The following is a 485,504-nucleotide window of genomic DNA, read 5'->3' on the forward strand; positions in this document are numbered from 1 at the left end:
ACAGAAAAAGATCACTTACACATTAACATTTTTAAAGAATGTAACTTTAAAAAAAAAATCATTGTATATCCATAGCTACTTGGTCTGAGAACAGATCCTGAGCCTAGGCTAGAAGTGGAGGTTATCCTTCCTAGCTCCAGAGCAGGGTGGAGACAGAATGGCTGGAAATCTCAATTTAGGCAAGGGTCAAAGATCAACAAGAAGGGAGAGGAGCTTACAGAGTATGGGTCGGTGTTTCTAAACTTAGGGACCCAGTTCATGAGTGGTGGCAGCCTTAAACCAGGGCCCTGATTTACAGGACAACAGGCTCCCCCGTTTCAGTGTGACCTGGCCTGGGTGCCCCTTTTGCTTTCCACAAGTAGTCAGTCCAGGGGAAACAATTGCGTGGTGGAGGGGCTCCTCGGCTCTAGTGATCTTCCAGAACTGTCGCTCACGAAGCGGGGGGCGGAGGCTACAGGAACTACCCAATTAGAGGCCACCGGAAACGGTTGTCGAGAGTCATTCCACTAGGCAAGAGGAGGTCGCTTCCTGTTAAATGGTCTTTGTAAACATGTCTCACTGAAGCACTTGAGGTTCCCTTTCCTGTGGACTTACAGTGGTTGTGGGAGCCGTGCGGAGGCCTCTAGATCACCCGTGAAGCCGGGAATGGTGAGTGTGGACCCAGCCTCGGGACTCCAGGGACGACCTGGAACCTGTTGTTTCGGCAGTCCTAGAGTCCCGCGCCCGCCTCCGCCACTGCCTACTCGGCACTCGGTCTCCTCCAAGCCTCGGGGTGAGGCTATGATGGCAGCCGGATCCACTGCAAACTGCCTTGCCCTGGGCAGTGATATCGCACCAGCCTGGAGTCCAGTGTCTCCGCAGTGTGTGCGTGGGCGGAGAGGCACGAGGCGACTCCTGACTGGAAGGTGGGGTTATTGATGGGAGCCCTGAAGCCCCTGGGGTTCCTTGTCGCAGGCCAGCCTTATTTGTACCAAGTCTTCCAAATTCGACCCCCATTCTCCAGCCTAGCGCTTGGTATTGGCAGGAAGGAAAATTTAATTTTGTGTGGGGCATTTTACATGTGAGTGAATCAGAGAATAAGCACGTGGAACTACTTGTGTAAATCCTTGTACTTTTCCTTCCTAGGCTTTTTCTGGACGCAGGCTTCCTGGAGCCTCCTTTAGGTTAAGGTTTCCCTTTGCAAACTTTCCAGGTCCTTTCCACGCAGCACTGGCCCTTCCGCTTACCCCACCCCTTCCCCAGCTCGTCCCCCGCCCCCTTTTGGCCATAACTAAAAAAGTTTGAATATAATGAATTATGTGCAAAAACATTTAGGCTATATATACCGTGATTTTGGACTTCCCAGGCTCCAGAACTGTTAGAAATAAATGTGTTGTTTAACCCCCTCAGCACTTAGTATTTTGTTGTAGAAGCCTGTGTGTGGTATGATGCCATTGTATTCATTTCCACGTATTAACCGTAAAGTGTATGATTCAGTTGTTCGCTATGATTTTCCCAGAAACTGTCAGAAGTCCTTTACTTTTTTTCCTCACTTCATTGTGCCTGTGTGTGTGTAACTGACTCAGGTTTATATGACCTTGTGGTTTAGACAGAGTCCATGCATGGAGGAAATCGGAAGCATTTTAGAACTGTAGTGAGTGAGAGGTTGATGAAAGTTTTTATTTGTCCTGTTGGACCACGTTCCCGGATAGATTAGCGACAATCTCTTAAAGCACCACACAGTCATGAAAACTTACTGGAGAACTTTATTTTCCAGCCAGGACCCATGTACACTCCAACCGAGTCAGAGGACAAAGGCCTCTACTGAAATGAGGACTGCATATTTAAAGGGAAAAACCACAGAAAAAGTCCCTCCTCCCATTCCCCTGGGTTACGGATTGTTGCAGAAGCTGGTTGCAGAAGCCAAGATAAGCACAGTTAGTTCCTCCCATTCCACTGGGTAACAGATTGTTGCAGATCACATGAAACACATTTTCTGTTAATTTTATCTTGCGGTTGCATGCGAAAACGGAGTGCAGCTGGAAGTCACACATTTACAAAATGGAGGAGAATGTTCTCAACATGGTGCTAGTATTGCTAAGTTGCTACGTTGGGTCTCACAGTCCTAGTGTGGGTAGTATTACAGGAGGCCATGAGTCGTGAGGAAAATGCTGACACCAACATCAGAGAACAGTAGATATCACTAGGTCTAAAGGAGACATAGGCTAGATTAGTTACTTGAAAATGAGACACCAAGACTCCAAGCAGGGGCCAGTGTACTGTGAGGTCTAGCATATAGCAGAAGATAGCAGGGTTCCTGAATAATCAGGATGGCAAGATGGGAGCAAGGAGAATTTAATGTCTTATCTTTGCTCTCTTTCAATTGGCTGCTTTCCTCATGACCCCTCCCTTACAGCCAGAGACTGTTGCCACTATGACTGGTCCTTACAGTACAGCTTCCTAAGGGGCAGGGCAGGGCAGGGCAGGGCAGGGCAGGGCAGGGTGGGGAAAGAGAGTGGTCTGCCAGGTAAATAGGTGTACTTCCCCGGGGCTAGTTTCTGCTCTTCCTCAAAGACCCATCTCAAGTACCATATATTTGGAAAATTATTGCATGAAGTTTTTAAAAGAGTTTGAATCATCCCATTTCTCCTGCCCGGCCTCCAGCACACACCTCTTGTTAAAATTTTCACACTGAAATGAATAAAATGAAAATATATATCCCTTGACATGTCGAGAGTTGAATAAAATGGAATTTGAAGTTGTAAATGCATACCTACAAAATCTTGATTTTACGCCATACAATATTTTTCTTTTAGGCATATTAAGGCTAAATTGAATTTCGGACTGAGCAACATCAGTGTCATGGGATTGTTTGTATAGAATGGCTCCCATAGTAGAATTGATCATCATTAAGTGGTAGAGTCCTGCTTATGGGAGTGTGTCAACATTTTCTTGGCGTTTCTATGCTTGTACATTCAAATCTTACTTGCATAGCTTCTCAGAAATGAGTCCTATCTCAGATTTCAAGTGTCTGCTGTAGCTAGCACGTGGTTGCATGATCTTTGCTCCTCTTATACATATGCCCATATGGCCTGTCCTTTCAGGTGTAGTGCAACAAAGATTACACAGGTGTCTGGTTTCCTGGACCATTCAGGGACAGAAGCAATGTTACTTCTTGCTTGAGGTTGATATGCTACTTCATAGTGTGGCAAAAGGTTCTTTTCAGCTTAAGGGGCATCCTCAGGAGTGCTGCTTTCTATTTGTGAAGAGGGTCACTCCATTGAACAGAGATTGATTCATGGGGAAATGGAAGATGAAGCGCAGTTTCTAAAATGTATTTATTTTTATCAGTGCATGTTAGTAATACAGAATGGTGGGGTTCACTTGGGGTTTTTGATTCTTGCATTTAACATGTCTTTGTCATTTTAAACCTCATACCCATCTCTCCCTTTTATCTCAAAACCCTGCTCTTCCAATCCCTGTCTCCAGATGTCCACCTTCAGTTTGCTGGAATTTCTCCTCTATTTTATTCATTAATTTATTAATTAATGTGTCTCTTCATGCTGTTGTTTCCTTTGCTGTGCAGAAGCTTTTTAAATTGACGTAATCCCATTTGTTAATTCTCGATATTATTTCTTGGGCCGTTGGAGTTCTATTCAGGAACATTTTGCTTGAGCCTGTGGCTTCAAGTGTTATCCCTATGTTATCTTCCAGCAGTTTTCAATTTCTGTTTTTATATCTAAGTCTTTGGCCCATTTTCATTTACTTTTAGTACAGGGTGAGAAATAAAAGTCTAGTTTCAGCCATCTACAAGTAGATTTCCAATTTTCTCAACACCATTATTAGAAGAGGCTCTCTTTTCTCCAAGGTCCCTCTGCCAAAAATCTGGTACCTTAAGGTGCATGGGATTGTTTCTAAGTGTTCTGTTCTATTCCTTGGACTACATCTCATCAAGTTTTGCCTTAGATCCTGCAGCAAGTTATCCTGATGATTTAGCCTGGAGGATGTCTAGTCTGGAAGGAGACAGAAGCTCTGTGCCTCCCACACATTCATGGGCTCTACATATCTTCCATTTGATTGACTCTCAGTTTTATTCTTTCTAATAACATGATAATACTAAGTAAAAACCTCTCCTGAGTTTGAGAGTTATAGAGACTATTGGGAGAATCAAATTTGTGGTTGACTGGGCGTATATATGGATAATCCTGTTAACGTATTCGTGGATCATACTTGAAGTCTTTTGGGACAGAACTCTTCTTTTGTTGTTTTTGTTTTTTGAGACAGGGTCTCGCTATTTAGTTCAGAGTGGTCTTGAGCTCACTATGTAACCCAGGCTATCCTGGAACTTCCTCCTGCCTCAGCTTCCCGAGTGCTGAGATTACAGGCATGCACCACCACACCCAGTTTTCTGGAACAGAGCCCTTAACCTGTGATTAATTCCATACAGTTTCCATATGGACATCCTTGGGATCATGAAGATGAATAACTGGCCCTTGGGCCACCATTACAGTCTCTTGATATTATCTTCTTAAATTCTGAATAAATGACCATATTCTTTTATTTATTTTTCTCCAAAGTTTGGAACAAAAAAAATAGTGTAATGAATAACCAAAGCATGTTTCTACCTCATCATGAATTTATAATCTAAAAAATTTTGTATAAATTCTCATTAATTTTTCTCTCTTTGCCTTTTAGGAAAAAAGTTTGGAAGTCAATAGTTTTGCAGATTGGTACCCAAATTGGGAAGAAGACAAGGTAATTTTCCTCAAAACTAAAGGAATTCTCCTACAAGAGAATATTAGTGTGTTATGAATTTTTTTTGCAGTGCAGGACATTGAACACAGAGCTTCATGCATTGCAGGCATGTGCTTCACTGCTGAACTGTGACCTGAGACAGTACCCTGGCTATCTTGCTCAGGCTGCATGAAACTCCTGGTTTCAAGCAATCTTCCTGCCTAAGCCCCCTGCCCCAGTAGCTAAGAGTATAAGCACAAACCACTGTGTTCTGCTAATAACATGAAATATTAAAGATAAGGAAATAAAACAAGTAAGTGCACTTTGAATTTATTTAATCATTGAAATTTTTTAATAAAAATACATACTTAGCTGTGTGAGGTGGTAATCTCAACACTTGGGAGGCTGAAGTAGGTGAATCTCCATTAGTTTAAGGCCAGCCTGGGCTACATGGTAAGTTCAAGGCCACTCCAAACCACGTACTAAGACCCCGTCTCAAAAAATATCCCTATATACACTTAAATGTGATATATATCTTCAATGTTTACAAGTTAGAAAAACATGAAGAACCCATTTAATGAACTTTACTTTTAAAAGAAGTTTGTGTATTTAAGGTATACATGTGATGTTATAAAATTCATATAGAGGGGGCAGGGATTTAGCTCAGTGGTTCTGCCACCAGCCTTGCAAGCAGAAGTTCCCGAGTTTGATCCCTGGTACCAAAACAAAACAAAAAACAAAAAAAAAAAAAACAAATAAAATTCATATAAATAGTAAAGTGGTTACTGTGGTGAAGAAAATGAACACATCCATTATGTAACAGTAACCCATGATTTCATTTTTGTTACAAAGACAAGTAAAATTGCATTTAAAGGAATGTCAAATAAAACACAATTTTATTACCTATACTTTTCATGTTGTGGATGTAGATGCAGACTTGTTTGTTCTAAATATCTGTTTAGTATCCTCTGAGGAACATGTCCTCATTGTGTCCTGACCCCACCTGTTGTCTCCTGTAAGAACTGTTTTATTTTTTTTTAATTGTTTTATAGTATATGTCTGAATATTTGACTTCACATGTAAGCATGATCTTGCAGTATTTTTGTTCTGTGTCTTATTTCACTTAGCTTAATGTTCTGTACCCCAATACATAGAGTCACAAATGGCAGAATCTGCTTTTATTTTTAACTAGTATATGTTTGTGATATATATAATTACATTCATTGAGTTTGGGGAGATTTTATTTTTTAATTTCATATTTCAAATTCACATTGTATACTACAATACGTAGTTAAGAACTACATAAACTTGCCTTTAGAATATTCAGTATTTGACTTGGGCAATATTATTTTATCTACATCTAGAAAAATAAAACTTTGCTGTTTATACACATCAAAAATGATGCCATATTAGAAAATAGGGCATTAGCAATCAATTGTTTTTCTAACTTGCTGTTGACTCAACTTACATTTAACGTGTTTTGGATTTTGGGTTGTTGGATGTTGTCTTAGTTACTTTTCTCTCATTGCTGAGACAAAGTACCCAACACCCAAAGTTAAAGGGGAAAGGGTTTATTTAGCTCACAGTTTGTAGAGGTTTCAGTTCATAATCAGCTGGCTCCAACACAGAGTGCACATGGCAGAGGGGCGTCACAGAGGAGAAACAGTTCATGGCACCCACATCGTAAAAAAAGCAACAAGGGGCCCTTAACCAAGTCTTTCTGCCACTTTTATTCAAACTGCTTAGGGCAGGTTGCACTCACACCCTTAATCCTAGAGCCCTCTGGCCTAGCATTGCAGCATGAATCAGTCACACTGTAGATCCAGCCACCTTTGAAAAAGCATGAGGCTTTGGGGGGACATCTAAACACAAGCCATAATAGATGTTATGCAAGAGATGACATCTAAGCCTCTTTAATACATGGTATTGGAAAAACTGGATTTCATCATGCCAAAGATTAAAACTAGACCCCTATCTTTCACCATGCACTAAACTAAAATCAAAGAGGGTTAAAGATCTAAATATTAAAATAGAAACACTAAACTTGCTGGAAGATAAGTTAGGTAAAACTCTTGAAGACCGTGGCATAGGAAAAGACTTTATGAACAAAGCCTCAGTAGCACGGGAACTAGCACAAAGAATCAAAAACTGGGATCTCATCTTATTAAAAACCTTCTGCACTGCAAGAGAAACCATCAACAGAGCTAAGAGACAACCTACAATGTGGGAAAAAATTTTTAGCGCCTGTTCCTCAGACAAAGGTCTACTATCTAGAATATACAAAGAACTTTAAAAAAATCAGACACCCCCCCCCAAATTTAAAGACCCAATTCGAAAATGAGCATCTGAAATTAACAGACATTTCTCAGACAAACAAGTAAAAGCAGCAAATAAACATATGAAAAAATGTTCAGCATCACTGGTCATTCAAGAGATGCAGACGAAAACAAGACTGAGATTCCACCTCACCCCAGAAGGAATGGCTGCTATCAAGAAATCAACTAATAACAAATGCTGGCGGGGTGGTGGGGAGAAAGGAACCCTTCTCCATTGTTTGTGGGAATGCAGACTAGTGCAACCACTGTGGAAATCAATATGGAGACACCTCAGAAAAATAGGACTAGAGGTCTCATTTGACCCAGCTATTCCCCTGCTGAGTGTCTAATTTAAAAGAATCATACCACAGTGATATATGTGCACCCATGTTTATAGTGGCACAGTTTGTAATAGCTCAAGCTTGGAAACACCCCAATTGTTCATTAACTGGAGACTGGATAAAGAAGATGTGGTTTTTTTTAATGTATAATGGAGTACTACTCAGCCATAAAGAATAAGAAACTAGAGACATTTATGGCTAAATGGATGCACATTGAGGACATACTCTTAAGTGAAGTACGTAGGACACACGTGTAAATACTGAATAGTTTCTCTGGTGGAGAAACTAAAAGTGTAAATAAGAATCAAAATGTATAATTAATAATGTGAAATAGGAAGAAAAGGTCTAAAGGGGTAGGGGAAGTGGGAGGGATAGGGGAAAGGAAAGAAGGGAAAGGAAAAATGAGAAAAGGAAAAAATGGAAACAAACTCTTTGTAGATAGGGAAAGGTGGAGGAGGTAAAAGGAGGCCAGGGGACTGAGGAAAAAATAAGAACCAAGATACATCTTGTAAAGGTATAAGCTCCCAATGATGAATGTAACTGTATTGTATACCTAAAATGTATCAATAAACTTAATGGAAAAAAAAGAAGAAATGACATATATCAAACTTGGAAAAAAATTATTTTATATTCTATATATTATTTCTCTAGAGATGTAGCTGGCAAAATATTTTTCCATCGTGTAGGTTGTCTCTTCACTTTGTTGATTATTTTCTTGGCTACCCAGAAGCCTTTTGATTTGATAAATTCCCATTTGTTGATTCTTAGAATTATTTCTTTTACAATTGGGGTTCTAGTCAGTAAGTCCTTACCTATTCCTATGTCATCAAATTTTGTGTATTTTATCTTCCAAAAACTTCAGTGTTTCTCTTTTTATGTCTACATCTTTGATCCCTTTTGATTTGATTTTAATACACGGTGAGACATATGAGTCTAGATTCATTGTTCTGTAATTGCATAACCAGTTTTCATAGGACAACTTGATAGAGATAGTATCTTTTCTCTAACATTTGTTTTTATCCCCTTTGTTAAAGATTAGGGGGCCAAACGTGCATGAGGCTGTTCTTTTGTTGTATTGCTTTGTCTACAAGTCTATTTTTGCACCAATAACATTCTGTTTTTATGACTAGGTTTTATAGTATAATTTGAAATCCAGAATTGTAATGCCTCCCACTTTGCTCTTTTTTTCATAATGACTGTAACAAGGTAAACTTTTTAAAGGTTTCCCCTTTTGACCTTTTTTTTTTTTTTGGTACTGGAGATTGAACTCAGGACCTTGCCCTTGCAAGGCAGGCAGCGGAACCACTGAGCTAAATCCCTGGCCCCATTGACTTTTTTTAAAGCAATGGCAAAGTTTATTCAAGAAGGTAAAAAGTGAAGAGTTAGAGAGAAACTGGCTCTGCAGAGTAAGCTTGGGCTGAGTAAATAGAAAAAGAGGGTAAGAGCAGAGATAAAACTGCAGGCTGTGCCTGGGAAACACAGCATCAGCTATGGTGGAAAACTATGTTAGCCCTTTTTGACATTTTAAAAATAACTATTCTAATGTGTGAGAGATGGTCTTTTCTCATACTGAGTTAGATTAACTTTCCCTGATGATTAAGTGATATTGAATACTTTCTCATGTATTACTTAATCATTTTTTTTGGTTTTGGAGAAATATATTTATGGGTGTGTGTTAGTTACTTTTCTCTTGTTGCTGACGCAAAATACCAGACACCTAGAGTTAGAGAGGAAAGGGTTTATTTGGCTTACAGTTTGTAGAGGTTTCAGTCCATAATCAGCTAGCTCCAAGGCAGGAATGGCAAACAAGCATTGCAGAGCAGAAACACCATGGCATGCACAAGGTAGCAAAAAGGGAGAGACCTTCACCACATCTTTCTGCCTCCTTTACCCCATCCAGACTACCAGGATTAGGATAGTGCTAAACCACTCACTCATGTGTAGTGGTTTAGTAATCACACGTCCTTATTCCCAGCCTCACACTCCCTCTGACCAAATGAAGCTTTGGGGAGACATCCAGACCCAAGCTGTGACAGGGTGATTTCCCCAGTTTTAAATCTTGTTTTTTTGTGATTGTACTATTGGTTTATATGAATTCTTTACAAACTTTGGGAATTAATCTGCTATAGTTTGGATATGAGCTTCTTCCAAAGCTTCAAGTGCTAGATGCTTGGTCCTCAATGAAGTACTATTGATATTCTTTTTCTTAGTTGAGATGGGGTATTGCTGTGTTTCTCAGGCTGATCTTAATCTACTACAGGCACATGCCACAGTACCTGGCTTTCCAGTATAATGGTAATGATATGTGATGGGGACCTTTTGTATGTAGAGCCTATTGAGAGCTCATTAAATCATGAGAGTAACTTTTTTGGAAGAAATTAATCTTGGGAATGCTGAAAATCTTGTATGTCTGATTTACTTTTCTCAAGGATAGGTAGTTATTAAATGAGGCCACCCAATTTGCCTACTCACCTCATTTTCATTCTGCTCTCACACTTTCTCTCATGCCTCTCTCTCTGTTCCTCTCCCACTTTGTGATGACATCTGCTATGTGATAACACATCCAGTGAACCCTAACCAGATTGGTGTCACAATGACATTAGGATTTTCTGATTCTCCAGGAGTGAGAACCTAATTAATCCTCTTTTGTTATATACCACCCAGACAAACGTAGCTATTTTGTTACAACAAAAGAAAATGGATGAAGACATAAACTCTTATTAGATATATGGCTTCCAAATATCTTTGCTTCATCTTTAGGCTCTGGTGTTTCATTTTGTTTGTTTTCTGTGCTTTGCAGAAACTGCTTAGTTTAATGCATTTCCACTCATTTAGCTTTATTCTTGTAATCTGAGCTTTTAATGTGATATTCAGAACATCATTGCCAAGGACAATGTCTGTGAACTCACACTTATATACATGTTTTTTCTGCCATGAGCTTTATTGTTCCAGGTCTTATATTTGTGCCTTTTGTCTATTTCTAATTCATTTTGGGGTATGGTGTGTAATAGGGCCCAAATTCATTCTTTTGCATGTGGAAAGGCAGTTTTTCAGTATCCTTTATGAAAAATACTATCTTTTGTCTGTGACCTTGTGATGCTTTCCTCAAAAATTATTTGGCTATATTTACTTGTCTTTGTTTCTTGGTCTCTATTCTTTTCCAACGGTGTATGTGTCTACTTTTATAATACTAACATACTATTTCAATTATTGTTGCACTGTAATATAATTTTATATCATATGTTGATGCTTTGAACTTTTATGTTTTTACTGAGAATTGTTTTGGCAATTTCATGTTTTTATAATTTCACATTTAAGGCTACATTTTCTGTTATTGTATAAAATATCATTGGGATTTTTATCAAGGCTGCTTTGAATCTGTATATTGCTTTGGGTAATACAGGCATTTTAATAGTTGCTTTTCTGATTAATTAGAGCAGGAATTCTGTATGTATCTTTAAATTCTTTCCTTAGTGTTTCATGTTTTTCAGTGCATGTATCTTTCACTTCCTTTGTTTAATTTATTCCCAAGTATTTAATTTTTGATTCTTTCATAAATAGGAATTCTGATTTTCTTTTTCATTTGTTCTATGTTGATTTTCTTTTTGCAAAGTTAGTAAATATATATATTTTGTGTAATATATGTATATATTTATATATAACTGTGTAGTTTCTTTGGGATTTTCTTACATGTAGGATCTTGTCATCTACAAATACTTATTTTTTTCTATATTGATTGAGATATCTTTTATTTCCTTTTTTTGTCTTTTATTTCCTTTTAATATCTGCATGTGCTACTACTGGAGAATATCTCATTTTACTCAATACTTTAACAAATTCCATGTGGAATTTTCATGAGTGGCAGCTGTTCCAAAATTTTCTCCTATACCTAATCTCTTGAGACTTTTTGTCTCAAAAGAATTGTAGATACTGGAATGTTTTCTGTTCTCTGAGGTGATGATGGCATTTTTTATTGTTTTAGATGGAGTCTTGTGTTGCCCCAGGTTGTTTCAAAATGTACTGGAAGAATCTTCTCATCTTTGTCTGATTTTAGCCAGAATCACATGCTAACATCATCACATCTGGCTAATTTGTGTTTGTTAACCACCCTTGCATGTGAGGAATAAGTCCCATTCAGTTGTAACACATAATCTGTTCAGTATGCACTTAAGTTTGGCTGTCTACTGTTTTGAGAGGATTTTTAAAAGTTGTTTCTCACAGACATTGCTTTATGGTTCTCTTATGTTGTCAAGTCATTTTCTGGCTTAGGTATCATTGTAATCCTGTCCTGAAAAAGTAATTTTGGATAATTTAGATAGTTCTACTAGTTTTAATTTGGGTTTGCGTTTACTAAGTGTTCTTATTAACTCTTTCCATGTTTTTGAGATGATAACCCTGAAAGCATCTGGTCCTGTGCCTGTCTTTGTTGATAGGTTTTCATTGTTTCTTCCATATCTGTACTTGTGATTGGTTTTTTGAGGCTTTCTGTTCCTTCCTCATTTAATACAGTTTTAATCTTTAATATGGATTTAATTCAGTTCCTTCCTGATTTGATACAGTATGTGATGGGTCCAAGAGATGGATTCCAGATTCTTGTATACATTGATCTAAGAATTGCAAGTATACACTTGATGGTAAAAGAGAAAGCAGTTACATTTATTGAAGTTATTGGGGAAGATGTGTTCAAGGAGTGCAGTTTGTTGCCAGCAGAAACAAAAGACTGGTACAAATGTAGAAAAAGTGGTGTTGGGACAGCAGAGGAATAGGAAGAGAAGAAGATTAGTCAGACTTCTGAATTTAAAAGATGTACACCCCACCCAGGTCACCTCTCATTGGATCCTTCTGGATATGATTGTCAGAAATGATTGACAGGGTGCTGAGTCATCTCAGAGGCATCCATTATGCATAACTTTCCCACAATTCACTTTTAATTACATGCATGACATGCAGTCTCTATATATAAACCTTTAATGAAGTTCAAGTGGAGAAAAGTATACTGCAGATCAAGCTACAGGATCTATCTGTGCTCTGACCTGGAGCTTTAGAGATTTCCTGGATCTTGTTATTCTTATATCTGCTTCTCTTAGGACAATGGAAGCAGAATTGGCCCTGGGGTGTGGCTGGAGGAAAGTGGTCCCACAGCCCCAGTTGTGCCCCAGTATACATTCTCAATTAAAAATAAAATATAAATGTACTTCTATTTTTGGCCAGAGATAATAATGTACAGAAAGGCTGTGAACAAAAACACCTCTACCACTCTGGAGAAATCTGTAGGCAGATTCCAAAATTTTACCTGAGCAAGAAAGGTCCAGTTGTATTAAAACTACATAAATGTAAGTTTTCCAGAGTAGTCATGATGTGTCATCCATCTCTTAACAGGTATATATTGAGTGATGATACAAACAATTTGAGTATCAGGAATATGGAGAGAAACAATATACTTGTAAACAATGTGGGAAAATCTGAAGTTATTACCACTTCTTTCAGGGACATGAAAATATTTATCGTAGAGAGAAAACATGACAAAAATGAATGTGCAAATTCACTCATTTCTCCTGACAACCATGGAGGCCCCATGTTATTATACCGGAGATGGACCTTGTAAATATTAAGTGTATGGAAAATGAACTTAAAGTTCATTTCTAATGGATTCACATGGAGAGAAACTCTATAAATGTAAGGAATGTGGAAAAGCCTTCATTTATTCTAGTTCTTTTGAAGTATGTAAAAGCACTTACGCTGTAGAGAAATGGTATGAATGCCAGAATGTGGCAAAACTTTCTTTTTTTGCACAGGTTAAAAGATATATGACATTGCATGGAAATGGACCTCACAAATGTAAACTTGTGGAAAAACCTTTAATTCTCCAAGTCCAGTTCTAAAACCTAAAAGGATTCGTGCTGGAGAGAAGGCCTATGAATGTAAGGAATGTGGAAAATCCTTTAGTAACCTTAATTCTTTTAACATCATGGAACTACTCACACTGGAGAGAAACCATATGAATGTGCCATAAATGGAAAACTTTTTGTAGGTCTTAAAAAACATGTTAGTATATAGTAGACCTTACAAATGTGAATATTGTGAGAAAGTGCTTCATGTCCTAGTTCTGTTCTAAGATAAGAATAATTTCAACTGGAGAGAAACCATAGTGATTGCAAACCATGTGGGAAGTCTTTTGGTTATCATGGGTCTTTCAAAGTTCATGGAAGTACTTACACTAGAGAGAAACACTATGTATGTTACCAATGTGGGTAATTCTTTACTAAGTAATTTTTTTCTTTTAAAGTTCAGAAAGGATTCATACTAAAGAGAAATCCTGTGAATGTAATCACTGGTGGAACGTCTTCAGACATTCTGATTCTTTATTAGTCCATGAAAGGTCTCACACTGGAGAGGAACCCTATAATGTAAGGAGCATAAGAAAGCCTTTAGGCATTCTACTTCTTGTATAGCCCATAATGAGCCCATAATAAGACAGATACTGTGTAAAGAATGTAGAAGAACCTTCATATATTGAAGTTATTGTCAAGTACACAAAGGGTCTTATTCTAGAGAACCTCTGTAATGTAAGCAGTTTTGCCAAGCTATTAGAGAGTTCATGTATGAACTCACTGGAGAGAATCTATAAATGCAAGGAAGAAGTATGGAGAATCTTTTACATTTTTAGTTCTTTGTAAGTTGATGGAAGTATTCTCAAGTGAGGGCTAGTTAGTAATGTAATATAGGAAAGCCTTCAGAAATTGTGAATCTTTTTGAGATTATGAAAGAATTTACAAGAGAGAAATCAAAATATAAAGTGTGAGATAGCCTTTGCTGATTGTAGTTCTTTTTAATTGAAAGTAATTACATTGGAGGGAAAAAAACCTATGAACGTAAGGAAGGTTGAGGAAACTTTTATTTTGATTGCTAAGTATAAAAGGCATGTGATAGGGCAACAGAGAGAGGGACTTTATGAATTTAAGTTTTCTAGGTAAAAGTTTGATCTCCCAGTTCATTTCTGAGACATGAAAGGACTGACATTAGAGGAGGTATTTTCAATATGTGGCCTATGTTTTTTCCCATCTTATTTTTAGAGAGGGGGGAACTGTCTTTGTCCATTTATAAATTAGAAAATACTGTTAGGGTATATAAGTAACTTGTATTTTTATATTTCTTATGATAATGTTTAAAAAGTGAGAACAAACAATGATGAGCCACAGTTTATATGGAGCCACAATAGAGAAAATCTCTGAGTGTAAGCATGTGAGAATGCCATTACACATTGTAATTTTTTGAGACTATGAAAAAATTAATATTTTGGGGAAAACATGCAGTTTAGTAATATGCCTTCAAATATACAGATTTCTTTTAAACCACAAAAGGAATTATACTGGAATTGTGAAAGCACCTGGTATATGGGGAAGTATTTTATGATTTTAGTTAATTTCAAAGATAGAAAATGGCTCATACTGGGCAGAAATGATATAAATGACAACAAGGTGATAAAGAGTTTATTTCTTATAGTTCCATTAAAAAACATTAAAGGAAAACCCTCTTAATGAATGTAACCAATGTGGGAAGACTTCACATTTTTTTGACAGTCTGTAGAAACACTTGATAATCCATTGGAGATAGACATTACGAATGTCAGTTATGTGAAAAAACTTTTGATTGCCTCAGTTTATTTTTAAGGCATGAAGGGACATATAGTGGAAAGAAGTTGTGTAATTGTAAGAAATATTTGAAAGTTTTCACTTCTTTCCCAAATATTCAGACTTAGTATCACACAATGACACTAAACCTTGTGAATTTAAGGAATGTTGAGTAATCTTTTATAATATCAGTTCCTTTCTATGGTATAAAAGGCCTCAATGAAGAAAATACTGTGAAGGTAAATAGTGTGGTGAAGGCTTGCATTATTTCACTTAATTTCACATACAAAAAATAATAGCTTTCCTGGGGTGAGGCCCTGTAAATAAAAGCAAGTACTCAATTCCTTTCAAACTCACGGTAGTATTTATACTGAAGAGAATCCCTATGAAAGGAGCATGGGAAGGCTTTCATGTCTCACAGAATCTTTCAAGCATAAAAGCAAATGTGTAATGGACATATGTCCTATAAATGTTGAAATGTTGGATTTCTGTCATTTCTATTTAAAGCAAAGCCATGGATAAACTCACAGTGGTGAGAACCTCATAAATATAAATGATTTATCAGTGCTTCTGGTGGCCTACCTCTTGGATATATGCAGTATTAAATCCCTGTTTTTAAATAGAGGTTTTTAATATTTAAAGACATGTGGGCCTGGGGATTTAGCTCAGTGGTGCTGCACCTCCCCCACAGTGCAAGGTCCTGAGTTCGATCCCTGGTACCAGGAAAAAAAAAGTTTAAAAACATGTGAAGTCACATTAAAAAGATCCTACTGGAATAAAATGTAGGTATATGGAAACCTTACAAAAATTGCTTCATGTGTAACAGGTCTAAAAATTTCAACATGAAAGAGATCTTAGAAAAGTTATAAATTTGTTTATTTAGGTTCTTTAAGACAGACTTGCTATACAGTTATGACTGGCCTTGAACTCACTATGTGGTCTAGGCTGGCATCAAAATTGCAGTGATCCTCCTACTTGGCCTTCCAACTGCTGTGATTACAGGTGTATGCCACCTTCCCTGGCTAAAGTTATAAATATATTGTGTTTATTAGTAATTTTTAACCTAGGCCGATGTATATTTGATTTCTACATTTACAAAGAAGTGTTGCACTGAAGTACATATTTGTCTATGTTTTCTGTAAGCAATATTACACAGGTTAGGTTTTCTAGTTCTACTTGACACAACTTCTTTTCCAGCATGTGGTGTTGGGTGAAAGCAATGTATTTGTAATACAGTAGTTGCTTTAATTTTTACATATTTTAATTTTTGGTGGTATTAAATCCATTGAAAAATGACTATTAATTGTGGGGTATTCCTACTGGCCTGTATGACAGCTACAGTATATTACCTTTTTCTTATGGGAAAAATTACTTTTTTAAGGAAATAAGACAAAAAATTTTTTCCTTGTTAATAAATCATGACTTGTAAGTTATAACTGTGTACTATTTATCATGTAGTCTCATGTGAATTACTGACTTTCCTGTATATTAGACACAGCTATTAATAAAGAATCTACATTTAGACTTATAAATTCAGTTACTCAGTGACAAACTGCATGTCTTTAAAAATCTCTTTTTCTAGATTGAATCAGCCCAAAATGTTCAAATAAAATGTTTGGACACCAATCTAGTAAGAAGCAGTTGAGAAAAGATCATTTTTCACATCAAGCCTTTCCCGCTAGAGCACAGCCTTAATGCTAATTTTTTAGCCTTTCTCCTCTTACTAGTCAGTGTACATTCAAAATATGAATTTCCAAACTTTACAAGCTCTGACTATAGGGGTAAGAAATAAGTTCTTGAAGTTCAAGTGCTTATGATATTGTGAAAGAACAAGGACAGTTGAAGGGACCAACTGGTTTCTAAGATGAAAACCAAAATTTGGAAGAGAATGATGACATATGAGATGATTACCAGAAGATGTGTTGTGTCTCTTATCTATTGAGGTGAGAGGCATGAGTGGGTGAGTATGTTATCATTCATCATTTCTGAGTCCACACCAAGTACATCTTGAGCAAAATCTCAAAAGCTTCTGCATGCAGGTATCGATGATAGAGTGTAATTCAGACAAGTCAGGCATTCTGAGGATGAATAGTTGTCATTTCCTATGAAGGTAAAAGCATAGTGTTTACCATTATATTATCCTTTAATTTATAATCTTATTTGTGGTATTAAGAATCAAATCCAGCACTTCATGCATGCTAAGCAAGTTCTCTACCACAAAGCTACAGCCCGAGCTGCGCTTTCCTCTTAATTTTTGACATGGTTAAGAGTTAGTTTCCTGGTTGGGGCACTGTACAACTGCAATCGCAGCTCCTTGGGCATCTTGAGCATGACTACCATTTGGACCCAAGAGGTTGATGCCAATTTTGAACTCACAAATCCCATGTCATAAAAAGTAAATAATGGCCTCGCACAAACGCGAGGTCCTGAGTTCAATCTCTGGTACCAAAAAAAACAAAGTAAATACGGGGCCAGTGATTTAGCACAGTGATGCTGTGCCTGCCTCACAAACACAAGGTCCCAAGTTCAATCCCTGGTACTGGGGAAAAAAAAATATGAAAGCCTGAGTTTTTGTAATATATGAGCATGTTGCATGGACATGAGTGTCTTGGTCTTGTGATTTCTATTGTTTTAGGCCATAGGTGGCAGTGATGTTCACAAGTCTGTTTAACTTGATTTGAAAGGATTTTAACTAACTTATATTAGGAATTGTCATTTTTCTGCATTATAGAGTGTAAAAAGATGAACTATAATACCACGTTCCATAGTGAAACAAGTGTTATGATCATCTGCACAGTGCTAGCCCATGAAGTTTTTTTTATTTTTCACAGTAGTAGGAGTTGATACCAGGATCTTTGCCCTGAGCTGCACCTTCAGGCCTCACCCTTTTTTAATTCACATTTTTTTCCACTAAGTTTATTGATACATTTTAGGTATACAATACAGTTACATTCATCATTGGGATCTTGTACCTTTACAAGATGCATCTTGGTTCTTATTTTTTCCCCATTCCCCTGACCTCCCTTCACCCCCTCCACCCTTCCCTATTTACAAGACTTTGTTTCCATTTTTTCCTTTTCTTATTTTTTTCTTTTCCCACCTTTTCCCTACCCCTCTCATTTCACCTATACCTTTAGACTTTTTCTTCCTATTTCAGATTATCAACACTATGCATTTTGATCCTTATTTACACTTTGTTTTTCACACCAGAGAAACAATTCAGTATTTACACATGTGTCCTATATTTCATATATATTTTTTTGATACCAGAGATAGAACTCAGGACCTTGTGGTTGCGAGGCAGGAAGCGGAACCACTGAGTAAATCCCTGGCCCTATATTTCATATTTTAAGATGAATTCTCACTAATTTGCTTGGGCTAGGCTCGAACTTGCCATCCTCCTACCTGAGCTTCCCAGAGTCCTGGGATTAAAAGAGTGTGCCACCACCCCTTTCCTTAATGTTTATTTTTAATGAAAATGGGTAATTTGTGAAAATAAGTATAATTTCCAATTTGCAAGACCAAATAGAGTTAATTATATTTTTTATGACAATTGTGATTGAACATATCATCCTGTGAATGCCAGCCAACTACTGTACCAGTTTGTGGTACCCACAGCATTTTTTTTTTTTTTGTCTCTTCCTGCATCTTGACTTTTTTTTTTTTTTTTTTTGACACAGTCTTGCTTTGTACTTCAGACTGGCCTTGAACTCACTTTAGAGCCCAGGCTGGCCTTGAATTCATGGTGATCCTCCTGCCTCAGCCTCCAGAGTGCTGGGATGACCTGTGCCACTATGCCTAGCCTAGTATACAAACTTTAGAAGTCAGTTATCTCAAACATGTTAGAGGATTCCTACAGAGAGCATTATTTCATGTAATACCATGATTTAGTGGAAAATGAAGTGTATTTGCATTCTAAAGCTAGAAAATTGCATAACTTTGTAAATGAAGCAGTGTGAAACTCTTACATGTCAGAACACTCCAACTACCAGCAAGCACTTTCCTGCCCACAAGAGCTATCATCTGTGCTGAGATTTCTTACACTGTGCTGGAGAGAGGCTGAAAGGTGAATGTTGAGGGTTTCACTAGAGATCACAGAAAACCCAGCCTATGTCCACATTTTCACATTTACTTTCTGTAATCTTCAGATTATACAGAGAATCTGATTTCAGTATTACTAGTGTCTCAGTTGATTCTTCCCCACCCTACTTCAATCATTTCTTCCAGTTTACAAATGAAAACTAATCCCAGGGCTGGGCATGGTGGCAGACACCTGTAATCTCAGCACTTAGGATCTGAGGCAGTGGGATCATCACAAGTTTGAGGCCAGCCTGAGCTACATAGTGGGTTCAAGGCCAGCCTGAACTACATACTGAGATGCTGTCTCAAAACAAATGAAAAGAAAATTAATCATAGGAAGCTCCGGGCCTTCCCTAATTTCACATAGATCATTGTAGTAGGGCCTCTCAGGGTGATGGCTGAATGCCTACCCCATGCCTTAGTGTACTTTGCCCTGCCATAACTTAGTGTAACTGACTTGGTAATTTTTAATGAAATTTATTGCTTTAAGGCCCTAGATACAAGTTACAACCAGCCCTCGGGTACTGATTGAGTTCATAAGTCAAGGTTCTGCTTTATTTTGTTTACAGCCTTAGTTTTGGGAGTGTGGTGTGCAAGTACCACATGCCAGGTTGAATGTCACAGAAGGTGATGCTCATCTCATGGTGTCCAGGTGAAAAAAATCAAGGAGGAACTAGGGACCAGTAGGGTCATGGTCCCCACAATCTACCTTCCACTATGTCCCACCTCCTAAAAATTCTACCACCTCCCAATAGTGGCTGTGGACTGAGACTAATCCTTCAACATATGTGCTTTGGAGCACATTTAAGATTAAAATATAGCACAGTAATACCCAATTATGTGAAATGGAAACCAAGAAAACACTCACTCCTAATGGCTGTAACACTATGAACTACCAAGGAATAAATTTAACTAAAAAATAGAAATATTTCTACAACCAACACTGAAAAACAGTATGAAAGGGGACACAAAAAATGGAAGATATTTCATGTTCATTGATTAAAAGCATCCACAGGGATAAGAAGTCCACAGTATTGAACATGGACAACATTCAGTGAAATCTCTTGTGACATACTGATGTCATTCTCCCCAGGATTAGAAAAAACAATCCTGAAATATATATATAGAAGCACAAACATTCTGAATATAAATATTTAGGAAAAGGAACAAAGCAGTTACATCATTACACTAAATGTCCTCAAAATACACTGTAGACCTAGTTTGGCAATAAAAACAGTATGTTTATGCCCATAAAAAGAGACAAGGAAAAATTGAACAGAATAGAGTACCTAGATGGAAACCCACATCTACAACCAATTGATTTCCAGCTGCTGAAAGCATGCATTGAAGAATGGTGGTCACTTCTTTAAATGTTGCTGGCAAAGTTGGATAGTCGACAAAAATCAACTTTGAACTGATAAAATGCCTCATATAAGACCTGAAACTAAGTCTACTACAAAAAAAGGAAACATAAAACATTTGAGGATATTATGAAAGGTATGGAATTTTTTACCAGACCTTCCAAAAGCACAGGAAACAAAATTTAAAATGACAAAAATTGAACAACATCAAACTAAAACTTTTGCAGACACATAGAAACAACTGACATAGTGAAAAGTGACCCGTCAGAAAGTAACAATACATTTGCAGACTGAATAGTTGACAAGGTAGTGATACTCATAATATATACAGAACTCAAGAAGCTCAAAAGCCAAGAACCGAATTTAATGAGCAACAGAGGGCCAGGAATTTAGCTCAGTGGCACAGCACCTGCCTCACAAGTGCAAGGTCCTGAGTTTGATTTCTGTACCAAAAACAAAACAAAACAAAAAGGCAGTGTATTACATAGCATGCATAAGCCTCTGTGTTTTATCCCAGCGCCAAAAATAAATTGCTAAATAATAGGGAATAGACCTATATAGATATTTGCCAAAGAATTCATACAAATCATTAAAAAGCATGTGGAAACATACCTGCCTACCTGCCATTAACCATGAAAGCAACACAGATTAAAACAATGAGGCATCACCTTCCTGTAATGGTAGTAGCTATTATAAAAACGCTGAAGATAATAAGTACTAACAAAGACATGGAGAAAATTGAACCCCTGGACACTGTTGCACTGTTGGTACACCCCTTATTTAATGAAAATAGAACATCCATAACATGTAATTAAAGGAATACTCATTGCTTTTTCCACCCGCTCCCCACTCCCCACGTGCGCAGCACCGGTAGCACGGTGCTTGCTCCGAGCTCTGGGCTCCTGCTAAGCTAGCGCGGTCTTGTCTCCCTTCAGCCACCATCGTGATTATCAGGACCTCATCAGCCGAAACCAGCTTCACAAAAGAGGCCTACAAGAAGTACATCAAAGATTATATGAAATCAATCAAAGGCAAATTTGAAGAACAAAGACCAGAAAGAGTAAAACCTTTTATGACAGGGGCTGCAGAACAAATCAAGCACATCCCTGCTAATTTCAAAAACTATCAATTCTTTATTGGTGCAAACATGAATCTAGATGGCATGGTTGCTCTCCAAGACTACCATGAGGATGGTGTGACCCCATTTATGATTATCTTTGAGGATGGTTTAGAAATGGAAAAATGTTAATGGATTTGGATCTGTCACTTGTCATAGCTGGCTGCTGCCTGTCATCCACACAACACCAGGATTTTAGACAAATGGGACTGATGTCATCTTGAATGCTTCGTTTATTTTGACCATGATTTATTTGGAGTGTAGACATTGTTTTTTAGGGGAAAAAAACAAAACATGTCATGTAGATTGTCTGAAAAATAAAGTGCATTTAAACTCATTTGAGAGAATGCCTCTTAGTTTAATACATGTATAAACTAAATCCATCATAGTGTTTATGGAGAAGATAGAGGCTGGTCACAGACCACTGCTAGAAAGCATAAGATTGTCTTCAGTGGACTGCATAAGACTGCAGTGGAAACCATAAGACTGAAGTGGAAACTACTGGGACTGGAATATAAGACAAGAATCAAAGTTTTAATTCTGAGTTGCAGTGAAGGGGAAAAGACCATGCTCATAGCAGTGCCAACATTGGAGGTGGAGCCTTATATATTTCATCATCTACAGTGGAAGTAGTTAACCCTGAAAGAGATTACCAAAAGAATAAAAAGGATAACTCAGTTGGAAGTAAAGTATTGTCTGAGCTTATTTAATATAAATCAAGTAGTGCCAAGTCTGGAATGGATGTCAAACTCCCTAGTAATCAAAATGGGGGTTTGCAAACAGGCCTGTCCTGCCACCTTTCTTGTACAACTGAGGTGGTCATAGTTTCAAATGGCTAGGAGGAAATCAGAGTAGTGCTTCATATGACATGAAATTTGAAAAAAAAAGAAAGAAAAATGCCCATTAACTGATGAATGGATAAAGAATTTATGGTACATATACACAAGGTAATATTCCACCATGAAATAGAATGGAAGGGTGACATGTCAAAATGGATAGACAAGCGAACATTATATTAAGTGAAATAAGGAACAGAAAACACTGCATCGTCTCAATCATATATACAATATAAAAGTTTTATTTCATACAAGTTGAGGTGTGATGATGATTACCAGAGCCTGGGGAATGTAGAGAGGGAGAAGAGAGGTTGATCAATGGCTACAAAGACATTTGGATAGGATAAAGAAGTTTTGAGGTGCTTCTATTGCACAGCAGGGTGACTACAGATACCTCTAAGGTATACTTCAAAAGCAAGAAGCAATTACCAAGTTTTAAAAGATATCTTTGTTTACTCAGACTTATATATTACACAGTACATATGTCTATCAAAACTGTGCACCCAATAAATACTAACAGTTCTCTGTTTTTCTATATCAGTTAAAATATAAAATTTAAAACACATGAGGTAAATTTTTCTATTTCCTTAATATTGCCACCTTTAAAAGAATGAATAGATCTAGTGAGAGCACATTCCTGTTCTTTTTAATTCCTTCACCATCTAGAATATTAGCTTTGGGTTTTATGTGAGACTTTGCAGAATGAATAATTTCCATTCTGTTTGTACTTTATTGTGGGATTTGGTTTTTATTTTTAAAAGCATGAATGAGTGTGGATTGTATCAAATGGTTTTTTTGGTTTCATTTAGTATTGTGGTTTTTCTGTTATTCCTCTTGATGTTTTACTTCACTAATCTTCACATATTGAAACATTCTTCCGTCATCACAGGGGTAAGTCCCCTGGGTTATGTGTTATAGTTGAATATACTTCTCAGTGTTGCTTATTGGTCAGTCTTTATTTGAGGATTTCTGCATCAATTTTTTTTTTAATGGTGACAAAGTTTACTTGAACAAGGAAAAAATGAAGAGTTGAAAGAGAAACTGACTCTACAGAAAAAGTAAAAATGAGGAGTGAGCGTGGGCTGAGTGAAAGAAGAAAAAAAGCAAAGATAACATTACACCCTAGACACAGAGTGGAATATCATGAGAAAAGCTATGAGAGCCAATTTTTAAAGAATATACTTGAATCCAGTGATCCTTCTTATGGTGTCATTTCCTGGCTTCCGTATCAAAATCACTGTGGCCTCATAGAATGAACTCAGCTGTGCTCCCTCCTATTCGATTTTTGTAGATTTGAAGTTTGAGAAGTGCATTCATTGTTATTTTTATCATTATGGTTTGTCACTAGATGTCCCCCCAAATCTTCATGAAGTCATAGGTGGGGCATTTTCAGAGGAGGCTGAATCTAGAGTGTGTGGTGGTGCGATTAAGGGTGTGTGATTGCTAAATCAATCCATTGATTGGTTTGGCATCGCCCTAATCCAAGGAGCCTAGATAGAGTATAAAAGTGGGAAGAAAGAAGCTGCTAAGTTCTCTGGCTTGCTTTGCTACCTTCTGCCTGCCGTGAACTGTTTCTCCTCTGTGATGCTTTTCTGCTGTTCCACTGTCTTGGAGCCAGCCAACTTTAGACTAAAACCTCTACAAACTGTAAGCCAAAAAACCTTTTTCCCCTTTAACTTTGGGCATCAAGTATTTTGACTCAGCAAGGAGAAAACTAAGTCAATTTGGTACCAGGAGTGGGGTCATTCCTGTGACTGTACCTGAACATGTGGTTTGAGAGCCTTTGGAACTGGCTTGTGTGAAAAATTTGGAAGGGTTCAGAGATGCCAGCTGAAAAAGCAGTCTTGGAATGCCTGAGGCTTTACTTGATGGGAGATTCTGGTCAGAGCTGAGAAGACCAGCATGCTGATAGAAATGCCACCAGTAAAAAGACCAGGCTCATGAGGATTCTGCTGGGAAGAGGGTCTGCATTTTTCGAATGTCCAGAGACTTCCTGACTGAAATTAAAAGCAGTGGAGAAATTAATCTTGCAGAAGAAATTTCAAGGAAGTCTAATGTTGAGGCACTGGCATGGCTACAGCTGGGGTCTTTTTGCCAGATCTATGTTGAGAATCAAGAGCAAAGAGCCCAGCAGAATGATTTTAAATGTTTTGAGTTTGCCCAGAATAGAAGTCCAGTAAAGCTTCAGACTCCAAAGATAGAAGAAAAGAGAGTTTGGCTGCTGAGAAAGAAGAGGACAATAGAAGAGATGGCTTGAGGACATCACAAGAACCAACAGGACTCTACCCTTTGCAGTTGGAAGTTGCTGGGGTGAAAGTTGCAAAGGTGAAACACTTTGCTTTGAGAAGGGAGCCCCAGAGCACCACTTTCCAGAATGGCATCAGTCTAGGGAATTTGTTCCTCGGGTTTGGGTTCAGAGTGCTCAGCAATCCAGACACGCAACTCTGACATCCAAGAGAGAAGGAAGCTTGGCTACTGCTCTAGCTGGTAGCAGACTTTAGTGACATCCACATGGTGCTAATTTAGGTGCATACAGAATGCAAGAGTTATGAGGTCAGGAAGGGCTTCCACCCAGATTTCAGAAGAAGGTCTAGGAGGCCAGGTGGTGTGGCCCTGAGAGGGCACTGTGTGAAGCTGAGTGTGAAGCCAAAGGTGCAGTAGAGGCCCCAGAAGTTTGGAGAAGCCAGGAACATGCATTGCCTGACGAAAACTGCAAGGAGGGAGCAGAACTGGTGCAAGAGAGAAGCCATGGGAGCTACAACCACCAGCAGTGCTGTAGGGGCAGAGCCACCTAAGCCATTTGAAGTTCACACCTTGCCACAAATTGCCTCAGATGCTGCACATGGAACTATAGGACTCAATGTTTGCCCTGTTGGATTTTGGACTTGCTTTGCTCCTCTTTCTATCCCCCTCTTTGTACCTTTCAGAATGGAAATGTCTATCTTGTGCCATTGAATTTTGGAAGTGTTTAACTTTGTTTTTATTTGTACAGAGGCTTGCAGCTAAGCGTATGCCTTAAATCTCAGAGTATACTTGGGACTTGGACTTTTCAGCAATGCTGAAACCTGTTAGGACTTTGGCAATTCTTGGAGATGGACTAAGTACTTTTTGAATAAAGGAATACATGAGCCTTTGGGGGATTAGGAGTGGAATGTTACAGTTTGTGTCTAAATGTCCTCCCAAAGCCTCATGTGGTCATATGTGGGACTTTTTCACAGGTGGCTAAATCTAGAGTGTGTGATGCTGGGATTAAAGATGTGTGATTACTAAATCAATCCATTGATTAGTTTGGCACCACCCTAATCCCAGTAGCCTAGATTTTAAAGGGGAAGAAGAAAGAAGCTGCTAAGGTCTCTTGCTTCCTTTGCTGCTTTCTGCCTGCCATGAACTGTTTCTCCTCTGTGATGCTTATCTGCCATACCACCCAGTCTTGGAGCCAGCTGACTATGGACTGAAACCTCAACAAACTATGAGCCAAATAAACCTTTCCTCCCTTAACTTGGGACATTGGGGATTTTTTCTCAGGGACAAGCAAAGTAACTATGATAGTTAGCATTTGCCACATTTCACCAGTAAAACTATTTGGTCTTCAATGCTTATTTTTTGGAAACATTTAAATGACCATACCCTCTTTTAATTAGTTAAAAGTCTCTACATAGTTTGTATTTCCTCATGACTCCTCAATTTTGGTAGATGGCCTCTTTCTAGAAATTTTTCTACTTCAGACATGCTATTCCATTTGTTAGATAGACCCCAAGGACTTCTTAAATAAGTACAATACTTAGGCATTCAGTTCATTTTCAGTTACTCTGCTACAATTAGGGCAAAAAATGCATTCTTTAGACCTGTGGTTTGGTCTCACTTTTAGTGTGCTCATATCCTTGAGCTGTAGTCCTCATATGTTTCCTAGTTCTTACATCTTCAAGACAGGGAATCAAGAGGAGGGTGGAAATTAGTATTTGTCTTGCACCTGGAAGCTTGGTCTTTGTTTTTGGTTAGACATTAGTAAATAGTTCCCTATTGGCCCTCCAAAGAATGGACAGATCTGTCCACATTTGGCTACATTTCCTCTAGCATGTCAGAAACAGAATGTGTTTTTTAACACATACTCACTTTGAGAACCTACTAGAATTTGTAGACATAAAACTTAGTGATTATGGGCAATGTAATGACTATATTATGGACATTGTAATGACTGTATTCCCTGGAAATTTTTTCCTTTTGTTTTTTTCTTTAAACAGGGCCTCACTGTAGAGCTGATGGAGGCACTGTTTAACAAACCTCATGCCTCACTTTCCTGAGTGATGGGATTACAGGCATGTACTGTGACACCCAGCTTCTACTGAAAGTTGTGTGTGTGTGCTCATACCTCAAGCATACTGGCAAGAGCTCTACCTTAACCTTCATACCCAGCCCTAGAAGGGTTTTTGTTTGTTTGTTTTGTTTTTGGTTTGTTTTGAGACCAGGTATCACTATGTAGTCCAGGATAGCCTTGAACTCTATGTAGCCTAGGCTAGCCTCTAACAGCAATCCACCTGCCTCACTCTCCCAAATATTGGGATTGTAGGTGTGCACTTCCATGCTTGACAGCCCTGGAAGATTTAAGTTATCTCACAGAGCTTTCAGAAATTTGCCAATAAGTGTTTATATTTTTCTAAATCTATTTTCCTTCCCACAAAGTTTCTGGCCTAAGTGTGGTTCTAGTGTCTTAGAATTTCATGGATCTATCTTTCTGTCTTTTATTTGGGGACAGAGATTTGCCATATAACCTGAGAGTTGTTGATTTTCAGATTGTTTTCTTCTCCTTTTCTGGACAGTAGTGTCACCTTTGGGTCTTCTTTATTTTTCTAACAGTACTGGAGATTAAGTCCAGGCGGGTCCCTATACATAGTTCTGTATACATACTGGAAACCAGAAATATCCAATTGTGTGTTTTGATATTTGGTGATAACACCTATAAGCCTTTACACTCCCTGTTCCTCTTCCACTCCACCTACTTAGGAGGTGATTAGAAACCCAGAGTTGTTTTGAAAATGGGAGGAGAGTCAAGGCACTGTAACTCCTCCCACATTATTGATGTCTTCTCAGCCTAGGTCATTCCCTAGTGAAAATGAACATCCAAGCAAGCTACTTTCCTTGATCACTTAAGCACATTCACACCTGCTTCCTCTGAAAGCACAGTTATATAATAAGCTTTCTGCACACTCTCAATGTATGAACCTCCTTGCTATCAGTGTCGATATCATTACCAAATCTCTTCAGGTATGAGTTGCACCATACCAAGATGTCTGGATGTTTGTTATCACTAAGGCAGTGCCTTTTCTTGCACTGAATTTCTAACCTGCACTGTTTCCTGATGGCTTCCATGCATTTTGAGCCTCTGCTCACTGCTTTGGGCTGCACTTTTCAGGCCTGAGAGCTTTGTATCATCATTCAGTTGAGCCAAGTAGGGTGTTTCATGATTCACTGACTATTAGGAACAGGACTATAACATTGGATCTGTCCATATGTTGTTTCTGGTAGTGGTGTCTTTAACCTATATATGCAGTTTATCTCTTTGTCTCCTTATCTATCTGTCTATCTGCCTATCTATCTCTCTGGCATATGATGAACCAAGTGTATCACACATTCTAAGCAAACATATAACAACAGAGATATACCCTCAGCCTCCTGTATGTCCTTTGGAAGGACCCTGACTTGTGGGGTGTTGGGACCTCATCTCCATGTCTGGAGGTGGAATTGGTAGTGAAAGAATATATCATGCAGGTTCTATATCTTATCTTGTGTGGTCATCTCTAATATAGCAGACCTATGCTAAGTTCAAAAAGACCTGAGGGTGATCAGGGAACTGCCACTAGATGGAGTATGAGGACCACACTATAGGACCACTGAGTAATGCTTCTGCTACTACCAATTTCTTTCACTCAAGGAAGACACTGATCCCTGTAGCAACCCTGTAAATACTAAAGGGTAGTTTGAAACATAACGATGGTAGCAGGAACCACAGAAATTATAGTGATAAAACACAAGTCTTTTCTTTCTTGGCTGGTCCTTATAAATTTACATAAGCAAGTCAATATATTTAAAAAGCCACTTGCTTTTTAAATGATTCAAATAAAATATGTTTTTTTCCCTTTGAAGTAGGGAAGCATACCTAGTACAAAAACACTTTATGAATAAGACACTGGGCAGTCATGGTGGCATACATCTGAAATCTCAGCATTCTAGAAGGCTGGAAAATAAGGATTGCAAGTTGCAGCCCACTTGTACAACAAAGCCACACCCAATCTCAAAAAACTACTGTGGTGTGACTGTACCTCAGGACGTGCTGGGTCATGTCCTCAGACCACAAAATGAAAAAAACACAAAAATATGAATAAAGAGGGGTGTGAATCAGGTGCTGGCATGACACAGGAAGGGCTACCTCACTAGTGTTGGCCCATGGCTGGGGTATGGTGGAGAAACAGAGGGGATGGGATTCTGGGATATGTACTCGGCAAGGCAAGGAAGCTAGCAGAGCTGCCATGGTAAAGGTGGCCTTGGGGGCCAGTACAACTCCAGAGTGAGGTAGAGGTGGAGGTAGTGGGGTTGGCGGGCCACGACGGCAGCAGAGGAAAGAGCAGTGCAGGAGATACTATCAGCTCCCAAAGAGTACAACTAGATTTAAGTCTCCTGGTACCTTCTCTCTACAAACATTTATTAAGCTAAAGTTATCCTACCAGCCAGAAAACTTGATATGACAGGCTAAGGATCTTTGTTATTAACCTTGCTCAACATTTTTATTCAAATATAAATGGAAGAGTATAAGTTGTACTTAATATATGGGCTGTTGACACAGAGCTGGACAAATATTAACCTGCTATGGAAAAGAATAGAGCTTCCATGGGCCAGGATTTAGCTCAGTGATTCTACCGCCTGCCTCGCTAGTGCAAGGTCCCGAGTTTCATCCCCAGTACCAAAAAAAAAAGAATAAAGCTTCCAAGCAATTTCTTGTACTGGAATAATAAGCCACAGTATATATAATTTAAAAGATTCTCATAGGGCCTCAAAACAGACAATATGTTCTCTTCATGGTGAGTAGATGGTATCTTGACTGGTAAAAATCCTGCAGAACAGGATGTTCAAGAAGTTTTTGTTGTTAATTGTAAATTGCAGTGACTTGGATGAGTAGTATAATGTAGTCCAAAGCTGTGTTTTTACCTCTGGTTTTCCCTGGGCCAATTCGAGAGGGGCAGGCAGTTCAAGAGAGCAAGGTGCCCACCATTTAGTTTGCAAGGCCACCACAGAGATTGTGAGACACAGTGCTATCTCCCATGATGCTATCATTTCCAAGAGATGACTCTGGATACCATTAGAAAGACATTCCTGAGTTGTACAGCTGACAGAAGGCTTTTAGAAAGAACATATACCTCAAAGGTCTAGAGAAAGAATTTATAGAGATAAATTTATGAAAGGAAATGTTCTAAGAGATGAGAGACACCTTTTATCATTTTTAACAAGAAGAATTAAGTCTTTTATGTTGATTGTTTATTTGTAATTTTAGTTGCACTGAACTAAATCCCCAGCCCCCTTGATTGGAAAGTTAAATAATATATTTAATGTAACTTTCCTACCTTTATATTTTCCTCCTTTTTCTTTATTTCAACAGAAAAAAATAATTACTTTCTTCCTACATTTCTTCAAACCCTTTCAACTGAAAAATGAGGGTAGAGATAGGCAAGGGCATTTGATACAATATCCTGCTTTGAGTCACATGATAGTGACCTCCTCTATTCACTGATCAGCTTTTACTTCTCAAAGTTGTTTCTCTTTGCTGGGTGGCTACACACAATAGGCAGAGTAAAGGCATGGCTTTAATAGGACAGTTTGGTAGTGCATGGTACCAGGAATAACCTGTTTCAAAGTGGGCATCATTGTGGATATGCTTGCTTAGTGCCACTGTCATCCTCCTCAAAAGATTCACTGGGACAGAGCAACAGGGGAGGTATAGCAAGTGGAGACAACCATAACTAAACCATCAAGAAGCTACCTCAACTCGGGGATAATTTTGGTAGATATTTATTAGTTGGTATTTTTAAATTTAAAAATAGGCCTTGAGAGCCGGGGATTTAGCTCAGTGGTTCCAGCTCCTGCCTTGCAAGCACAAGGTCCCAAGTTCGATCCCCGGTACCCCAAAAAAAATAAAAAATAAAAATAGGCCTTGACTTTAGCTCAGTATTTACTTTGCCTTGGTTCTGAGTTTGACTAGCAGACAGACAGAAAGACACACACACACATTATTTTTCTCATCAAAGGAAAGTCTGTAAACATTAAACAACCACTGGGATAATTGAAGTAAGTTTCACACTTTGGAAAAAACAGCCATTGTCATCACATCTTTATAACAACATTTTATTCAAATAACTTCAATTTTTTTGGTTCAGGGAAAGATTAATGTATTTAGAGTCCATACAATCTAGCAGTGGATGAAGAAAGATATCTTCCAATGGTGGAATTTTAGGTAATGAGACATAAACACCACTTTAGAGATACAGTAATGCCTCAGTTCACCAACACTTCTGTTTGCAAACAGTTTGGTTCTTCAAAGGGTTCACCAAAATTTTGCTCCCATTCAAAAAGTCTGCATATCAGGTGACAAACACGACCATGATCATCTTCCCTAAAATCATAAAATAAATTAAGTTCATAACTGAGTTACCAGTGTACATTGCTACAATGAGAAGCAAATAAATGGAATTTATTTATTGGAGGAAAAGTGGTTTTGATAAAGGTGAAGTTTTGTTTGTTTTTTAAGATAATAAAACTAGTAGCATACTTGTATTCTGATGGAAATATTCAGTAGAGTAGGAAAATAATGATGTAACAAACGGGAGATTTGCTGGAACGATGGCTTGATTTGATAACAAGTCATGGGATGTAAGTATGAGCAAGTATGCTGTAATAATTTTCCCACTGCTGGGACACAGTACCTGAAACATACAGCTTAAAAGACAAGTTTAATTTGCCTTGTGTTTTCAGGGGGTTCACAATATGGTCAACTGATTCCAAGGCAGGAACATCATTGCAGAAGAACATGGAGGAGCAAAGATGCTTAGCGCATAGCAGCCAGAGCCACATATTGTACCCAATGTCAAGTCTCCATGACCCATCCAGACACATCTAGTGTCTTTACTACTACTTTACTACTTCTCTGGCCAATATTTAATCCAGTCAAGTTAACATAACACAGTCAATCCTTTCTCAAATTGACAACCAGATGTATTTCCTTAAACTATTTTAATCTCCAAATAAAAACAATAGAATATTCATAATGTCACCAACATGATACATCTCTCCTGCATACAACTGGAAATTTTCTCCCCCAAAGTTCTGACAATTTCAGCATTTTTTAAAAGTTCAAGTCAAAGTCTCTACTGAGACTCAAGACAAATTCTTAGCTGCAAGCCTCTGTAAAAACCAAAAACAAGTAACATAATCACCATAATGAACATTCTTATTCCTAAAAGGAGGAATAGAGGAATAGAAAAGAATGAAGTCAGTGCAAGACCAAATCTACACAGAGCAAATATTAAGTCTTGTAGCTCCATGTTCATCATCTGGGGCACATGATGGTGAGATGTGAATTCCAGAGAGAGTGGATGGTCCCACCTTTATGGCCTCTCTCTTGGCCTTGCTCCACTCACTGCTTGCAAAATTCTTTTGCAGAAGGTCCATATTCCTGACATTTCTGAATTCCTGGGGCCTCCACTGCACCTCTGGCTTAATACATCTTCACCATTCCCCTCTCAGGAGCTAGTTCCCTGCTGTCCTACCTATTCCTTGAAATCTAGATAGAAGCCTTCCCAACTCCATGACTTTGCATTCTGCATGCCTATAAACCAGCATCACATGGGTGATGGAGTGGAAGCAGTAGCCAGACTCCCTTGATGCATGGTTGCAGTGGCTTCTTTGTGCCTGGAAGGCTGAGTGCAGTGATGTGAATCAAAGGAAACTAATTCCCTAGGAGGCCCTTCTCAAGCAGAGGACCCAGGGGCTCTCTTCTGAAATGAAAGATTTAAAGTTTTGTATCCTTCAGCCTGCAATGGGTGGGGTCTTGCTGATTTTTAAGATGCTAATCTCTTCAGCAGCTACACCTCCTTTAGGTCTAATTTTACACATGGTTCCTTTGGGGCCAAAGTTTAAGTTTTTCAAAGTGTTCTCTGCTTTTTGCTTCTACTTCTCACTATAAATCTGGCTAAAAGCAGCCAGCACTACCCTGATACAGTGTAAATGTTTGGCTGCCTTGAAATTTCCCCTACCAAATTAATTACTGCAGAACCCTTAATATCAATTCTGCAAAGTCTCAGAACATGGAAAAAATGTAGACAAATTTTTGCCAGAGTGTAATATACACAACTTCTAGTTCACTGCTACCTAGATTCCTCATTTCCAAATGAAACTTCCTTAAGTCCAGACTTTACAGCCTGTGTTTGTTTGTTTATTTATTTGTTTGTTTGTTTATTTTTGGTACCAGGGATCAAAAGCAGATTGCAAAGCAGACACAGCTCCACTGAGCTAACTCCCCAGGCCTACTGCCTGTATTCTTATCAGCATTCTGGTCTTCTGAGCACTGACCAGCATCACTTATCGGACTCCGCTTATAGCATTTCAGGGCTCCTCTAGCTGGCATGTCTGATCTTTCTAAACTCTTCCCATGAATCATTTGAAAAGAATTCGGACCCACATAGGTACATTTATAGCAACAGACTCACTTCTCCACTACTAATTTTCTGTATTAGCTTTTAATTGCTTAAAGATAGTAGTTGACAACCACAATTTATTTTTTTAATTTGTTGATTGTATTGGTACAATTTAAATATACATAAAGATAACATTTGTCACAGGAAATTTGTACCTGTACATAGTATATCTTGATTGCTCTTTTTCTCCCAATCTTTTTACCCTCTCTTTCACCCTACCTCCCCTCCTTATTTACAAAGCTTTGTTTCCATTTTATTCCTTCTTGTTTTTTTTTTTTCTTTCCACCCTCCCCCTTCCCAGTTTCCCTTTCCTTTTGAACAATTTCTTCCTATTTCACATTATCTGTTATACATTTTGGTCTTTATTTTCCCTTTCAATTTCTCACACCAGAGAGACAATGTGATATTTACACATGTCCAACTTATTTCACTTAAAGCATATAGTCTCAAGGTGCGTCCATTTCGCTAGAAATGTCTCAAGTTTATCCTCCTTTATGGCTGAGTAGTACTCCATTGTATTTTTTAAAACACACCTTTTTTATCCATTCATCAGTTCATGAGCATTTGGGTTGTTTCCAAGATTTAGCCATTCCAAACTGCTACTATAAAAATGGGTGTGCAAAAAAAAAAAAAAATGGGTGTGCATATATTGCTGTGGTATGATGCTTTTAGTAGTTTTTTTTAATGTTTAACTTTATTATCATTCACTAAACACACATATACAAAAATTAAAATTATTCAAAGAAAAGCAATACAAGGGAAAAAACTATAATAATATTCAAATATAATAAAACTCAACCAAAGCAAAACTGAAAAGTACTTAAACATTTTTCCATATTTTTTTTAAATCTTAAGCATTAACAAGACATCAAAGAATGTGATTTGTTTTAGAAAGATTTTCAGAACTAATATTGAATAAATAGTGGTCTGGAAAAAAATTCTAACAGCTAGTAGACTCCACATAGGCCAAATTTTTTTAATTTAAATTTTAATGCAGTCATGTGACATGTGATGGAAATATAATCTGAGAAATATGTTATTAGGCAGTTTCATCCATGTGTATCACAAAGTACCACACAGAGTGCCAACTTCTAAGTGCAAATTGAGAAGGTATATGTCAATCATCTGTGATGGCCCCTTGATATTACCCACATATGCAGTTAAACACAAGATACATGAGGCTACCACTGGCATAGCAGCACACTGTTTTACAGTAAACTCTTATATAAGTAGGATTATGCTCTAAAGGATAAAAAACACAGCATGTTATGATAAGTACCTAAAACTGTAACAGTCACTTATCACACTATCGAGTACTGTGTACTGTACATAGTTGTATGTGCTTCTTCTGGAAACATACCCTTCTCTCTTTGGATCTCAGTGACTCTTCCTTCCCAACCTCCTGATGAGCTCCAGCCTAGTCTCTCTATCTACATCTCTTCCTATAGTTTTAAACACTATATATGGATTCTTTCCAGATTCCAGCCTGTAACTCTGATCTCTTCCCTTCCCCTCCTGCCACCCCTTCCCCTTTGAACCTTTTCTTCCTATTTCAAATTATCAATTCATTTTAATCATTTTAATCCTTAATTACACTTTCAGTTTCTCACACTAGAGAAACTATTCAGTATTTACACAGGTGTGTCCTATTTGTTTCACTTGAGGATGGCCTCAATATGCATCCATTTAGCTATAAATGTCTCTAGTTTCTCTTTCTTTATGGCTGAGTAGTACTCCATTTTATAAAAAACCCACATCTTTATCCAGTTTCCAGTTGATGGGCACTTGGGCTGTTTCCTAGCTTTAGCTATTACAAACTGTGCCGCTATAAACATGGGTGCACAAATATCGCTGTGGTATGATTCTTTTAATTCTTTTGGGAAGATACCAAGAAGGGGAATAGCTGGGTCTAATGAGACCTGTAATCCTAGTTTATTGAGGAATCTCCACACTGATTTCTACAATAGTTGCACCAGTCAGCACTCCCACCAAGAGTGGAGAAGGAAGGGTTCCTTATCCCCACAGCCCCACCAGCATTTGTTGTTGACTGATTTTTTGATATTAACCATTCTTTCTGGACTGAGATGGAATCTCAGCATTTTTTAAATTTGCATCTCTTGGATGACCAGTGATGTGGAACATTTTTTGTATATTTATTTACCATTTTTACTTTTTCATCTGAGAAGTGTTTTATTTATTTCAGGTGCTCATTTTTTTGGATTGAGTCTTTAAATTTGGGGGAGATCTGATTTTTTTTCAACTCTTTGAATCTTCTAGATATTAGTCCTTTGTCTGAGGGACAGCTGGCTAATATTTTTTCCCACTGTCGGTTGTCTCTTCACTCTGTTAGTGATTTCTTTTGCAGTGCAAAAGCTTTTTATTAGGATGAGATCCCAGTTGATTCTTTGCACTATTTTTGTATTATTTCCTTTGCAGACTGGGTTTTGTTCATGAAGTCTGCCTACCCCTATATCCTCAAGAGTTGTACCTATTCTCTCTTCCAGCAGATTTACTGTTTCTGTTTTAATATTTAGATCTTGGATCCATTTTGTATTCTTTCTTTCTTTGGTTTTTTTTTTTTTTTTTTTTTTTTTTTTTTTGTGGTACTGGGGATGGAATTCAGGTCCTTGCGCTTGCGAGGCAGGTGGTGGACCCACTGAGCTAAATCCCTGGCCCTAGATCTTGGATCCATTTTTATTTTAGTTTAGGAGATAGTGAGGGACATGGTCTAGTTTTAGTCTTCAGGATGTAGAAAGCTACTTTTTCCAGCACTATTAAAAAGACTACCTTTCTGCCAGTGAACATGTTTGGCCCCTTTGTCAAAAATAAGGTGGCTCAGTGGTTTTGGGGTTGTTTCCTCATCTTCTAGTCTGTTCTATTGATCCTCGAGTCTGTTTTTCTGCTGGTACCATGCTGTTTTTATCACAGTAGCTCTGTAATATAAATTCAAGTCAGGAATTAACACCCACAGTTTAAAGGAGTTTAATTTAGTTCATAATTTCAGGAGGTTCTGTCCATGGTTCTAAGTACCTGGTTCCAAGGTAGAAACAGAATGGTGTGGAGAGGCAAGGATCCTCACTTCATGGTGACTGGAGAGCAGACTAAGGGAAACAAGACCAGAGAGGAGTAGTCCACAGGATATGTATAATATCTAAGGTCACATATCCATGATCTGCACAGACATCCAGAAGTATGATTTTCTGATTCCATGGTTATTTCAAGAGCCAGTGAAGTTGACAAATCATAATAAATGGTCACATAGGGCCAGAGATTTAGCTCAGAGTCACCACACTTGCCTTGCAAGCCCAAGATCCTGAGTTTGAACCCTGGTACCAAAAAAAATATTTAGACTGAAAACAATAAATGGTCACATATGCCACTGCCACCACAGGCTGAGGCCTCACATAATTTGTGAGGGACAGGTGGAGAGTGGCCAAGCTACCAAATTCCAGGCAGCTCTGTACCTGAGTTTTCCTCAGCACAGGGCAGCAGAGATGACAACCAAAAGAATAACATGATTGAGGATGAGACCAACACCAGGAGGAGAGTTTCACTACAGAACTGAACTGTTACCATATCCCAGAAATCAGGTGAGAGACAGCCTGGTGAAACTAGCTTGGAGAAGATGAAAGCTAAACAGATCTCCTGAGATCTCCCTGAGAAGCTCACATTCAGGCCAGGAATATCAGAGGGCCTGCATTTTGTGGTAGGAGGCCATGTTTGATGGGTGTAACCTTCACAGGGAGTGGATCTGAAGATGGCATTTAGTCCAGTGGTATGTTTGAACCACTGCCTACATACGACAGAAATTAGGGGCCTCATTTGCTACAGGCTAATATCTGGGTGGCCTCCATATCTCCACTAAAATAACCAACCTCTTTACTCTGGTTAAGGGTGGCTCATGAATGGTTCTTAGGTTTGGGCAGTGGCCAGTTTATATTTGTTGCCATTGTTGTTGCTGACATTACAACTATAGCCAAGGTGTCGTGGTTGTTTTGGTTAATTGGTTTTCTCTACATGACAATATTGGGATTGCACGGTGGCATGAATAATACTGGGGCTCACTCCCAAAGAACTGAGGAACTGGGTCAGAGAAGCTCCAAACTCCAAAAGAACAACAAAATATATAGATATATGTACATGTAGATATACATAAGCTATAGATATATATTCAAGGCACAAAAATACATCCAAAAATTCCCAACTACCCCAAAGTGATACAGGGGACATTGATGTAGAGGAAATCATAATCCACACAGAAGAAATATCTGAAAGTGTATAAATGAAGGTGGCAAGACAGTTCAATACCATGCTTGGTGAATTTAAAGAAGATATAACTGGGCCGGGGATTTAGCTCAGTGGTTCCGCTGCCTGCCTTGCAAGCACAAGGACCTGAGTTCAATCCCCGGTACCAAAAAAAAAATAAAGAAGATATAACTAAGCAGACAATGACCCTTGTCAAACAAATGATCAGCTAGTCTAGTGTATACAATAATAAAAATCTAGTTGCACTAAAGAAAAAGAGGCAAAACATGAAAGTCCAGTATAGAAAGAAAAGTCCATTAAAAAGTTCCAAACAGAAATGCATGAGATTAAAAATACAGCTGAAAGTATGGGCAACAAAAGTAACTGATGTGCACAGTTTGTAATAGCTAAAACTTGGAAACAGCCTAAATGCCCATCAACTGGAGACTGGATCAAGAAAATGTGGTTTTTTTATAAAATGGAGTACTACTCAGCCATCAAAAATGAGAAATTAGAGACATTTATTGCTAAATGGATGCACATTGAGGCGATACTCTTAAGTGAAATAAACAGGACACACGTGTAAATACCGAATAGTTTCTCTAGTGTGAGAAACTGAAAGTGTAAATAAGGACTAAAAGGTATAATAGATGATGTGAAAAAGGAAGAAAAGGGGCAAAGGGGAGGGGGAAGTGGGAGGGGTAGGGGAAAGGAAAGAAGGGAATGGAATTAATATGAGAAAATGAAAAATGGAAACAAAGTCTTTGTAAATAGGGAGAGATGGAGGGGTTGAAGGGAGGGCAGGGGAAGGGGGAAAAAATAAGAAACAATAGAGTATGTAAAGGTACATATTTCCAATGATGAATGTCATTATATTGTACACCTAAAATGTAGCAATAAAAGGATATACCAAAAAAAAAAGTGACTGATGTGAAGACAGGTGTGTCAGATCTATGACTATGGCTAATGGTGAATTAGAAAGAGAGATGTTAAAAACAAGAGAACATGAAAAATGGACCCAGCAACTACTAAATGACTCAAAGAAGACTAATAAAAGAGTAATATGAATCAATGAAAAATCAGAAGACAGTACAAAGGGCATAAAAACTTGTTTACAGCCAGGTGTAGTGGCAAAAGCCTGAAATCCTAGCACTCGGGAGGCTGGGGTACGAGGATCAGTGTGATTTTGAGTCTAGCTCGAGCAACATAGTTCAAGGCCAGTCTGGACTATGTAATGAGACCTTGTCTCAAAAAAAACTTGTTTACAGAAGTAACATCAGAAAACTTTCCAGACACAGAAAAAGAAATTAGCATATGTATCAGTGGGGTATGTAGAACCCCAAATAACCATGATCAGAAAAAACACTTCACACAACATAGTTAAAACACCTGAAGCACAAAGGCTGTTAGACAAAAGCAATGAATCATGTGTGAAGGAAATCCCATCAGAATTACAGCTTTCACAATGCCAACCTTAAAGGCTTGGAATGAAGTGTTTCAAGCTCTAAAAACCACCTCCAACTGGATATATTCTGCAAAACTATTTTTCACAATTGATGGAAAAGTAAGATATTTTCATGATAAAGAGCACCTAAAGAAATTCATGAACACCAAAGCAATACTCAAAAAAATTCTCAAACGTATCCCAGAAGAAGACAATAAAGTAAACAATGTCAAGAGGGCCAATAAAATAAATGTATCAGATAGGGCTAGCAATTAAGTAGAAGGGAAAGAAAGTAAAACACCAATAGGAAAATAATACATGACAGAAATCAGTCAATACTCATCAATAACAACTACCAGTATGAATGGTCTAAGTTCACCAGTCAAAGACGAATTCACCAGAATGGATCAGAAATAAAATTCAATGGTATGCTGATTACAAGAAACACATTTAACATTAAAGGAAATTCATAGGGTAAAAATTAAAGGACAAAAAACAATAAAATTCTGTTTTCAGGCAAAGTGGTTTTCAAGCCAAAGCTGATCAAGAGGCAAAGGACACTACATAATTGATTAAAAGAACTGTTTGACAGGAAGAGATAGCAAGTGTAAACATATATGCACCAAATTATGGTGCACCCAACTTCATTAAACAAACACCAGTGGACATAAAAATGAGATAAGCATCAATATGAAAATTAAGCAATACACTCTTGAATAATCAGTAGGGCACAGAAGAAATTAAGGAAGAAAGAAGACATTTCCTAGAATTACATAATAATGGCAGTGGAACTTATGGGACACAGTCAAAGCCATCCTAACAGGGAAGTTTACAGCTGTGAATGCCCATATCAGAAAACCATAAGAAGCCCAAGTAATAACCTAATGATGCATCTCAAGGTCCTGAAAAAAAAAAAGAACAATCCAGATCTAGAGCTTGTAGAAGGAAGGAAATTATAAAGATCAGAGCAGAAATCAATGAAATGAAGATGAAAATATGCAAAGAATCAATGAATTGAAGAGCTGGTTCTTTGAAAGAATAAACAAAATAGACAAATCCTTAGCCAGTCTTGCCCATAAAAAAGGAAAAAAATGACACAAATCAATCCAATTAGAAATGATAAAGGTGAAATCAAAATAGTCATTGGTGAAATACAGAAAATTATTAGCCACTACTTCATAAATCTGTATGTCAAAATATTGGCAACTCGAAAGAAATGAAAAAATTCCAACGAAGTGTGCTGGCACAGACTTGTAATCCCAGCACTTGGGAGGCTGAGGCAGGAGGATTGCTGTGAGTTCAAGGCCAGCCTGCACTACAAAGCAAGACCCTGTCTCAAAAAACATAACAAAAATAAATGAAAAGATTCCTAGATACATACGAATTACCAAAGGTGAACCTAGAAGGTTTAAATGTCAGTTTTTCAATAGACAGAGGCAAGACTCCAAATTTGGGGACTTTCTGGGCAATTTTGGCAGCTTGTTTGGAGGTTCAAGCAGAGAAGCAAAGCTACTCACATACCCTTGACCAAGGAAATGGTCCTCTATCAGGGATAGTTGTCCTCTTAACCCAGTCCACAGCTTTGGGAAGGACACACATGGAGCAGTGAGAGAAGACAGGGACACCTGCCTAGCCAGCCTGATCAGATACATTAATGGTAGCAATCAATCGGGTGACATATGTCACAGCCAGATCATACATCCCTTTCTGGGCAATTCTGGGACGACTTGTGTCAAAATTAAAAAATAAGGGCCGGGGATTTAGCTCAGTGGTTCCGGCGCATGCCTTGCAAGCACAAGGTCCCAAGTTCGATCCCCAGTACCAAAAAATAATAATAATAATAAATTAAAAAATAAAACCAGGCTGGTGATGTAACTCAGTGGTACAGCACTTGTCCAGCATGAGTAAAGACCTGTGTTGAATTCCCAAGGAAAGATAGTCTGAACACTTACTATAACATTTGAAGTTTGATGATAAGTGAAATGACAGTCACAAAAGATCAAATATCATACTGTTCCACTTACGTGAAGCACCCTAGTCAGATTCACAGTGAGAAAGTAAAAATGTGGTTATGAGAGGTTAAGCAGGAGCCAGAAAAGGGAGTCTTTCCCTTTTCTTGAAATGCTGGGGAGTGAACCCAGGACTTCAAGCATTCTAGGCGAATGCACTACCACCGTGCCACATCTCCCCATCAGGAATGGACGGCTTCTTAATAAATGTGGAGTCCCAGTCTTGCCAAGTGAAAACAGCTCTGAAATTGGTGTCACATTAGTAATCTAGGGATGATACAGGGACCTCTATATGATTAAGGGAAATATAACTCCCAACCTGCTAGGTGTCTGATAATGTCAAGTTCGAAAATCAAAGAATAAATTCCGGGAACAATGGAGGTTAAGAGTAGGAAATATTTATTGAGGGAAAGATAGCTTTTATCTAAGAGAGATAAAAGGAGACCCAGAAAGTGGGTTGCTGTGGACTCCACACACAGGAGAGCCTTTATAGAGCAATATCACAAGGTAGGTATGAAATCATGAGATGAGTACAAGGTGGGACAAAACTATGGTCAACTAGTAAGATTATAAATATAGTCTCTTAGGTAATACTAATCCAGTGGGAAGGAAGTCCCATAAAGAACAAAGATTTTTTCTGTAAGGGGTCAGGGACCTTTCCAGGAAGGGATGGGTTAAGGTCTTGGTCCCCCACCCAGGTGATTGGTGCCTGTTTAGAGTATCAATCATTTATCACAGTAGGGGAAGTAGGTGTAGTTATTTTCATCTTTGTTTTGAGGACTGGCCTTGAATGAATGTGTCTCCACCCACTACATGTGTTTTTACTCTCTTCAATGGCTTCTTCCAGGGCATAGCACCATCTGACTGCCTTTCAAATTTCTAACCAAATTAGCTGTCTATAATACTAGGAATGTGCAGTAGTTAATTCTGCAGAAAAGGACAGCTGAAGATGTCCTCAGGGCCTAAGGGTGGAGCTCAGTAGGAGGCCCCCTGGTTAGTTTGTGTGAGGTTCTGGGCTTCATCTTCAGACAGGAACACACATAAGCAAACATGCTGTCACATGCATTTACTGTTGTGGGGTGAGTTGGAAGGGTGAGAACTCCCATGAACTGCTATTGTCCTGGCAGGAACAAGCCTGAGAGAAGGTATTTCTTGTTGTTGGTGGTGTTCTGTTTCTTGAGACAAGAATCTCATTATGTAGTACAGGCTGGTGTGGAACGAACAGCAATCCTCCTGCCTCAGCCTCCAGAGTCCTGGTATCACAGGAGAGCGCCACCAAGCCCCAGTAGAAGCCATTTCTAGTGGATCACCTGCCTCCCAACCCTGATGTCCCTCAGGGGCCAAGGGGCGGAACCATTAACTCCTCCAATGGGCTTGGCCCCGAAAGACCCTGGAGGAAGCTCTAGGCATGCGCTGTGGGCGTGGCTGTTCCAGCTGACATTGCCCGGAAGTTGGGCTTCTTCAAGGTCACTGTGCTTTGCCCTTGGGGCCGCAGTCCTCTGGAGTCCTGAAGGTTCCTTGAGAAGACTGTGAGACCCCAGCAGCAGGAAAATGACAGTGTGTGCGGGCCTGGGAGTCCAGAGACTGGGGAGCCGGGCTGTGGGCAAGGCGGAGCCGCGGTGACGGACCCTGCCCCCGCCTGCGCTCTGGAGTCGGAGTTCCGTGTCCCGCTCAGACCCGGTCCCCTCTGGCTGAGGGCGGGGCTGGGTCGGCACCGGACCGGCCCAGTCGGTCCCTGAGCGGTGACGCGGGCCCGTTCGGAGCCCTCTCTGGGCACCTGTGCCACAGCGCGTGTGTCCCCAGCCTGTGCGGCCGGGGGAGGTGGCGGCAACCCTGCGCGCGTGGGTTCTACGTATGAGGACCTCAGGTGCGGACCTGCAGGTATCAGGGGCGCGAGCTCCCGGCGGAGGAGCGGGCGGTGCGGGCTCTGAGGCCCCGGAACTAGCGCGCTCCCAGCGCTGCCCGGAGCTCTGTGCTCCCCAGGGCGGGTCCCTCTGAGGCCAAATGGGCCTCTAGGGGCTTCGCTTCCGCGTGGAGGCCGCATCTGACCTCGGTGGACCCCTGGAGTTTTCCTTCTAATTCCCTTAGGAAATATGCCCAACCTTTAGGCTAGTTTCCTTGGTACTTGGCAGTTTTGTTCAGCGTTTTAAAAAAACTTTTGGTACTTAGGATTGAACTCAGGACCCTGACCTTGGAAGACAGGCGCGACACCACCGGCGCCCGGGACTTGGCCGTTTTATTCTCTTGTGTAAAGTCCTACGATTTCCAGTTGCTTGGGGGAAAGATAAGAGTGGATTGGGAGATGTAATGCCAGACCACCACCACCACCCCCAATACTGTGAAAGAAACAAATTTTGTTCTTCTTAGGAAAGATCACCTGAAGATGTAAGATTAAGAGTATTTTAGTATTATTTTTTCGCATACATTTTTCAATTTTTTTAACAGTGCTCTCTCACCTTGGATCCTCGGCCCTTGGTTGTGCAAGGCAAGCGCTGTACCACTGAACGACATCCCCAGCTTGTGAATTCCTACTTTAAGTAAGATGAAATCTCTAAAAGGAAAGGTACACCTCTCAAAATTCTGGTATATTAAGGGACTGGTTTCAAAACTTAATGTATAGTCTGTTCTGAATAATATCACCCATTGTTAGAAAGGAAGTAAAAATAATGATGCCATTTGTAATTTTAGTTAGTAACGTTAAAATGTTCTTATTTTATATTTTGCTCTTTCTACCTCTTAGTGGGTTGGGTTGGTCTGATTTAGGTCTTGTTTTTGTTTTTGAGACAGGGTATCTTTGCATAGTTCAGGCTGGACTTGAATTCACTGTGTGGTCTAGGCTGGCCTCGAACTCGCAGTGATCCTCTTGTCTCAGCCTCCCAAATTCTGAGATTACAGGTCCGCACCACCATGCCCAGCCCTCTTAATGTTTTAAAGAGTATTTTAGAACAATGTGCAGAGAAGTTGAATTTTTTGTTTATTTGTTTTGTTTTTGGTATCGGGGCTCAAACTCGGGACCTTGCCCTTTCGAGGCAAGCGGCAGAACCACTAAGCTAAATCCTTGACCTGAGAAGTTGAATTTTTAAAAAGTAAATCAAATGTTATCAAAAGCAAAATGTAGCTTAAAAATTTTCTAGTCGTGTTAGCAAATATGCAGGCAAACTTTTTATTTTTTTGCCACCATCAGATTTATTTGTCTTTTTCAAATTAAATATCATAAACACAGATTAAGAGCCAGACTTACAGACCAAAAAGCATATAAAATAGTTATATTCAGTCAAGGTACACTTTTAGATAATTGGCCATACTGGGTTACAATAATTTTTTTCTCTCATTTTTTCCCCCTATTGTCTATCTTTTATTTTACACTTTATTTATATTTTGGGTTTCTCATATAAGAGAAATCATGTGATATTTAAGGCTGCTTAAATATATGTAGGCTGCTTCCAGGATGTAGCTATTAAGAGTTGTCACTTGTATTACTGTAATGTGTTCTCTTTAACTCTTCAGGAAGATGCTTAGAAGGGGAATACCTGGGTCAAATGGAATGTCTATTTTTAGTTGTTTGAGGAATATCCATACTGGTTGGACCAGTATATATTCTGACAATGGAGGCTTCCTTTTTCCCTGCAGCCTCTACAGCATTTGTTATTACTTGAATTCTTGAAGATAGCCATTCTTTTTGAGTGAGATGAAATCTCAGTGTTGTTTTAATTTGCCTTTCTCTAAGGACCAGCAGTGTTGAACAGTTTCATGTTTTTAAACTTATTTTTATTTTATTACTACATGTTTGCAATTCATGCAATTTATAATTATCATGAGGAGTGGTTACATGTACATACCACAACTTGTTTCTCTTTTTTTAATCCCTCAACTTTCCTCCACAACCCTCCCTCTTATAATTCCTGTATCACATTTTTCATTCTTATTGATATTATTAATCTTAGCTCATGGTATGGCATAAAATGGTTACATTAATTGAGGTTATGAGGTTCCTGTACATGGCATATCTTTATTCTACTCATTTCCCCTCCTCTCCTCCATACCCCTCACACTTTTTACCTTGGACCACTTCCCTATTGCAAGAGATCCATCTCCTAGTCCCCCTCCATCCATTCTTTATTATTCTCTTTGTTTATACTTTGCCTCACTCAAATGAGAGATACCATATGGAACTTAAGCTTGTGTGTCTGGTTAATTTCACTCAACATTGTATTTTCCAGGTGCATTCATTTTTCTACAAATGTCTAAATCTATCATTCTTTATAGCAGAATAGTATCCCATGATACACAGATACCACATTTTCTTTTCTTTTTCTTTTTTTTTTTTTTGGTACCAGGTATCAAACTTGGGTCCTTGAGCTTGCGCAGCAGGCGGCGAAACCACTGCGCTAAATCCCTGGCCCGATACCACATTTTCTTTATCCCATCATCAGTTGATGGGAATATAGGTTGTTGCCAGGATTTAGCTATTATGAATTGTGCTACTATAAACATTGGTATGCATGTATCACTGTAATATGATGTCTTAAGCATTTTAGGGAAGATTCCTAGCAGGGGGCTACCTAGATCATATAGAATTTTTTATTTCATTTCTTTGAGAAAACTCCATACTGATTTCCATTATGGTTGTATTAGTTTACATTCTTACCAACTATAAAGAAGGGTTCCTTTTTCATCAGTTTCACTAGTGTTTGTTATTATTTGATTTCTTAGTGATTGCCATTCTTTCCAAGGTAAGATGGAATCTTAGTGTTGTTTTAATTTGCATTTCTCTAATGGCCAAAGATGTTGAGCATTTTTTCATACATTTGTTGACTGTATTTCTTCCTCTTTGAAGTGTCTGTTCATTTCTCTTGCCCATTTCTTGACTGGATCTTTAATTTTAGGTAGTTTAATTTTCTCAAGTTCTTTGTATACTCTAGATAGTAGTCCTCTGATTGAGGAGTAGTCAGCAAAACATTTTTCCCATTCTGTAGGCTATCTCTTCACTTTACTGATTGATTCTTTTGCTGTGCAGAAGCTTTTTAGTGTGATAAAATCCCATTTGTTAATTGTTGCTATTATTTCTTGGGCATTGAGGTTCTGTTTAGAAAATCCTTTGCTAAACCTATGTCTTCAAGTGTTTTACCTATTTTATTTTCCAGTAGGTTTAATATTTCTGCTTTAATGTTTAGGTCTCTGGTCCATTTTTAGTTTAATTTAGTATATTGTGCTATATAAGAGTCCAGTTTCAATCTTTTGCACACAGATAACTAATTTTGCCAGCACCACTTGTTGAATAGGCTATCTTTCCTCCAACATATGGTTTTGGCCCCTTTGTCAAAAATCAAATAGCTGAATGTGTCTGGGGAAGTTTCTGTCTCCTCGTTTCTGTCCCATTGATCCTATGTTTTTGTACCATACCGTTTTTACTATTCCTTTGTAATGTAGCTTGAAGTCAGGTATTGCTATCCTTCCTGCTTTACTCTTACTGCCCAAAATTGTTTTTGCTATTCTGGGTCTCTTCTGGTTTCATATGAATTTTAGGCTTGTTTTTCAAGATCTGTGAAGTATGTTGTTGGTATTTTGATTGGGGGGGCAGGGATTTAGCTCAGTGGTGCCCCCACCTGTGTTTCAAGTGCAAGGTCCTGAGTTGGATCCCTGGTACCAAATAAAAAACATATTTTGATTGGGACTGCATTGAATCTATGTAAGAGTTTTAGAAGTATGGCCACTTTGACAATATTGGTTCTGCCTATTCAGGAGCAGGGGATATCTTTCCATTTTCCTATGTCTGCTTTGTTTTTTTTTTTTCAGAGTACTATAGTTTTTATTATAGAGGTCTTTCGCTTCTTAGGTTAATTCTTAGGTATTTCATTTTTTGTGAAGCCACTGTGAATGATATTATTTTTGAGAATTTCCATTTCATCCCATTCTTTGTTGATGTACACAAATCCTAGTGATTTCTGTGATCTTGTATCCTGCTACATTGCTGAAGTTCATTATTAATTCTCAGAGTTTTTTGGTGGAGTTCTTTGAGTCTTCTATGTAGAGTATCATGTCATCTGCAAATAATAAATTCTTTTCCTATGTGTATCTCTTTTATTTTTTTCCTTGGGCTGATTGCTCTGGCTAATGTTTCAAGTACTGTGTTGAATAGAAGAGGTGATAGTGGACATCCTTGTCTTCTTCCTAATTATAGAGGGAATATTTTAGTTTTTCCCCACTTACTATGCTTCTGGATACTGGTTTGTCATATATGACATATATTCAGGTGTGGTTCTTCTACACCTGTTTTCTTCAGGATTTTTTTTTTTTATCATGAAAGTGGTATTGGATTTCATGCAAAACCATTTCTGCATCTATTGATATGATATGGTTTTGAGGCTTGCTAAAAGTAGTTACTGTCTTCTGGATTTCCAGTGTTTATTTTGATTTCACTTTTTCATTTCTAATTGCATTGATGTTGATATTTTCTTCCTTTCTCTTGGTAAGCCAGGATAGAGACTTATCTGTTTTTTGTATTTTTTTTAAGAACTAGCTCTTCACTACAATGATTTGGTTCTTTTATTGGTTTTTTTAGTCTCAATTTCATGGATTTCCACTCTCATCTTTATAATTTCCCCCCTTAATTTTGGATTGGGGCTGGTTTGTTGTGTCTTGAATACCATAAGATTGTTCATAAAGTTGTCTATTTGATCTTGCTCTATTTTCCTAAAGAGAGCATTGATTGTGATGAATTTTCCTCTTAGAATTATTTTCATAATGTCCCAGAAGTTTCAACAAGTTGTACCATTATTGTCATTAACTTGAAGAATTTTTTAATTTCCTCTTTGATTTCTTCTGTGACCCCCTTCATTGTTCAGGAGCATATTGTTAATTGTCCAGGAGCTTTTGCCTTTTCTGAAGTTTCTTCTGTCAATGATTTCAATTTTTCTTCATAGTGGTCTGATAGTATACATAGAGTAATTTCTATTCTTTTATATTCACTTAAGCAGGTTTTGTGGACTAGTATTGTGACCTACTTTGAAAAAAGTACCATATGCTCCTGAAATGTATACTCTGTTATCTGTTATCGAAGGGTGGCATACTCTGTATATATTCATTAAGTCCACATGTTCAAGGGTGTTGTTCAGGTCTGAAATTTCTTTATTACTTTTTTGTTTAGTTGATCTATCTCTTTGCAAACGTGGAGTATTAAAATCTCCTACTATGATTGTATTACTGTTTTTTTGATCCTTTAATTTCAGCAGTTTTTGTTTTATGAAGCTAGGTGCTCCAGTATTCATATGTATTTATATGTTTATAAATGTTATCTCTTGTTGGTTTGTCCACTTAACTAGTGTGTACTGATTTTCTTTGTCTCTTCCAATCATTTTTAACTTAAGGTTAACCCTGTCTGATGTTAGAATTGTTATGTTAAGCAAGCCAGGAAATCACCAAACACCAGGACAAAGACAGAGTTAAAACTAAAAGGAGTTTATTTACTGAGGTGGACTCCACCCTCTAAGAGAAGTGAAGCCCCAAGGCAGGGGACAGCACAGCTTTTATAAGTAACTCAAACAAAGAAGTTCAGGGAGAGGCCAATATGTCCTTTAGCCAGCTGTGAAATACCTTTTACAACCCAGTTTTTTTTAACCCACCTATCTTGTCAAGATAGGACATTTTGTGGCTACAGGGTTCTACAGGGTTCGGGGCTACAGGGAGGCACCAGGCACCATCTGTTCCCAGGGAGTGATAAAGCATGTTTACAGAAGCAGAGTGAGCGGCTATCTTGTGGGGAATTCCAACACTCTGTAAGGGGAGGTGTATGAGGGGAGTTCATTCACAGGCCAAGATGGCATTTTTTTAGGTTCACTTTGGTCTCACATTCCCCACTGGTTTTTGTACAGAATCAAACCTTTGATTTATTTCTGTCATTTTTTTTTTAGGCAAGGGTTTATATATTTGATTTAGCAACATAACAGTCAAATTTAATAATCTATGAACCACTGAGAGCATTTTATACAGTAAGGCATTGTATGTAGCAACATGATAACAACAAACATATGATTATAATTAAGACTACAAGAAAAAGCTGTTTTAACCATTGTATATTAGGCAACCATTGAGTTAACCATTGAAACAAATCTCATCCTAATTTTTTATTATTTTTTTTTGTCAATTTTTTTAATTGTTTTATTCTTTTTTTTAATCCCTGGGCTATTGTCAGTCAGATTAAAACAACACATATTTTTTATTTTTTTATATTTTTGGTGATGGAACAAGAGCAAGTAATCTATTGTTGTCCTGTTGTCTAGTATAGCCCATTGGTGTTTTTGTAACTTTTGATTAATTAACGTTAAGGCAGATGAGGTAGTGTTTAGACCTTTGACCACCTTGTATGTTGCTGCAGACCAGCTGCAGTCGATGTAGGGTAGGAAGGGGAGATGTCCTGGGCCAGCGATGAGAAAAGAACCTTCACAAGCAGTGTTCAGGTTCCCTCTGAGAAATCTCAGGGTCTGATTTATTTTTATATCTTTAAGCAATAGCTGGGAGGCATTGGGCAGAAGGAACATGTTTACATTTTAAGTTGCCTTAGCAATTTCTATTGAAATAAAGGTTATTTTTTGTTAAACAAAGTACAATTCCTCTAAGCTGTTTCATTTCATTGAACATCACGAATACATATTTAAAAATTACAATTGTCCCCTTATTTACCCACACCTAAACAGAACAGAAAGTAACTTAATCAAAATCTTTATATCAGTGGGGGTACAAGTAAGATTTAATCAACTAAGTGTCAAACTTGTGGTTGCCAGCTGGCCCTTGAGAAACTTCCCAATGGTTAATATAGTTTGCTATTAGCTCTCTATTTTTCTTTACCTCTCTATTCATCTTAACTAAATGTCATTTAGGTTCATAGTCCATGAGCAGGAGATATTTACAGCACTTTGAGAAATATTGAGTAACTTGTCTCCTTAATGCATTTACCTGTCTTAACGTTCTATTTCCCATTTTCCACTATTTCTTACATCTAAAGTCTGTCCCTCCAATCTCTTCGTAAGACCCCTTTAGTAAAAAGAATGTCAACAATAAGAGGGGGGGTTATAGTAGTGGGGAAACAGAGGAGGTTTTAGGAGAGGTTTCTTTAGAAGTGGATGTGGCAACAGAACTAAGATAAACTGGAATTTGGGACTTGTGAGCCAGATCAGATTTCAATATATCATTACCAATTTGCCTCATGGAGAGTTTGTTGTTAGTCACAAACACAGTAACTCCTATGATCAGAGTAACAATTATAAACATTATGGCAAGAAAAAATAAAACATGAGGGTACGATGTGTTCCACCCTTTCTTTCCCCCAGCTGCAACTTTGTCAAGCAGCATTGGAGGTCAGTTGGGCTTCACCAGTATGTCAATTTTTGTACTACCTTTTTTGTGTGAATTTTTATGGAGGGCTGAGCAAGGACAGATATTATCATAGGTATCACTTGAGCATCTATCAAGAGACCTACATCATCATCACATCCTGGTGCAGTATAGGGTGACCAATGCTTAATTTTTTAGGGCACTATCAAATCAGTTTGATCTGGTAATATTATGGCCAAGTGACTTAGGCACCACCGAGTCTTAGACAAGTAGGCAGGGATATAATTAAACGTTACTTTTTTATATGTATAAAACCATCTTGATGGTAAAGGCACATGGCCATCACTGTATATGATTTTTTGTTTTTTATTACAGGTCATTTTTTAATCTTTTTAATCTTAGACATTTCGTAGTATAATTTTTATATATAGTACATTGTGTATTGTTTAACATAATCATCTGAGGTGTATATAACTTGATAGCATTTTTTGGTTTAGAATAAGAGGGGGTCCCCCAATTGTAACTATGTTTATATGTAAGATTTTGGGGGGGGATGTCTTTAAACAGAGTATAAAGTTGTATCAGACTCAAGGGAGTGTACACTGGGACGAGACAACTCTTTAATATATAATGTAAATTTATATCTATATTTAAACAGAACTTAGACAAATTAAGTGATTGTGTCAGCTGAATCTAAACATTACCAGTATGGTCCAATTGTTTTGGGGGTAATATTGTCAGTGTTTTAGAAAATATTAACAAGAAGGGGATGTATTTTTAACCCGTCCCAGTCTAAACTTTTTGTTGCCTGGTTGACTGATGACCCTCTATTTGTCCTCCGGGATGTTCTCAGGAGCCGTTTTGATGTGACAGTGATGTATCCACGGTGGTTTTTTCGTGACCTTTTTGCCAGATGGTGTCATCAAAATCACCTGGAAAGCTCTCTCCCAATGTGGCTCCAGAGCCTTAGTTGAATGTTTTTTTTACCAGCACCAGATCTCCAGGCTGAAATTTTTGGTGGGTGACATCAGGTTGAGGGGCCAGCCTGGCCTCCCGAACTCGACTCCATAGTTTTTGTTGGATTACCTGGAGGGCTTTTAAAGAATTTAACAAAGTATGATTTTTACATTTTGATACATTTTTTAAATTTACGCTGGGCAGTAAGGGAGGTGGTCTCCCGAACATGATTTTATAAGGAGTTAACTTTTTTTTGTATAAGGAATGTACCTAGCCCACAAGAGGGCCACTGGGAGGAGGTCTGGCCAGCTTTGTTTAGTTTTTAAAACAAACTTAGTTAATTTTTTTTTAAGGTTTGATTTATCTTTTTTATTTTTCTTGAACTTTGTGGCCGATAGGCACAATGAAGTTTTTAATTAATGTTAAGGGCCTTGGCCACCAATTGAGATAACTTAGCCCTGAAGGTTGGGCCATTGTCGGACCCCAGAGTATGGGGGAGGCCAAATCAGGGGATGAGGTTTTGTAACAACTTTTTACTGACTCTTGTAGCTGTCTCTCCTTTAGTAGGGAAAGCTTTTATCCATCTAGAGTAAGTATCTACCGAAACCAACAGGTACTTATATCCACAGCTGGGCTTGACTTTAGTAAAATCTAATTTTTAAAATTTTCCAAGATGTTTACCTTGGCATTGGGTCCCCTCGCCTCTGGGTGTCATCTTGGCATTTACCTGGGCACAGGTCTGGCACTGAGCGTAAACATCCTGAACCATGGCAGCCAGCTTAGGAATTAAGAACCTGGAATTTACCAATTGTCTGAGGTTTTTTTTTTTAAGTGAGTAAACTGATGTATTTGTTGAATTAGCTGTCGGCCAAGAGCCTGAGGCAAGCAGACTCGCTATCAGGATGACTTTATTATTTATTTTTATCTTTTATAGCTCCCACCCAGGCATTTTGGTTTTGTGGGGGGTTTTTTTGATGAGTAATTTGGCTTAGTCGGCAGCTCAGAAAAACCTTTAAGGAACAGGGTGGGGCCACCTCCACTAGTTTTTTGGCAGCCAGTTTAGCAGCTAGATTAGCCTTTTGGGGTTTTTTTTGGTTTTTTGTATTAAATTCTTTTATTGGTACATTGTAGGTATGCAACACAATTACATTTCTCATTGGGAATTGTACCTTTACATAATGCATCTTGGTTCTTATTTTATCCCCATTCCTAGCCCTCCCTTCACCCCCTCCACCCTCCCCTATTTACAAAGACTTTATTTCCATTTTTTCCATTTCTCAGCATTTTTCCTTTCCCTTCTTACCTTTCCCCTGCCCCTCCCACTACCCCTACACCTTTGGACCTTTTCTTCCTATTTTGCATTATCGATTATTCATTCTAATCATTGGTATATTTTAGATACACAATATAATGACATTCATCATTGGAAATTTGCACCTTTACATAGTCTCTCTTGGTTCTTATTTTTCACCCTTGCCCAGCCCTCCCTTCAACCCCTCCAGTCCTCCCTATTTACAAAGATTTTGTTCCTCTTTTTCCATTTTCTCATATTAATCCCATTCCCTTCTAACCTTTCCCCTAGCCCTTCCACTTCCTTCCCCTTTGCCCCTTTTCTTCCTATTTCACATTACCTATTATACATTTAGTCCTTATTTACACTTTCAGTTTCTCACACCAGAGAAACTATTTGGTATTTACACATGTGTGTCCTATTTATTTTACTTAAGAGTATTGCCTCAATGTGCATCCACTTAGCTATAAATGTCTCTAATTTCTCATTTTTTATGGCTGAGTAGTACTCCATTTTATAAAAAACCACATTTTCTTTATCCAGTCTCCAGTTGATGGGCATTTGGGGTGTTTCCAAGTTTTAGCTATTACAAACTGTGCTGCTATGAACATGGGTGCACATATATCACTGTGGTATGATTCTTTTAATTCTTTGGGGAAGATCCCCAGCAGTGGAATAGCGGAGTCAAATGGGACTTCCAGTCCTAGTTCTTTGAGGTATCTCCATACTGATTTCCACAGTGTTTGCACCAGTCTACACTCCCACCAGCAGTGGAGCAGGGTTCCTCTTTCCCCACAGCCCTGCCAGCATTTGTTATTGGTTGATTTCATGATAGCAGCCATTCTTTCTGGAGTGAAGTGGAATCTCAGCATTGTTTTCATTTGCATCTCTTGAATGACCAGTGATGTTGAACATTTTTTCATGTATTTATTTGCTATTTCTACTTCTTTGTCTGAGAAATGTCTGTTCATTTCAGATGCCCATTTTTCGATTGGGTCTTTAAATTTGGGATGTCTGATCTTTTTCAGTTCTTTATAGATTCGAGATAGTAGACCTTTGTCTGAGGAAGAGCAGGTGAAGATTTTTTTCCCACATTGTGGGTTGTCTCTTCACACTGCTGGTGGTTTCTCTTGCTGTGCAGAAGCCTTTTAATGAGAAGAGATCCCATTTGTTGATGGTTTGTGCTAGTTCACGGGCAACTGAGGTCTTGTTCATAAAATCTTTTCCTACACCAATGTCTTCAAGGGTTCTACCTTACCTCTGTTCCAACTGGTTCAGAGTTTCTATTTTAATATTTAGATATTTAATCCATTCTGATTTTAGTTTAGTGCATGGTGAGAGATACAGGTCTAGTTTTAATCTTTGGCAAGTTGAAGCCCAATTTTTCCAGCACCATTTATTAAAGAGGGTATCTTTCCTCCAGTGAGGGTGTTTGGCTCCTTTGTCAAAGATGAGATGGCTGAGTGGGTCTGGAATTGTTTCTGCATCTTTTAATCTGTTCCACTGGTCCTCAAGTCTGTTTGTTTGCCAGTACCATGCTGTATTTATCACAGTAGTTTTGTAGTATAGTTTCAGGTTGGGGATTGTGATACCCCCAGCCATGTCTCTGTTACCTAGAATTGCTTTTGCTCTTCTGAGTCTCTTCTTGTTCCAAATGAATTTTTGGGTCATTTTCTCGAGGTCTATGAAGTATGATGCTGGGATCTCAATTGGAATTGCATTAAATCTATACAGCAGTTTTGGAAGTATGGCCATTTTCACTATATTAATCCTTCCTACCCAGGAGCAGGGGATGTCTGTCCATTTTCTGATATCATCTTCAATCTCTTTTCAGAGTGCCATAGTTTTCAGAGAAGAGGTCTTTGATTTCTTTTGTTAGGTTGATTCCTAGGTATTTCAGTGTTTTGGATGTTATTGTGAAAGGAATTATTTGCCCTATTTCTCTCTCAGTGAGTCTGTCATTGGTGTAGAGGAAAGCTATTGATTTTTCGTGTGTTGACCTTGTAACCAGCTACTTGACTGAATTTGGTTATTAAGTCTAGAAGACTTTTGGTGGAGTTCTTGGGGTCTTCTATATAGAGTATCATGTCATCTGCAAATAATGACAATTTGACTTCTTCATTACCTATCTTTATTCCTTTTATTTCTTTCTCTTGTCTAATTACCGTGGCTAATGTTTCCAGAACTATATTGAACAAGAGTGGTGATAGTGGACATCCTTGTCTTGGTTCCTGATTTTAGTGTGAAGGATTTCAGTTTTTGACCATTTAGTATGATATTGGCTGTTGGTTTTTCATAGATGGCTTCTATCAGTTTGAGGTAGAGACCATCTATTACAATTTTTTGTAGGGTTTTTATCATAAATGCATGTTGGATTTTGTCAAATGCTTTTTCTGCATCTATGGAGATAATCATATGGTTTTTGTCCTTGGCTCTATTGATATAGTGTATTACATTGATTGATTTTCTTATATTGAACCACCCCTGCATCCCTGGGATGAATCTCACTTGATGAGGGTGTATGATCTTCTTGATGATCTTCTACATTCTGTTTGCCATTATCTTATTAAGGATTTTTGCATCTACGTTCATTAGTGAGATTGGCCTATAGTTCTCTTTTTCAGTTGGCTCTTTCTCTGGTTTGGGGATCAAGGTGATGCTTGCTTCCAGGAATGAATTTGGGAGTATTGCTTCCCTTTCAATTTCATTGAAGAGTTTAAACAGTGGTGGCAGGAGTTCCTCTCTAAATGTCTTGTAGAATTCAGCAGTGAAGCCATCAGGGCCCGGGCTTTTCTTAGTTGATAAGTTTAATTACATGTTCAATTTCATTTGTTGATATTGGGTTGTTCAGAATTTTTAGGTCTTCTTCGTTCAACTTTGGTAATTCATATGTGTCTAGGAATCTGTCCATTTCTTCTGTGTTGTCCGTCTTACTGGCGTATAGGTTCTGGAAGTAGGTATTGATGATCCTCTGGATTTCTGCTGGGTCTGTTGTAATTTCCCCCTTTTCATTCCTAATTGCATGGATTTGGGCCTTTTCTTTCCTTTTTCTGACAAGGTTGGCTAAAGGTTTGTCAATTTTGTTGATTCTTTTGAAGAACCAACTCTTGGCTTCATTGATTTTTTGTTATCGTTCTCTTAGTCTCCATTGCATTGATTTCTCCTCTGACCTTTATAATTTCCTCCCTTGTATGAGCTTTGGGGTTGTCCTGCTCTTCTTTTTCTAAAGCTTGTGGTTCAGCATCAGGTTGTTTAATTGGGCTCCTTCTGTTTTCCTAATATGCATATTCACTGCTCTGAATTTCCCTTGTAAGACTGCTTTCATTGTGTCCCATAGATTCTGATATGTTGTATTATCATTGTCATTTAATTGAAGGAACTGTCTGATTTCTTCTTTAATTTCCTCTGTGACCCTTTGGTTATTCAGAAGTGTGTTGTTCAATTTCCACGTGTTTATGAAATTTTTTGACTTTCTTTTGCTATGGATCTCCAATTTCATCGCACTATAGTCTGGTAATATACAGGGGATAACTTCAATTCCTTTGCACTTACTTAAACATGTTCTAAGTGTGAGTATGTGGTCTATTTTTGAGAATGACCCATGTGCAGCTGAGAAGAATGTGTATTCTGATTTTGTGGGGTGGAAGACTCTGTAAACATCTGTTAAGTTCATTCAAGAGTTCGACTGAGTTCTAGTATTTCATTACTTATTTTTAGTCTAGTTGATCTATCTATTTGTGACAGTGGGGTGTTGACATCTCCCACTACAATTGTATTAGTGCATATATGACTTTTCGTGTCTGTTAGTATTTGTTTTATATAGTTGGGTGCACTAGTGTTTGGTGCATAGATATTTATGATTGTCATCTCTTCCTCTTGGATTGTTCCCTTTACAAGGATGTAATGTCCTTGTTCATCTCTCTTAATCAGTGTTGGTTTGAAATCTACTTGATCTGCCAAGAGGATAGCTACTCCTGCTTTTTTTCTGGTTCCTGTTGCATGGAGTATTATTTTCCACCCTTTAACTTTCAGTCTATGAGTTTCCTTTTGAATTAAGTGTGTTTCTTGTATGCAGCATATTGTTGGGTTTTGCTTCTTGACCCATCCTGCCAGTCTATTTCTTTTGATTGGTGAATTGAGACCATTAATGTTGTTGGTTATAACTGAAACGTATTGACTTGTCATTGCCATGACTTTTTCTTTTTGTTGGGTTCTCCCCCTTTACATTTAATTTCTTGTCATGCCAGATGGGTTCATTCTGCTTTGCTTCCTGGGGTTGTGATCCTCAATGTCTGTTCCTAGGATATTGTGTAAAATTCTTTGGAGTGCTGGTTTGGTATTCACGAAGTTCCTAAGGTGCTCTTTGTCATGAAAGTATCTTATTTCCCCATCCATTTTGAAAGATAGTTTTGCAGGGTACATCAATCTGGATTGGAGGCTGTTTTCTTTTAGGGCTTGGAATATGTCACTCCAAGCTCTTCTTGCCTTGATGGTTTGTGTTGAGAAGTCTGCTGTGATTCTGATAGGCTTTGCTTTGTATGTGATTTGTTTCTTTTCTCTGACTGCTTGTAGAACTTTGTTCTTCTGTTGAGTTTCTGGAATCTTAACAATTATATGCCTATGTGTAGATTTTTTTTGATCAAGGCTATTTGGAGTCCTATATGCCTCACTTCTCTGTATGTCAGGCTCTTTTCCCCTCCTTGGGAAGTTTTCTGCCATTATTTCTGTGAAGAGATTTTTTTATGTCATCTGCACTCTCTCCTGTTTCTTCATTGACTCCAATCAGTCTTATGTTATTCTTCTTTGCATCATCTAGCAGCTGCTGGATAGATTTCTCATGTTCCCTTATAATTTTGAAGCAATTTTTCTTTTCCTGGTCACTAATTGCAATCTTATCTTCTATATCTGAAATTCTGTCCTCACATTGGCTCATTATGCTGTGTAGACGTTCCATGGAGTTTTTCATGTCCTGGAAATCTATTTGCATCTGCTTTATGGATTCCATTTGTTTCTTATGTTGGGATTCCATCATGTTCCTGAGCTCCTCTCTAGATTTATTAATCATGTCTTGCACTAGGGGCACAATTTCTCCTGTTATCTGAGAAATTATTTCTGATTTCGTTTTTTCCAGATCCCCTTTTGTTGCCAGTTCAGTGGGTCCAGGTGGTTGAGTATCAGAGTGTTCCATCTCATTTCCCTTTGGGGTTGCTCTAGGTGATCTGGAAGTCTGGTTTTGAGACTTATTTACGTGTTTTCTCATTTTGACTGGGGCGGGGGGCTGTTAGCGCCTGCATGGATTACCTCCTCTGAGCTGGGAGAGGTGGGACAGGGGCTTTGAGCAGCGGTAGGAATGGTTATCCAAAAGCCCTTTCCTGTGGGCTGGGAGCAGCGGGAGGGATGGTGGCCTGGAAGCCCCTTCCTCTGGACCAGGAGCAGTGGGATGGCAGCTCAGAATCCCCTCCCTCTGGGCCAGGAGTAGTGGGAGGGATGGTGGCCTGGAAGCCCCTTCCTCTGGGCTAGGAGCAGCGTAACAGAAGGTAGCCCAAAAGCCCTTTCCTCTGGGCTGGGAGCAGCGGGAGGGATGGTGACCAGGAAGCCCCTTCCTCTGGACCAGGAGCAGTGGGACGACGGCTCAGAAGCCCCTACCTCTGGGCTGGGAACAGCGGGACTCAGTACCTTGGTCTGGTGGTCTGGTGTCCTCTGCGTCTTTGTAGTGTGGAACCAGGTGGCTGCTTGTCTGCAGCGGGGTGATTCGGTGTCTTCGGCGCAACTCAGGACCTCGGTAGGGCATGCACAGACCTTCCCGAATTAGCCCACTTGTGAGTTGTCTTTTCTTCTCATTTCTGTCTTAAGTCTGCATTCTTTCTAGGATGAGGGAGCCTCGATCTAATCAAGTGCCTTCTTTTCTTCAGGGGTCTTCTGTGTTGTCAAGGCATTGAGGTGGGTTACTGGGTCCTTGTCTCCACGCCTGGTCACCCTGAGGGCTGAAATGCCCACCGTGTCCTGTGTCGGTCCTGTGTCCTGTGTCGGCCCCGTTCTGCCATTTCTCACCTTCCTGTGGAGGTGGGAATCTTGGCGACTCTGCTGCCTGGCCACACCACACAGTGTTTCCCCTGTGGGATCTTGCTTCCCATGGGGGGTGCCGGAGAAGCAGGGCACAGGCACCCCGGTTCTTCAATTTCACAAACCTCTTTAGGGTTTTGCTGCCTACCTGGGGTACTGCTAGGAAGCAGGCTTGTGGCTTCTACTCCTGCCCCAGCCCCTGAACTCAACCAAGTTTCCCCTCTCTCCAGCCCTGGGGGAAGCCTGCCCATAAACACAGTCCCCTCTAACACCCTGCCTCTGCCACCGTTTGGTTTTTTATGGCCTCCGGTGTGTTGGGCCTCTGGTGTCCCCTGTAATGTATTATAGCCACTGATTTAGGTTTTTATATGGCTTTTAGTAAAGCTAGAATCTCATGTTTATTTTTGATGTCTTTTTTTTTATAAGAGTAGGCCCCGTTGTTTATATATTTTTTATGAACATGTACAGTTGTAAAGGCATACCGACTGTATAGATATTAATAACCTTTTCCTCACCCAGGTTTAAGGCTTGAGTGAGGGCCATCAACTCTGTTCCTTGGGCTGAATTTTCATGGCCTAGGGCAGTGGCCCATCTTGTTAACCCCTGGCCATCTATCACCACCGCCCCCACGTACCTGACTCCCTGTTTGACGAAGCTGTTCCCATCTGTGAAGAATGTCTCTTCAGGGTCCTCTAGGGGCACATCCTTTAAATCAGGCCTGGTCGTACTTATGTCCTGGAGGGTCTTCTGGCAGTCATGTAGCAGAGTCATTGGGTCTGAATCTGGCAGTAGGGTTGCAGAGTTTAGGGTACTGGCTTCTGTGAACTTGATCCAGGGCTGGTCACTCGGGAGCGCCGATATTGAGTCAGTCTAGTGTTTGATATCTAATGCTCAGAGCCTCCTCATAGCATGGAGGAGACTGCATGTGGCACATTGATCGTGAGCCCCTTACACAAGTTTGTCTGTCTCCTTTATGAGGAGGGCTGTCGCTGCAATGGCTTTGAGACAGGGTGGCCAGCCAGCAGCCAAGGGATCAAGTCTTTTGGACAAATAAGCCATGGGCCTTTTTTAAGGTCCTAAAGTTTGAGTAAGGACCCCTTTTGTCATTTTATCATTTTTAGCCACGAACAATTGGAAAGGCTTTTTGATGTCTGGGAGGGCCAAAGCTGGCGCCTGAACAAGGACTTGTTTTAAGGTCTCAAATGCCCTCTGTTCAGTCTCTGTCCATATTAAGGGTGTGTTCCCTCCAGCTGTGGCTGCATATAAGGGCTTTGTGATCTTTGCAAACCCTGTAATCCAGAGTCAGCAGTAGCCAGTAGTTTCCAGGATCTCACGCACCTGTCTTTTTGTGGTGGGTATTGGGATCTGTAATATAGCTTGTTTATGTCTCTGAGACAATTGTCAAGTGTCCCCCTTAATTTTGTACCCAAGATAGGTGACCAGGGAGGCACAAATCTGGGCCTTTTTGGCTGACACTTGATATCTAAGTTTTTGTAACAGTCTTAACATCTTTAGTAGCTGTCACACAGGTGTCCTGATCATCAGCCATTACTAGGAGGTCATCTACATACTGGAGAAGGGTTCCCTCAGGATGAGACGCTCTGAATGGAGCCAGGTCCCTATTTAGAGCCTCATCAAACAGGGTGGGAGCATTTTTGAACCCTTGTGGCAGTCTCGTCCAGGTCAGTTGTCCCAAGTACCCTCCTTTCGGGTCCACCCATTTGAAAGCAAAAAGGAGCTGACTCACCTCGCTCAGCGGCAGACTGAAGAAGGCATTTTTGAGGTCCAGCACAGTGTAGACTCATCACTGTGGGTGCAGGAGGCTTAGCAGGGTATAAGGATTTGGCACAGTGAGGTGTACAGTCTCAGTTTTTTTACCTCTCAGAGGTCTTGGACAGGCCTGTAGTTGGAAGTACCAGGCTTTTGGACAGTCAGGAGTGGAGTGTTTCAAGGCAATTGCCATGGCTTTAAGATTCCGGCATCTAGGAGTCAGTTGATGTGTGTCTGAATTTTTTTTTTGGTCTCTTTTGTGATGGGATACTGTCAGACAGAAACAGGCTGGGCATTGGACTTTAGACTGACCACTATAGGGACTTGATGGCTTGTTAACCCAGGGGGGTTAGTTTCAGCCCACACAAGTGGAAACTCTCTTTGTAAACCACCAATCAGCCCAGCTGACTTGTCCTCTGGCTCCAAGAGCATCAGGTACTTAGAAGCCAATGGGCAAGTCACCATAACTTTGACAGTGTCTTGTGGGATGTCTAGTTTTAGGTCTGCCTTTTTTTCTCTAAAGGTAATTCTTGTACCCAATTTTTTTTACCAGGTCCCTACCAAGCAAGGGGTATGGACACTCTGGAATCACCAGAAATGAGTGGGTCACTTGCCTGTGACCCAAGTCTACCATTTGTGTAGTTGTCCATTTATAACCCTGAGCGCCCTTGTCAGTAGCTCCCTGTACCAAAGTCACTCATGTTGTCAATTTTTTTAAAGGTTTAGTCAGTACCGAATGGGCCACCCAGGTATCTACCAGGAAGTTGGTCGGCGTTCCCCCAATTTTTAATTTTACCATGGCCTCGCGGGGGCTCAATTTGAACAAGCCCTGACTTTTTAATTTTATACCTTTAAAGGTCAGAACCTCCTGTGTCTTTTTTGTTTGTAATAGGCACATTGGTTTTTTCCGAGCTTAGGCCGCGGGGGTCTCTCTGGCTTAGGTCTCCCGGTCTGTTTACTTGTCTCATAGTTTTTGAGAGCAGCAATAGTAACTTTTTTTAGCTGTTTGCTGACTCCCTCTTCCGGGGAGTCCCAGTTGTCAAAAACCTTTTGTGTTATACTCAGGAGCTCAACCTGTTTTTTTCCTCAAATCCTTCCAATCTCTGAATTTTTTTTTTTTTAGTATCTGGGGCCGACTGAGACACAAAAGCCAGATTTGTCACGGCTGCGTTTTTTGGAGTATCAGGATTAATAGGTGTATAGACCCGACACGCCTCTAGAAGGCGCTGTAGGAAAGCCACTGGGGACTGTCTTATCCTGTTTTATCTCACTCATCTTGGTCAAATTAGTTGGCTTTTTAGCTGCTTGGCAGAGTCCCTGTAAAAGTTGCTGGTGGTAACTGGCCAGGTCTCTCCTACCTGCATCAGTGTTGGGGTCCCAGTCCGGTCGGCGGGTTGGCACTTTGGCCTCTGCTTGCTGTAGATAAGCCGGAGTGCCAGGACCAAGGTCTGGGTTTTGTCCCAGAGCCGTGTTAATGGCCTCTTGAAAAATCCGGTCTGTTCCTCTGTAGTGAAGAGGGTATGGGGCAGCTGCTGGCAGTCGTCCCAGGTAGGCTGATGAATATGGAAAACAGATACTAGGAGGTGAATCAGGCCTGTGGTTTTTCTGAAAAAGGGGAAACTTGATTTTTTTAATTATAGAGGTCACTGGTAGTAAAGGGAACATACATGAATCCAACACCTGGCTCGACCTGTTTTAAAGGAAGGACTGTGGACATTACCTGACTAGTTGTCCCTTGTGACTCATAAGTTTGTCCTGATCTGGTATGAGGGGGAGACAGGGAGTCAGATAGTGCAGTTGGGGCAGAGGGATTAGAGGGGGTGGAATCAGAAGGGAGTCAGGGTCTTTTTTAGGTTCTTTTTCCTGGGCCTGATATGGGCGCAGACCAGGTTGGAAGTCGTCTTTGTCCCTCAGAGCCTGGAAAACCTTACATTTTAAAAGAGGCTTAGCAACAAACACATCCGCCGTCTCTCGGGAACTCTGCTAGCGGAGGAAATGATGACGGACCTTATTTTTACTAAACCTAGATGACTGGGCAACCTTTGAACAGACAAGAAAGGATGGGGGGGGTCCTCCACCAGGTCCATACAGACATCAGTATAAGGGAACTGATCAGGGTAATGGGGCCCTCCCTTTCCTGTGACCCGATTTTAAACCTGTCAGGTAGTCTGAATGTTAAAACTTTCCAGACTTGGCCATCCCACCCCAAATGACGGCCATTCTAATTGACACAGGGTCCGGAGTCTTTTTTTTGAGAACTTGATGTCGAATTCATCTGGTTTTTGTGGGGTATAAATTTGAGAGAAATGTTGTAAAACACATTTAAGGGAGGGTGGAGGGGGTAGATTGTTCAGCTCCCATGGCTCGCTGTAGAACAAAACTGAAAGCAAAAGGCACACAGAGCAAGCCAACACACAACAAACAACAGATACACTGATATTTAGACAGACCATAGCCTTCTCTACCAAAAGGATAAACTGACCGGGGGACTTCCTGCCATCGTGGCAAAGTCCTGGGCATGAGAATTAGCGCTGCATCCGACTTCCCTTTCACCCTCTGTAGGATCCACTGACTGAGGATCATGAGATTCTTACCTGACCTCTGGAGGTTTTCCAGATAAACTCCCTTCAGGATGGTTGGAATGACCCAAATCCTCCACTTGGGGCCTGAGCTCCCAGGGCCCTGACCAAATGGTCAGGGTGGCCTCCCCAGGCCTATCTTGGGCGGTGGCAGCCTGAGACAGGGGCCGTCCACTGGAAGTCACCGAGTGATGGTTATCTCACTGGGGCCTCCAGAATTGTTATGTCAAGCAAGCCAGGAAATCACCAAACACCGGGACAAAGACAGAGTTAAAACTAAAAGGAGTTTATTTACTCAGGTGGACTCCACCCTCTAAGAGAAGTGAAGCCCAGAGGCAGGGGACAGCACAGCTTTTATAGGTAACTCAAACAAAGAAGTTCAGGGAGAGGCCAATGTGTCCTTTAGCCAGCTGTGAAATATCTTGCATCCCAGTTTTTTTTAACCCTCCTATCTTGTCAAGATAGGACATTTTGGGCTACAGGGTTCTACAGGGTTCAGGGCTACAGGGAGGCACCAGGCACCATCTGTTCCTGGGGGGAGTGATAAAACATGTTTACAGAAACAAAGCAAGCGGCTACCTTGTGGGAAATTCCAACACTCTGTAAGGGGAGGTGTATGAGGGGAGTTCATTCACAGGCCAAGATGGCATTTTTTAGGTTCACTTTGGTCTCACAAAAATTCCTACCACTGCTCATTTTTGGCATCCTAGTGCATGAAATACTGTTTTCCATCCTTTAATTTTTAGTCTATGAATATCATTTTAGATTAGATGAGTTTTTTAATGGAGCAGTGTTGGATTCTGTTTTTTGATCCAGTCTGCCAACCTGTGTCTTTTAATTGGAGAGTTGAGGCTATTAATATTGAGAGATACTACTAAGACTCCAGTTATTTACTATCGCCTTCTTTTTTTTTTCTTTTCTTTTTTTTTTTTTTTTGGTACTGAGGATCAAACTCAGGTCCTTGTGCTGGCGGAGCAGGCAGCAGATTATTGCCTTCTTTATCTGTTTGTGTATCCTTTGTTTTTCTTTTCCTGATATTTTTTATTGCATTTTATCCATTGACCTCACTAGTAGTTTCCTCTGTGTTTTTAGCTGTATCCGATTCATTCTTTCTGTCAAGAATATTCTTAAGTAATTTCACTAGAGGTGGATTAGTACTCATATATCTTCTGAGCAGGTCTTTTTCATGGACATACCCTTTGTCCATTTTTTTGAAGGATAGCTTTGCTGTGTAAGTTAATCGGGGTTGGAACTTAGTTGCTCTTAGGGGTTGAAATACTTCACACCAAGCCCTTCTGGGGTTTCAGGGTTTTTGCTAAGTCTGCTGTGATTGTTGTGTACTTTGTATGTGATTTTTTGTTTTTCTCTGGCTGCTTTTAAAATTCCAAGGTTTTTGTTTGATTTATTTTGTTTTGCTGAATATCTTGGAATATAATAAGGATATGCCTTGGGTGAGGATCTCTTTTTATCATAATTGTTTTGTGTTCTATAAGTGTCACTAATTTATAATTTAAACTCTTCTTATACTTCAGAAATTTTCTTCCATGCTTTCTGTGAGCATGTTAGTTAATCCATCTGTGCTATCTTCTACTTTTTCTGTAACTCTGATTAGCCTTAGATTGGTCTTCTTGTTGTCATCTGTTAGCTGCTGGATAGTCTTCTCTTGTTCTATTTTCTTTTTGGCTTCTTTGAATTCTTTGTTGTAACTCATTGTTTTGTCCTTACTATCAGGACATTCTGTCTTCACATTGGTCATTTCTGCAATATATGAATTCTATAGTTTTTATTTCAGGAATTTCTGTATTCCATCTTTTCAAGGATTCCATATCCTTGTTGAATCTGTCATTCAAATTTTGAACTATTCTGGTTAGCTCCTCCAGTTTTTAACCTATTTCACTGAAATTCACTGTGGGCATATTGATTAAAATTGCTGTGAACTTTTGGTTCTTTTTCTCTTTGAACTCATCTATTTTATTCATTCCTTCAGAGAATTTTTCATAGATTTCTGCTACCTGGTAATTGTTTTCTTTACCTTTGTGTCCTCTTGCTCTGCTTTGGAAGAGTTGGGGAGGGCGATTCAGAGAGCTTCTATACCCATGCTTCTCATCCTCTTAGTTGTATGTGTTTGGAGAGAGAGAGAGAGAGGGAGAGAAACAGACAAACAGACGGTGAGACACAGACAGAGAGGAGGATAGGAGGGAGTTTTTTTTCAAACTATATATAGTCCCTCTTTTTTCCCTCCATTTTTGGAGGGGTTTACTGCAGGCTGGGGACTAGAGAAGTGAGGGGAACTTGTGGCTTATATGGAGATTTTTATGATAAAGTGGGGTTTTGGGGGGGTTTTTTGTTGTTGTTTCTTTGGTACCAGGCATCGAACTCAGGACCTTGCACTTGCGAGGCAGGCGGCAGAACCACTGAGCTAAATCCCTGGCCTTATATATGGAAATTTTTAGAAGGATGTTGCCTCCCTGTGAATAATTTTCTGCTTTGTATGTCCAGTGCTAGTGTTTACTTCTTCTATTGTTTACTTTAAGTGATTTTGACTCTGTTCCTATGCTTTGTCAAAAGAATTCCTTCTGTTTATAACAGCATCCACAGGTTCAATATTACAACATTTCTATATGATAGACCTTGCAGTTACTCTTTCCCCTTTGTCTATTCTCTAGGTACATTATAACAGTTTATTTTTTGCAGTTGCTCTGCAGTGAGATAGGTAAAGTGAGGTGGAAGAATGGGAGGTAGTTGGATGAGTAGGGTTAGACACTAAGGGAAAATTTAAAGGGGGGAATAGTGGTAGATGAGCAGAAAAGGTTGATGTGTCTGATTTTATTGGAGTACTTTTAATTGAGTTGAATGTTTGGTATTGAGAATTTTTAGAGGATATTTTGTGGGGTCAAGGGCAAGATATGGGAGAAGGGGGGTTACTTCGTGATTCAGGAAAGCTATGTGGTTGTTGAACTTGCTGATAGGAGGATAATAAGCTAGGTAAGATATGGGAGAGCCAAAGGCTTAGGATGGGGAGAACTGAGGGTTAATACTAGTGAAGATAGAAGTAACTGTGAAGGAGCTAAGTATGGGAAATTTAAAAACTTGAGAGGAGGAGCTATGTGTTTATGTGTTAATAATATTGTCTCCATGGTTTGAGATGAAGAAACTGGATAGAGAACTGAGAAAAGGGAGAGAACCTAGACACCTATTAAATCAGAGCCAAAGAAAGAATATGCAAAAGTAACAACCTAATAAACACAGGAAAACATAAAAAAAAAATAATAACCTCACATTACTAAATAACTCAAGAAACGTACAAAAACTTAAACCAGTAAGATATCCTAGGGAAAACAGATTAAATATTCCAGTGAAACATTGGATATGTGATTCCCAGGTAGCTTCTGTGCAAGAGTCTGAGTCCTCACATTCCAATAACTCCTGTGATCCCTCCACAGCTATACAGAAGTTAACTCAGTCTTAGGACGTCTTTCTGCCAGGTTGCAGGCATTCTTACAGAGTCTGATCCAGTCCAATTTCTTGGTTTAGGAACTCTTGCTGTCCCTCTCCCTGGGTGTGATGGCAGATAGGTTCACTGGCACTAATTTGTCCACAGAGTCAGGATTATCCCTATGAAATCAAATCAGTTACAGCAGTAACAGGCTAATCTGTTACAGTGGTATCTACCAGGGCTAGTTGACAAATACCATGAGACCCAAAACAGGATCTTTTGTTTTAGCCTACAGAAGAACCTCATAGTTATAGTGTAAAGCATTAAAACCCAAGTCTTGACCCACAGTAAATGTGCGCTAAATTCAACAGCTGTGTCTCCTGTACCATTGAAAAACAGAATTCAACAGTAATTTTATAGAGTCATTTATCTGAAGCCCAGGGCGCTGGGGACTGTATAATGCCAGAGGGGGAAATACAAGAAGAAAAAAAGTTTTTTTTTAAGTCCTCTGTTCTGTGGTCTGAGAATGAGGAAATAGGATGGGGCAAAGGATCCTAATGGTGATAAGGGTTTGTCATATATTTAGAAGGAGATAACAGGGAAAATTAGATACAAAATTGGTAGTGGGAAATGGAGATGGGAAAAGATTCTATGATTAATATAAATATTAGAGGAAAAGTTAAAGGGAGACAATGAAAAGGAGGAGAGAAAAGAAAACTAAACTTGAAAACACAGGAGAAAGAAGTCAGGCAATGAGATATGGATAAAAGTAGGAGGCGTATAAAGGGACAAGGGAGAATTCTCTTACCCTCTATAAACTATATTGGGGGAAAAGAGGCAAGAGGAAGAGAAGCACACATACATAGACATTCCCATAAAAGAAAAATGGAATAATGGAATAGAAGTGTGGGGGGAAATACACAAAGGAAGGAAAACATGAAAGAGTAAAAGTATTAAATATTTAAAATGTAAAATAAAAACTGGAAAAATAATACAATCAAAGAGCAGTCAAAGAAAGTTTTCTATTGTTTTTGATACATGGCCCTTTTCCTCAGCCTAGGATTAAGGAGCAGAGCTCAGGCCAGGATGTGTCTTTGTTCATGCTGGAAGGCTAACGTACCAGTCTAAGGTACCCCAGAATGGTGCTGGGTGTAGAGATCTGCTTACCGAGAGAACACAACACCAATGTGAGCTTCCAATCCCATGTACTTCAGGCCAAACCTGTCTTCTGACCATAAGAGCTGGTTCCATGTTGCTCAGCCCCTGCCTGTCTGTGGTACTCCCCCAGGTCTGCTCTCTTTAACTGCCAGCAGTCTCCTGTGACTGTCTCTCCCTTATCCACTCTGGGAACTTGGAACCATGAAGCAGTCAAGGGGGTGTTGTAGGACTCGGGTTTAAACACCCAGCCCTTCCCTACAGGCCACCCCTACCAGCTCCTGCTCTATTACTGTGGCCTCAGGCACTGCCTGTACTGAAGTCACTCAAGTACTGTTGACTGTGGAATGCCTCTCTGGAAGCGGCATCTCACATTCTCCCTGCTGGCTCCAACCACAGAAGACTCTGTTTCCAAGCAATTCTCCAGTTCTCTGTGAGCGAAAAAGGTGTTAGTTTTACCTTGCCTCCCAGCTGGAGGCTAGCCAGCCACTATCAGCAGTGCTGCAGTCTCTCCTCTGCAGTGTGATCTATTTCTTCTGTATTGCTTAATCCTATCCTCCTATGTCAGTTCCCTCATGGTTCCTATGTACCCTCCACTCACATCAGTTCCTCCCCAAGCTATTGTTTTCCAGACTCTAGACACTTTCTGGAGAAGCTCAGTTGCTGACACTCACTGCTCTGCCATTTTGGAACTCCCCACCCCATTGTCATGTTTTTATAGACCATTTGTACTTCATCTGAGAAGTGTCTGTTCATTTCAGATACCCATTTATAATATTCAGATATTCATTAAATATTGAGTCTTTAAATTTAGGGGGCCCTAATGATTTAGAGTTCTTTATACAATCCAGATATTGGTGCTTGGTCTGAGGAATAGCTGGCAAAAAAATTTTTCCATTCTGTAGGTTGTTTCTTCATTCTATTAGTGGCTTCCTTTGCTGTGCAGAAGCTTTTGAATTTGATGTGATCCCATTTGTTTTGTTGTTGTTGTTTTGTTTTGTTACCGGGGGTTGAACTTGGGACCTTGCGCTTGCAAGGCAAGCAGCGGCACCACTGAGCTAAATCCCCAGCCCCTATCCCATTTGTTGATTCACAGTATTGTTTCTTGTGCAGCTGGGGTTCTGTTCAGAAAATCTTTGCCTATTCCTATGTCTTCAAGAGTTTTACCTCTTTTGTCTCCCAGAAAATTGAGTGTTTCTATTTTAACATTTAGATCTTTGATCTGTTTTGTTTTGTTTTTTTATTTTAGTGTCTGGTGAGAGATACAGGTCTAGATTCAGTCTTTGGCATATAGATGGCCAGTTTTCCCAGCTCCATTTGTTAAAGAGGTATCTTTCCTCTAGTGAAAGTATTGGGCCCCTTTGGAATTGTTTTTGCATTGTCTATTCTGTTCCATTGATCTACAAGTGTGCCATTGCCAGTACTATGCTGTTTTTATCCCTGTAGCTTTATAGTTTAACTTGAAGACCAGGATTGTGATGCACCCTGCTTTTCCCTTGTTGCCCAGAATTGATTTTTTTATCTTCTGGTTCCATATGAATTTTGAGATTGGTGTCTCTAGTTCTGAGAGGAATGCTATTGGTATCTTGATTGGGATAGTGTTAAATCTGTATGTTTTGCAAGTATGGCCATTTCAACTATACTGGTTCTGCTTGTTTAGGAATGGGGCATCTTTCCATTTGCTGATGTCATCTTCCATCTCCTTTTTCAGAGTAGTGTAGTTTTCATTGTAGAGGTCTTTGACTTCTTTGGTTAGGTTAATTCCTAAGTATTTCATTTTTCTTGATGCTATTGTGAAAGGTAATGTTTCCTTAATTTCTCTCTGAATTTTTTTTTTTTTTTGGTACCAGGGATTGAACTTGGGTCCTTGCACTTGCGAAGCAGGCAGTGAAACCACTGAGCTAAATCCCCAGCCCTGAATGAGATTGTTATTGATGTACAGGAAACCTATTGATTATGAGAAGTTGACTTTGTATCTTGCTACACTAGTGAATTTTATTATTACTTCTGAGTCTTCCTTCAAATTTTTGTGGTCTCCCATGTAGAGGATTGTGTCCTCTGCATATAGTGATAATTTAACTTTTTCTTTTTCTATCTATAGCCTTTTTCTTTCTCTTGCCTAGTTACTTTGGCTAGTGTTTCTAGAACTATATTGAACAAGAATGGTGTGTTAACAGTCACCCTTGTCTTCCTGATTTTAGGGGGAAAACCTTCAGCTGCTCTCCATTTAACATGATAATGAGGCTGTCATAATTTATATGTCCCACTGCCAGGCAGATTGAACCACTGGAGGTACATGATTGACCTATGCATGACTACCTCTTGTATCACTGAAGGACCCTAGTTAGCAAAACAGACTCCATATTGTTGCTGGACAACCCACCTGCCTGCCCTTTAGATGAACTTAGAAGGAGGAAGCTTAGAAACCTCCTCCCCTTAGAAAGTCTCTTAGAACAACAATTAATCAACTATTGTTTTACAAATGTTCTAATGGCAGGACGTCCACTTCTGTACCTTTTGCTTGCTTTGCTAATTCTATCCCATAGGGGGCCCTAGAAACTGTTGGCCTCAAAGGTGTATAAAACATGTTAGTCTCCCCCAAGTCGGGGCTCCAGTCTGATGCTCGGCACAGGTCCCAGCTGGTAATAAACTCCTGTGTGGATTTAATATCAGTCTCTGGTTGGTTCTCTCTTGCTGGGCCTAACATCACCAGTAGTACAAGCCACCTGATGGGACAGTCATGTAAATACCACAGGTGATACAAGCTGCCCAATGGGGCAGTCATGCATGTACTTACTAATGGTGGTTCAAGCTGGCAGGAACCTGTTAATACTATGTTGGCCATTGGTTTTTATCCATGGCTTTTATTAGATTGAGATACAGATCTTCTATACATATTTTTCTTCAGGGTTTTTATCATGAGTGGATGTTGGATTTTGTCAAATGCCTTTTCTGTGTCTATTGAGATGGTCACGACATTTTTGTCCTTGCTTCTGTTTATGTGGTATATTACATTTATTGATTTGCATATATTGAACCCTCCCTGCATCCCTGGAATGAATCTTTCTTTGTCATAGTATATGATCTTTTTGATAATCTGTTGCATTCTATTTGTCAGTTGTAATACCTCAGACAATTTGGTTCACAAACAAAAGCGTTTGGCAAAATTTTGCTTCCATTCACAAACGCCGCATGAGGTCACAGACATGACCATGACCATCTTCACCATACAAACCCAAACTAAGCCATATTCCACAAAATTGTAAAGCAAATTAAATTAATAAACTGGGGTACCCCTGTATCTTATTGAGGATTTTTACATCTGTGTTCATTAAAGAGATTGGCCTGTAGTTCTCTGTTTTGATTGGGTGCTTTTCTGGTTTTGTAATCAAGTAATGCTTGCTTCCAGGAATGACTTTGGAAGTACTGCTTCCCATTCAATTTCATTAAAGAGTTTGAGAAGTATTGGTGTTAGTTCTTCTCAGAAGTTCTCATAGAATTTGGCAGTGAATCCATTAGACCTGGGATTTTTTTAGTTGGTAGTTTTTTTAGTCTTTACTTTCTAACTGATACTAAATGATTTAGGATTTTCATATCTTCTTGGTTCAGCTTTGGCAGTTCACATGTACCTAGGAGTCTATCCATTTCTTCTGAATTTTCCATTTACTTAATAGCTTCTCAGAGTAGCTACTAGTAATCTTCAGGATTTGGGCTGTGTCTGTTGTGATTTTGACTTTTTCATATCTAATTGCATGTGGTATAGATTGCCCAAGGATTTGTATATTTTCTTTTTTGTTTCAAAGAATCAGATCTTTGATTGTTTGTATTGATTTTTGTCTAAATTTCATTAATTTCTGTTCTGTCTTTATAATTTCATTCCATGTACTATCTTTGGATTTGGATTGTTCTTGTTTTTCTAGGACCTTGAGATGCATCAGTAGGTTCTTTATTTGAACTCTCTGTTTTTTCAGTGTGGGCATTCATTGCTGTAAACTTCTATGTAGGACTGTTTTCATTATGTCCTATGTGTTTTGGTATTTCATACTGGCATCATTGATTTTAAATACTATTTTCTTCCTTAATGTCTCCTGTGACCCATTGATTATTCAAGAGGTTATTATTTGTTTTCCATTTGTTTGTATAGCTTCTGTGATATCCCTTGCAGTTGATTGATTTGCTATCTGTTGATTTCTAGTTTCATTGAACTATGATCTGATAATATGCATGGGATAATTTTGATTCTTTTGCATTTACTTAAGCATGCTTTACAGTGTACTGTAGTATGTGGTCTGTTTTAGACAGTTCATGTACTGCTGAGAGAATATGTAATGTGTTGATATTGGATGGAACACTGTAGATATCTATTAAGTCCATTTATTCAAAGGTTTGGTTCACTTCTGATATTTCTTTGTTGACTTTTTGTCTAGTTGAACTGTTTGTCGTGACAGTGGGTATTAACATTCCCTCTGTTCAGTTGTATTGCTGTTTGTCATGTCTATTAGTATTTATCTTATAAAGTTGGGCTTTCTGTTGTTTGGTGTGTATGTATGATTTAATTTTTATCTCTTCCTGTTGAATTGTTCCCTTAATGGTTATGTGGTGACTTTCTTTGTTTGTTTTGATCAGCTTGAAATCCACTTTGTCTGAAATTAGGATAGCTATACCTACCTGCTTTTCTCTGGTTTCCCTCTGCGTGAAATATTTTTTCTGTCCTTTGGTATTTAATCCATGAATTTCTTTTAGAATTTAATGTGTTTCTTATATAGTGCATTTCATTGGTTTTTGTTTCTTGGTGTATTTTGCCAATTGGAGTCCTTTGATTGGGGAAGTGAGACCATTGACATTGATAGTTATTACTGAAAGTGTTGTCTTATTCATGTCATTGCATTATTTTTCTCTTGTTGCTGATTTCCTTAACTTTTTTTTCCTTTTTCTTTTGCTTCATCCTGCCAAATAGTCTTTTTGACTTAATGGCATTGTTGACTTCTTTGTGACTTTCTAGGGTATCCATGAGAACTTTTTGTAATGCTTCTTTTGTGTTCTTAAATTTCTGGAGGTACTGCTTGCCATGGAAATACCTTTTTTCTCTATCAGCTTGAAAGGAAAATTTTGTAGGATACAAAATTTGGGGTTGGAAATTGCTACCTTTTGGGTCTTGAAACAGTTCATTTCATACCTTTCTGGCCTTTAAGTTTGTGTGAGAAATTCACTGTAATTCTAATGGGTTCACCATTATATATGATTCGTGGCCTTTCTCTAATTTTAAAAGGTTTTGTCCCTGCGATAGACTTCTGGTGCCTTCAGGATAATGTGGCACATAGAGGTTCTCTTTTGGTCATAATTATTTGAGTTTCTATGTACTTCTCTTAGCTATATGTTTATTTCTTTCCCTGTATTTGGGGAGTTTTCTGCAATAATTTCTATGGATATGTTTTGTTATGCCATTTGTCTTGTCTTTAGGTTTTTCATTTTTTTATAATTCTTAAATTAGTATCATTTACATTATCTAACAGGGTTTGGTTCCATTTTTTATGTCTTTTTTTTTTTGCTTAAATTCTTTTATTGGTCCATTTTAGGTATACAATACATTTACATTTATCATTGGGTGCTTGTACCTGTACATGATGTATCTTGGTTCTTATTTAAATACTCTCTTATTTTTAAGATGTGTTTGAGTAATTGGTCTTTGAAGGCATCGTTGTCTTCTAGTTCTGAAATTCTGTCCTCACATTGGTCAGTTCTTCTCCCCGTACTTTCAGTATGATTTTTAATCTCTTGGATTTCTGATTGAAACATTTTTATGAACTCTAATTCTTCAGAAAACTGTTCATTTGGATTTTATATCATTTTCTTTAACTCACCTAGCTTTTGATTAATGTCATGTGAAACCTGGTGCATCTTTTTGTTATCAGTTCCTCTCTGTTTATTTATATCTTCTGTGATCCCACTGAGTACCTCTGATGTGTTTTCTAGCCTCCTATCTTATCCTTTCAAGTAATTCAGATGTGTGGTTTATGCTTTTCTCTCCTGCAGTGCTCCCACATTGACTTCTGCGAGTTTTGGGAGACACTCTGTTCCCTTGTCTTCTTATGTTTCAATTGATTTATTTGTTTGTATCACTTGTTTTGTGCTTCTAGTGTAGACTTTGTCTCTAGCATAGAGATCTCCTTAGTTGCTTTTCACTGGTGTATAGTGGGTGTGGCTAACTGTAGTCCTTTGCCATGACCTCCAGATCCCACCATTTCAGTTAATTTGGGAGGGAAGAATGCAGAGTAATTGGCCTGACACCAAGTTTTCTAGGAATGTAATCTGATATTGTTAATGTAACAAAGATATTGTGGCTGTTGGTGTACAAAAGAAACTCATTAATAGCAAAAAATTATTATGACCCTGGTAATAACAAACCAGCTACAGTAGTACTATCCAAGATAAACTGAATATTAACAAATCTTAAGAACCAATTATTTACCAACCTTAACCCTAGAGAATAATCCACAATTATGGTGTAAACATTAAGACAACCCAGGTATTGACTTACAGTTAGTGTATATTGAGTATGTACTGAATGTGACAGCTATATCTCCACTAATGATAGAAAAGAATTCAACAGTAATTTTCAACAGTTAACTATATAAAGATCAGTAAACCTTTGTCATTATACTATTAAAGGTATAGAGGGACATGGAATGCATGAGGAAAAATTTAAACTATATGTGAAGCAGGAGGGAAAAGTGAGATAAGGCAACCTATTGGGGAGTAGAAGGACATTTATAAGATTGGGCAAAGGTATCAGAAAAAACTGAGAAACAGAAGATAAAAGAGAATTGGTTGTGAACTGAATCAAATTCAATGGTTAGTTTCAATGTTAACTTTACGGGGAAATTTGATTCAGTTTGAGATCAGTTCGGTTTGACCAGAATCAAAGAAAGAACTAAGTTCATGAATCAAGATACCTCCATCTTTCATTATAAACAACAATCAGGAGCCTTCTGTAGTGGCCCATGCCTAAAATTCCAGCACTCTGGGAGGCTGAGGCAGGAGAATTGGAAGTTTAAGCTTAATGGGGTAATTTATGAACCTAGTAAGAACTTGACTCATAAAAGGGCTAGAGTTCTTCAGTGTGAAGGCTCTGGGTTTGATTCCCAGTACCAATGTGGAGCTGGGAGTGAAGCTTAGTTGTGGAGCACTTCCTTAGTATGAAGAGTCCCTACAGTCAGTTGCCCCTGCTTCACAAACCCCCTATGTTGGTCAGCTTGCTCATTGCTGGCACATAATACCCAACATCCACAACTTAAAGGAGGAGAGATTTAAATTTGTTCATGATTTCCTGAGATTCAACCTATGGTTAACTCCAAGGCAGGAACATCATGGCAGAAGATAATGACATAACAAAGCTGTCATAGACTATGTAAGCAGAGAGTAACAGTGTTTGATAGTCCAGAGTAGGGTAGAGACATACTCGATTCCACATTTCCATGATATACCTACTAGTGTGTTCCACCAGTGCCCAGGTGGATCCCAAAGTCAATCAAGCTGACAGTCCTCCTGAGCTGGTCATAGTGTGGCATGCCTGCAATCTCACCACTGAAGCTGAGGCAGGGGGATAGCCATGAGGTCAAGGCATGGATATATGAGTTTAAGGCCACGCTTATCAAAATAGTGAGACCCTCTCTGGAGGTGGCAGGAGAGACAGTCTTCTCTAAACATCATATGCTATTGTTTTTTGTTGCTGAGAATGGAGTCTAGCATTGCTAGGAATACAATTGAGCTACACAACCAGATTCTAATTTGTATCCTATTTACTTTTTTGAGACTTTTTCTCTTAAGTTGCACCTGGCTGGTTTTAAATCCTTGGACTCATGTGATCTTCCCTCGTCAACCTCTCAAATAGATGGAACAATAGGTTATTACAGTGAAATATGCCTCTATTCTTCTTTGCCTTAAATTATCTCCTGTAGACATCGGTTTCCTTCATTGCTCTTCTCACAAGGTTAGCTTTTAATTAGGTTGCTTTTCTAAATTGAATACTCCAATTTCATTCCTTCTCATTGTTTGTTTTTCTTGAATTTATACAGGGTTTAATGTGCTCCTGCTTATTATTGGTATCCATTTCTGTCCTTTGGCACTGTATTTGTTCAACAGCATAAATTTTCTAGTAAGTACTGCTTTCACTGCATTCCAAAAATTATGAGTTCTATTTTCATTTTCCTCCATGTCTTAGATATTCTGTTCTTCCTCACAATCAGCAATGTTTTTCTTCACATAATTGTATTGATTTATTGGATCCTTATCTCAGTTTGCAATCATCCATCTATTCATGAATATTTAAATGTTTTTTTTAAATACTTCAGCATATTTATTTTGTACAGCTTGCTGTAACTGTCTGGTGTGATGATTCCAATATCTCTTCTATGTCTAATTTGGTTCTGGCTCCTCTTTATTCATATTGCATGTATCATTTTTCCAGAACCTAGTTCTCTACCTCTGGGCTACATCCCTAGCTATTTTATTTTTGTAATTTTATGACATGATCTTGATAAGTTGCCCATGCTGAATTTGAAGTTGTGATCCTTCCTGTATCAGTTTCCTTAAGTCCTGAGATTATAGCATGTGCCACTACACCTCACTTCAAACAGTGATGGGTCTTTTTTTGGGTTTTGGGGTGGGAAGTAAGAAGGTTGAGAGAGTGTCTTGCTATGTAGTTTGAGCTGGCCTTGAACTTATTGTATATCCCAGGCTGGCCTCAAAACTTGTGGCAATCCAACCTGCCTCAGCCTCCCCAGTGCTGGATTACAGGTGTGTGCTGCCACACTGAGCTTCAAAGTGTTTTTTAAGTCTTATCGCAAGCCTCATAAGTTTTTCTTGAATATTGGACATTATGTAGTTTCAAAAAGGAACTGTGACATTCATCTCAGGTCTTGCATGTGAGGATTTAGGATAATTTTGTAGGGTGTAGTATAAATATTTTTTTATTGCACCTGTAGGTGTCAGAGGGAAATTGCTTTCATCTCTCTTGTCATTTCTGGGCTCCCATAAAGATATTTAATGTCTGAAAGATAAAGAAATAAGTAGCATAATATTCTGATACTGTATTTTACTGTTTTTAAAAATAAATCTTTTTTTTCTAAAAAGAAATCTTAATGACATAGTGGTAATTTTTGGAAACCCGTCAATTGGAGTGGCAATTCCATCTATTCATAAAGCACAGGAAGGAGGATCACTATGTTAGGGCCAGACAGTACAGTGCCACACTGGTGTGTTGCTTGTGTACCATGTAGGAATCTATGGATTCCATCTCTAGTACTACAAATAAATAAATATTAACACAAATTTGGGGGACTGAACCTTAGTCCTGCCATATGCCAAACAGATTCTCTATCTCTAAAGTGCAACAAAAGTCCCAAATGAGTATTTTTATTCACTTGACTCCATTTCAGACCTTTTTTCTTTGTGGTTCTAGAGATTTAACCCAAGGCCACACACATGATTGATAAGCACTCTACCACTGAAAGACATCCTCCCAGTCATAGACAGGGTTTTCTTGGTTTTGTGTTTGTTGGTTTGTTTGATTTACTTTGATTTTGTTTCATTTTTTTGAGACTGGGCCTCACTAGTAGTTCAGCCTGGCCTTGAACTCACTATGTAGCCCAGGCTGGAACTTGGTGTGATCTGCTGCTTCAGCCTCCAAAGTACTAGAATTACAGTCATGTGCCACTGCACCCAGCAGGATTTTCTTGTATTGCCCTTGCTGGCCCCAAGTGTGCAATCATGCTACTCTATCCATACAAGTAGCTGGGAACTTTGATATGGCCCATGATACACATCTCTGAAGGCTTCTAATGCCATGGAATACTTCTTTTAAAAACCTAGTTTTTATTACATATTATTATTCCCCAGGTCTCCTAGCCTCTCATGTTTGTTGATGGCAATAGTTTTAAATAACCAGCAATAAAAACAAATAGTTTTAAAGGTCATTAAAAGTACATCTACTTTTTGACTGTGTATCATAAAATATGAAGTGATATAGTGTATAACAAAGCCAAAAATGACAGTTTCATATGGACATGGTTACATTGATTTAGTCTCTTTGAATATCATTTTTTATTTCTTCAAAGTGAATTGAGCTCTGCTATTAGACAGCAATATGACATGTAGAGGTAAAGATGTAGAAGTCATTTCTGTGTGTTCTTTACTGCTAAATTTTATGACAAAGTCAGAGTTGGTGTTCTTTCCACCACATGAGTTAGTAAATGTTTGGAGACCACAGACTTGTGTGGGAATGTCTTCAGTATTGAGGTTACAGCTCCAATGCTGTCAGTCTGACCATCTTCTTGTGCCAATTTATGGGACATCTTAGCATTCTGTGGAATTTGAGGATGTGGCTATGAAGTTTACCTTGGAAGAGTGGGCTTTGCTGGATTCTTCACAGAAGAGACTGTACAAAGATGTGATGAGGGAAACCATAAGGAACTTGGCCGCTGTGGGTAAGGATGATATCATTCCTTCTTTTAGTGAATTAGAGAATAAGTGTTTCTTTTATGAAAAAAATGGAAACACTATAATTTTGGACAATAAGTCAATGAGTCAAAGCTATTTGTGTAGAATCATAATGTCCTGTAATTTCTAACTTGTGATTTTTGTGGATATGAATTTTAGGGGGAAAATGGAAAGACCAGAGCACTGAAAATGAGGACACAAAGCAAGGGAGAAACCCAAGGTGAGCTGCACTCGTAAAAGTACATAGTGACTGTCAGAGAATATTTTTATAGATGATCACTTTTCAAAAAAGGCAAGGGGAAATAGTAAGCCCAGATTGACTTTACATGTCAGAAAATTTTCATGAAAAATAATTATATACTAAGGTCATTCATGTTCCAAATGCTATTACACAAATGCATGTATAAATATATGATTTTTTTTTCCCTTTGGTACCAGGATCGAACTCGGGTCCTTGCTTTTGCAAGGCAGGCGGCGGAACCATTGAGCTAAATCCCTGGCCCAAATATATGACTTTTGATACAGAGGATTGACCCCCAGGCATTTCACTGAGCTATTTCTCCCAGTCCCACCCATTTTTTGTTTTTTTGAGACAGAGTCTCACTATGTAGTCCAGGTTGGGCTTGAACTTGCTGTGTAATGTAAGCTACCATAAAACCTCTGATCTCCCGGCCCTGTCTCAGAAGTGCGGGGATTACAGGTGTATAACAGTGCCCAGTTATCCTGAGTTCTGTTTTAAATATTGAAATTTGGCCTTGCTAAGCCTTGAAATTGAGACCCTTTTGCCCCTGGGTCTTGAGTAGCTGAGGTTACAGCAATGAACCACTATGCCTACTAATATTACTGTTTTAATATTAGTCACGGATACATACCTTTCTAGAATATTACATACATTCACTTTCAAAGAGTTCCAACAGAGAAGAAAATCTATATTTTCTCTGAAAGTATTTAAAAACTAATTCTAGTACCTATTGAAAATATGAAATGATTTTTTGAAAGCATTGAAAATATGCTACTCATTCTTACAGAAATGTTATGATGGAGAAACTTTATGAGAATAAAGATCATCAGTGTGGAGACAATATCATCCCAATTCCAAATCTCAATCTCACGAAGGAAACCTATATCTGTGTAGCACCATGTAAAGGCAGCTTGTGTGGAAAAGTCCTCATGCATTCGACATTCCTCAGTGGGCAACCCAGATCTCATGTTAGGCATAGACCACATGAGAGTGAGAAATATGGAGAGAGGTCATATAAATGTAAGGTGTGTGGTAAAGCATTCAGTTGTCACCAGTGGCTTCAGAAACATGAACATACTGAAGGAATCTGCTATGAATGTAAACAGTGTGGCAAAGTCTTCAGATTTCAAAGTTCTTTTCAGACACATGAAAGAAGTCATAGAGAGAAACACTATGAATATAAAGGATGTGGCAAAGCCTTCTTTACTTCTGAAAGCTTTCAGAGACACTTGAGTCTGCATTCTACACAAAAACCTTATAAATGTAAAGAATGTGAGAAATCTTTTCTTTATCATATAACATTTAAGATACACATGAACATGCACAGTGGAGGGAAACATTACAAGTGTAAACACTGTGGAACAACTTTTTTGTACAACTCAGCATTTAAACAACATGAAAAGAGTCATACTGGAGAACAACCTGATGAATATAATCAGTGTGGTAAATCCTCCAGTGTTTCCACACATATGGGACATAATGAAAAGAATCACAAAACAGAAAAGCCTTATAAATGCACAGTATGTGGTAAAGACTTTAAACATTTCAGTAACTTTCAATTACATAAAACAATTCATACTGGAGAGAAAGTTTACAAATGCCAGGAGTGTGGGTATTCCTCTGTTTATGTTCGGAAGCTTCAACTACATATGAGAGTGCACACTGGAAATCGACCTTATAAGTGTAAGGATTGTGGGAAGGCTTTCAGGTCTTCACATGACCGTCGAGAGCATCAAAGTACACATACTGGAGAGAAACTCTATAAATGTAAACACTGTGATAAGCCCTTTGGTTTCTCCAGTGCCCTTCGTAGGCATTTAAGAACTCACACTGGTGAAAAACCCTATGAATGTAAACACTGTGGTAGGACCTTTGCTTCTTCTGGTAACTGCCAAAGGCATGAAAGAAATCACACTGGGCAGAAACCCTATGATTGTAAACAATGTGGTAAGGCCTTCACATCTCCCAGTTACCTCCGAATGCATGTAAGAAGTCACACTGGAGAGAAACCCTATGAATGTAAACAATGTGGTAAGGGCTTTGCTTTTTGCAGTGCCCTCCATACACATGAAAGAACTCACACTGGAGAGAAACCCTATGAATGTAAACAATGTGGAAAGGCATTCATTTCTTTTGCTGCTCTCCAAATACATGAAAGAACTCACACTAAACAGAAACCGTATGAATGTGGACAATGTGGAAAACCATTCACTTCTACTGCTCTCCAAATACATGAAAGAACTCACACCAAACAGAAACCATATGAATGTGGACAGTGTGGAAAACCATTCAGTTCTTCTACTGCTCTCCAAATACATGAAAGAACTCACACCAAACTGAAACTCTTTGATTGTAAACAATGTGGTAAGACTTATTCTTGCTCCAGTAGCCTCCTAAAGCATAAAAGAACTCACACTGAAAGAAACCCTGTGATAAAGAGCAGAATAGAAGATAGATAAATAGGAATTGAGGGGATCTTTTCCAAGTGGATGGAGGATCAAGATTAAGGGAGAAGGGGGCTGGGGATTTAGCTCAGTAGTTCCAGCACCTGTCTTGCAAGCACAAGGACCTGAGTTTGATCCTCAGTGCCAAAAAAAAAAAAAGATTAAGAAAGGAGGAAGGGGAAGGAAAGCAGATGGGGAAAAAAAGATTTAAGGGGGGAAATTGATGAAAGGAGAATTTTAGCAAGTAGGATGGGATCCAAGAATTGGAAGAAGTAGGGTGGGAGGGAAGTGTTGGGTGATGAAAAATAAAGGAATTAAGATGTATTGTAGCATAAGAAAGAAATGGAAAACATGATCGCCGAACATAAGAAAGACATGGATTCCATGAAACAGATTCAAACAGATATTCAAGATATTAAAAACTCCATTGAAAGCATGCAGAGCAGACTAAGAGAATCTAAAGACAGAATATCAGATATAGAAGACAGGATTACGGTTGAGGACCATGAAAACAGACATTTCTTAAAGATAGTAAGGGACCATGAGAACTCAATCCAACAGCTGCTAGATGATATAAAGAAGAATAACATAAGACTCATAGGAGTCCAAGAAAAAACAGGAGAAAGTACAACTGACATAAAAAAACTGTGCACAGAAGTACTAATAGAAAACTTCCCAGACAGAGGTAGAGAATTGGACATACAGATAAGTGAGGCACATAGAACTCCAACCAGCCATGATCAAAAAAATCTACACCTAGACATATAAAAGTCAAGATCCCAGAAACCCAACAGAAGAACAAAATTCTACAGGCAGAGAAAAGAAACAAATCACCTACAAAGGAAAGCCCATCAGAATCACGGCAGATTTTTCAACGCAAACCCTCAAATCAAGGAGAGCCTGGAGTGAAGTATTTCAAGCCCTAAAAGAAAATAACTTCCAACCTAGACTATAGTATCCAGCAAACTTATCTTTCAAAATCAATGGGGAAATTAGATACTTGCATGACAAAGAACTCCTGAAAAACTTCATGAGCACCAAACCAGCACTCCAAACAATTTTACACTTGATCTTGGCCAAAAGGCCAAGAAGCTATGACTCCAAACAATTTTAAGCAATATCCTAGAAAAAAACAATAAAGGTCACAACTCCATGAGGCCCAGCAGAGAGAAGGCACCATGGAAGGTAAGACACTAAAGCGAAAGGGGGGAAAATAAGAAATGAAAGAGCCAACAACAGTAAAACATCGTGACAATGATGAGTCAGTATCTATCAATTATAACTATCAATGTTAATGGCCTCAATTCACCAATCAAAAGAAATAGACTGACAGAATGGATTAAGAAGCAAAACCCAGCAATGTGCTGTATACAAGAAACACACCTAACTCAAAAGAAAAGCCATAGACTGAAAGTAAAAGGATGGAAAACAGTTCTCCATGTGACAGGAACCCAGAAAAAAGCAGGGGTAGCAATCTTAATTGCAGACAAAGTAAATTTTAAACCAAAACTAATTAACAGAGACAAAGATGGTCACTACATCCTTGTGAAAGGAACAATCCAAGAGGAAGAGATGACAATCCTAAATATATATGCACCAAATACAAATGCCCCCAACTATACAAAACAAATATTAGTGGACATGAAAAATGAAATAAGCACTAATACAATTGTAGTGGGGGACCTCAACACCCCTCTATGACAAATAGATCAACTAGAAAAAAATTAGCAATGAAATTCTAGAACTGAACCAAGCTATTGAACAAATGGACTTAATAGATGTTTACAGAGTGTTCCACCCCACAAAATCAGAATACACATTCTTTTCAGCTGCACATGGGTCATTGTCCAAAATAGATCACATGCTAGCTCATAGGACATATCTAAGTAAATGTAAAAGAATCAAAGTTATCTCCTGTTATATTATCAGACCATAGTGCAACACAATTGGAGATCAATAACATAAGAAACCGCAAAACTCCCACAAATACAGGCAAATTGAACAACACCCTCCTGAACAACCAATGGGTGACAGAGGAAATTAAAGAAGAAATTAGACAGTTTCTACAAATAAATGATAATGCCAGTACAACATACAGGAATCTGTGGGACACAATGAAAGCAGTTCTATGAGGGAAATTCATAGCAGTGAATGCCCATATTAGGACAACAGAGAGAACTCAGATAAATAACTAATGCAGAACCTCAAGGTCCTAGAAAAAGAAGAGCATAACAAACCCAAAGCTCATACAAGAAAGGAAATTATAAAGATCTGAGCAGAAATCAATGCAATGGAGAATAAAAGAACGATAAAAAAAAATCAATGAATCAAAGAGTTGGTTTTTTGAAACAATAGGTAAAATTGATAAACCTTTAGCCAACCTTATCAAAAAAAGGAAAGAAAAGGCTCAAATCCATGCAATTAAGAATGAAAAAGGTGAAGCCACAACAAATCCAGCAGAAATTCAGAGAATCATCAATACTTTCTTTGAGAACCTGTACCCTAATAAAATGGAAAACACAAGAACTGTGCACATTCCTAGATACATATGAATTTCCAAAGTTAAATGAAGAAGATATAGGAATTCTAAACACCCCAATTGCAATGAGAGAAATTGAAAATGTAATTAAAAAATTATCAACAAAGAAAAGCCCAGGTCCTGATGGTTTCACTGCTGAATTCTACAAGACATTTAAAGAAGAACTATTGCCATTACTCTTTAAACTCATCAAGGAAATTGAAAGGGAAACAAGGCTTCCAAATTCATTCCTGGAAGCAAGTGTTACTTTGATCCTAAAACCAGGGAAAGACCCGACCCAAAAGGAGAACTACAGACCAATCTCCCTAATGAACATAGATGCAGAAATCCTCAACAAGATACTGGCAAACAGAATACAGAGTGTCATCAAGAAGATGATACACCCTGACGAAGTTGGATTTATCCCAGGGATGCAAGGATGGTTCAACATTCATAAATCAATAAATGTAATACACTATATTAACAGAGTCAAGGACAAAAACCACATGATCATCTCAATAGATGCAGGAAAGGCATTTGACAAAATCCAACACCCATTCATGATAAAAACACTACAGAAAATTAGAATAGAAGGTCTTTATCTCAACCTGATTAAGGATATCTATGAAAAACCAACAGCCAACATCATACTAAATGGTCAAAAACTGAAAACTTTCAGGCTAAAATCAGGAACAAGACAAGGATGCCCACTATCACCACTCCTGTTCAATATTATTCTGGAAACATTAGCCATAGCAATTAGAAAAGAGAAAGAAATAAAAGGAATAAAGATAGGAAAGGAAGAAGTTAAATGGTCATTATTTGCTGATGATATGATACTTTACATAGAAGATCCAAACAACTCAGTCAAAAGTCTTCTAGACCTAATTGACAGACTCAGTAGAGTAGCTGGATACAAGGTCAACACTCAAAAAACAATAGCCTTCTTATACGCAAATAGCAGACTCATTGAGAGAGAAATTTGGGAAATAATTCCTTTTACAATAGCTTCTAGAAAACTGAAATATCTAGGAATCAATCTAACAAAGGAAGCAAAAGACCTCTACACTGAAAACTACAGCATTTTGAAGAAGGAGATCGAAGAGGATATAAGAAAATGGAAAGATATCCCTTGTTCCTGGGTAGGAAGAACCAATATAGTGAAAATGGCCATACTTCCAAAACTACTATATAGATACAATGCAATGCCAATTGAAATTCCAACAATATACTTCACAGAGCTAGAGAAAACAATCCAAAAATTCATTTGGAACCAGAAGAGACCTAGAAGAGCCAAAGCAATTCTAGGCAACAGAGACATGGCTAGGGGCATCACAATCCCCAACTTGAAACTCTACTACAAAGCTACTGTGATAAAAACAGCATGGTACTGGCAAAGAAACAGACCCAAAGATCAGTGGAATAGATTAGAAGATGCAGAAACAACTCCAGACATACCCAGCCACCTCATCTTTGACAAAGGAGCCAACCACCCTCATTGGAGGAAAGATAGCCTCTTTAATAAATGGTGTTGGAAAAACTGGATTTCAACCTGCCAAAGATTAAAACTAGACCCATACCTATCACCACGCACTAAACTAAGATTGAAGTGGGTTAAAGATCTAAATATTAAGCCAGAAACACTAAACTTTCTGGAAGATAAGTTAGGTAGAACTCTTGAAGACATTGGCATAGGAAAAGACTTTATGAACAAATCTTCAGTAGCCCTGGAGCAAGCACGAAGAATCAACAACTGGGATCTCATTGTATTAAAAAGCTTCTGCACTGCAAGAGAAACTACCAACAGATCTAAGAGACAACCTACAATGTGGGAAGAAATATTTAGCAGCTGTAGCTCAGACAAAGGTCTACTATCAAGAATATATAAAGAACTGAAAAAAATCAGACCCCCCCAAATTCAAAGACCCAATTCAAAAATGGGCATCCAAAATGAACAGACATTTCTCAGACAAAGAAGTAAAAACAGCAATTAAATATATGAAAAAATGTTCAACATCACTGTTCATTCTAGAGATGCAGATGAAAACAACACTGAGATTCCACCTCACCCCACAAAGATTGGCTGCTATCAAGAAATCAACCAATGACAAATGCTGGCGTGATGTGGAGAGAAAGGAACCCTTCTCCATTGTTGGTGGGAATGTAGATTAGTGCAACCACTGTGGAAATCAGTATGGAGATACCTCAAAGAACTAGGACTACAAGTCCCGTTTGACCCAGCTATTCCCCTACTGGGAATCTTCCCCAAAGAATTAAAAGAATCACAGCCCAGCGATATATGTGCACCTATGTTTATAGCAGCACAGTTTGTAATAGCTAAAGCTTGGAAACAGCCCATGTGCCCATCAACTGGAAACTGGATAAAGAAGATGTGGTTTTTCTATAAAATGGAGTACTACTCAGCGGTAAAGAATGAGAAACTAGAGACATTTATAGCTAAATGGATGCATATTGAGGCCATACTCTTAAGTGAAATAAATAGGACACACATGTGTAATTACCAAATAGTTTCTCTAGTGTGAGAATTTGAAAGTGTAAGTAAGGATGGAAATGATTAAAATGAATAATTGATAATTTGAAATAAGAAAAGGTCCAAGGGTTAGGGGATGGTGGGAGGGGAAGGCAAAAGGGAAGAAGGAAAGAAAAAATTATGAGAAAGAAAAAAAATGGAATCAAACTCTGTAAATACGGAAGAGTGGAGTGGGTAAAGGGTACACAGGTAATGGGAGAAAAAATAAGAACTAAGATACATCATGTTCTGGTACAAACACCCAATGATAAATGTAAATATATTTTATACCTAAAATGTATCAATAAATATATATATAAATAAAAATAAAAAAGATGTGTTGTATACATGTACTGACTCTGCATAATAAATGCAATCATTATGTATTGTCAATATAAGCTAATAAAATAATTTTTAAAGAAACTATGAATATAGACAAGGTGGTGAAATCTTCATTTACTCATATGGTCTTTAATGGCCTCACCTGTGAAAATAACATTGTAAGGCCATCAGTTCATCCAGTTCAATTTGAGTTGTGTGCCAGAACACTAGAGAGAAGCTCTTTAGCTGTGAACAACTAGATTCCTCATGTTATTGAAATGGCCTTTGAGGAGAAGAAAGTAAAAAGGTGAACATGAGGAGGAGAAGCAATTTTTGAACCACCACTTCATCAAATTTTTTTGTATAGGAACATTATTCTAACCACATGAATTACCAGAAATGAAGAAAACAAAAAAAAATCTTAACAATCTAATAACAAGCAGTGGAAATTCAGACAATAATAAATACAACAAAAACCTACCAACTACAAAGAAGCCCAGGACATGATTCATCACTAAATTCTACAAGACCTTCAGGGAGGTTATAACACTAATAGTCCTCAGTCTCTTCCGTGAAATTCAACGAAAAATATTGCTAATTCTAAAAGGCCCTTTACTATTGGTGAAGAGTTGATCTTGCTTGCTACTAAGGACATGTGTCATAAAATGTTAACTGAGGCTGAAGTTTAGCTGTTAGCATGTATTCCTTTTTTGGTTAGCACCATATCTACACAAATTGATGACAATATCTAGATTGCCTTGGAGTCACTAACAGCACTGTATTCTAGTCCAAGAGAACTAGGTAGTGGGCCATATGCATCATGACCTTCCATTTCAAATAAATAACGGAGTTTGGATCCTGGAATAGAGGCAATGTCAGTAGGTAGCCACACCCAGAGGACTCCACTGAAAAGTAGACTAACTAAACCCATCCCCATAGTAAAAGCTAAGCTTTATACAATACACCCACAAACCTCACCACAAAACACACACACAAATAGAAACATGAGAAAACAAGCCAAGAAAATCCTTCCAAAAACTTCTAACTACCCCAAAGCATGAGGCATCAAATGGGAGAAAACCAAAAGCATCATGCTTGTGAATTATTGAAAAGTATCAGGGCAGATAACAAAACAATTTAACAAGGCTTTTGGCAAGCTCAGAAAAGATATAAGTACTAAAATATTGGACCAATTAAAATTATCAGTGAATCTAAAGAAACTAATAAAAAGATAGAAAAGTAAACAAAATGATGCAAAATATGTATGACTAGTATAGAAAAAGAATGAGAGTCCATAAAAGGGTGCCAAAGAGAAATTCAAAAGATTAAAAATTCTGTTGAAAGTGTGGGCAACAGAAGTGACTAATGTGAGGACAGAGTGTAAGAACTAGAAGATAGGGCTGCTGTCAGTTACTAGTTAATGAGAGATGTCTTAAAAACAACAAGAAAACATGAAAGATGGATCCAATAGCTGTTACATGATGCAAAGAAAACTAATCTAAAACTAATTGGAATGAGTGGAAAATCAGAATATTTTTAAAAATCTGTTTACTGATATAATCGTTGAAAACTTTCCAAGTAACATAAAAGAATGCAACATACAACTAAGCCGCAAATACCCACAATGAGAAAAGAAACTTTCCGTGACACATCATAGTCAAAATCCCAGAAATCATTAATAAACTAAAATTTTAAAATAGAAATCAATAAAGTGTTGCTGAATTTGTGTTATTTCGTGTTTCTACATCTATACCCTAAAGAAATCAGAATACAATCTCTTCTGAACACTTTCCTGCACATCTTTTCCTTTTTTAAAAAACTGTCATACTGGGGCCAGGGATTTAGCTCAGCGATTCCACTGCCTACTTCACAAATGCAAAGAGGTCCCAAGTTCGATCTCCAGTGTCCCGGCCCGCGGGTAAGTCAACGGAGACCCTAGAGGGGGAGCGAGGATGAGAGGGGACAGGGGACACGAGAGATGGAGACAAGACAGGTTTCTGATCAAGTCTCGTTTATTGCAGAAGCTGTTACAACATATATACCGTAGGGCTAGAGGGGAGGAGCAAGAGGAGGGTACTGGGGCTACTTCCTTGTTGCCGGGTAGATTTGCAGCAGGCCCGGATATGTCCGTAAAAGGCACTCAAGAGTTCTAGCGGGGGGGCAAGGCCCCCCACACTCCAGTATCAAAAAAAAAAACCTGTCATACTGGAGGTCTAACTCAGGGCCTCCCACATGCTCAGTAAGCACCCTGTCATAGAGGTACACCCCCATTACTACATTATTTATGTGTTTATGTATATTACACTTAGGCCCATTACTACATTATTTATGTTTAATATTAGAATTAGGAAGAATGTTTTTAAAACAACTGTTTACTTTGTATAAAGTTCTAGAACTGTATCTTCCATTTTGTGCCACTGACCAAAGATGTCAATGGCATGTTTCATATTGATTCTTTTTCATGAGTATGTCATACTTCTGTTTATAGTGTTCATTTAGTGCTATTTTCTTCTATTTTCTTCAATAAAAGGAAAATAGGTGACAAAATAATGGGCACTGTAACAATTTTCTTTTGGAGTGTGAAGTGTTCGTCTTTCTGCTATCAGTAAAACTGTATTTGTTAAAACAGCAGTAATTTATAGAGTTGTGTATACATTAAAGGTAATAGAAGATATCCGAGTATGGTGGTTTATGCCTCCAATCAGTTAGTGTGCTGGATTAACTAATAGTCAACTTGGAACTCCCAGTCAGCATGATTCTGGGCATGAAAAACCCACCTGAGGATTGTTGCAAGTGGCACAAAGGGAGAACTGGAGGGGAAGATCGTATGCTGTTTATTTTCCTGGAGAAGCTTGCTGCAGGTAGTTCTCCTGCTATGAAAACCAGCCACAGCTATTCTTGTCCTCAGAGGAGTTAAGGTCCTCATTGTGCCCAGAGATGACTGCTGTTTTCAGAGGAACTCTAATCTTCACCTTGAGCATTGCTTAGTGACCTCTGTGCATATCCTTCATCCTGGTAGTACATAACCTACACCCCACTGCTGCAGACTCTATCTTCCATTATTGGCCTTTGGGCCATCCCAGTGCAGATCCTTAATACGGATTTCATGAGATGTTGATGTGGGCTCTAGACCTCTGGCTGGACTAGTGGAGGACATTGCCTAGTCTCTAGGCCTTCAGCTGGCTTTGTGCAGGATATTGCTATGGGACCCAGGCCCTCAGCTGGGTTCTTCAGGTTTCTAGTGTGTGGATGGATCTCTTGTACTCCTCTGCATTTGACTTTTGGGTAAATATTATAAAATAATCCTGTTATGTGTCCTATATTAAATCTATTCCCTTGCAAACCCTGACTACAACCCTTAGGAAGCTGAGATGGGATGATCATTTCTGCTCCAAAATTTGAGGTAAACCCTGGCAGCATATACTTTGAATCCAAAAAAAGCCCACTGTACCATGTACCTATAATCCCAGCTACTTGGGGGGCTGAGACAGGTGATCTCAAGTTTGTGGCCTGCATGGGCAATCTAGTGAAATCTTGTCTGGAAATAAAAAATTTAAAGGCTGGGTTATATAGCTCAGTAGTAGCTTGCATAGCAGTTGAAAGGCATTGGGATCAATTCACAGTATCAGAAAAAAGCAGAGAGAAAAAGACATTCATATGCTAGAAGTATATTCATTTCTCCTGGACCTTTTGTATTTTTTAACAATCTTTCACATCTGTGCAAAGATTCTTATGTTCACTTTTGGATTGTTTTAGGAAGTATTGAAGGACTGGGGAAGGGTTCAGGTCCCAAACAGGTTTTATGGAACCCAGTGTGAGGTTAGGGATGCACTCTGGCTGCCCCTATCCTTAACACAAGGAGTTCAGAGAAATGAGGGGTCTCCCAGAGCCTCTTTTCTGTTCCCATGAGTTTCCTTGGTCAAATCATTGGGAATGCTGTGGCTCTGGAACATTTTATGATTCTCCCTAAGCAGTATCTGCATGGGGACATCTTAAATCATTTGCATCAATACCGTGTTTTTCTAGAACTGTCTGGAGCACATTTCCAGGTTTCAGTTTTCAGCATGAACCCTACTCTGCTTATTCTTACTAACAGATATCTTGAAAAATTCACACAATTCTCTGTAAATTCCTACATGGTATGTCCAGGTGACACTGGAATGGAATAGAAGAAATAATGAAATCCATGTTACAGAGCATATGGCCCTTGACAAAACTGCAGTGTCCCATGATCTCCAGTTCTGTACTAAAACCACAGTCACAATATCAAAGCTGGTAATGATGTGAGAAAGGGATGTGCTAATTTGTCCTAGCTAAAGGATATGGTCAGATGTCTTGCCTTCCTTACCCATCTGAAGTCTCCTGGTACATTCCTACCCACCCCCACCTGAGATGTTCAGGAGCTCATTAGCTGACATCTCCAGTAGGTTCTCATTTAAATCCCTGCCACAACTCTCCTGCTGTAGGGTTCATTTCTTTATACCCTTACCAAGGCCAACACTTTATTTCTTCTCAAAGAACATCCAGCCTGCAGATCTCTGGCACTTGGGTGGATGGGTAATTGCATAGTTTGGATTGTGCATTTCTAAGACAGCTATTTTTGCACTATATGGGCCAAAGACATGCTGAATGCCTTCCTCACCACAATAGGATGAAGTCACATTTAGGTAGATTTTTGCTAGGACATACTTTGTCACTTGGGATGGAACTGGGAAAACTTTATGAAGATCAAAGTAGGTGGCACTATATGAGGTGTTAGGCAAGAGGCCAGTTTATGTCTTTGTCCCTTTTTGTGTAGTTTCTGAATGTTTGTGATATATTTTAATATCTCACTCTGTATGGCTTACTGGTGTTCATTTGGGGATGTCACATTAATTTTCACAAATGGTTTTTGAATCCACTTGGCCTTACAGTGTCATTGTCTGCTAAGTCTGTCAATGTGACTCTGACCTCATAGAATGAATTTGGCTATGTTCCCTCCTATTCATTTTCCAGAGATTTGAATTTTGAGGAGTATTGGTATTCATTGTTATTTGAATCTTTTGTACATTTTGTGAGTAAAACAAATTGTCACTGGGCTCTACTTTGGGAAAAAATTCATATTGTCCTTTCAGTTGAATTTCTGTGCAGTTTGTATGTCCCAGTGACCCATTTTTTGCAACTTGCCTGTTTCTAGAAATTTCTCGTTTGTGCATGCTATCCAATTTGTTGTTCCATCCCTGGGGACTTCTTAAATAATTCAATAATGTAATTCTTTCTCTCTTTTTTTTTGCACCTTTACATAATCTCTCTTGGTTTTTACTTTTCCTCCTTCCCCTGCCCTCCCTTCAACCCTGCCATCCCTCCCTATTTACAAAGACTTTGTTTCCATTTTTTCATTTTCTCATATTAATTCCATTCCCTTCTTTCCTTTCCCCTACCCCTCCCACTTCCCCTTCCCCTTTTCCCCTTTTCTTCCTTTTTCACATTATCTATTATACCTTTTCATATTTATTTACACTTTCAGTTTCTCACACTAGAGAAACATCAGTATTTACACATGTGTGTCCTATTTATTTCACTTAAGAGTATCGCCTCAATGTGCATCCACTTAGCTATAAATGTCTCTAATTTCTCATTTTTTATGGCTGAGTAATACTCCATTTTTAAAAAAAAAAAAAAGAAAGAAAGAAAGAAAAGAAAACATTTTTTTTATCCAGTCTTCAGTTGATGGGGATTAGGGCTGCTTCCAAGTTTCAGCTATTACAAATTGTGCTGCTATGAACATGGGTGCACATATATCACTGTGGTATGATTCTTTTAATTCTTTGGGGAAGATTCCCAGCATGGGAATAGCTGAGTCAAATGGGACTTCCAGTCCTAGTTCTTTGAGATATCTCCATACTGATTTCCACAGTGGTTGCACCAGTCGACACTCCCACCAGCAGTGGAGCAGGGTTCATCTTTCACCACAGCCCCGCCAGCATTTGTTATTGCTTGATTTCATGATAGCAGCCATTCTTTCTGGAGTGAGGTGGAATCTCAGCATTGTTTTCACTTGCATCTCTGGAATGACCAGTGATGTTGAATGTTTTTTCATATGTTTATTTGCTATTTCTGCTTCTTTGTCTGAGAAATGTCTGTTCATTTCAGATGCCTGGTTTTGGATTGGGTCTTTAAATTTGAGAGGTCTAATCTTTTTATGTTCTTTATAGATTCCAGATTTTTTTGTCTCTTCCTTTGTCTGAGGAAGAACAGGTGAAGATTTTTTCCAACATTGTGGGTTGTCTCTTCACACTGCTGGTGGTTTCTCTTGCTATACAGAAGCTTTTTAATAAAAAGAAGTCCCACTTGTTGATTGTTTGTGCTAGTTCACAGGCAACTGAGGTTTTGTTCATAAAGTCTTTTCCTCTACCAATGTCTTCAAGAGTTCTACCCAACCTCTGTTCCAGACAGTTCAGTGTTTCTATTTTAATATTTACATCTTTAATCCATTTCAATTTTAGTTTGGTGCATGGTGAGCGATATAGGACTAGTATTAATCTTTGGCAAATTGAAACCCAATTTTTCCCACACAATTTATTAAAGAGGCTATCTTTTCTTCAGTGAGGGTGTTTGGCTCCTTTATTGAAGATGAGATGGCTGAGTGTGGCTGGGGTTGTTTCAGCATCTTCTAACATGTTCCACTCGTCCTCAGGTCTGTTTCTTTGCCAGTACCATGCTGTTTTTATCACAGTAGATTTGTAGTATAGTTTCAAATTGGGGATTGTGATACTCCCTGCCATGTCTCTGTTACCTAGAATTCCTTTTGCTATTCTGGGTCTCTTCTTGTTCCAAATGAATTTTTGGATTATTTTCTCAAGGTCTGTGAAGTATGCTGCTGGGATTTCAATTGGGATTACATTGAATCTATATAGCAGTTTTGGAAGTATAGCCATTTTCAATATATTGATCCTTCCTACCCAGGAGCAGTGGATGTCTTTCCATTTTCTGATATCATCTTCAATCTCTCTTTTCAGAGTGCTGTACTTTTCAGAGAAGAGATCTTTGATTTCTCTTGTTAAGTGGATTCCTAGGTATTTCAGTTTTTTGGACGCTATTGTAAAAGGAATTGTTTGCCCTATTTCTCTCTCAGTGAGTCTGTTCATGTAGAGGAAAGCTATTGATTTTTGTGTGTTGACCTTGTATCCAGCTACTCTACTGAATTTGGTTATTAAGTCTAGAAGACTTTTGGTGGCATTCTTGGGGTCTTCTATATAGAGTATCATGTCATCTACAAACAATGACGATTTGACTTCTTCATTTCCTGTCTTTATTCTTTTTATTTCTTTCTCTTGTCTAATTGCCACAGCTAGTGTTTCCAAAACTATATTGAACAAGAGTGGTGATAGTGGACATCCTTGTCTTGTTCCTGATTTTAATGTGAAGGATTTCAGTTTTTGACCACTTAGTATGATACTGGCTGTTGGTTTTTCATAGATGGCTTTTATCAGATTGAGGTTGAGACTGTCTATTCCAATTTTTTGTAGGGTTTTTATCATAAATGCATGTTGGATTTTGTCAAATGCTTTTTCTGCATCTATGGAGATAATCATATGGTTTTTGTCCTTGGCTCTATTGATATAGTGTATCATTGATTTGCGTATGTTGAGCCATCCCTGCATCCCTGGGATGAATCCCACTTGGTCAGGGTGTATGATCTTCTTGATGATCTTCTACATTCTGTTTGCCATTATCTTAGTAAGGATTTTTGCATCTATGTTCATTAATGAGATTGGCCTATAGTTCTCTTTTTCAGTTGGGTCTTTCTCTGCTTTGGGGATCAAGGTGAAGCTTGCTTCCATGGATGAATTTGGGAGTATTGCTTCCCTTTCAATTTCATTGAAGAGTTTAAATAATAGTGGCAGTAGTTCCTCTCTAAATCTCTGGTAGAATTCAGCAGTGAAGCCATCAGGACCTGGGCTTTTCTTAGTTGGTAAGTTTTTAACTACATTTTCAATTTCATTGATTGATATTGGGTTGTTTAGAATTTTTAGGTCTTCTTCATTCAACTTTGGTTATTCATATGTATCTAGGAATCTGTCCCTTCTGTGTTGTCCATCTTATTGGCGTATAGGTTCTGGAAGTAGGTATTGATGATCCTCTGGGTTTCTGCTGGGTCTGTTGTAATTTTACCCTTTTCATTTCTAATTGCATGGATTTGGGCCTTTTCTTTCCTTTATCTGATAAAGTTGGCTAAGGGTTTGTCCATTTTGTTTATTCTTTCGAAGAACCAACTCTTGGCTTCGTTAATTTTTTGTATCATTCTCTTAGTCTCCATTGAATTGATTTCTGCTCTGATCTTTATAATTGAATTCCTTGTATGAGCTTTGCATTTTTCCTGCTCTTTGTCTAGAAGCATGAGGTTCAGCATCAGGTTGTTTAATTGGGCTCACTCTGTTTTCCTAATATGAGTATCCACTGCTATGAATTTCGCTCGTAAGACTGCTTTCATTGTGTCCCATACATTCGAATATGTTGCATTGTCATTGTCATTTAATTGAAGGAACTGTCTGATTTCTTCTTTAATTTCCTCTGTGACCCACTGGTTATTCAGAAGTGTGTTGTTCAATTTCCACGTGTTTATGAAATTTTTCGAGTTTCTTTTGCTATGGATCTCCAATTTCATCACACTATGGTCTGATAATATACAGGGGATAACTTCAATTCCTTTGCACTTACTTAAACATGTTCTATGAGCGAGTATGTGGTCTGTTTTGAAGAACAACCCATGTGCAGCTGAGAAGAATGTGTATTCTGATTTTGCAAGTTGGAACACTCAGGAAACATCTGTTAAATTCATTTGTTCAAGAGTTCGAGTGAGTTCTAGTATTTCATTACTTATTTTTTGTCTAGTTGATCTATTTGTGACAGTGGGGTACTGAGGTCCCCCACTACTACTGTATTAGTGCATATATGACTTTTCATGTCCGTTAGTATTTGTTTTATATAGTTGGGTGCACTAGTGTTTGATACATAGATATTTATGATTGCCATCTCTTCCTGTTGGATTGTTTCATTTACAAGGATGTAGTGTCCTTCTTTGTCTCTCTTAATCATTGTTGGTTTGATATCCACTTGATCTGTAAAGAGGATAGCTACTCTTGCTTTTTGGGGGGTTCCCATCACATGGAGTATTGTTTTCCACCCTTTAACTTTCAGTCTATGAATTCCTTTTTGAATTAAGTGTGTTTCTTGTATGCAGCATATTGTTGGGTTTTGCTTCTTGACCCATTCTGCCAGTCTATTTCTTTTGATTGGTGAATTGAGACCATTAACATTGATGGTTATAAGTGATACGTATTGACTTATCATTGTCATGACTTTTTGTTGGGTTCTCCCCCTTTGCATTTAATTTCTTGTTGCACCCAATGGGTTCATTCAGCTGTGCTTCCTGCGGTTGTGATCCTCATTGTCTTTTCCTAGGATAATGTCTAAAATGTTTTGGAGTGCTGGTTTGGTATTCATGAAGTTCCTAAGGTGCTCTTTGTCATGAAAGTATCTTATTTCTCCATCAATTTTGAAAGATAGTTTTGCAGGGTACATCAGTCTGGGTTGGAGACTGTTTTCCTTTAGGGATTGGAATACATCACTCCAAGCTCTTCTTGCCTTGAAGGTTTGCATTGAAAAGTCTGCTGTGATTCTGATGGGCTTTCCTTTGTATGTGATTTGTTTCTTTTCTCTAACTGCTTGTAGAACTTTGTTCTTCTGTTGGGTTTCTGGAATCTTAACAATTATATCCCTATGTGTAGATTTTTTTTTTTGATCAAGGCTATTTGGAGTCCTATATGCCTCACTTATCTGTATGTCAAGTTCTTTTCCCCTCCTTGGGAAGTTTTCTGCCATTTTTTCTGTGAAGAGTTTTTTTCTGTCTTCTGCACTCTCTCCTGTTTCTTCATTGACTCCAGTCAGTCTTATGTTATTCTTCTTTGCATTGTTTAGCAGCTGCTGGTTTGATGTCTCATGTTCCCTTACAATTTTGAAGCAATTTTTCTTTGCCTGGACACTAATTGCAATCTTATCTTCTATATCTGAAATTCTGTCCTCACATTGGCTCATTCTGCTGTGTAGACTTTCAATGGAGTTTTTGATCTTCTGGAAATCTGCATCTGTTTTATGGATTCCATTTGTTTCTTATGTTGGGATTCCATCATGTTCCTCAGCTCCTCTCTAGATTTATTAATCACATCTTGCACTACTAGCACAATCTATGCTGTTATCTGAGAAATTATTTCTGATTTCATTTTTTCCAGATCCTCTTTTGTTGCCAGTTCAGGGAGTCCAGGTGGTTGAGTATCAGAGTGTTCCATCTCATTTCCCTTTGGAGTTGCTGTAGGTGATCTGGAAGTCTTCTTTTGAGACTTGTTTATGTGTCTTCTCATTTTGTCTGGGGGGGGGCAGGTGCTGTTGGCGCCCATGTGGCTCACCTCCTCTGAGCTGTGAGTGGTGGAATACCAGCCCTGAAGCCCCTATCTCTGGGCTGGTAGCGGTGGAATTGTAGCCCAGAACCCCCTACCTATGGGCTGGGAGCAGTGGAACAGCGGCCCAGAAGCCCCTCCCTCTGGGCTGTGAGTGGTGGAACTTGTAACTCTTATATGATCTGCTGGTATTATACAGGAAGCTTATTGATGTGACACTATGATGTGTGGAGCAGAAAAGCATTCTTTGGAAAACTGGATATCCACATACAATACTGTGAAGTTGGAACATATCCAAAAATTAATTCCAATTAAGACCTAATATATGATTTAATGTCATAAAATTCCTCAGTCAAAAATGTAAAATTTACACTTTGCAATGATTTGTTGATATTCCCACTGATCTCTTGATATTCCCAATGATTTGTTGATATGACTGATCCCAGTCACAAGAATCACCCCAAGATCCCATGAGATGGGAAAAAAAGGGGCAGATAGACCCAGGATTGCACTAAGTGTGGTTTATTAAGTCTTGCTGACTAAATTGTGGTTCCCTTAAATATTATGTAAGTTGAAAGAAATGCAAACTTAGAATTGGATGTGTAAAGAAAGTGTGAATTGTGTCCTGCCTCCTTGCTCCTGTATTTAGCCTGGATTATTCCTGCTCTCTACATAGAATTTTAGAAGGTTCTCATAATTTTGGGGGGGTACCAGGGATTGAACTTGGGACCTTGTACTTGCAAGGCAGGTGGGAGAACTGCTGAGCTAAATCCCTGGCCTGGTTTTCATAATATTTTATATAAACTTTCCAAGACATGATGTACCCATGATAATTTTATTTATATTTTTTAATTTAGTCTCTTATATTGTAATATAAAAACTCCCTTCAGGCCTCCCCAATAGCTGAAGTTGTTGGTTAATTCAGGAATACTTCACATAGGCAGGCTACATATCTCATTTTTAAATTTACCTTAATTTACACTTACGTAGTTCTCAAACAAAACCAGAGCATAAAACAGTATGTAACTTTTTTTCAGGCAGGGCCTTGCTCTGTAGTTCAGACTGGCCTTGAACTCATAGCAATCCTCCTCTCTTAGCCTCCTTAGTGCTGAGATTACAGGTGGGCACAACCAACTGAATCCCACCCTACATCAGCTTCCCCACCAATAAATTAGGTTTCATATGAGTGTGTTTCTAGGACTTTGGGAAAGTTAATCTCATATTTGTAATCTATGTAACAGAACCTGAAACAAATAAGTGCTCAATAAATGATCCTTCTAATGGTTCAGGCTACTTGCACCCAATGTAAAGAAAAATTATAGCTTCTTTAGGATTTGAACATCTTGTTAAACATTTTTCAATTTTGTTTCCTTTTAAATTTAAATTGATTTCCAATATCTCCCTATTTCCTGTTTCTTTTTATAATCATAGTACATGTATCTGCAGTCAATACATTCTTATTTTGACACAGTTCCACACAGTTCCTTAAGCATGAACTTCTACAGCTGGTAATAGTCACCTCAGTGTTTTAGAATGTGTCTAGTGTGAGGAAGACCCTGGCCTCCATCCTCACTACCATAAATTTTTTTAAAGTCCAGGAGTGAAATTTTAAGTTAAAAATAGCCTTTATGTTGGCATCCAATATATATATTGTGAAATTCTTTCCAATTTAATGGTACTGATATACATTTATGATTATAGTCTTGCAGGTTTTATACCTCAGTTGTTAAATAGTACCAAACTCAAACTTTCCACTACCCAAACAGCAAAGTTTAAAAAAAAAAAAAAAAAGCCAAGGATTTAGCTCAGTGGTGTCTCTGCCTGCCTCACAAGTGCAAGGTCCTTTGTCTGATCCCCAGTACAAAAAAAAAAACCACCTGCTTAGTGTTCATAACTTCGCTTGATAGTCAAACTAAGAATCTGAGATGAAAAAACCTGTACAGGTGGAGAGTGTTGTGTGTCATGTCTCAGCATGGACACAAAGTAGTGATGCTTCAATCTAAGCACCATTCTCACCCAGACAAATTTTTAGTAAGAAAAGGTGAAAACAGATCAAGAGAAAAGACTGCAGAAAGTATACTGCCAGCAATCATGGAAGGATACTCTCCTTCCAAAAAATAACATTTCTCCTCCTCCAGTGTCTCTCCAGCTTTCCGGTATGCCAGGAAGCCTCCAAGTCAAGATAAAGTACCTGTACAAAAGTGTTTTTATTTTATTTACTGTATTGTTTTGATATTTAATGTACTATATGTATTGTGCTTAGATGTTTTAGGGGACATGTCCACAACCTAGGGCTGTTAACTTTGTGTTAAAGTCCTGGAAAAATAAGTTTATAAGTGTAATGTTTGGGCCTCAGAACCAATTATTTGGTTTTCCACTATTTCTTATGGGGAAAATATATCCAGTTCTCAAACTTTTCAGTGTTCAAACACAAATTTGGTGCAAATTAAGTTTGACAACCAAGGTATCACTGTATGTTGTTACTGCATGCCAAACCGCAGGAGCCCTATGAAATACCTCTTGATGTCTGCAATTTTCTCTTGAGAGGGTCTCGCTGCATTGACCAGGCTGGCCTTTAATTCCTGACTAAAACAATTCTCCTGCTTTAGCCACCTGATTAGCAGAAATGACAGGCACACACAATTGAGCAAGGCAAATTGCCATTTTTGGATGAGGAATCTATAGATTACAGAGATCTAGTACCTTGCCTAAGGTTACCAGCTACCAACAGCCAAAATTTAACGAGGTTAGTCTGATCATGTACCTAATCTATAGGTTACCATTTGCTTGAGACAAACATGAGTTCCCTAGAAGCTGGCCCATGATCGGTCATTTTTTCCTCTCGCTCTTTTGCATGATAAATGGAAAACAGCTTGTTGACAGTGAGCAACATGTTTTCCAAATGTTTAACAAAAGTGTTCTGTCTTATGAATAATTGGAATAATTTAATTCATATTACTTAACCCTTGAAGTCTTCTTATATGTTTGTATAATTTCTTTACATGTCAATATGCTTTTTTCTTAGTCTTAATTGTCTTTAAATATTTCATTTTTATTTCTTTTGTTCAATTTTGATTTTTCTTTTCATATTTCAGTAACATTTCCCCTGTCATTTTCTATACATCATCTTTACATTGTTGAAATAGCTACTGTGTTTACTCGTAATTCTGAGTCTTTAGTCATGGGAAGAGTAAGGTTCTTGTTTTATGCTTAGATTTTCAAGGTGAATACTTCAGACTTAGAAGCTCTTGGTTTTCATCATTACTAATTATGTCATTTGGAAATGGGCAGAGGGTGTTAATCCTAGGTGATTTTCATGTTTATCTGGGAAGTTTTAAAAAATTAACAATTCCTTGGTTTCAGATCACAGCAATAAAATCATGATCTGCACCCAATCTACGTGATTTTAAAATTTTTGCATAAACAAAAACACACCTACAAAAGTTTTTCTGATGTGTAGCTAAGGCTAGAGACTGTGCTGTGAGGCTGTGTGTAAGGCTAGAGGCTAGAGGCTCTGTTACTAATATTAGTAGATTTCCAAAGTATTTCTTCTACATTATTCTATTACATTTGAAGAAAAATAATGAGTATCACAGAAACACACAATTAGTGTCTTTAAATATGACCTCTAGGTGGTGGGGGTGAAGGGTGCAGAGGTAATGGGGGAAAAAATAAGAACTAAGATACATCATGTTCACGTACAAACACCCAATGATAAATGTAAATGTATTGTATACCTAAAATGTACCAATTGATATATAAATTAAATAAATAAATAAATATGACCTCTAACTAGGGATGTGGCTAAATCTTGGAAATGGCCTATATGCCCATCAGTAGATTAATGCATTAAGAAAATATGGTATATAGAGCCAGGGATTTAGCTCAGTGGTTTCGCCACCTGCCTTGCAAGTGCAAGGGCCTGAGTTCGTTAAAATTTTGACCGGTACCAAAAAAAAAAAAAAAAGAAAAAAGAAAATATGGTATATATACACAATGGAGAACTACTGCCAATAAGGATAAACATGTTATTGTGGGAAAATGAGTGCACATTGTGGCCATAATTTGAAGTGAAATGTGTCAGATATGCGAGCTTAAATATCACATGGTTGTTCTTATATAAGAAACTGAAAATATAAATAAAGAGCAGAATAAAAGACAATAGGAACTAGAGAGCACTTTTTCTATTAGGGAGAGAAACAGAGATTGGGGAATGGGGCAAGGAGATTAAAAAATGAAAATAAAAGGAGATAGAGCTTTTGCAAATAGGAAGGGGACTAAGATGGAAGGAACAGGGAGGGAAGAGAGGAGTATCCGAAAAAAATTAGTATGTCTCATGTACATGTTTCAACATTTCATGATAAATGTATTATGTACTGCAAACATAATACTAACAGAATCAAAATTAAGACATTTTCAGCACTGTCAGTAATATATATACAATTTTATTTCATTAATGGGACAGATAAGCATTAAATTGACTAGGAATTAAAGAATTCTGGGAAACAAAAATGTTAGAACCATGTTAAACAACAAGAGGCCAAAAATTTAAAATAAAATCATTTAGTTTTAATATTATTCTCTGTGTCTTGCTTGAGATGTTTACCCAAGTACAACAGGTGGAAGGTGAGAGTATAGGGACATCTATTTTTAGTAATCTAATTACTTTATTTAAATTATAATAATGGTCAAGCAATATTAAAACCCTTACTACAGGCTTAAAACTTAGGAACTGGCCTCTACTTTATAGCTCTAAAAGTGTTTGTAGTGACTGGCTGTAGATAACAAACCCTGAAATAGACCAAAAAAGTTAGTTTATACCACAAAGATGATGATGTTTAGTAGCAGAATATTTTATTGGCATTTTAGTCCTATAGGCAGACCTATATGAGAAGCCACGTTTTTATCTGAGAGATCCTTCAGTGCACATCAGAGTAACATAACGACAAGCTGAAGAACACATTTTTGGATGAGCTGGTGGAATGAGGAATCATGAACTTTTATGGCTGGGAATTAAAATGTTTAAGTGCAGCTGGAAACTGCCGGTACTGACCAATGGAGTATTTGGACTCCCCTCTCATATCTCATCTGGTTTTGTTTGTTTTTATATTACTATCCCTCTTTTTTAATTATACTTTTCTGGCTGTTTAAGATCAAGTCAGAGTAAGATTTGTATCATTAAAAATTAATGTCTATATTTATTAAGGTCAGTTAAAGCTCCTCAGATGTTGCTTGGGGGCTGAATGAAGAGCTACTTACATCCTCTACCAGTTTTGTCATTTGCCAGGATAGATCAGTATTGCTTGACCATATAGTTTCATTTGAAAGCATGGGGACATTCCCCTCTTTATTTGGAAGAAAGTGCAGGCACTTGGTTCAAATTACTCACTTCTGGTTTCTATGGTTTCCCAAATATTTGCAATACTTTCTCCTGGGACCTGTTCCATTTAGTAGATATTTACTGTAGGTCCCTAATATCAATATTAGGTTTGTCTTTGTGTTCATATTACAAATATAGTTCTCTTTTCTGTGGTTAAGGCTGGTACTTTATTGGTCATTAGCATTTGTCAAGATTCAGTTTGCTGAATTGCGTTATTTTATTAATCTTTTGAGGGATTTCTTTGGGTCTTCTCTGTAAGGATCATGTCATCTGCATATAATGATAGTTTGATTTCTTCTTTCCCTGTATATATATCTTTTCTTTTTCTTCCCTACATGCTGTTCTTGCTAATTTTTTTGAAGCAAAACATTTATTGGTACATTTTACATATACATAATGGTAACATTCATCATAAGGAATTTGTACCTCTACATGATATATATCTTGCTTCTTTTTTTCCCATTCCCTCCTCCCTTTGACCCCTCTTCCCCTCATTATTTAGAAAAGCTTTGTTTCTATTTTTCCATTTATTCTTTTTCTTCATTGTTCATTTCCCCCTCCCCCTTTCTTTGTTCTCCTCATTTGAACATTTTCTTCCCATTTCCCAGTACCTTATTGTGTACTTTAGTCTGTATTTCCATTTTCAGTTTCTCACACTACAGAAATAAGGTGATATTGAAATGTGTGTCTGATTTATTTCACTTAAGAATATGGTCTCAATGTGCATCCATTTAACAAGAAATGTTATCTAGCTCATCCTTTGTATGGCATAATAGTAATCCATTGTATAAAAAAAATATTGTTTATTCTTTCATCAGTTGATGGACGTTTGGACCATTTCCAAGATTTAGCTATTACAAACTGTGCTGCTATAAACATGGAGGTGCATATATCACTGTGGTATGATGTTTTAATTCTCTTGGGACTATACCCAGAAGGGAAATAGCTGTGTCAAATGGGATCTCTAGTCCTCATTTTTTGAGGAATCTCCACACTGATTTCCACAGTGGTTGCAGCAATCTACACTCCCAAAAGAAGAGAAGGAAGGATTCCTTTTTCCCCTTGGCCCCACCAGCATTTGTTATTGATTTCTTGATAAACACCTTTTTTCTGTAGAGATGGAATCTCAGCACTGTTTTAATTTGCATGTCTCAAATGACCAGGGATGTTGAACATTTTTTCATGTATTTATTTGTCATTTCCACTTCATCTGAGAAGTGTCTATTCATTTCAGATGCCCAGTTTTGTATTCGGTCTTTAAATTTGGGGGGAGTCTCATTTTTTGGAGTTCTTTAGCTAGCAAAAAATTTATCCCACACTGTGGGTTGTTTCTTCACTCTTGGTGGCTTCTCTTGTTGTGCAAAAGCTTTTTAATAAGATGATAATAGACCCTGCCGCTGGTCGGGGCCGGGGTCGCCACCCGGGCTCAGTCAGTCGGTACCTTCATGAAGGTCTCTACCGTGCCTTTGGCCATGTCCAGTTCATCACCAGGATGCCGAATCACCCCGCTACAGACAGGCAGGTCTGCCCACGCCCTACCGAGGTCCCCAGTCGCACAGAATACGCCCAATCAGCCCGCTGCACACAGGAAGGTCTGTGCACGCCCTACCGAGATCCTAAGTCATGTGGAAGATGCCAAATCACCCCACTGCAGACAGGCAGGTCTGTGCACACCCTACCGAGGTCCTGAGTTGCACAGAACACACCGAATCAGCCCACTGCAGACAGGCAGGTCTGCCCACACCCTACCGAGGTCCTGAGTCACATGGAAGACACCAAATCACCGCACTGCGGACAGGCAGCCACCTGGTTCCACACTACAAAGATGCAGAGGACACCAGACCACCAGACCAAGGTACTGAGTCCCGCTGTTACTGGCCCAGAGGTAGGGGCTTCTGAGCGGTCATCCCACTGCTCCTGGTCCAGAGGAAGGGACTTCCCGGTCACCATCCCTCCCGCTGCTCCCAGCCCAGAGGAAAGGGCTTTTGGGCCACCTTCTGTCCCGCTGCTCCTGGCCCAGAGGAAGGGGCTTCCAGGCCACCATCCCTCCCACTACTCCTGGCCCAGAGGGAGGGGATTCTGAGCTGCCATCCCACTGCTCCTGGTCCAGAGGAAGAGGTTTCCCAGCCACCATCCCTCGCGCTGCTCCCAGCCCACAGGAAAGAGCTTTTGGGTCACCATCCCTACCGCTGCTCCCAGCCCCTGTCCCACCTCACCCAGCTCAGAGGAGGTAATCCATGCAGGCGCTAACAACCCCCCGCCCCAGTCAAAATGAGAAAACACGTAAATAAGTCTCAAAACCAGACTTCCAGATCACCTAGAGCAACCACAAAGGGAAATGAGATAGACCATTCTGATACTCAACCACCTGGACCCACTGAACTGGCAACAAAAGGGCATCTGGAAAAAATGAAATCAGAAATAATTTCTCAGATAACAGGAGAAATTGTGCCCCTAGTGCAAGACATGATTAATAAATCTAGAGAGGAGCTCAGGAACATGATGGAATCCCAACATAGGAAACAAATGGAATCCATAAGACAGATGCAAATAGATTTCCAGGACATGAAAAACTCCATTGAAAGTCTACACAGCATAATGAGCCAATGTGAGGACAGAATTTCAGATATAGAAGATAAGATTGCAATTAGTGACCAGGACAAGAAAAATTGCTACAAAATTATAAGGGAACATGAGAAATCTATCCAGCAGCTGCTAGATGATGCAAAGAAGAATAACATAAGACTGATTGGAGTCAATGAAGAAACAGGAGAGAGTGCAGATGACATAAAAAAATCTCTTCACAGAAATAATGGCAGAAAACTTCCCAAGCAGGGGAAAAGAGCTTGACATACAGATAAGTGAGCCATATAGGACTCCAGAGAGCCTTGATCAAAAAAAAATCTACACACAGGCATATAATTGTTAAGATTCCAGAAACTCAACAGAAGAACAAAGTTCTACAAGCAGAGAAAAGAAACAAATCACATACAAAGCAAAGTCTATCAGAATCACAGCAGACTTCTCAACACAAACCATCAAGGCAAGAAGAGCTTGGAGTGACATTCCAAGCCCTAAAAGAAAACAGCCTCTAACCCAGATTGATGTACCCTGCAAAACTATCTTTCAAAATGGATGGAGAAATAAGATACTTTCATGACAAAGAGCACCTTAGGAACTTTGTGAATACCAAATCAGCACTCCAAAGAATTTTACACAATATCCTAGGAACAGACATTGAGGATCACAACCCCAGGAAGCAAAGCAGAATGAACCCATCTGGCATGACAAGAAATTAAATGTAAAGGGGGAGAACCCAACAAAAAGAAAAAGTCATGGCAATGACAAGTCAATACGTTTCAGTTATAACCATCAATGTTAATGGTCTCAATTCACCAATCAAAAGAAATAGACTGGCAGAATGGGTCAAGAAGCAAAACCCAACAATATGCTGCATATAAGAAACACACTTAATTCAAAAGGAAACTCATAGACTGAAAGCTAAAGGGTGAAAAACAATATTCCATGCGACAGAAACAAGTAGCTATCCTCTTGGCAGATCAAGTAGATTTCAAACCAACACTGATTAAGAGAGATGAACAAGGACATTACATCCTTGTAAAGGGAAGAATCCAAGAGGAAGAGATGACAATCATAAATATCTATGCACCAAACACTAGTGCACCCAACTATATAAAACAAATACTAACGGACATGAAAAGTCATATATGTACTAATACAATTGTAGTGGGGGATGTCAACACCCCACTGTCACAAATAGATAGATCAACTAGACTAAAAATAAGTAATGAAATACAAGAACTCAATCGAACTCTTGAACAAATGAACTTAACAGATGTTTACAGAGTCTTCCCACAAAATCAGAATACACATTCTTCTCAGCTGCACATGGGTCATTCTCAAAAATAGACCACATACTCACAAATAGAACATGTTTAAGTAAGTGCAAAGGAATTGAAGTTATCCCCTGTATATTATCAAACCATAGTGTGATGAAATTGGAGATCCATAGCAAAAGAAAGTCAAAAAATTTCATAAACACGTGGAAATTGAACAACACACTTCTGAATAACCAAAGGGTCACAGAGGAAATTAAAGAAGAAATCAGACAGTTCCTTCAATTAAATGACAATGACAATACAACATATTGGAATCTATGGGACACAATGAAAGCAGTCTTACAAGGGAAATTCATAGCAGTGAATATGCATATTAGGAAAACAGAAGGAGCCCAATTAAACAACCTGATGCTGAACCTCAAACTTCTAGAAAAAGAAGAGCAGGACAACCCCAAAGCTCATACAAGGGAGGAAATTATAAAGATCAGAGGAGAAATCAATGCAATGGAGACTAAGAGAACGATACAAAAAATCAATGAAGCCAAGAATTGGTTCTTCAAAAGAATCAACAAAATTGACAAACCTTTAGCCAATGTCAGAAAAAGGAAAGAAAAGGCCCAAATCCATGCAATTAGGAATGAAAAGGGGGAAATTACAACAGACCCAGCAGAAATACAGAGGATCATCAATACCTATTTCCAGAACATATATGCCAATAAGATGGACAACACAGAAGAAATGGACAGATTCCTAGATACATAAGAATTACCAAAGTTGAACAAAGAAGACCTAAAAATTCTGAACAACCCAATATCAACCAATGAAATTGAAAATGTAATTAAAAACTTATCAACTAAGAAAAGCCCGGGCCCTGGTGGCTTCACTGCTGAATTCTACAAGACATTTAGAGAGGAACTGCTGCCACTAATGTTTAAACTCTTCAATGAAATTGAAAGGGAAGCAATACCCCCAAATTCATTCCTGGAAGGAAGCATCACCTTGATCCCCAAAGCAGAGAAAGACCCAACTGAAAAAGAGAACTATAGGCCAATCTCACTAATGAACATAGATGCAGAAATCCTTAATAAGATACTGGCAAACAGAATGCAGAAGATCATCAAGAAGATCATACACCCTGATCAAGTGGGATTCATCCCAGGGATGCAGGGATGGTTCAATATAAGAAAATCAATCAATGTAATACACTATATCAATAGAGCCAAGAACAAAAACCATATGATTATCTCCATAGATGCAGAAAAAGCATTTGACAAAATCCAACATGCATTTATGATAAAAACCCTACAAAAAATTGTAATAGATGGTCTCTACCTCAAACTGATAGAAGTCATCTATGAAAAACCAACAGCCAATATCATACTAAATGGTCAAAAACTGAAATCCTTCACACTAAAATCAGGAACCAAGACAAGGATGTCCACTATCACCACTCTTGTTCAATATAGTTCTGGAAACATTAGCCACAGCAATTAGACAAGAGAAAGAAATAAAAGGAATAAAGATAGGTAATGAAGAAGTCAAATTGTCATTATTTTGCACATGACATGATACTCTATATAGAAGACCCCAAGAACTCCACCAAAAGTCTTCTAGACTTAATAACCAAATTCAGTCAAGTAGCTGGTTACAAGGTCAACACACGAAAAATCAATAGCTTTCCTCTACACCAATGACAGACTCACTGAGAAAGAAATAGGGCAAATAATTCCTTTCACAATAGCATCCAAAAAACTGAAAACCTAGGAATCATCCTAACAAAAGAAATCAAAGACCTCTTCTCTGAAAACTATGGCACTCTGAAAAGAGAGATTGAAGATGATATCAGAAAATTTAAAGACATCCCCTGCTCCTGGGTAGGAAGGATTAATATAGTGAAAATGGCCATACTTCCAAAACTGCTATATAGATTTAATGCAATTCCAATTGAGATCCCAGCAGCATGCTTCATAGACCTCAAGAAAACAATCCAAAAATTCATTTGGAACAAGAAGAGACCCAGAATAGCAAAAGCAATTCTAGGTCACAGAGACATGGCTGGGGGTATCACAATCCCCAATCTGAAACTATACTACAAAGCTACTGTGATAAATACAGCATGGTACTGGCAAAGAAGCAGACCTGAGGACCAGTGAAACAGATTAGAAGATGCAGAAACAATGCCAGACACACTCAGCCATCTCATCTTCGATAAAGGAGCCAACCACCCTCACTGGAGGAAAGATAGCCTCTTTAATAAATGGTGCTGGAAAAATTGGGCTTCAGCTTGCCAAAGATTAAAACTCGACCTGTATCTCTCACCATGCACTAAACTAAAATCAAAATGGATTAAAGATTTAAATATTAAAATAGAAAGTCTGAACCAGTTAGAACAGAGGTTAGGTAGAACTCTTGAAGACACTGATGTAGGAAAAAATTTTATGAACAAAACCTCAGTTGCCCATGAACTAGCACAAACAATCAACAAGTGGGATCTCTTCTTATTAAAAAGCTTCTGCACAGCAAGAGAAACCACCAGCAGTGTGAAGAGACAACCCACAATGTGGGAAAAAAATCTTTACCTGCACTTCCTCAGACAAAGGTCTACTATCTCGAATCTATAAAGAACTTAAAAAGATCAGACCTCTCAAATTTAAAGACCCAGTTTGAAAATGGGCATCTGAAATGAACAGACATTTCTCAGACAAAGAAGTAGAAATAGCAAATAAATACATGAAAAAATGTTCAACATCACTGGTCATTCAAGAGATGCAAGTGAAAACAATGCTGAGATTCCACCTCACTCCAGAAAGAATGGCTGCTATCATGAAATCAACCAATAAAAAATGCTGGCAGGACTGTGGGGAAAGAGAAACCCTGCTCCACTGCTGGTGGGAGTGTAGACTGGTGTAACCACTGTGGAAATCAGTATGGAGATACCTCAAAGAACTAGGACCGGAAGTCCCATTTGACCCCGCTATTCCACTGCTGGGGATCTTCCCCAAAGAATTAAAAGAATCATACCACAGTGATATATGTGTGCCCATGTTCATAGCAGCACAATTTGTGATAGCTAAAACTTGGAAACAGCCTAAATGCCCATCAACTGGAGACTGAATAAAGAAAATGTGGGGTTTTTTATAAAATGGAGTACTACTCAGCCATAAAAAATGAGAAATTAGAGACATTTATAGCTAAGTGGATGCACATTGAGGCGATACTCTTAAGTGAAATAAATAGGACACACATGTATAAATACCAAATAGTTTCTCTGGTGTGAGAAACTGAAAGTGTAAATAGGGACTAAATGTATAATAGGTAATGTGAAATAGGAAGAAAAGGGGCAAAGGGGAAGGAAGTGGGAAGGCTAGGGGAAAGGATAGAAGGGAATGGGATTAATATGAGAAAATGGAAAAATAGGAACAAAATCTTAAGCAGGGTTAGCAATCTTATTTGTAGACAAAGTAGATTTCAAACCAAAACTAATTGAGAGACAAAGATGATCACTATATCCTTTTAAAGGGAACAATCCAAGAGGAAGAGATGACAATCCTAAATATCTGTGACCCAGAGGATCGTCAATACCTACTTTGAGAAGTTGTACTCTAATAAAATGGAAAACAGAGAAAAAATGGACAGATTCCTAGATACATACAAATTGCCAAAATTAAATGAAGAAGATATAGAAATTCTAAACACCCCAATAACAATGAGTGAAATTGAAAATGTAATAAAAAAACTTGCCAACAAAGAAAAGCCCAGGCTCTGATGGCTTCACTGCTGAATTCTACAAGACATTTAAAGAACTATCGTCATTACTCTTTAAACTCATCAAGGAAATTAAAAGGGAAGCAATACTTCCAAATTCATTCCTGGAAGCAAGTGTTACTTTGATCCTAAAACCAGGGAAAGACCCAACCCAAAAAGAGAACTACAGACCAATCTCCCTAATGAACATAGATGTAAAAATCCTCAACAAGGGCAGAGGATTTAGCTCAGTGGTTCTGGCGCCTGCCTTGCAAGCACAAGGTCCTGAGTTTGAGCCCCCATACCAAAAAAAAAAGAAAATTACAAAATATCAGTGGGCTGGGGATTTAGCTCAGTGGTTCTGCCACCTGCCTCACAAGCACAAGGACCCGAGTTCAATCCCTGGTACCAAAACAAAAAAAACAAAACAAAAATCCTCAACAAGATACTGGCAAACAGAATACAGAGGGTCATCAAGAAGATCATACACCCTGAACAAGTTGGACTTATCCCAGGCATGCAAGGATGGTTCAACATCCATACATCAATAAATGTAATACACAATATTAATAGAGTCAAGGAAGAAAACCACATGATCATCTCAATAGATGCAGAAAAAGCATTTGACAAAATCCAACACTCATTCATGATAAAAATGCTACAGAAAATTGTAATAAAAGGGCTTTATCTCAACCTGATTAAGGCTATCTATGAAAAACCAACAGCCAACATCATACTAAATGGTCAAAAACTGAAAACTTTCAGGCTAAAATCAGGAACAAGACAAGGATACCCACTATCACCACTCCTGTTCAATATTATTCTGGAAACATTAGCCATAGCAATTAGAAAAGAGAAAGAAATAAAAGGAATAAAGATAGGAAAGGAAGAAGTTAAATGGTCATTATTTGCTGATGATATGATACTTTACATAGAAGATCCAAACAACTCAGTCAAAAGTCTTCTAGACCTAATTGACAGACTCAGTAGAGTAGCTGGATACAAGGTCAACACTCAAAAAACAATAGCCTTCTTATACGCAAATAGCAGACTCATTGAGAGAGAAATTCGGGAAATAATTCCTTTTACAATAGCTTCTAGAAAACTGAAATATCTAGGAATCAATCTAACAAAGGAAGCAAAAGACCTCTACACTGAAAACTACAGCATTTTGAAGAAGGAGATCGAAGAGGATATAAGAAAATGGAAAGATATCCCTTGTTCCTGGGTAGGAAGAACCAATATAGTGAAAATGGCCATACTTCCAAAACTACTATATAGATACAATGCAATGCCAATTGAAATTCCAACAATATACTTCACAGAGCTAGAGAAAACAATCCAAAAATTCATTTGGAACCAGAAGAGACCTAGAAGAGCCAAAGCAATTCTAGGCAACAGAGACATGGCTAGGGGCATCACAATCCCCAACTTGAAACTCTACTACAAAGCTACTGTGATAAAAACAGCATGGTACTGGCAAAGAAACAGACCCAAAGATCAGTGGAATAGATTAGAAGATGCAGAAACAACTCCAGACATACCCAGCCACCTCATCTTTGACAAAGGAGCCAACCGCCCTCATTGGAGGAAAGATAGCCTCTTTAATAAATGGTGTTGGAAAAACTGGATTTCAACCTGCCAAAGATTAAAACTAGACCCATACCTACCACTATGCACTAAACTAAGATTGAAGTGGATTAAAGATCTAAATATTAAGACAGAAACACTAAACTTGCTGGAAGATAAGTTAGGTAGAACTCTTGATGACATTGGCATAGGAAAAGACCTTATGAACAAATCTTCAGTAGCCCTGGAGCAAGCACAAATAATCAACAACTGGGATCTCATTGTATTAAAAAGCTTCTGCACTGCAAAAGAAACTACCAACAGAACTAAGAGACAACATACAATGTGGGAAGAAATTTTTAGCAGCTGTACCTCAGACAAAGGTCTACTTTGAGAATATATAAAGAACTGAAAAAAATCAGACCCCCCCCAAATTCAAAGACCCAATTCAAAAATGGGCATCTGAAATGAACAGACATTTCTCAGACAAAGAAGTAAAAACAGCAAATAAATATATGAAAAAATGTTCAACATCACTGGTCATTCAAGAGATGCAGATGAGGGGCCAGGGATTTAGCTCAGTGGTTCCAGTGCCTCGCAAGCGCAAGGTCCCGAGTTCAATCCCCGGTACCAAAAAAAAAAAAAAAAGATGCAGATGAAAACAACACTGAGGTTTCACCTCACCCCACAAAGAATGGTTGCTATCAAGAAATCAACCAATAACAAATGCTTGCGGGGGTGTGGAGAGAAAGGAACCCTTCTCCATTGTTCGTGGGAATGTAGATTGGTGCAAGCACTGTGGAAATCAGCATGGAGATACCTCAAAGAACTAGGACTACAGGTCCCATTTGACCCAGCTATTCCCCTACTGGGAATCTTCCCCAAAGAATTAAAAGAATCATACCACAGTGATATATGTGCACCTATGTTTATAGCAGCACAGTTTGTAATAGCTAAAGCTTGGAAACAGCCCAAGTGCCCATCGACTGGCAACTGGATAAAGAAGATGTGGTTTTTCTATAAAATGGAGTACTACTCAGCGGTAAAGAATGAGAAACTAGAGACATTTATAGCTAAATGGATGCATATTGAGGCCATACTCTTAAGTGAAATAAATAGGACACACGTGTAAATACCAAATAGTTTCTCTAGTGGGAGAAACTGAAAGTGTAAATAAGGATGAAAATGATTTAAATGAATAATTGATAATTTGAAATAAGAAAAGGTCCAAGGGTTTGGGGCTGGCAGGAGGGGAAGGGGAAAGGGAAGAAGGGAAAGGAAAAATTATGAGAAAGAAAAAAAAATGGAATCAAAGTGTGTGTAAATAGGGAAGGGTGGAGTGGGTGAAGGGTGCACAGGTAATGGGAGAAAAAATAAGAACTAAGATACATCATGTTCAGGTACAAACACCCAATGATAAATGTAAATGTATTGTATACCTAAAATGTACCAATAAATATATAAATTAAAAATATATATATCAGGGGCTGACTGAGAGATAAAGTGAGTGCTAATGATGATCATGCGAGCCTGGGAGGTAGGATCAATTTTGGTGTATTTCTGAAGGGCCTCAGTGAGGTGTGACAGAAACTGTGCTGGGTTTTTTTTCATGGGTTGAGTTATTTTCCTAATTTTATCAAATTTAACAGATTTGTGAGCTGTCTTTTTTAAACCTTCTAAGGCAGAGAGTCATATGGTCTCTGTGGCCTCTATCTGTCTGACCTAGTTGATAGTCCCACTGTGGTCTTCTCTCAAGCCAGCCTGTGCTCCCACTGGCTTGGTGTTATCAGCAGCATGAAATTTATCTGTTATGGTCTGGGCTGCTGTCCAAACTCCTTCCTTATCCTCAGGGAAGAAGTCAGTATCACATAGATATCATGCCAAGTCAGATCATAGAACAGAGTCAAGTAACAAAATTTTTTGATGTAGGAGTCAGGGTCGGAGGAAAAAGAGCCACAAAACTTTTTAATTTGAGAAAGATTTGTGAGTGAGAAAGGGACATGGACTCTGATAATACCTTCTGTTTCTGCCACCTCCCAGAGAGGCATGATGGTGGGAGGGGGGGAGGGCTGGAAGGTGGGATATCAGACACGAGTGTGAGGAGGGGAAATGGGAGGTGTGGGCAGTTTTGGCTGCAGTGAGTGTAAACATTATGGGGAAGGAGAGCATGAGGGGGCGGCCGAGGGTGCCAAGGCTGATGAGGTGGAAGGATTGTAGGGCGGGGGTGGAGGGGGGGTCGGCTGGGTTGAAGTTAGTCATGTTTGGTTCTGAGCTGAGATTGGAAGTGGGGGTGAAACCACGTGAGTGAGGAGAATTTGGGGGGTGGAGCAGGACTGACAAAGAGAAGGGTGGTGCAGAGGTAGATGAAACCCTGTACATAGGGGACTTCAGATCATTTGCCATTGTGATAACAGAAATGGTGGAGGTCGCGAAGAATATTCGGGTCGAAGGTTCCATTTTCTGGTCATTGGGACCCATTATCTAATCACATAGAGACCATACTTGGTTGCAGTAAGAAATAAGCCATTTAGGCTTGACATTGTCAGCGAGCCCAAGTTTTTAAATTAGCCAATAGGCATCCCAGCGGGGTTGATCATGGGGGTTTGGATTGAACAGTTCCCATAATAAAGGGAGGCCAGATATGTAAGGTGAGTAACAGAAAAGAGCTCCTGAGGAGAAGGGCAAGAGGGAGAAGCATCCTCATCCCCTTTGCCAATCTTTGCGGGGGAGAGAGAGCATGAGGGGATGTGAGCTGATGGGGTATCCCCCAGAGGCAGCGGTCCTGGCCACAGGCGAGAAGAGTCTGTCTGACTTAGCACTAAGATTTTTTGAGTTAGAACACTGAGAGGCAGAGGACCCGAAAGAGAGGCTAATCTGAGTACTCACCCAGGAATTGAAGGCCAGTGTGGATGTTAAGCGTCAGCAATGGCAGGAGTGAAGGCACCGGGTTGAGTGTTGGCTTAGCAGGGTCCAAGAAGGATGGTGGGGAGGCCAATCAACCCCAGCCAAAGGGGGGATAATCACAAAATCCCAATCACATCCCTCCCAGGTGCTCGGCACCAATAACGAGAGAAATAAAATGAGCCAAAACACGAACACCCAAAGCGAGTTGTTTATTAAGGGACAGAGCTGCCAGGCTGTCTCGAACAATGGTGAGAGCAGCAACCAGGGGCTGGCTGGGTGAGGTTTATAAGGGCTGGGGGAGTATGGTGGAGGCAGATGATTGGCTATGACTCGGGGCGAGGCAGGAAAAAGCAGGTCTTTGTTCTCTCTGGAATGACTCGTTTCCTGTAGGCAGGGGCCATTTTAGGATGCAGGGTTGCAGGGCCATTTTATCTAGCAGAGAACTTTATCAATATGTACAGAGTTGTGCAGAGCAATCCTTTTATTTAAGTTGATATGTAGTCTACTCACATCTTCATCATTTAGCAATTTTGTACAAAACTAGCAATTAATTTGTAAACACTGCCAGAATATTTTCTAGCTGGTTTGTAATTTTTTAAGAGTGTTACCTTGTTTTTGGTTTTTTGTTGTCATTGTTGTGGTTGTGATTGTTTTCATTTTTGTCTTACATGTAGACTTGTAAATAGAATTGCAGTATTTAAAGCATTAGCTTTCAGGAAAAGCAAGTAGGAATTCAGTGCATGCATGACAACTTGTGCGTATGAGAAGGAAGGGTTGGAAGGAAAATGCCTTGCAGAGGAAGTTGAGTGGCAATTGTCAGAGTGTAGGAATTTCTCTTCCTACATTGTACATGATTTTGTAACAGGGAAGTATTTCTCCCAAGATTGAGAGTAAGCAAACTACTAATCAGTTTAGCTTTGTGTTATATGCTAGTTTTAAAAAGAAAATATGTAATGTAATGTATAAAAAACAAACAAAAAAAGCTTTTATGATGGATTTTGTAAATAGATTTGTTACAAGGTGACCTGTTCTCTTAGCTGTGGTCTTACCACTTCAAATGAATGTAATCTGAATAAATTTTATATGGTAAAGAATCAATAAATGATTTTTTAAGAAAAAATAAAAATCAAAAAAATGAAGTTCCTCCTGGAGGAACAAAGGAAGGAGGTAATGTCACCAAAGCCCAGAAGCTGGGGAAGGTCCTGAAAGCTGGAAGCTCAGAGAGGTAACCAGTGTTTGTGATGCCACAGGAGGGGGCCAGGTAGTCTGGCTGTTCCCTTCTGCTTTATAAAAATCTGCCAATGCTTCCCATTGGCTGCACCTGTCAGGAAGCTGGAGGGTAATAAATTGTGTCAAGAAGAGCTGTTAATAAAACAAAACAGAAGAGTGGTGGGTATAGATCTGAGGGCAAATTGGCAGTTGACTGGTGGCTTTTTAAAAAATGCAAAGTCAGGGCCGGGGATTTAGCTCAGTGGCTCCGGCACCTCCCTCAAAAGCACAAGGTCCTGAGTTCAATCCCCGGTACCAAAAAAAAAAAAAATGCAAAGTCTCACACTGGGTGTGGTGTTGCACACCTGTAATCCCAGCACTCTGGAGGCTGACGCTGGAGGATCACTGTGAGTTCAAGGCCAGCCTGGGCTTTACAGTGAGTTCAAGGCCATGGAATACACAGTGAAACTGTCTCAAAAGAAATACAACGTCTTGGGCCAGGGATTTAGCTCAGTGGTACTGCACCTGCCTTGCAAGTGCAAGGTCCTGAGTTCGATCCCCAGTACCAAAAAAATAAAGTCTTTTGCTTACAAATATAGATGATAGTACAGATAGTCTATTTCAACCTGTGTTGTTTAAATATGCTCCCATTAAATAACACTTATGTATCATTTAATATAATATATGATAATGAAAGGATTACTCCCATCCAAGCTGTCTTGGTCACTTTCCCATCTTTGGGACACAATGCCCAACACCCATGACTTAAAGGAGGAGAGGTCTATGTTGGCTCAGGTTTTTAGAGGATTCAGTCCATAGTTACTTGCCTTCAAGATGCAAAGGGCATGGTGGAAAGGCCTGGGCAGAGGAAAGCCATTCATCACACAGCAGCCAGGAAGTGAAGAGAGAAAAGAGGATCCAGGGACAAAAAGGCACCCTTCCAGATCATACCCCAGTGACCACTCTTTGACACATACCTAATGAACTCATCCATGCATGAATCCACTGATGAGTACAGTACTCCAAGATCCAGTCACCTTCCACACTCATGAGACTTTTGGGAGATATTTTAGATCTAAACCATACCAGAAGCTACTCTCAAGAAGTGAAACTTCTGCCAAAATGTATAAGAAAGGAGGAAGGAAGGAAGGAAACTTCCTTATCTCTCAGTCATTATCTCCCAATTTGTTCTGTTCCCTTTTGTAGACCCCCCTTCTACATATCATTTTGATAAACCAATTGTGGTATTAGTCATTCACACATTAGAAACTATAAACTTCTGACTTCATAAAAACTTGTGTTCCCATTTGTGATAATATATGACATCCTAATATCATTACAGATAACTTTCATTTGTATAATTGTATACTTGAAAGACTAAGTTGTACCACTCTATATTATAGTTTTATATTGTAAAGACTATATGCTAATGTCATACTATATACACTTGATAAATACTGAATGGGTAGGGGAAACAGAACTGGAGATGTAGCTTAGTAGTAGAGCCCATCCTTGGTATGCATGAAGCCCCAGGTTCAATTCTCAGTTTTCCCCTTATGAAGCTGGGGATTGAACCCAGGGATACATATAGATATAGATCCTTGCCATATATGTATATATTTTTGCCTTTGGGAGCAGAGCATAGTTCAGTAATGGAGTGCCTGCCTAACATGCATGAGTCCCTGGGTTTGATCCCCAACACCAAAATATAAAAAATAAAATGACTGCCCCATCTAGAAAGGCAATGAGAAAGGTCAGCTACTTTTTAGTAACAAGAGTATTTCTCCCACCAAGGGGAGATAGTCCTACAGCATTCAAACCCCCTTTCCCATGCTTTCCCAGGTCTCAGGTAGAGGTGTATGCACTGGATCTGAATGAGCTCTGTCTCTGACAGAGAAGTGAAACAAAAAGGGAGGTTACTGAGCTCTAAACGCACCCTTTCCCTATTCCTTATCACTAGCTCAGACATTCAAAAAGTACCTGTAGAATGAATTAATGAAAAAGGAGTGAATGAAACTTGAATTGAATTAGTCTTTTATTAAGCAACAGACATGTCCATTGACAATGCATATAAATTCTACCTGGGTTCTAGTGTTAATCTGTTAAACTCACTGTATTTTATAAGAAAGAAAATGCCTTTGGTTATTTTCCTGGTTTTAAGAGTTCAGTGAGGGGCAGTGAAGCTCAGCTGGTCCCAACACCCAGAAGGAAGCTCCCCCGCTACCATCCCAGGCTCCTAGGGCCAAGAAGGTGAGCTGGTCCCAGCACCCGGAAGGAAGCTCCCCGCCTCCATCCCAGGCTCTTAGGGCAGAGAAGCTCAGTGGGTTCCAGCACCCGGAAGGAAGCTCCCCACCTCCATCCCAGGCTCCTAGGGCAGTGAAGCTCAGCCGGTCCCAGCACCCAGAAGGAAGCTCCCCTGCTGCCATCCCAAGCTCCTAGGGCACAGAAGGTGAGCTGCATGGGTGCCAGAAGCACCCCCACCCCCCCAGCCCCCCATGGAAATGAGAAGACACATAAACAAGCCTCAAAAACAGACTTCCAGATCACCTACAGCAACCCCAAAGGGAAATGAGATGGAGCACTCTGATACACAACCACCTGGACTCTCTGAACTGGCAACAAAAGAGGATCTGGAAAAAATGAAATCAGAAATAATTACTCAGATAACAGCAAAGATTTTGCTCATGCTGCAAGATATGATTAATAAATCTAGAGAGGACACAGATGAAAAAAAATAGAGGATCTGAGGAACATGATGGAATCCCAACATAGGAAACAAATGGAATCCATAAAACAGATAAAAACAGATTTCCAAGAGATCAAAAACTCCATCAAAAGTCTGTGCAGCAGAATGAACCAATGTGAGGATAGAATTTCACATACAGAAGATAAGATTGCAATTAGTGAGGAGGAAAAGAAAAATTGCTTTAAAATTTTAAGGGAACATGAGAAATCAATCCAGTAGCTGCTAGACAATGCAAAGAAGAATAACATAAGACTGATTGGAGTCAATGAAGAAAGAGGAGAGAGTGCAGATGACATAAAAAACTGTTCACAGAAGTGATGGCAGAAAACTTTCCAAGGAGGGGAAAAGAACTTGACATACAGATAAGTGAGGCATATAGGACTCCAGCTAACTTTAATCCAAAAAAATCTACACATAGGCATATAATAGCTAGGATTCCAGAAATCCAACAGAAGAATAAAATTCTACAAGCAGTGAGAGAAAAGAAACAAATCACATACAAAGGAAAGCCCATCAGAATCACAGCAGACTTCTCAATGCAAACCCTCAAGGCAAGAAGAGCTTGGAGTGATGTATTCCAATCCCTAAAGGAAAACAGCCTCCAACCCAGATTGATGTACCCTGCAAAACTATCTTTCAAAATTGATGGAGAAATAAGATGCTTTCATGATAAAGAGCACCTCAGGAACTTCAGGAATACCAAACTGGCACTCCAAAAAGTTTTAGACAATACCCTAGGAAAAGACAATGAGGATCACAACCCCAGGAAGCCCAGCAGAAGGAATCCATTGGGTGTGACAAATTAAATGCAAAGGGGGAGAATCCAACAAAAAGAAAAAGTCATGACAGGGCTTTTAAAACTTTTGACTTCATCTCCCTAATGAGTGTATAATTCAATCTTATTATTGTACTGATTAATATTTTTCTGATTCTAGAATTGCACACCATTCCTTGTGCTATACTGGCTATTTATTATCTTCTTATGTCTACATTTTAATTGGGTTGTCTGTTAATGAGCTCTAAGAATTCTTTATATATTCTGTTCATAGGTTATATGCATTGTAAATATGGTCTATTTAAGGACTACTTTTCATTTTAATGATGTCTTTAAATAGTTCTAAATTTTGATGGAATCTCATCAATTTTTTTTCTTTTATACATCATGGTTTTTATATCCTAGGTAGTTCTTGCCTACCCTGAATTCATAAATATTTTCCCTTATAATTTCTTCTTAAAGTTTTATACTTTTAGGCTTTCTTATTTAGGTTCATAGATCCCTTCAAGTTATTTTGATGTATGGAAAAAAAGGGTTGAGGTTAATTTTTTATATACGGATACCAGGTGTTCTAGTGCCATTTGCTGAAGACACTATCTCTTCCTTGGCTCTTGAATCGAGTTTATATTCCATAAAATGCTAATGTTAAATAATTTTTCAAAACTCAGTGGACCATATGTGTGGTTCTATTCCTAGATTCTCTGTTTTATTCAAATGATCTATATGTCTTTTCTTACACCAACACTGCCTTGATTACTGTAGCTTTAGAAGAAGTCTTAAAATTGGGTGCTAAATGTCTTCCAACACTGTTTTTGTTTTTGTTTTTGGCTTTTCTGGGTCCTTTGTACTCCTACATAACTTTAAAATTTCAATATCCAGTTCTTCATTTATAGCAAGTATACACAGACCTGAATTTTTATTATACCTTGTGTTTTCTAATCCTGCTAAATTCAAGTACAAGTTCTAGGGACTCCTAGAGATTTCTTAGTATTTTCTCTGTAGATGATCATTTCATCTACATATAAAGATTTTGCTTCTGCCATGCCAATCCTATCCTAGTTGTGTCATTTTATTGCCAGACTATTTTGGTTTAGATCTATGTTTCAAAGTCTAATGGACAGATGAAGAGTAGGCATATATGCCCTTGTTCCCCACTTTAGGGAGAAAGCATTGTATCATCTCCATTCATAGAAGGAGTTTTTGTTGGAAGTATGGAGTGCATGTCTTTGATCTGTTGAGAAGGTTCTGTTCTACTTCTGATAGCGTTTACCATGGACAGCTGTAGAATTTAGTCCAATACTCTTTCTCCATCTAGTGACAGGATCATATGGCTTTCTCCTTTCCTCTGTTAAAATGATGACTTTTGGGGGTGGATCTTCCAATGCTGAACCAACACTGCCATCCCTATAACAAAACCACTTTCTACATACTGCCAGATCTGATTTCTAAGAGTTTGTTTTGTTAAACAAATTTCTATCTATGTTCATACTTTTTTCTTCTATTATCTTTATCCAATTTTAGGATTAGCACAATGTTGATTTCCTAAAACGAGGGGAGAAGTGTTCCTTCTTTTTTCTGCTTTAATTGTTTGATATAATTTATCAGTTAAAATGTTTATGAGCCTGCTGTTGTCATATAGGTAGGTTTTCAAGCTAGGAATATACTTTCTTTAATAGGTGCTATTCAAATTTTATATTTCCTCCAGAGTTAGTTTCATTAATTTGTCTTCTAAGTTACTTCTTAGAAGTTGTCAAATTTATTTCAAAAAAGATTTTTGTAATATGCTTTCTATATCTTTTTAAATTCTGTAAAATCTGTGGTAATGTCTCCTAGATCTTAATATTGTAATTTTAAAAATGTATAACTGATATTGTGTAACAGGAAGAAAACGTCTAAAAGAGCAGGGGAATTGGGAGGGGTAGGGGAAGGAAAAAAAGGGAAAGGAAAAAATATGAGAAGAGGAAAAAAATGCAAACAAGATCTTTGCAAATAGGGAAGGGTGGAGGGGTTGAAGGGAGGGCAAGGGAAGGGGAAAAAAAATAAGAACCAAGAGACTCATGTAATGGTACAAAATCCCAATGATGAATGTAACTGTATTATATACCTAAAATGTACCAATAAAGTTAATGGGGAAAAAAAAAGAGTTCAGTGAAATGCTTTAATGCAGATTGAGTCCATTTGGAGTTGTTTCCAAGGTTGGCAAGTACAAACAATCTTCATGACAGTTTGCAGTTTTTGGTCAAAAGGACAGTTTACTACACCAAGTATGGTTCCCTACAACAACATATATTAGACTCAATGTTGTAAATCAACATTCTTCACCTCTTAAGGCAAAACCATCAATATTACAAAAAAAAAAGCTCTTTGCGGGTTTTTGTTTCATTTTTGTGCTACAGGGGTTTAAACCCAGGGCCTTTGCACTGAGATACATTCCGAACCTTTTTTTTAAATTTTGAGACATGATATTGCTAAGTTGCTAAATGTTCAGGCTGCGCTCAAACTTGCAATCTTACTGCCTCCGCCTCCCAGAGAGCTGGGATGACAAGCATGCATCACCACAATCAGCTGATCTTTGCACTTTTTAGCAAATAGATACAGAGAAAACCAAGATACAGAACAAATATAGATTTGACCTCAACCTGATGGTAACAGGTATGCAAACATTGCTGGCTTTTCCTCGTCTTTCTTGAATAGAGATGGTTGTTCTCATAAGACCTAGGAAACAACACAAGGATCTTTATCAATAGTTCATAAGCAGAAACAGCTGCTCTAAATCTACACTTCTTCTCTATGAGTCTTTGCTAAAAAGGACAAAAGAAACCAGCCATGGTGTTGCATGGCTGTAATCCTAGCACTCCGGAAGCTGAGGCAGAAGGATCACCATGAATTCAAGGCCAGCATGGACTACATAGTGAATTCAAGGCCACCCTGCAATACAAAGCAAGACCCTGTCTCAAAGGAAAAATAAATACGTAAAAGATCAAAAGAGTATCTTGTAATAGTGATAACTATCAATTCCCAGGCAGGCTGAGACTTCCAATTTTCTGCCATTTCAATTATAATTTCCAGCCAATATTAAAGAATTTGTGCTTTTTCTGTGTTCTCTGTGCCAGGTTTCTCCACTGCAGTAACACTGATGTTCAGGCTCTGATAATCCTTTGAGGAGAGGGCTTTCTAGAGCATTGTAAGGTACTGAGCAGCATTCTGGCTTCTACCCACTAGATCCCCCTCATATCCGTCCCTGCCACAATTGTGACCACCAAAACTGTCCATACACTGCCAGATGTCCCCTGGGAGGGGGCAGGGGCAAAACTGCCCCAGTTAAAAACTATTGCTCTGCTCCATGATAGGGAACTCAGACTGTGAGCTCCTGAAAGACCAAGTAGCCTTCTCAGTGAACATAAAGAGAATGAGTTCAGTGTTTCTAGATGGAAAGTGGCCCACCTTACCTGCTCACCTGTCCACTCTTGGTTCCAATAGCAATTCTTGATATCTTTTGCAGAGATCAACTCATCAAAACCAATCAAAGAGGTGAGTGGTGGCTGATTTCTGGAATCTATCCAGGCTATAAAGATCAAGTAACAGGTATGTACAAAGCTCAAAATTAGCAAGTGGAGGTAATTTAGGACAGGGGTATGTATTACATATAAATATATATTATCTAACAGTAACATTATATTATGTATTATATGTTATATAATTACATATAATTACCCATTGTGTAATATATAATCATATAATATTGTTATATGGTACTATTATATATTATTACCTATAAAATATTATAGTATATATTATTAATAAAATTATATATGACTATGGTATTTATAATGCATGGTATATGTACATACTATCACTATATTTCACTATAGGTAAGTCATATATAACTATATAGCTGTCTATCTAGAGAGAGACACACAGTGTGTGTGTGTGTGTGTGTGTGTGTGTGTGTGTGTGTACACTACCCTCTAAAGACAGGGATCTGCCCCAGACCAAGAAAGGTTGTGAGAGAGAGGGTGTCTTAGAATATCCTGAGCCCCTACAATGAAGCAATCCAAATAGCCAATGGCTTCTTAAAAACGGATTTAAAAAATATTTTCATGAGGTGACAGATATTTCTACAAAAACATGCTGAAGCATTATCAGAAATAGCAAAAAGAAAATTATACACAAAATAATTGTCCTCCCAAAAAGGAAATACATGAAAAATTTTATTTGTGAAATACTATTAGTCTGCTTTTTCATTACTATAATAAAGTACCTGAGGTAGGCTAACTTTATAAAGAAAAGAAGTTTAGCTCATAATTCTGGAGATTCAAAGGCAGGGTGCTAGCTTGGCTCTGGTGAGCACCTCACGGCAGTTGATATCACAAAAGCAAGAGTCTGTGAGAGAGAGAGAGACAGACAAAGACAGAGAAAGACAGAGAAAAAGAGAGACAGTGACAGAAACAGAGACACAGAATCTGAGACAGAGGCAGAGACTGAGACTGAGACAGAATGAATCACAATCCCAAACAGAAAGCTAGAGACAAGTTCAGGGCTCAGGGTTGCTTTTATAATAGCTCACTCATACAAGAACTATTTTAATACCCTTCCTTGTTGACCGAGGCTACAACTCTTAAGGGTCCACAGCACCTCCTAACATCGCCACACTAAGGACAACATATGACAATTCCAGTACATGAACCCCTGGGGGACATATTCAAGTTATATCCAAACCATAGCACTATAATAGGCAAATTTCTTGATTTAACAAAGCAAGTTACAGAGTCTTCTGAGCTTCCGAGCTCATGATAGCTTCTGATCTATAATGCTCGTATTAACTTCATCACTAATGACATTACCAGGTCACTTTCTGTGGTGGGGGCTTCTTGTGCACAGTAGGATGGTGAGATGAGTCTCTGATGGCAATAGCAACCACCCTCTTATTGAACAACCAAAAATGCCTTTGACCATTAGCAAATGTCCCCAGCTGGGGGAGACAGATTTGTCCCCAGTTGAGAACTATTGGTGTACTTCTAGCAGACTTACATTAGTAAAGACTACATTAGTAAAGACTAACCTTTACATGGTTTTACCAGGCACAATGTTCCAAAAACAGCATCTCTTAACTATTTAATCTTTAAATGCTGTGGGATTCTTTGCCTGCCTTGAGTGAGTGCGTGACTTGCCTAAGATCACACAGCCAGTGAGTGGTGAAGTAAGGATGTGAACCTGAGTTCTTTGGCTCCAAACCTTGATTTCTATTCTCCTGTGGGTATGGTATTACTATGTTCTAACTTTTTAATTCTTCATGTCATCAAATCTACAAGATATTGTCAACAATTTTGAGCCACTTCTTACCAATGAGACCATCTGGGAAACAGGAGACAAGCAAAAAGTTGCATCCATGGCCTCAGCTTTCCTCCAGAATGTGGAATTAAAGGTTCTAAAAACTACCTTAAGCACTCCAGGGCAAAAACTCCAGAGAGCCCAAAACAGTGCTGTGGGTAAGAAGAAGATAAGGAATGATACACTCTGGGGACTGGTTACCAGCTGGGGCCTGGATTAAGAAATTAGGGAAAAAATAAGTACACTGGATTCGTCCATTTATCCTGCATAAAGCACTAGAAAATGAAACCTTATATAGGGTGAAAGGAGGTGGGTCAGGGATGACCAAAAGACATGAGAACATTTAGAGAAACTATGTTCACACTACCATGATTGTGCAGTGGTTTCACAATCATGTAAAACTCAACACATCATACACCTTGATAAATGCAGTTTATGGGAAATTAATGATCCCTCAGCAAAGCTGGTTTAAAAAATGAAAAACATTGCCAATAGTCTCCAATCCTGAATCTATAATTTTGACTTAAAAGTAATTTTTTCTTTTTGATTTATTTTTTCTAGTGCTAGGGATCTAACCTAGGGCCTTGTACATGCTAGGCAAGTGCACTATCACTGAGCCATATCTCTAGCCCTAAAAATATTTTTTGAAAATCAAGTGCCTAACCTGCTTGCAAAACTGGAATCTGGACACATTAGTTCAAAAATTAAACTATTTTCTAGATAAGTAACTTTCATCTCTCCCAATTTCATCAGTTCCTAAATTATTTGAACTAAGACTAGGCCCCTCATCTTACTGGGCCTCAGACTTCTCATCTATAAAATGGGGATAATTATAGTGATGTAATGCACTTCAACTAGAGTGGTAATTGCTACGGTTATGATTATTCTATTTTTCAACTTTAGCATTAAAACATTATTATACTTAATATGCTATTAAGGTTTACATCTAAAACATCCCTTAAAATTCTGACCTTCAGCCTGGGTGGAAGGTAGGTCACTGAAGGAGTGATCCTAAAGGGTTTATTTCCCTCCCTGGCTCCTCCCTTCACTCTGCTTCCTGGCTGCTATGGGATGAGCACCTGTCCTCTACCCAGGCCCTTCCATCATGTTCTTCTACATTGGAGCCAGCAGACTATGGACTGAATCCTCTAAAAATCGTGAGACAAAATAAACCTCTCCTCCCTTAAATTGTGGATGTTGGGTATTATGTCCTAGGGATGGGAAAATGACTAAGATACTTTTTGAAACTGTTTTGCAACATAAAAGGAGACATCATCTAGTTCAACAATTTTCAATTTGTGGCCAGCTCTGTGCTGTCTATTTTTGAAACTAAGTATTTTCATGAGTTTGTGTCTTTTTTTCCCAGTTCTACTGAGGTATAATTGACAAAATGAAATTGTACCTATTGAAGGTATACAATGTGATGATTTGATATACACACATATTATGGAATAAGTGTCATAACCAAGTTAATAGACACACTCATCATCTCACATAGTCACTTTTTTGTTGTTGTTCAGAACAAGACTTTATTAATAAAATAATTATGATTTTTGAAAAAAAAGTTTTAAAATGTTTACATAAATGTTAATATAGGTTAAACCACCCAAAAGACAAAGCAGAGTCAACAAAGTCACTGTTTTTATGACCTTTTTTCTTGAACACAATGCTCTTGTGATTTCGTTTTTGGGATTTTTGTTTTTGTTTTTGTTTTGAAATACTGGAGATTGAAGCCAGGGAGTGCTGGGCTACACCCCAGCTGTGTGCATGCATGTGTGTGTGCTGAGGATGGAAGGCAGACCGTCCATGCTAAGCAATCCCTCTATCCCAGAGCCACACCCAACCCAGCCCAAATGACAATGTCTTATAACATCAGTGAACCTGATCATTGTTTTCCTCCCTTACCAGCTGTTAAAGCTTGAGTGGTTGCACACAATTGCTCGGAAGAAGGAAACACATTCAGTTTAAATACTGAAGTGAACTCAGTGGACATCCATTGTGATGATGTCATCCAGGGAAATTTACAAGGTGTGTGTGGTGGCTACATGTGGAATCCTTCGTCTGCAGTCTTATCACTGTGGGTGTCGTGATGAAATGTACCCCGTGGTCTCTTTTCCAATGAATTTGTCACTTTACTGCCAAAGTGAAGGTTTCCTATTCTTCAGCATGGAAAAGTCTTCTTTACAATTTAGGGAGGTGGGGTGTTCTGCCTCTGACTCAGTTTGTGTTGAGCTTATCTGCAAGGTGATGCCAGGGAACAATAAGGGGTGGATTAGGGATTCCAGAGAAAAGGAACCTGTAGTGAGTCTGTGTGTGTGGAGTTAGAGAACAATTTTAAGGAATTGGCTCACATGACTGTGGAGCCTGACATATCTAGAACCTGCAGGTAGGTGGACAGGATGGAGACCCAGAGAAGTGAGATGGCAGCTTGAATCCAAAAACAGTCTGGAGGCAGAATTCTCTCTTCATTTGAAGATCCCAGTCTGCTTTCTGTGAAGGCCTTCAAATGGATGGATGAGATTAATCTCCACTTTACAGGGGGGAAATCGGCTTTACTCAGAGTCTACTGGCTTCAATATTCATCTCATCTATAAAAAATATACTTACACAGCAAACACAAAGGTTGGTATTTGACCAAATACCTAAATACCATGGCCAAGCCAAGTTGACACATAAAATAAATCATCACATAGATAAGAGGAAGTGAGACAGGGCAGAGACAGCAGCCTATTCAGGCATGTTAGGGAGCACATTACTGTGGGGACCATGAAATACAGCCCAAGTTATCTAATTCAAGAAGGAGCAGGAATGCTTATCCACCTGCTCTGACCCATCATTAGTCGAGGGTGGGGGGTGTCTTCTGAGGCAGTAACTTCCAGCCCCTTCCAGCCTACACTGGGTGCAGACCAAACATACATTTATTCCAGAGAAGGCTCCCAGGCAAAGCCATAGCTGCTTACAATAAAATCCATCAGCATACAAAGAAACCAAGAAGGGGTACCACATCCCCATCACCCAGCAATCCATCCCATCCAGCCCTGTCCCAACCCCACCAATCATGAGCTCTGCACAGTTTAACAAAGGGCCCTAATTTGGGCTCTTAGCCAAGATCAGGAACCAGCTCTGGTCCAAATACAACCCTCAGAGGGAGGCTGAGCTCCACAGCTGGGTCAAGGAACTCACAGGCCACTCCATGGGCCCTGACTTCCAGAAGGATCCAAGGATGAGCTCATGTTGTGTACATTCATGAGCAAGCAGTAGCTGCTCAGTCCAAGAAGCTAGAAGCCACAGGACAAGAGGGACCAAGGATTCATTGCCAGTCTGAAGCTGAAGGCCTGGAAGCTCCCTGGAGATTCGCTGGCAGGGGTCCACATTGATGAGCTAATGAAGCTGGAATCTGTTAGCAGCAGATGATGCCGGCAGTAAAAGACACACCCACTCGAGCAGAGTGGAGCTTTCCGGTGCAGACTGACTTCCTCCTTCTTCCCCTTTTCCTTCCATCTGGGCTGCAAGCTTACCTGATGGTGCCACCCACCGTCACACTAGTCTCCCTGTGTCTTAGTTACTTCTCTCTTTGCTGAGGCACAATTCCCAACACCTGCAAATGAAAGGAGAGGTTTATTTTGGCATACAGTTGGTAGAGGTTTCAGTCCATAGTTGGATGGCTCCAAATCAAGACGACATGGCACAAGAGCATAGTGGAGGACAGCTGCTCAGAGTGTGGTGGACAGGAAGCAGAGAGGGAGAAAGAAGGAGCTGGAGAGGGAAACTCTTCCAGGCCACACCCCCAGTGACTCATCTCTTCCAACCAAACCCTGCCTCCTACTAAATCGCTATAAGCCTCCATAATCCAATCATCTTCCCAAAGCCCCACATATAAGTGCATGAGGCTTTGGGGGAACATCTAGATATAAACCATAATACCACATTTGCTGGCCTACATGCCAGTATTCCTGGAAACCCTACACAGACACACACAAAAGTGTACTTCATAATCTTCTAGGTGTCTTTTAAGTCAGTCAAGTCCACAGTCATGATTAAAACAGAGGCAAATGATTGTTTGACAGTGTGTACGTGACACAGGGACAGGTGTCTCCCCTCGCACTGGTAGGGAAAACCAAGACAGAGGGGCTACAGAATGGTGTGGAATAAGGATCACATATTCAGGGAGGCAGCAGGGAAAGTTGGATGATACTATCATGAAGACCAGCCAGGGTGTCATGGGGCCACAGAAAGGCACCAATGAGCACCCCAGCCAGGTGGGCGCTAGCCAGCATCCCTACGGCCTCAAGAACCTGCTGCCCAAGGACCACACCACCATCAGCCTCCAGATGGATGCAAACAACTCAACCATGTGGGCACAGTGAGTCCAGGCACTTGGAGGCACATCTGCAACACCAAACTGAGGATCAACAAGTGTGACAACTCTTCTATGTCCCTGCAGATGGACTACATGCCGGGCATCAACCACAGCACCCATAACTTTGCCCTGACCAGCAGATATGCAACCCCCAAATACTTCTCACAGGGCTTGCAGCCCTTGGGACTCCACTGGGCACCGCAGCTTCATAGGAGAGGCCGCATGTAGCCCCTACTACCAAGAGTAGGCTGGCTACTGAGTGTCCTGACTCCCCACATTATCACCCTATCTGGATTTGGGGATTTGTGTGTGTGTGTGTTTGCATCTTTTTTTTTTTTAACATGTTCAGTGCTGCCCGTTGTGGGTCAGTGGATAGCTAGGTGAGACCAGGTTGGAGCCAAAGCTCTTTTTCCCATCCTGCTCTGGTTCTTTCACAGAACTGAGTCACCAGCCAGGCGTTGTGGTGCATGCCTGTAATCAATCCCAGCACTTGGGAGGCTGAGGCAGGAGGATAGCCACAAGTTTGAGGCCAGCCTGGCCTACATAGTGAGTTAATGCCAGCCTGAACTACATAGCAAGACTCTCAGAAACAAACAGTGGTGCCACCTCCTGCCTGGCTCGAAAGCGCAAGGTCCTGAGTTCAATCCCCAGTACCAAAACAAACAAACAAAAAGAACTGAGTCACCTGGAGGAAGGGAGAGGTGATATTGAAGTGCTGTGGGGTGGAGTGCCTGACCACAGACATCCAGCCAGCAGATTACTCAAGTTTTATAGGGCAGAGACCATGGCATAGAGGGTAAGGGGAACTGGCCTCAAATGATTTCCTGTTTCCTCATCTCTTTCCCAACAGCTTGTGTTTTCTGTTGCTGCAGAAGTTCCAGGCAGTTTTAATGAAAGAAAATAATGCTTTTTCTTTTTTTTCAGGGGGGTGAGGTAAAGGGGGTCGCTGGGAATTGGATCCCCTGGATCCAATTTTTAGACCCTAGGGTCTAAATATCTTGAGGGACTGGATTTCCTTAGGACCCTCCTTCAGAAAACTCTGACACTTCCCAGGGGACCAGTGAGGGAAACTGAGGCACAAACAGAACAATGGAGTTCTGAGTGGTTAAGACAAAGCCAGATCTCGCTCCCCATTAGCCCTTGGTGGAGACCACAGTTCTTCCCCTTCTGGGCCTGACCAGCTGTACTTACTATTTTGTACTCTGGGCCCTCACTACCCCTCCAAATACTGGACAGAGACCACCTCCCTAAGGGTACCAGACAATGAGATAATGTGGAATACCCAGTATGGACTAAAAGCAATAAAATCTGCACTTTTAAATTTTTGTATTAGTATGTGTTTGCAGTACATACTGTTTACATTCCTTGGGTGCCACTGGTAAACATTCATATCACATATTAATTCCTTTTTCTCCCCCTTTCCCTTCTCTCTCTCCTCCCTCCTTCAATCTCATGATCCAATTCCCATCTGAGAAAGATCTATCCCCCTATTTCCTATTATCTTTTATTTTGTTCTTTTTTAAGTAGAATAAAAAAGAGTGCCAAGAAAATAGGGCCAGGCTCTCTACAGCTTGTGCAAAATGTAATAGTTGTTGTTGTTATTTTTGGTTGGTTGGTCGGTTGGTTGGTTGGTTTTTCTGAGACAGGGTCTCACTATGTAGTTCAGACTGGCCTTGAGCTCACTATGTAGCCCAAGCTGGAGTCAAACTCCCAGCGATCCTCCTGCCTCAGCCTCCCATGTGCCACCTCACCCAGCTTGGCTGTTGTTATTACTAACTGTTCTAGGGCTATCAGACTTTCTGATTTTCAAGAGAACTCCAAAATTGGGTTGTGTGTACAAAAACTTCCAAAACTTAAATTTGGCAAGAATATTTCCCTATATTTGTTCTATAGTTATAACTGTTACTGTGCAATACATGGGATCTGCCTTAAACCATTCAGACTACTACAACAGAAAACCTGGGGCTGAGTAATTTATAAAAAATGGAAATTTATTCCTCATAGTTTTGGAGACTAAGAAGTCCAAAATCAAGGTACTGACATATGATGAGGGACTTCTTGCTGTATTATCCCACATCAGGAGGAGAAAAGGCAAGAAAAACAATCTTAGTCACACGTGGATGATGTGCAGCTGTAATCCCAGCTACTCTGGAAGCTGAAACAGGAGGATCAGAAATTCATGGCTTGGGCTGGGGATTTAGCTCAGCGGTTTCGCTGCCTGGCTGCGCAAGCAAAGCACAAGGACCCAAGTTCGATCCCCGGTACCAAAAAAAAAGAAATTCATGGCCAGACTGGGCAACTTAGCCAGGGAAGAGAATGACAAGAAGGTGCCAGGGTCTCACCATCCCCTCAAGTTCATGCCCCCAGTGATCTCATTTCTTTCCAGTAGATGCCATCACCTAAAGGTCTCCCCACCTCCCGATAGTGCTACAGGCTTGAGACCAAGATTCAACACGTGGGTCCTTGGAAGATGTTTAATATGCAAACTACAGTACATACCATACTAATTGTGCTAATTAGAAAAACAAGCTACTCAGGCCTAGTGTTAAAAGTCTTCATTAAGACAATGGCTACCCCAGCATGGCTGAACAGATGTATACAAGAATATAATATCTTGCTGGCATGGTGGCACATATCTGTGATCCCACTTGGGAGGCTGAAGAAGGTGGATTGCAAGTTCAAGTCCAGCTTGGGCAACTTAGTAAGATTATCTTGAAAATAAAATTTTAAATAGCTGGGGATGTAGCTCAGTGATAGAGTATGTGTCTAACATATCCAAGGCCCTGAGTATAATTCCCAGCACTACAAAAAATAGAACACACTATGCTCATAGCAGCACTATTCACATTAGCCAAAAACGTAGAAACAGCCCAGTGTCCATCAGGGGCTGAAAAGATAAATAGAATGTGGTCTATACATGCAATAGAATATTATGCTGCCATAAAAGGAACAAGGCACCAATCCATGCTACAATACAGATAAACCTTGTAAACAATATACTGAGTGAAAGAAGTCAGACACAAAAGGCCACATAGTACATGATTCCATTTAGCTTCTCCTGATTTTCCAAATTCTTCTCTTCCTCCAAGTTTTACCTTGTTCAATTAAAAACAAACACAAAATTTGCCTTAGAATGTAGGAAGAGAATAGACACTGTAAAAACCTTTTATTATATTATATATTAGAAACTACTTTTGTGATGAAAACATTTGAAATTTACAATTAATTTTTAAATTATTAATATGTTAATTATATAATGCATCATGCCATGCAGTAAATCACAAAGTGTCTAAAATATAATTTAGCCAGAGATTTAGCTCAGCAGCACAGTGCCTGCCTGGCAAGTGCAAGGTCCTGAGTTAGGTCCTCAGTCCCCAATATAAAAAAAATATTTTTTTAAATTTTTTGTTTAGCATGATTTGTCATTTTTCATCTTTGTTTGACATACACTGTATTCTATGTATTAAGGGGGTTCAGTGTGATTTTTCCATATATGCATACAACTTGCATTGATCAAATCCAACCCCCCTTTACATACACACACACATACACACACACACACACCCTCTTCCCAACCTCTAATAATTATTCTACATTCAGGTCAGGTGTTTTGAGCTTCCACCTGTGAGAAAGAACATGTCTTTCTGTGTCTGACTTATTTCACTTAACATCATGTCTTCCTGTTCCATCCCTGTTGCTGCAAATACATGATCTCATTAGGTTTTTTGGGTTTTGTTTTGGTTTGGTTTGGTTTGGTTTTGGTACTGGGGATCGAACTTAGGACCTTGCACTTGTGAGGCAGGCGCCGGAATCACTGAGCTAAATCCCTGGCCCTGGGTTTTATTTTTTTAGACATGGTCTCACTATGTAGTCCTGGCTGGCCTTGAACTCACAGCAATCCTCCTGCCTCAGCCTCCAGAGTGCTGGGGTTACAGGTGTGCACCACCACATCTGGCTATGATCTCATTTTTTGTACCTGAGAGGATTCCATTATCTACATACACCACATTTCCTTTATGTGTTCATCTCTTGATGGGCACCTAGGCTGATTCCATATCTTAAGTACGGTGAATACATTTTTAAGACATACTGCATGTACTGCACACAGTACTAATAAAAAATTTTAAAAAGATTTTTTTTAAAAAAAGATATTTTAAACCAATGTGTTAAATCAGACTAAGTACCAAGAGGTCTCTGCAAATAAAGGGCTGGGCTGTGTAGATGCAGCCCAACGGTGAAGGATCAGTTCTGGGACAAATTCCCTACGCCACCAGCAGCATGGCCATTTAAGAATTAAGAAAAAGTCCACCAACCCTAATGGGCTGGGTGTTTTATAATAACATTTTAGGAAGAAGGAACATAAATCATTAACACTGACCCTATGTTGGCTACCAGTACATGAAAGTTTTGGTAGATAAGAAGCAGGCAAAGTCCTGGGATAGGAGGTTCATCTATAAAGAGATGTTTTTGCTGCTTCTTTGCTAGTTGATTCCAAAGCACAGTGTAATGCAGCCTTTATGTGTGATCTTCAGTATACACAAAAGGAATGTCCTTTTTCTTTGTTGATTTGCCTTGAAGCTGTGAATTCAAATGAATTTCTCTTATCTCTTTCCTCTGGCCTGTAACTTAATTTAGAACACCTCTGAACTCTTTTATTAGCAAATGAACCATTCATCCTATGCCTGGCACAGTGCCAGGTGCTGTGGTTTCCATATTAAGTGTTTTGTGGAGTCCTGTAAGAAGTTTAGTTTGCCAGGTATGGTAATCCCAGATAGTCAGGAGGCTGAGGCAGGAGGATGGCAGATTTAAGGCCAGCCTGAACAACTTAGTGAGAACCTGTTTCAAGAAATAAAAAGGGCTGGAGATGTAGCTCACTGTGAAGGCCCTAGGTTTAATCCCCAGGGCCACAACAGAAGAAGAAAATGGAGGAAGAGGAGAAGTTGTTTAGTGTCTGTTGGGAAAATAGGACTCAATTACATAAAAGTATTGGTGGATAGTTAAATTCTCTTCCTCATGGCACATATTCAAAGGAACACTCACCATCACTGCCTAGGGAGTTGAATGAGATTTCTTTGTGATCCTGGAGCTGGGTTTGAGCTGGGGCCTGAAGATGAATTGGAGTTAGCCAGGAAGCAGATCAGAGAAGAGTGAACTTTCCAGGCAGTCCCTGCACACAGGTGTGGTGAGGATGACATAAAGCAAGTGCTGCCTGATGAATAGTGGGGGATAGAAGATGGGAGGAATCACTACTTTTTCTCCAGAAGCCCAGAACCTCATGCAGCCTAGACAAGCACTCTGCCACTGAGCAACACCCACAGCCCTTTGCCCAACAATTGTAAATCTTCCATTTGCTGTTTCCTCAGGCCCCCATGTAATTGCCTTTATTGTCGATTCTTCTCTTGGAAACATCTTAAATGCCACTTTTTTTGAAGAGATGGATGAGAAAGATCCCATGCACCTAAATTCTCAGGTAGTCAGTGGTGCAATTGGACCCAAAGGGAACACATCTTTTTCCTGGCCTGTGACTCTGACTTTCCAGCACTTGCAGGTGGGTCAAGGATGTAATCTGAGCTTGTCACTTCCTGAAAGTCAACCACTGTGTGTAGAGTCTCAGCCAGCTGTTCTAGCTTTATCCACCATGGTAGCCAGAAGCACCTGTGGATATGCAGCATTTGAAATGTAGCAGGTCTGAATTGAGATTTCAAAACTTTGCACCATCTTCCCTCCATATCCATGGAGAATGTTTCCAGGACACCTTGCGGATGCCAAATCCAAAGATGCTCAAGACTCTTATATCAAATGGTGCACTATTTGCTTAGAACCTATGCACATCTTCCTATAGACTTTAAATCATCTCTAGATGATTTATAATACCTGATACAATGTAAATGCTATGGAAATGGTTGTTATACAGTATTGCCTAGGAAATAATAACAAGAAAAAACTCTGTACATGTTTAGTACAGATGCAATTTTTTCTGAATGCTTTTTGTCTGAGGTTGCTTGAATCCAGGGTAGCTGGATTCAGTCCCCAGTATCACAAAAATAAAAATAACAAGAATTAAGGCATGAGAGAGGGGAAATGTAGTTTTCTTTATCTGATACATAAAATCGAGGGGTAGAATTTTCATTGTATAACATAAAAGGAAGAGGAACATAGCAAGAAATAGACTATCAAAGGAGGTGGAGTTTGAAAGAAAATGACATGTGAGCCTCAGATTCTATTTTTGTTTGGCCCTCACTATTGAGGGCAAGATCTGAAGCCAGTGAAATCTCATAAAATTCTGGCTCTTCAAGAACCTTGGCTTCATTCTACATTATGGAGAGTCCCAATAGAGCTGTGGCTCTTGGCAGCAGTCCCAATGGCCACTTAAACTATGGATGAACCTCTGTCTTAATCACATTCTCATTGCTGGGATACAATACATGACACTCACAGCTTAAAGAAGAAGTTTGTTTTGGTTCACAGTTTAGGCCACAGTTGGCCTGGTCCCAGGCAGAAAGGGCATGGAAGAATGGTCTGGATGGAGGAAAGCTGCTCACGCATGGCATCCAGGGAGCAGAGAGCTAAGGGAGGAGCTGGGAGAAAATATACCTTTCTAGGCCACATACCCCCAGTGACCCACTCTTCTGATTAGACTCCACCCCCTAACAGCACATTCAGCTATGTGAATATAGTGGTAAGTGTTACACCCAGTGAGAGAGACCCAACCAGAGACCGATACTAAATCCACACAGGAGTTTATTACCAGCCAGGACCCAAGCTGAGCATCAGACTCGAGCTTCGACTGAGGGGAGATTAACATATTTTATACACCTTTGAGTTCAGCAGTTTCTAGGCCTCCCTATGGGATAGAACTAGTAAAGCAAGCAAAAGGTACAGAAGCGGAACGTCCTGCTGTTACAACATTTGTAAAACAATAGTTGATTAATTGTTGTTTCTAAGAGACTCTAAGGGGAGGAGGTTTCTAAGCTTCCTCCTTTTGAGTTCATCTAAAGGGCAGGCAGGTGAGTCATTCAGCAGCAATATGGAGTCTGTCTTGCTAACTAGGGTCCTTCAGTAAGTATAGTGCCCCCGTGATTCTTCCACATACATAAGAATTAGGGGAGGGGAGGGGAGGGGAGGGGAGGGGAGGGGAGGGGAGGGCCCATGTACAAAAAAAAAAAGAATTAGGAGAGGGTGCTTTTCCAATCCAAATGCAAACAACATATGAATTACGCTAAGTGAAATAAGCCGGGCACAAGTGCCACATGATCTCACTCATATATAAAGCAGGAAAAAGCTGATCTCATAGAAGTCCATAGTAGAATAATGATCATCAGAAATTAGGTGGGGAGGTTAGGGACAGAGACAGGATGGCAAAGGGTACAGAGTTTCTAGTACACAGCATCTCCACAGTATGCATCTGTTATATAATCTGTTATATAATTAACACAATGCATTCTGTGTTTCAAAATTATTAGAAGTGAGGATTTTGAAGTATTCACGACAAAAACACATATGACAATGTTTTAGATAATTGATAGGCTAATTGCCCTGATTTTGTATATCTCAGGAAAGCACAGTGTGGGCAAGGGATGTAGCTCAGTGGTAGAGTATTTGCTGAACATGTGCATGGCCCTGGGTTCCATCCCCAGCATCACAAAAATGAAAAACGGCGGGGGGGGGGGGCCGAGGGGAGGGGAGGAGGAGAGGGGAGAAAAGAGAAGAGAAGAGAAAAACATAATAACACACACCTGTAATCTCAGCACTCTAGGAAGCTGAGGCAGGATGATCACAAGTTTGAGACAACCCTGGGCAACTTAACAAGTCCCTGTCTCAAGATAAAAACCAGTAAAAAGGGTTGGGGATGTAGCTCAGTGCAAAGACCCTGGGTTCAATTTCCAGTACCACAAAAAAGCACAGTACACTCCATAAATATGTACAATTATAATGTATCAATTAAAATTTTCAAAAAAATTTAAATAGTACTCACCTGAGTGCCTCCTAACCCATGCGTCTACATGTGGGCACGCTGGCATGGACCAACATGGAGAACTGTCCCTCTTATGGAGGAAAACAGTGATCTCCTCTTTTCAGACGATTCCCAGCAGCAAAAAGACAATCTGTGTCTACTGGAAGATCACAGAGGACAGTGGCTACTGGTCCATGGATGGCTGCTTCCTGATACAAGTGAACCAAAGTCACACCGTGTGCTGTTCCACTCATCTGTCCAGTTTCGCAGTCCTCATGACCTTCACCAGCCAGGTAAAGGATAAACACTTGATTCCTCCACCCCAAAAGTGCTGTTTTTGGGAGATTGGTCCAGAACATACCCCCTCCTCAGATACCAAAATCTAAGGGTGCTCAAGTCCCTTATATAAAATGATATAATACTTGTATATATTCTATGCATATCCTCCTTCACACTTTAAAATCAACTCTAAGTGACTTATAATGCTGTTCAGTAAAGACCCAATTTTTCTTAATATTTTTGATCCAAGATTGGTTGATGCCCCAAATTCAGGACCTATGTGGTGCAGAGAGGGCTGACCATACTTCCTGAGTCCCTAAAGGTGGTGAGAAACATATTTTGCAAGAGACCTATATGCATATCAATTGATGCATAGATAAGGAAAATGTGGTCTTTATACACAATGAAGTACTACTCTGCTATAAAGAAGGATAAATTTGAGTCATTTGTAGGAAAATTGGTGTACCTTGAGACCATAATGTAAGTGCAATAAATTAGACACAGAAGGATAAATACTGCATAGTTTCTTTTATATGAAAAACCCAAAGTATAAATAAATAAGAGCAAAATAAGAGGTATATGATAGGAAACAGGGTGATAGACTTTGTGGAGATGGAAGAGGATCTGGAGATGGTGGGAATGGATAGGAAGGAATAAGAGGGGTAAGTAAAAGGGATTGAGGTGTGTGATATGTACCTGTACCAGCACCCTAGGATGAGTGTAATTATGTACTACAAACTTGTCCTAATTTTTTAAAAAAGAAACCGAGAAAGAACAAAGGACTGAAATCATTTCACAGGTCTACTTTTGACAGAGTAGTCAAAGGAGGCCTCTATAAGAAGTAAATATTAAAAATGGTTAGGAACCACTTTGATTCTTAGGAATTTTGGAAGAGTGTGGGGGTGGGAAAAGGGTGATTGGATTTGATCAGCGCATGCTGTATCCATGTGTGGAAATATCACACTGAACTCCATTAATGCATATTAATATTAAATCACAGTAATAAGATAATTACATATTCAAGTTGTGATCTGAATGTTATAAATCAGTAGCTTTACCTCCTGGAGAAACCTAAAAAAACATAATGCTCAGTAAAGAAACCAGATGCAGGGCCATGATTTAGCTCAGTGGCACTGCACCTGCCTCACAAGCGCAAGGTCCTGAGTTCGATCCCTGGTACCAAAAAAAAAAAAAAAAAAGAAAGAAACCAGATGCAGAAAGACCACACCATATGTGAGTCCATGGACAGAAAATGTCCAAAATCAGCAAATCCACAGAGACAAAGGAAGGGGCTGGAAGATGGAGATTAGTTTCTTAATGGATATGGAGTTTTATTTTGGGGTGATGAAAATAAATCTAGCTTTAGAAGTTGATAGAGGGGATGGTTGTATGTCATGATGTACTAAATGTCATCGAATTTACCTCAATTTTTAAGTCAGTAAAAACCAGGCACTATAATTCCAGCTACTCAAGAGGCTGAGGCAAGAGATTGCAAGTTTGAGGTCAGGGAAGAGGATCTCAAGAAGAGATATCCATATGTCTAAGCACTGAGGAGAACAAGCTTAGTGTGGCCCCAAAGGCAGCGTAGCCAGAGCAGAGTCGAATGAAGGAAAGGAGGAGATGAGCATGGAGAGATGAGAGTGGAGCGGGCACAGCCTTGTTGGATTTCATTCTGATCCCCATGGGAAGCAGCGGAGGTTTTTCACTTGGAGTGCTTTCCCAATTTTCTATGTCCTTAGAAAATTCCTTTGGCTTCTAGGTCAAGGATGGATGGTGGCCTAGCAAATGTGAACTCACAGAGAAATGGTGATGGCTGGAACTTGAATGGCATTGGCAGAGGTGGACATGTATCCTAGAGATGGGGTCAGAGAACTTACTGACAGTGTAGGGTAGGTAGGTGATGACATACAAGATGTTCTGAATGTCTCCTTTCCAAAATGAATGGAGGTGGCACCTCCAGAACAATACTTGATGGAGATCTCTGACGTCTGCTCTTACACAGGGCATTGAAGAAGATAAAATGGGATTAAACACATAACACTGCTTTGTCATTACAGTAATAAAATTCACCTATGAGTTGGGCATAGCCTTAGATCATTTGTTTTCATTGCTGTAGAGTATTCTCTTGTACAACTTACAGTAGTTCCCCTTACCCACAGAAGATATTCTAAGACCCCAAGTAGATTCCTAAAATCTCATATATACTGTGTTTATTCCTGTACATGTATTCATACATGTTCATGTCTTCTACTTATAAATGTAATGACTTTGCCATCCTAACTGATTTCACATACCTAGTTCATCTCAAATTAATATTGAAGACAGTAGCCTCATTACTGGCACTGAGAGCACCAGATTGTAAACTGCTTAGTATGTGGGGACACTGTGCAGTGGGAAGGGGATGACAGGCCAGGGTTACTCAGGGACAGTCATATGGCTTATGATTCAAAGTGATTCCAGTCAGGTCAGGCTAGGGCTCTACAGGAGTTTCACAGTGGTTTTTGTTTGTGTGTGTGTGGTTGGTTTATTTCACTGAACATCGTGTCCTGTAAATTCACCATGTTGTAGCATGTATCAGAATTTTCTTCCTCTGTAAGTTTCAATAATATTCCATTACCTGTTGATACTACATTTTGTCTATCCATTCATCCATTGATGGACTCTTGAGTTGCTTCCACTTTTTGGCTACTAGGGATAATGTTGCTATGAAGGGGTATGTAAATATCTCTTTGAGAATTTGTTTTGAGGCAGTTTTGTTTCATGTTATTTTGAGGTACTGGCAGTTGAATCCAGGACCTTCACATTGAGCGACACTCACGGGTCCTTTTTGATTTATTTTATTTTGACACAGAGTCTCACGAAGTGGCTAAGTGGCCCAGGCTGATCTCGAACTTGGGATCCCAGAGTGCTGGGATGACAGGCTTGTGCCACCACACCTGGCTTCAATTCTTTTTGTATATACCCAGAAATGGAATTTTTGTGTCATATAAGAACACTCTTAGACAGAACATTCTAAGGATTCACAGCTCATCTCCCAGAAGCTGATGAAGAACCAGTCCAGAAATAGGTTGTTCTTGGTAATGTGCGAGGTTGAGCAACTCAGACCTACTGAGTTAATGCATCCTGCACCCATTCCAGAAGACAAACAACTAGGCTAAGTATTGCTATACTTCTTCTCAAGCAGCTGCCCCACGAAGCCCACCAGCAACAGTAAGAACTGTCCCTGGTCTACATCCTTGCCAAAATATTGTAATGTTGTGAGTCTCATAGGTGTGTTGTTGGATCTCACTGTGTTTTTATTTTGTATCTCCTTTTCTTGGCCATATATATTATCTGCTGTGAAAGACTAAAACAGTGCAGCATAAACTGGGCAGCATGGTACAGTATATGCCTGTAAGTCCATATACTTGGAGGGCTGAGTCAGGAGGATCTCAGGTTTGAGCTCAGCCTGGGCAACTTAGCAAGACCTGGTCTCAAAATGAAAAATAAAAATGGCCAAGGATGTAGGTCATGTGTGAAGGGCCTGGATTCAATCCCCAGTATTGAAGAAAAAGGAAGGGAGGAAAAGAGGGAGGGAGGGAAAGAGAAAAGGATGGAAGGAAGGAAAATAAAAGACAACACCGGCTATTCCATTATATGCATTTTATTTTTATTAGTGCATGTTTGTAATATGTAATGAATATATTTGTGGTGAGAAGTTGGTACATGTACATATCACATCTTTTTACTTCTCCTTCCTCTCCCTTCCCTCCCCTTCCCTCCTTTTCCTTCCATCTCTAGATCCCTTTCCCAATTGCAAAAGTTCTACTTCTCTGGTTCCTACTGTCTATCTTGTATTTTGGTCTATAAATCATAATTTGAGGCCAGGCGTGGTGGTAATTTCATAATCCCAGCACTCAGGAGGCTGATGCAGGAAGACTGCCAAGAGTTTGAGGCCAGTCCCAGCTACATAACGAGTTCAAGCCCACCTTAAACTACAATGTGAGATCCTATCTCAAAAAAAATTATAATTTGGGTTTTTCATATGAAAGAAGCCAGACAAAGTTTGTGTCTGATTTCTTTCACTAAATATTAAAAAACACAACTAAGAGTAGCCTCAGAAGTTGTATACACAGATGGTCATACCTAAGTAATAACTGAACATCTTTAAGAGAGTAGATTTTAAGGGTTCTCAGCACACAAAAAAGTGGTATGTGAGGTCATGTATATGATAATAAAGTTGGGGGTGATGGTGCACACTTGTAATCCCAGCATTCAGGAGGCTGATGCAGAGGAATCTCCGTGTAGCCAGGACTACATAGTGAGTTAAAGGCCAGTGAAACCCTATCAAAAAATTTAAAAAGGAAGAGGAGGAGGAGGAGGAAGAAGAGGTTAAGGGGAGGAGGGAGAGCAGGAAGAGAAATAAGAAGAGGAAGAAGAGGAAAAGAAAGACAACATTACCTGCCATGGAAGCCCTCATAAAAAAATTAAGACCCAAAGACCAGATAAACCCATCATAAACTGAAAATAACATAAGCCAAAGATGCATCAAAATACACCTACCCTACTAGATATCCTAGCTTAGCAACACCGCACACAGTAGGGTATAGATTATTTCCTCTCCTGACTGTGGGGCTGTGTGGGAGCTGCACTCACTGCTGCTGCTTTTCATCATAAGAGTGTTGTATCACATGTAACAAGATTCAAAGTACAGTTTCTACTGAATGCACAGCACTTCGGCACCAACCTAAAGTTCAGAAATCATGACTTGAGCCATCATAGGTCAGACCGCCTACACCCTGAGTTGGACAAAGAATAATTATAAATGTGACAGAGCAAAAGGGCTCGGGCTCAGGCAGTGAATTAGGTGAAGTGGTTAGGAAGAATTTAACAAGGTTTGCACAGAATTTTCTCTGCTTTGACTTCTCTCATGCTAAAAATGTTATGTTCTTGCACCCTGGTACAGGGAGGGCATCTTCCAGATGGAAATTTTCTCTCCTCCTTTTCAGGAAGAAAAAGGGAAGGTCAGAGGGCCATCTTGCAGCTGTTTTGATTTGGGTTTGGATTTGGGTTTATTGGTTTGGTTTATGCAACACTGGGAATTGAACCCAGAGCCTTGCACTACTCTCCCCCGGCATTCCTTATTCCTTTCTTTCCTTTTTTTTTTTTTTCTTTTGTACTGGGGATTGAACCCAGGGCTATACCTTTTTTTTTTTTTTAACTTTGAGGTGGAGTCTCACTAAGTTGCCCTGGCTGGCCTTGAACTTGTGTTCCTCCTGTCTCAGGCTCCCAGAGTGCTGGGATTACAACCACGGACCATCAAGTTTAGGGGACATGTTGTTTTTGAGGGTTTTTTGAATGCTTATGACTCAAAAAAAACAAAACCTTGTGCTAAAGTGCCACATTTCAGAGTGACGCCTTCTGTCTCCCTTCATACACATGTGCTCCAATGCATCCAGTTGTCTATATTAAATATGTGCCACTCTGTACATTCATTATATCTCAATACAGCTGCAAACAGAAAAGATTGTCTGACTGTCTGGTAGACACTTCCCACATTTCTATCATCGGGCTTCATGTGTTTGGGACTCCCTGGTACAGGGGAACCAGAAGCTCAGATCAGGAAAGCATGATTATAAATTCATCTTTTTCTGGGCCTCAGGAGGAGGATCCAATGCTGAGCATCATCACCTACATGGGGTTGGGCTTCTCTCTGCTGTGCCTCTTGCTGGCAGTCCTCACCTTCCTCCTGTGCAAAGCCATCCAGAACACCAGCAGCTCCATCCACCTGCAGCTCTCGCTCTGCCTCTTCCTGGCTCACCTCCTCTTTCTCACAGCCATCGACCAAACCGAACCCAAGGTACTGATGGTGTCCCAAGGACCCTGCCCTGCTCCAGGGGATGCTGGGCTGTGGAGCCACACGGCTGTCAGTTCATTCATAAACTTGCCTTGGGTTTGTAGGGGAGACAAACATAATTTTCCCTCTATCCTTCTGAGATCTTAGCTGAGACTCCAGTAACAAATGAGAAATTAACCAGAAAATCAAACCAAAGTTTATTAATGTAGATATTTCATACACATGTGGGAGATGCCCAAGGAGTCTTCTCAAATTGCTGCTGAGAGCTCTGGTTCAGATAGCATTTTCAGCAGTGACAATAAAGTTTCAGAGAAGTAATAATACAAAAGAAAAGAACTTTGAGTCTTTAGGGCAGCAGATTACGGGAATGCAAATATATGGGAAGTGAATGACAGATAAAGGCTGCTCAGTAAGTCTTATACATTCCTTTGGTGTGTCTTCAGGGAACTGGGGTGCAGCTCAGTGGCCGAGCCCTTGCTTGGCATGCATGAGGGCCTAGGTTTCATCCCCAGCTCTACAGGCAGACAGGCAGGTGGGCAGATAAGAATATGAAAGGAGGGAGAGGAGGGAAATGAGGGAAGAAGAAGGAAGAAAGGAAAGAGGGGAAGAAGGAAGGGAAAAGGAGGTACGGACAGAGGAGCGGAAGGTGGGACAGAGGGAAAATAAAAACATATAATACATTATTATTAACTATAGTCACCTTGGTCAAGGATACAAATTTTTGTTTTCTCTTAATTTTCTTTTACTTTTAGCACCCTTAGGAAAGAAAAGGAGGAAAGAAGAAAAGAGAAAGAGAATGGGAAGGAGAGGGGAGGAGAATAAAAGGAAAAGAAAAGAAACATGCATTTAATAATAGTCACCTTGGTCAAAGGATACAAATTTTCAGTTAGACAAAAATCTATTATACAAAATGGTAACCACAGCTAAGAACAATATAAAGTATTACTGAAAATTGCTAAGGGAATACATTTTAAGTGTTATCACCACAAAAAATGTATGAATGTGTAAATTCTGTGCAGTACAAATAGAAAGTAGAATGGTACTTACCAGAGGCTGAGGGTAGGAAGAGAGGAGGAGGTCAGGCCATATGGAGACATGTGTCGGGCAAAGCGTGTAAAGTTCCAGTTAGATAGCAGGAATACATTCTGGTCACTTACTGGAAAGTGGCATGTTTGGGATGCCATGTTCTGCCTACCTTCTTCCTGTCTCAGGGCAGGTTGTAAGGGTTGGTGTGCAGGTGACCAGTGCCAACCTTGACCATCAATCACCTTTACTTACTCTTCATGCTCTTGATAGAATGTCAGGTGACCTGCCAGCGTAAAAGACAGGTCCTGGACCAACCTCCACCTTGAAATCCCTTTCTCTCCCAGGTGCTATGCGCCATCATCGCTGGCACCTTGCACTACCTCTACCTGGCCACCTTCATCTGGATGCTGCTGGAGGGGCTGCACCTCTTCCTCACTGCACGCAACCTCACAGTGGTCAATTACTCCAATATAAATAAATTCATGAAGTGGTTCGTGTTCCCTGTAGGCTATGGCATTCCTGCTGTCATTGTGGCCATTTCTGCAGCATGCAGGCCTCACCTGTATGGATTGCCTGATCAGTGAGCTTGACTCTCACCCTGTGCCATGGACAGTTTTCTAAGAAGGCTTTGTGGGGGCAGTGTGTTATGATTTCTGCCTATAATGTCCCCAAAAAGGTGGGGGTTTGGGAATGTGATTGGACCATGGGGACACCATACTCATCAGTGGCTTAATCTAGTGGTGAGTCCATGGCTGTATGTGCTCTTAGGAGGCAGGGCCTGGTCCAAAGAAGTGGTCACTGAGGGTGTGACCTGGAAGGGTCCATCTCCCTCCCTGGCTCCTTCTTTCTCTCTCTGCTTCCTGACCACCATGCTGAGAGCAGCTCCTCTCCACCCAAGCCTTTCCACCACTCCCTTCCTGCCTGGAGCCAGCCAACTATGGGCTGAATTATCTAAAACCCTGAGCTAAAATAAACCTCTACTGGGCTGAGGATTTAGCTCAGTGGCACCGTGCCTGCCTTGCAAGCGCAAGGTCCTGCGTTCAATCCCCGGTACAAGAAAATAAAAATTTTTTAAATAAATAAATCTCTCCTCCTTTAAGCTGTGGGTGTCAGATGTGAGTGTCCACCAAAGAGAAACTAAGACACAGTATGAATGATGATGACTGAAATATAAGTATCCAATAAACATTCTCCATTATAATGGCTTTAATCCATTTTCCAGGAAGACAGGTTAAGATGATGGTTTTGAAGGTTCAGAAGGTTTTGGAAGGACAAAGTTTTGCAGCTAACTGTCAATTTATCCCTCTCATGATTTGGGGCCTCCAGTCCTTAAGACTCAGTCCCTCACTAGTGAAATGAGGACAATGATATTGCCCCAGTTCTGTAAATTCAACAGGACTATGCTCACAAAATGTTTAATGTAACACTAACATGTAATCATGAACAAACAAAGCTGTGATTGTCATCAGCTGACTTTCAGAGGAAATTGGAAAGGTTATCTGACAGGAAAAGTGTCCCTTTGTGTTCATGTCACATGCTTCTCTGATCTCCCTTTGTGTCACTTTTTTTCATTGTTCTCAGCTGCTGGCTCTCGCTGGACCAGGGATTCACCTGGGGTTTCCTTGGCCCTGTCTGTGCCATTGTCTGTGTGAGTATGGGCCTTACATGTTCCTTCAGAGGAATGGCCACCAGAAATGCTGAGTAGAAGATAGCACAGGGGCATGCATATTCTCAATCATGTGTTTTGATTTTCTACCAGCAACCAAAAAAGTCCCATGTGCAGTGAGGTAGGACTTGTGTGCAACTCAAAGTGGACATCATACACTAAGGTACACTTTGCTTTGCTTGTGTTGCTCCTGCAGGTGAATTCAGTATTTTTTGTCTTAGTCCTTTGTATTCTGAGAAGGAAGCTTTCCTCTCTCAATAGTGAAGTATCAACCATCCAGAACACAAGGTAAGATGTGGCAGATGGTGCTTCTGGATCCTTTTCCTCTACCCACCCCTCATTCATCCCCATGTATCCATATGCAGAGAGACACTGCATACATGTTCCAGGGATGAGAAGGCCATTATAGTCTTCCAAGGTCACAATTAAGGACTAGGGATGTAGCTCTATGATAGAGAGCTTGCCTAGCATGCACAGGGCCCTGAGTTCAATCTCCAGTGCCAAAAAGGGTAAATGTATCAATTAATGAAAACTTTTATGGGTAGAATACAGACTAAGCTGCTGTGACAGGATATGTGTCCATATCCACTACCAAGGTCATCATCTCTGACCCCTCACAGGATGCTGACACTCAGAGCAACAGCTCAGCTCTTCATCCTGGGCTGCACGTGGTTTCTGGGCTTCCTGCAGGTAGGTCCAGCCGCCCTGGTCATGGCCTACCTCTTCACCATTGTCAACTGCTTCCAGGGCTTCTTCATGTTCCTGGTCTACTGCCTTCTCAGCCAGCAGGTGAGCACTGAACCCCTTCCTTTGTGAATTCAAACTTGAGAAAAATCAGAAGCACATAGTCAGGTAAACATTTAAGTCTGCATCTTTAAATTTTCATGAGTTTGTAGTCAGTGTACAAATACTCCCTGAATTTTTTTCTGCCTTAAGATGATATTGAAGGCATATCCATAGAGATAGAAAATAGATTAGTTGTTACTTTGGTCCAGTGGAGAGGGAGATGGAAAGTGATTCCCAGGGAATGGATCTGAAGTTTCTTTTAGGGATTATGAAAAAGTTCTAGAATCAAGTGTGGGACTGGTTGCACAACATTGTGAATATATTACTAAAAATGACTGAATTGTGCACTTTAAAAGGGTGGATTTTATGGTATGTGAATTACATGTAAATAAAACTTAAATAAATACAAAGGAAGGCGGATGGGCATTGTGGCACATGCCTATAATCCTGGCACTTGGAAGGCTGAAGTGGGAGGATCGTCACAAGTTCAAGGCCAGCCTGGACTACATAGCAAGACACTGTCTCAGAAAAAAAGACAGCCAAAGACACAGTCAATAAGTTATTGCTGGGCCTGAAGGGTGCAGGAAAGAAGATAGGTGAGCTACAGGAAATTGGTTGGTTATATTGATGGTTATAGAGTTTTTTATTGGATTATGAAAATATTCTAAAATTGATTAAGGTGAATGCTGAACAATTGAATTGTACATTTTAAATGGATGAGTTGTTTAATATATGAATTATATCTTAGAGAAGCTGTTAAGAAAAGAAAAAGGCTTCTTTATGGCAGAGTAGTACTCCATTTTTTATAAATAGTGAATTTTCTTTATCCATTCATCTGTTGATGAACATAATAGGCCTCTTCCAAAATTTATCTATTATGAATTGTGCCGCTATCAACTTGGGTATGTGTGTATCACTGTAATATCATGTCTTTAACTCTTTCAGGAAGATACCTACAAGGACAATAGCTAGATCAAATGGAATTTCTATTTTTGGTCTTTTGAGGAATCTCCATAGTGATTCCATAAACTTAAGTCATTTGTAGGAAAATGGGTGCACCTTGAAACCACAGGGTTAATGAAATAAATCAGACATACAAGCTTAAATATCACATGGTTTCTCTTATGTAAAAAACTCAAAATATGAGGAAGAAAATAAGGAATAAATAATAGAAAATAGGGAGGTAAATCTTCTGCAAAAGGGAAGGAGACCAAGAGATAGAGGGAGGGAAGGGGAATGGGATGAAAAAGGACAGGATGTGTTGTGTCCATGCACCCATTCCTCCACAACAAATATAATCATTATGTACTACACACATGAACCAATAAAAAAAATTTTAATTAAAGAAAAAAAACAAAGATACCCTTGCTTATAAGACATTTATTAACAGCTTGCTGGGCATGGTGGTGCACATCTGTAATCCCAGCACTAGGGAGGCTGAGGCAGGAGGATCACCATGAGTTCGAGGCCAGCCTGAACTACAGAATGAGACCCTGTCTCAAAAGCCAAAACAGAAAAAAATTATTAACAGCTTTCAGAAAGTAGATAATTACTACATCAATGAAATATGTCTTTCTTTGACTTTCCAGCTATAAAGGCAGCTAATGCTGTGTAAGGGGCAACATCAAAATCTCAGTGGCTTAAACACAAATACTTCCTTTTCTCATTCTTGGGTCTGTGGGTAGGTTGAGGTTCAGCTGATCTTGGCTGGGCTCACCTCAGCTTCAGGACGCAGATCAAATTCAGGTGTTCTCCTTGTGATTTCTCGAGATGAGTGGAAAATAGGCAGAAGCAGGAGCAGTTCTCTAGTGTATGCTCCTCTCATAACAATGGCAAAGTTATAAAGAGCCAAATCCTATTGGGCAAAGGCATCAAACCTTTAAATCTGCTTACATCATTTCCACTGATGTCCCATTGGACAAAACAGGTCAGATGTCCAAGCCCAAAGCCAATGGGGTAAGAACACGCCCACCCACCGTGAGGCTAAGGCATGGTGTAACTCTTCTATAGGCCAGTAAATGATGAAAACCAATAATCCAAGCTACCACACCACTTAGCATGAATTCTTCAATTTAATCAAATAGACCCTAGTAAAGTTGAGCTTAAGCCCCACAGACCTGAAGACTTGAGAACAAGAAAATAGTTATATCTGAGCCATAATACTTTTGAAATTGTTTGTTACACAGCATTAGCTATTATAAGTAGAAAGGCTAAAGAAAAAAATGTAGTATAATCTCTGGACTAATATATTTTAAGAGTTCTATAGACAACATTTATTCTATTTTATGAATTCTAGGACAAAAAATAAAGCCAATTAATATATTTAATCTAAATTGTTGTGATTTAGTCCTCTGACACTAGTCCAAGTCAAGATTTCAAACTGTAAAATAAACATCAAATTTTGAAGTTTTCATACAAAAAATAAAGTGAAATATCTCAAAAAATGTTCTATAATGAAATTATGAATGTTTTCAAACATCCAAAAGAGTTAAAGGTTTATACAATAGTCACATATATACCAATCATGCTGATCCTATAGTTAACATTGTGCTACACTTGCTTTGTCTCATATTTATCCTTCTATCCATCTGTTCACCCATCTCATTACAAGCAAATGTGACTTACAAGTATTGCCAAAGAAAACTGTAGGCAACTCTTCTCAGAAGGGGTACACCCCAGAGTGAATACAATGCAAAAGGCTCATCTATTCTCCCTCTACTTCACCTCAGTTCTGGAGGCATCTCATAGTTTGCGCATCCAGGTTTGGTTTGATTTGGCTTGCAGTGCTAGGGAATCAGATCCCAGGTCTTGTGCATGCTAAGCAAGTACTCTGCCACTGAGTTAAACCCTCAATTCCCTAACATACAGTTTTTAGCATATGTATTTATATTCAATATGGCTACTAAATTCAAGCCAATTCATTTATCTGCAGCTGAACAGAAGAAATGGTGTCCAGGGCTGGGGATTTAGCTCAGTGGTTCCACCACCTGCCTTGAAACTGCAAGGACCTGAGTTCGATCCCTGGTACAAAAAAAAGAAAGAAAGAAATGGTGTCCAACAATCACAACATACTGGCTACTTTAGTCTTTTTTTTTTTTTGGTACCGGGGATCGAACTTAGGACCTTGTGCTTGCGAGGGAGGCACCAGAACCACTGAGCTAAATCCCCAGCTTTGGCTGCTTTAGTCTTAATGAAATAATCCTCTAAGTTGGTGACTTACAAAGGGGTGCTTGGGGATCATTTGGATTGCATACTGGTCCTAGAACTGAACCCCCAAACAAGATGCAAATCTGCTGCATACCATTGAATGATGTTGATATACCTTTCCTTAGGCTTAAATGATACCTTGTCTGTAGAATAGATATAGCCTGAAACACCTGTGAAGCTAAGATTCACGTGGTCTAAGTTAGATCCAAATAAGCACAGTCCAGCAACCAGAAGAAACACAAATCACTCTTGCTCTCAGAACTTTCTCATCAACCCAAACAAAAGCTCTATATCTATTCAATAGCAATTCCCTGTACCCACCTACCAAGCTCCTAGAAACCATCATTCTATTTTTTTCTCAATTAATTTGACTATTCTAGGTACCTCAAGTAGGTGGAACCATACAATTTTTGTCTCTTGTGTTTGACTTGTTTCACCTGGCATAATGTCTTCAAGGTCCATTCATATTATAGCACGTGTCAGAATTTCCTTGCTTTTTAAGGCTGAATAATATTTTAAAAGGCTTTTTAAATAATAAATATCCTCTTACTAACTCAATAACTTTTCTCCTCTTTGCCAATATTAATGAAACCATGCTATATTTCTTTGATGTTTCAGGTCAGAAAACAATACCAAAAATGGCTTAAGGATATTACAAAATCAAAATCTGAATTTGAGCAATATACACTTTTTAGCAGTTCTGGCCCTGACTCAAGAACCACTGAGGTATGAGAACCTGTGACTTATTCTCAGGACCACCTTGTTCAACATCCCTAACTTCCTTTCCTTGTCCTACTACAAGCTCCATTTGCAGGGGGGGATGAAGAAGAATTCTGTGTTAATCAGCTTTCCATCACTGTGACAAAATACCTGAGAAAATCAACTCATGAAGAGGAAGTTTATTTTGGTTCATGGTTTCAGAAGCTTCAATCTATGGTTTCTTGGCTGTTGCTCTGGGCTTGTGATGAGGCAGAACATCAAGCCAGGAAGTGCATTGTAGAATGAAGTTGCTCACCCACCTCCTGGCAGCTGAGAAGCAAAGAGAGAGACAGGAAGGGGGTGGGGTTCTAATGTCTCCTTGAAGGCCACACCCCCTAATGGCCTCACTTCTTCCTAGGATGCCCCACCTCCTAAAGGTTCCACCTCCTCCAAACAACACTACACACTAGTGACCAAGCCTTCAACACATGACCTTGGGGAACATTTAAAATCCAAACTGAAAAAAAATAAAATAAAATCCAAACCGTAGCAGGCACTGTCTGACATTTCCCTCAATATTTGCCCCTTCTTTGTTGTTTTAGAGAAATTATGAATGAATATGCCTCTAAGAAGATATATCTCTAGATGAACAAAATAGGCTTCCAAGCTTTAAATTTACAAACCCCTCTTCCTATCTCTTCCTCCCTCTTCCAAATGAACACCCACTATATCAATACACCAAAGAGCCTTTGAGTATGTTGTTTTCAAATTAAAGTATGTTGAAATTTTTCTGATAAATTGTCTTCAAATTTTTTGAGGTAATATATAATTCTTTTTGGCAGCAGAAATATTGAGGTACCTAAGAAAACATCTATCCTTTATTGAATGGAGGCTAGAGAATGCTATGCTGTGGCTAAGTGGAACAGAATCCCTCCTCAGTACTAGCAGGCTATAAGTGACACAAGCTTTTTGCTTCCCAATAATTTGTCTGTACTATATTAGGATTCAGACCAAAGCCTTACATGACTCAAAAGGGCATGTCAGATGACAGAGTGGGGTGAGCATAGCTCCTCCACCAGTGGCTGCCGTGGAGACCTAAAACCTGGCCTGTGACGTGGCAGGGCCCTGCTGAGTTAACTTCCGGCTGAGGTCAGCTTGACCCCAATTTAATTCTTTTCCCCTGAATTGTGGCTTCCCTTACTGACCTGATGGGTTGCTGGTTAATTATGACCCATTCCTGGTCCCTGTTTATTCTCTCCAGCAAGATAAGCAGTGCCTCCCTTTTACAGCCCTGCCTGCAATATCTACTATCGCCAGATGCTTCGCACTCTATTACCAGATGTCTCAAAGCATACCCTATTCTTCTTCTTCCCACGCTTGTAATCAATAAATACTTGATTTTTTTTTTTTTTTTTTTTTTTTTTTTTTTAGTACCAGGGATCGAACTCAGGTCCTTGTGCTCGCATGGCAGGCGGCGAAACCACTGAGCTAAATCCCCAGCCCTATACTGGATATTTTTGGTGCCTTTTGTCTTTGTTGCCCAGAGCAGCTTGGACCAGCCAAGACCCAGCTTTCTCTTTAAGTCTTGTTTCTTTGTCTACGTTCTTTTTAGCTTGTGTCTTATTGCTTTGCAGGAGATCAAGACCCATGGCCAAGGCTCTCAGCAGAGACCCATGGGCCACGTGTTGAAGGCCAGGTCCAGCCCATGGTGGGGAAACATTTAAAACTAATGAGAAACCTCAAAGTCTTTAAGGGAGTGGCTCTTGAAGGAGAGGTTGGGATCCCAGCCCCTCCTTTCCATCTTTCACATCCCAGCCATGAGGTTAATGGCTTTGCCCTACTACACACTCCTTAACTGTGGGCCCAGAAGCAACATGACCACCCTATCATGGACTGAAACCTCCAAAAGTGGGAACCAAAACAAACCTTTCCTTACAGGAGCTCATGGTCTCAGCTATTTGTTATAATATCTTTGTATTATATCCTACTATACGTAAATACAATAAATAAGTGAATAATATAAAATACCAAAACAATATATCAGCTTTTGTTCTTGTCAGAAGAAAAATAACTAAAAAAAGATTTTTAAGAAAAATAACCATGAGGTGATGTTTACTTACCTCATACAGTAACCATTTTACTATCTATATGTATTCTAGAACTTAATGTTGTATGCTTCAAGTATATACAAATTAATTTTCAATTTTTTAAAGAAATTCATCATCTTCAATTAAAAGAGTCTCATGATTTTATTCTTCTAGGCACAGGACCGTGAGTAAAACGTGAATGAAGTTCTTTCTCCTTCTCTATGGACAAATTTAACATTTAAATCTCTAGCTTTGTCCTCCAGAAACTTGTTAGAGTAGGAAGACCAGTCACATTCCTTAAGGGAAAAGACCTGATTAGCGGGTAAATTGCACGTCAGGAGAGAAGTCTGTGAATGCAGCATACGTACCAGGAAGGAAGACATAACTTTGGACTCCTAGCATGCAATACTTCTTTGTATTCTAGCCTACAATGTCCTATCCTCATGGGCTGCTACTGAAGATATTGGTTCCTCCATGGAACTTGAGAATTTTACACTGAGCTGTAACTCATGGAGGGAGAAGAGAATATTTGTTAAATTCTACAATGTGTCAGGCGTTATGCTAGGCAATTGACATACAAAAAGGATCAAGACCAACACATGAGATTAGAGGATAGCTTTTCTTCACAGACAAAAACCAACATCCCTGGGATTGATATCTGAAATAGAATAGTGTCTGTGTTTCTTTTCTGTTACTCTAACAAAATACTTATACGTCATTTATAAAGAAAAGGAATTTACTTCTTACAGTTCAGAAGGCTGGGAAGTCCAAAGTCAGGTCTGGTGGGAAACTTCTGGTGGTGGGGATTCTCCTCAGAGTCCTGAGGACGCACGTGACATCAAATGGAGAGACAGAATAAGCACACTAAAGCAAGACTGCTTTTATGAACAAAACCACTCTCTTGACAGCCCAGTAATCCATTCATGAAAGCAGAGAACCACAGGACCCAGTCACCTCCCAAAGGTTCTACCTTCAAGTCCCATTAAAACATTTCTTTACCTGGGGGTGGTGGCACACACCTGTAATCCCAGCACTTGGGAAGTTGAGGCAGGAGGATTGGTGCAGGTTTGAGGCCAGCCTGGGCTACATAGTGAGTTTAAGGATAGCCTGAATTACAGAGCGAGACCGTGTCTCAAAAAGCCAAAAATACAAAACAGACAAACAAAAAATAACATGTCTTTGGGAATCACATTCTCAATATATAAACTCTGGGGTCAGACGTTCAAACATATCAGATATGATAACTGAATATTTATCAAATGAATTCTTCATCCCAAATTTTTGAGAAGTACTTCTACTGTAAGCTAAAGAAAACCATACCACCCAAGGATTCTAAAATTCTAGATCATGCCATCCCTGCCTGGTGGCTGGAGCTGGATTTACCTCACCCCTACTCTTTGTTCATGTTGTCTGTCTGTTTTGTTTTGTTTTTTCCCAAATCCACCATTAATCTAAAGATATTTTGTGGGGAATTTTTTTTTCAGAACAAGTGAAGGAAAAATATTACAACTAGAACACTCAACTCTGTATGGAAAAAATCATGCCTGTGGATCTTTCCGATATCATGAAGAAATGAAGCTGAGGACAAGGAGATTTGTTGTATATTTCAGGAAAGGAAATATTTAACCTTTACTTCCCAAAGTGGTTGCTTTGCATAATTTTTTCAATAACTATGTGTTGAAAAAAGAATTGAGATGTGTTATGCACATGTACCAACTCCCCATAAAGAGTGGAATCATTTTAACTACAAACATGATTAATAAAAATTTTAAACAAAAAAATTAAAATAAAATAAGTGTGTGCTGCATGGGGTTTATCTTTGTAACATGCATTCAGCCAAGGCTCATCTGTGAGTAAGCAAATCATGGATGTTGCAAATACTTCCTCCACTTTTTGCAGATAAAGAAGGAGATCCCTTCAGGCCTTTCCTCTAGTTCTTAGTCTCACTCACCCTAAACTTGCTCTGTAAGCTCATCCAGTTCCTCAAACCACCAGCTTCTCCCAAACCATCCAGATTTACCTCCTTTCTCCTTCAGAATAAGTCAAATAATCCTCTTCTATTCTTTCTTTCTTTCTTTCTTTCTTTCTTTCTTTCTTTCTCTCTTTCTTATCTTTTTTTCCTGGTACTGAGGATGGATCCCATGGCCTTGCACTGAGCTAAATCTCCAGCCCTTTCTATTTTTTTATTTTTTTTAATTTAATTTTATTTATTTTTTCTTTCTTTGGTACCAGGGATTGAACTCAGGATCTTGCTCTTGCAAGGCAGGTGGCAGCACGGCTGAGCTAAATCCCCAGCCCTCCAGCCCTTTTTATTTTAAGACAAGTTCATGCTAAATTCTCCAGGATTGTCTCAAACTTGTGATCCTCCTGCCTCAGCCTCCCAGAGTGCTGAAATTACAGGCATGCACCACACACTTGTTCTCCTCTCCTACACTTTCAATACCTTTGGTTCCTTGTTTCATGTGATGCTTAATCTTGGTTTTGCAGTTGACTGGATTGAGAAATGTCTAGAAAGTTGGTAAAGCACACTTCTGGGTGTGTCTGTGAAGACAAATGTCAGTAGTGATGAAGATGAGGAACCCTGGTCTTAGCTGACTCTGATGCTCTCCTCCTTTTCTAGGGTTCACTTTGAAGTGGGCATTTGGACCACCTCTATCCAATAATTTTTTTTCCTTGATAAGAACAAAGACAGGGCTAATGGATGTAGCTCAGTGGTAAAACATGTACAAGGCCCTGGGTTCAATCCCCAGCACTTCAAAAGCAAAAAGAACAAAAACCAATCTCAAGGAAAGCCTAACCATTACTTCCTAGACTGGGCTATTATCCTACACCAATGTGATGCTTGTTAAAAAGGTAACATGGAAATACTAAGGATGGAAGGTGAAAATACAGGAATAATACAGGTTTCTATGATACTATTCAGTCACCAAACCAACACTTGGACTTTTGCCTGTGGAATAAACCCTTGCAGTTAATCTACTTAAGGTCAGGTAATCTGTTCCTTGCAACCCAAAGCACCCTTCCTTAGAAACCAACTGTGTCTCTTCTCCACTCCTTCGTCAAGACAATGAGATCCAAAATCACTTATGCAGGAGCCATGATCATTTTTTTTCTTATTTCTGACCTAAATAAGATCCTCTGCTACTTGAAACTCTCTTTTCCTATCCCTAGTCAGCTTTTTCACATGAAGACTTCCAGTTTTCCACACCTTTCCTCAATCCTCAACTTCTTTTCCTTTAGAGACAGCAGAAAACTGTCTACTGCTTCAGAGATCATAAGCACCAGATTTCTGATTCTTCCCAGCCTCTTTGTCTTCCTGGCCTTCCTTACAAGTATATACACACCCATACCTGTCCGTTCTTCTTTTCATCACTGCTCTTACCTCCCAGTCCATTCTCCCATGAGCATAGAAAAGTCCTTCTTCTTATTTAAGATTAACTCTTTCCTCTGTGCTTCCCATCCCATCCCGCCTACCGCTTTGGAGACCTTCCTCCATTGATTATATCATTTCTATGCTCCATCTCACACCTCTCTCATGGAGATATTTAAATATTCTATAGAGGGTCAGCCATCATCTTCTGTAAAGGTGAGTATTTTAGACTTTTCAGAATATACACACAAGCATATATGATATATGGGATTACAGTCAAGCCTCAATCCCGCAGGGGATTGGTTCCAATAGTTCCTACAAATATCAAAATTCACATATGCTCAAATCTCTTACATAAAATGGAGTATTATCACATAGAACCTTCATGCAGCCTCGCTTATATTTTAAAGCATCTCTAGATTATTTATAATTCCCAATGCAATGCAAATGCTATGTAAATAGTTGTACTGTTTAGGAGAAAAGATTATATTTAAAAATCCATACATGTTCAGTACATATTTAGCTTTTTTTCCAAATATCTTTTATCTGCAAATGGTAAATCCACAGATTCAGAACCTGTGGGTATGGAGGGAGGGCTGACTGTGTGTAAAGAGATTTTGTACATATCCCTTTAGAAGCATAAAAATCATTTCTAGCTGAATTACCATCAAAAACAGGCTGCAGGGAATTTTTGGCTCCCTGAAATATAGTTTGCTGGCCCCTATGCTAAAGAAAGAAAAATGAAACCAGGTGTGATGGTGGCATGTCTGTCATCTCAGCACTCTGGAAGCTAAGGCGGGAGGATCAAAAATTCAAACTCAGACTGAGCAATTCAGTGACTTTAGTGAGACCCTGTCTCAAAATAAAAAAAGAAAAAGACTGGAGATGCAGCTCAGTATGAAGTTCAATCCTGAGGTCAATCCCTAGTATGAAGACAAAGGAAGAGAAAGAGGAAGAAGAGGAGGACGAGGAGGAAGAGGATGGAAGGGAGGGAGGAGGAGGGGAGGGAGGGAAAGGGGACGAGGCAGGGGAGGAGGAGAAGAAGAGGAGGAGGAGGAGGAAAAGGAAGAGGAGAAGGGAGAGGAACAGAGACAGAGAGAAATAATGGCCAACTGAACATGAGTCAGCTCCCCTCTGCTCCCTCCCCTGAGATATCTGCTAATGTGAATCGAGTCTGCTGAGCCCCGTGGCACCTGAGTGGGAGTCTATGAAGGGAAGACAAGTTTTAAATATCTGCCCCTGTACCAGGAGGGTAGTCTTAAGATGAACTGAAGAGTGGTCTGGGCTGGCTACAGGGAACCATGGAGCTCCTAAAGTAAAGTGACCATCACCTCTGTGTGTGTGTGTGTGTGTGTGTGTGTGTGTGTGTGTGTGCATGCTTCCCCTCTGGCCCCCAAGAACCCCAAGAGGATTCCTGCTTCTGAGTCTAGGAGAAAATGAAGATATTGGGAAGCAGGGGGACACCTACGCACACCTGCCTGGTGCACACGCACACCTGCCTGGTACCTATGTGGACTGACTGGAATGGAGGCTCCATCTTTCTCCATCATTAGGAAAACTACCAGGGCATAGAGCTCTCAACCCCACATCTGAATCCCAAAGGAACTGGACAAGATGAGAGAGGCTCCAGCAGCTGAAATGAGAACAAGCCAATATACTTGACATCTAGCAGAATAGAGTTGCTGGCATAGACAGACAACTTCAAACAATAATGAAATAAGAATGTCAGAGCCGGGGATTTAGCTCAGTAGTGCTATGCCTGACTCACAAGCACAAGGTCCTGAGTTTGATCCTTGGTAGCAAAAAAAAAAAAAAAAAAAAAAAAATATGAGCAAGTTCACATAGAAGCAAAGAGTAGAGAGACTTCTGGGAAGATGGCAGAGTGGTGACCAGCAGAGAAATAGCCTCTCTGAAATTTGGAGTCCAGATGCTGGAATATAGCAACACAAAGAAGAGAAGGGAAGAGGGTCCCCAGGACCCAGCAAGAATCTGAAGCAAGAATTGGAGCCCATGGCAGAGCAAAGAGAGGGACCTCAACACAGAAGAGGAAGGTGGCAAGCAGTACTTTCTACCCTAGCCCCAGCTCATGGTGTGGGAAGGATGGCTCAAACCTGGAGAGACACAGTGACTACTATTGGCTCCAGAGGCCTCCACAGAGAAACACACCAGTGGAACAGAGCAGTGGACACTGCAGACTGCAGTGATTTCATTCCAGCCCAGTTTTCGTACACCCGAGAGGGCAATTGGCCAGTCCTCACTTTTGAAAGGAGCCAATTGAACTCAGAACTCAGAGCAGCTGCAGGTTGGCTCCATCTAGTAGCTCCCAGTGTCAGGGTGAGGCACAGCTCTAGGAGACACCCAAGGTCAGGGAGATAATTTCAAGCCAGCAGGATGCACCCAGAGTTTTGCAGGCTGAATAACTCAGGTATCAGTCTCACAGCCAGAAACCAGAACCAGTCTGAACTTAAGTGGAGCTGAAGGCATTGGCTTGCTGGTATTAGCCACCACCCCACTGTAATTCCACTGCTGGCTTGCTGGGATCAGTCAACATGGATCTCGGCACTGTCTGCCCCGTTTGCCTTCCAGAGACAGCAGAGACACACCCTGAAGTGGACTTATTTTGTTCCTCATTTCTCTGTTTTTTCCTTCCCTTTTTCTTGCTTCTTTGTTCTTGTTTTCATATGAGTGTAAACATTGTTTCTAGTTTTTTGTTGTTGTTTTGTTCTGCTTTTGGGGGTTTTTGTTGTTGTTGTTGTTGTTGTTTTTGTTTTTGTTTTTTGAGACAGGGTCTCTCTCTTAGTTCAGGCTAGTTTTGACCTCACTATGAAGCCCAGGCTGGCCTTGAACTTTCAATGATCCTCCTGCCTCAGCCTCCCGAGTGCTGGGATTACAGGTGTGCACCACCATGTCCAGCTGTTCTGTTCCTGTTTCTGTTTCTTTTTTTTTTTTTTTTGAAATATGAAAATTTCTTACTAATGTCTTTTCATCATCAAAATTTATGATCTTGGTCTTTCCTTCTTTTGCCTTTGTAGAGAGCCAAGAGAGAGACATTGGCTACTTTAACCACCTTAAAACAGACTCCAGGAATGTCACCAACGGCATGACCTTTTTGACCAAATCCAGCAACCAGAACTTCATCATTTTCCTCAATAAAGTTCAATCATTCATCATTAGGGGCAAAAGCTGTGATTTTCTTGCCGTTCTTGATCAGCTGGACTCTGACGCACTTCCTGATGGCAGAATTTGGCTGTTCGGCTTCAACCCCTACTTTTTCCAGCACAATTCCCTTTGCATGGGAAGCACCTCCAAAAGGGCTGGCTTTCAGGGCTATGCCCAAATGGGCCTTCTTGTATTGCTTATAGTGCCACTTCTGGTCCCGCCGGTGACTGCGGAACTTCCGGGCAGTACGAAGGCCGCGACACTTGCCCATCCTGCTGGCGTGCGGGCCCAAGCGAAAGAGCTTGCTTCTGTTTCTTGCTTCTTTACCTCCAGTCTTTTTCATTAGTCTCCTAAAACTTGTGTAATCTTCCTTCATGCTTCAGCCTTGCTTTTAATCTCTTTCTCTTCTTATATTTCTTATTTTTTCCCCCTAACCTCTTTTGAATTGTCTCCCCTGAAGGTTAAATTGCCTTATTGAGGGTATATTTACCTTTTTTTTGTACTGGGGATCAAACATAGGACCTTGCGCTTGCCAGGAAGGTGTGGTGCCATTGAGCTACATCCCCGGCCTGAGGGTATACTTATTATACACAATTTTCTGGTTTGTTTTAGATTTTGTTATATAATTACAAATCATATGCATACGGTTAAAGGTGACAAATTAGTAGTTACCACAGTATATCATTTTCTAGGCTGTGCTTGATGCTATTTTGTTGTTGTTGTTGTTTATTTTTTCTGGTACCAGGGATCAAACTCAGGACTTTGTGCTTGTGAGGCAGGTGTGGTGCCCCTGAGCTAAATCCCTGGTCCTTGATGCTTTTGATGTTACTGGTTGTACTACATTAGTCAAGGTGATGTACTTGTTCTAATCAATTGTTCTTCCTTGTATGCCAAGGCTGAGATTACCTGTGCATCATAAATAATACTATAGGACAATACCAAAGAAGCAAGTCTAGGCCAAATAGGCAGCAACTTCTCATGCTCAATAAATTGAAAAGGTAGGATCTTGCAACAGACTCAAAACCCAAAAGCCAGCTACACCAAGAAGACATCTCTGAGAAGAAGTCATTTCTTCCTTTTTTTTAGAAGTAATTTCTTATGAGTTCTCAATATGAGCAAAAAAGCTACCTAACCATAAGCAATTTAAAAGCATCAAGGCAGAAATTAAACTAAAAAAATAAGAAAATTAGAAGACACACAAACAAGAGCTCCAGCTTGCCAAAGGCAAACCCAGGGGTCAATGAGATGGAAGAATTTGAAAGCCACTCACCTGAACTCTCTAAAGTAGTAACAGCAAAAGTAATAAAGCAGATGACTGAGAAACAAGAAAAAAATCATCAGAAATAATTTTTCAGATAACTACAGAGATGATGACCATAATGAAAGATATGGTTAGTGAATTTAGAGTAGATACAGATGTTAAAAATAGAAGAGCTTTCTGCCCACCAGCGACCAGATGGAGGATGGTGAGGACCTCGGCCGGCTGTGTGGAGCTCCGCTCCATCCTGTCCTCACCCCTCGCCCCAGCCACCAGCTTAGCTACGACACCCAGCCCCCCTGGCCTCCTAGCTGTGCTGCTACCTGGCTCCACACTACAGAGGCACAGGGGGGCATAGAGGCCATTGTCCTGAGCTCCAGAAAATAGAGCAGAAGTGAACAACAGAAAGAGGACCTCTCTCAGGCTCCTTGATGAAAACTGAAGCCCATTGGTGAAGAGAATTTTTGTAATAAAGGCACACCAGACCACGGTATTTGTTTTAAAGGAAAGTAGGGCTGGAGATTTAGCTCAGTGGTTTTGCCACCTGCTGCACAAGCACAAGGACCTGAGTTTGATCCCCAGTACAAAAAAAAAAAAAATTCCCCTTAAAGGAAAGTAAATACAGTTTCTAGCCTCCCTATTGCTATTGGGATGTTCTGTTCCCATATTTGTTCTTTCAATCTGTCTTTTCCTCTTGTCTTCAATAGTTTCTTAGAGTTTGCATGATCTTTCTGTGTCCCCTGGTCTCACTGCTAACCTTCCCCTATCCTTCTACCTATCTATCCCTCCCTCCCAAACTCCTTCTAACTCCCCATCCTGAAGGGTAAAGTTGCTATATTGAAGTTTATTCACTATAAACATATGTTGGGTTGGTCCTCGATTTTGATTTAATTCACACAGTTAAAGGTGATAGATTAATAACCACCACAAATTGTCATTTTTTAAAGCTGTGCTTGATGCTATGGAGTTGCTAATTGTATCACTTGGGCTAAGGTGTTGTGATTGATCTAATCAGTTGTCCTTCCTGGTATAATGAAAATGAGACAGCCTCAGAGTCATTAGAGACTCAAACCTAAAGGCCAGCTATATCTGGAAGACACCTCTGAGAAGCAATCATTCCATAAGGGTTCTAAATACAAGCAACAAAGATGCTTACAATAAGCAATTTCAAAATATCAACCCATGAATTAAACCAAGGACAGTACCAAAAACAAAAATGAGAAAACATTTAAGCAAGGCACAAACTCAGATTTTCACCCCTCCAAAAGCAAATTCTGGGGGAAACGAGGTATAAAAGTCTGATAATCAACCACCTGGACACCTTGAACTGATAGCACAGGAAGTAACAAAGCAGATGAATGAGGCTCTAGAAAAATTCAAAATAGAAATAATCTCCCAGATAACTACAGAGATGGTGAGCAGAGTGAAAGACATAATTCGAGGCTTTAGAACAGAAACAGATTAAAAAAGAAATAGATGAGCTCAGAACCATGCTGGAAGCCATGAATGCCCAGCATAAGAAAGAAATGGAAACCATGATCGCCCTACATAAGAAAGAAATGGAATTCATGAAACAGATTCAAACAGAAATCCAGGAGATTAAAAACTCCATTGAAAGTATTCACAGCAGAATAATGGAATGTGGAGATAAAAAACAGAGATTCCTTAAAAGTAGTAAGAGACCATGAGAAATCAATCCAGCAGCTGCTAGATGATGCAAAGAAAAATAACATAAGACTGACAGGAGTCCACGAAAAAAAGAAGAAAGTACAACTGACATAAAAAAAGCTGTTCACAGAAGTAATAGTAGAAAACTTCCCAGACAGAGGTAGAGAATTAGACATACAGATAAGTGAGGAATATAGAACTCCAACTAGCCACAATCAAAAAAAAAAAAACTATACCTAGACATATAATAGTCAATATCCCAGAAATCCAACAGAAGAACAAAATCCTACAAACAGAGAAAAGAAACAAATCACTGACAAAGGAAAGCCTATCAGAATCACAGCAGACTTCTCAACACGAACTCTCAAATCAAGGAGAGCCTGAAGTGAAGTATTTCAAGCCCTAAAAGAAAATAACTTCCAACCTAGACTGTTGTATCTGGCAAAATTATCTTTCAAAACTGATGGAGAAATTAGATACTTCCACAACAAGAACACCTGAGAAATTTCATGCACACCAAACCAGCACTCCAAACAATTCTAAACAATATCCTAGAAAAAGACAATGAAGGTCACAACTCCATGAGGCCCAGCAGAGGGAAGGAACCAAGCAAGGCAAGAAACTAAAGGGAAAGGGGGAAAAATTTAAATTAAAAGAGCCAACAACAGTAAAACATCATGACAAGAATGAGTCGATATCTATCAATTATAACTATCAATGTTAATGGCCTCAATTCACCAATCAAAAGAAATAGACTGGCAGAATGGATTAAGAACCAAACTCCAGCAATATGCTGTATACAAAAAACACACCTAACTCAAAAGGAAATTCATAGACTGAAAGTAAAAGGATAGAAAACAGTTCTCTGCATGACAGGAACCTGGAAAAAAGCAGGGGTAGCAATCTTATTTGCAGACAAAGTAGATTTCAAACCAAAACTAATTAAGAGAGACAAAGATGGTCACTACATCCTTATGAAGGGAACAATCCAAGAGGAAGAGATAACAATCATAAATATATATCCCACAAATACAAATGCCCCCAACTATACAAAACAAATATTAATGGACATGAAAAACCAAATAAGCACTCATACAATTGTAGTGAGGGACCTCAATACCCCACTGTCACAAATAGACAGATCATCTAGACAAAAAATCAATAATGAAATTCTAGAATTAAACCAAGCTACTGAACAAATGGACTTAATAGAGGTTTACAGAGTGTTCCGCCCCACAAAAATCAGAGTACACATTCTTTGGCTGCACATGGGTCATTCTCCAAAATAGATGACATGCTAGCTCATAGGACATGTTTAAGCAAATGTAAAAGAATTGAAGTTACCCCTTGTATATTATCAGACCATAGTACAATAAAATTGGAGATCAATAACATAAGAAACCACAAAACCCCTACAAACACAAGGAAATTGAATAACACCCTCCTGAACAACCAATGGGTCACAGAGGAAATTAAAGAAGAAATTAGACAGTTTCTACAAGTAAATGATAATTCCAGTACAACATACAGGAATTAATGGGACACAATGAAAGCTGTTCTATGAGGGAAATCCATAGCAATGAATGCCCATATTAGGAAAACAGAGAGAATTCAAATAACCTAATGAAGAACCTCAAGCTCCTAGAAAAAGAAGAGCATAACAAACCCAAAGCTCACACAAGAGAGGAAATTATAAAGGTCAGAGCAGAAATCAATGCAATGGAGACTAAGAGAATGATACAAAAAAAATCAATGAAACAAAGGCTTGGTTTTTCAAAAGAATAAATAAAATCAATAAACCTTTGACCAGCCTTATCAAAAAGAGGAAAGAAAAGGCTCAAATTCATGCAATTAAGAACAAAAAAGGTGAAGTCACAGCAGACCCAGCAGAAATCCAGAGGATTGTCAATACCTACTTCAAGAACCTGTAATCTAATAAAATGGAAAACACAGAAGAAATGGACAGATTCTTAGATACATACAAATTGCCAATTTAAATGAAGAAGATATAGAAAGTCTAAACACCCCAATTACAAAGAGTGAAATTGAAAATGTGATAAAAAATTTACCAACAAAGAAAAGCCCAGGTCCTGATAGCTTCACTGCAGAATTCTACAAGACATTTAAAGAAGAACTAATGCCATTACTCTTTAAACTCATCAAGGAAATTGAAAGGGAAGCAATGCTTCCAAATTCATTCCTGGAAGTGTTACTTTGATTCCTAAACCAGGGAAAGACCCAACCCAAAAAGGAAACTACAGGCCAATCTCCCTAATGAACATAGATGCAAAAATCCTCACAAGATACTGGCAAACAGAATACAGAGGGTCATCAAGAAGATCATACACCCTGGCCAAGTCGGATTTATCCCAGGGATGCAAGGATGGTTCAACAACCATACATCAATAAATGTAATAAACTATATTAATAGAGTCGAGGACAAAAACCACATGATCATCTCAATAGATGCAGAAAAAGCTTTCGACAAAATCCAGCACCCATTCATGATAAAAACCCTACAGAAAATTGGAATAGAAGGTCTTTATCTCAACCTGATTAAGGATATCTATGAAAAACCAACAGCCAACATCATACTAAATGGTCAAAAACTGAAAACTTTCACACTAAAATCAGGAACAAGACCAGGATGCCCACTATGTTCAATATTGTTCTGGAAACATTAGCCATAGCAATTAGAAAAGAGAAAGAAATAAAAGAAATAAAGATAGGAAAGGAAGAAGTGAAACTGTCATTATTTGCTGATGATATGATACTTTACATAGAAGATCCAAAAAACTCAGTCAAAAGTCTTCTAGACCTAATTGACAGATTCAGTAGAGTAGCTGGATAAAAGGTCAACACTCAAAAAACAATAGCCTTCTTATATGCAAATAGCAGACCCATTGAGAGAGAAATTCGGGAAATAATTCCTTTTACAATAGCATCTAAAAAAATGAAATATCTAGGAATCAATCTAACAAAGGAAGCAAAAGACTCTACACTGAAAACTACAGCTCTCTGAAGAAGGAGATCGAAGAGGATATAAGAAAATGGAAAGATATCCCTTGTTCCTGGGTAGGAAGAACCAATATAGTGAAAATGGCCATACTTCCAAAACTACTATATAGATTTAATGCAATGCCGATCGAAATTCCTACAATATACTTCACAAAACTAGAGAAAACAATCCAAAAATTCATTTGGAACAAGAAGAGACCTAGAATAGCAAAAGTAATTCTAGGCAACTGAGACATGGCTGGGGGCATCACAATCCCTAACTTGAAACTCTACTACAAAGCTACTGTGATAAAAACAGCATGGTACTGGCAAAGAAACAGACCCAAAGATCAGTGGAATAGATTAGAAGATGCAGAAACAACTCCAGACATACCCAGCCACCTCATCTTTGACAAAGGAGCCAACCACCCTCATTGGAGGAAAGATAGCCTCTTTAATAAATGGTGTTGGAAAAACTGGATTTCAACCTGCCAAAGATTAAAACTAGACCCATACCTACCACCATGCACTAAACTAAGATTGAAGTGGATTAAAGATATAAATATTAAGACAGAAACACTAAACTTGCTGGAAGATAAGTTAGGTAGAACTCTTGAAGACATTGGCATAAGAAAAGACTTTATGAACAAATTTTCAGTAGCATGGGAGCTAGCACAAAGAATCAACAACTGGGATCTCATCTTATTAAAAAGCTTTTGCACTGCAAGAGAAACTACCAACAGAGCTAAGAGACAACTTACAATGTGGGAAGAAATTTTTAGCAGCTGTACCTCAGACAAAGGTCTACTATCAAGAATATATAAAGAACTGAAAAAAATCAGACTCCCCAAATTCAAAGACCCAATTCAAAAATGGGCATCCAAAATGAACAGACATTTCTCAGACAAAGAAGTAAAAACAGCAAATAAATGTTCAACATCACTGGTCATTCAAGAGATGCAGATGAAAACAGCACTGAGATTCCACCTCATCCAACAAAGAATGGCTGTTATCAAGAAATCAACCAATAACAAATGCTGGTGGGGGTGTGGAGAGAAAGGAACCCTTCTCCATTGTTGGTGGGAATGTAGACTGGTGCAAACACTGTGGAAATCAGTATGGAGATACCTCAAAGAACTAGGACTACAGGTCCCATTTGACCCAGCTATTCCCCTACTGGGAATCTTCCCTAAAGAATTAAAAGAATCATACCACAGCGACATATGTGCGCCTATGTTTATAGCAGCACAGTTTGTGATAGCTAAAGCTTGGAAACAGCCCAAGTGCCCATCGACTGGAAACTGGATAAAGAAGATGTGATTTTTTTATAAAATGGAGTACTACTCAGCCATAAAGAATGAGAAACTAGAGACATTTATAGCTAAATGGATCCATATTGAGGCCATACTCTTAAGTGAAATAAATAGGACACACATGTGTAAATACCAAATAGTTTCTCTAGTGTGAGAAATTGAAAGTGTAAATAAGGATAAAAATGATTAAAATGAATAATTGATAATTTGAAATAGGAAAAGGTCCAAGGGTTTGGGGCTGGCAGGAGGGGAAGGGGAAAGGGAAGAAGGGAAAGGAAAAATTATGAGAAAGAAAAAAAATGGAATCAAACTCTGTGTAAATAGGGAAGGGTGGAGGAGGTGAAGTGTGCACAGGTAATGGGAGAAAAAATAAGAACTAAGATACATCATGTTCTGGTACAAACACCCAATGATAAATGTAAATATATTTTATACCTAATATGTACCAATAAATATATTCATAAATAAAAAAATTTTTTAAAAGAACTGCATAGGCACATGGAAATTAAATAACACCCTTATGAACAAGCAATGGGTTACAGATGAAGTTAAAGTTAAAGAAGAAACTAGACAGTTTCTATAATTAAATGATAGTGCAAGTACAACATATAAGAACTTATGAAATTCAATGAAAGCAGTCCTATTAGTGAAATTTATAGTGGTGAATTTGCATAGCAAACAAAGTGATCTCAAATGAACAACCTAATATTGAACCTTAACCTTCTAAAAAAAGAAGAGCAAGTCAAACCCAAAGTTTTTACAAGGAAGGAAATTATAAAGATTAGAGCAGAAATTAATGCAATTGAGACTAAGAAAATAATAAAAGAATCAATAAATTGAAAAGTTGGTTCTTTAAAAGATTAAATAAATTTGACAAACTCCTAACCAACTTTATCAAAAAAAAAGGGGTCCAGGGATTTAGCTCAGTGGTTCTGCTGCCTGCCTTGCAAGCGCACGGACCCAAGTTTGATCCCCAGTACCAAAAAAAAAAAAGAAAGGAAAGGGGGGCTAGGGATTTAGAGCAGTGGCACTGCACCTGCCTCACAAGCACAAGGTCCTGAGTTCAATCCCCAGTACCAAAAACAAAAAAAAAGGAAAGAAAAAAATACTCAAATCCATGCAATTAGGAATGAAAAGGATTAAATCACAACAGATCCTGTAGAAATCTAGAAGATTATTAATACATACACCAAGAACCTATGTTCTAATAAGATGGAAAACACATAAGAAATGGACCGATTCCTAGATACATATGATTACAAAAGCTGAAATAATAAGATACAAAAATTCTAAACAAACCAATAAAAATTGAAAGAAATTGAAGATGCAATTTAAAACCTACCAACATAAAAATAACTACCAAGGGCCGGGGATTTAGCTCAGTGGTTCTGCTGCCTGTCTTGCAGGCACAAGGTCCCTAGTTTGATCTCCGGTACCAGGAAAAAAAACAAAAAACTACCAACAAAGAAAAACCCAGGTCCTCATGGATTCACTGCTGAATTCTACAAGAAATTTAGAGAAGATCTAATGCCACTTCTCCTCAAACTAACTCTGAAAGGAAAGCAATATTCACAAAGTCATTCCTGGAAGTGAGCATTACCTTGATACAAAAACCATAGAATGATCCAACCAAAAAAAAGAACTACAAGCCAATATCCCTAAATGAACACAAAAATCCTCAATAAGATATTGGAAAACAAGCAAATCATCAAGAAGATTATACACCATAATCAAGTAGGATTCATGCTAAGGATGCAGGGATGGTTCAACATATCCAAATCAATAAATGTAATATACCATATCAACAGAGCCAAAAAACAAAAATCACATGATCATCTCAAGAGATGCAGAAAGTGTTTGACAAAGTCCAACACCCATTCATGATTAAAAACCCTACAGAAAATTGGAATAGATGATATTTACCTCAATCTAACAAAAGCCATCTATGATAAAACAACACTTAACCTCATACTAAACGGTCAAATATTAAAATTTTCACTCTAAAATCAGAAACAAGACAAGGATGTCCACTGTCACCAGTCCCATTCAACATAGTTCTGGAAACATTAGCCAGAGTAATTAGATAAGAGAATTAAATAAAAGAAAGATAAGAAACTCAATTATCATTATTTATGGATGACATGATGCTCTACATAGAAGACTCTAAAAACACCACCAAAAGACTTCTAGATTTAATAACCAAATTCAGTAGCATAGCTGGATACAAAGTCAACACACAAAAATCAATAGCATTCCTGTCCACAAATAACAAACTCACTGAGAGAGAAATTATGGGAACAATGCCTTTCACAATAGCATTCAAAAAAATGAAATACCTTGGAATCAATCTAAAGAAGGAAATAAGACCTCTACATTGAAAATTACAGTACTGTGAAAAAGGAGATTGAAGAGGATATCGGAAAATGGAAAGATGTCCCTTGCTCCTATGTAGGAAGAACCAATATAGGGAAAATGGGTATACTCCCAAAATTGTTATACACATGATTTAATGTGATCCTGATCAAAATACCATTAAGCATACCTCAAAGAACTAGAGAAAAGCATCCTAAAAATTCATTTGGAACCAGAAGAAACCTAGAATAGTAAAAGCAATTCTAGGGAACAAAGTCAAGGCAAAAGGTATCACAATCTCTGATTTGAAATTATACTACAGAGCTATTGTGAAGAAAAAAAAACAGTATGGTACTGGCAAAAAGAAAAACAGACCTGGAATATGTGGAAACAATCACAAATACACTCCGTCACCTTATCTTTTGACAAAAGGCCCAAACATATTCACTGGAAGAAAGCCCCTTTAATAAGTGGTGCTGGACAAATGGGATTTCTACATATGGAAGACTAAAACTAGACCCATGTCTCTCATCAAGCACTAAAGTAAAATCAAAATGGATCAAAGATCTAAATATTAAAACAAAAAGACTAAATCTGCTGGAAGATAGAATAGGTAGAACTCTTGAAGACCTAGGTGTAGACAAAGACTTTATAAACAAAACTCAGATTGCACAGGAAATATTATAAAGAATCAACAACTGGGATCTCATCATATTAAAAAGCTTTTGCACAGCAAAAGAAACCACCCACAGAATGAAGAGATAAACCCACAGAGTGGGAAAAAAAAATTTTTTTTGGTACTGGGGATCAAACTCAGGCCTTGTGCTTGCAGGGCAGGCAGTGGAACCACTGAGCTAAATCCCCGGCAGGAAAAAAAATTTTGCCAGCTATCAGCCAAAAACTTAATACCCATAATATATAAAGAACTCAAAAAGATCAGACACCTTTTCTCAAAGTCTTTGTAAAAAGGGGGGGTGGAGGGTTGAAGGGGGGACAGGGGAATAGGGAAAAAATAAGAACCAAGATATATCCTGTAAAGGTACAAATTCCCAATAATGAATGTCATTATATTGTATACCTAAAATGTACCAATAAACTTAATGAATAAAAAAGATAAGACACACCAAATTTATTTATTTATTTATTTTTGAGCTGTGAACCTGACAGATATTTTTTTTAATTAAATTCTTTTATTGGTACATTGTAGGTATACAACACAATTAGATTTCTCATTGGGAATTGTACCTTTACATAATGCATCTTGGTTCTTATTTTTTCCCCATTCCTAGCCCTCCCTTCATGCCCTCCACCCTTCCCTATTTACAAAGACTTTATTTCCATTTTTTCCATTTCTCATCATTTTTCCTTTCCCTTCTTTCCTTTCCCCTGCCCTTCCCACTACCCCTACCCCTTTGGACCTTTTCTTCCTATTTTGCATTATTGATTATTCATTCTAATCATTGGTACATTTTAGGTATACAATATAATGACATTCATCATTGAAAATTTGCACCTTTACATAGTCTCTCTTGATTCTTATTTTTCACCCTTGCCCAGCCCTCCCTCAACCCCTCCATTCCTCCCTATTTACAAAGATTTTGTTCCTATTTTTCCATTTTCTCATATTAATCCCATTCCCTTCTATTCTTTCCCCTAGCCCTCCCACTTCCTTCCCCTTTGCCCCTTTTCTTCCTATTTCACATTACCTATTATACATTTTAGTCCTTATTTACACTTTCAGTTTCTCACACCAGAGAAACTATTTGATATTTACACATGTGAAAACACACCAGATTTAAAGACCTAATTCAAAAGTGGGCATCTGAAATGAATAGACACGTCTTAGATGAAGATGTACAAATGGCAAATAAATATATGAAAAAATGTTCAATATCACTGGTCATTCAAGAGATACAAATTAAAACAACGCTAAAATTCCACCTCACTCCAGAAATAATGGCTATTATCAAGAAATCAAGCAATAACAAATGCTGGAAGGAATGTGAGGAAAAAAGAACCCTTCTCTATTCTTGGTGAGAGTGTATACTGTGTATACAGTATATACACTGTATACATGTTGGTGAGAGTGTATACTGTGTCTACTGTGTATACTCTGTGGAAATCAATGTGGAGATTCCTCAAAAAACTAAGACTAGAGGTTCCATTGGACCCAGCTACTCCTCATCTTGGTATCTTCCCAAAAGAATTAAAAGCATCATACCATAGTGATATATGCATACCCATGCTTACAATGGCAGTTTAGAATAGCTAAATCTTGGAAACAGGTCAAATCCCCATCAACTGATGAATGGACAGAGAAGATGTATTTTTTTATACAAGGGAGTACTTCTCTGACATAAAGAAAAAGTTGAGGCATTTCTAGGTAAATGGATGCACCTTGAGACCATACTCTTAAGTGAAATAAATCAGACACACATATTTAAATATCACATTGTTTCTCTGGTGTGAGAAACCAAAAAGGTAAATAAGAACTAAAATGTATAATAGATGTTGTGAAATAGGAAGAAAATGTTAAAGTGGGAAGGGGGAGGAAGAAAGGAAGGAAAAGAAAAAAAAGGAGAATAGAAGAAAAAATGTAAATGAAGCTTTTGTAAATAATGAAAGGAAGAGGGGTTGAAAGGAGGGTAGGGGATTGGGGGAAAAAAGAAGAATAAAGATATATCATGTACAAGTACAAATTCCCACACCAGGTGCAGTCGCACATGCCTATAATCCCAGTACTCAGGAGGCTGAGGCAGAAAGATTGCCACAAGTTTGAGGCCAGCCTGGGCTACATAGTGAGTTTAAGGCCAGCCTGAATTACAGAGTGAGACTCTGTGTAAAGAAAAAAAGTCTAACTGGTGAGATCCATAATGAAAGTACAAATTCCCCATAATGAATGCTATAATTATGTGTAAATTTATGCGTAAAACTATGTTCTAAAGTGTACCAATAAAATTAATTTTTAATAAAAGAGTAGAATGATGTTACCAGGTGTTAGAATACTGGTTGGGAGATGTTGGTGAAATGATACACAATTTCAGTTAGACAAGAGAAGCAAATTCAAGAGATCTATTGCACAAAATGCTGACTATGGTTAATAAAAATATATTGTACGGGTATTTGAAAGTTGCTCATTTTTAGTTTTCTCACCACAAAAAAAAAGGATGTGAGTTAATGCCCATATTCATTAGCTCTCTTCAGCCCATCCACAATGCATGCATATTTCAAAACATGTTGTACCTGATAAATATATACATTTTTCTTCTACATCTTTTCTACATTTTCTTCATCTTATACACATATATAATTTAAATCGCTTCTCAGCCTTTTGGCTAAGATCAAACGTACATATATAATTTTTTACTTGTCAATTTAAAATAAATAATTTTTTTCTAGTACTAAGAATGGAACCCAGGGCCCCACACTGAGCTATATCCCAAGCTCTTGTTCACTTTTTGAGACAGGGTCTCACTAAATTGCTCGGGCTGGGCTTGAACTCATCCTCCTGCCTGCCTCAGCCTCCCAGAGTGCTGGGGTTCCAGGAGTGTACCACCACACCTAGTTAAACCATGTAAATGGAGAGGGCATTTGTAAGTCTTTTTTCTTCCCCATCTCTGATAATTCCATCTACCTATTGCTGCTTCTTCTTCTTCTTTTTCTGCCATATCCTAAAATCCATCAGCAAATGTAATAGCTATATCTTCAAAATAGGTCCAGAATTCTCTAGGCCATCACTTTAGTTTTTTTGTTTGTTGGTTGGTTCTTTGGTTCATTTGTTGGTTTCTTGGTTTGTTGGTTTTTTGGTTTTTTTGAGACAGGATCTTAATATGTAGTTCAGGCTGGCCTTAAACTCATTATGTAGCCCAGATTGGCCTTGAACTTGCAGCAATCTTCCTGCCTCCATTTTCCCATGTACAGTGGACCCTCGAGTTATGACGGGCCTGACATACAAACAATTTGGGTTACAACTGGAATTTTAGTTTTAACTTATGACCTAAGTCTTGAGTTACAACCTGAATGCCAGCCACTTGTGCTTCCAGATGGTCTCAGATACAGATTTACCCCTTCCAGAGTTCTGGAAGAAATACTACAACATCCTTTCCTATGTAAGGTTGAGAAATCCTGGGCCAATGTCTCTCTAAGGACACTGAGGTTTGCCTGTATACAGAGAGACTTTGGAGACTTTGAAGAGAAACCTGAACCTTCAACTGACCAACTTGAGTTACAGCCAGCCCTCATGAATGAACTGAGTTCATAAGTCAAGAGTCCACTGTATAAAATGGGGTTAGTAATTTCTTTCAACCTCATAAAGTCATGGCAAAGATTAAATGAGAATCACACCATATATCTAGCACATAACACAGGAATATTATTATTTGCATCCACGTGGGGCATCCTCTGGACCCTGAGTGGTAAAGGGATGCCTTTCACATTTATTTGTCTTCAGTTAGGTAAAGGGGAGAGAGCTGGAAGGTGGTAGGTCAGTGCCAACTCTGCCACAGCCTCCAGCATGACTCAAAAACCTAACCTCATTCCGCCGCCTGCCTCGCAGTCACAGGGTCCTAAATTCAATCCCCGGTACAAAAAAAAAAAAAAAAAAACCTAACCTCTCCCCCCTGCTTCTTCATTTCTCAACACTTATTTTTGAGGAAATGAAAGTTTCCTCTTCTGAGATGTGAGAACTTCCCCTGAACCCAGATAAACACTCGCCAGGACCAGCGGTCCCCTGGGTGGAGGGCCTAGAATAGGACCCCACCCACCCCACGGGCTGTGGACCATATGGGGAGCTTTTGGGGTCATAATGAATTAGGGACAAATGTAGAGGTGGGAAGAGACAAAAGTAGAAGGAACAGGAAGTGGTGTGAGCCTCCATCCCCCCACAGCCACTTCTGTGATGAGTTGACAGTCAAGCCTCCTTTCCATAATCACCTCAAAACAGGAAAGATTCTGCTATTAGTAAAGGACACTTATTGATCAGCAGATTGGTCCATTTGGAGAAAGTCTATCCATCCTTGGATAAAATTTAGGAATTGTCAGGGACGGGGTCTGGACCGTGCACGTACTTCTGGCGGTGGGATTCTATCTGTGCGGGTGATGGTAGCAGCTGCCGCTGCAACCATAGCAGCAGATATTTTGAAGGTGAGGAAGAAGACTCTAGAAATGTTGATTTGCCTTACATTCCCCCTGAAAACTCACCTACACGTCAGCAATTCCATTCTAAGCCAGCAGATTCTGACAATGATGATGATCCCTTGGAGGCATTTATGGCTGAAGTAGAGGATCAGGCAGCTAGAGACATGAAGAGGCTCGAAGAAAAGGACAAGGAAAGAAAAAACATAAAGGGTATTTGAGATGACATTGAAGAGGAAGATGACCAAGAAGCTTATTTTCGATACATGGCAGAAAACCCAACTGCTGGTGTGGTTCAGGAGGAGGAAGAAGACAATCTGGAATACGATAGTGATGGAAATCCAATTGCACCCCGCAAAAAATAATTGACCCTCTTCCTCCCATTGATCATTCAGAGACTGACTACCCACTGTTTGAAAAAAAGTTTTACAATGAACATGAGGCGATAACCAACCTCACTCCACAACAGTTAATAGATATTGGGCATAAGCTCAATCTTCAGGTCTCTGGTGCTGCACCTCCCAGACCAGGAAGTAGTTTTGCTCATTTTGGGTTTGATGAACAACTTATGCACCAGATTCGGAAATCTTGAGTACACACAACCCATTCCAATACAGTCCCAGGGTATACCTGTGGCATTAAGCAGCAGAGACAGGATTGATAGTGCTAAAACTGGCAGTGGAAAAACTACAGCTTTTATCTGGCCCATGTTGATTCATATAATGGACCAGAAGGAATTGGAGCCAGGTGATGGACCAATTGCAGTGAGTGTGCATCCAATGAGGGAGCTTTGCCAGCAGATCCATGCTGAATGTAAGTGGTTTGGGAAAGCATATAATCTTCGATCAGTGGCTGTCTATGGAGGAGGGAGCATGTGGGAGCAGGCCAAGGCCCTTCAGGAAGGGGCAGAGACTGTTGTGTGTACCGCAGGTCAACTGATTGATCATGTGAAGAAGAAAGCTACTAATCTTCAAAGAGTCTCTTACCTTGCGTTTGACGAAGCAGATTGAATGTTCGACATGGGATTTGAGTACCAGGTTCGATCCATAGCAAATCATGTCCGTCCTGACAGACAGACTCTCTTATTCAGTGCAACTTTTCAAAAAAAGATTGAAAAATTGACCAGAGACCTCCTGATTGACCCTAATCGAGTGGTGCAGGGAGATATTGGAAAGGCAAATGAAGATGTGACACAGAGTGTGGAAATTCTCCATTCTGGGCCTAGTAATTGAACTGGCTTACCCGGCGTCTGGTGGAGTTTACTTCTTCAGGGAGTGTCCTACTGTTTGTTACTAAAAAAGCCAATGCTCTTTACCCTTCTACCTTGTGAGGACTGGTGTTCATGGTGCCATTTTGCCTTGATGTTGGACTCTAGCCTCCAGAAGTGTCATCAGCTCCATGAGGTCCCTCTCTGAATACTGCCTGCCTTCCATTCTTTGAACATTATTTGACTGGTACAAAAGGCAAAATGGCATTGAGGATGAATCACATGAATATAAGCCAAGAACAAGCAATAAATCGAAAAGTGATGAACAGCAGTGAGATTATTTAATGGAAAGATGGGACCTCGCCATTGATTTTATTTTTTCTTTAGTATTAATAGAAGTTTTGAAACAGATTCCACTTCATCTTGTAATACACAGTTTAATACATGATGTTATTAACTTGGCGTTCAAGCACTTTAAATACAAAGAAGGGTACCTTGGTCCTATCACTGGCAATATGCACATTGTGGCGACCTGTATGCAGAAGTCCTTGGAGTGTTGGCACAAGCTAAATTCCCTGTGGTCAAGAAAAACTTTATGGCAGAGCTAAAAGAATTACGGCACAAAGAGCACAGCCCATATGTGGTACAAAGCATTATCAGCTTGAAAATGGGGATGAAATTCTTTCGAATTAAGATGTATCCAGTGGAGGACTTTGAGGCCTCTCTTCAGTTCATGCAGGAATGTGCACATTATTTCCTTGAGGTCAAAGACAAAGATATCAAACATGCCTTACCTAGACTTTTCATGGAAATCCTGGTCCCAGTTGCTGCTACTGTTAAAAATGAAGTAAATGTTCCCTGCCTCCAAAACTTTGTGGAAAGTCTATATGATACCATGCTGGAACTTTCTTCTCGAAAGAAGCATTCCTTGGCTTTGTACCCCCTGGTGACCTGTCTGCTCTGTGTCAGTCAGAAGCAGCTGTTCCTGAACAGATGGCCTGTGTTCCTCAACAATTGCTTGTCTAACCTGAAGAAAATAGCTCCATTCTGTGGAAGGATTGACCTAGTAACAAACCGCACTTGCCTCCATCGCTGTCATGTGTGATTGCTTCGGGTATTCTATTTAAGCCACCTGACACTACCAGTGGCAAGTGTTCGCTGCTCCTCAGGTAGTCAGCACAGTTGCTGAGTGATGACAGCAATAAAGTCATAGTCCCTGAGACCAAGAAGCCTACAGTGGAAACAGCTGCAATGATTAGCTTCAAAACTAAGCTTTATAGCTTTGAAGTGGAAAACATGTTTTAAATTTCAGTGACCAATTGATGAAGACAATAAGCCCCTCCTTAAGTACAATGCAATGCATTCTTCACACTTTCCTAGTTATGGCCAAAGCTGTGGTGTGGGTTTTTTAAACAGGTTTGATATTTGCTATTTCAAATTTTTGAAAAATATTTAGTTATAAAATTTTATATGTGCTCATACATGTTGCCTTGTTTTGTGTTTTCTCTGAGACACTTTAATTTAGTGAAGTAGTTAAGATTAATTACATTATTTTGGCATTTGCCACAATTACACAATAATCTGCATTACAACCATTTTAAAGACCAACTACGTACTGACTCTAAAAGCTGATTGTGAAATCCAAGATTAGAATCATTTATTTCCTTCAAATTGGCAGTGAAATATAATAGCAGTGAATAGAGAATGAAGCTTTTGAATTCTGCAAAGAGTGAAATATTTTCAGGGTTATCAACTGTTATATAACAACCGCTTTAAGGTATTTTGTTTGAGGATTTATCTGTGTGCCATGTAACCCTTAAACTACAGCCCAGTGTTATTTTTGTTATTTGGTCCATTTTTATGTATCTAGTTATTAATAAAAGTTAATTTCTTTTTTTAAAAAAAGCCAACGCTGAAGAGCTAGCCAATAACCTCAAGCAGGAGGGTCATAATCTTGGGCTGCTCCATGGAGGCATGGACCAGAGTGAAAGAAACAAAGTCATTTCAGACTTTAAGAAAAAGGACATCCCAGCCCTGGTGGCCACTGATGTTGCTGCCCGGGGTCTGGACATTCCTTCAATTAAGACTGTCATTAACTATGATGTGGCACAAGACATTGATACCCATACGCATAGGATTGGCCGCACAGGAAGAGCTGGTGAGAGGGGTGTGGCCTGTACCTTACTGACCCCCAAGGACAGCAGTTTTGCTGGTGACCTTTCCGGAACTTGGAAGGAGCCCACCAACATGCTTCCAAGGAACTCCTAGCTCTTGCTATGCAGAAGGCCTGGTTTCAGAAATCCTGCTTCAAAGGAGGGAAAGGCAAAAAGCTGAACATTGGTGGAGGAGGCCTGGGCCATAGGGAACAGCCTGGCCTAAGCTCTGAGAACACAGATGGAGGAAATAACAACAATGTGATGAGTAATTATGAGGCCTACAAGCCCTCCACAGGAGCCATGGGAGATTGCCTGACAGCAATGAAAGCAGCTTTTCAGTCACAGTACAAGAGTCTTTTTGTTGCAGCCAGTTTAAGTAATCAAAAGGTTGGAAGCTCTGCTCCTGGACCAAGTGGATGGACTGGTGAGGGAAGCTTGAATTCTGTTCCAACTAATTCAGCACAGCAGGGCCATAACAGTCCTGACAGCCCTATTGCCAGAGCTGCCAAGAGCATCCTGGGCTTTGGCAATGCTGGGAATATCAGCAATGCTCTGGTGACATACCCTTCTGTTGGCACCCAGGGAGCCAACAACACAGTTTCAGGAAATAACACCTGAGGCGGGTTTGGGGGTGACCATGGGAAAAGAGAGAGAGATACCGAGAACTGGGGTGGCAGTCATCACAGTCACGGTGAGAGTGGCAATGGACACGGCGACAGCCCACATCATGGAGATGGTGGTCGCCATGGAGATGGATACTGCTACCCAAAAAGCAGCAGCAGCTGTTCTACTGATGGCCATCGGCACGGGGAGAACAGGCAGGAAGGAAGTGCAGGCCGGCATGGGGAAAGCCAGGGTACAAATGATGGTCGGAATGGAGAAAGCAGGAAAGAAGGCTGTAATTGTGAAAGCAAGATGGACCCCAAGGGGGACAGCCAGATGGACAAGATGGACAGCAAGACAAATAAGACAGCTGACGGTTTTGCTGTCCTGGAGCCACCCAAATGAAAGAAGAGTCAATGGGACAGTTAGAGGGTATTGCTACAGTGTGAAGTCAGTTCTTTAATTTTATTTTTAGAGAGATTTTGGTAACTAGGTACCTCAGGGCGGGGTTGGGGTCCAAGGCATGAGGACCCCTGCCCTTAGTGGAGAGCTGGAGCACAGAGGCATCACACCTTCATATGGATGATTGTTCAGATGCTTTCTTGGGAAGCTGCTTTGGTCCCTGCAAGCAGTGAGAGCTGGGAAGCTTCTCTTGGCTCTGGGTGAGTTGTCATGAGGGTAAGTAGAAGACACTTCAAGTGTAAAGGGCCTTATAGGGCACAAAACTCACTCCAGGTTACTAAATAGCATATATTTTTTACTAAAATGTCACCTTATAAACATCTATGAATCAAATTCTTTTTCTTAGCACTCTGCTGGCCAGGCAATCCCCTTTTTAGGAGTTGTCTTCTGCACACCCAATCCATTGAGCTGTTGGGAATGTTGGAAAGTAGTTTGGTGCTTTAAGACATTTGCAGGGAAGGGAGACACCCAATTCTAAACAAGAGATGATGCTCAAGTTCTCCAGATTGTATCCAGCCCTGAGACATATAAGAGGCAACCTTCTAGACCCAGCTTCTGAGGTTCTCAGAGCCTCTATGATTGAAGAGAAATGATTTTCCTGAAGGGGGTTCCAGGATTGTTTCAGGCCTGAGGTAGTGTCTTCTTATTTGGTTTGGTTTTGGGGGGTTTGTTTTGTAACTTACCTCAATAGAACTCTTTTGCTGAAATGACTGATAATTGTTGTTCTATCTCGTTCATAAAAGGAAAAGAAATACATGAACTTCAAATTTTGTGACTTTGTGAAGGTTTCTTTAAGATGTGCATTCCTCTGATTGCTCTCTAGTAAATGTTTTATTACTGGGGGAAAAAAATTAGGAATTGTCCAAAGGAATTACCATGTTGAGTGGCATGTGGTTAGCCCTCTGGTACCTGCCCTCTGAGTATTGGTGGCGGTGGTGGTGGTGGTAGTGTTTGTTATAATGATCAAAGATTGGGGAGTTTGGCGTTTAGTCGCTATTATGGGATGAATTGTGCTCTCCCAAAATATATGTTAAAGTCTCAGCCCCTAGTACCTCAGAATGTGTATTTGGAGATAGGGCACAAGAATCAAAAAATAATAATAATAATAATAATCCTAACATTCTGGGAGGCTGAGGCAGGCAGATTGCAAATCCAAGCCCAGCCTAGGCAACTTAATGAGACTTAGTGAGACCCTGTTTCAAAATAAAGGTGGGGGTTTGGCTATGTAGCTCAGTGCAAAGGAATTGGGTTCAATCCCCAAGATCACACACACAAAAAATGACTTGGTCCTGACAGTCCTATAAAATTGACACAGTGACCAGCACCACTCAAGGAAGTGATATTTGAGAAGCACTAACCTTGCAAGAGCTTGGGCCCAGGGATTTAGCTCAGTGGTTCTGGTTGCAGGCGCAAGGTCCCAAGTTTGATCCCCAATACAAAAAAAAAAAAAAAATTTCAAGAGCTAACAGCCAAAAAAAGTCCACACAGATGTGAAGTGATAACAACCTCATCAAACATTTTACAATCTACACAAGCTCGAGGGCACGTGTTGGCAGGAACCTCCATCATTGTCATGTGGATCTGGTTACACTATGTGTAATCCGCTTTTTAACTGATCTGCCTTTCTCAAAATTCCACAGCCCAGATCTTGGAAGAGGCCAATTCTGCCACCTCACTTGTACAAATATTCCCCAAGACATTGAGGACATTGATCATCAAATTGTTCTACCCTAGCCACTTCTCAGAAGCTCTTCACATCAGGGAGGTGAGGAGCCCAGTTCCATCTTATGATGGTTCAGAGGATCCAGAATTTGTCAGTCTGATGTAGTGTCAGATCCAGAGCCCCTAGATCACCACTGCATCTCAAGGGCCATGATCAGGAATCTGGTGAATGTCTTCTATATCCCAGAACTGGGAGATATCATACCACCAAGACCCAGCATCCTCCAGCTCACCATCCTGAAATAGATGGCCTGGCTGGTGTTGCAGGGAACTTGCTATGACTAGGCTTCCAGTCCATGTGAATTCACCAAGAGGCAGAGCCTATCATGAAAGAGCAGGAGACTCCTCTCCAAGAGCCAGTATGCTTGAGTATAGACCCCAGCTCCAACCCTGGGCTTCAGCAGGAACATTTCCGCTCACAAATCCAATACGTAGTTGTGGCACAAGAGAGATCATTCCAGCTGCCACCTTTATTCATGCTGGCACAGTCTTCTCTTCCAAAGGCATTGTTGGGCTCCTGTGGTTCCCAGAAACTAGGTGGAGCAAACAGTGGGCAGGAAGAAGGATAAACAAGGGGAGCACAGGAATTTCTAGGGTGCTGAAACCATTCTGTACAATACTGGATTGGCAAATGCATGCCATTATGCAGTTGTCAAAACCCATGCAGGTATACAACAGATAGAGTGAACTGAGGACTTTAGTTAATATCGACCAAAAAAAAAAAAAAAAACAAAGGAGGAAACAAAAATAAGCATGAGAGTTCACACCTGTAATTCCAGCTACTTGGAAGGCTGAAGAAGGGGGGTTCCAAATACGAGCCAAGCCTGAGCTGCTTAGCAAGACCTTGTCCCAAAATAAAAAATAAAAAGGGCTAGGGCTGGAGATTTAGCTCAGTGGTTTCGCCGCCTGCTGCACAAGCACAAGGACCCAAGTTTGATCCCCGGTACCAAAAAAAAACAAAATAAAAAGGGCTAGAGATGAAGCTCAGTGGTGGAGCACTTGCCTAGCATGCACAAGGCCCGAGCACCACAAGAAAGAAAAAAGAAGTCAAGTGTGATGGCACATGTCTGTAATCCCAGCATTTTGGGAGGGTGAAGCAAATTCAAGACCACCCTGGGCAATTTAGCAACTTAGTACCACCAAAAAAGAAAAGGAAAAGAAGGAAGGAAGGAAAATGAAAGAGAAGAGAGGGGAAGGGAGAGAGGGGAAGAGAAGGGAAAAGAAAAGAAGGAAAGGAAGGGAAAAGAAAGGGAAGGGAGGGAAAGGAGAGGAAGGAAGGGGAAGGGAGGGGAATGACAAGAAAGGAAATAAAAGGAGGGAAAGAAGGGGAAGGGAAGAAAGAAGAAAGAGAAGAGAAGGGAAGGGAAGAAAAGGGAGGAGGGGAGGGGAGGAGAGAGAAAAATTAGTTCTGACTCCCTCAACCACACATCCCATTGCCTTCTTGTCTCCCAATAGCTGAGCCCATAGAATAGACAGAGAGACCCCAGGATCCCTGGACACTTGCCTTAATGTGACAGGAGAGCCATCTAGCCACCTCCAGTTGCCTTCTTGGTCCTTGTCATTCAGCCCCAGCCAGTAAACCCGTGAAGAGCCATGAGCCTTGGCCACAAAATTCTGCAAGTACAAACTCCATTTAGCCATCAATTCTACAGCACCCACAGAACAAAGGCCCACCCTCACACTGAATAACACATTTAGGACTTGAAGATGTTGCTCCACGCCCTTCTAAGCCTCCATGAGCTACACAAAAGGATCAGTACCTCCCCCCAAATTTCATCCTTCAATTTTCCCATGCACACTGTAAACACTCTGCCATGGTGTAGGTGTGGCTGTCTGACCTTTAAGAGTGGTCTTAATGAGGGCCGGGCATTTAGCTCAGTGGTTTCGTCGCCTGCTGCGCAAGCAAGCGCAAGGACCTGAGTTTGATCCCCAGTACCAAAAAAAAAAAAGTGCTCTTAATGAAAGGTCCTTGGGTCACTGGAGAGCCCTGCTGCTCTCAGGGAGTGATCTGATTCCCCTGAGGATGGGCTGTCCTTTCCAGTCTCTGGTTTCCTGTCTTGCCATGTGATTGTTCCCTGTCACACTCCCACAGTGACACCATCCTCATCATCATGACACTGGCAGCAAGACCCACACCAGAGCTGGCACTTCACTGTATGGACTTTCAACCTCCTAAATTAAATGTTAAATAAACCTCTTTTCTAGCCAGAAGTGTTGACACACACCTGTAATCCTAGCACTCTGGGTGGCTGGGGCAGGAAGATCACAAGGTAGAGCCCAGCCTGAGCAATTTAGCAAGACTTTGTCTCAAAATTTGAAAGGGGAATAGGTAGGCAGGGATTGGGATGTTGCTCAGTGTGAAGGCTGTAGGTTCAATGCCCAATACTGCAACAAAAAAATTTTTATTTAAAAATGCCATGCGGGCAGCCCCACCCCCACCCGAAGCTCTCTAAGCTGCAGTGACAAGACAAGCAGCTTGAAGCTTCTGCAAGCCGTCCCGGGCCACGCCCATGGCACAATGAGGTCCGCTTAGCCCAACGCTCAGTGTCCATTCGTGTCCCATCCCCCATCCCCACCCCGAGCACCGCCTACCTTCTGGCTTTTCTGCTACCTGGTCCCACCCACACTACAGAGGCACAGGAGATTATAAAAACCCTTGTCCTGAGCACCACAAGATAGAGCAGAAGTTAGTAACAGAAGGAGGGCTTCTCAGGCTCCTTGAAGAAAACTGAAGCTCAGCAGAAAAGTAAAGAGAACCTCTACAATAAAGGCACATCAGACCACTATACTTGGTCTGCTGCTGGCTTGCTGAGACTCATTGACTTGTATATGCACAGGGATTCCTACGTTGCCTAGTGTGACAGCAGAGACACACCCTGAAGGAGGCCCAGAATTTTCATTGCTATTTGCAAAAAAAGAAAAAAAATTTTTTTTCTTATTTTTAATTCTTAATTTTTACTTTTTTTCTACTCTTCAAAGTTTTACTTTTCTTTCTTTTATCTTTTCTTTCTCTCTCTCTCTCATTCTCTCACTGTCCCACATTGCTCCTCATCTCCCCATTTGTTCCTTTCTGCACTGAATTTGGATTTCTCCCTTACTGTTCTTTTCTTCTCTTTTTCCTTCTCTTGATTATCATTAGGTTTAAAGGAAAGTAAATTCGGTATCTAGCCTCCCTATTGCTGTTAGGTGATTTTATGCACATCTTTGTTCTTTCATTATGCCATTTTCTCTTGCCTGTAACAACTTCTTAGAGTTTCTGTGATCTTTCTGTGTCTTCTGGCCTCAACGCTAATCTTACCTGTTCTACCTGTCCCTCCATCCCCAACTCCTTTTAACTCCCCACCCCGAAGGGGAAAGATGCTATATTGAAGAGTTTATTCATTATAAACTTATGTTGGGTTGGTCCTTGGTTTTAATTTAACTCACATAGTTAAAAGTGATAGATTAATAACTACCACAAATTGTCGTTTTCTTAGCTGTGCTTGATGCTATGGTATTGCTGACTATATCATTTGGGCTAACATGCTGTGATTGATCTAAATAGTTTTCCTTCCTGGTATAAGAAAAATATAATAGCTTCAGAGTCATTAGCGTCTCAAACCCCAAACACAAGCCATATCTAGAAGACACCTCTGAAAAGCAATCATTTCACAAGGGTTTTAAACACAAGCAACAAAGATACCTACATTAAGCAATCTTGAAATATCAACCCAGGAAATAAATCAAGGACAGTACCAAAAACAAAAATGAGAAGACACTTAAGCAAGGCACAAACGCAGGCTTCCATGCCACAAAAAGGAAATTCTGGGGGAAATGAGGTGGAAAAGTCTGATAAGCAACCACTTGGACACCCTGAACTGATAGCACAGGAAGTAACAAAGCAGAGGCATGAGGCTCTAGGAAATTTCAAAACAGAAATAATCTCCCAGATAAACACAGACATGGTGAGCAGAGTGAAAGACATGATTAGAAGCTCTAGAGCAGAAACAGATAAGAAAATAGATGAGATCACAAACATGCTGGAAGCCATGAATGCCCAGCATAAGAAAGAAATGGAAAACATGATCGCTCAACATAAGAAAGAAATGGAATCCAGGAAACAGATTCAAACAGATATTCAGGAGATTAAAAACTCCATTGAAAGCATGCAGAGCAGACTAAGAGAATCTGAAGACAGAATATCAGATATAGAAGACAGGATTTCGGTTAAGGACCATGAAAACAGACATTTCTTAAAGATAGTAAGGGACCATGAGAAATCAATCCAACAGCTGCTAGATGATGCAAAGAAGAATAACAAAAGACTCACAGGAGTCCATGAAAAAAACAGGAGAAAGTACAACGGATATAAAAAAAATGTTCACAGAAATAATAGTAAATAACTTCCCAGACAGAGGTAAAGAGTTGGACATACAGATAAGTGAGGCATATGGAACACCATCCAGCCATGACCAAAAAAAATCTACACCTAGACATATAATAGTCAAGATCCCAGAAATCCAACAGAAGAACAAAATTCTACAGGCAGTTAGAGAAAAGAAACAAATCATCTACAAAGGAAAGCCCATCAGAATCACTGCAGATTTCTCAACACAAACCCTCAATTCAAGCCCTAAAAGAAAATAACTTCCAACCTAGACTGTTGTATCTGGCAAAATTATCTTTCAAAATTGATGGGGAAATTAGACACTTTCATGACAAAGAACACCTGAGAAATTTCGTGAACACCAAACCAGCACTCCAAACAATTTTAAGCATTATCCTAGAAAAAGACAATGAAGGTCACAACTCCATGAGGCCCAGCAGAGAGAAGGCACCACACAAGGTAAGACACTAAAGCGAAAGGGGGGAAAATAAGAAATAAAAGAGCCAACAACAGTAAAACATCATGACAAGGATGAGTCAATATCTGTCAATTATAACTATCAATGTTAATGGACTCAATTCACCAATCAAAAGAAATAGACTGGCAGAATGGATTAAGAAGCAAAACCCAGCAATATGCTGTATACCAGAAACACACCTAACTCAAAAGGAAATTCATAGACTGAAAGTAAAAGGATGGAAAACAGTTCTCCACACAACAGGAACCCAGAAAAAGGCAGGAGTAGCAATCTTATTTGCAGACAAAGTAGATTTCAAATCAAAACTAATTAAGAGAGACAAAGATGGTCACTACATCCTTGTGAAAGGAACAATCCAAGAGGAAGAGATGACAATCCTAAATATATATGCACCAAATACAAATGCCCCCAACTATACAAAACAAATATTAATGGACATGAAAAACCAAATAACCACTAATACAATTATAGTTTGGGACCTCAACACCCCTCTATCACAAATAGACAGATCAACTAGAAAAAAAACTAACAATGAAATTCTAGAACTAAACGAAGCTATTGAACAAATGGACTTAATAGATGTTTACAGAGTGTTCCACCCCACAAAATCAGAATACAGATTCTTTTCAGCTACACACGGGTCATTCTCAAAAATAGATCACATGCTAGCTCACAGGACATATCTAAGTAAATGTAAAAGAATTGAAGTTATCCCCTGTATATTATCAGACCATAGTGCAATACAATTGGAGATCAATAACACAAGAAACCGCAAAACACCCACAAACACATGGAAATTTAACAACACCCTCCTGAACAACCAATGGGTCACAGAGGAAATTAAAGAAGAAATTAGACAGTTTCTACAGGTACATGAAAATGCCAATAAAACATACAGGAATCTGTGGGACACAATGAAAGCAGTTCTACATGGGAAATTCATAGCAGTGAATGCCCATATTAGGACAACAGAGAGAACTCAGTTAAATAACTTAAAGCAGAACCTCAAGCTCCTAGAAAAAGAAGAGCATAACAAACCCAAAGCTCGTACAAGAAAGAAAATTATAAAGATCCAAGCAGAAATCAATGCAATGGAGACTAAGAGAATGATACAAAAAAATCAATGAATCTAAGAGTTGGTTTTTTGAAAGAATAAATAAAATCAATAAACCTTTAGCCAACCTTATCAAAAAAAGGAAAGAAAAGACTCAAATCCATGCAATTAAGAATGAAAGAGGTGGGCCAGGGATTTAGCTCAGTGGTTTCGCCGCCTGCTGCACAAGCACAAAGGACCTGAGTTCAATCCCCAGTACCAAAAAAAAAAAAAAAAAGAATGAAAAAGGTGAAGCCACAACAAATCCAGCAGAAATCCAGAGAATCATCAATACCTGCTTTGAGAACCTGTACTCTAATAAAATGGAAAACACAGAAGAAATAGACAGACTCCTAGATACATATGAATTGCCAAAATTAAATGAAGAAGATATAGAAATTCTAAACACCCCAATTACAAAGAGTGAAATTGAAAATGTAATAAAAAACTTACCAACAAAGAAAAGCCCAGGTCCTTATGGCTTCACTGCTGAATTCTACAAGGCATTTAAAGAAGAACTATTGCCATTACTCTTTAAACTCATCAAGGAAATTGAAAGGGAAGCAAGGCTTCCACATTCATTCCTGGAAGCAAGTGTTACTTTGATTCCAAAACCAGGGAAAGACCCAACCCAAAAAGAGAACTACAGACCAATCTCCCTAATGAACATAGATGCAAAAATCCTCAACAAGATATTGGCAAACAGAATACAGAGTGTCATCAAGAAGATCATACACCCTGACCAAGTCAGATTTATCCCAGGGATGCAAGGATGGTTCAACATCCGTACATCAATAAATGTGATACACTATATTAGCAGAGTCAAGGACAAAAACCACATGATCATCTCAATAGATGCAGAAAAGGCATTTGACAAAATCCAACACCCATTCATGATAAAAACACTACAGAAAATTGGAATAGGAGGTCTTTATCTCAACCTGATTAAGGATATCTATGAAAAACCAACAGCCAACATCATACTAAATGGTCAAAAACTGAAAACTTTCACACTAAAATCAGGAACAAGACAAGGATGTCCACTATCACCACTCCTGTTCAATATTGTTCTGGAAACATTAGCCATAGCAATTAGAAAAGAGAAAGAAATAAAAGGAATAAAGATAGGAAAGGAAGAAGTGAAACTGTCATTATTTGCTGATGATATGATACTTTACATAGAAGACCCAAAAATCTCAGTCAAAAGCCTTCTAGACTTAATTGACAGATTCAGGAGAGTAGCTGGATACAAGGTCAACACTCAAAAAACAATAGCCTTCTTATATGCAAATAGCAGACCCATTGAGAGAGAAATTCGGGAAATAATTCCTTTTACAATAGCATCTAAAAAAATGAAATATCTAGGAATCAATCTAACAAAGGAAGCAAAAGGCCTCTACACTGAAAACTACAGCACTCTGAAGAAGGAGATCGAAGAGGATATAAGAAAATGGAAAGATATCCCTTGTTCCTGGGTAGGAAGAACCAATATAGTGAAAATGGCCATACTTCCAAAACTACTATATAGATACAATGCAATGCTAATTGAAATTCCAACAATATACTCCACGGAACTAGAGAAAACAATCCAAAAATTCATTTAGAAGCAGAAGAAACTTAGAATAGCAAAAGCAATTCTAGGCAACTGAGACATGGCTGGGGGCATCACAATCCCCAACTTGAAACTCTACTACAAAGCTACTATGATAAAAACAGCATGGTACTGGCAAAGAAACAGACCCAAAGATCAGTGGAATAGATTAGAAGATGCAGAAACAGCTCCAGACATACCCAGCCACCTCATCTTTGACAAAGGAGCCAACCACCCTCATTGGAGGAAAGATAGCCTCTTTAATAAATGGTGTTGGAAAAACTGGATTTCAACCTGCCAAAGATTAAAACTAGACCCATACCTACCACCATGCACTAAACTAAGATTGAAGTGGATTAAAGATATAAATATTAAGACAGAAACACTAAACTTGCTGGAAGATAAGTTAGGTAGAACTCTTGAAGACATTGGCATAGGAAAAGACTTTATGAACAAATCTTCAGTAGCACAGGAGCTAGCACAAAGAATCAACAACTGGGATCTCATCATATTAAAAAGTTTCTGGGCCGGGGATCTAGCTCAGTGGTTCCAGGACCTGCCTTGCAAGCACAAGGACCCGAGTTCGATCCCTGGTACCAAAAAAAAAAAAAAGTTTCTGCACTGCAAGAGAAACTACCAACAGAGCTAAGAGACAACCTACAATGTGGGAAGAAATATTTAGCAGCTGTAGCTCAGACAAAGGTCTACTATCAAGAATATATAAAGAACTGAAAAAAATCAGACTCCCCAAATTCAAAGACCCAATTCAAAAATGGGCATCCAAAATGAACAGACATTTCTCAGACAAAGAAGTAAAAACAGCAAATAAATGTTCAACATCACTGGTCATTCAAGAGATACAGATGAAAACAGCACTGAGATTCCACCTCATCCAACAAAGAATGGCTGTTATCAAGAAATCAACCAATAACAAATGCTGGTGGGGGTGTGGAGAGAAAGGAACCCTTCTCCATTGTTGGTGGGAATGTAGACTGGTGCAAACACTGTGGAAATCAGTATGGAGATACCTCAAAGAACTAGGACTACAGGTCCCATTTGACCCAGCTATTCCCCTACTGGGAATCTTCCCTAAAGAATTAAAAGAATCATACCACAGCGACATATGTGCGCCTATGTTTATAGCAGCACAGTTTGTGATAGCTAAAGCTTGGAAACAGCCCAAGTGCCCATCGACTGGAAACTGGATAAAGAAGATGTGATTTTTTTATAAAATGGAGTACTACTCAGCCATAAAGAATGAGAAACTAGAGACATTTATAGCTAAATGGATCCATATTGAGGCCATACTCTTAAGTGAAATAAATAGGACACACATGTGTAAATACCAAATAGTTTCTCTAGTGTGAGAAATTGAAAGTGTAAATAAGGATAAAAATGATTAAAATGAATAATTGATAATTTGAAATAAGAAAAGGTCCAAGGGTTTGGGGATGGTGGAAGGGAAAGGGGAAAGGGAAGAAGGGAAAGAAAAAATTATGAGAAAAAAAAATGGAATCAAACTCTGTGTAAATAGGGAAGGGTGGAGGAGGTGAAGTGCACACAGGTAATGGGAGAAAAAATAAAAACTAAGATGCATCTTGTTCTGGTACAAACACCCAATGATAAATATAAATGTATTTTATACCTAAAATGTACCAATAAATATATATAATAAAAAATAAATAAATAAAATTAAAATGCCATGTGTGGTGATACACACCTGTAATCCCAACACTTGAGAGGTTGAGGCAGGAGGATCAGCACAAATTTAAGGCCAGTCTGGTCTATACAGTGATTTTAGGGCTCATTGAACTACATAATGAGACTCTGTCTCAAAAAATAAATAAATAAATATTTTTAAATTTTTTAAATAAATAAACCTCCTCTCTTTGTAAAGTACACAGATTTGAGTATTTTGTTACAGCAACTAAAAATGGACTAATAAACATCCTATGTCTCAGTTTCTTCATTTGTAAATGGGTGATAACAGCAGCTACCTCTAGGGAGCTAGGAATTGATGTGAGAATTAAATCTGTAATAAACGAAGTGTGCAGAACAGTGACCAGCATATAGCAGGTGCTTTGACATTTTAACATTTAACATTATCACACTGGAATAACATTTTTACCCATAACTCATGGGAGGGGTTGTTTGTTTCCTGGTATTTTGACCCACTCTACAGACCTAATCTGCATCTATACAGCTAAGGGCTTCATTGATTTTTTAAAAAAACTGAAGGAGGGAGAAAAGCAGAAGGGAAGAGGGCTTCCTGGCCTGGATATAACAAATACACAGGCTTTTGGAAGAAGAGAAAGGATTTGTGTCAAAACAAAAGATAAGCTGAGTGTGGTGCCACATGCCTGTCTGAGAGGCTGAAGCAGGAGTATCACAAGTTTGAGCCCAGCATGGGCAATTTTGCAACTTAGCAGACCCTGTCTCAAAATAAAAATATAAAAAGAGCTGGGGATGGAGCTCAGTGCAAAAGCCCTGGCTTCAAATGCAAGTACAAAAAAAAAAAAAAGATCAGGGAGAAAACATGGTTAAAAGCAACTTAGCAAGACCTTGTCTCAAAAGAAAAGCTGGGGGTGTAGCTCAGTGTGAAGCCCTGGGTTCAGTTTCTAGTACTGGAGGAAAAAAAAAGATTGAGGGGAAAATATGGTTAAAAGCAACTTCTGGGACTTCTGGAAAGATGGCAGAGTGGTGAGCAGTAGAGAAAGAACCTCCCTGAGATTTGGTGTCCTAACACTGGAATATTGCAGTGTGAGGAGAAGGAAGAAAATGGGTCCCCAGGATCCAGGAAAGATTTGAAGTGAGAATTGAAGTCCATGAGGAGATCCAAGAGAAAGACTTCAACAAAAAAGAGAGAGGTAGGAGGCGGCACTTTGTCCCAGAGTCCAGATTCATGGTGTGGGAAGGGCAGGTCGAACCTGCAGATGCACAGTGACTACTGGTGACCCCAGAAGTCGCCACAGAGAAACACACCAGTGGAACGCAGCAGTGCACACAGCAGACTTCAGTGGCTGGTGAGTTATTTGGGTTCAGACATCACTCAGGTGAGGGCAATTGGCTGGTACCCATCTTGGAGAGAGGCCAACTAAGAACAACAATGGGCCAGCTCCATCTAGTGGCTCAGTGAGGGTGCCAAGTTTAAATCAGCAGGTCAGGGAGCAGAGTTCAAACCAGCAGGAGGCACACAGACTGTTGCAGGCTCACCAAATCTGGTTCAAGCCTCAGCCAGAAACCAGCCTGAACTTCAGTGGAACTACAGGACCAGGCTGGCTGGGATTGTCTACTATCCCACCATAAATCTATGGCTGGCTTGCTGGGATTAATCAATTCAGATCTAGACTCTGTCTGCCCATGTTGTCTACTACTGACATCAGAAACATTCTTTAAATTGGATTTTTTTTCTTTCTTTTCTTCTTTTTTTCCCTCTTTTCTGGTTTTTGTTCTGGTTCTGTTTTGTTTTTTCTTGACTGTTTGCTATTGTTTTTACATGAGTATAAACACAGTTTCTAGTTTTGTTGTTGTTCTGTTCTGGTTTTTATTTCTTCCTTCTCTGTTTCCCTCCTGTCTTCTTCACCAGTTTCTCAAAGTTTGTATGATCTTCCTTTGTCCTCCAGCCTTGATTCTAACATCTTCCTCTTCTTCTATTTCTCTATTTTTCCCCCAACCCTTTTCTTTTGGTACCGGGGATCGAACTCGGAACCTTGTGCTTGTGAGGCAGGCAGCAGACCCCCAACCCTTTTTAAATCTTCTCCCCTAAGGGTAAAATCTCCATATTGAGGGCTTATTTACTGCATACAGTTTTCTTGTTCATTTTAGATTTTGTTATAAAACCACAAATCTAGTTCATACAGTTAAAAGTAGCAAATTAATAGTTACCATAGTTTGTCATTTTCTTTTTTTTTTTTTTTCTTGGTACCAGGGATCGAACTCGGGTCCTTGTACTTGCGCCACAGGCAGTGAAACCACTGAGCTAAATCCCCCACCCCAGTTTGTCATTTTCTAGGCTGTGTTTGATGCTATCGTTATTGCTGATTGTACCACTTTAGCCAAGGTGACATAATTGTGCTGATCAGTTCTTCTTCCCAGTATATCAAGACAGAGATTGTCTAAAGGTCTTTAAAAAATACTATAGGCCAGTTTCAAAGAAGCAGCAGCTGGACCAAGTAGGCAGAAACTTCTCATCCTTAATAAATTAATAAAGAGGTAGGATCTTGCAACAGACTCAAAACCCAAAAGTCAGCTACATCAGGAAGACATCTCTGGGAAGTAGTCATTTCCTAAGGGTTCTGAATATGGGCAATAAAGGTACTCACCATAAGCAACTTAAAAGTGTCAATCTCGGAAATAAACCAAAAAGAAAAGGTAGAAAATGAGAAGACACTTAAACAAGATGCAACCCTCCCTAGACTTTTAGCTAACCAAAGGCAAACCCAAAGGGCAATGAGGTAGAACAATTCAAAAGCCACCCACTTGAACTCTCTAAAGTAATAACAGCAGAAGTAACAAAACAGATGAATGAGGCTCTAGAAAAATTCAAAGCAGAAATAATTTCTCATATAACTACAGAGATGGTGATCAGAATGAATGATATGCTTAGTAACTCTAGAGAAGATACAGATAAAATATTTAAAAAGAGGAGAGCTGGGGATTTAGTTCAGTGGTTCTGGTGCCTGCCTCACAAGCACAAGGTCCCGATTTGATCCGCGGTACCAAAAAAAAAAAAAAAGAGGAGCTCAGGAAAATAATAAACACCATGAATGCTTAGCATAGGAAAGAAACGGAATTCATAGAACAAATTCAAACAGATATCCAGGAGATTAAAAAGTCCATTGAAAGTACACACAGCAGAATGAACCAATGTGAGGACACTTTGTAGTTAGTGATTATAAAAAGAAAAATTTCTTTAAAAAAGCAAGGGACCATGAGATCAATCTAGCACTTGCTAGATGATGCAAAGAAGAATCACATAAGATTGACCACAATCAATGAAAAAGCAGGAGATAGCACAAATGACATTAACAAAAAGTGTTCACAGAAGTAATCACAGGGCCAGGAATGTAGCTCAGTGGCACTGTGCCTGCCTCGAAAGTGCAAGGTCCTGAGTTTGATCCCTGGTACCAAAAACAAGAAGTAATGGCAGAAAACTTCCAAACAGGGAAAAAAATTGACATACAGATCAGTAAGGCAAAGGCTGGGGATTTAGCTCAGTGGTTTCACAGCCTGCTGCGCAAGTACAAGGACCCAAGTTCGATCCCCGGTACCAAAAAATAAAATAAAATAAAATAAAAACAAAAAAAAGATAAGTAAGGCATATAGAATTCTAATTAGCCATGACCAAAAAAATCTAGTCCAAGGCATATTCCTGAAGTCAAGGTTCCCGAAATTCAACTCAAAAACAGAATATTAAAAGCTGTTAGAGAAAAGAAACAAATCATCTATAAAGGGAAGCCCAGCAGAATCACAGCAAATTTCTCAACACAAACTCTTAAGCCAAGGACAGCTTGGACTGAACTATTTCAGGCTCTAAAGGAAAACTACCTCCAACCTAGATTGATATACTCTATAAAACTATCTTTCAAAATTGAAGAAGAAATAAGATACTTCCATGACAAAGAACACCTGAAAAAATTCATGAACACCAAACCAACACTCCAAAATATTCTGAAGGACATTCTTGAAAGAGATAACAAGGATTACAACTTCATGAACCCCAACAGAATGAATCCACCAAGCAAGGCAAGAAAGTAAACAGAAAAGAAAAGAAGGAAGCCAATAGCAGGAAAATAACATGACAGAGATAAGACAATACATATCAGTTATAATTATCAATGTTAACAGTCTCAATTCACCAATCAAAAGAAACAGACTCTCAGTGGTTCCACCGCCTGCCTCACAAGCACAAGGTCCCGAGTTTGATTCCCAGTACCAAAAAAAAAAAAAAAGAAAAGAAAGAAGGAAGAAAGGAAGGAAGGAAGGAAAGAAAGAAAAAGAGAGAGAGAAAGACTGGCAGAAATCAAGAAGCAAGATCCAACAATATGCTGTGTGCAAGAAACACATTTAATTCAAAAAGAAACTCAAAGATTGAAATTCAAAGGATGGAAAACAATATTCTATGTGACAGGAACATGGGAAAAAGCAGAAGTAGCTATTCAATTTGCAGACAGAGTGGATTTCAAGCCAACATTGATTAAGAGAGACAAAGGTCACTACATCCTTGTAAAGGGAACAATCCAAGAGGAAGAGATGACAATCATAAATACATATGCACCAAATAACAGTGCACCCAACTATATACAACAAATATTAATAGACATGAAAAGTCAAATAACCATTAATACAATTACAATAGGGGACCTCAATATCCCACTGTCACAAATAGACAGATCAACTAGACAAAAAATCAACAATGAAATTTAGAACTTTTGAACAAATGGATTTAGTAGTGTTCATTCTGTAACATCAGAATACATATTCTTCTCAGCTGCACATGGAACTTTCTCCAAAATAGACCATATACTAGCTCATAGAAGATGCTTAAGTAAATACAAAAGAATTGGAATTATCCCATGCATATTATCAGACCACAGTGCAATGAAACTGGAAATTAACGGCAAAAGAAACCACAAGAACTTCATAAACACATGGAAATTAACACCCTCCTGAACAACCAATTGGGTCACAGATGAAATTAAAGAAGAAATCAGACAATTTCTACAATTAAACAATAATGCAAATACAACATACTGGAACTTATGGTATGCAATGAAAGTACTCATATGAGGGAAATGTATAGTAGTGAATACCCATATCAAGAAAATAGAGCGGGCTCAAATAAACAACCTACTGTTAAATCTCAAGCTTCTAGAAGAGCAAGTCAAGCTCAAAGCTTGTAACAAGAAAGGAAATTATAAAGATCAGAGCAGAAATTAATGCAATTGAGACTAAGAAAAAATACAAAGAATCAATGAATTGAAAAGTCGATTCTTTAAAAGATGAACTAAGGGCCAGGGATTTAGCTCAGTGGTTCCGCTGCTTGCCTTGCAAGCACAAGGACCTGACTTCGATCCCCAGTACCAAAATAAATAAATAAAAAATAAAAGATGAAATAAAATTGACAAACCCTTAGCCAACCTTATCCAAAAAAAGGGAAAGAAAAAAACTAAAATTCATATAATTAGTAATGAAAAAGGTGAAATCACAACTGATTCTGCAAATATCTAGAAGATCATCAATACATACTTTGAGAACCTGCATTCTAATAAGATGGAAAAAACAGAAGAAATAGACAAATTCCTAGATACATATGAATTACCAAAACTGAATCAAAAAGATATAAAAATTCTAAATAAACCAATATTGGTCAATGAAATTGAAGATGTAATTAAAAATCTACCAACAGGGCCGGGGATTTAGCTCAGTGGTTTCGCCACCTGCTGCACAAGTGCAAGGTCCCGAGTTTGATCCCTGGTACCAAAAATAATAAAAAATTTTAAAAAATAAAAATAAAAACCTACCCACACAAAAAAGCCCAAGCCCTGAAAGATTCACTGCTGAATTCTACAAGAAATTTAGAGAAGACCTAATGCCACTAATTCTCAAACTCTTTAATGAAAGTGAAAGAGAAGCAATATACCCAAAATCATTTCTGAAAGGAAGCATTACCCTGATACCAAAGCCAGAGAAGGATCCAACCAAAAAAGAAAATGACAGGACCAGGGATTTAGCTCAGTGGTTCCGCCACCTGCCTCGCAGGCACAAGGACCCAAGTTCGATCCCCGGTCCCCAAAAAAAAAAAAATCCTCAATAAGATACTGGCAAACAGAATGCAGAAAATCATCAAGAATATCATATACCCTGACCAAGTAGGATTCATCCTAGGGATGCAGGGATGGTTCAACATACACAAATCAATAAATGTAATACACTATATTAACAGAGTCAAGGACAAAAACCATATGATCATCTCAATAGAAGCAGGAAAAGCATTTGACAAGATCCAACAACCATTTATGATAAAAGCCCTACAGAAAATTGGAATAGATATTCTTTATCTCAATCTGATAAAAGCCATCATGAGAAACCACTGCCAACATCATCCTAAATGGACAAAAACTGAAAGCTTTCCCTCCAAAATCAGGAACAAGACAAGGATGTCCACTGTCACTACTCCTATTCAACATAACATAGTTCTTGAGGGGCCAGGGGTTTAGCTCAGTGGCACCGCGCCTGCCTCACAAGCACAAGGTCCTGAGTTCAATCCCTGGTACCAAAAAAAAAAAAAAATGAAATACCTAGAAATCAATCTATCAAAGGAAGTAAAAGACCTCTAAATTGAAAAGTACAGTACTCTGAAAAAAGGAGATCCAAGAGGATATCAGAAAAAGGAAAAGATATCTCTAGTTCTTGAGTAGGAAGAAACAATGCAGTGAAAAATGGCCATATTTCCAAAATTGTTATACAGATTTAATGCAATCTCAATCAAAATTTCAACAGCATATCTCACAGAATTAGAGAAAACAATCCTAAAATTCATTTGGAACCAGAAGAGACCTAGAATAGCAAAGGCAATTCTGGGAAACAAAGGCAAGGCAGAGGGCATCACAATCCTGACTTGAAATTATACTACAAAGATACTGTGATAAAAACAGCATGGTACTGGCAAAAAAAAAAAAACAAAAAACAAAAACAGACCTGAGGATCAGTGGTACAGATTAGAAGATGCAGGTACTCAGCCTCCTTATCTTTGACAAAGGACCCAAACACCTTTCCTGGCAAAAAGATACCCTCTTTAATAAATGGTGCTGGAAAAAACAGGCTTTCCACTTGCTGAAAATTAAAACTAGACTCATATCTTTCACTATACACTAAATTAAAATTGAAATAGATAGAAGATCTAAATATTAAAACAGAAACACTAAATCTGCTGGAAGATAAAATAGGTAGAACTCTCAAAGACATTAGCCTAGGCAAAGACTTTATGAACAAAACCTCAGTTGCATAGGAATTATAACAAAAAATCAACAACTGGAATCTCATCTTATTAAAAAGCTTTTGCACAGCAAAAGAAACCACAAACAGAGTGAAGAGACAATCATAGTGTGGGAAAAAAATTTTGTCAGCTGTTCCTCAGACAAAGGATTACTATCTAGAATATATAAGAACTCAAAAATATGAGACCCCCCCCAAATTTAACAACTCAATCCAAAAATGGGCATCTGAAATGAATAAACACTTCTCAGATGAAGAAGTAGAAAGACCAAATAAATATATGAAAAAATGTTCAACATCACGGTCATTTGAGAGACGGAAATTAAAACAACACTGAGATTCCATCTCCCTCCAACAAGAATGGCTGTTATCAAGAAATCAACCAATAACAAATGATGGAGGGCCGGGGATTTAGCTCAGTGGTTTCGCCACCAGCTGCGCAAGCGCAAGGACCCGAGTTCGATCCCTGGTGCCAAAAAAAAAAACAAATGCTGGAGAGGCCGTGGGGAAAAAGGAACCCTTCTCAGCTGTTGCTGAGAGTGTAGACTGGTGCAACTACTGTGGAAATCAATGTGGAGATTCCTCAAAAAACTAAAACTAGAGGGCCAGGGATTTAGCTCAGTGGTTTCGTCACCTGCTGCACAAGCGTAAGGACCTGAGTTCGATCGCTGGTACCAAAAAACTAAAACTGGAGGTTCCATTTAACCCAGCTATTCTCCTTCTTGGTATCTTCTCAAAAGAATTAAAAGCATCATACCACAGTGATATATGCACACCCATGTTTACAGTGGCACAATTTATAATAGCTAAATCTTAAAAACAGCCCAAATACCCATCAACTGACAAGTGGATAAAGAAGATGTGGTTGTTTTTTTAAGCAATGGAGTACTACTCTCCATAAAGAACAGCTTGAGACATTTATAGCTAAATGGATTCACCTTGAGACTATACTCTTAAGTGAAACAAATTGAACACACATGTTAAATACTGCATTGTTTCTCTGGTGTAGAAACCAAAAGTGGAAATAAGGACTAAAATGTACAATAGACAACTGGAAATGGGAAGAAAATGTTCAAATGCAAAGGGGAATAAGGCAGGGGAGAGGGGGAAAGAAAAAAGGAACAAGAAAAAAAGAAAATAGAAGGAAAAATGGATCACTTCTTGGCCTTTTGGCTAAGATCAAGTGTAGAAGGAAAAATGGAAACAAAGCTTTTGTATATATGGATGGGAAGAGGAGTTGAAGGGGGAGAATGGGGAATAAAAGATGCAAGATATATCACGTATGGGTACAAATTCCCTATGTTGAATGTTATAATTATATATATCTAAAATGTACCGATAGATGTTTTTGCTTAATAAATAAATAAATAAAATAAAAGCAATATCTGTACTCTGTCCTGGCAAATTAATTTATGGTGGTGAAGAAATCACTGCACATGGTGAGGGTTAACCAGGAAAGGAGCATGGGAGGACTTTCCAGGGAGAAGGAAATGTTGTAAACCTTGGTTGAGTTGACAATTACATCTGTCAAAATCCACCATTAGGACCTGTGTGCTTTATTCTGTGGAAATCACACATGCACACACTTGGCACCAGACTGAGGATGACTAACCAAGGATGTGGTGAGCAGAGACAGAACAGGAAGGAAGTTGTGAATGTGTAGACACAGTGGGCTGCAGAAAGAAGAACTCCACACATCGTCCCCTGGGAGCCCCAAGTTATGACCCAAAAAAAAGCACAAATAGATTTGGGGACTGTAAAAAAGCAAAAGTGATCTAGGCACTACTTAAAGCTCCATACGGTATTAGAAACCAGAGAGAAGAGAAGCCTGCCTATCTGTATATTGGATCCAAGTGAATGGAGCCTTCAGGATTCCACGGTCATTTTTTTCCTTTTGTTTTGTTTTGTGCTAAAGATAGAACCCAGGGCTCTGCACATGCTACACAAGAGCTCTACATCTGAGCTGCACCCCAGCCCTCTCACAGTCTTTTAGAGCAAAAAGATCCCTGTGCCCAAGAACAGCAAGGAAGTTGACAGAGAAATACCCAGACAGGAAAGCCCATGCTGACAGCACAGTGGGTCCCTCGGGTAGCTCAGGTCTTCCAAAGAGTGAGAGCCAGAAAACCAGAAAAGCCAGAACTTATGTTCTAGACACTACAATGAGGGTAGCTGAGGAGGAGGAAACTCAGGCAGGCATGTTGCTGCACACCTGTAATCCCAGCCCTGAGGAAGGCAGAGGCAGGAGAGAGGCGAGTTTGAGTCCTAACTGGGCAATTCAGTGGGACCTTGTCTCAAAATTTAAAAAAAAAAAAAAAAAAAGAATATTTAAGAGGGATAGAGATGTACCTGAGTGGTAGAGTGTACCAGGGTTTCATGGACAGTACCAGAAAAAGGAGAAGGAGGAAGATGAAGAAGAGGAAGGCAAGAGGAGGAGAATGAGCAGTGGCAAATGGCTGTAATCCCAGAACTCAGGAGGCTGAGGCAGAATCACTATGAATTCCAGGCCAACCTGGCCTACATGGTGAGTTCAAGGCCAGCCTGAACTACAGAGTGAGACCCTGTCTCAAAAAACAAAACAAACAAACAAAAACAAAACAAGAAGAGACAGAGAGAACACACACTGATTAGAATAGTGCCTTGAATATAGTAGACATTCAGAAAACATTGGTTTAATTAATTTATAAGTAAACTATGGACTTTATACAGATTCTCTCAATCCTCAACATGACCACTGGAAACAAGTCTTTCTTTTTTTTTGAGAAAAGGTCTCTGTGCTGTCCAGGCTAGCCTCAAATTCCTAGGCTCAATCTTCCTTCCTCAGCCTCCTGAGTAGCTAGGACTATACGTGCTAACCCTCATGCCCAGCTCTAGTATTATTATTCCAGTTTTGTAGAAGGGAAAAACAAGGCACAGAGAGATTAAATAACTTATCTAGAATCATTCAGTCAGTGGATGTCTCAGTGGGTACCAACTTGCAGTAAAAATATCAAGGAACAAGGCCAAATGCAGTGGTACACTCTCTTGTAATCCCAACTACTCAGGAGGCTGAGGCAGGAGGATCAAAAGTTCAAGGTCATTGTGGGCAATTTAACAAGATCTTGTCTCAAAATAAAAAATAAAATGGTCTGGAGATGCAGCTCAGTGGCAGAGTTCTTGCCTAACATGCACAAAGTCCTGGATTCCACTCCCAATACCACAAAAAAAATAAACAAAGATACCAAGGACCAGATACATGTTCTCTTCTACCTGGGTCATACATAAGCTGTCCCCATTCAGAAGAAAATCTCAGTTGACTGAGATTAAATATCCAGCACCCTGGTAGAATGGGAGTTCCAAAGAGAAACAAATGCATAAGGAAAACATTTCTTGTGAACCTGACTGAGTTTAGAGAAATATGATTTGTATCTGCTCCACTGACATTCTCTTATTTAACTCATTCAAATGATGCCATGAAACAGTGGAAGTAAAAAATAAAAGGATAAGATGGTAAGGACTAGGAGTGCAGCTCAGCAATAGAGCACTTGCCTAGCATATGAGGCCCTGGGTTCCACCTCCAGCCAGGAAAGTAATAATAATAATGTAGACCTAAATCCAACCAAATCAATAATTATATTATATGTAAATGGTCTAAAAACACCAATTAACCCAGGCATGGTGTCACACATCTGTGCAGTGGACCCCCAAAATTCGCAGGAATTACATTCCTAGAATACCCACAAACTGAAAAACTGAATTTCAGATATGGTCAGAAAATATCTATAAATGCCTATTTTTATAGTTTAAACCCTAAATATGCTGTGTCTCCAGCAGTTATGTAATTTAATTTAATAAAATACTATATTAAATAAAGCCTTAGAAGGTGCAGGGCATTTTGGCGGCATCTTAGAGATCTTAAGGCTTTAAGAAGAACAAAACCAAGAACTCTAGAGATAACTACATGCAGTACAGCAACCTGTTATGATGCAGGAATGCTGATGCATCTGTCAGAGGTGAGTTACAGGGCAGCAGCCAATCAGCAGCAAAGAGAACTGAATAATGCTCTCAGACTGGCTATTTGCAAACCTCCTGCCAAAAAAACAATTTTGGAGGATATTTATGGTTTCTGAGAAAGCCCAAGTGTTTCCACAATTTTTAGGTAGGTTCTAAGGAAAAATCTTCGAATGACTGAGGCTGCGAACTCTGAACCCTGACTTTATGGGGATATGCTATAATCCCAGCACTCAGAAGACTGAGGCAGGAAGATTGCTGCAAGTTCCAGACAAGCCTGAGCTACATAGGGAGCTCATGACCAGCCTGAACCAGTGAGATCATGTCTCAAAAAAAAAAAAAAACAATATTAAGGGCTGGGGATTTAGCTCAGTGGTTCTGGCACCTGGCTCGCAGGCGCAAGGTCCCAAGTTCAATTCCTGGTACAAAATAAAATTTAAAACCAGAGATTATCAGATGAGATGTTTTCAAACCCAAGACCTACTATATACTGTCTAGAAGAAAACCATGGTAAATATAATGCATAGCTAAGTTAAAAGTCAAAGAACGGAGGCAGAATACACCTGTAACCTCAGCTGGTTGGGAGGCTGAGCTAAGAGGATCACAAGTTCAAGGCTAGTGTTGACAACTTAGCAAGACCCTGTCTCAAAATAAAAAACAAAAAGGCCTGGGTTAAAGTACAGTGGTAGAGTGGTAGATTAGGGGTCTTTGGGCTCAATCTCAGTACCATACAAAAGAAGTGAAGGATGAAAAAGACCATGAAGAAAACACTAATTGGTAGGACTATGGTTTTCATAGTTAAGATTCTGAACTGTTTTCGTTTGGGTTTGGTTTGGTTTTTGTGGTACTGGGGATTGAACCCAGGGCCCTTGCACTGAGCTCCTTACTCGCTCTTGTTTTATTTTTTATTTTGAGCTGAGGTCTTGCTAAGTCACTAAGTTTCCTGGGCTGGGATCGAACTTGTGATCCTCCTGCCTCAGTCTCCCAGAATGCTGGAATTACAGGCGTGTACCACCATGCCCAGCAAATTCTGCACTTTGACACCAGCTATCTCGACCCACACCTCAGCTCTGACACTAGTTTTGAGTGACCACAGGCAAGTTGCTTACACATCCTATAGCTCAGGGACTTCATCTGTGAGGTGCAAATGATATGTACTATGTCCAAAGGGCAATATTACCTAACTGTTGTACTACTACATCAAGAAAGTTGTTTACAGATATTCCAGCTCTCCTTTGGGATCACACAGGTTAGACCTTACTTTCCTACCGTCTTAGAGGACAGAAGTATTCATGTACTTGTTTTGTAAGTATGAGTGAAAGCTTCCAGAGTCAGTATGTGATTTGATATGGGGTCTCTCTGTTTCTGCAGCATAACAGAACCTCTTCTGACTGATCCACTGACTTATAGGGTTAGGAAAATCACATGTCCTGGTGCATGTATGGTGTAAGTGCTTGGAATACACCCTGGAAAACAGAAAGTGCTAGACATGATATTTCCATGGTAGAGATAAAAATGAAACTTGTAGAGGTTAAAGAAACACAATCAGTAAAGTGTTTTTGTTTGGTTTTTTTTGGTACCAGGGATTGAACTCAGGGCCTTGCACTTGCGAGGCAGGTGGTGGAAGCACTGAGCTAAATCTCTGGCCCTAAGAAACACAATCAGGATTTGAACTCAAAGGATATCCTCTTAACTTCTGCATGATTCCAACTCAGGAAAGCTCTGCCATGAAGGTTTAGTAACTCAAAAGTAATTTTTTTTTTTTCTGAGACAGGGTCTCGCTATGTAGTTCAGTCTGGCCTGGAAGTCACTGGAATTACAGGCATGTGCCACCAGACCCATTTTAGTAATTTAAAAGTAAATCTAACTTCTCTCCATCCAGGCAAGGAGAGGGTGTGTGATTCCTGGAAGCCATGCAGGCTGGTCTTGCAGGTCCCAGAGCTCAGCAGGGAAGACTCACGTGCTCAGCAGAGCTATCAATGATGACCAAATGAGAGTAGTTCTCCTGGCAGAACTTCCGGGCATCATCCCATGACTTGGTGCTGGGGGAGAAGTAGTAGCACTTGCTCTCAAAGGGAAGCCAGTCATCAGGGCAGGTGACCTTGGTACATCCTGGGGACAAGAGAGGATGTTGTCGGGGGCTCTGTACTTGTGAGATACACAGTATCCCATGTGCAGTTGTGAAGTCACATAGACTGTCAATATAAAGAGATATAAAAATGTAACAAAATTGTGATTTAATAAATTTTAGGCAGTCAATAAATAAATTCTTAGAAATATATAAAATTTCAAATTTGGCACTAAAAGTATGGGCATGCTGGAAAATCAAAGAAGTTGGCAAGAAACTTAAGTGTCAATCAGAAACTTCCCTCTGTAAATTCATCTCCCAGTGGAATTACAAGTGATTCCTTGAAACTTAATACATTGGTCAATATATGATATCATGATATGGATATATATGCCCATTCCCCACAGTGAATGTATTTATTATATATTACAGGGCTGGGGATTTAGCTCAGTGGTTTCGCCGCCTGCTGTGCAAGCATAAGGACAGTTCGATCCCCGGTACCAAAAAAAAAAAATATTATATATTACAAACACATTAGTAAAAAACATTATAATAAAAATAAGATGTACTCACTTAGGAATGATCCCACATGTATGTAATCCATGAAAAAAGGTAAGAAAATGTTACAATACATTTTAGTAGATTCATGCCATCTTTACCTAAAACCAGATAAATGTTTACAAGGAAAGGGGATTATCAACACACTATACCAAGGCATGCAGATTTTCACTACAGGATAAAACCTAATCAAATGCAGGGAGTAATGGAGAATAGTTTCTCTTGTTGGCCAACATTGTAGTGCTGGCTCTGCCATGTCACCCATCTCTGGGCAGTTCTCCAGCTCCCACTCACCTAATAAGGCCCGAAGTTCCACCAGGGACTGGTTTGTGTCAGCTCTTACATGGTCAATGTCCTTCTTCAGGCCTGCCAGCCCTACCATGCCAGTCACTGTCGGGGGATAGGCCAGAGGGTTAGAAACAGAACCCCCTCCATCTTCCCCCCATCCACCGGCTACAGACACAGAGAGAGAAGTAAGAAGAAACTGCACTCAGGTTCTAGAAGGTCAGGCCAAAATCCAGAAACTACATTCCCAGAGTCCAGGGGTCCCAGAGCAGCTCAGAAAAGGGATCCATGCCTGAGACTTGGAAGGAGTGGAAATGGGGGACTTCCTGAAGGTAAGTTTTAAAGGAAATGGGTGATTCAGGAACTGGGGGGGGGGGGGGTCACAGCAGGTGGGCAGGGGCACCCTTTGTCTCTTGGACTGTGTCAGAATCTGGTATTTTATACTCATGTGAGTGATAATTCAACTAATTACTATCTACACCTGTGCTGTCCAAAAGAAACATAATGTCAATCAATGATGCAGTTTTATTTGGGGGAGTTGGGTTTGTTTTGTGTGGGTTTTTTTGAGACAGGTTCTCACTATGCATTTCAGGCTGCCCTTGAACTCTATGTAGCCCAGGTTGGCTTCAAACTCACACCAATCCTCCTGCCTCAGCCTCCTGAGTACTGAAATTACAGGTGTGTGCCACTACACCCAGCTATGTAATTTTAATTTTTTTTTTTTTTTTTTTTGGTACTGGGGATTGAACTCAGGACCTTGCGCTTGCAAGGCAGGCAGCAGGACCACTGAGGGAAATCCCCGGCTTTTTTCATTTAATTTTGAAACAAGGTCTCATTAAATTGCCAAGGCTGGCCTTGAACTTGTGATCCTCCTGCTTCAGCCTCCTAAGTAGCTGAGAATACAGGCATGTGCTACCACACCTGGAAATAGCCGTATTTTTAAGTCAAGAGAAATAGGTAAAATTAAATTGAAGGCTGAGGGAGTTGCTCAGTGATAGAGCATTTGCCTACCATGTATGAGGCCCTGCACTCCATCATCAGTACCACCCAAAATAATTAATTAATTTAAGTGCTATTTTTTAATTTATCCCTATATATCCTCAATGTTATCATTTCAATATATATTCCATATTTTAAAATATTAGTTTTTAGAGATATGTTACACTCTTTCTTGAAGCAAGTTCAGCGTCTTTGGCCAAATCAAAACAACACTGAGATTCCATTTTACTCCCATAACAAAAACTATCATCAAGGACTCAAAAAAGCACAAATGCTGTCAAGAACATGGGGGAAAGAACCCTTTCTACACTGTTGGTGCATTGTAAACTAGTAGAACCACTATGGAAATCAATATGACAATTCCTCAGAAAAGCTAAAAGTAGAAATTTCATTTGACTCAATTATCTGTCTTCTAGGTATCTTTCTGAAAGAGTTAATTCATCATTTATAGTAATGCATGCAGATCTCTGTTTATAACAACACAATGCATAAAGCAAATGTGGTATTTATAGACAATGGCATAAATTTCAGTCATCTGTAGAAAAACAGATGGATTTTAAGATCTTTATGCAATAAATCAAACACAGAAGATTAGTGCATGGTTTCTCTTACATGAGAAATTGAAAATATAAATAATTTAAAGAGCAAACTAAAAGAGAGATAGTAGGAAACAAGGAGGTAGACTTTCGGAGATCCAAAGGGGATCTAGGGACTGAGGGAGAAGAGATGGCAAGGGAGGAAGGGAGAATAAAATTGATTAAGATGCAATATGGGGCCGGGGATTTAGCTCAGTGGTTTCGCCGCCTGCTGGGCAAATGCAAGGACCGGAGTTTGATCCCTGGTACCAAAAAAAAAAAAGATGCAATATGTACGGGGCCAGAGATATAGCTCAGTGGCACCGCAACTGCCTGACAAGCACAAAGTCCTGAGTTCAATCCCTGGTACCACAAAAAAAATTTTTAAATAAAAAAATAAAAATAAAATAAACATATATATATATATATTAATTCAAGATGAATACAATTATTATGTACTACAAATATGTACTAAGAATAAAAAAGATGTAAGAAATGAAATTAGTGTGCATTTTACAGTTACAGCACATCCCATTTTGAACAGGTCATGTTTTAAGCTCTCAACAGCTACATGTGGTTTTCTGGCCACCACATTGGAGAGCGGAGGTTTGGACACATCTGCACGTGCACGCGCACGCGCGCGCACACACACACTTCTCGGGGACAGACAGGTACATGACAAGGACTACGTCTGATTCGTTCATCACTCTACCCCCACCACTAGTACCCTGCACGGTGCCTGGGCAAGCTGGTCTCAGAGCTGGTTTCAGGACTGTGCTGGTTGCGGGGATGCACACAGGAAGCAATGACTGAAAGTGCTCACCGTTCTCCTGCCACGCCCTCTGCTGGACAGACACCATCCTCAGTGTCTCCACCACCTCCTGGTCTGCGAGGAAGAGTACAGCCTGAGCCCGGGACCTCCTGTGCCCCTCCCCAGTCTCTCTCTGTGCCCCACCCTGTCCCCACTCACACTTAAGCAGGGCCACGGTCAGACTGACACCACTCAAGAGCAGTGAAGTCGCCACCAGCAGACACAGGAACATCAGCAACCTCTCCTCCCGGGGACACCCAGAACCCCTGGACTTCTGACTGGTCCAGGGCCCTGGAGTTGCTGGAGCTGGAGCTGGAGACAGAAAACCCCACACTGGTGCTTCAGAGAACAATTAAGGGAGCCTTGAGCCTTTCTCAAGAGCAGAGGGGTCAGAGGTCTGTGGTCTTGTCCAAGTCACCAGATAGGGACAGCAAGAAAGTACTGAGGAGGCCAGAGCACATGTGTAGAGCATTAATTATGTGCTAAGCATCATGTTCTGTCTCTCTTGTCTTATTGGAGCCTCAGCCCTACAATGATGTAAAGATAAGTATTATCCCCATTGTGCAGGCAAGTAAATTGAGGCTTGGGGAGGTTACACATGACTGGGACCCACCTTTGCTCTTAATATCTATGGTGCGTTATTTCCCACTCTCCACATCACCTGCCCAAGTGGCTCCCCATTCAAGGAATCTTGTGGACCCTTTCTTCTGGGGCATTGAACAGTTTCTATTTCCTCCCCTCCTCTTTCTCCTCCTCCTCCTTCTTCTCCTTTTCCTCCTCCTTCTTCTCCTGTTTTCTCCTTCTTCTTTGCAATAATAGTTATTGAACCCAGTGCCTTTGCACTGAGCTACATCTCCAGCCTTTTCTTATCAATTTTAATTTTATTTTGAGACAAGGTCTCACTAAGTCACTAAGTTGCCCATGCTGGGCTTGAACTTGTGATCCTCCAGCCTCAACCTCCCAGACGTTGTCATGCTGGGATGACAGGCATGCCCAACACACCTGGCTCTTATATCTTCTGTAAGTAGGAAAGGGGCCTGAAGAGTCCTCAGGAAATACCCTGACTCCCTGGGACCCTGGCCTAGACTCAGAAAGGACCAGTTTTTGAAGGAGAAGCACCCCTGTTCCAGATTCTCACTCTAGTGCTGTTGTTCTGGATCAAATGCATTGCCCACCAGGAGGGGAAGCTAGGGAGACACCAGAAGGGACCAAGGACTTACTGGTTAGGGATGGTGGGAATGGAGGAGGCTCCCCAGGGGTGACACCTTGAAGGGAGGAAGAGAGAGGTTTATCCAGAAGTTGCTGTGACACTCTGTCTCCCCAGACCAATACCCCTGCTTTCTCCTCTGGATAGAAGTGGGGATGAGAAGGAAATGTCCAGGTGGCCCTTCTCCAGCTCCTTAAAGGGTTTCCCCACTGCTCACCCAAGGGATTAGATGTGCAGGTGACTGGAGGGAGGTCCAGGGCTGGAAGGAGCAGAAAGACAATGGTCATTCAGAGCAGGGCTTCAGCCAGGCGAGCAGGAAGCTCCCAGCCCTTGACTCTCACCTGTGATCTCCAGGGGCTTTCGAGGAAGAGGGCAGTTCTCCATTTTCTTTCCTGCCAAAGGAAGAATGATCGCTCAGGCCCAGAGCAAGGCAAAACCAGCACTGGGTCTTCTGTACCCCCACCTCCAGCTCACCTGCCTTGGGGGCCCTCGGTGGAGCAACTGGACCTGGAAAAGAGAAACTCAGAGTTAGGGCAGATGTGAGGATGGGACCAAGATTGAAGGAAATGATAGAAACAAGATCAGGGTCCCAGTGGAGGGTAGGAGATGGGGGTAGAGATGGAGTTAGGTGTAAGAACAGAATCAGGATGAGGGAGGGGACAGAGTTAAAGCACAGTGACCAGCTGGGTGTGGTGACACATGCCTGTGATCCCAGCACTTGGAAGGCTGAGGCAGGAGGATCTCGAGTTAGAGGCCAGACTGGGATACATAGCGAGACTCTGTGTAAAAACAATAATAACAACAACAAAACAGGAAGGAGGTTGGAGAAGAGGAGAAAAAAGAGGAAGGAGGAAGAAGAAAGAGCAAGAGGAGTGAAGGAGAAGCAGGAGAAGGCAGAATAACTATCTTGAATTGCCTAGGCATTTTAAGAGATGGAGTCTCCCCATGTAGCCTCCTGAGTACCTGGGACTATAGACATGCACCATTATGCCCAGCTAGATTTTCTCAATTTAGGTTCCCACATCAAGGGGCAGGGCGGGGGGGGGGGGGTTGAAGGGAGGGGAGGGGATTGAGAGAAAAAGAGAAATCAAGTTTAAACTATGTACAGGTACAATTTCCCTATGACGAATGTGATCATTATGTATATTTAAATTGTACCAATAAAATTAAAATTTTTTTTTTTGGTACCAGGGATCAAACTCAGAACCTGGCACTTGTGAGGCAGAAGCAGTGCCACTGAGCTATATCCCTGGCCCGATAAAATTAATTTTTTAAAAATTAAAAAATAGGGGTCAGGGATGTAGCTTAGTGGCACCAAGTCTGTCTGGCAAGCACACGGTCCTGAGTTCAATCCCTGGTATCAGGAAAAATAAAATAATAGATTCCCACATCACAGGAAACTCCTCAGTCCTGGGTGAAATGGGACAATTGGTCATCTGAATGAAGGTCACAGTCGAGTTTGGAAGTGAGGATGGAACTCATGTCAGGACTGGGTGGCAGCAGATGGGGTGAAGATGGTGAAGGAAGGCAGCGATGAATGCGGGAGTCCGATGGTAAGACAATGTGGTTAGAGTGGATAATGGCGTCGTTACTAGGTTGGGAAATGGGGGAAAAGGAGAGCTCGAGTACAGGCCCTAGGTTTGAGATCAAGGAAGAAGGTGAGGTCAGGTTGTAACTGGATGGGGATAGGATGATGAAACTGGACTTGAACCTGAGCGTGGTGACACACACTTGCAGTCCCAGCACTTGGGAGGCTGAGGCAGGAGGATCGCTATGAGTTCAATGCCTGCCTAGGCTACATAGTGAGTTCAAGGCCAGCCTGAACTACATAGTAAGATCGTGTCTCAAAAAAAAGAAAAGAAAAGAAAAAAAGAAGGAAAAGAAACTAGACTGAGATGGAAGTGGGCTGCATTTGGAGATGGGAAGAGGACTGTGTGGAGAAGCGGTGGCCCTATACAAGGGAATGAGGTTTATCTTGGAGGTACATTTGAGGATCATACTGGGATAGTTTTGGAGTCAAAGATGAAACAGACAGCCCAGCCCAACTCTTCCCCACTTCATGTGCATCCCCACATGTCCCTGAACTGCAGGAATGGAGGATGTAAGCCAGGTGTTGTGACACATGACTGTCATCCCTGCATTCAGCCAGGATGAGGCAGGAGTATCAAAAGTTCAAGCCCAGCTTGGGTAACTTAGTTACTTAACAAGACCTTGTCACAAAATTTAAAAGTTTAAAAAGGCTGGGGATGTAACTCTCAGTGTGAAGGCCCTGGGTTCAGCTCCCAGTATCACAAAAGAAGGAAGGAAGGGAGGGAGGGAGGGAAAGGAGGGGGAGGGAGGGAAGAGAAGGGAGAAGGAAGAGCCTCGTCCCAGTGGGATGGCCCCTGTCCAGCCACACCAGAACGAAGACCCCTTGGTGACAGCTCACTCAGGGAATCCCTTATAGTCACTTAACAGACTCAGGAGGCTGAGCCAACAGGATCCCTTGAGACCAGGAACTCAAGGCCAATTTAGGCAAGATTAGTGAGACCTTGTCTCCAAAAACAACAACAAAAAGACCCAGCATTGAGTGTAAATGCAAGGATGCCAGAGAGCCACAGTCAGTTTGTCAGACACCGGCTTTCATGCCTCAGCGACTTTGCACCCACCAGTGTCTCCCAGGTTTGTCTTCCTGACAAATTCCTGCTGGTGCTTCAAGATCCACTCTAGTGTCCTCTCCCCTGACCCCCACCAGTCCTCATCACTGTAAGAGAACCCCTAACCCCCCTCAGAATTTCTCCACTCCCTTCATCCCTTCTCTCTCCATTAACATGGCACCCAGACTGCCCCCCATCAGACTCGAGGGTCTTCATGAGAAGGATGTAGCTCCAGGGCTCTGACATCACAGTACCTGGGCTGGATTGTACACACAGGAGACTATATCTGCAATTCCCAGCCAGTGCTCCCTGGTGAGCCTGCTCCCTCCACCACCCCCAACATCCACACCTGATCCCCGAGAATCCTCTAACCTGGCTTTGGAGGAAGGTCCTTATAGGGTGGTGCTGTGTTCTCATAGTCATCTCCATCCTCTTCCTCCTCCTCCTCCATGGATCCTTCCAGAGAAAAGGCCAGTCAGATCCCAGCCCATTCCTTCCTCCATCCCTCAGGCCCTGGTCCCAACCCCAGTTGCCTGGGGTGTAACCAGGATGCTGACCACAGCCGGTCCCCAGCCCAAGCCTGGCTGCAGCCATACCTGCTGGGCCTCGGTGCTTGGTGTTGGTATACAGGCTGTACATGGCTGTGGGTAGCATAAGGAGCTGAGAATGGCAACCAGGACTTGGTAGCTTCTGCTGAGGTCCCTCCTACTTAGGGGTCTGGGGATTCTCAGTTCCTTTTTTTTTCTTTTTTCTTTTTTTTTTTTTTGTTCCTTTTTTCTTTAAAAGTCAAGTACATGCAAATCCATCTTGAGAAGAAACCCTCTTGATCCCACACATACACTTGTCTTTCCCCACAGATTGCACAGAAGTGACAATGACATAGCCCCTGTCGTTGGGCTCTGACAGAGCACCAAGCGTAGGTGACAAAGGTGGGTGAGCTCTTCCCTTCACGGGACTTTCCATCCAGACAGGAGAGACAGTAAACCCCTAAAGGAAAAGAAAGAAGCAAAAGTCTGCTTTGTTATATTTTATTTCCAACACTGACTTAGTATTATTTTTCTCTTTTTTTTTTTCCTTTATTCCAGTACGGGGATCGAACTCAGGACCTTTCACTTTTGAGGTAGTTGAGGTGCCACTGAGCTAAATACCCAGCCCTACTTAGTATTATTTTTAAAAGATAGTGGAATAGGACAGGATTAATGTAGAGAGGTGGTCAGGAAACACCTCCTGCAAGTGGTGATATTTGTAACAAGATGGAAAAATGGTAAGTGTTAGGTACTCCCACATTCCTTAATGAAGTGCTAGGATGCTAGTTTGGTTATCTATGGCTGTGTGACAAAACACTTCAAAATTAGTGACTTAAAGCAATAACCCAGGTGTGATGGCACACACCTGTAGTCTCAGCTATTTGAGAGGCTGAGACAAGAGGATTGCAAGTTTGAGTCCAGCCTGAGCAACTTAGTTAGTTAGTGAGAACCTGTCTGAAAGTTGCAGTACTAGGCATCAAACTCAGGACCCACTGCCTGCAAGGCAGGCGCGGTGCCCCTGAGCTAAATCCCCCACCCTGAAAAAAAATTTAAAAGCATAAAAAGGGCTGAGGATGTAGCTCAGTGCAAAAAAAAAAAAAGGGCTGGTGACATAGAGCACTTGGCCTAGCATGTGCAAGGACCTGAGTTCAGACCCCAGTAGCAAAAAAGCAAGTCAGAGTAAGAATACATTATGTCACAGTGACTACAGCTCAGGAATTTGATAGTAACTTAACTGGGCTTACGATCACTCATATAATTGTAGTCAAGAGAATGCTTGGATGCCCCCCATTTATCATGGCACTATTCACAATAAAGAAGATGCTGAATTAGCCTAAGTGCCCACCAAGAGTTGAACAGATAAAGGAAATGTGGTATACACACACGATGGAGAATTAGCCAGAAAAAAGGATGAAACTCTCATTTACAGCAACATGGGTGGAACTGGAGGACACAGTATGAAGTAAAATAAGCCAGACACAGAAAGATAAGTACTGCATGTTCACTTTGATATGTGGAAGCTAAAAAATACTCAACCTGAAGTAGAGTAGTGATTGCTAGAAACTGAGAAAGCTGTAGGAGGGGGAGGGTAGAAAAGAGAGATGGGGCTTGGTCCATTCATATATGAATGGAAATATGACAGCGAACCACATAAATATATACAATTAATGTGTGTTCATTAAAATTGTAATTCTAATCCAAAAATAAATAAATAACTTAAAAGTGGTTTCTAAGATGAAGCCTCAGAGTTGGACTCCCCACACACATAGTCCAAGTCATGATGTAACATTTTGTAACATTTTCTTTTTTTTGTAACACTTTCTTATACATATTAGATGAATTTGTAATACATATACCATACTCAATAAATATTTTTTTTTCTTTTCACTTCTTTTTATTTAGGGGTTGAAAGTGTTGAGGATTGAATCCAGAGCCTCACACATGCTAGGCAAGTTCTCTACCACTGAGCTACATCCCCAGCCCCAGTAAATGAAACTGAATTCCAAAAGAAAGAAGGGTAAGGAGGGAAAGAGGGAGGGAGGGAGGGAAGAAGGAAGGGAAGAAGGAAGGAAGGAAGGAAGGAAGGAAGGAAGGAAGGGAGTCCTGACACATCAGTCATCTGAAGGCCTGACTGACAATGGAAGATCCAAAATGGCACACTCAGTGGCTGTTGACAGGAAGCCTCTGTTCCTTGTCATGTGAGTCTCTCCAAGGTGACTGCATCATGAGGTCTCTTGCATCATCAGTGGATTAATCCAGTGATGGAATCATAATTTATGACATTATTGGGAGATAATGGAAACTTAGGAGGTAGAGCCTAACTAAATGAAGCAGGTTGCTGGGGATGTTGCCTTGAAGACTAATCTTGTCTCTAACCTCTCCCCTCTGGGAACTCCCCCCCTCCCCGTGTGTGTGTGTGTGTGTGTGTGTGTGTGTGTGTGTGTGTTTGGTGTGTTTGTTATTCAGTGAGCAGCTCTGCCACGATGTTCAGTGTTCAGCATACCTCAGGCCTAAAGCAATGGGCTCAAGTGGTCATGATGGAAACCTCTGAAACCACAAGCCAAGATAACCCTTCCTCCTTTTGGTGGTCTTTCTCAGGTCTTTTCCCAGTGATGGAAAGCTGAGCCACACAGCTGGAAAGGCGGCCATTTGTTAGTAATACAAGTAGACTCTACCTTCACCATATAGCCAGCATCAGGCCCCTCTCTCTTCCTCTCTGAGCCATCATACTTTGCTACTTCCTTCACCTCCACCTGGTCTACATGTTCCCTGCCCTCAACCTTTATATTAGCCCTCGAGGATTGCCTGACAAAATACTATAGACTGGGTGGCTTAAACAGCAGAAATCCATTGTCACATGGCTCAGGAGTCTGAAAGTCCAAGATCAAGGTGTTGGTTGGTGTCTGTTGAGGGCCTTCTTCCCAGTTCCTTCTTTCTCTTTCTCCCTCCCTCCTTCCCTGCCCATTCCTGGAGTCTTTTCCTCTTCTAATAAGAACACCAGTCTTGCTGGAGTAGGTCCTCACCCTTATAATCTTATTTAACCTTAATTACCTCCTTAAAGGTCTCATCTCCAAATATAGTCACAATGGGGGTGAGGGCTTCAACCTATGAATTTTGAAGGAACATGATTCAGTCTGTAACACCTCCCTCATCCATGTTTCCCCAGAGCAATCAGAGTAATGCTTACAAATACAGATCAATCAGGATAGGGATGTAGTTCAGTGGTAGAGAGGTTCCCTTGCTTGCACAAGGCCCTTGTTACAATCCCCAGCACCACACACACACAAAAAAAATAGACAGGTGGATAGGTAGGTAGCTGGATGAATAGATGATTGATAGATAGACAGATCGCCTATCTAGCCCCCACAAAAGACCCTCTACAGAGAAGAGAATAAATTTTACTCTAACTACAGTGGGAAGGCATTGCCACAGATGATAGCAGAGGTTTTGGATTAAGTTTTAGAAGAATAGAGTTTATATGTCCTGAGATGTGAAAGCCAGATGTGTTAGTTACCTTTCTCTCGTTGCTGAGACAAAATACCTGACACCCAAAGCTCACGGGGAAAATGTTTATTTAGCTCAGTTTGTAGAGGTTTCAGTCCATAATCAGTGGCTCCAAGGCAGAATGGCACATGGCAGAGGGGCGTCGTAGAGGAGAAACAGTTCATGGCGCCCATATGGTGGCAAAAGCAACAAAGAAATTTAACAGTGTCTTTCTGCCCCTTTTATGCTATCCAGACTACAGGGATTAGGGTGGTGCCAAACCAATCAGTGGACTGGTTTAGTAATCACATGCACCTAATCTCAGTGTCACACACTCTAGATTCAGCAACCTCTGAAAAAGCCCTATAACCTCATGAGGCTTTGAGGGGACATCTAGACAGAAACCCTAACAGATAGAGCGATGGAAAGTCAGAGTTTGGGCTCTGCACATGGTAAGTGCAAGAAACACATTAGACAGTCAAGGGAAGAGGCAGGATTTCAGGTTGGACGATCAAGGCTGAAGTCAGGAGAAGGTTAAGCAGGAGGTATACATTTTGAGCCATCAGTTAATAAAGGTATTTTAAGCGATGGGCTGGAGCAAGCTTATCAAGGAAGTGAGTGTGGATGAGAACTCTGTACCAAGTTACCCACAGACTCCATGACAAATAACCATAAAGCTGGTGACAAAAAAAAAAAAAAAAACCAGAAACTCACAAGGACCCAAGTTTGATCCCCGGCACCAAAAAAAAAAAAAAAAAAAACCCAGAAACTTAGCCAGGCTCTTGATGGTGCACACTTGTAATAGCACTAAAGAGGCTGAGGCAGGAGAATCACCACAAATTCAAGGCCTGCCTGTGCTACATAATGAGTTCAAGGCCAACCTGGACTACATACCAAGACCCTGTCTCAAAAAACAAAACAAACAAACAGAAAACCCCAGAAATTTATTCACTCACAGTTTTGAAGCCAAAAGCCTGAAATCAAGGTGATGACAGGGCCATACTCCCTCTGCAGCTATAGGAAAGGGTCCTTCCTTGTTTCTTCTATGTTCCCATGGATCCTGGGATTCTCTGACTTATGGCAGGACAACTCCAATCTCTGCTTCTGTCTTCACATGGCTGTGTCCACTGTGTGTCTCTGAGCCTCAAATCTTCCTCTTCTTTCTCTTAGGCAGTCACTGGTCATTGGGTTTAGCATCTAACTTAAATCTAGGACAATCTAGAAATTAAGATTTGAACATATCATTCTGGAGGAACATAATTCACTGGAGTACAAGATCTAAGAACTTAATCCTCTTGGATCTAGGAATGTGGGTAGAAACTACCAAAGGAGCTAAAAACAAGGAGCCAAGGAGATGGGAAGAGGAAATGGGAGATGGGAGGGGCCAAGGAAGAAGGTCTCTGAGAACGGCTGTGAACCTGGCCATATGACAGTCATGGTTGATGCTGACTAAAAGGGTTTCAGTGGACTAGGAGGTGCTGAGGGACTCTAACTGGTCAGTGTCCTAGTCACTTTCTCATTAGTAGGACAAAATACCCAACACCCACAACCCAACCTCTGAACCCATGAACCTTTGGGGGGACATTCTAGATCTAACCCATAAAAGACAAGTTTCTAGATCCTTGAGTTGGAAGAAAGAGAATATGGAGAGCAGAGAGGACCAGTGTTGAGGAATTCTGCTGTCAAGGGACACAGAGGACTGGGGCAAGAGATAAGGAGGATGTAGAGTCAAGGAGGGAGCGGGATGGGACAGGAGATTTTACAGCATGTCATATGCTAGTGAGAGAGAGCCTATGGAGAGAGAAGGTCTGACGATGCAGAAGAGAGAGGAGCAAGGCGCCAAGCTTCTGAACAGCCCCAGGGCATAGCACTAAGCGGCCAAGCCAAGGGGGTCACCTGAGAGCAGGGTTTGCTGTCCTCAGAACTATCACCATTGGCCACTGGCTCCTTCTTTGCCCTGGGGGTCTCCTGGATATGTTCAGTGCCAGATGTTTCGCAGAATCCCTGGCCTTGATCTGAGACCTTTAGTTGTTACTTCTAAATTCCCTGTGTCCAACTGGCGTCGGAAAAGACTTTATGATCAAAACCTCAGTTGCACAGGAACTAGCACAAAGAATCAACAACTAGGATCTCTTCTTATTAAAAAGCTTCTGTACAGCAAGAGAAACCAACAAAGTGAACAGATAACCCACAATGTGGGGGAAAAAAATTTTCCAGCTCTTCCTCCAACAAAGGACTACTATCTAGAATATATAAAGAACTTTAAAAAAAAAAATCAGACTTCCCAAATTTAAAGACCCAATCTAAAAATGGGCATCTGAGGGCCAGGGATTAGCTCAGTGGTTCCGCCACCTTCCTTGTAGGCCCAAGGTCCTGAGTTCGATTCCCATACCAAAAGCAAAAAGAATTACAAAAATGGGCATCTGAAATGAATAGACACTTCTCAGTAGAAGCAGCAAACATATGAAAAAACGTTCAATATCACTGGTCATATGAGAGATACAAATGAAAACAACACTGAGATTCTATCTCATTCCAGAAAGAATGGCTGCTCTCAAGAAATCAACCAGGGGATTCGGCTGTGGCGCGCTGCCTGAGCGTCGGCGTGCTCCATGGGCAGCAGCCAGGGCCGCGATGACAGACTACAGAGCAGGAAGACGAGCTGGAGGCGCTGGAGTCCATCAACCCCGGCTCCTTCACAGCATTATCAGAAAATCCACCCAGCTTCACCGTCACTGTGACATCTGAGGCTGGAGAAAATGATGAAACTGTCCAGACTACCCTCAAGTTTACATACAGTGAAAAATACCCAGATGAAGCTCCTCTTTATGAAATATTTTCCCAGGAAAACCTAGAAGATAATGATGTAGACTTTTTTAAATTATTAGCATTTCAGGCTGAGGAAAATTTTGGTGTGGTCATGATCTTTAGTGACATCAGTGCAAGAAAAATTAAATGAAATAGTAGATCAGATAAAAACGAGAAGAGAGGAAGAAAAGAAACTAAAAGAAAAAGAAGCAGGGGCCGGGGATTTAGCTCAGTGGTTTCGCCGCCTGCTCAGCAGGCGCAAGGACCTGAGTTGGATCCCCGGTACCAAAAAAACAAAAACAACGGAAAGAAAAAGAAGCAGAAGAAGAAGAGAAGCAATTATTCCATGGCACCCCTGTTACAAATGAAAATTTCTTATGTTGGAAAGGCAAGTTTGATGCAGAACTCTTGGAAATTAAAAAGAAACGGATAAAAGAAGAAAAGCAGGCAGGAAAAAATAAATTAAGTGGCAAACAGCTGTTTGAAACCGATCATAATCTTGACACATCTGATATCCAGTTCTTGGAGGATGCTGGAAATAATGTGGAAGTAGATGAGTCTTTGTTCCAGGAACTGGATGACTTGGAGCTGGAGGATGCTGAGGACGGCCCAGACTACAGCCCTGCTGCCTCAGGCAGTGACTCAGAGGACTGAGGCACCATCTCCGGAGAGCTCCGGAGGTTTTAATTTTCCTTTCTTTTTTTTCTAAGAAAAAATAACTTTCAGGAGAATATTCTTCTGATAACTTTCACCATTGAACTTGTCAGGTAAAAGGGCCGAAAACCAAGACCAGACTAGGCCACAACAAGCCTTTATTAAGGAACAGATCTGCCAAGCTGTCTCCGAACAAAAGAGAGACAAAAGCAATATGGCCGGGGCAGGGAGAGTCTTTTATAGAGACAGGGGTGGGGTCTGTAGGGGCTGAGGCGGGGTTGAGTGAGGTAGTGACTAGGGAGTGGAGGAGCTGGTGACGTCACTAGGTGATAGGAGGTGAGCGAGTATTTGGTTACTCTCTAGGTGGGACCAGGGACATGCTGGGAAGAAGGGTTTATTCTTTGGTGGGAGCAACCATCTTGGCATGACGTCACACAGGGGAGGGGGCAAGGCATCATAGGAAGAGGGCAGCTACTATATGTAATAGCTGCTGAGGTGGTGGGAGACCTATCAGAACTTAATAAACTGACCATAAAACTTCAAGATAAAAAAAAAAAAAGAAATAAACCAATAACAAATGTTGCCAGGGCTAAGGGAAAAAGGGAACCCTTCTCCATTGTTGGTGGGAGTGTAGACTGGTGCAACCACTGTGGAAATCAGTGTGGAGATTCTTCACAAAACTAGGGTTAGGGCAGACGATTTAGCTCAGTGGCAGTGCAACTGCCTCAAAACCGTAAGGTCCTGAGTTCGATCCCTGGTACCAAAAAAAACCCCACTAGGATTAGAGGTCCCATTTGACCCAGCCATTCCCCTTCTGGGTATACTGCCTAAAGAATTAAAAATCATCATACCACAGTGATGTATGTGCACTCATGTTTATAGTGGCAGTTTGTAATAGCTAAATCTTGGAAACAGCCCAAATGCCCATCAGCTGGTGATTCAATAAAGATGTGTTTTGGGGGGAGTTTCTTGGTACCGGGGATCAAACTCAGGTCCTTGAGCTTTTGAGGCAGGTGGTGGACTGAGCTAAATTCCCGGCCCGAAGATCTTTTTTTTTTTAATTAAAATGGAGTACAACTCATCCATAAAGATAAACGTGACATTTATGGCTAAATGGATGCACCTTGGGGCTATACTCAAGTGAAATAAATATAACACACATGTTGAAATATCAAATTGTTTCTCTGGTGTGAGAAACCAAAAGTATAAATGAGGACCAAAATGCATAATAGAAATTGTGAAATGGGAAGAAAATGTTCAAAAGGGAAGGGGAACTAGAGAGAGGTGTGGGGGCGAGGGAAGAAGGTAAAGGAAAAAATGAAAGCAAAGCTTATGTAAATAGGGAGGGGTGGAGGGGTTGAAAGGAGGGAAGGGGAATGGGAAATAAATAAGAACCAAAATATATCACGTACAGGTACAAAGTCCCAATGGTGAATAGTAGGGAACAGGGAAAGAGGACATTACTAGAACCTCTGCAGTAAGTCCTAGTCTCCTGCAAGCCACAACAGCACAAGGTGAATTAATTAATATATAGACAGAAAGTGAGACTTAGAGAAGAAGCTGAGCTTTGGCCTCATCAATGCCGCTCTGGGGGTCAAAGACCCCGATGGAGCTTGCCACACCTTTTTTCAGAACATCACCAGAAACAAAAGTAGCAATTGACTCAGAGAGTGCCCCTAAAATCCTAGAACAATGAGGAACTATGCAGATGAAGATTTGGTTCCTCCCAAGATGTCTCCAGCTAGTGTAGTCCTGCCCTGGAGCATCAAGGCATCATGGGACCATTGAGGTCTTAGCTGTGACTGGAGGTGAAAATGGAGTTACGTCTGGACATGCCAGCTACAGCCTGTAGACAGGAAAACTAGGCCCTAATCATAATTTAATTATGAAATGATTTTTCCCCAAAATCATGTAGAATTGCTCCCAACAGTGAATGTAATCATAATGTTTACCTCAAATGTACCAATAAACTCAATAAATAAAAAAATAAAATGAAAAATAAATTCCTTGTGTCCAGTGCTTTACTGCTCCTGGTACCTAGGCTGATCTCTGATTGACATGTCCTCCACGCACAGAATTGGTCTAACCATATTTCTTGTTAGTCCTCACCATCTCGCTTTCCTTGTGACGCTCCGTGGCTAAAGAGAATTTCAGATACAATTGCCTTACGGATCTCAAAATGGAGAGATGATCCCAATTACACAGGTGGGCCCTAAATGCCATCACAAATGTCCTCGTAAAGGAATACAGAGGAAGATTTGAGACATAGGAAGAAGGCACTGTGGCCGTTGAAGCAAGGTGCTACCCTGCTCTCTTTGAAAATACTAAGGAATACAAAGGACATAGTTACAGAAAAGCAAGAAAACCAACTGTCCCACTAGACCCTTCTTAGGAAGTATAGCCCAGAAAATATCCTGGTGCTGGCCCAGTAGAACTGATCTGTCTTTTGATCTCTAGAAGTGTAAAAGAATCAAATTCTATCAAAGCCATTAGATTCGTAAGTTTGCTGCATTCATCACAGGAAATTAATACACACCACCAAGGGGGCTTTCCACTGCAAGTAGGAGGAAATGCAATTCAACCCAACTTTAAGAGTGAGGAAAATCCATCATGCTAGAGTGTCAGAGAGGGCTGCCAAGATTCAAGGCAAGGGCAGCTTAAATAAGAAAGACGGTGTGCTGCATTCGATGTCTCAGTTAGGCAATGCAGACACCACAAGCAGGAGGGACAGCCCCAGCCCCAGCTGAAGTGGGAGGAGCAGCACAGCCACTTCCTTTTCCACTGAAAGCTCCCCCGGGGGGCTGGGCTGTCCCAAAATCACAGACCCTGCTAACCTGAAGGAGGGCAGGTGTGGCTGTACCCATTCTACAGATGGGGAAGCGGAGACTTCTCTGAGAAGGAAAAAAGATGTTGTCTGCTCAGCCAACACCTACCAAGCACACACAAGAGCATCGTGCTCTAGATGGATAAGGGGAGAGAGGAGGAAAGATGTAACCGAGGGAATGGGCAGAGGCCTGACGGTGTCTGCTCATTCAGGCATTCTCATGCATCTGGATACATGACCAATGCCACCCCTCAGGACCTGGCACACAGTAGGTATTCGGTAACTGGTAGTGAAATCCAGCCTCATCGACAAAGTATAACCCCAGGCTGGCTCCAGTCCTGCCTCATTCTTGCTGTGACCTCAGAGAAGTAAAACAACATCTCTGAATGTTGACCTCCTGAGCTGGCTCACGGGTCATGCATCCACTGGACTTGATCACCTCCCATGGGTTAGTCTATTCTAGGCACCGGGGATATATCATTGAAAAGTAAATAAATAGATAAATAAATATCCCTACTCTAAGAGCAGTAAATGGAGGAAAGAAACTCAATAAAATACCTAAGTCAGGCTGGGGATGTAGCTCAGTGGTAGAGCACTTGCCTAGCATGCACAAAGCTGTGGGTTCCATGCCCAGCACTTCCCAAAACATAAACAAAGAAATAAATAAATTTAATGCCTTAACAGTTACATTGGTCAGAATTAGAAGAAAACTAAAGCAAGAGAGACGAATCAGAGGTACATGGGAGTGTGATCAAAAGAAGATTATGCCAGGCATGGTAGCGCACCCCTGAAATACCAACGCTCGGGAGGCTGAGGCAAGAAGATTGCCACAAGTTCAAGGCAGCCTGAGCTATACAGTGAGCTCAAGGCCAGCATGAAGTACATAGGGAGATCCTGTCTCAAATAAACCCAAAAAAAAGGAAGATCACAGAATTGAAATCATGCCAAGCATAATTTCATACCCAGTTAACTACTAGAGATCAATACAAAATGATGTCTGGAAAACACTCAAATATTTGGAAATTAAATAGTACCCATGGATCAAAGAGGAAACCAAAGGAGAAATCTAAACTATTTTGAATTGGACGGAAGTGAAAAAATGGTATCTTAAGATATATGGAAGGCAGCCTGTGGGTGCAGCTCACTGCAGGGCCCTAGGCTCCATCCTCAGTGCCATCAAATATGTGGGTGGCAGCACCAAGAAGGAAATGCATAACATCACTGCGCTCTGAGTGTCAGCAGCTCCAAATTCACATTTGGGAAACTTAGTTGACACTGCAGTGTTATTTTGTTTTGTTTTGTTTGAGTCAGGGTCTTGCTATGTAGTTCAGCCTAGCCTTGAACTATGTACCCCAGCCTAGCCTCGAACTTATGGAGATCCTCTTGCCCCAGCCTCTCGAGGGCTAGGATTACAGGCATGCACCACCACTACCCTGCTCCAGTAATATTAAGAAGTAGGGCCATTTGGCAAAGGATTAAGTTGGGAATTAGATGAATGTCCTGACACAGGAGGATACAGCAAGCAGTCCCTTCCGTCCTCTCTGCCACGTGAGGACACGGCACCACTCCCCTCGGGTGCCATCTTGGATGCAAAGAAGAGCCCTCCCCAGACACATTTCAAATCTGCCTACACCTTGATGCTGGACTTCCTGCCTCCAGAATTACAAGAAATTTCTGTTCTTTATCAATAATGGACTAAGTCTAGGTGCTTAGTAAATATTTGACAAATAAGTAAATGAATAAATGGTCGGGAGCAATGGCATATGCCTGTAATTCTAGCACTTTGGGAGGCAGAGGCAGGATAGTAGATTTGAGCCCAGCCTGGGCAACTGAGTGACTTAATGAGGCCCTGTCTCAAAAAAAATTTTAGCTGGTCATGGTGGCACATGCCTGTAGTCCCAGCACTTGGAAGGCTAAGGCTGGAGGATCGCCATGAGTGCAAGGCCAGCCTGGGCTATACAGTGAGTTCAAGCTCAGCCTGAACTATATAGTGAGACTTTGTCTCAGAAAGCCAAACAAAAAATTCCTGGACTCAAGTGATCCTCCCGTCTCAGCCCCCCAAGCTCCCAGGTAACTAGGACTACAGGCACATGCTAAACTTTTCCTTTATTTTTTGTTTGTTTGTTTGTTCTGAGACAGGGTCTCACTATGTAGCCCATGGTGGCCTGGAACTCACAGCCGTCCTCCTGCCTCAGCCCCCCAGTGCTGAGATTAGTTATATACCACCATACCTGGCTAAGTCTTCATTTTTTAAAAATAGTTAGGAAAAGTCCTTCTGGAAAGGGACATTTGAAATGGACTGAAGGAGATGGAGAGAGAGAAGTCACATAGATACCTGGAGGCAGGGCAAAGGAGGCTGTGCAAAGGCCCTGGGGGAGCAACAGGAAGTCTTGGTCCAGTGCCACCTTCTCAGTGAGATCTTCTAAAATGCTCTACCTAAAATCTCAAGACAGCTCTTCTCATACACTCCAAACATTATTTTCCCCTTAACTTTTATCATCATTTGCCTTTACATAGATGTCACTTCTTAATCTCATTCATTGCCTATCTTTTCCCCTATTTGCAGCTCAGCTCCATGAATGCAGGGATTTGTGTCTGTCTTGTTCACTCCTTCCTATTGCCTGGCACATGGTAATGTAATGCTCAATGAATGTTTGTTGAATGAATCAATGACCATTCTGCCTGCCAAGCTTGACTCAGATTATGCCCACAGTCAAGGCCCTGCAGGTTCACTTATCCTCCCAACACCAACAAGCTACCCATGATGGAGACAGTAGCAGCCCCCAGGCATGGCCAGCATCCAAGCTGTAACAGAGGTGTTTGATTGGCCCCTTAGCCAAAAGCAAGTTCTTCCCCAAGGCCTTGCCTGCAACTAAATTACCCAGAGCCTCTGACCTCCCATCCAGCAGAGCGTGGTAAGGCTCAGAATTTCCACCTCTAGCCACATGAGACCCCCTGGGCCCGCTTTGCCCACACAATGTTAATACAGCTCCAGACCAGACAGGACAGGAAGGCAAGAGAAGGGACAAGAGAAGCAAGGAGCTGTGGTCAAGAAAGCCAGGTGTGTGGGGTGGTGGGCAGGGCACAGGAAGGTCCCCTTTTCGGGTGACTGACAGAAACAACAGGAAGGGTACAGATCATGGGCGACTGAGGCCCAGCCCCCTTTCCACCCCCACACAAGCAACCTAATATCATCCTCAGCATGACATCATCCCTGCAGGTTGCACCCTAGTTACCCACCTCTTCCGAGCAGGCCCCACTTCTTTTTTTTTTGGTACCGGGGATGGAACTCAGGACCTTGTGCTTCCCAGGCAGGCACAGCACCACTGAGCTACATCCCCGGCCCAGGCCCTACCCTACCTCTTAACACCAAACCAGTGGTAGCACCCCCATAATCCAGTTACCTTCCACAAGCCCTGCCTCTGAATGCATGAGGCTTTGCGGGGACATCTAGGTGGAAAGCATAACACAAAGTGACCAGAGTGCTGGGATTATAGGCAAGCACCACCACACCTGGTGACTGTCCATCTTCTGTTTATATAACCAAACACCATAGGCCAGATAATGTGTAAATAAAGGTTTATTTGGCTCATGGCTCTGGAGACCAGAAAGTCCTGAAAGCTCCTTTCTTATAGCAAAGCCATGCCCCTATGATCCATTAACCCACTAATCTAGGAAGGGACAGATCCATTCAAAAGGGCCCTACCTTCATGGTATAATTAATCACTTCTCAAAAATCACTTCTCAAAAGTTTTGCCTCTCAGCAGGTACAGGCAAAGTTTTGCCTCTCAGCAGGCAACCACCACTATCACCATCCCCTGAGTACTTGCTAGAAATGCAGTCCGAGGCCCATCCCTGAGTTCAGACATTTTCAATCTGGGCCCAGCTTTTCCTACACAGGAAGCATCATGAGGACTGGGGCAGAGGAAGGACCTGACGTTGTGTCCAGTTCTAACCGGCACGCCTTGAGCAAAGGTAAGAGGTTCAGTAAAGTGAGGACAGGGAGAGGGGACGTGCCTCAGATTAGGCCGTGGAGGGGGTAGGAATGGCTGTAAGCACCTGTAATTCTAGCACTCTGGGAGGCTGAGGCAGGAGGATCACAAGTTCAAGCCCAGCCTGAGCAATTTAGACCCTGTCTCAATATAGAAAGGCCTGGGGATGTAGCTCAGTGTGAAGTCCCTGTATTCAATCCCCAGCACTGTTTTAAGAAAAAAAACAAAAAAGAAACTTTTTTTCACCCCTCAAATATCACTAACACGTGACTTTGGGGATTAAGTTACCAACACATGAAATTTGAGGACCCACTCAAACTGCAGCACACCCGCTGTGTGCAAGCTCTATACTAAAGGCAAAAATGTGCCAGTGCATAAGACGGGCAAAATTCCCTGCTCCTCAGAACTAACATTTGAGAAGAGACACTACAAAATAAATAAGGGAAACAGGCTCCAGTCCAGATGGTGCTAAATGCCAAGAAGGAAAGGAAATGTCATGGTAACAGTTGGAAGGGGGATACTGATCTCATTTTACACATGAATAACACGAATCTCTGACATGGAAAGTCATTTCCGGAGGTGGCACAGGAAGCGTGAGCTGGGACCACAATTTGCCTCTGTGGGTTTCCTCTCAGCTCTGACCCCTGGGTGAGCAGCTGAAGCACAGAGAAAGGAAGGGGAAGGACAGACACCCAGGATCCGGCAGGGCTGCCTGGTGTAGCTGTTCAGGTTCTGCACTGCACAACTCCAAGAGCATCATTCACAAAGTCTGTAATGTGAATGCTGCCCCCTGGAGTCTGGAGTCAGGAAGGGAACAAGAATCAAATTTCTGTGGTGGCCTGGGGACAGGAACAGGTCCCACAGGCAGACCTAAAAAGCAAGTCTGTTGCCAATGGTCTATTCTACAGAGCTTGCTTTTTTTTTTTTCCTCTTAACAATGTGTGGTGGCCACATCCCTGTCAGCCCATGAAGATATAGCTCAGCAGTGCTCCCAGCTGGTCCCCAACCACCACTATCACCATCCCCTGAGTACTTGCTAGAAATGCAGTCCGAGGCCCATCCCTGAGTTCAGACATTTTCAATCTGGGCCCAGCTTTTCCTACACAGGAAGCATCATGAGGACTGGGGCAGAAGAAAGACCTGATGTTGTGTCCAGTTCTAACCGGCACGCCTTGAGCAAAGGTAAGAGGTTCGGTAAAGTGAGGACAGGGAGAGAGGGGACGTGCCTCAGATGAGGCCATGGAAGGGGTAGGAAAGGGTTGTGTTTTTGCCTTTGTTTTGTTTTGAGATAGAGTCTCACTATGTGGCCCAGGCTGGCCGCAAACTCACAGCAAACCTCCTGCCTCAGCCTTCTCAGCGTTAGGATGACAGGCTGTACCACCATACTAGGCTGTGGTTTTATTTTTGGTTTTGATTTTTCTTTTATGGTGCCAGGTGAACCCAAGGCCTCTTGCATGCTAGGCAAACACATCACCACTGAGCCATGTCCCCAGCCTTCTTTTTACTTATTTTAAAACAGACTCACACTAAATTGCCCAGAGTTATGGTTTAGATCTCAAATGTCCCCCTAAAGCCTCCTGTGTTCAGAGATAAGACTTCCAGGCGACTGCATCGCAAGGGCGCTGTACTCATCAGTGGACCCATCAGGGTGGCTGTGCTGTTAGGAGCTGGGACCTGGCTGGAGGAGGTCCCTGCGGTGTTGCCTGGAATGCTATGTGCTTGTCCCAACTCCTTCCTTCTGTTTTCTGGCTGCCATGGGAGGAGCAGCTGTCCTCCAGCAGGCCCTTCCACCATGTCACTTCTGCCCTGGAGATGGCAACCATAGACTGAATTCCTGAGCCAAAATAAGCCTCTCCTCCTTTAAGTTGTGGGTGTCAGGTATTATGTCCTTGCCACAAGAAAATGACTAAACCAACACCCCACTCTAGCATCCCCAGACAGCCCATGGCAAACAGGCCTATGGGAGGGACCTGACAGGACCACCATGCCCCACCCCCCCAATCCCCTGCTTCCCTGTCTACCCTGGGCCAGGCCTTGTCATCAAAGGGAGACTAAGGCACATCTGCAGTTGGCAGATGGCAGTTGTGCAGGGCCATGGCTCAGCGGTCCTTCTAGAGGGAGATTAGGTATCTGTTCCAATGACAGGGCCACACAAGAGCACAATCCTCCCTCCTCATCTCTATCTGTTCCAGGAAGGTTGCACGGATGTCATTCCTGTCATACAGGGATGTGAACAAGGCTGGGGCAACTGGAGAGGGTGTCAGTTCCCTTTGATTAAATTTAGATATAGAGCTTGGGTGTGGTACAGCACACCTTTCATCCCAGCACTCAGGATGCTGAGGCAGGAGGATTGCCAAAAGTTTGAGACCAGCCCGGGCTACACAGTGAGTTCAAAAACAGCCTGAACTACACACCGAGACCCTGTCTCAAGTAATCAAATGAGTAAATGAAGAGTTAAACCCAGCCTTCCTGCATACCTGACCCAAGAATCCACTCAAAGCCCAGGGTACAACAGGCTCTCTACCTCCTGGATGGCCTACAGCTCCAGCTACCCAGCCATGGCTGCAAATGGGGGCCTGCCTCTGAGTCCACCCTGTCCTCCAGGACTTCCCGGGTCCCTTGCTCTAAGGACAGCACCTCGAAGTGCCCAGTGAGGTCCCAGGGTATATCAGGTTCTCTGAGCCCACATCCAGCCCAGGCTCACCTTCACTGACTCCTGCAGACAGTTGTGAAGGGCCCGAGTGAGCAAAGGATCAGGCCAGGAGGTAGAGGGGGAGGTAGGATGTGAACTGTGGTCCTTGGTGTGAAGCTTCAGCTGAGGAAGTGACCTCCTGACAAGGACCTGGGTTGGAGCTGAGTTCAAGTGCACTAATGACCTTTCTGGATCCCTTGTTCCACACCTCTCCCAAAAATCAAAACTACTCAGGCTCAAAAAAAAAAAAGAAAAAAAAAAAAAAAAACTACTCATGCTCACATGTGTCTTGAATCTCACGAGCAGAATTTTAATGGCTTTTGTGAATGGCAGCAGCTGCAAGAGGAAGATATGGAATCGGCCCCACATCCAGAGCAAGGGGCCTCGCACAGGTCTAGCTGTCCTCTTTCCACTGGACTGAGGCCACAAAGGTGCGGATTTCCATGGGCTGCAGTGTGATGGAAGCAGGGTCCAGCCGGGGCACAGTGGGGTGGGAGACGGGACCTGGTGGGGAGGGTGGAGAAGGAGAGGTGCAGACTTCCTCGCCCTCACCCCATGATCCTCCCTCCCCTGGGTCTGGACACAGCCATATACCCCTAAATAGGTCCCCAGTACATCATGCACAAACCTTAAACCACTTCTCCTGGCCTGAATACTACCCCGTAATCCCTAAATTTGCTCCGATTTCTTATTGGGTTTTGAGATAGGATCTCACTGTACATCCCAGGCTGGCCTTGAACTCGCTATGTAGTCCAGGCTGGCCTCGAACGCACAGCAATTCTCCTGCCTCAGCCTCCCAAGTCCTGGGATTACAGGCGTGCTCCACCACCCCTGGTCTCTCCAATTTCTAGGCACTGTCCTTGTATCCTCAAGCGGACACCATCCCAGAACTGAACCCTCCAGTCTGATTTCGGGGAATCAGCAAAACGTGTTGCAAGTTTGCTGAATCCACTTCTGACCCTCAAGTCCCTAACGTGGGCCAGGAAGCCAGGCCTTCGGGCTCTATACCGGCTCACGGCCCACATCCCATGCCTCACACAGAACCCCCAGCTGCTGAGCCAGGCGGGCCCCCGCCAGGTCCCCACCAGTCTTTGGTGTCCACTTGAGCCTGGAGGCGCTGGCCCGGAGCTGGGTGGCCGCCAGAGTGGTCTCCTGCAGGCGGGTGATGGTGAAAGTCGAGAACAGGCCCTGCGGGGAGGTATGGACCCGGGTGAAGGAGGGCCAAAGCTGCATTTAGCCTCAGCCCTCTCTCTGCTCTCTCCAGCCTTCTTCCCACCTCTGCCCTCCTCACCCGCAGGTCCACGGTCACAGGGGAGCTCAGGTTACGGCTTGAATCTTCCCCCAGGGCAAACTGGTGTTCCAAACGCAACAGCAGCATCTCTGGGCCCCAGCGGGCCAGGGTGAGCAGGCGCACAGAAGGCAGCAGCTCTCTGCTCAGGCCAGAGAACTATGGAAGGGGAGGGGCTCAGTCGGGGAGGGCGGAGCTTGAGCAGAGGGGCGGGACCCCACTGCCGGAAGTTAAGAGAACTAGGTTGTAGGGGCGGGGCTCAGCAGCCAGTAGGCAAGACAACTACACAGTGGGGGCGCGGTTTAGTCGGGAAGGAGCAGGATTCAGACCCCTGCATTGGGAGGCAGGGCTCAGCTGTTTGCGGTCAGGACATCCGGGTGGTTGGGGCCGGGCTCATTCAGGGAAGGGCAGGCAGATCCAGGAATTTCAGGGCTGAGTCAAAGAGGAGACTGGATGATTACCAGGGGTGGGGCAGGCCTCAGCCTTGCAGGTCTGAGACCTGACCGGGCAGAACTGCTGTGGGCTGAGATGGACAGGGTTAGGCAGGGGCTGGGGCTGACCAAGGAGGGATGAGCCTGGGGCAGATGGGCGGGTGGTACCCTGCGACCTAATGCTAACGGGCTGGGGCTAAGCCGGTGCAGGGCCTGGAGCTGAAAGCAGGGGGCGGGACTGATTATGGCCCCCAGCCCTTTTGCTGTGCTCTCGAGCCTTACCTGCGTGCGCGGGGCCACCCCATGGTGGTAAGAGGCGCCGCCCCCCGGGGCCAGCACCACCTGCGGGGCCAGCAGCTCCTTCTCCGCCAGCAGCCGGTGTCCGGCGGCTGCGTCGCGGGCCTTATCCAAAAGCACGAGGTGACGCCCACGCACCCACACCCCGGACCTAGATTCCAGCAGCGGCTCCCCCACTCCGCGGGCGTCGTCTTTCAGCAGCCGTCGGTGCACCTGGGGTACCGCCGGGGCCAGGACAGGGTGAGGATCTAGCAGGGGTCCTTGGGCCAGAAACCAGGTGAGGGCTTGTGGGAATTTCAAGAGAAATTAGAGTAGGGGAAAGGACCCCAGGGGAAGTGGGATCCAACTTGCCAGTGGACCAGGACAGCAGAAGGTAGGCCGTTAATAGGGGGATGTGAATAGGGTGATTCAGGGCCTGGAGGGGGCTCTAGGGATAGGTTAAAAGGAGGGCCATAGTCAGACATTGCCACCACGTCTGTAATCCCAGCACTTGGAAGGCTGAAGCAAGAGGATCGTAAGCTCAAGGTCCCACCTGGGCAATTTAGCAAGACCTTGTCTCAAAAATAAAACAGCCTGCCTTGCAAGCGCAAGGTCACAAGTTTGATCCCTGGTACCAAAATAAAATAAAAAATAAATAGCCAGGCTTAGTGGCACACACCTGTAATCTCAGCACTCAGGAGGCTGAGGCAGGAGGATTGAGAAAGCTTGAGGCCAACCTGGGCCACATAGTGAGATCCCATCTCAAATAAATAAATAAATAAATAGATAGATAGATAAATAAATAAATAAATAGGGCTGGAGGTGCAGCTCAATGCCAAGTTCCCACATTCAATCCACAGTACCAAAAAAAGAGGAGGTTAAACATATGAATGGAGTTGTGGGGCCTGGGGATTTAGCTCAGTGGTTCTGCCGCCTGCCTTGAAAGCACAAGGTCCCCAGTTCGATCCCCAGTACCAAAAAAAAAAAAAAAACAAAAAAACCTGGGCTTAAGTGTTTCAGCAAGTGGCCAGGGTGGAAACGGGCTTTCGAGGCCTGGGACCCACTCACCATGAGCTCCAGGGAGCCGTCCCTCAAACTGCTCCCCCCCTGGGAGCGGTCAGTCAGCACTGTCAGCTGCATCTTCCCATCCTGGGAGGCAGAGGTGAGGCAGAATGAGGCACTGGGCTCCACTGACCCTGTCCCAGGTAACTGGGAGATGCTGGGAATGAGGGCTGATTCCCACCCGGCTGCTGGGGAAGAGCAAGCTGGGGAGGGGCACGTACTGTGATGTAGATGCGGCTGTTGACAGGATAGTAGTTTCCTGCCACTGGTTCAGTCTGGTTCAGCTTCCAAGAGGGTCGATAATCCCGCCTGGAGTGGGTCAAGTCAGCGCCCTGTGTCCCCTGTCCTCCAACCCCTCTTCCTCTCCTTCCCACACGCCTCTGGTCCACAGATGAACCCCACTGCCCTGGGCCTCAGCTTGCCACCAACCACGCTTCACTGCCTCAGCATCCCCACCTCCTCTTCAGGACCTCCCGGCCGTTGCTGTCCGTGTAGAAGGATCCCAGGGTCTTCAGGGGTGTGTCAAAGCGGCTGATGACCTCCTTCCCCCACTTGTCCCTGTGCCCAAAGGGACAAGTGTGAGCCTCGCCAAAACTCCACTCCGCCTTGTCCCCAGCCTGTGCCACTTACCCCACAGGTATTGGCCCCACTGTCCACTCGAGCTCCAAGTGACGCTGACCAGGGTACAGGCGAACCACCTGGGAGCACCAGGCTGAAAACTTCTGATGGACCTCCTGCACCAGGGCTGTCTGCAGGCACATGGGGTAGAGGAGTGTTAGTCACACTGGGGCAGAGGGCATCCCTGAAAATAGCCCCCCCCGCTGGAAACCCCAAAAAGGCCTAAATCAGGGGCAATCCTACTGACCACATGGGAACCCCACCCACACTTTCTTGGATGTGGCCGTATTTATAGCAGCACAACTCGTAACTGCTAAGACTTGGGAGCAGCCTCCAACAGAGGAATGGATAAAGAAAATGATATTTGGGCCGGGGATTTAGCTCAGCGGTTCCACCGCCTGCTTCACAACTGAAAGGACCCGAGTTCAATCCCTAGTACCAAAAAAAAAAAAAAAAAAATGGTATTTACACACAGCCGAGTACTACTGTGCCATGAAGAAGGGTAAGCTTGAGTCACTTGGAGGAAAATGAATGTGCTTTGAAACCATAATATTAAGTTAAATAATAAATCAGACACACAAGCTTAAAATAACATGGTTTCTCTTATATGAGAAAACCTATAGATAAATAAAGAACAAAATTAAAGATAGATAATAGGAAACAGGGAGATAGATCTTATGCAAATGGGAAGGACAGGGAAGGAGGAGAGAGGAGGGGGATAAAAAAAGAATTAAGATGTGTCAGATACAAGTACCAACTCTATACAAGGAATGTAACCATTAGATACAGCAAACATGTACCAATAAAAATAATACATGCTCAGGCCGAGGATTTAGCTCAGTGGTTCCACCACCTGCCTCGAAAGTGCAAGGCTCTGAGTTCGATCCCCAGTACCAAAAAAAAAAAAGGTCCAAAAATAATACATGCTTGTTGTCTACCATTACCCCATCCGCCCTCCTTAGAATAAGATTCTAGCTTGGCACATGACTCCCTGGTATAAAGACTATATTGTCCACTTGACCACAGTCTGCCCCATGGGAAATAATCAAGGTGGTATAAACAATGTTTCTTCCCCCTTTCCCCCTCCCACTGGCTCAAATGTGGGTATGACAGCTGGAGCTTGAGAAGCCATCTTGGACCATGAGGTGAAAGCTGAATATTGAAGAAGTTAGAGCAACAATGTAAAAGGGAACTGGCTGACTGTGGAATGGCCCCACCTCCCTGAATGGCCCAGCCAGACTTTCTGTTAGGCAGTTAATTTGGATAACTGTTACAACAGGCCAAAGAGTATCCTAATTCAGTGATCCAGGGATCCAGCTGTTCACCACATCAAATACAAGGGTATTAAACTTGCAAAAAATGTGAGTCTTGCCATTATCTGCCCTATTCCTATCCTCAGGGAAAATGTCAACAAAAGCCCTAAGAAACCACTGTTCCCTGTCCAATGCACCCTCAGATATGTACCCTAAGTCACTCTCCAAGTAAGAATTCTTCCATATCCCCCAGATATAAATGTAAACCACAGAGCCTGGAGAACTCTTTGTGTGTGTGTGTGTGTGTGTGTGTGTGTGTGTGTGTGTGCGTAAGCACGCACACGTGTGCATGTGCGTGTGCATATGTGGTACTGGGGACTGAACCCAGGGCCTTCTCAATGAGCTACATCTCCAGCCCTTTTTTAATTTTTTTATTTTGAGACAGTGTCTTGCTAAGTCACTAAATTGCCCAGGCTGGGCTCAAACTTTCAGTCCTCTTGCCTCAGCCTCCCCAAGTGCTGGGATTACCACCACACCCAGCCTGTGGAACTCCTCAAGCAGCCACACTTGGCTCTCCTCATTAACCTCATTTCCAAAGCTAAGTACTGTATCATCTGACACTCATGGCAGATGTAAATGGGTAAGAAGAGCCTGTCATAAAAGCCGTGGTGGGCCGGGGATTCAACAAGCACAAGGTCCTGAGTTCAATCCCCGATGCAAAAAGAAAAAAAAAAAACTGGTGGTGACTCTCATGACCCATCTGAGGATGGAAATCAGCCTCTCAAGTTCCACTGCCACCTCCCATCCCCAGCTGCCCCCTCATCATTTGTGGCCCCAGACCTTCACCAGGTGTGTCTGAGCCCAGTGGCTCACGGGAAATGGCTTTGCACGACTGGGTCTGAAGATGTAGGCACCGGATGCCTGATCGCTCTGCTTGTCGCCCATGCTGGCATTGTACCTGTGACCAGAGCAGATGAGTCAGGGAAGGGCCTGGCTGTGCCCCACCCCACCTGGCTGACCTCTTACCAGAAGAAGGCCTGGCTCACAGGTAGCACTAGTTTCTGGTCTAGGACCTCGATCGTCCTCAAGAACCCTGTGTCAGGGTGGAACGTAGCTCGAAGGTACTGTGCAGGGATAGAGCCAGACATCACTGCCCAGGACCACAGTCAGCAGCAGCACTACCCCTCCCCGAACTCGGCACTCTACAGTCACCCTCAGCTCTCCACGCTTCTCACATTTGATCCTATTACAGATCCTGCATTGCCTCCTTCAGCCTCAGCCTCAGTCACTTCCCATCCTTCCAGGGCCTTACAGCCCTACAGTCACTCCACTCTGACCCCTTCACTCGGCTCAGTTCCTGTCTGCTCACCCCATGCCAGCCAGAGAGAGCTGTGGCACCTAAGATCAGTCACAGCATCTGCCAGCTGAGCGTGGTGGCCCATGCTCCTAATCTCAGGCAGGAGGATTGCTGTGAATTCAAGGCTGGGCTACATAGTGAGACCTTGTCTCAAAAAAACAAAAAAAGAAAAACGGTCATAGCCCCCATCCACTCCAGGTCAGGGCCAACTTGGGCACTGAACACAAAGCTACCACACCAGGACCCATGAGACTTTCAGGGGCCCCAAGGAAATGTTTTCCTTTCTTTTAGAATCATATAAAAAAAAAACTTGACTGGAATAATAATGAATATATTAAAATAAGATTTTCCTGGATTGTATTTATAACAATATCTTTTTTTTTTTTTGAAACAGAGGCTCACTATACAGTTCAGGCTGGCCTCAAACTCACTATGTATCCTAGACTGGCCTCGAGCTCACAGAAATCTTGCTGCCTCAGCTTCTCAAATGCTGGGATTACAAGCATGCACCACTACACTCAGCTAACATCATTTTATTTTTAATGGGAAAAGGGAGCTATTACCAGGTGTGGTGGCGCACACCTGTGATTCCAGCACTCAGGAGGCTGAGGCAGGAGGATTGCCATGAGTTCAAGACCAGCCTGTGCTACATAGTGAGTTCAAGGCCAGCCTGAACTACACAGCAAGACCCTCTCCTAAAAAGGGGGGGGGGGGGGCCGGCGGCGGCAGGGATTTAACTCAGTGGTTCCACCACCTGCCTCGCAAGCTCAAGGACCCAAGTTCAATCCCCAGTACCAAAAACAAAACAAACAAACAAAAAAAAGGCAGCCATCAAGGCAAAAGTGCTAGCATTAAGATAGTGTTTATTTTTAGAGGGGCAGGGGTCTGGTACTAGGGCATAAACCCAGGGCCTTATGCATGCCAGGTAAGCTCTATACCACTGAGCTACACCCCCAGGCCTTTATATCTTTATTTTGAGACAAGGTCTTGCTAAATTTCCCAGGCTGAGCTCGAACTCGCCATCCTCCTGTCTCAGCCTCCCAGAGTGCTGAGATTACGGGCTTGGACCACTATGCCCAGCTCCCGTAACAATTTTAATGCAACCCTGTCCCATTCATGGCTCCTTCAGAGTATGAGCTGAAGTCTTCTTCTTGGCCCCCAAGGCCCTCACGATCTGAGGGTTTTCAGCACACATCATTATAGCTAAATTTTGGAAGTAGCTTATATGTCCATCCACAGATGAATGGATACAGAAAAATGTGGTATTTACACACAATGGAGTACTACTCTGCCATAAAGAAGGATAAACTTGAGTCATTTATAGGAAAATGGATGCACCTTCAGACCATAGTGTTAAATGAACTAACTCAGACACACATCCTTAAATATCAAACGGCTTCTCTTATATGAGACAACCAAAATATAAATAAAGAGAAAAAAAAGACAGATAATAGGAAATACAGAGATAAATCTTTTGTAAAAAGGGAAGAGGACCAAGAGATGGAGGGAGGGGAGGAAGGGAAAAAAAAAAGAATTAAAATGTGTTATGTACATATACCAACTCCCCAGGATGGATATGATTATTATGTACTGTGAACATGTACTAATAAAAAGGTTTTTTAAAAACCTGAGGGTTTCTGTGTCTGTTATATTCTGCCTGCCTGGATCCCTCTTCCCAACATAGCTCCGTGGCTCCCTCTGTCCAGCACTTATTTCTTTACTGCGATGCTGGGGACAGAACCCAGGGCCTCATGCATGTTAGGCAATCACTGCACCACTGAGCTACCTCTCAGCTCTGGGTCCCAAGACAAATGCCACCTTATCTGAGGGCCCTCCCGGATAGCCCTCCGAAATCATGAGTCCCCTCCTGCCATCAGCTCTGACATGACAGCCACATATTACTCACAGCCACACTGGACCCTCACAACAGCCCCAGAAAGGACACTGAGGCTCAGATGAAGGTCACTTATCAGCTAGAGACACTCAATAAGGGAAGCAGCAACAGCAAGCCAGAGACCAGGGACCCCCGAGCAGGAGTCCATGTAGCCCACCATGACATTTCAAATCTGTCACAGAGGCAAGGAACAGATCAGTTAGAGCCTTACCTCATTTTTGATGGACAAAACAGGGGACCCAAACTTCTGGGGCCTGGGCTGCAGAAGTCTGGCTTGGGGCCTCCGGACAGGCATCCGGGTTATAGAGTAGATGCTGAAGCCCAGAGCAGGCACCGATGCTGGAAACAGGAGTTCTGGGTTGTCAGAGCTGGGAAGTTCTACCACCTTGGGTCAAGGGGAAGGGAAACTGAGTCAAGAAACTATAAGGACATACTGTGCCATTCATGAGCATCAGCCAGGTGTGGTGACACAGCCCTGTAAACCCAGGACTCAGGAGGGGGCAGGGGGGAGCACCATGAGTTTGAGATTAGCCTGGGCTACACAGTGATTTCAAGGCCAGCCTGGGCTGCATAGTGAGACCCTGTCTCAGACAGATAGATAAATAGACAGGTGATAGTTGGATGGATAGAAGATAGATAGATAGAGTGCTCGCTTCGGCAGCACATATACTAATATTAGATAGATAGATAGATAGATAGATAGAAGGCATCAAACTTAGGGATGGTAAGAGTCCTGGGATAGGGAGAAGAAATCTGGGTTTTATTGAAGGAAGGTGTAAGATCCCAAGGAAAAGATTACAGAGAAAGTGGCTGGGATGCAGGTCAGTGCTAAGAGCTTGCCTCACATATACAAGGTCCTGGGTTCCAACCCCAGCGTAATAATAATAGTGTGCCAGGGCTGGTGGCACACACCTGTTATCTCACCACGTGGGAGGCTGAAGCAGGAGGATCACCATGACTTTAAGGCTAGCCTGGGCTACATAACAAGACCTTGTCTCAAAAAAAAAGCCAAAGATTTGGCTCAGTGGTTCCACTGCCTGCCTTGCAAGCGGAAGGACCAGAGTTCAATCCCCGGTACAAAAAAAAAAAAAAAAAGCCAAAAATAGTAATAATAACAATAACAATAATGATTGCAGAGGGCCAGGGATTTAGCTCAGTGGTTCCGCTGCCTGCCTCATAAGCACAAGGTCCAGAGTTTGATCCCCGGTACCAAAAAAAAAAAAACAAACAAATAATGACTGCACAGGTTTCTCAAGGTAGAAAACAATCCACAGGGATGGGGGGTACTGGGAGTCGGGGAGAAGTGAGGGAGGAAGTAGAACAGTTTTTTCTTCTTTCTAAATCTGGGAATCAAACCCAAGGCCTACCACTGAGCTACATCTCCAGCCCTAATTATTTATTTATTCATTTATTTATTGCTATTTTGAGATCAAGTCTCACTAAGTTGTCCAAACAGGACTTGAACTTTTGATCCTCCTGCCTCAGCTTCTCTCAGTGCTAGGATGACAGACCCACACCACCCCCAAGAAGAGATCCTTAAGGCACAGGAGTGAAGGAAAGATTTTTGGGTGAGAAAAAGGCTCAAAGGAGGGCTTCTGGGATGAATGCACTGCCCATAACAGTAAGAAAATTTCAGGGGTAGATATTTTAAAATCAGACCAATCAAAAAAAAAAAAAATCAGCTGGGTGTGAGATGCCTGTAATCCCAGCACTCTCAGGAGGCTGAGGCAGGAAGATCACCACAAGTTCAAGGCCAGCCTTGAATAATGAGTTCAAGACCCACCTGAACTATGTAGTAAGACTCTGTCTCCAAAGAAAAAAAAACCAGCTCAGTCATGGGAGGCAGATGTTCCCAAGGGGAGCAGATATTCAGTGGCAGAAGAGCCAGATATATAGAGCTGGAAGAGTCATTCTTGGGGAGGTGTCCATGAGAACAGGGAGAAAGACACACCATTGTAATACCAGCACTCTGCAAGGCTGAGGCAGGAGAATCATAAGTTTGGGCCTAGCCTGGGCCAGTTAAGTGACTTAGTGAGACCCTGTCTCAGAATAAAAAATTTTAAAAGGGCTGAAGATATAGCTCAGTGCAAAGGCCCTGGGCTCAAAGGAACAAGAGGAAAATGCCCAAGGGAAAGGTCTAAGGCAGGTGGTATTCACTGAGGGGGCTCACCTTGCTTGGCACAGTCTTATTGCTGGGGTCCTTTACGAGGAAAAGGCCTTCACTGACCGGCAGCCTCACCATCCAATCCACCTTCCGCCCCAGAGGGTTATAAACGGTGACTTGGAACTGGGGAGGGAGGTCAGGCAGGGGACAGGTCACAGCAGCCCTTCCCCACCCTACCCATCAGACGCACCAACGATCCAGGGGCAATCATGGCCTTGCAGGACAGACCACCCTTCATGGCCTGTCTCTGCCCCAGCTCCACCCTGCCCTGCATAATACAGCCCCAGAACGGGTCTCCAAAAAAATGTGCAACTACTGCTTCCAGGGTGCCTGGCCCAACCCTGCCTCCTCCTCACCTCGCCCCTCTACCTCACCCCAGTCCAGGCTCACGTGTGCAGATGTCTGGCTAAGGGGGCAGATGCTGATGTTGAGGTAGCGGCAGAACGAGAAGGACTCCTTAGAGCCGCTGAGTTTGGCCAGCGCGTTGCTCAGAAGAACCTGGAGAGGAGCGCAAGGGGACAGGTCTACTGCTGACCAGGTCCACACCTGGGTCTCTTCCCACCCCTGCAAAGCCACACCCTGCTGCCTTGACTCTGCCTCTCCCCTCTCTGTGCCCAGCCTCCTGCAAAACCCGCCTACTCTCCACCCCACTGCCTAGACCACGCCCTATACTGTACTCGGCTCCACCCTTCTCTCTCAGGCCTTGCCCCTCCCAGTCTCCGCCCCTCTCCCAAGGCTCATCCCCTTCCTTAACCCTCATTCTTCACTCTACCCCCGCTTCCTGCAAGCCCCGCCCCATGAGGCCTCCTAGCCTCCACCCCACCCTAGACCACGCCTTCTCCGCGGCCCCGCCCACCTCACAAGGCCCCCAGCCAGCTGCCAGCTGACGCGCGTAGTCGTTGGCCACGTGCTGCCGCGAGGTGCCACTGACCGCATCATGGTGCTGCAACACCGCCATCGCCTCATCTGCGGGCAGATGGAGGGAGTGGGGTCAGTGGTGTCTGCACAGAGCTCTCTGCCTCACCCCAAGAAGGAGAGAAAGGCCCGGTGCACACGTGCTGGACTCTGAAGCTCCAAGAGGGCCCTTCAGGAGATGGTCTAGGGATGCTTGTTGTCTTCAGCCCCACCCGGGCCCCCCAAGCCCGACACCTACTGAGGGGCGCGCTGTCTCCGTAGCCATAGGGTCCCACGTTGGCCGCTGGGCCCACCAGCGCCTCCAGCTGATTGCACACCTGAGGGGCACGAGGTAGGTGCACTGGGCCGCCTGGGTTGTCCCCTGAGCGATCCCTGGGTTGTCCTCTAGTCTAGCCCACCCACCTGCAGGAAGTTGTAGCTGAGGCGTTCGTAGCGCTTGAGGGCAGGCCTGCTAGAAAAATAGCCGGTCCAGAACATGTGGGGGCCGTCTGCGTAAGGGAAAAAGTCGTCCTCCTTCACAGACCTGGGGGAAGGGGGCGAGTGAGGAGAGCAGAGCAGCCCTGGAACAAGCCAGCCCCCTCTCACCCCTCCCCCGTTCCCCAGGCCCTTCAAATACCAGGTGAGGTTGGCTTTGTTCAGCTCCCAAAGGTAACAGGCAGGGGTGGAGTAGAGCACATGGACACGGCTCCCGTTTGCCTGCTGTTGGGAGGAGTCGTGTATGAGCCCGCAGGTGCACACGTCCTTATACACCCAAGCACACTCATTCGGACATTCCATAGGTTCACCTTCTCCGAATACTTTTTTTTTGGTTTATACTGAGGAAAGAATCCAGGGCCCTTTTTTTTTTTTTTGGTACAGGGGATCAAACTCTGGTCCTTGCGCTTGCGCAGCAGGCGGAGAAACCACTGAGCCAAATCCCCAGCCCCCTATTCTGTTTTTTAATTTGAGACAGGGTCTCACTAAGTCACCAAGCTACCCAGGATGGGCTCCAACTTGCTATCCTCTTCCTTCAGCTTCCCAAGTGCTGGATTACAGGTATGCACCAACACACCCAGCAGGACTACATTCCTTTAAGGGCATACACACATACATAGACATAGTCCGCCCTCTGTGTCCTTGGGAGAGTGGTTCTGAGACCCAGGAGTCCAAATCTTCAAATGCTCAAACCCCTCATAAATGCATAGTATCCCACGGTCCCGAGTTCAATCCCTGGTTCCAAAAAATAAAAGAAAATCCATAGTATTTCTGGCTGGGCCTGGTGGCACACGTCTGTGATCCCAGCACTTGGGAGGCTGAGGCAGGAGGATGGTCACAAGTTCGAGGCCTGCCTGGGCTACATAACAAGACCCTGTCTCCAAAAAACAAAGAAAAATGCATAGTTTTTCCATATAATCTATGCAAATCCTTCTGTATACAGTACTGTACTCTAATACCTAATGCTGGGTAAATGTTATGCAAATAAGTATTGTATTGTTTAGGGGGAAATGACAAGGAAAAAATCTGTTCCTATCTAGTACCCAGGCAGTTTTTCTCTGAATTTTTTTTTTTTTGGTACCAGGGATCAAACTCAGGTCCTTGCGCTTGCAAGGCAGGCAACAGAACCACTGAGCTAAATCTCCGGCCCCTCTCTTAATATTTTTAATCTGTGATTGGCTGAGTCTGTGGGCGTGAAACACAGGGATATGGAGGGCCACTGTACATACACAGTCACATACACAGACACACAAAGCACCACAGCAATCAGTCAGTTCTTCAACATGCTCAGGATCATGACCACTCTAGCACCAGAGGCCAGCTCCCTTCTTTTTTTTTCTGGTGGGTATAAAACCCAGGTTCTTGTGCATGCTAGGCAAGTGCTTTACCACCAAACTGTGTCCTCAGTCCACAGCTATTGTCTTAAAGAACAACCCAGGTGTGGTGGTACATACCTGTAACCCCAGCACTCAGGAGGCTGAGGCAGGATGGCCACGAGTTCAAGGCTAGTCTGGGCTACATAGTGAATTCAGTCAGCCTGAAGTACATAGCAAGACTCTGTCTCAAAAAACTTTTTTTAAAAAGGTACAGAAAGTTTTCAGCCACAAAGAGGACTGGAGGTGTAGTTCTGTAGTAGATCACTTGCCTAGCAGGCACAAGGCCCTGGCTACCATTCCCAGCACCACAAATAATAATAATAAAACAACCACAAAGATGCATCACCTTCCAGCCACTGATCAATGCAAACAAATAACTCATTAAACTCTCATTAATTACCCTGTGAGATGAAGACCACCATTCTTCTCTTTTTTGGGGGGGGTACTGGAGATCAAACTCGGGCCCTTCCACTCTTGAGGCAGGCACCAGAACCACCACTGAGCTAAATTCCGGGGCCCCCTTCCCATTTTAAATAAGAAAAGTAAAATAAGAAAATCCCCCCACTGGGGGCGGGGATTTAGCTCAGTGGTGCCACCGCCTGCCTCGCTAGCGCAAGGTCCTGAGTCCAATCCCCGGTACCAAAAAAAAAAAGTAAGGCACTGAGTGCCTAGGAACATTTCTCAAAGTCACAGAATAGTAAGTGACAGAGCCAAACTCAATTTCCAGAGTTTGTAAAATGAATTCGGCAGAGGAGTAGTCAGTGGCAGAAGAGCCAGATGGTGACCTCACAACAGTCCAGGGATATGAGATTTTCACGGGGAACAAGGTGCTGGAGGCAGGGGCTAAGGAGGACAGGGCACTCAGTGAAAGTTCCCGAGAGCTGTTTTGCTGAAACAGCAGTGCAGAGAGTGACTGGGAGGTGACGGTGTAGGGACTGCACAGATAGTGAGGACACAATAGATAGGACAGGGTTCTGAGATGGAAGAGAGAAGACAAGCCCCCATGTTGATGGGAAGGAGTGACTGCTGGTGCACACAGCCACCACAGCTGGCCACCTGCAGGGACACCAGCACATCTGGGGTAGGTAGAATAATGGTCACTCAAAGATGATGATGTACTAATTGATCCCCAGAACATGTGACAAACTTAGGCAACATGTCAAAGGGGAACTAAGGTTGCAGATGGAATTGAGGCTGCTAATCAGCTGACCTAAAGATAGAGATTATCCTGGATTATCCCAAAAGCCAAGCATCAAGAGTCTAAAACCGGAAAAGGAAGCTGGGGGTGCAGGTCAGTGGTATGAGGCCCTGGGTTCCATCCCCAGTACTGAAAAAAAAAAAAAAAGGAAGTGGGATTATGTGGAGTCTGCTAGCTAACTGGAGTTTTTTTCCAGACCACTTTGTTCAGTGTTGGTTTTGGGGGTCTTTCTGAAACAAATCACATCCTCTGGTGTCTTGTTGGTGCTTGAGATGCTTTTTTCAAGTTATATGGAAAAATGTTTAAATGCTTTTCAGTTTTGTTTCAGTTGAGTTCTACCGTATTTGAATATTATTGTAGTTTTTTTTCCCTTGCATTGTTCTTCTTTGAATGGTTTTAATTTTTGTATGTGTATGTGTTTGATAATAAAGTAATTTTTTTAAAAAAAAAAAAAAAAAAAGGAAGTGGGGGATAAACCTGAAAGAGGGAAGCAGAAGAGGGCAAAATAAAAGAGATGTGGTTATGGAAGCAAAGTCAGAGAGCTACTGTGTGGCTCACTTTGGAGACAGACAGACCCATGGGCTGAAGAATCTGGCCATCTCTAAAAGCTGGAAAAGTAAGGAAATATATTCTCTCCTGGCCCTGCCAAAGCATCTGTTCTTGGGCCTGGGATTTAGCTCAGTGGTTGCGTCGCCTGCTGCGCAAGCGCAAGGACCCAAGTTCGATCCCCGGTACCAAAAATAAATAAAAATAAATAAATAAATAAAATCTGTTCTTGCCCAATGATACCCATGCCATTCTGACCTCGGACACCCATATAGTTCTGACCTTCAGAACTGTAAGACCCTGTATTTCTATTTTGTTTCATTTTTGTTTTGCTTTTGAGGAAGGGTCTCACTATGTAGTTTAGGCTGGCCTTGAACTCACTATGTAGCCCAGACTGGCCTTGAACGCTCAGCAATCCTCCTGCTCCAGCCTCCTGAGCACTGAGATTATAGGCATGTGGCACCCTGCCCACATATTTCTGGTTTTTTTGTTTTTGTTTTTGTTTTTGGTACCGGGGATGAACTTGAGTCCTTGCACTTGCACAGCAGGCAGCAAAACCACTGAGCTAAATCCCCTGTCCTGTATTTCTGTTTTTTCAAACTGCTAAGATTGTGGTCATTCGTCACATAGAATAGCAACAACAACAAAAAAGACAGCACCCACCTATGGACATGGCCCAAGCTGCAGGGACACAGCATACACACCGCTATAGTTTGGGTCTGGAATGACTCTGAAAGGCCCATGTGTTAAGGCTTGATGCTACTGGGCATGGGGGAAGCTTTAAGAGCAGACCCCACCGGGAGGTCTCTAGGTTGTTGGAAGCCTGTGGGATAGAAGGATCCTGGCCCCTTTCTCTTCCTGTCTCTCATTCCCTGGCCACAGAGGCATCAGTTTTGCTCCACCTCTTTCTCCACCAGGATTAGCCGCCTCACCACATGCCTCAAAGCAATGGAGCCAAAAGATCACCGACAGACTTTCTACTGATGATCTCAGGTATCTGTTCTAGTGACAGAAAGCTGATTAACAGACTTCTGCAACACAGGTCCCACAGGACAGGTACACTGACCTGCATGTTGACCAGCTGGATGAGCTTGTCGAGGTTCTTGAACCACATGTTGGCGTTCTCATATTGGAAGTCCGAACCCATAGTCATCACTGTGTGGTTGGTGCGGTAGGACTGGCCCTGCAGGATGAAGGAATCCTCAGGCCGGGGTGTCCTGGATCACTCATGGCCATCTGTGTCTGTGTGTATGCGGTCAAGAATTCATGTGGGGATTGCAGAGTGTGGTGCATGCCCTGTAACCCCAGCACTCAGGAGGCTGAGGCAGCAGGATGGCCACGAGTTCAAGGCCAGTCTGAACTACATAATGAGACATAGTCTCAAAAAAAAAACAAAAAAAACAAATGGGGCCATGGCACATCAGAGCACCGGGACACAAATAAAAATAGCCAGTTTTGAGTTTTCTTGGACCCATACACAGATCAAGGCACTGTGTCATGCTGTCACATGCACGGTTTTTGTTTTGTTTAGTTTTTGAACTAAACAAACCTAGGGCCTGCCCACTGAGCTACATTCTCAGCCATTTTTTATTGTTTATTTTGAGACATAGTCTTGCTAATTTTTGATCCTCCCACCTCAGCCTCCTAGAATGCTAGGACTATAGGCATGTACCACCACACCCAGCAAAATGCACACCTCTAATGAAGGACCACCCTAAGTCCGAGAGGGGGCATCATGATGGGGAATGGGACGTATCATTGAGCACACTTTCTCATACCCCTGGGAGGCACCTCCCAGGTTGTGGAAGGGCCTGAAGATTCTGGACATCAAGGTTACCTGGGCAGTGGCCAGCTTCAGAAAGTAGCTGACCAGCTCCTTGGCGTTGTACTCAGGACTGCGGGGGTCGTCTACCACAGGCTGGTCAGCGCACAGTACATCCCAGCAGAGCCCCTCTGGCGGGTTATAATTGTTGGGGAGCACACCTGGAGGCCACACCAAGCTCAGAGGATGCCCAGAGCCCCAGACCTACCCTGAGGTCCAAACCTGCCCTGCCCCAACCAGAATGGTCTTCAGAATTTTCGAGGCCTACCACAAAAGGCAAATGCAGAGCCCTGCTCACAAATGATCAAGAATTTTAAGATAGTGACAGTGGATCATTAAACCACCCCCTCACCAGTGAATAGGTCGGCAGTGGGGGCCCTCAGGCTGGCGCTAGCCCTCCACACCTGCTCCATCTCTCGTCTCTCCTTCCGCACCAGTTTATCTTGATAATCGAGGCGCCCAAAGAAGAAGCCGTCAAAGCCCATCTGGAGGTGAAGCAGAGGGCGCCTCTCAACGTCATGCTCCCCTGCTTGGGAAGTCAGAGCCCATGGTCCTGTGGGACCCAAGTGTCATGTGGTCCATGATGGTACCATAGTGGTCAGGGCACAGGTAGAAAGTAGGGCTGATACCAGGGAGCTCTCCAGTTTATTTCAGAGCTTGGGAATGGTCGGAAGGCACCCAGCAAGAGGAGGGAAGGTGGAAAGCCAGGACTCACCTTCCCCTGCCCAGGTAGGTCAAAGTGGAAAGGAGGCAGCCTGAGGATAGGTGAGCACACATAATACAGCTGGTTTTAAAGCCAGATAGTGGGTAGAGGGGGAGGAAGGGAATTGAAATGTATTTTGTACATGTACCAATCCCCTACAGTAAGTGTAATCATTATGTACTGCAAACATGTACTAATAAAAGTGGATAAATAAATAAGATCAGGAACAAGAGAAAAAATAAACCCAAATAAGGAGCCAGGCGTGGTAGTACACTCCTATAATTCCACCACTCAGGAGGCAGAGGAAGGAGGATTGCTGCAAATTTGAAGACACCCTGGGCTACATGAGTTCAAGGCCAGTATGAACTACAAAGCAGTATGAACTACATACCTGTTTCTAAACAAATAAACAAACCCAAATAAGGGACTGGGGTGCAGCTGAGTGGTAGAGTTCTTGCCTAATATCCACAGACCCTAGGCTCTATCCCCAGCACCAAAAAGGAAGCAAGGGCTGGGCCAGGCATGGTGGTACACACCTTTAATCCCAACACTCAGAGATTGAGACAGGAGGATCTCCTCAAGTTTGAGGCCAGCCTGGACTACACAGTGAGATCAAGGAATGGCCTGAACTACACAACAAGACCCTGTCTCAAAAAAAAAAAAAAAATGAGGAAGCAAGGTAGCCATCTACCTGCAGCCCAGCTGGAGGACTCAAGATTCTAGCAAGGAGCAAGGCAGGAAGGAGCCAGCTGCAGAAGGAGGCTCCTTAGGCCGCAGCCAAAAGGAAGGACTCTCAGAATTCAGCTTTCCCCCAAGGGAAGGACCAGCAGTCCCTGGTCTGGTTCCAGTGAGACTGCAGAGAAGGGGCAGGCCTTGAGTGACCAAGGGAGCAGTCAGTGCAAGCGAAAGGGTGGGTTTGAGAGAGGTCAGGGTAGCACCTGGGCAAACAGCGAGGCCTGTTCCCTGGAGTGGCCAAAGGGGTCGATGTGCCAGGCCACACGGGGGCGCCCATCATTGCCAAATGTGTCCTCCAGAAAGCGAAGCCCAAGTGTCATCTGATCCACAATGGCACCATAGTGGGTAGCTGCCTCATCATTCATCACCCAGCCACCATTGGCAAACTCCAGGCGCCCTGAACAAGGAGAGGCAAAGCAGGTTGTTTGGAGTGGGGCTGAGTAAGAGATGCAGTGGAGGAGAAGGCCTGGCAACTCAAAGCCTGGAAAAAAGAGGGGTTCAGATTTGTCAAAGGGCCTGGTGCAGGGCAGGCTCCCCGGAGGAGCCACTGTAGGTAGAGACTAACAGGATGCACAGTTCTCCAGATTCCAAGCCACTGGGGCCCCAAGTCTGCACACCCTCTCTACATGGCCAGATAAAATCTCCCAAGCCTGTCCGCAGCAACACAAACTGGGCTGGGCTTCCTCTTTTCACTTCCCCAGGACAGGCTCACCCTGGTGCACCAGGTTCCGAACAATTTCCTGTGTTGCATTCGTCTGCTCATGCCACCAACGGGAGAAGAAAGCCATCTCCACATAGATGAAGCGGCGGGTGGGCTCTGCCAACAAGGCTGAGATGACAGAGTCTAGGATGTACTGCACGCCTGCATGTTGGACATCATTCTCAACTGTAGACACAGAGACACAGGCAGTCAGGAGCTAGCGGGAACCCAAGCTATGCACTACCCCCACCCTAAGGTCCAGGGCCTAGAAGGACAGAGGGGAGACACAGAGTGGTAGGTACAATCAGGTGCCAGTCCCCACCCTCTACTCACTCCCATAATAGTACTGGTCCACTGTCTTGAGCCAGCCAACATCATCATGTGTGTGGGCCACCAGGTGCACGTTCAGCATGTCTGGCTGTACTACAGGACATGTCTGTACAGGGACCCAAAAACACACACATTGCTGGTAACCTAACTCCAGTGTCCTGCAGCTGAAGGGCAGGCCTCTAGGTGGGCAGGGAGTAGGAGAAGCACAGGACAATCCTTGACCTTGAAGTGACTCAGAGGGGCACAGAAGCTATGACCTCAGTTATGTGCGGAGCACTCCTTGGCCTCCCAAGCAGGTGACACACATAGCTCTGCTCCCACTGCATGGGGCCCCACCAGGCGGCTCCCATTCCCACTCAGGGGAAATAATCAGAGTAGTAGCTGCCGTCTAGTAAGCATCTGAATATGGCAGACAGCCACTCTGGTGCATGGGGCACTTTTTTTCCCTAGTTTTCAGTTCAGGGCACTAAAGTCAAGAAAAGGTGGTGACTTTCGAAAGGAGACCAGTAGGAGCTGGAGAGCTAGGCTGAACCCCAGGCGAGTGGACTCCATTGCCCAGCTCAGCCGGCTCCTTACCATCTCCCCAGCCCTATGGTCCCACAATTAAATGTACGCAAAGTCCAAGCCTGCGACCCGGTGACACGGAGTGGGGGGTAGGGAATCAGCTGTAGCCTCATCCTCTGAGGCGCCGCCAGTGCCCCCAGTGATTCAGAGCACGCCCTGGGCCACCCTGTCGTTTGTCTGCATATCAGAACCCCCTCACGCCTCCGCCCAGCCTCAGGTCCCCTGCTACCCTAGGGTGCTCCTGCCCGCGGGCGACTCACCTCGTATCCAGCGGCCCGAGCGCCAGGCGTCGCCAGCAACAACAAAAAGAGAAAAGAGACGGACGAGAGCGGTGGGCTCAGGGCGCAGGAGCTCATCCGGCGTCCCATGGAGCCCCAGAGGGGGCCAGGGCCGACCCCTAAAAGTGGCGCGTAGACGCCCATGGCTCAGCTACCACCGCTGCCTCCAGAGAGTTCCTGGGTACTGCTAAGGCGGGGCGGATGCTCCGCCCCTAGAATATGGCCTGGCCAATCGGCGCTGGAGGGGCGGGGCTGGAGGGCCAGGCTCGTGACCGGGTTTAAACTGTTGCCGGGGCACCACTGTGGTTCTTGGAGTTTAGGAACAGGATAGTTGTCCGCCCTTGGCGGGAGGCACCTTTAACATATATCCATGGTGCTTTGGAGTGCTTTTGGCCGAGTGGGAAGAAAGGAGTCAACTTTTTCTACAGACACTATGTCTTCCTAGGAGATGAAACATGTGGAATGGGGGGGGGGGCCTAAGGTGTCCCGTGGAGCTTCAGAACTGGGGTCCTGGAGGCACCTAACCAGGCTAAAAGTAGGGATCCTATTCTGTCCTGCGGGAGCTGGGACACTGGGCACACAAACTGCCCTTGGGAGCCGGACGTGGTGGTGCACACCTGTAATCCCAGCACCTGGGAGGCAAAGGCTGGAAGATTGCAGCGAGTTCAAGGCCAGCCTGGGCTACATAGCAAATTCAAACCAAGTCTTAATTACATAGTGAGACCCTCCCACAAAAAACAAACAAACGAACAAACAAGCAAAAACTGCCCCTGGAATGCCAGGGATGAGAGGCACCCAGCCTGGCTGGGATGAACCCCTGGATCTTCCAGTACGGAGGGAGAGCCTGATAGGTGGGTAAGACTGAGTCTTTCACACCCTTCCAATTCCTACCAGTCCATTCAGTTTGCAGACATCATGTCTCTAATAAGAAAATCAAGCCTGGTGTGGTAACACCTGAAATCCCAGAAGCAGGAGAATCAAGTTTGAGCCCCGTCTAGGAAAGTTAGCAGCTTATCAAGACCCTGTCTCAAAATAAGAAATATAAAAAAGGGCTAGGAATGTACCTCACTGAGAAGACTCAGATGAATCCCCAGTACCGACAAAAAAAAAAAACAATCCAAAGCCCAGACTCCTTAGGTCCGCAGGGCCACCTGCTGACTTACTGGAGGGCAGAAATCACTGTCCTGTTAAAGACTTAAAGGAAAGCAAGTTTTTTTCAGTCTTGAGTGGCCCGCCCCCCCATCACTGTTCTCCCCCCTGTAGCTGTTAACTCCTTGTTCTGGTACAGATAAAATGGGCAAGTATGTCCTGTAAACAAAGTTTATGTCATCTTGTTCTCACAAGATTCATAAGGCTGGGCTGGTGATTTAGCTCAGCGGATCTGTCACCTGCCTTGCAAGTGCAAGGTCCCGAGTTTGATCCCCAGTACAAAAAAAAAAAAATCATAAGGCTATGTATTCCTTCAACGCTAAGTTGTTAATTGCTTTTAATTGCTTTGTCTTGCTTCGGTAACCTTGCTGCCCCTCCCCCCAGTCTCTCATCACTAGAAAGACCACCCCCCTTCGACCAAATGTATAAAAACTGGAGCCTTGGGCCAGGGATTTAGCTCAGTGGTTTGGCCGCCTGCCTCACAAGCTCAAAGACCCGAGTTCAATCCCCAGTACCAAAAAAATAAAAAAATAAAAAATAAATAAAAACTGGAGCCTAGGAGCAGGGGATTTAGCTCAGTGGTGCCATTCTTGCCTCACAAGCACAAAGTCCTAGGTTCAATCCTCGGTACTGAAGGCAAAAAAACAAACTGGGTCCTTTCCTTTGTTCTGGGCTCAACCTTTGGACAGGAGTCCCTTGGGCTGGTGTTCACCTAAAATAAACATCCTCCTGTATCACTCATTGGTCTTTTCTGTCTCTTAAAATCCTGAAACACTCTCCCTGACACCTAACCTAAGGCACGAGGCTTGTGAAATAAGGAAGTGAATCCCCAGAACATTCCAGATAGTGCCCCTACCATATGATCAGAGTGGCTGGAGCCCTTCCCCACCAGGCAGAGCATCCCATGAACAGAACACAGCAGTCACAGGGGAAGCCAGAAGGAAAAATTTTATTATCAACTGGTTTCCACAAGAAAACAAGTGGATAAACCTAGACACATGACCAGCATCTCCCCCAGCAGCAGGCAGGGTAGGAAGGCCTAAGGTTTTCTGTCTATGCTCCAGCAGAAGTGGGACCCCAGTGAAAGGGCCCTGTTCCTTCCATCAGCTGGGGGCCCTGAGGTCCCCATGGCCCTGAGACCATTCAGGCAAGTCCAGCCCTGAAGCTGAGGGTGGGAGGTTGAGCAGCCAAAGGCCAGGCCAGGAAGGAGGTGGACAAAGGGGCTCAGGATCCACACCTCCAGGCTGACATCACCAGGGGGGCGTCATGGGCTGTGGATTCTGCAGATAGGACATCACCACAGCGGAGATGGACAGCCTGAGACAGGAGAGAGGTGTCAGTGCCAGACAAAGGTATAGCCCCCTCCCTTTCCAACTCCTCCTTCTCTAAGCCAAGCCTCACATGAAGCTACTCATCATCTGCTTGGTGTCCTCCGAGCTCCTGGAGTTGGCAAAGCTGATGAAGGAGCAGTAGACAGCGACCCAAGCACACCACTTCAGCTGAGTAAACATGGATGAATGGATGAGGCCAGTGAGGCATGACAAGGAGCCCCTGAAAGCCACACTCCCAGGCACTAAATCCTGCCCAATGATTCTCCTTGCACACCTCAGACCTGCCCAAAGGTGCCCCCTAGTGCTACCCCTTCATAGCCTGCTCCTGGTACCCGATTTCTGGTCCTAGTGACTAACTTCCATCTCTCAGACCCCATTATGGCCCCTGAGGCTAAAGACCAGCTTTAGAAATTTCCATATGGTGCCAGGTGTGGTGGCGCAAGGCTGTCAACCCAGCTTTGGGGAGGCTGAGGCAGGAGGGTCGCCATGAGTTAGAGACCAGCTTGGGCTACATAAAATGTGCGTTCAATGCCAGCCTGAACTACAGTGAGACCCTATAAGCAAAAAAAAAAACAACCAAGAAAAAGAAATTCCCACACGCTAAGGACCCAGCGCTTTTTCTACTAGTCCCCTCCAAGTTGCTTCACAGCCTGGATTCCAGCTCAGACTGACTCCTCAGGGACCGACCGCCCTGGACCCCAGCTCCTCCCACCTTAAGGTTTTCTCCGCCAAAGTAACCCCGTCCCGCCCCGCCGCCAACACCAGCGGGTCCCTCCTCGGTTCGGCCCCATTCCCAGGAGGAGCTACACCCACGGTCACTCAGCCCCGCCTACCTTAAGCATGAGCCCGCACATGCTGAAGATCATTCCCAGCAGGTTCATGTAGTCCGGCGTCGGGTCATCCAAGGCCGGGTTACACTCGCTTGGCGGGGGCTTGTACCTATGACAGGCTCAAGGGTCAGGGACGATCGAGCCTCGCCCCCGTGATAGACAAGCGCTTCCCTAGGCCTAACCCACACCCACAAACCGAGTCCTGTTGCCTTGCCGCTGGGATCCTCACCTCAGCACTTTGTTGGGCCTGCGAGGGTCCGACATATTGTTCGTGGACATAGCGAGTCGAAAACCGGGTCGCGCTTTTCCGCTGGGGGAACAGCAGCTTCCGTTGTGGGCATGGAGGGTAACTTTCAGAGTAACACCTGCTGCCCTCACACTTCCGTTCCTAAAGACGAAGGCCAAAACTAACCCCACCCAGACAATGAGAAGAAGCAAAAAAACGAAAATCTCAAAAATAGGGAGTGAGGGGAAAAAACTGAAAAAGGTTTTTCGATTTTCCCAACGCTGTCATCAAAATGCTAAAATTTTGAACCCGACACGAGAAGACGGAAATAGATCGTAGGGGACAATAATAAGATTACGCCCAAGCGTGGTTTTGGAAGGCTCCAAAGCCTCTGTGCAGACGGATTCACGGAAAGCGGCGAGGAGCAGGACCGGGAGCCATGGCTTTCCCCGAGCCAAAGCCTCGGGCACCTGAGCTGCCGCAGAAACTGCTGAAGACGCTGGACTGCGGGCAAGGGGCTGTGCGCGCCGTGCGGTTTAATGGTGAGCGCCCATGTCTTCATCCTCGACCCTCCCAGTCCCGAGGCCGGCTGTCCGGTAACCCCCGCCCGGTGTCTCCCAGTGGACGGCAACTATTGCCTGACATGTGGCAGCGACAAGACGCTGAAGCTGTGGAACCCACTGCGGGGGACGCTGCTCCGCACTTACAGCGGCCACGGCTACGAGGTTCTGGACGCAGCCGGGTGAGCCGGGATCCGGGCCAGCCAGGGGGCGCTGAGGCCAGGATCAGAGGCCGACATTGACCTTCTGCCCCCTGCCCTCCAGCTCCTTTGACAACAGCAGTCTCTGCTCGGGCGGCGGGGACAAGGCTGTGGTACTGTGGGATGTGGCATCTGGGCAGGTCGTGCGCAAATTCCGGGGCCACGCCGGGGTAAGTGTGGGCCAGGGGACTTCACTGCGGAGCGCATGGTGGGGACCTGTGGGAGCACACTGGTGGCACCAGGAACGTCCGCCGTCCCCCTTTCCTGCCCTCTGGAGTGGACAGAAGCAGCAGCAAAGCCCTGTCCTTGAAGTTCCCCCAGATCTTTTGCTCTCTCCTAATCGGACCAAGTGTCCAGCACTGCGAATCCTGCATGTATCCCAATCCCAAAAAATCCAGCCTCTGAGTGGCAATTCTTGTTTCTCAGAAAGTGAACACAGTGCAGTTTAATGAAGAGGCCACAGTCATCCTGTCTGGTGAGTTTGGGGCCTGGGTAGGAGATCCCAGGGTGCTGCCCTAGGGACCCAAACCTCACCTACATGCTGGCCGCACAGGCTCTATTGACTCCAGCATCCGATGCTGGGACTGCCGCTCTCGGAGGCCTGAGCCAGTGCAGACATTGGATGAAGCCAGGGATGGAGTGTCTAGCGTGAAGGTGTCTGACCATGAGGTTCTTTCAGGGTAAGTGGAACCCAGACCTTGTCCCTAGCTACTGGATATTGCAGCTACCCCTGAACTTAGATTAGAAATCTACTCTCTAGGCTCTTGATGTAGCCCAATGATATAGCACCTGCCTAGGATGTACAAGGCCCTGTGTTCTGTCCCCAGCACTACTCAAAAGAAAGAAAAAATTCCAGGCATGGTAGAACATGCCTGTAATCCCAGGACTCTGGGGGGCTGAGGCAGGAGGATTGCAACTTTGAGCCTAACCTGGACAACATAGTAAGACCCTGTCACAAAATAAAGGGTTGAGAACAGAGCTCAGTGCAAAGGCCCTGAGTTCCACTTCCAGTATTACACACACAAAGAGCTACTCTTCTTACCAGCATTCACAAGGCCCTACAGTCTGGTCCCTCCTGGCTTTCAGCCATTATTCATTCGTGGGCCTCATTTCTGCTGAATATGTCAAGCATACACCTACCTCAGAACCTTTGCTCTTGCTCTTCCTCTGCCAGGACTGCCCCTCTACTTCTTCAAAGTGTTTTTGAGCAAACACACTACCAAATACTTTCTTAGTTGATAGGCATATGCCTGTGAACAAAATAGGAATCTCTGGCTGTATAGGGTTGTTCTACTTCAGAACAGCCCACATGTTACTACAGCTCAAGAGCATACCATTTTCACCAACTGAGGAATTTGGACTGCCCAACCATTGTACCTGACCATTACTTCTTTCAAAACACACAGGGCTGGGGACTTAGCTCAGTAGTCCTGCCGCCTGCCTCGAAAGCACAAGGTCCAGAGTTCAATCCCTGGCACCAAAAAAAAAAAAAAAAAATACACACAGGCACATTTTTTTTTTTAAATTTTTGATCAGGAATAGTGGTGCATACCTGTAATCCTAGTACTCAGGAGGCTGAGGCAAGAGGATCACCATGAATTTGAGGCCAACCTGGGCTACATATTGAGACCCTATGTCAGAACACCAAAAAGTAAAAAATAATTTTTTGGCAATTATTAGGGATTGAACCCAGGGCTTCATACACGCTGGAGTACACCCCACTGAGCAACATCCCCATTCCTTTTTTTGAGTGAGGTTCTTGCTAAGTTGCCCAGGCTGGCTTCAAACTTCAAAGTTTCCTGCCTCAGCATCCTCAGTAGCTAGGATTACTCGTGTGCTCACCTAGCTAAAGGTCTTTTTATCCCCCAGTGCTGAGAATCGAACCTAGGGCCTTCACACACAGCTATTTGTGTGTGTGTCTTTTTGAGACAGGGACTCACTATATAGTCCAGGCTGGCCTGGAATTCACAGCAATCCTCCTGCTCAGCCTCCCAAGTGCTAGGATGACAGGTATGCACTACACCCAGCTCATAGCCCTTTTATTAGGTGTGTTTGGGACACAGCCAAGAACCACCCAGCCCGGATCCCTGCGGAAAATCAGATAATCAGTAAGACAAATGCCAGAGCCGAGGATGGTAGCATAAGCAGCATGGGTAGAGGGTCAAAGGGCTTGCAGGGGCTGTGAGTCTTGGAAATCGAGGGAGATTAGATGGGCCCCTGGGCCTGAATTTCAAGGCCAGTGGCCCAGTCCCACTCCTACATGGGAAGAGCAGGGCCCCCTTGAGCAAGGAGGGCCCAGGATCACAGAGGCTACGGGTGCTCAAACTGGACCTGCCCTCCCTACAGCTCCGTGGATGGCCGCGTAAGGCGCTATGACCTGAGGATGGGCCAGCTCTTCTCGGACTACGTGGGCAGTGAGTGTGGCTGGGTACAGGCCAGGGTTGAGAGTGGGGTGTCCAGGAGCACCCTGGCCTCACCACCTGCCATCCTCTGACCCCAGGCCCCATCACCTGCACCTGCTTCAGCCGTGATGGCCAGTGCATCCTCGTGTCCAGCCTGGACTCCACACTTCGGCTTCTGGACAAGGACACTGGGGAGCTGCTGGGCGAGTGAGTACCCATGATCAACCTTGGTCCCCTCCCTTCCCTGTCACCCCTGGGCAGGACCAGGCCCCGACACAGCCCTCTCACCCAGGTACACAGGCCACAAGAACGAGGAGTATAAGCTGGACTGCAGCCTCAGCGAGCGTGACACACATGTGGTCAGCTGCTCTGAGAACGGGAAGGTGTTTTTCTGGGACTTGGTGGAGGTGAGCCTGGCCCAGCCCTGTCACACCTGGGTCAGAAAAGAGGGAGCAAAAACAGCAGGAAAGGGATCTGGGTGAAGGGAACAGCACATACTAAGGTACAGAGGCATGAAAGGACTTTGGAAGGTGGCACAGCAGGATCCAGGTCAGACAAGGCCTCAAGTACCAGGCTGAGGCCCTGGGACCCCTGGGTAAGGGGACTTGAGGCTGTTCATGAAACCTAAACTTCCTCTGAGTGTCCTCATATGTGGTCTCAAGCCCCAAGCCCTGTCCTTGACAATGTCCCAGCTGCAGAGACCTTGCTGGGGTTCAGCCCGTGGAATTAAGTTCCCTAAAAGGATGAATATGGGAGCACGGAGTCTTGAAGCATTGGCTTCTGTTCTGGGAACTGTGACAGCAAGGATGTTCTAGTTGTTCCCTTTGGGCCCCTAGTCCAGGAGGGAGAGCACTTGAAGGGACAGTTACAGAGTGCAGAGAGGAAGGAACTAACAGGTTACAAGGGAAGTGAGTCATCAGGACTGCCATGGGCCTGGAGCCCATGCAGTGGCAGGGAATTGGGGAACAAGACCCATGAAGAGAGAACTGCAGGCTCTGGACACTGCCCAGAGCATCTGCTGATGAGAGAGAAGCCCTAGCATCTGAGGATGGAGCTACTAAGCAGCTCCCTTAAGGCAGATGTGGTCACAGGGCCCAGGAGGCCAGCAGAGCTAGTGGCTGAAAGTTGGGGGAAAGGCAACAGAGGGCCTCAACCAGGTCTGAGGAAAGGGACAGCCAAGCCACTGATCACCACCCCATGCCTGCTCCACAGGGTTCCCTGACACTGGTACTGCCCGTGGGCCGCAGCGTGGTCCAGTCACTGGCCTTCCACCCCCACGAGCCCTGCCTACTCACCACCATAGGGGGCAGTGTGCAGTGCTGGCGGGAAGAGACCTATGAGCCTGAGGGGGCAGCAGGCTGAAGCCATGGACCCCCACCGGGCCTGAGGACGAAGAGCAACTGCAGCGGACCCAGGACTACAGAGGACCGTTTATTCCAGAGACACTGCTGATGCCGGGGGGACACACACAGGTGGTGCCCTAATAAATACAGGAGGGAGGGGCCGGGGATTTAGCTCAGTGGCACTTCACCTGCCTCACAAGCTCAAGATCCTGAGTTCGACCCCCCCAGTACCAGAAAAAAAAATAAAATAAAAAAAATAGAGGGGGAGGCCCCCAGGGCCCAGCTGCTCAGTCCTCATTCTTCTCACTTGTGAAGGCATCTGCTTTCTGAGCAAAAGTTTCAGCCACCAGTAGGGGAAAGACCAGGGAGGCATCAGCATACACCTGTGAGGGAATCCAGGTAAGGCACATGACCCATAGCCAGGAGGCCCTGCCCCCCACCCAGCCAGCCTCTCACCTTGACCGGCTGTGCATCCATCCGGATCTTGCCCCAGGAGACAGCCTCATCTGGTCGGGCACCCGAATCCGAGCCATCAAATTCCTGGGCCGTGTTGATGTAGACGGCATAGTCGGCCCCATTGCGCTGCAATGAAGGACAAGGTGGGCTGGTCAGCTGGTCAAGAGGGGACACCCAGAGGCAGGACCCTGGGACATCACAGCCCAAGAGGCTGAAGAAGGAGACCCAGATAAAGGGAGCCCCGTGTCCATGCCTGAGGCCACCACTGGTGCTGGGCACCTGCTAAGTAAGCGTCCCTAATTCAAAAACCCCAAATGCTTCAAAATCCAAGGCTTTGGGAGACCATAATAGAAAATTCTACACCTCACCTTATGTGACGGGTTCAAGGAGACCACAGCACACAAAAACTACTGCATGAAATCACCAGAGAGAGCTGCCACCAAGTTTTAGCTACATAAGATCTCCAAACCCAACCACCATGTTCCATTTACAGCTACCATCCCAGTCCACCCCATCAGGACTTGAGGACCCACTCACACTCTTAGGTCCTACCTGTGACCAGAGTCACAGGGCTCCCCCAACACGCTACGGGCACCTCCAGGCCCACCTCAACCCTACTCCCCACTCAGGCCTCCTAGCTGTTCCTTGACTACATGAGGCACCTCAGGCCCTTCGAGCTGGCTGTTTCCTCTGTTGGAAACTTCCCAGAGATAACTTCCCAAACACCTCAGCTCACAGTCACACTTCCCAGAAGCCCCTATCACCTCTTTGTTTCGGGATTGGGGTTGTATGGTATGTGGTGGCCACCTCTAATCTCAGCACTCAGGAGGCTAAGACAGAAAGATCATAAATTCAAAGCCATCATGGGCTACATAACAATTTGAAGGCTAGCCTCAGCTACACAGTGAGACCCTGTGTCAAGAAATAAATGAAGATAATTATTTTGATACTGGAGACAACCCACAGGTGTTCTACCACTGAGCTACATCCCCCAGCTTTTTTTTTTTTTTTTTTTTTTTTTTCTTTTGAGACAGTCTCTCTAAGTTGTCCCAACTGGCTGGTCTCGTCTGGAACTTGCAATCCTACTTCCGCCTACCCAATTAGGATTATAAGTATGTGCCACTATGCCTGGTCAGTACCCCTTTCTCTTCTCATCCCATCATCTACCCTTTTTTTTGAAATGGGGTTTTACTGTGTTGCTCAGGTTGGCCTCAAACTCCTGGGCTCAACTACCTGCTTCAGCCTCTGGAGGGGTTGGGACTACAAGTGGGCACCACCATGCCACCTAGCCTTGTTTTTTCCTTAACAATTACTGCTATCATAGGTTCGGGATTTAGCTCAGTGGTTCCGCCGCCAGCCTTGCAAGCACAAGGTCCCGAGCTCAACCCCCAGTACCAAAGAAAAAAAAAACAATTACTACCATCTGTTTTGCCCATCAGTCGTATGCAGTTTCCCCAACTAGAACCTCAGTCCAAAGAGGACCAGGATCCTGGCCTGCCTAGTCCTTGGCCATGGTCTAGTGCACTGTGTGTCTGCACAGTGGCAAATACCACCCCATGGGGACTGTGCCACTCACCATGAGGTTGGCGTTGGCAATGTGGTGCTTGACCACACCGCCACCCAGGATGATCATCCCCGAGCGCTTGGCATAGATGGCCTGCATGTTGATGAGCCGCAGATCTGGGAAAGAGGACTGTGGTCAGGCCTAGGGCTCAGGGGCCTCCTTCCCTGCTCCCCCTGGGCCCAAGCACCTCACCCTCAATGATGTCCAGCACCAGACCAGGGTTCTTGTAGGAATGGAAGAACATCATGTCACCCAGCGAGCCATCTGTGAGCGCAGGGCTTAGCACAGGGATGTCGTTCTGAGGAGGACCAGGGCAGTCAGCAGCTGTGACAGCCCACTGGAAGTTCTGTCCCCATCCCAGCTGTATTCCTTCCTCCCAAATGACAGTTCTTAACATTTCTGCCTTGATTGTACAACAAAGATAACCACAACTCCCCTCCTACAGATGAGGCTGTGGATGTAAGAAACCCACACACAATCCTGAGGAGGGCGCCTGGCACTCCGTGGGGAGTGGCTCTTGTTATTTCTCAAATGTGGGGGCTACACACCCTCTGGGGAGCATGGTATCCTGGGCCAGGCTCCAGGGAACTGCTAAATGGTACCCCCAAATGTACCCACATAATCTAAGGAGTGTAGCCAGGACCGCGCCCCCCCATGTACAGCTGTGTGACTTCAGACAAATCAACTAACCTCTCAGTGTTTGAGGCTCCTCACCTAAAAGTGGGGATGCTGACTCCCCAGGTGACTACAAAGATAAAACCAATAACCACACACCAGTCTAAAACTTTGGCCCCACCCAGCTCCTCACCTTCTGGGCCCAGTAATACACAGACTCTGGGTTGTTTATCTCCTTGCCAAGCCGCGCAATCACCCTAGAAGGTGTCCACTTCACACCCTAGGGAAGATGGGGACATCAGCGTGAACCCACAATTACTCGGACCCCACCACACTGGCCCTCCCAAACCACTCGCTCTGGCCCAACCTCTGTGTTCTGTTCCAGCACCATCTGGTCCAGAATGGGCATCACCCAGTCCTCAAATTTGCAGTAATTATCATTGGGCACCAACAGGTTCCCAATCCTATGGACAAAAGCATGCGACATCAGTCTCTGGGCCCCTAGGGCCAGCTCCCTGCCCACACCACTCAGGGTCCCACCTGTTAATACCATTCTCCCGAAGCTTCTTTCCTTTAAGGCTGAACTCGCCCAGGTATGTGGGTGCCAGGCACTTGATGAGGTCCTCCTCCACACCTCCAGCCGTGGTCACCAAGACGTCTACCTGCAACCGCAAGGCAGGGACATTGGCGCTCACGTAGGGTAGGACTCCTAATATCCACACTCTTCCCTCACAAGGGAGCGCTCTTCTTAAAATGGACTCATACTGTCACACTTAAGCGCTCAAAAATTTAATGTTCATTGACCCAGAAAGGCCGAGGGCACAGCCCCATCAGGTCCCCACCATGTTGTGTTGCACAAGGTAGCGAATGGTCTCACGGATCCCTGAACTGATGAGGTTGGATGTGTAGCCCAGGAAGATGGTGCAGCCAGTGAGTGGGCGGCAGCTCTTCGTCAGGTCTGCGTGGTGGTCTTCGTCCTGTGCCAGCGGCTCCAATTTCTTCTCGATCTGCAGTAAGGGACAGTCCAAATTAGGTTCTGGCTTCGAATCCCTGCCCAAGGGCCCCAGATGTGTTCCAGACTGAGACTCCATCCAGGAATGTCTCCTATGCAAACCCAGACCCTTCCGCAGTCTCACAGCACCTCCTTTTCAGGTCCAGTCCCCTTCCCGGTGGGAAAAACAACTCCAAATCCAAGCCTCACCCTCCTCCAATTCCCTGCCTTAACCACATGGTCTTGCCTCAGGCTCTGCACATTCCTGAAGGCTTTAAATTTGCTGGAACCTACCCCTACTTAAGCAAGGATGCACTGAAACCCCGGCCCAGGGCAGGCCCCACACTTGCCCAAGAAGCCCCGCCCCTCCGGGTATTCCTCCCCACCTAGGAGAGGTGCGACTCCGCCTCACCATCGCGTTAACTTGCTGCACCGCGCGCCCGAAGTTGGTGGCCTGGAAGCCGATGGTGCTGAAGGTCTGCAGAAGTGCACGGTAATCCACGCCGCGGCTGAAGTCGTAACCCTGGACCTTGACGTTCTCGGTTAACACGGCTGAGCTGTGTTTCAACACGGCAGCGAGCGCCGCTGCGGGCGCCTCCCCCTTCGAGGAGCCCTCCATGAGCCTGTGGGCAACCTCTCAAGGGTACACCCTTACTCCGAGCCCACGTAGTCCTCAACACGTGCTAAACCCTAAAACGCACCTCTCTGCAAGAGTTCAGGAAACAGCTACCCGGAAAAAGCTTGGAGAAGCAACCGGAAGTTGATTTTCACGTGACATCTACAGACCCTGCATTCCCGGATGCAGCCATTTTTGCGTCGGTGTTCCGTACTACGGAAGCCCGGAGGAGTAACGAGTCCTTTCTTTCCTAGGGTTTTTTTTTTCGCTTCTTTTTTTTTTCCTAGCCCTGGGGATCGAACTCAGGACCTTGCGCTTGCGAGACAGGTGCGGCGCCACTGAGCTAAATATCCAGCCCCAGGGACCGTTATTCCTTTACGCGCGTTCTCCGTGGTTTCGGAATGAATATTCACTCCCAATGCCACCTGCTGAAGACGCACTGCTTTCGGCTGCCCCTGCTTATTTGTACCTGTCGCCTAGGACCAACAGAGCAGCTTCTAAACCGTCAGGACTTAGGTCACCAGGCAGAGTCAGACAGTTTCAGCCTCTCTGAACCCGGCTAACAAACAGAATTACCTCCAAACTGTCAGAATTTAGGCCACCAGGTAGACAGTTTCAGCCTCTCTGAAAGTGACTTGTTAATGAGATAGTGATTCTTTTTTTAATTGTTGTTGTTTGTTTTTCGAGATAGGGCTGGCCTAGAATTCACAGTGATCCTTCTACCTCAGCCTCTGAGTACTGGAATTATAGGCATGCGCCACTATGCCCAGCTTTGCGGGGGGCAGGGGGGGTGTCCCCTGACAGGCCCCCTGAGTGAGACCCCCGCCCAACTGCGAGAAAAAACCCCAACAGACACATTACTTGCAAGAACAGCGATGACAGGAAGCCACCTACCGCCTCGCTCATTCACACCTGCAAGGAGACACATTCTCCGAAAAACCACAAGGCACCTGCTGTACCTTGCTGAGCCTGCCATCGCCCTGCTACCCTCACTCCGTCCTGTTCACCAGGCTCAAGCCCATCACCGAAGAGATCCCAAAATTTTCCACTCTCCAAGCTGACAAGCCCTCCTCTACTTAAACTCTCCGATATAAACTGTGCGTTTGAGCACCGTTCCTATGCCAACGATCTTATCGCCCTTGGCCGACCTGCACCCAGGTCACAATAAACTCCTGCCTCATTGTTTCAGCACAGCCTGCCTCGGTGGTCTCACGCGTGCTGTGGTCAAACCTTACAATTCGTGTTCTTCCATCTCCAATTTCCACACCCTACATAATCCCCACAGCCTCCTGTTTTACATCCTCCAGCAATTTAAATTGTCACCTCCTCCAGGAAGCCTTCAGTGAGTCAGGAGCCTCCTTTGGGGTCCTGGACTGACATCACTTTAGCCACAGTAATACTGTGAGACCCTCAATGGGGTCTGCACTTTACACATGCTTCCAGTAGTGCTCGGGGTACAGAGGGGACCCCTTGTTTCACCCACTCTACAGCTTACGGAGCCTGTTCTATTCACAAGGCTCTGCCAGACAATAAGGATTTAACAATGAGCAAGACCAAGATGTGCCCCCTGCCCTGCTGGAACCCACAGTCTGATTAGGTGATAAAGAATTAGCAACAGCCAGATGTGGTGGTGTACACCTGCTGTAATCCCAGCTCTTCGGAGACTGAGGCCAGCCTGGACTACATAGTGAGCCCTGTCTCAAATAAATAAATAAATAGCAACAGTGATAAATGCTATTGAAGATTTTTAACTATGATGATTTGCAAGTCTTTAGAGGGCAGTAGATGGAGAGGCTGGTAGCCTTATCTGGAAGGGCAGGTGCCCTGGGAAGAACACCAAGGCGGTGTCATTTGACCCAAGACAAGACAATGGACTGTGAAGATTGAGGAGATCATACGCCCACACTGGGAGAGGGAACCACCAGTGCAAAGGCCCTGGGGTGGAAACAAGACTGCTTCATTGGAGGAACACAACTTCCTCCCTTTTTTCACATTTTTTATTAGTATGTTTAAGATACATAATAAATACATTCAGATCTACCTCCTGGACATCACCTAGATCTCAAAGTCATCCCATATTCCCTGCCCAAATAACCTTGATCCTTCTGCACCTTGGCAAATAGTTGTATGCTCTACTCACCTGCAAGGCTAAACCCTGGAAAATTGTCTAGGGGTATAGGTCAGTGGCAGAGTGTTTGCCTAGCATAAGCATGTATATTTCCACATTTCCAGTACAAAATAAATAAATAAATGCTAGGCTTGGTGACATCTACCTGTAGTCCCAGTTACTCAGGAGGCTGAGGCAGGAAAATGATTTGAACCTAGGAGTTCAGGGTCAGCCTGGACAACACAGTGAGATCCCACCTCAAAAGATGACAATATGGGGGAGTGGTGATAATATGGGCCGGGGATTTAGTTCAGTGGTGCCGCTGCCTGCCTTGCAAGTGCAAGGTCCCAAGTTTTGATTCCCGGTACCAAAAAATAAAAATAAAAATTTTGAAAAATAGCAAGGAATAAAAGCTTTTTTTTTTTTTTTTTTTAAGACAAGCTGGTCTTAAACTCCCAATCCTCCTGCCTTAGATTCCCTAGGGCTGGAATTACAGAGATGTGCCACCACACCTGGCTGTGGGGCTTTGTTTGCCATGCTGAAAATGGAACACAGAGCATTTGCTGCACCACTGAGCAACAACCCCAGCCTGGGAGTCAGGTTGAATTTTGGCTTCTTTTGATTTTTGTCTTTGGTGTTTGAGATGGGGTCTCCCTATATAGTTGAGGCTGATCTTGAACTCACTATGTAGCCTAGCCGCCCTCAAAATCATGACGATCCTCCTGCCTCAGCCTCCCAAGTGCTGGAATTATAGGCATGCACCACTGGGAGTTGAGTTTGAGATCTCCCTTTCATATACACCCTGCATCTGCCAACTTTTATCTATAAACAGGTCCCAGATCCATGGTCTCCTGTGGGTTCCCTCCCCACCAACCCATCTCCCAGCTGAGACAACAGCACTTTTTAAACATAAATCAGACACGTCAGTGTTAAAACCCTCTAGAGATGGCTGTCCCCTCCCAATAAGATCCAAGGACTAGCAGCATATGGCAAGAGAACAACTCTCATCCCACAGCTTGAGAGCTGAGGCAGGAGGTTCATTGTGAGTTCCTGCCCAGACTGGGCTACGTAGTGAAACCCTGTCTCAAAAAATAAAGAACACCCCAGTACTGAAAAAAAATAAAGAAAGAAAGAACAACAGCTCTCTGAGGCAGGATTTTGCTGTGTTTCACTGCTGTCTTTTTGTTTCCTGCACAGTGCTGGGCACATAGAATCTTAGCAAAGGCTAAGTTTGTGCTCAGTGGCAGAGCTCCTGGTTCAATCCCAGCCCCACAGAAAATATGCTTGTTATGGGCTGAGTTGTGTCATAAAATTGAAGCTTTGCCTCCCAGTACCTCAGCATGTGACTGTGCTTGGAGAGAGGGTCTTTAAAGAGGAAGTAAAGTTAAAATGAGGTCCATGCCAAGAGTGATGTCATATGCCTGTATTCCCAGCACTTGGGAGGCTGAGGCAGGAGGATTGCCATGAGTCTGAGGGCAGCCTGGGCTACATAGTGAGTTCAAGGCCAACCTGAACTAATATCGAGACCCTGTCTCAAAAAAAGGAGGAGGGCTCATAGTGGGGCATATTGGTCCACCTCTGTAACCCCAGCTACTCAGGAGGCTGAGCCAAGTAGGTTACAAGTTCAAGGCCAGCCTTGGCAATTTAAAAAGATCCTGTCTCACCAAACAGGATCCTGCATGCCTGGAATCCCAGATACTCTGAAGGCTGAACAATTCCAAATTGAGTCCAGCCTGGGCAACTGAGTGATTTAGCAAGACCCTGTCTCAAAAAATAAGATAAAAAGGTGCACACCTATAATCCCAGTGCTCTGAAGGCTGAGGCAGGAAGATCACCATGAGTTCAAGGCCAGCCTGAATTACATACCCAGACCCTGTCAAAACAACAAAAAGATAAAAAGGACTGGAGGTGTGGCAAAGTGGTAGAGTACTAGTATGAGGCCCTAGGTTCCATCCACAATACAAGAAAAACAAAACAGGAGCCAGGCATGGTGCCACAAGCCTGTAATCCCAGGACTCAGAAGGGCAAGACAGGAGGATAGCTGTGAGTTCAAATCCAGCCTTAACTACTCAGCGAGACCCTGTCTCAAAAAACTAAAAAAAGAGAGAGAGGTCCTTACTACTCAGAAGACTAGGGCAGGAAAACTGCAAGTTTGAGCCCCCAGCCTTGGTAATTTAGCAAGATTGTATCTTAAAATAAAATATTGGCTGGGAATGATATTGCATGCCTATAATCCCAGCACTCAGGAGGCTGAGGCAGGAGGATCACTGAGAGTTCAAGGCCAGTCTAGGGCTACATGGTGAATTCATGGCCAGCCTGAACTGCATATTGAGACCCTTGAGACCCTGTCTCAAGAAAATAATAAAATTAAATATTAAAAAGGCTTAGGGGGACCGGGGATTTTGCTCAGTGGTTCCGGCACCTGCCTTGAAAGCACAAGGTCCAGAGTTCGATCCCTGGTACCACAAAAAAAAAAAAAAGGCTTAGGGATAGGACCGGGGAATTAGGTCAGCAGTTCCAGTGCCTGCCTCAAGAATGCAAGGTTCTGAGTTCAATTCCTGGTACCAAAAAGAAAAAAAAAAGGCCTAGGGATGTAGTTCAGTGCAAAGGCCCTGAGTTCAACCCCCAGTACTGGAAACAAACAAGAAAAAAAGACACCAGGGATGCACATGGATAGAAGAAAGACCACATGAAGCCAGTCACAGTGGCACACATCTAATTCTAGAAATCTCAGAGGCTGAGGCAGGAGGATCACAAGTTCCACCTAGCAACTTAGTGAAATCCTGTCTCAAAATAAACAAATTTAAAAAGGGCTGGACAAAGGCTATACTTTCAGGGATCATTTCTACAGTTCCTTACTAGAGAAGTTTCTCTGATTATGTAGAGTACCAAGTAAATTGTTTAAAGCACCCTAAAAAAATAATAAAAAGGGCTGGACATGTAGCTGTGAAGGCCCCAAGTTCAATATCTTCAGTACCCCCAAAAAAAGACAGAGAGAGAGAGAGAGGGAGGGAAGGAGGAAGAAAGGAAGAGGAAGGAGAAGGGGAAGGGAAAGGAGAAAAAGATGGGGAGGGAAGAAAAAGAAGGGAAGGGAGAAAGATGGACCATATGAGGATTCGGCAAAAACACAGCTGGAAATGTAGCTCAGGTGTGGAGTCTAACATGCATGAAGCCCTAGGCTCCATCCACGGCTTGGCAAATAAATAAATGAATACACATTGAGAGCTGCTGGGAGTGGTGGCAAACTCCCCAGCATTCAGGAGGCTGAGGCAGGAGGACGGCAAGTTTGAGGGCAGCCTGAGTTACATAGTGAGTTCAATCCCAACCTGGACTACATAAAAAGAACCTATCTCAAAAAAAAAAAAAAAAGCCAGATGTGATGGTGCGTACCTGTAATCCCAGCACTCTGGAAGGCTGAAACAGGAGAATTTCGAGTGTGAACCCAGCCTGGGCAATAACAACTTAGTGAGACCCCATCTCAAAATAAAAATAATAGCTGGTGGCCTTAATCCCAGCACTTGGGAGGCTGAGGCAGGAGGATCACCAAGAGTTCACGGTCAGTCTGGGCTACATAGTGATTTCAAGGCCAGCCTAAACTACAAAGCAAGACCCTCTCAAAAAACCAAATACATAAATAAATAAAAAGTGCAGGGGATGTTCAAAAATGAGGGTGGGGGTGGGGTGTTTTTAACATTCGAGCTGCGTGCTGTAGGACAGTTAGGGAGGGTGCAGGGCAGTGAGTCCTGGTGACCCTCGTGTAGGAGCCAGAGGAGAGGTCATCTCAGGGGCCAAGGAGGGGATGGAAGTGTCCAGACTGAGAGCTTGGTTTTCAAGCCGCTCTGATGGCACCTGAGATGGCATTAGACATGAGGGCACCAGAGAGAAGGGGAAGGGGGCATTGGGATTGGGCCGCACAGTCCAGGGGGCGTCCGGCCAGGACAGGGTGAGATGCCTGGAGGGAGGCACACTGAGGACAGAGGGGCCCTGGGGTCTGGAGCTCAGAGGAGAAGTGGACAGGGTTGGGGACCAAGGCACCATCAGTACCAGGGGGGTGGATCCAGTCACCACTGGTTGACCCCAGGCAGTGTGGACAATGCAGACAGAGCACAGGGAACCATGGCTGGGAGCCCTTTGGGTGCCGTCATCAGTGGCAGAGGCTGGTGAGGGCTGGTGGGGACAGTTAGCAGGGAACCCAGCGGATGCCCACGTGACACCAGAGCAGCCTCTGGACCTCCTGGGGCAGGGACTCCCTCTGCCAAGGCAACTGCTTCTGCTGCTGCTGACATTTCACTGGGTCCTGGCTTCAAAGTCTCTGTGGGTGGGGAGGAGAGGGGTGGAGAGGCTGGGAGATGTGGCCAGGAGCCAGAGGGGTGGCCGTCGCAGGAGGATCAGCACGGCTTCCGCAGGACTCTGCAGAGAGGTACCTACACTGATGGTCCACGGCAACAAGGGAGGAGCATGGGGACCCTCAGGTGGCCCAAGGATTGCTCACACTCTGCCCACCCTCCCCAGATGTCCAGCAAGGTGGCCATTGGCAGTGACATCGGCCAGGCCCGTCGGGCCGTGGAGCAGCTTCGGATGGAGGCAGGCATCGAGCGCGTGAAGGTGAGGGCAGACATGGGCGCAGGGGCGGTGAGAGATGGGCACCCCTGGGTGAGGGGGCAGGGGTCCCAGCTAGCTGGCTCGGTCTGCAGGTGTCCAAGGCAGCCACCGACCTGCTACAGTTCTGCACCGAGCAGGCCAAGAGCGACCCTTTCCTTGTGGGCATCCCAGCCGCTACCAACCCCTTCAAGGAGAAGAAGCCCTGCACCATCCTGTGACCCCATGGCAGTGCCACCCATGGCCCCATATCCCAGGGGGCCTCAATAAACACAGCAATTGCTCCTTAGGGGCGCAGCTTGACTGAGCTGAGATGGGAGCACAGGGACGGTGGCCTTGTGGGGGCCCAGCCTCCCTCCCCACCCCAACCAGGGTCATGCACACCCTGAGGCCACAGTGCCACCAGCCCTTCCCCACTCCTCAAGAGTAGCCTGGGCAGATGGCCACTGCCACCACCCTTCAGACACAGATCTGGGGCTCAGTCACAGCCCACACACATGCACAGCCACATGGTAATGTCACACACAGAGAGGCACGGATAGACACAGTGCCCAGGGTCTTCAGCCCCACCCCCACAGCAGTGTCTGTCACATGCACCCAGCCCAGGACACCGTCTTCTGCTCAGTCCCATGCCATACACCCCACGATGTCCCACACAAAGCTCCCCAGGGTGCAGGACCTGTGTGGTGCATCAGGTTTATTCTCCTGAGCTCTCAGCTGGGACAGGGGCATTCATGTCACAACCAAACTGGGGCCCAGGGGTGAGGAGCAGCCCAAGTGGCTCAGAACCACAATGTCACCTCCCCCAGCCACAGGGACCAGCCAAGGGGCCCGCCTAGCCATGGCCAGCACTCCATGTGTCCTGAGCCTGTGGGTCAGGGGCAGAGGCAGCACCAGTAGGGGTCAGGTCCCCCAAGAACAGAGGCCAAGGCTCAGCCCGCCTGCTGGCAGTATAGACCAACATGTACATCCGCATCCATGTGCTCAGGCCTGCAGCCTCCAGACCTCTAGCGACAGGCCCCCGGATGCAGCCACCACCACGTTGCCTTCAGCACAGATCTGGGCAGCAGGGACAAAGGAGTCAGCAGACAGCAGGATGGGCTCTGGAAGGGCAGGACAGGGCGCGGGCAGGGCCTCACCCCATTCAGCACGTTATGGTGGCTGCGAGTGCAGATGGTCCTGGGTGGGTCTGTAGGTACATGCACCTGATGGGGAGCAATGGGCAGAGGTCGGGAGATGTCCCCCGATCGAGGACAGTGGGGAAGTCATGGCGGGCCATTGTCCTCACCCGGATGGTCTTGTCAGTGGACGTGGTGTACAAGGTCCCCAGCGAGTGTTTGATGCCCGTGATCTGAGACTTGTGGCCCACATCAAAGGACTACAGGAGACACAAGTGACAATCAAGGACAGTCCCCCACACAAACACACACACATACCACTCGGGGCAAGGAGAGGATGGGGAGGAGGGCAGGAAAAGAACAGGAGGCACGGGGGGCCCTGCAGACCCGGACAAGCTGGAAGCAGCCATCACGGTTGGCAAAGACGTGCACCAGGCCCTGGTTGTCACCGGCCCAAAGCTGGGGTTCCTGGTAGGACATGCAGAGCAGGTAGGAGTCCAGCTGTGGGAAGGATGTGGACAGAGTGCTCAAGTGAGCGGGGGATGGTAGCTGGGTCTCCTGTCCCTGGGGAGGGGAGGAGAAGGGAAAGGAGGCGCCTACCTGCAGCCTCTGCAGAACGCTGTTGGTGCGGCGGTCGAACACCACCAGGGTGTGGTCCTCACTGCCCGAGATGATGTGTCTGTCGTCGGCCAGCAGTGCCAGCACCGCACTCGAATGCAGCCGCCGGCTCTTCAGCAGAGCTGGGCCCGCTTGGCAGGTGACGTGGGCCAGGGAGGGGGGACATCAGAGCCCCTCAGAGATTCCCAGGCCCTCTTGGAGATCTCAGGCCACTGTGTGCCCTGGCAAACCTCTTGGGTTGCTCAGCCCCCACCCTGCAGCTGACAGTCTCCTGGGCTCCCTCCCAGCTGGATCCAGGATCCCCAGGTCTGGGCTCCTTCCTTCCCTCTGCCACTTCCTCTTCTCCCACCCCAGGCCTGGCTCCAGCTCTTCGTGTTCAAAGGGTACTCAGTGACCCTCCAGTTTCACAAAAGAAGAATGAGTGAATAAACCACAAAAAAGACTTGTGAGTCAGGCAGTCTTTGTTCTAGATATTTTAGGTTTCTTTTGTTTTTGTTTTCACTTTTTGGGGGGTACCGGGGATTGAACTCAGGACCTTGTGCTTGCAAGGCAAGCACCAGAACCACTAAGCTAAATCCCCAGCCCTGTTTTTGCTTTTCTGAGACAGGGTCTTGCTATGTAGTCCAGGCTGGCCTTGAACTCACTATGTAGCCCAGGCTGGCCTCAAACTCATGGCAAGTCTCCTGCTTCAGCCTCCCAAGTGCAGAGATTAAAGACACATACCACTACACATGGCTTGTTCTAGATGATTTATGTAAACTAACTTATTTAATCTGATTTTTTTTCCTGGCATTGGGATAGACCCTGGCATGTGGTAGACCAGAGCTCTACCATTGACCCTCACCCCAGATCTACCAATGTGTTTAGTACCACCCCTGCCATTAATCCCAGGGCTGGTGGTGTTACAAGGATTCGGATCTGGGGATGGACACAGGGCTCCCGCGTGCTTAGTACACGCTGTACCACTGATAGGGAAACAGGCTCCAACTAGCCTGGGGTCACACAGCCAGGAAATGCGGAGCCCAGGTGGTACCCCCAGCCCAGAGCCTACCAGGTCTTCCCTATGCCCACTGCCCCAGTTGCCTGTGTGGCCATGGCACAGCCCAAACCTCTCTCGGGATGAGCAGCTGGCTGGGTGACTTCATCACCTTCCCAGTATGACTCCGAAACCCCAGAACCCGGGGCAGCCCTGTGTTCCCCACCTGGGCCCCAGGACCCCCAGCCCACCTCTGGGGTCGTAGATGGTCACCTTCTTGTCATAGGAGCCAGCCACCAGGATGTCAGGCCGGTAGGAGAGGCACAGCACAGCCGCCTTGCCCCTAGGGACACATGGACCACAGTGCTGGGCCAGTGACCAGGCAGTGCCCTGGCCACCCCACATCCCTGCTAGACTCCCTCGTACTTTATCTCACCGAACTGCTGCCCATCAGCTGCCATGTCCCACAGCTTGACCGTACTGTCCCAAGAGCCAGAGCACACTCGGTAATCCTGGGCTGCCAGTGACCACACCCAGCCCTGCAGGATGAGCATAGCAGTCACATCAGCCCTCTCTTCCCTACCACCCATGGGGGCAAGGCTGGATCCTTCCTGTTTTTGCAGAGGAGGCTCAGAGAGGTCACCAGATTCATCCAAAGCCACACAGCCTTCCTTCCCTACTGTCCACTGTGAAGTACACTGCCATACAACACACAACTCTACCTTTATGTCCCCATCCCACAGATGATGAGACCAAGATTTGGAGGAGGGAGGAAGGCAACTGACCCAATAACCCAGTGCCAGTCCAAACCTGGGGCTCTCTGGCTTCAGAGCCTGGGACATGCACACACACACCCCTCCCCAGGAACATCCCTCATTTCTGCAGGGACTCAGCACCAGTGGTAGTCTTAGGCTGTGTGGAAATGTGATTCAGAGTGCAGCCTCAGTCTAGAGCCATGGCAATACCACCCTGCACTCGCCCGATCTCATCTGATCTCAGAAGCTAAGCAGGGTCGGGCCTGGTTAGTACTTGGATGGGAATACAGCCTCAGCTGGGCGTGGTCGCGCACACCTGTATTCCCAGCACTCAGGAGGCTGAGGCAAGAGGATCTCGTGACTTCAAGGCCAGCCTGGACTACATAGCAAGACCCTGTCTCAAACAAACAAACAACAACAACAAAAAAAAAATAGTGCAGCCTCAGCTGGGTGTGGGGACATAGGCCTGTAATCCCAGCACTTGGGAGACTGAGGCAGGAGGATCACAGTGAGTTCGAGGCCAGCCTGGGCTACATAGTGAGACCCTGTCTCAAAAAATAATAATAGGGGCCAGGGATTTAGCTCAGTGGTTCCAGCGCCTGCCTCCCAGGTGCAAGGTCCTGAGTTCAATCCCCAGTACCAAAAAAAATTAACAATAATAATAATACCAATAATAATATGTCCAGAGTATGGGCAGCTGATGAACTTACTCCTTTACTCCTCACCAAAACCTCTGAGAAAGGTACTATAACGTACATATCCTCCCCACCACCACCACCACCACCACCAAGAATCAAACTCAGGACCTTGCACCACTGAGCTAAATCCCCGGCCCTATATCCTCTTTAAATATAAATTTTGAGAGTAAGCCACAGAGAAGTTAAGTCTCTCACCCAAGGTCACACAGCCAGGACATAGCAGAGTAGACATTTGAACCCAGGACCTACTCTGTTGGCCATGTGCCTGGACCACCTTGCTGACTGGTGGAGGTGCCCTTCCACTATCACTTTTTTGCTTGTTTATTTTGAGTCAGGGTCTTGCTATGTAGTCCAAGCTCCCCCTGAATTCACTATGGAGCCCACGCTAGCCTCAAACTTGTGGAGATCCTCCTGCCTCAGCCTCCTGAGTGTTGGGATTACAGGCGTGCACCATCATGCCTGGCTCTCTGCCACTTCTCATGAAAGTGCTGAGAGCTGGTGGTCTCCAAGGGTAGTCTCCTTACTACCCCTCCTGGGCCCCTCGGGGTATAGCTGAGCACTTATGTGCCAAAACCTTCAACACATTCATATTAACACACAGTTCATCTCCACTCATTCTCATCCTCACTGCCCACTGCACAGAAGTGGAAACTGAGGCCCAGAAAAGTCACATCTCACCCAAAGCCACACAACAGTAGCATAGTCAGATGCAAATCTACAGTCTGGCACAAAAGCCCTGGCTCTTGCCAAAAATGGTTGCACACTCCTGTAATCCCATCACTTGGGAGACTGAGGCAGGAGGATCACCATGAGTTTCAGGCCAGCTTGGGCTACATAGCGAGACTGTCTCAAAACAACAACAAAACCCCAGGCTCTTGGCCAGCAGACCCTACCCGCTCCTCCTGCCTCTTCCCTGCCATGGCCCCTCACCTTATGAGTACTGCCCTTCTGGGTGCCCAAGGCCTTGACCAAAACCCGGCTGGGCTCTGCCCCAAGCTGCCGCAGGTCCCACAGGTTGACGTTTCGATCTCGAGAGCCCGAAAGACAGAGTGTCCCACCCTGGGAAAGCAGCAGGAGATGTTGTTGGGGCCCCCAGGGTACCCCTGTGCCTGGCCCCCCACTGAGCCCACCTCACCTGAAGCAGCAGCACTGAGTCAATGGAAGCAAAGTGCCCATCAGCCAGGCAGAAGTATTCAGCTTGGCGCCCATCTTCAGCCCAGTGTGCCAAGTGCTGCTCCAGCTCAATGCAGGCAGTTGGCCAGTCGAAGTCCTCCTCTGTAGGGCACCATGAGCAGGGCCCCTGGTGGGTACCAGCTACCAGGGAGCCCAACCTACACCCAACTTAGATCCCCAAGTGGGCCTGGCATAGTAGCACACGCCTGTCATTCCAGCATTCAGGAGGCTGAGGCAGGAGGATCACTGTGAGTTCGGAGACAGCCTTGGCTACATACTGAGCTCAAGGCCAGCCTGAACTACATAGGAGACCCTGTCTCAGACAACAACGACGACAACAACAACAACAACCAGCTAGATCACTTGCCCCATCCCAAGCATGCCCAGGCTCTAACCTTGGGGCCACCTGACTACCTAGCTCCCAGGCAGGTTAGTAATACTCCTCATCCTTGTTTCCAAAAACTGGGACTTCCACAACCTTCTTCCAGAGGGAAGGGAAAATGAAAAGAATTAGGATGTGCTATATAACAACTCCCTATGAACATAATCATTATGTACTGCAAATGTATTAATAAAAATAAAAATAAAAATGTAGCCAGGCATGGTGGTACATGCCTAAGTAATCCCAGCATTTGGGATTTGTATCCCAATCCTGACCTTGAACTCACAGTGATCCTTTGGCCTCAGGCCAGTGCTGGGATTACAGGCACCACCACGCAGGGCTCCTCTATTTTTTTTCTGAGGCAAGGTCTACTACTGTAGTCCAGACTGGCCCTGAACTCCTGGAGATCCTCCTGCCTCAGCCTCCCAAGTGCTAGAATTCAGACATGCATCACTGCACCTAGCACAAGCATCTATATTTTTCAAGCTTTTGGGGAGAGTCCAACTGCAGGGTACAAATGTCAATACTTTGAGACTCACTGATGCAGGAGCCCCGCCCCTCTGTGGAATCAGTTTCCTGGTTAGGGTAATCAACTATCCAATTTGTTCCTTTTGATAATATCAGGATCAACAATATCAATGCAAGGTCCTTAAACTGTCTTCTTCCCCAGGAACCAATGAATGCGGGAAGGAGTGAACACCACCCCTTGTCTAAGAGGACAGTTTAGACCCAGGGCTTGAAGGTCTGTAGTAGCTGGTATTAAGTATTTCAGCCCCTAAACCTTAGGCTCCTTCAAGGGTTACAGACTCCAGAACAGAGTACCCTGCCCTACCTCTCCTGGGCCAAGGCTGTGGGGGCCAAAGACTTTGACACCACCAGAAACCACCTCAACCTCCAGCCAGAGCCAGAACAACCAAAAAGCCTGCATCAGACTCCGTGCACCTGGCAGCTGGATGCCCCTGCCCCACCACAAGCCTGCCCTGAGCGGGCCTCCCTGGCCCCCACCTTCCACCACTGGGTAAGGCGCGCGAACGCGGCGCTGCGCTCGGAGCCTCCAGGTGACCTGGTCGCGTACAAGGTCGCGCAGTGCGTGGCACACGCGCGACAGGACGTGGAGCACGAGGCCCGCGTCCAGGTAGGCACAGATCTGGAGCAGCAGCTCTGGGGGCAGGCTCAGCAGGCCCGGTGGACCCACAGTCGGGACCCTGGACGCAGTCCTGGGCTCCAGGGCGCCAGGGGCGGCTGCGGGCGTGGACAGCACCGAAGCGCGCGGGGGAGCCAGCCCTGGCTTCAGCGGGCCGAACACGCGGGCCACGTAGGCTTCGGCCTGTGCGTCGGGGTCGGGCTCCGGTTCTGGGCCCGAGTCATCGTCAGAGACGCGGGGATCTTCGCACTGCCCTGGAGGAAGCTCCATGGCGACCGGGTGGGCGCGGCCCGCCCGGCGCAGTCAGCCGCAGGCCTCGCGTCCCGTCTCCTAGGCAGCGCGAGGGCCCTTCCGGCGGGGCCTGATGACGTCAAGGAGCCCACCGGAAGCAAGGGGACAGGGAAATTGGCCTGGGACTGCAAAGTGCGAATTCCTGGTTCCTGCTTTTTAAAACGCGCGCTCTTGTGACCCTGAGGCAGGTCAGTTTTATTTGGAAGACTGTGCTTGCAGGACCTGCAGCTATTTCTTACTTGCCCCAGTGCGTGCAGCCGGCAGCTGAGCTGAGCCTTCCTCAGAACGTTTTTTTCTGGAGACAGTCGCCCTGTGTAGCCCAAGCTGGCTCCAACTCTTAACGTCTGTCTCAGCCTCCCGACTGCTGGGATTACATGCGTGTGCCACTATGTCCGGCAGGTTAGAAATTTTTCCCACCTTTTAAAATTGGTTTTACGAATTAGTTTCATTTTGGCATTCATACGTGCACATAACATACTCTGATCATTCTCACGCACACACACAACCTCCGGGTTGGACTCCGGGTAAGACTGACCTATAATCAAGAATTACCGGGGGCCCGGGATTTAGGTCAGTGGCGCCGCGCCTGCCTTGCAAGCTCAAGGTCCTGAGTTCGATCCCTGGTACTGAAAGAAAAAGAATTTACTGGGTTTGGTGCCACAGACCTGTAATCCTAGCAATAGTTGAGATAGGTGGATCACCAGGAGTTCGAAGCCAGCCTAAACTACATAGCAAGACCCTGTCTCCAACAAAACAAAGAACCACTTTATTTTCAAACTTGAAAAATTACTTCAGCATATCTGAATTATCTGTATATTAGTCATGGTAATTTATATAGTAATAAACATTTGCCTTTTGTGTTAAAAGAAAAAGTGCTGCAAGGCTTTGTCCGTTCCACCAGTTGAGTGTACTGCCCTTTAATGAGCTGTATGTAGGTCTCAAGATATTATTCCCCTCACATTCACCTTCCCATTTTAAAAGGTAGGAAACAGACTTGGGGTCTCAAGGCTCATTTCCTCCGTCTTTCATTTACTTCCTGTCTGGAGTTCTGTGCATCCCATTTCTAAAGCTTCCAGGTGTCCTATGTCCTTAACTTTAACCCCTACCCACAACCAAATCAAGGACGCAAGAAAACAGAGGCCAAAGGTTTCACAAGAAACTGATCTTTACTCAACAAAGTTCTACACAAGTGGAATTTCACGCCACCTCGGCGCCAATCCCCAGCACAGCACGGTAACAAATGGACAGAGCAGGGAGCCCACAGGGTAAGAGGGTAAAGAAGGAGGGTTGGGGGTAGGACTGCGGATCAAAGCCAGGCTGGTCCACAGCCCTGGGCAGGGAAGAAGGTTGAGAAGCTCAAACTTCGTTGTGCAAAAACCAACTAAAAATAAATTAAAAAATTAAATACCTTTCTTAAAAAAAAAAAAAAAAGGAAAGAAAACTAGAAGAACCAGGCTCCCCTTCCCTGAAGGTGGCTGGAACCCCCAACTTGCGGAGAGGGGGTTACCAATACCATCAGATAGCAAATCCATGCAGACTCCTAGACCCAGTGGAGGGTGCTTCAGAGAACTGGAATTACCAGAAAGCTAAATGGTATTTTTTTAAAAAAATTTTTAAACAGATGGCTTCTAGAGACCTGCTCAAGTTTGGGGTGGGGGCAGGGACCACTAGCTGAGTTATGGAATGTGCACTAAGTGCCCCTTGCAATAGAGGCAGGCCTGGCCCTGTCTGAGAAGTCACCGGGCCAGGATGGGGCTGAGGTCCAGGCCCTTGGAGTGGCAGATGGAGCAGGTTGAGGGATGCAGGACTCTGGCAGACCCCAAAACACAAGGGCCCCCCCAAGAGTTAAAAGAGCAGGGAAGGGAGAAAAAAGGAAAAAAACATTAAGGGGCCTGCAGTGCCCGGTTATCTGGCCAACTTGGAAAAAACTACACTCCCTTCTCTAGGGGAGCCCCTCCCACCTGGACAGCATCCCCACTGCATCCCAGAAGTTTCTCTGGAATTGTTGTGCCAGTCTTGTGGGGTCTCTGGGCCCACTGGGCACTGTGATAAGCAGGGCGTCCCAGATCCCTCTGGGACAGAAGGGAGACAGGGGTTGCTCCACCACTGCCCTCTTCCCCAAGTCCTCAGCTTACTTCCTGCTGGCAAAGTGTAAGCCTGGGTCCTCTATCACCTTATGTTCAGTGCCCCCGCCCTTAAGGGGGCATTGTGTCTCTGAGGGCACAGAGAGCCCTCCTGCCCTTGACACTACTTTCAGACAGAAAAGAAGGGGCAGGTACTAGCAGCTCCTGGCTTCCAGCTCTCTTCTGAAGAGGATCCCACCCCTGGAGCACGGGGGAGAGACAGGGTGACCTCTGGCCAGTCCCACTGCTGCTCTGGTGGTCCCCATTCTGCTGGCGAGGATGGGACAAGGCCAGGGACATATTAGTTAGCTGAGGCCTCCACGGAGCTGGCAGGAAGTTTGTGGAGCAGGTCCAAAGCGTGCATGTGCTGACAAGGAGGCCCAAGGTGACCGTCTTCCCCCCCCCCCGCCCCAGTCCTGACAGAGGCCCCCGGAACCCCCCAGCCCTCCCCCATCACTGCCAATTCCAGCAACACAGCGGAAGCTTCTTAGACTCTAGATGCAGGTTACACGGAAGGCCGAACGGTGTAACTCAGGGGTTCACTAATTCTACTGTCTCCATGCAGTCGGGGGAATGGCGGGGCAGTGCCTGCACATGCGTGTGGCCACATGTGTGAACGTGAGAGTGTACGCATCTCTACAAGGACCCCCCTCCCGCCTTCCATCCCCGCCTCACCCGAAGCCGGACTCAGTCGGCCATGTGGATTCCTCCCTCCCTTGTAGCTGACCCATGTGGGCTGCCTGAGATGCCCGTCAGGGGCTTCTGCCCACCACGAAGTCCCACCCCCTCCCTGTGTGTAGGATGAGTATGGGGGCCCCGCCCATCGCCCAAGCACCTGCCAGACAGGCCCAGTAGGGCACGCGGACAGACGCACAGACCGACAGGGAAGGCATCTGGATTTGGGTCCCACTCACTCCTCCCTAACCCCCCTTGACCAGGGCACAGCGACTTCTGGACGCAGCGCGCTCCCTAGCAATCCCTCCAACGATGCAGACAGAAACCTGCTGGGGAGAGGAAGAGTCAGGGCCTGTGTTGGGGTCTTCAGCCCAAACACTGGCCAACCAGCCTCGGCCTGCTCACCTGGCAGTCTCCTCATTCACCTAGACCCCATAAAAGGCTGCCAGCCTCTCCTTGAGCAGTGGCGGGAACTGTTCCGAGAACTGCTGCCAATTCTCCTCCCCCACTTGGTCTTTGAAGCCATGGAGGATCTGCAGGAAGGCAGGGGTGAGGGGTAGGCTGGAGCACAGTGGAGAAGCCAGTCTCACCACCCACAGCCAAACGCTTTGTCCTGTACCCTCTGGGGACCCGATCAGGTCTAGCAGGAGCCTCACCTTATAAAACATGTCCCGAAGGTCATCCTTCGGGCTCACCCAGGAGGCTACAGCATCGCAGAAGAAAATAAAGTCCTGAAACGTGATGGATCCCGTATGACAGACCGCCCAGGCCAGCCCCCAACCTGCCCTCAGAACCCAAGCTGCCCGACCTGCACGACACCCCCAGGGTTGACACCAATCATCATGCAGATGCCCCTGAAAGCTGAGTCCTTCTCCTCATTGTCCCTGATGTTCCTGAGGGATGTGCACCTGCGAGGAGACAGGCAGGTCAGTGGGGGGATGCCAGGTATGTGCATCCACAGGGTGTAGGGGGTAGTGTACACCAAGGGAAGGGTTGGGCCTGCACCCTCAGCCCAACCCCAGCAGGCCCAGGGCAGCACCCACCAAGGCCGGATGAACTGCTGCAGCATGGGTGCCACCTCCTGTGGGCACACGTAGCCTAGGCGGCCGATGGTGATGGCTGGAATGGCAGAGGGACTCGTCAGGCGACCTGCAACCCCGAGTGGCCCCGGGACGGTACGTGGCGCGGCCTCTGGCACAAGGCACCGAGCCTTGCCCCATGGGCCCCAAGGGTATGCCCTGTGGAACCAGCCAGGGCCTCCAAATCTGGCCCAGCCAGGATCTCCCCCCACCCAGCCTGGGTTTCCTCCCAGGTCTCTCCAAGGTCAGCATTTTTCTCAGGGTTCCTCCCAGAAGCCCCATTAAGGTGCTTTAGGAAGCCCTCCCGGGTTCCCCCCCCTCAGCTCAGAACCCCACCTGCAAGAGGCAGGTGAGGGGGGCTGCAACCCAGGCCTGGCACCCACCTGTGTTTTCTAGCAGTGTCTTGGGTGTGTTGGGCCGATTGATGATTTCTACCAGGTTGTTGAGGACCATCTGCACGTAGGGCTGCATCTCAGCCCCTAGGGAACCCACTAATCAGAGCCCTGCACTGCCTGCTGTACCACAGCAGGCCTGCAAGGGTACAGCCCCCACTTACTGACCAGGTGCCATCCAGAGGCTACAACTGCTAAGAAAACAAAGCACCTTCAGCTGCTTCCTAGCCAAAAACCATGACCAGAGACAGACCCACGCCCTCCCAACACCAGAGGCTTCTCTGGAATCACCAGGGCAGACCTGAGGAGACCACACTGCCCAGCCTTCCTCCCTCCCTCGGGAAAAGAGGCCAAAGTCATCCAACCAGAGTCCAATCCAAATAGCCCTCCTGTTAACCTCTTTGGAGAAGCCAATCATAAATGGTCTCTCAGCCATATGACACCACCCCTGAGGAAAAGCCTCAAAGGTGTCCTCTTGGCCCTGGCCAACTGGATGCTCTCCTGAGTCTGTCAGTCAGAGCTAGACTCCCACCTCCAGGTCAGGAACAGATCAATGGCACAGCTGGCCCACTTGCCAGGCACTCACCCATCTGCATGCAGATCTCCCCAATGGCCCAGGTGGCATTGTTGCAAACAGAGATGAACTCAGGGTTCAGGTTGGTGCCCAGGATGGGCATGAATTCAGCTGGTGGGAAGCAAGAAGGGTAGGTAAGCAGGAAGGCCACCATGGGTGAGCTCCTGGAACTGGCTGGGCAGGCCCATCAGACAGTAAGAATACATCCCAGTTGGTCACAGTCCTCCCCGGGCATGTCTCCATCACACGAGGCCAGGGCTGGGGCTACAGATGCAGGACAGAGGAGGGGCTCACCAATGCAAGGCTTGACGTGGATGAAGCAGGCTTTGGTGAGGTCCCCCAGGAGGGCGAAGGAGCTCTGCCGGACCTCAGGCATTGAGTCCTGGGGGTTGGAGAGAGGTCAATGTGGCAGGCTCCTCTCTTTCCACCCAGGGCATGTGAGGAAGCACAGTCCCTGTGCTCACTGGCCCTGAGCATGGAGGCTCTACCCGACTGTCCCCATCTGTGACCCTGCTCTGGAGACACTGCTGCAGACAGCACACATCCCTGTTGCCCAGTGCATATACAGCCACCCCTGCTATCTGCAGGTTCCAATCTCAGATTCAACCAATGACAGAAAATATTCAGAAAGAGAAAGAAAACCAAAGGGACTAGGACTATTACCCCAGTGGTAGCAAGCAAGCTCTGGCACTGCAAAAAAAAAAACAACCCTGCAACTGTACTGAGCACATACAGCCTTTCTCTAGCCATCATTCTTTAAACAGTACCATAAAACTGACTATTTACATAGCAGCTACATTGTGTTAAGAGTCATCAAGAGACCAAAGACAACTGTACTTCGGAAGGTCTTATGCCTTGACATTTTCTATTTTTGTTTTGTTTTTTGAGACAGAGCCTGTGTAGTTCAGGCTGGCCTGGAACTCACTATATAGCCCAGACTGGCCTCAAACTCATGGCGAGCCTCCTGTCTCAGCCTCCCCAAGTGCTGGGATGACAGGAGTGTACCACTACAATCAACTTCACATTTTTTTGTTTCTTTGTTTGTTTTGGTACCAGGGATCAAACTCAGGACATTGTCTATTTTTGGTTTCTATTTTGAGTTTTTCTATTTGCTTTCTTTTTTCATGCTGTTCATGCTAGGGCTACGTATGGAACCCAGGACCTTGCTTGTGCTAAGGTATGGTCCACCACACTGAGCTACACTGCCAGCCCTGTTTGGTTTTTTTAATTTGTTTTTCATTGGTAGTAGTGGAGCAGGAAAACCAGATTGGATGAGCTCCCAGAACAGGCTGGGCAGGCCTCATCAGACAGTACCAAAACATCCCAATCTGGTCATGGACCTCCCAGGGCTATGTATTCATCACTTGAGGGTGAGGCTAGAGGCACAGGGCACTAACACTGAGCTACATTTCCCATCCTGCCCATGAACTTGAGATCATTCTGCCTCAGTCTCCCAAGGAGCTGGGATTATAGGTGTACACCTTATCAAGCCCTTTTTGTTAATAAGATTTTATTTGCCTTATTTGAATCACATTTCACTGGGGTTTAAAGCCAGAGCCTTTGTTCACATGAAGAGCATTCCCAACCCTTTAAAAAAGTTTCTTATTCTTGCTAAGTTGCCAGGCTGAGCTCAAGCTTCTGATCCTCCTGCCTCAGCCTCTCAGAGTACTGGGATTACAGATGTACAGCACCACACCTGGCTTTGAATCATTTTTTAAATAATCAGAAGCTCTTTTCTTTTCAGGGATCCTTTGCCCTGATGTCTGTCAGGCACAAGCAGGAACTCAAGTGCCTAACATGAGCTGCTGGTGTACTGTCATTGTGCAGGTGAAAGTTCATCTCAATGCCAATCCTTGGTGATGGCTAGAAAGGGTCCCAGCCTGCATGGGATGCCTACCTACCTGCATGCACTGGAAGAGTAGTGTCATGATGTTGCTTCGGGCCACCAGCTGCTCCACATGGCCACCTAGGCCCTCAGCCAGGCCACTGAGCAGGTCCAGTGCCACGATCATGAAGTCCTTGTCAGGGGCCTCATACTGCTCAGGGTGCTGGGTATACATCTGGGTACAGATGGGATCATGGTGAGGAGGGAGCAGCCTGGGGCCTGGGGAGCAGCAGGGCAAGCAGGTGGTGGCCAGGGTGCTCACCATGGCCTGGGCCAGCGTCTTCTGCACCAGCGTGACGCAGCGCTGGTAGACGGGCTCACAGTAGGGCAGGAAGCCACTCTGCAGGGCAGTGGCCACTGAAGACAGGCACTGGGGGGAGGGGCAGCAAGATGATGTCAGGCAGGGCCTTGGGGGTGGTGGTTGGGAGGGGACCTGAGGGCACTCACTTCCAGCAGGGGGAAAAGGTCCTTGTCCTCATCCTTGAGCTCGTTCCACTTCTGGATCAGTGGGGGCATCAGCTTCTGGATGTATTCCTAGGGGAAGGGCAGGAAGCTGGGATCCCAGAGTAGAGGTTAATTCTCACCTGCCTGTCCAGGTCCCACCTCCATCCCAGAGTCAGACTGGTACCTCCAGATTCCCAGGCACAGCATTTATCATGCCATCTCCTAACTGTGTCCCCTCCTAGACTGGGAGCAGGGCAAGGGCGGGGGCCAAGAGGGTATGTCTGTTTAGGCCATGGCCACATCCCTGGGCAGGAAAACATGTGACATGGGGTTTTTGCCAGGTCACCAGATGCTGAGGGGCATGAACATGGGGAAGAGGAGCCTCCTCTGGGGTCTCACCGGCTGGTTGAGGTGATGGCCCACGGAGTCAGCCAGGGTGCCAATGGCGTCGTACAGGATAAGCAGGTTCTTGTGCTGGTACTTGCCAAAGGCAAAGACAAGGGTGTCCAGGATGTAGCTGAGGTAGGGCACCAGCTCAGTGCAGGCCTCCTCCTCCAGCGTGGCAAAGGCACTGGCAGGGGGAGGATCGGACAGAGGGCTCAGTGGACCCAGCAGTGGCACTGGCCATGAGCAGGTGGGGAGGGTACTCACGAGATCAGCCAGTACGAATACAAGAGAAATCAGAGCCATGTCAGCAGTCACAAGTGTCATCATTTCCCAGGGGGCAGCCAGGGTGGGGGGCGGGAGTGCAGGTCAGGAGGTCAAGGTTCACCTGCAGGCTGCCTCCTGCACCCTCTTGTTGCCATCCAGGATCCGCTTGAGCAGCTCCGTCATCAGAGGCTTGAGGTGCATGTCAGGTGGCTGGCTGACCACCCAGTGAGCATAGCGGCTCAGTGTCCAGCAGGCGATTGAGCGGACCAGGGCCTTCTTGTCCGACAAGCACTGGATAAGGTGTGGGATCAGCTCAGGCAGGTAGGGCACCATGCCCTGCATGCAGCCTACAGACCAAAAAAAAGAAGGCCCTGGAGTAAGGTTGAGCTCACCTGGGCCCAGGCATTTCTGTCCTCACAGAAAGGACCAGCCCCATCCACGGGATGGGGACACCGAAGCTCAGTTATTTCATGTAATCAATGGAAGGCAGAAGCAGGAGGAAAACGGGAGAAACAGCTCATCTGAGGGTACTGTTATCTTATCCAGCCACTCATTAATTCTGAGTCTACAGGACTGGCACCAATGGCCCAGGTGGGTTGAAAGTACTAAAGTACTTCTTTTTTTTTTTTTCTTTTGGCACTGGACATCAAACTCAGGACCTTGTGCTTGCCAGGCAGGCGAGGTGTCACTGAGCTAAATCCCCTGGCCCTATCTTTTTAGTTTCAAGACAGGTTCTTGCTAAATTATCCAAACTGGCCTCAAACTTGCTGAGTAGCTGAGGCATTTTTTCTTCAAGGCAGGGGATACAACTGAGGGCCCTGAGCATGTTAAGCAAATGTTCCACCACTGACTACACCCCATGCCCTTCTCTTTTGCTGTGGTACTAGGGAACAAACACAGGGATGCACTACCACTAAGCTACACTGCCAGCCCCTTCTGTTATTTTTTGAGAAAGGTTCTCACTAAGTTTCCCAGAATGGGCTCAAACTTGTGATCCTCCTGCCTTGATCTGCCAGAGTGCTGGGATTACAGGCATAAGTAACTGAGCCTGGCTTCTTTTTTTAGAATCAAACCTCTCTTTCCTATTGTTTTTTGAGATAGGGTCTCAGTGTGTAGTTGCCTTGAACTCGCTAAGTAGCCCAGGCTGACAAATGTCTTTTACTTAAACAGAACAGATAATAGCACATCCCTGCAATAATAATCAAAAACTTGAGCTCTATTTTTACCAGGTTCCAGTCAATTTCTCTAGACCTTTCCCCGTCAATACATAACAAACAGACTATTGATACGTCCACAACATTGCGTGATGTAGGACATGCTATTCATGTAGAGTACATGTTATACTCAGAAACCTTTTCCTTCATTTTTTTTCTTTTTAACATATTAGGAACTGAACCAGGGCCTCTGCACTGAGCTACATCCCAAGCCCTTTTTGTTGTGAGACAAGAGTCTCACTAAATTCTCCAGGCTGGGTTCGAACTTGCAATCCTCCTGCCTCAGTCTCCTGGAGTGCTGGGATTAAAGCACACTAGCTACCCACCACGCTTAAACAAATTTTTTTTTTTTTTGCAGTGCAATAGAACTTAGGCCCTTCTGTGTGTCAGGCAAACACTCCACTGAGCTATCTTTATCCCTAGCCCTCCTCAAAATTAAAAAGTCATCTGAGGGCCAGGGATTTAGCTCAGTGGTTTCACCACCTGCTGCGCAAGCGCAAGGACCTGAGTTTAATCCCCGGTACCTAAAAAAAAAGTCATCTGGATTTTGGGTTCCTGCTGCCATTCTAAAATGTTTATGAATATTCTGGGTTCTCAAGTGGTCACACATGACAACTTTAGTGGATGCATAAAGCCCTACCCTAACCTATGCTTTACGTCCCTTTGAGAAAAGAGAGACTAAAAATCATGCCAGTAACACAGTGTTATCTGTGTTTATCTGTGGAAATATCACTACTGGGCACTTCTGATTCGGGCAGGACCAGGCTTGAGGCCCAGAGGTGCCCTAGTGACTGTAGGGAAGTGGCATCAACTCTGTGACCCTCAGCCACTCCCTCATCTATGAACCTGGGGGTCTAGTAACCACTTAGCGGGTGGTGGTGAGGACCAAGTGCACTCATCTCCATGGGTCCCCAGCCAGGGGCTGCCCTCCAGTGGTGCAGATACTGTGAAAATGCCCACTGATCAGTGCCTGCTGAAACTACTTTCTAGCACCATGGGACCTTCCTGGGAGAATGAAGGAGGAAGGGCCCGATGCTGGGGTTGTGGTTCCTTTTAGGCACATGGGCCAAGAGGAGGACCAAGAATCCAGAATTCCTTGCGGGGGTCAGGCCTCAACCACACTGAGGGGCCGCATCCTCCACCCAGCACTGCCGGGCCAGCCCCCAAGACTTATGCTGGCACACAGGGCAGAGGTGAAAAGCCCTGGGTGCAGGCAGGCAGGGGACTCACCCTCGGCAATGGCACCCAGCACCAAGATGCCCGACTCCTTGACCACCCACTCAGGGTGAAACAGGAGGCCCTTGAGGAGGGGGAGTAGGTGGGGCAGCAGTTCCTCCCGGAAGACATTGGCGAGGACGTCAAGTGCAGCTGCAGAGCATTTCCCTACAGGGGGACAGTGACAGGCAGGCTCATGTCAGGACACGAGATGTAGGTCAGCCCTCCAAAATGTGTCCCACACCAGCATCCATCACCTTCCGAAAGGAGCCGGGCCACCCCCACATCCCCAGGGCCGCGCCACGCACTCAGATTCCAGTCAGACAGAGCGTCATCATCATCATCGTCCTCTGCATCCTCAGAGCCATCAGGCCGCTCAGCCTCGTGGGGCAGCGTCACGGTGCGCGACTTGTGGAAGCGCGGCTTGATGTCCTGCTCGCTGTCAGGCACGGCCTCATCCTCCTCCACATCCCCCTGAGGCCGAGCAGAGGGCTCAGCACCACTGAGAGACCCCAGCCCCCACGATAGCCCTGGCCTCGCCACCCATGCCTGACCTTGAGCAGGATGATGTCAATTTCCGAGTACTTCATCCCATTCACAAGGATGGGGATCAATCTGTTGGGAGAGAGGCTGTTCAAGGGGTGCAGGGCCCTGCTATGGTACAGCAAGGCAGGCCAGAGAGTATGGGCAGCAGTGCAAAGCAAGGCAGATTGTGCCAATATTGTGCGTCCTGCATCTATTCATTTCCCCTTTGGGGAATTATCCCAACCTAATTTCAGTCACCACAATTAGGTGACATCATTCTTGGCACCACAGGAAGAGCTCTTGACCCAGACCTGGCCACCCAGTGAATTCCAAACCCCAGGAGACACTGGAAACCTTGCAGCAGCACCTACTCCCCAGCACAACACAAGGCATGAGATGTGAGCCCATCCCTGGGCACCTCTCCCTAAGCACAGCTGAGGCAGCCCCAAGCTGGATACAAACAGGTGGGCGCCTGGCCCTTCAGCAGGGCCCATGAAACTCAGGGTTGCAAATTCTTGATGGAAGCTTCCAGTCCTGTCCGAAATGGTATCTTCACAAGTCCCAGCTGTCTACTCAGCCCCAACCCCAGCCCTTGCTTGTTATCAGTAATGATCGAGGAACTGGGCATGAGGCATATCACTGTGATCCCAGCCACCTGGGAGGCTGAGGCAGGAGGATCACAAGTATGAGCCCAGCCCGGTCAACTTAGCAAGACCCTGTCTCAAAAAAAAAAATGAAAAAGGACTGGGGAGGGCCGAGGATTTAGCTCGGTGGTGCTGTGCATGCCTCACAAGCGCAAGATCCTAAGTTTGATCCCTGGTACTGAAAAAAAAAAGGAGAGGGGCACCTGGGGATATAGGCCAGTGCAAAGGCCCTAGGTTCCATCCCTGATACCGGGGGGAAAAAAAGCCTCGGGTATAAGTGACCCAAACTGGTCAGGAAGGGCCAGCTCTAGGCCTTTTGTTTAAGATGCTCAATAAAGAGAATTCTTTACTCTGAGCCTCCTAAAGTGGAAGAATGAGGAAGGCCACAGTCCTGTGCAGGGAGGTGACGCCTGATAACACAAAGCTGAGAGTAAAGCAGATCTAAGGCTAGACAGACACCTTTCACATCCTCTGAGCACCTGGATCCAGCCATGCCTGAAGCCTTAGTTGGTTTCTCAAGGTGACCAGAAGGGAAGGCACAGGCATAGCAGGGGTAGAAACAGGCAAGACTGGGGCAAAGCACACTCACTGGACCAGGTGGGAGGCCAGGACCTCCTTGCAGATGGGCTGCTCAGCCAGTGTTAGCCAGAATTCACAGGCCTCGAGGGCCACATTCTCGTCATGGTCCTGGGTCCTCTGCAGCATGTACTGGGGGTGGACATGGGAAAGACTGAGGTGGAGCCTGCAGTGGGCGCCTCCCCTACTCCACTGCTGCACACGCCTGCCCACCTGGGCTGGCCATGGCTGTGCACACCTGGATGATGCTGTGCATGTGGGGGATGAGCCGGTCGATCCGCACTTCCAGGAGCATCACCAGAGCACGACATACATTCTTCCGCACCTCGGGGTCATCGTCCACAGCCAGGGCGAACAAGTGCTGTGAGGGAGGCCAAGTCAGCTGCCTCTGGGACCACAGCCGCCTCCTACCCACCCCCAGCCCGGCCAACCCACCTCAATGAAGGTGTCAATGTTATCCATTAGCGCCTGGGCCCGGTCCATGATGAACTGGTTCACGCAGGCAATGGCATGAGACCTGGCAGGGTGCAGACACATCGGTCCCTGACTGCCCCACTGCTCCAAGCCCCAGGTACCCTGGGGAGCATGAACACCTACCGGATCTTAGGGCTGCAGTGCTTGAAGAACTGCAGGAACTTGGGGATCATGATGTTTAGAGGCCTGTTGAGAGCGTCACTGTCCAGAAGCTCTGAGGAGTCTTCGCAGATCTTCTGCAGGGCTCCAAAGGCCCCCTGCATAGAGAGGGGTGGAGAGGTGGGCTTGATCCCAGCCCAGGCCTCAGTCCCTGTTTATGCAGTGGCCACAGCTCACCACCTACCTCACAAGTGTTGTAATCCTCTGAGTTGAGCAGGCTACACAGCTGAGGCAGCAGCTCAGGCCACATCTGCAGCTCACCCTTGGAAGCGATGGTGGTGATGAGAATACCTGGGGCAGCCAGGGAAAGGAGGTGGCCTCAGGATAGCCCCGCACCCTCCCCACCATGCTCATCATCCCAGCAGAGCCTTCATGGCTCCCTCTGTTGAGGGTGTTAAAGATCACACCCAAGGCCTCATGTGTGCCCAGCAAGCATTCCACCTGAGCTGTACTCCTGGTACTGGCTGACTCTGCTGACATCCTCTGATCTTACTGAGCCGGCCCCAGCCCAGACCCTGGGACACACTCCTGAATGAACGAAATCCCTGCCCTAAGTGAAGCTGGGCCACACACCTGTCATCCCAGCACTCTAGGAGGCTGAGACAGGAGGTCTGAAAGGTCTAGTCTAGTCTGCATAACTTAAAGAGATTTATCAAGACCCCATCCCCATCTCAAAATTAAAAAATTTTTTTAAAGGCTAGGGATATAGCTCAGTGTGAAGCTCCTGAGTTCCATCTCCAGTACAAAAAGAAAAAAGTAAAAGAATTGAGAGGCCCCAGGCCAAAGGCCAAAGAGGGAAATAAAGAGAAAAAATGGCTAGCAAGGGCTAAAGAGGAGAGCAATTTTAAGCTGGTGGTCAGAGTAGGCATCATCAGGGTGACACCTTGACATGTTAGTGGAGACCTGAGGGAGATTAAAAAAAAGAGATACCTAGGTATCCAGCAAGAGAGCAGCCAGTACAAAGGTCCAGGGATAGCACAGGCTGAGTATGCTCGCAGAGCAGAGAGAAGCATGAACAGGGAGAGTGGGAGGAGGAAGATGGCAGGGGGACGGAGGGCACAGGATGTGTGGCTTCGGAGGGACTTTACTGACTGTGGACACCCACAGGCAATATGCAGAAGGCTTGTGAGGCCTGAAGCCAGCAGAACAGCCCAGCAGCTTCGCAGCACAGCTGAAGACAGGGACTTTCACTGCAGGTGGCACCAAGTGCCACAAGATGGCAGTGTTGAGTTGCCACTGCCAAGTCTCAGGTGACCCTGGCTTCCAAGGACTGTGGAAGGTGCTTCCTGTGGTGGGTGGGCAAATAGTGAGGACACTAAACTAGCCCTCTACACGGGCCCTACCCTGTAGGTCTGTCATTTATTTATTATTACTTTTTGGGAGGGGTACCAGGGATCGAACTTGGGACCTTGCACTTTCGAGGCAGGCGTCGGAACCACTGAGCTAAATCCCTGGCCCTGTCATTTATTTTTGCTTTTTCTGCAGTTTTGGGGATTGAACACTTTGCACTGAGATATATCCCCTTGCTCTTTTCAAACTTTTTAGTTTGAGACAGTCCCACTAAGTTGCCCAGCTGAGCCTCATGTGATCCTCCTGCTTCAGCCTCTCAATGCTGGGATTACAGGCATGTCTCACCACTCCCAGATCAATTTTATTTTTTCTTTTACTTATTTTATTTTGGGGGTTTTGAGACAGGGTCCCACTACGTAGCCCAGGCCAGCCTCAAATTTGCAGCGATCATCCTGCGTCAGCCTCCCAAGTGATGGGACTACAGCCCTGTGTGTCACCACACTCATCAATTTCCTTTTAAAAGAGACTTTTTAAAGTTCAAGTCTGAGCCAGCTGCAGCCCTGTAATCTAGTACTCAGGAGGCTGAGGCAGGAGGATCACTGAGAGTTTGAGGACAGCCTGGACTACCTTAGCTCAAAAAATAAATGAAAAAAATAAATAAATAAAAAATAAATGAATAAGTAAAATTGAGGTCTGTCTGTCTCTCTGTCTACCTATCTATCTGTCTACCTATTACTGAGTTAGGGACTCACTATGTTGCCTATATTGTTCATGCTGGCCTTGATCTTGAGATTCTCCTGCCTCAACCTCCCTAGTACCTATGACTACAGATACTCCTCGCCAGGCCTAAGTTGACATAGATTTAACAGAAAATGTATAAGTTGGTAATGTTTTCTAGGAGTAAAATACGTTACAGAACAATGCCTCCAGTTAATTCCTAGTCACCCTCCTGTAACTTCCCTGGCCAGCCTTCCAACGGTCAGAAAAGTACTACCTTTGAGTGTCCCTGGAGCATTACTGTGAGTTAGCTAAGAACCCCATGAGGGCAGGGAGTCCCACTGTTTAACTATGAGATCCTCAGCTCTTGGCCTGGAGCCAGAGCCAGTCACAAAAGTTTTTCTTTTTTTTTTTTCCATTTTTTAAAACAGGGTCTTGCTATGTACTTCAGGCTGGCACTGAACTTGCAGAGATCTCCTTGCCTCAGCCTTCCAAGTGCTGGAATTACAGGCATGCACCACTACACCTGGCTATCACAAAATTCTGGACATTGAAGACAGTCACTGTCTTCATAATAAGAACAGCTGGGGTCAGGGATTTAACTCAGTGGTGCTGATGCGTACCTCGCAAGCACAAGGTGCTGAATTTGATCCCCGGTACCAAAAAACAACAAAAAAAACCAAAAACCAAAAACGAATGACTGGGAGGGGTTCCAGAACGAGTATCTGCACTACTTGCTGTTTCCCAGATCTGCTACCCACTAGGCACAGCACTTAACAACCAGTGCCTCAGTTTTCTGAGCTGTCAAAGGACAACACCAACAGAACCAACCACATGGGGTGCTACAGCACACAAACAATGCCCTGAAGATACCACATGGCTTCCTGCCCCACAGCAGAACTCAGGGTGGGCTCAGGGACCTCCTCCCCTCTCACCGATGGTGGCCCGAATGAGCGAGGACGCATCGCCGAGGTTGTTGAGACACTCTTGCTTGATGAAGTCGGCCACAGGAGGTGGGAAGCTCTGGTAATGGGCCTTCACGTTATTCTTCAGGATGAGGCCACTGAGGGAGCGCGTGGGCTCATCTGGGGGGACAGGGCTGAGGTTCAGGGGCCCACGTGGGGAAGCGGGGTGCCTCACATGGAGGGGCACAGAGGGCGTACCTTCTGTTTTGAGTCTGGTCAGCACGAAGATCAGGTAGTTGTTGAAGTCAGGAAACTGGTTGAGTTGTTTGAGTTTCTATCAGGCTGTTAAGGGACTTGGGAGACAGGAGCCTTCCCCAGGTAGGGAAAGCAGCTGTGCAGCTGAGGGCACCTGGGACCAATGGGACCCAGCAGTCATTCATCAACCCTATGCCCAGAACACCACAGAGCATTTCAGACACTACAAGTCCACCCTGAGCTCCTGCCAATTCTTGAAGCCCCTGTGGAGCAGGAGAGGACCAGAGAACCCTGAGCACTGAAGATGGCAGCTGACACCTGCCTCTGCTCCCTAGTAGTCCAATATTGTCTGACTATTGTTAAAAGCTAGGTGGGGTGTTGCATGCCTATAATCCCAGCCGGAGGATTACTGTGAGTCTGAGGACAGCCTGAACTACATAGGAAGACCCTGTCTCAAAAAAACAAGGGAAAAAAAAGGAGGCAGGGCTGGAAGTATAGCTCAATGGTAGAGTGCCTGCTTAACAGGCACCAGGTCCCAGATTCCATTCCCACCACCATTACAGGGTGAGGCACCCAAATTGCCCCCACAACCAGCATCATGTATAATACTTTGAACAATCAGGGTAAAAAAGTTTGCAGTACTGAGAACTGAAACCAGGACCTTGTGCATGCTTCTGACCACAAAGCCTAAAACAAAACCCAAGACTCTCATCCAGGTGTCTTTCTCCTCGCAGGTCACTGCCCCCACCATGCTGACAGGACAGAATAGACTCAACTCCAAGAGGGAGGACTTCCCATCCTGGCTCCACCACTTAGCTGCAACCATCCCTGAACAAGTCGTTTTGCCTAAGCCTTGATGTTCTCACCTGTAAAATGAGGAGAGTAACTGTACCTACTTTCATACTCCAAGGAATAAGTCTTGGATGGACATTAGGTGTTTCTCTCATTATCCTACCAGTCCCCGAAGCTCTGGAAAGGGGGCCCAGAAATGTAAATCCTTAATTCTCTTCCCGTGCCATGCATGCTCTTTCCCACAACAGAGTCTAGTGATTAGGGGGCGAGCCCCTCCCCACTGCCCTTTCCCCCAGCCCCAGGAGGAAGGAAGGATACATCCTGCACGATTCGCTGTGTGGCTGTGTTGGGCGACTGCGAGTCTTTGAGCAGCTGCAGGACTTGCTGCAGGCCCTGCTGGTCAGGCTGCCAGTCCATGGCACAAGGCAAGCTGCGGGGGTAGGGGCCAGGGTCAGCACTGAGGCTCTGGGGTTCCATTTGAGACCCAGGTTGAGCCCCTGAGACAGCGGCAGCCATGAGAAGAGGGGAGTGCACTGGGCGTCAGAGAGGCCGTGGTCCCCACTCTAGGCCGGCCCAGGTGCCAGGTCCCCCGCCAGTCGCAGGCTCAGTAACGCCTGCAGGGCGATGTGGAACCAGCCCCAGAGGACCCGGTGGTGGCGCTAAGTGGAGCCTCGATCAGACTCCACGGGGAACCCTCTTCCCACGGTGGCCCATGCTGCCCTCGCCCCCGGTTGCGGACCCTAAGGCTTCCACCTCCCTTGAAGGAACTGGGAGAGGGCCCAGCTGCCCCAAGTCCGGGGCCCCACCCCAGACAGCGCCCAAGCCCTGGTGGTCTCCTGGGTGCAGGCACAGTCCCTGAAGATCCCCCTTCTCCTGAAAGATCCCAGTGGCCTCCTTCTCTCCTCTCGTCCCTGAGCTTCCCCAAGTACACTCTCCCAAGGCGTTTCGATCAGGTCCCTGTAACCTCCCCTAATCTGGCCCTTCAACCTCAGCAGATGCCAGACGCCCTCTTTCCTTTTCTGCCTAACCCGACCCAGTCCAGCGACTTCCCTTAATCAGTCCAAAACAATTGCCAGGCAGGTCTCCCTTGCTTCTTCCAGTGAGAGCCAGCCAAGCCCGCCAACCCTCGACACAAGCCCCTGGACGGGTCCCGGCGCCAGCCCCAATCAGGTCGGGCCAAGCCTCTTCTCCTCCCACCCTCCGCCCCAGTCAGCAGTTAACTCCTGCAGACGGGTCTCTGCTGCGTCCCTCAATCAAGTTCCCCCGAGCCCCCCATCACCTCGGTCAGACACCCCCTTTGTCCAACCCTGCAGCTCCCCACATTAGGCCTAGCCGAACCAGGTCCCCGCTATAACTCCCCCCAACGGATCCAAGTCGCCGCAAAGCCCTCTAGGCCAAAAGTCTGGCGCCCCTCCCTAACAGGGCCGAAAGCTCTCCCTCCAACTTTCACTGCGCCCTCCCCCAACCAGACCCATCCGAGCCCCGCCGAAAGAGGCCCACACACACCCGATCCTCGCGACGTCCCCCAATCAGATCCCCTCCAGCCCGACCCCAGCCGCCCCACTGGACCGCTTCTCGCGGCACCCGAACCAGGCCAGGCTCCGCGGCCCCACCCCCTCGGCTCGGCTCCGCTCGGTTCCCCCCTCCCCCGCCCGGCCCGTTTTCCCGGCCTCGAGGATCCGGCCCAACCGGGTTCCAGGCCTTTCCTGGTCAGAAGCGGCCTGCACACCCGAGCTGCGCAAGGCGCAGGCCTAGAGTCAGGCGAGGGTCGACAGAAGCCGAAGCAGAACGGATCAGACTCTAAGTGAGGCCCACTTACCGTCCCCAAACTGGAGCAGCGGCGCCTAGCACTGCAGCTTCTCCAAAGACTCGCGCGGAAGGAGGGAGCTAAAAAGAGGGACTTGGAAAAAAAAAAAAAAAAAAAAAAAAAAAAAACGCGCCTGCACATGTACCGCTGCGGCTTCCGTACTCCGTTCAAACTGGCCCAGCAGAATCAATCAGATAGCGCAGCCACCCAACGTGACCTAGCACTAGGGAGTCTCTGGCCCAGCGATGGCCCGGTCACGTGATAGAAGAGTTGCCGCCTCTCTTGGCCTCTCTGGGCAGTCGGTCCTCCCAGCATCTCGCTTTCCCAGCAGCTCCTATAGGCCTGACCGCAGTTCTTTGCTGGAGCCAAGAATGTTGTAGTGCACGGGGACTTTTGGTGTGTGATAAACCCGCGAATCCCACGGTCAGAGCCAATGCGCCCTTATCGCCCAAGAACTGCATCTTTCCTCCTCCTCCCTATCCAGAGGATACTTGGAGTCCCCTACACGTGGGCATAAAAAAGGCCAGAGGGACTGAGCCTGGGGCGGATTTTTTTTTTCCTTTGTACGGGGGATCGAACTCTGGACCTTGTGCTTGCGAGGCAGGCCGCGGAACCACTGGGGCGGATTTTATAGAGACGAAGGAGAGAAAACTGGGCAGAGGGAGTGTCTGAAACAGTCTGAGTTTCTACAAAAGCCATTACCCCCATTTTGTTATATATTTTCCACTGCTGACAATTTTATGAGATTTAAAAAGCTGCGAAGATATAAAATTTTAAATAAAAATGAACTAAGCGGGCTGGGGATTTAGCTCAGTGGTGCCACCACCTGCCTCTCAAGCATAAGGTCCCGAGTTCAATCGCCGGTACCAAAAAAAAAAAAAAAAACTAAGAGCCGGGAGTGGTGGCGCACGCCTGTAATCCCAGCACTCAGGAGGCTGAGACAGGAGACTTGCTGCGAGTTCGAGGCCCGCCTGAACTACATAGCGAGATCCTGTCTCAAAAATAAATAAATAAATAAAATGAACTAAGAAACTAGAGCAGAAGGCCTAATTCCTTTCCCTACTGCAGATGAGAAGAAAAATCTTGTCTAGGAAATTCAAAGGACAGGGCCATGAAGAAAGAAATCTTCATGATTCTTGTACTATCTAAAGATGGCACGCACTGTTTTTTCTTCTGTGAGAGCAAGGTGTTCTAGGAAAGAGCTGGAGACCAGAAGTATCCCGGTTATTTTCCTCTTCTGACCCACCGATAAGGTAGGCGATCTCCTGCCATTCAGGGTCTCAGCTTCCCCAGTCAAATGGGTTTTTAAATAGTTTGTTCTTAGGGTCAGGGATGTAGTTCAGTGGTGCCTTCCTGGCAAGCGCAAGATCCTGAGTTCAATTCCTGGTACCAAAAAAAAAAGTTGCTCCAGGCTGGGGGCAGGTGGTGCACACCTGCAATTCCAGCACTATGAGGACACAAGTCAGGATCGAAAGTCCAAGCCCAGCGGAGACTGTCTCAAAACTTAAGAAACGGGGGAGGGGGGCCCTCTAGGAATATAGCTCAGTGTGAAGAAAATGCGTTCAATCCCCAGTACCAAAAAAAGAAAGATTCATATTTTTTAAATCTCCATTAGAGATAATCCAAGTTAAGTACCCATTGCTACCCAGCCCTTTAAGCTGTTCTTGGAAAACGTGGGTTGTGGGTTGTACCCCGCAAGGCTCAGGTCCATCCTTTCACTGCATTTAGCCCCACCCTAAAACAATATTTACTGAAACCCAGCCCTGCCCTGTGGAACTTTTGACCCTTAGAAGAGGCACCGGCCAATGTTTGTCCCAACCGGTAGAAAAGGGACAAGTTTCTCAGCCCACTTCTCGTTGGCAGTCAGTCCCGGGTCCGTTCATTCATGAAAATCAAGCACGCTAGGGCCTCTCTGGCTAGGGAAGGGTCAGCTGGCGCCTAATTCCCCTCAGGTCAGGGGCGACTCCCTAAAGGTGCACTGGGGATTCCCACCGCGGTCAGCTCCGCCGGACGGAAGCCGCTGTTGTGAAACACGTGTGGAAACCGCCACCTGCGCAAGCGCAAATCCGCCCAGCCCTAAAACTACAACTCCCATGTGGCCGCGCGCCCGGCCCGCAGCACAAGGGGCTCTGCCGGAGACTCAAAAACCCGGGGGGTGGAGTGCGGGGTCGGGGTCTGGAGATCCACCGAGGTGGACATTAAAAGGAAGAATGAGATTTAGGGGGCTAGGACTGGGTTTGGGGGGGTTACTGGGAGAGGTGAGAAAGGGAGGAGCTTCCTGTTCAAGCTTGGGAGCTCCCAAATATGGGTCAGATGTGGAGCGAGTTTGGGATTGTTAGTCCTCATCCCCCCCCCCCTTTTTTTTGTACTAGCGGGTACTGGGGATCGAACTCAGGACTTTGCGCTTGCCGCGCAGGCGCAGCGCCAGAGCTACATCCCCGGCCCCTCATCCTTCCTTTTAGTGTGCCAAGTTTGCAAGGCCCTGCGAAAACCTTGGAAGAATCAGAGTAGACCAGAGCAGCAGTTGCTAGTTGCTCAGCGCACAACGAAAGAGAGCTGATGCCCTCCGGGGAATCTGCCATGGGAGACAAAGGCAGTCTGTACAATACCCTCCCTGAGTATCGCACTGTGCCTAAAAGTCACCATTAAAATAAAATTTTAAAAAATACAGCTTCTAAGATGGAGCTCAGTGGTAGTGAATGCCTAGCACGCATGAGGCCCTAGATTCCACCCTCAAAACCATACGCAAACAAAACTGAAACAGTCCCCGAACACTTCATCCAGACGCACAATATGGATGGGTTTCAAAGTGTCAGGGTTCAAATCCAATGTATGGCTTCATTTTGTACTTATTTTTTTGCAGTGCTAGGGATGGAACCTGGCATGCCAGGAAAGTACTCCACTGAGCCATAACCCAGCCAGCCTACTTTAGAAACTGGCTTTAGAGCAGCTTTTGCCGTTTATAAAAATAGATGAAGGGTCCAACCACAGACAAGCTAAGTGATTTACTCAAGATCACACAGCCGCCAGGCATTAAAAGAGAGTGAAGCTAAGGCTGTGTGATTCACCAGAGCTTGAACCCAGTTCTCCTCCCCCTCCACTTTTCCCAGGTCAGAGCAAGAGCACCTGAAGGGAGGTGCCTGGACTTTCAGCTCCTCTTGCCTCTTTTTTGGTTGTTTTGTTTTTTTTTGGTACCGGGCATCGAACTCAGGTCCTTGCACTTGCACAGCAGGCGGCGAAACCACTGAGCTAAATCCCCAGCCCTCCTCTTGCCTCTTGCCACTCCAGAATAGAGGCCAACCTGCTGCAGGGACGACCTACTTCTCCCACTGGTGTTTCTTTTTAAAGATCCAGCAGCTGCTTCTGGCTTTGGGGGAGGAAGAGGAAGGGAAAGACTGCTATTACTTCCTGTGTTCCCCTGCCCCACCCCAAATTAACCTGAAAACCAAAGTAACACCTAGGCCAACTCAAGTGTCCTCAAAGGAAGACAGACCTTTGAGCCCTCATGGAAAATAAACCAGACAGGTCTTATTGTGTTAGCAAGAAGTCCTGTTCCAAAGCCTGCTTGGAGTTTCTTCTACAAGCTAGGCATGGTAACAGATAAGGGTCTCAGTATGTTGTTTCTTCTGTCCAGGACTCTTCCAATGACCACCTTCACTGCTGTCTCACCTCCTTCAGGATTTGAAAAATCATGTCACTTTCACAGGGAGGTCATCCCTGACCAACCTAAACACGCTCTGACTCCCACTTTCACCTGGGACCTTCCCTCGTCCAATGTTTAACTGAGGTGTTTTGTGTGTTACCCTTTCTTGCTGCCCCCTAACTAGAAAGGCAGAGTTTTGCATTTTGGCAGCAGCTTCATCTCCAAGTAAGCAGGTGCTGGGTATGTTACATGGGTGAACAACCTGGGCAGACTGCATCCGGGAGAATTGGAGAGGCTGTGGGCACCAGCCCCCTCCCAGCACCAATGCCTCTCCTTCCCTAGCACCCCTTCCGGGTCAGACATACTCCACCCTGTCTCTACATTGAGCCCCTACCTGAGTCACCCTTCACCTCCCTCGGGACTCTGAGTAGCTAGCAGTCAACTAAATAGACCAATTACCTCCCCCCTCAAACACACACACACACAAAGAGTCACTATCCTACCCTTGTTAGCAGTCACCACCCAAAAGGGCATCCCTATTGTGTTCCTGTCTTGGTCCTCAAGGAGGGAATGTGGCTTCTCTGCTCACGGCTATGGCCCTTGGGATCTGGAACAGCCCTAATATATAGTAGGTGCTGAATGAGGAAAAGCACAGATTTGGTCCGGCCAAAATGTAAGGAGTGTGGGAGTGTGTGTGTGTTGCTGGGGATGGAATCCAAGGCCTCACCCATGTCAGAGAGGTGAAATAGCACTGAACTTCACTCCCAGTCACAGCCACCATGGGACTGCAAAGAGACATAGGATTTAAGGTGCTACAGAGGGGTACAGTCAGGGAGGAAGGGCGATGGCTCTTGAGGTGAGTCCAAGCTGACAGGAGGGCTCCCTGTCCTTCCTCCCACCCACACCCCTCCAAGCTGGGCAGTGGTGCTGAGGAGAGTGAGGACTTGGGAGTTTGAGAGTGCAAAGAAGACAGACAAGGCACAGCTTCCGCACTAAATCAAGTTTTTTACTTCCCAGAAGTGATGGCTAAGGGCAGGGAGAGGAAGGCAAGAAAAGGAAGATAGAAAGAGCCAGAGAGAGCAAGGAGGTGGAGAAAAGGGGACAGTAAACCACTGTTCTAGTAAGTCTCAGGAGGCAAGTGCTCAAGGTAAAAAAGAGTCCTGGAGAATCGTCCGCGGCCGCGGGAAGCACCTCGGTTTCCTTCTGTGTATCAGTCCTCGGGGAAGGCCGCCGCCGCCGCTGCCGCATTAAATAGTTATATACATCGCAGAGTCCCAGGCCTGGACACTCGGGGAGGGGGCTCATTTCACCAGGGGCCGAGTTTTATCATCGTCACCGCACTGATGGGCTTTGTACTTTTTCACCTCTGCCATGTACTTGGCCCACGCATCACCTTTACTTGTTAATACCTGTGGGGGACGGGGTGGAAAAGGGGAGGAATGCCAAGGAGGTGAGGAACCCAGGCCAGGACTGTCCTGAGACAGCTGGCCCATCCCCACTGTCACCCTGAAGACCCTGGGTTTGGAACAAAAAAAAAGAGTCAAGTTATTGGGGACACTGTTGAGAGTCCTTTCACACCACCTGGCACACCCATCCCAGGCAGGAAGGACACATGCCAGGGAAAGAGAAGGCAACAAGGGCAGACCCCACCCATCTGCTCACCTCATCCTCCGTCTTCTGCTTCTTGGCTACTATTCCCGTCTTGAGGGCTAGTTTGTTCCCGCCTCTGCGTTTGCCCACCTGGGTGAAGGGACAGAAGACTGCAAGGGTTACAGGAGCCAGGCCTGGCCTTGGTGGCGCTGAGGCCCACCACACTTTCCTAGCCTGGCCTGGTGGCCCGTCCTGACGCCGAGCCCAGCTCCACCAGCCGGCCAACCTGCGCAGCAATCAGAGAGGAGCACAAGCGACTCAGCGCCTGCCCTGGGCCCACCGTGCCCAGGCAGTCCTGGGCCCAGGCTTCCCTTCCAGGGAGCCAGAGGAGCACTGACCTCACTTGGGACAGCTCTGTCCTCACTCTCTAGGTCAAGGCCTCACCTTCCCTTGGCAGGAACCACAACAGCAGCAGCAGCAACAGCAGCAGCAGCAGCAGCAGCTCTTTTATTGAGCACTTACTGTATGCCAAGCCCAGTGCCAAATGCTGTGAATCTATCCTTCCACCCTCACAGTTATCCTAAGACAAAAGTTATCCTAAGACATCCCCATTTCACAGAGGAGGAAACAGTCTTTGAGGACAGGTCATGCTGGTAACAAACATCGGAGCTGGATTTGGGATCAAAGGGATTTAAGTCGTTAGTGGTATCCTTAACCACAAAGCAACCCTCGGGCAAACTTGGCCTAGCCTTTTTGGGGGACATGGGCACAATGGCCCCTTAATGAACACATGAAAAAAGACACTGACAACTACTGCTGCTCCCATCAGGGGGGTTACTCAGACTCTCAACTGTCACACCAACTCAGATCCTGACAGTTTTACTCTTCCTCAAAGAGATCTCTCACTCTGGACTTTGACCCTAGTATCCCAACATCACCTCTGGACTGGGGGCTTCCTGTGCTCTAGGGGCTGTGATGAGCTCCAGCAACATCATCCTGCCTACAACCCTCAATCAGGCCTTAGGTGCTGCTGGGATTATTCTCATGCATTTTTTTCCTTTTTCTTTCTTTCCTTTTGTTTTTTGAGACAGGGTCTCACTATGTAGCTCAGACTGGCCTTGAACTCACTATTATAGCCCAGGTGGGCCTCGAACTTGCTGTAATCCTCCTGTCTCAATCTCCCAAATGCTGGGATTATAGAGTACACCACCATGCCCAGCTCTTTCTTTCCTTTTTGTTTGTGTGGTGCTGGGGATGCACTCCAGGGCCTTAAATGCTAAGCAGGCAATCTATCACTGAGCTACCCGCCTAGTCCTTACACCCACTTTTTTTTTCTTTTGGTACCAGAAATCAAATTCAGGCCTTGTGCTTGCCAGGCAGGCACTTCACCAGAGCTATATCTCCAGCCCTTATACCCACTTTTAACAGGTGAAGAAATGCAGGATTTGAGAGGTTATACCACTTTCCCAAAGCCAGGCAGCTGGATCCAAGATGTAACCCCCTAGTCCATTATTCTCAAATCAACACTTTTTCCTCCACGCTACAGAGCCTTGATCTTAATACCAAAGAGCAAGCTCACAGCTAACAATCTATGTCCCACTTATTTTTATTATGTATGTATTTGGTAGTGATGATTAAACCCATGGCCTTTGCACTGAGCTACACCCCAAAGCACTTTTATTTTGTGAGACAGGGTCTCACCAAGTTGCCCAGGCAGGACTCAAACTTGTGATCCTCCTGCCTCAGTCTCTCAGAATGCTAGGATTACAGGCAGGCACAACTGGCCCCAGCTTATGCCCCATTCATTTAGCCCAGAGCTTCTCAACTTGGCAGGAATGACATTCTGAGCTAGATCATGGGGGGGGGGGGGGTTCCTATGCACGGAAAGATGGTGAGAGAGAGCTCCCTGGCCTCTACCCATAGATGTCACTAGCACCTTCTCCCCCAGTTCTTTTTTGTTTTTGTTTTAAGGAGACAGAGTCTGGCTAGGTAGTTCAGGCTGTCCTTGAATTCACTATGTAGCCTAGGCTGGCTTTGAACTTGCAACGATCCTCCTGCCTCATCCTCCCAAGTGCTGGGATTACAGGTGTGCAACAACCCACCTGGCTCCCCCAGTTTTAATAACCAAAAATACATCCAGATGTTCCCAAATATACCGGTAGAGTGGAGAGAAAAAGTCCCCAGTTGAGAACCACCCATTTAGCCCTTCATGTAAGACAGCTTTGTGCTAAGCTCTAGAACACTAACTACATCAGAAGATGCGATGATGTCCGTTTCTGCAACTACAGAAAATGAAGACAGGCCAGTTCTAAGGCCTCAGGCAAACAAATCTAATCTGTCAAGTTCAACCCCGCATATGCAGCACCTAGCACAATGCCCAGCACGAGGTAAGGTGCTCAATAGACTGACATTGGTTAAATGAGATGCAGAGAAGTCAACCCATCTTCCTAAAGTCAATCAATGAGCAGTTTGAGTCCAGTCAGAACAGACCATGGAATTGTTTTTCCCCCTTTCCCACCTTCCCCCCCAGAAGCGGGGTAGTCCCGGGATCCATAGTCCAGGAGGTGCCGCTATTATGAGAATCCTGGAATCCAGGCTTCTCTACCCTGGAGTGCGGCTTCCAATGCAATTTCCCAGCTCTTAGTTCCCGCGGGTAGGATCTGGGAGTCCCCGTCCCCGCCCCAAGAGCCTTCTCGTCTGGAATCCAGGCTCCACATCCTCTGAGGATGACTTGGACCACCCTCGTCCGAGCTGAGGAGGCCCGGATCCCAAATCCTTCCCGGGCCTCAGTTCTCCTGCCAGGCCCGGCCCCGGGGCCCGCCCCCACCCCCGCGGCTCCTTACGAAGCTGAGTGTGGGGCCTGGGCCGCCCTTCCTCTTCGGGTCCCCGGGGCCCGTGGCGGCGGCAGCCGGCTGGTCGGGTCGCTGCGAGCCCGGGGGCGGCTCCTCCTGCCGCTGCCGCTGCTCTTCCTCCATCTTCCGCTTGAACAACTCCAGGAAGCTGCCGTCGTTGGCAAACAAGTTCACGCCCCCCGACACCGGGCTCGAACCTGCGCCCGACACATCCTCGTCTCCGCTCTCAGGTGACGTCCCAGGCCCCGACTCAGCCCACCGGCTGCCGCCGCCGCCCGCGGGGCCTGGCGCCTCCCGGCCCGGAGGCTCCGCCCGTCTCCCTCGGGCAGCCATTTTGTCGCCAGGTGCCGCGCAAAGGACTCTGGGAAGGCCGCTCCAGCCCCGCGTTTGGCGCCCTACTTGCCGCGTCCGGAACAAGGCATGCCGGGAAGAGCCGTCCGGGCCCTGAGGCGACCGCGCAGGGGGCGAGGAAGGGGCGGGGCGGCTCTACGGGTTTTTATCATCCTCGCCCGAGACCAAGGTTGGCGTTGGATTGACGGGGGCTGCCGGGAAATGGAGACGTCTATAGGACTAGGGCTGTAACTGGCTCTCCGAAGTGTGAGGTTCCTGCTAGAAGCTGGGGGTTCATTAGCTTTCCAGGGCTAGAATCCTTGTCTGCCACCAGGTTAATCTGAGTGGAAGACCCGCTTTGGGACTGTGTGCTCAACTGACATATGGGGAACTTGGGACCATATGGGGAACTAGTTCCAGAGTGCATGTCTAACCTGCCACCTCCGACTAGAAATGGAGGATATCTCTCCGGTTTGGCATTTGTTTCTGAACTGAAGCTGAAATCTAGAAATACTGTACAGCTGGTTCTGTAGGGCTGGGTTCGCCGTCTGAGAATAAGGTTATTTTTATGAACTGGAGTACTCAGAAAGGCTGGAGTCTCCACCAATGTTAATGAGTATTATGGATTGGGCCCCCGCCAAGGCCCTGTCACCCAGCTTGTTTCCTACCCCAGAGCAGGGGTTCAAAAAGGAATTCGCTGAAGTTGGGGTTTCCCCTCGAATACGGAGCCAAGTGCAAGGTATTCGGGAATTAGAGCCCCTTCTACAAGGAGCACGGTTCCAGGTGTAATTCCTGCCTGAAACGTGTGTTTGGGGCTTACTGCGCAAGGGTCTGACCACCCTCCCCACCACTGCAGTTGTCCGCCCCTTCTCCACCTTCAGCCGGGAACCCGCCTCCAGCCACCTATTAATTCATCCGTGATTGGTTTGCTGCAGAGGCCAGATGACTCAACGGCCAATTGGTAACAGACAGGGCGGACCTGAGGCGATGTTGAATTTCCACTTGGAGAATGGGGGAAATGATCGACACAAAATTAAGCCTATAGAATGGCGCCAGGGCGGACAACCCCCCACCCCCCGAACTTCACTGAAAGGGCTTGGACAGGGTGTTTGGCTGGTTGCTAAGGAGAGGTTGGCGGCTACCAGAGTGTAAGCTTGAATGGTGGAAGTAAGAAAAGATCCATCCAATGAACAGTCTCCGCTAGATTTAGGGCCCAATTAGTGAAGGGGAGTAGTCTGGGCCGTACCAATATGTTCATTAGACGGGGGCAGCACTTGGATAATTATAGACAAGATGAGCCCTAGAAACTTAAAACTGTAAAACTACAGCTTCTATTTTCGCATGAAAGTTAGGCCATGAGGAAACAATTCATGCTTCTAGCCTCGACGGGGATGTAGTAGACAAAGTTCCCCTACAGGTGTTTGCATGGTGCGCTCTGCTTGACCACGTGAGCCGGCTCCAAGATGGCGGCAGGGGTGGCCGGGTGGGGGGTTGAAGCAGACGAGTTCGAGGATGCACCTGACGTGGAGCCGCTGGAGCCCACGCTTAGCAACATCATTGAGCAGCGCAGCCTCAAGTGGATTTTTGTCGGGGGCAAGGGTGGTGTGGGAAAGACCACCTGCAGGTGAGGAGGCTACCTTGAGGGACATCGAGAAAGCGGTGGGATGTACCGCTGAGCTAAGGAGAGACCAAAGATAGTCTTTCCCACTACGAGCCGGGGTCTTCTGGGTTGTACTCTTCGGCAATTACCTGCAGCTTACGGAAGATGCCTCCTAAATTCAGGACTTTCACTCTCTGAGTTGGACTATCTATTGGAGCTCAAGTGCAAAACTCCAGTGACCCCAGCACGTGGGGAAGCAGAGGAGCGCTTAGGTGTCCCAGTCGGCCGGATAGGACCAAGTGAGCTCAGAGGAGCAGGAAGGACACTTAGTGGTTTGAAGAGTTAAGAGTGGAAAGTGTGGGAAAGGGAAAGGACCAAACTGTCTCAGTCAGCTGGGAGGGCTCCCTGAAGCCCTAGACTCCTAGACCAGAGAACTGAACCATCCTGAAGTTAGCAAGGAGCGCAAAGGAATTCTTGGGTTATAATTGGGGGAGAGGGCAGGTAATCTGTACCAGCTGGGCAGCTGGATCATACCATTCTGTGCCCACTAAAGAAGCAAGCACCAGGCCCAACTGAATCAGTCAGCCAAACTTTACTTAGCACTCTAGGCCAAATGGAAGGGCCAGTAGGTGAGGTCTAGAGGGTTCCCTACAGCTATTAAGCTTGATCCCACAATGAACCATACTCTCCTCAAGATTGCTGATCCATGGACTGCGGCGGCGGCACATGCCTGTACTTCCAGCACTTAGAAGGCTGAGGCAGGAGGATTGCAGTGAATTCAAGGCCAACCTGAACTACATAGGAGCCCTGTCCAAAAAAAAAAAACAAACGAGAAAATGGGATCCAGGGCCAGGGATTTAGCTCAGTGGCACGGCCCCTGCCTCCCAAGCACAAGATCCTGAGTTCGATCCCTGGTACCAAAAAATTTGAAGAGTTAAAAAAAAACGAGATCCAGATCTCTGGTCCTGGGACCCCACATCCCACATTTCCCCTTGAAGCCTCTCACTCCCCACCTTTCCACCTTTTCTTTGTGCAGCTGCAGCCTGGCAGTCCAGCTCTCCAAGGGGCGTGAGAGTGTTCTGATCATTTCCACAGACCCAGCTCACAACATCTCAGATGCTTTCGACCAGAAGTTCTCCAAGGTGCCAACCAAGGTCAAAGGCTACGACAACCTCTTCGCTATGGTAAGTGAAGCAGAGCTGAGCTCTTCACTTCTGAGAAAGGCTGCTTTCAGCCTCTCTTAAGCTTTCCCACCAGAAGTCACTATGTCCTTCACATTCTATATCTAGTATCTCTCCACTTTCAGCCCTTCCTCAGCATACCCACAGAGGAACAAGTGAAATATGTTTGAAGGGCAGGAGGGAGGCAAGAGTGGCTGGAGCTAAGTAAGCAAGGGGAAGGGAAAGGGAAATTGGACAACCAACCAGAGGTACACAGTATGGGATGTTGCAAGCCACAGTGAGCAGTTTGACTTTTCATTCTAAATTAAATGGGGAAGCAACCCATTTGGGACCCCTCCTGTCTCTCAGGAGCTATTCTCTCCATTCCTATTCCCCCATAAATTTTCCCATTCTTAAAAATAATAATAATAATAAGTTCAATAAGAAGCTGTTTGTTTTAAATAGGCCATTGTCGCGGCCAAACTCATATTTCGAAAAGTTCTCACTGGCTGCCTCATGGAGATTGGACTGTAAGTCAGTGGAAGCAGCAGGGAGACTAACAAGGAGGCTGGGGGTGTAATCAGGTGAGATATGAACCAGAAGCCTCATTCATAGGGGCAAAATGTTGGCAGACAAGTAGATTTGCGGTGGATTTTGGAAGTAAAGCAATGCGATTGCTTGGTTGAAATAGGAAAAGAAATAAATCCCCCCCACACACCAAGCAGCCAGGATGGGGAAGATGAGGAGAGGAGCAGGTTTAGGAGAGTCAAATCAAGAATTCTGTCTTGTCCACAGCAGTTCTGATGAGCCCACTTGGACATCTGTGTAGTAATGTCACAAGAGTATCTTAGCTGTATGAGCTCAAAGAAGTTAGCATTGATTGTTTTGGATTGATTGTTTTTATTTGTTTTTTGAGACAGGCCTATGTATTTCAGGCTGACTTTGAACTCAGTATGTAGCCCAGACTGGCCTCAAACTCAAGGTGATCCTCCTGCCTCAGCCTCCCAAGTGCTGGGAATACAGGTGTGCACCACTACAGCTGTCTCCTGGCTCTTAAGCAAAGATTTGAAAGTCTTTGCCCCAAGATAGTTTCCTGCTTTGTTTTATTTTGTTTCTTGGAGACAAGGTTTCACTATGTTACCCAGGCTAGCCTCAAACTTTAGGTTTAGTTGATTCTCCAGCTTCATCCTGCTGAGTAGTTAGGGCTACAGGCATGTCTAAGGTAGTATTTAGAGCTGTGTGCATGGAGAAGTTGAGAAAACCGAGGCCTACAGACAAGCCTGGGTGATAGCATTTAAAGTATAGCATCGAGAAGAAGGAACCAGGAAAGTGAGCCAAAAAAGAAGCTAGCAGGGAGGTTGGAGGAAAGCCAGAGAGAATGGGATCCTGAGCTCTGAGAAGACACAGGGGCTCAAGCAGAAAGAGACTGTCAGCTCTCAGTTTTTGCAGGGATCACCATGGAAGTGGGAGCAAAGCCTGCCTGGAGTGGTGAGGAGATGGAGACAATGACTGTCATGATGTGTACTGAGAAATGGGGTCATCCCTGAAGGGAGACAGGGAATAAGGAAGGCTTTTAGGGGGAATGGAGGATAGACAGGGTCTCTATGTTGCCCAAGCTGGTCTCAAACTCCTGGGGTCACATGATCCACCTGCGTCAGCCTCCTGAGCAACTGGGATTCCACTCTGTCCTGCTCAGGAGGCCCGGGTTTTTTTTGTTTTGTTTTGTTTTTTCCTTTCCGGTACCATGGATTGAACTCAGGACCTTGCACTTGCCAGGCAGGTGCGGCACCACTGAGCTAAATCCCCTGCTGTAGGAGGGCCGTTTTGAGAAAGGCAGTGGTAGAGCCTGTTTGTTTGCCAATGGGACTATGCCATGTGCCAACAGGCATGGGACAAGGGATGCCAGATGAGGGTGAGCCTCAGGCAAGATGAGCTCCATGCAGCACGAAGACCCAGGACCCAGGCTCTGCCAGTGTCAGGGATCAGAGGGAAGCAGAGGGAGGAGGTGAGGGTGTTGACAGCCAGTGGCTCCTCTTTTTGGCTGAGGTGAGGGCCTTAGCTTAAATGGGACAGAAGTTTCAGGAGTGACAAGGTACCACATAAAAAATTCCTCTTTTTTTTTGAGTGGTGCTAGGGTTTGAACCTAAGGCCTCACACATGCTAGGAAGGTGCTCTACCAGAGCCCACTACATAAACACTTCTGGGGGTAGAAGAGGGGGCTGAGAATTGTTTGGCTTCTTTTTTTTTTTTTTGGTACTGGGGATCGAGCTTGGGACCTTGCACTTGCGTGGCAGGTAGCGGAACCACTGAGCTAAATCCCCAGCCCTGTTTTTCTTCTTGAGTGCCTGTGGGAGACCTAAGATTAGGAACGCAGAGCAGGTGGGAATGACTAGTCAGGTGTATTCTGGCCCCAGGGTGCAGCACTCCAAGAAAGCTGGGAATAAGCAGAGCAAGTATTCTGCCAGCCACAGAGGGAAGAAGGAGCAGAAGGAACCTGTGACTCCAGTGTGGTGCCACACACCTGTCACCCTAAAACTCTGGGAAGCTGAGGCAGCAGGATCACAAGTTCAAATCCAGCCTGGGCAACTCAGTGACTTAATAGGACCCTGTCTCAAAATTTTAAAAAGGTTAGGCAGTGGTTCCGCCGCCTGCCTCACAAGTGCAAGGTCCTGAGTTCAATCCCTATACAAAAGGAAAAAAAAGGCTGCGGATATAGGTCAGTGTAGAGTTCCTAAGTTCAGTCTTCAGTATGACAAAAAGCAACAGCAACAGCCACCTATGGATCTGCAGCTGGATAAGAGTGCCAGCCAAGAGGGACAATGATAGGGAATGGGGGGAAAGGACAAGGTGGCCCACAGAGGTTTAGAATAACTGAGGCTCGCCAGGCACGGTAGCACACACCTGTCATCCCAGCACTTGGGAGGCTGAGGTAAGAAGATCACTGAGCTCGAGGCCAGCCTCGGCTACATAATGAGGCCAACCTGAACTACATAGTGAGTCCCTGTCTCAAATGAAAAAAAGGGAGGATCTGGAAGTAACCAGAGGTCCAGTCATAGGAGTGTCTTGAAGCAAGATCCAGACAGGGAACAGCCATGTAAATGCCTGCAGCCATTTGAGCTTGTTCGGGGTCCCAGCCTGTAGTTTTCCACAAATCTATAAAGGTTTGACCGATTATGTGACAGCACAAGACCCCAAGTCTCCAAGGGAGGGCTGACACCAAATGAGAGGCCTGTGGTCAGAGTCCTGCACCCATGTGGAAGCCCCCTCCACTTGAGCAGCCCCAGCAGCCTGGGCTCCTCCTGTCCCCTGGCCCCCAGGAGATCGACCCCAGCCTGGGCGTGGCCGAGCTGCCGGATGAGTTCTTCGAGGAGGACAACATGCTGAGCATGGGCAAGAAGATGATGCAGGAGGCCATGAGTGCCTTCCCGGGCATTGATGAAGCCATGAGCTACGCAGAGGTCATGAGGTCAGGCCTGCCTCAGGGCGGGGCTGCGGGAGGAGGGCTGGGACCGGCTGGCCTGACCCCTCTCTCCCCCCAGGCTGGTGAAGGGCATGAACTTCTCGGTGGTGGTGTTTGATACAGCGCCCACAGGCCACACACTCAGGCTCCTCAACTTCCCCACCATCGTGGAGCGGGGCCTGGGCCGCCTCATGCAGATCAAGAACCAGATCAGCCCCTTCATCTCACAGGCATGCGGGGCCAGGATGGGGAGTGTACCCCAGACTCGCCACCATCAAGCCCTCCCCAACTTGCACCCCTTTGTCAGGACTCACACCCCTCTGTCAGCTGTGTTCACTCCAGGTGGGAGGGATCCCCAGCTGCACCCCATGCACACAGTGCCAAAGACAGAACTTGGCGGCACTTCCCCTGGCTCAGTGGCCAGCCTCAACTTCCTGTGGGACCACAACCAAGCCAGTTCACCTCTCTGGGCCTCACCTTCCTTATCCCTCAAGTGGATTTTATATTTTGCACGGGGTGGGGTGGTGGGTTGTTTTTTGACGCAGGGTTTTCCTAAGTAGATCAGGCTGGCCTCAAACTCACAACTCTTCCTCGGCCTCCTGAGTCCTGGGATTCCAGGCATGCACCACCACACCCGGCCTGTCTGTCAAACAGATCGCAAGAGTGGGAGTGTGGAGTGTGGATTGCTATTACTGGGACACCTCCGCACACCCTCAGCTCCACCCCTTGGGGTGTGGCTGGTGCACCAGCCTCGGGTGTAACATTCACTTAGTGCCTACTGTGTGTCTGGCAGTACCCTGAGCATATCTGTGCCAGCTCATGGAGCACTAGGAGAGAAGGTTAACAGATGGGGAAACTGAGGCTCTTGGAGGTCAAGTCCCTTGGCCACGGTGCCCACCAAAATGGCAAAGCTGGAATTGGACAAATCTTGGGGGTCTGCCCTAGGGCCCACCCCTGTAGCCAGTGGGAGATCGAAGGAGTGGTTTCTGGTTGTTCTTGAACCCTGGACCCAGGGGTTGGGTCCATGGGCGGTGCACGGCAAGCCTGCCCCATCCTCCCCACAGATGTGCAACATGCTGGGCCTGGGCGACATGAATGCTGACCAGCTGGCATCCAAGCTGGAAGAGACGCTGCCTGTCATCCGCTCTGTCAGCGAGCAGTTCAAGGACCCCGTGAGTCATGGTCCCACAGATGGGGAGAAGCTGAGGGCACAGGGACAGGGCCAGACCAGCCCTTCTTGTCCTTTCTTGGCCCCTCTGCAGGAGCAGACGACCTTCATATGTGTGTGCATCGCAGAGTTTCTGTCCCTGTATGAGACTGAGCGGCTAATCCAGGAGCTGGCCAAGTGCAAGATCGACACCCACAACATCATCGTCAACCAGCTCGTCTTCCCTGACCCTGAGAGGCCCTGCAAGATGTGTGAAGCTCGCCACAAGATCCAAGCCAAGTACTTGGACCAGGTGTGCCCGGACCCCGGCACCCAGCCCGGCAGGTCCTCTGCTTTCCATGGTGCCCTCTGATTTTTTTTTTTAGCCATGCTGGGAATTGAACCCAGGGCCTTCATACTGAGCCACATCAACTCCTTTGTTTTTTATTTGGAGACAGGATCTCCTTAAGTCACTAAGTTGCCCGGGCTGGGCTTGAACTTTTGATCCTCCTGCCTCAGCCTCCCATGGACCCACTTCCTGTCCTTGCCCTCCTGCCCCCTAACTGCTGATTTCTGCCCTTTGCCCCGGCTGCAGATGGAGGACCTGTATGAGGACTTCCACATCGTGAAGCTGCCACTGCTACCCCATGAGGTGCGGGGGGCAGACAAGGTCAACACCTTCTCCGCCCTCCTCCTGGAGCCCTACAAGCCCCCCAGTGCCCAGTAGCACTGCCACCCAGCCCCAGCTGCTGCCACTTCACACCCACCCTGCACCCTCCCCACTCCCCCCGGGGCAGAGTTTGCACAAGTCCTCCACAGTACAGGGGGAGAGCCGCTTGGGGGGTGGGAGGCGGGGAGGGGGTCTCTTCCCCCTGGTGGGGTTGGGGGGCTGTAGTCGCCCCCCTCCTCTCCCCGCCTCTCACTCAATAAAATAATCTTAAACTACTGTGTTTGTTGTTACAGGAAAGGGGTTGCACATTTTTATGTACAATTGTACAAGTTGTGCACTGCACAAAAGCTTTACATCTAGACAGTTGAAGTTGAGACAGAGACCTAAGTCAATAACAGAAGTTCACGTTTATTGTGGCAAATTTGGAAGGAGATTTTTTGAGATAGGGGGATGCTGGCTGTAATTCTGCACAGGCAGAGGTGGCCCTGCTGGTTCCCTGAACCCTGGAATAGAAGGGTGGGGAGTTTGGCCCATATTCCTTGGAGGCTCAGACTATGGGAACCAAGAGTCCCTTTCGCCAGCCCCAGGCTGGTGGGAAGCAGATTAAGCCAGCAGCAGGCCCAGCATTGCCTGCTATTCAGTCTGGGAATTAGCAGGCGCCCTGGGCAGAGGCTGGGCCAACTAGGCTGGGGATTAGCGATCCCTGCTCCCATCCCCATGGCATGGCCTGGCCAAGGCTGCACCTGGGGCTGATGGGGGGACCCAAAGGCCAGTCCTGCCCCCAGAGGGGTCTCGTGGGCTGGCATGGTGACCTCTGCTGTTGGAGCCTTGGCCCCCTTGCCCTTAAGCTGGGGAGCCACCACAAGTTCCCCAATGTCCGCGTGCCAGCCTAGGAGGCTCCTTGTGGCCCCCTCTGCCCCTGCCTGTAACTATCACTTCACCCTCCTCTCACAGCCTAGGCAGCTGCTATGACCCCCACTGAGACAGGATGGCATGACCTCAGTGCTGCCAGTTCCCAGCTGGAACTGCCTGGGACAGTGAGGGGGCGGGTGCCTAAGGGCACACCTGACGCAGGAGGGTTTTCAGGGGTGCACACACCCAGGGGCTGGGCACACCAGGGTGTGTGTAGGATAACCCAGCCACGAGCCTAGACGTGTCCCCCTCTGGGCTTCACAGGGCATGCGTGAGCAGGTGTGGGTATGGGGGGGGTTGTAGAAATAGGTACAGCTGTTGCAGATGGGCTCCAGGCCGTACTGCCCAGGGAGAGGGCTAGCTGTTGCACTGATGGACTGTGCCATCTGAGCCTCAGTTTCCCTACCTGGATAAGGGGAATGACGAGCACTGGCTTCCTTTGTCCACCTGTGGGAACTCTGACGGGAAATATGTGTGGTTGGTACATTAGTGCCAGGCAAGGACCTGCCAGGGAGCAGCTGTTATTGTTTGCTGTGAGCAGGGGTGTGAACCTGTCCCCACCCTCAGGGGTCCCATAGTTACAAGGGTTTAGGAGCCAGGCACAAGGTGACCCACACCAGCATCTCAGCACTCTGGGAGGGTGAGGCAGGAAGATCACAAATTGGAGCCCAGCCTGGGAAACTTAGGAAGACCCTGTATCAATATAAAAAACAAAAAAGGATGGAAGGTAGCTCAGTGTGAAGGCCCTGGGTCCCATTCCCAGTACCACCAAAGAAAAGTATTTGAGATCCTCATGCGCTGGGGAGCAGGACAGTCAAGGAAGAGCGAGTGCAGCACATGCAAGGACACGACCTGAGGAGTGGATGCACCCTGTGCCCTCCCCATGTCCTGTAGCTGTTGGTATGGCTCCAGATGTCTCCTTGCTCCAGTTTATAGGCTGTCCAGCAGCTGGACAGTGGAGGCACAGGTCTGAGGGTGGTGGCCTGAGCCAGTTCCTAATTACTACGGGTGGGGCGGACATCTGCCAGCCTGGGAACACAGTGTCCTGAAGGGTAGGCCTCGGGCAGTGCTATGCGGAGCTCTCCACACACCTAGCAGCATATGGGTGCATGTGAGGGGCTCTGGGGCACTCTGGCTCCTCTGTTACCAGGCTGGAACCCTGGGCCTCCACCTCTCTGCATGTGGATGTCCTGAGGCTGAGCCATGGAGTGGGGTATGGGCTGAGTGGCCCCCTTTGGAGGTGTGACTGAAGCACCTGCCCTAATTTTTGGTACCAGGGATCGAACTCAGGACCTTGTGCTTGCAAAGCAGGCGCAGTGCCACTGAGCTAAATCCCCAGCCTTGGGTTTGGTTTTTGAGACAGGGTCTCACTACATAGTTCTTTTTTTTGGGGGGTGGGGTTACCAGGGATTGAACTCGGGTCCTGTGCTTGTGCAGCAGGCGGCAAAACCACTGAGCTAAATCCCTGGCCCACGCTACATAGTTCTTGAACTCACTATGTAGCCCAGGCTGGTCTCAGACTTGCTGTAATCTTCCTGCCTCAGCCTCCTGAGTGCTGGGATGACAGGCATGCACCACCACATCCAGCTTACCCAGGGTTATAGTCCTTGAGACTAGTAGGCAAGGCTCCTTGTGTGCATGAATGTTTGTGACACTGAAATCTCAGAACCACCAGGGCTACCCCTGCCCCCAGGACTGTGTGCCACTGTGTTGAGGGAAGTCCCTGAACTGGGCTGGTGCACCTTTATCCAGGGGAGATGGAACTAAGCCCTGTGTGACTGCACATGTGGCTGTGCAGGGAAGCACCTGGGGCCTGGTGAGCTCTGCTCTTAGCTGGTCCATGACCTTGTGTGTGTGTGCTGCACAGTGCAACCATAAGAATGTGAAGTTCCCATCCTTTCTGTTATCCTACGTGGCCATGTGGGGCATGTTTGTGCCTGTGAGCAAAGAGCTGGGTGTGTTCAGGGTCCACCTCCTTATTGCTTTGGAGGGCAGGGGTAAAGCTGAGTCCTCCGTGTGTGACCCTGGGACAGTGCACCACTATGTGGGCCACTGTGGGTGTGTGAGGCTGTGCTCAGGGATGCTGAAGTGGGACCTGGGTCTACAATATGTGTTTCTGTGTGATTGTGCGATTTCTGGAATTGTGGAACTGTGGCAGGACCCAGCCGCACTGTAGGTGTCCAGGAAGGAGACATCCCCGGCCCCTCCCCTGGCGGTACCTCCAGAGCCGTCAAACCAGCCAGAGAGCAACTGGGAGGGAGACAGGGAGGAGCAAGGAGGACTGGGCTGATTTCTCCCCTGCTGTGGGACTTCTCCAAAGTTGAGGTGGCAGCTCAACCAGGGGGACTGGCGGGGGAGGCACTGCCCACGCACACTCCCCTGTTCCCTCCCGCCCAGTGTCTGGCTTCAGCCCCACCCAGCAGCAAAGGCAACAGCGCATTCAGTCTCTGTCCCTTGTGTCCTGCACCCCACACCCTCAGCACAGGTGAGAAGGGTCCAGGCCGGGCCACAAGGGGATCCCCAAGGATCTACAGGATTCCTCCTCAGGATGGGAAGTGGAGGAAAGGGGAAAGGTCAAGGTCAAGGTGGGTCTGGAGGGGAAACAGGAGGGGCAGAGCCAGTGCGACAAGGGAGAGGTGGACAGGCTGGGGCAATTTGGCCACAGAGGTGGCCAGTGTGACACGGGGTGGGGGTGGGGGGTTGGGGGCACAATCCAGCAGCCTAGAGGCTCAGTGAGTGATGAGAGTTCAGAGGGAGTGCAGAGGGAAAGATGGGCCAGACTAGGGCGGAGGGAGTGGACAGAGGGTACCAGAAAGGGCGGGTGAGGGAGCAGAATGGGGGGCAGTGGAAACACCGAGAACCTGGAAACAGAGGCACAGGGGACTCCAGAAGTGAGACAGGCTAGGGATGACATCCAGGTGAGATGGGGTGAGGTAGAGAGCAATACAGGTGCTGATTGTGTGGACCCAGGACCTACAAGGTGGGGGACCTCCCCGGAAAGGGCTTGGAGACATAGTCACTGGAAGCAGGCACCATGAGTCCAGGGACAGGGACAAGGGACAGCCTGCAAGAGAGAGGCTAGAGTGGTGCCTGGGGCTGGGACGGGGGGCAAGCAGCGTTGGGAGGAGAAGAGAACCTGGGCAAGGACAGGGTGTGGACCGGTCCTTGTGGGGATAGCCAGAGTGGGGTGGCCACTGTGCTCCGTCCCCTGGCGCCTCTCCACCCCTGCTGGAAGCCCCCAGCCCGGCTCCCTCCCTGAAGGGTCCTCCTTCAGCCTACTCCAGCCTCCTCTCCTCTGCCCCATGGACAGGACACAGCAATGACTGTTACCTACACGGCCCGGGTGGCCAACGCCCGCTTCGGAGGCTTCTCACAACTGCTGCTGCTGTGGCGCGGAAGCATCTACAAGCTCTTGTGGCGAGAGCTGCTGTGCTTCCTTGCGCTCTACATGGTGCTGAGCGCCGCCTACCGGTGAGTGAGCTGGGGACCAGTGAGGCTGGCCAAGTGTTCCAAGGCAGGGGAAGTGGCTAAGCAAAGGGGACAGGGGACGGGAGTGGCCCATGGCAAGAGAGAGCTGTAGGAGGCTGACGACATGCCTGTTATCCCAGCACAGGGGAGGCTAGGGCAGGAGGCTCCCACAAGTTCCAGGCCAGCCTGGGCTACACAGGAAGACTCTGTCTCAGAGAGACCGAGAGATAAGGAAGGAGGCCCCCCATGACCCTCACCCTCTACCCGCAGTTTCATGCTGGCTGAAGAACAGAAGCGCTGTTTTGAGAAGCTTGTCATCTACTGTGACCAGTACGCCAGCCTCATCCCGGTCTCCTTCGTGCTAGGTGCGATCACACCCTGGAGGCCCCGTGCCTGTGTCCCTGAGGAACACATTGCATCACGCCTCTTGGGGATCCCTTCCTTGCCCCTATGAGACTTTGCCTTCCAATCCAACCCCCAGATTCCCCACTCTGGAGCCACAATACCAGGCAGATGTCCACGGTGACTGCAGAACTTTAGCTATTGCTTGGGCAGTGTCACACCTGTCTGCATGAGATTACCAGTGTCCCCCAAGGGCGCCCTACAGGGACCCCATGTGACTGCTTTCTCTGACATGGGTGGAGGGTCCCTGAAGGCCCCCAGGGACTTCATATGACCCCAGTCTCCCCTCCCTATGGATGGCGTGCCAACCTGCCCAGGCTCTCTGAGGCAGACCCTGTATCCTGATGCAATTCCTGTTTCTGAGGCTTGATGTCACTGTTGTGACAAACCTGCCCAATGTCCATGAGGAACACCGCACCCCCACAAACCAGGTCTCCATCCCCGTGTTCCATGTTCCCAAGACCCCAGCCCATTGGCTCCTGTGTCCAGGCAGACAAACTGCCCCCATGCCTTCACCTGGGGCCTGGGTCTCCACCCCACCCTGAGACCCAAATCTCCCACCCCAGGTGACAGCCAAGCAGCCAGGGACCAGCCTCTCTGACCTCAGGGCTGGACCCTCAAGTTCTCAGCCCCATGTGATCAGGTTAATCAGCTTTTTTGGTTGTCCCTGACACAAATGCCATGTCGCTCCTCTTCCACGACTCGGACCTAGGAGCTCCTGGTCCTGGTGTCCCCGCTGAGTCTCCAATTCTCGCCTCCAGGCTTCTACGTGACGCTGGTGGTGCACCGCTGGTGGAACCAGTACCTGTGCATGCCTCTGCCAGACGCCCTCATGTGCGTGGTGGCTGGGACGGTGCACGGGCGGGACGATCGCGGACGCCTCTACCGGCGCACTCTCATGCGCTACGCTGGGCTCTCGGCGGTGCTCATCCTGCGCTCAGTCAGCACCGCGGTCTTCAAGCGCTTCCCCACTGTAGACCACGTGGTCGAGGCCGGTGAGCTCCCAGCCCCGCTGGGCGAGGCTAGAACGAGGCGGGGCTAAACGAGAGGCGGGGTCTGGGTGGGCGGGGCTAAGGGGGTAGGTGGGGCTAGCAACCCAGACCATGCTTTCCAGGATTCATGACCCGAGAGGAGCGCAAGAAGTTCGAGAACCTAAACTCCTCATACAACAAGTACTGGGTGCCCTGCGTGTGGTTCTCCAACCTGGCGGCTCAGGCCCGGCGCGAGGGCCGCATCCGCGACAACAGCGCCCTCAAACTGCTGCTGGAGGTGGGCTGCTAGGAGGTCATTAAAAGAGAATTCAGAGCTGGGCATGGTGGCACGTTGCAGTGTAATCTCAGCACTGAGGAGGCTGAGGCTGGAGGATTTTGGGATTTCGAGACCAGCCTGGGCCACAAGAGCAACCTTAACTACATAGTGAGACCCTGTCTCAAAAAACAAACACAGGGCCAGGGATTTAGCTTAGTGGTTTCGCCGCCTGCTGCGCAAGCTCAAGGACCCAAGTTCGATCCCCGGTACCCAAAAAACCCCAAAAAACAAACACAGACAAACAACAAAAAAGAATTCCAGGGAAACTGCACCCAAGCTGTCAACTGCTACAGTCACCCTCCTCCCATGAGGCGGATTCCAGACCCCCCTTCCCTGCAGCCGCAGATGCACATTTATTTCCGTGAGGTAGACTCCACCAAATGCCCTCCCTGGACCTGCTAGAAATACACTCAGCTCCCCCAGGTGCCATCCCCTCTTTTTTCAGGTGTGCAGGTGAGCTCACAGTGCACTCCCTGAATTCCTGGCCTCTATCTGCCCCCAGGAGCTGAATGTATTTCGGAGCAAATGTGGGATGCTCTTTCATTACGACTGGATCAGCGTGCCCCTCGTCTATACCCAGGTAACCCCAGTGTGCCTCAGTTTACACCAGGTGTCAGAGGTCTTCAATGGGACCTGTGGGCCAGCTAAAACTACATCCCAGGGCCGCCTGGTCTCAACTTGGGTCTCTTGGTGACCCTGCGGCTGGGGGAGCCGACCTGGCATCCCCATACCCCATGAACCTGCAGGTGGTGACGATCGCAGTGTACAGCTACTTCCTGGCCTGCCTCGTGGGCCGCCAGTTCCTGGACCCGGCCCAGGGATACAAGGACCATAACCTGGACCTGTGCTTCCCTGTCTTCACCTTGCTGCAGTTCTTCTTCTACGTTGGCTGGCTCAAGGTGGGGTGGGGGTCCATGAGGCAAGGACAGGGACAGGACCAGGGATGGGGAGGGCCAGGGTCCAAGCTTCCCACTGCCTTCCTGTTCCCTCTCAGGTTGCAGAGCAGCTCATCAACCCTTTCGGAGAGGACGACGATGACTTTGAGACCAACTTTCTGATTGACCGAAACTTCCAGGTGAGCCTCTAGGGGCAAGTGGTCCACACCTTCTCCACAAGGCCTTGTCCCCAGCCCAGCCACACCTGCCGAGGGCTCCCCTAGAGCCACTCTGCTCTCTGGGGCACCTTGCTGCCACCACCCTGAGGGCCACCCCACGTTACCTCACCCCTTGTGTCCACACACTCAGGTGTCTATGCTGGCCGTGGATGAGATGTATGATGACCTGGCCATGCTGGAGAAGGACCTGTACTGGGACGCAGCTGAGGCCCGTGCCCCCTACACGGCAGCCACGGCCTTCCTGATGCAGCAGCCCTCCTTTCAGGGCTCCACCTTCGACATCACGTGAGCTGGTGGGGCCATGGGTGGGACTTACACTTAGGCAGACTAACTTGACCCAGGGTGGTGTGTGTGTGTGTGTGTGTGTGTGTGTGTGTGTGTGTGTGTGTTACAAGGGATCAAACCCTGAGCCTTCAACTGGGCTGCAGTCCCAGCCCTTCAGCCCTTTATATTTTCATAGAGGGTCTTGCTAAGTTGCTCAGGCTGGGCTCAAACTTGCAATACTCCTGGCTCAGCCTCCCTCATGCTGGGGATTACAAGGCATGCACCACCACTCCTGGCAAGATTTTTTTTTTTTTTCTTTTTGGTATAGGGGATCAAACTCAGGACCTTGTGCTTTCGAGGCAGGTGGCGGCACCACTGAGCTAAATCCCCGGCCCCTGGCAAGATTTTTTGGTTGTTAGCTCAATTATTTCAAAATTTTTTATTAGTACGTGTTTGCAGTACCTAATGATTACATTCACAGTGGGAACCTGGTACATGTACATAACACATCTTAATTCTTTGAGATCGGTGTGTGAGCAGAGCCAGAGGATAAAACCAGGGTGTGGGGGCCAAAGTCTCTGGAGATAAGTGACACAGAGGGGTATTTGGAGCCAGAGAAATTTTTGTATTTGGAAGTCTGCTCTTCAATCAGGGAGAGGTGAGGGCTCAAGATGTAGCTCCGGCAGAACATTTGTTTAGCATGCTCAAAATCTTGAGTTCCAGCAGGGGATTTAGCTCAGTGGTTCCGCCACCTGGCTCGAAAACACAAGGTCCTGAGTTCGATCCCCAGTACCAAAAAAAAAAAAAAATTGAGTTCCATCTCCCACAGTGAGGTGGGGGGAGGGACCCAGAAGACTGAGGTAGGAGGATCCTCCTGGGCTACATAGTGAGTCAATGACAGCCGGAACTACATATTGAGGACCTGTCTCAAAAATAAAGGAAGGGGGGCTGGGGATTTAGCTCAGTGGTTCTGGCACCTGCCTCGAAAGCTCAAGGTCCTGAGTTCGATCCCCGGTACCAACAAAACAAAAAATAAAGGAAGGAAAGAAAAGAGCAGAGGAGCGATGCCACAGCGCCAACCCTTGTCCGTCCGCAGGCTGGCCAAGGAGGACATGCAATTCCAGCGGCTGGACAACGCAGACGGCCCCCTGGGAGAGGCGCACGGCGACCTCCTGCAGCGCCTCCTGCCGACTGGCGCCGGAACGGCCTTGCTGGGCCGGCGCCTGTCGCTGCTGCGCCGCAAGAACAGCTGCGTGTCGGAGGCATCCATCCCGGCCAGCTGCGCGTGCGCCCCCGACGGCGCGGCCCTCGAGTGCGGGTGCGCGGACCCGCTCCTGGAGCCGGCTCTGCGGGAGCCAGAGCCCGAGTTTTCTGCCTGTCCCGAGCCGCCTGCACCCGCGCCTTCGCCCGCGCTGGTCCCTGACCCCTTCCCTGGCCTGCCCCTCCCCGGGCCCCGCGTGCTGGCGCCGCCCTGGCTACCCAGCCCTATCGGCGAGGAGGAGGAGAACCTGGCTTGAGCGTCGGGGCCTAGGCCTCCGAAGGACAGAAACGCAAGCCCACGCACCGCAGGCCAGGCTGCATAAACCTGCTGTGCCTGCATGAACTCAGCCTGCGTGGGTCTGGCTCAGATGCTTTGTTCGTTTTGCTATGTAGTTCTCCCTGGCCTTGAATTCACTGTGTAGCCTAAGCCGACCTTGAACTCTTGGAGATCCTCCTGCCTGAGCCTCCCAAATTCTGGGATTACAGGCATGTGCTAGCACACCTAGCTCTTTCCCATGCTTTGAGCAGCCAGTCCTTAGAGCTAGATCCACTTCCCAGCCTCAACCCCTCAGCAGCCTCAAGGAGCATGTCCTGCCTGAGTTCTTCCCTTACAACAGACACAGGCATGCCTACCTTGAGGAGCTGAGGATGAAATGCTGGCTTTAAAACATTGTGTGTGTAATAGGTGGTCAATAAACTGTTAGTGTGTGTGTGTGTGTGTGTGTGTGTGTGTGTGTGTGAAGTCAAACTTATTAGCGTGACTTCTCTTGCCTGGCAGTATACAAAAATTTGGGGATTCATCTAGGGTTTTGGGGGATGCCTTGTTCACTTCTTGCCAAATTCTACTCTCTGAAATATAGCAGGGATGCCAGCTGTATTCATTAACAAGCCAGCCACTGCCCTAAAGCCACAGCTTCCTGCATTCCCAAGCCCCTGCATTCTCAAATACTCTGCAAACCCTCCTACCCAGGGCTGGGCATCAAGACTGGGGCCTCTGGAGTGTAGCCTCCTGTGCTGGAGGCCTTAATTTTACCATATTCAGCAACTCATGAATCAGAACTCTACCCAGGATGCCTTCCTTCCCTACTCTGTCTCCAACTGTCTCCTCTGAACTATCATGCAAAGATCTCACAGTGACTTTTTCCCCCAGTACTGGAGATCGAGGCCAGGGCCTCCCTACCACTGAGCTATATCCTCAGCCTTTCTTATTCTGAGGCCAAGTCTCACTAAATTTCCCAGGCTGGCCTTGAGTTTACAACCCTCCTGTCTCAGCCTCCAAAGTAGCTGAGATTATAGGTATGAGCCACTGCTCCCCAGGTTCTCACAGTGACTTTGAAGGTAATGCCCTTCAAATACAAAATGACCTCCAGTCCCTCCCCAGCCTGCTCAGCCCAGTGTTTCTCAGTTTTGTCCCTCCAGGAGATGAGGCCAAAATCTGGGAGTCCTGGACTCTTGGTTTTGGTATTGTTTTTTTGGTACCAGGGATCGAACTCAGGACCTTGAGCTTTCGAGGCAAGTACAGTGCCATTGAGCTAAATCCCCGGCCTATTTATTTGAGACAGGATCTCACTATGCAGTTCAGGCAGGCCTTGAACGCACTATGTAACCAGGCTGGCCTCAAGCTCACAGTAATCCTCCCACCTCAGCCTCTAGAGTGCTAGGACTATAGGCATGTACCACCATGCCTGGGTGGTTGGTTTTTTTAAAACAGGGTCTCACTATGTAGCCCAGGCTGGCCTCAAACTCGGAGTGATCTTCCTGTCTCATCCTCCTGGGCACTGGGATGACAGACAGGGACCTCCATATCCGGCTGTGGAATCTTCTCTTGCATCCACAGGAAGTCCCAGCTTAATCTTCTTTGTATCCAGCAGCCAACCACTTTTCACTCCTCCAGGGCAACAGCCCCCAGTGTCACCCACCCACCCTCCTGGATTAGCTACCTCAGGTCCTTTCTTAGTGCTACTGGCTGCCAAACTGGAGTCAGATCCCTTCCTGTGCTTAGAACTCTCCATGGCTCCCACCTCCCACAGCCCACGGGCCCTGAACAATCTCTCTCCCCACCTCTGCTCTCGTGTTCCCCTGCACTCACTCCATTCCCACCACACTGGCCACTTGCTGTCCCTGTAATCCACCAACCAGTTTCATCACAGAGCCTTTGCACAAGCGGCTTCCTCTGCCTGTGCCAGTCTTCCTGAGATGCCTTCAGAGGCTCTCCCTCACCTCCTTCAGGATTCTGCTTAGATGTTGCTGCTCCATTACTGAGACCTCCTCTCCTGGGCTCTTATTAAAATGTTTATCTTGCATGTCCAATTCCTACACCCCATCACTCTTGCCTGCTTTATTTTATTTATTTATTTATTTATTTATTTTGCACCGGGATCAAACTTGGGTCCTTGCGCTTGCACAGCAGGCAGCGAAACCACTGAGCTAAATCCCCAGCCCTGACCTGCTTTATTTTTAACTGTAGTACTCATATCAAACTTTAATTTAATCTTTTGTTTGCAGTACTGGGAATGGAACCCAGGGCCTTATACATGCTTGGCCAGCACTCCACACTGAGCAACACCCCTAGCCCCTCTATTTTGTGGATTGTCTATTTCTCTTTATTGAAAACATTCACTCCATGAGAGCAAACATTGTCTGGACCTTCTTCAACGACCACCACCATTGCCAGGTGTGATGGCACACTCCTGTAATCCCAGCATTTAGAAGGCTGAGACAGGTGGATCTCCCTGAGTTGGAGGCCAGCCTGAAGTATAAAATGAGGCCCTGTCTCAAAAAAAAAAACAAACATCATCACCACCACCACCACCACCACTATACACACAACACACACACAAACACACGATTCTTAACTCTCACTGACTAGGTGCTATCAGTCATTTATACTTCAGTAAAAATATATGACAGGCCTTCTTTAAAAGCAATAGGCTGAGGGCTGGGGATTTAGCTCAGTGGTTTTGCCACCTGCTGTGCAAGCACAAGGACCAGATGTTGATCCCCGGTACCAAAAAATGAAAAAAATAAAAAATAAAAGCAATAGACTGAGGCAGGAAGATTGCTGTGTAGTTCAAGGCCAGCTTGAACTACACAGCAAGACCTGGTCTAAAAAAAAAAAAAAAACTCCTACAAAAGAAAGCAATAGTCTGAGGGCCGGGGATTTAGCTCAGTGGGGCCACCACCTGCCTCACAAGCACAAGGTCCTGAGTTCAATCCTCGGTACCAAAAAAAAAGAGCAATAGTCTGTACAGAATATATAAAGATACTGTCTGTATTTGGGGTTTTTTTGTTTGTTTGTTGTTGTTGTTGTTGTTGGTACTGGGGATTAAACTCGGGACCTTGCACTTGTGAAGCAGGCAGTGGAACCACTGAGCTAAATTCCTGGTCCAAAAGCAATAGTCTGAATCCCTGCTCCATCTTCTCTCCCTCATCTTGGTGAGTGTCCAGCCAGGGTAGATTTAAAATCTTTATTATTCATTTTCTCAAATATAAAATCAGGCTCTTCCCAGATAGGACATTACTATGTCTCCAGGGACAGAATCAAGGATAAGAATCACATTGCTAAAGAGCTGGGGATTTAGTTCAGTGGCATTGTGCCTACTTTGAAAGCACAAGATCCTGAGTTCGATCCATGGTACCAAAAAAAAAAAGAATCACATCGCTAAAACAACAAAAGTCTATCCCTGCTACCTGCCCTTCCTTGACCCCCAATCTGGGGGAGCAAAGGGCAGAGATAATACACAGTTCAATCCTGTCACCCAGTTGGCCAAGGCCTGATGCTGGGTGCCATTCAAGGGTGGATTAAATTCTGGCGGGTGAGGAGGCCATTGGTCCCGAAGTGGTCAGTGCTTGTCAGTGGGGCGAAGCCTCAGAGGTGCCAGGCGGCCCAGGGGTCCTCGGCGAGCGTTTGTGGCCAGCCGCTGCTGTGCCAGGAAAGACTGGGCATGCGCAGGTGCCCGTTCTTCGCCAGCTCGCTGCTGCAGGGCCATGCCCTAGGGGAGGAGTACGGTTGGCCGGGACCAGGGAAGCCGCGGTACCCTCAGTCTTCTAGCTCTGGGGACAGTGCTCTCACCATATTATACCAAGCACTGATGAGCAGTTTTTCCTCCTGTTCCCGCTGATTGCGGCTCGTCTCAAAGTCCATCTAACAGAAAGAAAAATCAGGGGCCTGGGTGTGCTGGGGCAGCACAAAGGAACAAGGACAGCCAGGGGTTGCAGTGCACACCTGTCATCCCAGCACTAGAGAGGCTGAGGCAGGAGGACCACTGTGAGTTCAAGGCCGGCCTGCGCTACATAGTGAATTCAAGGAGAGCCTGAATTACATAGCGAGACCCTGTCTCAAAAATCCAAGAGGGCTGGGGATTTAGCTCAGTGGTTCCACCGCCTGCCTTGCAAGTCCAAGGTCCTGAGTTTGATCCCCCATACCAAAAAAGTAAATAAAAAACAACCAAAAGAAACAAAACAAAAAAACAAGGGGACAAAGACACCTACCTCCAGGTGCTGGATTCGGATGTCCTGCTCCTGGAGCTTTGTCCTCAGGGTGTGGAGTTCTGGGGGCACCCCTGTAGGTGGCCGCTGCTTGGGCTCCAGGATCTGTATAACCTAGGAGTTGGGGCGAAATTGCAGCCAAGGTGACCTTGAACTCACAGTCCCCTTAGACACGTGGTGTGTGTTAAACACACGACAGCCCATGGCAGTGGGAAGATGACAGAGGTCTGTGACATGGTGTGGGAGTGGTGGGCAGAGGTGGGGAGATGAGGACTGAAGAGAGGTACAGGGGCTCCATGGTACAGTGTCTGCCTAGCAAGTGTGAGGCCCTGAGTTCGATTCCCAGGACCAAAACAACAAAAGAGGCACAGGGAGTGGGCACTGGGGCAGGAGGGCTGTAGGACGCAGGCCTCACTGTGCGCGCCTTGTCAACGTAGCGGCGGTACCGCTCCTCCATGGCCCAAAGGTCTGCATCCTTCTTCTGCAGGCTCTCTTGCAGCTCTTCAATGCGCCGGGCTGCTGGGAGATGGGGGCCCTCAGTGCCATGCTGCCCTCGGGGATTGGCCCCCCGGCCAGGGAGACCCGCTTACTGTTGCTATCTGTGGGGGGCTCCAGCTCCTCAATGTACTCTCGCTTTCGCTGCAGCTCCAGGTCTGCCTCATGCAATTTTTGCCTGTGTGCAGCAGAAGGACAGCAGTGGGCTGACCCTCAGCTGGATTGTCTGCCCTGTCTTTTGTTTTGGTTTTTTTGGGGGGGTGTTCTTTGTTTTTGAGACAAGGTCTCACTATGTAGTCCACACTGGCCTTGAACTTGTGGCTGTCTTCCTCACTCAGCCTTCTGAGTGCTGGGATCACAAGGTGTGTACCAGCTTGTTTTTTTGTTTGTTTTTCAGTCCTGGGGATTGAACCCAGGGCCTACATCCCCAGGCCTTTTTATTTCTGATCTTGAGAAAGGGTCTCACTAAGTCACTAAGTTCCTCAGGCTGAGCTCTAAATTGTGACTCTCCTGCCTCAGGCTCCCAGAGTATTAATAGCTGGTGTGTGCCACCATGCCTGGCTTTTTTTTTTTAAGACAGGATCTCACTATATAGCCCAGGCTGGCCTTGAACTCAGCAGCAATCCTCCTGCCTCAGCCTCCCAAGTGCTGAGATTATAGGCATGGACCACCATGCCCGGCCTTATTTTATATTTTGAGGCAAGTTCTCACTAAATTCCCTAAGCTGGTCTCAAACTTGGGATCCTCCTGCCTCAGCCTTCCAAGCAGCTGGGATTAGAGGCATGTACCACTGTGCTCAGCTCTTTATTTTCTGCAGTGCTGAGGATGAACCCAGGCCATTTCCCCTGCTAGGCAAATGCTTTACCGCTAGGCCACACCCCCAACCCTTTGGCTTCTCTTTTGTCCCAGTGGTGCCTACAGCCTTCTCAGCTGCAGGAGACCTCCCTGCCTGCCTCCCCGGGGGCTCTGTGTCCTGCCCCTACCCTCTCCCCACTAACAGAGCACAGCGGCCCTGGGCCAGTGCCCCTCTGTCTTCTCCCCAGCCCACACTGGTCCAGTCACCATCATCCCTCACTAGCCTCTTCTACTCTAAACCCTTCAGATACATTCACTGAGCATGCAGGGATCTTTCCAAAAGTGATTTTGTGCCAACAACAACAGTACTAACAACTAGCCGGGTACAGTGGTGTACACTTTCAACCCCAACAATCTGGGAGGCTGAGGCAGGAGAATCACAAGTACCAGGCCAGCCCTCAAAACTTAGCAATTTAGTGAGGCTTTGTCTCAAAAACAAACAAACAAACAAACAAAAGCAATCATCACTTCTGGAAGAAAATCTCTCCGTGGCTCCCCACTGTACCCTAATGCACAAGCTCCTCCCCTGGGTCCAGCAGACCATCCTGGACCCGACCTTTCTGTAGACCTGTCTGTAACGAGGGACGGATCCCGAAGGCCTTCCCCAGCCTCCTGCCACCTGCCACTTACAGATGTTCCTCCAGCTTCCTCTTCAGTAGGGCGGGCTGGGGAGAGAAGCAGAAGGTGGGGAGGGGTCCAGAGGTCTGAAACCCTAGCCAGCAGGGGACCCTGGGGTGCCCCCCTAGGCCTGCAATACTCACGATGGCCTGCACCAGGCGGGCAGCGGGCAGAGGGGAAGAGAGAGAGGAGGGTTACAGGGGGCGAGGGGAGCGCTGGGCAGGGGGAAGTAGCACTCACGTCCTCGCTCCTGCCGCTCTGCTCCTGCAGGGCCTTCTGCAAGTCCTCCACCTGGGCCCGCAGCTCCGACAGCTGCTGCTGGTTCAGCCTGCAGGGTGGGGGCTGCTCAGTGCTCTCGTGCTCAGCTGGGCCCCAGGGGACCCCTCCTGGGCATCCAGCGGGACACCCACCTCCGCTGTGTCTCCAGCGCGTGACGCGCACGGTTAGCCTCCTCCAGATGGCGCTGCAGCTCCGCCTGCCTCTCGCGGTCCGCCGCCTCCTGCTGGCACAGCCGCTTGTTCTCCAGCTGGAGCCGCAGGAGCGTTTCCCTATCGGGCCAGGCATGAGCGGGGCTGAGGACCTGTCATCCCAAAGGCCAACTCGGGCCAGCCGGTGGAACCAGCCAGTGCGTGAAGCTGGGGTCAGGAGGGACCTTGGGAAAAGAGCCCAACCAGAACTGAAGGCGGGGACCAGCTGCGGGGGTGGCCAGGGCCTGGGGTACTAGAGGCGGAGCTCTTACGGGCCTGGGGGCGGAGCCAGGCCAGAATGGAGCTAGAACACAAGGGTCAGAACAGCGGATGAGGCCACAGAGAAGAACAGCTGATTTGGGAGAATTCATGGGACAGGTCATAGATTACTGCACCTAGCAGGGACTCCACTGGAGTGCAAGGCTGGACCTTGGGGGTAGGAGATCAAATTGGCAGGGTTAGGATGAGGGATTTTTGCATGTGTGCTGAGAATGGATCATGCAGCTGGAAAGCCACCAAGGAAGAAGAAAGAGCCAGAGTGCTCGGCCAGGTCAGAGCAAGATTGGGAGTGGAAGAGCCCAGGAGCCTGGCTAGGACCTGGAAGCCTAAACCAAGTACCAGGCTGGTCCCTGCGCACTTCAGAGGAGGGCTGAGAGGCCAGGCCGGCTTGGTGGGAGGAAGCACCAAGTGCCTGGATACCTGAGCTCTGCAGGCAGGATCTCCGCTGCCAAATTCTCCAGGCCCGACAGGGTGGGGTCCAGCGAGGGGTCTGGAGGATGTAAGGGTCTTCAGGTCTCTGTGAACTTGCAGCCCCGGCCCCCAGGGCCTCTTTCTCAGGACTGTCCTTGGGGCTCAAGTTCAGCCGCACCCCCTCCCCAGGCCCCTGCAGCTCACCAGCCTGAGTCAACCCCCGCGGCTGCAGCTGGGTGCAGCGTAGCTCCTCGTTGGCCTCTCGCAGGGAGTCCCGCTCAGCCTGCAGCCGCTGCAGAGCCAAGGACAGAGTGCAGGCCACATGAGACAGACTGCCTCCCAAGGTGTGCTGGTGGGGAGCTTGGGCTGCAGAGCCTTGCCCTCACCTCTTTCTCCTTTGTCACCAGTTCGTACTTTTCTTCCAGGTTGCGGTACTCAAATAACCACTTCTCAGCCTTCATGGCTTCCTCTCGTCGTTGGCCCTGCAGTTCCTGAACCTGAACAGAAAGAAGGGGTGAGAGCCGGGCATGGTGGCTCATGCCTGTCATCCCAGCACTTGGGAGGCTGAGGAAGGAGGATCACTGTGAGTTCAAGGCCAGCCTTGGCTACATAATGAGTTCAAGACCAGCCTGAACTACATAGTGAGACCCTATCTCAAAAAAAAGGGCTGAGGCCAGGTGTGGTGACACATGCCCCTAATTCCAGGACTGTGTAACCTGAGGCAGGAGGATCGCCATGAGCTCCACGCTAGCCTGGGGTAGATAGTTGAGTTTAGACCAGCCTGGACTACAAAGCAAGATCCTGTTTCAAAAAAAAAAAAGGGGGGGGCGGGGAGGGTGAGGACTGCAGGGATGGAAGGAAGGGCAGCGATTTAGGACAAGGATGCTTAAGAGCAGAAGGTGGGGCTTACAAACCTAGACAGATCTGGCCTGAGTCAGGGACGGCCCTAAAGTGTGTGGCCTACAAGGTGAAGGCGGGGCTCGGTGAAGTCCCGGGTGGGGTGCGTGCGTTTGGGAAGCGGTGTCCAGAGTGAGGGCGGGGCTTCGGGCAGCACTGAGAGAGGTTCAAGTAGGGGCCATGTCTGTTGGGTGGGGGGCCTACAGGCGTGTGGGCGGGGCTGCAGGCAGCAAAGGGAAAGTCTCTAGGATAGGGCCTCCTCACCTGCCTCCGTTGTGCCTCCAGCTGGGCACGCAGCAAGCCGGCCCTGCGTAGCTCGTCCTCCAGCTGCCTCGTGCGCTCCGCGTGGCCCGCATTGCGCTCCTCCAGCTGCCGCACCTGTCGCCGCAGCTCCTGCAGCTCGCCCAGACGGCGACGGCAGCTGTCCAGGGTGGCTTCCAGCTGCCCTGCGCGCTCCGAGGATTGCCTGTGAGGGGTCAGGCAAGGGGACAGTCAGGGGCCAGCTGGGATGCTGGGCCCTTGGGGCAGGAAAGGGTGCGAACTGGGAATGGGATGGGTTCAAGGTGAAGGGTTCACGAGAGTGGAGGGCCAGGGGTCTACCAGGGCCTGGTGCTGTTGGGGGTCATTAAGGTAATGGTTAGCCCAGGGTTACAATCGGAGAAGCTTCAGGGGTTTTTTTTTGGTTTGGTTTTTTTTTGTTTTTCTTGGTACCGGGGATTGAACTTGGGACCTTGCGCTTTCCAGGCAGGTGGCGGAACCACTGAGCTAAATCCCCGGCCCAGGGTTTTTTATTTTTTAGACAGGCTCTCCATAAGTTACTAAATTGCCCAGGCTGGGCTTGAACTTGAGATCATACTGCCTCAGCCTCCCAGAATGCCAGGATGACAGGTGTGCACCACTACTCCTGGCTCGAAGTGGATTTGTGGGGATACAAATGGGTGATGGGTCACAGAGGGAACGAGGACCCAAAGGGGACTGAGGATCCCCCAAGGACAGCATGGGGGTTTGGGAGAATTATAAGGCAAGAGCACTAAGGGTCTTTGGATATACAGTGGACAAGGGACCTACTAGGTACTTAAACCAAGAGTGCTGTAGGGTCATAGGGGGCCCGTCAGGGTTACAGAAGACACAGTAAGGTCATAAAGGGCTGCAGGCTGCAGCTGTAGAGTTCTGGAGGGCACATAGGATCCAGGGGCATGCTGGGGCCTGGAGTGGGGGGTCTGGAGAGTGTTGCTGGGGGAGGTCCTGTTTGTTGAGGGTTCTTGGGGTCTGGATTATAACATGAGATAGTAGCACTGTGGGGCTGTGGGAGCACTATAGGTGCAGGGTGTCTGCTGGGGTCCAGGGATGTAAGGGGTTCAGGATACTGCAGTAGGGCCCAGCTGGTATTGCGGGGTTTGGGGTGGTATGGTGAAGTCTGGGGGCACTCAGACCATGCTGCAGATATGCAGTGGGCTCCCTGGGACTCTGGCTCACCGAAGCTCATCTATCTCATCCTTCAGTGCCTGCGCCTCCTGGGCCAGGCTGGTCAGCGCCTGGTTCCGCTGCTGCAGCTCGGTGATCTCTCGCTCCAGCTCTGTGCACCGAAGCCTTTCATCCTCCCGGCTGCTCTCCAGCCTGGGGGTGGCAGGGGAAGGGCTCAAAAAGGGGCTGCTGCCTCCACCCTAATCTCCCAGCCCCCTGGCCCTGGTCCTCAGCTGCCACACCTGAAGTTCTCCTCTTGTAGCTGTTCCAGCTGGGACTGGAGCAACAGCAGTTTTTTGGCTGTGAGACCTGGGGTACCCTCAGCCTCTGGCCGGCCCACTCGCTCACGAAGCACTGCATTCTCTTGTGCCAGGCTCTGTTTCTCCTCGGACAGGAGTACCAGCTGCAGGCAGGGAGGCGAGTTAACTGGAGCCTGGATGGGGGTGCAGCTGACCCAAAGCCCCCCAGTGCCTCCCTACCTGCCGCTCAAGGTCCAGACAGTGCTGCTGGAGCTCATCCCCCTCCTCGGCCTCCTCACTCAGGAAGTAGTACCTGCGGGACTGAGCAGATGGAGGGGAGTGGTTGGGGGGCTAGGGAGCCAGGAGGACTTGGGGAGGAAGGCTGAGATCTCTAGGGGGACAGGGGAGCCCAGCCAAGGGACCCTAGGATCTAAGAGAGGAGTGGAGTCCCAAGTGACTGAGAGAAGGGTAATTCAGGAGCCCTGGGGACTTGGCAAGGAGAGAGGCCAGGACCCTGACTGAGGAGGGGTTGGTTTACAGGCCTCAGGAAGAGTCCCTCCACCTTGTGAAGCCCCATCTACAGGGTGGGGCCCATCAGCAAGGTTCTCCACCCTTACCTGCGTGTCAAAGTTGCCATATGTCTCTGGCGACAGGGAGTCAGGGGTGTCTTTGGTCATGAGCTGAGGGTGGGGGAGGCATTCTGATGAGCTGAGTGCTCTGATTTTTTTTTTTTAGTACCAGGAATCAAACTCAGGATCTCGGGCTTGGCAGGTAGGAGAGGTACCACTGAACTAAATCCCTGGCTGATTTTTGTTTTTGAGACAGGGTCTTCCTATGTAGTTCAGGCTGGCCTTGAACTCACTACATAGCCCCAGATGGCCTCAAAGTCATGGCAATCCTCCTGCCTCAGCCTCTCAAATCCTGGGATGATAGGTGTGCATCACCACACCTGGCTCTGAGCTGAGCTGTCTGAGGACAAGCCTTCAAGCCTTCTCCAATCCAGCCTAAGAAGGTGTCTACTCTCAGGTCCCCAGAGCCAGTTCTCCCCAATAACCTGAGCCCAGAGGCTGCCCCCTGCCTCTGACATCGAGGGAAGGTACCTGGAGGCTGCAGGATTGACTTAAAGCTGGCAGACATGAGACAGAGATGGCTGGCCAGGTGACCTCCAGGTAGAGACTAGATCTTACCAGGGCTTGTGCCAGTTACCTCTCTCAGCCCTGGAACCATTCCCTCCTGACACTCACACATCCATACCTACCTCCTGGATGGCTTCCATCACTACATGTTGAACTGACTCCTCCAGTGTCATGATTCTCTGGATGTGCTCTGGGGATCAAGGTGGGGTGACTGAGACCCAGGGGCAGCTCAAGGGAGGAATGAGGATTTTCTCAGGTCAACCCCTGGGGACCCCTGAGCTCTCCCTCTGGCCTTCCCCATACCCTGCTTTTTCTCGCAACTGATTGCACATCCCAGCACCAACTGTAGCAGCTTGCCCAGCTCCGACGGGTCTGAGAACTGGCCAAGCAGGCTCACATCCGGGAGGTGCGGTTCCAACACTGGATGCCCCAAGACCTGAGGACAAAGAGGTAGAGAGGGAAAATAGGCTTCACAGACCCAAGCCCTTCTCCCGAGCCCAACCAATCAACGGCCTGACAGTTACTCACATCCTGAGAGTACTCCAGCAGGCTCCGTAAGATCTTTTCCAGATTGCTGACCTGGGGAGGCGGAGGTGCTCTGTACACTGTACAGGGGCCCAGAGGCCCTGACCTCAATCTGCCTCCACTTCTTGTTGTCCCCCGCACCACACACATACTTCTCATTCCCTGCTTGGCCCTGCTTTCTGAAGGTACCTTCCCCAAGAGTGACCTCTCTGGCCATGCATCCTGTGTCCACCTTATCATATTTGCTCATGCACTCCCAGCACACAATTGCTAGCCAGGGGTGGTGGTGGTACATGCCTGTGACCCCCACAATTGGGAAACTGAGTCAGAAGAATCTCTGTGAGTTTGAGGCCAGCCTAGGCTACACAGTGAGTTCAAGGCCAGCCCGAACTACATAGTGAAACCCTGTCTCAAAAAAACTAAAACAGTGCTGGGGATTTAGCTCAGTGGTTCTGCCGCCTGCCTCGAAAGGGCAAGGTCCTGAGTTTGATCCCTGGTACCAAAAAAAAAACCAAAAAACAAAAACAAAATCAGAACGCAGTTGCTTTCACAACATGGTTCTAGTCACTGTCATCTCTCACCTGGAAGACTGCACCAACCACCTCCAATACTGCAATTTATTTTTCAGCTCTGGGGATGGAACCCAGGACCTGGTGCGTGCTAGGCAACCCTCTCCACTGAGCTGCACCCCCAGGCCCTCAACTTCCATTCTTGCCCACACTCCATTCCTCTCCAGCCAGCCAGGAGGAGCTTTTTCAAGGGCATGCCAGGTTGTATCTTTGCTCAGGTGAAATCCTTCCCTGACTTTCCACAGCACTTAAAATAGAATCCACACACCCTCTGAGTCCTGCCAGGCCCTTGATCACTTCATCTCCTACAATTCTTGCCCTCTTGCTCTCTCTTTTGACCTCCCCCCCACCATTCCTCAGTTATATCCAGCTCATTTCCAATGCAGGGGTTTTGCACTTGCTATTCCCTCTGCTGGAGAACTTTCTTTCTTTCTTTTCTTTCTTTCTTTCTTTCTTTCTTTCTTTCTTTCTTTCTTTCTTTCTTTCTCTCTCTCTCTCTCTTTCTTTCTTTCTTTCTTTCTTTCTTTCTTTGTACTGGGGATCGAACTCAGGACCTTGCACTTGCAAGGCAGGTGTGAGGCCACTGAGCTAAATCCCCGGCCCTGGAATACCAAATCTCCCCTGGAAATCAGCCCATCTTCAGGAAGCACCTCCCTCCCTTACCCTCTCTCATGATCCTACTTTTATTATGGTCATTGATCTATTACCATCAAAAGTTCATTTTTGTGGGTGTGGTAATGAGGATTGAACCTAGAGCTTCATTTACACTGATCTACATCACCAGACCTTTTTTTTTCTTTTGGGACAAGGTCTTGCAAAGTCACTAAGTTGGCCAGGCTGGGCTAAAACTCAAGATCCTTCCAGAGTACCTGGGATTACAAGTACATGCCACCATGCCCAACTAGAAGTTAAATTTTGTTTTTGTTTTTGAGATTAGGTCTCAATATGTAGTCGGGCTGACCTTGACTTCAAGGTGATCCTCCTGCCTCAGCCTCTTGGGTGCTGGGATCACAAGCATGAGCCACCACACCCAGCTTGGCTAGAAGTTAATTTTTATGTTTCTATATGTATTGTTTGTCCACATTACTGGAGTGGAAGCCACATGAAGGCAGGTTTTGGTCTGTTATTCCTTGCTCAGTCCCCAAGAAATAGGTGTTCAATAGATGTACTGAGGAACAAAATAGTTGTCTGGTCACATCTCTGTTCCTGGCCAGGTGTGTCTGTCCGTCTCTCTAGCTGCCCCACTGTGTGATCTCTTCACTATTGTGTCCTCCTAGTCATGAGTCCACCTGTCACCTTCAGCTTCCAGTTGGGACCTGGATCCTCTGAGATGCTCTGGAGCCATGCTTCGTTAAACCAGGAGGGGTCTCTGGGGGCAAGAAGATGCTATTAGCTGGCTGGGGCACCCTTTGGGGAATCTCCCCCTCAGCCCCACTCACATCTGGTTCAGCACGTGGGCAATGGCCAGGCCACTGCTCAGGTCCTGGGGGCTGGTGAAATGGGGTGGAACTTGGAATGTCTGCAACTGAGGAGAGAAGAGAAGGGCAATGGGGAAATTCAGGGCCTGGAACTCTTGAACCACTGCTCTTCTGCAGTCTTTTCCTGGCTAGCAGAAACCTCCCAGTTGGGCGGGCACAGGCCTGTTGCACTAGCAGCCAGCTTTACGGAAGGCGTGGCTTCTGCACACCTGAGACCGGAGGGGGCGTGGCCTTCTTTCACCTCTGCCCAGTAAACCAGGTCAAGGCGGCACCACGTGACCAGGCCAGCACACCTGTGCCACCTACCCTACGTGAGCCAGGCAGAGGGGCGGGGCCTCACCTGTCCTTTCCACGCAGACCTGCCACGTGACAGGGGCGGGTGCTCGGACCAAAGTCCAACGGCCAGCCAGGCCTACGACCCCCTCCACCTTTCAGCCCAGGACGGAGAGGCCGACTGGGGGCAGGGCCGGGATCGCGGGCGAGAGGAGCGAGTGGGCGCTCACCTGTCCCCAGACCCGCCCCCCGACCTACCCAGGTGAGCAGAGACCCGCATAGCTCGGCCTTGTCCACGCTCATGGCTCCCGATCCGATTCGACCCCGCCACGGACGCTTCAGGGTCCGCCACCAGCGAGAGCCAGCCGCCCCTACCTCCCGCTCCGCCTAGAGCGCCGCCCCTCCCGCCCCGCCTCCCGGGCCCATGCCCCGCCCCTTGCACGTGATTTCGCCCGACTCCCGCGCTTACCTCCAGCCCCGCCATCTTGGGTCCAGGCAGTGCCGGGAGCCCGCGCAGCCGCTAGGGGTCAGTCTGCCCCAGCCGGGCTCCTGGGCGGGCGGCCAACTCCCCTGCTCCGCGTCTCTTTTGGATTGGAAAAGTCCTCACGATCCTTCTAAGGAGGAGCTGCCCCGTCCTGCTGTGCAAGCAGGAGCATTCACGTCCTTTCCCTCCAGCTGAAAGACATTTAACTGCCTTGCGATCAAAGCCTTGATTTGTGGGGGAAGGCGCGAGCCGTAACACATCTCGTGGATTCGGTGTAGGCGATCCTAAAGGCATCACTGGTGCAGGTGACTCGGAGTCCTGCCCCACCCAAGGTGGGCCAGGGGACACGGGTGTGGGCCCAAGTAGAGGTCAGGAAGGATCGGCCAGCACTTGCCAGCACGGGTCAGTCCCACTCCGAGCTGCCCTGCGCCTTCTCTGTGCAGTTCACGAAAGCTCCTGACGCTCGAAGACCACCAGGGGGCGTACAGAGCGCGGCCTACTGGCCAGAGGGTGGCTCACCCCCAGACCCTCCGACGGCAATGAAGGGGGCTCAAAGGAAAGACGGAACGATCGAGGTTAACAATAACAACGCGTCAGGCGAGGTGGCGCACGCCTGTAATCCCCCTCTCGGAAGACTGAGGGAGTACGATCTCCGAGAGTTCGAGGTCAGCCTGGGCTACATAGCGAGACCCTGTTTCAAAAAAACCAAACAGTAACATCACCAAGTCACGTCTATGGAGTGCCCACTGTACGCACTCCCTGCGCTAGGGGATTTAAATACACGCACATTTGAATGCCCCGGACGACCTCAGTGGCAAGTCCTGTTTTAATTCTCAGTTTTACCGAGGAAGAAACCAGAGTATCCAGGTAGACCTCGACTCTGAGGGGGGGAAGTAAAGCCCTAGCCCTTTGACCCCAGGGTCCCCTTCCTAGTGGCCCCTCCCCCCAGGCGGGCGGGGTACTGTACTGTAATTGGAGGTTATTAGCTGTACCCGAGGCAGGGACAGGCTCTGCTCTGGGGGTGAGTCCAGGTCGGAGGGGAGGGGAGCTGACTGAGCAACCCTATGCCAGAGCGGGGGTGGGCAAGGTGACCGCAGCTGAGCATGCGGTCCCTTCATCCAGCCAACTGGTGCAGCCCACTCAGACACGCTGCCCGGCGCACCCGGAGCCTGGGAGCAGGGGCCACACGGCCACCACTCCGCCCGGCCCAGTCCCACCTCCAGCCTTAGGATCGGGTAGAGGGAGCAGAGGGGACAGGGACCGGAACCACCGGGCCTGGGGCTCCCAGGCTGGACTGCCTTCTGCTGGGCGTGGAAACAACTAATCCCTGGTCCCCCATCCCCCACTCCGGCTTACACGGGAAACGAAGCCACCCCATGCCCAAGTAGCAGTGGGAGGTGAGACTGGAATCCCGAGAATGGGGGGCTGGACATCCTGAGACCCTCAGATATTTGGGGTGGGGGTCGCGGGGATTTTGGTGTTTGGGGAGAGAAATCTAGGAATCCAAGTATTTGGGGAAATTTACTTAAGTTGCTCTAATATTGGCTGGTGTGATGTTATGGGCATTCCAGATGTTCAGGGAGCCAAGATTTAAGTAGAGATCCGCGGTCTCAGTTTGGGAAAGAGCCACAAGCCTCTGAGTCAAGGGAAGAGTCCCGCATTTGAGGGAAACAGGGGAGCTTCTGTGTTGGTGGGGAAGACCAGCAGCCCGCTTCACAACACAGGCAGCCGTGCTGTGGAGGCGGGATCTGGGGACCTTCAATTCTACAAAGGGGGCCACAAACTGCGTTTTTGACAGGGACCCCATATTTGAGGGAAGGATACAAACCCGTTTTAGGTTCAAGGAGCCCCAAAGTTTGGGGAGGGTAGTCGGGAGGGCTTCGTTTGTAGGGACTGAAAGCCTCCAAAGTGCAGGTCTGGACCAGAAGCCCCCAGCTGGTTTGAGGACCCCACCCCCTCCTATCTGTTTCCAGGAACAGCTGGGCCTGGGCTGGGTTGTACTGCTGGGAAGCCTGTGACTCAACCCCTCCCTGTGGCCAAGGCTGGACCCTGGCCGGCCCCCTCTAGCCTGCACATCTGGGCAGACACCCATTCATGAGGACTGGGATGGGAACCCAGGGTCCCACAACTGGAGCATAGCATCCTCCCACCTTCCTCCGAGCTGACCCAAACTCCTGAGTGGACCCCATGCACGGCTATCATGGGGAACCCTGACAGGGCCCCTATGCCCTAGATGCTGACATCCTGCCAGGCACTCCTATCCAGCCCCCTCTCCTGTGTCCCAGTCCACATAAAATGTGCTTGCATTTGTGTAGGTGTGAAGCCATGGGCCTTTGATTGTGTGTGCACAGGCCTGTGTGTCTACATCCACCTGTGCCTTGGATCCCTGGAGATTTTGTAACTGGGTGTCTGTGATTTGGTTTCTTTGTTGTTTTGCAATACTGAGCTACATTCCCATCCTTTTTGTTGTTGTTAAATAAATTTTATCTTATTTTATCCCATCCCCCTCCACATACAAAAGCTTTGTTTTCACCCATCCTTTTTTTTTGCTACCAGGGATCAAACTTGGAACCTTGAGCTTTCGAGGCAGGCAGCAGAACCACTGAGCTAAATCCTCAGCCCTTAGGTGGGACTTGAATGTTCCCTCTTCCTCCCTCAGTCTCCCTCAGGGTTGCAACTGCAGCTCTGTGCCACTGCACCCAGCTTGTCTATGTGATTTGATGGTGCAGGCGCTGTCGGGACTGGGGAGTGAGACTGTAACACATCCTTGTCCGTGTTTAACATCCAGGTTTCAGTCTCTATGCAGTCTTTTTGTTTTGTTTTTTAGTATGAGGGATCAAACTTGGGGAGCTTGTGCTTGCGTGGCAGGCGCAAGAACCACTGAGCTAAATCCCCAGCCCTCTATACAGAGTCTGGATGGCTGTCTCTGATTGTGCTGGTGTTGTGTGTCGGTCCCTACTACTGTTCCTGTGCATGACTTTGTTTTGGGAATCAGTCTCCATGTATTTTTTTGTTTTTTGTTTTGTTTTTTGAAACAGGGTCTCACTATGTAGCCCAGGTTAGTGTTGAACTATGTAGTCCACGCTGGCTGAGAAGTCCCTATGATCCTCCTGCCTCAGCCTCCCGAGTGCTGGGATTGTAGATGTGCACCACCATGCCTAGCTTCTATGTCTTGTGTGGTGTGACAATCAGTGTCTGAACATGGGCTCAGGTTGTACGTTGTGATGGTGTCCTACTTTGTCTTCATCATGGGTCTCCCTGTGACAGTGTGACCTTGTTTCCCTGGTTTGTCTACACTCCTTTGCACAATGTGAGTATTCCTGTGTGTGGCCTTGTCTCTGCCTGTGCCCTACTTTGCGTGCCCTGTGATAAGTGTGGGGGCCTGAGTGTTGTGTCTGTCTCCACATTGTGTCTCTGCTGGCACAGTCTCCATGGGAGAGGGGGTGTGTGTGTGTGCCAGTCCAAGCCCCAGTGTCCAAGGCTCTGTGATCGGTTTTCCTCTTGGCCTGGATGGTGGGGCATTATCAGTGTCTGTAAATGCAATCGCTGTGGCTTGGCTGTGTCCCTATCACAAACCGCAGGTGACCGAGGTGCTGCGTGACTCTGCACACCCGTGGTGAGTAACCGTTTGTGTCCATATTCACTGCGCAGCTGGCTGGACGGAAAGGGTTTTGCTGCTTTGTGGCAGGTGTATCCTGTCTCTGTGTGACACTGAGGGTCAAGAGCAGTTATCCCGTCTGTGTGTGCGGAGGAAGGTGGTGTCACAGTCACCCCAGCCAGCGCTTAACCGGCTTAACCGTGGGAGGGGCGAGGTGCACAGGAGGTTTGCACCCCCTCAGCTCCTCCTTGCTCTGCGGGGGTGCGTGCGTCGTGCGTGACGTGAGACACAACGGAGGCCGCCGAGTGCGTGGAGCCGACGCGGTCGTGCGTGCGAGCGCGGGGTCGGAGGAGGGGCCGCTGCTGCGTGCGTGCGTGCATGCGTGCGCGCTGGGGGCTGGGCTCACTGGAAGGCCGAGGTGAGGGGTGAAACTCAAGAGGGGGAGGGGGCTGCTGTTAACCCCTTCCTGCCTGACCCGAAACTCGGTGGCCCAGGCCTAGCGCACGGGGCTTCCCCAGCCCGCGAGGGGGCAGCCCCTGCGAGGAGCGGACCCCCCCCAACCCGCAGAAGCCGGGACCCTCCTGTTGCCATGGAAACCAAGCTTCCCGCGCAGTGCTGAGCTGCTTCCTTCTCCTCCTCCAGTTCCATAGTTCGCACACCCCGCGTTTTCCCCTCCTGTTCCCTCTACCCCAGCGAGGACGGGGTCCGGGGTGACTCAGGCCAGCCCAGGGGTCCCCTAGCCGCCGGCCTCGCCCCCTTTCTCCGCTTCCGTGACTCAGCCTCGCAGCTTTACCCCGCGGTGACTCAGGCCCCTGGGGAGGGGGCTTCGGGCTCCGGGACCCCCCTTCATCACCGCCCCCCCCGGGGGGGGAAGCTGACAACAGGTTCTGGAACCGCTGGCTCCAGGGCAAGGGACCCCCTCCAGCGCGAACGCGTCCCGCCTCCCCCTCCCGTGGCTGACCCTCACGGAGGTCCCTGCGGCCTTTCCCAACCCCGCAGGGCAGAGCCTCCCCACCGCATCCCTGCCTCCGGGAACCCGCCCTTCCCCCAGCGCAGCCACAGGAAGCTTTGGCAGTCTGTCGCGGCGATGAAACGGTTAAAGCCGTTTCTTATTCATTTCATCCAGGGGCCCCTTTTGACTCAGAGCAAGCGGGTCCCCCCAGGACCGGGCCTCCCGGGGGCCTGGGTTCCTACTCCACCCCATAAGCACCGTTTTGGCTGGTGAGCGGGGGCGGGGGGGGGGGTCCTGGAGCATCAGCATGCAGAAATGGGTTCACATCCTGTTTCTGCCCTCATCGCTGTCTGGGCCTCAGTTTCCCCGTATGAAAAGGGAATAATTATGTCTAGCTCTTTGAGTTGTTGTGGGAATTAGATGAATGACATTAACTCTTTGCATTCAGAGCTGGACACAGGGGCAGAGATCGCCTCCTGTCTCTTGGGCCTGAGTGTCCTGGTACCCGGCAGAGGCTAGTGCTTCGTGCCCCACCCAGGCTTTCTGAGGCCATGGGGTTCACTCTGTCTACCCCCTACCCAGGGCGAGCACCCAGGAAGTGAGAGGTGGGGCAGGAATGAGGCGGAACCTGTTGGGCCCGTCACTTCCCCAGCCCCCACCCTCATTCCCGCGCCCTGACAAGGACCCCCCCCCCCGCGAGGCCTCCCAACCCCCGCTGCCCTGGACGCCTGGGTCCTGACCTATGGGTGGCCAGAGGGAGGGGATGTCTGATGGAGACGCCGTCTCGGGAACATCCTGTGGACGGCTGGCTGGACAGACGGGAGGGTCAGCCCCTCCCAGGGCAGGGCCAACATTGGCTGGGGGCAGAGTAAACATGGCCCAGGGTGGCCAGACTGGGGGGGGGGGGGCTGCAGGAATGTCCACACACAGTCACCCCAGCGAGCCAGGCCAGACGCACAAACTCCTGTCACCCTAGCCACACTGAGCCAGCCAGGGAAACACAGATGGGGTCAGACTACAGCTGAGTGGGAGGACCCAGCCCTGGCTGACACAGACGCAGTGACAGCCGACTTGAAAACAAGACAGAGGGCTCCAGGTGTAGCTTGGTGGTAGTATGTGCTTGGCATACAGTGTGAGGGTCCAGTTGCCAGGGCCACATGTGTGCACGTGCGCACATGCACACTCAAGACGGAAGGAGGAAGAGACACACTGTCCAACATAGAAAACCATCAACAGTGCAAAACTGCAGGCAGGGTGTGTGAAACAGATAAATCTGATGGGCACAGGGGAGAGACAGAACTGTGCCCCAGACACAAGTGGCCAACACATGCCTGTGACAAGTTCAGAAAGAAGGTACCATCACCTTTAGCACAGGCACCCTGAGAGCCACACAAAAGGTGTGTAGACATACACCGGCAGGTCCTGATACAGAAGAGAAAGACACACACACACAAGTGAAGGTGTCCAGAGGCCAGAGAGACACACATACCCCTGTGGTCAGATGGACAGAGAGACATCATCTACACACCAGGACAGCTGCAGGCACCCACCACAGGTCACCACCACCACAGCTGTGGGGTACAGACTTGGAGATGAGGCCTTACACACATGGGACCCACCGGCAGACTGTGAAGTCATAGACAGACTGACAGTCCCAGCCAGGTCTGGCTGGAGGGTCCTAACCACCACACAGAGGCAGGGACGGGCCACAGAGGTCATTCATAAACACTCGGGCATAGCCTCGGCCAGCATACACACCCAGCACACACTGCGAAGAAACCACAAACACAGACGCATGCACACACAGACCACACACATATACACAGATCAACCAGGTATTGTCTCTCGCTCACACACACACACACACACACACTAGTAACAAATCACATACAGATCAGCCAGGTGTCTCTCTTACACACATATAGGCCAATCACATCTCACACACACACACAACACCTCAACCAGAGAACAAACCCACACAAACCAGTCATAGACTTCTGTCTCTGTCTCTCACAGACACACCGTCCACAGACCACACATAAAAACACAGAGACCACACACACCAACATACCAGACACAAATAAGTTGGCCATAGAACTCCAAAACAGCCTGCACACCCATGCATATAGGCCAGCCACACATAGCCATTCCCTATAGAGTACACACACACACTCCTCCCCCAGTCCACAACAAACAAAAGAGACAGACCCCACAGAGACAGATCCCACACTCCCTGCAGGGCTGGGCCAGCCAAGCCTGGAGCTATCCTCCAGCCGCGGGTACTGCACTCTTACACGCCCGACGGGCAGACTGACAGCTGCTGGGCCACCCGTAGACCCCCAGCTTTGCTGAGGTTCTATGGGACTTTGGGCTCTGACCCCCAAAGTCCCAATGCTTCCTGTCCTCAAACATCACCCCTGTCCTTCCCTCCCACCTGTTCTCCACTTCCCCTGGGAGGCCCAGCTCAGCAGCCATGGCTCCGGCTGTGGGCTGTTTTCTCATCACATCCTCATAAAGAGGGCACCTGGGAAATGAGTGATACCCAAGCCCCCCAAGACCTCAGCAGCAGCTTTGTGGGAAACTCCCCCTGGGCCTAGTTGAGTCAGCATGAAGAAAGAGACTGCTTCCAAGAACCCCCAACAGCTTCCTCTCCAGGAGAGGGGCAAGGGACCCCCAAAATCACAGGGGTGGAGGAGGGGTGGCTGGCAGGCCAGGGGTTCCTGGGAAGGCCCTCTGGAATCAGTCCTTAGTTTCTTCCACCCAGCCGCCTGTCCACACCCAGGGGCAGGGACGCGGGCAGCTGGGTGCTTTGACTTGTGGGTTCCTGCCCTGGCCTGCCCACTGGCTGACTCATGGGCAGCCCCCAGCCCAGTTTCCTGGTGAGAGTCCTGTAGCCAGCTGGTCAGCGAGGCCAGAGAGGAGGAGGGTCAGTGGAGCTGGTCAGCGAGGCCAGAGAGGAGGAGGGTCAGTGGACTATTTATAAGAAGGAGAAGTCCCTGGTGCCAGGGCCAAAAGCCCCAGAGACCAGTGGGTGGGGGTGGGTGAACTTCCTCCTTATCCTGTCCCCTGAGCCTAGGGACAGGGTTGTCGGGAGGGCCTGGTCACAGGTGCTGGTTTGGAGCCCAGGAGTAGGCAGTACCCAGTGGCCAGTGTGGGTGTCCAGGCCAGATGGAGGAGGGGGCTATCACATCCTCCTCCCCAGGCAGGCCTGGCGCCAACAGGGCGGCATGAGGGGGCGGCACCTAGGCCACAAGGGTGAGACTGGCAGGGGCCTGAAACCTGCTGTACCAGCTTGGCCAGGCCCCCACCCTCCATGGCTAGCCTTTTCCCCACCCCCTGCTCAAACACCCATACAGAATCCATAGGGCTGGGACCCCACTCCAAAATGCTGGTCTGCCCGTAAACACCACTGCACTCAATGTGCCAACTCTTTCAACCACTGGGTAAAGACCCTTTGCAAAAGGGCAGCATGTATTTGGTATTGCATCAGTATCCATCTCATTGCATAGCATGCACAAAATTCTGGGTTCAATCTCAGTACTGCAAAAATAAAATAGCCGGGTGTGGTGGCGCATGCCTGTGATCCCAGCACTCAGGAGGCTGAGGCAGAAGGATAGCCACGAGTTCGAGGACAGCCTGGGCTACACAGAGAACTCAAGGCCACCCTGAACTATACAGCAAGACCCTGTCTCAATAATAATAATGATAATGATAATTATAATAATCATTGGGGCTGGGGATGTAGCTTAGTGGCACTGTTCCTGCCTGGCAAGCACAAGGTCCTGAGTTCAATTCCTGGTATTGGGGAGAAAAAAATCACTCCTCGGCCTTTTGGCTAAGGTCAAGTGTAAAAATAATAATAGGGGCCAGGGATTTAGCTTAGTGGCACCGTGCCTGCTTCCCAAGCACAAGGTCCTGAGTTCAATCCCCAGTACTGCCAAAAAAAAAAAAAAATAATAATAATAAATAAAATAAAAACTAAATGCCCGTCCGGTTGCAGTTATCCACAGTACCTCACAGATTACCTAATGCTCTGGAGACAGGCAGCTTGGGTTATATCCCAACTCTAGCACTTGTAGCTATGGGACATAAGGCAAGCTCTTTAATTTCCTGTGCCTCATTTTCTTGTCTATTCAGTGGTGAAACAAATAGCACACATTGGCTGGATGGCTGGAAGCAGCCAATAACTTATTTTGTGCAACCCACTTAGAATGGTGTCGGGCCCCTGCTAAGAGCCATGTAAGTGTTAGCTATTAAAATAATAATTACTATTTCTCAGTGTGTCTGTATGTCTCCTAGTCTCCCCGTCTGTCTGCATGACACCAACCCTACCTCTTCCTGTCCCTTGGGCCATCTCTCCTTCCCCTGACCCCTGTGCTCCCTCCACCCACTCTTGCTCCTTAGGCTCAGGTCATGCCTCTATGCCACTGCAATGGCCTGGTCTCGATCCAGGGCTCCCCCCAGCATGGCCAGCCTCAGCTCTGGCCACAAGTGACTCACTGTGGTCTCCTGCCCCATGGGACCTGCAAGTTGGCTTCCCAAGATTCTGCCCCACCCAGCCCCCCAATGCTGCCCGCCCCACCCCCCCGAGCCAGGCCAGATGTCAGCTGCAGCTATTAGCATGGGCAGGAGACACAGGCCTGGCAGAGTGCCTGCTAGACTCAGCGGCCTCTGGAATCTCCCTGAGCCTGAGGTGGGGGAAGGGAGTTATTCAAGCAAGGGGCCAAGAGGAGGGGTCGCCCAGGGGTCCTGCAAAGACTGGGATGCCCCCAACCGCTTCTGGGATCTTCCAAAGCCCCTGCTGTGCTGGACTTCCCCTGCCCCTCAGCTCAGTTTCTCTTAACCTCTTTCATTTTCTTTCTCTCTCCCACACTTGGTAAGTCTGAGGCTGCCCCAAAGGCCAGGGTGCCCTTGACCCTCAGCATCCCTCTACCTTAAGCAGCTTCTTCCATCTTCCCACAGATGGGGCCCTGGGAAGCTGAGAAAGAGGGAGAGACTGGGCCTCTCACTTCTTGTGGTAGTGGCTCCAACACTCACTGCTTGAAAGTCCCACCTTGAGTCTAACTAGAAGCCTAAACCTCCATCCGGCTCTTCCTGAGGAAGGGGCAGCGGGTTCCTTCACTTCCCCTTGTATTTTCTGGCTGCTCTGGGCCAAGATGGGAGTGGATCCCCAGCCCAGAGGGGCGTGGGGGAAGGGAAAGGCACCCTGCCCGGGGTTGGGCAGCCGCGGTGCCAGCCCGCCCAGGCGCCGCAGAGGCCTCGAGGCATCAGCCCGCCCCCTCTGCTCCCCGTCGGGCCAGGGGCGAAGTCCGACCCAGGCCCTAGGGCAGGCGGGGACCTGCCGGCCTGGGTTGGGCTTGGCAGGGCTCAGCCCCAGAGCGGCAGGGCGAGGCGGGGCGGGCCGCCGTGGGGGCTTTGGGGGTGGCGGCCGGGGCTGGTCGAGACTAGCCGTCCGGGGGCCCGGGCGCGCCCTGGGATCTGGCAGCTACCCGGGACTCGAGTTTCTGGCTCCGGCCCGGGACAGCGCTAGTCCCGCCCCTTCCTGTGCCCTAATATGGGCGTCAGGGAGAAACTCTAGGGGTCGCTCCGCCCCTAGTCCTGCCCGCCAACTCCGGCCCGTTGCCATGGCGAACAGGACCCGCTCCGCAGCTGCATCCCCCTCCCACGGGCCGATGGAACCTCCCCGCGCTGGCGCCAGCGGGAGCTGCAGGAGGAACCATTCCGGGGCTGGGGGTGCAATGGTGACCTAGGTGGCTGGGCGGGTCTGCTTCCCGAGGCCTCCCCGGGGGGGGTCGTACGCCCGGGTTCCTCTTCCCAGGCGCGGAAAGCAGCCGGACCCAGGGCGGGGCGCAGTCTCGTAGGATCCGAGTGACGGAGACAGGGCCCGGCTCCTTCCCCCCGGGGCTGTTGCTACACTTCCTGCCTCGGCGCTCTTTCCCCAGCCTGTTTCTAAGGAAGGGAGTGGGGTTGGGCGACCGCACCCCGGCTGCCCCGCTGGGTCCAGGCTCCAGGAGCTGACAGGCTGTCGGGCAAGCCCAGGGTGACCAGCGGAGGAATTTAGAATCCATACAGAGTGTACAGGTGCCTACATCTCACCCATGAGGGAGAATGACCGTCACAGTGGACAGTGCAGTACCTGACGCCAGGGTCCCCAAAGCCCCTCCTCTGATAGGTCCTGATTGGGTACCTTCCTGTCACCTTCCTCTTAGCTCCTAGTGTGCCCGACCCTTCTACCTCTCCTTTCTTAGGTTTCACAGATGGGCGAATCTCTGCTCGACACATCCCCACCTTCTACCCCGTATGTTTTAAGTGACTCAGGGTACCCGGGTACCCTTGCTCACTTTCTGCACACCTAGATTTCCCCCATTCCTTCTCCTTCCCACTTATGGGAGGTACCCACCAACTCTCGCAAGGACTCCCCGAACCTCGACTCATTTCTTGTATATTGGGTGCTGCGGGTCTGCTCTTTGACTTTTTGGATCGCTTCCCTCCTCCTTTCTGTGAAAATTCCAGTACCTCAACCCCTCTGTTGTACCTGAGACCTCCAGTTCATTCCTGGGTCTGGCGTCTCCGGCCTCTTCTCGATTGATTTATTCTGTTTAACCCTCTCTTCCTTCTCCCCGGGGTCTCTCTGTTTTGTCAGTCCTCCCCACCTACCCCCGCCACACCGGGTCCCTTAGACCTTCCCAATACATCCGGGACCCCCCCTCCACTTGCTTTGTACTAGGTCTGCATATGCGTCCACCACTATACCCTCCCAAAAAGTCCTCCCCCGTGTGCCTCAGGCAGTCAACATCCTCCTTCCTCCGCACACCGGGTTCCCTCGAGCCCCTCCCCCTGCAGCCGTGCCGAGCCACCCGGCCCGTGGCCGCTGTTTACAAGGACACGCGCTTCCTGACAGTGACGCGAGCCGCCTCCTCCCCTTCCCCACGCTTCAGGAGGGGGCGCGAGGGCCCGGCTCCGGGGACGGCCAATCGGAGCGCACTTCCGTGGCTGACTCGTGTGCTATAAAGGCGCGTGGCTTCTGCTGAGCGGCTGGGACCTTGAGGGAGGCCAGGCCAGCAGCGCAGCCGGCAGGGAACGGGGAGCAAAGGGGAAGCGCCACCGAGCAAACGAGCGCGCCACAGAGGGCGAGAGGGCTCTAGAAGCCGGACAGACCTGTGCGAACCACTACCCCGACCGCTACCAGCCCCCGAGAGCACGCGATCATACGCCCGGTCCCTCCACCACCGCGGACAGTGCGCCACTCGCGCGGCGAGGCCCGGGGCGGCTCCGCGGGGACCCTGCCCAGATCGCCTGGGCCGCCCGGATGTGCACTAAAATGGAACAGCCCTTCTACCACGACGACTCGTACGCAGCGACGGGATACGGGCGGGCCCCCGGCGGCCTCTCTTTGCACGAATACAAACTCCTGAAGCCCAGCCTGGCGCTCAACCTGGCGGACCCCTACCGGGGACTCAAGGCGCCTGGGGCGCGCGGCCCCGGGCCGGAAGGCAGCGGCGCCGGCAGTTATTTCTCCGGTCAGGGCTCAGACACAGGGGCTTCTCTGAAACTCGCCTCCTCAGAGCTGGAGCGCCTGATCGTACCTAACAGCAACGGCGTGATCACGACGACGCCCACGCCCCCGGGACAGTACTTTTACCCCCGCGGGGGCGGCAGCAGCGGAGGTGCGGGGGGCGGCGTCACCGAGGAGCAGGAGGGCTTCGCCGACGGCTTCGTCAAAGCCCTGGACGACCTGCACAAGATGAACCACGTGACGCCCCCCAACGTGTCCCTGGGTGCCGGCGGGGGCCCCCCGGCCGGGCCTGGGGGAGTCTACGCCGGCCCAGAGCCTCCTCCGGTCTACACCAACCTCAGCAGCTACTCCCCGGCCTCTGCGCCCTCCGGGGCCACCGGGGCGGCAGTTGGGACAGGGAGCTCCTACCCGACGGCCACCATCAGCTACCTCCCCCACGCACCGCCCTTCGCCGGCGGCCACCCAGCGCAGCTGGGCTTGGGTCGCGGCGCCTCCGCCTTCAAGGAGGAACCACAGACCGTGCCCGAGGCGCGCAGCCGCGACGCCACGCCGCCGGTGTCCCCCATCAACATGGAAGACCAGGAGCGCATCAAAGTGGAGCGCAAGCGGCTGCGGAACCGGCTGGCGGCCACCAAGTGCCGGAAGCGGAAGCTGGAGCGCATCGCGCGCCTGGAGGACAAGGTGAAGACCCTGAAAGCCGAGAACGCGGGGTTGTCCAGCACCGCCGGGCTGCTCCGGGAGCAAGTGGCCCAGCTCAAACAGAAGGTCATGACCCACGTGAGCAACGGCTGCCAGCTGCTCTTGGGGGTCAAGGGACACGCCTTCTGAGCGCCCCCCTACGGAGACTCCGGCCTGGACTGCTGGGCGCGCGCCTCCTTGGGCGAGGGGCCGGCGGTGGGCACCGCCAGCCGGGGGCGCCATCTACACTGGACTCGGCCCACGCCCCGCGCCCAGCCCTCACCTCGACGTTTACAGTCCCCCACTTACATGCTTTTTTTTTTTTTTGTATTTTTTTTCTTTTGGAAATGGACTCGATTCATATTGAATATAATATATTTGTGTATTTAACAGGGAGGGGGAGAAGGGGGCGATTGCGGCGGAGCTGGCCCCGCCGCCCGGTACTCGAGCCCGCGGGGACACTGGGGAGGGGGTCCCCGCCCCCTGCCCTCCCCCCTCTGCACCGTACTGTGGGCAGAAACACGCACTTGATATCTAAAGAGTTTATTTTAAGATGTGTTTGTGTGTGTGCGCGTATGTTTTTATTGAATCTATTTAAGTAAAAAACTGATTCTTTATTAAATTGTTGTCTTTATTTCCAAGCCGGGCGGGTGGAGGGAGGCGGGTACTAGGTGCCCCCACCCAATTGCTGATTTTGTCTAGCTCCTATTGTACCTGTGGCCCCTGCCAGCGTTGCCTGGGTCTCCCTTGATCCCAGCTCAGGCCTCCGGTTCTCCCAGGGAAGGCAGATCTGGGTAGGAAGGTCCGAGGGCAGGGCTGGGTCCCACAGCTCAGCACTGGGGGGGTCAGCCACATCGGGCCAGACTCGCAAAGTGCAGGCGCGGCCCCGCCCTCCTACCGCGCCGGGGCTTTCCCCTCTGACGCAGCGGAAGTTTAGTCCATATATGGTCAGATTCTGCGCAGTGACGCTCCCGCGGTCTCCGGGCAGATTCCGGGAATCCCCTCCCCCGCTTTGCCGGGCAGGGCTGCGGCGCCGGGAAGGGGGCCGGGATTTTCCCGGGCAGGCGGCTGTCTGGGCCCGGAAAGCCCCAGGCCTGCGTCCAGAGCGCCCACGGTGGGCGGACTGGGCACTCCTGGCTCTTGGGAGCTGCCCTCGAACCTCCCCGAAAAGCTGGGGCCTGGACCCCGCAGCGCCCACGCCCCTCTGATCGTCTGGGCCAGGGATGCTGCAGCCTCCGCGCTCGGCCGGCACCGCCCCCCAGCACGCCAACACCGTCCCCCCAGCCCGCCAGGAAGGACGGCACCGCCCACCAGCTTCCCTTCCCCGTGCCAGGCCCGGAGCGGGGTGGTTGCCAGGTCTGGTCCTGCCAGGGCGGTGCTGCTGGGGCAGATGGGCGCCGCCACCGCCCTCAAAGTTGGAACACTGGACGGGGTGGGAGCCGCTAGCTGCCCAACGGGGTCTGGCCAGCCTTGGAACTGGAGGACTCCATAGCAGAGGAAGCTACCCCAAGCCACCGTGGTTTGGTGGGTGGAACAGACACGTGCATCAATTCTTGTATAAAATACGGGGGGGGGGGGTCATTTGAATGCTGGAGTTTGGAACCAGCCTGGCAACAATGAGACGAAATGACTGAAACAATCAGGTTGCTGCGGAGACCTGGCCTGGACCGTGGCAGACAGTCAACAACCATGATTTTGATATGGTGATAAGGGCTAAGACAGGAAAAGCAGGCCAAGGCAATAGTGAAGGGATGGGGAGGCAAGCTGCTCTGCACAAAGTATCAGAAACGTGTGGACTTTTCAGCAGATTAGAATAGGGGTCCTGAGGGGCCGGGAATTTAGCTCAGTGGTTTCGTCGACTGCTGCGCAAGTGCAAGCACAAGCACAAGGACCTGAGTTCGATCCCTGGTACAAAAAAAAAAAATAGGGGTCCTGAGAAAACAGAGGCCCACTGAGGGAACAGTGCACACACAGTTCCTGTGGCCCGGACAAGATGTGCCTGTGAAAGAACAGCCAGAAGACAATTGTGCCTGCAGTGGAATGAGCCTGCAGCAGGTAGATGAGAACAAGGGAGGCCTGGCAGGGGATTGGGAGTTGGGTGGGTGGTAGGGTGTTGCTCTTGAACTCAAAGCACAGAAAATTTCAATGGAAGATCACTGACTCTTGTAGAGTATTAGCTGGTGAGCAGTATTAATGGTGGGTGGGTCTATCACAGAGCCTATCAGCTCTGTTCTGGGGAAAGAAACCCGGGCTCAGTGAACATCGGCCAAGGCACCCCTGGGAACCCTGCGTATCTCCTGATACCTGCCTTAGCCTGCCCTGCCCGTTCCACTGCAGGGGCTGATAGGCCACCTCCCCAGGGACTGGGCGTGTAGCTCAGGCTCCAGGTGTTGGGTTTTCCCAGCCTCTTCTCCCATAACCGGACTTAACTGGGCCCCTTCCAAGCCTAGGGGACCATCCTAGTAACTTTGGTTTTTGTACTGGGGATTGAACCCATGGCCTTAGCACTGAGCTACATTCCCAGTCTTTTTTTCATTTTTTTTTTTTTTTAATCTTTTTTTGGTACCGGGGATCGAATTCAGGTCCTTGTGCTTGCACAGCAGACAGTGAAACCACTGAGCTAAATCCCCAGCCCTCATTTTTTATTTTGAGAAAGGGTCTCCTTAAATTGCTCAGGCTGGGGTTGAATTTGTGATCCTCCTACCTCAGCCTCACAGGGTGCTGGAATTACAGATGTGTTGCCACACCCAGCCCATGCTTCACATACTTTAAACTTGCATAAACAACCAGGGAAGATCACAGCTGCTAAACAGCGTTTGAACCAGGGTGCCTGATGGCGAGATGAGGGTGCTGACCCTCATGGGCAGCTTTCAGGATGTGGCGGGTCCTGGTATACTGTTTGTTTCTTCCGGGGGGAATGACAGTCCTCCAGTCTTGGAAGCCTCTCTCAGGCCAAGGGGGAAAAGGCAGGAGTATGGAGTGCATGAGGCCAGGCCGCCACCTCGTGGTAAAAGTCAGTAACTACGGAGTCAGTTTCCCAGCCAGGTCTTGGAGGAGATGGGGACCTGGGAAAGGGGAGGGGGACAGAGAGAATGCCAGACAGAACAAAAGGACAGACTCTTATCTGTCACTAATACTTTATTGGTCACCTACAGACCTGTGCCAGTGGGGTGGTCTCCAGGGAAGGGTCATTTGTTACCAGATAGCAGTGGGGGACCAGAAAGCCTTGGCCAAGTCCTCCAGCCTTCACCCAGGCCATGGAGTGTGGAGGGGTAGGTCCACCCTTCCTGGGCCAGCATGGACATCAAGGTAGAGACACAGGTGGGATCCAAGAGACAAGCTTACTCCCTATTTGCCAGCCTAGTTGTGTTTGGAGAAGTATTCCTTGCTGTCGTCCACAGTGGGCTTGATTGTATCGCTGCCGGGCTTCCAGCCAGCGGGACAGACTGTGGAAAGAGGATGTGTATGTGAGGATCACAGTAAAGCTCAGGGGATGGAGGCAAAGCCAGAGCCTATGTTACAGAGAAAAAAAAAATGCTGGAGCTGGGCATGGTGGGCACACCTGTGATCCCAGGACTCTGGGAGGCTGAGGCAGGAAGATCACAAGTTTGAGGCCAGCCTGGGCAATTCAGCTACTTAGTGAGACCCTGTCTCAAAATAAAAAAGTGTAAGGGCCAGGGATTTAGCTCAGTGGCACCGTGCCTGTCTTGCAAGCGCAAGGTCCTGAGTTCAATCCCCCGCACCAAAAAGAAAAAGAAAAAAGAAAAGAAAGAAAAATCTGGAAGCAGTGGTCAAAACCCAAGCTATAGGGCTGGGGATTTAGGTCAGTGGTGCTGCCACCTGCCTCGAAAGTGCAAGGTCCTGAGTTCAATCCTCAGTACCAAAAAACCCCAAGCTATAGGCCCAACCACAGCATTTTCTGGTTGTTTTGAGACAGGATCTAGCTATGTAGTCCAGGCTGGCCTTGAATTTATTACATAGCTCAGACTGGCCTCGAACTTGCAGCAATCCTGCCTTAGCCTCCCAAGTTCTAGGATTACAGGTGAGTGCTAGGATTACAGGCTTGCCCTGACATTCCCTGAAACATTTTCCTGTTGGAGTCTTCAATTTCTTTTGCTCCCTAGCACAGCTCCCTTTTCATACTGGGGATGGAACCCAGGGCCTTCACATTGAATGTTTTTTTAAATTTTGAGGCAGATCTTGAAAACTGACTACGTTTAACAGGCTGTGGTTGAACTTTCACTCCTCCTGCCTCAGCCTCCCAGAGTGCTGAGATTATGGGGTATGCCACCACATTCAGCTTTTGCCCCTTTCAATACCTTCATTCTTCCTTAGCCCTAGTTCTAATGGGCTTTTGAGTGCCTGTAGGTTGTTTCTTGGAAATGAGAAGGTAGTCTGAGCAGGTTGGGAAGGTAGTTCAGTGCCTAGCATATGTGGGAGGCCCTGGGTTCCATCCCCAGCACCACATTAAAAAAAAAGAAAGAAAGAAAAAGAAAGTTTGATTCAACTTCCATTATTCAAGCATGGCTTGGGAAATACCTTCTCAAATACCTTCTATAGCTCTCTACACCTCCCAATCTCCATCCACACAATTACTGGGTATTGAGCCTTCACAATGAGCTACATTCCAAAGCCAGTTTTTTATTTTGAGACATGCTCTCAAGAATTTGCTAAATTGCCCAGGCTGGACTTGAGCTGATGATCCTCCTGCCTCAGCCTCCCAAAGTGCTGGGATTATAGGCATGTGCCTCCATGCCTAGCTGAGCTCCCTGCTCTTGTACTGAGGTACTTCCTGTAGATAAGGACCTGAAATGAATCTTCTTGGGGCTCTAACCTCCATTCTACCCAGATGCTGGGCTGGGCAGTGCATGTCTGCATGACACAGAGGAGCCTAGGAGGCAGCTGTGAGGACTCACATGCATACATCCTGCTCACCTTCCCCATGTTTATCTGTGTACTGGAAGGCCTGGACCAGCCGCAGAGTCTCGTCCACAGAGCGTCCCACAGGCAAATCATTCACAGTGATCTGTCGAAGGACACCCTTTCCATCGATGATGAAGAGGCCCCTGGAGATATATGGTTTCCAAGTGAAGAGCTGGAAGCTCCCACTTCCAAGGCCAGGGAAGGGAGCCCCACCCCAAGGCTAGCCACCAAGGTCCAGTCATCCTGGGGACAGGAGCTTGCTGAGCTGGGCTGAGGGTTCCCACCATACCTGTAGGCGATGCCCTCATCACTTTTCAGCACTCCATATTTATCAGACAAGCTTCTGGTCAAGTCAGCAAGCAGGGGGATATTCAGGGGGCCCAAGCCTCCCTCCTTTCGGGGGGTGTTGATCCTGGAGATAGCAGAGACAGGGTTGGGGCCTCGAGGTGCCTGGCATAGGGTTCTCCCCTGTGGGCCTGGATGTGATAAGGGCTGAAGTATGGGTGCTGAAGGCAAGAGATAAAGGAGGTAGAACAGGGTCCAGGAGCCTCACCCACCACGCCCTGGGGGGCTGTGCAGGGCCCAGAATTCCATATCCTGGCCAACCCAGGGCTAAAACTGTCTGGCCAAGTGGCTTTCCATGTGCTTGTGGGCTCCATATCACGCAGTAGAATCAAAGTCCCCATCCTCCTAGCTGGGATCCTTGGCCTAGCCCTTTACTGCTGAACTAGTTTCCATCTCTGTAAATAGGGTGTCTCAGCCTGTCTCTGATAACTAAGGGAGACAAAGCATCTGCAACTTCACGTCCCAGGCCAAGAACTAGCTGCCAAAAGCTAATTACTGTCATCAACATTAAGGAATGGGGTGTCTTTTTTTCCATTCTTTCAAGGTGGGGAAAGAAGGCTACAGTGCACGGCCCTGTGGTATGGGCTTTGCAGTGCTATCCCGCCCTTACCAAGCCAGGTGGGTGAACTGGGAGTCCACGGACACCCCTAGCACCTCACAGTCCAGCTTTCGGAAGTCCTCAGCGTGCTCGCTGAACGCGATGATCTCTGTGGGGCACACGAAAGTGAAGTCCAGCGGGTAGAAGAAGAGGACCACGTACTTCCCTGCAGACAAGACAGAAGGAGTCAGGCCAGCCCCTCTGCAGCAAAGCAGCCCCTAAGCGCTGGCTCCCTGCTATCACCTCACCTCTAAAGTCCGAGAGCTTGACCTCCTTGAAGGCGCCGTCCACCACAGCAGTGGCCGTGAAGTCCGGGGCGGGCTTCCCGATGTGCGCGCTGCCGGCCGCCATGGCTGGAGGCCGAGACCCCGCGCTCAGTGCCCGCCCGGGGACCCTTTGTCCTAGCTCCCCAAGGTCAGGCGCGAGGAGGCCAGGGGCTGAGTCCGAGGGGCGGAGCAGCAGCGTCCCAGCCCCCGCCCTACCCCTCCTTCCTGGGCTCGAGTCTGCAAGGCCCTCCCGGACACCTGCCTCCCTACCCAGGGCGCAGAGACCCCATCAGCGGCCCACCCGGGGTCCCCTGCCCGAAGCAGACAACGAAACCCCAAGAGCAAGGCGGGGGTGCTCGGCAATCGCGCCTTAGTTGCAAGCAAGACTGGCCTCGGTTTCCCCCACAAGGACAAAGACGGCCACCACGGCGGATGGAGAACAAAGAAGGCTAGGGGTGAGGTCTGGATAGGGCCAAGACTTCACCGAGAAGGCTCCCCCTACTCGGGTGCACTCGGCGTGGCTGTACCTGAGTGGGTGAGAGCCGGACCCGGGAACAAGCAGAAGCAGAGACTGAAATTCGTAACTCCCAGAGCGCCCCAGGCCGCGGAGCCTTTTTATACTTGGACCAAACAAGGCGCGTGGGGCCGCGGGGGGCGTGGCCTGGACGGGCGGGCCCACTGCATCTCAAAGGGGGAGCTGCGCACCCGGCTTGGACCACCTAACCTGTGCGGGGAGGCGCGCCCTCGGTGCCTGGATGCGCCTGGGCGCGCTGGGACGGTTGGAGTCCCGCATGGCCCAATTCTTGCTGAACTTCTGTCTGAACAGGCCCGCACTCCTGCTGCCATTTCTGATACTCCTGGTGCCGGAGACCCCTGCCCAGATCTACACTGACTACCAGTACTTCGGCCAGCAAGGTGAAGGTGACACCTGGGAGCTGCTGCGGCTTCAACATGAAAAGGGTAATGGCAGGCTTGCCCAGGGCTGCACTGGCTGCAAACAGACCCTGCTATAGGCATTTCCAGTCTCGTCCCCTGGGGCTGGTGACTGCTGCAAGGCTGTTTTCTGCTCTGTAAATGGAAATAGACGTTGCCTGTGAGCAACAACCGGTGTCAGGGGACATGGTAGGCGTTAACCAAGGAAGAGACACAGCCAGAAACCCAAGGATGGTGCTAGGAAGACCAGACCAACAAGGAGGCCGGGAGCTGGGAAAGCCAGAAAAAGCTTGGATGGTGCCATGTGGACTGGGTAACAAGCCGAAACCCACAGTGCAGAGTTGGGGAGTGTCCTGGGCAGAGGACACCAAATGCCTAGGCCAAAAGACAGAGGAATGGGAAGAGGTGTGGCAGAGACCTGGCAAGAGTTAGAACTGTAGGTGGCTGGGTCATGTGAGCCATGACTCTGGGATCAGGCCTGTGTCATAGGAACAGAGGAAGAATTGGTACTGAGCATCTTAACAAGTTGTAGTTGGGGGCAAGGGTCCTCAGGAGTGTCCCTGCCTAGCAGTGGAGGACCTGGGCTCCATCTCCAGCACTGTGCAAAAAACAAAAAGCTAACAAGAAAAACAAAGTTATAGCTGCTTTCAACATGATCATAATAATTACTTTGGTTTTATGTGTTAGCACAGCACCAGGGATTTTAAGTACCAGCAATTATGTCAATTATGCCATTTAATTTACCACCTGTCAGCCCTGCTGGTCAGGTGGCACTGTGCCAGCTTGATAGGCCCAGGATTAATCCCCTAGTGATGATTGTCTTTTTTTTTTTTTTTTTTTTTTTGGTACCAGGGATTGAACTCAGGACCTTGCACTTGTGAGGCGGGTGGCGGAACCACTGAGCTAAATCCCGGGCCCTGGTTGTCATTTTTGAATGGCAAGGTCTCAGTTTCCTTACCTGGGACTAATGAGAACACTAAATATCACAGAAACAGAGTCTAGCAAATATGAGCTGATATGTTTGGGGTTTATTTTTGTTTTTGTTTTTTTCTTCCTGGTACTGGGGATTGAACCCAGGGCTTTGGCACTGATCTACATACCCAGACCTTCCTTTCTCTCTCTCTTTCTCTCTCTCTCTCTCTCTCTCTCTCTCTCTCTCTCTCTCGCTTTCTAGACAGGGTCTTGCTAAGTTATCCAGGCTGGGCTTGGACTTGGGATCCACTTGTTTCAGCCTCCCAGAGTGGTGGGATGCCAGACATGCACAACCAATCCTGGCTAATTGTTAATGTTACCTTTGCCCCTCCCTGGAGGGGTGGTTGAGGGGTAAGTCCCCCTACCTGGGTCTTTATCTCCCCCTTCCATCTCTAGTTGAGGAGGACTCTATCCTTGGCCCATGGGGAAAGTGGCACTGTCTCTGCGACCTAGGCAAGCAGGAGCGCAGCTGAAAGGTGCAGGGCACAGCATCAGGCCCAGTGTTCATGGACCTTGAGAACCTCGTACAGACAAAGCCTTGCCGGCAGCAGGACTGTGCATCTTGCCGGCCGATGGACTGCGACTGGAGGGTCTGAGCCTGGTGAGCCCTGCGTAGAGGAGGCAGGGTGGATGGGGCTGGCTAGGCCTAGAGCCCCTTGGGGAGGACTGGAGCCAGAAAGGACTAGAGGGCAGGTCCAGGCTAGGAAGGGAAGGAGAATTGGGTTTTGAGGCTGGTGATGGAGTACAGGGAGTCAGAGCAAGGAAGTTAGGGTACAGAAGGCCCTGTGATATCCAGGGAGAAAGCAAAAAAGATGGTGGGGGCAAGGAGGGGTAGCTAGATGCAGAAGAAATGGAACCCTAAAGGAAGGCAGAGGACATGCACCCCACTTGGTCCAGGGAAGAGGAGTGGGGCAGTGGAATGGCAGAAGGACCTGGGAGGGAGAGCTCAGCTAAGATAGGAGATGGGGCCCAGGTAGGAACCTGAATGCTGAGTTTGTTTGTTTTTGGTACTGGGGATCGAACTCGGGACCTTGTGCTTGTGAGGCAGGTGCCGGAACAACTGAGCTAAATCCCCGGCCCCTGAGTGCTGAGTTGAGAGAAAGGAGCCCAAGTAGTGCATGGAGACCCTGAGCAGGAATCTGTGAGGGTCTGGGATCTCCATTATGGGTAGGGGAGGCTTGGCTTGAGCCCTCTCTTTTCTTCCTAGTACTGGGGATTGAACCCAGAGTCTTCACACTGAGTTACATTCCCAGCCATTTGTTGGTTTGTTTGTTTATTGTTTATTGAGACAGGGTCTTGCTATGTAGTCCAGGTTGGCCTCGAACTCACTCTGTAGCCCAGGATGGCCTCAAATGGTGGTGATCCTCTTGCCTCAAACTCCTGAGTGTTAAGCAGACAGGCATGTGCCACCATGCCTGGCTTTTTTATTTTGAGACCAGGTTTTGGCTGATTTGCTGTTGCCCAGGCTGGGCTGGAACTTGCCCTCCTCCTGCCTCAGCCTCCCAGAGTGTGAGAGGCTTGGATTGAGTGAGAGAGACAGTAGGAAGTAGGGGTCCTGAGTGTAAGGAAGATCCGAGTGGGCAACCAAGGAAGAGTTTGGGAACCCCAAGGCAGGAGACGAGTTCAGTGGAAGTGGAGACCCCAAGTACAGGAGGCAGATGCCCTGTGTGGAGGGGCGAGGGAATACTGGGATCTGAGTGCAAGAGACTCGTGCTTTGGAAGTACAGTGATATATGACCTTCTAAGCTCAAAAAGAGTCTGAGATGTGCCTCAGTTTCCTTTATTTCCTGTCTTCTCACTAGCCTCTCCAGTCGGAGCCCAGGCGGCCCCAGGGCGGAGCTTGGGAAGTGACTCCGCCCACACTGTACTGCAAACCACACCCCCTGGGGGGCTTGTGAACTACAATTCCCAGAAGGCCATAGGGCAGCGTCGACTGCATCTGTTGCGCAAGTGTAAAGGCCTGCCGGGACGTCGGGGCTCTCCTGTGTCCCAATTGGTCAGAATCTAGTGCCCCTCTGAGGTCTGCGGAAAACGCGCGCAGAGACCAGAAACCACCGAGTTGGTTACCGCAGGCGGTGTCGGTGGCGGCAGCATGGATCTCAGCGAACTGGAGAAGGACAATACGGGCCGCAGTCGCCTGAGCTCGCCTGTGCCTGCCGTGTGCCGCGAGGAGCCCTGCGTTCTGGGCGTGGATGAAGCGGGCCGGGGTCCTGTGCTGGGTGGGCCCCCAGGGCCAGGGATGGGAAAGGCGTGGTATGGGGATGCTTGTTGCGTGGGTCTGGGTCGGGGCAGTGATCATGGGAAAAGTACAGACACCAGAGAAAGCTAGGATGATGGAACAGGAGTTGCAGCTTTTGTGGGCTCTCTGGTTGCACCTTGCTGTCCTATACCTGACCTCCCTCTTCCCCAGGCCCCATGGTCTACGCCATTTGTTATTGCCCCGAGTCCCGCCTGGCAGATCTGGAGGCCCTGAAAGTGGCAGGTGAGCCTGAGGTGTACAACTGGGGATGGGTTGGTAATTGGGCAGGTGCAGGGGGCAGGTGGGAAATGGAGCGGGAGAACAGGAATTGAGAGAACCGGCTCCCCCTGCCCCCACCTTTTGGCTACCCCTCTTTTATCCAATCTCCTCCCAGACTCAAAGACCCTGTCAGAGAGCGAGAGGGACAGGCTGTTTGCGAAAATGGAGGAGGACCAGGACTTGGTGGGCTGGGCCCTGGACGTGCTGTCTCCAAACCTCATCTCCACCAGCATGCTTGGGCGGTGAGGGTCCCTGACAGGTCGGCGTGGAGGGACAGGCAGCGTGGACTGGTTTGGCCTTGTGGCTGGAATGAGGTCACTGAGCTCTCTCTCCTGCTGCAGGGTCAAATACAACCTGAACTCCCTGTCCCATGACACAGCCACAGGCCTGATTCAGTATGCATTGGACCAGGGTGTGAAGGTCACCCAGGTGAGCCAATTTTTTGGGTTCCATTTGATTACCTTTGGATAAAATGGAAGGGTTAAAAAAAAGTGAAAAGTGCAGTGAATGTTAAGAGTGTAGCTCAGTGGTAGAGCCTGTGCTTAACATATGTAAGGTCCTGGGTCCTCTCCACCCCCTCCCCCCAGTAAGAAGGAAAATAAAACTTACTTCAAGGAAAAAAATGCAGGGGACAGATTAGTATCAGATGTATTATGAATGTATTATTTTTGCCCTAAATGTGTGGAACACCTGTCTACTCTGAATCCCTTTCCTAACGGCCCTAAAGGTGTGGAACAAATTCCACATTCATCCACCTTCCCACAGCATCTGTCCTAGATCAGGGTGCCCCCTACACACACACCTGGAAGCCTGCTCAGCTCCCTCCCTGGCCCCCACCTCCAGCCCCCTCCTCTTCAGTCTGCTTCCCACGAAGCAGACCAGCATCTTTGTGAAATGTAAATCTTGACATTTACTTTTATGATCACAGTGGAAATTAAATTGGAAAAATTACATCAAGTGGGGGAGAATGAGACTAAATTACCAGGGAAAAACATCCATTGGCATAACATTGATTTCTGTGAGTGAAGAATAGGCCATTTTGAGAGAATGATGGGGAAATGCACCTGACATAGGGGATGTAGTAGTGTGCAGGTTGTGCTGAGGAGGGGGCTGAGGCCAGGCCCCTTGTGCAAAGCTGGAGATGCTGGACTGGAGCAGGTGACAAAGGCCCTGCCCTTGGTCAGCTGTACACAGATAAATAGTGATTCCTGAGAACTGGCATGGCTGTGAAGGTGCCACATACCTTCATCAGTTTGTTGACCTGTGTTCCGGGCTTGGGGCCAGCCTACTGCTTCTGAGCATTCCCCCCACACTTCCAATCCAAGACCTTTGTACTAGCTATTCTCATCTCCTGAAGCATCTCCAAGATCCTCACGTGTCTTAGTTCTTCTCCTCCTTCAAACCTTTATTCAATAGGCACCTCCTTGGACCTTCCCTGAACTGTATTCATCACTGTTTAAAATTATAACCAGGGGCTGGGGATTTAGCTCAGTGGTTCTACCTCCTGCCTCGCAAGGGAAAGGTCCCAAGTTTGACCCCTGGTACCAAAAAAAAAAAAAATTTATAACCAGGGGCTGGGGATTTAGCTCAGTGGCACTGCACCTGCCTCAAAAGTGCAAGGTCCTGAGTTTGATCCCTGGTGCTGAAAAAAAAAAAATTATAACCATTAGGTGTGGTCCCACGTACTTGTGATCCCAGCACTTGGGAGGCTGAGGCAGGAGCAGGCAGGAGGGCTCTAGTGAGTTCAAGCCCAGCTTGAACTACATAGCAAAACCCTGTCTCAAAACAAAACAACAACAGGCTGGGGATTTAGCTCAGTGGTTTTGCTGCTTGCTATGCAAGCACAAGGACCCAAGTTCGATCCCCGGTACAAAAACAAAAACAAAAAAAATTATAACCTCTTTTAGCTCTTTGGTGCACTTTATTACTTATGCTGGGGTGTTTTGTTTTGTTTTGGTACTGGGGATCAAACTCAGGACCTTGCGCTTTCGAGGCAGGTGCCAGAACCACTGAGCTAAATCCCCGGCCCTGTTTTGTTTTTGAGACAGGGTCTTGCTATGTAGTTCAGGCTGGCCTTGAACTCACTCGGATTCTCCTGCCTCAGCCTCCTGAGTCCTAGAATTACAGGTGCGCACTATCAGGCCTGGCTTGGTTTTTTTATTTTTTTAAATTTATTTGTCCTTGGGCCGGGGAATTAGCTCAGTGGTTCCACCGCCTGCCTTGCAAGCGCAAGGACTGGAATTTGATCCCCGGTACCAAAAAAAAAAAAAATTTATTTATCCTCCAACTGGGAATTGAACTCAGGACCTTGTGCTTACCAAGCAGGCGTGGCACCACTGAGCTACATCCTCAGCCCTTTGTTTTAAATATAAAATATATTTTATCAGGCCCAAGGGTATAGCTCAATGTTTGCCTAGCCTAAGTGACACCCTGGCTTCAATCCACAGCACCACAAAAAAAGAAAGGAAAAATATTTTGAGCAGTGGAAACAGCAAGTGAAAGGCTGAGAGAATGCATCATTTTCCTAATTGTTTCTTCAGCTGTTTGTTGAATGAATACATTTCTGTCACCATGGCAGGTATTTGTGGACACTGTGGGACTGCCAGAGATGTACCAGAAGCGGCTGCAGCAGCGCTTTCCTGAGATCACAGTGACGGTCAAAGCCAAAGCAGACGCCCTCTACCCTGTGGTCAGCGCCGCCAGCATCTGTGCCAAGGTTAGCACCCACTGGCCGCAGCCAGTTCCCAGCATCCCATTGGGCATGGGACAGGCAGGGCTGCAGAGGTGGAGGGATAGTCCCAGCACCTGTCCTCTGTCCTGCCCAAAGGTGGCTCGAGACCAGGCTGTGAAGAGCTGGCAGTTTGTGGAGAAACTGCAGGACCTGGATGCTGACTACGGCTCAGGCTACCCCAATGGTGAGGGGTGGGGTGTTCCACCTGCCCTGCTGCTACCCCAACACACTGGCTGTGCCAGTGATGCTGACATGACCAGAGCTGGGTGTGCTGAGTTGTGCTGGTCACCTGCTCCGAGGCAGAAAAGGCCAAGTCCCAGGCAGGAACACAGCTGATGGTGGGCACATGACCAATGAGTGCCAGCCTGCTTGTACCCCGCAGGCCCCCTCCTATCTTCTCTTCTTACTTTTTTTTTTTGGTACTGGGGATCAAACTCAGGTCCTTGTGGTTGCAAGGCAGGCGGCAGAACCACTGAGCTAAATCCCTGGCCCTCCTCTTCTTACTTTTTTATTTGTTCATTTTGTTTTGTTTTGGTACCAGGGATCGAACTCAGGACCTTGCACTTTTGAGGCAGGCAGCAGCACCACTGAGCTAAATCCCCAGCCCCTATTTGTTTGATTTTTAAGACACAGTCTCAGTATGTAGTCCAGGCTGGCCTTAAACTCGCTTTGTACCCCAGGCTGGCCTCAAACTCCCAGCGATTCTTCTGCCTCCGCCTCCTCGGTGCTGAGATAACATGGGTGTGCCACCACTATCAGGCTTCTTTTTCCCACTCATCTTTCTGGCACCCCAGACAGTGGGTCCCAAGGTCAATGTGTGTCTGTCAAGAGGAAGACGGCAGGAATTTGGGGTGGTGGCTCACATCTGGCGCCTTGGCCTCAGTCCATCACTTTCTCCCCACTGTTGCACCCAGTCTCCTCGTTTAGGACATGAACATGGTCAAGCACCTCCCCCAAGACTGCCAGTGTGAATACAGGGCAAGTGGAGCCCTGTGAAGGCAGAGCAGTGGGTGGGCCACCACTTAGTGGTACAGGTGCCTGTGTGAGACTGGCTTTCATCCCCAGCAACAAAGAAAAAGATAAAGTGAGGAAGCAGCAGCTGGGTTCAAAGGATCTTCTGGTCCTGGAGTTCAGGAAGTGGCTGGCAGCTGGGGGAGGGGGGCAGAGTGAGCCTGTGGGGTAGAACTCAGGTGCAGCTAAAACCAGCTTGGAATCAGTTGTGGTGGCACTCACCTGTCATCCCAGCACTCTGGGAGGCTGAGGCAGGAGGATTGAACGTTCCAGGCCAGGTGAAGTGGCACATGTCTGTAGTCCCAGCACTCAGAAGGCCAAGGCAGGAGGATTGCTGGGAGTTCAAGGGCACCCTGAACTGCATAGCCAGACCCTGTGTCAAAAACACCGAAAAACAAGTGGGGCATGGTGGCACTCACCTGTAATCCCAGCACTCAGGAGGGTGAGGCAGGAGGACTGCTGTGAGTTCGAGGCCAGCCTGGACTACGTAGTGAGTATCAGCCCAGCCCGAACTACATAGTGAGACCCTGCCTCAAAAAAAATAAAAAATAAAAAAGAAAGAAAAGAAAAAAAAAACAAACCAGGGATCCAGCTCAGTGTGAAGGCCCTGGTTCAATCCCTGCTATGTCCCCCAACAAAAGAAAAGAAAAAGACAAATCCCCTCAAATGCTGGTTTCTTTTTGGTTCTCAGCACTGAGATTGAACACAAGCCCTTTGCCCTGACCTACATTGCTACACCTTTTTAAAAAATTTGTTTCAAGATGATCTTGCTGAACTCTCAATGCTGGGCTCAAACTTGCAATCCTCCTCACTCAGCCTCCTACAGTGCTGACATGGCACCTTGAGTACAGTCAGGCCAGGCACCTTGTGGGAGGTCGGGGCTTAGCTGTCTGTGCAAAGGGTTGAGGCAGGAAAGTGCCAGAAACAGCAGCCTCAGGGATTTGGGAGGAATCGAGTATGTGTGGTAAGGAGCTCAGCATTGTCACCATCACTGTTCCCTCAGACCCCAAGACCAAAGCCTGGCTGAGGAGGCATGTGGAACCCGTGTTTGGCTTCCCGCAGCTTGTCCGGTTCAGCTGGCGTACAGCCCAGGCCATCCTGGAGAAGGAAGCGGAAGGTGTCACATGGTGGGTGTCACCTGGGTGCCCTGGGCAGCAGGGAGGGAGCCCAGGGCTCAGCTGGAAGTGGTCAGTGCCACCCCTCTCCCCCAGGGAGGACTCGGCGACTGAGGAGCAGGAGGGGCACAGGAGGATCACATCCTACTTCCAAAGCGAAGGCCCCCGAGCCCGTGCCCCACACCGGTACTTCCAGGAGCGTGGCCTGGAGTCCGCTACTGCACTCTAGGACCCAGCCCGACGCCCTCTGCCAGGCTCCACTGCCTCTAGGATTAAAGTTGTCTGAGGACGAACGAATCCATGAGTCCAGGGGGAGTATTTGGGGCAAGGGCAGCTTGGGAGGGTGCTCACCAGGGAGACACAGCTGCTGCCTTTTGGGACCTAAACAGAATGGGCATTATGTGATTGACTATTTGATTTTTGGGGTGGGAGGGGAGGTTGAGACAAGGTCTCATTATGTAGTTCAGGGTGGCCTTGAACTCAGGACCATCCTCCTGCCTCAGCCTCAGCCTCCTGGGTGCTGGGATGACAGGTGCACACCACCGTGTAATTGATAAGTCTTTTTTGGGGGGTACAGGGATCAACCCCGGGACCTTGCGGTTGCAAGGCAGGTGCTGGAACTACTGAGCTAAATCCCTGGCTGATAAGTCTTGATTTGTTATCCAGTGCTCCTTCCCACTCCTGGTTCCAGTGCCCGATTCTCCTGTGGGAAAGACATCCCTCAGCCCCTGTGAGTCCTTAGGCACCATCGTAACCCAGATCAGGCCAGCCAGGGCATGGTGTCCCCTGGGCACAGTGATTGCTTTGGCAGTGAGCTAATGATGAAACGGGATCAATGTCAGCCAGCCCCAGAAAGTGGCTAGTGCTCCCAACCAGGCTGAGTCACACAATACCTGGATCATGTCACTGGCCCATGTTTGATACTATGAGATCCTGTCCGAATTATACTAAGAAAAAATACACAGAGACTGAGTGTGTGTGTGCGATACTGGTGATTGAACCCGGGGCCTTCACACTGAGGTACATCCCAGCCCTTTTTTATTTTGACACAGTCTCCCTTGATGGCTCAAGCTGTGCTCTAACTTGGAATCCTCCTGCCTCAGCCTGCCAGACTGCTTCAATTATAGGCATGCACCACCACGCCCAGCTACATTGTAGATTTCTAACATCACTTAAACCCCTAGATCCAGCCATTCCTGAAGCTTCTGTTTTGGCTGAAGTGTACTTTTTGGTGAGTGGGTTTCACAGCTGAATAAACTCCATCCACTCCTTCTCAGGGGGGCATTTTCAATCCTGCTCCACTCTCTGTGGGCGGAGAAAGGGTGATTGGTCCATCTCCGTATCACCTGGCACACAGCAGACATCATTAGCCTTGCTCCAGTGACTAGGCCTAAGGAGACATTGCCCCTTCTCCTCCCCTCACCATTTCTTTTTTCCGTTTTTGGAATTTTGGGGGGTTTTTTGTTTGTTTGTTTCTTTGGTACTGGGGATTGAACTCAGGACCTTGGGCTTATGAATCAGACGGTGGAACCACTGAGCTAAATCCCCATTTTTTTGGGGGGGGGGTTGAGACAGGGTCTCACTATTGTACCCCAGGCTGGCCTCAAACTTGTGGCAGTCCTCCTGGCTCAGCCTCCCAAGTGCTGGGTTTATGGACCAGAGAATTAGCTCAGTGGTTCCGCTGCCTGCTCTGCAAGTGCAAGGACCCGAGTTCGATCCCTGGTACCAAAAAAAAAAAGAAGCTGAGTGCTGGGTTTACAGGTGTGCACCACCACACCTGGCTGAACCTTTATAGGTGGAGAAATTGAGACTCTCCTTAGGGCTCTGGTAGGAAGAGAATTAGGCCTATGAAGTGAGACCCCTCACTTTCTGGCAGTTCTTCCCCCAAGGAGCAGCTACACCAAGTGCTCTGGCTGAGACTTTATTCAGAGGGAGAGAAGACAACGCCCGGAGTTTGGGTTGCTGCTGGAAGTATCTGCTACAGGCCACTGCCACTGCCGCTGCCGCTGCCACTGCCACTGCCACTTCCACTTCCACTGCCTGCGGTGTCCTGGGCGGAGAGGCTAGTTTCCCTGGCGCACCAGCTGGGTCAACAACACGGGGACATCGATGTGGGGAGATTGAGGGAATGGCAGGAGCCAGGAGCTGCCACTGGCAGGGCGTCACCCAGGGCCAGGCGACAGAGGTCCACCCCATTGGCAAAGGTCTGGGCAGGATAAAGGGCGGGGTTAGAGCTCCAGTGGGTGGAGTCTAGATGCACAGTAGGCAGGGCATAGAGGACAGTCCGCCAGTTCCTTCCCAAGTGAGGTTGGGAGGTTGGGCAGGGGATTGGGGAGAATGACTGTGTCCCCAAGTCCTCTAGAGAGGATTTTTTGTTTTGTTTTTTTAGATGAGGTCTCGCTGTGCAACTCAGGCTGGCTTTGAACTCACCATGTAGCTCAGGCTGGCCTTTAACTTGAGGATATCCTCCTGCCTCAGCCTCCCAAGTGCTGGGATGACAAGCCTGCACCAGCCATCCCAAACCTAGAAAGGACTTGGACAGGCCCAGAGCAGAGATGGTCCCTGGGAAGGGCACTGTGGACTCAGGGGCCCCTTGAGGAACTATGGGCACATCCCAGCATTCATGTGAGCCTGGAACGATGGGAACAATGGCATTGGCAGTGTCAACCAGACTCCAGGGCCTAGGAACATCAAGGCAAGACATCAGCCTTCTCAAGTCTCCCTCTGCCCTGAACTCACCTGCCCATAGGTGGGGCAGTTGGGCGCACAACCCCTGTCTTCTGAGATTGGCAGCCAAGTAGGGCCACAGGTGACATCAGCTTTGCAGGTGGTGAACGTAGGAATAATGTGTGGAGAGAGAGGAGTCAGGGCTTCAAAGCCACATCTAGCACTATTCCTACTCTCCGAGTCTCCACCCACTGGTGCCGGGCCTTCTGATCTTACCCTTGTCCTTTCTTTCTCTCATTTGCTTGAGACAAGGTTTTCCTATGTAGTTCATTCTGTCCTTGAACTCACTGTGAAGCCCAGGCTGTCCTCAGGCTTCATGTAATCTTGTCTTAGCCTCCTGAGTTCTGGGATTACAGCATCCACTGCCAGAGCTGGCTTCTTTCCTTTAAATAATAGACTTATTTATTTCTGAGGTGCTTGCAATTGAACTTAGGGCCTTCCACTTGCTAAGAAAGTGCTCTGCCCCTGAGCCATCCCCCCAGTGCATCAGACCCATAGATAGTCTCAGCTCCTGCTTCGTCCCAGGTGGTGTCACAAAGGCCTCACCTCTGCAGACACCAGACGTTGGTTCTGGGTTAGCCCCTTACATGCCATACCCTTTACTTTTTCTTTTCAGTCAAGAGGCTCTGCTTTAAAAAACTCCACACCTCCCAGGCATGGTGGTCCAGGCCTGTAATCACACCACTCTGGGAAGCCAAGGCAGGAGAAATGAAAATTCCAGTCCAGACTGGGCAATTTAGAGACTCTGTCAAAAATATTTTTAAAAAGTGAAAAGCTCTGGGGAATATATTTCAATGTGAAGGCCCTAGGTTCAATCCCCAGTGCCAAAAAAATTAAAAATAAAAATAAGAGGCAGAAGTGGGCATAGTGGCACATGCCTGTGATCCCAGTACTCTGGAGGCTGAGGGAAGAGAATTGCCTAGACTACATAGTGAGTTCAGGATCACCCTGAATTACGTATCAAGATCCTCAAAACAAAACAGGGCCGAGGATTTAGCTCAGTTGCATCACACCTGCCTGGCGAGTACCAGGTACTGAGTTGCAGCCCCAGTACCAAAAAACAAAAAAGAGCCAAGTGTGGTGATCCATCCTGAAATCCCAGCACTCAGGAGGCTGAAGCAGGAGGATTGCCATGAGTTTGAGGCCAGCCTGGGCTACCTCGTGAATTCAAGGCCAGCTTGGAATACATAGTGAGTCTGTCTCAAAAAAAAAAAAAAAAACAGGCAGGGATTTAGCTCAGTGGCACAGCGAGCCTGCCTGACAAGCACAAGATCCTGAGTTCAGTTCTCCGGTACCAAAAAAAACGCTCAAACTTCCAGGCTCATAAGAGGCCACGCCCCCAATAGCCAGCTTCAAAGCCAGGGGCCCACATGCTTCCCCCCCTTTCTGCTCTGAATGCTAGGCCTCATTCTTAGACATAATTCCTTTGAGGGTTACAGGCAGGCCAGGTCCTTTCCCTCCCAAGGCCCCGTCCTAGGCCCCACCCCTGGGCCTGCACTCTGACCTTACCAGGCCTGTCAGAGCTCCATGCAAAGCGGCAGGGACTGGCGCAGCCCCAGCAGCAGCAGGTGGAAATGACGGTGGAGCGCACGCTGCAGGTGTCCCAGGAAGGACTCGCACCTGGACCTCAAGGACAGGGCCGATGATCAGGACCCAGGGAAGGGTGTAGGGTCCTGATCCTAGGCCAGGGCCATGCTAAGGGGCACTATACTCACCCGGGGCTCAGTGCACCATAGTGTTCAGGGTCAGCTCCAGGGCCCCTTGCCCTGGGTCTGTCCACCTCTGAGGGACAAGGTGCTGGTGACAGGGCCACCTGTGAGCCAGGGACTTGGATCATCAGGTAAGGTTGAGGAAATGAGGCTGGCGGGTCCCCTGAACAAAGGATGCTACAGTTACATCAGTCCTCTCAGAAAACTCGCCAGGCTTAGTGCCACACACCTATCATCCCACCAGTGGGGAGGCTGAGGCAGGAGGATGCCTTGAGTTTGAGGCCAGCCTGCAGTACAAAGAAGTACTATCTCAAAAAAAAAAGAAAAGAAAAGAAAAAGAAAAAGCAGAGGGTCACCAAGATTAGTTACTTTCCAATAATGATGATAATTTAATAATGACCTAATAGAGAAATGTCAAAGGGGAAAATGGGCCAATACCAAACTACAAAAATTCAGACTTTGACCCAGGAAACTTAAGTAAAAATCCTTCTCTGGCTGCAGGTGTACTTCAAACAGGAATGACTATCACTTGTAATCAGCTTAGATTTGTCTTGTGCCTGGAAATGGTATAAGTGCTCCTATGCTTAATCTTTCAGGACACCTCTCTGATGGCTCTGTTATTTCTCTCCTATTTTTAGTGGCCCAAGGAGGCATAGGTATGAAATAGCAGATCTGGGACTTGGATTGGAAACCAAGCAGTCCAACATCGAGTTTGTTTGCTTTTGTTGTTAGATTATTTATTTTGAGACAGGGTCTTGCTATGTTTCTCAAACTCAAAATCCAGCCTCAGCCTTCCGAGTGCTGTATTACAGGTGTGTGCTACCAGGCCCGGCAGGGTCTGTGCTCTGATCCATCATTTTTGGCCAGCCTGAGCCTCTGAAAGGACATCCTGGTATTGCTCTGGTGGAGTGGGGGTTCATTGGGGTCTGAGTACTCACTTTCCAGGTGCAGCTGTCCTGTGCCCGGTTCAGCTGCCAGCCCATGGCAGCCCTGAGACCTGGCTTGAGGCAGGTGACTCCCACCACAGGCCCCTAGTAGTATCCAAGCCAGGGTTGGTGGCAGGGCCCAGGCCAAGCCCCTGGGCCAAGTGTTGCTTTTCCAGGCCATGTCTTCCTTGGATAAGGGCAGCTGGGATGGAGGCGTGGGTGTGGCTGTCCCTTCCTGGATTCAGGGTGGCACCCTTGTATCACAACTACAGCCGGCACTAGGGCTGGGTTACCAGTGAGGCCTTCACTTCCAGGGCCTGGAGCAGTCAGGGCTGACTTTGACTCTGGTTCCCCTCCCATCAGACCCATGTCCCTTCCACCCCTCCAGGACCAGATGCCAACCCCAGCTGGAACCAGCCCTCCAACAGACCTCCCATCACCCTGTCATCATCCTCAGCCTCTCCCGCTGTCCTCAGGGCCAAGAGGGCAACCCTGGCACTTCCAATCCCCCCCTCCCCCAGCTGTAATTCCTCCCTCTCTTTGTCCACCCCCTTCCCTCCCTCGCGCCAGCTTAGCTCACGGTCACCTCTCAGCTTACAATTGGCTTAGGGACTACTACCAGCGCTGTGCAAGCTTGCGACCCAGATTGGCTGTGCCAGAGCGGGGAGGTGACTCATGGTGGGATCTGGAAGCTCCAGGCAGGGGGGACTTCCTGTGTGTGGAGCCCAGTGGAGCCTCTTCCCACCTCCCAGCCCTGGCCCCTCACCTGTGTGCTGGACTAGGGTCTGGTGGCTGCTGGGACAGCACAGGACCAATCCAGGACGCAAAAAGGGCAAGAGAAAGGGGTGTGGATTGATATGTGGGTGGGGCTTTCCATAGTCCCGCCCCTGGCCCACCTGTAAAAGCCGGTGGATTTGGGGCTTGTGTGTATACCTATGTGCTCATCCTTATATTGAGCTTTTATCTTAAGCTCTGTACATGTTTGGGGAGTGTGTGTGTGTGTGTGTGTGTGTCTATTCAGAATCTCGGTATGTGTCCCGTGTCAAGTGTGTGCAGTTGAAGATATGAATCAAAATAAATGTGGGGAAGTTGGGGGAGGTGGCATACTCCTGTAATCCCAGCACTTGGGAGACTGAGGCAGGAGGATCGCCTCGAGTTAAAGGCCAGCCTGGATTACATACCCAGACCCTGTCTCAGAAAACCAAAATGATGATGATGATGTGAAAGGGAGGGTGTAGGATCAGGGTAGGTATCCTTTTGAAGGTGCTCTAGGTGACTCAGTGGAGAAAGATTGCTGACCATGAGTTAACAAAGGAACATTGTCATGCATGTTGTGTGTCTGTGTCTGAAACATGCATGTTTTGTGTCCATCTACAGCTTCTGTATGTCTCTGTGGACATCCCCTCAGTTCACCCATTTATTCAGCCAACACCTGTTGAGCACCACTGTGTGCCAGCTCTGGAAGGCAGTAGTGAACACGACATGACAATCTCAGCTGACATGCTGATGGCAGGGTTGGGTGGGAAAACAGCCCTGCAGCAGACATTGTGTTGGGAGAGTAATGTGTCTGTGTGTCAGGTGAGGATTTGTGTGCAACTGGGCACCCTTTGATGTAGGAATTCTGTGGCTGAACTTCTGTCTTTTTTTTTTTTTTGAACTTCTGTCTCTTGAGCATCCATATGTTATTGCATTTGATGAGTGCATGTATCTGTGTTGCCTGAGTGTGTACTTGTATGTTCTCAAAGTATGGGTTTGTGTGTGTGTTTTTGTATGTTTGTGTGTGAGTCTGTGTTTGTAGAGTATATGTTTGGATGTGTGTATTTGCAGAATATGTATGTCTGGCTGGATGTAGTGGCACATACCTGTGATCTCAACACTCAGGAGGCTGAGGCAGGAGGATGGCCAGGAGTTTGACACCAGCCTGGACTACACAGTAACACCCTGTCTCAAACAAACAAGCAACATAGAAGAATGTGTGGGTCTGTGTAGTGCACGTGTGTGGGGTGTAGGTGTGAATGTGCTTTTGTGTGTCTGCATTTCATAAGTATATGTTTATAAGTGTGTATATGTTTGCAGAAGGTATTTAAGTGTGTTGTATTTGTTGAGTGTATGATTGCAAAGTGTGTGCATATATATGTGGGGGACCTGTGTTTGCTGAACATGTGTGTTTGTGTTCACTTTCATGTGCATATGTATGGAATGTATGTCTGCCTGTGCTTGCAGGATGTGCATGGGGTTTTTTGTGTGTGGTACCAGGGATTGAACTCAGAACCTTGTGCTTGCTAGGCAGGCACAGCACCACTGAGCTAAATCCCCAGCCCATTCATGTGTGTGTTTGTGAACAGTGTCCACCACCATGAATCGTCTTGCCTCCATTTCTGCCTGTCTCTCTTTTTTTTGTTTGCTATTGGGTTTGGTTTTGTTTTATTTTTTGAAACAGTCTGTCTGTGTAGTCCAGGCTGGCCTTGAACTCCTGGCCATCCTCCTGCCTTAGCCTCCTGAGTGGATTACCTGTGTGTGCCATCTTGCTTAGCTCTGTTTTATCTTTGCTGTACTTTCAGAACCTACAGCACTTTACTCCACATAGTAGGTGCTCACTAAGTGTTGAGTAAGGAGTAAGTCAGTAGACACTGTCTCTGAGTCTCCAATAGACACCTAGTGATGTTCTCAGGATTCGGCAAACAACACCTACAGGACCCAGCCTTCCCCTGGTCTGTCTTGAGCTGGGTGCTTGCGGGACAGATCTCCCTCATCCATGGGCTGTGTCTTCTGCCAGAATCTCCGCAGCTCTCCTCCCTGTTCTCGACCTCCGAGCCTGAGCTGTGATTTCAGCACCGAGGATAGGAGTGCGAGGGACCAGGACCACGGAGAGCTCCCGAGGCCGAGGAGGCGCTCGGAGCCCAGGCCTTGGGCAGAGAGGATCTCAACTAGACAACCCAGAAGTGCGACAGAAGGGCACAGACCCAGCACAAGCAAGGGCGCAGAGACGGAATAAGCTCCCGGGAAACGCCAGGCCGACCTAGACTCCACTGTCGCCCGCGTGGTCGGCAGGGGTCGCTGTCGCCGGGTGACCTGGCCCTGCAGCCCCAGGGCCCGCTCCAGGATAGACCCTGGGGAAGCCCATCCTGCCCTGTCCCCAGGGGCCAGCGCTTGGAGCGCGCAGGGACCAAACTCCAGCCCCCCAACTCTGAAACGCATAATTAGCTTGGGCTCCGCCGTGTGGACAAGGGGCGGGGTTGAAAATCGCTTCAGCTCCCTCACCCCACTAACTACCAGCTAATCGCTCTTATAAATATAGCCCAACTTGGCCTGGCTCTATAATCCTGAGCGCAAAGGAACAGTCGCTGGAGGGGCTGCAGGTTCCCTGGGGGGAGAGGAGGGGTGTGTGTGTATGCATGGGAATTTTTTTTAAGTTTTACTAGTGCATACTGATACATACTGATTACATTCCTGGGGGGAGCTGGTGCACGTACACACGTCTGCATTCTTTTCCTTCCCCTTCCCCCCCTGCCGTGACTATCTTTCTGAGGGGCACTTCCCGAGGGGCCTCCCTCTATAAGGATGTCCCTCTTGGGTCCCCAGGGTCTTGTGGATGTGGGCCATTTCCCACAGACCATGTAGCTTATTGGAGTCTCTCCTGAGGGACGCCCTCCCCCAGGTCCCACATGGTGTCACCCATGGGGTATTTCCCTGCGGAAATGCCTCTGTGTGCAGGGCGGGTGGTTTTGAGATGAAACATGCCCTCTCAGACACCATCTATCAGGAATGATTTTGAGGGTGGGAAACAATTATTTTTATTAACATTTTAATTTTTATTACTACACGTTTGCAGTGCATACTGATTACATTCATCGTGAGGAGCTGGTGCATGTGCATAGCACATCTTAATTTTTCCGTCCCTTCCTGAGGGGCGGTTATGTATTGGAGAGGGCATCTGTGGAGAAACTCTGTCTCCAGGGAGAGGTGTCTCCCTGAGGGTCTCCAGAGGGTCCCCATAGGAACTGTTTCAGTGGATTGTCTCCCTTACGGAGCACCTTGGCTTAGGGTCTACCCATGGGGATGAATGGCTCTCTGAAGGGTCTCTGGGTTCCACGGCTCCCTTGGGGAGCACCTGGAATCTCCACCCCTCTGCCCTCCTGCCTCCCCCAGCGCGAGCGGCGGTGGCCGAGGCCAGGCTGGGCGCCCAGACGCAGTGACGGCGCCGGGCCCGCCCCGCTTTGCTCCGCCCCTGCCCCCCCACCCCTGCCGCCGCCGCCGCCGCCTGGTCCCTGCGGCTTCTCCCTCCTCCTCCTCCTCCTCCTCCTCCTCCTCCTCCTCCTCCTCCTCCTCCTCCTCCTCCTCCTCCTCCTCCGCTGCCGCCGCCTCCTCCGCCTCCTTCACCTCCCTCCCCCGGGCCGAGCCGCCGCCGCCATGGACGATTCAGGCCTGATCCGCCGCCGGAGGCTGCAGGTGCGCGCAGCCCGGCGGGGCGCGGGGCGGAGATGGGGTCAGCGCCGAGGCGGGTCGCGGGGGGTCGGGGGGAGTAGCAACGGGGTCCGCGGGCCGCCACTTCCCCAGCCTCGGGTGCCCCCTGTGGGCACCGCGGTGGCCACGCCAGGGACCCCGCCCCTCGGAGCTGCATGGGTTCGGCGCCGCGGGATGGAGGAGCTGGGGTGTGCGTCCGCCGAGGAGACGTAGGGGCGCGGGCCATAGCCCTCCCTTGTCCGGTGCATCGCCAGTTGGCGGTGACCGGGGTCGAGCAAAAAGTTGCGGCCCCAGGGCTCGGGTCCCTGGGGGCCGGCGGCGCGGTAAACACGCTTGCGCTGCAGCCTCGCCCGCAGCCACCCCGGGAGCGCTTTCCCTAGCAGGGACCCCTGTGCGCCCTCTGCTCTCCTGGGCGGCCCCCAGGACTCTTCTTGCTGTCCTCATTGGCCGAGCATCCAGACAGCGCCGCACCCTTCATTCGACCCCCTCCACTACAACCCCCACCCCCGCGATCCTCAGGTCCATCCCAGCTTGTAGGTGGGCGGGAGCGATTTTTAGCTTCTTGTAGCCTGGAAGATCCTGGTCTTCAGGCCACCCCTGAGCAGGACGCGCGGGTCCACTGCTCGGAATGGGATACTGAGGGTTTGGTGGAGGGAAGGGAAGGTGAGGACGAATCCGCACGTCAAGATCTCCCACCTCCAGCTATGTGGGGATTCTGTGGCTGGGAAGCGTACCCTGCTCCCGACTTGGGCAGCGCCTCTGAGGGATTGTGCATCCTATGCTAACTTCAGAGAGGGGGCCATCAAGGCTTCGCCCCCAAACCTGCCTGGGGCCGGCCCTGGAGAACCTCCTTGGAGATGAGCTCTACGCTTGCTGCTCTGGAGTTGAGATGAAGCCCCGTGTGCGCCCACACTCAAGCTACACCTTCAGCTTACCTGGGGTCCATCTCCGGGGTTCCCTAATTCACCATTCCGGAAGTCAGAGACCAGGGAGAGCTGATTAGCTAGTGCAGCTGGAGAAACGAAGATCAGACGGTAGGAAGGACTTCCCAGGCATTCCGATGATGCTAAAACTAGACGTGGGTTAAAGCTCATTTGCTATCATATAGAGCCCACAAAGTTAGACCAAGCCCTGCAGCAGCAAACCCTGGTTTGGTCCGTGCCGTCGGGTCCCCCACACCTACCCAGAGCGGGGGTGGGGGTGGGTGGGGTGGGTGGGGTGGGGTGGGTTGGAGGTGTCTTCGCCCTCCCAGCTGGCGCCGGAACCCATCCATTGGCTCATCGCCACGCGGGACGTCCGTCTCCCGCGCAGGACCCTGCCTCCAGCCCAGCAACCACCACCATCACCACCACACACCCAATCTGGTAGTCCTCTTGGCCTGGCGACCCTCGCCCAGGGCTGCCCCCACCTCTTCCCTTCTGGCAGAGTTAACTCGTCCGGTGCTTGCACATATCCCACGCCCTGGCTCCCCTCTTAGGAAAGGTCGCCAGAGAGTCCCATGTGTGCGTTTCCCACCATGTATGCACACAGCGTCCCGAGCTTGAAAGCCCAGTCCGCTGAGCCATCCATCTGCTAATCCCAGGAGAAGCGGAGCTGGCTCTGCAGCTAGGGTTGGAGGTAGTGTCTGTCTGCATGGGCGCCAAGAATCTGAACATCTGCTGCTCCTCTTTGCCCCTCTCTTCGATTCTAGAGTGCTCTGATGCGCCAGCAGCAGATGCTGTGTCCGAGGGCTTCTTGGGTGGTAGAGACCCCCACAGGTTTACCTTCCAAGGTCCACTTAACTTGAGTCTGGAGCCCTGGGCTCCTTGGCCAGAAAATCCAGGTCCTGATTTCGTCTGGGCTCTTAAGGGGTTGATAGGAGCCTAGTCCGGGTTCCAGTGGCCACTCCTTCAGGCAATCCTGCAAAGACCGAGGGAAAACCTGGTGTGGATTGCTGGTCACTCCTGGCTCAGGAGGCCTGGACTGACCTTTGACACCCCCCCCCCCCCGCCAAAACGTCTGTGCTTTGTACACAGGAGTGGGGGAACCCTTTGGCCATCCTCTGTCATGCTGCATGGCTACCCATTGTCACTCTTGTTCTGACGATTTAGTATTTATTTATTCATTTATTTATTTATTTTTGAGACAAGGTCTCACCATGTAGTCCAGGCTGGCCAGGAACTCACTATGTAGCCCAGACTGGCTTTGAACATGCCGCCTCCCAAGTGCTGGGATGATGGGTGTGTATTACCACACCTAGCTTGCCTCATACTTTGGATGGAACTGGCTGGAAAGTTGTGTCCCCTTCCCCCATTGCTCTCCTTGAAAATGGCTGAGGGCCGGGGATTTAGCTCAGTGGTTTCACTGCCTGCCTCATAAGCACAAGGACCCGAGTTCAATCCCCAGTACCAAGAAAAAAAGAAAATGGCTGAGACCCTGTAACTCCTGATCTCTGTTAACTTTTTGGGGGGGGATACTGGGAATCAAACTCTGGGCCTCCAGCTTGCCACAGGCAGGCGCCGTGCCATTAGTAGCTACGTTCCTAGCTCTCTGCTGACTTTCTGAGCACTCCAGCAACACAAGACTTTCTTCGAATGTGGAGACCTACATTCAAGGGCCAGCAATTATTACATTGTTATTATTAGACAAAGACCACTTGGCTCTACCAGTATCCCGCTTCATATCTGTTCTGAGCCACCCTAACTACATGGTCCCCAACTCTGCAAATCTAGCTGAGCATGGGGTGGATCTGGCAGGCTATAAAAGAGTTGTTCATGCATGCATGCATTTATTCAAGCTTCCATACCAGAGCATGATAAGCCCATTCATGCTTCCAGGACTTTGGCCTTCAACTCCCTTTACCTGAAAAGTTCCCTCCACACTGTGGCTGGCTCTTGTCCTCCAGCAGCCACCTTAGAGCCATCCCCCAGAGATACCACTCTCTGTTCCCTCCCAGACATCACAGCATGCCGATTTGTTTTTCTTCATAGCACTCATGTTTAACATTATCTCCTTCACTTTCACATTAATTCTATTTAGTTCCTGTTTGCCTCCTCTAAATGCTCACCGCCAAAGCAGCCATTTTTATTTCCCTTATTCACGGTTTAGGTTCTAGTTCACAGGACAGAGTGTGGCATACAGTAGTTGCTCGGGAATTGTATTTTCAAATAAAGACTCCTGGTTGGCTGCGCTTGGTGGTGCACTCCTGAGGCTGAGGCAGGAGGATTGCCATGAGTTCAAAGACAGCCTGGGCTACATAGTGAGTTCAAGGTCAGTCAGGGCTGTATAGCATGACCCTGTCTCAATAAACAAATAATTCCTGGATCATTTGCACAACTATGTGAGGATGCCAACTCCTCAGCCCTCCGTGGGCTCCTTCAGGGTACTAGAGTTTGTGTTGGTCCCTGGGGATCAACGCATGGCCAAAGGTGAAGGTGACCCTGCTGATCTCGAACCGTCGCCCGTTGCTTCTGCTCCTCGGTGGAGCGGAGTGGCTTTGTGGGAAGGGGTCACAGGTCCACTCTGATCTTTGTCCTTCTCTCCATTTTCCTTCCAGAAGGATTTGCCCCTGCCCCGGAAAAGCAGCAGGTGAGCTCTGGGGACAGCCACGCGGCGGGCTCCGGGTGGAGAGGGCGGGACAGGCGTTAAGGCGCAGCAGCGCCCCCTCCCGGCCGCCGCACCGCAGGGCGCACACTCCCCTCCTCCTCCCTTCCCCTTCCTCCGTCCCCCTCCCTCCCTGGCCGATGCGGCTGCAGCCTCCGCCCCGCGCTCGCTCCCCGCGTCGCCGCTGCCGCACCTGCCACCATGTCGCCGCCACCGGGTCATGTCTGACTCGCTCTGGACCACGCTTTCCAATTTCTCGATGCCCTCCTTCCCCGGTGGCAGCATGTTCCGTCGCACCAAGAGGTAGAACCCGACCCCGACCCCAGCCCCGGCCTCTGCCCCCACCCCGGGTGCTGCAGCAGGGCGGTGCCGGGATGCTGCCCGCGGTCGGGGGATGCGTGTCGCCTCCCACTAGGGACCCGGGCCCTGGGGGGTGCGCATGGGAAGAGGCGCCGCGTGGGGGCCGCGGGTGCTGGGCGGGGCTGCGGCGCCTTTGTCTGGGGCGCTGCGGGTTCGGCGGCCTGGAGGGGTGGCGGCTGGGCACCCGCGGAACAATGGCCGCAGCCCCCACGCCGCGTGCTCGGGGCGCGGATCTGCTCCGTCACTGCGGCCCGGGAAGGGAAGGGGCTGCAGGGCTGGTGGCTCCGCTTCAGGAATTGGGATCCTGTGAGTCAGAGGAAAATGGGGGTCTTATTTCACAGCACCGATCCCCCCCCCCATGAACACAGCCTCACAATGAAAATAGTGACACACAGCGTCACTCGGGACATGATGTCACACACATACACACAACAGCCCTAGTGGCCCAGATTCGCTGGCAGGCGCCACGCACACCTAGCGCTGCAGCCCGCCGTGCAGCAGCCACAGGTCACAGCCTTGTAGCCTTGCACACCCAGACTCAGAGCCAGCATTGCGTGATACAGTCGTGCCATCCCGGTGCACACGGACAGTGTCGTGACACAGATGTGATACTTATGCATTTCACCTGCCGTGTCGCACGGATACCAGAATAAACAGGCAAAGTCACACCTGATCACACACCCGGGGAATCAGACATGGCTGCAGCTCGGACCTGCCCAGGGTCACGGGGTGTTGATGTCACCCACAGACATGAGACCAGGTCTCACACACACTCAGGGTACTGCACCGTGACACAGACTCTCGGAACAAAAATCACGCGTCACGCACATGCCACAGCACATGTGGTCAGAGACAAATCTCACTTTACACCGTGTCATACGGACACGAGAGTTGTGTTGCACACAGCCAGTGTCAGCGTCACACGGTAGATGTCACACGTGGATAAACACTTTGCAGGTCAGCCTCAGACCCAAGGACACAGACTCTCTGTGTTCCTATGATGACATCAAATTGACCCTGCTCCACCCGGACACACATCGTCTGCACTGGGGGTGTCTCACACAGGTTGCATGTGTGCCCTTCCATACACAGCATGATGAGGCCTCCTCCTCCACGCCGCCCTCGTGAGGCGCCTCCCGGCACCCGTGGGTGGGAGAGAACGAGGATCTGAGAAGGGTGGCTGCATAGGCCCAGGAACTCACTGGGCCGCGGCCTGTCATGGCCCACCTGCCTTGCCTTCCCTCCAGCTGCCGCACCAGTAACCGGAAAAGCCTCATCCTGACCAGTACTTCACCCACGCTGCCCAGACCCCACTCACCACTGCCGGGCCACTTGGGTGAGACAGTTGGGGGCGGGGGGGGGGGGTAGACCAGGTTTGGGGGCGTGGTCAAGGCTAGGGGTGTGGCCATAGAGCTGGAAGGGGGTGAACCTGGATTGGACAGGGGCTATGCCACCCACGTGTGGGTGTGGTCAGTCCACAGCGAAGGGCATTGGTGGGTAGAGGCTCAGGGGATCTAGATTGGATGGGGGCAGGGCAGGAAGGAGGAGCCATAGGTGAAGGGCAGGGCCAGAGCCAAAGGGGCGTGGCCTACCCAAACGCAGAAGGGACCAAAGTAGACCACGACTTTTGCCACCCACTTTGGGGATCGGAGGCCTGATATGATTGCCTTCCACCCTAGGCCTAAAGTACTTCCTCTTTCCACTACAGGTAGCAGTCCTCTGGACAGCCCTCGAAACTTCTCCCCCAATACCCCTGCCCACTTCTCCTTTGCCTCTTCCCGAAGGTGAGTCTTTTCCCGAGTGCCCCAGAGCCCTGTCTGGACCTCCCCACCCACCGTCTGGGCCGCCATCTGTTCTCCTCCTAATTGCACCCGAGCTGGGACCTGAGGGGACAGAGGAGTGGCCCCTGGGTCCCTGCGGGGAAGAGCGCCCAGACTTCGGGGCGGGGCCTATAGCAAAGCGGGGCCAATCTCTTGTATGGAATAGGGAAAGGGGCGGGGCCTCCTTTGCAACCGTGAAAGCGCCGGCGCTCTGGGCCTGGGGTCTCTCCGGAGTCTTGAACGCCTGGCTGGGCGTTTCCATAGCAACAGGACAAGGTAGCGGAGAGGAGATGCGCAAGCGCAGACCGCAGAAGCCCATCAAGGGACAGTCCCTGAGGTGGGGGAGGGTGGTCAGGGTTATTTCTCAAGGTCCCAAGAGGAGGAATCTCAGGTTTCCCTGGAGGTTCTCCAAAGGCTTCTGAAATACCCTTCCATGAATTTTCAGGGGAGACTTTGATGAAATTGGAAGTAAAGAGGTTCTCTAATGGTTTTTTTAAGAAACTTTCTGGGCTTATGCTGGTGGTGAGCTGGTCTTTTGAACTCCATTCATTCTAAAAACGGTGTCTATAAAAACCTGCTATGTCGTAAGAGCTGGACATTCGGAGTGTCACCACGTTTCTACCTGCTGCGTGGGGTGGAAGAGGCAGCGCAGAGAATGGGACCACTGCAAAAACTGAAGAGGGCTGTGGGCATCATGGGGTGGAGGGGACAGAGGACAGTTCCCGAGGGGAGCGAGTGAAGCTCCTTGCAAGCCTGGCATTTAGCTGAGGGCAAAGGGACCCGGAACCTGGCTCTAGGGTTTGTCTTAGTGTTTTCCTGTGCGGGGGGAAAAAGGTCTGAGCCTGGACAAGCTGGGCAGGAGGCAATAAGGGCGTGTGTCTGCGTGATTGCCGTCCGTGAGCCAGCAAGAATGTGTAAGTGTGTGACACTGTGTGTCCCTGGGCGTGTGCATCAGTGTGTGTAAACTCGTATGTGTCTGCAGGTTTGTAAAAGTGTGACTGAGACACACCCCCTATGTGTCTCCAGGGATGTAGGCGTCTTTGTGTTTGAGTGGCTGAGTGTGTGGCTGCGTGGGAGTTTGAATGTGTGACAGCAAGCAAGAGTCTGAATGTGTGTCTTCGTGAAGGTGAAGATGTGGGGCACATGTGAGCTGGTGTGTGGGGGTATGTGTGTGCATGTGAGCCTTGGGTCCCTGTAACTGTGCATCTATGGGTAACTTTCTGCAAGGGTGATTATGTGTGCATATGTGAGTGTGACATTTGCATCTATGTATGTGAGTGTCCCTGCTGAGAAGTCATCTCTGTGTGTTAGATGTACATGAAGTGTGGAAATGTGTGACTCTCAGTCTGTGGATCTGACCACACTGTTCCCACTCACACCAGTGGTGCACACCAGTGTGTACAGAGTGTGTGGACACAGCAGAGAGTGGCAGAGGGTGCATCTTATAGGAGGGGTCTTTCTTCTCTGAGAAAATCCAAGTGTTCCCTAGGGGTAGGATTCTGGGGCCCCTGAGGATGGCTTCCTTGGGTGGCTTCCTTGGGTGGCTTCTCCAGTCCCTCAGCTCTCCTTCTGGAGGGCTTATATGATGTGAGGAGGAGCATAGGAGCCCGATCCCTCCTCCAAGACCCTTGTGCCAGGCTAAAAGGCGACCTTTTTCCTTCTGGAGTCACATAGTTCAAATGTAGCTCCCCACATCCTGCCCAAGCCATGGCTGGTGACTTATCTCATGCCCCAAGAAATGGTGGGACCAGCACGGCCCTGCAGGTCCTGAGTACTGGGCTGGATTCCAGGGCTGACGGACGCCGCTGGTCTTTGGCCTCACTCCCCTCATCTGGCTATGGCACCAACACACCCAGCTCCACCGTCTCGGTGAGTGTGGCGGATGGGGTGATGGTTGGGTAAGAGGGGCTGTGGGGGGCTGTCACCCAGGCCAGCTGCCCAGGATGGACTTGAGGAGAGGCTGGGTGCCTGCATGTCCCCAAAAGCCCTGACCTCTCCCCTCAACATGTCTTCTTGGGGGTCCTGTTCATTTCCAGCTTAACAAAGGGTGACATTATAGTCAGTGAGTTCAGCCACTTGCCCAAGTGTGTACAGCAGCCCAGGGCCAGGCTGTGGGCTTTGCCTGGAGGGCATTTCCTCATCCTGTGAACCAGTGACGACCTCTCCATCTGCCTCCTGCTCAGCCCTCCTCTCTGGTTCCCACTTCCTTGCAGCAGACAGGGGTCATGTGACTAGCACAGGGTGGGGTGATACAGAACTCAGCTGGGAGGGGTCATCGAGAAAGGCTTCCTGGAGGAGGTGGCATTGAAGCCAAGTCACAAGGTCAGCATGAGTTCAGCAGGTACAAGAGAAGGAAAAGGTACAAACCCTTGGAGGCTACAGAAGCCTTGCTGCATTTGAATTTGAAAGTTGCCTTGGTGGGGAATTTAGCTCAGTGGTTCCACTGCCTGCCTTGCAAGTGAAAGGTCCCGAATTTTCAATCCTTGGTACCAAAAAAAAAAAAGAAAAGTTGCCTTGTGTGGCTGGAGCTTCATGTTGGGGAAGAGATAGAGGTAACACTGGGACCTGTTGGCTGGACACAGAGGTGGATTTGATTTTATATCCAATGGAGGAACTACAGAACAACTAGACTTTGCTTGATTTTTGTCTTGGTTTTGGAGACAGGGTCTTGCTCTGTGGTCCAGGATGGCCTTGAACTCCCAGCAATCCTTCTGCCTCAGCCTCCTGAGTGCTTAGACTACTGGTATGCACCACTATGCTCTACTGCTTTATATTAAGTTATATTAAAATTTCAGTAATTCTGATTTTTATAGGGCAAAGATAATGTGCACTGAATTTTGTGTGAGCCAGTTGAAGTGGCACACATTTGTAATTCAAGCTGCTCTGGAGGTTGAGTCAGGAGGATTGCAAATTGAAGGCCAGCCTGGGAAACTTAATGAGACTCTGTCTCAAAAAATAAAATTAAAAAAAAAAGATGAGGCTGGAGCTCAGAGGTATGGCACTTGCCTAGTGTGTTCAAGGATCTGGATGCAACCCTCAGGAGAGAAAAAAAAGTGTGTGTATGTGTGTGTGTGCATGTGCATGTGTGTGCTGGGCATCGAACCCAAGGCCTCACACACATGTTAAGCATATTCTTCTTTCCCACTTAGCTACTCCAAGCCTCTAAATTTTTTAATAGAGGGCCAGGGATTTACCTCAGTGGTGCCATGCCTGCTTTGCAAGTGCAAGTTCAATCCCTGGTACCGGGGGAAAAAAAGCTGCTAAGTTTTTGTTTTTTAAAAAATAGAATTATACTTCTTCCATGTATTTTTATTATTATTATTATTATTATTATTATTATTATTGGTACCAGGGATTGAACTCATGTCCTTGTGCTTACTGCTAAGTTTTGTTTTTTGTTGTTTTTTTTTTGGTACCAGGGATCAAACTCGGGTCCTTGCACTTACTGCTAAGTTTTTTTAATAGATATAGGTGGGATGGGGAGTTTTAAGCAGGGGTGTGAGTGATGTTACATTTTAAAAGATCATTCTGGCTGGGCATGATGGTGCATGGCTGTAATCCCAGCCCTCTGGAGGCTGAGGCAGGAGGATTGCTATGAGTTCAAGGCCAGTCTGAAGTATATAATGAGACCCTGTCTCGAAAAATAAATACATAAAAAGATTATTTTGACTGCAGGCACCATCATGTGAATGTCATTGTGCTCACACTGGTGATGGTGGGTTTGTGCCTGTCCCAACTATGTGCCAGGCCTGGTCACCAGGGTCCAACCAGAGCCAAGTCCCTGTTCTTGAGAAGTAGACAGTAGCAAAGATGTAGGATATCAGGAGATGAAGCAGGAAGACTCAGTAAGATATAGGAGAGGAGCTGGGCACCATGGGGCAGGCTTATAACCCCAGTATCTTGTGAGGCTGAGGCAGGAGGATCACAAGTTTGAGGGGAGTCTGGACAGCTTAGCAAGACTCTGTCTCAAATTTTAAAAAAAAATCAAAAGAGGCTGGGTACCACTAGAAAAGGAGAGAAAAACAGAGGGAAGGAAAGAAGGAAGGAAGGAAGGAAGGAAGGAAGGAAGGAAGGGAGGGAGGGAGGGAGGCAAACAGGGAAGACTTGGAGAGGAAAAAGTGTGCTTCCCAGCAGGTATGATACAGACAGAGATGTAGCCAGTGCAAAGGCCCGGAGGCAGGAGGCTACCTTGCTCCAGGATTCACAAGGAGGCCAGTGTGGCAGAGCAATCCAGGCAGAGTGGAAGAAGGTGACAGCAGTATGACAGGGCCAGGAGCTGCAGAATCTTGTGGTCTAGGAGAGAGGACTTAGGTGTTTATCCAAGTAAGGTGGGAGCCATGGAGGGTTCTGTGCAGAGGGAGGACTACTTGACTTGTTTGACCAGGCTTCTCTGGTCATGTCCATGTCCATGCTGTGTCTGGCTCTATCTACCTGTCTGTGGCTGGGAGTCCCAGCCAGGCCCTTGGGATCCTTGGACCTTAAACCAGGAGCCCAGGATGCTGAGGCCTGGATGGTAGCCCTGCCTGGTAGCTCACCCTCTCCAGGCCCCACCCCAGGGTCCCCACCGGCCCGCGGTCGCTCTGACCCAGCCCACTTGCCCCCCAGTCCTCCTGCTCCTCCCAGGAGCGCCTGCACCAGCTGCCCTACCAGCCCACGGTGGACGAGCTGCACTTCCTGTCCAAGCACTTTGGCAGCACCGAGAGCATCACCGACGAGGATGGCGGGCGCCGCTCCCCAGCAGTGCGCCCGCGCTCCAGGAGCCTCAGGTGGGGCTGCACCCAGGGCCACGCTGAGAGGGAGGCTTATTTTGTTTGGTTTGGTTTGGTTTTTCGAGACAGGGTCTCACTGGGTAGCCCAAGCTGGTCTTGAACTCACTATGTCACTGTGTAGCCTGGCTAGCCTCATACTCGCAACCACCCTCTTGCCTCTGCCTCCCCAGTGTTGGGGTGAGAAGTGTGCACCAACACTCTTGGCTGAGGTCGGAGGATTGTGCATGGAGGGACCTAGAGGCGGGCTCGGAGGCAGGCGCTTGGACAAGACAGGGTTCTCTCTTTGCAGCCCCGGCCGCTCCCCCTCCTCCTATGACAATGAGATCGTGATGATGAACCACGTGTACAAGGAGCGGTTCCCTAAGGTGAGGACGGCGCCCCCTGGTGGCTGTGCCGCGCGATGCAGCCCCAAGGGCCCCCTGGTGGCGGAGGAGAGCGGCATTGCCTCTGGGCCCTACCAGGCTCAGCCACACCGCACTCCTGTCCTTCCCAGGCCACCGCCCAGATGGAGGAGAAGCTGCGTGATTTTGCCCGCGCCTACGAGCCTGACAGCGTGCTGCCGCTGGCCGACGGCGTCCTCAGCTTCATTCACCACCAGATCATCGAGCTGGCCCGGGACTGCCTGACCAAGTCTCGAGATGGGCTCATCACCACAGTGTACTTCTATGAGCTGCAGGAGAACTTGGAGAAACTGCTGCAGGACGTGAGTGCAGGGGACCCGCATCTCCACCCCAAATCAGGCCTGTGAAGTCGGGAGACTGGACTCCTGGGTGGAGCGTCAGGGTTCCTTTGTAATCCAGGAAGGTGCCCCTAAGGATCTGACGATGACACTGGGGCAATGATGACAAACAAGAGGTACTGTGCAGAGAGAGCTGAAGAGAATGCATGCTGAGAGGTGGGTGCACCATGTGCAAATGTCCTAAGGTAGGAAGAGAGCAAATCCTCAACAGCACAGGAGCCACATGTTGGCACTGTTGAGAGCATGTGGAGCTGGGAAACAGCACAGGAACCACTGTGGGGCTTTGAGCTCTGGGCCTAGCCCAGTCCTGAAGGGCAACAGGTTGATGTTGTTTTGAGCTTTGGTGTCAGTTCTAGGTTTCAGTCTAGATTCTGCTATAGGATTATAGGATATTCTTCTTAGGACTATAGGATTCAGAGCACAGACTCTAGATGGTCTAGGTTTATCATACTTCCGGTGCAGCCTTTGCCATGCTTCGGAACACCTCTGCTTGAGTTCTTTCAAAGTGGAACTATATGGTGGGCATGGTGGCAAATGCCTGTAATCCCAGCACTCAGTAGGCTGAGGCAGGAGAATCGTCACAATTTCAAGGTCAGCCCAGGATACATAGTGAGTTCCAGGGCAGCCTGTCTACATAGAGCCTACCTCAAAGCAAAACAAAACAAAACAAAACAAAACCAACAATAACAACAAAATGGGATTCTGCTGGGTGTGGTGGTGCACATCTCTCATCCCAGCCTCTGGAGGCTGAGGTAGGAGGATGGATTGCTGTGAGTTCAAGGCCACCTTGGATTACATGGCGAGAGCTCATCTCAAAGAAATAAAAACAAGGGCTGGGGATTTAGCTCAGTGGTTTTGCCACCTGCTGAGCAAGCTCAGGGACCTGAGTTCAATCCTGGTACCAAAAAAAAAAAGAAGAAACAAAAACAAAAACAAAAACAAGGGCGGGGGATTTAGCTCAGTGATGCTGCTGCCTGCCTCGCAAGCGCAAGGTCCCCAGTTCAATCCCTGGTACCAAAAAAAAAAGTGAAAAAAGACAAGAACAAAACAATTTAGGCCAGGTTGGCCTTGAAGTTACTTTAGTCCTCCTGCCTCAGCCTCCCCAGTGCTGGGATTACCAGTGTGCACCACGATGCCTGATGAGGGCTGTTTTTTTTTTTTTGTACTGGGGATTGAACTTGGGACCTTGCACTTGGAAGGCAGGCACTGGAACCACTGAGCTAAATCCCCAGCCCTTAGTGAGGGCTGTTTTGAGGATAAATTGAACTCATGACAGTTTTAGGACTGTGCTTGCTACAATCATTATTATTTATCATCCTTCTCATAATCACCATGATTATTCTTAGTGTGTGGCCTGGGTCTTGGGTGTCTCACCTTACAGTCGGACAGTACTACCAGTTCACACCCTGGGGGCTGGAATGGGGCCTGGCTGGAACTGGCAGCTATGGCCCCGTCCTTTGTGTCCCCACCCTAGGCCTACGAGCGGTCAGAGAGTTTGGAGGTGGCCTTCGTCACACAGCTGGTGAAAAAACTGCTCATCATCATCTCAAGACCTGCGAGGCTGCTTGAGTGCCTGGTGAGTCGGCTGGACCAGCCAGGGGTGGTGGGGCCACCCCAGGAGCCTGAGGCAAACACTCCCTGTCCTGCTCCAGGAATTCAACCCAGAGGAGTTCTACCACCTACTGGAGGCAGCCGAGGGCCATGCCAAGGAGGGCCACCTGGTCAAGACAGACATCCCGCGTTACATCATCCGCCAGCTGGGCCTCACCCGCGACCCCTTTCCAGGTGCACCTAGGGCTCCTGGGGATGTGGGGGAGCGGCCAGGCTCCTGGGATCATTGTCCCTTCCCCCTAGATGTGGCCCACCTGGAGGAGCAGGACAGTGGGGGCTCAAACACACCGGAGCAGGATGACCTCTCTGAGGTGAGGCTGGGCCGGGTCAGCACCCTGGGTCCTGGGTGGGCACTGGCTGCTGTCTGCCCTCCAACTGTGTGGAGCTCACTTTCCCATCAGTAAGGTGAAATTAATAATGGCTTATCCTAGCAGGAGATGGTGTAATCCCAGCACTCAGGAGGCTGAGGCAGGAGGATCACCAACAGTTCAAGGCCAGCCTGGGCAACCTACTGTATTTCCCTGAAAATAAGACTAGGTCTTATATTAATTTTTGCTCCAAAAGAGCCAATAGTGCCTATTTTCAGGCGATGTCTTACTTTTTCATGTACAACAATCTACTCTTTTTTGGTACCGGGGATCAAACTCAGGATTTTGTGCTTTTGAGGCAGGCACAGAGCCACTGAGCTAAATCCCCAGCCCTTTTCTTTCTTTTTTAAAACAATCTACTCTTATTCATGTACAGAAACATACATTTATTCAAATACGGTCATGTCATCTTCTTCTGGACCTTCGTCCTAACTCTCCGAACCCCGAATTCCAGCCTCAGTCTTGCAACTCCATTTCCTGTAGAACCATCGGCCCAGTCCCTCATGTCCAGCAGTAGAGCTCTCCTTAAATGAGCGCTTCTCGTCCATGTAGCCTGCTGGTAGCACATTGGCAACAGAGCTGTCGGTGATTTTATCCCATGAATTCTTCACCCAAGTCACGACCTACCTCCTACAGGCTGGCTTCACAAAGCTTCCATTAAATCAAGTGTTAATCGAAGACTCACGACACAGGAGTGGCGACAAAAATGATGACAGTTAAGAATGAAGGTCCACATGAAAGTGATGAAAAATTGCAGGCAGAGAATGTTTATTTCAGATGAGTGCATTGAGCAGGTCCATTACAATACATGACATACTGAACTATGAAGATTCGTATAAGACAAGCATGTCCATTCTTTATCAAGTGCACGTGTTACTCTTGCGTTGTGTCTGTGCTCTGATTGGTCATTTGGCAATAAGTCTGGAGTTCACCTGTCTTCATAGTGTTTACCTCTCCTCCGAAAGCACCCACTTGGATTATAATTTATGTTATCCTTTATTTTGAGTATTAATGTCAATAATATTATTTATTTATATATAACTACATATTATTTTATAATTCAATATGTCATCTGGCTGATGATCCTAATTGGGGCTTATTTTTGGAGTGGGGGCTATTTTTGGCATAGGGCTTATAATACAAATGCCCTGAAAAGTCATGCTAGGGCAAATTTTCCAGTTAGGTCTTATTTTCAGGGAAATATGGTAGTGAAATATGGTACTGTCTCAAAAAACCCAAACCAAACCAAAAGAAAAAACTAAAAGAAAGAAAATACTAGTTATTCATTCATGAGCTACTTTAAATTTTCTTTTTCCCTTTCCTTCCTCTTTTATTTTTTTTCTTTTTGCAGTTCTAGGATGGAACCTTGGCCTCATATGCGCTAAGCATGTGCTCAACCACTGGGCTGCACCCTCATGAGATTTTTTTTTCTGTCATGATAAACTACATATAACATACAATTATTTTTCTTTTCTTTTTCTTTTTTTTTTTTTGGTACCGGGGATAGAACTTGGGACCTTACGATTGCGAGGCAGGTGCCGGAACCACTGAGCTAAATCCCCAGCTCACAATTATTTTTCTTTTGAGACAAAGTCTCCCTATGTTGCTCAGGCTGATTTTGAACTGTTGGGCTCCAACCATACCCTTGGCTCAACTTCCCAAGTAGCAGGGACTGTAGACATGAACCGCTGTGCTCAGCAAAATTTCCCATTTTAACCATTTTATCTACTTGTCTGTCTGTCTATCTATCTATCCATCTATCTATCTACCATTTCTTTGGCAGTGCTGGGGATGGAACCCAAGGAGGGCCCCAGGCATGCTAGGCAAATGCTCACCACTGAGCTGGACCTCAGCTGTTTTTATTTTTATTTTTGGGTGGTGTTGAGGATTGAACCCAGGGCCTTGTGCATGCTAAGCACATGTTCTAGCACTGAGCTACATCTTTAGCTCCCCAAACCATTTGAAAATGAATAATTCCATGGCATTTAGTGCATTCTCAGTGCTGCACAACCACTGGGACTAGTTTGTTCCAGACCTTTTTTATGAACCCAGAAAGAATGCTCCCATCCAAAAGGCAGCCACATGCCACTGCTACCGCTGATCAGCTTTCTATCTCTGTGGATCTGGCTTTCTGGTATTTCCTGAGAATGGAATTATTCATTCCATGGCCTTTCTGTCTGGCTTGTTTCACTTAGCTCAGTGTCTGGGGACTTGGTTTTTTAAGTGGTGACAAAGTTTATTAGAAAAAGTAAGTGAAGAGTGAGGGAGAAACTGGCTCTGCATAGCAAGCTTGGGCCCAGTAAAAGAGGAAAAAGTAAGATAAAAATATACCCTGGAGGATGTAGGGAAGGCTATCCAAGGAAAGCCACAATAGCTGGGGGCTTTTTAATTAACTTATTTATTTTTGTTTTTTGAGACAGGGTCTTGCTGTGTAGCCCAGGCTAGCCTTGAACTTTCGACGATCCTCTTACCTCAGCTTCCCGAGTGAGGGGATCACAGCCATCCTCATCATGCTCGGGTCTCATTCTTTTTTCTTTTTCTTTTCTTTTTCTGACTCTCATTCTTTCACTGACATTCCATTGTGGGGCAATGCTCCATTCCGTTTATCCATTCATCCACTGATGTTGTATTAGAAGAAACAAACCTCCTGTTTTTTCCCCTCTCTTATACCACAGTCAATGCATATGGTTTCTGTGACCCAAAAAACTGTGAGGACCAATCCTCATTAGCAAGCAAGCAGGTCTGCCACTGCCCCTGTCAGTCTCAGGACCGGACAGATCCCACAGTCACAGGCCCAGTCCCAAGACTGTCCCCTGCCCTGCCCCACCACAGCCACCAGTCATCACCACAGAAGGTTTCCCTGTGCTTCTGAGCCACCAGCTATAAACCAAAGTCCCCACAACCACCTCCTCCAATGTGATTGATTAATCTGCATAAGCAATTCACAGACCTCAGGGAAACAGTGATGTTAACCAGCTTATGATAAAGGACATCACAAAGGATGCCTGGCATAGTGGCACATGGCTGTCATCCCAGCACTCTGAGGCTGAGGCAGGAGGATCACAAGTTCCAGCCCATCCTGGGCAATTTAGCAACTTAGTGAGATCCTATCTTGAAATAAATAAAAAAGACTGAGGACATAGCTCAGTGCAAAGCTCCTAGGTTCCACCCCCTATATTCCAAAACAAAACAAAGCAAGACCAAAAAAGCACATAGAATGAAGTATGTGGAGCCCGGTGTGATGGCACCCACCTGTAGCCCCAGCAAATGAGAGTGTAAGGTGGGAGAATCACCATGAGTTTGAGGTCAGCCTGGACTACATAGAGAGACCCTGTCTAAAAAAAAAAAAAAGAAGTAGGCGAGGGATTTAGCTCAGTGGCACCGTGCCTGCCTCGAAAGTGCAAGGTCCTGAGTTGGATCTCCAGTACAGGGAAAAAAGAAGTATATGGGAAGAAGGATGGAGCTTCCACGCCCTCTCCAGGTGCCCCCACCTCCACCCATGTATGGTATCCAGAAGCTCCTGCACTTCTACTTTGGGTTTCTGGGATGTCACTGCATAAGAAGGGTTGTTCATAGGTGAGTGTAAGACCAGGGAAGCTGTCTGCTCAGATCCTTCTTTTTTTTCTTATTTTAAGTGGGGGTCTTGGTACATACTCCATACTGACCTTGAACTCACTATGAAGCCCAGGCTGGCCTTAAACTAGAAGCCATCCTCCTGCCTCAGCCTCCTGAGTGCTGGGATCACAGGTGTGCGCCACCACACCCAGCTATTTTCAGGTCTTGGGCTGGAAATGTAGCTCATGGCAGGCTCTTGTCTAGCACAGGTGAGGCCCTGGGTTCCATCCCTAGCTCCGAAAAAAAAAAGGCCTATGCTCTTTTCTCTTCTCCTTCTTATTCTTTTTGGAGGTGCTGGGGATGGAACCCAGGGCCTCCCACAAACTAGGCAAGTGCTTGCCACTGAGCCATCCTCCCTGCCCTTCCTGGGCTCCTGAGTGGGATGCTGGCTCCCTGTGGTAATAGTGGCTTTGCCTGAAAATTGCCCAAATCCCCTTCTAGTTCAACCACACTTTGACAAACTTTCCAGATGTCTACTGGAGACTGCTGCCTTCATGGCCACACCATGTTTTCAAAATCTGGACTTGGAGCTAGGTGTGGTGGTGCACACCTGTGATCCCAGTACTCAAGAAGCTGAGGCAGGAGGATTGCATGAGTTTGAGGCCAGCCTGGGGTACATAGGGAGACCCTGTCTCAAAAAACCAAAAAGTAAAAAAATGAAGTCACCTGAGTTAGCTTTGTTTCATTGTTTTCTGCACATTCGTACATATGCACACACATCTTTCCTTCATACATATTTAAAACAATCTCACTCTGCCGCCCATTTATATAACATTTTGAATCGGTAATAAAATGACATCACTTAAATTCTTAAACCCTACAAAGGTATTTATCTGTAATTGTTCTTTGTGAGATTCGGCATAATTCCACTCAAGGAGACTTGTTAATTGAGTGATTCAAACCTTCCATTTCCCCTTTTTTTTTTCTGCCTGATTGATCTGCTACTTCCTGTTAAATCCTTGTTTTGAGCAATTTCTCCTTGTAATTCTACCAATTTTTGTGTCAGACATTTTTAGCATACATCATTAGGAGCATACAAGTTCAACATTTTTATATCTCACAGATCTTTTTGCAGAATACCTCTATAATATTTTAGTTCTTCTTCTTTTTTTTTTGGTACCAGAGATCTAACTCGGGACCTTGCACTTGCGAGGCAGGCATCGGAATCACTGAGCTAAATCCCGGGCCAAGTTCTTGTTTTTTGAGACAGAGTTTGGCTACATAGTTCCAGCTGGGTTTTTGATGCTGGCCCCAGAATTCACAGTGATCCTTCTGCCTCAACCTCCTAAATGCTGGGATTACAAGTGTGCACCACCATGCCTGGCTGTAATTCTTATCTTTGTCCCTAAGAAAAAACAAAACAGTTTTCTTTTTTTTGTTTGTTTTGTTTTTTCTGGTACCGGGGATCAAACTCCGGTCCTTGCGCTTGCGCAGCAGGCGGCGAAACCACTGAGCTAAATCCCTGGCCCTACAAAACAGTTTTCAAAAATGATATACAATGAAATCAGGGCATGGTGGTTTATACTTGTAAGTCAGGCACTCAGGAGGATGAGGCAGGAGAATCACAAGTTCAAAGCCAGCCTGGACTATATAGCAAGACCCTGACTCAAAAACCTTAAAAACAAAATGATATACAGTAAAAAATGTTACTCCCACCTTTGACTCCAATTACTCTGTATCCTCCAAATATGGTGACATAGTTATATTTTGCTTCTTTTTCTCTTTTGGGAGGATAGTACTGTGGCTAGAATCCAAGTGGTTTACCTCTAAGCTATATCCTCAGTCCTTTTTCAAAATTTTATTTTGAGATTGGGCCTTGCTGAGTTCCTCAGGCTGGCTTCAAACTTGCCATTCTCCTGCCTCAGCCTCCTGAGTCTTTGGAATTGCAGGCATGTGTTACCATGCCTGGTTTAAAAAATGGGCCTCCAGGGCCGAGGATTTAGCTTAGTGGCACCATACCTGCCTCGCACGCTGAGCTAAATCCCTGGCCCTCCTTCCATCTCTTTGATACCTTTCCCCTTTAAGAAAGACCTATCTCCTTACTTTTTTTTTTTTTTGGTATCAGGGATCGAACTCGGGTCCTGGCGAAACCACTGAGCTAAATCCCCGGCCCTGTCTCCTTACTTTCTATTGTCTTTTGTTTTGCCCTTTACTTATAATTAAGGCTTCTCATGTAAGAGAAACCTCATAATGTTTAAGCTTGTGTGTCTGATTTATTTCATTTAACATTATGGTCTCGAGGCACATTCATTTTCCTACAAATGACTCATTTGTCTTTCTTAATGGCAGAGTATGAATACCATTGTGTGTAAATACCACATTTTCAGTGTCTCCCTTTAATTCTTTTTTTTTTTTTTGGTACCAGGGATCGAACTCAGGTCCTTGCGCTTGTGAGACAGGCGGCAGAACCACTGAGCTAAATCCCCAGCCCCTACTTTTTTGTTTTTTGAGACAAGGTCTCCCTATGTAGTTCAGGCTGGCCTGAAACCCATTATGTAGCCCAGGCTGGCCTTGAACATTTGTTGATCCTCCTGTCTCAGCCTCCCAAATTCTGGGATTACAGGCGTGTGCCACCACACCTGGATTGGCTTTTGTTTTAGCAGTGTTGGAGATTGAACCCAATGGCATTATGTGTGTTAGGCTACAGCTCTACCACTGGGCTATGCACTCAGCCCTTTTTATTTTATTTTGAGACAAGGTCTCACTAAGTTAAACAGGCTGGCCTCAAACTTCAATCCTCCTGCCTCAGCCTCCCAAGTAGCTGGGATTACAGTCCATTCTTTGTAACAGTGACATAATATTCCTTTATATGAATGGCCCTTAAGTATTTATTGAACCAGTTTCCTATAGATGGAAACAGGCTTGCAATAAGCAAGATAGTATATGTACACACATATCTGCAGCCCACATTCAAAATTAAAGTTGCTGGGTCAAAGGGAACACACATTTTATATCTGACCTATACCAGAATGGCTTTCATGGGAGATGTACTTTTTTGTTGTTGTTGCAGTACTAGTGATTGAATGTAGGGCTGTTGCACTGAGCTATATCACCATTCTTTTTTATTTTTTTATTTTGAGGCAAAAACTCACTAAATCACTAAATTCCCCAGGCTGGAGTCAAACTTGTGATCCTCCTGCCTCAGCCTCACAAGTACTGGGATTCTGGGCAGATGCCACCATGCCTAGTGAGATCTTGTGTTTATGAACTCAGACTTGGCCCCCTCTTTTTCTCTTCAGTTTTTAGGTTTCTTTCTTTTTTTTTTTGGTTTTTTTTTTTGGTACTGGGGGTCAAACTTGAGTCCTTGAGCTTGCACAGCAGGCGACAAAACCACTGAGCTAAATCCCCAGCCCAAACCTTGGAAGTTTTCTTTCTTTCTTTCTTTCTTTCTGTCTTTCTTTCTTTCTTTCTTTCTTTCTTTTGGTACAGGGATCGAACTCGGGTCCTTGCACTTGCGAGGCAGGCAGCAGAACCACTGAGCTAAATCCAGGCCCTAGGTTTCTTGTTATTGGTTTCTGAGAACTTTTTATGTACGTACACATTAGACTGATTATCCATGTTGCAAGGGTTTTTTTTGTTTGTTTGTTTGTTTGTTTGAGGCAAGGTCTCATTATGTAGTTCAGGCTGGCTGTGAATTCACTATGCAGCCCAGGTTGGCCTCAAGCTGGTGGTGATCCTCCTGCTTCAGCCTCCGGAGTGCTAGGATAACAGCCCTGTGCCGCCACACCTAGCTCTTAAAATCCTGTCATTTCCTCACTGTGGCACTTGAAGGACCCACTCACTCTCTGTGCCTCAGTTTCGCTATGTGTAAAATGGAGTAACAGAAGTCCTTCCCATGATGGTAGCGGGACTCTCTGTATTTCCTGCAGGGTCGTGGCAGTACCTCCAAGGCCAAGAAGCCCCCTGGGGAGAACGACTTTGACACCATCAAGCTCATCAGCAATGGGGCCTATGGGTGAGCCACCTGGGGCTCTGGCAGGCGGGCAGGGCAGTGTCCCAGAGCTAACACTGGTCCTGTCTCCCCCGCAGGGCTGTCTACCTAGTGCGGCACCGTGACACGCGGCAGCGCTTTGCCATGAAGAAAATCAACAAGCAGAACCTGATACTCCGGAACCAAATCCAGCAGGCCTTTGTGGAGCGTGACATCCTCACCTTCGCTGAGAACCCCTTCGTAGTTGGCATGTTCTGCTCCTTTGAGACGCGGCGCCACCTTTGCATGGTCATGGAGTATGTAGAAGGTGTGTGCCTGTCAAACTGCAGACAGCAGCTGCACATCGACTGGCTGGCTTATTCTTGGAGACAGGGTCTCATCATATAGATCAGGCTGGCCTTGAACTCAAGGTGATCCTCCAGCTTCAGCCTCCTGAAATCTGGGATTATGGGACTGGGCCAGTATGCCCAGCCTTTTTTGTCTGTCTCCCCCAACCTTTTTTTGTTTTGTTTTGTTTGTTTGATTTTTTTTTGGTACCAGGGATCAAACTCAGGACCTTGTGCTCATGAGGCTGGCAGCAGCACCACTGAGCTAAAATCCCTGGTCCTGTTTTTTTTTTGTACCAGGGATCAAACTCGGGTCCTTGCACTTGCGCAGTAGGCGGTGAAACCACTGAGCTAAATCCCTGGGCCTGTTTGTTGGATTTTTGAGGCAGGGTCTTGTGTTTGTAGTCCAGGCTGGCCTTGAACTCACTATATACACCAGGCTGGTTTTTTTTCTGTACCAGGGATCAGGGGATCATACTCGGGACCTTGTGCTTTCGAGGCAGGCCGTGGAACCACTGAGCTAAATCCTCAGCCCAGGGTAGTTTTGAACTTGTGGTGATCCTCCTGCCTCTGCCTCCCAAGTGCTGAGATTACAAGCATACACCACCACAACCATTTTGTCTTCCCTTTTTACACTTCCAGCCATGGACCTGTTCATCTGTCACCCCTATTTATTTGTACCTATCTGGTTTTCATTTCATTCAATATAGATCCACTCACCCGGTGATTAGTTTTCCCACCAGCCAGCCAGCCTCCTTCCAGTTCCAGCTATAGTTACTTATCCAGCCCTACATCCATGCACCTGTTTTTTAATTAATTAAATTAATTATTAATTAACTTTTTTTCTTTGGTACCAGGGATCAGACTCAGGCCCTTGTACTTTTGAGGCAGGCAGAGGCACCACTGAGCTAAATCCCCAGCCCTACTACTTTCTTGTTTTTTTGCAGTACTAGGATTTGAAGCCAGGCCCTCACTGGTGTTAGGCAAGGGCTCTACCACTGAGCTATAACCTCAGCCCTTTAAAAATTTTATTTATGGGGCCGGGGATTTAGCTCAGTGGTTCTGGCACCTGCCTTGCAAGCGCAAGGACCTGAGTACGATCCCCAGTACCTAAATAAATAAATAAATAAATAAATAAATAAAATTTTATTTTATTTATTTATTTTTATTTTTTTGAGACAAGGTTTGCTATATAGTTCAGGATGGCTTTGAACCCACTGTTTAGCTCAGGTTGGCCTTGAACTCTGGATGATGCCCCTGCCTCAGGCTCCTGAGTGCTGGGATTACAGAGGTGCACCACCGCCCCTGACTTTAAATTGTTTTTTGAGATAGGGTCTCACTAAGTTGTCCAGGCTGAGCTTGGACCCAGGATCCTTCTGTCTCCATTTTCCCAGTAGCTGGGATCTTAGGCCTGTACCGCTGTGCTCAGTTACTACCCATATTTTTCTTTATTCATTTAAACTTATATTTTAATATCCATCTCATTCATCTATTTATCTCTCTACTATATTATCTATCATCTATCCCTCTGTCTCTCTCTCTCTCTCTCTCTCTCTCAATCTGTCTCTCTCTCTGTAATGGGGATTGAACCCAGGACCTTCACACTGAGCTACATCCCCTGACCTTTTTAGTTACTTTTTATTTTGAGACCAGTCTCAGTAAGTCACTAAATTGCCCAAGCTGGGCTCAAAGTTTCAATTGTCCTACCTCAGCCTTGTAGAGTTGTGGGAAGACAGTTGTGCACCAATATGCCTGGCTTCTATCTCTATATTGTGCTATTATCTATCATCCATCTCTCTATTATATCTATTTATCATCTATCTTTCTGTTACACTGTCACCTGCCTTTGTTATAAATGATCCCTCTCATATATTTATACCATTTACTTTTATTTATTTATTTATTTATTTGGTTGGTTGGGGTTTTTTTGGTACCGGGATTGAACTCGGGTCCTTGCACTTGCACAGCAGGTGGCCAGACCACTGAGCTAAATCCCCAGCCCCTTTTTACTTCTACTTATCATCTATTCATCTCTCTATCATAGCTAATTAGCTCCCTCCATGAACCCATCGATCCATTTATCCTTCCACCTTGGCAGCAACCTGTCCACCCCATCACACATGCCCTGTGTTTACCTGAACAGTTGTGTGACATTGTAGGGCACATCTGTGCCACCTCCAAGCTTTAGCCAACCTTCCAGTCACTCAGCAAGTGTCCCTGTGGTCTCCCTCATGCCACCTTCTGCTCTGGGCACTGTTTAAATTCTGCTCCTTATGAGAGGAGAGCAAGACCAGGAGGCTGAAGGAGGAGGTGGTGAGGTGGCTGGCAGGGTCTTCTGTGAGGCCTATGTTATACCAGGGAAGATGACTCTGGAATGTGGTGGGGTTTGTTTTTGGTGTTTTGGGGGGGGGGGTTGAGACAAGGTCTCACTATGTAGCCCAGGCCAGCCTCAAACTCACATCAGTCCTCCTCCCTCAGCCTCCCAAGTACTGGGATTATAGGTGTGTGCCGCCACACCTGGTTGGAATATGGATTTGGAGGAATAGCAAGGAGCCAGTAGATCTGGAGCCTAGTTAAAGAGGGGAAGAGGAGGGAGAGAGAGTGAGCTGAGCATGCAGGCCTTTCCCAGCCTGGATGGCTCTGGATCTTACTCCAAATACGGCAGAAGCCACTGGAAAGTTTTGGGCCAGGGATTTAGCTCAGTGGTTCCGCCGTCTGAGACCCTGTCTCAGAAGAAAATTTTACTTCCTTTTTTTTTTTTTTTTTTGGTACCACTGAGCTACATCCCCAGTCCTCTCAGAAGAAAATTTTAAAAGGGCTGGGGGTGTATCTCAGTGGTAGAGCATTTGCCTAGTATGTGTGAGGCCCTGGGTTTTATCCCCAGCGTTACCACCAAAAACCAGAAATCCATTTGTCTGCTTTAGTGGGGCAGAAGCAGGGAGACCAGGCCATGGAGATTATTGCAATCCCAGTGATGAGTGGGTGGGACTGAGAGATCTCTTTGGTGAGTGACACACTCTGCAGTGCTGTCCTCAGGGCCTCCTGGGCATGGGCTGGGCCTGAGGTGTCATTCATGCACAAGTCACCCTAGCTGGGTGTGGTGGTTCATACCTGTAATACCAGCACTTGGGAGGCTAAGGCAGGAGGATCACTGTGAGTTCGAGGCCAGCCTGGGCTACATAGTGAGTTGAAGATTAGCCTGAACTACATAGCAAAATCCTGCCTCAAAAAATAAAAATAAAGGCCCGGGGATTTAGCTCAGTGGTTCCAGCGCCTGCCTCGCAAGCGCAAGGTCCCAAGTTCGATCTCCGGCACAAAAAAATAAAATAAAATTAAATTAAATTAAAATTAAAATAAATGGGCCAGGGATTTAGCTCAGTGGTTCCACCGCCTACCTTGCAAGCTAAGGACCCGAGTTCGATCCCCAGTACCAAAAAAAAATAAAATAAAATAAATAACCCAAGTCACCACAGCTGGGTTCTCAGCATAAATTGTATGTCAGAATTACTTGGGGTTGTGGCTAAATGCAGATTCCTACACTTTGCCCTCAGAGTCTAAAGCCACCTAAATCTAGCTCAAGGAAAAAGAAGGAAGAAAGGAAACAAAGAAATGTATTGATTCATGGAATCAAAAAATTGGTATCGCCTTCAGGAATGGCTGTATCCAGGTGCTCTAACCACCCCATCAGGAATCTGTTAGCTCCTGGCACTTCTCTCCCATGTGTGGGTTTTCTCAGACAACTCCTGATTAGGCTGGCTGCCACCCAGCAGATCCCAGATTCCATCTATGAGTTCAGCTATCTTTGTGATGAAAGTACAAAAATTCTAAGGGCTACTCCCTGGAACAACCTGCCTTGCTGACCCAAGTACTAAGCCTGGCAGGAAATCTAGCCCTTGGAAGGAAAGGGAGGAATAGATATTGGGGAAACTACAATATCAGTGTTGGAACCGGCATGGTAGCTTGGTGGTAGAGTGCTTGTCTAGCATGCAAAAGGCCCTAAATTCAATTCCTAGCACTGCAGAAATAAAACAAGCTGGGTATGGTGGTCTGGTGGTGCACATCTCTAATTTCAGCACTGTGGGAGGATGAGGCTGGAGAATTGCAAGTTCAAGCCCATCCTGCTGGGCAGCTCTATAACTTAGCAAGACCCTGTCTCAGAGAGAGAGAGAGAGAGAGAGAGAGAGAGAGAGAGAGAGAGGAGGAAGAAAAGAGAAGCCCGGAAAAGGGCAACTCCCTGCACAACTGAGGAAGAGAGAGGCCTCTCTCTGTGCCTCTTTTTTCCATATCTGCAAAATGAGTGCAATGGAATGTGATTGTTGGTGCTATGGTTCATGTCCTGTGGTCAGCTCTGGCCCCAGATTCTTCCCTTGTCACATGGCCCTGTCACCTGCCCTGCAGGCGGTGACTGTGCCACCCTCCTGAAGAATATTGGGGCGCTGCCTGTGGAGATGGCCCGCATGTACTTCGCTGAGACGGTGCTGGCGCTGGAGTACCTGCACAACTACGGCATTGTGCACCGCGACCTCAAGCCGGACAAGTGAGTTTGACCTTGCCCATCCCTTCCTCCTTGCCCCTGGGGCCAGGGCTGCATGGCCTTACCCCTGAGACCTGCCCATGTCTGCAGTCTGCTCATCACCTCCATGGGCCACATCAAACTCACTGACTTTGGCCTATCCAAAATGGGGCTCATGAGCCTGACCACCAACCTGTACGAAGGCCACATTGAGAAGGATGCCCGGGAGTTCCTGGACAAACAGGTGTGTTGCAGGCATGGGGGTCCTTAGGGTGGAGCTGCCCGGCAGGACCCAGGGACCCATGGCCTGGTGGGGGCCATGGTGTTGCTGGAGGCCCCCCTGTGACTGGGGCGTGGGCTGACCACCTGCCCCCAGGTGTGCGGGACCCCTGAGTACATCGCACCCGAGGTCATCCTGCGCCAGGGCTATGGGAAGCCGGTAGACTGGTGGGCCATGGGGATCATCCTCTACGAGTTCCTGGTGGGCTGCGTGCCCTTCTTCGGGGACACACCGGAAGAGCTCTTTGGACAGGTCATCAGTGGTACGTGCCTCCTGCTTGGCTGGCTGGGCCCCATAGCCGCCCAAGCCACCCTCAGCTCCATGGTGCCTTGCAGATGACATCCTGTGGCCTGAGGGGGATGAGGCACTGCCTGCAGACGCCCAGCTCCTGATATCCAGCCTCCTGCAGACCAACCCACTGGTCCGGCTAGGAGCAGGTCAGGCCTGTGTGTAGGGAGCAGGACACTGACCCTGGGCCAGCCCAATACACCGCCCTGGGGCGGAAGTCAGCGGGTGACAGGCAGTCATAGGCTTCCACCACATCCCTTCTCTCCCAGGCGGCGCTTTTGAGGTCAAGCAGCACAGCTTCTTCCGAGACCTGGACTGGACAGGACTGCTGAGGCAGAAGGCTGAGTTCATCCCCCAGCTGGAGTCAGAAGATGACACGAGCTACTTCGACAGTGAGTGGGGCCTAGGCAGGCCTGGTGCAGGCTGGGAAGGGAGCGGAGGACACCTGGATGAAGGGGGGGGGCCCCCCGCAGGGCAAATGGGGGCGTGGTCCAGCCTTGGGGCGAGGCTAAACTGAAACCTAAGCTAAAAACTAGGTAGGCGGGCCGGGGATTTAGCTCCGTGGCTCAGTGGTTCCGGCACCTGCCTCGAAAGCGCAAGATCCCGAGTTTGATCCCCAGTACCAAAAACAAAAAACAAAAAACTAGGTAGGAGCAGGGAGTGTGGCACACACCTATCATCCCCGCACTCTGGGAGGTTGAGGCAGAAAGATTGAAAGTTTGAACCTAGCTTGGGTAACTTACCGACTTAGTGAGACCCTGTCTCAAAATAGAGAATTTTTAAAAAGGTTGGAGTTGTAGTTCAGTGCGCATGCAGGCCCTAGAATCAATCTACACACACACACACACACACACACACGTGCACGCGCATGCACACACACACATGAACCAGGTAAGAACTGAGGTAAGGGTGCAACCTGGACAGGTCAAGGTCAGGCCTGGACCTGACCTTCCAAGAGAAAGAGGAGCCAGGGCTTGGAGCGCTGTGGGTGGGATCTGGGGGCGTGGTCTCTCTGGGGCGGAGCTAGACAAAGGGGCTGGGACCTGGGCTGGGGCGGAGCCTGGACTCAGCTTTGGCCTGAGCTGCAGGCCTGGCTGAACTGGATCCTGCTTGGAGGTGTGAACTGTTGTTGCCCGAAGTCACGGCCTGCACTCCTCCCCAGCCCGCTCTGACAGGTATCACCACGTGAACTCCTATGACGAAGATGACACGACAGAAGAGGAGCCCGTGGAGATCCGCCAGTTCTCCTCTTGCTCCCCGCGTTTTAGCAAGGTGGGGCCAGGCTGGGCTTGGGGTGGGCGGGGCTCAAGTGGGCGAGGTTGTGGGGAGCAGATGGAGGTGACAGCCCAGCCCTAGGACCCGCGGTCTTATACTGGACCGTTACTGGGGAAGGGGACCCAGGAATGATGATGCCTGGGGGAGACAGCATGAGGGTTTGAGGTACAGGTCCTCGGCATTGAGAGGAGTAACGGGAACTTGGAGAGTCATGTAGAGGAGGCCTCCTGGCATGAAGTTAGGTCTTTTTGTTGTTGTTGTTGTTGTTGTTGTTGTTGTTGTTGTTGTTTTTGGTACCGGGGATCGAACTCGGGTCCTTGAGCTTGCGAAGCAGGTGACGGAACCACTGGGCTAAATCCCCGGCCCTGAAGTTAGGTCTTGACCTGGTAGAGCCAGGGGATATTCCAGCACTTAGGGAGGGCGAGGGTAATTTAGTGACTTAGCAAAACTCTGATTCAAAATAAAAAACATCTAAAATTAAGGGCTGGGGAGGTAGCTCAGGGCGAAGGCTCTGGGTTCCATCCCAGTACTGGAAGAAAAAAAGAACGGCGGGTTGGGATACGGGGAGCGGACGGGGCCGATTGAGGAGCATTGAAGAGGGACAAGGCCCAGCCAGGGTGAGGGGACACGTGCATTGGTTAGGGGCCTGGGAAGTTAAGTGGGGCTAGATTGATGGGAGTGGGGCCTAACTTATAGGCAGCGCTTGAATCGACTTGGGTGGAGCTTGGTTTTGGCAGGTCCAGGGGTAGGAAGCTGATTGGCTCTCGAGCAAAGGCATGACCCACCCCCTTGCAGGTGTACAGCAGCATGGAGCAGCTGTCACAGCACGAGCCCAGGACCCCAGTAGCGGCAGCAGGGGGCACCAAGCGGGAACCGAGCAGCAAGGGTCCAGAGGAGAAGGTGGCCGGCAAGCGGGAGGGGCTGGGCGGCCTGACCCTGCGCGAGAAGACCTGGAGAGGGGGCTCCCCCGAGATGTGAGCAGGACAGGGTGGGGATGGGGGCGGGGAAGCCAGGAGGCGTGTCTCCGCTGACCACGCCCCCTCCGCAGCAAGCGCTTCTCAGCCTCTGAGGCCAGCTTCCTGGAGGGCGAGGCCAGCCCCCCGCTGGGCGCGCATCGCAGGTTCTCAGCTCTGCTGGAGCCTAGCCGCTTCAACGCCCCGCAGGAGGACGAAGATGAGGCCCGTCTGCGCAGGCCGCCCCGGCCTGGCTCCGATCTCCCAGGCTCACTGGAGGCGCGGGCGCCCAAAGAGGGGGCTCCAGGGGAAGCCGCCTGCAGTGCCGGGGATTCCGAAGCCAGTAAGTCCTCCCTCCTGCTGCCCTTCCCAATTACCCAGCGGCGATATAATTCAGTGCATAATGAGGCTGATGCTGTTTATAAAATATCTCACATGCTATTCACACTCCAACCCAAGACTCCATTAATATTAGGAACACCCATGTACCACGCACGCAAAAGCTTGCCTCCCCCCCGCCCCGGTTTTTTTTTGGTAACGGGGATCGAACTCAGGACCTTGCGCTTGCCACGCAGGTGCCGTGCCACTGAGCTACATCCCTGGCCCAGTCCTTCCTCCTCTGTACCCGAGACTACGCTGAACGCTCTGCTCCAATGCAGCTCACAACCCAGCAGGGGAGGGGCATGGGAAGAGCACTTTGGGCAGAAGAACAGCATGCTCAAAGTCCCTGGCCGTAGATTGATCTCTAACCCACATACTCTCCTGCAGCTGACCGCCCACGCCCAGGTGACCTCTGCCCGCCCTCAAAGGAAGGGGACTCATCAGGCCCTAGGGCCACCAATGACCTGGTTCTGCGCAGGGCACGGCACCAGCAGCTGTCAGGGGACCCGGCAGTAGAAAAGCGGCCTTCTCGAACTGGGGGCAAAGTCATCAAGTCAGCCTCAGCCACTGCCCTGTCTGTCATGATTCCTGCAGGTAATGCCGGGCTGGAACCATCAGGAATGCCTGCGTTTTTTTTTTTTTTTAATTCTTTTATTGGTACATTTTAGGTATACAATACATTTACATTTCTCATTGGGAACTTGTACCTTTACATGATGAATCTTGGTTCTTATTTTTTTCCCCATTCCCAGCCCTCCCTTCACCCCCTCCACCCTTCCGTATTTACAAAGACTTTGTTTCCATTTCTCATAATTTTTCCTTTCCCTTCTTTCCTTTCCCCTGCCCCTTCCACTTCCCCTACCCCATTGGACCTTTTCTTCCTATTTCGCATTATCAAATATTCATTCTAATCATTGGTACATTTTAGGTTTACAATATAATGTCATTCATCATTGGAAATTTGCACCTTTACATAGTCTCTCTTGGTTCTTATTTTTCCCCTTCCCCTTCCCTCCCTTCAACCCCTCCATCCCTCCCTATTTACAAAGACTTTGTTTCCAATTTTCCATTTTCTCATATTAATTCCATTCCCTTCTTTCCTTTCCCCTTCCTCTCCCACTTCCCCTTCCCCTTTGCCCCTTTTCTTTCTATTTCACATTATCTATTTACCTTTTAGTCCTTATTTACACTTTCAGTTTCTCACACCAGAGAAACTATTCGGTATTTACACATGTGTGTCCTATTTATTTCACTTAAGAGTGTGGCCTCAATGTGCATCCATTTAGCTATAAATGTCTCTAATTTCTCATTTTTTATGGCTGAGTAGTACTCCATTTTATTTTTTTAAAAAACACACATTTTCTTTATCCAGTCTCCAAGGAATGCCTGCTTTTGAGCCAGGATAGACCAATGAAAATACATTTTCCCTGTCCATAGTGATTGATTCTAGGATGGACCAATGATTTCACAGGGGATGGGCAGTCAGTGAAAATACTGCATTTTCCCTGTCCACAGTGATTGATTCCAGGAGGGATCAATGAGAATCTGCTCTGGGACTTTCACTTGGGAGGAGGGAAGAGCAGATATTAGAGCACTATGTCTAGTTGGTCCTGACATTTGACCATGATTCTGTGTCTGCAGTGGACCCACATGGAAGTTCACCCCTTGCTAGTCCCATGTCCCCACGATCTCTCTCCTCCAATCCCTCCTCCCGGGACTCCTCACCCAGCCGGGACTACTCTCCAGCTGTCAGTGGACTCCGCTCCCCCATCACCATCCAACGATCAGGCAAGAAGTATGGCTTCACACTTCGAGCCATCCGCGTCTACATGGGTGACTCTGATGTCTACAGTGTCCACCACATTGTTTGGGTGAGTGCTTCTGGATGGGGCTTGAATCCAAGGGTGAGTAGACAAGTACCCAGGGATGAGGAAGAGTTCAAGTTCTGAAGCTACGCGGTCTGGGTGAAATTCTTTCGTGACTCCCTCTTTCACCTATCTCTCCGACCTTCAATTTCTTCATCTATAAAATGGGGAGAAAAGTGACTATTTCATAAAGTGTCATGAAAACTAGAATGCATCTAAACCACGTGTGTGGCACATAAGCTTATAACCAATCTCGCTACCCTTGTCCCCAGCATGTGGAGGAAGGGGGCCCTGCCCAAGAAGCAGGGCTCTGTGCCGGGGACCTCATCACTCACGTGAATGGGGAGCCTGTGCACGGCATGGTGCATCCTGAGGTTGTGGAGCTGATCCTTAAGGTAAGAGCAGGGAGGGCGCACTGGGTGGAGGTGGCCCGGTTCTGAGCAGCCACCTGAAAAGCATTCCTTCCCTTCTTCCCCTAGAGTGGCAACAAGGTGGCTGTGACCACCACACCTTTTGAAAATACTTCCATCCGTATTGGCCCTGCAAGGCGCAGCAGCTACAAAGCCAAAATGGCAAGGAGGAACAAGAGGCCCTCTGCCAAGGAAGGCCAGGAGAGGTAGGCAGGGCCCTAGTCAGTCCAGGTTCTAAGCAGTAAGTGGGGCCAAGGTGGCAGGGATCTAGGGGAGGACAACAGTAGGATGCTGCCACTGAGACCAATGAGTTAAGAGGAGCTGGAAAAGTGCAAGAAGTTGAGACAGGAAGCTATGTCCAACTTCTAAACCAAGCAGAAAGCATTGTGGGCCATAGATGTGGGGTTGTGGGAGGGGGGAGTCCAGTCACAAGTTGTGCCCTGTTAGATGTGTTTGGACAGCCTGGGAGGGGCTAGCCTAAGAGATCTTTATCAGGAATGAGTGTGCCAGGAAAGACTATGCCAACTGAAGTAGTCATGCTTGCTTAAGGACAGGATGCTTTCTGGTAAGTGTGCTGCTATATTTCCTGCTTGTTCGATCATAGAATGACCTTTTACACCTCAGAACTATGACTCCACTAGACGACACAGACATGGGGATATTGTGGTATTCGTGGTCTTCCTTGAGCTGTCTGTGCGCTGCATGGCTGTAATTTCTCTCCTTATTGATTGGAGGAGCTAGGAGAGGCAGATGCGACCTGAAGGGCTTTGGTTTTATATTTTGTTGTCCAGTACTAGGGGTGAAACCCATGGCCTCTTGCATGTGAGCCAAGCACTCAACCACTGAGCTACACCCCAGCTCTAGAGTGTTGTTTTGATCAGTGGATTTGGTCTGGACATCAAGTGGGGATCTGAATATGAGCCAGATAAGGCTGTCAAGTGAGTTAACCCTAAGAAGTGGGTTGCAGCGGAAGGAGGAGCTAAGGATGGGGGGGGCAGAGGGAGTTGGTTTTATTTGGATTGGTGCTTCTAGCCTGAACTGGGTGTGTCCAGAACGGATGGGAGGAGAAAAGCGGGACTGAGCCCAGGGAAGTTCTTTTTTTTTTTTTTTAAAGTTCTGTCTTGACTGAAAGATTGTGGCTAAATTGGGTGTGGTAGTGACACCTGTCATCCCAGCATTGGGGAAGCTGTGGCAGAAGGATCACCGTGAGTTTGAGCCAGCCTGAGCTACATAGTAAGACCCTGCCTCAGAAAGAAAAGAAGGAGGGAAGAGAAAGGAAGGAAGGAAGGAAGGAAGGAAGGAAGGAAGGAAGGAAGGAAGGAAGGAAGAAAGAAAGAAAGAAAGGGAAAGAAAGGAAGGGAAAGGGAGGGAGGGAGTCAGGGAGGGAGGGAGGGAGGGAGGGAGGCAAAGGTTGTAACTAAAAGGGGTGGGAGCTTACAGCGGCCATCTTGCCGCCCAGAAGTGGGAGGAGGCAGGAACTCTGGAGTCTGGCCGAGGGTAGGCGGCCATCTCCCTATCTCCCAGCAAGAAGCGTAGCTCCCTCTTCAGGAAGATCACGAAGCAGTCGAACCTGCTGCACACAAGCCGCTCGCTGTCGTCACTGAACCGCTCCTTGTCGTCCAGCGACAGCCTCCCAGGCTCCCCCACGCACGGTCTGCCCGCGCGCTCACCCACGCACAGTTACCGCTCCACGCCGGACTCCGCCTACCTAGGTAGCTCTGCATGGGGCCCTGCGTGGCGCGGGGTGGCGCTGCCGGAGGACCTCTCTGAGCCGTGCGCCCCCTCTGGCCCGCAGGTGCCTCATCTCAGAGCAGCTCGCCTGCCTCGAGCACGCCCAACTCGCCAGCGTCGTCTGCGTCGCACCACATCCGGCCCAGCACGCTGCATGGGCTATCGCCCAAACTGCACCGCCAGTACCGCTCTGCACGCTGCAAGTCGGCTGGCAACATCCCGCTGTCGCCTCTGGCACACACGCCGTCCCCTACGCAGGCGTCACCGCCTCCGCTGCCAGGCCACACCGTGGGCAGCTCGCACACCACGCAGAGCTTCCCAGCCAAGCTACACTCGTCGCCGCCGGTCGTGCGCCCCCGCCCCAAAAGCGCAGAGCCTCCGCGCTCTCCGCTGCTCAAGCGCGTGCAGTCAGCAGAGAAGCTGGGCGCCTCTCTGAGCGCCGACAAGAAGGGAGCGCTACGCAAACACAGCCTGGAGGTGGGCCACCCCGACTTCCGAAAGGATTTCCACGGAGAGCTGGCTCTGCACAGCCTCGCGGAGTCTGATGGCGAGACCCCGCCCACCGAGGGACCCGGCGCTGCGCGGCAAGTCGCCGTGCGCCGCCTGGGCCGCCAGGAGTCGCCCCTGAGTCTGGGCGCGGACCCGCTGCCGCCTGAGGGTACCCCTAGGCTGGGGACCTCGAGCAGGGACAGGGAGTCCCCTGGTGGTGGGGCCGAGGCCTGCACCCCGCCCCGCGCGATCACCCCGGGCGCCCGGACCCTGGAGCGGGACACGGGCGGCACGCGACATCAGGGCGTGCAGACAGAGGACGGCACGAGCACGGGCGGGATGGCCAGGGCTGTGGCTAAGGCGGCACTGAGCCCGGTGCAGGAACATGAGACTGGTCGGCGCAGCAGCTCGGGCGAAGCCAGCACACCTCCGGTGCCCATCGTCGTGGAGCCCGCGCGGCCTGGGGTCAAAACCCAGGCGCTTCAACCTCCAGGCATGGACCACCCCAAGGCACTGCAGGAACCTGCGGCCCAGGCAACTTTGCCACCTGAGGTCCCGCGGGGCCAGGAACGTTGGGTGCTGGAGGTGGTGGAGAACCGGACCATGCTGAGCGGGCCCCGTTCCAAGCCTGCTTCCCCCAAGCTCTCCCCAGACCCCCAGACCCCGACCCCAGCCCCCACGAAGAATGCCCCCAGCAGCAGCACAGGGTCTCCAGCCCCAACTGCTTCCCTCCTTGTCCCCAGCACCAAACCTGATGCAGGCCTGAGCTCTAGGGTCCCTGCTGAAGCTGTGTCTCCAGCAGGCTTGACCAAAAAAGGGGTGTCCAGCTGTGCACCCCCAGGCCCATAGCCAAGGAGGTCGTTGGTCCTTCTGTACAGCCACCTGTATACATTGTACACATATAAATAAAGTGTGTCCGTACTGCGCGAGCTTTTAGGGCTCACTTTCTTCCCTGGCAAGTCATCAAGTGCACCTGGGCCCTGGCCCCTGAACTGGTTGGGAGAGGAAACGTGTGTTCCTAGGGTCCTGAACCTCTGATTTCTCACCTTTGTACCTGCTGCCCCCAGGCCCTTAAGAACAATAAAGGAAGAGGGCCGGGGATTTACCTCAGTGGTTTCACCGCCTGCTGCACAAGCGCAAGGACCTGAGTTCGATCCCCGGTACCAAAAAAAAAAAAAAAAAATAAAGGAGGGCCAGGGATTTAGCCTAGTGATGACACCGCCTGGCTTGCATAAAAGAACAATAGAGGAGCTGGGTGTCCCTGGGAAGGCTGAGGAAGGAATATAGCCGTGAATTTGATGCCAGCCTAGGTTGGTTGCATATTGAGTTCAAGGCCAAGATGAACTACATAGTGAGAACCTGTCTTACAAAAAAAAAAAAAGAAGAACCATAGAGGAAGGCCAGTGTGGCTGTAATCCCAGCACTCTGGAAGGCTGAGCAAGAGGATCTCAAGTTTGAGCCCAGCCTGGGTAACAGTGATATAGTGAGAGCATGTTGGGGGATGGGGGGTGAGGGTGGGAATATAGTGCAGTGTGAAGGCACTGGGTTCAGTCTCCAGTGCAAATAAAACAAAACAACAAAAAGTAAAGATTGCAACACTGATCTGATCTGTGTCCCACGCCCACCTGAAGAAAGGTTAACAGCTTTATTCACCAATTTCCTTTTTTTCCTCAATGATCCTGAGTGGTACATGATATGATTTTCATTTTGCAGATGAACAGACAGTCACAGATAGGATAAGGTACATAAGGTCACACAAGGAGGGAGATGAACTGGGATTCAAACTTTAAGTCCAGGACTGGGTGCAGCTCAATGTAGAGCACATTCCTAGCACTGCAAAAAGAACAAACAGGCAAACTCAAGTCCAGACTGGTTCCTGAGTCTTTGTTCTTTGCTCTCCTGACTTCCTGACCCTGGGGTCTCCCTCACACGGATCGATGGCCTTCACCAGAGGCTGGAAGGCCTTCCAGAGGGCTAGCAGCTGGGTGCACAATGTGCCCCCACCCCGACGCTCCTCTCCATGGTTGCGATTCATGTCACCCACGCAAGCCCAGGACCCTCTTGGGGCCACACACCACTTGGAGTGGTCCTCTGAGGCACGGAAGGTTGGTCCAGCTGGCCCAGGAAAGCTTGTCTGATTCACATTCAGAACTTGCCAGGGACCGGAGCAGTTGGATGGCAGGGTACCTGGAGAGTTCGGCCAGAATTGAACCTGTAGGTCCATACCAAGAGCTTCTGCCAACCAGCCAGAGTACAGATCTGTGGAGGAGGGAAAAAGTATAGGGAGGGACAGGACAGGGCCCCTCTACAGATTCCCTAGGTCACTTCTCTGAGGTCAAGGGTCAGTTCTCAGCAACTCCCAGAATGGTGCGACGAGCCCTTACCAAATCCTTTATGAGCATTGCTTCATTCACAACAATTTTTTATGGTAGAATCCCCACTTTTTAGATAAGTAAACTGAGGCTCAGGTTAAATCATATACACTCACCCAGAAGCCAATATGTGGACCCAGCTGTGTCAGTTGGTTGCCTCTCATGATTATGGTTTCCAAAGAGACCTGGTCCCTGTCCCTGGCTTGCCCAAAGCCCCTGACCCACCAGACAGCCCCTCTGCAAAGGAAGAACTCATCATCCCTCAGCCAGCGGGCTCACCATCTCCAAACTTTCCAGCTTTGGCAAAGCTCTGGAAAGTAGTCCCTGCCTGTGACGTGAGCATTACACTGCTGTTCCAGGGTTCCTGGCGAATGTGTTGGCCTTTGACCACATCTACCAGGTCAGGGAATTTCTGAGCAAAGATGTCATCCAGCTTGTAGTTATAGACGAAGGGGAAGATGTAGGCCAGCTGCCTGCCTGGAGGACAAGGGGAAGAGGAAGCTCTGGACCAAGTCACTCCCAGTTCTCATCCACAGACCCAGGCATCACCCTGCCCCCCACCCACTTACCAATCTTTGTGAACTCAGTGAGGGGAAAAGACACACAGATTAGGGTCTGCCCATAGGTTTGGGCATTGTGAGGCCAGGTGTATGCACCAGAAGATGGAGGTGGTGGGAATCGTGGCACACTGTGGACCAGCCAGAAGCCTCCTTCTTGGTCCAGAAGCAGGATGCCTAAAGCAGAAGATGGGGGTTGGAGGTACTCAAGACCTTTCCCTCAAGCAAGCTCATCAGCAAACAAGAACACCTTCAGTTTGCAGGGGGCTTGGACAGGGTGCAGACAGAAAATATGTCCAGGTGGGCTGGATTTAGCTCAGTGGTTCCGCCACCTGCCTGACAAGTGCAAGGTCCCGAGTTTGATCCCCGGTACCAAAAAAAAAGAAAAGAAAAAAGAAAATATGTCCAGGCTTGTCAGATCCCAGGGCAGGTCCCCATACTTTATGCAAGTCAAAAGTTACCTTGGGAGTCAGGTGCAGTGGTGCATGCCTTTCATCCCAGCACCCTAGGAAGCTAAGACAGGAAGACAGAAAGTTCCAGCTCACTTAGTAACAGCTTAGCGAGACTTTTTTTTTTGCTTTTGAGACAGGGTCTCATTATGTAGTTCATGCTAGCATCAAACTCGCAGCAATCCTACTGAGATTAAAGGCATGCACCACCACGCCCAGCTTGAGTCTCTCTTTAAAAAGAGCTGAGGATGTACCTCAGTGCCAAAGTCCTGAATTCAGTCCCTGGGGCCTCCAAGTCCCAAATCCAAAATCAAGGCCTCACCCTTCGCGTGCCCATGGCTGGAAACATCCGGAGTCCAGGCCGGTTTGGGGGGCTGGTCATTGTACAGTAGGAAGGCGATCTAGGAGCAATGGAGGGGCATCGTGAAGGTCCACCCGTGGCGGGGGCGCCGAAGCCCCCTCCCGGGTGTAGCCTGGCCCCAACCTGGCTGGCGTTGCCCTGGTACAGCGGCTGCAGGCTGCGGCCCACGGCGCCCTTGGAGCTGTTGATGGGCCCGGCGCCTTCGCGCCAGCCCCCCGAGCTCGCGTCCAAGTAGCGGTAGCGCAGCCCCCTCCATGGCTCGTCCTCCAGGCCGCTCTGAGCCGGCAGCTTGTAGACCACGAACCTGCAGGGTGGGAAGGCACGGGAGGATGGAGAGGAGAAAGGATAGGCTCCCCGCCTGCCCGCCTGCGCTCACCAGTCCACGGGCTGCCCCGCGTCCCCACGGCAGCGCAGCGCCCCGCAGGGGACCCACAGCAGCGAGCCCAGCAGCAGTGCGCCCAGCGAGACCATGTGGCTGCGTGGAGAACGCTGTGTGTGTCGGGGTCACGGGACCCAGTCACAAGCCCCGGACGCACAGACTTCCTCAAACTTGCCCGGCAGCCCCGACCGGTGCAACCCGGGGTGGAGACTCGCCCCCGGACTGGGGCAGTGATTTCCACCACAGCCTCCGGCGCTGGGGGTGGGGCTTCCTTCCGTCCTGCAGGCCCCGCCCCTTCCAGGGCCTGAGCGAGCTGCAGCGAGCAAGCTCCACCCTTGAGAGGTTTCTCCCTTAGCCACGACCCTTCTGGCCTAGTCGGTCCTCTGGTCGGCCTCCTCGATCCCCAGCCCGGTTCCTCCCATCTATGGATAAGGTGGATCCTCCCTCTTGAATCAGGCATAAGTTTAGACTGTTTTCCTTTATTGCCTTAGAACCTGAGCCCAACTCTTGCTACCCTTGCCCTCTTAATGGACACTCCGGATCCTCTTCCTTTTCATTTCGCACATTTTCCTGTGTTCCTCTTGAACTAGCCAAGGGGTCACTTTGCATTGTGGTTGGGCAAAAGGTGATGGGGCTCTGGGGTTGGGCTGAGATTTTTGTTTTGCTTTGTTTGCGGTCCTGGGGATTGAACCCAAGAGTTTTGCACTTAGATCCCCAGTACTTTTTTTTTTTTTTTTTTGAGACAGGATATCACTCAGTTGCTGGGCTCAAACTTAAGATCCTTCTGCCTCAGCTTCCCAGAGTCCTGGGATTGCAAGCGTGGACCAGCATACCAGGCTCAGGCTCAGTGCTCTTTAATGGAGGGAGACTCGTGAATGACCCTGGAACCAGGGACCTGACGATTTGGGTGCGGTAGGGGTACGGTGAGGTTTGCAGTAAGAGGCAAGGGGGTGTAGCTGAGCTGTAGGAGATAAATGTGCATGTCCCCATGTTCCTTCTGCTGGTACAGTGTAGGGGACAGGGGAAGGGGACGTTACCAGAACCTCTGCAGTGAGTCCTGGTCTCCTGCGAGCCACGGCAGCACACGGCGAATTACAGGAAAGGTAGAAAAATGAGACCGAGAAGAAGCTGAGCTTTGGGTCTGATCAGTGCTGCTCTGGGCAGCAAAGACAAAAGACCCCTAGCTTGCAGCACCTTTTATTCAGTACATCGGAGAAACAGATGTAACAAGTGAAAAAGAGTTCAGTACTTTACATTGGGGTAAACAAGGTGTAACAGAAACCTGGGGGGCAGTGGAAATCTAAGAACAATGAGGAATTATGCAGATGAAGATTTGGTTCCTCTCTGGCGTCTCCTGCAGGTGTGGTCTTGTCCTGGAGATTGCAACATCCCCGGGGGGATCACTCAGGTCTCAGTTGTGACCAGAGGCCAAAATGCAGTTATGTCTGGAATGTCCTAGCTGGGCTGTAGGCAGGAGAACTAGGCCTACTCAAATGATTTTTCCTAGAATTATGTAGCACTGCTCCCAACAGTACAGCCTCCTCCAAAACCCAAAACCCAGAGTCAGGCCAATGCTGAAGCTTTATACGGGAAAGGGATTTAGGGGGACCCATAACCATTCATAGCTGATTTGGAGCCTTTGCAGACTCAGGGTCTGGGAACGCTCCCCCTCACCCAAGCAGGGCTGCCTGGGCGCTGGCTGGTCTGAGGGTCCAACCGAGCCTGCTGATCTGGGGGTCAGTGTAACTGTCAGTTTCCTGCGTGGCTGCAGACATGTGGGAGTTTCCACTGCAGGCCCCCAGCTCTGTCTCTGGGTCACTTCTGGGTCGTGCAGTGGAGGGGGCTAAGGGTTCGTCCTTAGGAATCAACACTGTACAGATCCCTTCTCACTCCGTCCTTGTCCCAGGCAGGATCCAGCCCTGGGGCAGGGTCACAGGTGGCGCTTCATGTGCAGAGCCAGGTGGTCAGATCGTGAGAAGGCCCTAGGGCAGAGCTTGCAGCGGAAGGGGCGCTGGCCTGTGTGCTTCCGATAGTGGCGAGTCAGCTCGTCAGAGCGCGCGAACCTCCAGCCACAGCCGTCCCAGGAGCAGGCATATGGCTTCTCCCCTGAGAAGCAAGGAGGCCATGAGTATCAGGGAGAGACCCACCGCAACCCCTGGGGCCCCTGCATGTGGGGGACCCCACTGCTCAGCCTGGGCCAGGACTAGGGGGAGGCAAGGGGGCATCTAAGGTGCACAATTTAAGAAGCCACTTCCTCTCAGGGCCGGGCCAACCCAGTGACCTGGGCTCTTCTTCCTTATACCCGCAGCTGAGGCACACTTTCTCCTTTCCTGGGCCAAGCGCGCCTCCTGCACCCCTGACTGTCCCACTTCCTACACCTAGTTCCCTGCCCTTTCATCCTTCTACTGCCCCACTCCTGGTCTCCGTCTAGCCCCGTTTCCAGCTCCTTTCTTAAACCAGGGGGCCCTCTAGCTGCTGCCAAATCTTGCCCCTGGCCTTGCTCTCAGAGCCCCCAAATCCTTTCCGGTTCCAGGACCTGGCTTCAGTTTTTTTTGTTTGTTTGTTTTGTTTTTTAATAGGGTCTCATTAAGTTGCTTGAACTTGAGCTCTTCTTACCTCGGACTCCCAGAGCACCTAGCTCATATGTCCTTTTGGCCAAGTCTTCCCTCTTTTTTTTTTTTTTTTTTTTTGCTGTACCGGGAATTGAACTCAGAACCTTGAGGGAACAGGGCCACTGAGCTAAATCCCCGGCCCCCAAGTCTTCCCTCTTATCCTCTAGTCCTGCATGGACGTATGGGTTTCATTCTCCCTAAGCCGCCCCAGAAACAAACACGGCCGCTGCTTGCCTCACTCGCAGGGCTTCAATCACGCCTTCTCCATGTCTGGCCCCACCTCCACGTCAAGAAACCGAGTCTGGGCATAATCCTTCCTGGCTATGGTTTCCACGCTTCTGGCATTCCAAACTTGCATCCTCTTCGAAGTCTCTACTCTAGCTCTGCCCCCTCCGCCACGCGTCCTGTTTTCTGCTCTTCGTTTGGCTCCGGTACAGAAACGCTCTCTCTGTCCCCATCCGCTTCCCGCGTCCCTGCCCCGGGTTCTGGAATTTCCGCTGAGTTTACAAGAACCTTCTCCGCTTACCTGGCCCGGCCCCTCGCTCCGTGAAGTTTGGCCCCGACCCCTGTGTCTGACTTTGCCCTTGGCTCCTCCCTTCTTGGACCTAGCTACCACCGCGCAGGCCCCGCCCCGTCACCTGTGTGCGTGCGCAGATGCGCCTTCAAGTGGGAACTCTTGGTGTAGCTCTTGCCGCAGCCCGGGTACGCGCACGTGTGCGCCGCCTGCCTCTTCCTCGCCCACGAGCGCCGGCTGCGCTTCTGCGGGACAACTTCGGCAATCACGCCTGGGTCTCTCGAAGTGCCCACGAGTCCGGCGCCTGCTGTCCCGGGCGCCAGACAGCCCAGAAAGGAGGGAGGCGCGGCGGGGCTGGACGAGGGTGCCCGGAGCCCGCGGAAGAGCTGGAAATGACCCTGGTACTGGGGCGCCGGATACAGCGGGGCATACCCTGACAGCAGCCCATAGGGGGCGCCTGGGGCCGCGGGCACTGCAAGCCCGGCTGGCGGGAAGAAGCCGCCGGAGGAGGCCGCCCCCGGCCCCGGGTACAAAGGCTGCAGCGCCAGCGCCTTGGGCTCGGGTCCGGGACCCGGGGCTGTGAAGGGGTCCGGGGCGCGCGCCCAGCCCGCCGGCTCCTCCGGGCCCAGCGGCCCCGACACTAGGCCCGGGCCGCCCGGGTAAGCGCCCAGGGTCTCGGAGGGCGGAACGTACTGCGCCCCAGGTGCCTCGCCGGTGTTCAGGGCGCAGGTCCGGGGCGCACCGCCCGGCTCTGGGGGCGGGAAGCTGCTGAGGAAGAGATCCAGGTCCCAGGCAGCATCTGCGTCTCTGTCGCCATCCTCGTCCTCCCCGGGCGCGTCCTCCGACTCCGGGCTCACGTGAAGGGGCGGCCCCATGGGGTCCGGGGGACCTGGACCCAGGTCCTGCGCCTCGTCCAGGCGCCACCACTGTAGGAGGGAGCGCAAGCCAGAGGCGTTCGAGAGTACTGGGGCGTCTTGCCCAGGACGGTGCCGTTCCGACACCCCGCGGGGCATTCTGGCCAGAGGCTTCCCAAAGGGGTCTGGTTCACCTGTCTCTCCCCACACTGCCCCCTCAGCCTCCCTCACCTCGAGACAGAGTTTGATCGGGTCTGCCAGCCAGACGGGAGATAAGACTTCCATTATCTGGACCCACATTCAGGATGGGGGCAGGGATGGCGGGGTGGTGGTGGGGAACCCAGTCTTAACTCAGTTTCCCCTCAGACCCTCTTTTTTTCCTATCTCCGTATAAAATTTATTCCTGAATCCTGGATTTCTCCCAGGCACCTTTACCATTTCCTTCTGATAACTGGGACATTGACCACCTGAGCCTACACCTATAGAGGGTTTAGCAGAGAGCTCAGTTTTCATTACAGAAAGGCAACAGCTAGATGATCAGACTTCTAGACTACCTGCCCCCTAGACCACACTCAGTCCCCTGACCTGGACGGATCGGGGACCCCAACTCCCAAGCTCGATGGGCAAAAACCCTGGCTCCCTGGCCCACCTGACCGCACCTTAAGAAAGTCCTCCTGGGTGTCCGGGCAGGGCCCCAGGGTGGTCAGCATGCTGATGGAGGGCAGGGCAGTCTCAGCCCTGGCCATGGCTGCTGAGTGCCTACCCGGGCTCAGGCCTCTGCACCCGTGGCTGCCTCGTGGGCTCTGAGGCTCAGCGGGCCCCTTGGAGGGCTCCTCTGCCCCCGGCTGATTGGCTGCAGCCCCTGATAAGGCCCAGGCAGGGCGGGGGGTTACCACTTCTGGGAACAGATCTCACCTCAGCCTGTTTAGAGCTGGGCTTTAAACACAAACCGTGTATCAAAGGCCAAGTCAAGATGTCAGGGGATGGTGAGGGGATGGTGGGTCCTGGGGGTGGGGGTCCAGGAGCCAGGTAAGCAGAGGCAAAGTCCCCAAGGAAGCACAGGTTTGGGGGCCTGCTCTCAGTTTACCTTCCTGGAGAAGGGGTGAAATGCAGAAACTATTCTGGGAAGGAGCTATGGGACCCAGTATCCCCTAAGTGAGGCTGTGCAATTCTACCCCTCCTCAAAAGACAGCAACAACTGCGCTGATGGCAGGACTTGGCACAAACTCCCTCCAGTGCATTATCAGTCGTGCCAGATGCTGGAAGCTGCTATCAAGTGGGGGCCCCAGAACAGCCAAAGCTCTGTCCCCTCGTGAGTGGGCGGGCTGGGGGTTAGGTCTGCACATTCCTGTGGCTTTAAATTGCCTGGGTTGTGAGCCCCCAAGGTCTGAGCCCCATGGTGGGAGGGAGCCCCTGCCAATCAGCCCGCTATTGCTACCACAGAGCTTCAGGGGGCACTGTGTGGGGATGAGGTTGGTGGCATTACAGCTGTTGCAGGTGATGGGGACAGAGTGACCATTGATCAAACCAAAGCAGCACCTGACCTGCCAGAGACCCATAGCTGGACCTAGCTGCTGCTGGATTTGTGCACCATGTGGGCGAGGACTTGAGGTTTTATAAGAGATGCCTCCACTCTGGTGGCCTGGGAGCCCAGGTACCAGATATGGACACATGTCATAGACACATAGCTCATAGCCACACACAGCCACAGAGTTAGATAGTGGCATAAGTTGCTGGTCCCTCAACCAGACAGGCCATATAGCCTCTACATATAGACAGCTGTCCCTTGGTACTCACAGGGGGTTGTATCAGGACCCCTACAGATACTAATAACTCTGTAAGTTCTTTGTATAAAATGGCACAGTATTTGTGTAGAACCCACATCCTCCTGTAGACTTTAAATCAACTCCAGATTGTGTGTGTGTGTGTACACGTGCACACATGTGTGCACACATGTATGGTGCTGGGGACTGAACCCAAGGCCTTCACACTGAGCTACATGCCCAGCCCTTCTTATTTCTTATTGTGAAACAGGGTCTCACTACATTGCCTAGGCACTCTTTCAACTTTCCATCTTCCTGCCTCTGCCTTCTGAGTAGTCGGGATTACACCACACCCAGGTCTCTAGAGTAATTATAAGATCTAATACACCCTAAATGCTATGTAAATAGTTGTTATACTGTATTGCTTAGCATAACAATATAATAGCCGTGAAATCCTGAGCACACAGATTTCATAATGAGAGAGTGCTAAAACAGTCACACAATCACATTGATACAGTTTAGCTACAAGGGGATTGTGTCTCTTACATCTCTCAGAATCTTACAATGGAGGCATCTCTTACAGAACCTCAAGTCCTTGCCCATGTAGGGCACAAACACAGCAGCATCCAGGCCCAGACACAAGGTGAATCCTTGATATGTATATGTCTGTCTCTGTCTCTGTCTCTCTCTTTCTCTCTCATATCAGAGATCTGCCAGGCAGGTATGGGTGGTATTGAGCTACATCCCTAGCCCCTGGATATGTTCTCTTATAACTTGTTGTTTTGAGACAGGGTTTTACTGTGTACTTCAGGCTGGCCTTGAACTCACAGCAATGCTGGGATTACAGGCATGTGCCACCACACCCAGCTGTTCTATAACTATTAAAGATGCACTCACAAAATCCCATCAAACACTGGGATAGCCTCAGACACAACAACATAAAATATGACCACATACTCATCCCAAATAGGTGTATATGATAATGTAGCTGTACATATAGCTGTACATCATAAAATCATAATTCCACACAGCACCATCCAAAACCTACTCATTACATTGTCACACCACCAGATGCCATCGCAGTTTGTAATTAAGGCACATAATTATGCAGATGCCATTGTCCACCCACAAGGAACACACCTATCAAGTTCAGGCAATCCCATTTAAAGACATCCTGACGGTCGAGGGCACACAGCTCCACTCAGGCCTGGGCACATCACCACAGACACAATCTGAATTAGTCTGCTACATATACATCACATAAAAAGACCAAAAAATGTGTACTGTGGGGAAAGGGAAGATAAGGGAAGGAAAAGTAGGATGAAAGCCAGCTTGATGCAGCCATCAGAATAACTACAATTTTTAAAATGAAAAAAAGAAATTTGGGATTGGGGCCTGAACCCAGGGCTATTGCATTGCTCTTTTCCCCCTAGCAATCTTAAAATTTTGAGACAGGGTCTTGCTAAATTGCCCAGGCTGAGGGCAAGGGATGTAGCTCAGTGGTGCCACACCTGCCTACCAAGTGCAAGGTGCTGAGTTTTATTCCTGGTACCAAGTAAATATCCCAGGCTGAGCTCAAACTTGCAATCTTCCTGCCTCAGCCTTCCACAGTGCTGGCATTTCAGGCTTGGGCCACCACACCTGGCTAAAAATAATTTTTGAGGGGGGGTACAGGGGAAAAATAAATTTAAAAAATAAAAAATGGAAAATAAGTATTGGGTAGGATGTGGAGAAACTGGAACCCTCATACACTACTGTTGGAAATTTTGTTGTTGTTGTTTGTTTGTACCAGGGATCGAACTTGGGACTGTGCACTTGTGAGGCAGGCGGCGGAACCACTGAGCTAAATTCGCGACGCATGTTGGGAATTTAAAATGATGTAGCCACTAGGGAAAACAGTTTATTCCTTCAAAAGTTAAAAATGACACTGCCATTCTACTCCTAGATATATACTCCCAAAATCAGTAAGTGTTCAAACAAATACTGTAACTCACAGAGCCAGTCCCACCTACAGATACACAGTTACTCAGGCACAAACAACGCAGACAATCACGCAAAATCACACTTACACACAGTCATACGTAGTGCACCTGCTTCCTGGGAAAGAGGAAGATAGGATGGCCTGCGCTCGTCCGCCCACTCGGACCCCCCCCCCCCCCCGACTCCTCAAGGCCTAGCGGCCGGGGTTCCTGGACTCTGCCTTATTAACCTTCTGGATCCTTAGGCACACACCCTTAGTCACTAACTAACCAGGACTGGCCCGAGCCCCTTTTAGGGCCAATCCGAGCAGAAATACATCCAGCCAATCGGGTTAACGAATTTGCTTGCCTCCCCTTTTCTGTTTCGCTTTTTAAAAAACGTGCCTTCGCCTCAGAGTGCGGAAGTGCGGAGGGAACCAATGAGAACCGCCATTCTCTCTTCGCCCCGCCCCGCCCACCTCCGGCTGAGGTCAACTCTTTCTTTTGTTGCCCTGTGGACTTTGAGTAGCGCTCCCGGCGCCAGGTAGGTAGCGCGTGGGAGTCAGGGCGCTCGGCGGGAGCTTTTCGGCCCTGATCCCCCCCTTCCTGCTCCTGTAGGTCACGGTGGTTGCAGCTCGCCCTCTGCCCGAATGGCCCTGAGAGGCGTCGCCGCGCGATTGTTGAGCCGCGGGGCCCACCTCCGCGTCCAGCATGCGTGGGGCTCGGCGGCCATGCACACAGGTCTGTGCGAGGCCCGAGGGAGTGGGAAGGAGGACTGCGGCCGGCGGGGGTGTCTTCCGGCGTGGCCTCGTACTGTTTGCAAACAAGGGTGTAAGGACCCGAGGTGACCCGGGAGGGGACCGGCCGTGCCCTGGTCGAGGGCGCCAAGGGGCGGGGCTGGAGAAGGGTCGCCTTCGTCGGTCCTGTGTGCGGGACGAGGGGTTCAGGGATGCTAGGTCTGGGAGAGGATGTGCAGTGTGGTTGGGGTGGTCAAGCCCCGCGCTCCGCTAGCCTCGCGTCCCAAGTTCGACTGGTGGGACCCGCTGGTGCTGGAGGAACAGCTGAAGGCAGACGAGATCCTCATCAGGGACACCTTCCGCAATTACTGCCACGAGCGACTCATGCCGCGCATCCTGATGGCCTACCGCAACGGAGGTGCGGGGCCAGAGGGCGGGCCGGGGCTCAAGTGGGCTGGGCCAGACCTGACAGTCTGCGTCCGCCCCTTCCTTCGCAGTTTTTAACCGGGAGATCGTCACTGAGATGGGGGAGTTGGGTGTGCTGGGACCCACTATCAAAGGTAGGGATTCATTCCCCTCTATGCGCTGCAGATGCCACCGGGTCCTGAAAAGCCCCTTCCTTTCCCAGAGCCAGGGTCCAAATCTGTAAAATGAGGTTGGTTATTCCTCCTTCCTGAAGTGGCTGCGGGGATTTGGTGAATAAACTTCCATCAGGGCAACTCTATGCCTACCTACTCGATGCCCTGTCCGGCTCTGCCTCTGTCCCCTCTCGGCTCCCACAGGGTATGGCTGTGCTGGGGTCTCCTCCGTGGCATATGGGCTTCTGGCACGGGAGCTGGAGCGGGTGGACAGCGGCTACAGGTCCATGATGAGCGTGCAGTCCTCCCTTGTTATGCATCCTATCTATGCCTATGGCAGTGAGGAGCAGCGGCAGAAGTACCTACCCCAGCTGGGTAAGCAGCTGTCCATAGTTTTTCTTTTTCTTTTTTTTGGTACCGGGGATTGAACTCGTGTTTTTATTTTTTGAGACAGCCTCACTATACAGTTCAGGCTGGCCTTGAACTCACTTTGTAGCCTAGGCTAACCCTGAACTCACTGCAATCCTCCTGCCTCAGCCTGGCATTATAGGCATGCACCACCACAGCCAGCTAAGCAACTGTCCATGGGCTGATCAGTTTTGAGGGGATGAGTGGGACCTGCAACCTGGTGACTGTCTTGTGCCTTCAGCCAAGGGGGAGCTCCTGGGCTGCTTTGGACTCACAGAGCCCAACCATGGGAGTGACCCCAGCAGGATGGAGACCAGGGCCCGCCACAACCCAGCAAGCAAGAGCTACACCCTCAGTGGGACCAAGACCTGGTAAGGAGCTGGGTGGTGGTGGGCCAACAGGGCCGAGGCTACAGCCAGAGCCCTTACTGACTGCCCACCCCCAGGATCACCAACTCCCCGGTGGCTGACCTGTTTGTAGTGTGGGCTCGGTGTGAAGACGCTCGCATTCGGGGCTTCCTGCTGGAGAAGGGGATGAGGGGCCTCTCGGCCCCCAAGATTGAAGGCAAGTTCTCCCTGAGGGCCTCAACCACAGGCATGATCATCATGGACAGTGTGGAGGTGCCAGAGGACAATGTACTGCCTAACGTGGCTGGCCTGGCGGTGAGTGTGGGGACTGGGGACTAGCATCATTCTCCTGCTGATTCACTTTCCCAGCCTGGATGATATGGTCAGGTCATTGAGGCTCTGCCTGCCTTCCTGCTGTGCCAGCCACCCCGTTTTGGTAACAGGCTCACACTGGCTCTGCCCAGGTTCCCTAGAGCCTAACCAGCTTCCAGCTTGACTCATGGGCATATTTCTGTCCTATGTATATCGACCTAGATCTGAGCACTGAATCCAGATCCCAGGCAGGGTAGGACTGTGTGCAAATCCAGAGGAAGCAGGCAGCAAGGTATAGTGATGTATCCCTATAATCCCAGCTACTGAGGAGGCTGAAGTAGGAGGATCACAAATTTTAGGCCAGCTTGGATAACAGAAAGATCCTGTCTCAAAATAAATTAAAAAGGCCTAGGATGTAGCTCAGTAGTAGAATGTCCCTGAGTTTGATCCCCAGTACCACAAAAATAGACAGACAGTAAGAAACAGGCAGCCCAACCTGGGCAATTTCGTAAGACCCTGTCTCAGAATAAATAGAACTGGAGGTATAGCTCAGTGCCAGAGCATTTCACCATGCCTTCCTAGCAAATGCAAGGTCCTGAGTTCAATCTCCAGTACCAAAAAAACACATGGCCATGGTTCCATCTCCAGCACTGCACTAAAAAGGGGGAGTGTTGGTTCTGCACAGGCCCTCTCATCGGCTCTTGGGGGAGACTGAGCCCCCCTCAACCCTACAGGGTGTCTTCAATTGCCTCAACAACGCCCGCTATGGCATCACGTGGGGTGTGCTGGGAGCTGCTGAGTTCTGCCTGCACACTGCCCGGCAGTACACCCTGGACAGGTGCGTGGGGGTCATTGCCCCCAGGCCTAAGTCCCCTGCTCTATGAAGTCCCTCTGAGCAGAGCCAGGGCAGCTCTGAAAGCTTCCTGGGCAGCAGGGCGCTGAGCTGGGGGCTGGGGGAAGTGGGCCTCCCTCCAGCCCTTTCCTGACTCCCCCACCAGGATCCAGTTTGGTGCTCCCTTGGCCAAGAATCAGCTGATCCAGAAGAAGCTGGCAGACATGTTGACTGAGATCACACTGGGGCTCCAGGCCTGCCTGCGGCTGGGCCGCCTTAAGGACCAGGACAGGTTGGGGTTTGGGTGGGGTGAGGCGGTTGTGGCAGAAAGGCCCTTTGCCCCTGGGCGTAAGGTCCTACCTGCTTGTGGCCCCAGGTCCTATGCCTCCCTGGAGACTTGGCAGTGAACTGAGGAGTACCCCCCAACCCCAGCTGGGTTTACTCAGGGTGTTGGGGACTCAGTGCTTGGTATATGCATATGCCACTCCCAGGGCCACCCCAGAGATGGTCTCCTTGCTGAAGAGGAACAACTGTGGGAAAGCCCTGGACATCGCACGCCAGGCCCGAGACATGCTAGGCGGCAATGGGATTTTAGACGAGTACCATGTGATCCGGCACGCCATGAACCTGGAGGGGGTGAACACCTATGAAGGTGGGTCCAGGACTGTGCAGGGCCTCAGTGTCTGGGGAAGGGGGCAGTGGTGCTGTGACCTGCGGTTGCTCACCAAACACCGCCCAGAGGCCTGATCAGGCCCTGTCTCCTAGTGTACACTGTGTCAGAGGGACAGCCTGTGAGGCATCCCTGAGGGGTGCAACTCTCACTGGGCTGGTGGACACCAGGCAGTGAGAGTGACACACAGCAGCCCCTTCCATTCATGTTCAAGGCAAAGAAGGAGGATGACTGTAATCATTGCAACTAGTAATGACTCCCACTGGGGCCTGGACCCCTGGCTTGGTCCGAAGGCAGACATGGAAAAAGATAATCAAAATGCTGAGTGTGGTGGCACACACCTGCAATCCCAGCATTTGGGAGGCTGAGGCAGGAGGATCACTGTGAATTCGAGGCCAGCCTGCACTATACATGAGGGAATGCAGTGTGGCGGCCATTTCAGGGTGGGGATCTACAGGGACAGTCCACAGCCTTTCTCATGTTTGTCTTCCCATTCTCCCAGGGGAAACAAGGGCTGTCACGTCCCAGCTGCTACAGTAGGAAGCGTGGCAAGTTGAAAATCAAACATTTAATCAACTTGCAGGCTAAGGCTAGGCCCACAGTGGGGCCTACACTTGCTGCATCTTAGGGTTTAGCATCACGAACTTTGTTTTATTGGTTTTGTTTTGCTTTTGCCCAGTTGCATTTTAGAACTATAGAACTGTAGAAAACAATCTCAGCGTGGCCCAAAGGGCTCCTGGTCTTCTGTGGGTGGCTGTCACTAGGAGGCGAATCTCCCAGCCATCGGTTAGGAATCAGCATCTTTATAGGTCTGCTCTTCTAAAGCGGTGGCCTGGGGGACACAAAAGTGGACTTTAATGGCAAGTTATAAGCTGGGAAACTTCCAAGCTGACCTGTATTAATTCTGTCCAGGTACGCACGACATCCATGCGCTGATCCTTGGACGGGCAATCACAGGAATTCAGGCATTCTCAGAGGGCAAGTGAACCCATTTGGCACCAGAGCCGCCTTCTGGGGAGACACTGGTTGGACCCTGGCACTACCTGCTCTGGGCTGAGCAGGAGGTGTTGGACAACTCAACTTCCACAGTAGGAAGTGAGGAACAACAACCAGTAAATATCAGCATCTCTCTGTGGAAGGCATTCAGATAAGCTCCTCAAAAAGATGAGGTGATTCCCTATCCAGTGTTTCCTGTCCACTTTTAGCTCCAGTCACCTCAGCACAGAAGGTTCTTTGCTGGGAGAGTAGGCGACCTGTGGCTGAGTGGCCGGCTGCAAGGCTGGGTTGAAGCCTGCAGTGTCTGACCCTCCATCCCAGGGCAGGATGTGGGAGAGGAAAAAATAAAGCATCTGCCCATCTGACCCTGCAGTGTTGGGCCAAATTACTGGGAACCTTGGAGAAGGCGTCTTCGGAGTTCTTTTGAGGAAACAAGTGTTCCTGGCTGAGCCCCCGGGACAGGGTGGGGCTTCTCACTGGAGTGTTCTGGCCCATGTCTGAATGTTGGGCTGGTCCCCTCCTAGGTTCTGGAGTGACAGCCCAGGCTATGGGTTCCACCTATGACAGAGGGGACAGTATCTAACTTGCAGCCACAGCCATGGGAAGTGACAGGGGTTTGGCTTCTTTGCTTGGACACACCATGTGCCAGGGATCATGGCCCCAGGGGTGAGCTCTGACATCCCTGCTTCCTGCCCCAGCTTGCTCTCAGCTGAGTCATCACCAAGCCCTCCTGAGCGGTCCCCCCACCCTGCCAGTGTGGCTCCTACCTCAGGGTGCACGCACAGGTCTCTGTACACAGACTCCACAGTATGGCATGCTTCTTTGAGCTCCATCTCCAGGTGGCTGATCTGCAGCATTTTCTGGGTGAATTCCTGCAGCCTTTCCTGAATTATCTTGCTGTGGTAGCTGTAGACCTGGTATATCCTGTCCTCTAACTTCTCTGTCAGATCTGAGACCTTGCAAAGATTAAGTGTTAGGAAATCTAGAGCCATCTAAGAGGATCTCTTAGATTTTGGTAGTTTATCTTGTGGAAATGGTACAAAGAACTCCAGTGACTGAAGGTAAAAGTGCCTGTGTGTTCAAATTATTTTTTTAGAAATTTGAACCAAGATGCAAGTATGTACATTTGGCCTTTCCTATCTACAGGTTCCACATACAGATAATAAAGGTTTGACTGAGGGCTCTGCTGACTATATTCCATTTTTATTTAATTATTTTTTGAGACAAAGAATCTCACTATGTAGTTTAGGCTGGCCATGAATTTATTGTGTATCCCAGGCTGACCTTGAATTTTGGCGATCCTCCTGCCTCAGCCTCCCAAGTGCTGGGACTATACCTGTGTGCCACCATGCCCAGCTCTTTAAAATTTTTTTCCTGCTAATTATACTCTCAGGAGGCACCAGGCATGGCCATTAATTCTAGAGTTGAGCATAACTAATATCTGCCTTGTTAGACAGAATCCCTAGGCATGCTGAGGGACTGGCTTGCGCCACAGACCACTGCCGGTCTCTGGGGAACACATGGCAATCAAAAGGCAGCATGGTCAACCTCCTGCTCTCATTGCACTCACCCTGGGGGCAGTAAGAGGGCTGGCCTCTGACTGTACATGGACCTGAGTGCCTCAGTCTGGATTCCTCACATGGTGAACCCTTTATCTCTTTTCTTTTTAATTTAATTAACTTTTAAGTTAAATCAATACATTTTAGTGCTGGAGGTGGAACCTAGGGGCTCATGAATGCTAGGTAAGCACTCTACCACTGAGTTACAGCCCCAGCCCAAATCATTTATTTCTGATCCTTTTTGGTGTATTTGTTTTGTTTGGTTGAGTCTGGGTCTTTAATCCTGGTTGGCTGGTCTCTAACTCATGGTGATCTTTCTGCCTCAGCCTCCCGAGCACCGGATTACAGGTGTGTACCACCACACTTGGCAAGCCTTGAATATTTGATCTTCCTGCTTTTGTCTCCCAAGTGCTAGAACTAAAGGTGTGTGGCACCATGCCTAGCTGAACCTTAGTTCGCTCATCAATAAAATGAGTCCAATTTCCTGAGTGTTGAATGAAATGAGATGCTGTGTGAACTGCTAGCACAGTGCCTGGAAAAAGCACATGGCCAGCCACATGCCTTCATCCCCTTTATAAGAGCCCCCTCTCCACTAGGGACTCTGTACCTTGATCTTGAGGCTGTCCCTGAAGTTGGTCATGAGTGCATGGTCCTTCTGCCTGTTCTCATTGATGTTTTCAATCAGGTCCTGGGCTCTCTTCTTCAAAATGTCGATACTTGAGTGCAGGGAGGAAAAGTAGAGTCCTGCCTTCCCTTCCAGCACTGGCAGCTGGTGGCTGGCACTGGAGGTGGAGATACAAGGGCTAGAAACCTGACTTCTGAAAGTACAGGAAACAGTTCAGCACCGGACTCCAAGAGTGGCCATTCAGGGATGGGAGTATGGCCCAATGGTAGATCAAGTGCTTAGCTCAGGGCATGGTCCTAGCTTCCAGACCCAGCACACACAGAGTGGCTGATCTGAATTGAGTGAGCTCTGTGATGGGGCAAGTGTCGTAAGTCACTTCATTCATGCCCTCAGACATGAGGATAACACCACCCCACCTCCCTCCACCCCTCACCCCCTGCGTGCATGCATGTGTGTGTTTTACTGGGGATTGAACCCAGGACCTTTACACTGAGCTACATCCTCAGCTGTTGTTTTTTTTTGGTACCAGGGATGGAACTCGGGTCCTTGCGCTTGCGAGGCAGGCACTGGAACCACTGAGCTAAATCCCTGGCCCCCAACCCCAGCTGTTTTTAAATTTTTTATTGAGGCAGTGTCTTACTAAGATGCCCAGGCTGGGGTAATAGTGATTCCCCTGCCTAAGCTCCCTAGAGTACTGGGATTATAGGCATCCACCACTTCTGACTAGCATCCCATTTTATAACTGAGAAAACATCCAGAAGCACAAACTAAAGATGCCCAAAATTCTAGAACGTGAAGATCTATCCCACCCAAAGGCCCACTAGTATTTTATTACATAACTTGCTTCTTTGAAATAGCCATAAATAGGACAAGGTGAGTGGTGGCCAATGCTTGTAATCTCAGCTACTCAGGAGGTTGAAGTATGAGGACTGCAAGTGAGGCCAACCTGGGCAATTTACCAAGACCCTGTCTCAAATAGTAAAAAGGGCAGAGGATGTAGTTCAGTGATGAACGTTTGCCTAGCATGCATGTGGTTTTGGGTTTGATCCCTAGTAATAAAGGACAAAACAAAAAAGGTACAGGTTGAATACCCATAATCTAAAAATCTGAAATTTTCCAAAATCAGAAACTTTTTTAAGGCAGGTGCAGTCCAGGCTGCCCTCAAAACTCACAATCCTCCTGTCTTAGCCTCCCCAGAGCTGAAATTACAGGCATATACCTCCGAGGCCTGCCCTAAATCAAAACATTTTCAGTCTGGGAATTTAGCTCAGTGGCACCTCACCTGCCTTACAAGTCCAAAGTCCTGAGTTCAATCTCTGGTATCAAAAAAAATTTTTTTTTTGAGTATGAAGAGTTTTGGACTTCAGAGGACTTTGGATTTAGGATTTTTGGATTAGGGATGTTCTATGCAAATATTCCAAAATCCAAAATATTTCTGTTCCTAAGCACTTTGGATAAAGGATTCTTGGCCTGTAATAGGAACAGTATAGTACAGATGCTTTCTTTTTTTTTTTTTTTGAGATGCTTTCTTAAATGACCTTCGTGTTACCCACTGCATCCTTTCTTGACCCAATGGGTGATAGCCACAGCAAGCAGACAGCTAGGCTAGGGTACCTTCTCCCATCACATGAAGTAAACGCTGTCATGAGCTAGATTTTAGGCTGGGTTGTGGTTCAGGGGTAGAGCACTTGCCTAGCATGAATAAGGCCTGAGTTTGCACCTTCACACCATGAAATATATATATATATTTTTTTTTAATTAAAAATTTTTATGAAGTTATATTTATCCTATACTCTACATGGCACTATAATTATATAACTCAAATACTACGCCAGCCAGGGAAATCACGTATAAAAGTGACAACTGTCTGAAAAGCTAAAATGAGCAAAGAAAGTGAGGTTCATGTAGCCCCTCAGTTTAATATGAGGGAGGCAACGATACACTGGGACAAAGATCATAAAAATCTAGGATTCTGCATACACACTGCTTGGTCAGGGCAAGCTCTGCTTTAAAAAAGAAACCAGTGGGCCAGGGATTTAGCTCAGTGGTTCTGCCACGTGCCTCATAAGTGCAAGGTCCCAAGTTCTAGCCCCAGTACTGAAAAAAAAAGAAACTAGAAATCTAAGCTATGCATTATGAGTGAAGTTTTTTCTTGCAGTGCTAGGGATGGAGCCCAGGGTTCTGGCCCAAGCTGGCAAGCACTCACCATTTAGCTGCACCCTAGTGCCACGTTCTTTTTTTTGAGACAGGGTCTCACTTTGTAGTTCAGGCTGGCCCTGAACTCATTATGTAGCTCAGGCTAGCCTCGAATTTGAGGCAATCCTCCTGCCTCTGCCTCCCAAGTGTTGGGATTACAGGCATGAGCCACCACACCCGGCCACATGTTCATTTTTGGATGCTTTCTCCATTAAACCTTTTCTTGGCTCTCAGTTTCCTGCTGGCCTTAGCTCTGTATGCTGGCTCAGAATGTATGTGCCGTGAAACCCCAGGACTGGGAGCCTGGGCAGTCAGAACTCTCCTCTGCAGGCAAGTTCCCAGGCCCCAGGCTTTAGCTATGTGCTCCTGTGTTCCTTGCCAGACCATTTTCTCACCTTGGTGCCTTTGCACCTGCTCCCTGACTGAAGCGCTGAGCCCCACCCAGACCACTGTAGTGTTTCCTGTTTGCTTTGCTTAGCCATTGATGACTCCTATGCATCTGTACTATTGTGTGTGCTCGTCACCTTTCATGCTCCCAAAACCCACAGAACTGTGTCCCATCTCCCTCCACACTCCTAGCATCTGCTCCTATACCATGTGCTGAATGACTGTTCTACCCACTCCTCTCCCACCCTGACTTCACAAAAAATGCAAGTTCATCACCCTGTGCCTCATGTGTCAGGACAGGAAAGTACCTCTAAAGAGACAGATATGCTATACCCAAGATATACCAACTAGCTGGAAAAACACATGAATAGGCCAGGGATTTAGCTCAGTGGTGCCGCCAACTGCCTCCCAAGCGCAAGGTCCCAAGTTCAATCCCCAGTACTAAAAAAAAAAAAGAAAGAAAAACACATGAATAAAGCATGGCGCCCTAAGCATTTTTACAAACAGATATTTGGAGTGGGACAAAAATTGCTGAGGAGCTTCTACCTCCAAACCTGCAATAGCTCTACTTTTTCAAAGGTGAGTAAGACGCGGAGGAGACTAATTCAGAGTTGGGCACTGCTGCATTTCAGATATTTCTAACATCTGGATGCACATGGAGAACACAGAGTGGAAGCTTTTGAGAGAATAGCTGAAGCCCAGTATGGTGCCACACTAACACCATCCCAGCTATTTGGAAGGCTGAGGCAGTTGGATCCTAAGTTTGAGGCCAGTCTGGGCCACTTAGTGAGACCCTGTCTCAAAATAAAAGTGAAAAGGGATGAAGATACAGCTCAGTGGTGGAGTGCTTGCCTGGCATGTGGCAAGGCCCTGGGGCTCCATCCCCAGTACGTGTACACACACACACACACACACGCACGCACGCACGCACGCACGCACACACACACACACACACACAGAAGAGAAACAGCCAGGAGCTGTACAATGAGAATGGCAAGGAATGGAGCTAGGAGGACCAGGACAAGAAAAGGTGCCCTTGGGCTTCCCTGAGACCTCCAGAACTGCCTCCCCTCCCTGCAGCCTAAACCCAGGGCTTGCTCACTTGGGATGGCCCCTCTTCCCCATCACTCCCTCCCCCACACCCTCCCCTGGCCCACCATGACCAAGTGCTTTCTCTTGTCCCACACTCAGGAACTTGAGTGTCATTGGAGGACAGTGGCCCTGGGGACACAGATTCCTAGTCTACAGTCCTCCAGGGAATCCTCAGGGCCTTCTGTTATCCTCCCTGTGCTCAGGTCACTGCCCTCTCTCACTTCTCCCATCAGCCCTGACAAAGCTTCAAATTCTCCATCTCTGACTCCAATTTGCCTCCCCTCACCTGAGCAGACACAGAAGCAGCCAGGACTGGGACACCTTCCACTTGCCCATGGGCATCCACAACCTCCAGCTCAGCCAAAGAGCTGCTGGCCTTCTGGTCCCCTCTCTTGTCCCCCTTTTGTTTTTACCTTGTCTCCTTGGGCTGGTTCTTTCCCCTTGATGTATGCTATTTCTTTCCTCCCATTCTCTCTCCTTCTCTAGTTTTTCTGGAGTGCTGGGGATGGAACCCAGGGAGTTGCATGTGCTAGGTAAGTGCTCTACACTGAGCTGCACCCCATCCTGGCACGAGCTGTTTCACACACAACCTGCTCCTCAACCACAGGCCCCCCTTAGCCAGCGATTTCCCTTTCTTCCCTATCATAGGCAAGGTTCTAGAAAGATCTCCTACATTTCCTGTGCATATTTTTCTAACCTTCTATTCACTTCTTGGCCCAAAGCAACGAGCTTCCTCCCCCAGTTTTCAAATGACGCTCATGCCAAGGTCCCCAATGACCTTGTGGTCAGACCTATGCACATCCCCACCATAATCTCCTGACTTTTCTTCTGCCCCATTCCCAACGCTTGGTACCCTGGGCCCTGTGAATGGCCTCTGCTTGCTCCCTTGATACCCTCACTCCCTGTGCTCTGCAGTGAACCCTGGGTCCTCCTCCCTGAAGCCTCTCCATGGCAATGCACAGCCTATAAGTCTTCAAAGGCATCCTGGTAGCCTGCCTTGCCCAACCGCCCCCACCACCACCCTAGGCCTGGTCCTCTAGAAGGTTCTGGCCTGGCCTAAGTGCACACAGTGCCTCCAATGTCACTGTCCATGCCCCAGCCTCTCCCAAGACTCCTGGAGGCTGGGCTCACATCTGACCCATCCTCCAGTCTCCAGTATGTCTATGCCTCAGGGAAGGACCAGGAAGTGTGCATGACATGAATGAATGACTCAAGGGCTTTCACTACCATGCACACCTTGGTGACCCCCAAATTGATCATCCATAGCTCATCCCTCTCCCACTTCCAAGGACACACACATCTACTTTCAGGCACATCAGCCTCCAGCAGGTGTCTCTAAAAGCATCTCAAATTTTGCCTCTGCACACCAGTAGTGCAGCCCCCACCTCCTTCACATTGAAGAAACATCTGGAGCTTCTATTGGGCACTATGGCACACATCTGTCATCCCAGCACTTAGGAGCCTAAGCCAGAGGATCACTGAGAGCTGGAGGTCAGGCTGAACTACATAGTGAGTTCAAGGCCAGCCTGGGCTATGTAGCAAGGCCCTGTCTCAAAACACATTTGGAGCTGCTGCCGCCTGCCTCACAAATGCAAGGTCCTGAGTTTGATCCCTGGTACAAAAAAACCCCAAAAACATTTGAAGCTACCACTCCTGCACCCCACTACTCTTAGCCATATTGGCTGTGGAGCTGCTCATTTATGCATAGTGGTCCTCTTTGGTGCACACACAGGCCTGAGGAGGGGGACTGCTGTATTCTGCTCAGCTGTGCTTTCCAGTACCCCAAAGCCTTCAGAAATGTTTGCCAAATATCTAAATGAATGGACAGCGGAGCTGGTTCTAACACTTCTGCTGGCACACCTGCTTGCACCTGCAAGTTTCTCTTGCTGTCTCAACCTCCCCAGGAGTTTAGGACCCTGAAATTAAAAGCAATGATATCACCAGGAGTTTCTTTCCATGTCATTGTTCACAATCTGCTTGAGTTGCTAGCAACTGGGAAGCACTCCTTACTAAGGCTCAAAGGCTGAGGCTACAAGGGGTTTTCATGGCTTCTATACAAATGGTGAAAAATCACTTGAATTTAACTAATTCCAATTTTGTGGCAGGACAAAGGCCTGTGTCAGATGTCTGCTGAGAGCTTTAGTTTTCCAACCTCTTCTTTGCGGATTTGGTCCTTTCTATTTCATTTTTCTTAATACTCAGCAGCTGCATATTAATTAGGATGCTAATGACTCACAGGCTTTCCTGGGCCTGTATTCACCAATTAGCTTTAATAAACAAAATGCATGTTGTCCTCTCCGATGGCTTCCCTGGCTCCCAGGCCAGCTTCTGGAGCAAGGCCAGGGAATGGAAGCAAGCCTGACCCAGCACGCCTGGTATGTGTGGCCTTCATGGGGAAGGGTGTGGGGTGGGGGCTGTGAACACATTGCCGCATTCATCTATTATGTCTGTCCTTCCAAGGAGTCCCTGATTCGGCTTTGAGGATTAGGACCTAGTTCCCTGGCAGGCCACAGGCTGGCAGAGGGCCCGGAAAATGGGTCTAAGCGAAGAGCCCATCTGTTCCCTCCAGGTAAAGCTGTGATTGGCAGGCATGTGCGCCAGCACCACCCGCTGCTGGGCCCTCCCTGCGTGGCCTCAAACAGATAAACAAATAAACAATCCGCCAGCCACTTCTGACCACCACGGGAGGTACAGTCCCAGCAGAGGCAGGCTAATCAAACACATGAGGAGGAACACAACAGCACCCCTGGCACTTGGGCAAAGCCATGTTTTGCTGAAGTACTGCCAGGAAGGGGGAGGTTTGCATTGAAGCTGATGAGCTACTTCCTCACCCTCTACTTTTCACCCCTGAAATGAGTTAACATTTTAATCATGTTGCTGAGCAGCTGCTGCTGGATCTATTAACCGGCCCCCGCACTGATTTTAATCCATCTAGTATCTGGCCCAACGCTCTTGTGGAGCTCCTTGAAATCTCTAAGTGATCTGCAATGTCCGTGTCTCTTCATCACACAAACTCAGGTCTAAGTGTGTTATCTGGAGCAAGATTATCAGACTTCAGCCATTTCTTCCTTGTATGATCTCTATTTGCTGGCACAGAACTGCAAACCATTCCACTCTGCTTTCCCACCAAGGATTAGGATAGACAGGGGAGGCTGGCTTTGTATCTGGAGTCCTCAGGGCCCTGTCCTGAGCCACTACTCATTTTGTCCCTATGTCCCTCCCATAACTGCCACTGAAACAATGACTGCCCCAACCAACATGTCCAGCCCCTCCCCTACCCTGAGTTCTGGATCAGAAAATCCACTGGGCTGGACATATTTATGTAGATGCTCCCAGGCAGCTCAAAAACAACAAAAACAAGGGCAAAAATGGAACTTGAGTTCTTGTCTTTGTTGCATAAGCCAGTACCTGTGAGAAACTATAAGGCAGAAAGCCGGGGGGGGGGGGGGGGGCAGAGGCCTGCTGTAAGCACTGAACTGGCTGTGGGGGCCTGATTTGTAGTATTTGCCAGCAGCCATGGTACAAAGACCCCCACCAGAGCCAATGTCAAGGTACCAACATGAAGTCATTATGTGCTGGCTTGGGAGGAAGTGTGTGCAATCAGCTCTGGGAGGCCAGAGGAGCCTGCTCCAACACACCATGGCCAGAGACATACCTGTCATCCACTTCCTCAACTTTTCTCTTTCTCCTGGCTGGATGCTAACATCTACTGGAGCCTCCAACTCCATCATCCTCCCAGCCACTCTCCACAAACTAGCCAGGGTCTCTGTATGACAGGGACCTGAACACTTCACTTCTATAACCCAGCAGTTCTCCTCCCAAATACAGTCATGCCCCCATATCCACCAGGAATTAGGTCCAAGACCTCCTTGGATACCAAGATTTGCAGATGTAAGCCGTGGACAGTGGTGCACACATGTAATTCCAGCACCTGGGAGGCTGAGGCAGGAGAATCACTGTGAGTTTGAGGCCAGTCTGAGGTACATAGTGAGGTGAAGACCAACCTGGACTACATGGTGAGACCCTGTCTCAAAAACAAGGGCTGAGGATTTAGCTTGGTGGCACAGCACCTGCCTTGCAAGCGCAAGGTCCTGAGTTCAATCCCCAGTACCAAAAAAAAAAAAAAAAATTGGGCCTGTGTGGTGGTGCATGACCCAGTTCCCATCTCCAGTTTGAACCCAGCCCAGGCAACTTACAGAGATCCTGTATCAAAATGAAAACCACAAAGGGCTGGGGTGTGGGGCCCATTCCCGGGCCAGTACTCACCTGGCCAGGTCCTCGACAGGTTCCTTGGTGGCGCAGCTGTCCTCACAGATCAGCTGCTCCTCGCCCTCTGCCATGGCCGGAAACGCCTGGTCACTCAACTTTTCGTGGGGCAGGTCTACCTGCGGGCATGTCGGGTGCTGAGTGGAGGTGATGGCACGCGGACAGGGAACACACAGGGCGCCCCAGAGCGGCCAGGGCTGTGGGCCGGACCCTCAGAGGCGCCGTGGGCGGAAGTCGCACTGTTCCCGCGTCAGTCAGGGCGCTGGGTAGGTTCCTCAGGAAATTGGGGACAGGCGGGACGCGAAGGGGCCCAGATGGTAGGAAAGTGGTCAGATTCAGGACTGCGGGGAAAGCCCAGTATAGCGGCTGCTCTTTGCCCGTCTGCCAATCCGCCCGCCGCCCGCATTAAGGGAACCAGCCCCACGTACTTCGAGTCGCTCCATCTTTTCCCGCCTTCGCGCTCACGCCTTCTGCACATGCGCATACCCTGTCCGCGGCACGCGCTTCGGAGCGTGCTCCCGGCCCCGCCCCCGCTGAGCAAGGGCCCCCTCAAGGGGCGGGACCAGGCGTTAAGCGGCCGTTGAGAGGTCCAGAGGTTGCGCGCGAAGCCGGCGCCACCCAGAGGAAAGGGTCAGCCCTCAGCCCTGCGTGTGCGCATGCACGGAGCTCCAAGCCGGGTGGTGACGAGTGTTATGTTCATTCATTCTGTAGATCAGTCCACCCACTCTATCTGGAGAAATCTTTCCGATACAAAGTTCTGATCAGGGTCGGGGATTTAGTTCAGTGGTTCCACCGCCTGCCTCGCAAGCAGAAGGACCCGAGTTCGATCCCGGATGCCAAAAAACAAGCGAAATTCTGATTTTGTTCGTTTTGCGTTTTGAGACAGTGTGTGTAGCCCAGACTGGCTTTGAACTTTAGATCCTCCTGCCTCAGCCTCTGGAGGGCTGCCTTTCAAATTCTGCCTTCCTTGATTACCACTACAACTATTTCCCAAAGAGTCTTCATTCACTACTTTGAATCAGTTGCCTGTGCAACTTTGTTCCAAAAGTAGAAGCTCCTTGAAAGCAAAGTGAAGTCTGTTAGTAACAGCAGTAGCTACATGGTAACAAACATGACAAGCGTTTACAAAGACCTCTGGCTACTGAAGAAGCCAATTCAACAAAAACAAAAACTGGGATGGACGCGGGAGCAGGACCCTGTAGTTCACACCAACGGAGACGCTGAGGAACAAAGATCAATTGAGCTCAGTTTTTCCAAGTCAGGCTGGGCAACATAGGGAGACTTCCTCTTAAGGGGATGAGGGGCTTGGGATGTAGCTCAGTGGTACAGCACTTGGCTCCTCTGTGTGCAAGGCCCTGGGTTCTAGCAACAAAAACACACAAATGGGTAAGAGATTTGAGTATGTGCTAAGGCCCCGTACCATAACGTAAGTTCAGTGTGAGGCATTAGCCAGGAGGCCACAGCAGAACAGAGACCAGGGAGGCTGGGTTGGATAGTCAAGCAGGCTCAAGCTGCTTAATGCAAGGCTTTCAGACTCTGCTTGGATTGTCTGGGAAGGAGGTGTGGCTGCCACAGGGTCCTTGTAAGGGAGGTAGCAAGAATCCCTCACCCTGTCCAACCCTTCTTTTTTTGCTTTGAGACAGGATTTCACTATGTAGTTCAGGCTGGCCTTGAACTCATTGTGTAGTCCATGTTGGCTTTGAACTTGTGATGATTGTCAGGAGGCCACAGCCTCCTGAGTGCCGTAATCACAGGTGCGTGCCACCATGCCCAGCAGGTCCAACCCTTCTTTATCAGGCTGTGTCCCCAACCACACTTCGACTACAGCACATCTTGATGTGCACATAGTGAAAAAGGTTATGTTTAAATCTGGACTCTACCAGCTGGGTGATCACAAAACTGACCTTCAATCTCCAAACCCATCTTCATCTATGACTTAGGTGATAATCTAAAACACCAAGCTGTTGCCAAGGTTTCAGGGATAGAACAGCTGGTGCGTAACATGGGTTCAACGAGTAGTACATTGCCATTTTCCAAAATGCATCTTCCTGCCTCACTGGTTTTTCTGTTTGTTTCTGGTACCAGGCATTGAACTCTGGACCTTGCGCTTTTGAGGCAGGAGCAGTGCCACTGAGCTAAATCCCTGGTCCTGCCCCACTGGTTTTGAACATGAGGATTTATAAAAATATGTATCTTATTGTTTTTGTTTTTTTGGTACTGGGGATCGAACTCAGGACCTTGCACTTTCGAGGCAGGCATTGGAACCACTGAGCTAATTCCCCAGCCCTAAAAAGAAAATATCTTTTTTTTTTTTTTTTTTGTACCAAGGATCGAACTCAGAACCTTGCGCTTGTGCGTCAGGCACCAGAACCAGTGAGCTAAATCCCTGGCAAAAGAAAATATCTTAAGATGTATTCTTAAGCATATGCAGGGCACTAGGTTTGATACCCAGTCCCTAAATAAATAAATAGACTCCACAAAAACATCAGAAACAAAGCTTAGGTGTAAGCCATGGGCTCACAGAGCTTTATCCTACTCACTGCTTTAGGTTCATTACGCCTAGAAATTTTTTTTTTTTAGAGCAGTCCTCTATCCCCTACTTCTACCAGGCAGGGGGAATCCAGGTTTCAGGAGTCTCAAAAATCACCCGAGCCTCCCATCGAAAGCATCCCCTCCACCAGGAGAGGGGTTTCTGTTTCTGTTCTGTTTCGTTAGAAAAGGGCTTGAACCTAGTATAGTGGTGCACATTTGTAATGCTAGCACTCTGGGAGGCCGAGGCAGAAGGATCCCAAATTTAAGCCCAGTCCAGGAAATTTAATGAGATCTTGTCTCAAAATAAAATGGGCTGGGGCCAGGGATTTAGCTCAGTGGCACTGTGCCTGCCTCACAAGCGCAAGGTCCTGAATTCAATCCCCAGTACCCCCAAAAAACAAAAAAAACAACTAGTCTTGCCAAGGGCCTGGCTCTGACGATCCCAACCACCCCCCTACCCCCACCCCACTCACCACCCTGTACACCCAAGAATCCATCACCCAGTTTCTTCATCATCAGTTTGTGGAGCTGGGGGACCCTATGGGACCCCCAAGGAAAGACAGTAGATAAGGGCAACTGCCCGCTTTATTGTCGCTTGCTTCCCCAGCCCTAGAACCCTGGTCCTGGGATGGGGGTGGCTGGCCTCATGGAGGCCTCATAAATTTGAGGGGTCACTGGTGAGGGCGGGGGAGCTGGGGGTCAAGTGGCCACCTATGTTCGCTGGGGCCTGGGCTCCACGTCCAGGCGGCACAGGGGACTGTCGTAGACCATCTGCAGGTTCACTTTGTGGCCCACCAGCTCCCGGATGTTGTTGATGCCATACTTGATCATGGTCGGGCTGGGGGAGGCAGAGGACAGAGCTTAACCCTAGGTCAGATCAAGCTTGCCCTGCCTGAAACCTCTCCATAGCTCTATACCCTTCCTCAAGGAAAAGCCACAGTCCTGCCTCGGCGCACAGTGACTAGTACCATCCCCCCGGCAGCTTCCATCTTCATCTTCTCCCTGTTCTCTAGACACCCATGCCCTTCCAGCCCTGAGGCTTTTGCACTGGTTGTGCCCTGTCCTGGAAACCCCTCCCTCAACACCCGGGCAATCACCCCAGCACCACCTTCAGTCTGCATGGGGGCCACCTCCTCCAGGAAGCCTTCCCTGACCACCTCCGCCCTCCTGTCTTCTCTAGAGCTTACTGTGCTCACACGCACCCTGGCCTTTACTGACGTAGGACTTTTTTTTTTTGGTACCAGGGATCGAACTTGGGACCTTGTGCTTGCAAGGCAGGCAGTGGAACCACTGAGCTAAATCCCCAGCCCACGTCTAACTTCTTATGCTCTTGTTGCCTAAGGCCCTAGCCCATGGAGGCAGGGAGGGGCAGTCGTGTGTGTACACAGCACAGGGCCAGGTGTGACTGGCGCTTCCTGTTAAAGGTCTGTCACACACAGATCAGAAGTCTTCAAACCCTGAGACACACAGCATGCAAGTGCAGCTTCCACTGTATTTCCAGCCACTCCCGTTGCTTCTGTCACTCGAATCACAGCCTGAGATCTGTCAGGTCAGCATCAGATTCTCTTTGGTTTTTTGAGACAGGGTTTCAGTATGTAGCCCAGGCTGATTCTCCTGCCTCAGCCTCCTGAGGGCTGGAACGACAGGCATGTGCCACCATGCCCAGTTCAGCATAGATTCTCATAGGAGCTTGAAACTGCTGTGAAGTTCACAGGCCAGATCTAGGATGTGGCTCCTTAGAATAATCTAATCTCAAGCTACCCCACCCACCTGTGAAAAAACTATCTTCCAGGAAACTAGTTCCTGGTGCCAGAAAGGTAGGAATGCAGATGGAGCCAATAGCCAGGCACCCCCTTTTGGGTAAGGCACTCACCGCTCCAGGGAGAGACCCCAGGCAATGACAGACACATTCTCAGGGAGTCCCATGGGCAGCAGCATTTCGGGGCGGAAGAGCCCAGAGTTCCCGACCTCCACCCACTTCTTCAGACCTGCAGCAAGGACAGAGGCAGCACCTGTGGGTGACCTGGCCCATGGGAAGGGGGGTACCCGTCCTCACCTGCTACTCACCCTGGTGGTAGCTGAACACCTCCATGCTGGGCTCGGTATAGGGGTTGTAGGCTGGCTTGAAGCGCAGCTGGGTGATGCCTGCCAGAAATGGGACACAGGCGTGACCAAGCCCTTTGCACCTCACTCCAACACCTCCCGGCCTGCCTGTCGCGCGCAACCGCTCACCCAGCTTGCTGAAGAACTCTCGAAGGATGCCCATGAGGTGGCCCAGTGTGAGCCCGTGGTCAGCCACCACGCCCTCGATCTGGTGGAACTCAGCCAGGTGTGTGGCGTCCAGAGTCTCATTTCGGAACACTCGGTCAATAGAGAAGTACTTTACAGGTGTGAATGGCTTCTGGGGAGACACCAGGTGGGGACCGCCAGACAAGGGTCAAAGGCCTGCAGGGTGCCACGGCCCCTGCCCTGCCCTGTCCAGCCCAGCCCAGCCGGCCGTACCTTTTTCGCCAGGCGGTAGAGGGCACGGGCACTGGCTGCCGTGGTGTGGGTGCGCAACACATTCTTCCGGGCCTCGTCCAGCCGCCAGCTGTACTTGTACCTTGTGGGGAAGGCAGAGGCCATGCTGCAGTGGGGCCTCACCTCCTCCCTCCCGGCCCCCAGGCCTAGGCCTGCCTCACCCCTGAGAGCCATAGCCGCCCTGAGCGTGGGCCCGCTTGACCCGGTGAACGTAGTCCATGGGGAGCTGCAGGGCCTCTGCTGGGTCTGCTCAGAAGAGAGTAGTTTGCATCAGTCAATCATCAGTGCTCTTCTGTCTGGATTCTCCTGCAGTGCTGGGGGTGGAACCCATGGCCACCAGCATGCTAGAAACCACACCCCATTGTACAGTCTTTAGACCGGCTTCCAGGCCAGGCAGGGTGCGCACAGCTATAATCTCAGCACTCCAGAGGCTGAGTCAGGAGAATCACTGTGAGCTCAAGACCAGCCTGTTCTACATAGTGAGTTCAAGGCCAGCCTGGACTATATAGTTAGACCCTGTCCCATCCCATCCCTCAAAATATATTACCTTCCAGGGGTGCAATCCTGTAAAGCCTAAGACCTGGTGAACCCTGGCCCCTGCACTGGCAAGCTGTGTGGCCCAGGGCAAGTGCCTCTCCCTCCCTGTGCCTCAGTTTCTTCCAACTGTAACAAGGAGGAACAGTACTATTTCCTGTGCTTGGCAGGAATATTGGAACAGTGCCGAGTACATAATGAGTGCTTAATTTCTTGGGTGCTTAATTTCTGTTTTTTTGGTACCAGGCATCAAACTCAGGACATTGTGCTTGCCAGCAGCCATGGTACCACTGAGCTATATCCCGGCCCTAGGTGCTTAATTTCAAAGTTAATTTTTAAAAAAATAAATAAAGGGCCGGGGACTTAGCTTAGTGGTTCTGCCATCTGCCCCACAAGCGCAAGGACCAGAGTTTGATCCCCAGTCCCTAAAAAAACCCAACTAAATAAAGATTGTTTTTTGGGGGGGGTTGAGACAGGATCTCATTATGTAGTCCAGGCTGGCCTCCAACTCACTGCAATAATCCTGCCTCAGCCTTCTGAGTGCTCGGATTACAGGTGTGTACCACCACACCCAGCTTTGAATTCTTTTACATGCCTACAATTTAAAGATTTTGTTAGTTATTATTAATAAATGCTCAATTAATGATTATATTAAAAATATTCGATTGCCTAGAAAAAACCAAAATGAGTGCTTAGGAAGTCTTGGGTGCACGACACCAAAGACAAGTCCTGGCTTTGTAGTTCCTGACTGGCTCACAGGCACCCAAGGGCCTGGGCTCTCCTCCAGGCCAAGAAGGTGACTACTACTGTGGGAAGTGACTCAATTTCAACCGGAAGAAAGGGAAACGAAGATTGGGCACTAGGGGCTTCACAAAACTCAGGGCCACAGGGTGGGTGAGCAAAGTTAGAGTGGCCTTAGTTTGTAGTTTTCTTTTTTTGGGTACCAGAGATCAAACTCAGGACCCTGCACTTGCAAGGCAAGGGCGGTGCCACTGAGCTAAATCCTGTCCCCATGTAGTTTTCTTTTTCGTACTGGGGATTGAAACTAGGTCCCTGTACACACTAGGCAAGGGCTCTTTTTTTTTTCTTTTGGTCCTGGGAATTGAACTCAGGACCTTGCACTTGCTAGGCAGGTAGGGTGCCACTGAACTACATTCCCAATTTTTTTTTTTTTTTTTTGGTGCCAGGGATTGAACTCGGGACCTTGCGCTTGCGAGGCAGGTTGCAGAATCTCTGAGCTAAGTCCCTGGCCCTAGTCCTTTTTTATTTTATTCAGGCATTACTGAGTTGCTCCAGCTAGCCCCAAACTTTCCATCTTCTTGCCTCAGCCTCCTGAGTGCTAGAACTACAGGCCTGCACCACCATTACCAGCTCCAGCTCTTTGACTTTTGTGAGGTGCTGGGAAAGATCCCAGAGCTTCCCACATGCTAGCCAAGCACTCTATCACTGAGCCATACTGTCAGCCCTACACTGGCCTTAAAGATGTAAGAAAAAATGGTTCTCAGTGGAAGGCAGGGCATGTGCAAAGGTCCTGAGGTAGGCACAGGACAGCAAGGTCACAGAAGAGCAGAGACTAGGGCAATGGCAGGCGACCCAGAGGTTGCCAGAAGCGGCTCCCAGACCCTGGTTGGCCATGTCGAGGGCGGAACTTATTTTAGGGGATGCCCACCCCCTCAAGGCTCTACACCAGTCACTCAGCCTCACCTTGCAGGAAGAAGGTGTCATGCTGGTCACGTGCAGGGTGCTGCTGTGGCTGGAAGAGTGCATCGAAGTTCCAGAAGGAGCTCTCGATGAAGTTGTCAGTCTGCATCTCGGTGAAACTGGGGAGACACAGCCTGACTGCCTGCCTGCTCCCATGCTGCTCCCACCCCGCCCCTGGGCCCATGCTCACCCCATCTCCAGGAAGATCTGGCGGAACTGGGAACGGACCTTAAGGAGGGGGTGCAGGTGGCCACTGTCAGGGAGCACGCCACAGGCTGAGAAGTTGTAGGGTTTGAAGGACCGGTCCCGCCAGGAGCCGCTGTGGGGATTTGGGGCACAGGGCCAGGTGAAGCCCACACCACCTCAGTACCCCACCTGTCCCTGCCCGGTCAGGTGCTAATGCTACCTGGAGATCATCTCCGGACTCAGCTCTGTCTCCTGCTTGGAAACACTGGTGCTGAAGGCGCTGCCCTTGCTTACCCAGTAGGTCTTCAGGGTCCTGAGGTCAGAAGAGGGGAGGGGACACACTGTCACTTCCTCAAGAGGCTTCCTTCTGATGCTGATCCTAAGGCCACCCACCAGATCACTCTGCTTTATTTTCTTCCCAATATGGTCACCTGAGATCCTTTTATGTGTCCACTGCCTATCCCCCCCCCCATGTTTACTCATGTACTCATTCAACAAACACTTAATAGTGAGAACCTAAGGAATGCCAGGGTCCATTCAAGGGGCTAAGCATACAGCTGGGAACAACAGCATTAAGGCAAATCTACACTTGCAGCCCTGTTGAAGCAGCGTTGGGCTACTTGCCTGTCTTTTAATGTGGTGCTGGGATACAAAATACCAAAAAAACCCCCAAACATACAAAATAAAAAATAATGTGGTGCTGGGGATCAAATCCAGGGACTCTTACATGGTAAGCAAGCACACATCACTGAGCTGTACCCCCAGACCCCTCTGTTTCACATTACTTGTTTTCTCTTTTTTTGCAGCACTAAGAATGGAATGCAGGGCCTCATGCATGCTACACAAATACTCTGCCACCAAGCTATACCTCCAGCTCTCTTTTTAATATTATATTAACAAATGTAGGGAGAGGCAGAGGAGGGAAGAAGAAAGAAAAAGTATTAAGATGTGTTAAGCATGTGTACAAACTCCCCATGAGGAATCCAATCACTATGTGCTACAAACATGTACTAATAAAAGTAAATATTAAAAAACAACATTTAAAAATAAACACAGCTTTGTTATTCATATACATTGAGTATGTTACATATCTTGTGTGGGCCACAAGTCAATTCCTCTTCGCTCAGTACAGTGCAGGCAAGCCAAAAGGTCAGATATGGTTTACTCTGTACCAGTCTCTGTTCCACTAAAGTCACCCTAAAATCCTAAGACAAGGAACTGTTTTTTTGTTTTGTTTTTTGCTTTTTGAGACTGAGTCTCACTATGTAGTCCAGGCTGACCTCCAACTTTCTGCAATCCTCCTGTCTCCACCTCCTGGGTGCTAGGATTACAGGCCTGGCAAAAAAAACTGTTTTAGACCTGGGTGTGTTGCTGTACATATGTAATCCCAGCACTGGGGAGGCTAAAGGAGGAAGATCATCTTGAGTTTGAACCCTGGACTAAATAGTGAGACTCATCTCAAAAAACACAAGCAAACAAAACAACAACAGACTGTTTTATAGATACGGAAACTAAGGCCAGGAAGTTCTGCATGAGCAGGGCAAGGTCACTCAGCTAGGAAGTAGCAGAGCTTGGATGCCCACCAGACAGCTCAGCTCCAGAGTGCATTCTCCTGGCCACTCTGTCTACTCCAAGGGGACTGCAGCCCCATGCCATGCCCTGATGTCCATGCAACCCATATAGTGCTGAGACCTGAGAAGGCAATCACCAGGGTGTGAGGCACAAAGCCCAGGAAGGAGGGGCTTCTGTGAAACTCCAGGAGTCAGAGGTGTCAGAATGGGCCGGGGATTTAGCTCAGTGGTTCCGCTGCCTGCCTCACAAATGCAAGGACCAGAGTTCAATCCCTGGTACCAAAAAAAAAGAAATTGTGCAGAGGTGTCAGAGTGGGGTGGGTTTTTTTGGGGGGGGGGGGTATTTATTTATTTATTTTTACAATGCAGGGGATTGAACCTAGGACCTTCACACTGAGCTTTTATCCCTAAAGTAAACTTTTTTTTCTTTGGGACTGAGTTTTGATAAATTGGTAAACTGCACCGGCTGGGCTTGAAGTTGCCATCCTCCTGCCTGAGTCTCCTAGAGTGCTAGGATGCCAGGTGTGCATGACCATGCCTGGCTCAGGGCAGCCTCTTTAAGGTGACATATGAGCAGGGATCTGATGGCACAGGCTTTCTTAAAAATCAGTGAGAAGCCAGGCATGGTGCCATACACCTGCAATCCCAACACTCAAGAAGCTGAGGCAGGAGGATCGTCATAAGTACAAGGCCAGTCTGGGATACATAGTGAGTTCAAGACCAGCATCAACTAGATAAAAAAAAAAGAAGGGGGGGCCTGGGATTTAGCTCATGGTTCCACCACCTGCCTCAAAAGCACAAGGTCCTGAGTTCGATCCCCAGTACCAAAAAGAAAAAAAAACAAAACAAATGAAAAAACAAGAAGACAGTTCTAGAAGGCTGAGGCAGGAGGGTCACAAATTTGACCCAGCCTAGGCAATTTAGTGACTTAGCGAGATCTTGTCTCAAAAAACAAAACAGGGCGGGGATATAGCTCAATGCAAAGGTTGTACAGTTGCCTGAGCTTGCTGTATGCACTTGACAACCAGGCACACAGGGAGCTGGGAGGAGACCAGCAGCTCCCTCTCAACCCCCACCTCATGGCCAGTCCAGGGCCAAGCCACAGTGGCTGCCACTCACACTTCAGTCAAGAGCTTCCTCTTCCGGAGCTCGCTCCTCTCCTTCTCGCCCAGCTTTTCGGCCTGGCCCCCCTGGACCAGCTGGAGCCGCCGCTGTACCTCGTCCTCCACTTTGTCCACCTGGCATGACGGTCACAGTGAGGGCCTGTCCACCTGCCTGCCACCCACCCAGCCACCTGCAGGGACTCACCACTCGAAACACCCGAGGCCCATTGGCTGCACTCTTGTCCACGCGGATCCACTTGTTGGACATGGCCTTGCTGAAGCCCACTTTGCCGCTGGGCAAGTGCTGCAGGGGAAGCTGCAGTGAGCTTGCCACTGGACCACCATCACGCCATCACCACCCTGCCGCCCCCCACCTACCATGAGCTCGCTCTGGGCTAGGCCCTCCGGGGGTACACTTCGGAACACACGTGCCTCGTGGCTGCCCTCCCGAGCAATCTCTTCACCCTCAGTGGTCAGCTCCCAGCGCTTGGTAGAGCGAAGCTCAGCCTCAATGACCTGGGGGAAGCAGGGGAGAGGTAGGATGGGCTTCAGAGCCAGGTACCCCTTGTCATGGCACTAGGCCAAAGGCTCAAAGTGCAGCCTTTACATTGTGGCTGTGTCACTTTGCAGCCGAGTGACCTCCCCTTGCCAAGCCTCCAGGTCCCTTGTCACACTGATGTAATGATGATGAAGATGAAAACATCCCAGGGCTGGGTGGTGGCTCAAGCCTGTAATCCCAGCATTTGGGAGGCTGATGCAGGAAGATCACCACAAATTTTAAACTAGCCTGGGCTACATAGTGAGTTCAAGGTCAGCATGAACTATATAGCAAGAACCCGTCTCAAAACACAAAGACTGGGGGGCCAGGGATTCAGCTCAGTGGTTCCAGCACCTGCCTCAAAAGCGCAAGGTCCCGAGTTTGATCCCCGGTACCAAAAAAAAACCCCACAAAGACTGGGAATACTGGGGGTACACAGGACCTTTGCACTGAGCTAAATCCCCAGGTCTATACTGCAGACAGCAACACAAGACTCCACAGTGAGATAAGGTCAGTGAGGCTCACAAATTCTAGACTTCCTCTCTCTTTTTTAATTTTAATTAATTAATTAATTAATTTTGACTTTTCAAGACAGGCTCTCACTAGGTACTTCAGGCTGGCCTTGAACTCACTATGTAGCCCAGGCTGGCCAAAACTGAAAGGGCCAGGGACGTGGCTCAGGGTTGCCTGGCCTGCCTGGCAAGTGCAAGGTCCTCAGTTTGATCCCCCGTACCAAAAAAAAAAAAAAAAAAAAAAACCACCTCAGGGCCATCCTCCTGCCTCAGCCTCCTGAATGTTGGCATTACAGGTACATGCCACCACCATAAGCATCAACTGCTACATCTGGAAAACAAGGATGACAACAGTGCAACAGCCCCAGCATCATGGCAAGGACTGGATGACAAGTGAAGTCCTGAACAGGGTGGGCCTAGAACTGGTGCTTGACAAATCACATGCACACTGATCTGTAGATCCAGCCTTCGGGATACCCGCCTCTCTGCATCCTCCTCGTATGACTCCATCACCCTTGCTTGCCTCAGTCTGAAAGTCCAGCTGTTCCCCCTCCCTTCCTAGAGGCCTCCCCAAACCAGACACCGCTCTCTGGCTTGGGGATGTTACAGCTTAGGCCCTCACCCCCCACCCACCTCCAGTAGCACACCTGTCAATCTTCCCCAAAGGTGGTGCAGAAACCACACATACCTTCTGGCTTCAACTTCTACTATGGCTCCCCAGTACCCAAGCCGAAGAGCTACATAGGAAGCTTTGACTTCCAGCTGTGCTGCTCTCTCTGGCACCTGTCACTCTCCCTGCCTCTTAATGGCCACCACTTTGCTTCGCAGTGCACAGACCAGCGTCAGCTTTTATCTCCACCTGGCCTCTCCCTGACCCCAAGTCTGGCCAGCTGTGGCCGTTGGATTCCCTGTGACTGCCGCCTCACGCTGGTCATTTGTGCTCCTGCGATATCACAAGCTCTTCCAGGGCAGCGAACACGTCTTCCTCCATCATCACATTACCACGCCCCTGCCCCGGGACCTTGCAACAATGGACTTTTATCGCTGGCGGCCAACGGTGCACCCCAAGCCTCCGCCTTCGCATTCCGCGGTGGACCCCCCTGCAAGGAGCCTGAGGAAGCCTGACTTGGAAACACGACTGGCAAGGGAACGGGCATGGTGGTGCACGTCTGCGATGCCAGCAGTCGGAAGGCTGAGGCAGGAGGATCGCCGCGAGTTCGAGGGCTACACTATGAGACCTTGTCTAAAAACAACAACAACAACAAACGGACAAAAAAACCAGAACAATACAAAACATGACAGGCAAGAGGAATGCAGATGCAAAGGCGAGGCGCCCGCATCACGGGTCTATCTCACCTCGCCCAGAGCCTGCAGGCTCTTCACAGCGCCCACCACCGCCTGGTGCTCCACCCCCAGCTGGGTCGCCAGCTCTGCGCTGTCCAGGCCGCCATCTGCCACCTCCAGCCGCCGCAGCAATTGCTCCGCCACAGGACCATCCGCCATGGTTATTCCCAAGGCTTACAGCATGCCCAGGACACAGCCCCGGAAACCGGAACCGGAACCGGCCTACGGAGTTTGTATCGCCATTTTGAGTGTGGCGGATTAAGTGCAGCCTTTGGGCGTTGCCATTTCAAGGGTGGTAGTTGAACCTAGAAAGGTGGAAAAGACTGAATCCTTACCTTCCTTTGGCTCACTGGCGAGATAAATTGATGAGCCTAAGGTCAGAGACAGTTTTGTTTTGCCTTCCATGCGTCTATGCCATTGGCAAGTTGTGTAACCTTGGACTTAATTCAACCTTTGGGTATACCTAGCCTTGTCAACTAGTTTTAAATTTTCAAAGGGAGCTGGAGAGACCCATTTCCATTTATAGAGGAAGATCACCTAGAAACAGTTACAATCAAGGTGTCCACTAACTTGTGTAACCTGTTAAATGCCCAACCCAGTGCTGAGAGCTTTTTTTCCCCCTAGTACCAGGGATTGAACCCAGGACCTTGCACTTGCAAGGCAGGATTGGAACCACTGACCTAAATCCCCAGCCCTATTATTAGGATTTTTGAAACAGGGTCTCATCATATAGTTCAGGTTGGTTTTGAACTTATATAGCCCAGGCTGGCTTTGAACTGGGGTGATCCTCCTGCCTCAGCCTCCCAAGCGCTGGAATTATAGCCATGCACCACCACTCCCGACTAAAGCTTTAGCATTTCTCCCCAAACTCTGTGATGTGGATACCCATATAACCTCCATTTCAGAGATGAGAAAACAGACTCAGGGGTGATATGACTTGCCCAGAGTTCTATAGGTAGTTGACAAAAATGGAATCAGAAATTATACACCCATAGGGCTGGGGATGTAGCTTAGTGGCGCAGTGCCTGCGTGGCAAGCACAATGCCCTGAGTTCGATTCCCAGTACCAAAACAAAACAAATTATTAAAAATAAAACCCAGAAATTATACATTCTCCAGCTTGGTGTAGTGCATGCCTGTCATTCCAGCATTCCTGAGGCTGAAGCAGGAGGATCACCAGGAGTTCAAAGCCAGCCCAGGCTACATAGTGAGTTCAAAGCGAGCCTGAACTACATGGCCAGACCCTGTCTTAAGCAAACAAACATGAAAACAAAGAAATTATAAATCCTTCAGACCCTAACTCCTCCCTTACCATGCATTCAGGAGATCGATATTAGGACAATAACAATAGATCAGTGCTGTCCTATAGAAATATAATGTCACACACGATATAATTGAAAAATTTTCTAGTAGCAATTGTTAAAAAAGAAACCAAGGGGGCTGAGATGTAGCTCATTGGTAGAGTGCTAGCCTGCATGTCCAAGACCCAGAGTTTGAGCCATAGTACCCAGGAAAAAAGAAAACAGATGGAATTTTCTGGTTTGGTTTGGTTTTTTGTTAGGGGGTCTCACTATGTAGCTCAGGCTGGCCTCATGGCAGGCCAGCCCGTGGCAATCCACCTGCCTCAGCCTCCCAAGGGCTGAGCTCACAGATGTGTGCTACCACACCTGACTAAAAACAGGTGGAATTTACTTAACCTAGTATGTCCAAATTATTTTCCAACCCTTAATATAGAGTTTATTAATGAAATATTTTGCACTCTTTGTTTTCCCATAAGTCTTCAAAAATCAATCTCATATGTTTTTATTTTTTAGCTTTTTTGAGTCAGGGTCTCACACTGTAGTTCAGGATGGCCTTGAACTCACTATGTAGCTCAGGATGGCCTTGAACTTGCAGGAATCCTCCTGCCTCCGTCTCCTGACTGCTGAGATTACAGGTGAGCACTGCCATACCTGGCGCTTGTACCTATTTTAACGTACAAGGGCTGAGGACGTGGCTCAGTGATAGAGCACCTGCCTAGCATGCACAAAACCCTGGTTCAGTCTTCAGCACTGAAGAAAAAAAAGATGCTTTAACTTATAGCACAACGCATTTGTCACATTTCAAAAGACCAATAATGGGCTGGGGATTTAGCTCAGTGGTTCTGCTGCCTGCCTCGAAAGCCCAAGGACCCAAGTTCAATCCCTAGTACCAAAAACATCAACAACAACAAAAGACCAATAGTAACATGTGGGCAGTAACAAGTGTTAGAAACAAAAAAACCCCATTTGGGTATTATTATTTTGTGACATTGGTGATTGAACTCAAGAGTTATTGTGTTGAACTACATCCCCAGCCATTTTTTTAAACTTTCTATTAATTATTTATGTATTTTTGAGAGTCATGCTTTTTAGTTCAGTGTGGTCTTGAATTCACTATGTAGCCCAAGCTTGCCTCAAATTTTCAGAGATCCTTCTTCCTCAGCCTCCTAAGTGCTGGGATTACTAGCATATGCCACCACACCTGGTTATTTATTTTTAAAAATTTATTTATTTTTTTCCCAGTACCAGGGATTGAACTCAGGACCTTGCGATTTCGAGGCAGGCATGGCACCACTAAGCTAAATCCCTGGCCCCGGGTTATTATCATTATTTATTTTAATTCATTAATTTTATTGGTACATTTTAGGTATACAATATGTTGACATTCATTATTGGGAGTTTGTACCTTTACATAACGTATCTTGGTTCTTATTTTTTGGGTTGTTATTTTGAGACAGGGTCTCACTAAGTTGCTAAATTCCCCAGCCTGAGATAGTTTGCAATTCCTCCTGCCTCTAGCTCCCAGAGTGCTGGAATTATAGGTGTGCACCATCATGCTTGGCTTTGCTTTTTTTTTTTTTTTTTTTGGTACCGGGGATTGAACTCTGGTCCTTGCCCTTGCGCAGCAGGCTGCGAAACCACTGGGCTAAATCCCTGGCCCTTTGCTTTGTTTTTTATCTCCTGGATTTTTTTTCTTTCTTTTTTTTTTTATACCTGGGATTGTGCTTTCGAGGCAGGCGCCAGAAACACTGACCTAAATCCCTAAATCCCCGTCCCTGCTTTGTGTTTTTTTGTTGTTGTTGGTTTTTTTTTGGTACTGGGGATCAAACTCAGGTCCTTGCGCTAGTGAGGCAGGTGGCAAAACCACTGAATTAAATCCATCCCTGGCCCCCTGCTTTGTTTTTAATGTGGTGCTGGGGTTTGAATCCAGGACATGCTAAATACGCTCTTTAGCAATGAGCTACATCCCCAGCCCTGAAACACAGGTAATTTCTAATCTCAGATCTGCCATTTATGTCACCCTAAAAAAAAAACAACCAAATCATTTAATCTTTTTATGTTTATTGGTACCAGGGATTGAACTCAGGACCTTGCGCTTGCAAGGCAGGCAGTGGCACCACTGAGCTAAATCCCTGGCCCAACTCATTTAAGTTTTTTGTGCCTTAGTTTGTTTGCCCCAGTGGAGATAGGATGTGAGTCAGTGAGAAGGAAGGTGTATGGTGCACACAGATATATACACTACCTGCAAGTACTAATGTGGACCACATGCAGCCACTCTTCTCTTCCTTTTGTGCCACTAGATGTGGCAGCCGGGGCCTCACAGGTGCTAAGCATGCCCTCTACCACTGAGCTACACCCCCAGCCCTGAACAGATGTACTGACCCAATACCACAACTTTTATCATTTGAGCCTGTAACCCCCGGGGCCACTAATACAGCCTGGTCTGACCCTACAGTGAAATCCTGAATTCAGCATACATCCTTCAGAGTTCCTTCTCCCCTAAGTTAAAAGCACTTTCCTTGACAGGTATGGTGGTGCACAGTTGTAATCCCAGCACTCAGGAGGCTAAGGCAGGAGGATCACACCAAGTTCAAGGCCAGTCTGAAGTACATAACAACACCTAAATTTTTAAAAAAGCACTTTTTTCATTTCTGGTTATTTAATTCCCAGAGTCCTTTTTTCCTATCATCACACAGCAAGTGACTTTTTGGTTTTTAGTTAGTTGTTGTTTTTTTTTCCTTTTGGACCAGGGACCTAGGGACCTTGCACTTGCAAGGCAGGCGCAGTGCCACTTAGCTAAATCCCTGACCACACAGCAAGTAGTTTTGCCATGCCTGCTTGGTGGCAGCTGCAGGTAGGGACAGTGAGGTGAGCCAGTCAGAAGTGTCCACCCTCACTGCCATCCTAAGGATCCTCCTGAGGTGGCCCAGGCTGGGCTATGCTAAATAAATACTGAACATTGGGTTGAAGGGCAGAGCCTGGACTTCCCCAAGACTGATGTTTCTTGCTTTTTTGAGGGTGAGGTGCTCCCTCTCCGTCCTTGGCCCAAATTCTCTCCTTCCCCAGGCTACTCGGGTCTGGTGTCCATCTGTGAAGTTTAGAAAACCCCTGCTCTCTTTGCTCCTTCTGGCTCCAGTGGGCCAGTGAGCAGGTCAGTCACAAGCATCTGGCTTCAGAAGACTGTACATCCAGGGATCCAGTTCATCTCCCTAGGGCCCCATCTCAACAACCATCTGTGCCTTTTTCTTTCCTCTCCAAACGGAACCCCCTGCCCTCTGCTTATAGCCGTTTAATTGCAAAAGTCAGGCCGTTTGCGGCAGACCACAAGCCAGGGACCCCCTTTCATTTACCAACACAGGAGAGTAGAAATGAGCCCGCAGCTAAGGGAATGACCCCAGGAGCTACAGCCTATTTTGGGGTCCCTTCCCTCTAACCCTGGCCAGCCATGCCAGCAGGGGTTGTTGGTGCACATCTGTCATCGCAGCACTCGTAGGCTGAGGCAGGAGGATTGCCCCGAGTTCCAGGCCAGCCTGGACTACACAGTGAGTTCCAGGTCGTCCAGAACAACAGGCTAGAGAACCTGTCTTAAAACAAAACAGGGCCGGGGATTTAGGTCAGTGGCAACGCGCTTGCCTTGCAAGCGCAAGGACCTGAGTTCGATCCCCGGTACCAAAACAAAACAAAACAAAAAACCCCAAAACAAAACAGCTTTCCTCTTGGTAACATTAGGTCAGGGTAGTCCCTCTAGGTCTCCCAGAAGCTCTGGGACTTTAGAGAGGCTAAGTGACACGCCCCAGGTTATACAGCGAGCAGACAGGCTTCTCAGGCACCAGCGGGCAGGAGGAGGAAGCTGCATTGACTTGCAAGGCCTCAGGGTCCTTAGGGTCCCAGCGCAAGGTCTAGGGCCCTTTGGATGGAGACAGATCGGGTCCCCAAAAGCAGGGTAGACAGTGGCTAGGAAGGTTCTGCCCTCCCCTCCACGTAGAGGGGATGGAAGGAGTCGAAGTGAGAACTGGGTTCTGGCCCTGAGCGGTGACACCAGTGCTCGCGCGAGGTCTTTAAACGCCCAGACGGGGAGAGACTCGCTCGGAGCGGAGCGGGGCGGGGCGGGGCGGGGCGGGGCAGGGCTGAGTTCTGGTCACGTGGCTCGCGGCCCCCACCCCACCGGTGGGCGTCCCCCACAACGCGTGGTCGACTTTCATTGGCCGAAAGTGCGCCCAATAGAAATCGGCCATCTGGGATCTCAGCGTTCTGACGCACAGCCTAACATGCTGAGCCAACGAGAGTCCAATGGAAAAGGACATTTGTGGAAGAAGACCAATGAGGAGGCGTGAGGGGCGGGCTAAAATGCCCAATCATGTTGGGTTTAGAAGCAGGCCGGTATAAAACTGCGCGGCCAGCAGCGGCGGCGTCTGTCCGTACTGCAGAGCCGCTGCCCCAGGATAGTTTTAAAGGGCCCGCGTGCCGCCGCCCCCTCGGCCCACCATGCTGCTACCCGTGCCGCTGCTGCTCGGCCTCCTTGGCCTGGCCGCCGCTGAGCCCGCTGTCTACTTCAAGGAGCAGTTTCTGGACGGAGGTAACGTCTGGTCCCGCCTCGAGGCTGCCTCAGCAATGCGGGCAACCCCACCCCCCCCACCCCGATCTGCCCCGTCCCTTGTAATTACCGCTCAGAGGGCCAACACCCGGGGCTCTGGGGACCTGGAGCCGCAGGCGACTCCTCTTCTGCGTCCCTGGGGAGAGCGGAGGCGCAGCGACCTCCCGCCCGGGAGTTGGCGTTTCCCGAGAGTTTCAAATTCTCCAGGTGTCAGCACAGGTAGGGTGGGGGGTCGAGGGTCTCTTGCTGCACCCGCGGCTTCTCGAGGTTCCCAGCTCACCTGCTCCTCTGACTCTAGACACCTGGACTAGCCGCTGGATCGAATCCAAACACAAGTCCGATTTTGGCAAATTCGTTCTGAGTTCCGGGAAGTTCTACGGGGACCAGGAGAAGGATAAAGGTGAGAACTAGGGGTGCCTCGATCTAGGACTTCCTGGCACAGTCTCGATATTCATTTCCTAGGAGCGGGGCAGGTGGAGGGAGGAAGAGGGGAGTCTTCTGCGTTCCCGGAGGTCTAGGGTCCCCAGGCAGGGGTCAGAGCCCAACGGTGACCATACTCTTGTTCCATTTCAGGCCTGCAGACAAGTCAGGATGCCCGCTTTTACGCCTTGTCGGCCAGATTCGAACCTTTCGGCAACAAGGGCCAGACGCTGGTGGTGCAGTTCACGGTGAAGCACGAGCAGAACATTGACTGTGGGGGTGGTTATGTGAAGCTGTTTCCTGATAACTTGGACCAGACGGACATGCACGGTGACTCAGAATACAACATTATGTTCGGTGAGGGGCTGTGCAGTGGTACTAACTCTCCCAGTAGTTGGAGGGTGGAGAGAGACCGGCCCCATAGGTTTTTTGTTTTGTTTCCTTTTTGAAACAGGGTCTCACTTTATAGATCATGCTGGCCTTGAACTCACTGTACCTTAGGCTGGCCTCAACTCTCAGCGATCCTCCTGCCTCAACCTCCCAAGTGCTGGGATTACAGGCATGCATCACCATGCCAGGACCCATAGATTTTTATAACCCGAAAAAGTCTTGAAATCATAGAAGATACCTAGGTAATCACAGGTTTTTCTTTAATGGGATAGCTAATGGGCTATAGAGAACAGGTAGCAGAAATTGATTGCATTATAGTTGAAGGTATAAACTGTATGAGTTTTACCTAGGTATTTCCTGATTTTACAAACACGGATAATGAATTTTAGCAGGCAGGTTTTTATTTTTTGTTTGTTTTGGGGGGGGCTCCACCTATAAAGACAACCAGAGGGCCGGGGATTTAGCTCAGTGGTTTCGCCGCCTGCTGCGCACCAAGGGGAAAAAAAGAAGACAACTGGAGACTCATCTTTGAGCCTGACAGACCTGAGTTTGAGGATTAGGTCCTTAAACAGGGGCGGGGTCTTCCAGCAGTGGGCAGTCTGTGACTTCATGGGATCTGCTTTCCATCCAGGTCCAGACATCTGTGGTCCTGGCACCAAGAAGGTTCATGTCATCTTCAACTACAAGGGCAAGAATGTGCTGATCAACAAGGACATTCGGTGCAAGGTGTGCCTGGGAGCATGCCTTTGGGTGGCTCTTTGGGGAAGCCCAGAGGGTAGCCTGGGGTGGGGCCACTCACTTCCTGTCCTCTTCAGGATGATGAATTCACACACCTGTACACGCTGATTGTGCGACCTGATAACACCTACGAAGTGAAGATCGACAACAGTCAAGTGGAGTCAGGCTCCTTGGAGGATGATTGGGACTTCCTGCCACCCAAGAAGATAAAGGATCCCAATGCTGCCAAGCCAGATGACTGGGATGAACGTGCTAAGATTGATGACCCCACAGACTCCAAGCCTGAGGTTGGTTCTTAGGCACGGGCTCTCTCTGCCACCTCTGAGAGCATGGACAACTGGGCCTTGCTGATCCCTTCGTTCCCTAGGACTGGGATAAGCCTGAGCACATCCCTGACCCTGATGCTAAGAAGCCTGAGGACTGGGATGAAGAGATGGATGGGGAATGGGAACCGCCAGTGATTCAGAACCCTGAATACAAGGTGAGCCTGGGGGCTGTTGTGTAGCTCAGAGCTAGGGGACTTTCCCTAGAGTGGCTCTCCAGGGAAAAAACAAAAACTAGATGAGCTTGGAGTCTGAGCAGGGCAGGGGCTCACAGTGGGTAGTGCACCCCTTTTTACTCACCATTCGGTTCCCTTTGGCAGGGCGAATGGAAGCCACGACAGATTGACAACCCAGATTACAAGGGCACCTGGATCCACCCAGAAGTTGACAACCCTGAGTACTCCCCAGATGCCAACATCTATGCCTATGAAAACTTTGCCGTGTTGGGCCTAGATCTCTGGCAGGTGAGACATGGAGGAAGAAAGGTCTGGAGAAATGAAGTGGTCAGGCCGCCAGAGGAAAGGGGCAGGCACAGGACTGATCCCCAGGCAGGTCTGACCCCACAGTGGGACATTTTCTGAAGCAGTCTGTGTCTGTGTCTAGGAAGCCCTCACAGCACCATCTAAGGGTCTGCTTACTAGGTGTGGCTTCTTTTTCTTTGTTTTTTGAGACAGGGCCTCACTAGATAGTCCAGGCTGGCCTTGAACTCACTGTAACCCAGACTAGCCCGGAACTGGAACTCATGGTGATCCTCCTGCCCCAGCCTCTTACCGGAGTACTGGGATGACAGGTGTGTGCCACCACGCCTATCCCTATGTGGGGTTTTTCAGTTTTGCTTATGCAAATTTATTCATTTCACTACAGCTGGCCCTGTTAGGAACCTGGTTGGGAGGTTGGGGTGTAGCTCAGTGGTAGACCTTTGTAGCATGCGAGATCTTGGGTTTGATACCCCACATAGCAAAAAAAGTTACATGGGACTGAATTTTTGTCAATGAAACACTTTTTCAGTAAAGACAGTTTCTAGTATACATCCTTAGTACCTGAAAAATACCTGAATAAGGGACTGAGCCCCCATTTTACAGGTGAAGAAACCAAGGTGCAGAGAAGTAAAGGTAGTTACCCAGATGGCCAGAGCCGGGGTGTGGTGGTTATAGGAGCACAGGTGGAGCGCTGTCCAGCACCAGGACTGTGTGCTGTCACTTCTGACCACTTCTTCCAATCACCTCCAGGTCAAATCTGGCACCATCTTTGACAATTTTCTCATCACCAACGATGAGGCATATGCAGAAGAGTTCGGCAATGAGACATGGGGTGTCACGAAGGTGGGGCAGGGCCCAGTTCTGATTTGGGGGGTGGGCAGGACTGCAGGCATAAGCCAGGTTCTGATTTGGAGGGCACTTTCTGCTCGCAGGCCGCAGAGAAGAAGATGAAGGACAAACAGGACGAGGAGCAGAGACTTAAGGAAGAGGAAGAGGACAAGAAGCACAAGGAGGAGGAGGAAGCGGAAGACAAGGATGATGAGGAGGACAAAGATGAGGATGAAGAGGATGAGGAGGACAAGGAAGAGGAGGAAGAGGAAGATGCTGCTGGCCAGGCAAAGGATGAGCTGTAGAGGCCACGTTGCCCCCTTCCAGGGCTGGACTAGGCCTGAGCGCCCCTGCTGCAGAGCCGGCCGCGCCAAATAATGTCTCTATGAGACCCAAGAACTTTCATTTTTTTCCAGGCGGGTTCAGATTTGGGGTGGATTTTGGCTTTGTGTCCCCCGCCTTTTTTTTTTTTTTTTAAAAAAAAACAAGTGTTCTGTCTGATTCTCCTTCAGCCCTCAGAGCCCTCCTGGCTCTTGTCTTTCTTGACCAACCTCTTCCCCCTTCTTTCTTTCTGGGATCCCTTAGCTACCCTGAGGGTAAGAGTGTGGAGGAGAAGCCCTAGGCTTGAGATTCCGTCTGCTCTCTTTTCTGGAGCCAGGAGGGGTGGGCAGCAGAAAGGGGTGGCCTCTCCAGGCCCCCAGCACTGAGGAAGAATGGGGTGCTCCCCATCTGCTTTTCTCCCGTGCCTCTCAACGGCCATTTCTGGGTGGGGCAGTGGATTCCAGCTCGGCTCACACTGAGAATGTAAGAACTACAAAAAAAAATTTCTATTAAATTAAGTTTTGTGTCCCCCCCCCCCCCCCGCCCATGTCTCCTTCTGGGAGAGGACAGACATCAGGGAACCAAAGGAAGTCTGAGGGGTGGGTCTGGAGGAAGTTTCACTTCACAGCTACTGAAAGACCCAGTGCTCCTTGAGAGAGCAGGGGTACTGTGTGCTCTGTGTCCCCCAGACTATTAGAATGACTTGTAAGTGCCCCCACTCACAGTCTGTGCATGAACTTGCTGATCCCTCGTGACTTCATGCTACATGTTCTCCACAGCCAGGAGTCCTTAAGGAGCAAGTCTGCATAGAGTAATGAGCCATTTAACATTGATGCCAGCCAGTGGTGTTGATGCTGTTTTAACTTCTCTGATAACCAAGGAACTGAGCTCGGCATGGTTTGTACCTTGCCCCAGGACTTGATCTTCAGGCTAAATTGGGATTTGGGAGACCTAAGGGGGGTGTGCAAGGCCCCTGGTTTCATCCCCAGCTCTGCAAGAAAAAAAGGTGGACCCAAGGGGGAGATGAGTGGACTAACAGGCGGATTGGGCTGCAGGGACAAGAGAGAGCCTGGCCATCTGCTCTAAGGTGCCTAAGCCCAGAAAAGCAGGTGGAGGGGAGCTATGGGTGAGGAGTCTGACTTGGCTCAGTGCTTAGGGAGGAGTGTGGAGAGGAGCAGGGCTAGAGGCTGTTAGTGGTCAGTTCAGGACTTGGGGATATGGTTAGTCTCTAGCTACCCTACTTCCCATAGTCCATGTACTGAAAGGGAGTCTAAACCTCGCCTCACCTTCATCCAGTCGCCTTCAACTCCCCACTCAACCCACTTGGGGTCCCCTCCAAGCCTGTCCTTGGACTGGCCTCCAAGCTTCCAATCTCTCGGGTTCTGTACCTTTCCAGGCCTCACTAGGAACCCTGGTTTGGTGGACTCAGGTTTATGGAGAGACTTCTGTACTCGATATAGGTTGGACTTGAGAGGTCACATCTTAAACTCTCTACTTCTGGGTAAGACTGATAAACTGATGGATCATCGGAAGTGGCAACTCGGGAAAAGGAACTGCAGATTTATACCAAAAATCCAGGTCGCTCTCAACCAATGAATCAAGCTGTGAAATGGCCTGTGGATTGGATTGCAAATTTTTTTTTTTTTTGGTACCAGGGATGGAACTTGGGACCTTGCGCTTGCGTGGCAAGGAACCACTGCGCTAAATCCCCAGCCCCGGATTGCAAATTCTTAAAGGTTTTTCTGTTGGTGACTTATGTGGTATCATTTCTTGTCTTTACAGGGTCTCCCTATGCAGCTCAGGGTGTCCTTGAACTATGTACCCCAGGTTGGCCTCAAACTTGTGATCCTCCAGCCTCAGTCTAATGAGTGCTGGGACTACAGGCGTGCCACCACCACGCCCAGCTTTAATCTAGTCGAGTAATTTTCAGGGTTTCTGCTAAGGTGGTTAAACCGGAATAAAATTCATTTGGAACAAAGCATGAACAAATATTTTTGAAGAAGCACAAATATCCATATGAAGTAAATGAAAAACTTCGTTCATTGTTCTTAGCAACGAAACATTTGAGGGTGACAATGGGGACAGAAGCTATTTTTCAGCCATATGACGTCACCGCTAACGGCCATAGCATCATTGGAAGCTACGTGACAAACGTACGCAAAGACGATGGGCCGCCCCTCCTGCCTCACAGGTCAATCTGCGCATGCCTGGCCTTGTGAGCGCTCTCTTGCAAACCCAAGAGAGCTGGGGCGATGTCACGCGCTTATCGCGTGTGCTGATGGTCAGCGCACGCGCCACTTGACCCGGAAGTGCTTGGTGGGCGGTGCGGCTGGGCGCTAAGATGGCGGCGGCGTGAGTTGCATGTTGTGTGAAGATCCAGGGGCAGCCGCCGTTGCTCGGGCCCCGCCATGGCCGTCACCATCACGCTCAAAACGCTACAGCAGCAGACCTTCAAGATCCGTATGGAGCCTGACGAGACGGTGCGGGCTGGGCCGGAGCCCCGGGCGGGAGCTACGGGTACCGAGGGGGGGGGCTGGGAGGCCGAGATTCCGGCGGGAGGGAAACGGAGGACGTTGCGGGTTGGGCCCTCCCCACTCCCTCACCTGCCCGGCTCCTGGACCCCCACGTTAGCCCTGGACCGGCTCGCGGCGGCTACCACGTCGCTTCTGGGCCTTCTCGGGCAAGCCTTACCCCGGGCGCCCAGCGGGCGGGCTCGGATGTCAGCGCCTCTCAGCGCGCGGTGCCGGGGTCCGCGCGCCCCCCTGTTCTGTGCAGGTGTTCCTCGTCTGGCAAAGGTGACCCAGGATTCCGACTTTTGACGACAGCGATTCTGATAATAAATGGTCTGTGATCATAGTTTTGGTGGCTCTTGTCTGTCGGCGGCTTATTTTATTTGAGCAAATTGAGTGTGCGCTCGGCACTTTCCGTGCCACTGCCCCAAGATAGTCTGACTTACATGCTCCTGGATGGGCCAGCGCTGTACCCCGACCACGCTCCCTGCCCGCGCCCAGTTTTTGTAGAAAAAGAAACTCATTTTGGTGTTTTTTTTAATCAGTCTGACTTTGGGCAAGTTGCTTAATTCTGTCTCGTCTTCTCAAATATAAAATAAGTCCAGTGTTACCTGTATCATGCAGATGTTATGAGGCTTAAAGATAGAGCTGGGTACAGTGGTGACACCTTCATCCCAGCACCTGAAGAGGCTGAGGCAGGAGGAGGGTCACAAGTTTGAGGCCAGCCTGGGCAATTTACCAAGACCCTGTCTCAAAATAAAAAGGGCTGGGGTGTAACTCTGGTTCAATCCTTATGTTCATCCCCAGTTCCTTAAAAGTACAGTAACATTTATAATAAGTAGCATTAGCAATATGTATTGACTACCCCTTGGTAATTATTGATCACTCTTACTGTCCCAGGTTAGCATCATAAATGGGAGACTCCTATTTGTCCCTTTAATCTTTTTGTTTGTTTAAGACAGGGTCTCCCTATGTAATCCAGGCTGGTCTTGAACTTGAGATCCTCCTGCCTCAGCTCCCCAAGTGCTGGGATTACAGGTGTGCACCACCATGCCTGGCTTATTCTGTTTTTTGTTTTTGTTTTTTATTTTATCTCAATGTATTTTATGCCACTCTGAAATATAATTGTTATTCTTTTCAAATTAGCACTCTGTCGCAAGGACCTGAGTTCGATCCCCAGCACCAAAAAAAAAAAAACCCCAACAAATTAGCACTCTCTCCATGTGAGCAGGAACTTGTTTTCTGTATTTTTTTTTTTGGTACCGGGGATCGAACTCATATCCTTGCGCTTTCGAGGCAGGTGGCAGAACCACTGAGCTAAATCCCCAGGCCCTGGGAACTTGTTTTGTTCCATGCTGGGGCTTCTGTATAAAACAGTTTTAGTGGGGCAGGGATTTAGCTCAGTGGCACAGCGCCTGCCTCATAACCGCAAGGTCCTGAGTTCGATCCCCAGTGGGCCCAACCCCCCCCCACATAGGTTTTAGTGCCTACGCTAGCATCTGAGACCTAATAGGTGTTCAGGAAATACCATTGACAGGCCAGTTGTCAAATGAATTCATAGCTAATGTGTTTGACTGTGAAGCTGAGCTTCTCTGCCATCAGGCTTACAAACTCTCCTCCTAAACCAGAAGGGAAGATAGATTCTTAGGGTTCACAGAGGCTGTCTGGACTCCTCCAGGTGAAGGTGTTGAAGGAGAAGATAGAAGCTGAGAAGGGCCGTGATGCTTTCCCTGTGGCCGGACAGAAACTCATCTATGCTGGCAAGATCCTGAGTGATGATGTCCCCATCAGGGACTATCGTATTGACGAGAAGAACTTCGTGGTTGTCATGGTGACCAAGGTGGGTGATTAGTGGGAGCTGACAGAGCCTGTGTGCCCAGGAGAGATTAGCTGAACACAGGGCAGGGCTGCACTGGGGCAGGATGTTGGGGCTTGATAGGAGTGCTGACACTAGCTCCCTTTTTTCTTGCGGTCACAGGCTAAAGCTGGCCAGAGTACCCTAGCACCCCCAGAAGTCTCACCCACTGCTGCCCCAGAGCCCTCGACCCCCTTCCAGCTGTCTCCTGCTTCAGGCATGTCCCATCCCCCACCTGCCACCAGAGAGGACAAGAGTCCATCGCAGGAGTCTGCTACCACAACATCTCCAGAGTCGGTGTTAGGGTAAGGCAGGGGCAGCATTCCCTCCTGGGGCCCTGTCCTCCCTGAACCTTCAGTGCCCACCTGTGTGATCCTGCACATCTTGCGGGGGGGGCACCAGAAGCCAGGGTCCGATTTCTCTCTCTTGAATTTGCAGCTCTGTTCCCTCTTCAGGTAGCAGTGGGCGAGAGGAAGATGCGGCCTCCACGTTAGGTGGGTGGGTGGTCCCCAGGGCAGAGGTGACTGGGGACCTGTATCAGCTGGGTCTCATCTGGGTATGGGAGGGTGTGGGCACTGCTCTGCCCTGTCCTTCGTGACCCAGGTCCTGGTGCTCCCTCCATAGTGACTGGCTCTGAGTACGAGACGATGCTGATGGAGATCATGTCCATGGGCTATGAGCGGGAACGTGTCATAGCTGCCCTGAGAGCCAGCTACAACAACCCACACCGGGCTGTGGAGTATCTGCTCACGGTGAGGTGGGGCTACCACCTCCCGGGGTGGCATATCAGAGAGGCAGAAGCTGCCAAGGAGCCCTGGGTAGTGGCTGCTGTCACTGAAGGTTTCACTTGGGAGGTGGGGTGGGACTGGTGGGTGGCCTGTGGTGGACAAGGTAGCCAGAGGTCTGTGTGGGAGAACTAAAGAGGATTTCTGACAGGGAATTCCGGGAAACCCTGAGCCTGAACACGGTTCCATCCAGGAGAGCCAAGTGTCTGAGCAGCCAGCCACAGAAGCAGGTGGGTGGGCTAGGCAATGTGCTCATGGGGCATCTCCTGGTGCTAGGCCTGGGTCCTTGTGCAGTCTCTGACTACCTCTTCCTGCTGTCAGCAGGAGAAAACCCCCTGGAGTTTCTTCGGGACCAGCCCCAGTTCCAGAACATGCGGCAGGTGATCCAGCAGAACCCAGCACTGCTGCCTGCCCTACTCCAGCAGCTGGGCCAGGAGAATCCTCAGCTGTTGCAGGTGCGGCCGGGGCAGGGGGAGTGGGGTAGATGCCACAGCCTATGGTTGATGGGGTCACTGTTCACCTGGACTGCTGGGCTAAGGACAGCCCCCACTCCCACTCCTGTTGCCTGCTGACCAACATAGTTTTGTGGACCCTGCTGGTGGAATGTGTGTGTGGGCTGAGCAGCACAGCAGGTTCCTCTGGGTCCTTTGTGAGGTGGCTCAGGACCTGCCAACTTCTGCTCCTCCCCTTGTTCCTCCACAGTTCGTTGTGCAGGCTTCTCTTACTCCTTTTTCTTTGGTACCAGGGATCAAACTCAGGTCCTTGTGCTTGCGCAGCAGGCAGCGAAACCACTGAGCTAAATCCCCGGCCCTCTTACTCCTTTCTTTTTTGCGGGTATTTTTGAGTCAGGGTCTCTCAGGGTAGCCCAGGCTGGGCATTGAACTCTTGAGATCTTCCTGTCTCAGCCTCCCTCCCGAGTGCTGGGATTATAGACCTGTGCCACTGTGCTCAGGTCATCCCTGTTCTTTCTCTGCACAGTCCTCCTGGTGCTGTCCTGGGCCTTCAGTCTGTGATGACCCCAGCCTAGGGAGACCACCCAGACTTCTGTATGCTACACTTCCTCATGGCTGACTTGACGTATAGCTGCAGCACTTTCTAGACCTCTGAGACAGGACAGGCCCTCCCCAAGCTGACTTTTACTGGGGCCATCTCGGCCCTGCCCCTGCCCCTACCTCCATGGCTGCCAACCTCATCTCTCACTGGCACCTTGACACCCTCTCACAAGCCTCTAATTCCACAGCCACCCTGATCCTTTGTCCCCTAGACCTCAGATTCTGAAGAAGCACTTACTCTTCACTGTGAAACTGTCAGATGTATAAGGAGTACAGTTGCACCAGAGTCTTGAGACTTCCAACACTCAGATAAGTGGATTTGAAAAGGACACACAGTAGGGGTGCAGCTCAGTGGTGAGCGCTTGCCAAGCTTGCCGAGGGCCCTGGGCTCCGTCCCAAGCACCGAGTGGTTCCCGAGCTGGATGTGGTGGCGCATGCCTAGAAGCCCAGCGGCGAGGAGCCCGAGGCTGAGGCTGGAGGGTCGCTGCATGCTCAAAGGCGGCCTGGACTACATGGCGAGACCCCATCTCAAAAGAAAGCCAAACAAACGAAAAGTTAGAAAAAGTCCCCAGACCGTGGCTCTCGTGGCTCTCCTGTGGGCCACCCTGCTTTCTCCAGGGTGTTCTTTTATCTTGCTTTTTCCTCTTTCAGTCGGCCCAAGACTGTTTCAGAGCCAGTCTCTCTCTTACTCTTCACTTTTACTTTTTCAATAAACTTTCCTGCTAAAAAATAAATAATTAAAAAGTTCTCAGATTTTGTCTTCCCTGTTGAACTGTCACCACTGTGGCTTCCCGTTGCCATGGAAAAGTGCCTGGCCCCAGCTTGCTTCTCTCATTCACCTCCGTGTCCTGTCACGCGGGTCTCCTGAGGCTGAGACTTGCTGGATACACCCACCCCAGGGCCTGTGCACTTCCTGCTCATGCCTTCCAGGTGCCATAGACCTGCACAGGCCCCCGACACCTGGGCTTCAGCTACTTCCCAAGCCTTAGCCCCGCTGTTGTCTGCTCCTTGTATTTGCCCACCAGCAGCCTGTCTTCCAGCCCAGGGACACCATCCTCACCAAGACAGGGCTCATCCCCACCCTGTGTTGCTGTGTCTACTGACTAAAAAAGTGAGGTCTGAGGTGGGGACCTGGGGAGGGGGAACCAAGGCCAGGCCTCCCCATACCCCCCTCTCCTACAGCAAATTAGCCGTCACCAGGAGCAGTTCATCCAGATGTTGAACGAACCCCCTGGGGAGCTGGCGGACATCTCCGACGTGGAGGGGGAGGTGGGCGCCATAGGTGAGGACGCCCCACAGATGAACTACATCCAGGTGACACCGCAGGAGAAGGAAGCTATTGAGAGGGTAAGCAGAGAGGGCGACCGGCTGGCTGGGGCTGGGGCCACCCTGCCCAGCAACCCTCACACCCCCCCCCCCATGCGTCTTCCCACAGTTGAAGGCCCTGGGCTTTCCTGAGAGCCTGGTGATCCAGGCCTACTTCGCATGTGAAAAGAACGAGAACCTGGCTGCCAACTTCCTCCTGAGTCAGAACTTTGATGACGAGTGACACTGGGAGGCCAGGCCATGCACTGCCCCTACCCTGCCCCACTCCACAAAAGTTTTATAAAAGTATATATATATATACATATATATATATTCATGTTTATTTAAGTGAGGAAAAGTAAAAAACCTTTTAAAAAAAACAAACAGGCCAGCTTCCCACCCTCTTCAAGTAGCCCCATTCCATCCTGGTCAGAGGACCCAGGCCAGACAGCTGTCCCCGTTCTCCCAGCCCAGCCTGCTTGGAGTTGCTGGCAGGGCCAAGTGTCGACAGATGGGCCCCTCTTGGCCTCTGTCCCAGCTCCCTCAGCCAGATGGAGAGGCGGCTATTTGCTCCCCAACTTGCCCTCCTCCAGGATGAGGGGAAGCTGGAGCCCCAAACTTTGATCCTCCATTGGAGTGGCCGGAATCTGGGGCAACCCACAAGGCCCCTACCCCAGTCTGGCCTTGGCCTTCAGCCTGGGGGAGGAAGCCTGACATCGCCGCTGGAGGCCAAGCCTGCCCCTGCCCCTGCCCCTGCCCCAGAACAGACCTCTTGTCTCTGATAAAGGTTTTGAAGTGAATAAAGTTTTAAAAACAAGCCCTAATGGTCCGTGCCACGCCGGCTTGCCTGGGCCTGGGGACAGCAGGGGCCTGGAGGTGGAGGACTGTGGAGCAGGGCAGGGGGTCCCTGCCTCGGTCAGCATGGGAAGGGCTGCTTCTCCCAGCCCCCTACCATGATCACTATAGTCTGTCTGGGCTGCACTTCCCCCTGGTAATTGGCTAATTACTGGAGATTAATGTTGGTAAACAGAAGCCTTCTTCTCTGCTGCCATCTGCTCTGTTACCTGCCCATCGCATCCCTTCCTCCCCTGAAGCCCCAGTTAGTGGCATGATATGGCCCAGGGTCCCCATGCAAACAGCTGGCTGGGGAAGTCCCAACCCCAGGTGTTGTGGGGAAGAGCCAAGGGACCTGGGGAGGCACCTGGAGAAAGGACGCAGAGTCCTGTGCGGAGGGGCTGCTGGGTACCAGGCTTTATTGGGAAAGCTCAGGAGCTGGCCACCCAGAGGCTTCTGGGTCCTGGGCTGTGCTGGCAGCCATGGCAGCAGCCATGGCAGCAGCCCTCGCCGCCTTCTGCCTCTGCTTCTCCTCCTTGAGGCGCTTTCGCTCCTGCTTCTCCAAGTCCTGTAGCAGCTCCTGGAAGCGTGTGCTCCGTGGGTCCACGTGGTAGCCCAGGCGTTCCTGGGCCTCAGCCTGCAGGCGGGCCCTGCGCTCTTTGTCTGCTTGCACCTTCTTCCAGCGCTCGAGCTGCTGCTGCCGCCAATTCTCAATCATTTTTGGCATTTTGGCCATGCGCTCAGCAATGAGCTGCTCCCTGTGGGGAGGGAGGGTAGAATGCCACCCATTCATCTACAGCCCGCCCCAGTTCCCCACCAGTCAGGAAGACATCTCTACTTCTAACTGGCAGGAAAAGTGCTTGACCAGTGCAGGCACAGAGATCAAGGCTCTCCTGTACTCCACGGTAGGGCAAGTTCAGCCTGGTATGTTGCTGAGCTGTTCCCTGAGCCACCTGGAGGCACTCCCCTGAACACCTCACTCATGCCAAGCTTCACAGAGCACCTACTGTATGCTCCACAGACACCACAGACCACTCACTATGCTTGGCCTAGTTCTAGGCACAAAAGTGAAGGCAAGAAAAGGTGCATATCTCCAGTGATGAATGTCATTATATTGTACACCTAAAATGTACCAATAAAAGGATATACGAAAAAAAGTGAAGGCAAGAAACACTGGAAGCCAGGTGTGGTGGCACACACCTGTAATCCCAGCATGTGGGAGGCTGAGGCAAAAGGATCACTGCAAGACTGGGGCCAGCCTGGGATACATAGTTAGACCCTATCTCAAAAAAACCAGATTGGCTGGGGCTAGGAATTTAGCTCAGTGGTTCCGCCGCCTGCCTTGCAAGCACAAGGTCCCGATTTCAATCCCAGCTACCAAAAAACCCTCAAAAAACTAGATTGGCTACTTCCTTCCAAGCCTCAATTTGTAATACCAGTCCTCCACATTTTAAGAATTAGAAAAAGGAAACAAATGACTAAGCTCCCATGCCAAGGTCACTCAGCTCTGCCATTCACTGACACTGACTAGATATCTGGCCACACCAGGCCTGTCTTACAGAGGCTGCTGGACTGCCTCCCCCCTAAACTGAGGATGTAGCTCAGTGGTACAACACTTGCCTACCATGTGTGAGCTGGTTGCATCCCCAAGGGTGAAGTGAAGGTGAAGATCCCTGCAATTCTCAGGGACAAGAGAATCATGTCCCTGCTGGGGGGTCAAGGTTAAACAGGATATGCTTGACCCCAAGGAAGTAGTCATCCAGATGGCCCTGGCCTTCCCTCCACCCTTACTTCGGTTTGTCGTTATTGTTTGTTTTTTGGAGACACGGTCTTGCTAAGTTGCCCAGGCTAGACTCTTGTAATACTCCTGCCTCAGCCTCCCAAGTAGCAGGGCTAATCCCTCTACTGCCTCCAAAGCCAATTTCTGCCCAGATTCCAGGCCCAATCACTGTCCTCACTTTCCACTCTTCCCCAGCCACAGTGGCCCCTTGGCTGTTCCTTAAACCAGGTCCTGCGCACTATTTAATCTCAAGACCTCTGCACCAGCTGCTTCCTCTAGCAGCAGCTCCCTCCCTGAGACGTCCCCATTAGGTCATCCAGAGCTCTGGTTAAATATCATCCTTTCACAGAAGCCTAAAACATCCCTTCACAGAGGCCTACTCCAGATGCTCTTCAGCCTGCTTCATATTCTTTTTATTTTATTTAGTTTTTGAGACAGGGTCTCCCTACGTAGCCCAGGCTGGGCTCGAACTCGAGAGTACTGGGATGACAGGCGTGCATCACTAAGCTCGGCTACCCAGTTTTCTGGTCTTAACAATCCTGTTGCTGTCTGAAACTATCTTGGTCTGTTTTGTTATGTGCCGTGTCCTCGGCGCCTGGGACAGGATACCTGGGTCAGGGTTTTGGAATAGTAGGCGCTGCGGAAATGTGCGATGCATGTTCGCGAGTTTTCTCGGCGTTCTCAGCCAGCTGAGCATGCGCGCAAGGCCCATCCCGCACACTCCACCGCGCGCACACACCTCTCTCTACGCTTTTGTTCCTTCGCCAGCTGTTTCGCCCGCAGAGACTCCTGCATGGTTGCCAGGCTCGGGTGCCATTCCCGCTCCTCCGCCTCCAGTTCGCGCAGCTGCTCAGGAGTCGGCCACAGCGAGCCGGGGGCCACCCCGGAGGCGGCACCGTGCCGCGCGAACTGCTTGGCTGCGTAGCGCGGGCCCTGCTGCCAGTGCGGGGTCAGTGGGTCCTCGGAGTCCGGCCACCAGGGGCCCGGCGATCGGCGTGGGGGTGGCGGCGCGCGGTAGCCGCGCGACCTGTGGGGCAGGATCGCCGCCAGCCGCAGCAGGCCGCGCGCCTGCTGCGTGGGCACCGCCATCTTGGCTTCGGGGTCCTCGCAGATGGCCGAGCTGTTCGTGGCGCTGCCTGAGCGCAGGTGCAGGGCAGAGGCAGGGCGTCCTGTGCCTCAGCTGAGGAAGGGGACGGGCTAGTTGTGTGCGCCTAGATTACCGCAGTGTGTTCCGCACAAGCAGTTGTTTATTAAAATACTGTAGCAGTTAATGTTTTAAACATTTGACGGGTTTTTTTGTTTTTTTGAGACAAGATCTTGCTTTGTAGTTCAGGCTCACTGTGAGCTCAGTGAACTCACTGTGTAGCCCAGGCTGGCCTCTAACCACGTTGCTGCCTCAATTTCCCAAGTCCCCGGATAACAGGCATGCAGCACCACACCCTGTCTATTTAGATTATCAGTCACTGCTGTTCACCTCTAGGGGAAGTATGTGAAGGTAATACTTTTTGAGTCTTGGCCTTGAGTAGATGACCTCAATTGTCTTCTGCATTAACTCCCTCGATGGCCCAAGGGCCTAAGCCCTATCTAACTGCCTAATACATATCTAATTAGATGTCTACAATACCTTCACCCCTCCCCTAGTCCCCTTCCGGTTGTCTCTCCTGTGTACCCCTCTCCCCAGTTTCCATATACAGTAGTAGGGAAAACGTTCAGTTCTTATCTTAGCCTGTCGTACTTCGCTTAAATGATGGTCTCCAGTTACATTCGTTCTCCTACAGTTGACATTATTTTGTTTTTATGGCAGAATCCCACTCCATTATGAATCGAACTCGGGACCTTGCGCTTGCAAGGCAGGCGGCGAAACCGCTGAGCTAAATCCCTGGCTAAACTACCTTTTATGGTCACCCAGGCTGGTTCCATATTGTGAATGGTGCCACACTATTCCTGGGTATTTAGGGATGGCTACATTATGCTGACCTGACCTAGAGTATATACCAAGGAGTGGTATCACTAGAACATATGGTAGTTCTTATTCTTAGCATTTTGAAGAACCCACATGCTCAACTTGATTTTTTTTTTTTTTGTTCCGGGGATTGCACTCGAGACCTTGCGCTTGCAAGGCAGGCGACAGAACCACTGAGCTAAATACCTGGCCCTCAACTTGATTTTTAATATCTCACAATTTTTATTTAAAAATTTTTCAATTTATTTTTTGACACTTTTTTGGGGGGTTGTTTTGAGACAGGGTCTCACTAAGTAGTTCAGGCTAGCCTTGAACTCACTATGTAGCCCAGGGTGGAGTTGAACTCCTCCTTCCTCTGCCTCTGAGTGCTGGGATTGCAAGCTTGTACCACCTTGGCTGGTTTATTATTATTGTTACTATTTTGGTTTTGTGAGACAAGGTCTTGCTATGTAGTCCAAGTCAACTCTGAACTCACTATGTAGCCTACAAGATTCTCCTTCCTCACACTTCCAAATGCTGGGTTTGCAGGTGTGTGCCAGCAATACCCCTCCTGAAGTCGTTAAGTATATTTTTCTTACTATCTTACCTAGACATTTCTTTTAAATATTTAAATTTACATTTAAAATAATTATTTAAAATTGTATAACCTAGTGCAAGCCTGTAATCCTAGCACTCTGGGAGGCTGAGGCAGGAAGATTGCAAGTTTGATCCCAGCCTGGGTACCTTATTGACTTTGTGAGATCCTGTCTCAAAATAAAAAAGGACTGGGGATGTAGCTCAGTGCAAAAGCCCTGGGTTCCATCCATGGTAATGAAAAAACATTTGGAAAAAATAAAAAGAAAAAACATTTATGTGATATAATAGTTCAGGATTAGAGCCCTGGCCTAGCATACACGAGCCTCTGGATTCCATCCCCCAGCATTGAAAAAACAAACAAATTGTGCATCAGTATTACTTAAGCTTTGAGATGGGGTTTGCATGTAGTCCAGACTGATCTATAGCTTCTGGGCTCAATTGATTCTCCTCTTTCAGCCTCCCCAGCAGCTGGGACCAGTGTGTGCCACCATACCTTGTTTATTTTCTATTTTATTGGAACTATGTATTTACTTTATGCCACCTTGCTGATTTGGATGCTAGGAACTGAACCTGGATCCTCATGCATGCGCTCTATCACTGAACTGTATTAAACCCGAATTTTTATGGTATAAAATTATCAATGCCTGATTACAGTACAGGAACCACTTTTTTCGGGGGGGGGGGACCGGTGACTAAACCCAGGACCTTGTGCTTTCGGGGCAGGTGTGGTGCCACTGAGCCAAATCCCTGGGCCCAGGAATCACTTTTTAAGAAAAAGATTTCAGCCTTAAAAAGGAACAAAATTCTGCTGATACATACCTGTAATCCCAGTTACTCAGGGAGGCTGAGACAGGAGCATTCCAAATTTGAGGCCAGTCTGGGCAACTTAATGAGACCCAGTCAGGAAAGAGAGGGGGTGGGGAGGGAGGGAGAGAGAGGGAGAGGAAGAGGGGAGGGGTCTAGGTCAGTGCTTCCTGGGTTTAATCCCCAGTAGTGGGGGGAAAAAAATGAAGATTGAACAATTTAAAAAAGTGTCAGTGACTATCTGGTGTCAGGATGGAGGCCTCTGGTGGGAGGAGTCAGAGAGAACATCTGGTGGGGATTACATGGTTTGTTTTCTAGCAAGTGACGTTTCCTGTTCTGTTTGTTTTCCTTATATATAGACATTTCTTTATTTCCTTTTTTGTGAATACTGGTGGTTGAACTCAGGTCCTTTGCCCTGAGCTGCAGCCCCAGCCCTTTTAAAATTTTATATTCTGAGACAGGGTCTTGCTAACTCACTAAGTTGCCCAGGCTGAGCTCGAACTTGTGATCCTCCTGCCTCAATCTCTTGAATTCTGGGATTGCAGGTGTGCACCATGACATCTGGTTTCAGTTGTAGTTTCTGTATTGCTTTGTTTTGTTACATTTTTCAGTGCCTGCACCACATTATTTTCAGGCATACAGTTCAGTGGTGTTTAGTACATTCACACTATTCACAGCCAGCACCATATCTAGTTCTAAAACAAATAGTTGGGCTTCGTGATGCACACCTATGATCCCAGCACTCTAGGAGCCTGAGGCAGGAGAACCTCAAGTTTGAGCCCAGCCTGAGCAACCAAGTGACTTATCAAGACCTGAGACCCTGTCTCAAAATAAGTAAAAAGGGCTGGGGATGCCCTGTGGTCAACCCCCAGTATCACCAAATAAAATTGGGCGCAGCTGCATGGGAGGATTAACTGCTAGTGTCTAGTAGCACAGTAAGGTCATTATAGTTGGCAACAATTCGTTCCATATTTCCAGTTGCAGCAGAATGAATTTAAAAGTTCCCAACATACATGACTGATGTTTAAGTTCACAGGTATGCCAGTGACCCTGATCTGATCCTTACATAGTGTACACGTGTAATCAAGTGTCACACTGTCCCCATAAGCGTAGACAATTACGTCTCAATTACAAATCAGAAAGACAGGGCTGGGGTATAGCTCAGTGGTAGATCTCTTGCGAACTCTACTCAAGGCCCTGGGTCCTGCACCTCAAAAAAGAAAAAGAAAAAATTAAAAAGGAAAGGAAAACTATGAAGTCTGTCTTTTTTTTTTCTGATACTGGGGATCAAACTCAGGACCTTGTGCTTACAAGGTAGGTGCTTTGCCACTGAGCTAAATCCCTAGCCCTATTCTATCTTTTCTTAATGAATAAATTTATAGGAACACTGGCTAGTGTGGTGGCACACACCTGTAATCCTAGCACCAGGAGGCTGAGCCAGGAGGATTGCAGCAAGTTTTAGCCCAGCCTGGTCTACATAGTGAGAGATCAGGCCTGAACTACATAAGGAGACTGTGTCTCAAACACAACATGCCAAGGGCTGGGGATTTAGCTCAGTCATGCTGCGCCTGCCTTGCAAGCACAAGGTCCTGAGTTGGATCCCCGGTACTGGGTTGGGGGGAAGGAACAAAAACCACCACGCCAAACTACATCAGCCCTCCCAAAAAAACAGAAACAGAGACAACAAAACATGTATAGGAAAACTATAAATACAGGCATGAAGGGGTTTTTTTGGTTTATTATTTATTTATTTATGTTTTTGAGACAGGGTCTCCCTGTGTAGTTCAGGCTGACTTGAACTCACTGTGTAGCCCGGGCTGGCCTTGAACTCTCAGGGCTCCTCCTGCCTCAGCCTCCTGAGTGCTGGGATTATAGGCATGCACCACCATCTCTGGCACAAGCATGAAGATTGAAATTGGAAAATTCAGACATTAAGAGAGGTACAGAGTCAGAGGTGAAAATATCTAATGTTCATTTCTTAGGGTAATGCTTACAAGAGGTGCCGTGTGTGTGTGTGTGTGTGTGTGTGTGTGTGTGTGTGTTTTGTACTGGGGATTGAACTCAGGACCTTGCACTTTTGAGACAGGTGTGGAGTCACTGAGCTAAATCCCTGGCACTTCTTAAATTTGTTTGGTTTATTTCACTACCTCTTTTCTGTTTTTCTCTTTCTTTCTCTTCCATCCCCTCCCCTCCCCCCTCCCCCTTCCTCCCTTTTCCTTCTTTCCTCCTTCCCCTCTTTCTCTCCCTCCTCTCTCCCTTCCTTTCCTTCTCCCTTTCTCCTTCCCTCCCTTCCTCCCTCTTTCTTTCTTGCCTGCCTTCCTTCCTTCCTTCCTTTCTTTCTCTCTCTCTCTCTTTCTTTCTTTCTTTCTTTCTTTCTCTTTTTCATGCAACACAAGTGCTCTACCACTGAGCTATACACTCCAGCCCCTAAAACAGTGTTTAATGTCTAAAGTGCTTCTCCTTCCTCCTGTCTGACCATTTTCATGCCCCTGTTTAGCAGGAAAATCCATCATCCCTTTCAATATGCAATTTAAGTAAACAACTATGTGTTCTTATTCTTTCCCCAAATGTCAGCATGGTGCATACCCTGTTCTGAACTTCTAATTTCTACTTAATTTGTTTAGGGGGTCTTTCCATGTTGAACCTTCAAGAGCTTCCATGGTCTTTTTTTTTTTTTTTTTTTTTTTGAGACAGGGTTTCAGTATATAGTCCAGGCTGGCCTTGAACTCAGTATGTAGCCCAGGCTGACCTTGAACTTCTGGTGATTCTCCTGCCTCAGCCTCTTGAGTGCTGGGATTACAGGCATGCACCACCATGCCTGGCTTCCACAGTCTTATACAGTCATCCCTTGGTGTCTGTGGTAGGTTTGGTTCCAGGACCCCTGTGGATGCCAAAATCCATGGGTGCTCAAGTCACATAAAATAGTGTAATATGGCTGGGTTTGGTGGCACATGCCTGTAATCCCAGCTGCTGGAGAGGCTGAGGCAGGAGGATTTAAGTTTAAAGCCAGCCTGGGCAATTTAGTAAGATTTTGTCCTAAAATTAAAAGGGCTGGGGATGTCACTCAGTGGTAGAGTATGCCTGGGTTTAATCCCTCATATTACACACACACACACACACACACACACACACACACACACACGCACGGTATAGTATTTGCTAAAACCTACACACATCCTTCCTTAGACTTTATTTGTTTATTTTGTGTGTGTGTGTGTGTGTGTGTGTGTGTGTGTGTGTGTCTCAATCACTTTCTTCATCGCTGGGACCTGGCACCCACAACTTAAGGGAGGAGAGGTTTATTTTGGATCACGTGCGGCAGGGGGCCTGGTGAGAGAGCTACCCATGGCTGGGCTTCCAGGAGGCAGCTAGAGCTGAGGGGAACTGGGAAGGAGACAGAGCCTTCCCAACCACCCCACAGTGAGCCCTTTTCTGCCCAGCACCAGCCCCCAGCTGCACATTCATCAATACACCCACGGGAGGATGAGTCCACACATGGTGATCACACCCCTTGATCAGTCACATCCCCGGAGCCCGCCTGTGAGCACATGAGGGTTTGGTTGGGCTTCCAGATGAAACATGGAGGCACTAGAGGCTGAGCCCGGGACCTTGGCACTGAGCTACACCCTCAGCATTTTTTAAAAATTTTGAGACAGGATCTCGCTATCTTTCCCAGGCAGTACTTGAACTTCCAGTCGTCCCACCTCAACCTCTGGAGTAGCTGGGATTACCAGGTACACCATTTGTGCCTGGCAGCCTGTACACTTTAAATCCCTGGGATCAAGGGATGTGGGGGAGGGGATGAAGAAAGGAATTGAGGTGTGTTGTGTACATGCACCAACTCCCCACAGGGAATGTAAACATTATGTACCACAAACATGGACTAATAAAAATACCTCATGTAGGGCCGGAGATTTAGCTCAGTGGTTCCGGCACCTGCCTCGCAAGCGCAAGGTCCTGAGTTCAATCCCCGGTACCAAAAAAAAAAAAACCTCATGCAGGGCTGGGCATTTAGCTTAGTGGCACCATGCATGCCTTGCAGTCCAAGGTCCTGAGTTTGAACCCCTGTACTGCAACAACAACAACAAAAACACCTCAAGCAGCATGTGTGCTCTGCAGTTGTCATTACACAGCATTCTTTAGGGAAGGACAAAAAATAATGCTGTGCATGACCACAGTGAGCTTGACATGGTCTGGGGCTGGGGGACCCCGTGGGTGGAATCACATGGATACAGAGGTAGTTGGGGTGTAGCTTTGTGGTATTAAGGGAGCATCATGCCTGGAGAGTTTGGAAAACAGCCATGAGCCAGTGTGAGAGAGTCCAGCACACATATGTCATCCCAGCACTATGGGAGGCCAAGGCAGGAGGACTGAAGTTCTAGCTCCTCCTGGACAACTTAATGACTTAGCAAGACCCTGTCTCAAAATAAAAAATAAAAACTGGCTGGGGATGTAGCTCAGTGGGAAGGTCCTGGGTTCCAATCTTAGTACTGCCAGAAAGGGGTAGGCCAAGAGTGTGAGGAGAGGAGGGTGGGAAGATGATGCACGCACATCCTGCAGGGCCTGGAGGGAGCCATGGAGGGCTCTGAGCTTGGAGGGACAGGGTCTGACTCTGGTGCTCGCTTTGTGAGGAACAAATGGGGCTGCAGCTGCCCGGATCCAGGTGCTGGATGAAGGGAGCTGCACCCCGGTGGGGGGCACAGTGGCAGTGAGGAGTGGGAGGATCCTGGGTGGGTTCTTTTGTTTTTGGCTTTTTGAGAGAGGGTCTCACTATGTAGTCCAGGCTGGCCTTGAACTCACTATGTAGCCCAGGCTGGTCTCAAACTGCCAGTGATCCTCCTGCCTCAGCCTCCCAAGTGCTGGGGTGACAGAGGTGCCCCACCACAGCCAGTTCTGGGTGGATTCCGATGCGACCCACACTTCTGGAGTCATGTTGGGGTGGGGTGGGAGAATGCTTCCAAGTTTGGAGCCTTATAGCCTCCCGCAAGACTCAAGACCAGAACTGCGGCGGGAGGAGTTGGAAGCAGAGGTCCCTGTTGCAGACGCGCAGTGCCGAGAGCCCCCGCCAGAGGGCGCGAGTGCAGCTCGGGCCGTGGGAAGGAACCCGGCAGCTGCTTCCCACGACCGCTCCTCACCCTGGTGCGAGGTGCGCGCAGCACAGGTGCGAGGCCTCGGGGCCAGGTTCCTCCACCCCCTTCCACGCCCCGCCGGGCTGTTCCCACCGCCTCCTGCGCCGCATCCGGCCTCTGCAATACCGTCACCTCCCGGGGGGCCTTTCCTGACCACCCTGGGGACAGAGGTTCCTGCCCTCCCCTCTAAGGCTCATTTCATTTTGATTTCTTTTCTTTCTTTCTCTCTTCCTTTCTTTCTCTCTCTCTCCCTCCCTCCCTCCCTCCCTCCTTCCCTCTCCCTCCCTCCCTCTCTCTCTCTCTCTCCCTGCTCCACTTCCTCCTCCTCCTCCTCCTCTTCTTCTTCTTCCTCTTCTTCTTCTGGTTGTGAGTTTTGTTTTTTGATATAAGGGATGGAACCAAGGGAACACTCAGCTATATCCCCAGTGCTTTTAAATTTTTTCTTTGGGGACAGGATCTTGGAAGTTGCCCGGGAAGACTTCAAACTTTGGGTTTGAGGCCTCGGCTGCCCAATTTGGGATTACAGGCATGCGCCCCCATGTGCAGCTTTATGAACAGTTCTTTCCTTCCTTCCTTCCCTCCTTCCCTCCTTCCTTACAGAACTGGGGCCTGAACCCAGGGGCTCCAGATACTAGGCAAGTGCCAATGAGCTGTATTACTTAATAGCTTAACACTTATGATTTTGAAGTCATCTTATTTATGATTTATTGTCTGGTTTCTGCATTACAGTGCAGGAGGACCCAGTTTCTATCTCGTGTCCTCAGGGCTGAGAATGATGCCTGCTCTGTGATAGGGCTCAGAAAACCACCACAGCAGCAGTGGTGCTCACCATCGTGAGACAAGTGCTCACCACTGACCAACATCCCCAGCGCTTTTTATTTTATTTTGAGAAAGGGTCTTGTGAAGTTGCCCGGGCTGTTCTCAAACTTGCAATCTTCTTGCCTCAGCCTCCTGAGTGGTTGGTTGTTGTTATTTTATTTTATTTTTATTTTTGGTGCTGGAGATCAAACTCAGAACCTTGTGCTTGCGAGGTAGGCATCCGAACCACTGAGCTAAATCCCTGCCCTTATTGTTGTTTTTGTTTGTTTGATACCGGGATTGAACTTGGGTCCTTGTGTTTGCGCAGCAGGCGGTGGAACCACTGAGCTAAATCCCTGGCCTGCTCCTGAGTGGTTGGGATGACAGATGTGTGGTGGCTCAGGCTCAGTTTGGATTCCTGATCCCCACTGCAGCTGGGAGGAGCTGTGGGGGCCCAGCAGGCCTGCTGTACTGTTCTTCCCTACGTGAGTTGACACAGGCGCTCCCCCAGGATGGGGGTGGGGGTGGAGGTAGGGGCAGTGATTAAAAGCAAGTCCCAGGCCAGGCTCTGCTCACAGACAGCAGGGTCAGTGCCCAGGACCCTGAGCCCAGTCCTAGCCTGACATAGACGGCAGACAGCGGGGCCATGATCTGTGGCCTGCTTACTGCTCTCCTGGGGCTACTGGGTGGGGCCTGGCTGCCCACAGTCTCAGGACGGCCTGGGCCCCAGGCTCCCCTGCCACAGCCCTGGGGTGCTACCAACCGGACCGGCGCCCTGGTGCCACTGACACCGCTGGCAGCCCCTGCCCTGGGCAGCTGGAGGACCTTCCTGGGCCTGCAGAGCGGCAGATGGCAGAGGCCAGGTGAGCTGAAGCACGGGCAAGGAGTGGCTGCTGTGCTGTCTCTGCCTCTGGACCCGCAGGAAGTGGCCCAAGAGAGGTGCAGGGCTGTCCCCTTCATTCAGGTGAGCAGGAGAGGACACAGCTTGTGTCCCCAGATAAAATTCTCTGGGGGGTTCTGGGGAGTTGAACCCAGGGCTTTACAAATGCTAAGCAAGAGCTGTGCCATTGAACTGTACCCCAGCCCGTTTTATTTTTTGAGGTAGGCTCACTAAGTTGCCCAGGCTGGCCATGAACTTAGGATCCTCTTGAGTAGATGGAGGTCAGCCCAGGTAGATTTGAATTCAAGCCCTGTACCCTCCACCTAAATGCCTCTCAGCCTCAGCTTTCTACAGGCCATGGCCACCTGGCTGTGTCACTGCCCACCTCCCAAGTCTGCTTTCCAGTCTCCAGGGGGACTATGTGGGCGCCTGGCTCAGGTCCCCCCCCCTCTTCCCCTCTGTGGCTTCCACCTCACTGAGACAACACCCCAACTCTTCCTTGTGCCCCATGAAGTCCTTATTCTCTGACCGTGTTTCCTCACGGCTTCACTTCCCATGCTCCTCCTCATTTCACTCCTGCTTTTCATCCACACCGATATTCCATCTACCCCAGGGCCTTGGCCCCAGGAATCTTCTCTCACCTAAACAACCTACCTACGGTCCCTTCTCTCACCTAAAGATGTTTAAAATGTCATTTATTTAAAAATGTGTACCCAGGCATGGTGGTGCATGCCTGTAATCCTAGTTACTGGGGAGGCTGAGGCAGGAGGCTCTGTCGTGGATGCCATCAGCTAATGAGGCCTCAGGTTCTCTTTGTAATGAGACATATTGTCTGACTCGTTTATGAGGAAATATACTTTATCTGGTTTTGTTCTCTGCAGTGTCCCTGTCTCCAGGCCCTCCAGCAAGGCCAGGCACAAGATGGAATCAGTCAGTGTTTGTTGAATGAATGCATCGTGATTTGTAGTACTACCTCTTTCCCATGGGTATGGGAAGGCTCTTGCTGCTCCACTTGGGTTGGGCTCAGAAGGGCCTTAGCAGTTGACCCTGGGTGCCGGCTTCGGGTCTTGCCTTAATGGCTGACTCCTGTGTGGCCGGGGTAAGAAGCTTTCCTCTGTGAACCTCAATTCTCACCCCACAAGATGGAGTCAGTGATCCGAAAAGGTCTGACCAAAGGGCTTGAGCCCAGGTATTGGTTCCCAAGACCAAGTGGCTGCTTTTGTGTTTTATTTTCTGGTCCTGGAGATGGAATGCAGGGCCTACACTCTGAGCTGCATCCCAGCCCTTTTAATATATTTATGTATTTATTTTGGTACCGGAGATCGAACTCAGGACCTTGCGCTCTCGAGGCAGGTGGCAGAACCACCAAGCTAAATCCCCGGCCCCTCTTTTAATATATTTGTAAATTTATTTCTACTTCTGAGACAGGACCTCGCTAAGTTATTAAGTTGCCCAGGCTGGGCTGTGATTGTCCTGACTCAGTCTTTGAGTAGTGGGACTGTCTGCCACCCCTGGCTCCTAGCCTGCTAGAGCCTGCTCTCATTAGGAATGGTGTCCTGATGTCCAGGGACCACAGTCTCTGTCTTTGGGTAGTTTACACTCGGGGATAGAAAGCTGAGGCCGGGCCGACCTCCAGAGAGACAAAACCATGGCTCAAGCACGTGAAGGAACGAGTTGGGTGCTGTCTCCTTTCCGGGTGCTCTGAGGAAGCAGGAGGAGCTGCAGCAGGCTGGGAGGTGGCAGAAGGGAGCCAGGGGCTCAGGACAGAGTGTGGCAGACTTCGGCTGCGGGTAGGATGTGTCTTAGCCTAAGGAAGACAAGAAGCACCTAGTTGAGGGCAGGTTCCCTCTCCCTCTTCCTTGTTCTTTCTTTTTTTCAGGGGTCTTCACACTGATCGACAATTTCAGCCTCCCCCCCTTATCTTGAGACAAGGTCTCTCTGAGTCTTAAAGTTGTCAGGCTGGGCTCAAACTTATGATCCTCCTGCCTCAGCCTCCCAGAGTGCTGGGATTTCAGGCACGTGCCATGTACCCACTTAACTGCAGGATTTAGGCAGAGAAAGACTGTGGTTAGGGTTGAGAAAATAGATCCACTGAGGGAGAGAGCATCACGGGAGGACCCAGCATTTATTAAGCACAAACTGGGTACCAGGCACATTGCTGAGAGTTTCCGATTGAATTCTCTGCCCCACCCCATTCCTGAGTACCAGGGGTGTAGCAGCTTCCTGTTGGTGTGTGTTCTGGGTGTTCATATCTGTCTTTTGCTTGGCTTTACAATCTCTCTGTCCCTTGGGTAATCAACTCCAGGAAGGCCTAGGATGCTTTCTTCTTTTCCTGTGTGAATGATCATGACTCTACAGGTGGGGAAAGTGATCCTGAGAGGCCAAGGAACTCACCTAGGTCACACAGCCAGGTGATGGCAGGGTCAGGACTGGAGCCTGGCTCTGGAGTCCAAGCCTCCCAAGGTGCAGGGAGCGAGTGGCAGTTCCTCTCCCTGCTCTGTCCCGATGCCTCTGCCCTAACCCTGTGTCCCCTTGTGCCCGGCCCCAGGTGCTGTCCCGGCCCAGCTGCACAGCTACCCGTGTTCACAACCACCTGTGCTTTGGTCAGTGCTCCTCCCTCTACGTGCCCGGCTCAGCCACTGCCTCGAGCTCCCTCTGCAACAGCTGTGTGCCCACCCGGAAGCGTTGGGTGCCAGTGGTCCTGTGGTGTCGAGTGGGCAGCCCAGCATCCCCTCGGCGGGTGAAGACATCCACTGCGCTCGTGGAAGGCTGTCAGTGTAGCCCAAAGCTGTGACAGCATTGCGTATGGATAGATGGACACGGATTTTGAAGAGATGGAACAAGATAGAGCCGGGCAGGCCTTAGATATAGCCCAGTAGGAGAGCACTTGTGCCCTGAGTTCAATCTCCCGCATTGTGAGGAGAAAAGAAAAGAAAAGAAGAGAAACAATGATAGAGCCCACATGGTGGCAATGCCTGTCAGCCCAGCACTCGGGAGGCTGAGGCAGGAGGATTGCTGGAGTTCAAGGCCAGCCTGGGCTACATAGTGAGTTCTAGGCCACCCTGAACAACATAGCGAGATCTTGCCTCAAAAACAAACAAACAAACAAAACCCCAATAACAAGTAAAAAAAAACAACAAGAAAAGGAAAGACACTGACCTGGATACTATATACTGGGTCAGAGATTGGGGATGTAGGGATAGACAGACAGGTCCTAAAGTCCTCACCCTGCCCCCAGGGATATTAGACACAGCCCCGGTTGTGGGGTGGAGCCACAAGTAGACACAGTGCTGCTCACTGACCACTCACCAGGCACCTGGCCTCAGCAATGCCTTGAGAAGGCTGATTCCAATCCTCACGGTGTAGCCTGAGCAGCCTCTGAGGTGGGGCTAATGTCATACCATTTTAGGGGGCTCTGGTCTCAGATGCTCCCCCAGGGTCACACAGCAGGGCCTCCCACATGCCAGGTAAGCAAGCACTCTATCACTGAGCTGCACCCCTAGCCCCAGACTTTTTGTGTGTGTGTGTGTGTGTTGGAGATTGAGCCCAGGGCCTTCACACTGAGCTATATTTCCATGCCTTTTGATTTTTTAAAAAAAAATTTTGAGGGCTGGGAATTTAGCTTAGTGGTGCCACACCTGCCTCACAAGCACAAGGTCCCAAGTTCGACTTCCAGTACAAAAAATATTTTTTTTGACAGGATCTTGCTAAATTGCTGAGTTGCCCAGGCTGGGCTGAAGCCTGCGATCCTCCTGCCTCAGCCTTGTAGAGGACTAGGATGACAGGTGTGCACCATCACACTTGGCTGGGGGTTTAGATTTTAACCACTAAACTGAACTGCTCTCATGCGATGAGTCAGACACACTCCCAGCTGCAGGGAGGACAGATGCTCCATCCAGACCCGGAGACACAGACCTAAGGACACCACAAAACCAAAGTTGGCAGCAGACACAGTTGCTGGGGGACACAGGGTCCCTAAATGCCTCTCCTCCTGATGGTTTCCCTGTCCCTCCTCCTGAGCCCCCATGCTGCCCCTTGCCCAGTGTGGCATCCACAGAACCATAAAGGTCGGCAGGCCCAACTGTGTGTGCTTCTTCCTCTGACCAGGGCTCCCTGGGAGTGGGTGGGTGACCATGGCAGGCATGGACATCAGGTGCTCCCTCCCCAGCTGGGGCACAGGGTCCACCTCAGGCACGGGCAGCCTGGCTTTCCGGCGGCTGGAACCAGGGCCTTGGCAGATGGGCCCGTCTGGCATAGATGCAGGGACATGTGGCGCCATCACCGTTCCTCCAAATGCCCCCTGGAGGGTGGGTAGGGAGCCAGCGAGGGGCGGGGGCTCCCCTCTTCCTGCCGCAGGAAGGCAGGCCCAGGTGAGGGGGCAGCAGGGGCCCCGAGGAAACAGATGGCCCTGTGGGGCATGGGAGACCCTGACCTCTGACCTGGGAGGCAGTGCTGACTGGGAACTGGCCTGGCCACAGCTCCCAGGGCTTAGGGGTTTGGGGGGGGAGCGTCATCAGGTCCCAGGGGGTGACCCCTCCTCCTTCTAGAGCTCGGTGCCAACCCCAGGCGGTGTCCAGTGGGCAGCTCAGCCCCAGCACACCCTGTTTGGCGCGCCTAAGGCGCCTGCTTCCCACCCCCCTCGGCTGTGCTCACCTCCTGCCAGCCAGGGGAGCCAGCTGGGAACCTTGGTGCCAGGGCAGCCCCCAGGGCTCCTGCCCCCCGCCCCACCCCCCAGGCCCCGTAAGGGTGGGTAATGAGTGTGTGGGGGGGAGGGGGGACGCAGGTGCCACAGGCGCTGGCACAGGGGCTGCTAATCAGGTTTGCCAACGCCATCTGTCACTGCGTGAGCATCTGGGCCTCAAGGTGACCCTGTCACCCTCAGTTACAATTATGAGTTTGGCATCTGTATTAAAGCCCGCCAGCCGGCCAGGCGGGGAGGGCTGGGGTGGAGACGGGGATGCGCCGTGAGCCCCGTCCCTGGGGTCTTATTCCCAGGGGCTGCATGGCTGCCAAGGCGTGGGGCTTCTCTGTGCTTGGGGAGCTTGTGTGTGCATGTGTGTGTGTGTGTGTGTGTGCGCGTACACTCATCCCAGCCTCCATCACGATTCTTCGTGTGCACCTGGGTGCAGGGGTGGGGGTCATGGGCCTGCACATGTCTGGGTGGTGGCTGTGTGTCTTGGAGCTTGGCAGGATAGTGGGGCTCAGCTCTGACACTGTGGAGTGCATGAGGGGTGCATCTGCGTGTGGGAGAGGACAGTGGTTCCGTATGTCTTTAGGAGTGATGTCAGGGAGTAGGTGCATGTGTGTGTGATCCTGCATGACTGTGGGCGTCATCTGAGCAAAGTGAGGCTGTATGTGACAGTCACAGGGTGCAAATCTGAGTGTAGGATCCTTGTGATGCGGTATGTATGTGCGTGTGTGTATGTGTGTGGGCACACAGGCACTCTGGAAAGGGGCAATAGTTGGAGAGGCCATGTGTTCTCACAAGGGGGTCTGCTCTGTCCCCTCAGACTTGTCCCATACCTCATATCTGGAAGGGTCTGAGGAGGGCTCCAGGCTTGGGATTTTGCAGGTTGCCCTTTGGACTCCAGCTTCCAGGTTCCTGGAGCTGCATTCCAGCTCCTACATTCTACTTTTTTTTTTTTTTTGTACCGGGGATCAAACTCAGGTCCTTGCGCTTGCACAGCAGGCGGTGAAACCACTGAGCTAAATTCCTGGCCCTACTGTCCCGTGCCCGCCCCCCCCCCCCAAGTCATCAGTTTTTTGTTTTTGTTTGTTTGAGATAGGATCTCACTGTGTAGTTCAGGCTGGCCTTGAACTCACCAAGGAGCCCAGGCTGGTTTTGAACTCGCAGTGATTCTCCTGCCTCAGACTTCAGAGGGCTGGGCTGACAGGTGTGTGCCACCACACCCACCACACCTGGCTACATTCTATTTCTGAATAATGGAATCTAGATTTCTGAATTCTGGTTTCCAGAATATGGTTTCGTGGTTCTGGATAAAGGACCTGGATTTTATTTATTTGTTCGTTTATTTTAATGTTTAACTTTTTTGTTTTGTTTTTTTTGGGGTACCGGGGATGGAACTCGGGTCCTTGCGCTTGCACTTGTGGAGCAGGCAGCGAAACCACTGAGCTAAATCCCCGGCCCCCCTTTGTTTGTTTTTTTGAGACAGTCTTTCTAGTTCAGGCTGGTCTTGAACTCAAGGCAATGCTCCTGTCTAAACCACCCAAGTGCTGGAGGGATCTGGATTTTAGTCTGGGTTCTGCCTTCTTGGATCTGAATTCTAGATCTTGGTATTACTGGATTGTAGATTCTTTTTTTTCTTTCTTTCTGGTGCCAACGATCACTGAGCTACATCCCAAGCCTTTTGCATCTAGATTGTGGGACTTACAGAATTCTGAATTCTAGACCTGGGTTTCTCTTTTGGACTTCAGCCTTCGAACTCTGTGTGCTCAGCCCTTGCCCGTTGGGTGCCCCGGGCCGCTGCAACCCAGCAGCCCATCGTCCCTTAAGAATGAGTGCAAGAACTGGGCCAGGGATTTAGCTCAGTGGTTTCGCCGCCTGCTGCGCAAGCGCAAGGACCTGAGTTCTATCCGTACCAAAAAAAAAAAAAAAAAAAAAAGAATGCGTGCAAGAACACAGGTGGCCACCAGGGGCCGCCCTTGGTCCAGGTTTGGGCTGGGCTGACCCAGCCTCGCAATTAGGGAACCAGCCCTGGCCTGGCTTGACCCAGCCTTGTGAGGGCAACAGCTGGGATTTCACCTCTCTCCTCTGCCAGCCCAGCTTCCCCTGGGGACCCGTACCTGCCAGCTACCATAGACTCCACTGTAGAGAAGACTGCATAGCTCCCCAGAGAGCCCCTAGGACTGGGCCCCCACCCAGGGCAGCAGACTCAGGGTAGAGAGTGTGTGGGCAAGAGGGAGGGTACCCTGGGTGTCTGGGTGACCATTCATGACAGTGTTCCCATCTGGTGACCCTGTGTGACAATGTGACAGTGGGTGGCCAGCTGACATTGACATGTTTGGCAGGGCAGCCACAGGGCCATCCATGTCTCTGAGAGCTGTCACTGGTGGAACAGTGACCCCGAACACAAAGTGTCACTGTATTTCAGAAGGGTGTGGATCTCTAGGTGACCTGGAGAATTGGGAAGCCTCCCCAAAGGGTGGGTCTCTGTGTAGATGATCCCTCTATAGAAGGACAGAAGTGCACATTCTGAACCGGGTGTGGTGGCTCACACCTGTTATCCCAGCCCTCTGGGAGGCTGAGGCAAGAGGATCCCAAGTTCGAGCCCAGCCTGGGCAACTTAGCAATTTAGGGAGGCCTTGTCTCAAAATAAAAACACGAAAATGGCTGAGGGTGTATCTTGGGGTGCAATCCCAGTACTTGGGGAAGGAGTGTGAATTCTGAGTGTCAGCCCAGAGCCAGTGGAGAAGGGTCTGGGTGGGGGGAGACCCCAGAGCAGGGAGTTGGGGTCATGCCTCCAAGCCTCTCTCTGTACTCCCAGTGTTGGGGTCCTTTTGACCCCTCATCTTGCTGACTCTCAGTTTGAGGGTCCCCTGCTGTGCCCTGTGCTGCCTGTGTCACAAGCGGGTCTTGGCTGGCTGGTCCTGTCCCTTCCACCTCCATGCTCAATGCTTGGCTCTCCCTCTCCTCTGCCCTCCTTCTACCCTTCCTTCCTTGTTTGTTTCTTTCTATTCTTCAGTCTCACATCTATTTCTTCCTCTTTAATTGTGCTTGTTTTCCTCTTCCCATCTCTGTCTATCTTTTGTCGCTTTCCCCCTGGAAGTCTCCTTTCTCCCACGCTATCTCCTGTCCTGGTTTCCCCAGCCCTAAATCTCTCCTTGTTTACATCTCTCTCCATCTCTCAATCGTCCCTCCGTCTCTCTGTCTCTCCTCATCTCTCTCTATCTCTGTCTCTCCCCAGATCTCTCTGTCTCTGCCAGCCCGAGTGGGTCCGGGTGGGTCCAGGTTTGCCTAACTGGGGCGGAGCAGTGAACAATGCCCCATTCAGGCGGCCCGCCGGCGCCATGGTAACGCGCCCGCCCCGCCCTCCCTGAGCGCGTGCCAAGAGGATGCCATGGTTACGTCATGCGCGTGTCCGCTTTGCGCGCCACCGTCCTGCGAGCCCTTGCAGGGGCCTAGCCAGCAGGGGGCGCTGGTCACAGCCTCTGCCCCAAGGCAGGAGGGGCTTTGCTTCTTCCCAAGGTCCTTCAGGGGCCCAGTGCCTCAGTTTCCCCATCTGTAAAGCATCAGAGGTGGGCACCTGTGTTCTGTGTGTGTGTGAGAGTAAAAGAGAGAGAGAGAGAGAGGAGAGAGAGGAGAGAGAGGAGGTACTCTTGTAATGGGATGGATGTGTAAGCTTGCATCTACGAGTTGGTAGACCATTTGTGTGCAAATTTGTGGGTCCACACTTTTGTGGGTGTTTTATAGGAAGTAGTTGGTTTGTTAGCCAGGCATGATGGTGCATGCCTGTCATCCCAGCAGTCTGGGAGGCTGAGGCAGGAGGATGGAAAGTTCCAGTCTATCCTAGGTACCTTAACGGCTTAGCGAGTCCTTGTGTCAGACAGAAGGAGGGGGCAGGGTGTGGCTTGATGTACAGGTACTGGGTTCAGCCCTGATACCACAAAGAAAGTAGTAGGCTGTTGTTGGGGGTACATGTGCCTGTATTTGGAAATGTGTGGATGTATGTGTGCATGCCTGTGTGTGATGGTGTCTTGGATGTGATGCATGGCTGTGGTCATGTGATTGTGTAGGCTCGTGTTTCCATGTCTGGTGTGTGTGTGTGTGTGTGTGTGTGGTGAGTGTCTGTGGTTTGGGTGTGGTTGTGTGTTCATGTGACTGTGTGCTTGTTTGCATACTTCTTGTGTGTGTGTGTGTGTGTGTGTGTGATGGATGGCTGCATGGCCGAGTGTGCCTGTTTGTGTGAATGTTGCTTGTGTGTCCAAGGGTCCGTGTTAGCAAATGTGTGTGCATGTGCGTGAATGGGCCTGGCTGAGCCCCCTCCCCTGCAGGCCTCCTGGCACAGAAGGGGGCGCCCAGCTGCCGGGGACCTCAGACTCCCCACAGGTTCAGGAACTCCCCAGTTAATGAATATTCATGAGGGGGCTGGCACCCACTGCCAACAGCTGCGCCTCCCAGCGCCCCTCCCTCTGCCTCACCGGCTGTAGCAGGAGAGGGGGTTGTCAGCCACAGTCTGTCCTTGCCTCCCAGATCGGGGCCAGGGTATCCTAGGGACAATCATGGGGGCCATGTCAGCATGCCTGGCTGCTTGTTGGGATGGCTACAGGGCTGTCTCAATGTTGTGACAGGCACTGGTGAGAGCAACTGTTGTGTGACAGGGCGTCCTTGTAACTGTGGCGCTGCTGCCGTCGCCCACCGTTCTGTTGTAGCTCTGTCCAGGGACTATGGGTGTTGTGTAGCAGTGTGAGTGACATGGGCGGCTGTCACCTGCAACAGAGGCGGCCATGAGTATATGGTGTCAGGGAGACTCATAGTGGTGGTCTGTGCCCACCGGGATGCCTGCTCTGTGATGCTGAGACAACCAGGGTGTGTTGTACTAGTGGAGTGTATTAGTTTGGTTCAAACCATGATCGGGTGACAGCTGTGTGCCACACTCCAGGGATGCAGCAGTCAGAACTGCGTCTCCTGCTTGTGACCAGGTGGGGCAGTGAGTGGCCACGTGGCTGGCATGGTGGCAGGGGTGTGCAGACAGTGTGTTAGCATCCTCTGCTAGCCAGCATAACACTGAGGCGATGTGGGGGCAGAATGTCAGGTGACTGTGAGGGTATGCGATTGTGGGGTGAAGGCGTGTCACCTAGCATTGTGAAGGGTGTGGTGGTGTTTCTGTGAGTGACAGTGTGTCTGAGTGGGAAACAGCAGCACTGTCCAGGTGACACTGTGAATATGTCTCCACGTGGAGCTACTGGTGTGACGGGGTTGTGTTTGACACCATGAGCCCCTGGCCAGGTACTGCCTGACCCTGATGCCCAGGCTCACAGGAAACCAGGCTGGAGCCTGGAGAATCTGGTGAGGGGCTGGCAGCCTCCTGGGGATGCACATTGTCACTGACCTGAGATGGGACACCAGGTGACCTGTGCCAGCCGTAGCTCGTGGGGGGGGGTGGCCTGTAGCAAGGTGGCCCCAGCACATGCGCCTCCACCAGGGACTAAGTGTGGCTGCCTCACCCCCTCCAATACTCACATAGGGATTGCTACATGTGGCTGGCGGTGGGTGGCAGTGCACAGAGGCCCCATTCAGGTGCCAGGTCCAGGTTTCCGGGGCGGGTGGGTCTCTGGCAGGCTGGAAATGAGACGTTTCCCCAGCCCTGGAGTGGCAGCCACACAGGCCCTGGCTGGGCTGAGCTGCCTGGTGTGTGTGTGTGTGCATGCATGTGTGCACATGTGTGTGAGAACTGTGTGCAGCTGCTGGTGGCCCTGCACATCCCTATTTGTGTTGGGGTTGTTTACATGCATCTGTGGGTGTTGGTGTGAGCAGCCATCTGTGTCTGTGACACTATGTGACCTCAAGGGATCTTATGTGCCCTTGTGTATGTGCTGGAGATGGAACCCAGGGCCTCACACATGCTGGGCAGGTGCTCTACCACTGGGCTGCACCCCAGCCCCATCTCTAGATGCCTTTGTGAGATGGTTTGTGTGCTACGTGATGGGCAATGCTGAGAACATCCATGTGTAGGGTCACTATTATCCTCTATGAGATTCTGTATGCCTAGATGACTCTGTGTGGCCTTGCATGGACCTGCGGGGCTCTGGGAGTCCATGTAACTGTGTTTGTGTGTATTTTTGGATGTCTTGGTGACTTCGTGCATTATCCAAGCTCATGTGGGGTCAGCATGATGGAAAGATTTGTGCGTGTGACCTGGCTGTGTAACTGCACTCCACGGGCAGCTCCAGGAAGAGCTGTGGGGATTCTGTGGCTGTGTGCTACTCTGCAAGGGTGTGCCACGGCTGCAGGGGACCCTGTGTCTGTGTGTGACTTGGATTTTACATGGCCCCATAGAGGAGAAGGAAGAGGAGAGGTGCGAGAAGAAGAGGGCGAGGAGGGAGAAGAGGAAGAGGAAGAGGAAGAGAGGCAGAGGAGAAGGGGTCCTGGGGCCATGTTTGTGTGTCTGTCCAGGCCTGTGTGCTTCCTTGCCTGGGCTGAGTGTGACAGTGGGCGTCTTGTGCCTGTACCTACATGTGTTCCATGCGGCCGTGGATATCCCACCAGGTGTGCCTCAGAGGTCTAAGCCCAAAGCTCCCCAAGTCAGTCCCCTTTTTTGGAACTCTCAGCCCAGGAAGGGGTCCGAGAGCACCAGGACCCCCCAGGTCCAAAGGGCAGACTAGGACTGTCATGGCAGGCAGGGGCATCAGGCTGTCTGGGGAGCATGGATCCCAGTCCTGCTGAGAGGGCCCAGAACACCCTTTCTCCTGGCCTGGCAGCACTGGAGCCTGGAGCCTGGCTTCTCCTGTATGCCAGGTGCTGCCCACCTTCCCCAGAGCCCGGCACTGCCAGCCCCACCTCCTATGGCCCAGGATGTGGCTCCCAGAGCCCAGATGTTTCACATCCCCCCTCCCTGGCATCCCAGCCAGGCAGTGCCATGACTGCTTCCTGCACCTCCCTCCTCCCCCACACACCTGCACGGGAAGAACACACCTGCTGCCAGCATGGCCAGGTGGGCAGCCAGGCAGGGAGGAATGCGGGGGATTCCAGCTGTGGCATCCCAGCTGTGCCCAGCCCCCTGCAGCACCCGCTTCCCCCTCAATTCCTCCAAGGCCAGGTGTGCCCTAAGATCTGGGCTGTGGAGCAGGGAGGGGTGAGGAGTCCTCCTGAGCAGCCACTCAGCTTCCCATAAACCCTCCTGCTGGCAGCTGTGGAGAGGAAGCAAAGTGAGCGTGTGTGTGCGCGCATGCAGGTGCACACTCGGGGAGGGTGTGGCGTGAGCATCAGTGACACACGGAAGTATGGGTGTTGTGTGCGTGAATGGAAGGATGGGTTCTGTGAGAGTGAAGGGAAAGTGTTGTGTGTGTGAACAAAGAATGGATGTCATGTGTCAGTGAAAGGTAGATGTTGGGTATGTAAGGCTGTATGTGTGTGTGTGAATGGAGGGACAGGCTCTGTGTTGTGAGAGAGAGTAAAAGGATGGGCGTTGTATATGTGTGAATGAAAGTTGATATGGGGTGTGTGAATGAAGGGTGGTGCTGTGTGTATGAATTAAAGGATGGGTATGGTGTGAATAAGGGATGGTGTGTGTGAGAATGATGACATCAGGTGTGTGAATGATGTGTGTCGTGTGTGTGTAAGTGAAGGATAGGTCTTGTGTGAATGAAGAATGGTATTATATATGTAGATGAAGGATAGGTATTGTGTTGTGTGAAAGAAGAATAGTGTGTGTATGAATGAAGGATGGGTGTTGTGTGTGTGTCAATGAAGGGCAGGTGCTTGTGAACAAAGGATGGTGTCTGCTGGGAGGCATGTATGTGAATGAGGGATGGTGTGTGTGTGAAAAAGGATGTGTGTGTGTGAATGAAGAGTGGGTGCCGTGTGTGAATGAAGGACGGTGTGTGAGTGTGTATGCATGGAAGGATGGTGTGTAAGCATGCACACATGGCAGGATGGCGTGAGTGTGCATGTGTGGAGGACAGCATGTGTACCATGGCCAGCTGGGTGCCATGTGGAATGTCTGAGATGTTGCCTATCTGGGAAAAAGGTGGGCAAGGGGACAGCCCTGGAAGGCTGGGGTGGGGGCAGCCAGATCAGGGGCTTCTGGGAGGTTTGCCAAAGGGCAGGGTGGCCATAGGCCCAGATCCAGCCCCCAATCACCCTGAAACTTCCACCTGGATCTCCCCTCCCTGGCCTTTCCCATAGCTCCTGCTACAGTCTCCAGTGCCCTTCACAGACCCCTCCCCAGCCACCCAAGGTCCCTTGTGCCCTCTGTCCCCACCCCTCCTGGGCCCACCTGTCTCCAGCTCCTTCTCCACATGCCATAGCCTCTCCTGGGCCCAGAAGTTCCCAGACCTCTTCCACTGCTGCCCATCCCTAGGCCCCACAGCCCACCCTGCACCCTTTTCTGAGCCACCCAGCCCCTCAGTCCCCTGGGCCCCAAGTCCCTCTCTTGTCCCTTCCAGTGGCCCCCCAGACCCCTGCACCTCACCCCTTCCCTAGCACCCCCAGTCCCCAACCCTCCAGTCCTTCCCTGGAGCCCCCTCCTCCTCCTTCAAGGCAGCTCTGAAACTTTAAACGGTGTTAAAAGTTTCTGTTTACAAGAAGCCCTTGAATTTTTAAGGACGTATCAATTCCCTCTGCTAAGGCCTCACATCCATGGTCTGCAGTGGCTGTGGGGCAGGGGAGAGGCCGGACAGTCTGTGGGATCCCACAGCAGCTGGGGACAGACACACAGGCCAGACACGGCCTCCAGCACATGCACACATATGCATGCACACACATGCTGACAGGGGCTCACACACAGACACACAGCATCTCCCTGGTGCTCACACCCTCCTCCTCACACACAGAGACATACATACTAGACACACACTCTCCCCAGTGCATGCACATGTACACACACAAGTCACATAAACTGATGTGGACTGACAGACACATAACCCACAAGGACACACAGACACACTCGCTCCCTGGCACACAAGAACCCAGGCACACACATTGATTGACATGGCCTGACACACGCAAACTTACACCAATGCCCCACACCTGTATACACACCCCATGTACACCCACTCTCATATACACAGATCCTATCATTGTTCCCAACCCACAGGGACAGACTGCCACACACAGGGAGACATACCACATGACACCATGGACAGTTTCTGGCACAAAGATCTGATCGTAGACAGACCCTCGGGCCACTTGCACACTGGGCCACTTGCTCAGACACACTCCAGGGTGCACAGCTACACCATCATCCCTTCCAGAGCGCCTATGACAACATCCACCCACAATCACTACACACGCTGACATTTTCTGCCAGAAAGCCCTGTGGGGCTCACACACACACATGCACATATAGTGCCCAGGCACCCCTGAAGCCCCCCCTTCCTGTCAGAGTCAGACACCTGTCGGTGACCCCAGCCCGGGAGGACAGGGTCTTTTGTCTTGTTTCTGTCATGTCCCCTGGTGTGCCTGGCATCAGGCCTGACAGCCACTTGCCTTCCCTGACTCACAGAAACTCCTGTGTACAGCCAGACCCCTGTCACTCCACTAGAGGCTCCTGGATGTACACCACCCCGAATCTCTTAGGTGTCCCCCCAGGACACCCAGGACTGATCGCCCACCACACTGCCTGAGGTGTTGTGACCAGGAGCTCACCCCCCTGGACATTCACATGCATACCTGTGTCGTCTGAAGGGCCTCCTTGGCACTGACACCTCTTGCAGCAGGCAATGCATAGCTAAGAATTGCCATAGCTCCTCAGCAGCGGAGTGCAACCAGGCTGGCTATACCTGGCCACAGGAGAGAGAGAGCCTTGTCCTGACAGGAGCTGCCCGGGGGTTGCGGGCACTGCCACTCCACCCAACTTGGAGGACATTCAGGGATCCCCCACCCCCGCTCCAAGGCACCCAGCACCTCTCTCACCCATTCCTCTCTGCCCTGGAAACAGGAGTCCAGGCCTGCAAGAGTCTGGAGCTTCACAAGTGACAGTGTCCACACCCCCGAGGGCCCCAGGCCATTTCTGTCCTTAAGAGGTTGCTCATCTCCGGCTATATCCGCCTCTGTCTCTGATCAGAGCTGTGTGCAGGAGTGTGGGGGTATGTGAGAGGCCTGTGCCCATGAGCCCCACGTGCATGGCTGGGTTTTCTCAGGAGTGCTGGTCAGCATACCCAGGCCTGGGACGCCATCTGGTCAACAGTGTGTGACCTGGGCACCTGTGTTGTGTTGTGGCAGCCAGTGTCACAGTGTATTAGGGACATCCTGAGTGTCCTTGAGCAGGGTCCTCCTT

At 47.1% G+C, this 485,504-nt stretch overlaps 29 protein-coding genes, 1 long non-coding RNA gene, 3 other non-coding genes and 3 pseudogenes across 89 annotated transcripts; 17 read left to right on the forward strand and 19 right to left on the reverse strand.

Annotated features, from left to right (window-relative positions):
* The first annotated feature begins 515 nt into the window (after nt 1-515).
* LOC106008481 (uncharacterized) lies at nt 516-86,068 on the forward strand. Of its 4 annotated transcripts, none has more exons than XM_087201482.1 (5): nt 516-648; nt 4,675-4,734; nt 77,770-77,896; nt 78,069-78,129; nt 78,938-86,068. In XM_087201482.1, exons 1-5 carry the CDS (start codon nt 646-648, stop codon nt 80,607-80,609), a joined length of 1,923 nt encoding a protein of 640 aa, XP_087057608.1. In that variant the 5' UTR covers nt 516-645; the 3' UTR covers nt 80,610-86,068. The 4 variants fall into 4 exon arrangements, with proteins under 4 accessions (XP_087057608.1, XP_087057610.1, XP_087057609.1 ...); XM_087201484.1 differs by lacking the exons at nt 516-648; nt 4,675-4,734 and adding exons at nt 43,277-43,394; nt 75,488-75,567; XM_087201483.1 differs by lacking the exons at nt 516-648; nt 4,675-4,734 and adding an exon at nt 43,277-43,394.
* On the forward strand, nt 43,278-153,458 carry LOC101705049 (adhesion G protein-coupled receptor E3). The gene is given in 12 exon segments (XM_013068385.3): nt 43,278-43,394; nt 122,089-124,075; nt 125,826-125,945; nt 133,641-133,825; nt 136,357-136,524; nt 142,152-142,349; nt 143,717-143,952; nt 144,954-145,020; nt 145,235-145,326; nt 145,659-145,827; nt 149,650-149,757; nt 153,302-153,458. Coding segments are annotated over 11 exon segments (1,548 nt in total). The 5' UTR covers nt 43,278-43,394; nt 122,089-123,879; the 3' UTR covers nt 153,311-153,458.
* A 4,662-nt stretch (nt 153,459-158,120) lies between these two features.
* Nucleotides 158,121-158,651, reverse strand: LOC101698112 (small ribosomal subunit protein uS12 pseudogene; annotated as a pseudogene).
* A 14,392-nt stretch (nt 158,652-173,043) lies between these two features.
* Nucleotides 173,044-177,586, forward strand: LOC101698503 (ATP-dependent RNA helicase DDX42-like; annotated as a pseudogene).
* Nucleotides 177,587-178,333: 747 nt separating this feature from the next.
* Clec17a (C-type lectin domain containing 17A) lies at nt 178,334-209,698 on the reverse strand. Its single transcript, XM_004872360.4, has 12 exons — nt 209,465-209,698; nt 209,241-209,324; nt 206,707-206,739; nt 206,574-206,624; nt 206,450-206,491; nt 206,246-206,290; nt 205,185-205,337; nt 205,038-205,100; nt 202,650-202,745; nt 201,690-201,841; nt 180,722-180,831; nt 178,334-179,750 (listed from the first exon to the last, which is right to left on the reverse strand). The coding sequence occupies exons 1-12, from the start codon at nt 209,520-209,522 to the stop codon at nt 179,615-179,617; spliced, it is 1,023 nt and encodes a 340-aa protein (XP_004872417.1). The 5' UTR covers nt 209,523-209,698; the 3' UTR covers nt 178,334-179,614.
* Nucleotides 209,699-226,137: 16,439 nt separating this feature from the next.
* On the reverse strand, nt 226,138-246,028 carry Man2b1 (mannosidase alpha class 2B member 1). Of its 7 annotated transcripts, none has more exons than XM_004872368.4 (24): nt 245,815-246,028; nt 244,994-245,096; nt 244,673-244,846; nt 244,164-244,357; nt 242,875-243,007; nt 242,538-242,683; nt 241,767-241,883; nt 237,723-237,802; nt 237,509-237,629; nt 237,345-237,423; nt 237,048-237,157; nt 236,582-236,689; nt 236,198-236,314; nt 234,239-234,412; nt 231,803-231,900; nt 231,617-231,734; nt 229,536-229,654; nt 229,362-229,463; nt 229,127-229,214; nt 228,912-228,992; nt 227,850-228,077; nt 227,140-227,295; nt 226,934-227,036; nt 226,138-226,352 (listed from the first exon to the last, which is right to left on the reverse strand). In XM_004872368.4, the coding sequence occupies exons 1-24, from the start codon at nt 245,974-245,976 to the stop codon at nt 226,243-226,245; spliced, it is 3,021 nt and encodes a 1,006-aa protein (XP_004872425.2). In that variant the 5' UTR covers nt 245,977-246,028; the 3' UTR covers nt 226,138-226,242. The 7 variants fall into 7 exon arrangements, with proteins under 7 accessions (XP_004872425.2, XP_012923863.2, XP_004872424.2 ...); XM_013068409.3 differs by having other exon boundaries at nt 231,623-231,734; nt 237,723-237,805; XM_004872367.4 differs by having other exon boundaries at nt 237,723-237,805.
* Nucleotides 246,029-247,914: 1,886 nt separating this feature from the next.
* On the reverse strand, nt 247,915-249,521 carry Wdr83os (WD repeat domain 83 opposite strand). The gene is made up of 4 exons (XM_004872373.4): nt 249,372-249,521; nt 249,146-249,251; nt 248,383-248,480; nt 247,915-248,298 (listed from the first exon to the last, which is right to left on the reverse strand). Exons 1-4 carry the CDS (start codon nt 249,419-249,421, stop codon nt 248,232-248,234), a joined length of 321 nt encoding a protein of 106 aa, XP_004872430.1. The 5' UTR covers nt 249,422-249,521; the 3' UTR covers nt 247,915-248,231.
* A 103-nt stretch (nt 249,522-249,624) lies between these two features.
* On the forward strand, nt 249,625-254,155 carry Wdr83 (WD repeat domain 83). Its single transcript, XM_004872372.4, has 9 exons — nt 249,625-249,910; nt 249,990-250,110; nt 250,193-250,298; nt 250,555-250,603; nt 250,682-250,808; nt 252,475-252,542; nt 252,629-252,737; nt 252,823-252,937; nt 253,743-254,155. Exons 1-9 carry the CDS (start codon nt 249,808-249,810, stop codon nt 253,890-253,892), a joined length of 948 nt encoding a protein of 315 aa, XP_004872429.1. The 5' UTR covers nt 249,625-249,807; the 3' UTR covers nt 253,893-254,155.
* Nucleotides 253,949-258,252, reverse strand: Dhps (deoxyhypusine synthase). Of its 3 annotated transcripts, none has more exons than XM_004872370.3 (9): nt 257,912-258,252; nt 257,351-257,515; nt 257,049-257,170; nt 256,876-256,972; nt 256,702-256,788; nt 256,086-256,191; nt 255,906-256,009; nt 254,330-254,455; nt 253,949-254,256 (listed from the first exon to the last, which is right to left on the reverse strand). In XM_004872370.3, the coding sequence occupies exons 1-9, from the start codon at nt 258,116-258,118 to the stop codon at nt 254,161-254,163; spliced, it is 1,110 nt and encodes a 369-aa protein (XP_004872427.1). In that variant the 5' UTR covers nt 258,119-258,252; the 3' UTR covers nt 253,949-254,160. The 3 variants fall into 3 exon arrangements, with proteins under 3 accessions (XP_004872427.1, XP_087057643.1, XP_087057642.1); XM_087201517.1 differs by having other exon boundaries at nt 257,059-257,170; nt 257,912-258,242; XM_087201516.1 differs by having other exon boundaries at nt 257,886-258,044.
* A 4,790-nt stretch (nt 258,253-263,042) lies between these two features.
* On the forward strand, nt 263,043-263,121 carry LOC147821152 (small nucleolar RNA U3; annotated as a pseudogene).
* A 1,450-nt stretch (nt 263,122-264,571) lies between these two features.
* Gng14 (G protein subunit gamma 14) lies at nt 264,572-265,170 on the forward strand. Its single transcript, XM_021250339.2, has 3 exons — nt 264,572-264,642; nt 264,735-264,827; nt 264,917-265,170. Exons 2-3 carry the CDS (start codon nt 264,735-264,737, stop codon nt 265,040-265,042), a joined length of 219 nt encoding a protein of 72 aa, XP_021105998.2. The 5' UTR covers nt 264,572-264,642; the 3' UTR covers nt 265,043-265,170.
* Nucleotides 265,171-265,501: 331 nt separating this feature from the next.
* On the reverse strand, nt 265,502-272,831 carry Fbxw9 (F-box and WD repeat domain containing 9). 5 transcript variants are annotated; one of them, XM_004872376.4, is made up of 10 exons: nt 271,547-272,831; nt 270,122-270,261; nt 269,917-270,045; nt 267,960-268,072; nt 267,785-267,876; nt 266,540-266,688; nt 266,327-266,440; nt 266,110-266,199; nt 265,961-266,026; nt 265,502-265,880 (listed from the first exon to the last, which is right to left on the reverse strand). In XM_004872376.4, exons 1-10 carry the CDS (start codon nt 271,953-271,955, stop codon nt 265,806-265,808), a joined length of 1,377 nt encoding a protein of 458 aa, XP_004872433.1. In that variant the 5' UTR covers nt 271,956-272,831; the 3' UTR covers nt 265,502-265,805. The 5 variants fall into 5 exon arrangements, with proteins under 5 accessions (XP_004872433.1, XP_087057635.1, XP_087057634.1 ...); XM_087201509.1 differs by having other exon boundaries at nt 270,122-270,300; XM_087201508.1 differs by lacking the exon at nt 269,917-270,045.
* A 292-nt stretch (nt 272,832-273,123) lies between these two features.
* Nucleotides 273,124-290,503, reverse strand: Tnpo2 (transportin 2). 6 transcript variants are annotated; one of them, XM_004872379.4, is made up of 25 exons: nt 290,385-290,503; nt 288,884-288,995; nt 287,777-287,852; nt 287,549-287,698; nt 284,791-284,897; nt 284,571-284,704; nt 284,409-284,490; nt 284,212-284,334; nt 283,987-284,105; nt 282,783-282,843; nt 282,537-282,702; nt 282,244-282,396; nt 279,921-280,146; nt 279,548-279,719; nt 279,152-279,238; nt 278,967-279,074; nt 278,721-278,879; nt 277,114-277,201; nt 276,832-276,930; nt 276,237-276,332; nt 275,818-275,893; nt 275,583-275,682; nt 275,431-275,505; nt 275,180-275,307; nt 273,124-275,100 (listed from the first exon to the last, which is right to left on the reverse strand). In XM_004872379.4, the coding sequence occupies exons 2-24, from the start codon at nt 288,980-288,982 to the stop codon at nt 275,200-275,202; spliced, it is 2,664 nt and encodes an 887-aa protein (XP_004872436.2). In that variant the 5' UTR covers nt 288,983-288,995; nt 290,385-290,503; the 3' UTR covers nt 273,124-275,100; nt 275,180-275,199. The 6 variants fall into 6 exon arrangements, with proteins under 6 accessions (XP_004872436.2, XP_087057614.1, XP_004872437.1 ...); XM_087201488.1 differs by having other exon boundaries at nt 273,124-275,103; XM_004872380.4 differs by having other exon boundaries at nt 275,818-275,923.
* Nucleotides 277,001-277,073, reverse strand: LOC147821153 (small nucleolar RNA ZL2). Its single transcript, XR_015447574.1, has one exon. It is a non-coding gene; the product is annotated as a small nucleolar RNA ZL2 (small nucleolar RNA).
* LOC147821154 (small nucleolar RNA ZL2) lies at nt 278,116-278,191 on the reverse strand. The gene has a single exon (XR_015447575.1). It is a non-coding gene; the product is annotated as a small nucleolar RNA ZL2 (small nucleolar RNA).
* On the reverse strand, nt 279,799-279,868 carry LOC147821155 (small nucleolar RNA SNORD41). Its single transcript, XR_015447571.1, has one exon. It is a non-coding gene; the product is annotated as a small nucleolar RNA SNORD41 (small nucleolar RNA).
* Nucleotides 290,504-295,000: 4,497 nt separating the features above from the next.
* Nucleotides 295,001-298,818, reverse strand: Trir (telomerase RNA component interacting RNase). Its single transcript, XM_004872382.4, has 3 exons — nt 298,449-298,818; nt 295,678-295,755; nt 295,001-295,424 (listed from the first exon to the last, which is right to left on the reverse strand). Exons 1-3 carry the CDS (start codon nt 298,788-298,790, stop codon nt 295,317-295,319), a joined length of 528 nt encoding a protein of 175 aa, XP_004872439.1. The 5' UTR covers nt 298,791-298,818; the 3' UTR covers nt 295,001-295,316.
* Nucleotides 298,819-298,835: 17 nt separating this feature from the next.
* Get3 (guided entry of tail-anchored proteins factor 3, ATPase) lies at nt 298,836-307,100 on the forward strand. Of its 4 annotated transcripts, none has more exons than XM_087201520.1 (7): nt 298,836-298,977; nt 301,424-301,571; nt 304,865-305,013; nt 305,087-305,237; nt 306,072-306,179; nt 306,270-306,467; nt 306,750-307,100. In XM_087201520.1, exons 2-7 carry the CDS (start codon nt 301,569-301,571, stop codon nt 306,879-306,881), a joined length of 741 nt encoding a protein of 246 aa, XP_087057646.1. In that variant the 5' UTR covers nt 298,836-298,977; nt 301,424-301,568; the 3' UTR covers nt 306,882-307,100. The 4 variants fall into 4 exon arrangements, with proteins under 4 accessions (XP_087057646.1, XP_087057644.1, XP_004872438.1 ...); XM_087201518.1 differs by having other exon boundaries at nt 298,853-298,875; XM_004872381.3 differs by lacking the exon at nt 298,836-298,977 and adding an exon at nt 300,215-300,411.
* Nucleotides 307,101-310,047: 2,947 nt separating this feature from the next.
* On the forward strand, nt 310,048-316,262 carry Best2 (bestrophin 2). 2 transcript variants are annotated; one of them, XM_004872383.3, is made up of 10 exons: nt 310,048-310,221; nt 311,047-311,207; nt 311,475-311,569; nt 312,368-312,601; nt 312,721-312,875; nt 313,417-313,494; nt 313,661-313,813; nt 313,909-313,989; nt 314,159-314,313; nt 315,389-316,262. In XM_004872383.3, exons 2-10 carry the CDS (start codon nt 311,056-311,058, stop codon nt 315,807-315,809), a joined length of 1,524 nt encoding a protein of 507 aa, XP_004872440.1. In that variant the 5' UTR covers nt 310,048-310,221; nt 311,047-311,055; the 3' UTR covers nt 315,810-316,262. The 2 variants fall into 2 exon arrangements, with proteins under 2 accessions (XP_004872440.1, XP_087057625.1); XM_087201499.1 differs by having other exon boundaries at nt 310,142-310,321; nt 315,389-315,955.
* A 2,540-nt stretch (nt 316,263-318,802) lies between these two features.
* Nucleotides 318,803-330,387, reverse strand: Hook2 (hook microtubule tethering protein 2). 6 transcript variants are annotated; one of them, XR_015447516.1, is made up of 22 exons: nt 330,005-330,156; nt 329,435-329,520; nt 329,292-329,364; nt 327,430-327,480; nt 327,205-327,337; nt 327,024-327,091; nt 326,383-326,445; nt 326,006-326,086; nt 325,769-325,929; nt 325,539-325,679; nt 324,327-324,528; nt 323,552-323,662; nt 323,370-323,457; nt 323,175-323,244; nt 322,419-322,556; nt 322,152-322,336; nt 322,021-322,055; nt 320,631-320,713; nt 320,456-320,559; nt 320,044-320,154; nt 319,625-319,696; nt 318,803-319,544 (listed from the first exon to the last, which is right to left on the reverse strand). XR_015447516.1 is itself a non-coding variant. In XM_087201490.1 (22 exons), exons 1-22 carry the CDS (start codon nt 330,228-330,230, stop codon nt 319,395-319,397), a joined length of 2,124 nt encoding a protein of 707 aa, XP_087057616.1. In that variant the 5' UTR covers nt 330,231-330,387; the 3' UTR covers nt 318,803-319,394. The 6 variants fall into 6 exon arrangements, 4 of the variants coding, with proteins under 4 accessions (XP_087057616.1, XP_004872441.1, XP_087057617.1 ...); XM_087201490.1 differs by lacking the exon at nt 330,005-330,156 and adding an exon at nt 330,216-330,387 and having other exon boundaries at nt 322,249-322,336; XM_004872384.4 differs by having other exon boundaries at nt 322,249-322,336.
* An 11,436-nt stretch (nt 330,388-341,823) lies between these two features.
* Junb (JunB proto-oncogene, AP-1 transcription factor subunit) lies at nt 341,824-343,596 on the forward strand. The gene is given in 1 exon segment (NM_001310290.1): nt 341,824-343,596. A coding segment is annotated over 1 exon segment (1,035 nt). The 5' UTR covers nt 341,824-342,089; the 3' UTR covers nt 343,125-343,596.
* A 2,498-nt stretch (nt 343,597-346,094) lies between these two features.
* On the reverse strand, nt 346,095-349,769 carry Prdx2 (peroxiredoxin 2). The gene is made up of 6 exons (XM_004872394.4): nt 349,634-349,769; nt 349,089-349,193; nt 348,853-349,006; nt 348,187-348,309; nt 347,910-348,040; nt 346,095-346,420 (listed from the first exon to the last, which is right to left on the reverse strand). Exons 2-6 carry the CDS (start codon nt 349,189-349,191, stop codon nt 346,335-346,337), a joined length of 597 nt encoding a protein of 198 aa, XP_004872451.1. The 5' UTR covers nt 349,192-349,193; nt 349,634-349,769; the 3' UTR covers nt 346,095-346,334.
* Thsd8 (thrombospondin type 1 domain containing 8) lies at nt 349,760-351,609 on the forward strand. The gene is given in 2 exon segments (XM_087201528.1): nt 349,760-350,066; nt 351,408-351,609. Coding segments are annotated over 2 exon segments (405 nt in total). The 5' UTR covers nt 349,760-349,861; the 3' UTR covers nt 351,608-351,609.
* A 1,308-nt stretch (nt 351,610-352,917) lies between these two features.
* On the forward strand, nt 352,918-371,783 carry Rnaseh2a (ribonuclease H2 subunit A). 5 transcript variants are annotated; one of them, XM_087201524.1, is made up of 8 exons: nt 352,918-353,230; nt 353,422-353,493; nt 353,645-353,771; nt 353,871-353,958; nt 356,108-356,245; nt 356,357-356,444; nt 358,275-358,398; nt 371,748-371,783. In XM_087201524.1, coding segments are annotated over exons 1-8 (765 nt in total). In that variant the 5' UTR covers nt 352,918-353,103; the 3' UTR covers nt 371,749-371,783. The 5 variants fall into 5 exon arrangements, with proteins under 5 accessions (XP_087057650.1, XP_087057649.1, XP_087057648.1 ...); XM_087201523.1 differs by lacking the exon at nt 371,748-371,783 and adding an exon at nt 359,439-359,585; XM_004872393.4 differs by lacking the exon at nt 371,748-371,783 and adding an exon at nt 358,483-358,683 and having other exon boundaries at nt 352,921-353,230.
* Nucleotides 360,365-364,067, reverse strand: Rtbdn (retbindin). The gene is given in 5 exon segments (XM_087201679.1): nt 360,365-360,592; nt 361,126-361,222; nt 362,623-362,733; nt 362,829-362,985; nt 363,761-364,067. Coding segments are annotated over 5 exon segments (762 nt in total). The 5' UTR covers nt 363,930-364,067.
* Nucleotides 368,076-402,447, forward strand: Mast1 (microtubule associated serine/threonine kinase 1). Of its 5 annotated transcripts, XM_087201486.1 has the most exons (27): nt 368,076-368,197; nt 371,748-371,779; nt 373,402-373,490; nt 373,863-373,938; nt 375,765-375,843; nt 378,580-378,740; nt 379,033-379,108; nt 379,237-379,446; nt 380,957-381,058; nt 381,135-381,267; nt 381,337-381,404; nt 388,946-389,031; nt 389,106-389,314; nt 393,732-393,870; nt 393,958-394,090; nt 394,223-394,388; nt 394,462-394,563; nt 394,684-394,806; nt 395,577-395,686; nt 396,485-396,663; nt 396,738-396,985; nt 397,411-397,617; nt 398,665-398,894; nt 399,161-399,283; nt 399,368-399,504; nt 400,823-401,010; nt 401,094-402,447. In XM_087201486.1, the coding sequence occupies exons 1-27, from the start codon at nt 368,159-368,161 to the stop codon at nt 402,365-402,367; spliced, it is 4,719 nt and encodes a 1,572-aa protein (XP_087057612.1). In that variant the 5' UTR covers nt 368,076-368,158; the 3' UTR covers nt 402,368-402,447. The 5 variants fall into 5 exon arrangements, with proteins under 5 accessions (XP_087057612.1, XP_004872446.1, XP_004872447.1 ...); XM_004872389.3 differs by having other exon boundaries at nt 381,135-381,404; XM_004872390.3 differs by having other exon boundaries at nt 368,091-368,197; nt 371,751-371,779; nt 381,135-381,404.
* Nucleotides 402,448-403,144: 697 nt separating this feature from the next.
* Dnase2 (deoxyribonuclease 2, lysosomal) lies at nt 403,145-405,967 on the reverse strand. Of its 2 annotated transcripts, none has more exons than XM_004872398.3 (6): nt 405,691-405,967; nt 405,381-405,561; nt 405,219-405,297; nt 404,460-404,624; nt 404,170-404,367; nt 403,145-403,777 (listed from the first exon to the last, which is right to left on the reverse strand). In XM_004872398.3, the coding sequence occupies exons 1-6, from the start codon at nt 405,726-405,728 to the stop codon at nt 403,377-403,379; spliced, it is 1,062 nt and encodes a 353-aa protein (XP_004872455.1). In that variant the 5' UTR covers nt 405,729-405,967; the 3' UTR covers nt 403,145-403,376. The 2 variants fall into 2 exon arrangements, with proteins under 2 accessions (XP_004872455.1, XP_004872453.1); XM_004872396.4 differs by having other exon boundaries at nt 405,634-405,912.
* Nucleotides 405,968-406,748: 781 nt separating this feature from the next.
* On the reverse strand, nt 406,749-410,395 carry Klf1 (KLF transcription factor 1). Of its 4 annotated transcripts, XM_004872400.4 has the most exons (3): nt 410,276-410,395; nt 408,887-409,688; nt 406,749-407,742 (listed from the first exon to the last, which is right to left on the reverse strand). In XM_004872400.4, the coding sequence occupies exons 1-3, from the start codon at nt 410,360-410,362 to the stop codon at nt 407,567-407,569; spliced, it is 1,065 nt and encodes a 354-aa protein (XP_004872457.2). In that variant the 5' UTR covers nt 410,363-410,395; the 3' UTR covers nt 406,749-407,566. The 4 variants fall into 4 exon arrangements, 2 of the variants coding, with proteins under 2 accessions (XP_004872457.2, XP_021106017.2); XM_021250358.2 differs by lacking the exon at nt 410,276-410,395 and having other exon boundaries at nt 408,887-410,004; XR_015447519.1 differs by lacking the exons at nt 408,887-409,688; nt 410,276-410,395 and adding an exon at nt 408,483-408,669 and having other exon boundaries at nt 407,554-407,742.
* Nucleotides 408,998-418,582, forward strand: Gcdh (glutaryl-CoA dehydrogenase). Of its 2 annotated transcripts, XM_004872403.4 has the most exons (12): nt 408,998-409,163; nt 413,754-413,881; nt 413,956-414,078; nt 414,349-414,492; nt 414,572-414,634; nt 414,857-415,027; nt 415,302-415,431; nt 415,506-415,722; nt 416,454-416,557; nt 416,718-416,843; nt 417,043-417,203; nt 418,134-418,582. In XM_004872403.4, the coding sequence occupies exons 3-12, from the start codon at nt 413,988-413,990 to the stop codon at nt 418,205-418,207; spliced, it is 1,281 nt and encodes a 426-aa protein (XP_004872460.1). In that variant the 5' UTR covers nt 408,998-409,163; nt 413,754-413,881; nt 413,956-413,987; the 3' UTR covers nt 418,208-418,582. The 2 variants fall into 2 exon arrangements, with proteins under 2 accessions (XP_004872460.1, XP_087057624.1); XM_087201498.1 differs by lacking the exon at nt 413,754-413,881 and having other exon boundaries at nt 409,031-409,163.
* Syce2 (synaptonemal complex central element protein 2) lies at nt 417,775-428,923 on the reverse strand. Of its 4 annotated transcripts, none has more exons than XM_004872402.4 (5): nt 428,771-428,923; nt 428,343-428,461; nt 420,384-420,558; nt 418,985-419,173; nt 417,775-418,053 (listed from the first exon to the last, which is right to left on the reverse strand). In XM_004872402.4, exons 1-5 carry the CDS (start codon nt 428,783-428,785, stop codon nt 418,009-418,011), a joined length of 543 nt encoding a protein of 180 aa, XP_004872459.1. In that variant the 5' UTR covers nt 428,786-428,923; the 3' UTR covers nt 417,775-418,008. The 4 variants fall into 4 exon arrangements, with proteins under 4 accessions (XP_004872459.1, XP_021106022.1, XP_087057653.1 ...); XM_021250363.2 differs by having other exon boundaries at nt 420,384-420,594; XM_087201527.1 differs by lacking the exon at nt 417,775-418,053 and having other exon boundaries at nt 418,614-419,173.
* Nucleotides 424,538-426,022, forward strand: LOC110347197 (uncharacterized). The gene is made up of 2 exons (XR_002391646.2): nt 424,538-424,609; nt 425,809-426,022. It is a non-coding gene; the product is annotated as an uncharacterized LOC110347197 (long non-coding RNA).
* Nucleotides 428,924-431,441: 2,518 nt separating the features above from the next.
* Farsa (phenylalanyl-tRNA synthetase subunit alpha) lies at nt 431,442-441,130 on the reverse strand. Its single transcript, XM_004872405.4, has 13 exons — nt 440,896-441,130; nt 438,868-439,005; nt 438,695-438,793; nt 438,506-438,624; nt 436,036-436,128; nt 435,820-435,948; nt 435,633-435,748; nt 433,556-433,640; nt 433,377-433,476; nt 433,107-433,275; nt 432,942-433,019; nt 432,748-432,862; nt 431,442-431,712 (listed from the first exon to the last, which is right to left on the reverse strand). Exons 1-13 carry the CDS (start codon nt 441,040-441,042, stop codon nt 431,586-431,588), a joined length of 1,515 nt encoding a protein of 504 aa, XP_004872462.2. The 5' UTR covers nt 441,043-441,130; the 3' UTR covers nt 431,442-431,585.
* A 5,433-nt stretch (nt 441,131-446,563) lies between these two features.
* On the forward strand, nt 446,564-452,254 carry Calr (calreticulin). The gene is made up of 9 exons (XM_004872406.4): nt 446,564-446,759; nt 447,076-447,177; nt 447,351-447,554; nt 448,219-448,313; nt 448,403-448,612; nt 448,693-448,806; nt 448,969-449,112; nt 449,878-449,970; nt 450,060-452,254. Exons 1-9 carry the CDS (start codon nt 446,669-446,671, stop codon nt 450,258-450,260), a joined length of 1,254 nt encoding a protein of 417 aa, XP_004872463.1. The 5' UTR covers nt 446,564-446,668; the 3' UTR covers nt 450,261-452,254.
* Nucleotides 452,255-452,458: 204 nt separating this feature from the next.
* Rad23a (RAD23 nucleotide excision repair protein A) lies at nt 452,459-458,600 on the forward strand. Of its 11 annotated transcripts, none has more exons than XM_004872407.4 (9): nt 452,460-452,793; nt 454,465-454,626; nt 454,765-454,946; nt 455,080-455,135; nt 455,266-455,393; nt 455,578-455,656; nt 455,748-455,881; nt 457,661-457,825; nt 457,914-458,600. In XM_004872407.4, the coding sequence occupies exons 1-9, from the start codon at nt 452,638-452,640 to the stop codon at nt 458,025-458,027; spliced, it is 1,176 nt and encodes a 391-aa protein (XP_004872464.1). In that variant the 5' UTR covers nt 452,460-452,637; the 3' UTR covers nt 458,028-458,600. The 11 variants fall into 11 exon arrangements, with proteins under 11 accessions (XP_087057636.1, XP_004872464.1, XP_004872467.1 ...); XM_021250359.2 differs by having other exon boundaries at nt 452,461-452,793; nt 455,751-455,881; XM_004872408.3 differs by having other exon boundaries at nt 452,471-452,756.
* Nucleotides 458,601-459,012: 412 nt separating this feature from the next.
* Nucleotides 459,013-461,547, reverse strand: Gadd45gip1 (GADD45G interacting protein 1). The gene is made up of 2 exons (XM_004872412.3): nt 461,137-461,547; nt 459,013-459,375 (listed from the first exon to the last, which is right to left on the reverse strand). The coding sequence occupies exons 1-2, from the start codon at nt 461,484-461,486 to the stop codon at nt 459,036-459,038; spliced, it is 690 nt and encodes a 229-aa protein (XP_004872469.1). The 5' UTR covers nt 461,487-461,547; the 3' UTR covers nt 459,013-459,035.
* Nucleotides 461,548-470,014: 8,467 nt separating this feature from the next.
* On the forward strand, nt 470,015-473,517 carry Dand5 (DAN domain BMP antagonist family member 5). 2 transcript variants are annotated; one of them, XR_015447521.1, is made up of 2 exons: nt 470,015-470,152; nt 473,096-473,221. XR_015447521.1 is itself a non-coding variant. In XM_004872413.3 (2 exons), the coding sequence occupies exons 1-2, from the start codon at nt 470,314-470,316 to the stop codon at nt 473,339-473,341; spliced, it is 564 nt and encodes a 187-aa protein (XP_004872470.1). In that variant the 5' UTR covers nt 470,199-470,313; the 3' UTR covers nt 473,342-473,517. The 2 variants fall into 2 exon arrangements, 1 of the variants encoding a protein (XP_004872470.1); XM_004872413.3 differs by lacking the exon at nt 470,015-470,152 and adding an exon at nt 470,199-470,631 and having other exon boundaries at nt 473,096-473,517.
* The last annotated feature ends 11,987 nt before the right edge of the window (nt 473,518-485,504 follow it).

Source organism: Heterocephalus glaber, unplaced genomic scaffold (genome assembly GCF_053883595.1).
Source record: "Heterocephalus glaber isolate CG9 unplaced genomic scaffold, H.glaber_assembly_v1.0 deba00001760, whole genome shotgun sequence".
In the NCBI taxonomy this organism is placed as follows: Eukaryota; Metazoa; Chordata; class Mammalia; order Rodentia; family Bathyergidae; genus Heterocephalus; species Heterocephalus glaber.

What these genes read in the sequence shown, in the direction of transcription:
- LOC106008481 (XM_087201482.1), top strand. An exon ending in CAAATTGGGAAGAAGACAAG is followed by an intron (nt 4,735 to 77,769) that starts GTAATTTTCCTC and finishes GGGACATCTTAG; the next exon opens with CATTCTGTGGAATTTGAGGA. An exon ending in AAGCAAGGGAGAAACCCAAG is followed by an intron (nt 78,130 to 78,937) that starts GTGAGCTGCACT and finishes TCATTCTTACAG; the next exon opens with AAATGTTATGATGGAGAAAC.
- Clec17a (XM_004872360.4), bottom strand. Translation starts at nt 209,522, where the DNA reads ATGCTACCCACAGCCATGTACAGCCTGTATACCAACACCAAGCACCGA. An exon ending in CTGCACATCTAATCCCTTGG is followed by an intron (nt 206,291 to 206,449) that starts GTGAGCAGTGGG and finishes CCTCCCTTCAAG; the next exon opens with GTGTCACCCCTGGGGAGCCT. An exon ending in ATTCCCACCATCCCTAACCA is followed by an intron (nt 205,338 to 206,245) that starts GTAAGTCCTTGG and finishes TTCTGTCTCCAG; the next exon opens with CTCCAGCTCCAGCAACTCCA.
- Man2b1 (XM_004872367.4), bottom strand. Translation starts at nt 245,976, where the DNA reads ATGGGCGTCTACGCGCCACTTTTAGGGGTCGGCCCTGGCCCCCTCTGG. An exon ending in GTGAGCCAGGCCTTCTTCTG is followed by an intron (nt 231,735 to 231,802) that starts GTAAGAGGTCAG and finishes CTCTGGTCACAG; the next exon opens with GTACAATGCCAGCATGGGCG. An exon ending in CAAGTGGACACCAAAGACTG is followed by an intron (nt 226,353 to 226,933) that starts GTGGGGACCTGG and finishes CCTCCCCACCAG; the next exon opens with GTCCCGTCTCCCACCCCACT.
- Wdr83os (XM_004872373.4), bottom strand. Translation starts at nt 249,421, where the DNA reads ATGTCCACGAACAATATGTCGGACCCTCGCAGGCCCAACAAAGTGCTG. An exon ending in AGGCCCAACAAAGTGCTGAG is followed by an intron (nt 249,252 to 249,371) that starts GTGAGGATCCCA and finishes AGCCTGTCATAG; the next exon opens with GTACAAGCCCCCGCCAAGCG. An exon ending in CAGATGATGAGTAGCTTCAT is followed by an intron (nt 248,299 to 248,382) that starts GTGAGGCTTGGC and finishes CTCCTGTCTCAG; the next exon opens with GCTGTCCATCTCCGCTGTGG.
- Wdr83 (XM_004872372.4), top strand. Translation starts at nt 249,808, where the DNA reads ATGGCTTTCCCCGAGCCAAAGCCTCGGGCACCTGAGCTGCCGCAGAAA. An exon ending in CTTCTCGGACTACGTGGGCA is followed by an intron (nt 252,543 to 252,628) that starts GTGAGTGTGGCT and finishes CTCTGACCCCAG; the next exon opens with GCCCCATCACCTGCACCTGC. An exon ending in ACTGGGGAGCTGCTGGGCGA is followed by an intron (nt 252,738 to 252,822) that starts GTGAGTACCCAT and finishes CCTCTCACCCAG; the next exon opens with GTACACAGGCCACAAGAACG.
- Dhps (XM_004872370.3), bottom strand. Translation starts at nt 258,118, where the DNA reads ATGGAGGGCTCCTCGAAGGGGGAGGCGCCCGCAGCGGCGCTCGCTGCC. An exon ending in GGTGCTGGACATCATTGAGG is followed by an intron (nt 256,010 to 256,085) that starts GTGAGGTGCTTG and finishes CCTCTTTCCCAG; the next exon opens with ATCTGCGGCTCATCAACATG. An exon ending in TTGCCAACGCCAACCTCATG is followed by an intron (nt 254,456 to 255,905) that starts GTGAGTGGCACA and finishes CCTTCATTGCAG; the next exon opens with CGCAATGGGGCCGACTATGC.
- Gng14 (XM_021250339.2), top strand. Translation starts at nt 264,735, where the DNA reads ATGTCCAGCAAGGTGGCCATTGGCAGTGACATCGGCCAGGCCCGTCGG. An exon ending in CAGGCATCGAGCGCGTGAAG is followed by an intron (nt 264,828 to 264,916) that starts GTGAGGGCAGAC and finishes CTCGGTCTGCAG; the next exon opens with GTGTCCAAGGCAGCCACCGA.
- Fbxw9 (XM_021250337.2), bottom strand. Translation starts at nt 271,955, where the DNA reads ATGGAGCTTCCTCCAGGGCAGTGCGAAGATCCCCGCGTCTCTGACGAT. An exon ending in GCCTTACCCAGTGGTGGAAG is followed by an intron (nt 270,262 to 271,546) that starts GTGGGGGCCAGG and finishes GGTGCCCTACAG; the next exon opens with AGGAGGACTTCGACTGGCCA. An exon ending in CAGCAGTTCGGTGAGATAAA is followed by an intron (nt 267,877 to 267,959) that starts GTACGAGGGAGT and finishes ATGTGTCCCTAG; the next exon opens with GGGCAAGGCGGCTGTGCTGT.
- Tnpo2 (XM_087201489.1), bottom strand. Translation starts at nt 288,982, where the DNA reads ATGGACTGGCAGCCTGACCAGCAGGGCCTGCAGCAAGTCCTGCAGCTG. An exon ending in TTGACATCATCCTGCTCAAG is followed by an intron (nt 282,703 to 282,782) that starts GTCAGGCATGGG and finishes GCTCGGCCTCAG; the next exon opens with GGGGATGTGGAGGAGGATGA. An exon ending in AGACGCTGGCCCAGGCCATG is followed by an intron (nt 278,880 to 278,966) that starts GTGAGCACCCTG and finishes ATCTGTACCCAG; the next exon opens with ATGTATACCCAGCACCCTGA.
- Trir (XM_004872382.4), bottom strand. Translation starts at nt 298,790, where the DNA reads ATGGCTGCCCGAGGGAGACGGGCGGAGCCTCCGGGCCGGGAGGCGCCA. An exon ending in CAGGCCCCACACTCAGCTTC is followed by an intron (nt 295,756 to 298,448) that starts GTAAGGAGCCGC and finishes CCCTTCACCCAG; the next exon opens with GTGGGCAAACGCAGAGGCGG. An exon ending in AGCAGAAGACGGAGGATGAG is followed by an intron (nt 295,425 to 295,677) that starts GTGAGCAGATGG and finishes CGTCCCCCACAG; the next exon opens with GTATTAACAAGTAAAGGTGA.
- Get3 (XM_004872381.3), top strand. Translation starts at nt 300,251, where the DNA reads ATGGCGGCAGGGGTGGCCGGGTGGGGGGTTGAAGCAGACGAGTTCGAG. An exon ending in TCAGCCCCTTCATCTCACAG is followed by an intron (nt 305,238 to 306,071) that starts GCATGCGGGGCC and finishes TCCTCCCCACAG; the next exon opens with ATGTGCAACATGCTGGGCCT. An exon ending in AAGCCAAGTACTTGGACCAG is followed by an intron (nt 306,468 to 306,749) that starts GTGTGCCCGGAC and finishes CCCCGGCTGCAG; the next exon opens with ATGGAGGACCTGTATGAGGA.
- Best2 (XM_004872383.3), top strand. Translation starts at nt 311,056, where the DNA reads ATGACTGTTACCTACACGGCCCGGGTGGCCAACGCCCGCTTCGGAGGC. An exon ending in GTGCTGAGCGCCGCCTACCG is followed by an intron (nt 311,208 to 311,474) that starts GTGAGTGAGCTG and finishes CTCTACCCGCAG; the next exon opens with TTTCATGCTGGCTGAAGAAC. An exon ending in CCCGGTCTCCTTCGTGCTAG is followed by an intron (nt 311,570 to 312,367) that starts GTGCGATCACAC and finishes TCTCGCCTCCAG; the next exon opens with GCTTCTACGTGACGCTGGTG.
- Hook2 (XM_004872384.4), bottom strand. Translation starts at nt 330,049, where the DNA reads ATGAGCGTGGACAAGGCCGAGCTATGCGGGTCTCTGCTCACCTGG. An exon ending in GCGGGTCTCTGCTCACCTGG is followed by an intron (nt 329,521 to 330,004) that starts GTAGGTCGGGGG and finishes TTCTCTCCTCAG; the next exon opens with TTGCAGACATTCCAAGTTCC. An exon ending in ATGGCAACTTTGACACGCAG is followed by an intron (nt 326,087 to 326,382) that starts GTAAGGGTGGAG and finishes CCATCTGCTCAG; the next exon opens with TCCCGCAGGTACTACTTCCT.
- Prdx2 (XM_004872394.4), bottom strand. Translation starts at nt 349,191, where the DNA reads ATGGCGGCCGGCAGCGCGCACATCGGGAAGCCCGCCCCGGACTTCACG. An exon ending in CAAGCTCTCGGACTTTAGAG is followed by an intron (nt 349,007 to 349,088) that starts GTGAGGTGATAG and finishes TCTTGTCTGCAG; the next exon opens with GGAAGTACGTGGTCCTCTTC. An exon ending in CAGTTCACCCACCTGGCTTG is followed by an intron (nt 348,310 to 348,852) that starts GTAAGGGCGGGA and finishes TGCTATCTCCAG; the next exon opens with GATCAACACCCCCCGAAAGG.
- Rnaseh2a (XM_004872393.4), top strand. Translation starts at nt 353,104, where the DNA reads ATGGATCTCAGCGAACTGGAGAAGGACAATACGGGCCGCAGTCGCCTG. An exon ending in GGAGGCCCTGAAAGTGGCAG is followed by an intron (nt 353,494 to 353,644) that starts GTGAGCCTGAGG and finishes ATCTCCTCCCAG; the next exon opens with ACTCAAAGACCCTGTCAGAG. An exon ending in GAAGCGGAAGGTGTCACATG is followed by an intron (nt 358,399 to 358,482) that starts GTGGGTGTCACC and finishes CCTCTCCCCCAG; the next exon opens with GGAGGACTCGGCGACTGAGG.
- Mast1 (XM_004872388.4), top strand. Translation starts at nt 372,015, where the DNA reads ATGTCTGACTCGCTCTGGACCACGCTTTCCAATTTCTCGATGCCCTCC. An exon ending in AGAGGGGGCTCCCCCGAGAT is followed by an intron (nt 396,664 to 396,737) that starts GTGAGCAGGACA and finishes CCCCCTCCGCAG; the next exon opens with CAAGCGCTTCTCAGCCTCTG. An exon ending in GCCGGACTCCGCCTACCTAG is followed by an intron (nt 401,011 to 401,093) that starts GTAGCTCTGCAT and finishes TCTGGCCCGCAG; the next exon opens with GTGCCTCATCTCAGAGCAGC.
- Dnase2 (XM_004872396.4), bottom strand. Translation starts at nt 405,728, where the DNA reads ATGGTCTCGCTGGGCGCACTGCTGCTGGGCTCGCTGCTGTGGGTCCCC. An exon ending in CACTGAGTTCACAAAGATTG is followed by an intron (nt 404,368 to 404,459) that starts GTAAGTGGGTGG and finishes CTTGTCCTCCAG; the next exon opens with GCAGGCAGCTGGCCTACATC. An exon ending in AGCTGGAAAGTTTGGAGATG is followed by an intron (nt 403,778 to 404,169) that starts GTGAGCCCGCTG and finishes CCTCCTCCACAG; the next exon opens with ATCTGTACTCTGGCTGGTTG.
- Klf1 (XM_021250358.2), bottom strand. Translation starts at nt 409,916, where the DNA reads ATGTGGGTCCAGATAATGGAAGTCTTATCTCCCGTCTGGCTGGCAGAC. An exon ending in GCATCTGCGCACGCACACAG is followed by an intron (nt 407,743 to 408,886) that starts GTGACGGGGCGG and finishes CTTGCTTCTCAG; the next exon opens with GGGAGAAGCCATATGCCTGC.
- Gcdh (XM_004872403.4), top strand. Translation starts at nt 413,988, where the DNA reads ATGGCCCTGAGAGGCGTCGCCGCGCGATTGTTGAGCCGCGGGGCCCAC. An exon ending in CTCGGCGGCCATGCACACAG is followed by an intron (nt 414,079 to 414,348) that starts GTCTGTGCGAGG and finishes GCGCTCCGCTAG; the next exon opens with CCTCGCGTCCCAAGTTCGAC. An exon ending in CGCCTTAAGGACCAGGACAG is followed by an intron (nt 416,844 to 417,042) that starts GTTGGGGTTTGG and finishes TGCCACTCCCAG; the next exon opens with GGCCACCCCAGAGATGGTCT.
- Syce2 (XM_087201526.1), bottom strand. An exon ending in CCTGTCGAGGACCTGGCCAG is followed by an intron (nt 420,595 to 428,342) that starts GTGAGTACTGGC and finishes CTGTACTTTCAG; the next exon opens with AAGTCAGGTTTCTAGCCCTT. An exon ending in GGGACAGCCTCAAGATCAAG is followed by an intron (nt 419,174 to 420,383) that starts GTACAGAGTCCC and finishes AATCTTTGCAAG; the next exon opens with GTCTCAGATCTGACAGAGAA.
- Farsa (XM_004872405.4), bottom strand. Translation starts at nt 441,042, where the DNA reads ATGGCGGATGGTCCTGTGGCGGAGCAATTGCTGCGGCGGCTGGAGGTG. An exon ending in GCCTGCAGGCTCTGGGCGAG is followed by an intron (nt 439,006 to 440,895) that starts GTGAGATAGACC and finishes TGCTTCCCCCAG; the next exon opens with GTCATTGAGGCTGAGCTTCG. An exon ending in AGGAAGCTCTTGACTGAAGT is followed by an intron (nt 436,129 to 438,505) that starts GTGAGTGGCAGC and finishes TTCTGACCTCAG; the next exon opens with GACCCTGAAGACCTACTGGG.
- Calr (XM_004872406.4), top strand. Translation starts at nt 446,669, where the DNA reads ATGCTGCTACCCGTGCCGCTGCTGCTCGGCCTCCTTGGCCTGGCCGCC. An exon ending in TTCAGAACCCTGAATACAAG is followed by an intron (nt 448,807 to 448,968) that starts GTGAGCCTGGGG and finishes TCCCTTTGGCAG; the next exon opens with GGCGAATGGAAGCCACGACA. An exon ending in AGACATGGGGTGTCACGAAG is followed by an intron (nt 449,971 to 450,059) that starts GTGGGGCAGGGC and finishes TTCTGCTCGCAG; the next exon opens with GCCGCAGAGAAGAAGATGAA.
- Rad23a (XM_004872407.4), top strand. Translation starts at nt 452,638, where the DNA reads ATGTTGTGTGAAGATCCAGGGGCAGCCGCCGTTGCTCGGGCCCCGCCA. An exon ending in CTGTGGAGTATCTGCTCACG is followed by an intron (nt 455,394 to 455,577) that starts GTGAGGTGGGGC and finishes GATTTCTGACAG; the next exon opens with GGAATTCCGGGAAACCCTGA. An exon ending in AGAAGGAAGCTATTGAGAGG is followed by an intron (nt 457,826 to 457,913) that starts GTAAGCAGAGAG and finishes GTCTTCCCACAG; the next exon opens with TTGAAGGCCCTGGGCTTTCC.
- Gadd45gip1 (XM_004872412.3), bottom strand. Translation starts at nt 461,486, where the DNA reads ATGGCGGTGCCCACGCAGCAGGCGCGCGGCCTGCTGCGGCTGGCGGCG. An exon ending in GAACAAAAGCGTAGAGAGAG is followed by an intron (nt 459,376 to 461,136) that starts GTGTGTGCGCGC and finishes CCCTCCCCACAG; the next exon opens with GGAGCAGCTCATTGCTGAGC.
- Dand5 (XM_004872413.3), top strand. Translation starts at nt 470,314, where the DNA reads ATGATCTGTGGCCTGCTTACTGCTCTCCTGGGGCTACTGGGTGGGGCC. An exon ending in GGGCTGTCCCCTTCATTCAG is followed by an intron (nt 470,632 to 473,095) that starts GTGAGCAGGAGA and finishes GCCCGGCCCCAG; the next exon opens with GTGCTGTCCCGGCCCAGCTG.